This window comes from Ambystoma mexicanum, chromosome 7p (genome assembly GCF_040938575.1).
Source record: "Ambystoma mexicanum isolate Mex_15411 chromosome 7p, UKY_AmexF1_1, whole genome shotgun sequence".
In the NCBI taxonomy this organism is placed as follows: Eukaryota; Metazoa; Chordata; class Amphibia; order Caudata; family Ambystomatidae; genus Ambystoma; species Ambystoma mexicanum.
In genome coordinates, this window is record NC_090939.1 from 288,281,697 (window position 1) to 288,858,412 (window position 576,716).

The 576,716-nt window shown below is 45.8% G+C and overlaps 2 protein-coding genes across 2 annotated transcripts; both read left to right on the plus strand.

The window, feature by feature from the left end:
* The first annotated feature begins 89,338 nt into the window (after positions 1-89,338).
* Positions 89,339-90,303, plus strand: LOC138526566 (claudin-8-like). The gene has a single exon (XM_069637351.1). It carries the CDS (start codon positions 89,369-89,371, stop codon positions 90,152-90,154), a length of 786 nt encoding a protein of 261 aa, XP_069493452.1. The 5' UTR covers positions 89,339-89,368; the 3' UTR covers positions 90,155-90,303.
* Positions 90,304-136,029: 45,726 nt separating this feature from the next.
* LOC138525936 (claudin-8-like) lies at positions 136,030-136,815 on the plus strand. The gene has a single exon (XM_069636226.1). The coding sequence runs from the start codon at positions 136,030-136,032 to the stop codon at positions 136,813-136,815; it is 786 nt and encodes a 261-aa protein (XP_069492327.1).
* Positions 136,816-576,716: the final 439,901 nt, after the last annotated feature.

A 576,716-nucleotide genomic window follows, 5' to 3' on the forward strand; every position in this document is an offset into this window, starting at 1 on the left:
CTGAAGGCTCATTTCCGCTGCCTCAGCAGGTCTGGCGGGGCACTCCTGTACCGCCATGAGAAGGTTGCAAAGATGGTCATGGCATGTGTCATGCTACACAACATGTGCGTACGTAGAAATGTGCCCATGCCCCCTGACGCAGAACTGCAAGCACCTGAAGATGGTCATGATGAGGGTGGGGATGTGGCAGCACCTCAAGGAGTCCGCGAGGCACAGGAGGCCCGTGAAATTCGTCAGAATATCATAGATTCATGCTTCTAGCACTCACGCATGGTGGCTGATACATGGACACGGGACTTGTGGCACTGTGTGTGTCTGGAACATGCACAATATGGACTGTACGCCTATAAAGGCCTCGTACACAAAGATCAATGTCCACACATCTCATTGGATGATTGTGAAATGTTTATAGCATATGTGAAATTATGTTACACACCCCATCGACCCGCCACCCAAGAAAGCCCAACACACCCCCTCCACCCTCCTACCTCCCCCCCGAACACCAGTGTCCAAAGATGCTCATTGTCAGTGGGCAGACGCTATTGCAAGCCCCCTCTCCGGGTATCAGGGGCACCCCTGCCTGTGGAGCGCAGGTTCCTCCCAGATCTACATTGGGGGCTGCCCTGGACGGAACTTGCAACGGATGATGTCTCTGCCTGCTCACGTCCATGCATGTCCCTAAGGGTTTGTGAGAGCTCAGTGAGCACACGGCGCACAGCGGCAAGTTCAGCACATACGTCTTTGGACGTCGCATGCAGTTCCCCCCTCAGGCTCTCGGTGCTTCTCTCCGTTTGTGCCCTTAGTGTCTCTGTACTTCTCTCCATTTCTGCCCTTAGTGTCTCTGTACTTCTCTCCATTTCTGCCCTAAGTGTCTCAGTAGATGTTTCTATGGCTGCCTTAGAACCCCCACATTCATCAGCATGCTCCTTGAGGAGCGTGGCCAGTTGCTGCTGTTGCACGATCACCTGGTCGAGGGACTGTTGCCTCTGCTGGGCCATGCCCATTTGCGGTGGTGTCACAGAGGGGCTGATCACCTTATGTTGCCTTGCCACAGGGCTTGTGGGGGATGGCCAGTCATCGTCTTGTGGGTGCCCCTGCGTGGTATCCTCATGGTGTACGGGATGAAACAAACAGGGGGATTGAGACAGGTCATGGATGGATCCTACATCGACAGCACCGTTTTCTGTGTCCGAGCATGCTGCCATTAATGCAGTGTCACCTATGGTGCTGCTGCCACCAGAAGCAGTGCCTTCTGTGGCATCCATTGGGGGGACCTGTGGTGCTGCTGTTGTGGGCATGCTGGCTGCTGGGGTGCCTGTTGAAGTCCCCTCCTGTGTGCTGCCACTTGATTTGTGCTGCTGCCATGTCTTGATCCGTGCAGCTGAGGTGGAGGGTCTTTGGCCGTTGGTCTTGGCCCTCTTTGCAGGTGTGCTGGTAGGGGTGTCCTGAAGCTCGTCGTTTGAATCAGACCCTGTGGTGGAGTAAAGGAGGGCGAGCGTTATTTATGGGTCTGTGGAAATTGAAATGGCAATGTATCACATGCATTGGGGTGGTACCTGAGGGTGATTTGGGTCAGGGCCTTGGAGGTGGTTTCATTTTTGTGTGGATTGAGGATGCAGTTGTTTTGCAGCCTGCAGTTAGGGTGTGCATGCTGCACGTGTAGAGGGTGTTTTTAGGATTTTTAATTATTTATGTATTTAATGTGACTTTTAAAGTGCGCTATCAGGCCAATGTATGTGGACGTTCTCCTGGACATGTGTTTCTGTTGCACTATGTGGACACATGGTACTTCACATGATTGGACATTGTGGATTTAGCATTGTTTTATTTGGCCCACCTACCTGATTCTTCGGATGTCTGCACTCCTTTCTCCATCCCTCCGACTCCCTCTATACTCTCCATTCCAATGGTGGAGGCACAGATTTCTTCCCAGGGGGTCAACTTGATGGGTGATTCCGATCCTCCCCCGGTAGCTGTGGCAATGTTACGGTTGGCTGATAGTATGCTGCGTACGCGTATCCGCAAGTCGTCCCATCGCTTTCTGCATTGCTGTGGGTTGCGGGGTGCGGTCCCCACCGCACTTACCCGCTGTGCCACCAGGGCCCATATGGCCTTCTTGTTCGCAAGTGCCGTCCTGGTCATTTGCGTCGAGAAGACGACGGCAGCATTCTCCTGGAGGGTCTCTGTGAGCACGGTAAGTTCCTCATGGGAGAAGTGGACCTGCCGCTTGCGGTCGCACGCTTTTTTCGCAACTTTTCCCATTTTGATTGTTTTCACTAGGGTGGCTAACGGGTTGGGATGTGTCTCAGGGTAGGATTTTTAATGGTTGTGTTGGGATTCTGATTTTATAGGTGTACGGCGTGCTGTTTCCCGTTCCGGCCCCATGTTTTTACTTCCGTTTCCGTATATTTACGGTCACCGTATTTTGCGATTACCGCTCATTACGGTGACCGCTATGATGGGTGGCGGAATTGAGGGGCGTTTTGGGGACATTTCCGCCATCGCGGACTTTGCACTTCCGCCATGGCGTAATGCTCGTGCCCGATGGGTCAGAATTAGCCGCACTTTACTCCATCGTGCAATGGCGGAAACGCTATTTACGCTATGGCGGTCAGGTCAGTTACTTTCCGCCAGGGTCGTAATGAGGGCCATTGTGAATTGCCATATATGTTCATGTTTATGTACAAGTGTGAGAGCCAGAAATGTCTAGAGTATTTCCCTTTGTTTATTTAGGCTGGGAAGTCCCCATTAGAGAAGGGCAAGTGAGGCATTTGGTTGACCTTTTGAATTTAATAAAATGGCATAGGTTGAGAAATCATCTGAAAGTTGTCCGCCTCACATTTCTGACCCCTCACACTACTGGACATAAGTACTGTCATCATCAGGTGTCACTCAAGAATCACCCCTGCTCACTGCCCATGTGAAAGGTATGCTCTTGTGTCAGCCTGCAGCTCGATGAAACCTGCCTTTAGGCCAAGGCATATCATATTCCCTGAGGGTTTCTCCTGATAGTACAAACAGTAGGTGCTCAATGTTGTGAAGCATATACTCACACTCCAACCCCTGCTGTTGCCCTGTCCATCATCTGGCACCTGGTTCCCCTGGAAGGCGCCCACCCCATCCCTGCGTATGAGTACACCTGCCCTAGTCATTTGCATCTGTACTGATAGGGTAATGTGATACATGTCCACCATGTGCAGACTGTAACTAAACGTCCCTGTGAGACAGCAAAGTTCACTGGCAGGAATTGCAAGAATTGCCCCCATGCCTGATTTCTGACATCAATGTTCCTTTCCGATCCATATAGATTCAATTGGTGGGAAACTTTGAACTTCCCACAGCACCCAGACACAATAGGTGTGCGGGGTACACCCTCACAATCCCCACTCACCTAGTTCGGCATTTTTGGATTCAGCATTTTATATAATGCTCAATGCACAGTAAAAGCGCATTTGGCATTATATATACAATATGTTGGGGTAATACCGCTTTTAACCACATGCATACGGGGACTGTGTTAAAAACCTGCATGGAGAATGGCACTGTATACTAAAGTCACACTGGCGAGGCATTCATTAACTTGTACCTAAACTCTGATCTGTATGAATGAGTATTTGGATGCCATTAGGATATTGCACAGTGGGGCCATGTGTATCACAATGAGTAAGAGGATAACGACCATAAAGGTCTTTAAGTAGCTCCTCTTGAGAAAGGGGTATATGTGTCTGCCTTAGTCTGTTAGTTACACCACTGACCTGCTTAATTGGAACTTATCAGGCTTCCCAGGATCTGTGGTGGCTGCCATGTTGATGACAGGCATTCTTCTGCCTGCCATTCCTATATCACCCAGGGTTCTATAAACTCTCTGGACACAATGCATACAAGACAGACACCCTGAACTCGACAGGCGCAATGACAGTGGGGATAGTGAACCCCTTTTCATATGTACTCACTCCCTGCATCCATGCCTATGAGGTCCCAAGCAGGTCCAGTGGGGAGTGGTGGGAAATCCTCTGGCAACGGCCCTAATTAGCACCATACCTTATTTCGTGTCCACCTCCCAACATGGGTGCTTGTGACCATATAGGCCTGGACTGCCTCCTATCCTAGCAAGGAGGTGTATGACACCCAATATATTCCTTCTGATGCTTTTTGGTTGATGGTCAGGGCCAGATAGAAACTGATGTTGTCTTCATTAAGACCCCCATAGTAAGGTGTTCAGAGTAGTATCTAATGTGGGATTTCCTAACTATGAGAATATATTGAACTGGTTGCACCGCTTGCTGCCTGATGCAGGGGGTGGAGTAAACAGCTAATCATGCTCCTTTTATTCCTCCTTTTAGTGATAAGAGTGGTGGTAAGCATAAAGTGCGGTGCCTTTGCAATGACACAACTGGCATGCTGTAGAAAGATCCCCCCGCCCCCCTTCCCCTTCTGATGACCTGTGAGTTACCCCTACCTGCTGCATCACCAGATCATGCAGTGTGTACAGTGAACCCTGGGGGCAGTATATAGATAGATTTTGGCAGGTAATAAGGTATTGGAGAGTGCAGAAAGGGTTGCTGCAGGTTGCTGCAGAATTTAGTCTAAGAGGGTTATTATGCACTTGGTAGGTCATGGGCAGCAGAAACATACCTGTAATTATGAGGTTAGCATCACATATGCAAGATGTAACCGGTAGGGATTCTGCAAAATGTACTGCAACAAAGGCTTCCATTTGGTATCTATAAACGTCCATCTTTTCCAACTTTTCTCTCTTTTTCTGTCCCTGCTTGATTTTTCCTGATCTTTGCAGCTGCACCCCACCAGGTACGTCAATTCACCAAAATGCTAGGGGTAGCGGAAGTGGGTAGTGGAAGTGACATCATGCAACCCTTGACCTCTGATGACATCACCGGAAGTGATGTAATTTGACCCACCCTGAAGTTACATCACTGGAAGTGATGGAATGCGACCTTTCGCCCCTTGACAAAACAGGATGTGGCATCACATGGCATTATTCCTAAGTACACTACAGCAAATATGGTAACAATAGCACTATAATGTCATATACATTTCGTAAGAGACCGGATCACCATATGCATTGCTAATATCAGTGTATATGGCCATATTACCAAATTACTGTGAAGGCAAGCAGGCATCGAAGGCCAAATGATAATGATGTGATATTATATAGCACTTACGTTAAGCACTTTATATAGAACAAATATACATATAATATCACCGGTCCTGTTTTGGTACTCATTTATCGACCTCAGAAAGATTAAAGGATGAGTTGAGGTTCTTTAAGAACAGACTAAATCAGTGACTCACCCCTTGAAGTGTGCCTGAAATACACCTTTAATGAGTCTAGCAATTATTATATAGAATTCCAAAAAGACACATTATTTGAGATTCCAATTCTTTCTTATTTAGGGTCACTGCTGAAAGTGTTACACTTGTAGAACCACCTGTTGTTTTTAAGAGGCCCGAACAAGAAAGCCAGTCCTTCCAGAAACAAAGAGCCACATGGCGCGGGCAATAGCCCAGGAGCTTACATTTAAAAATTTTTAAAAATCTTTAATTAATTTTTTCAGGGGTATCAAGGGAGACCACAGGGGTAGCAACGGAGACCTCAGGGGTCGCAGTTGCGACCCAGGCCAACTCCAAATGACATTGCTGCACCCCACTCCTTATTCCTCTGTGTGTTGATTAACGTAACACATAGTATTTGTTTGTCAACCCCAGATCGAAGAGGCATCCCTTATAACCTCTCTTACTGGACACCCTATCTGTTTGTGCTTTAGAGTCTATTTCTAATGAACAGCTGCACGATGGTGCCTCGGGATTGTAGGACGCATAAATAAGCAGTCTTTGCCTCAGTCTGGGAAGGTCATTTTGTGTGTATTACCTTGAGAACCCAAACTGGGAAATGGTATATTATGACCTGATCTTTGGCAACTAAAGAGTATGAGAAATGTGGCACATAGTCGAGAGAGTGTAAGGAAAGTATTTGCTAAAACAGACATAACATTTAACTACAAGATGAATTAGCAGTTTCTCCCAGAGGCTGTGTAATGGAAGCATCCTCACAGAGTTTGTGTTCGATTACACAGTGCATTTATTTATTTATTTATTTATTTATTTATTTATTTATTTATTGCATTTGTTGGTGGAGCCCAGACCCTGAGGTATCACGGTGCTGAAAGATCACTGTACATAGCTATGATACATTGGACAATTAAGTAAGTACACATGATATACAGGATACAAGGACGTAGCTATAGCATAGGGTTTGCATAGGGGGCATTCAAGTGGGTAGGCATGAAATACAGTATACATGAGGGTAGTTTATGCATGTTTTTCGAATAAGGCAGCTTTCAGATTCTTACGGAAAGGGAAGTAGGAGGGAAGTAGCGCAATTTTATGCTTCTGGTGATGTGCTGAATGAGGAAGGTGGTTGCTTGGTTGTGGATGCATCGATGGGTGATGGATCGAATTTTAAAATCAAGATGGGCTTTGCTGGGTAGTCAGTGGGCTTCTCGTCTAGTTTGAGAGAGGTAGGCTGAACGTTTTAACCCAAGACTGCCCCGAGAGTGTTGTACTGCAGCTGCTGGAGTTTGGTGAGGTTTTTTGCTGAGGTTCCGGCTAGGATGGCATTGCAGTAGTCTAGTTCACTACCATTGGTGGCCCTGGCTAGTGTAAGGCAGTTTTGGAGAATAGGATCTTTCTGCTGGAAATAATGAGCTTTGTTGAATAGGTTACAGAAGAGGAAAGGTGTTTACATGTTTTTGCAAAGACAGTTCAGCGTCAAGTTAAAACTCACATGCTTAGAAAAAGGTGTGGTATTTCTATCAATGGAGAAGGAATTAAAGGAGGGGTAAATGTGTTTGAGGCGATGAAGGGAGGGATGATAAGGAGTTCAGTTTTGTCATCATTCAGGCAGAGGTGGTGGTTAGCCATCCAGACCTGAATAATGCTATAGATGCATTTGATATTGGCAGAGTCAAGACTGTAGTTGCCAGTAAGTTTGAGTAGGATCTGTGTGTCAACAGCAAAATTCGTGTAGGGGATATCCAGGTCACTGGGGTGGTCAAAGAGTGGCTTGGTACACATGTTCTAGAGCATGGGTAATAGGCAGGATCCTTGGGGGACGCCATGGGGATAGGGTCAGCAGCGGCATAATCAATGGAGATTCTGGAAGAGCATTCGCTCAAGACGGAGTTCATCGAGCTCGTAAATTCAGTGGAGAATTTGAAGAGCGAGGTGAGGTGATGAGAGGATATTGTGATCCACCAGGCCAAAGGCGGCAGATAGGTCTAGCAGGAGGAGGATGGCAATCTCACCTGCGTCTCGTATGTTGTCAAGTTGGATTTTTAAATCCAGGAGGGCTGTCTCTGCGCTGTGTTTGGGTCTGAAGACCGATTGGTGTGATCTAAGTAAGTTGTTGGACTCCAGGTGGGTTTGGAGTTGGAGATATGCGGTGAGGTTAAGGATTTTGAGGAGAAAGGGTACGGTTGGTATTGGGTGATAGCTAGTAGGGAAGGAGGGATCCAGTGAGGGCTTTTTGAAGAGCGGTGTGACCCAGGCCTCTTTCGTAAAGGGCAGGGAATCGAGCAGGAGGCATTTATGAACTTGCCATTGGTAGGTGCATGAGCTTCTGAGCACATCTTTATGATGTGGGCAGGGCAGGTGTCACCTTTTCAGATTGATGGTTTGAGGTGCTGCAGGGTGTTTAGTGCATCGGCTCGGGTAACTTGGCAGATTTGGAAAGGGAGTATGGGAGTGGTAGGGAGGTCTATGGTGGGGGGTGGAGGAGTGCCAACAGTCGAGAATAGGCATTTTTTTGTGATGGTTTATTTCTCTAAGGTTTTGTGTTTTGTTTACCAAGGTTGCTTTGACAAGGGAGCACAAGGGAACACCATGCTTTATCTTTAGGGAAACTAATGATGGGAGGTGCTGCAGACTCAAGTTCTCTGAGAATTTTGAATAGCTCTTTGGAGTTGGAGCTGGCTACACTAATTCTTTCATTGTAGATATTGGATTTGGTGGTGATGATGGCAGCTTTGTATATTTTAGCTGAGGTTTTGAAGGCGTTGGTGTGGGCTTTTGTTAGATTCTTTCTCCAACTGTGCTCCAAGGCCCTTTTTCACTTTTTCGGTTGGTGGAGGGTGATAAGTTCATCGGTGAACCATAAGTGGGAGTTGTTTCAAGGTTTTAAGGGGGGGCATGGATATCTAGCATATAAAGAAGAGTGGCGTTGTAGGTTGTTAGGATGGTTTCAGCATCAGCGTTTTCAAGTAGGGAGGCAATGGAGGCACAGATGGTGGGTTCTAGCAGCTCCTTGGTAGGTTTGCAGGTATGTCTAGCAGTGATATGGGGGCAATTGGTGACGAGGCAGCCAGTGTGAGGAGTTATAGGCATGTTGAAGAGAATAAGATAGTGGTCCAACCAGGGTGAGTAGTGGCAATGATAATGGGTCTGTTAAGGTCCATGATCCAGTCAATGATCTGACCTTTGGAATGGGTGGGGAAGGTGATGTCTTGTATGAAATTAATTTCTTGGATGGTGTCCCTGAGGGCTGTGACTTTGGAGTCGGTGGTGTCGTTGAATCCAAGGTTGAAGTCTCCAAGGAGTAAGCATTTGGTTTTAGGCTTAATGAGGGGCGTGATGAGGAGACGGATATTGGTCTGAGGAGCTGAGGTCATTGGGTTTGCGGTACAGTAGGAGAATTTTAATGGTGGTTTGTGGGTTGGCCACCAATTTGGCGAGCAGTCATTCGTAGCTGGGTAAAGTTGGTAGGGGGGTGAATGCCTCCACTGGGGCTGGTGGGGCTGTCAAAGCGGAAGATGGAATAGCCGCTCTCGTTCCTGCTGCGGAATGCAGCCAGGTTTCTGTGATGGCCAGGAGTTGTAGGTCCTATTCCAGGATGAGGTCATGTATGTCAGGGGCATGAGCACAGAGTGAGCGTGCCATGATGAGGGCACATATGAGGTGTTTAGGTTGGGTGAAAGTGAAAAGTCAAGGGGGTGGGTGATTGTAAGGGTGTGGGGGACTTTAGTACTGCTTGGGGATTGGTGGAGATCATTCGGGTAGGATGCGGCTGAGGTGAATTATTTTGGCGATGGGTGATGCAAAGTAGGAGGTTGGGGTGGTGGGTGCGGGAGCAGAGGCACCACAGTCTTTCTGCACCTCTGCAGGCAAGGGTAGGTGGGTGCCAGGATGAGGGTTAGGAAACATTTGAGATAGCAGTTGGTAAAGCAATTTCTTTACTGGTGGCAGGCATGGATAAGGCAGTAGGTTGCAAAACATTTGAACTAGCAGTTGGTAACGCAATTTATTGACTACTGGCAGACATGAATGAGGCAGTGGGGTGCAAAACATTTGAACTAGCAGTTGAACTAGCAGTTGGTAATGCAATTTATTGACTACTTGCAGGCATGGATAAGGCAGTGGGGTGCAAAACATTAACTGTTGGTAATGCAATTTCCTTGACTACTGGAAGGCATGGAAAAGGCAGTAGGGTACAAAATATTTGGAATAGCATTTGGCAAAGAAAAGATAGGCAGATGCCGTCCACCACACTGGATGTGGTTTCAGGTGAGGGACCTGTGCAGAGAGGTAGTCTGTGCCATAGTGCAAATCAACGGTGAGGTCGACGGATGATGCATTCAGCGGTGGGGCGGTACTGGTGGAGAGGAGAGCAGAGTTCCCAAAAGTTATGTTGCTCATAGCAGATGAGGAAATCATGTTGGTAGGGGGAGGTTCAATTCTTGTGGTACGAGCACGCTGATGTGGGTCACTTAGAGGAGACTTGATTATGTTTAGAGTGGCAGAGATGGGGCCCTCGGCCTGCGCCGTTGTGGAGAGCACCAGTGCTTCATTTGGGCCGGCAATCTTTCTTGGGCACTGGAACTCATTTTGGGCCTTTATTCATTTTAATAATTTAAAACTGTGCTGCCTGCTTACGTGCACGGCAGCACACAGTTACCAGCTTATTTTGTTTATTTTGCTAGGCCAACGTGTGGCCTGCAGGTCAGGTCACGGGTCACCTTTATTTTTGGTGTGTGTAGTAGTGTACTATGACAAGCGTGCCGGCCCTGCGTGACTATCCGTGCGTAGCAGCCAGGCAGGGAGGCGCAGACTCAGTGAGTCTGAGACCACACCCTGGTGCTGGCTGGTGCGCACGGGCAAGCTGCACAGTGTGAGTGGTGACCGCGGCGCACAACAGCAAGTTCAGGTGGGGAGGGCCACCATGTCTTTTATTCCAGTCTGGTCCTGTCGCTAAGTGGGCTAGAAGCAGTCGAGTGGGAGTCAGACCAGAGGGACTAACTAGTCAAAACACTGATTAACAACTAGTCATTGTCCTCCAAGCACGTGGCTCAGGCTCCCGCTCGTGAGTCTTAAAGGTGAGTGAGTAATGTAAAAAAGTGAAATTAATTGAAGATCGGGTTGATCATCCCATGGCCACATGCTAGGTGTGATGGGCAGTACACTGTGACGTTAGTGATGCAGGGTCCTGTGTTACTCCTGCCACATGTGGCCTGGCCTTGGGTCCAAGACCTCCACAATCCCTGCTGGACCCTGACGAAGGAAGAATGGGACCCACTGTGTCCTTGCCTCTTAAAGGGAAAAATTAACGCAGCAATGCATTTTTATTCTGTGGTGTTGTCAATGATCCCTAACTGCTGGGATGCATGGGAGTTGAGGTGTGCTGGGGGAGGGTCAGTGGTGCATTTATTACAATGCCGGGTAGGCCCTGGCCTAGAGTGCTGGCAGATTAATTTAAGGCAGCAGAAAAGAAAATGCATTGTGCATTTAATTTGTCCTATCATTGATTACGTTAATTTAAACTAATTTCTTCTTGGAGTTAGGCAGGTCGACCCTGCCAATCCAGACTGTCATTTAAGTGATGTCATGATGGCACGTGATGTCCCATTCTAAATTTGGCATGCTCTGGACTGGCAGGCCGTGGGGCACCTGCAGCTAGACTGAAGCGCTGAGAACTTGCATCCCCAGAGACTGCCGTGGAGCTTCACTCTAGTCTGGGCTTGTATTGGCCCTGCTTCAGAAGACAGAGGAGGGAAGATTGGGATGATAACCTGCAGGGAACGTCATGCTATACAATTAAAAAGGACAGTTGCAGTCTCTGCCTGCAATGCAGTCTCTGCTTCGCACCAGCGAAGTACCTGAAAAGTACTGTTGGCTGTTGGAATTGATGTCGAGCAACGTTTTTCTGCACTGCTTCCACGTTTATTGAGCCACGAGCAGCAGCAGCAGTCAGTCCGTCCATCAGGAGGACGTCTTTATTCACTGCACACGATTTGCCTGATCCTGGAACAGGAAGAAGGAGGTGTTTCTGGGTTTTGGCACCCCCACCCCCCATGAGTGTTACTCCCACGTCACTTCCTTATAACCAGCTAGCCCAGCGCACTTGCGCTGCGCACCAGCGAAGACCTGAAAAGTACTGTTGGCTGTTGGAATTGAGGTTGAGCAATGTTTTTCTGCACTGCTTCTCCGTTTATTGTGCCACGAGCAGCAGCAGCAGTCAGTCCGTCCATCAGGAGGACGTCTTTATTCACTGCACACAATTTGCCTGACCCTGGAACAGGAAGAAGGAGATCTGAATGGGTATTACCCTTTTAACTACTTGTGGCCACTAAGCATTGACTAATGACATTGTATGTCCATAGCCCGGACGATTTGAGGATATTGTGTGTCCATAGAATGGACTTTTAACTATATTGTGCACTGATAGAGCACACTGCTAAGGACATTGTGTGTTTAGTTTTGACTCGATACGTGTAGCAGGCGAAATCGTTGCACTTAAAACCTTTTTGTCTGTTTTACTTTAAGGTGTTTCTGGGTTTTGGCGCCCCGCCCCCCATAAGTGTTACTCCCACGTCACTTCCTTATAACCAGGTAGCCCAGGGCACTCGCGCTGCGCACCAGCGAAGTACATGAAAAGTACTGTTGGCTGTTCGCTGGTCAGCCTGGTCAGTCTGGGGGTACACGGCTGTCTTCAACACATAAAACGACGGGCCATTTTCCACTTGACTAGGTTGTGACTTTGAAACTATTTGGTTTCGCAGTAGGAGAGGTTCCCTTCTTGAAGCTGTTTAATCCTAAAAAGTAAGTCTTAACATTTGCTGTATTTGTATATCCCACTTTAATTTTACGTTAGTCAATTAATAATGGCTCAAGGCTTGCGAAGTGGCCATTGCACTGAGGTATTAACTAATGTTTTAATATCTTCTAACATCACCGATCTAGGGTTCATGCCGAATCTCGCACATCCGCATATAACTGGTTTCTTTTAACATCTTCTAACATTGACTCTATGGTGTGCAAAGGTCGCACTTCATATCACGAACTGCCATTAATGGACGCTTTGGCTGGGAGTACTACTATCGACCCCGTGGCCTGCTTAGATACTGCGAATCATGCTACCCATTTAGCCTAAGTTCATGCTGTATCTTCTGTTTGTATGCATGTCCCTATAAAGGATGAGGAAAGAGATTGTGCAGATGTGAATACGAGTGATTGTATGATTATATCGGCTTCCTGCACTCCTAATAAAGACCAATTAAATATCACTATGCAGAAGATGGTTGCACTGGATGCGCAAGTTAATCAATCTATCATCATGATGATTCCATTAGTTTATGGTACAACAAAGATGGGTATTGCTAGAAAACCGAATAGCAGTTATTTTACTAAGATAGATGATTATGTACCGGATGAGAGACATATGGGAGCAATCCCGCACACACTTTCATACTCCCCCGATCAGATTAAAGTCTGAAGTAAATTGTTACAGGATGATTCGGAAGTAGGTATGAATCATGTGGGTGGAAGCGAACAATCCCCAACGTCTCTCCCGGTGATCACCAAAATTTTAGATCTTCTTGACAAGGGCCATGAGCTCACTCACCTTGAACTTAAGTAACCTAAGACTATTCTGCATTATCTATGTTCCAAAATGGATAGAATTGAGGGGTTCATAACGGCAGTTGATACCCTTAGATCCATTCAATCTGAAATCAATGGACAAGGAACTAGTGATGCAGCTGTTGTGAGCCATGACAAATGTATGAATTTTCTGCAACGGAGTAGTCAGGATATTTTGCTTGAACCTGTGAAGTGCAAATGTGATAATGACTTGAAAGAGATCAAAGCATCAGTTGATGCATTGAATATCGCTATTGCAACTCACGTTTCCAAAAGGGAACCATCCTTACCGACCCCTGACAGGCCATCCATATTAGTTGAAGAAATTGAACAACAAAAAAAGATAGAGAATGAGAATATTGTATCTAAGGAGACATTTACCTTCATGTCTCGATGAGCTAAAAAACGCCTACATATGTGCTATTAAGAGATACGCTAAGCGAAGGAAGGAAGCAATGATCCACAGGGAAGGTGGATCAGGAAAGGATATTAGAGCTGTTCCTAGCTTAGAATGAATTGACAACGAACACATTGATGTAGAACAATTGTCCAAAGAAAGTCAAGATGCACTTACACCCGCCACTAATACTTCAGAGGAAGTGAGTCAAATGGTATTATAATGAATTCACTAATGAAGGTTGCAGTCCCTCCCAAGACTCTAAATCCTAATTCAGGCAGTATAAAGTTGGAGAGGAATCCATCTGAGAAAGTAACGAACTGCAAATCTCTAACTAAACCAAAAACATGTAAGATGTCTTTAAAGGTTTTGGAAAATCACGATAAGGGAGGTGTAGTGTCTGTAAGTGAACCTACGATAGGCATCGAAGCGAAAACCAATTTAAACAATTATTTCCCAACAGTAGGGAGAAGTTGTACGACGAAAAATAACACTAAACAATCTGGCTCCCCTGGTTGTGATAATTTGAATCTACCGATAAGAAAATCCTACAGTGAAGCATGTATGCATGTTGTGACTATGGAACCTATAGTGAACAATAAATGTGAGCAGAGTAAAAAAAGGTCCCTAGTTGTAGTAAATGGTATGGGTAAAACAACGAAAGTTGAGGTTGCCGAAATAACCAACACTACACCAGATGGGGTGAATAAGGTTAAGTTGTCAACTGCAGTAAATGGTTTGGGTAAAAAAATAGCATTGGTTGAATCATCGACTATGCTTCCTATTGAGAGCCCTAAGCTTAGACGTTCTCTTCAAGCTGAACCAATATATACTGGACAGTCCCAAAATTGTATATTTATTCATGGTTCTTCACAAAGTAGATCATTATCACAAAGTGTTAACAACAATGCCCCTTTGCATAATAACCATGAAACCTATGAAGCCCTGAGTAAAATGCCTCAGTTGGATAGTCAGAATATGAGTGGTAATAGTGGGATTCTTTCAAATCAACTTCTTGGCACCTTTCTGAAAGTGGGAACTTCTGATGCTCCAGCGCTGAACTCAATTCCAATGAGGTCTTTACAACTAGATGCTAAAAGGAAGTATATTATTGGATTTGAGGGGAACGCTGTAGAATTGATAGACAGACGCATTCATCGCTCATTCATATTCTCTCTATTCTCCAAAATACCCCAACTGAGAATGGTGAAATCTGATGATATTACCAGGGTCTCTATGGCTAGATCAAATAATTTCAGGGCTGTATGTTATCTCAGCTCTGAGGCCATAATGACATTTATTTGGTTCAGCCGGGAGGAAATAAAAAGTGAGGGTTTGGCATTGCTTACTTTTGGCTCAGAGGAGGAAGCTGCTGCATTTTTAGAACCCCCAAGATCACTTGATGCAAATCGTTTTGACTTGAGTGGACCTAGTATGAAACTGAAAGAGGGCTCGGATTCGGATTTAGTTGAACTTCTCAAAGGTGTAGCAAATGCAAAAGGTTTTCCTTGGCTGGAACCAATGCTCTCGGCCATTTTGTGCTCCAATACTTCTTCAACAATCAAAACATCTGTCACATAGCCACCTAACCATACAGAACTTAAAATCATTTCTTGGAACTCTTCTGGCTATGTGAATTTATTGAAATGGCAATCCAATCTTACTAGTGACGAACAACCAATGATAATCATTGTACAAGAATCTATGAAAACTGAACCCTTTCTAATGGCTGGGTACTCTAGCTTTAACTCGCCAGCTAAGAGACATCAACAAGGCCGCCCCTTTGGAGGGTTAGCGATTGCAATTAACACCTCACTTAAAGTTCAATCTAAATCAGTTTGGGACTCTGTAAGTTTACTAGGTATCCATCTTGACATACCTTCAATTAGATATTCCTCATTGTTATTTCCTTATACTGGAACCATGCCAATCTAACAATAAATGAGATGCTTGATGATTTGAATGCATGCTTAGAATTCATCGCTGGCAGGTATCAGACTTGTGAGATCATTGTAGGGGGGGATTTTAACTGTGACTGCAGAAACGCGAATTAAATAGGCCTTTCTAACTCATCAACCTTATCGTGTAGGAGAGGAGCTAAGTTCAGAGAACTCCTAACTGATTGGGATTTGGATTTACTAGTGACTATTGACATGAAATCCAAAATAACATGGGAAAGAGGAGTGAAGAACACAATGATAGATTTTATCTATGTCACTCGTAACCATATCACTCACATGGCTCTGTTAGAAATAGATCAGATATTGATCGGCGATCATGCGCAAATTACTACATCTCTGAAATTGAAATGTCAACAGTTTAGAGCAAATAGTACACTAGCATTGATGGAAATCAATCGCCCCCAAGACGCCATTAAGTGGAACAATGGGGTATGCAACCAGATCGTTAAACAGATATCGCTAGAAACAGGGTGGCTTAGGCAAGACTGTGCTAACCCTAAAAAACTGTCTTGCACTGAGTACTCTGAAATAGTTAAAACTGTATTGAATAAATCACGTAAAAACCAAAGTATTGTGAAACATACTTACATTTATGATTAGAAATGTAAACTACTGAAAACGGAAAAAAATAAATCCCTAAGACACTTGAAGCAAAGCAATTTAGGTAGCAAGGGATTTTCGGAAAGGCGGAGACAAATTTTGTCCCTTTACAAACACAACCTAAGATTTGCGCGTATTCTAAGACACAACGAGGAGAACTGTGAATTAATACATGCCATTGCGTCACATCATACCCGTGTCATCTGGTGCACCTTAAAAGCTGACTCTAAAACTATCTCGCTGCCTATGCCAAATTGCACATCTGATCAGACTTGGGTAAAGTACATAACAGCCAAATATCAATTGCCCAATAAATTCCGGCTTGTTCCGAGTTTATAAGTGGACCAAAGTAATATACCATGGCCTAAGTGGAGCCTTAGTGACATCATTTGGGCAATCTTACGGCTGTCGTACTCTAAGGCTGCAGGTCCTGATGGACTTTCCCCCTGTCTTTATAAGGCGGATCCCGTTATGTGGGCAGAAATCACAAACATCAAATTTGAAACCATCTTCAATACCGGGGAAATTCCACCATCATGGCTAACTGCAAACATAGTCCCAATATTTAAAAGGGGTGATCCTTCTCTTCCTGAAAACTATCGCCCGATTTCTCTAATCGATACTGAGGCAAAAATCTTTGTGATCTTACTCTTACACAATCTGGAGAAATTCATTGAGACAAAGGGCTTATATTCAAAATTTCAAACTGGTTTCAGGAAGTGCATGAGCACAACTTTAAATGCAGTTATCCTTGCTCATGTTATCGCAGGAGCAAAAAACAAGAAATCTAACCCGGTGTATATTGCAATGATAGATATGAGTGCAGCATTCGACAATGTTGTTCGTAACTTGTTGTGGTTGAAAATGTTGGAGATGGGAATTCCGAGTGTTCTGATGTATTGGATTATGAAATTGCACACAAATACATCGTATAGAATAAAAGTATCAACGAATTGGGGTACCTCCGCTCCAATAGGAACAGCATTTGGTTTAAAACAGGGTTGCAACCTTGCAGCAACCCTGTTCAACCTTTACACGTCTGATCTTGACAAGAATTGGGAATACAAGAACTTGTTCTCTGTGAAGGTCGGGAGTATCTCCATGAAATGGATGGCCTTCGCAGATGACATCATTTTGTTTGACCCTACCCCGGCAGGGTTACAAACTAAATTAACACTCTTTATGGAATTTGCAAAGGAACATAACCTGACCCTAAATCCGGCAAAAACTGCCATTATGAAATTTGGAGTGAAACAGAAAAAAGGCAATTTCAGATGGCATATCATGGACACACAGATATCTTGCATTAACACTGCTATTTATTTAGGGTACCACCTCTCGGCCCAGAGTTCTATTAGTTCATGGGCGGATATTATAAAGTGCAAGACCAGGCCACTCCTTTCGCAAATGAAAAAGATTTACTCACGGTTTTGAAAGTTTTTTTTAACACCGTTAATTGAATTTATGTCACTGAAGACCGAGAGTGTTATACTTTATGCACTTGATATTTGTCTGTGCGATATGACTACCATGCTGGATTGCTTACAAGGATCACTTTTGAAAGCCGCAATGTTTTTACCAATGTCTATACCAAATGCCATCATCCGACATGAACTTGGGGATGGTCGCACTGTCGTCTCGATGGAAATGGAGACAGCTTTCCAACTATGTGAAAATGCATTATCCACCTACAAATTTGTTATATGTGGATATGAATCAGATGCTGGGTACACATACGCCTGTCTCATTTCATAATCACCATTTGAAAATGCAACAACTATTAAGCGAAGTGAATATTACAGTGAATGATGTTTACCATCGCCCCTGTTATGCTAAAAAAAACTTTTTGATTTAGATTGGTGTTTAACTATCGATCGGATCATGACCTATAAACTATATAAGGAATACGGGGCATTTGTCAAGCAGCGCATCCCTCGATATGACCACATTGTATTATTTCCCTGTGAAATTACTAGGAAACCATATATTCGTTTTAGATTTAATCTTTACCACACAAGAGAAAGAACTAAGAACTGGAAAGTAATTGACATAAAAGATTCTGTGGGATGTCGCTTTGATGACTGTAACAAGCCTTATGAAACATTGAAGCACCTCATACTCTATTACCTTAATTTCAAAAGAATTAGGACAGATTGAGGAAATGTGTTAATATTGAATATGAGGACTGCCTCGAGTTTTAATGGTCTCGAATGATGCAGTTCACAACCGTTTAATCTATGAATTGGTAAGCTTTGTAAGCATATTGAAAAAGAACTCGCATTGTTTTGAAAATGAAGTATTTACATGGCAAATTGATTAGTAAATATTTATTTTAACATGCTATTGTTGAATTGCAGTGAAATTGGCCTATATATGAAATATGTAAATGATAACTTGGATATGAATATTGTACACACTCTATCATGCACTTTGTTTTAATTTATTAATTTTCTTTTTTATATGTTGAGGTAATTAAATTTTTGTACATGGATTTTATATTTTTGCAAAGGTTCTACATGAATTTATTCTTGTAAATGAACTAAAAGCAAATAAAAAAAAATGCTGCATCACAACTATTTGTGCGCACTCTATTTCAGCAGATTGTCTCTGCAGAATGGAGGTGCACCACACACATTTAATGGACACAAATGATGATACGAGGGAAGATTCACATAGTTCAGTGTGTCAGCATTGATTTCTTTAGTAAATCCATTTCAAATAAAAAGTTCTTCAAGCGTTGCTGAGCACACATTTCCAAAATGAATGTGAACAAGGCATATATACAGTGGAGTAACTTTGCTGAAAATGTTGTGGGGGGACATGACATCTGAAGCAAAGGTGCCCGAGCCAAATGAATGGGGACAAAATGGTGTGCCATGAAAGTTGGGGGAGACAAACACCCCTGTCCCCCCCTAAAATTACATCCATGTGTATAGCAACCTGCCTCATTTCATTTGGGAGATGTGTGTCTGGTTATGGATTCTGGTTTGCATTCGGTTACTATATTTTGTAATCACAATATCAGGAACTACAAGTCCCAGAATGCAAATATAAACCATGATTATAAAGGAACTTCTAGAATATAATGGCGCATGTTGACATGTCTGATATGGTAGGCCAACAACATCAGCTGAATGGCAAGGTGTGTTGCCCATTTTCTGCTCCCCACTACCATCCCATCCTCATGTGACTGCTTGCAAATAAGAACAGTGCGGGTCATCATAGAAATCACGATTCCGTCCCTCAAAGCACTATATTCCTGTACTCATGTGCTCCGATGTCAGTTCCCTTCACCCCACATGCACGTTATTCATAGTTCAGATCTTGTGTAGGGGAGGGTATTCGATTCTAAGTCTTACACAGCTATTCTTTAGAGGCTCGGCTCGTGTTCAGCTCTAAGATTACAAGCAAGATGCTCTCGTGCACCTCTGGATTAGATCCAATAAGGAGTTATCTGACTTCTTCACCTCTAATAATTTGCAAAGTTACCACCCCTCCCCCCCCTGGCTATGCGCATTTTGTCCAGGTGGTCTGCTCTAATATGGGGGCAATTGACATTTCACAAGATCCAAACCTGGCAGTGCTGACTCAGCTCTTCACCTGTTTATCTTTCCAAGCTCGCTAAATAGTGTGCCGTTATATAGGGCATTAATATCACATGTTACGACAGTGCTTAGAAGTGTGAGGAATGCTACAAGAATAAACACGTGGCAGACTTTAAATACCCTGAAAACAACCTGTGAAAACTGGATGGCAACGAGCGCGCTGTCTTTGCCGCTGTGATGCCGGTCGTCACGATGGTAAGAATGCTTGTAATTAAGTTGACCTACGATATAATGACCTACATCCGATGCCTAATTATATGTTGATATGGTCAGCTCTAATTTGCAGTCCTGGATCTCCACGAGGCATGACCGTGACAGCAAATGAGGTGACTTTAATTCACCCTGCAAGTATGCATTATGCCCTGTCAATCATTAAACAAACAGCTAAGCCATCACACACACAGCTGGGGAAAACATGTGTGTACAGGGGAACATTTAGGTTAAGCAAACATATTCTGATTGACTATTAGAACATGAATATTTGAATTAAAAATAGAAAAACATTTGGCAATAACTGCTCGATATTTTCATAAAAAGAACTGGTTGACTAAGTGGAGGCAGACATTTGTTTACATTTGTTTATTAGTTTATTCCAAACTTTAAAAAGCGTTTAATTCCATTTCCTCTCTTATTTACTCGCATTACATTACATCAGTTAATGTTTAAAATGTCTGACTCATCTTTCAAGATCATGATGTTCAGGCACAAGTGATAAGATTGTTCTCATTTGCAGAGATTTCTGTGTCCATCTCATCTTTTTTTAGCATCTTAACCACTTGGTCTAAGTAGAACGTCAGTGCATAGGTACGTTTTCTATTTTTTCCATTTGCGAGCAGAATCCGCCTGTCTTCACCACACATGGATGGTCTTTCCAATATAAAGGATCCCAATTGCCTGGTTCTCAGAGCTCGGAGTGCCGGACAATATAGAGTTAAGTGTTTCAAGGTTTCATCAGCATAATTACACATGCTACAGATCTATTGGCAGATTGTTTTTCCTCGGGCATTTCGTCTCCTTGGTTTCAAATAAATTCAGCCGAAATTTCATAAATGTTGCTCTCTGGCATTTATTTCGAAACTTCTCCAGATAGCTTGGGAGTTTTTCAAGGTTTTTGACTCAGATGCAGCATGTTGCATTAGTTTACGTCACGATCTTTGTTCAACAGTATCCACCCAATCTGGCATACACAGGTTTTTTTATTTTTTTAACATTCGGATTGGATTGCATTCTCCAATGGATCATGTGGTGCCAGTGTGGTTTGCTGTGCTCAGCATATGCTCTGTGGGTGGTCACATATGCATGGATAGCCTAGGTATTGCCTGAAGGGATACCTAGCTATGTCGCGATTAGTGAGTTGCTATACTGACCTCCTTGCCCACTCTGTGAATGTGCGGTTTCTTGTATTAGCACCCTTGGTGGGGGAGCCAGCCAATGAGGGGGCTAGTAACATAGGCAAATTCTCCCGTTGTTAGCCCATGTTCCAAGCCACCTGATGTTTGCATCCCCCACCCATCATCTTCTCCCCACCCCAGGACCCTTTCTAAGTAATCCCCAATCCACACTTACCTCCTTGCAACGGATGCCTTTGCGGATACTGCCACTGCTTCCTCTTCCTCTTTGCGAGGCCAGCATGGAAAGGGAAGAGAGGCTCCGTACGGAGCCTTGCCTTCTGTTTCCATAGCTGCCATCTGTGAACAGTTTTTTTGTTTTGTGAATGGGGTGCCGCAAGGCGTCCAGTTCATGCTTTAAATTAGACCCATACCAGCCCATGGAATGGGTGATAATAGCGTTAAGCCCTCGTTCCAAGGACTGGACTGGGTGGCAAACTTCCCGGGGCCCTTGCTTAAGACCCTTCGCTTCGCTCAGGTATTTAACTCAGGCCGACGGGCTATTACCAACCGTTCCAGCCCTTGGAACGGGTGCATAACACCATATTATGGCCTCATCACATGCCTGAACATCTTTGCCTGAGTTATGCATTGATGCTGTGCTCTCCCCTAACCTCCTCCTTTCCAGTATCAGTATCACAGCTTCATTCTCCAATTCATTCTACACTAACGCCACCAAAACAAAAGCACCCACACACAACTCTCTGATTCACGGTAAACACTGTAAGATCAAAGTTCGCCCAGAACTAGTCTTTCTTCAGTGTCTCATTTGATAATGATGTTTTATCAATACATCCTTAATAAGTGCCCATTCCTTCATAACCAGGACTGTTTTCTATTCATTTTGGACCCTCACTTCAGGCTTTTTCTCCACCTTGTCCTTTGTTGTCACTGTCTGCACACTAACAGTGTAGTTCCCAAAGCTCTATCTTCGTATTCCTGGGTACTTTTCTTATAATGTTCATAACTTTTTCTTTCAAGCTAACCTTTTTAAGATTGTTTGCAATCATGCGTACTTAAACAAATGGAATATAGTTAAGCCTTCCCAAGAACATCTTGCCTAGCCTTACATGCACCCTTTTCCCTCGTTGTATTATGTGTCACTCAGCCCTACAGAGAAGGGGTGTATCGGCCACTTTCACGCCCTAGAAATTGGCAAATACTACCAAAAATGTAAAATAGGAAGTAAAAATACTCCCGACAAAAAATATGAAAAAAAAAGAATCTTGTGTCCCTGCTTTCACCCTTAAAGCTTCATGGATATGTTTGGACCAGTAGTGGACGTAATACCACAGGAAGAAACTACTATTTTAACTTCCTGCATCTTTTAATGTGCATGAATAAGTATGGGCAAAGATATACATATTACAAACACATTTCATTTTTTTCAGTTAAAACATGATTACTGGTTTATAAAATTCATTGGGAATTGGAGTTACATTTGAAAATCAGTTTACTCCCAACTTAAAAAATAGGGAGTTAAATCTTATCTGGAGCACTGGTGTCACTCATCAACTAATGGAATTATATGCCCCAGGGTTCAGCTGCACACAGGTGTTCTGCTATGCAATTCAGTGTCAAGGATGTCCTGATTTCAGCAAAATAGCCCCTCTGCAAACTAATTCACTCCTATGCGAAGATACTCCTTCACCAAACCACACTGCTTTCACCACATTCAAAATCAAGCACATGTAATGTGTTCATCTATAACATGCTAGTCCCCACTCTGTATTACAGTTTATGTTTCTTAATAGTATATATCGTTGAACCCCTTTATCGATAAAAACAGAATATATGCTCTAGAATGTGGGCACATAGTCTATCGCACAAACACATAATATTTACTAACAGCCACAGACACAATTTATTGTATTTATATAGTGCTCCTGAAGGGAACAAGTTGTTTTGCCTGAAATACCTGGGGCCTGATTTACAAGCATGGGCTCTGCACATTTTAAAACCTGTTTGTAAATCAGGCCCTTAATCTGTAGAAAACATCACTATTTGGGGCAGTTCCACATCAGGTGCTGTACAATGCAGTGAAAGTAGTGTGGAACTGAGTAGAGGGCAGGGACAGGGTGGTACTAAAGATAGTGTTCCCCATTGAATGCATATGTACAGGGTTTTCCTTATATGCTAGGTGGTCACTCGTTTGCACTTCCCAAGCAATGTCTAAAGCAAATGCTGTTTTTCTGATCATTTTATATAGGGGTGCACTCATAGTATGCCCCTGGCTTCTGAACAACAGCAAATACGCAGTACTTTTATAACAAATAAGATACCAAATTATTTTTGGAAGTAAACATGACTAATTTTATTACATTTTCACAGCACTTAGGGCGGGGCCCCAATAATTCTTTTACATCTTGTATCATCAATTACCATGCCCCTAGCTGCTCAGCCGACCCGTCAGATGCCTGTTTGGCATACTGGCTTTCTAAGCTGGCCCAGTGTTACTTGTAGGAAGTACAATGTCCAGCCAGACAGTCCAAAGACCCAAGCCTGGGCTAATAAACCAGCCTGTGAAAACAAAATCAAAATATCGAGGCTGAGTACCCCAGAAGGAAACAGACCAAACACGGGTTACAAAGGAGCATACAATGTACTTTATTTTATACTGAATCCAGTTACTAAGAACAGAGCAAAAATTAGATAGCTATCGGCCCTCAGTGCAACACAACGAACTCCAGCGTGGTTCAATCTGTTCAGTGAGAGATGCTGTACATTAGAATGCATTGGTTTTTTATACTTTTTCTGAGCACGATGTCCAGCCCCACTTTGGGTTAATTTCCACTAATACATCACCGATCTAGGGTTCATGCCGAATCTCGCACATCCGCATATAACTGGTTTGCTTTTAATACATATATCAACAAGCCTATACGGAAACTGTTTATTCTGGTATTTTCCATGTAGGTCTTCTTAAACATTAATACAATGTAGTTAAACAAGTGTTCTACGTTCAGTATTTGGATACATTGTTCTTATCGTATGCTTGTGGATTAGTTTCATTGCACGAGTAATCCTTTACACACAGGTCAAAGAAGGACAAGGGTTCAGTTCACGACCTCAACAAGTGGCCTGGAGGCAAGTTACATATTAGCTACATACAGAGGTCAAGACAGCCATGTTGTATTTTGGAATGACATTGTCCACCATTTTAACTCGCAGGGCAACTTTACAAAGCGAACCTAAAATGGCGGATTGATCTAAAATGGTGGCTTACATTGATCAGGACCTTGCAACATGGATTCCTTCGCAAGCGACTTGTGAGCAGCTTGGCGTAGGATAATATACATATATTTATTGCGATAGGAGGCACAATATAATTTCTCATTTGACAAACCCTCCTTTTGGCCTATGCCAAGTGCTAAAACAACTTTGGATCTCCTTGCAAATAACTCTATGCATCATCGGCCATACAACCTGAATCGCTGTCGGAAATATCTATTGCATTAGGTCATTTGCTAAAATTTCTTTCAACACATATTCTTTGGAAGTTTTATCTGGAGCATACACTTTATGTCCTATCGTACCTATCGCTTGTGCGCAACATCCCCCTACCATCGAACATATACTAGGTAGACACTCAACACAGCAACAAAGAAACAACAAGAATCCCAAAATAATCAGCAAGACCGAAAGTATCGCAAAAAGTCCCAGAACCAAGCGCTAAGATCCCAATTTCCCTCGGGAACATGTACTTCTGAACTAAGGACGTGCAGATTCTGTATTGCCTTGAAGATGGTTGGGGCGGAATCTGGTACGAAAACACAGCAAGCGGACTCCACTAATTTACACACTCCACCACGTTCAGCCAGAATGACATCTAATGCCATCTGGTTTTGAAGCGCTACTAATCTTATCGCCTTCTGTTCTAACGTCATATTATAGAGTATGTCCGTGGTGCGGTTGATGGTTCTCTCCAGTACTCTCGCTAGTTTTCTGATATCTTCGGAATTCCCTATCTTCCCCCAAAATGGCACAACTGATTTTGCTATATCTCCCAAGATTTGTGCTGGGGTGTCACCATTCTCGTCCCACCGTGGACGAGCCTTTGGAACTTCTTTTGTACTAGCTATAAACACCCCAGGTAACAGGATTCCTAAATAACAGGTTCCCTGCCAATTCCTGGGCAACCATAGGAATGCTACATTACCGCAGACAAAGTAGACCGGTTCGCCTACATACAAAGGTCTGTTTTCCCCAGTCTAATTTGCAACGTTGGCACAACCTAGAAAATCTACCATTGACTGAGTTCCATTCCTCTGTATGCAAAAAGAAACTGAATCGGGGCTATGATTAACAGTGTAAGAAGGAGGCATGGCATCCTTATTGCCTATTGGAGCCATTTTAAAGGAAATCAAAGATTGGAAACGACGAGACAATCTGTCAGAAGGCCTAATAGAAGCAAGGTTAGGTTTACTTCTGTTTGCAAAAAGCGAGCATCCCAGGGGAGTGAAAACATGTTTCTCAAAACTATTCAAATTGGTGCCATCAAAGTTCCCTGAGATGCTATCATTCCAACGGCCAAAGAACAGTGCTCTAAGAGAAGCACAGCAAGCAGTTGTCAAAGGTAAAGGATGAATATACCAACTTAACCCCTTATCCCCGTGTTGCGGTAAATGTGAGCAGACCCAACAGTTAGACTTATTAAAAATGGCATGCGTAGCATTCATGATAAGTAGTAGAGTATTATTGTGGTACCTTTGTCTATGCTGAGAGTCCCTAGGGAACAGAATATACAAATGTACAAAGGGAGTAGGAACAGTAGGTATACTTTCAGTAGGTAATACAATATCGAAAGAATGAGTTTCCTCAAGGTACCAAAACCCTAAGGCAGCGATTATTATAAACCCAAATATCATTATAAAAATACAGCAATACGTTTTCGGGGCCCAGGCATTTTGTCCATTGTCCCGGTTGGTCACCCCCTAATTTACAAGTCCCATACGAGTGGTAGCGGTAGCAGGGATTGTAGTCTTCACACGGATACCCCCAATGTTCGTTGGGGGTTCGTGCGACTTCTTAGTCCTTCCACAACCCTAGCCAACAGAATCCCCTTTCTCAAATATGGGCAAAAACAAGCCCTCGATGATCCTTTTCTTCTTCGAATGCACAGCCGAACCGTGCCGTAAGTCTATCAGATGCACAGTAAAACAGTACCATAAGTCTATTTTCTTGGACGCAGATTGTACCTTGCTTTTCCCGGTACTGAGTGGTCCGGAAACAATCTGTCGTCACTTCCCGTTGGAAGCAACGTATCAGAGACAAGTGAAGATGCTGAATTTGGAACAGAAGTTTCCGGATGCGAAACTTTTGGAGAGTGTGGAGACAAAATGGCGGCTTCCCCAAGCCTCACGGGCTCAGAGAGATTCTCCGACACACTCTCAGCGCTTTTTACTGCTTTGGGATCGTTGGTTGCAGCGTTAGCGAGGGGTTCTGTTTCTTCTGTAACGTGTGGTACTGGGTGAGGAAGTTTCTTGATGTGGGACACGTGGATCCAGTTCTTTCTCCCAGAGACCCGCACCGCTGTTTGGGTGACCAACAGGACCTGGAACAGCCCATGCCAGCGAGGCACAAGGCAGGAAGAGCGCTCAAATGCCTTGATGAGCACCCAACTCCCAGGCTGTATACTGTGGACCGGGCTCTCGTATCGCGCAGGTAAAGCTTCTCGTACCTGGTGATAAATCAAATAAAGGTTTTTAGTCAACTTGCTGCAATAATCTGAATGTAATACATTTTCAACATTTCTCAATGAATTGCATTTAGGAAGGTTCCAAATATTGGCAGGTCTCCCCATTACCACCTCAAACGGAGAGAGAGCCCAATCTTAGTTTGAGGGGTTGTACGCATATGATATGATATGATATGATATTTTATTTGTATTGCACTCGTAAACAGGTGTTTCAGAGCGCGACTAGGCAAGGGAGGGGAGCAAGGGAGAACACAGCACAACATAAAAACGATCTTACTAGGCCCAGTGACATTGAGAATGCGCAAGTGCATGGGAAAGGGAAAAGGGAAAAAGTGCATGGAAGGGGGAGAGTGGAAAGTGCAGAAGCCGAGGAGCGCATATAAATAAAATAAATAGAACATTGAGGCAAACTTTGGTAGTGCAGCCAGCAAGTGGCAAGTGCTGTGTTTAAGGCAGCAGACTGGGTAAGTCTGAATAAGTGCAGACAAAGAAGACAATGGGGGGGCTGTATGGGTACAGATACAGTCCCCAGTGCAAGGGGTGGCCAGGAGGCAGTGCTGGAAGGTGGCAGGGTGAGCAGGTACCTGGGCCCAGGGGACAAAGGGTGGCCAGGTGCACAGTGCCAAGAGAGCAGATCAGCAGGGGAGAAGGGGAGCGACGGCAGAAACAAAAAGGAATGTTTTGAGGTGCTTCCGGAACCAGAGATGGTTCTCCTCAAGTTTTAGAGTGGCAGGGAGGCTGTTCCAGAGGGAGGCCCCAGCCAAAGATAGAGATCTACCCCGAGCTCGTTTCTTTGAAAAACGACTGACCCTGAGGGAGTTAGAGGTAGAGGAGCGAAGAGCTTGAGAGGGGAGGTATTTGCAGAGGGATAGCTGAAGGTATTTTGGACCCAGGCCCCAGAAAGCCTTGTGGACAATGCAGAGGGTTTTGAATTTAATCCTTGCATCCACTGGGAGCCAATGGAGAGATTTCAAAACTGGAGAGATACGATCCCAGGGCTTGAGGCCAAGGACAAGTCTTGCAGTCCTGTTCTGGATAAGTTGTAGAGGGCGGAGAGTAGAGGCAGGTAGATTTAGAAAGAGGTTGTTACAATAGCCCAAGCTAGAGAGAACCAGAGCTTGGGATACCATGAGCTTCTGGGGGAAGGAGAGGAAAGGCAGAATACCTCTGAGGAGGTGCCGTCGGAAGTTTGACTTTTTAGAGACATCAGAGATATGGGCCGAGAAGGAAAGTGTGGAGTCAAAGATGACGCCAAGGTTCTTAGCCTCGCAGGTAAGGGTAGGAGGAGGGCCAAGGGAGGCCGGCCAGAGAGTGAGGGAAAAGGATGGAGATGGTGTGCCGATGAGGAGGATCTCCGTCTTGCTGGCATTCAGACAAAGATCATTGGCGGCACACCAATTTTGAATGGCAGTTAGGCAGTCAGAGATGATAGAGGGAGAGGAGGTGGCCGAGGGCAGCCGGAAAATTAGTTAAGTGTCATCAGCATAGCACTGGAAATTTGAGCAGAAAATGGCAATGCAGTGAGCGAGAGTTGCCAGGTATTGGTTGAAAAGCTAGGGTGAGACGTTAGACCCCTGGGGAACCCCACAGGTGGAGAGGAAGATAGATGATAGGAAAGACCCCAGTTGGACCTCAGAGGGTCGATCAGAGAGGAAAGAGGTCAGCCAGGCCAGAGCCTGATCAGTGATACCCAGATTATCACGGAGAAGGTTGAGCAGGATGGTGTGGTTGACCGTGTCGAAGGCAGAAGAGAGATCAAGAAGGATGAGGACAGAGGTAATGTTAGAATCAAGGTTGGATGGCAGATCTTCATGGATATTGAGGAGAGCAGTTTCCATGCTTCTGGCTGCTCTGAAGCCAGACTGGTGGTCATGGAGACAACCAACAGAATCTGCATGAAGGTTAAGCTGAGAGATGGCCAGCTTTTCCAGGAGTTTGCCCAGAAAGGGAGTAATGGAAATTGGGCGATAGTTTGCCGGACAGGAAGGATCAGCTTTGGGTTTCTTGAGAAGAGGATGCACAAGAGAGTGCTTCAGAGGGGAGGGGAAGGATCCCGAGGCAAACGAGTGGTTGCAAAAATCAGCAAGGGCAGGAGCGAGGGTGTCAATGTGGTCCTTGATGGTTTTGGAGGAACAGGGATGAACCTGTTTTGACAAGGCTTTCATAGATCGGACTTGTCTAGCGACCTCGTCAGGGGAGAAAATAGGAAAGGAAGAGAAGGATGGTGGGGGGGTGCTTAAAGGGGGGTCTCCAAGCACAGACTGAGAGGGAATAGGAGGGGGAGGGGAGGCGAGGGTGGACAGGATGTCCTGGGTTTTAGAGATATAGTGCGAGGCAAGGGCATTGCAGAGAGCCTGGGAGGCAAGAGGAGGGGAGGAGACTGCTGCAGGTTTGGCAAGCTTCTTGCAGATTTGAAAGAGTTCGGCCGAGTTGTTGGATGCCGCAGAGACACGGGCTTGAATGTGGGCTCTCTTCTTAGTGCGAACAGAGAGTCGGTATTGCCTTTGGAGCAGGCGACAGGCATGTTTGTCAGAGAATGAGCAAGAAGACCTCCATTTCCTCTCAGCTGCCCTACACTTACGTTTAAGTGTAGCTAGGTCAGAATCATACCAGGAATTGCACTTGGCTTTGGACTTCAAGCGTATCCTCATGACAGGGGCAAGAGCATCAAGAGTATCAGATATGGAAGAGTAGAGAAGGGACAGGGTTGTGTCGGGGTGTGAGTCAGATAATAACACGATCGGTAAGGTGTCCGGCCATTTTAATTTGGTGCCGTCACACGTCTTAGCAAGCTTGTTCTTGATGATACCGTTGTGTCTTTCTACTAGTCCGGCACTCTGAGCATGTCTGGCCGAATGGAACCGTTTGTCAATTTGTAATGCCGCACATATCTGCAGAATTACAGCAGTGACAAAATGTGGACCATTGTCCGACCAGATAACTCTTGGTAGCCCGAACCGCGGGAAGTACTCCTTTAACATGGTTTTTGCAGTAGTCATGGCTGTAGCATCCTTAACGTGGAAAGCCTCAACCCATTTACTAAAAGCACAGATGACCACCAGCACATATTTTTTATTGTCACATCGTTCCATTTCAATAAAGTCAAAGTGGATAACTTCAAAGGGGACAGAGGGTGGCGCAAAACTTCCCCATGGAGTTACTGTCCCCTCTCCCACATTGTGTTGTAGGCAAATCATGCAATCTTGGACGTAGCGCTGGGCAATTTTCAAAATGTCATTTACCCAAACTTTCTCTAACATTTTTCTCATCTTCTGGGCACATATATGCTTAGGACCAGGGGCCATGATGACCATCATCATTATATACCCGTCAGGGAGTAGCCATTTCCCTTCCGCAATATCCACCCAACTCCTTGGATTCTTCTAACGTGGCATCAGCTTGGATATCCCGTACAGACCTGACACCCTCATCCATTGCATAAGCATTTACAGTCTCCCTTGAAACATACATCTCCGTAAGGGGATCGGTAGCAGTTTGTCTAGCTATCTGATCAGCGAAAGCATTCCCTTTCCCTATGTCATCTGTAATCTTTCGATGTGCTGCACATTTCATAACTGCTAACTGAGTAGGGAGCGCAAGCGCTGAGAGTAGTTGTACTATTAGGGAGCCATGTTGGATTTTGGTGCCATGTGAAGTTAGGAACCCTCTTTCTGACCAAAGCCTCCCAAAGTTGTGAACCACCCCAAAGGCATACTGACTATCAGTATATATATTTACTGCAAGCCCTTTGGAAAGTTCATACGCTCGGGTCAATGCTATCATTTCTGCGGCCTGCGCAGAATTATGCGTGATTCTCCTAGTTTCCACAACCGTGCTTAATGTAGTGATTGCATAAGCAGCTGTGGATATACCATCCGAAGTTTGAAGCAGGAGCCATCACAAAACAGTTTTCCTTGTGGATTATCCAAAGGAGTGTCTTTCAAATGAATTCTACCCTTTGTCTCTTGTTCGGTAATATACAGACAGTCATGTGACTCTTCATCGCCGCAAGTAGTATCTTGCGGGAAAGGTAGGAGTTCAGCCGGATTAAGAACACAACACCTCTTAATTTGAATGTGATGAGCAAACAAGATCAATTCATATCTTGTCAACCGTGCACAAGTGAGGTGTTGCGTTTGGGTTCGGTTCAGTAGAACATCTACAGAGTGAGGCACCATCAGTGTTAGATCATGGCCTAGGACCATTCCCTCACTCTGTTTTACCGACGCAGCAGCAGCAGCAGCAGCAGCGACAGCTCGCAAACATCTTGGCAAAGCGCATGCTACAGGATCAAGGGCGGAAGAAAAGTAACCGCACGGCCTATTCTTCCCTCCATGTTCCTGCGTTAATACAGCCAAAGCACATCCATCACATTCATGCACAAACAACACAAAGGCCTTTTCATTGTTTGGTGTGCCCAAAACTGGTGCAGAGCATAATGCAGTCTTAAGCAAGTCAAACGATTGCTGGTGTTCCACTTTCCATGACAATGGTGAAGAAATGCCCTTCTTTGTCAAAGCCAACATCGGTTTGATGTTGAAACATTTGGGATCCACAACGTACAGTAAGAAGCCATGCCTATCAAGGCTTTAACTTCCTTCTGTGTATTTGGGACAGACATGCCAGAAATGTGTTTTATTCTTTCAGATGTCAATCTTCTTCCCTCCTTTGACAGGAGATAGCCTAAATAGGCAACCTCCTGGCAACAATATTGACATTTTTTAAGCGAGGTTTTGTGACCATGCTTAGCTAGATGGATAAGCAATAACACAGTGCCCTCCTTACAGGCGCTCTCAGAGTCGGCAGCTAAGAGCAAGTCATCAACATACTGAAGCAATGTACAAGTAGAGGGCAATTCAAGGGTATCAAGTTGTTCTTTCAAAGCCCTACTATAGATGTTAGGACTCTCTGTGTACCCTTGAGGTGCACAAGTAAATGTGAACGAGCGTCCCCCTAGGGTGAACGCGAACAAGTATCTACTATCCTGGTGTATAGGAATACTAAAGAAAGCATTCTTTAGATCCACCACACAAAAGTAAGTAGCTGTAGCTGGAATCATGGTTAGGATTGTCGTTACATCAGGCACAATTGGAAATTGTGGAGCGACGACTTTATTAATGGCACGTAAATCAATTATGAAACGGAATGGAATTGCATTATTGCCTTTCTTGTACACGGGTAAAATCGGACTATTACAAAACTTCCTGAAATTTCTTCAATCACTCCGCAATGCACAAAATCGGAAACAATGCATTTCAAAGCTTGCTCGCCCTCAACTGAAATCTTATACTGGGGAATGCATGGCAGCTCAATTCCATGTTTCAAAACTATCTTAACAGGTTCAATCTGTAAAACACTGACATCATTGTCATCAACAGCCCATATGCTCTCTGGTACATTAATGAATTCTGGCGGCAAAGGTTTAGTCAAAAATTGCGAGACAGAAAATTACTGTGGTGAAATCGTCAAGCGCACTCCATCAGAAGAACTATAAATCACTGCATTTAATTATTTTAACAGATTCAACCCCAGCAAGTTCTCTCCACAATTCGAAGTCAACAGAAATGGACAGTGGTCCATAAAGGGACCCAAAAAAATGGCTACCGGCGAAGAAACCTGACAAACAACTGGTGTGCCAGAAAACCATACAGAAACATTGATTTGCCCTGACAGTGGAATGTTTGGAACCCGTGAATGATCAATGGAACACTTTGGTGCTACAGTGTCTATCAAAAACGGATGTTTCCTATTTCCCACCATCATTTCAATGTAGGGACCTTTCTGATTGACGGGAATAGGTGTAGGTTCCAAACCCTGCTTCGGGCAATCCTAACGAAACAGAATGTCCTCAAAAGGAAGCTCTTCAGAAAAATATGTAGTGGAAGGATGATCAAATATGTTCCTGGTGTCCACACTCGAAATCTGATTGTCCTGTGAAAAAGGTTGCAGAGGGTCCTGTGTAAACTGACCTCTACCAGGGCACCCCCCCCCAGGCGACCTCTGGATCGTCTACCCATATTCCCGAATGTGTTATTCGACCTTTGTCGAAGGACGGGGCATTGTGCGCGCCAATGACCCTCTTGACGACAATAGGCGCACTGGTTAATGTTCACAGGACCCAAGGGCACATTCCCTTGCGGGACATACTGACCTCTAATCTGCGAACTACCCCCTCTGGGGCCTCTAACAATTTGCTGCAATAGCACTTTAGTTTTCAAATCACCATTTCGCTTTTCAACTCTATATTTTTCATTATTGACATGGTTCTCATAGTACTGAGCCATGTGCAGTACTTCTGATTGCGATTTCGCCTGCCAAGCGCTCTCAAAAGACATAATTTGTGACTGGATGTCAGGCAGCAATCCACGCACAAATTTGTCCACAAATAACCTTTTCCCAGACTCTGTTCCTAGGTCTTGTCCACTGAAATCCGAGAATACCTGTTCGAACCGATTAAAGAACTCGGTAGCATCCTCAGACTGCCCTTGGACACAGGCCGTAAGTTTGTCCCAAATAATTCTTTTATCTGGATTTATAGTTTTTAATTTTGCAATAATTCTATCATGCAAAGTCAATATCACCGAGGCGGTCTTTCACCAGCTGGCCTTTCTCCATCAAGTCTAGTTATATTCACCCATGTATCTCCCAACCCAGGCACGTTGTCTATAGTTCTAACTTGTTTCCACAAATCTACGAGCAGGAGTACAGGGAATAACAATTCAATATCACCTAAGGTAAACACTGAGGATTGCAAGATGGGCTCTATTTCTTTATAGAATCCTGTCAGATTTTTCCTTATATCAGGAATAGATTGTCTAATAGTATTCACTTCCTGTCTTGAGAACGAGACGTGAATGAACTGAGATACATAATGTGCAGGAATGTCCACAGTGACTATACCCCGTGCAGCATCGGCCACAATCTCAACCTTTGGGACAAATGTCTGAGGAATCTCTCTCATAGGCAACTTAGAAGTAGGTGGCTCCGAACGCTTACTAAGCAACAGAGCTAAATCGAGCGCTAAAGCAGTCGAAGAAGTGTCAAGTAAAAAAGCTCTCTTGTAAATACTCAATAACTCTGCAGGAAAACTAATCTTTCTTTTTTACACAATCATCTTGAAGGTACTCTATCATTACCTGTATCACTTTCCTCTGCATTTCTGGCGTATACTGACTATATGTGTCATATACTTCACCTGAGTTATCGACATATCCGAAATCCATCTAAGCGCGTCCTTTGTACAAATTCGTACTTCCTCAGATATCGATTTACGACAAGGAAGGAACCGTTTCTGTACATACATACTTTCCCCCTCATCATCCTCATTCTGCAACTCTTTTAACTCCTTTCTATACCCAAATAACCTCTCGACATGCTCATTTACTTTCTCCACAGTGTCTCTAGAAAACGCTAAAGTATTTAGATCCCTTAACCCTTGCGGGAGATCTGTATTATTTAATTTTCCCCACATTACACATAAATGAATCCCTAAACCTTCAATAAAAACATTTTTCACAGGAAAATTATCCATATTACAAAGTGTGGCAAAAACATTAGCTTGATCATCCCTCTCCATACAATTCTTAGCCCATGCAATCAAATCATGTTTCTTCTCTGGTGGTACAGTATTGCGAGTGACAACCTTCGACCCTGCACCTCGATCGACTATAAGCGAGGGAGCAGGCAATTCAATGGAGGTACTGTAACTGGTGCGAGGAGAGGTGGAGGAGCCGGAGGAAGGGGAACATTAGGAGGAGCAGGAACAACGGGAACAACAGCAGGTAGAGCAGGAATAACAGGAGGAAGAGGCAAAGCAGCAGGAAGAGGAACATACAGAGGTGGCGCAGAGTCACCAGGCTTTCGTTCATTTAACAATTTGTCTATAAATTCATCGGAAGCATGGAGGTCTTTGGAAGGATAGATTTTTTGAATTCCAAGTGAGAAAGCCCTATCCATATTCCTAGTCGATTCAGAATGTTTATCTTGGTCATACAATAATGCTTTTTCCGCGTTTGTTTTATGACGGCGCGCATGTTTTTCTCTACTTTTAAGTTGCTGCAACGCTTCTTTTTTTCAATTCTGCAAAAACATCAAATGCTGCAGGTCTAGCCTTTTTCTTTAATAGAATTGACTCTAAATACTCAATACAAGGGATTTCAAAACTACCATTGATTGGCCACTGAAGTTCGGAGGCATGTCTGGTTTGTCTGTGCCAAATGTCATTAAATACTATACTTCCAATGCCATGCTTACAGTACATAGTACATGCCAGCGACCTCTCCTGTGGTACGGGACGGCTAAATTCCAAAGATTGTCTATCACTGCGGAACAACGCCTTGAAGCAGGTAGACCATTTCCCAGGCATATCAAATTATTGGTGTTACCTGGTCAATAATTGTGTCTGCAGATACAATGCACCAAATTCAAATTATCAGGTTTGAATTAAGAGTCGGGTCAGGACTCACCTGAACAAACCTAAGGAGGTCCGATCAGATTTCAAAGAATCTTACCTAACTAATCTTACCTCGTGTATGGTGTTTTCGGCAAATCTGCCCGCCTCGATAAGTGGACCCTCGCCAAGATGCCTTCTCAGACCACAAGCTAATCATCCAGGGATCGGGTCGCTCGGCGCTGTTGAGGTGTCGTGTCTTGTTTAGTGGGGCTCCCTTCTGTCACACCGTCCGATCCCGGTCCGATAGCCTGAGTCAACCTTCAACAATCCGGCATCAATCTTGAGGGTCCCTATTCGGGTGCCAACTGTGAAAACAAAATCAAAATATCGAGGCTGAGTACCCCAGAAGGAAACACACCGAACACGGGTTACAAAGGAACATACAAAGTACTTTATTTTATACTGAATCCAGTTACTAAGAACAGAGCAAAAATCAGATAGCTATCGGCCCTCAGTGCAACACAACGAACTCCAGTGTGGTTCAATGTGTTCAGTGAGAGACACTGTACATTAGAATGCATTGTTTTTTTATACTTTTTCTGAGCACGATGTCCAGCCCCACTTCGGGTTAGTATTCCACTAACACATCACCAATCTAGGGTTCATGCCGAGTCTCGCACATCCGCATATAACTGGTTTGCTTTTAATACATATACCAACAAGCCTATACGGCAACTGTGTATTCTGGGATTTTCCATGTAGCTCTTCTTAAGCATTAATACAATGTAGTTAAACAAGTGTTATACGTTCAGTATTTGGATACATTGTTCTTATCGTATGCTTGTGGATTAGTTTCATTGCACGAGTAATCCTTTAAACATAGGTCAACGAAGGACAAGGTCTCAGTTCACGACCTCAACAAGTGGCCTGGAGGCAAGTTACATATTAGCTACATACAGAGGTCAAGACGGCCATGTTGTATTTTGGAATGACATCGTCCACCATTTTAACTCACAGGGGACTTTACAAATCGAACCTAAAATGGCGGATTGATCTAAAATGGTGGCTTACATTGATTCTAATGTCAGGACCTTGCAACATGGATTCCTTCGCAAGCGACTTGTGAGCAGCTTGGCGTAGGCCAATATACATATATTTATTGTGATGGGAGGCACGATATAATTTCTCATTTGACAAGCCAATGGGCAACCCGAAGGGCCACCCAGCCGGCCTCGCCTGTTTGGCCTATTGGACGTGAGTGGACCCCTCAACCCACAACCTGGGTAGCAAATTCATGGTTCTTGTTAATGCAACGTTTTGGTCATGGTCAGAACATTTATACACTTTATTGTGTAGGTCCCCGTCCATAGCGCCACAGGGCTGATTGGGCTACTAGCCGACACCCTTCTCCCCCATGCTCAGGCATAGATATCACTGAATACAGCCTAGTATATTGTGAATTAAACCATCCACACCATCCTGGGAGAGATGAACCCCATCTTTATGAAAAGATTCAAGGGAGGACAGTCTTAACAAACTGTGCCTAAAACTGCACAGCCGGGGCTTGCACGTTAATTTTGCCAACTTCCTTACTGATAAGTTCATGGCTGCAGGGCTAACCCAATTACCCCAATCCCACCTCGGAATCATTTCTGACCACACAATGACTGTACCCTGGAAATGGTGTGCTACAAAAGCCATTTCATTAACCAGTATACTCCCTCACTTGCCGCCTGCCCCACCTTGCCAGGTCATTCCCTCCTACATGAAGTACCAAAACCTCAGGATGTGGAACATGCCCCTCCGCCAATGTTTCCAACAGGTGCAGACCCCCCGCTCCCAACCAGTAACACGCGAATCCCTCATATACTTTTTTGTCACGCCACACCCGGCAAGAAAAAAATTGCAGGGTTAGAGCAGGGCTCCATTAATGCTGCAACACTGGCCTAACAGACAGCCACACATAGCTTTGAAAATGATCAGAGCTCCCTCTCCCGATACACTGTAATGCTTGAGGGGACAGATCCACCCTGGCTGCATCAGTGGCTGCCCCTATGCAGAATGAATGGGAGGTGGAACCCGCCGTAGATAAACCTTCTGCCTGGCATGCTTTCTGCATGACCTTTGAAACTTGAATTGCGTCAAAGGATCCCCCCCGCATGAACCAATAAGTTGTGGTAACCACCCGCCGGTCTCACTGCCATATAACATTCCAGAAGGAACCTAGGGCACTACGCCTGATTGGAGGCAGCGGACAATGTGACCCAGGTCCCCCTACCCAAGTGGCCTGTTTTAGACCTAGGCAGATACAACCTCACGTGATCAGGTAAGAGATGCGTGTGGACCCATTTCATTCCCCCTAACTGGTCTGCTCTGGAAGTGGCCATCATCTCACTCACTCTAAATTCCCAAAAGAATGCCAAACAATATGCTGCTGCAAAAATGTAATCCCTCATAAGAAGTCTTGCACGCTGCTGGGAGAACCCCTAACATACTCTGTATGATGGCCAAGGTAATTGGCCTGCGTGTATCGGAGGGGCCGGGGCTGCCCTAGCCCAACCTTAGAATGCCTTTTCTATCACAAAATGGGCAGCAAAATCCACTGCCCGCTGCAACTTTGAGAACAAGCTGATGGCTGTAACCTATTTTGTTGCAAAAGTCAACAACCGGCACTGGCCCCTCAACACTTGCAAGTAAGAAGCCACGTTACACCAATTACTGATCTCACTCAACTTGTTGTTGCTGCAAAACCCAATATATGCCCCCAATACTACCTCATATGCCTTCTTAGTCTTCATCTGGACAGCGGAGGCTATTAACATGCCAAACCTTGGGCTAGAATGCTCCATAAATCCACAGGGAGCTCCGCCATTCACTTGTCTGCCATCGGACACCACCTCCGAGACTCCACCATCTTAAAACGGAACGAAGCATCTGCTGGATTATTATGGACCCCTGGAACATGCCATGCCCGATACACAATCCCATATTGCAAGCAGTACAATATCAATGTCTTTAGTACGCGGAGGAGCATCCCACATTTTCTGTCTGTCTGTTAATCAACTCAACCACTGACATGCTGTACGACCACAAAACAATGCTTTTCCCCGCCAGCTCGTTCCCCCAAACACAGACCGACTCTAGTATCGGGAACAGCTCAATTAATGTGACATTCCTGGTTAAACTGGACTGTGACCATTCTGCAGGCCACCACTGCATGCACCACTGTGAACCAAACACTGCCTCAAATCCCAAGCAGCCAGCAGCATCCGTGTACAAAGCCAGCTCGCCGCTCGTGGCCGTTGGCGAGGGCCACAACACCTTCCCATTGAAATCCTCCAAAAAGGACAACCACAACCTAATGTCTTCCTTCTCCCCACTAGTCATCCTAGTTTCATGGTGTTGTTACTGTAAACCAGATATAGCCTTAGAGATGCTGCGAAATTCCTGCTCATTGGAATCACCCTTAAAGCAAAATTTAGCTGGCCCTCTAGCACCTGCAACTCCTTGAGGATCACTTTCTTTCGCTCCCAAGCACTTCTCTAAAGAAACCTGGAACTCTGCCACCTTGTCTTTGGAAAGCCTCGATTCTCCAGCTACCGAATCCAATTCTATACCCAGGAATGTCAAAATAGTGGTTGGGTCTGCTGTCTTTTCGGCTGCCAATGGTACCCCTAAAGAAGCAGCCATCTCAATGAATGCTACCAAAGCCTTCCCACAAGATGCCTTCTCCGGCACACCCAAAAACAAGAATCAGCTAAATAATGAATCACTCCTTCCGGAGCTGCGCCATCCACAAAGGACCATTCAAGGAACCTGCTAAAACTGTCAAAATAGGCACATGAGACGGAGCACCCCATTGGCATACATTTATTGAAATACAGTTCAGCCTCAAACTAAAAACCCAGAAGCCGAAAAACTGCCCGGTGCACAGGTAACAACCTAAAAGCTGGTTCGATGTCGGCCGTAGTCATCAAATCCCCTTTGCCCAGGGCCACAAGCTTGCTGATTGTCAAGTCGAGTGATGCATAACGCACTGCACATAAGCCTTGATCAATTCCATCATTAACTGATTCGCCCCTTGGGTATGAAAAGTTGTGAATTAGCCTACACTCCCGTCCTCCTTTTTGGACACTAAACCTAGTGGGGAACAGATAAAATCGGCAAGCACCTCACTTCTTTCGTTCCCTGTCTTTTTGCTTTTTTAAGCACTTGCTTTCGATGTGGGAGGATCCGTCACAGAAAGAGCAAATGTGCCTAAATCTACAGGCGCCCCCATTTGCACACAGTTTTATGATGAACTGCCAGCATCCAGATATAGGGTCAGTCGACCTAATTGGGGGGTGAGAGTTGTTAGGTTCTGTCAAATGAAAGGAATGGGAGGCCCTGCCTTGCCCACCAGCCGGGATCATCTCATCCAACCAGCTATTCACATGCCTCTTGGTCCCACCTCATCTCGGGCTGATTGGCCTTCATCTGTCTGAACTGAGTATCATACTTGAGCCACGCCGCCTGGTCATACTTGCGCAGTGCAGACACAATAGTGTTAAAGCAATAGAATATCCCCTGCCCAGCGCTGGCTTCTTTTCTATCAGGACACTAGAATAGATGGCAAAACCTGTGATTCAATTGGAAAGACTCTTATCTACCAATATCTTCCTAGTCTTAAAGGATATATCATTCCCCTCCTGCCTTTTCTCAGAGGTAGCTTCCCTATGGATCAGATCAAACAAGTCCACACATTCCCCTTTCAATATGTTCTCTTTCACCTCATTAGTTAGATGCCCCGACGTGTTAGCCAACAAAGACACTGTTGCCTTGCCCCCTGGCTGGCCCTGGGACTCTGCTGTTTGTCCCCCCGCTTTTCTGGACCAAACCTGGAAAAACCATTGCCCCCCACCCAGATCCAGTACTGACAATGGAGGAGTGATGGCGGGCACAATGTGAGAAACTGCCCCCTGTGTTCCCCCTGGTGACTGCTGGCTACTGGACCCCACTACCGGCTGTACCTCCGCCATACCCACAGGCTGCCTCAATTGAATGTGGGAAAGAACATTGACCCCTGATTCATGGGCGGAAAAGGGTCCTCTGGCAACCTCCAAACGAATTTGGCCCATTCCACCCAAACATTGTGTGTGGAAATTGGACATTTGGCCAACCCGGTACTTGGGCCCCACCTAATGCGCCACCTGGAGATAACAACTTCTACCACATCGGGGCCTGTAGACTCACCAACAACTGGTTCCAAGCCAGGCGCTTGTGTTGGATGCCCCGTCTCATTCACCGGCGGAAGCACGGGTTGGGTCACTGCCGGAGCTTCGTTAGCAGGTGGAGCTGACAATGCCCCCCATGATGGAGCGGTCAACAGAGCTTTTGGAGCTACTGCAGCACCACAAGGTTGTCTCCTCCTCTTTGCAGGTGGCTCACTGATACCCGGTGCGTTTTGCAGCACTATGGGCTTTCTGACCCTCTCACTAGGGGCCCTTGTGCGTGGCCACTGCTCTAGTGTGTCTGCCACCTCGGCGCTCCCAACCAGCATGTCATGTACCCATTGTATGCCCCTCTCCTTGGACTTATTGAGAAACCTAGCCATCACTGCTAACTACTCTTGTTCGGTGCTATCCGAGCGCACCGGTGCACCCGTTTTACTTCTCCTTGGAGCCATAGCACTGTCCAAAAGTGTCATGTCGCAACCCTACAAGAGCAATGGAGAGGATACTATCATACTCCTGCTCTCGATGCATTATACATTTTATTCCAGCACTGCCACCACCCATGGCTATAATATAGACAGAAAACGGTGCCCTCCACCCCAACTACAATCATTCTTTCTGTTGAAGTACCATGTTGCCTCATAGCCATTTAAAATTCCTACTCCACTAAAACCGCACACGCACTGGCATTGCAAGGCAACCCATAGTAACACACTACTGCAAGGAAGGCAGTGTTAAAAGAATGACCCCGGGTCAATCCCACAAGGACACAAAGCTGCATCATCCGGCGTGCCCACTATCCTTGCAATGCATTATCCTTGAGTCTCCCACAGGCCCCTACGCGCGACCCCAAACATGGAACCTGTATTGACTTGCTTCCACGAGGAGGTCTTTGTCTCAGCTATGCACTTGTGTTTAAATTACAACAGAACCTGACCTCCCGTCTTGCAATGAGCCCACCCCTACAGCTTTGCATTGCTTCACTATAGGCACTCAATTATTGGTGTTGTAAAAGCCAAATCCAACATTCAAGAAATGCGAGCGGAGATCTTGTCACCACCGGCACCCATCTGATCCCTTTACCCTAGCAACATACACTGTGGCTCGCCCGTTCACCAACAATGCGATGCATTCTTGCGCACTCAATGAATTAGGAGGATCACTACGCTGCCACTCCGGTACCCACCCCTGCATCGCAAAATATAACATTTTCAATCTCTGTTACATAGACACCGCGGAAAGCACATCATCCTACTGTATGCTCTTAATGCTCCCAAGCAATCCTCCCTGCTAGGGGCTGTCCTAAATTCAGACCCTACCTCTTAATGTTTCCTTGCAACGATCCCAGTCAGGGACTGTCCTAACTACAATCACCAAGAAAACAGCGCGGATCTATGTTCCCAGCTAGGGAGCCTCGCAACATTGTCTTCAATACGCTAACACCTGGACTGCCCCCAACTCCAGGGACCATCACCGTCCTCTCGCTCACGCCCACCTGACTGCCTCGCACTCACAACCCGATACAATTAAAACTAAATGCAGACGGTTCCTGACCCACTGATGCCCAACCCAATCTTACTTTATAACGCGGCAGTCTGCTGCCACCACGTAGGGACGCCTATCCCAAAGGCTCCACTCGGACCGGAGAACAAGGGCTAAAACTGCAAGAGTAACACGATGGATGCTGCATAACCTCAGCGAGGGACGATACAGCTTCTTCCAAAGTCCAGGAGTGCGTGACAAAACTTCTTCCAAAGTCCAGGAGTGCGATACAACAGTGATGGGAAAGCAAGTGGAGGATTCCAGGAACGACTTCATATAGCTGCACCCCCCCATGCAGGTAAGGTTACCCCGTGTGCTTGGACATTCCTCCCCCCGCCCCCTCAGTTGTCCCTATAAGACACTGCGGCCCCGACATGGCCCACAAGGCAGCCCCTAATGGTGCCGCTCCTGCAGGGCCATGGCGGTGCCTCCAACCTCGAGAGGCCCAGCCATAGAGAGACGCTGTGGTCCTGAGGAATTCACCAGCAATTACCTTTTCTGTGTTGGATTGCTTGTTGCGCTGTAACCTGTATGTATTTAATTTGGAAAGGAGTGCAGGTGAAGGTCGGGGTGGTGGTGGGTTGCATACATGTATGCGTTATAATGCAGTGTCATGTGTTCTAGGAAGCAGCTCCTCGAGTGCATGTCTTCGAATGCTTTTTGACAGAGCTAGACACTAGATCGAAAGAATGATTTCTTTGAGCCAACCTTCTGAACTGCTTTTCTGATTTAATTGTTGTACAATAAGAGCAATTAAAGCATGAATAAATCACATTGCATAACAACTACTCTTTCCTTATCAATAAACACCATGCAATAAGCATTGAATCCCTTACAAGCATTATTGTCTTCAGACGGAAAAGCCCAACCAACATCTACAGATAAGCCTGTTTCCACTGCACGTTATTGAAATTAACTCTTGACAAAATGGATATACAGCTCCATTACTCTGCACATATTTTCAACCGAAAATAAAAATAAAAAAAACAACTGTCAAACCTGGAGAAATCCTAGCACGACCTAAAATAAGAATCGAAGACGCAAGCAAGCATACCTCCTCACTTAACCTAGATCGACATGTAGCCAATTCACTCCCTCACATGTTCATGTTATTCAATTACAGCAACAAACAACTAACAATGGGCATCATTATAGGTTTGCCGGTATCGCAGGATACTAGCAAACGTGCCTACCATTTCTGCCGCCTGATATCCTGGTTTTACGGAGATATTACAGGTAGCGTGAAGGGTGGTAAAACCCCATTCCATGGAGTCCCATAGGACTCCTTGGGGGGATTTGCCAGTATTTTCTGCATCAGAAATACTGGATCCAAAAATACTGGCTGTTTCCTGCAAGTGGGGGCCTAAATTACCTCCAGCTCTTTGCTGGAGGTAAATCTGGTAACCCCCACCAACATACTTGTACTCTGCCAGTCTGGTAAAGTGCCTATATATGTAAATACTGGCACTTTATTACAGGACTGGCAGGGTTATGTGTTCTAGCATCGTGAAGCGTTGCTTGTGCTAAATGAGATTACCAATAAAGATCTCAGACCAAATAACCAGAAAGACTCAAAGAATTTGGCATAATACTACTTTATTCTCTGTTCAATAAAGTTGGGCAAACTGGCAGACATCAGACTGATGCTCGCACACTCAAACACAAACTTTATTATACAGAGGTTTTATACACCAATATGTGTCATTTATGACATCATCCTACTTGGTGGCAAACTGTAAAACCTACTGAAGGTAGGGATTGGCTAGGGGAACGTATTGCATACATAGGGGTAAGTACATCATTGGTTGCCTCTTTTCTGTAAGGCACGCTTCAAACTACCTCTAAATACATACAATACTGTTTATAACAGAGAACATTGCAGCTGATTGGTCTATGCAACATTGTATAACAGGTTACTCCATAGATCCTATGATTGGTTGGCATTCTCATCTGACCATGGACTTTCGGCTTTTCAGCAGCATGTAAGTGAAACGAAACCCAGGTGCATGAGTCACGTCAGATTACTCCCCAGTTTCTCAATTAATCCATCATCTCTCAACTGTCCGGCCATAAGCCAAAGTTAGAAAGTATATTGTGCCTCCTATTTTAATAAATATATTAATATTGGCATACGCCAAGCTGCTCGAAAGTCGCTTGCGAAAGAAATCCGTGTTGCAAGGTCCTGACCTCAAATCCATGTAAGCCGCCATTTTAGGTCAAGCCGCCATTTTAGGATTTGTTGTGTAAAAGTCACCCTGTGAGTTAAAATGGTGGACGATGTCATTCCAGAATAGAACATGGCCGTCTTGACCTCTGTACATAGCTAATGTGTAACCTGCCTGCAGGCCACTTGTTGAGGTTGTGAACTGAGACCTTGTCCTTTGTTGACCTGTGTGTAGAAGGATTACTCGTGCAATGAAACTAATCCACGAGCGCATGTTGAGACAATGTATTGAAATACTGAACGAAGAACATTTGTTTAACTAAATTGTATTAATGTTTAAGAAGGCCTGTATGGAAAATCTTAGAATACACAGTTATTGCATAGGCTTGTTGATACATGTATTAAAGGCAAACCAGTTATATGCGGTTGTTTGAGACTTGGCATGAACCCTAGATTGGTGATGAATTAAATGGAATATTAACCCGGAGTGGGGCAGGACATCGCGCCCGCCAAGTGTATAAAAAGCGAATGCATTCTAATGTACAACGTCTCTCACTGAACATATTGAACCACGCTATAGTTCGTTGTGTTGTACTGAGGGCCGATAGCTATCTGATTTTGCTCTGTTTTTGTAACTGTATTCAGTATAAAATAAAGTACTTTGTATGTTCCTTTGTAACCCTTGTTCGGTGTATTTTCTTTTGGGGTACTCAGCCTTGATATTTTGATTTTGTTTTCACGGAGTTTGTAGCCTGCTTTCTGTTCTGGGACATTCAAGGGAGTGTAAGAACATCACTATTTTCATCCGAGACTTAATGAATAGACCTTGTTTTCAACTTTTGAATCACTTGTAAAGAGACGCAACATTTTTCAATTTCGACCTCTTATTTACCTTTCTTGGATTTTATTATACTGGGTGTTCTTGCTTTTATTGGCCTCTAGAGACTTGCCCACTCCATGTGTAGACTTGGTACACTTTTAATTGTCCAATACTTGGATCTTGCAGATGTTTTCTTCTTCTTTAATTTAAGAGAAATATGTCTTACATACATGGATTTTCCATCCACCTCCCCGTGTGCCTTGCAATTATTCCTTAAAATAGCATCCCTGATCCCAGGCCAACATAGACTCCTTTTTATTTTGCACATGAAACTGTTTCTCCAACATCTCCTGAATCTGCAACCATAGCCTGCCTCTGAGATAGCTCTATTGAGCCTTAATACGAGCCGGTATCCATCTTCTCACTATGGCTTTCCTAGCCATTCCTAGCCATGTTATATGTTTCTCTATAGCAAGTTTCTATATGTTTCCTCTATATTGCGTTAGTGCATATTTACACTTATTGGTCAGCAAGTTACTTTATCTTCTTTGCATATATGATCTTTATCATTTCGTACATGTTTCTCTTGTCACTTCAGTTATTTTGTCACTCTTAAGTATTTTCATATTGTTCCATTATGTCTTCGTACATCTGCTTCATGACATCACTCAGCTCTCGTCAGATTTCACTCAACGCTCCATAATATCTACTGGTGTGTGCTGACATCATTCCACTTTTTCAATGCAAGGGTACATTCGGTATGTTGTCTGAGTGCATATCATCTCTCGTACACTTGATGCGGTATAGGGACAACACATGGGGTTCCATATAAAGCTCTTCTCCTGCTGTTCCAATATGACAGCGGTGAGGGGGCAGGAGTTATGGAAAACATGTCCACGTGTTCTTATACAGTTATAATGAGGCCCAAAGTCCGATAACTTTAATCATGCATTTCATTTCATCAGGAATGTCTCTTCCTTACTTGAACTATAACTCCTTTTTGCCTTTTAGGTAGTCACCCCTCTCCCCTTGCAGTTGGGTCTGAAGAAATGCATTGGAGTGACTCCTCTGTACCAAAGTGTTTGGTCGCAGTCGCATCCCAAATTTAAACTTTTTCAGAGTGTGCCCTCTATTTTTAAAGACTGTCTTTTCTGTGACCATGCACTGATCCATACCTCTCTGCCATGCATGATCTGTGGAGGGGAGCCCTCCCTCCATTACACCATTAAAATTGATTTGGTGAGCCCCAGAGCCACGGGAGCCAACCTTTGAATTTCCCAGGGGGTGAGAATGGGCAGATTTCCTGGAAGTTCCATTGCAAGTATATGAAAATTTAGCACAGATTGCTTTTCCTGGGGTTGCCGAGGCCCTACAGCACCCACGTACTTGATGCCCCCACCCAGACACAGAGACACCAAATGCCTGATATTTACAATACCAGATGTATTCCCAAAAGAGCTTCCCTGATAGAATTGTAATGCAAGTAATGAAAAATATATTTTTCTTTCAATAAACCATTTAAACCATTTTTAAAAGTACTATATTTATGTTTTTATCCAAATAAAAATTCTCACATTGCTCAAAAAGGTACATGCAGAATTAGAATTATGGCCTGTCATTTTTTTAAATGGTGATCATAAAAATGGTTTAACTTTCCAAATCAGTTATTTTGATTTTCTATGGGTTATGATTTGGACCCACATTATTTTCTTTTTTTGCATTTTTAAAGCGCTCTCACAGCCCGCGGGCATCGAAGTACTGTTACAGGAATTCTTTGTTTGTTTTTAGTTGCGTAATTGTTTTTTTTTGTCTTAGTTGCGTATATGTAACACATTTAAATACCCAGAGGTTTCTAAGCGTGGACCCGGGGGTTTCGAACATGTGTTGCTTCGTGTCGTCTTGCTTCCAAGGTGAGCACGTTGCCGCTGAGCTATCCTCTCGGGACATTTTCAGAAGAGACCGCTTGAGTTCAGGTAAGCCCAGGCTTCATTGCTCAAACATCTACCTTTCAAAATACACACCATGAATTGTATATCCCCCAAACACACAAACCCCCGTGTGCAGATTTGCCCAGGCGCACAAAGACACACAAACATACAAACACACACACACACACACTTGAACGGACACATTTAACGACAGAGGCATGCACACATTTTAACACGTACATACACAGGCAGGGAGGGAAATATGGCATATTTCTTCCTTATTTGTGTACAGATGGTTTACTGTGCTCTCACCTGATGCATGTGCCGAAACAAGGCATGACTTGAAAAATAGGCACATGCTGCTGACTCCAGATTGGAAACGTAATACTCATTTGTTAGACAGCCACACCTTATAATTGGGATGCCAGTGGTAGAGCAGGCAGCATCATGATGCCAGGGGTGTAACCTGCACATGCCATGAGCACAGACTCTAAAATGCATCCTGGAGTTCCAGATCCATGATCTGGCACAGATTCACTGGGCTACACTGACAACTGGGCAGACTAGCACCTGCGCAGCGACCAATTACATTTAGAGTAATGCACCTGGTATCATGGAATCCACCACCTCATAGTCAATTGCAGTATAGGTTATTAGCACGGGAGAAATCACTGGCCTAATGCTTCACTGACCATGCAGAGAAATTCCTATATCCACCCTCTGAGATAGCTGTCAGTAGCATCACTTAGGCTGAGTTAGCAAAACCAAACACGCATGACTGCTTCTTAATGTATGAAAGCACATGTAGTATTTAGCGCAATTGTGGCATCGAAGTGTAGAGCCACTTGCAATGTTGATAACGTGGAGAAGACACCTTGCACACAATGGGGTACAGTTTGAATCCCCCATCGTTGACCTGGTCTTTTCATTTTATATCAAAAGTCTCAAACCTTTCCACAAAAGTACCTCCTTCATGTGGGTTGTGTCTAAGCGTCCCGACTCCAGCTTAGTATTTCCTCTTACATTACAAACTTAAGGAACCTGTCAAATTCACACCTACCATTGGGCTACTATACTGACTCCCCGCGAAAGCATGCATGGAATTGGGACTCGCCTACATCACCACATTAACATCTTGCACAAGAAGGCTCCAACCAACACCGCAGTAAAGACACTCATAAGATGCAGCAGGGCCACCACTCAGGAAATGGAACCATGTTCCAAAATGTAATTAAAACACCTGCCGCAAGTTCTTAGTCAGAGGGAAGCTCCATGAAACAATCTCCTTCCCACCGGCCAGTCGCAAAATCATCGATCTATTTCCATTCCAGCAAAAGGCAATTATTCCGCCTGAATCCTTCCATACTATGACCAAACCGGCTATCTGGGGTCTGCACTTCCAATGAGAAGTACAATCCTTTCCCAGACCTGATGCATCGGCAGAAGGGTTACTGGACATTGTTGGTCCTGTAAACCTTACTTTATTACTATCGCCATATGAAAAAGAAACCACATGCATCTTGTGACAAACATCTTTGTGAAGTGATGAGACTCAACAGTAAGGAACATGACAGTATTGAAACTATCAATGTATTTTTTTGTATATAACTTATATGTGGCCAAAGACAACTTCACACTATGAGTTAAAATTCTCTTTAACAAATATATTTGTTTTCCTATCTCCACAATGTGCCAGGCTGAGATGGCAAAGGAGCCCTATGCATCTGGTGTCACTCAGATAAGCAAATGTGATTGTATCCCTTCTGATCTACAGTCACTATAATGGCCGAGGGCGGGGTAATTCATTGTTTTATAGATCTTTTAAATGATTGGCTATCTGGTCCCAAATGCAGGAGCATGTGCTCCAAGCTGATGGACCACCACCAAACTGTAATCTTTGTCATAATGGAAATGTTACTCATCTTCATGCCACTAAAGGGCTATGCCATCAAAAGTCCATGCAGAACAGGTGTGTTGGCAGGTAGGAAACTCACACCTGCTATGTGACTATCTGAACATCTTGAATGAGCTTTATAACACCCTGATCCATCAGGCCTCCTCGACATGAGGTAAAGTAGCTGAAAGTGACCCCAGATACCTTGCGTCTTCATTACTGAAGGACAGTAGCACAAACTTGTGTTGACCATGCTGAAACTCACTGGTGATCTACTAGATTACTGAAGAAGTTGGAATCCATACCTTCCACCAAACCCATGGCGCTCAAGGAATGGATGGATCCTCAACCTGGTGTTTACCAATGAGAGTGGCCTGATTATCATCCCATCTGACATCGGCCTTCCCCCTCACAACTAGGCATGCTTAACTCACCATCAAGCGATTTGCAGAGTCACACGAAAAACTATAGATAGTTAAACTGAGAACGCCTAGAGCTTACACGTATAAGCTTGAAATAAAAGCATTTCCGCTAATACACGTTTGTCATAGGGCATTGTAGTTATGATAATTTTGGAACAATCATAAATCCTACCAAACAGGATTGTAAAGTAAATGTGTCCCGCTTAGAGTGTTTCTTGTCTGCAGTGATGTAACTCTGGGTTCTCAGTGCTATTACCTGTTTCCAGCTCTCTGATATTCTTGTGTGCTTATTCATTAATGTGTATCTACTCAAGAAAAGGCATACTATTTATGCATGATTTGTAAGGATGATTTGAATAATAACACATTTACACATTGTGGTTGAGCTCAGCAGCAGCCTTTCTTGCAGGGTGCAGTGTCCTCCTGCCTGCAGACTCACTTGTAGTTGGCAGCACCAGCTTGTGTTGGATGAGTGGACACAGCATCTGTCACTGCTTGAAATGAAGATGGATGCTCTCATTGCACTCAATTTAGGGCTATGGAGATGCGGGTGTTCTGTATAGGCCTTATCCGCGAATAAATCAAAGAACTTGAGATGGATCAGCGGCTTCTATGTCTGAAAACCTTTTCGTTCACCGTTTGATGTATTGACAGAGTCAGCTTTCCTCTTATGGACCAAACAAACACAGTTTCTAGATTAGTAAATAAAGAACCATGTTTTATTCTTCTCTATGTTGAAGATTCTATTTCTCATAGAACCATTTCCTTTCCTTAAAAAGCATATACCAAATCACAATTGACAAAATCACATATTACACATTTACTTATAAACACATTAATTATGGGTTAGTATGGGACATAGAAACAATAGTGTGCCATAGAGTGCTAGCTACTCCAGTATCCATAATTGTAGAAATTTGTGTTGCTTTTTCAAATTTCTCATACAGAGAGACATAAACAGGGTTTCAGCAGAGTAGAGGAGCAGTCATCTATACAGTTATTCACGCAAGGTACACAAGAAAGGCTTGGTATTTTCTTTTCTAGGGCCACTATGGTAATGTCACGCTTGTCTGTTAACAGCTCTATTCCTTATTTATCTGATGTTTTCTCGGCCTTCTCTGCCTACCCCCTTTGTTATCTCTGAGGGGTGCTTACTTCCTGTCACCTCTAAAGTATTATTAATTTGCAAAGGATATGTATACAGATATAGGGCCTCATTACGACCCAGGCGGTAAGGGTTTTACGGCGGCGTAAACAGCGCCGACCCTTACCGCCTGAGTACGAGGTCCCTTAGCGCCATGGCGGACTTAACACCTGCTTTTAGCAGGTGTTAAAATCCATGGCGCTAAGGGATCATGGAGTTAATTACGCCACCGTAATTTACGGTGGCGTAATTAACGCCTTCCCCACTCCCATTATGCCCTATGGGGCAAAAATGGGAATGGGGAAGGGTAAATGGGGATTGGGGACTTACCGCCCCGCCAAGGTCGGAATGGGGCGGTAAGTCCGCCAACCACCATGGCGTAAACGTAGTTTACGCCATGGTGGTAAAGTCACGGCCCAGGCGGTAACTTACCGCCTGGGTCGTAATGAGGCCCATAGTGTCGACGCGGTGCGTTTCGGCCCTTTTCGATGGCGATAAACCACAACCAACAATAGACTTCTCGTTATTTGTGCCGGCCCTTCGTCAGGACAGTGATGAGTAAACTTATAAGGTGTTTAGTCTTCTAACCCCAGGTGAGTTTGTAATCGTATTTAGTAGACAAAGCAAGGACAGGGTACAATGTAAAGGCATCACATAGGTCATGCTGCGGCATCGGTACCTTTCCTTGATAGCTGTTTGTATAATGATTGATCTGGAAGGGGGGATAAAAGGACTGAAAGGAAAGTCTAGAAAATCAACAGGTTCTTGAGGATGGGGCCATGAGTGAAGGCATATGCCAAGTCCTTGAGGAAGCTTCCTGTCTCACCAGAACCTATGGAAATCTCTCAACCTGTTACTGACTCTTCTACCTCGGGGAAGATAGAACCCAAAGAACAGAGCATAGGTAGAAGAGATAAAACAAAAACTCACCTTGAGGAGAAGGAAAAGAAAATAATCCCCTTTGAGAGAAAATAATCCCTGGAGGATTCAGGTATGGCAATCTTCTGTTTCAGTAATAGGGAACCCCTCCCAAAGAAAAATGGGTCACAAGAGACCCTGAGTTCGACAGTGTAGAGACAAAGACCGACCAAGAAAACTCCTAGACTTCAACCGCACAAACTTGATAATCCAAAGACTGAAGAGGTATGCTCTCCACAAAGAGGTTCTGAAAACTGTCTTCTGATACAGGGGACAGCAGAAAAACCTGTATAAAGAGGATCCCCGACTACAAATACCAATGTAAAATGCAGATTTATTCCTAGCGATTTCCGATCTCTGACACTGGTAACTGCCAAAGATCAAGCAGTGACAGGAGTTCAACATTAAGAAGATGACCACCAAGCTTATACTTTCTTTGTAGACTTGATTTAAAAGAGGGCAGATGTTATGCCCCTGTAAAGGTGCACGGTCAGTGTGAGTTATCAGCTCTGGTGGATACTGGATCCCAAGCTAATGCCATCAATAAAGAAGCCTTTGACCAAATTAATCTAGAAAGAGGGGGGAGTCACCAGATTCCCCTTATATCTCTTTCTGGACAACTCCAAAACTTTGAAGGGAATGACATCCCCATCGAAGGGAGTGTGTATCTAGAAGTAAAAATTGTGCAACCTCATTTGAAACAGCTGGTGATAGTCATGTCTCCAGAGGACACTCCCTGTTTACTGGCGAATGATTTCACCTCTGATCGACTGCGTGATCCAGGTCCTCTGGACGCAGAATATCCGGCCAATCAAACTCAAGAAAAGTACTCCTTTTGTGAGCCTGAATGCCACCTGCCATTTAATTGTGCAAGGTAACAATCAAGTGGAATTTCACTTCCAGAATAATCAAGTCCCAGAAATCACCATCATCTCTGTAGGATAACAAACTGGTGATGAGAACTCTTTTCAACTGTTGAAAAATCAACTGTTCAAAGTGGTACTCCACAATGGAAGGGAATACTTTGAGATTATATATGAATACAAAATCTCAAAGAAACACCGAGTCCCTTGAAAGAGGACAATGTAAAACCAGCTCAAAATGGATGTCATTCTGAAAAAGAGCGAACATTATTTTTTCCCCATTCAGATAAGTGATGGGGAGGAGCCAGTGCTCACCAGGGTATGTTTGAATAATGGAAAAAGCTTAATCAGCAAAGGATTATTCAGGAAATTCCCAAAAGATCATACCATCCCCACATTTAAATTAATTTAGAAATTGGAAGTGGGTTTGGAAACACCAGGTTTGAAGCATTTCCTGCTTAGCAGCTGCGTGATAAAAATGTCCATTGGCAACAAAACTATACATCATAATTGTTGAGTCGCTAGAGATGTCACATCTGACTTTTATTTGGGAAGTGACATTCTCCATTGATTTGGAATTAGTCTAGATCTGATCGCCAACAAAGTATGGCCATGACTGGATGGTAAACCCATCGGCTTGGACAACCTAGAGGACATTTTGTTCAGCTCAATTGCTGCCTTATGTGGTTGAAGTTCAAGTGGGAGAAGAGGTTACATTCCCAAGCCAAATGTGACAATTCACAATTCCCCTCAAAATTAGGCATAGATATAACCTCAAACAAAAGGGCGCTTACATCAATTTGAACTCTCACCTCCAACACCAAGGTTTGTATTTGTATCCAACACCCCTTGTATATCTAGAAGACCACCCCATTCAAATATTGTTGAATAAGAGCGAACCTCAAATTATTACTTTGGGGGTGGACATCTCTGTTGAAATGGCAGTAGATGCCCAACATTATGCTGTTGATTTAGGGAATTAAATCATGGATCTTGTTGGGGAGAAGTTGGACCCCCCACCGGGCTTCTGGGGGTCCCAGGGTATGGGAGGCCCCAACACCTCCCATTTTGCCCAAATAAATGCAGCAGAGTTCCAGGAAAGCAGCATTAGTTTTAGCTCAGCACGCTTTTCGCCCCTGGGCCCTCAGCGTTCATTTGCCAGAGCTGAGCCATTCTTGTTATAATTATGTTTCAAATGATGTCTGGATCTTGCAAAATTTTCTTTCGTTCCCAGAGAAAAAACACTGGGCCCTGGGTGTTCTGCTCTGAATTACTCGTATTTATGAAGAATTCAAAATGCTTGTCTGCCAGTGTTCACTGTCGTTCAAAGAAAAGAATCTTATCTTACTGCAAGGCCTTGAGCTGCTCCTGGGTTTGCAATGCGCATACCTGAAGCCAGCACAAATCCCCACTGCAGCTGGTGTTCAGTGAGACAAGTGTACTTGGCTGTAATTTTCCTGAAGCATGGCTTTACACTGTGCCATTTGATAATGCATGCATTGATGAGTTATAGTGCTGCTAGGTTCATTCATGTGAGCATCTGCAAGCTTTAAACAGGAATTCTTGTGTTTTGTAGATTCTGCATGGCGGTATTGCTGCATTGAGCCTAATGTAGCATGTAGGTTGCAGTTGAAGAGGGAAAATGGGAAAGTCCCTTCCCTTCATTCTCATCTAAACCATGGCCCAGGACATCATGACCCAAGCACAACCCGCGAGAGGATTTCGACCCATTCACTTCCTCACCAGACTGCAAGATCCACTGTGGCCACGCCCCACACACCCAGGGAGCCTGCCCACTAATGAAACCACATCCGGGAACCTCAGGTGGAGCTGACATCAGCCTCATGGACCAACTCGATTAAACAGCAACCACAAACATCATCATCATTAGAGATGCCATGACGACATAGCCAACAGAAAACAACACACGTGCCACCATGCACATTGGTCACTCAGACACCAACCTAAACGAAGATCATACTCAGTGCTATGACGCAGAGGACCGACACACCCACAGACATGCATCGTTGTTATTTTCCACATAGGCCTTCTACAGCACCGCAGAAACGCGAGACGCCTGAAGAGATTGTGTATATATGCTTGCAGATGCTTTTTAGCCACTTATCACTATGAAGGTGCCACCCTATATATATATCTACTGCTGCTTGTGACGCTCTGTCGCCCCTCGCGACCCCCATAGTATGGATTATGTACCGCCACCCAGAAGCTCGGCCAAGGTAGGCGTCAAAGCAAGAGCCCCCAGGCAGGAGCCTCTCAGAGGAAAATCCTCCCAGACGAAAATGCAAAGTGCTGATCACGCAGAACGAGCCCCAACGAGAGCCCACAGCCAAGGCCGCGATGTTGCCATTTACATGCCGCGCTCCGCGCGCCAAGGTTACACCTGCCAATGCCAAAAGCTCCTCTGAGCCGAAATACAAATGAAATGCTCATGATTCTGCCTCAGACACGGTCTCTCCACATGTGACCAAGCCGAACTGACAAAATGCCAAGCTTACGAGACAGAAAATCACTGGGGTTCCACGTCTGGGACACAGTCTGCAACAACAAAAGCGACAAATTGGACACCTACAGCGTTGGGAATGACATGCCCATTAGCCCATAGTCAGACCTGTCCATTGTCCACCACTGACACATAGTTCCACATTGTTGCCAGTACCAGGTACACCACGAGATGGGAACGGCGGTGGTCCCAGGCTTGAGGGCTCACGGGTGAACCAATCAGAATATGAGGGGCTCATCACTGATGCTTTTATAGTTAGCCAATCACCAAGTGTCTCCTTATAACAAATTTGGTGTAGCCATTGTTAGGGACAACCCAAGCGTACCACCTGACCCGTCCTCACCCAATAACCTTCTTTCCTATACGTAACCCTACTGACCCTACCACTCGGGGAGCCAACCCGAAGTGGCGATAGGTTTTGGGGATAGTTTTCCCAGGTGACGCAAGTAGCGCGTCATACCACGGTAAAAAGGGCCTGCGAACCCCACTAATGCTGAGAACCTCTCTGGATGCATGTGGTCTGAGAGTTATCCCTGCCGTTACTATAATAAACAGGAGTATCTACCTGGCTCTTGTGTGTGCCTCATACTCCTTTTGGGACGCAGGAGGAGTTGGGGCCTCCCCAGCTCCGGAGGTCCGTGGATGGCTCTGCCGGCCCCCGGGAAATCACCCCGACAAGTTGGAGGCACTGCTGAGATCTGTTTGAGGTCTACCTAACCTAATGGAAACAACTACAAGGCCTCTTGCGACGAGGTGGCCTGGCAGCGCGGCCCCCTCTGCCGTTGCCCCAGGCCAACGCGGAACTGCAAGAAGACCAGACAAAGCAATCCGGACATTGGCTGTCAAGAGCAGACTTGAGAAGTATCCCGCCCGCAGTTGGCGAGTGTCCAGACGTGGTTCAGACGAGGTGAGGTGGCGAGCTGATTGGGAGGGGTGCCCGCAGTGGAACAGCCCCCGGTGCACGAGAACTTGATGTGAGTATGGCAAACCCAACAAGCAATGTAATGTTGTGCGGGAGGGGGGAGGAATTGTAAAACGGGTGGCGGGCAGTTGTTACAGGGTGTTAAAAAGGATTTTGATTAATAAGCAGCAATAGGTGTGTGAGGTGTAGCGAGAAAGGCACGAGGGCCGTCCCCTACAGCATCACGGAGTAAATTGCGTGGGGCTTCAACCACCCACGTATGACTGATAGATCGCGCTGATTGGTCTAGATCGCAGACACCTGTATAAGGGAAGTGTGGCTTTCCTATGAATTGACGTTGTAGATCAATGATTAGATGAGGATCCCTACTAGTTGAGCGTTTTAGCTTGGTGGGTAGATGATGTATTCCCGCAGGAGGTAGCTAGATTGTTTCCCAAGTGTGGAAGATAATTGGCTGTGTAAGCTCCCCTAGAGAGGGGGCGTATCACAAGCGACGCGACGCAGCATGCGCAGTCCAATTGTAATAGTTAATTGATTATTGATTACTCCACTATAGACGCAGTGGGAAGACAGCTGTGGTGTTTACGGGGAAAAAGAGTGTCAAAGTTATGACATGTTCATTGGTTGTGTAATTGTGCATACAGGTAGTAGCTTGTAGAGGTTGGTGACGACACCCATAAGGCTTGTATAGGACACGATAATCACCTCGTACACATCCAGGGGTGATCGAGAGAAAGAACCGCATTGAGGGAGGGGCGAAGGGGGAGAGGCAGCTGCGCACGGAGAATGCTGGCCTGCACTCGACAAGAGGGGCGGGAGGGGATAAGGAGGTACAAGGCAGCGCAGGCGCTGAGGGGGGAGGAGGAGGAGCTAAGTTGAAGGTGGGACAAGTATTGGCAGCACAGGAAGGTGGTGCGGCTCCAAAGCACGCAACACAGGACACGCAGCCGCAAGGGGATCCGTGCGCCACGGCCAAAGGGGGCCATAATTGAACATCGGGAGAAGAAAAACAGTACGTTTTGTAAAATTGAAATTGCCTTCCTTTTCAGCGGACGGTCGGAAGTCCCCAGGTTATGGGGCCAGGTAAAAGGTTGACATCGAGAAAAGTAAAATTGTAACATGGCCACGTACTACGAGTCGGGGGCAGGAGCGGGTTTAGGGCTAAGAGCAAGCTCTTTAACTACACCACTCCAACACATCTGCACGACATTGTCACCACACAAGAAAAAAATTGTAAAATATAGCATTGAGTGGACACAAGGAACAGAGAACAAACTAAGGGTACCGTGGCCGCCCAACGGCAGCTTCGACACATTTACTCAACACTCCCTGCTGACATATCTACACACTACATACAAAGGAAAGAAGTTAGCAAGCCATTTAGAGATCTTCGATCTCTGGAAGATGTTCCAGGGATGTGCACCAGGAACCCCAGAAATGTTCGCAGTGCCGGGGATAAAGGAGGAGAAGGAGGTAAAAGAGGAAAAGGAGGAAACGGGGGAGAAGATATCTCGATGGGGCAGGGGGACGGCACCAAAAAACCCACCCAGTACTGAAGAAAGTGAGGAGGAGGCAGAAGGATTGTTCGTGGTATCAGAGGTAAAGGTGAAGAAGGAAAGAGCAGAGGAAATACCGATAGCTAGAGTAGTAAAGAAGGAGGAAGGAGGGTTGTATCCACTAACAGAATTAAAAGAAGCCACCAGACCACAACTAACAGAAGCTGAGGGATACTCCAACCCTGCATACACCCACCGCCATACGCGCCAATGGATAGTTACGAAAAGGCGGAGGGGGTGAAGAACACAGCGGAAACAAAAATAAAAGAGGCAAGCACGGGGGGCAAACAACGGACACTGAGAGAATTTGCAAACGTAGGGCCAGATGAATGGATAGCAGCACAAGTGCTTCTGAAGCTCCGGGGGACGCTAATAGGGGAGGAGGAGGGAGTAGTGAGGCAGGTAGATAAGGAAGAGGAGGACAACCTACAGACAGGACACGGGGTAAGTAACAAAGTAACAGGTAAATTGTCACAGGACAAGGAAGAAATGTTGGAGGAACGACTGTCAGAATTAAGGGAAGTACGGAGCACACTGATCAGGCAGTTCGAGCAGGAAGCGCGGGACAGAATAGAAGAAAGGAAAGCAAATAAGGATGAAAAAGCAAAGGTGAAGGTACAAGAGGAAGAAAGGAAAAAGGAAGCAGCGTGGATAAGAGCAATCGCGGACAGAGTGACACGCATGGAGCAATGGGAGATGAGAAGTAGAAAGGAGGAGCGAGAAGAGAATGACAGGGAAATGGGATTATGATAAAAGAAAATAATATCAGAGAGCACGCGGAAGTATGAAGAGGGGAAGGTTATAGAAAGCATATTGAAAAGGGAGGGGTACTATGGGGAAGCAAGGAAGAGGAGGAAAGGATATTAGGAAAGGTGAGCAACGCGGTCATGGATGAACTATGCAGAGCACGAGCGGAAATAGGTGGTGAAGTGGTAAAGAAAAAGAATGAAGAAAGAGGAGAGAGGAGGATGGAGTATGGGGAGAAAAAGTATATGCGTCAGGATAAGGAAGTTGCAACAACATCAACACAAAGGGCCGTGGAGAGGGGAGGTGAGTACACGGACATAGACTTAATAGATTTAAAAACAGTAACGGTGGGAGGAAAACGCAGAGTGGGTATTGACATTTTCAGATGGTTTTTGCAGTGACGAGGAGGAAGGGTTGGGCGGAGGACGAAGTGAGGAAAATAGGGAAAGTTTAGGTAAACTATACATAACACGCACTGACTGCAAGTCTCCCTGGGAATGTGGGACATGAGGAGAGCAAATCACAGAGGAAACGAAGAATAGACAAGCAAACAGAAACACACCACGGCCACTAACACCAACCCCAGCACAAACACGCCATGTGTCAACAGACTTAGGGACCTCACGGGGCGCAAGCAAGAAGAGCGAGATGACTCACATAGAATGGGGCAGGAAGGTAACAGAAGGGGGAACAAGAACATAGGAAGTGATAGAGCAACATACTGTAACATTAACAATATAGAAGAGTTACCTAACGTGGAAGAAGATGACGAATACTCTAACATATCCCCACAGAGACTAACGCCAGGGGAAGTGAGGGAGTACAATTTAATGCCACTCCTGGAGAGAGGGGGATCCAGACCACAATATGTCCCATGGAAACATGCAGATAAAGGAAATATTAAATGCAGACTTCCATCTCTGAGTGGAGGAGCTGGGAAATGGATATATGAAATGGAAAAACACACTGCGGGTCAAAGGTTAGCGGTGGGTGATGTAAAGGGTTTACTAATTTCAATACTGGGGGATGCTGCAGACGACATCTGGAGGAGGACGGGATTCCCAGGGGTAACAATAAACAAAGCCTCACATGATGGAGCGCCATTTGCTAACTGTAGGCACGCTCTATGGCAGGCTTTGAGGGTCCAATACCCAGACACCTCTGACATAGGAGCAATAACGTCTCGCAAGATGCGTGAGACTTAGGACCCTTTTGATTACATCCAGGAGATCCAGGAGAAGAGGCGCCTAGAAACGCGAGAACCGTGGGACAAGACACTAGCAATATTTTACCACATACTAGTACAAGGGCTCCCGGAACAAGTGCAGAGGCAGTTGAAGAAATTAGTGGGAATGGAAGCCAAGGCATTGCCAGAAATACAACTGACAATAGTACACAACTGCAGGATGTGGCAAGAAAAGATTAAACACAAAGAGGAAGATAGAAAGACGGAGGAAGCTAAATTGGTTCAAACGAAACTATCTAAATATGCTATGGAAGGAGCACTGATAACAGCACCCACGCCCACACAGGTCACAGTAATGCAAGACACAACACAACAACAGATAGCACCATTACAGCAAGCACAAATAATGACACCGCAGATTCCTCCACCCCCACCATACACAGCACAAGTGGGAGGGCGTTATATGCAAATGGGGAATGGGTACTCAAACAACTACAGAGGGAGGGGCGGACAAATGAGAGGGAGAGGATTTTGCCCACCTGCACAACAACAAGGGGGGAGGGTTCCGGGGTTACAACCAATATGGACAGCAGTGGTATTCAGGTAACACAGGGTGATATCCATGGCAAGCCGGGAACCACCAATATGCTGTATATGTGGAATGGTGGGACACATGTCACGCACTTGCAGAATGAGACCGGCACAAGCTGCTTGGGGAGAACAAGGACAGCAGGGGCCAAATGGGGAACAACAATTTTACAAACAACAGCAAGAAACACAGCAACCACTACCACAACAACAAGCACCACTGCAACAGCCCCAGCTACAACTTCAAGTGTATACACAAAAACTGCAAATACAACAACAACCACAACAACAGGCACAGCAAGCACCACCGCAACCGCAGCTACAAATGCAAACATACACACCACAACAACCTCAGCAACAGGCAGTTACCACACAACAACAGCAGGTGCAAACAGTGCAGCAGCTCACACAAATACAGGACAATGCAATATCATCTACAGACACACCTACAACAAACACAGCTGGGGAAGGTGACAATATTGGGTCACAACCCTTACACATGGAACGGACAGTCACTATACCCACAATAGGACAGCCCACAGATGTCTTTGATGTGTCCCATCCTATCGGTAACACCTAACCCTGCGGAGGAACCAAGCATATGTGTGGCGATAGGTGACAAAACATGTTCATTTCTAGTTGACACAGGGGCCACTAGGTCTTATATCAGGGAGGGAAATCGAGGGTTGGTTCCCTTCACTGATAACATCTCCTTATCTGTAGGAGATCACGACATGTCCCTCCCACTACTGTATTCAAAATAATCACCAGTAAACATACTAGGGAGAGATATCATGAGCAGGTTGAACATGGCCATCTCCTTTACTGAAAAGGGAATAGTATGCTCCACACCAGGCATTACCATGCTCACAGCACACCAACTAGTGCAGGCCTATTGTGGAAAGACAGTGGCCAGGGCAGAACCAGTAGATGGGGACATCTTCCAATATGGAACAGACATGGCAATAGCATGGCTACCAGGAATTGAAAGAAAAATATGGAGGAGACCAGCAGCATACCTTTTCAGACCTGAAACACCAGCTAGTGAAACTAAAGGGGGCATGATGTCAGTGAGCATTGAGAGCATTGTGGCAACAACAGACTACATTACAGTGCATGCCCAGAATGGGGAGGGGAGAGCATGGAGGCAATAATAGCACTAGCTGAGGGGTCCCGACTAACACATGTATCAGATGAGGAGCTTTTCTCATATGATAATGGAGAGGGGGTGATGGTGTTTGAGATGAGTGTAAACATTTGGTTAAAAGTCAAATACAAGGAGGTAGCACAAAAGATGGAAATGGCACTAGAGGCACCAGAAACTACAGAAGTGCCATTTTACGAGGACAAGTTAGCAGCAGTACCAGCATCCCTATGACCACCAGTCCATATGACGTAGGATGCATAAAAAGCATTGGAGGAGTACAAATAAAGTTGAAAAAAGGAGCAATGCTGCCCAGAGTAAAACAGTACCCACTATCCAAGGAAGCAGATGAGGGGATCTATGAAACAATAACAGCCCTAATAAACAGAGGAATACTAGTACCATCAGAGTCCCCATGCAACACTGCTGTGTACCCTGTGCGCAAAGCAAAGGGAGGGTCTTGGCATTTCATCCAGGATTTAAGGCCCCTCAACCACATTGTAGAAGCAGAATACCCTATAATGGCTAACCCAGCCACTATACTATGTGGAATACCAGCAGAGACATCACGGTTTACTTCTTGATACCTCCACACCCTGACTCACAAGATCTGACAAGTTTCACATACCGCAACACAAAATGGAAACACACAAGGCTGCCACAAGGGTACTACGAATCACCATCCATTTTTAACAGAGTGATACAAATGGATTTGGGTAACATTGACAGGGAAAGCACGGTGCTACAATATGTAGATGACATCATAATCTGCAGCACCACAGAGGAAAAGTGCAGGAAGGACTCTGTAAGGATGCTCACAGTGCTAGCAGAGAAAGGGTACAAGGTAGGCTAGGAAATATTGCAGTACTGCCAAGAACAAGTGCTCTACATAGGCCAACTAATTTCACAAAATTGAAGGAACATTGCACCACAAAGAGCGCAGGCCATAACAAACACACCCCAGCCACAGACAGTGAGAGAATTGCAGCAATTTTTGGGCCTATGCAACTACTGCAGGGCATGGGTTTTTAACTACAGCTCATACATAGGACCACTGCTTGAGGCCCTCAGAGAAGCACAAAGGGGGAGGAGAAGTTGGGATGGACAAGAGAAATGACAGAGGCATTCAATGAATTAAAACATGCCATCTAAACTGCACCATTACTAGCCACCCCAAAACTACGAAGAAGAATTTTACATATTTTCACATTGTGACTCAGCAGTAATGAAAGCAGTACTGACACAAAAAACAAGCATGGGGCACAAGCCAGTAGCATTTTACAGTGGACATTTGGACCCTGTAATGTTGGGTCACTTCCCGTGCGAAAAGAGCCTGGCCGCAGCAGCTTTTGCGGTAGAAAAATCATCCTCAATAACAATGGGCTGCCCCACCACACTGTACATGGAACACGCCCTTTTTGCAATACTAAATAAACCAAAATCAACATTGACCACCAAAAGGGCATCAGGTTATGAAATAATATTGTCCAGACCTGAATTAAAAATTGTGAGGTGCAGTTACGGAAATTCAGCAAGGTTTATAGCAGAGGTAGTAGAAGATGGCAACTATGCTCATGATTGCACACAGGCCATTGAAATTTACTTAAACACAAGAAATGTTGAGGGAAATGCCCTAGAGGGGGGAGAGATAATGTACATCGATGGGTCCTTCACAATTGACCAGATGATTGTACCTATGTCCCAATAAATGTGTTCAGTTACCACAACACTACTCAGCTCAAGCAGCAGAGCTAGTGGCCCTAATTTTAGCACTAAAGGAGAGCAATGACAAGAGGGTGACCATCTATTCTGACAGCGCATACGTCACATCAACAGTACACTCAGGGCTAATAAAATGGCAACGAAGAGGGTTCAGAAGAGCAGACGGCATCCCAGTGCAGCATGCTCTACTACTTGCTGAGCTAATTGAAGTAATTGAAGACCCTAGGGAAGTAGCACTGGTAAAGTGTCAGGCCCATACAAACGGGGATGACTCAATTTCAAAAGGAAATGAAACAGCAGACGCACATGCTAAATATGATGCGTACTTTGACGAGATATGGACTCTCCCAGAAAAACAAAAAGATAAGGGGAGGGCAGGAGAAAGACAGATGTTGATGAAGGATGGGTACACACACATCCCTGAAACTCAAATAATGGAATTACAGCCAGCAGCACCTATGGCAGAAAAGGAACTATGGGTCAAAAGAGGATGCACAATGTCTCCCACAGACGCATTATGGCGACAGAATAATACAGGCAAAATAGTGATGCCACGAGCCCTATTGAAAACAGCTTTGGCCCAACTACACCACCCTACACACAAACACAGGAAAAGAGGTGATTGCAGCACGAATAAAGGAGGCGTGGTTCTGGCCCGAGCTAATTTCACACGTTGCAATCTTTATAAGCAATTGTCTCACATGTCAACAATTTACGGCCGGTCACACGCTGCAAGTTATCAAAGGTACTATACCCCGGCCTGAAGGTCCATTCCAGCACCTACACATTGACTATGTTGACATGATCAATGCATGTCAAGGATACAGATACATGATTGTAGTAGTATGCCGATTCTCAAGGTGGATCGAGGCCGGCCCATGCTCCCATGCAGAAGCCTTCAGAGCAGTGAAGTTTTTTTTAAGGGAGGTGTTCCCGAGGTGGGGGGTATGCAAAGTACTGCGGTCTGACAATGGGCTGCACTTTGCTAATGAAATTTTCCAAAATATAACTGCCTTCTTGGGAATTAAGCATAAGTTTGCATGCGCGTATCACCCACAGGCGAATGGCATCTGTGAACACTTCAATGGCCTCCTAAAAGAAGAGATAGCAAAGATTGAGCAAACAACCAAAAAGAGTTGGCTCTACTGCCTCCCCTTGGCCCTGTTCGAATTAAGAAATAGGCCAGGGTCAGACCACCACCTCACACCCCACAAGGTGGTGACTGGACGCCAAATGCACCTTCCACTCACACCACCATCAAGAGCCATAACAGACTGCCATGCCTCACAAAATGTCTTTGGTGAAGAAATGTACGAATATGTCTCTTCCTTGGTTACTAGTGTCACCTTCATCTCTCAACAGATCGAATGGACACAGGGCGGGTCGAAGAACACCCAACAAGAAGGAACAACAAACGAAGAACAGGAACAAGCCGCACAGTGGATAGTAAAAGTGGGGGACCAGGTCCTTCTAAAAAATGTTAACCGCCGGTGGAACAGCCCCCGTTTTACTGGGCCCCACCGGGTGGAAAAAACAGCTCCTAAGCAGTTAAATTAAAGGATAAAAACGTTTGGACCCACCTGCATGACATTTTGCCCTACAAAGCACAGACCACCCTTAGCGTCGACGAAAGGGCCAACACATCAGCAACGACAACTAACGACAACAACGACACTGCCCAGACACCAAACTCCCACCAACCCCCCAAGAGACATAAAAGATAAACTCAATAGCCCACCCCATGGTAACGAGATCCCAGAATAAAGCAAACACCGCCCCAGCCAACTCCTAATAAAGAACATTGTCCAACGATTTGCAAATTTACACCACACTGTGTAGACACGTGCATGCTCTCTTCTCTTTTTGTCTAGCACATGCAGGGACCGTGCAGTACTGTTGTATATAAAGAGAGTTGAATATAAGTTAATAACGCATACGTCATTGCGCAGAGGTAAATGCTGCCCACAGATGACAACACCCCAGAAGCATTGTCACACCAATTTGTGTACGTTATAAAAAGACCAAAACACTTAAAGAAAAGAAGAATACGCGTGTATTACAACACGTTCCTTTTGATAATAGAGTAATCTTTCCCACATCTCCATGAATCATTACCTGCCCTAAGAAATAGGACGGAAAGCGTGGGAACATCTTTTCGCCTGGGCATTGAACGATTACTTGATAGGGAGGGCTTGAATAAAAGACACTAACAAAATAACGCACATTTTTTGAGAAATGTTCAGGTGGGCAGATATATCATCTAAAAGTTAAAGCGGCTGCAGGACCGCAGCAAAGGTAAGAGAGATATGCCAGTGATATTAGCAATTGTATTAAAGATGATAGGGATATTTTTCATCACTGGTCTACTTGCTGCCACTGTCTGGCAGGCACACTATGCTTCCTATGCTATGGCATCAGCCTCTACTAACACTCCCCCCACTACGGCTGAAACAAGTACGGTGTCAGGTGGTACAAGTAGCTCAAGAGAAAACAGGAAGAGAGATAAACATAGTGTTTCTATTGATAACCACGGGGTAGACACATATCTTACAGAGTCTGCACACGTCTCAAATAACATGTGGTACCAACACATGTCCAAAATTGGTAAGGGGACAACTAAGGACAACTGCTATGTGTGCTTGTTGATCCCATAAGCCATGAGCGCATCTAGAACATTTGTGGCAACTGAGGTACCTGCAACATCAGTGCCTGCTACACCTGGCTTTGTTCCAAACAGAGGGCGATTTCAAGGGAGACTAGCAACACTGAAATGGAAGTCAAGGGACACCTACTCATATTAAAATAACTTCATCAAAACACTACCCATGTACGACAATTACTGGCAGCATACACAAGGGCTCCAATATGTAACAGATGGACCTGACAAAGGAGACACAAAGGAGGTCACATTGAACTACCTACCATGTGAATGGCACGCAAGAGAAGTTGCTGGGATACCAGGGTGCTGGGAAAGACCACTAATATTAATTTATCGAAAGGTATACACTAAAGAAGGATGGGTGGACGGGGTCGTAGGAAGCAATATGATGACATTGGCGAGGACAACAGTGGTAATGGTTAATGAAGCGAACAATAAATGTTACAATGGATGGACAAGGAGCACAGCCCTAGTAACTTGGCAAGATAAGGATGAGGAACCAATACCAATACTTCCACTAGCTGCACCTACACTATGTTATCAGCACGATGGGAATGTCGATGTTGGAAGAAACAGTAACTGCAAAAGAACAATAATGATTGCTGAGGGGGTTGCTGGTACAGCCGTTTTGATTGATCACTATTGGGCCTGCAGAGCAAAAGCATACCACAGCTTGCCACCATCATGGAATGGAATATGCACTATGGTACACATCAACATACCATCCCTGGTAGTACCGCAGAAACATGTCAACCTGGGGAACTTCCCTAAAATGGACCAAGGAAAGAAAAGGAAGAAAAGGTCAGTGAAGATAGGAAGAGGAAGGGAAAAGAACGCCACAGCAAGTCTGTCAAGAGTAAAAAGACAAGGAGAACCACTGACAGGGAATTACCTGTGGGGAAGATCAGAAACAGCTCTGAGTGACACCCCATCAGAACACAGGCTGTTCAGCAGAGCAGCAATAATTTTCTCCTCCATAATACATCCAGGGTTGCAGTCATATGAAAACGCGAAGTGGCTCCAGATTACCAAATGGGAACTAATGATGACGATTAACTCCACCATCAATGGATTCAACACAATAAATGAAGAACTGAGGGCAGTGGCACTTCAGAACAGATATGTGCTGGACCTCCTAACAGCAATGGAAGGAGGAGTTTGTGCAAAAATTGGGAGCTCGTGTTGCACATTTTATCCCTGCCAACGACGCAGACAATGGCACGCTTTCTGAGGCAGTATCACAGCTGGCCAAGATGCATGCCAAGATGGAAGAAGAAGCAAAGGAAGTGAAGAAAGACAGTAGCGGGTTTTCCTGCTTGTAGTCATGGATGCCATCTTGGCATTCTGATGGTCTTAAAATTGTGGCAGGATGCATAATATTGGGAATGGCCACCCTGCTGGGAATGAAGTTATGGAGAGCGAGGTCAGTGCGTACTACTGATGAAATCATCGAAATAGTTGGCATGCATGCCCTAATGCCAGCTGAAGACGACAAACAGACAGACATCGTTATAAAAGAATGTGAACGGTTGCGCCAGCAGATCATAGAAGCAGACCTGTACCCACCATCAGTAAAGGTGGAGAACACAAGAAACCCAAAGAGTTACGTTGGAAAGTGGGTTTATTGCAAGCCTGGCTGTGGGTGTGTATACATTTACTGGTCATTCGAAGATCACATGAACCAGTACGGACACTTGGCAGGAATAACAAAGGTATGGAGAGTACACAGAGACAAGAGAGTGGATAATTTTGTGGTTGACAAGTCAACCAGAAGGGGGACTGAAGAAGGAAAATGGGAAAGTCCCTTCCCCCATTCTGATCTAAACCATGGCCCAGGACATCACGACACAAGCACACCCGCGAGAGGAGTTCGACCCATTCACTTCTCACCAGATGGCAAGATCCACTGTGGCCACGCCCCACACGCCCACGGAGCCTGCCCACTAATGAAACCACATCCGGGAACCTCAGGTGGAGCTGACATCAGCCTCATGGACCAACTCGAGTAAACAGCAACCACAAACATCATCATGGTTAGAGATGCCATGACGACATAGCCAACAGAAAAGAACACACGTGCCACCATGCACATTGGTCACTCACACACCAACCTACACGAAGAACATACTCAGTGCTATGACACAGAGGACCGACACACCCACAGACATGCATCGTTGTTATTTTCCACATAGGCCTTCTACAGCACCGCAGAAACGCAAGACGCTTGAAGAGATCGTGTATATATGCCTGCAGATGCTTTTTCGCCACTTATCACTATGAAGACACCACCCTATATATATATATATATATATATATATATATATATATATATATATATATATATATATATATATATATACTGCTGCTTGTGACGCTCTGTCGCCCCTCGCGTCCCCCATAGTATGGATTATGTACCGCCACACAGATGCTATGCCAAGGTGGGCCACAAAGCAAGAGTCCCCAGGCAGGAGCCTCTCAGACAAAAATCCTCCCAGATGAAAATGCAAAGCGCTGATCACGCGATGTTGCCATCTACATTTTGCGCTACCCGCGCCAAGGTTACACCTGCCAACGCCAAACGCTCCTCCCAGCCGAAATACAAATCAAATGCTCATAATTCTGCCTCGGACACGGTCTCTCCACATGGGACCAAGCCGAACTGACAAGATGCCAAGCTTACGAGACAGAAAATCACTGGGTCCCAAGTCTGGGACACAGTCTGCAACAACGAAAGTGACAAATTGGACACCTACAGCGATGGGAAAGACATGCACATTAGCCCATAGTCAGACCTGTCCATTATCCACCACTGACACATAGTTTCACATTGTTGCCAGTACCAGGTACACCGCGAGATGGGAACGGCGGTGGTCCCAGGCTTGGGGGCTCGTGGGTGAACCAATCAGAATATGAGGGGCTCATCACTGACGCCTTTATAGTTAGCCAATCACCAAGTGTCCCCTTGTAACAAATTTGGTGTAGCAATTGTTAGGGACAACCCAAGTGTACCACCTGACCCGTCCTCACCCAATAACCTTCTTTCCTATACATAACCATACTGACCCTACCACTCGGGGGGCCAACCCGAAGTGGCGATAGGTTTTGGGGATAGTTTTCCCAGGTGACGCAAGTACCGCGTCATACCACGGTAAAAAGGGCCTGCGAGCCCCACTGATGCTGAGAGCCTCTCCGGATGCATGCGGTCTGAGAGTTATCCCTGCCGTTACTATGATAAACAGCAGTATCTACCTTGCTCTTGTGTGTGCCTCATACTCCTTTTGGAATGGAGGAGGAGTCTGCGGACGGCTCTGCCGCCCCCGGGAAATCACCCCGACACAGTGTTGGTGAAATGGGTGTCTTTCAGCATATTTGTCACCCATGGGTGCACTGGGGCCTGGTGCAAAATGATGAGTGTGCTCCTTATTCTTCCTGCTGTTCTTCCTGTTGATGTGCCTGGGGTTAGAGGGGCAGGAGTTTGATCTTGATTTTCCCTCTTCAATCTCTTCATCCCAACTGAGATGACACCAATGTCGGGGTTCCTCGAGAAAAGATGTTTACCCGCCATGGGGGGAATTTCTTGGTGCACTATTCATGCCCATAGGGTAAGGAAGAGGTAACCTCTCACATTAGGATGGATGAGGTGGTATTTAGAGTCAACCACATCTACCTCAGAACCAGGGAACCTCATGGCCAGGTACACAACATTAAAAACAATTCTCTCCACCCAACTGGAGAAAACTACTGACATTTCCAAGCCCAAGGTCTTTCCAGGTTTCAGGCAGATAGATGGATGAGGAATGGATCAATCTAGCTTATGCCTGTAATGTAGAGGAGCAAAGACATAAGCAGAAACAGGTATTTCTGGACTTCCGGGATATCTTTTCAATAGATTCTTAGGACTGTGGGCATACATTGATTTATTCAACCACCATTCCCATGAACTCAGAGATGGCTCCAGTATTATTCAAACAAGACCGGTTACCTCTCACGTCCATAGAGTCACTCACAGAGATTATCAAAAATGTGGAATCCTGTTGGATAAATTTGTCTGATCCACAATACCTTTAACAACCCGGTACTGGGGATACTAAAACCCAATGTCATCCATTGAGGAATAATTAATTGCCCTTTTATCCAGGGGGAGCACATCATTGTAGAGACATTTGACCAACCATTGCAATACTTACAAAGTGACAGCATATGGGCTGGGAATGTATTGAATTCCAGAATGACTTCCTGGATTCTGTCCATTCAAGGCTTCCCTGTAGAGGTCAGGTATTTCCAAACCAAAAGGAGTCCTCTAGCACAAAAATTGGCAGACTTGCATGATTGTGCTCAAGAAAGCCTTGAGGATGAAAGTCTAATAACCAAAAACAATATGCATGTATACCTAGCTTCCGCACACAAGATCTGTGAAAAAGAACCTTGGCTAGGGATACCCACAATTTATGTGGATGGGTGTTCTTACCATGTTGCCGATACGGGTATAAACAACTAGTGTCTGCCTTTGGGAATGCCTGGGTTAAAGATAGCCATGAACCATTGGCTTGTTACAAAATAGGACGCAAAGTAGTCAGGTGGAGGAGTTGATGGTTGTTCATCAAGCCATCCTTACTGCAGTACACAACCAATTCAAAGAACTGGTGATTATCACCAATCCTATGTCAGGAATGGGTTTGTGGAACACCTGATCAACTGGAAGAATAGAGGCATGCCTTGTGCTAACAATATACCCTGAAAACATGAAAAACATACCCAGTCCATCGATGATCTGGGGAGCTCTAATGAGAAGACCATCTATTTGAAAAAGATCAGGGTAAAACCGGAGCTCTTCAGGGGGATTTCATATATACTGTAAGTTTGCAGAAGGAGGAGACTGAGACACAGGTGGCATAGTGATGGCTAAAGGTTTTTACGTGAGACCAAAATGATAAAGAAAACACCTATCTTTTCCTATATCGATAAGGGGGTTCCCTGCCTCAACTAAAAGAACTAATCGGTCTGTCAGGATGTCATCACAACTAGAAAGAGTCCACCGTCCTGAGAAAAATGTCCCTATCTCTGTCTGTTACACGTATAACTAAATTAAAGTTGTACTAATGTTCCTGGTCTCCCTTCCCCTGGACTCTCTTATCACTTGGTTTCATGATATCTTAATCCCAGGGGGATTTCTCCCTTCTCTTGGCCTTCCTTGTCATTGTTCTCACACTCTCTTGGCTTTCTTGGCTTTACTTTCACAGTTCACAGTGTCAGTTCGAATGGTTCCCTCCCATTGGTCTTTCTCAGACTTGTGGTATCACAGTTCACAATGATGGGAGGAATGTCTTCCTTCCCCTGGCCTCTCTCTGGCTTTTTATTACAGTTCACAATGTCTGTCTTTTTATCACAGCTCACAATGCCAGGCAGAATGTCTCCCTTGCCGTAGCCTCTGTCATATATGTACTTGTTTTTGTGGGTCCCAGACCCGGGTTTCTTTAGGGCTTTGTCTCGGCAGACCAGGTTCGCTCACCTACCAGGTACTGCTGCAAAGAGGATGGCTAGTGAGGATCTCCAACTCAAGTCACAGGTTCCCAACCCTGTTTTCTCTTCTGTATTTTGTCCTGATATAACTGGTTCACTCTCCTACCAGGTACTATCATATGACCAATAGCTTAAGGTATTCTCCTTGAATAAATCTTGGTCCCAGACTCTGGGATTGATGTTTCCCTTGCCCCTTTTCTTAATCCCGACAGCCCATGTACCTTCGGGGACTTCTACCAACAGCTAATGTACCTTCTGGGACTCCTCCAACATCTTGTTCGGCTTCTTGCATTTTTGTGCTGCTTCTGTGACGTCTATAGCAGCTCTGCAATGCTTCTCTCAGAGCATGTTGCACATCTGGCCATGACCGCATGGTTAGTGCTCTCACCCAGACGTCCCCTCCTCCAGTCCTTCAGTCTGCTCCTGCATGGCAGACCGGATAGGGATGCCTTGGCTCCTCGACACATGTCCTGGTCAGCTGCAGTCTCTCTCTTCCATGATGGATGTCCTCCAGACATGGGGATCGTCCCGGTGGGGTCTGACAACTTGGTATGTGGTTCTTATTTATTATATTAAATGGACAACTACAAGTAGGATGCCCTATCAAGTTCTCCTGGGGATTTTTTGTCACTGCGTTTCCGTCTCCTCATCCCAGTACTTAATAAGGATGCACCTGTCAAGTCACCCTACTCTTCCTCATCTCATTATGTGTGTATCTCTCAGTCTCACTTGCATACATGGAGGTGTGTCACATGGAAGTGAGATATAGAGAACACAAGGATGTAAGTGAGGTGGTAGTGGGGTTGGAATACCACATTCCACTGAGATGTCCTCCCTGATCCCCAGAGGGGGACTCACTCCCCATGAGCTCCTCCAGCTGAGCTTCATAGCCAGGGGGATTATCATGTGTGCTCAAATCCAGCCCAGTTCACCCACACACAGAGCTCTCCTACATTAACAGGGAATGCCACTGCCATGGTCAGATTTGCAAGCTGATTAATTTGCTCCTCTAGAGGAAACAAGTACATGTTGACTGTAACATGCTTGTTTACAAAGTGGGCAGAATGTCTTCCTGCCCCGAACTTTAAGGCAGACACAGCTGGCACACTACTGATCAACCACATATTCTCTCATTTTGGCCACCCACAAAGGAATGAGGAGGACAGAGGAAGTTGTTTTTCCAGTGATGTGATGACCAAGATGTGGTAGATTCTAGGGGTAAAAAAGAAAACTCCATATATATTACCACCAGGCATCGAGCGGAGGGGTTGAGAGATACAATATAACTATTGTAAGAATACTGAAGAAGTTTGTTGCTGACTCTGGACCCAGTTTGGACATTTGTTTACTGCTTGTCCTCATAGCTATTAGGTCTACAACAGCTTCTGCCACCAAAATGTCTCCATTTGAATTTATGAACAGACAAGAAATGGTGTTACCTCAGCATCTGTTCTTTAGAAATCAGAAGCAGACACTGATTAACACATCCACCACTCACGTGTACATTTAGAATCAAGGAAACACCTGCAACACACTTATGCTTATGCACAGTTCAATTTATAGAAGTCAGCCTGAGGGAAAAAGTCCTACTATGACTTGAAGACCACAAAAAGAGGTGTATTAGGTAGGTTACAGGATTTACCGTTACAACTTCCAAAGAAATCAAACCAAGGAATGCAAATTGCTTCCGTCTTCATACAGTAGTTTTGAGATTGTGGATAAAATATCACCTATTGTCTATAAAATCCGTCTCCCAAAAGGAGAAATGACAGAAGATAAATGGGTCCATATTAATCAGTTAAAGCACTGTCATCCCAGACTAGCTTTCAGAATGATTGAGCAGCCCACTGAAGTAAGTGCTGAGGAACCATTTGAGGAATAAAATCTAAGATCAAATCCCTGGTGAAAAACTAAAATGTAACCGTGAGTAATTAAAAAAAATGCTAATCTATTCTTTTTGATGGTAAATGAATATAGTCTGTGATTGAAAATGTGCTAATTCTGTAACGTTATCTGGGAAACAATGTTTAAACAAAAATACTTAACAACCTTTTTACTCCTTCCTCCCTTTAGAACAGGGGTCTCCAACCTTTACGTTAGCAAGAGCTAGTTTAGTCGAGGGCCAATAGTCGAGAGCACTAGGATGGAAATTTGTACCAATAGTTTTGGGCTGTTTATTTCCTCTTTATACAGAAAGGAAAAAACATATGCATTCAGTCATATTAAGAACTTCAAAAACATTTTATTTAATAAATACAGTCTCATAGAAATGTCATGAACCGATCGGGACAGTCAATGTGAAGAATGACACTGCATGCTATCCACCAGTGTTGTGTAATCTGGTGAGTAGCTTGAAACAGCAACTCGGATAGAGTCACTAAGATGCTCATCTGTCAGATGGGTGCGTAATTTTGATTTGAGGAAGTTTATATATGAAAACACAGCTTTGCAGAGATAGGTAGAACCAAAAAGAGAAGTCACTTTTAATGCCATGTGCAAATGTTACTTTACTCCTTGTAATCAACAAGGCTCCAGAAATTGGTGTGAGATTGTCTGCTTTTCAACTGAATGTTCCCTTGCAGGCTATCAATCTCCTAAAAAAACAGAACAGCGTTGCATTGAACCCTTAGCGTTCACTCTATTCTTGCTGTGGGAAAAGTGAGGCCCATGAGGGCCCTGTTCTACCCCCATGGTCCTCATTTTTCCTACAGCAGGGACTGCACTGGTGCCCCGGGCATACACACTCCCAAGCAAGCTCTGCATACTAGGCCCTGCTGCTGTGGGAGAAACTAAGCCCATGGGGGCTCTTTTCTACCTGATTGATAAGAGCCCTCATGGTCCTCATGTTTTCTACAGTAGTGACTGCACTGTCGCCCCAGGCAAAAGCACTCTCAAGCAGGCTTTGCATACTAGGCCTTGCTGCTGTGGGAAAATCAAGGCCCATGAGGGCTCTGTTATAACTGATTGAAATGAGCCCTCATGGTCCTTGAGGCAGCTTTAATTAGCTTTTGTGGATGAATGCAATGGACAGGCAGGCACAGGCTGGGATACAAGTCTGGAATCCCGCAACAGCATAGACAGGCTGCAGGCAGAGGAATCACTCAGAATAGGGCAATGCAGGTGCTGCTGTGTTCCAATTGAAGGAACTCGTTTTTGTGCCATTTAAACCTGTTTTTTTAGCATATTGGCACCTTACTCGTGTGTGAAGTGGTAGAAATACCATCCTGAGAGAAGTTACCTGCACACTGATTGGGCTGCCCATGCTCCCCCATCAGAAAGTAGTTCACAAAAAAACCATTAAGCCCTTAATGAGCCATCATTATTTACTTTGTGCGCTACCTTCTGATCGCAGGACATTACTTGGCTTGCTTTTCCTTTTTCTTTAAGGAAGCCGGACAGGGCTGCAGACAGTTAGGTTCATAAGTTATAAGCAAAGCAGTGTTTATTTTTGTCTTTGATGGCAGCGAGCGACTGCAAAGCTTCTGGCGAGCCACATGCTTTAGAACAACAAATGCAAATTCCTTCGAGTCTGCGGACCGCCCATACCCCGGAAACCCAAAAGAAGGAAAACAAGACACCCACCATTCTAAGCCGAAATGGAGAACAGGCTATTCAAACCACACTCTCCTCTGCTCTCTCATGGAAGTTGAACTTAAGATAAAAGAGCAGGGAGGGTCTATGGGGAAAATTCAGCCACAGTACATTAGTGATCAGACCCTGGCCAAGTGTGGCCCAAAGATGCAGAAATATAATAAAAATCACTGTTTAATGGCAGCGACAAGGGTAGCATTTCACTCTTAACTGCCAAACATCAAAATGCTGTTTCAGAAAATAAAAATACAAACACTAAATGGGCCCTGTATTCGAGTGACTAGGCCAAAGTGCTGAAACTACTTCCCACTACATGTGACAGATACCCTAATATGCAGCTTTGCTAATACAGAAAGCTACCATGGAAATGTGTAAATTCTGTAGATTGGAACAATGAACCCATGGAAAATGAATCTCGATTGCCAGAGTAATGTGTATAGATATGGTAATGTAAGGTTGGTGCAGGATCAAAATGCATCTTGTGTGATGCAAGACATCAGAGCTGACTTTAAAACGTGTGTTTAAGACCACAGACCTTTCCCAATTCAATTCAAAATCTCAAACACTGCTCACCTCCCCAACACTTGCCAGAATTTTAGGAATTTCTTTGAAGCTCAGGACGGGGGCCGGAGCTTGTTTCTGACCAAGGTTTTTCTGGGTGAACAGATGACTAGTGAGTCAACAAAAACTGCTGGTAATGGATTGTGAAGTTTGAATAATACTCTGAATAAACATCAATTTACTGGTGTGTGCCTGAGCCTATTACATTGGACATGTTACAGGACACTGCCACATGATGCCAAGGGGCTGGTTTATAGCTGCTGGGGTGGTTGATAAATGTCTCAATGAGAAAGAGGGGTTCACGTAGCGCATGTCATATTGGTGACAAGGGGTGACAACGATGTTCACGCGATGTTACAATTTAGCATGTATCTAGTGTAGTTAATGAGAATGGGATGAGTGTTTCTATTCAAGTTACTTTGTGTATAGTTGATACATTTTAGATTTGCATGTACGTAGCAACATAATGACACATCTGCGGATGCAATATGAAAACGATGTAGCCGCATGGTGTGCCACGAAGTGCCTAAAGATGGGAAGCGAGATCTTCATATGCACAAGCGAGAAAGAGATGTACTGATAGAGAAGCTACTATGTGGGGTTGTGGTAGTCTTGACCATACATGCACAGACATACATACATGCAATTCTTCCTGGAGATATGTTTGGAACAGTTGCGGAACAAGGGGTATGTGGAAAATATAAAAATCTGTATACCGGAGATCCCCTCATAGCTAGAGGTTAAGCAGGCCACAAAAACATAGGGTAGCGAGATAAACATTTTGCTACCTGGGAAGCTGGTTGATCGATGTTGAAGGCTGGGGGAAGGCAGCTAAACTGCATTCGGGCAGCTGCAATAACATTAAATGGTCAGGTGCAGCGAGGCAAGGGTTTTACGACCAGTTACTATTGTGTAGAGGAGATATCTTTTTTCCAGTACAGGGGAGCCTGTTATTCAGTGTCCAGAGAAGTCCGGCAACCTGGTAGGGTCAGTTTGCGTCCGGGTAATACACCAAGTGCAAGGGGTGCTTAAGGGCAGAGCGACAACATGGTTTATGGGATTCAATCAGATTCTCAGGAATGAGCAGGATGTGGTTAGAGGCCTTGCATGCTGAAATCGTAGTCATTAGAGATTAATATGAAATGAGGATGCCAAAAAGTCTCGGCAGATTAGATGCTTATCTTCAGTTCAAAGATAACTTGTGTGTTTCTCTTCCTCCTCGTATTGCTGAAGTATCCATGGAAAAGCCTTGTGCATCATGACCGGGGTTAGAGGTCTCTGACCAGTTGGAACTTGTAGTAAATTAAAATTGTTGTGTTCATGTGTGACCATGTGATGATGTCACAACATACTATGGAAAGATCCCAGAAAGGGGTGTGCTGTGAAAATGAGATAATGCAAATGTATGTTGAAAGGGGGTGGTGGTTAAATAAAATGTATCCCTTGAGAGTGTGGGGATTAGATTCTTTGTATAGGGTTGACCAATCATGTTTGGGGGGATTGTTTTGTAACAAAATATGTGGGAGTGTGCTAACTGTTGCCATAATGTATACAATGTGAAATCTTTGTGTGTTTCGGAGAGACTCAGGCTTGTTTCATATAACAGCATCATCTAGCCCCTCCTAGCCAGTTCTACAATAAACTTGCTTTATGGACACATGTGCACTTGCTTCTTAAGAGGTGGTCCTATTTTGGGTAGAGAGATCAGAGGTACACCCACAAATACCCCTCTGTTCAAGAAGATAAGAGTGCCTCTTCATGTCCTGGGCATTGAAAGAATGTTAAGTGTTTTATTGCAGGTTCTGTCAACAAGTGGGCGATAACCAGGCCTGTACACAGATCTTGGGAACCAAAAACATGTCAATGAATTTTAGTGAAAAGTATTTGTGTCATTAATTATTTGTACATAGATAATATATGGGAAATCATATTTTGTCCAGTAACTCTGGGCCTTAACTCCTACGAGGATGGTGCAAGTATTCCCAAAAAGCTTATGAAAGGACCTATGGTATACCTCCCCTCAAAATATGACCGTGGGAATCAAAGTTATAAGCTAAAATGTGATTGTAGCTTCCCAGAAAATGTTACGGAGCAGAGAGATGGGAAGATGGTAGCTTATTGAATCTAATACATGTCTATAACATTTTAGGATACTTAATTTTATCTTTTTGAATGAATTACAATCATTCGTCTCTGCAGCCACATGCCGGAATACTTCACAGAGCACTACGACCGGCATGATTAATCCAATGCAAAATATATAGCTTGCGACTCTTATCAATAGATTAAAGAAAAGTGTCAAGTTGAATATTTTTACTTCATGTCTGGAGTTGTTCAAACATGCCATTCCAAATGGGTGGATCCATCACTCCCAGAAATTGACACTTGTAACAAAGAGAGACCAATAAGAGAAAAGGGGCTAGGCCTTGTTGAGGAGGACAATAGATGTCCAATCCAAATCATGAACCAATAAACTGGGACCTCATAATTTTGATATTTTGGGGTGTGATTAGGGGATTAAAAGGAGATGCACAATGGGACAAGATCACATCTCTTTCCAAAAGGAGGATTGTCTGTCCAGAATGAGGCACTGACTAAAAAAAGGAGAGCTGACTGAAATGATCTGAGCTGTCTAAGCTGACTGGTGCTCTTTATAATTATAATAAGGGAGACCGAAGAAGCTGAAAGAGACCAGGAGAGAGACTCAAATCTGGAGGTAACCAAGACAGAGGGATTGATGCTGAAGGCTATCCATAACTGAGTCTGAAGGGGCAGTCTTCCCAGATCCCTATGCTTCCCATGAGATGATCCTGGAAGCCTTGATGACTTTCCCTGAGCACAAAACCCAGAGTGAATTAATGTAAGTATATAAGACAAACCATTGGTCGGGTTCTATTTTAATTAATAACTTCCTTTTATGGGTTGGGTGTGTACAGCAGAGTAGCTCCCTAGCATTGTCTAATTAATTAATAATATAATTAATGCCTGCATAGTCAATGGACACTGGAGTGATGTTTGGGAATTTCGAAGTTCCCAACATCCATCCAAATGATTATAAACATATAGGGGCTAATTATGGGTTTGCTGGTATCCTGCCTGCTATTCTGGTGGGATACCTGCAAAATGAACCTACTGTTTCCGCTGCCTGATATCCCAGTATTACTGGGACATTCCAGGTGGCGGAAACACTGGTAAATCAGAATTCCATTGAATCTCATAGTACTCCATGGTGGGGATTGCAGCATTTACCAGCACCGTTATTACCGGTGCCGGTAATTGCAGCACGTTTTTGCCAGTGGGACCTGATTTACTGGCAGCTCAGGGCTGGGGGTAAATCAGTCCCCACACTAGCAAACATTTACTGTCAATTTTTCCAGACCAGCAAAACTGTAATGAGCCCCATAGTATGTTCAATGATTGGGTATCCCTATATTATTCTTGCCAACACCATAATCCCCTAAAGTGGAGGGGCGCATTAAGAAACAGAATCCCCAACTGTTTGCTATTCCCCAGACCCTGCCTTAAAGCAGAGGGGTTCAAAATGATAAACTGAATACCTGGGTCTGTGCTGTTCAGAAAGGTTTCTTCAAAATTGCGCCAGTCAGATGTCTTGTTACCAACAGAAACATGCTACAGGTATTTAAGTGAAGCCAATGACCAAATAAATTGTCAAATAATATTGCCATGCTATACGGTGTTGTATTAATTGTGAATTTATTAGGGGTTATTTCGTGAGTGATTCAATAATCTCAAGGATTCTTTTTTCCTGTACCAGGGGGAATTTGAGATCAGAAATAAAAACGGTACTTGTTTATGATATGATATGATATGGCATTTGTAACGCACATATACACAAGTGTTTCGAGGTGTGACGAGGCAGGGAGGGGGGAACAAGGGGAAGACAGACAACGATCCTACTAGGCCAGGTAACATTCAGACCGCGCAAGTGCAGGAGTAGCGGGAAGGGAAAAGTACAAGGGAAGGGGAGGGGGGAAATGCAGTACAAGGTAAGTAGAATAAAGTATAAATAAATAGGGCAGCTGGTGGCAAGTGCAAGGTAAGTGCAGACAAGTGCTGGGAAGGGGGGGCTGTAGGAATAGAGAGACAGTCCCGCAGTGCAGGGGTTGCCAGGGAGGCAGTGCAAGTGGAGAGTGGCTGGGCCCAGGACCGAGGTCGGTGAGAGAGGCCCAGTTGCATATTCAGTGCAGTTTCAGTGAAGAATTTAGCAGGGGAGAGGGACAGAGAAAGCGGAAGCAAAGAGGAAGGTTTTGAGGTGCTTCCGGAACCGGAGATGGTTCTCCTCAAGTTTCAGGGAGGCGGGAAGGCTGTTCCGAGGGAGGCCCCTGCCGTGGAGAGAGATCTACCCCCAGCTCGTTGCTTCGGGAAGCGGCTGACCCTGAGGGAGTTGGAGATGGATCAGTGAAGGGCTCGGGAAGGAAGATATTTAGGAAGAGAGAGTTGAAGGTATTTAGGCCCCATGCCCCAGAAGGCCTTGTGGACAATGCAGAGGGTTTTGAACTTAATCCTCGCAGCCACTGGGAGCCAGTGTAGAGATTTCAGTCCTGGAGAGATATGGTCCCTGGGCTTGAGGCCAAGGACAAGTCTTGCAGTTCTGTTCTGGATGAGTTGCAGAGGGCGGAGAGTGGAGGCAGGCAGATTGAGATAGAGGCTGTTACAGTAGTCCAGCTTCGAGAGAACCAGGGCTCGGGAGACAGTGAGCTTCTGGAGGAAGGAGAGGAAGGGAAGAATACCTCTGAGTAGGTGCAGCTGGTAGTGTGACTTCTTAGAGACGTCAGATATGTGAGGAGAGAAGGAGAGTGTGGAGTCGAAGATGACCCCGAGGTTTTTTGCCTTGCAGGTAGGAGCAGGAAGAGGGCCAAGAGAGGCCGGCCAGAGAGCTGCAGGGAAGGAGGGAGTGGGTTTGCCGATGAGTAGAATCTCAGTCTTACTGGCATTAAGGCAGAGGTCATTGGCGGCACACCATTACTGGATAGCAGACAGACAGTCAGAGATGAGCGAAGGAGAGGAGGAGGCCGAGGGTAGCCTGAAAATGAGCTGGGTATCGTCCGCATAGCACTGAAAGTTGGGGCAGAGGGCGGTGATGCGGTGGGCAAGGAGTGCCAGATACTGGTTGAACAGCCAGGGAGAGAGATTAGATCCCTGGGGAACACCACAGGTGGAGAAGAAGATGTCAGAGAGGAAGGACCCAAGTTGGACCTGGGAGCGTCGATTGGAAAGGAAAGAAGTCAGCTACACCAGAGCCTGACCAGTGATACCCAGGTTATCACGGAGACGGTTGAGCAGGATGGCATGGTTGACAGTGTCAAAGGCAGAAGAGAGATCGCACAGAATGAGAACACACAGGGTGTTGGAGTCGAGGCTCAAGAGCAGGTCATCACGGATGTTCAGGAGAGCAGTTTCCGTGCTTCTGGCCGCTCTGAAGCCAGATTGATGGTCATGAAGACTACCAACTGATTCAGCATGGAGGTTAAGCTGGGAGATGGCCATTTTCTCCAGGAGCTTGCCCAGGAAGGGAGTGATGGAGATTGAGCGATAGTTAGCCGGGCAGGAGGGGTTGGAAGAGGGTTTCTTACGAAGAGGGTGCACAAGGGAGTGCTTGAGGGGGGATGGGAAGACTCCAGAGGCGAAGGAGTGGTTGCAAAAGTCAGCCAGGGCAGGACCCAGGGAGTCGATGTGATCCTTGATAGTTTTGGAGGAACAGGGGTGAACCTGTTTAAACGAGACTTTCATAGATCGGACTAGTCTTGAAACCTCATCAGCAGAAAAAAAAGGGGAAAGGCAGAGAAGGAGGGAGGAGGGGTGGCTGCAGAAGGGCCAGAGGAAAGGCGGGAAGAGAGGGAGGGAGGTGATAGGAGGAGAGTGAGGACAGGATGTCCTGAGTTTTAGAGAAGAAGTGAGAGGCCAGTGCAGTGCAGAGGGCCTGGGAGGGGACAGGAGAGGTAGAGACTGCAGCAGGGTTGGCAAGCTCCTTGCAGATTTTAAAGAGTTCAGTCGAGTTGTTAGATGCAGCAGAGATGCGGGCTTGGATAAGGGCTCTCTTCTTGGTGAGTACGGAGAGACGGTATTGCCTTTGGAGCAGGCAGCAGGCCAGTTTGTCAGAGGATGAACATGAAGCATGCCATTTCCTCTCTGCCATCCTACACTTGCGTTTTAGGGTGACGAGATCCGAGTCATACCAGGAGTTACATTTGGCTTTGGGCTTCAGGCGAATTCTCATGACAGGGGCAAGGATATCAAGAGTATCAGATATAGCAGAGTGGAGCATGGAGAGGGCTGTGTCAGGGTGGGAGTCAGCCGAAGGGGGAGGGGGGGTGAGAAGGTGGCAGCGAAAGCCTCAACTGACACACGCTTCATGGGTCAGATGACCGAGAAGGTGGGTGGCAATGATGAGGGTGACTTTGCCTGAGGGGTAGGGAGGGTGAGGTGGGAGGATAGAAGAAAATGATCACTCCAGGAGAGAGGAGTGGAGAGAGGGACGGAGAGGGGAAGGTCAGAAGAGATCAGAGCATCAAGAGTGTGCCCTGCAGAATGAGTAGGCCCAGACGGGAGAATAGAGAGTGAGAGAGAGTCACAGAGGTCACAAAAGAGTCCAGTGGGGGGACAGGAGGCATCCAGGTGGATGTTGAAGTTGCCAAGAAAGAGGAGTTAAGTGGTAGCGGACAGGAGTGAGGAGGAGAGGTCAGCCCACTCAGAGAGGAAGGAGGAAATTTGACCAGGTGGCCGATAGATAGTAGCCACGGTAAGGGAATGACTAGGAGAGAGAGAGAGTCGGCAGACAAGACATTCAAAAGAGGAGTAGGTCTGCGTAGGAGTGACAGTGGCAGGAATTTACTCATGGAAATAAGGGCAACACCCCCCCTGCATGGTTGGGCCTGGGCACGGAGAGGATCTTGTGACAGAGCTGGCTGTGAACCATGTCTCAGTGAGACCGAGGACGTCAAGGTCCAGTTCCTCAAGAAGGCGACAGATATCAGAGGAATGCTTGATGGCAGAGCAAGAGTTAAGAGTGGCAATGTGGAGAAGGTTGCCATCCTTAAAGGACTTCCGGGGAGGGGTACAGATCAGAGGTACGCCCTGCGGAGGTGTAGAAGAAGGAGCACGAGAGGGGGCAGGGAGGGAGGGTAGAGGCAAGGTAGACGTGGACAGAGAAGGGGGGACAGCAGGAGAGGAAAGGAAGTTGATGAGGCGTGGGAAGCGTCTATCAAAGAGGTGAAGGTTGGCCTGAGGGCCTTGGACCAAGACGGTCCCGTTAGCATAGACATTAATGATGGCCTTAGAGGAGTGGAAGGGGGCCAAGAGGACATCCCAATGGGTGCCGCCATTAATGGGAGAAGAGGAAAAAGGAGAGAGCACAGAGACCATGTGAAGGGTCCATAGGTCAGGCGAAGGCACGAAAAAGAGGATGTCAGTGAGAGTTTCCTTAGAGCAGGCACTAGTGTAGGTGTCAGCGATAGGGAGGCCTGGGTTGGAGACCAAGATGTCCTTTTTAAACTTTTTCCTACCAGATTTAGTGAGGAGAGCAGGATAGTCAATAGAGAAGCAGTTAGAGAAGATAAGCGAGATAGAGAGCACCATGGAATAGGAGGGTGGGGGGGAAGACAGACGATGCGAGAGAACGCCGACAGCAAGAGAGCGGCAAGCACAGGTTTACCACTTTTTAGAAAAAACAACAGTATGCGAGTTAGGTACAGAGTGGTGAGGCCACCTAAGTTTGAGAGTCCTGTGAGGGGAGAAAAAACCCTAGTTTACCACATTTCAGAGCAAACAACAACAGTATGCGAGTTAGGTACAGAGTGGTGAGGCCACCTAAGTTTGAGAGTCCTTTAGTGAATCTTTATTATCAAAAGTGAATAGTGTTCAACAGGAACGATTCTGTGCCTCGGAGTGAGTTGGGGTGCGTTTTGACAATTATGGTGTGATTTTGATTTTGTTTACTTATACATTAATCTATATTCTTTCTGCACATCGGCCTAGGCGCTGGTGTGTCAAAAACAGGGATGGACAAGAATCCACATTTTCTCATTTGGTGTGGCACTCTTGATTGGCAGGGGGGACAAACTTCCCGAATTAATTGTTGCCCCATAAATATCTCCTACAAGTGCCATCCACCACCAGAAGACACCAAAACGATGTCAGGAGGGAAAGGCAAGGGAAAGATGCCAGACATGTGGCAATGCATACAAAACTTCATGGAGCAGGAACTCAGTGTGCTTGCGGACCAGGTGGAGGCCCGTGCAGAGGCGCTGTATGGGTCACAAAACTGCAAAACAGCCAGCAGCACAAGAATGCCATCTGGGCATAAATCATGAACAAGTTGGTGGCTCTAGGACATGTCCAGTGGGATATTGAGGACAGGCATAAGGGCTGGAACAACCTCAAAGGCTGTGTATGTACCCTCACTGCAAAATGTATTGGTTATGTGGTCCCAAATGCATGAGCATGCGCTCCAAGCAGATGGACCACCACCAAACTTTAATCTTTGCCATAATGGAAATGTTATCCATCTTCAATCTTCACTCCACTAAAGGGCTGTGCAATCAAAGATTGATTGATTGATTGTTTATTTATTTATTATGCGCTTATACACAAGTGTTTCAAAGGCCCATACCAAACAAGTGTGTTGGCACGTAGGAACCGCACACCTACGTTTCGATCTGAAATTCCTGAATGTGCTGTACACAAGCGTCATCCATCAGGCCTCCTCGACATGAGGTATAGTAGCTGAAAGTGACCCTAGATAACTCGCGTCTTCATCACTTTAGGCCAACAGCACAAAGTTGTGATTACCACAATGCTGCAACTCACTGATGATCTCTATTAGATTACTGAAGAATGTGAAAGCCATACCTTCCACCAAACTCATGGCGACCAAGGAATGGATCCTCAACCTGGTGTTTACCAATCAGAGTGCCCTGATTATATCCCATCTGACATCGCCCTTCCCCCTCACACCTTGACATTCTTAAGTCACTATCAAGGAGTTTACAGAGTCTCACGAAAAACCATAGATAATTAAATTGAGAACACCTAGAGCTTTGAATACACATATTTCAAATAAAAACATTACAGCTAATACAATCTTTTCATAGGACATTGTAGTTGTGATAATTCTGGAACAATCATAATTGCTAACAAACAGGATTGTGAAGTACATTTCTACAGCTTGCAGTGTTTTTTTCTGAAGTGATGTAACTGTGGGTCCCCAGTGTATTACCTGTTTCAAGCTCTCTGATATACTTATGTGCTTAGTCATGAATGTGTAACTACTCAAGAAAAGACATACTATTTATGTATGATTTGTAAGGATGTTTTGAATAATAACACATTTACACATTGTGGTTGAGCTCAGCAGCAGCTTTTCTTGCAGAGTGCAGTGTCCTCCTGCCTGCAGACTCACTTGTAGTTGGCAGCAGTGACTCTAGCTTGTGTTGGGTGAGGGGGCACAGTATATTTCACCACTTAAAATGAAGATGGATGCTCTTATTGCACTCACTTTAGGGCTATGGAGATGTGGGTGTTCTGTAAAGGCCTTATGCTCGATCATATCAAAGAACTTGAGATAGATCAGCGGCTTCTATGTCTGAAAACCTTTTCATTCACAGTTTGATGTAGTGACAGAGTCAGCTTCAAAGATCTAAAACACAGTCATTTTTCTTCGTTTTGATACATTTTTTAAGACATACTTGTTTATGTTGATCCAACACTCATTTTGCAACCTTGTATTAAAGGAAATGCGTTCCTGCAAAATTATAGACAGACGGTCATGTGCGGGGTAACCCTCTATGAGAATCAATGGGAGGGAGGTGTGTTTGCTCTTGAATTTAAAATCACCTTCAGTGCCTTTTGACAGCAAGGCAAGATCTCATATAAAGATGGTTAAATCACTTCAGCCCTATGCTAAGTAGAGAGTTGTGAGCGTGTTTTTGGTGGACGGAACATGAGTTATTTGGAAACAAGTGTGGCATATGTTCAGGCATGTCCTGGTCGCGATTGGCTCAATCATCGACCCATCCAGCTTAATATTTATAAATGGCTAAGGAGGTCTATGGCAACGTTTAAAGGCACATGCATTCGCTACTAGAGGGCAGTAGGAGACCAATTGAAAGCACCGTGCAATTGAAAGCCTGCGATGCAGATACATGCGGGAGAGCAGTAGATGAGAAGCACTCGAAGGAGAACTAAGGCCAACAGAGGGTAGGGCCAAGAGCGAGAAGCAAATGCATGCAGGTTGGCACTGACAAACTCAAGATGGTGCTGGATGAAGAAAGGGTTAATGCAGGCTTACAGTAAAACGCTGCGGCGTGGATCATCAATAAAGAATTGTGAATTTCTTTCAACTGATTAGATACAGAGGTCATATGTTAATGTTAAAGGTATTTATATCGCGCACCATCACCAACAGAGTTGGTCTCCAAGTGCTCAGGTGGATCTGTAACAAGAGGGCGGTGTGGGGGTTAGGTTAGTCAAGTGAAGAGGGAGAGGGAGAGTGAGAAGAGTGATGTGCTGTTGGCGGCTTCAGTTCGGTTTTCACTGTGCACTGAGCTTTGCTGTAAGTATTGAATCGGAACGAGGCCTTGTGTGCTGTTGAGGCAGTGGTATGTGTTTGTTGTTGCAGTGTGGTGAAGTGTGTGCGGTTTTCTGGGCGAGAGATGGTTTTGTGGGTTTTCGGGTGAATTAGGTAAGCAGAGATTTGAAGTTGGGTTAGTGGGTTGTGTATCGTGGTTCTAGCCAATCTTGTTATATTTGAGTGGCATTCCTGTGGGTACACTTAGTATCTAGTTACGTTTCTTGGTCATCTGGCCGTTAGATTAGATGTCACAGTGCGTTCCTGGTTGTATTGTATGGATCTTGGGTTTGTGGGGCTGGTCATGTCTAGTCTTCCCCTTATGGTGTTGGTGCTGTGGATTGGCCGCCCCCATTGTTCCCTCGCTGTCTATATTGATGGTGGTCTGCTGGGCTTGGGCCTAATTTGGGCCAGGGTACCATTGGTGAATCGTCTTTGATCTTCCGTCTTCGGACTAACATTATTTTCGGTCAATAGTGTCATCCTGTTGTGGCTAACTCCCAATTTGTGGTTTGATACGTCATAGAATGTCTTCCTTGGATTCTGTATGTAGTTGATAGATTGTTGGGGTCCAGCATCGGTGTCCTCACTCATCATTGTTACCGGGTATGTGTGTGCCCCGGGTGCATTATTCTAGTTATGCAATGAAGAGCCACGATTTGAGCAGTTTCCTAAATAATAGGTGTTTTCTTGTGTTGCGTATATTCTTTGGTAAGTCATTCCAAAATTTTGGTGCAAGGTGAGAGAAAGAATTACATATGTGAGAAATTCGACCATCCACATGGTGAGCGTGCATTCGCCTGGGCTTTTAGAATTTTTTTATTAAATGGAATGATGGTAGACCAACCTCAGGAACATTGGTGGGGCTAATCTACACACATTTTCCTATGCTCACACCACGAGAAAAGCATAGACCTGTGTACTCTGCGTGCACACAGCCTACAGGCGCAGTCTGCCCTGTCATATGTAGTTGGCATATCACAGCCAGGAATGAACAATGTCAACTCCATGAAGGGGGAGGGCCAACCTTTCCATTGCCATGACCAGCCTGATTAACAAAAAAAGGCTTCATGGATCCGCCCTGCTCCTTTGTTAGGTCCTGTACCTGGTGACAGTGATTAACATACCAATAGAGGGTACTTCAAACAGGCGCACATGGGGCCTGGCTGCAGAGGTGAACAAAGGAGAAAGAAAACCCAACAAGCTGTTAAATGTAACTGTGTCAACCTGAAGCAAGCTCCCACCCTCAGTATCAATGACAGTGAGCTGTCATGTCTGGGACTGTGTGTTTACAGTAGGCCATTCTGCTGGGGGTGCCCCATTCATAAGGTATGAGAATATGGTTTGCAAGAGCAGAGAGTCTGATCTCACTGCAGCTTCAGGGGCGACCTGCCACTTTAACAGTTACCACACAGGGAGAACCATTAACCAGAGAGACAGGAAGAAGGGTGGGACTTAGTATCACAAGGTAGGGAGCCCAGAGCTCTTTCTGCTGAAATAAGGATTCTGACATCTTAGTTCTGAGGTAAACCTTGTTCCTGTTTTCACCCCTTTACCTTTCCTGTTGCAAAGCACTCTGGTTACGACCTCACGCATACAAGAGTTTGTTGTAGGGACCCCAGGATTGGTTCATTAAGGTAGGCTTAGCCTATACCAATCACTGGACTCACTTGGCTTTAGCCCCTCTTTTGGCAGATCATCTGAAGACTTCACTTGTAAAAACAAAGAATAACTCAACCTTGGACCTGGCTAATGCTGCAGTCTGCCTTACATCTTCCACCATTGAAGGAAGGGTAGGATATCCAAAGAGGGAAGCAAGATCCCTCCCCTAAACCTCTCCCAGGCAACAGAGGGAGAAACAGAACCAGAGGACCCTCCAGCTTCGCCAGCAACGGTACCCAGCCAGTATGCAGCAAGCTTCCTGGAAGGGGAGTGCCCGAAGTACTCTGAACCTTCAACCAAGGACAAGGCAGCTGCTACACACACCTCAGCTTTGTGCCGTCTGCCTTAAAGGACCACAGGAGCCCATTGAAGAAGCTGGGAGAAGTGCTTTGACAAACATCTACGGACATCCACCTTAAAGGACGAGCCAATCAAGTTGCTCGAGCTGCAACTGACTGCAACAGTGACCGTTGTCAAGCTGCAGTTGCTTAAAGATACCTCTGGACCAGTGCTTCAGATCCGCCGTCAGACCTGCAACAATGATTCCTGACCTGAGCCGCCGTGTAGGCTAGCCTGCAGCCATTCGTCCAGCTTTGCTTGCTGAACGTTCTTGCCGCCTGATACCTGCAGCTGACTGCCATCTTGAACTATGTCACAGAAGCCTGTAAAGCGCTCTGAAGCTAACTCGACCCTGTTCAGCACCAATAACTCCTACAGAACAAGGTAAGTTGTGGTTCTGTCTCCCTGGTCTTTCCCAGAACCACCCTAGAGACATTTTTAAGACTGTTTGGTCCCTTTGTGCTGAAGCCAAAAAACCTTAAAACGATGTTGTTATTAACCATACCGATTACCCTCCTCTCAGTATCCAGAGTGCATATCTTTTCCTTCTTTGAAACTGTCTGTCCTCTGAATTGCCTTACAGGGTGTTTTGATTTCGTAGTGTTGTTAGACTGTCTGTTGTGATAACCTTTACTGGACAGACCCTTTTATCATTGGGTAAAAATTGTATTTTCTCTGTGTTGCAACTAACCAACGATCCACGACCTTTCGGAGATAAGTCTGCCGTTCTATCCGCGTTACCAAAATTTGACAAGTAGGTTTATAATTTGCTTGTCATTCCAATCCGTTCGGTTCTGCTCTGGTGTGCTAGAGGTGTGGGGTGATTGAAGGTTTAGAAACCGATATTCAACCCTGGACCACTGGTATCCCGGGTGTTGATTTGTCACACCATGTCAAGTGGATTACAGAATCTAAATGGAAAAAAGGTTGTGATCTAACATTAGCAGACAGTGAGCTTCAGTCCATTACTGGGCTTGTGGACCCACTGGATAGTGAAATCCAGTCAGGTTTTCAGAACAACCAAACACGAAAGCAAGTCATCCTTTTCTTGTATTTTCTTTCCTCAAATTCTTTGTGGATATGCTGGCAAGCTAAATGCGTTTCGATATTCGTGGGGTCACCATGTTAAGCCCTGCTTTAGCCAACCGAGATCATGAAAAACAATATCTGGCATGGATGCAATGTTCTGGTGATTTACAATAGAAACATTGCTTTGAATGGAGGCGGAGGGTTTGTGGTTTGGATGTGTATTTGTTTGTCTTTCATCTTGTTTTGTTACGTTATATGAATGTCGTGTGGTATTGTGCTTATCATAAATTCAGGGTTTGGATTTTGGTTAATGGATACTCTGCTGTGTTTTGTTGGTCATATTATTTGAACATGACTTGTAATTTAAAATTGTAGATAGTTCAAGCTTAGTATTTTGGTTGTTTCTAAGTTCTGTATGTGCAAACTTAGAAATATGGAAAATAAAACATTTAAAAAAATAGAAAAATTGCAAGTTTTTGGTAGACCTCTGATGCCCAGAATATCATATTATAGACCAGGTGATACGTCCAGTGTTGATCATCATGCTAAATGGTGGGGCATTTACTATTTCTTGTGACCTTTCTGATTGTTGTTTATGTGGACAATATCAAGAGTCAATCATACGTATGACAATAACAATGTCCAAGTCGACTGTTTATGAAATGTGGCTTCATAAGGTGAGCACAGGAGTTGGAATTCCAATGCTCCTGGTATTCACTACTCACAACACGTTTTTGGGGGTTCTTTCAACTGCATGACATACACCCAGGAGAAAACGTGCTGCTTCTTCTGATTTCGAAACACTTGCCACTTGTGTTCAGGCGCGTCATAAATGACTCATGATATCATATCCACAGGACTGAAAACGCGTATACACTGTGACTCTTAGTAGCAATTACTCAAATCGTTTTCCTAATATGACCACACCCATGTGTTACACTTCATTGCTCAGAGAGGTTATGACACGTGCTGAGTATAGTTAGTGTGCTTGCAGTTTCTCGGATGGCACCATTTCTTCTTTAAAAGCTGGACAGCAAACAGACCTCCAGCACATCAGCAATTGCTCTCCACTTCAGCTCCATCACAGGAGGCAGGAGAGCCACCTTTGGGGAACCTGTATCCTGGAATCTCTCCAAAGACGTGCACCGATAGCCAAGATGAGGGGTCAACAATGTGAAGAACCACGCTCCTACTCGGTCTGCTGTCAAGGAAAAGGTGTAGCGTCCTACATAGTTCAAATCATTGGCCTGATCATGGCAGCTATCGGCATGATCCTGACTCTGGCTGTGACACTCATGCCCCAGTGGAGAGTTTCCATCATCGTTGAGAACACTCCAAACGGCTTGGGCCAACGCATTGATGGCCAATGGATGAGCCGCTGGGATGGCCTCTGGACAACATGCCTCACTCAAGCCAACACCCCCATGCAGTGCACCTCGTACGAGTCCATGGTGTCCCTCACTTCTGACCTGAAGGCCGGCAGGGTCTTAATGTCCTTCGCTGTCGTCATAGCCGTTGTTGCCTTCATCATGGGAATGGTGGGCATGCTTTTCCATCTTTGCTTTGGGGAGAGTTGGCGAGGTCGCAACTGCCTTCTCCTGACCGCTGGAATCGGTTACCTTCTTGCTGCCATCATTGTTCTGATCATCATCAGCTGGACCGCCAGTAACATCATCCGAGACGCCAACAATCCAGTTTGCAAAGGAGCTCAGCGGCAGGAGCTGGGCGAGGCAATCTTCCTTGGCTGGCCAACCATATTCTTCCTCCTTGTCTCAGGAATAATCTTGTGCTGGATCAACCCATGCGGAGAGGACGAAAGGGGGAATGTGGCGTATTCACTTCCGTCAGAGCAGCCAAGGTCAAGGCCATCAAGGCCAATCTATGAACTTGCCTCAGTGGAGAGTAGATCAGAAGGCAACCGCGTCAGAAGTCAGTATCTCTAGGTCCACTACGTTTCAGCACTTGATTTTCATAATCACTAATGCACTTTAATGAGGTGGATCTTAATGAATGAAGACTATATTTATCACAGGACACATTGTGGTAGTATTCGTTTATGGCACTAAAAACGTTAATAGCAAGTTCTACAGAATCTCCCTATCTGATGATAACAGCAAACTGCATGTGAAGGACTGCACCTCCCCTGGGAATCTGTGAGTAACTGTACATACATTTGGTCATTTCCCAGTGGACCAAAGTAAGGATATAGGCATCAGCACGAGGGACTCAGCAGTTTGAAATGAAGTACAGAGGATTTAGATGGTGCAAGATATTGTTTAATATGTAATTGAAGGTTAGAATGTACTTTGACAGAGTAAACTGTTAAATTGTATTAAAAATATTCTATTATGACACCCACTGCATGTTGATTTAAAAAACGATTGGGGAGTCTTCAATTTTATACAATTATTTCCTATGTTTTGTTTGTTAAATTATTATTTTGCATTTACAGCAAAAATAACCAGTGTTACAATGAATTTGCTATACTTAATTAAATTCATGCAAGGCCGTTATGTACTTAAGGGGTTAATGCTTTCCATGAAAAATGCTGGAGTAAAACCTGCAGGTTACAGGTTCAAACCCCGGCAGGCCCGGTTCCGCCTTTAATCCTTTAGAAGTTGATAACATTAACTTGTGATAGTCGCACGATATAGTAACAATTACAGGGGACCCATAACTGTGGAGGTAGCGAGTTGTTATTTGAATGTTGTACATTCAGCAGCCATTCCTTTGTGTTTATATATAATATCCTTTTGTAGGCTCAGACAAATCGAGAAATGTACACAATGCTAGAAAGGTGTTGCCTTCAAGGGGAGTTTGCCTCATAATGGATTGTAGCATCACACTTGTATCTCCAATACAAACTTAATGCAAATGCACTGAATCCGTCTGTAAAGCTCACCCTTCATTGTGTTGCCAAGCGCCTGTGTGTGTGCTGCAAGTCCCGTAGCACTGGGGCGTGTGTGCCACACACATTCCTCTTCCCGAACTCCCTGTCCAGTGCCTGGTGGAGCCGTGGTTAGATGCAGGCACATAACTGTGAAACAGCATCACATAGTGCTACGAAACAAATGGGCTACGCTCTACTTTTTCTTGAAAGGGAGTCCTACGGCTGCTTAGGTTTCCCATTGTATTATCAAGAACATACTTGAACAATTTCTGTCTTTTTAGGGAATGTTAGCATCGTTTTCAAATAGCACAATGACCTAAAACGGAGAGAAATATTAACACATGAGCTATTTTATTTTATATTGTGTTTATATGTATTTCCTGTCAAACGAAATGTGGCAGTGCCTGGTAGAGCAAATGCATGGTTTACCAGAATGTAAAGTGAAGTAATAAAGCTTGATATGGCTTCCAAGTGTCATTGTCAATTTCCTCTTTTACTGCTGGCAGTTCATCCTTTTGGGGGGAAAGGTTAATGGTGTCAAGAGAAATAGTCACCATATGATACCCAGAAAGGATGGCGGACCAGCTGGGGTGTCCAGGTGCTACCTGTCACCGTCTAAATGTAAAGGGCGCCTGTGAAGATGGATTTCTGAACTCTGACCTGGTGTGCAGAAGTTCAGAAGGCCAGCCTAGTTTCCTGGAACAGGGTAACCTTCTGTACAAGCCAGACCAATCAAGGTAGCTTTGGCATCGGTCAAGACTAGGTCTCAGGAGGGGTGAGGGTGACTGAAAAACCTCAATGAGCACACAGAGTAAAGGACACTTACAAATCACCCCCAGTCAGGTGTATATATATTAAAAATGCAAATACATTTTTTTCAAGGGATTTGAGTTTCAACACACACATGAAATCACAGTAATACATCTAAACCAACACAATCCTATCTATATACCTATATACAAGACCAATGGGTCTAAAGGGTTAATGCACAAAATGGGTCCACAACCTAAAAGGGGAAAGAAACAGGCAATGCAAATAGTCTTTAGTCCCTTCTGCATCAAACACAGTCCTAAGTTAAAGGCAGCCCAATCCCTAAGAAAAGTGGAGCCTAGTGCTCAAATGTACTTGCAATGCTGATGCACGTGGTAATGCAGATAGGCAAAACAGGGTCTCTTCAAGGGTCTGTAGCAACTTAGGAAGGTGGGTGAGGTGATGCAGAATAAGTTCCCACTATTCGTGGAAGGTATCCCCAACAGGGCAGAACAGGTTGCAGAGTTCGGGAATAGTTTGCTAGTTCACACTAGCAGTGGAAAGGAGAGGGGCTCTCAGAGGCCATTTGTGTGTAAAAATGGATGGATGCCATAGGGGTCACTGGTTAGGGTTGCAATTATTCACCAACCCCTGCTGCACTCCTGAGCAAACTTCGGCAGTCGAGTCCACTTTGGTTGCAGGTTCAAATGCAGCAATCTTGCGGCTCTGAGGCTTTCAGCTATGAAGTTACAGTGTTGATTCCCAAATGGGACAGTGGCGATTTCTCTGCTCCTGGTGGATGGATCATCCCAGTTCCACTGTAGCAGGCTTCAGGGCACAGAGGAGCACAGCTGCAATGCGTTTTCAAAGTTTGTCACCACGACTGGGAGACACGGTGACTGCGTGTAATCCGGTTCGGGCGCATTCACTTTTCTCCATACCTGAGAAAGCCAAGTGTACGAAATTTGGTGTGAGCGTGCCGTGCACAAAGAGCTTGTGGGTGACCAAGTTTCAAGGGCCTCCTCAAAAGAGCGACAGTAATAGAGCAAAGGTCCTGTGCTAGCTGGTCAGGCCACTGAATGGCCCAGGGACGCTTGTGAGATGGCTTACTTGCAGGTTTTGATGAAGGTGCCGAGAACAGTTGGTCCCACTATTCCAATGTGTAGAAGCATCTTCACAGACCTTCTAGGATGACCATGTGCAGAGGGGTCCAGCGGGACGACAGCGGGCTCAGGGTGACAAACTTCCAGCGGGTCACCAGCGGTTCCATGACTTGGCTTCTTAGTTTCAGGGTACTTGGATCTTATCCTTCGTTCAGAGAGAACTCCAGAGATCGACATGGTATGGGTGTTTGGAGTCTTCTCTTATCCTATAGCTCCTTTGCGCTAAAACAAAGGGGACCCAATGGGAGATCTGCTCACATATCGGCATACCATGCGTGGACAAATCACGGACCACGGTGGTCCCAGGCATTTACAGTACACCAGAATCTCTGGCACCCAGGATGTGTACTGGAACCAGACAGTCCAGCCCACATCCTGGAAGCACACACACAAGGGATACAGAAGCACCCGAAAGCTCCCCTTTTCGTGGGAGAATGCATGCCCAAATAAGGACTGACCTGGGTTGGGTCGACCTGGGGAAGGGGCAAGATGGCCAAAGGACAGGACAAAGAACCTCAAGGCATGGACATTTTGGAGCCAGGCCACCTATTCATGCCAAATGTAGTAACCATGCTTTACCTGGCAGGAAAGGGTTAACAATACATGAGAAGATAAGCTGCCACCACCCTTGTCCAAGGCACATCTGCACTTCTCCTAAAAAATCCTTCAAGAGTATCTATGGCATTTAGAAGTGACAGGAAGACCCAAGTGCACAGTAGGTACTTTGCAACATAGACAAGGACCAAGGGAAACAAAGTCTCCCAGTACTGACTGTCTTTAAGGGCATGTCAGTTTCCCCATAACAAAGTGAGCCAAAAGCCAACGGGAGTGGAGCAGAAGGCTTTGCTCCTCTGGTAAAGTTAGATTATGGTGTTTAAACAAAGCAGAAAGTTGGGGAGTACACAAATGGAGGGGAAATTACACATGGAATGGAAATCTTTCCTAACAGCGCCTCTCTCTTGGGTGGCTGTGGAAAGGTGTGGTTTATGCTGCGCAGGATTACCGGCTGAGACCAGGTTTGTCTAATGTTGTTTGGGATTATTGATGCATCCTTGGTTGCTGTTCCACTGTCGATCAATGGCTCTTAATTGATGTTGTATCCCAACCTGGGGAAAGAGGGAAGAAATGCATCCCTTCAGAGTTGGAGCCACAGGCATGATCTGCTGAGAGGCAAAGACTTATTTGAAGAGGGAAGTTTCTGGGGCTCTTCTATCGAATGCACAGGTTGAATTAGACCATTATTTCAGTATCTAGGAATTTGCACACACAGAGACCTGCAGCCTCAAAGTTTCCTTCCATGTCTCCATTAATGCACCACACTCATGCTTTGGCCTACAGTATATGTACTTTGAAACATAACTTACCATTGCAGTACCTTTACATCGGAACTTTCTCTTGGCAATTGTACATAAATACGTGTTCAAAAGAAATAAAGGCTTGCATTCAATTTAAGCACAATTTGTGTGTTTGTTGAGGCAAAGCAGACACTCTCCCTGCAACCTTTCGACCTGTTGGGGACGCTAAACAGGGACACATTCTACCATCCAGCACAAAGCCCTTTGAAGATAAGCACTTCACAGAACATCTGAGAAAGTGGGGTTAGGATAGGCCAGATCAACATTGGTTAAAATAATGTTTTCCTTCCTAGACCAAAGGAATTAAAAAAGGCAAAGCCAATAATTTTGGGGTTTCTATAGACATGACATAGGCATTTACAAGGGACTTCAACTTTGGTACCGTTAAAGGAGAATTATTACCTGGACAGTTCATAGCAGAGCCTGACAAATTCCTATCTAATACCTAGAATGGGACTGCAATACTTATCCGTGGCCTCAAGCCCATGGACTGCATCTCTCCAGCCCTAAAATCTCTCCACTGGTGCTTGATGAATGCAGGGATCAAATTCAAGACCCTTTGCACCATCCACAAGGCTGTCAGAGGCCTGTGATCTCTCTACATCCAGTTTTCCCTCACTAAATACCTCCATGCGAGATTTCTTTGGTCCTCTGGCTCAAACTCTCTACTGGTCAAGCGTTTCTCCAAGCAGAGAGTGGTAGGAAGATCCCTGCCCACAGCAGATTCCTCCCTCTGGAACAGCCTCCCTACCCCCCTCAGACTTGAGCCAGATCATCTTAAGTTCCCAGAAACTTCTCCTTTTCTCCTCTTCCTTCCCTCTCCCATGCTAACGTTTCCCTGTCCATGCAACTGGGGCCTGGCCCATTATGACCCATACAAGGGCCAGACCCCCGCCTCCCCACTCAACCAGTCCTCCCAGCATCCTTCGGCAGCACTTGCCTCAGGCACCCGTCCCCGGGACTAGTCCAACCTGGTCCTCCATGTCCACTGCACTTATTCTCCCTTTCCCCTCTCCTTCCCCTGGCACTTGCCGTCTTGGCCTTCCAGCATTTGCTCACCCCACCCCCCTTCTTTGGGAACCCCATCCTGCACTTCTCCCTCTCCCCCATACCCCTGCACTTATCATCTTAGTCTTGCCCTTGCACGATATGATTGTCACAAGCCCAATATAACCGTTATTGTTGATTTTGTAGTTTTTCTTTCCTATGCCCCCCCACCTCCAATCTTGTCTTGTGGCACCTGGAAACACTTTATATATGCACCATACAAATGTCCAATAAATAAAATAAAGATAAATAAATTGATAATATAATAGAAAGCCTTCTGCTTATTCTTATTTCTAATAGCAAAATTCACCTAATCTAGTGCTGGGAGTGCATGCCAATTCTAATGGGCAGAGTCAGCCGCTGACAATTAGATCACAATAAACAACTCAGACTGTAATTTAAATACATTTTGCTCATGTGAACAGACGCATACATGCCCAAAGGGAGCAGATTATAATTCTTGAACAAGAAATCTGCAGTCCTGATTAGTTCGCGCTGACAAGCTGTTGGTGCGTCTTATGTTTTGCAGGAGGATTGGCCTCGGAGAAGATCAGTGTATTTGCTAAAAGGATAGTGTTAATGTGGGAGTGGTAAGTTTGGGGAGAATCATTTGCATGTCAGACTCATCTGACATGTGAATGCTCTGCCTTCAATAGCCTGGTTCAGGAGTCATTGGGCCTGATCACGACCTCGGCGGTAACCCTTAAATCCGGCGGTAGCGCTATTACCGCCGGATTTAAGGGTCCGCCGAATCAAGGCTTCGACGGATTTCGCCCCAGCTCTTGGCTGGGGGGAAATCCGCCAAAAATTCGCGCTATTACCGCCGGCGGGAAATCCGCCGGCGGTAAGAGCGCACATTTTCCCCATTGAGCCCAATGGGGAATGGGGCATTCCCGAACGGGCTCAATGGGGAATGGGGACTTCCAAGTCTGCCCAACTCCTGATCCCGCACTATTAGTGCCGGGGGCTAGGGCGGTCTCGCTAATAGCCCCCGCTCTAATAGCGTTAGCGTTACCGCCAAGGTCGTGATCAGGCCCATTAACAGTATCTGCATACTGTATGTTAATGGTCCACTGGTTTCTAAGTCATGTCCACGATAGTCACAATCACACCAGGTTTTTAGTATAACCACTGACTGTGTAAATACCTCAAATTTAGATTCACTTTATTCAAATGTATTTTGTATCGAGATCCTAAAACATAATGTGGATTTGTAAATCTAGACCCCAGTTTTGGGGCTGCTGGTATGTTATTGAGAACAAGTTGTACCATGCACATTTAATTGTTGGTGCTGGGCGATCACGAAGAAAGCACACTGATCATACTTGCCCATTCTGGAGGATTTTAATTGCCACTGGCACAAGGATTCGCTCATCGACAAATTTGCATTTTGGTCCTCGTCACTGGGACAACTGCATGAAAGGACAATCTGGTGGAACCTGCTTATGTTGCGCTCGTGTTCACCCAAACTAGAAGTGACTCTACCTTTAATGAAGATCACTTCTTTTTTTGTGATTAAATGTAAATTTAACGTTACACAACATTAGAATATCAGATAAAACATGCATAGAACTAGATAACATCCAAACAGTCTGAAGACAATATAATAAAAACATAAAAAGAAACAAAAATCAGAAGAAAGAAGGAATTTGTCTACAGATCATAATCAATTAATAGCAGTTAAAAAACCGACAAGTCAGAGAGTCAAGTACACATTTTCACTCCACATAAGTCTCGACCACAAGAGCTCCTTGGAGCTGTCCCTTGAAAAGATGTGACTTTCCTTAGGAAAGGAAGACATTCTTACCATAAAAAGAATGGGGCATCGAGAATCCAATGCTTTAGTGTCTCTAGGCAACAACACGAGTGGCAGAAATGACAGGATGTAGATTGCACTTCTTCGCCCCAGTCTTTGGTCCGTTCTTTAGTTCTGATTTGGTTCAGCCTGATGTGCATTAACACTTATAGTGCAAGTGCTCATTGATGTAGGCATGTAAGTGAAACCAAAACTGTACCTATTTTCCTCATCACCAAGGTTGATGTAAAAACTCAACCAAGCACTGAGAATGGGCAGCACCTTGCCTCGCCGGGTGCATGCCTCCTCTTGCCTGGGCTTGCACACTATGACATAACTGTCTGGAACACATTTCAACATGGAACAAATTATGTCTTTCAGAAAAGAAACCAAAACGGCACATTTTGGATATAACTAGAAGGGGCCATGTTGTCACAATGTGTATGTTTGTCAACTGCCTGTCAAGGATCTTTGGCATAAGAAGAATATAGAGTTTGTGATTTTTCTTTTCTTTCCTTTTTTTACAGACTGTGTATGTACTCCTTCTCTTGGACAGGGTAGTAGATGATGTTTTTAATGGGAATGACCACTAAAGAACTTGATGATTTTTTTAAGTTTGATGAGTGGTGACAATGGCAAAAAAGAAGAACCCAAGTACGAAGGCATGGTAATGAAAAGTTAAAAAAGTGCTTTTTGTAGTACAATGGGGCAAGAAGGGTAGCTAGCTTTTTTGGTGAATTCAAAGTTTATTGAAGTTTATTGGAGTGAACGTTTACCAGCATATCTGACATAATGCAAAGATGTTCTTAATAACAATGATGGGCTACAGCCTCATATTATTGAATAACCAACACTTGTGCAAACCTCACCCATTTATACATGCAGCTCCCAGAACTGTAAATAAAATAAGCACTGATAGGGTTAAAAGAAGAAGACAGAGGACCTCATTATAAGTCTGGCAGTAGGAATGGCGGTAAATCCCCCGTTCGAATTACTGTTACTGCCGAGCATTCCGATAGAATGGCTGTGGAATCATGACTAGGTGGGGCAATGCACCACACATCGGCAGTGATGGGTATTTCCCTGGGTGGAATTACTGCTGAAAACCACAACTCTAACAATAATTCTGCTAATATTTTGTGGAATTACCACCCACGGAATTACTGCCAAACAGGAATTCATCATGATACGAAAGGATGGTTGCTGGTAGCCATCTTTTGAAGCACAATCCATTGAAAATCTACAGGAAAGGAGTGTGTGGGGTAAATTCAGGCGCAGTACATGTCATGATCTCTGCTTCCAAAAGGTCAGGGTTTTCCCAACTCCCTTGGAAGCAGATCCATAACCCAGGTTCCGAGTGCCAACCAGTCCCAATTGGGACCTTTTGGACCCAGTCCTGGCGCCAGTGGCACCAGGCTCATAAATATGCCCAGTCCCAGCGCTGGAAGCGCCGGGCTCATAATGCTTGGGTGGACTTACCTTCAGCAGACCATGCTGCTTACTTGCCTGCCAGTTGAGCCTCTGATCCTCTTCTGTTTGGAACTACTTTTCCTGTTGGGTGGGGCTGGAGCCACTCCCTAGATTCAGAACACTGGAACTCTTCTGGAAGGCAGGAACTCTTTTCTTACCAGGAACTCTTTTCTTACTTAGGCGTGGCTGTGGAAGGAGACACCTAAGCACTACAGGAGGCTATTTAAACCACACCCGGTGGATGAATCTTGCTTTGCGTTATTCTGCAACCTCTGCAGCAGAACGCTCATCGTGTCTTCTGCATCCGGTCCTAGGCATAAGGAAAAAGGCTTACCATCCTGAATCCAGTCTTCAGCAACACCTATAAAGACAAGAAAGAACAGGTTAGCATTCTGGCATCTGAAAGGCAAAGGCTTACCATCCTGAATCCAGTCTTCAGCAACACCTATAAAGACAAGAAAGAACAGGTTAGCATTCTGGCATCTGAAAGAATCCAGTCTTCAGCAACACCTATAAAGACAAGAAAGAACAGGTTAGCATTCCGGCATCTGAAAGGCAAAGGCTTACCTACTCTTCGTGCGCTCCGGAGGTCTTCACACTGCATTCCGGCATCTGAAAGACAAAAGTTTACCAACTCTTCGCACGCTCCGGAGGCCTTCGGCGCTGCATCCCGCATCTGAAAGACAAAACAAGGTGCGTTTAAAGACATTGGGGAACTTTAATACTCACGTGCCATTACTCCTTTCCACATCTAATCCAGTGGGTATTCCGGCACCCTGCAGCCGCTCCGAACTCGTACCTGCAAAATAAAAAGACAGTTAGAGCGCATAGTGAAGCAGGCAACAAGCGCTTACTTACGTGCTTCCAGGCGCTTCTATTCATCACACGGGCTCCATCTTCAACTCACTTCAGCCCGTCATCCGCCATCGCCGGAACCCTGCAAAACAAGAGACATCATTACTAAAGACTTTAAAGACATTTGAATGACTCGAAACTTACCGTTCGTGCAGTAAACGACGGACAGCAGTCCTCTGAAGTCAAGAGGCCTGCGCTACCTATCCAGTGAAGAAACTGGTTACAGCACCCTGCCCCGAGGCAGATGGAGAGCTCGGCATTCACTTACCTAAGGTGAGAGCGTTAACCTTTGGGGGTCTACAGGAGAGGAGAAGAGGAAAGAGATAGGGACACCCCAATAACCCCAGTTCATTAACCCCATATTTTCTATCTGCAGACATCTTACTCTACACGTCAGGCATACAGTGCACAGAGGTCCAGCCCAAAGAGCCAACCGGGTGCTACACATCACCTTTGAAGATACGGTAGTCGCCCAGTCAAGACCGGCGCCTCTGCGAGAATCAGGTGAGCGTTACATACATTAGTCAACAGACCTTGGCCAGGTTGGGCCAAAAGGTGCAGAAATATGAGAAATCACTGTTGTATGGCAGAGACAAGCTCATCATTTCACTCTCAACTGTCATACCTCAAAATGCTGTTTCAGAGAATTAAAAATACAAACATTAAATGGGCCATGTATTCGAGTGAACTACTTCCCACTTCATGTGACCGATGCCCTAAAATGCAGCTTTGTTAATACAGAGAGCTACCATGGAAATGTGTGAATTCTGTAAACTGGAACAATGTCCCCATGGAAAACAAATCTCCAATGCCAGAGTAATGCAAATAGACATGGTAATGTATGGTTGGACATTGATAGCATGGTGCGGGAGCAAAATGAATGTCGTGTCATGCAAGACATTGAAGTAAAACGTATATTGTGGAAAGAAAAAGGCATTTTTAAAGTACAATGTTTTGTCATCAGAGCTGACTTTAAAATTTGTTTTTTTAGTCCAGAGACCCCTCCCCCCCATTTTAATCAAAAGCCCAAGCACTGCTCACCTCTCCCTATACTTACTAGACATTTGGGAATTTCCTTGATGCTCCGAAGAGCCAGGAAGGGGCCGGGACTTGTGCCTGACCAACATTCACTAGGGTGAACAGATGACCACTCAGCCAACAAAAACTGCTGCTCATATATTGTGAACTAAATTAAATTGAAATCTGTTAAAATCTGTTTTGTGGTGTGGACCTAAATTAATGGCAATTGACATGTTACAGGAGACTGCCACATGATGGTTATATCCCTCTTTTCAGGAAGATAGGAACACATCTTAAGGTCCTGGACATTGAAAGAATGTTAAGTGCTGTATTGCAGGTTCTGTCAACAAATGGAAGATAACCAGGCCAGGACTTACCTCTTGGGAAAGAAATATGCCACTTAATTGAAGTAAAATTATGTGCGTCAGTGCGTCATTAATTATTGTTATAATGAGAGTACATGGAAAATCATATTCTGTCCAATAACTCAGAACAGTACCACCTACCTGGTTCAAATATTCCAGAAAGGCTTATGAAAATAGCTATCTGATATATATACTTTCCTCAAAATTCAACCTTGGGAACCAATGTTATAAGCTAAAATGTCATGTAGCTTCCCAGAAAAAGTTACAGAGAAAGGATTCAAGAATATGCTAGCTTGTTGAATCTAACAACGTTCAATTCCAAATTCTTACTGAAAAAAATCACGAAAATCTGCTATTCACACCTGCAGCCACGTGTCGGCATAAAACACAGTGCATGTTGACCGGCATAATCAGACCAATTTGAAATACATAGTTTGGGACCCTTAGAGATAAATTAAAGAAAAGTGTCATGCTGAAGTTGTTCAGAACTGCCATTCCAAATGATTGGAGCTATAACTCCCAGAAATGGAGTCTAGTAACAAAGGGGGACTAATCAGAGAAACGGGGCTAGGCCTTGTTTAGGCAGAGGACAGTAGATGTCCAATCTGAATCATGAGCCAATAAGCTGGAACCTCATAATTTAGATATTTTGGGGTGTGAGTAGGGGTTTAAAAAGAGACACACAAAGGCACAGGGCCATCTCTTTCCAAAATGAGAATGGTCTGTTCAGAATGAGGAGCTGACTAAAAGAGGAGAGCTGTCTGAAATGATCTGGACTGTCTAAGCTGACTGGAGCTTTATACAATTATTGGAAGGGAGACAGATGAAGGTGGATGAGACCGGGAGAAAGACTCAAATCTGGAGGGAATGAGGACAGAGGGTTTGATGATGGAGGCTATCCATAACTGAGTCTGTAGGGGCAGTCTTACCAGATCCCTATGCTTCCCATAAGATGACCCTGGAGACTTGATGAATTTTCCTGAGCACAAAATCCAGAGTAATTTAAAGTAAGTGCATAAGACAAACATGGGTGGTGTTCTATTTGAATTCATATCTTGGCTTTAAGGATTGGATGGGCATACCAGAGTAGATCGCTATCATTGTCTAATTAATAAATAATTTAATTATTTCCCATATAGTCAACAGACACTGGAGTGATTTTGGGGAACAATTAAATTCCCAACATCCACCCAAGTGACGATAAACATACAGGGCCTCATTACGACCCAGGCGGTAAGGGGTTAACGGCGCCGTAAAAGGTGTCGGCGCCGTTAAACACTTACCGCCTAATTACGAGGTCCCTTTGCGAGTCCCGACCTTAATAGATGGTTTTACCAGCCGTTAAGGAAGGAACCCGCAAAGGGACTTTCAAGGTATTTACATACCACAATTTGCGGTACCGAAATTACTGCCTTCCCCATTCCCATTGAGCCCTATGGGACAAAAATGGGAATGGGGAAGGGCCAATGGTGAATGGGGAATTACCGCCCCACCAACCTTGGAATGGGGTGGTAATTCCGCCATTCACCATGGCAGTGTTGGTAATTTACCGGCGTCAACCATGGCGCTAATAGCGCCATGGTTAACGCCAAGGTCGTAATGAGGCCCCTAGTCTGTTAAAGTAATTGGGTATCCCTACAATATTCTTGTTAACACAGAAATCCCCTAAAATGGTGGGGTGCATTTAACAAACAAAATTGCCAATTGTTCACTATTCCCCAAACCCTGTCTTAAAGCAGAGATGTTCAAAATGATAAACTGAATGCCTGGGTCTGTGCTGTTCAGAAAAGTGTCCTCAATGTTGCGCAGGGAGTTCACAAAATAAAGACCGCTGGGCAGGTCAGATTTCTTGTTACCAACAGTAACTTGTTACAGGCATTTAAGTAAAGCCACTTGCCAAATGCATTGTCAAATAATATTGCCATGTTATAGGGTGATATATTGATTATGAGTACATTAGTGGTCATTTCATGAGTGACTCAATCATCTCAAGGATTCTCTAGACCTGTGTTTCTTTTTCATGCGATCAGGGCGAATTTGAGATCAGAAATGAAAACTGCACATGTTTTGTCCTTTGTGTTTTGTGAATCTTTATTATCAAAAGTGAATGGTGTTCAACAGGAAATAATTTGTGCCACGTAGTAAGGTGGCATGCATTTAGACAATTATAGTGTGAGTCTCATTTTGTTTATTTACATTCTTTCTGCACATCGGCATGGTTCTTAGCTCCTATATCATGAAAAGGTAGGGTAGACGCTGGTGTCAGATGATTAAAAAACAGGACTGGGAATGAATCCACACTTTCTCAATTGGTGTGGTCTTCTTGATAGTGGGGGGACTTCCCGAATTAATTGATGCCCCATAAATATCTCCTACAGAAATGGGGGCTTGTTCGGGAACAAACATTTCTCTTTTGATTCATGACAATTTGCATTGTTACCAGGCTATTAATTTCATTGCAACTGTGGGATGTATTGACCCACTTTTGCTATGCCACGTGGCATCCCTGTGTTCTGTTGGTGCCAGAAATATCAAAATAGCCGCAAATCCCTCATGCGCGCCAAAACCTATGGAAATCGCGCTTTGCAACACACAAAGACGGCTGCCCAATCTGCCATGCATGTTGTCAGTGGTGGAACAGAGAGCGCACTCCTGAAGCATGTCACTGGGCTGCCCAACAAGTAAAAATGGAGCTTGTTTGCTGAAACTGTAGAATGCCGGTACAGAACATCCTCAAACATACAATATTCTTGCTGGGTGTTACAATTCATTTAGTTCAAGAAATCATTGTGATATTACAATGTCCTGAAAAGCTGAATTTGTCATCAAAACATCCACAACAAATGTTGCCTGCCTGTGGGATCTGTCAAAATCTGGACGCAGTACCCTCGGCTGACTGAATGACAGCTGTCAGAAGCCTGCATTAAAACTGTAAACTTATAGAACTGAAATCTAATGTCTGAAATCTAAGTGACCTATTATTGAGAGTAACCTAGGTTGTAACTGTTTAATCCCCTGGTTTAGAATCTGGAATCAGTGTTCTAGCTCCTTGTTTTGAAATTAGAAGTTTGTTTGAAGCAGAGGAAAAATGCAACAGAAATAACTTTTGGATTTAAGCCTGACTCAAAGCCACCAAACCAGTATAACAGCTTCCCCCACAGAGGCCAGGCCTCTCTCTCCACCAGGAAATCACACCTATGTGATGATTATAGGGTGGGGGAAGAATTTGGTCTGCCAGGTGAAAAAGACAATGGACTTCCTCCAGTCAAAGGAAGGCTAAGTGTGAAGGGTCGTAAAATAGCCTGGGCCAAGGAGGAACTGGGAGGAGACTGCCTCTGAGCTGCAGGGAGAAGAAGGAGGCGGAGACAAACAGCCATCTGTGGCCGGACATTCACAAAGAACATTTTATTTAAATACATATAACTGTCACGCTCACCTGAAAACTCTGCAGGAGCGATGGATTCCTTCAACCTCTGCTCTGCTCTTCCCTTGCCTGAGTCCTACTTAATCTCCCTCTCCTGGGGTTCTTCCTGTAAGTTATGGTAAAGGACGGGTTAAGAATGGTGCCAGACCGTGGTTAAAACCCCCCTTCACAACTCCCTAAGTTTAAGCACTGTGTTTAGGGGCTCACCTCTTAGTTTGGTAAGATGTGCTCTCCGTCCTGGCTTTACAGGGGTGCTATGCTGCGGGGCCGAATGGCTGTTGTGCAGTAGTGATGCTGTTCTCACTAGTCGTGGTTATGCTGCGGGAAAGAAGACAACGCCCCCTCCTTAGCTTGAAAAGTTCAGGCGATCCCCAAAAATGTCCAGGGCAATTACTTCACTGGACCCTTATGCGGTGGATATGAAAGTTCAAATGTTCAAGTGTCCTTGGTTACCCAGTTACTTCACTAGGCGCTGGTAAGAGAAGTGTGTTGTCTTTTTGGAGTTTGAATTCCGAATTGTCTTTAGTGTCTAATCTCTCTTTCCCTTGTTTTTTCTCCTAGCTGGTTTGTCAAGAAAATACCTCTTCAGAGAGGAGTCCAACGAGTGGAGGGTGACCTGCAGGTCTGCGAGATGAAGATGAAGCTGAAGAGACAATCGGAACCGCCGAAAAACAGGTGAGTTGAAAAACGAATTTCGCGAATGCTTTCTGTGTTCTCTTTTACAGATGAGGAGCTCGTAGAAGTGAGGATGCTGTCCTGCCGGGAATCGGATCTGCAGAAAACCACGGGAGAAGCTCTGGAGACTGGAACCAGGTAAGCGCGTGCTCTCTGCTACAGAAATCACAAAAAGCAAGTCTTGTTCTTTGGGCGTGGCTTTTATAGAGGGCCTCGCCCAAAGACTAGAGTGTTGCATAAATTCCGGATTGGCACAAAAGGGATCCATGTTAATGGAACAGGAAGTTTCATGTTATCCTATGGGTGTAGGAGGTTCCTATGGGAGACATGGATATTAACCCTGACCTAGCCCTCCATGCTCTTACCCACAATGCTCCTGACCGATTTCTCTTCCAGTTATCATGAACTGGGTATGAAATCGACTGGATAGTGCCACCTAACCCAGTGCCCATGACAATAACTTACTATCTAAAATTGTGAAAATTATAGAAATAACAGCATTGTTAATGTGATTTCTTGTTGCACGGGTGAAAAGGTGCCAGAACTCTGTGACATGTTCTAGGAAGGAATGGCGGAAATTGTGATATTACACAACATGTATTTTTGATAGAAGCATGAAACTTCATACACTTATGCCCATATTCAATGCGCACATTTGTGGAAATTTGCTCCGAACTTGGACATTGTGTCCCGGACAAAAAGGGCAAAATTCTGTAAAAAGCAGACACAAGATCGTACAGTGACGGGGTTTGGAGGAGTATCTGATACACAAAATATGTAAACTGTATATATGATTGTTATAGAGGTTGCACACATACAAAAGTAGATTTTGTGATCAAGAGGCGAGGGGTGGACTCTAGGCCTCGTAAAACCACATCATCATGATGACACACTGTTTTTCTCCTCCTATCAAGGGAGAGAGGAGACCCTGACCAATCCCTTGCAAGGGGGCATGCTTAGGATAATCCAGCACACACACCCCTTTATCATAAGCATAAATAGTGGCAGCTCAGCACTCACAAGGACACACAGATTCACCCACTAACCGATTGTTGCCGGAGCACCCTGAAGCAGAACCATCCATCTTCCTTGCTCCAGACTCCAGAAACTTGGAAAGCAGAAAGGCCCATCATATAGCTGAACCACTTTCAGCTAGGCCTTAAAATTCCAGAACCCCAGAAACCTAAAGGGAAATAGACAGTCGGGCTGTGCTGTACTGCTTGCCTCCTAAAAGAATTATCACCAGAACCAAAAGATCCAATCTAGTTGTGCCGTGCTCTGACCAGAACCATTGCAGATCAGATCCAGTCCAGTTGTGCCGTGCATTGTCCAGAGCGCCTTGACGCTGCCAATCCCTGACCAGAATCCCAGAGGTTCTGTTTGAAACACATATAGTGAGTATCTATAGATAGAACTGTGTCACTAGCATATGTACTGTCCATAGTAATCCCTGTCTTAAACCCATTCTCTCTTGTATTCAGAACCGGTAGTGTTAGGAGTATTTTTGAATTGCCAGAACTTTCCTTGTGCTAGGTTTCTCTCATTTGTTTTCTAAAATCATAAATCATTAGTGTTGTGAATAAATAAATTGAATCCCAGAAAGATAGTTTTTGCAACACACAAAGACGGCTGCCCAATCTGCCATGCATGTTGTCAGTGGTAGAACAGAGAGCGCACTCCTGAAAAATTTCACTGGGCTGCCCAACAATTAAAAAGGGAGCACAGAGGGAAAAGCAGTGCTTTGCTGAAATAAATCCAAAATCTTGCTTTTAAATCCCTTTTTGCTTGGTTGCTGAAAATGCAGAATGCCGGTACAGAACACTCTCAAACATCGAATATTCTTGCTGGGTGTTACAATTCATTTAGTTAAAGAAATCATTGTGATATTACAATGTCCTGAAAAGCTGAATTTGTCATCAAAACATCCACAACAAATGTTACCTGCCTGTGGGTTCTGTCAAAATCTGGGCGCAGTACCCTCGGCTGCCTGAATGACAGCTGTCAGAAGCCTGCATTAAAACTGTAAACTTATACAACTGAAATCTAATGTCTGAAATCTAAGTGACCTGTTATTGCGAGTAACCTAGGTTGTAACTGTTTAATCCCATGGTTTAGAATCTGGAATCGGTGTTCTAGCTGCTTGTTTTGAAATTACAAGTTTGTTTGAAGCAGAGGAAAAATGCAAAGGAAATAACTTTTGGATTTAAGCCTGACTCAAAGCCACCAAACCAGTATAACAGCTTCCCCCACAGAGGCCAGGCCTCTCTCTCCACCAAGAAATCACACCAATGTGATGATTATAGGGTGGGGGAAGAATTTGGTCTGCCAGCGGAAGAAGACAATGGACTTCCTCCAGTCAAAGGCAGGCTAAGTGTGAAGGGTCGTAGAATAGCCTGGGCCAAGGACAAACTGGGAGGAGACTGCCTCTGAGCTGTAGGGAGAAGAAGGAGGCGCAGACAAACAGCCATCTGCAGCTGAACATTCACAAAGAACATTTTGTTTAAATACATATAACTTATTATGTAAAATTGTGAAAATAATAGAAATAACAGCATTGTTAATGTGATTTCTGGGTGCACGGGTGAAAAGGCGCCAGAACTCTGTGTCATGTTCTAGAAAGGAACGGCAGAAATTGTGATATTACACAACATGTATTTTTGATAGAAGCATGAAACTTCATACACTTATGCCCATATTCAATGCGCACATTTGTGGAAATTTGCTCAGAAATTGGATATTGTGTTCCGGACAAAAAGGCAACATTCTGTAAAAAGCAGACACAAAATCGTACAGCGACGGGTTTTGGAGGAGTATCTGATACACAAAATATGTAAACTGTATATATGATTGTTATAGAGGTTGCACACATGGAAATATGTATTGTACCAAAAGTAGATTTTGTGATCAAGAGGCGAGGGGTGGACTCTAGGCCTCGTAAAACCACATCATCATGATGCCACACTGTTTTTCTCCTCCTATCAAGGGAGAAAGGAGACCCTGACCAATCCCTTGCAAGGGGGCATGCTTAGGATAATCCAGCACACACACACCTTTATCATAAGCATAAATAGTGACAGCTCAGCACTCACAAGGGGACACACAGATTCACCCACTAACCGATTGTTGCCGGAGCGCCCTGAAGCAGAACCATCCATCTTCCTTGCTCCAGACTCCAGAAACTTGGAAAGCAGAAAGGCCCATCATATAGCTGAACCACTTTCAGCTAGGCCTTAAAATTCCAGAACCCCAGAAACCTAAAGGGAAATAGACAGTCGGGCTGTGCTGTACTGCTTGCCTGCTAAAATAATTATCACAGAACCAAAAGATCCAATCCAGTTGTGCCATGCTCTGACCAGAACCATTGCAGATCAGATCCAGTCCAGTTGTGCCGTGCGTTGTCCAGAGCGCCTTGACGCTGCCAACCCTGATCAGAATCCCTGAGGTTCCGTTTGAAACACATATAGTGAGTATCTAGAGATAGAAATGTGTCACTAGCATATGTACTGTCCATAGTAATCCCTGTCTTATACCCATCCTCTCTTGTATTCAGAACCAGTAGTGTTAGGAGTTTTTTTTTTTTTAATTGCCAGAACTTTTCTTGCGCTAAGTTTCTCTCATTTGTTTTCTAAAATCATAAATCATTAGTTTTGTGAATAAATAAATTGAATCCCATGAACAAAGTGAGTATCCACCACATGAAGGGTCCCTGGCCAGGACTGTGGAGATTCATATGTGGCATTCTCTTTTTCTATAGTCATAATCTAATATAAGAAATCCCATTTGTCTTTTAAAAGTGAATTCCTGTTTTCCCATTCTTTCACCTATCTGAAAAAAACAGACCGCCACTAAAACATCCATAACTTCCTGTGTTTTTATGCTAGAAACAAAATTTCAACTTCTGATTGTAGCTAACATCCACGTCGCATTCCGAATCCATATAGTTCTCCCGTAATCGCGATTATCACGCAATGAAAAGTTTGCCGCAAATTTTCATTTAGGGAATTTTTGACACGTGTAAAACTGCTTTTGATTGCTCCCGACCTCAGTTTTAAGATTTCACATTGCTTCTTAGTACCAAATCATTGCTAGTGTTTGTCTGTAACTATACAAAGCGACTCCCATAAAAATGTAAACAATTTCAGCAATTTAAACCAGATTTAGTGTTTTTGCACATTCCATTCTCAAGATAACTTTAAAACCATTTTGACAGCTTGCCAATCAATTCTGTTTTTCTCTTGTGTTGCTGGGGGGAAATTGGGATTGATATATTGTTTGAATTTTGCCATTCCTGAAACCTGTTCTCTCCTCCTATCTCTTTACATTGTCTATTGGGGGATTTAGGGGTGTGCTGGGTGAGATATTCACCACACTGCTATCTGTTTTGAACACACACACAAAAGTATTATTTCTGTGCTGAATTGTTTTGCTCACTATCGCTCCTTGTGCATTAAAGAGATTGCCTAGTGTTGCATCACCCCATTCGTGATTATTGTATACCCATTAAACATAGTGTGATTAATTGTAACTACATAAATAAATATTTTAACTTTTCAAACCAGCCTGATTCCTGGTTCAGTGTGACTGGGGGGTTCCAGGAGAGGGGCGTGATATGAGTGGTACATTGTTCAGAATAAAATAACCATGTTTTTTTTGCGATTCTTAAAAGTGCTACTTTTTGCTTGACCCCTGAGTTCTGAGGAGGTGTACAGGAAAATAGGATTGTGTACAGTTAATATTAAAGGGAATATGATTTAGCATTGATCATTGAAATCTAGCAGGAATAAAGTGCATGGTGTTTGTTTCTGTGTAAAGAGAGTTCAAGGGAGTTGAATAAATAACTGCCAACAAAATGAGTGAGATACCAATTGAAGATGCCAGAAAACATCTCCTAGCCAATACTTTTATTTGGGGAGACTGGCCTAAGAACAGGGCCGGGCACTGGCAGTCCAGAATTATTAAAGAATCTACTTTAGCAGGCACTGACATTTGGCAGAAAGGTGTCATTTTGCACAAAGCACTAGCAGAATTCAATATGTCCCAATATGTTCCTTGAGGAAGAAAATAAAATGCCCCAACCTATGGTTCTGTTGTATTTCCATTTACATTGAATAGAAGAGGGATTGTAAAAGCAGCCAGTATGTAGAAGCAGACAGAAGAGACCCAGCAATCACTCATGAAGTTAGAGGATACATTACAATAAAGCAGCATTCTAGAGCTCAAATGTGAAAACATCACTGAGAAACTCAAAAATGATCTACAAACTCATCAACAAGGCAGAGGGATAATGAAAACCCCCAGGAGGTACAGCAAGTCAGGGATCGATAGATAGCTCAGAGCAGTGAGCTTGAAGCCAGCCAAATCTCAGTGTCAGTTTTAAAAGCTGAACTCTATAGATGTAAGAAGGAAATCCAGGTCAATTGAAACCAGTGCTTGAAATGAAAGAATGAAATGAAAGAATACCAACTGACAGTGAGAATGTCTGATAAACAAATGTATGGGAAAGGGTCGTAGGATGGAGAGAAGACACCCCTCTCCTCAAGGTCCTCATATCACTTACCACTCCCCATGTACAGACTTGGAATGACCTCATACTTGGTTCCTATAGAGAAGAGGGAATCATGAGGCAAGTGGACCCGCTGATCCCTAGTCAGTTTGACCAGGAAGGCCAGTCCTTATCTAATATTGATGAAGATTGGCGATTACCAAAAAGCAGGACAGGTGGCTGGACCAGTGTGTCATGGAGGTCAAAGAGAGTAATGTGAGTACTTCTGACCCTGAAAACACATATGATGAGAAAATCTGAGAGCTGGATTAACAGAAAATGATTTTGCAAAGAGACCACATATCTGCTTATCTAAAAGGGAAAGGCAAAATCTACAGTATAAGAAGTGCATTTTAAAAACCTGCACACATTCAGGTGAATGGGTGGATTTCCTGTAGAGGACCTGAAAGGAGGGATCGTGCACATTGGTAACAGTCTGAAGAAGAAACTGGGAATTATTCTGAGCCAAATATTGACCCTGGGAGCTCACATCAGCACAGGTGAAAGGAGGAATCCAGGTCCCATGATTTTGGAAAGTGGGAGCACAAAGAAGGCCGGGACTGGAGTTCAAATAGTAGCATCGACTCTTATGGAGGATGGATAGAAGAAGCACAAAACAGAAGAAATTATTTTGTTAAGGACCCCATTCGACAAATAAAGCCATCAAAATCTATAAGACCCCATACCACAAGAATGCTAAGTGCGGTGTGGGAGCACTTGGAATTGTACGAACAAATGATGAGATAACGTGAAATAAAAAAAATGATGTAAATTTATGGAATTTGCAAAATGGGCCATTTTCCTTGAGTTTCTTTGCAGGACTGGAAGACCAGGATCATTATAAATGGTCCACTGATAAGGCGGCCATTTTGAAGCACTTTTCATCTCATAGGAACTCACAAGAGGCATGCAAGGCTGCCTACTACTTACATTGTGGGGGGAGATCAGGTGCCTAAGGAGTTTGCACAAGAATTAAAACATGCCTTTGCACAAACTTCAAGGCAGGTGACTACAAATAGCATGGAATTTGTGACTACATACTTCCATGCACAGCCCAGATATAGTATTACCCAATTAGTCTGAGATTTCCACGAGCGCAGGACCCAGAATTGGGTAGTAGAGAGGGACACTCAGATTCATGAGGTACAGAAACCCTCTGACAATTAAGGTAACCCCAAACCCTCAAAACAAACCACACCTAGTGCTGTGAAAGTGACAGAGGTGAACACTACCTCTCCTTTAGAACTGGAGACAGGGGGACTAAAACTACTCCAGCTGACAAGCAGAATGAGAGGCACAGGAGAACCTTTGCCCAGGCCCAATCAAATGGTAGTCAAACGGGGAATCAGAACAATGACCCTTTTAACATCACCACCTACGTAAGTCTTCAGTATAAAGGTACAAGGCTCAACCCAGGGCCTATTTACACTACCCTAGCACAAAGGGGTGATTCAATCCAGGTGTGTACTTCCCCCGTAAATGTCCCTTTGAATTCCTTGCAGGAAAGGAGTAACAAACCACCTCTAGACATGAAATTTTTCAAACAGGTACCCTCCACACCTTAATTTTCATAAAAATACTCCTCCTTCTCCCTGGTTCCAGGACAAAAGACCCCTGAAACAAGGAGAAGGGAGAATCAGGACTGAAAATTATGGGGGACATTTTCAATACCAAGGTACTTTGCTAGAATGGATAGTTACTCTTTTAGGGAGCAATAGAGGTATGAGCAAAGATATTCCCTACAATCCTGAATGAATGGAATAAGTTACACTATTGGAGCCACAGGTCGTACAATTGACAGAGGACTTGGAGCACAGGATGAGGGCTCAGTCAACCCTCAAATCAACCAGGTTCCTCAGAATGTTCCAACACCAAGTTTTGATGACTTGGGCAGGGGGGATAAAAGGACTGAAAGAAAGTCTAGAAAATCAACAGGTTCTTGAGGATGGGGCCATGTGTGAAGGCATATGCCAAGTCCGTGAGGAAGCTTCCTGTCTCACCAGAAAGGAACCTCTGGAAATCTCTCAACCTGTTACTGACTCTTCTACCTCAGAGAAGATAGAACCCAAAGAACAGAGCATAGGTAGAAGAGATCAAACAAAAACTCACCTTGGGGAGAAGGAAAACCAAATAATCTCCCTTGAGAGAGAATTATTCCTGGAGGATTCAGGTATGGCAATCTTCTGTTTCAGGAATAGGGAACCCCTCCCAAAGAAAAATGGGTCACAAGAGACCCTGAGTCCGACAGTATAGAGACAAAGACCAACCAAGAAAACCCCTAGATCTCAACTGCACAAACCTGATAATCCAAAGACTGAAGAGGTATCCTCCCCACAAACAGGTTCTGAAAACTGTCTTCTGATACAGGGGGACAGCAAAAATACTGGGGATAAAGAGGATCCCCGATTACAAATACCATTGTAAAATGCAGATTTATTCCTAGCGATTCCCAATCTCTGACACTGGTATCTGCCCAAGATCAAACAGTGATGGGAGTTTAACATTAAGAAGATGACCACCAAGAAGGCAATCAACTTACACTTTCTTTGTAGACTTGAGTTAAAAGAGGGCAGATGTTATGCTCCTGTAAAGGTGAAAGGTCAGTGTGAATTATCAGCTCTGGTGGATACTGGATCCCAAGCTACTGTCATCAATATAGAATCCTTTCACCAAATGAATCTAGAAAGAGGGGGGAGTTACATGATTCCCATCATATCTCTTTCCGGACAACTCCAAAACTTTGAAGGGAATGACATTCCTGTTGAAGGGAGTGCGCATCTAGAAGTAAAAATTGTGCAACCTCATTTGAAACACCCAGTGATCCTCCAGAGGACACTCCCTGTTTACTGGTGAAAGATTTCACCTCTGATCAACTGCATGATTCAGGTCCTCTGGACCCAGACTATCCGGCCAATCAAACTCAAGAAAAGTACTCCTTTTGTGAACCTGAATGCCTCATGCCATTTAATTGTGCAAGGTAACAATCAAGTGGAATTTCACTTCCAGAATAATCAAGTCCCAGAAATCACCATCATCTCTGTAGGATAATAAACTGGTGATGAGAACTCTTTTCAACTGTTGAATATCAACTGTTCAAAGTGGTACTCCACAATGGAAGGGAATACTTTGAGATTATATATGAATCAAAATCTCAAAGAAACACAGAGTCCCGTAAAAGAGGACAATATAAAACCAGGTCGAAATGACTGTTATTCCGACAAAGAGCGAACAATTGTTGTCAGATAAGTGAGGGGGCGAAGCCAGTGCTCACCAGTGTATGTTTGAATAATGGAAAAAGCTTAATCAGCAAACGATTATTCAGGAAATTCCCAAAAGATCTTACCATTCCCACATTTAAATTAATTGAGAAATTGGAAGTGGCTATGGAAACACCAGGTTTGAGGAATTTCCTGCTTAGCAGATGCATGATAAAAATGTCCAATGGCAACAAAAGTATACATCATAATTGTTGAGTCACTAGAGATGTCACATCTGGCTTTTATTTGGGTAGTGACATTCTCCATTGATTTGAAATTAGTCTAAATCTAATCAACAACAAAGTATGGCCACAACTGGATGGTAACACCATGGGCTTGGAAAACCTAGAGGACATTTTGGTCAGCTCAATTGCTGCCTTATACGGTTGAATTTCAAGTGGGAGAAGAGGTTGCATTCCAGTGGCGGCTGCTTACAATGGGCGGGGGGGCGCCGCCCCCCCACAGAGAGAGAAGAAGAGAAGAGTCTCTGTCTCTCCTTCTCAACTAAAAGTAAAAATGCAAATTAAATGTGTGCAGAGCGGCACATTAATAATTTATTTATTAATCTATCTGCCGCTCTGCAATGCAGGGCTGCTGGCCTGGGCCTGGCCTGCTGCTGCGGAGGCCCGGAGGGGCGCGTCCCGATTTAGTCAACATTCTGTAATGTAAAGTGCCTGGAGCTCGTAGCTCCACGCACTCTACGTAACTATTCTCCCATTCAGGAGGCTGGCAGGGCGCTGGAAGGGTGGCCCCGCACTGCTGGTATTGTGCGCAAACAGCGCAACATCAGAGTGAGTCCTGTCAGCCAGTAAACCCCTCCTACCTACACTGTATGCTGGCAGGCCATGCAGCATAGCAACAGGTAGTTCTGCATTGTCATTGGCTGTTTGCCAGCCAATGACAATCCGTGTGTGGAATGGTGTGGGTGGAGTTGGGTGGGCACACGGTGCCTCACCTTCTCTTTCTCGTTCTTTCTCGATGCGGCCTTGCTGGTGTGGTCATCGTGTGCGTGCCAGCTGAGCTGTCCCAAGTAGGCCCACCCATCCACGTGTGCTGCTGTGGCTGCTGCCTGCTGCCCTCCCTACGCCACGGATTCCAGCCAGCCTCCGGCCAGCGAAGAGAAGAGTCCAAGTCCAACAACACTGACTGGTAAGTGAAACAGAAACCTTAACCGTTGTGTAAACTGAGCACGCAAGCCCAACAGGCCAATTATAACACGAGTCGTGTTATAATTGGCCTGTTGGGCTTGCATGCTGTTGCTAAACTCTTAGTCTTCACCATACCATGCGACATGGAGCATGGTGAAGACTAAGAGGTTTGTCGTGTGTGGCCGGCGGCCGCGGGCCGCAGGCTGCAGCACTCAGCTTAATGGCGATTGGCGAGATGCTGCAGCCTGCATGTCATGGCTGGCGCTGCGGCCCAACGACCATTATTCCTATTGCGGCCTTCGACCCAGCCTTCACCAGGATTGCAATCATGGTCCAGGCCAGGCCCAGGACCATGATTGCAATCCTGGTGAAGGGCGGGTCGAAGGCCGCACTAAAAACAATGGTCGGCGGGCCGCGGCGCGAGGCGTGACATGCAGCATCTCGCCAATCGCCACTGATTTGCCAGCAAGCTGAGTGCTGCGGCCCGCGGCGCCGGCCACACACACCAAACCTCTTAGTCTTCACCATGCTCCATGTCGCATGGTGAAGACTAAGAGTTTAGCAGCAGAATCAATAAAAAAAATGTGTTGCTCCGCTAACACATTTTTTTTATTAACATACTTTGTGTGTTGTCTGGTGTTAATTGTGTGACGTGTGAGTGTGTACGTTGTGTGTTTGGTTTTAACATGGATGGGATCCTATGTGGTCTGTGTGTGTTGTGAGCGGGTGACTTGCATGCCGAATCATGTATACGTGTTTTAGGGAAAGCGTGGATGGATCCTCAGAACACCATTGATACATTACATCGCCCTGTAAGAGGGCGGCAGTAAACCGCGGATTTCCAGGAGTGAAGGAAGGAGTTAGGTCATTCGACCCCCCCACCCCCACTGTAGTTCACGCGCTTAGGGCATGTCACTTTATTCCCCTGCGTCTACTCCCATAACCCCAGCACTATTCTGAAGCGCTCACATCTCGTTTTAGGGAGCACCAGCAAATGACCCTTGCAGCCGAATAACGTGTGCATTAGGCTGTGCACACAGAGACTATACATTCATCAGATAACCATAGATATATTACCTTGTGTAGTAGTCCAGCTGCCATTCGAAAATACATGTGAAGTGAATGATCATTCTGTTTTTTGATAAGTATCGATAATCAATGTAAACAGAGAGGCATGGGTGATAGCAAGCCTCTGATTATTTCCTGCCCTTTCCATAGGACCATAGTGTGGCCCTTTACATGACCAAAATGCAGGACTGGCCATAATGTGAGATCTTTCGAATTTTGGTGAAGATGTTATCACTTTATTGGCCCTCATTACGAGTCAGGCGGTGGACCATGGTGCTATTAGCACCATGGTCCATGCCGGACTCCGGTATGGTGGATGGCGGAATTACCGCCCCATTCCAAGGTGAGTGGGGCGGTAGTTCCCCATTCACCATTTGCCCTTCCCCATTCCCATTTTTGCCCCATAGGGCATAATGGGAATGGGGAAAGGCGCTAAGTATGGTGCCGCAAATTGCGACACCGTACTTAGCACCAAGGTCACTTTGCGGCATGGGTTTTAACGCATGCAAAAAGCAGGCGTTAAAACCCGGGACCTCTTAATCAGGCGTTAAGGGTTAACGGCGCCGACGGCGCCGTTAAACCCTTAAGGCCTGACTTGTAATGAGGGTCATTATGTGCTAACATTGTACTTATGCGTGATGGCTACAGCTATATTGGCTAAACATATTACTTGGGATGAACGTTTGTGCATGTGAATGCATCGAAGATGAATATGATGTTCCAGTCATAAGTGAATTGCCGTTTCATGTAGTTTACTTAATTATCCCGTACATATCCGCACGTTTTGGATTTGCAAGTTTGTTTATTTGGAGTTTTGTTCTCCTGGTCCACAAAGCATTACTGGCTACCTACTCTCCTAGCATCTCATGAGAACTCTTGCAAACCCCACTTTCAGCTGCCTTTCCTCTCTTAGGCAATCTCCCAGCTCGTCATTAACACAACAAACTACTTCTGTTCGAGGGTCAGATTTCTTTTAATTCTCTGTGCTCAGTTGCCACATTCCAAATACATATATTAGCATTCAGAATTTATTTCCAGTCATGCATTTCGTATGTGTTCTCCATTCTTTATATAATAATATACATTTGCATAGAGAAGGGGACATAAATGTATACAAATCGTACACATGCCTAAAAAGCAAGGGCAGTTTGAATTTCAAAACATATACAATATCATAGATCCGTAGCCTGAGTTAACAGTGGATGTGCTTTGAGAGTGTTATTCAGAGGCGGGGAAGAAAAGTTGGCAGGAGAATATTAAAGCAAGAGTACGTAAGAGATTATTATGTTGGACTTCGGTAACACTGAATATTGGCCTCTTCAAACCAACATTGGCATCTGTGTTGAATTGCGCTGTTCCAAACATTATTAACAGATCAGGCAGGAAGAGATAGTCCTAGACAGTGGATGCAAGGTAGTAAACCAACATTTTATGCCCAAGAAAATACTTGTTGATTGTATAGGAAAAGTCACTAAATTCTTGGTCGGCAGACGTGCATTACTTTTAGTGGCCAGACCAAGCTCTTTTTGCTTGCAGAGATGCAAATAGCAAACGTTATACTTCTTTAAGGCTTGAGTGCACGTATTTTTGGGGCCAAGAGAATATGTTTCAAAGAAAATGTCTCATAATTGTTGGTATGTTATCTTACTTGGCATTTATATAGTGCGTTATGTATCATTGGTATGACTTCAAAGCGCTGGTAGGTTGAATTGCGCATTTTGTAGGCCATTTTTCCAAATATTTCGCGGGGGAGAACACCCCTGCACCCCTGTTGGGGTGAGGGGGCTCACGTCCTGTGCGCGCTCGCTACAAAATTCACCCTGGGAAATGTACGCCCCACCAGATTTCAAACTCACCAGCCGCCACTGTTGCATTCCCATGACAAATGTGACAATTCACGATTCCCCTCAAAATGAAGCGCAGATATAACCTCAAACATAAGGACGCTTACATCAATTTGAACTCTCAACTCCAACACCAAGGTTTGTATTTGTATCCAACATCCCTTGTATATCTACAAGATAACACCATTCAAATATTGTTGAATAAAAGCGACCCTCAAATTATTATTTTGGGGGTAGACATCTCTATTGAAATGGCAGTAGATGCCCAACAAAATTCTGTTGATTAAGGGAATTAAATCATTGGATCACTTCCTCCCAACTGCAATGACACCAATGTCGATATTCCTCGAGAAAAGATTTGTACCCGCCATGGGGGGAATTTCTTGGTGCACTCTTCATGCCCATAGGGGAAGGAAGAGGTAACCTGTGACATTAGGATGGATGAGGTGGTATTTAGCGTCAACCACAACTACCTCAGAACCAAGGAACCTCATGACTAGGTATACAACATTAAAACAATTCTCTCCACCCAACAGGAGAATACAGCTGACATTTCCAAGCCCAAGGTCTTTCCAGGTTTCAGGCAGATGGGCGAGGAATGGATCAATCTAGCGTATGCCTGTAATGTGGAGACATAAGCTGAAACAGGTAAACCTGTACTTTCAGGGTATCTTTTCAGTAGATTCTTATGACTGTGGACGTACATTGATTAATTCAACCACCATTCCCATGAACTCGGAGATGGCTCCAGTATTGTTCAAACAAGACCGGTTACCTCTCACGTCCATAGAGTCACTCAAAGAGATTATCAAAAATGTGGAATCCTGTGGGATAAATGTGTCCGCTCCACAATACCTTTAACAATCCGGCACAGAGGATACTAAAACCCAATGTCCTCCATGGAGGAATAATTATTTGCCCTTTTATCCAGGGGGAGCACATCATTGTAGAGACATTTGACCAACCATTGCAATTCTTACAAAGTGACAGCATATGGGCTGGGAATCTATTGAATTCCAGAATGACTTCCTGGATTCTGTCCATTCAAGGCTTTCCTGTAGAGGTCAAGTATTGCCAAAACAAAAGGAGTCCTCCAGCACAAAAATTGGCAGACTTGCATGATTGTGCTCAAGAAAGTCTCAAGGATGAAAGTCTAATAACCAAAAACAATATGCATGCATACCTAGCTTCCCCACACAAGATCTATGAAAAAGACACTTGTCAAGGGATACCCACAATTTATGTGGATCAGTGTTCTTGCTATGTTGCCGATAACGGGTACAAATAACTAGTGTCTGGCTTTGGGAATGCCTGGGTTAAAGATACCCATGAACCATTGGCTGGTTACAAAATAGGACCCAAACTAGTCAAGTGGAGAGTTGATGGTTGTTCATCAAGCCATCCTTACTGCAGTACACAACCAATTCAAAGAACTTGTGATTATCACCAATCCTATGTCAGGAATGGGTTGTGGAACACCTGATCAACTGGAAGAATAGAGGCATGCTTTGTGCAAACAATACACCCTGAAAACATGGAAAACATATCTAGTCCATCGATGATCTGATGAGCTCTAATGAGAGGACCATCTACTGGAAAAGAGATCAGGGACAATCCAAATTACAGGGTCAAGATAAGACTGGGAAGAATCTGTCTGACTAGCTGGGTAAAACCAGAGTTCTTCAGGGGGATTTCATATATACTGTAAGTTTGCCAAAGGAGGAGACTGGCATACAGGTGGCATAGTGATGCCTAAAGACTTTTACGTAAGACCAAAATAATGAAGCAAAAACCTATCTTTCCCTATATCGATAAGGGGGTTCCCTGCCTCAACTAAAAGAGCTAATCGATCTGTCAGGATGTCATCGCAACCAGAAAGAGTCCACCGTCCTGTGTCAAAAGTCCCTATCTCTGTCTGTTACACGTATAACTAAATTAAAGTTGTACTAATGTTCCTGGTCTCCCTTCCCCTGGACTCTCTTATCATTTGGTTTCATGATTTCTTAATCCCAGGGGGATGTCTCCCTTCCCTTGGCCTTCCTTCACATTGTTCTCACATGCTCTTGGCTTTCTTGGCTTTAGTTTCACAGTTCACAGTGTCAGGGGGAATGTTTCCCTCCCACTGGTCTTTCTCAGACTTGTTATTACAGTTCACAATGCCAGGAGGAATGTCTCCCTTCACCATGCTTCTTTCTGGCTTTTTATCACAGCTCACAATGCCAGGCAGAATGTCTCCCTTGCCCTAGCCTCTGTCATATATGTACTTGTTTTTGCGGGTCCCAGACCAGGGTTTCTTTAGGGCTTTGTCTGGGCAGACCAGGTTCTCTCACCTACCAGGTACTGCTGCAAAGAAGATGGCTAGTGAGGATCTCCTACTCAAGTCACAGGTTCCCAACCCTGTTTTCTCTTCTGTATTTTGTTCTTGATATAACTGGTTCACTCTCCTACCAGGTACTATCGTATGACCAATAGCTTAAGATATTCTCCTTGAATAAATCTTGGTCCGAGACCCTGGGATTGATGTTTCTCTTGCCCCTTTTCTTAATCCCAACAGCCCATGTACCTTCGGGGACTTCTCCCAACAGCCCATGTACATTCTGAGACTCCTCCAATGTCTTGTTTGGCTTCTTGCATTCTTGTGCTGCTTCTGTGACGTCTATAGCAGCTCTGCAATGGTTCTCACTGAACATGTTGCACATCTGGCCATGACTGCATGGTCCAGTTACTGCTCTCACCCAGACCACCCCTCTTCCAGTTCCTCGGTCTGCTCTTGCTTGGCAGACCGGATAAGGATGCCTTGGCTCCTCGACACATGTCCTGGTCAGCTGCAGCCTCTTTCTTCCACGATGGATGTCCTCCAGACATGTGGATCCTCCTGGGAGGGTCTGACAACTTGGTATGTCCTTCTTTATTTTTTATATTAAATGGACAACCACTAGCAGGGCACCCTATCAAGTTCTCCTCAGGATTCTTAGTCACTCTGCGCTTCCGCCTCCTCGTCCCAGTACTTAATAAGGAAGCACCTGTCAAGTCATCCTACTCTTCCTCATCTCATTATGTGTTTTGCCCTCAGTCTCACTAGCATACATGGAGGTGTGTGACATGGAAGTGAGATATAGAGAACACAAGGATGTAAGTGAGGTGGTATTGGGTTGGAATACCACATTCCACTGAGATGTCCTCCCTGACCCCAGAGGGGGACTCACTCCCCATGAGCTACTCCAGCTGAGTTTCATCACCAGGGGGATTATTGTGTAGCAGCCTCACCCTCCTAACCTATTGGGAAGGGGCTCCCCCTCTGCGAGAAGTGACAACATCTCAGGATTCATCACAATACGGAATGCCTGCTGGAGGAAATCCAAGTTGCCCCAGGTGCAGATTTGAACACTGCACAAAAAGGGGACGCTAATATTGGAAAATTCAATCAATGATTGGAAGACCCAGTGAGTTATCCACGAATGGAACTGGATTATACCAGAAAAGAGGATCACTGGTTGTTGGTGACATTTTCCAAAATGTTCTAAATCCAAGACGGTTTGCTGGTAAGAATACCCCTATATAGATGTGAACAATGGGTGGTACATACTCATTCTGGAGCCTGATGTTGAACCCTGCCATGATGTGGCTACTGCCAGTCATAGGGGTTTTCAAAAGACTTTAGAAATCTTGTGAGAAGAAGAGATGTCTGATGCGTGCTCAATTCCAGACCAGTTCACCCACACACAGTGTTCTCCTACATGAACAGGGAATGCCACTGCCTTGGTCAGATTTGCAAGCTGATTTTATTCGCTCATCTAGAGGAAACAAGTGCATGTTGACTGTAACATGCTTGTTTACAAAGTGGGTAGAATGTTTTCCTGCCCCGAACTGTAAGGCAGACACAGCTGGCGACTACTGATCAAGAGAAAGACCAGTGGGAGGGAAACATCCCCCCACATCTTCTCTCATTTCTGCCACCCAAAAAGGAATGAGGCAGACAGAGGAAGTCATTTTTCCAGTGATGTGATGACCAAGATGTGGTAGATTCTAGGGGTAAAAAGAAAACTCCATATATATTACCGGCGGGCATCGAGCGGAGGGGTTGACAGATACAATATGACTATTGTAAGCATACTGAAGAAGTTTGTTGCTGACTCTGGACCCAGTTTGGACATTTGATTGCTGCTTGTCCTCATGGCTATTAGACCTACAACAGCTTCTGAAACCAAAATGTCTCCATTTGAATTTATGAACAGACAAAAAATGGTGTTACCTCAGCATCTGTTCTATAGAACTCAGGAGCAGACACTGATAAACACATCCATCACTCACATGTACATTGAGAATCAAGGAAACACCTGCAGCACACTTTTGGTTATGCCAGCGCAACATATAGAAGTCGGCCTAAGGGAAAAAGTCCTAGTATGACTTGAAGACCACAAAGGAGGTGTATGAGGTAGGTGACAGAATTTACTGGTACAATTTTCAAATAAATCAAACCAAGGAATGCAAATTGCTTCGGTTTTGGTACAGTAGTTTTGAGATTGTGGATAAAATTTCATCTGTTGCCTATAAGATCCGTCTCCCAAAAGCAGAAATGTCAGAAGATAAATGAGTCCATATCAAACAGTTAAAGCACTGTCATCCTAGACTAGCTTTCAGAATGATTAAGCAGCCCAATGAAGTAAGTGCTGAGGAACCATTTGAGGAATCAAATGTAAGATCAAATCCCTGATGAAAAACTAAAATGTAACCAGTGAGTAATTAAAAAGAATTGCTAATCTATTATTTTTGATGGTAAATGAATATAGTGTGTGATTCAAAATTTGCTAATTCTGTAACGGTATCTGGGAAACAATGTTTAAACAAAAATACTTAACAACCTTTTTACTCCTCCCTTTAGAACAGGGTCTCCAACCTTTACGTTAGCAAGAGCTACTTTTAATCGAGGGCCAATAGTCGAGAGCACTTGCATGGGAATTTGTACCAATATTTTTTGGGCTGTTTATTTCCTCTTTATACAGAAAGGACAAGACCTATGCATTCACTCATATTAATAACTTCAAAACCATTTTATTTAATCATTTGTTATTAGTAGCAGTCTCATAAAAATGTCAGAAACCGATTGTGACATTTAATGTGAAGACTGACACTGCATGCTATCCACCAGTGCTGTGTAATCTGGTGAGTATCTTGAATCAGCAACTTGGATGGAGTCACTCAGCTGCTCATCTGTCAGATGGGTGTGAAATTTTGATTTGAGGAAGTTTATATCTGAAAACGCAGCTTCGGAGAGATAGGTAGAACCAGAAAGAGAAGTCACTTTTAATGCCGCTGTGCAAATGTTACTGTACTCCTTGTAATCAACAAGGCTCCAGAAATTGGTGTGAGATTGTCTTCTTTTCAACTGAATGTTCCCTTGCAGGCTGACAATCTCCTAAAAAAACAGAACAGCATTGCATTGCACCCTTAGCGTTCACTCTATTCCTGCTTTGGGAAAAGCGAGGCCCATGCGGGCCCTGTTCTACCCCCATGGTCCTCATTTTTCCTACAGCAGGGACTGCACTGGTGCCCCAGGCATACACACTCCCAAGCAAGCTCTGCATACTAGGCCCTGCTGCTGTGGGAGAAACGAAGCCCATGAGGGCTCGGTTCTACGTGATTGAAAAGAACTCTCATGGTTCTCATGTATTCTACAGTAGGGACTGTACTGTCGCCCAGGCAAAAGCACTCTCAAGCAGGTTCTGCATACTAGGCCCTGCTTCTGTGGGAAGAACGAGGCCCCTGAGGGCTTGGTGATAAATGATTGAAAGGAGCCCTCATGGTCCTCGAGGCAGCTTTAATTAGCTTTGGCTGATAAATGCAAAGGACAAGCAGGCAGGCATAGGCTGGGATACAAGTCTGGAATCCCGCAAACGGCATAGACAGGCTGCAGGCAGAGGGATCACTCAGAATGAGGCAATGCGGATCCTGCTGTGGTCCAGGTGAAGGAACTTGTTTTTGTGCCATTTAAACCTGTTTTTTTACCATATTGGCACCTTAATCGTTTGTGCAGTGATAGAAATGCCTTCCTGAGAGAAGTTGCCTGCACACTGATTGGGCTGCCCATGCTCCCCCATCAGAAAGTAGTTCACAAAACCATTAAGCCCTTAATGAGCCATCATTAGTTATTTTGTGCGCTACCTTCGGATCAGTGGACCTGGATTTGGGCAGTCAGGAAATTACTTGGTATGTGTTTCCTTTTTCATTAAGGAATCTGGACAGGGCTGCAGACAGGTTCATAATTTATAAGCAAAGCAGTGTTTATTTTTGTCTTTGATGGCAGCGAGTGACTGCAAAGCTTCAGGCGAGCCATCTGCTTTAGAACAACAAATGCAAATTCCTTCGAGTCTGTGGACCATCCATACCCTGGGAACCCAAAAGAAAGAAAACAAGACACCCACCATTCTAAGGCGAAATGAAGAACAGGTTATTCAAACCACACGCTCCTCTGCTCTCTCATGGAAGTTGAATTTAAGATAGAAGAGCAGGGGGGGTCTATGGGGACAGTTCAGTCACAGTACATTAGTGATCTGCTCCTGGCCAAGTTGGGCCCAAAGAAGCAGAAATATATGGCGATTTTTGGGTAGAAAGGGGCGCAAATCTGCGTTTTTCACACAAATAATTCCATGAATCAGGCAGCTAGCATGTATCTAGTGTAGTTAATGAGAATGGGATGAATGTTTCTATTTGAGTTACTTTGTGTATAGTTAATACATTTTAGATTTGCACGTACGTAGCAACATAATGACAAATCTGCTTATGCAATATGAAAACGTTGTAGTCGCTTGGTGTGTCACAAAGTGCCTAAAGATGGGAAGCAAGATCTTCATATGCACACGCGAGAAACGAGATTTACTGATAGAGAAGCTACTGTGTGGGGATGAGGTAGTCTTGACCATACATGCACAGACATACATACATGGGGGTCTTCCTGGAGATATGTTTGGAACAGTTGGGGAACAAGGGGTACCTGGCAAATATAAAAATTTTACCGCAGATCCCCTCATAGCTAGGGGTTAAGCAGGCCACAAAAGCATGGGGTACTGAGATAAACATTTTGCGACCTGGGAAGCTGGTTGATCGAGGTTGACGGCTGGGGGAAGGCAGCTAAACCACATTCTGGCAGCTGCAATAACATTAAATGGTCAGGTGTAGCGAGGCAAGGATTTTACAACCAGGTACTATGGAGGAGAGGAGATATCATCTTTTTTAAGTACAGGGGAGCCTATCATTCAGTGTCCAGAGAAGTCCGGCAACCTGGTAGGGTCAGTTTGGGGCCGGGTAATACACCAAGTGAAAGGGGTGCTTAAGGACAGAGCGACAAAATGGTTTAGGGGATTCAATCAGGTTCTCAGGAATGAGCAGGATGTGGTTAGAGGCCTTGCGTGCTGAAATCACAGTCGTTAGAGATTAGCATGGAATGAGGATGCCAAAATGTCTCGGCAGATAAGATGCTTATCATCAGTTCAAAGATAACTTTTGTGTTTCTCTCCCTCCTCATATTGTTGAAGTATTCATGGAAAAGGCTTGTGCATCATGACTGGGGTTAGAGGTCTCTGACCAGTTGGAACTTGTAGTAAATTAAAATTGTTGTGTTCATGTGTGACCATGTGATGATGTCACAACATACTATGGAAAGATCCCAGAAAGGGGTGTGCTGTGAAAATGAGATAATTCAAATGTATGTTGAAAGGGGGTGGTGGTTAAATAAAATGTATCCAATGAGAGTGTGGGGATTAGATTTCTTTGTATAGGGTTGACCAATCATGTTTGGGGGAGTGGTTTTGTAACAGAATATGTGGGAGTGTGCTAACTGTTGCCATAATGTATACAATGTGAAATCCTTGTGTGTTTCGGAGAGACTCAGTCTTGTTTGATTTTACAGCATCATCTAGCCCTTCCTAGCCATTTGTACAATAGACTTGCTTTACGGGCAAATGTGCACTTGCTTCTTAAGAGGTGGGCCTATTTTGGGTAGAGAGATCAGAGGGCCACCCTCAAATACCCATCTTTTCAAGAAGATAAGAGTGCATCTTCATGTCCTGAGCATTGAAAGCATGTTAAGTGCTTTATTGCAGGGTCTGACAACAAGTGGGAGATAAGTAGGCCTGGACACAGATTATGGGAAGCAAAAATATGTCAATTAATTTTAGCGAAAAGTATTTGTATCATTCATTATTTTTACATAGATAGTATATGGGAAATCATATTTTGTCCAGTAACTTGAGGAACGTAACTCCTACCAGATGGTGCAAGTATTCCCAACAAGCTTATGAAAGGACCTATGGTATATCATCCCAAACAATTTGACCATGGTAACCAAAGTTATAAGCTAAAATGTGATTGTAGCTTCCCAGAAAATGTTACGGAGCAGTGAGATGGGAAGATGGTAGCTTATCGAATCTAATACATGTCTATAACATCTTAGGATACTAAATGTTATCTTTTTGAATGAATTTATTTATTTATTTATTCGCATTTGTTGAGCGCACATCAGACCGAAGGCATCGTGGCGCTAGTTACAGTGTTGCTTATACTTAGTTACATACAGTTCATGTCCGTAAGGTTACATTGGACGAGATATACTTTTTGTTTTTACAGATATGCAAGAGCAGCAGGAGTACATGAAAACGGGTTTAGTTGAATAGGGCAGTTTTGAGCTTTTTTCGGAAGGAGAAAGAGATGTATCAGCTCTGAGGTCAGTAGGAAGGGAATTCCAGAGTTTAGGTGCGAGGAAGGGGAAGCCTATGCCTCCTGCTTTGGTTCTGTTGATGCGAGGTATTGCTAGTTGGTTCGTGTATTGTGCTCTTCTAGGTCTTGTGGATTGATATCTACCTATCGTGTCAGATAAATAAGAGGTAGCTGTGAGGTTGATGCATTTATGGGTGGTTGTGAGAATTTTGAAGGAGATACGGTCTTTGACTGGGAGCCAATGAGCTGCCATTCTGGCTTGTGTGATGTGTTCTCTTTTTGGTATGCTGAGGGCTGCTCTGAGAGTGTTGTTTTGGGTTGTTTGGAGCCTAGATAAGTTTTTTTGGGAGGTGCCGGCTAGGAGCGCATTACAATAGTCTAGTTTGGCTCTTATAGTTGCTCGGGCGATGGAGAGGCAGCTATCCTTGGTTAGGAATGGTTTTATTGCATTAATGAGTTTAGTACTCAGTGCTGAGGCCGAGACTATGGCGCTGACTTGTTTGTCCATGGATAGTCTTGCGTCTATGTGAACCCCCAGTGTTTTGACTGAGGATAGGACTGGGATGATACAATTGTCTATGTTGAAATTGATGTACAGTGGGTTGAGGTTGGAGAGGGTGGATTTCTGTCCTAGAATGAGGATTTCGGTCTTGTCCCTGTTCAAGCAGAGGCCGTTAGTAGCCATCCATGCTTGTATGGTAGAGTAGATTTGCTGTAGGGTAGAGGCGTCTTGGTGATAATTCCCTGTCAGGGGGAGGAGAACCTGCGTGTCGTCGTGTAGTTTGTGTAAGTGATCCCCAGCGCGTCTAGTTTATCAAATAGTGGCTTGGTAAAGAGGTTATAGAGCATGGGGGCAGTACAGGACCCGTGTGGTACCCCACAGTGGATGATGGAGGGTGCTGCATGTGCTGTGTTAGAGAACACTTTCATCGCTCTTCCCTCTAAGAATGATGTTACCCAGGATGCTGCGTCCTTTGAGAAGTGTGCAGCGTGTGTCAGGTGACTGGTAAGAGTAGTGTGGTCTACCAGATCAAACGCCGCTGAAAGGTCAAGGAGAAGGAGGAGGGCAGGCTTGCCTTTGTCTAGAATGTTGGTAATTTCGTTTTTTAAGTCTAGAAGGGCTGTTTCAGTACCGTGTCCCTTGCGGAACCCGGATTGTCTTTTACCTAGGATTGCGTTTGATTCAAGGTATAGTTGAATCTGTTTGTGGGCGGCCTTGTCAAGTAGTTTCAGGAGGAAAGGGACTGTGGTTATGGGTCGGTAGTTGTTAGGGTTAGTAGGGTCTAGCGTTGTTTTTTTTAAGAGAGGGCATACCCAGGCCTCTTTAAGGCTGTCTGGGACCATGCCCATTTTGAAGGATGCATTGATGAAGGCTGTGAGAAGGGGGGCGAGTGGTTCTGTGCAATCTTTGATGATTTTTGGGGGGCATACATCACCCTTGCATTGTGAGGGTTTGAGGTGTCTGAGAATGTCAGTGACCTTGGTTTCGGAGATTTCGGTAAATGCAAATTTGGGCACGTTTCTTACTTTTACATGAGGTTTTATCTGTGCATGTGCACTTTGCTTAGGTAAGGTTTTGAAGTGGTGGGATATTTTGTTTTGGAGGAGGTTTATTTTTGTAAGCATGGCTGATTGAATGCCTGTACACCATGCTCGTCTTTGACGATCTCATCAGGGCATGTAGGTGGTACGGTTAGCTCTTTGAATATATTGAAAAGTTCTTTAGAGTGGGAGTTGGCATTGGAAATGCGGTGGTTGTAGGTTTCAGATTTAGCAAGGAAAATTGCGTCTTTGTATTTTTTTGCTATGGATTTGAAGTTAGCTTTTGTGGTATCGCATGGGTTAAGCTGCCAATTTTTTAGGGCTAAGTGTTTGTCTTTGCGCAAAGTCTGGAGTTCCTGAGTGAACCAGGAATTGGAATGGAAGGATTTTTTTTCTTTTTTGTTTTCTAGTGGGGCAACAGTGTTGACAGCCATTGTGATGGTGTCTTTGAATATTTCTGCGAGGATGTTGGGGAGAACGGGGGCGCTAGGCATGGTAGATTGAGGAGTGCACTGATATTGTCTGCAGTGAGTTTTTTGGCGCTTCTTGCTAAGGTCGCCGGTGCTTTAGTAGGCACTTTAGCGCTTAGTAAGACAGGGATGTCAAATAGGAGAAGGTTGTGGTCTGTCCATGGGAGGCTAGTATTGGAGGTGATGGCTGTGTTACAGTTGTGGTCTACAATCCAATCTAGGATGCGTCCTTTAGCATGAGTAGGCGAGGTGCTCTTTTGAGAGAAGCCTAGGTCTTGGAGGTCCTTGGCTAGAGAGATAGCAGCTTTGTCCTTAGAGTCGTTGAATCCTAAGTTAAGGTCACCAATAAGTAGTGATTTTGTGGATTTTTTAAGGTTGTTTCTTAGGAGGTGATTGACTTGACCTATGAAATTAGCGGTTGGGCCAGGTGGACGGTATACTGTATGAATATTTATTGTGCTATTTGGAGAGAGTGCTAATTTGACTGATAGGATGTCTATATTATCTTCCTCTTGGTGGGGTACGGTTCTGATAGAGAGGGTTTCTTTGTGAATAATGGCTAAACCCCCTCCTGTTCTGGCTATCCTATCTTGTCTAAGGATGGCATACCCTTGTGGTAGGGCTAGTGAAATGGCTGGGCCGGAGGCTTCGTTGAGCCATGTCTCTGTGATAGCGAGTAAGTTTAGGTTTTGGGTAGTTATTAGGTCATTTACTTCTAATGCGTGGGCATTAAATGATCGTCCATTGATTAAGGCGCATTTGTATAGCGTTGGGCAAGGGCAAGAGATTTTTGAAGGTATGGTGTGGGTGTCTGCTTTAGGTACAGTGGTACATTGAGAGTAGGAGTTACCGCTCGGTGTAGTAAGTGTGTGTTTAAATTTGTGGCATATGGATGTGTTATCATGGATGTGGAGTGTGTGCACTTTAGAGGTGCGTGAGCTAAGTCTGCAGTTTCTGTGTGGTATGTGTGTAGGAGTGGCATGGTGGTGGATAGGGATGGTGCGGGCTCTGAGTCTGTCTAGTCTGAGGTTGAGGTTAGGTATCATTAGTGCTGTGTTATTTGGACTGTGTGAGGGCTTGGGCAGGGGGTCCATCGTGTGTATTCGATGGTGTGGGCTGATTTGATAGTGGTGGGGGTGCTTTAATGTAGAAGGGTGTGGTGTGGTCATAAAGGTGAGTAGCGTGCTAATTAAGCAGGTGAGGACGGGCAGAGAGTACATAGCAAAATAGCAGTGGCAACCTGCCTAGATTCCAATATCACAAAATGGGGCAAAATGCAGTGTTTAGGCAATAAAGCAGTGGCAACCTGCCTAGATTCCAATATCACAAAATGGGGCAAAATGCAGTGTTTAGGCAATAAATAGCAGTGGCAACCTGCCTAGATTCCAATATCACAAAATGGGGCAAAATGCAGTGTTTAGGCAATAAATAGCAGTGGCAACCTGCCTAGATTCCAATATCACAAAATGGGGCAAAATGCAGTGTTTAGGCAATAAATAGCAGTGGCAACCTGCCTAGATTCCAATATCACAAAATGGGGCAAAATGCAGTGTTTAGGCAATAAATAGCAATGGCAACCTGCCTAGATTCCAATATCACAAAATGGGGCAAAATGCAGTGTTTAGGCAATAAGGGGCATTCAAATAAGCATATAGCGGTGCAAGCAGTGTAACTGCATTGAATCACAGTATGGCTTGAGAGAGGTGTGCAGCCGTGAGCGAGCAAGACAAGTTCTTAGTACAATTGTCACGTACTGTCCTTGGATGTAGGTGTGTAGGGCAACAGCCAGGTGGTAGGGTTTGGCGCATGGGGGTGGGAGTTAGCCAGCTTAGGGATCAGTGGGGGCGCGTGTTATGCTGCTGGTGGGCTTACCCGTTGACCTCAGGGGCTTCAAGGCGACGGTTAGTGGTCCTGGGGCAGCGAGTCCTCCATGCTGGTGCTCTCCTGTGAGGGCCAGGGGGACTGGCAGAGGCAGAATCGGCAGGAAACAGGCTCGAAACAGGTAGCAGCCTTGCCTCCGTGGGCCTTGGAGGGAGTGGGCCGGCTTCGCCTGCCGGCAGCCAATGGGGGTGAAGATAGGCCAGTAAGCCAATCAGATGGCTACTGGAAGGCTGGATTAGGCCGAGGGGGCAGCAAGCATCGGGCGGGCGGCCATCTTTGGGTGATTAGGTACCTCGTGTACCTTAATGGCAGCAATGGGCTTGCTTGAGCCTTTCAGGGCAGAAAAGTAATGCAAATTGGAACTCTTGCATTTTAAAATCAGCGTGAGCTCGCCTGCAGTAATGTAGAGGCTACTGTGGCATTTTTCCATCCAATGAATCACAAAAATGTGTCATTCGTCTCTGCAGCCACGTGCCGGAATACTTCAAAGTGCATTGCGACCGGCATGATCAATCCAATGCAAAATATATAGCTTGTGACTCTTATCGATAAATTAAAGAAAAGTGTAATGTTGAAGATTTTAACTTCATGTCTGAAGTTGTTCAAACATGGCATTCCAGATGGGTGGATCCATCACTCCCAGAAATGGAGACTTGTAACAAAGAGAGACCCATAAGAGAAAAGGGGCTTGGCCTTGTTGAGGGGGAGGACAATAGATGTCCAATCCAAATCATGAACCAATAAACTGGCACCTCATAATCTTGATATTTTGGGGTGAGAATAGGGGATTAAAAGGAGATGCACAATGGGACAAGAAAATCTCTTTCCAAAAGGAGTATTTTCTGTCCAGAATGAGGCACTGACTAAAAAGAGGAGACCTGTCTGAAATGATTTGAGCTGTCTAAGCTGGCTAGAGCTCTTTAAAATTATAGGAAGGGAGACAGAAGAAGCTGAATGAGACCAGGAGAGAGACTCAAATCTGGAGGTAACCAGGACAGAGGGATTGATGCTGAAGGCTATCCATAACTGAGTCTGGAGGGGCAGTCTTACCAGATCCCTATGCTTCCCATGAGATGATCCTGGAAGCCTTGATGACTTTCCCTGAGCACAAAACCCAGAGTGAATTAAAGTAAGTATATAAAACAAAACATTGGTCAGGTTCTATTTCAAATAATAACTTCCTTTTTACGGATTGGGTGTGTACAGCAGAGTAGCTCCATAGCATTGTCTAATTATTTGATAATATAATTAATTCCTGCATAGTCAATGGACACTGGAGTGATGTTTGGGAATTTTGAAGTTCCCAAAATCCATCCAAATGATTATAAACATATAGGGGCTAATTATGGGTTTGCCGATATCCTGTTGCTATTCTGGTGGGATACTGGCAAACTGAACCTACTCTTTCCGCTGCCTGATATCCGATATTACTGGGACATTCCAGGTGGCGGAAACACTGGTAAATCAGAATTCCATAGAGTCTCATAGTACTCCATGGTGGGGATTGTAGCATTTACTGGCACCGTTATTACCGGTGCCGGAAATTGCAGCATGTTTTTGCCAGTGGGGGCCTGATTTACTGGCAACTCAGGGCTGGGGGTAAATCAGTCCCCACACTACCAAACATTTACTGGCAATTTTTCCAGACCAGCAAAACTGTAATGAGCCCCATAGTATGTTCAATGATTGGGTTTCCCTATAATATTCTTGCCAACACCAAAATCCCCTAAAGTGGAGGGGCGCATTAAGAAACGGAATCCCCAACTGTTTGCTATTCCCCAGACCCTGCCTTAAAGCAGAGGGGTTCAAAATGATAAACTGAATACCTGGGTCTGTGCTGTTCAGAAAGGTTTCTTCAAAGTTGCGCGGTCAGATGTCTTGTTACCAACAGAAATATGCTAAAGGTATTTAAGTGAAGCCAATGACCAAATACATTGTCAAATAATATTGCCATGCTATAGGGTGTTGCATTAATTATGAGTATATTAGGGGTCATTTTGTGAGTGACTCAATCATCTCAAGGATTCTCTAGACCTGTGTTTTTTTTTCATCTGACAAGGGGAAAATTGAGATCAGAAATGAAAACTGTACTTGTTTAGTGAATCTTTATTATCAAAAGTGAATAGTGTTCAACAGGAACGATTCTGTGCCTCGGAGTGAGGTGGGGTGCGTTTTGACAATTATGGTGTGATTTTGATTTTGTGTACTTATACATTAATCTATATTCTTTCTGCACATAGGCCTGTGCGCTGATGTGTCAAAAACAGGGATGGACAAGAATCCACATTTTCTCAATGGCTGTGGCACTCTTGATTGGCAGGGGGGACAAACTTCCCGAATTAATTGTTGCCCCATAAATATCTCCTACAAGTGCCATCCACCACCAAAAGATACCAAAACGATGTCAGGAGGGAAAGGCAAGGGAAAGGTGCCAGGCATGTGGCAATGCATGCAAATCTTCATGTAGCAGGAACTCCTTCTGTCGTTATACAGGCCTGCCGGGCATCTTGTAATAGCTGTTGGTGTAGAGAGCGGCTCCACTACAGTTCAAAATCTGTGCGCATCAAGCACAAAGCAAAGGGGCTTGAGGCGCACAGATTTTGAACTGTAGTAGAGCCGCGCTCTACACCAACAGCTATTACAAGATGCCCGGCAGGCCTGTATAACGACAGGACCTGGAAGCACCAAGAAGAATGAACATGTAGTTCCATCAGACCAAGACGCTGATTCGGAGTACTCCGAGACTCCCTTTTGTGTACCCACAAAACCTTTCTACAAGTCAGCAAATGCATATGGTGCCTTTTGAAAGATGAAACAAATGGACTACTGTAAGAATCCAGATGAATCATTAAACAAACAGCTATCAAGGAAAGGAACCAATGCCGCAGCGTGATCTATGTGACGCCTCTACATTGTATCCTGTCCTTGCTTAGTCTACTAAATAAGATTACAAACTCATCTGGGTTTAGAAGACTAAAGAATTTATAAGATTACTCATCTCTGTCCTGAAAAAGGGCCGGCACAAATAACGAGAAGACTATTGTTGGATGTGGTCTATCTCCACCGAAAAGGGCCGAAACGCACTGTGTCGACACTATATCTATATACATATCCTTTGCAAATTAATATTACTTTGGAAGTGACAGGAAGTAAGCACACCGCAGAGATAACAATGGGGGTAGAGCAGAGAAGGCTGAGAGAACATCAGATAAACAAGAATAGAGCCGTGACATTACCATAGTGGCCCTAGAAAAGAAAATACTGAGCCTTTTTGTGTACCTTGCGTGAATAACTGTATAGATGACTATTTCTCTTCTCTGCTGAAACTCTGTTTATGTCACTCTGTATAAGAAATTTGAGAAAGCAACACGAATTTCTACAATTATGGATACTGAAGTAGCTAGCACTTTATGCCACACTGTTGTTTCTATGTGCTATACTAACCCAGAATGAATGTGTTTATAAGTAAACGTGTAATATGTGATTTTATCAATTGTGATTTGTTATATGTTTTTTAAAGAAAGGAAATGGTTCTATGAGAAATAGAATCTTCAACATAGAGAAGAATAAAACATGGTTCTTTATTTACTAATCTAGAAACTGCGTGTGTTTGATCCACAAGAGGAACATGATTTGTTAACTCTTGGATGCTATTTTTGGTTACAACTACATAGAGTCACCTTCCTGCAAGAGCAGCAGGAAGTCTGTGATTCCCCCTCTTTTCTTATAACATAGGTATCCTTGTATATCACAGACCCCTCGCAAATCAAAATGATTGGGTTTGACCTATTTTTCAGGTGACAGAGTCAGCTTCAAAGGTCTGGACAACAGTCATTTTAAGTCAGCATAAAACATACTTGTTTATGTTGATCCAACACACATTTTGCAACCTTGTATTAAAGTAAATGCATTCCTCCAAAATGATAGACAGACGGCCATGTGGTGAGTTGTGATTTCACAAGAGGGGTAACCCTCTATGCGGATCAATGGGAGGGAGGGGTGTTTGCTCTTGAAATTTAAATCACCTTCGGTGCCTTTTGACAGCAAGGCAAGATCTCATATAAAGATGGTGAAACCACTTCAGCCCTCTGCTAAGTAGAGAGTTGTGAGCGTGTTTTTGGTGGACGGAACATGAGTTATTTGGAAACAAGTGTAACATATGTTCAGACATGTCCTCGTCGCGATTGGCTCAATCATCGACCCATCCAGCTTAATATTTATAAATGGCTAAGGATTTCTATGGCAACTTTTGAAGACACATGCATTCGCTACTAGAGGGCAGTAGGAGAGCAATTGAAAGCACCGTGCAATTGAAAGCCTGCGATGCAGATACATGCGGGAGAGCACTATATGAGAAGCACTCGAAGGAGAACTAAGGCCAACAGAGGGTAGGGCCAAGAGAGAGACGCAAATGCATGCAGAGTGGCACTGACAAACTCTAGATGGTGCCGGATGAAGAAAGCCGGAGGGATAATGCAGGCTCACAGTAAGATGCTGCGACATGGACCATCAATACAGAATTGTGAATGACTTTCAACTGGTTAGATAAAAAGGCCATGTCAGGTGGATAGCAGGATCTATATGGAAAAAAGGGTTGTGAACTAACACCAGCAGGCAGTGGGCTTCAGTCCATTACTGGGCTTGTGGACCCACCGGATAGTGAAATGCAGTCAGATTTTCAGAATAACCAAACACGAAAGCAAGTCACCCTTTTTTTATTTTTTATTTTTTCTCTCACACATTCTTTGCATATATGCAGGAAAGCTAACTGAATTTCGATATTCATGGGGTCACCACGTTCAGCCCTACTTCAGCCAATAGAGATCATGAAAAACCTCAGTCTAGCATGGATGCAAAGTTCTGGTGATTTTAAATAGAAACGTGGCACGTTTTTGGCAGATCTCTGATGCCCAAAATATCATATTACAGACCAGGTGACACGTCCACTGTTGATTCATATGCTAAATGGTGGGGCATTTTCTTTTTATCGTGACCTTTCTGATTGTTGTTTATGTGGACAATATCAAGTGTCAATTATACCTATGACAGTAACAATGTCCAAGTCGACTGTTTATGAAATGTGGCTACATTAGGTGAGCACTGGAGTTGGAATTCCAATGCTCCCAGTATTCACTACTCACAACACGTTTCTTGGGGCCCTCCCAACTGCATGACATACACCCAGGAGCAAACGTGCCGCTTCTTCTGGTTTCGACACACTGACAACGCGTATACACTGTCTGACTCTTGGCAGCAATTCCTCAAATCGTTTTCCTAATATGACCACACCCATGTGTTACACTTCATTGCTCAGAGAGGTTATGACACGTGCTGAGTATAGTTAGTGTGCTTGCAGTTTCTAGGATGGCACCATTTCTTCTTTAAAAGCTGGGCAGCAAACAGGCCTCCAGCACATCAGCAAGTGCTCTCCATTTCAGCTCCATCACAAGAGGCAGGAGAGCCACCTTTGGGAAACCTGCATCTGGCCTCAGAGCTGACATTGTGGAATCTCTCCAAAGCCGTGCACCGATAGCCGATAGCCAAGATGAGGGGTCAACAATGTGAAGAGCCACGCTCCTATTACGTCTGCTGTTATGGGAAAGGTGTAGCGTTCTACATGGTTCAAATCATTGGCCTGATCATGGCAGCTATCGGCATGATCCTGACTCTGGCTGTGACACTCATGCCCCAGTGGAGAGTTTCCATCATCGTTGAGAACACTCCAAACGGCTTGGGCCAACGCATTGATGGCCAATGGATGAGTCGCTGGGATGGCCTCTGGACAACATGCCTCACTCAAGCCAACACCCCCATGCAGTGCACCTCGTACGAGTCCATGGTGTCCCTCACTTCTGACCTGAAGGCCGGCAGGGTCCTAATGTCCTTCGCTGTCGTCATAGCCGTCGTTGCCTTCATCATGGGAATGGTGGGCATGCTTTTCCATCTTTGCTTTGGGGAGAGTTGGCGAGGTCGCAACTGCCTTCTCCTGACCGCCGGAATCGGTTACCTCCTTGCAGCCGTCATTGTTTTGATCATCATCAGCTGGACCGCCAGTAACATCATCCGAGACGCCAACAATCCAGTTTGCAAAGGAGCTCAGCGGCAGGAGCTGGGCGAGGCAATCTTCCTTGGCTGGCCAACCATATTCTTCCTCCTTGTCTCAGGCATAATCTTGTGCTGGAACAACCCACGCGGAGATGACGAAAGGGAGAATGTGGCGTATTCACTTCCATCAGAGCAGCCAAGGTCAAGGCCATCAAGGCCAATCTATGAACTTGCCTCAGTGGAGAGTAGATCAGAAGGCAACCGCGTCAGAAGTCAGTATCTCTAGGTCCACTACGTTTCAGCACTTGATTTTCATAATCACTAATGCACTTTAATGAGGTGGATCTTAATGAATGAAGACTATATTTATCACAGGACACATTGTGGTAGTATTCGTTTATGGCACTAAACATGCTAATAGCAGGTTCTACAGAATGCCCGTATCTGATGGTAACAGCAAACTGCATGTGAAGGACTGCACCTCCCCTGGGAATCTGTGAGTAACTGTACATACATTTGGTCATTTCCCAGTGGACCAAAGTAAGGATATTGACATCAGAACAAGGAACTCACCGCCCTGAAAAGAACTACAGAGGATTTAGATTTTGCAAGTTACTGCTTGAGATATTAATTGTGTGTTAAAATGGGCTTTGACAGTCAGAGTAAATTGTCAAAATGTGTATATATTTAACATATTAATATTATATTATGACACCCACTGCAAGTTAATTTAAAAAACTATTTGGGAGTATTCAATTGTATCCAATAATGTAAAATGTTTTGCTTGGCAAGTTATTATTTTGCATGTACAGCAAACATAACCAGTGTTGCAATTAATTTGCTTTACTTAATGAAATTCATGCACGGCCGTTATATAGTTTAGTTGTTAATGCTTTCCATGAAAAATGCTGGAGTAAAACCTGCAGGTTACAGGTTCAAACCCCGGCAGGCCCGGTTCCGCCTTTAATCCTTTAGAAGTTGATAACATGAGTACCTTGTGATAGTCGCACAATATAGTAACAATTACAGGGGACCCATAACTGCGGAGGTAGCGAGTTGTTATTTGAATGTTGTACATTCAGCAGCCATTCCTTTGTGTTTATATGTAATATCCTTTTGTAGGCTCAGAAAAATCGAGAAATAAACACAATGCAAGAAAGGTGTTGCCCTCAAGGGGAATTTGCCTCATAATGGATTGTGATGCAATGCACTGAATCTGTCTGCAAAGCTCACCCTTCATTGTGTTGCCAAGCGCCTGTGTGTGTGCTGCAAGTCCCGTAGCACTGGGGCGTGTGTGCCACACACATTCCTCTTCCCGAACTCCCTGTCCAGTGCCTGGTGGAGCCGTGGTTAGATGCAGGCACATAACTGTGAAACAGCATCACATAGTGCTACGAAACAAATGGGCTACGCTCTACTTTTTCTTGAAAGGGAGTCCTACGGCTGCTTAGGTTTCCCATTGTATTATCAAGAACATACTTGAACAATTTCTGTCTTTTTAGGGAATGTTAGCATCGTTTTCAAATAGCACAATGACCTAAAACGGAGAGAAATATTAACACATGAGCTATTTTATTTTATATTGTGTTTATATGTATTTCCTGTCAAACGAAATGTGGCAGTGCCTGGTAGAGCAATTGCATGGTTTACCAGAATGTAAAGTGAAATAATAAATAGTTTTAAAGCTTGATATGGCTTCCAAGTGTCATTGTCAATTTCCTGTTTCATTGCTGACAGCTCATCCTTTTGAGGGGAAAGGTTAATGGTGTCAAGAGCAATAGTCACCATATCTGTACTATATATTTATATATTCTGTAATGCACCATTTTTCTGGACTGGAGAAGTTGCCACCTTTGGTGACACCCAGAAAGTATGGCGGACATTAAATGACAGCTGGGGTGTCTGGGCGCTACCGGTCCCCATCTAAATGTCAGGGGCGCCTCTCACCTGGGTGGCTGAGGAAAGGTGCGTTTCATGTGTCTCAGGATTATCTGCTGGGACCAGGTTTGTGTTATGTTGTTTGGGTTTATTGGTGCATCCTTGGTTGCTGTTTCGCTGTCAATCAATGGCTCTTAATTGATGCCGGATCCCAACCTGGGCTACAGGGAAGAAGTGCATCCCTTCAGAGTGGGAGGCCAATGGCAGGACCTACTGCGAGGCAAAGGCTTATTTGAAGAGGGAAGTCTCCGAGGCTATTCTATCCAATGCACAGGATGAATTTGACCATTATTTGAGGATCTAGGAATTTGCACACACGGGTCCTGCATCCTCAAAGTTTCCTTCCATGCCTCTCCATTAACGCACCACACTCATGCTTTGATCTATATGTACGAAATGTAAGGTACCATAGCAGTACCTTTACATCACAACTTGCTCTTGGCAATTGTATAGAAATAATTGTTCAAAAGAAATAAAGGCTCACATTCAATTTAAGCAAAATTATTGTGTTCATTGAGGCAAAGCACAAACTCTCCCCGCAACCTTTCGACCTGTTGGGGACTCCTATTTAATGACTGTGATCAATGGGGGAAGAAAGGGATTTTTGCAAGTTGCCAAGATACATGAACGGTAAACAGGGACACATTCTACCATCCAGCACAAAGCCCCTTGAAGATAAGAACTTCACAGAACATCTGAGAAAGTGGGGCTAGGATCGGTTAGATCAAGATTGGTTAAAATAACAAGAACTATTTTTCACAACCACACTGCGCAAACACTTAAATTAATCTCAATTTACATGAAAAGTTTAATGCAATGTGAAATAGCCAACACGTGTTTCAACAACACAGTCTTCTTCTGGGCTGTTGTAGTAATGATACATTATCATAAACAAATTAATATACACAATGATTATAGTTGAATTCACCAACTAACAAAATGTCGGGGCAAAGAGTGAAGGAAACAATTGTCAAATTAAAACATTATTAAAACAAAAATGAAGCAATTTTACCAGTCATGCGTTGATATCAAATGGGTCACCAAGATCACTGCCATTCCATCATGGGAAAAAAGAAAGGGAACAATGGCCACATAAATAACCATATCACACAATAAAATCACAGGTGTACACAATTCACAAATATTTCACATTTCTACCCTTCGTGTAGCCCCACTTAAGCTTGCCCTCCAACATGTCTAACTAAGTTCTATTAATTTTCTATCCCTAGCGAGCACTGGTCGATCACTTATCTAGTATGAGGGGATAGTAGTCAAGAAAACGTGCCCTTTCTCAGACTAGTCACTAAAACATTCATACATTGTTTTTTCTTTAGGATTTCTCAAGAGGGCAAGCTTAAGTGAGGCTACACGAAGGGTAGAAATGTGAAATAATTATGAATTGTGTACACCTGTGATTTTATTGTGTGATATGTAATTTGGTGTAGTAACAGGTGTTTAACCGTACTAGTCCAATTCCAGTGTCGGCTGCTATCATAGGGCGGCTGGGCACTGCCCCCCAGAAAAGAAAGAGAAGAAGCTAAAAGAGATTCAATCAGAGAAGATGCATTCCCTTTGCCAACAGCATGGGGGCACTGTGGCAAGGCAAGAATACCACCAGTGTGTATGTGTACACCTAACAATAAGGGCCAGGCCCGGCTTTCACAGTAGGGCACGTCCCGTTTTACGTAACCCCCTTTAATTAGCAGGCTGGCGGGGCGCTTCAGGGGTGGACCCGCCAGTATAAAATGTGCGCAAATAGCGCACTAAGGAAATGAAATTCCCTCCCTCGAGTCCCTCCCCTGCATGGATACATTAATGTCATTGGCTGTTTGCCAGCCAATGACAACCCTTGCATTGGTTGACAAACAGCCAATTACATTACTGTATCTATGCAGATCACTGGTGCAGGGTGTGTGCGTGCGCCTGCGCCACCTTCACACGTCCCTCCCCCTGGCCCTGATTATTTCTTTGAGGATGACATGAACACGAGTCACGACACAAGCTCAGCTGAGCTGCTGCCCTGCCCTTTCCAGACCACCACCAGCACAGCAGAGACGGCTTGCTCCACGAGCTTGCTTGCCGGCGGTTACTACCCAGATGTTGTATCTGTTTGGGCCCGGGGAGTGTAACACCACGGCCCCAGTCAGCACTGAACGACGTGTAGGCCAGGGCCTACACGTCTTTCAGTGTTGCTGACTGCCGTCAACTTGGGGCCTTGTGTCTGTCCCACTCCCCGGGGCCTTGGTGGTAGCAGGCCCGGGCCCCGGCCCCGCTACCACCAAGGCGGAGGCTGCCTGGGCCTTTCTTTACCCCTGGTCCGTGGCCCAATGGCCTTGGGCACGGACCGTAATAAAGCAAGGCCCAGACAGACGTGCTGCTGCCCGTAGAATCTCCAAAATGTGCTGTTTTATATTTTTGTCATTTTTCTTTGACAAAAAATGCCGAAAATATAAAACGCACAAGTCACAACCCAAGGAGAGCCCTGGCAGGGCGAGGGAGAGGCCCGGCACGGCTGGTGGCCAGTCCTAGCATGATGCGGGAGGGGTCGCGGGCCGCGGCTGGCCTGGAAAGGTGGGCAGAACGCTTCCGATTCCTACCGGGGGAAAGAGCCGTTCAGTAGCGGGATTCAGGAATCCAGATCTATATTACGGATGTGCGGCTCTGCTCTGTGTTGGTGCTATTGGACTAGATATAAGTTGCAACTGATACCCTGACACAGTAGTGCATACCGGAGTTTGGGGGGCAACGCCTCACTGGGGCCGTGGCGCCCTTTCCTTAGCACTCTTCACCCCCTGCAAGTACTGGGACTACATTTTAAGAACCTGTGGACGAAATAGCGGTCCTGCTGCTCCTCCACTGCTGGGCCTGGTGCCCTCCCAGCAACTTGGCTCCTAGTCCTTACAGAAGTGGTCCTGCTTCCAGGGCACAGGAGGAAAGGAATGGCTGCCCTCCAGCTCTTCAAACTTCCAAACAATAGCAAGAGGTGGCGAGCCAGAGAATTCATGCCCACTCAGGGTCGGACTGGGGCATACAATTGTCTCGGGCACCAATGTGAGGGCTGCTAGTGTGGCATAAGGAGAAAGTGACATAGGAGCCAGAGGGAAGAGCGGCAAGAGCCAGGCCCTGAGGACCCCATGTCTGCGGGCATCCTGCTCATACCAGGCCAGGGTCCAGGCTGCTGTTCCACACTGTCCAACCAAGTCCCTGTAGGTTCAGCTTTGTTTTGAGGCCGGCTGCACTCCTGGGACCCTTTATGGTGGTACTTATGAAAGAAAGCCATCTTCTTTAAATCAGCGCCTAAATGTCCACTTTGTAGCGCATGTGTTACAGGTTGCAGTTGCTCGCGCCCTCATGCCGTGTGATCAGCAACTTTTAAGACCTCCCCCCACTTTCTTTTGATAATTATTTAAGTACCACGAGGTGCTGCAGGCTGTGTCCGCTGTAGGCAGAGGGCCCCCAAACATTATCTTAACATGGACCCTGTTTTAAGGGAACGTTGTATATCGAGTTGCAGTTCTGTTTTTTTGATGTACCAAGGTAGACCTGTCAGCGATGTGTCTTGAGTGAGAATGATCCCAAAATGGCGCCATTAGTGAGACTCTTCCAGGGAACGGAGTACAGGGGTTTTCTGAGTCATTGCTTAATTAGTAAACATCAAACATGCAGGACAACTAGTGTACTCCGTTTCTGCCATTTAGAATTCGACTACTCAGATAATAACGAAAGTCTTTGGTTTGGGATGTTTTTGTGTTTTGGTCACAGATGCGCTTGTTTAGGTACGTAGGAAGGTATTATTGTAGCTGTGAGTCTTGTCTACTGGTGGGGACGGATACCTAAGGGATAAACACTTGACTGTGACTGGACATGGGGCAACCCTGCTGCATGTCTTAAGTTTCAACCCCTGCTCAACCATAATACCTTGCAAACTTCCACTTTCACCAGTGCCGAGAGGCTGCAATCTGGCGACATTATTGTTATTCCTCGGTGACTGTAGGAACGTTGCATAGGCGAAGTTACAACACTACTTAAACGGCACGTTTTTCCGACTCAGGCCCTTTTATCTAAGGTGCCTTCGGACACAGTCATTTTCTTCCAGCTACACCTGACTGAATTGGGAGAGAAAAAGGCATCCTATGAAATCAGGTTGTCACGTGGCCCTTCCCCTCAAGAGTAACCGCTGTTTCCAAGAGGATGTTTTTCCTCTTAAAAGGGGGGTCCCGGGGGGAACGTGAAGCGTTTCCCCCCGGGGAGTTTTTGGCGCTGCACACGGCCAGCGAGTGGCCGTGGGGGCAGGGCGCCCCCCGGGGTGTATTTAAGGGCTCAAGGAAGGTTCGGGAGGCAGGCGACGGTTAGGACTTGATGATTGTCCCGCCCTCCCACCCCTTGCATTTTCGTTTCAGGGTAGTGTCTGGTTATGTAATATGGGGGGTCCTTTGTTCATGGGATTATACGGGGGGGTTTTAGATGATAGGACGAGTTTTTTATGAGTTTTGGGGTCTGTTAGGAGGGTAGGGGTTGGTAGTTTTGTGTGACAGGTGTAAGAGGATTCAATTCAACACTACAGCTAAGTCAATGCCTAGTCTGGGATACTGAATGGAAACCCTTATTGATATATCTTTATGTCCAGTTCATGCGTTCTGGATGACTACCCCTATATAACACCCCTCTCTTGGAATCCCCCTGACCCCACTGAGCCAAGAAGTAGTTCTGTTTTGCAAGTTAAAAGGTTTATTTGAGAATTTAAACAATATATATATATATCACACTTTATAATAAATTAATAATTGAATATCACACTTAATCTGATATGATAAAGATTAACAACGGAGAATCTGGCACTAGCCCACTTCTTTATAATCACTAAGGAGTTGACATGAAATGGATAAGGTAGCACACTGGTAAATAAGGACAGAAGAATAATGTGGTAGAGAATGCTTTATAGGGTTCAAGGAAATGCAAGGTTGAATGAATGAAATGCAGTATAGAAGATAAACTGATATGGTTTCACAAAAGACAAGGTAATCACTTTCCCTTTGTGGCAATTCACCCCCCCTATACAATGTAAGGAGATGGAAGGAAGAGCACACGGTTCAGGTATACAATCACAATGTAATACAGAGTTCCAGTTTCCCAGCAAGCTTAGAGGAGAATAGATATGAGTTTTACACAGGCTCAAAATGCTTTAAAATGTGATAGCAATATATTGGAAAATGTGCTAAAATGATTTTAATTCCCTCTGGAGGTTCAGGTTGAGGATTAGTTGGTTTAAATAAGTTCAGGCTTACTTTAGCAGTGTTCTAGGAATGATTGGCAGGTTAAACGAATTTTTGGCAAATGAAAGCAAGGAAGCTGCTGTTTTCACACGTGGAGAAATTTGCAAATCGCGGTAAAATTCGCGAGTGCGTTTTTCGCGATTGCGGAAAAAGTATAGGGAATAGGAATGCGGTTCTAGGTTCGTTGAAAAGCCAAGATTCCCAGCTTTCAGAGGAAAGTTACTGCAAGTCTCTAAGACAAACGGTCACAGAGATATGAGCGATATGGTAAAGGTCGTTTTTCAGATTTGAAATTTTAAAAGTTCAAAGTGACAAGTTACAGCTAACAACTAGAAATGACAGGTGACAGCTAGGAGACAGTTCTGGTTAGATTAAAATAGATTGAATTATATTATTTTAACTAAGAGATTGGTTCTGCACAGTTCTGCTAGGTACTCTCAATATATTTAGAAATAGAATGGGCCTCGCCACGGATCTGGTCAACAGGTTTTCTTCACTCGCCACGGACGGTTTCTGCGCACAGCGTCTGGGTCAGCTCTCTAGTTCTGCGAACAGCGGTCTGGGTCAGCTCTGCTCTGCCTCTGGTTCTGGATACTGCTCTGCTTTCTCTGGGTACAGCACTGCTTCTGGATGTTTCTGCACAGCTTTCTCTGGACCCAGCGCTGATCTGCACGGCTCCTGGATGCTGCTATCGCTGTTAGGTTTGCTGGATGGTTAGGCCCACTGAGAAGAGTTCTCAGTTTGTGGGTTTAGGCCCTTGCTTTGAGTTCTGAATCAAGTTCTTTGGAGTTTTAAAGTCTAAGTGTTGAATCTAGTATCTTCTGGATGTTGTGTGGTCCGGCAGAGCGCGTTGCAGCAAATGGAATTGAATGTCCCTATCTGTCCTGACTGTCTTCTTTTATGTGTTTTGAAAGTGGGTGGAGAGGCTAGCTTTCTAGACCCTACCCCTCTCCACTTGTCATTGGCCACTTCATCCTCTTCCCCTTGATTGGGGGAATGAAATGAAGTGTCATCATGATGAGGTCTGTTTATGATACAGAGAACCCACCCCTGTCAAATTACACACAATCTATATTTTGACCCAAAAGACATATTTGCACAGGTACACATTTGTTTAAAATTACATGCACCCATCACATATCACAGGTGGTATACCCTGTCCAAATCTGCTCTTCCTGAGAGCTTGCATTGAGAAATGGCAACATTTGCACTTTTTAACTGGTTTTGCAATATCGGACATTAACCCAAATTTACACACATCTGCGCAAGGAGTATGGACATTAATTGATGAAGTGTCAGATTTTTAACATGCATACATTTTAAGTAATACCCTCTTAACTGCTAGCTTGCCCGCAGATCATACGACCGGTTCTAAAAACCTCTTAAAATGTGGGCAGAAAAATCACAAGAATTATGGTATCATTTATAAAATTTTCACAAGTCCGCTCTATGAATGATCCATCTTTTTAGAGTTATGTTCTGGCCCCAAAGGGGTGTGGTTTCCCCCCAGCACAAGGTTGAATTTCTGGTTTTTCCAGTTCTGCCAAGCCAGCTTCTCTCACATGCAGTGCTCCTCCCCTTTCCTTCCAGGAGGAAGCCACATTTACGACTCCCACCAATAAAACATTTGCCTGAGTCAGGACTCATTTCTTTTAAACATTTAGATTTTTAGTGTCTTTCAGTCCAAATTTACTTAAACTGCTGAAATCCACAGCACAGCCAGTCTTGTTATAAACCTTCAAGTCACTTCAGAATATAACTTTACATTGGATCCACCTCTCAGTAAGTCTTTCTTTGGCCTGCTTTGGGTTCATTTATTCAGTTTTACACAAAAAAAAAGTCTGGTGTTGTTTTAAAACGCCGGCTTTCTGATAGTGGTGAGTACTGGTAATGCACCCATTTTTGGGATTTAAGAAAATGAATTCCCCACAATTCTAGGTTGCTTTTGGCAATCAGCATTGCCATTCCCAATGGTTTCAGGCTACTGTGTGGGTAGTCCAATGGTGGTTTTAGGCAGTGCCCTTCTGTGCCCATAACATCGGCAAAAATGGGTGGCAGCCTATTCTTCATGCCTTTCCCTGGGCATTTTCTGGGAAGCTCTGGCCATCATGATGTTTTCAATGCCAGTACTGCACAGTTTTTGAGGTAGGGCTCGGATGCATGGGTAAAAACATCCCACACAGGTGAAATTGCGGCTGAAATTGCGCACACACAAGACACCCCTTCAAGTATTGGTCAAGGTCCTGCCCCATGTGTGGCCAGTATGCAACCTCTCTTAAGATTTCCAGTGTTGTGTGAAACCCCCTATGACCGGCGGTGGCCGCATCATGGGCGTGACTTAACATCAGGCTTCGGAATGAGGTAGGAACCACCCACTGATCGTGGCCAGCTTGGGATTTCCTTACCAGCAAACCGTCTTGGATTCGGAACATTTTTGGACATTTCATCAACACTCTTAGGTCCTCTTTCCCAATATAATCGGTATCCGTCAGGGGAAAGTTCTCAGGGTCCTCAAGGTGTTGGTAAAACTTACCAATAATTGGATCCCCCTTCTGAGCGGTAATCAAATCAGCATCAGGGGTCTCCTTACTCCATTGTGCAATTGAAAGGTCGTTGTGAGCATTTGTCTGGGACCTAGTGATAGCAGTGACCTGGATTTCCCCCAACAGGGACTCAATCTCAATTAGATCCCCTTGGATGGCCCCGGTTTTGGCCAGCTGATCAGCTAAGTAATTTCCAGTTTTGTCTGGTCCCTCTACTTTGGAATGACCCTTGATCTTCTTCCAATAGATGGTCATTCCTTTCGAGGTGACCAGATCATCAATGTTTTGGATCAACTTCCCATGTTTCAAGGGTTTGTTGTTAGCACATAACATGCCTCTGGTTTTCCAATTAACCAGGTGCTCCACGAACCCGTTCCGTACATAATCCGAATCTGTGATTATGACCAGTTCGTGGAGTTGATGCTGGACAGCAGTGAGGATGGCCTGATGCACAGCCATCAATTGTGCCACCTGACTACTTCGGGGACCAATTTTGTATCCAGGGAGGGTTCTGGGGACTCATTCACCCATGCATTCCCTACGCCGGCCACCAGTTCTTTCTCCCCGTCGTTGTCAACATGGTAAGAGCATCCATCCACATATACAGTGGGCATTCCCTCACACTTGTCTTCTTCAAAGACCTTGTGGGGGGAATTAAGGTATGCCTCCATGTTGTCCTTTATTTTTAGACTTTCGTCCTCGAGACAGTTTTCTCTGGCACAATCATGCAAGTCAGACAGACCTTGTGCGAGGGGGCTCTTCTTGTTTTGGCCATATCTGACCTCCACAGGAAAGCCTTGCATTGACAGAATCCAGGAAGTAATTCGGGAATTACTCACATTTCCGGCCCGGATTCTGTCACTTTGGAGATATTGCAGAGGCTGGTGTGGAGTCTCCACTATGATGTGTTCCCCCTGGATAAACGGGCGGTAATTCTTCAATGCCCACACCGTTGCCAGGAGTGCCTTCTCACAATCGTTGAATTTTTCCTCCACAGAGGATAAAGTTTTGCTCGCATAGGAGATTACTTTATTGACCTTGTCATGCTTTTGGTATAATACTGCCGTCAAGCACGTATTAGAGAACCCCGTCTCCAGGAAGAACTCCTTGTTTCTGACAGGGTAAGCTAGGCAAGGCGCTTTTGAGAGGCTTCTTTTGAGTTGTTTTACTGCCTCGGCTTGTTCTCGACCCCATTCCCACTTGACCCCCCCTTCAGGAGATGAATCAGGGGTCTGGTGATCTCTGCGTAGCCCTCAATGAACTTTCTGCTGTAATTAGTCAGTCCAAGGAGGCTCCTTAGTTCCCGCAGAGTTGTGGGGTCTTTCAGTTTCTGAAGTGCTTCCACTTTCTTTTCCTGGGGACAGAGACCCTGAGGAGTAATCTCATGCCCCAAGAAATTAACACGGGTTCTGCACCACTGTGCTTTTTGAAAGGAAAGTTTTGCTCCGGCGGCCCTCAACTGTGTCAGAACATAACGGATCTCCGCTATGTGTTCCTCAACAGTTGAGCTTTTGATGAGGACATCATCTACATAAGCCAGGTTACCCCTCGCACCCAGGTCGGGCATGGCCTTATGTAGGAAAATATTGAACTCATTACCGGAGTTAAGGTATCCGAAGGGAGTCCGGGTCCATGTATACTGCTGGCCCCCAAAGGTAAAAGCCAGCTTGTATTGGTCCTCCCTACTGACTGGCACGGTCCAGTATCCATTGGTCAGGTCTATTGCAGTGAATACCTGTGACCCCTGGATCTGGGCCAGCCCTTGGTCAATGTAGGGCAGAGGCCATCGGGAAGTATGGACCCGTTTGTTGAGCTCCCTGAGGTCGGCGCAGAGTCTCCACTGGCCGTTTGGCTTCAATATTCCCAGCACCGGATTATTGAAGGTGCTTTGGACTGGACGGATTATTCCCTGGGACTCAAGGTTCTTAATTATTTCAGTAAGGGACTCCATTGATGCGAGAGGCAAGCGATATTGCTTCACAAACACAGGAGTCATGCCAGGGTCGATGGGGATTGTTGTTGTGTGGATGTCAGTGTGACCACAGTCATATAAGTCTACCGCAAAGAGATCTTGGAAATCCAAGAAAACTTGTTTCAACTTTTGCTTTTGTTCCAGAGTCACACAGGCATCAGCTAGGTTGACTCTCTCTTCCACCATCTGCCTGAAGCCTGGAAAGACTTCTGGTTTGGCTATCTCCGCGGCCTCCTCCAGCTGAGTAGAGAAGTCCCTGGTCAGAGTGCTGATTTAGACTGGAGGCTTCAGGTGGGAAAGGCAGCCCTCATGGACCTGGAAAATAACCTCATCCCTCCTGAAGTCACAAGTCACATCTTCCTTACCATAGGGGCAGGAAGTGTACACCAGGAAGTTCCCCCCAGGCCGGGTAAAAATCCTGTCTGGTGTTGTATTGTCCTCACTGTCACTGTCAACGCAGTCCTTGGGGATTGGCCCTAACAGTTCATTACCTAAATCAATGGAAAAATGTCGGTCATCAACCGCCATTCCAATAATGGTGCCTGCGGCTAGAGTAATACTCTTTAAGTCGCTGTTATCCACCTCTCTTAGAATGGTGTCATGTTCTATGTTGACTACTGGTGTTGGGTTTACCCCTAACCCTTGCTGTTGGAGAGAAGCATTTAGATGTATGTAAGCATCAGGGTTTTGCAAATATTGTCCTCTTTTAGCTTTCACTTCCAGGGAGAATTGTCGGGTCCTTTCTGGGATGGTGACTTCCTCTTTGATCTGAATTTAAAATGCATAAGGTAGCAATTGAGCTGACCTAAATGCTTTTTCTGGATCATCAAAGCCCATGGGATTATCTGCTAATCGGGACCAAGCTTTGAAGTTTATTAGGTCCAAACTAATGGCAAAGCGATTGAGAATGTCACTGCCTAAGTAAAAGGCGGCAGGGACGTCTCGCACGACCCAACAATTGTGGACTATGCTCTTGTTGCCAATGGAGATTTTGAGCATACACCTGCTTGGCAGGAGATGTTTGGAATTAGGTGCTTCCAGGTCCATTTCCCATTTGTCTATCAGTTTGAATGTGGGAATGGCTGGATCTTTTGGGAGTTGGCGGAACATGGCTTCGCTGATGAAGCTCTTACCGTTGTTCACACACACTCGAGCGAGAACAGAGTCCTTCCCATCATTTAACTGAACAGGGATGAACAACTGCTCCCCAATTTGCTGAATATCAGCCAGGCTCTGAGCTGATTTCACATCTTTCTGGACTATAGGAGTGGGAGATTCTGATTGTGGATTAGTAAAGAATTTCAGGGTGTTTCCTTCCAGTGTGGAATACCACCTTAAACTGGAAGGGAGGTTGATTTTCAGAAATAGAGAGGACCCCCCATCACCAGTCTGTTGTCCTACTGCTATTACTGTCACGTCTGGAATTTGGTTATTCTGGAAGTGGAATTCTACTTGGTCAGATTTTTGTTCAACCATGTGGCATGTGCCGTTTAAACTAACATGGTTGACACTCTGTTTTAATTTTATGGGTCGGCTAGTCTGGGTCCAGAGGACCTTGTTTACGCAATCTATTAGGGGTGACAACCTTCTCAGGAGGTCATTCCTCAGTAAAAAAGGGGTGCCCTCCGGAGTCACAACTACGACCGGGTGTTTCAACTTGTGTCGCCCAATTTTAATGTCCAAGTCTGCAGTCCCCTCAACGGGAATTTCCTTCCCGTCAAAGTTCTGCAGTTGTCCAGGAAGAGAGGTGAGAGGAATTTGGTAATTCTCTCCCCTTCCTGCATTCAGTTCGTCAAAGGCCCTTCTGGACAGAAGGGTAGCTTGAGATCCAGTGTCCACCAGTGCCAAAATTGTACCCTGCCCCTGTACTTGTACCGGGGCATAGTATCTTCCCTCCTTCTCCTCAAGGGGGCACAGATAATGCACATTTTTGGAGAACTGGTGGGCTAACTTTCTGGTTTTGGACATCGCTAGCGAAGAGATTTGGGCAGAATTCTGTGGAGAGCCTTGGGAATCTGAAAGAAAAAATTGGCAACTGGAGATCAGAGCCATTGTGGGTTCGCCTGGCTCCGGTTCCGGGCCGCCCCCCCCCTTTTTGGAGGCAGTCACCAGGATGGGTTTGAACCAGGGGATTTTCTTGCTGTTGGTTCTGGGATGAGATGGTGGGCGGCGGTAGCTCAGTCTCCACATCTCCCCAGTCTGGATTTGCATCCCTAGGGACCCATTTTTCTTTGGGAGGAGTTCCCCCCTCTCTGAAGGAGAAGATCCTTTTCCCAGGATCCTCTAAGGATCCCTCTCCCTCAAATTGGAAGATCTGTATCTCCTCCTCAAACTGAGTCTGTTTGGGTCTTTTGTTTCTCCTACCCCCCCTCTGCTCCTTAGGAGGCAGACTTTCAGGGGCAAGAGATTTTGTTTCCGGTTCCTGGGTTTCCAGGGGCTGTTTACAAGTGAGGAAGGAAGCTTCCTCCAAGGCTTTACACCCCCCTTCCCTTTGTGCCTCCTCCCTGGGAACCGGTGAGTTATCGGGGTGCTGCCCCCGTCATTGTTCTGGAGCACCAGGTCCAGAGTTGGGTGCGTTCTGCGCCGGCATGCCAATCTGAGGGTTCTGCTGAGCCCTCAGTATGTGACCCAGATCCCGCGCCATTTTTTGAACCTGGCGCTCTAACTGGGAAACCCGCTCAGGCTGATACGGGGCCCTGTTTTCTCCCCTGGGATGATCCCGGGAAGGGTAGATATCCCTTCTTTGGTAGTACCCCTGGTTGGGAAGATTTGGATACCCCTCCACCCTTGGCCTCCCCTCTCCCGGATTCGGTTGTCTGGGCTCAGGGAATTGGGGAAAGAAGGGTGGAGGATTTTGGGGCTGGAAGTTGGGTGGATACCTGGGGAAGAAGTTCTGCCCAGGGTTTGGTGAGTTTCTGCCCTCCTGTGAGAAGTTGGTAGGGAAGTTCTCTGGGTTAGGTGCTTGGCTGGATCCCCCCCCTTGGGCAGGAGGAGTCCACACATAACCCAGGATGGGTCTGTTTCCCTTGTAACGGGGGCTTACATAATCAGGAGAGCGAGGGACCCCATTTGTGGGGCTGCCTCCCTGGCTCCCTGTCTGTGACTGGCCCGAGGACCTTCTGGGCCTAGCATTATTAGGTGCAGGTAGGTTTTTAGGCCCCCCCATCTCCAAATCTAAAATGGGGGTGACCTCTACCTCTGCCACCTTGGCAGCAGCAGGGGTGTTGTTGGCTTTGGGGTTTTTGGGCGCATTATTTTTATTTTCTATTGGCTTCTGCACCTCATAGATCCGGGTCGCCTGTTCAATGACCCAGTCTAAAGATCTTTTCTCGTGAAAATCCCTCACGAGCTGGGTCATTATGTATTTGGGCAAGGCATGGAAAAACGTATTAATAAATTCTCTGCTATCCGTGCGCACCCTTCTTGTGGTCTGTGCAAAAGCACGCTTTAACTCCTGCACAAATTCTTGTGGGGCCTGATCCTCCCCACATTGTAAATTGTAGGCTGCCTTGCGAGCCTCTTGAGGATTTCTATGAGTAGAAAAATGTTTCAAGATGGCCGCCTTATAGGTGGACCATCTTAAATGATTTTGGTCCTCCAGCCCCGCAAAGAAACTGGAGTATTCCGGGGAGAAGGTCCACTTTACATATTGAATACAGCTTTGGCTGTCCTTCAAATGGAAAGTCTCCATCATTTGCTCAAACAACTCTAAGTGCTCCCAAACAGAATACTTGGCGTTCTTATGATAAGGCGTGATGACGCTCCTGATTGCCTTAATCTGCTTTAAGGGGTCCTTAAGCAAGGCCCTTTTTGTCTTATTGGCCCTTTTGGTCCGGGTAACCCTGGTCCATTCATCTTCTGACTCAGAGGCACTGCTCCCAGAGGTTCCCGTCTGTTCTTCCAGGTTTTCCCGGATTCTGCAAGCCTGGGAATGGCTGGCAGAATGTGGGGACCTGGTCTCCTGTGTCCTGTACCGCTCAGAGGAGTCTTCAGATCCCTCCTTGCTGCCAGGATTTGATGGGTACCCCCCCCTGACCTAACTGGGCAGAGGTTTTCAGGATGCCCTTAATGGGTCTACTCTCCTGGGGTTCCCCATTAAATTGCACTGTGCTTGGGTGCCCATATGTCATGACCGCAGCCTCCAAGGAGTCAGGTTTAGCCCAACTGCCTCGGAAGCTGGGTCACAACTTCATTTTCAGGCACCCATCGGCTCCCATAGGGGCCTTATGGACCTTGTCCTGGCGCCAGTGGCACCAGGCTCATAAGGGGACCCAGTCCCGGCACAGGACGTGCCGGGCTCATGATGTAAGGAACGGTACTTGGGTGGACCTACCGGCTGCAGACCATGCTGCTCACTCACCTGCAGGATGAAATCCTCATCCATCCATGGCTGGAACTACTTTACCTTCTGGGTGTGGCCAGCACCACTCCCTGGGACTGGATACTGGAACTATTCTGGAAGCTGGGACTTCTTACCTAGGCGAGGCTGCTTTGGAAGGAGACACCTAAGCACTCCAGTAGGACTATTTAAACCACGCCCGATCAGAGCAACGTGCTTCGCGTTATTCTGCAATAGCAGCAGGACGCTCACCGTGTCAGTTCCAGAGAATCTTCAACTTCTGCATCTAGGGAAGAGAAATCCGTAATCTTACCTTCTGAAATACCATCTTCGTCTTCTGCAGCATCTGAGAAGGGAAAAGAACACCTGGTTAGCACGAGATAAAAACCAGCGCAGCACTTACCCAATCCATCGGTGCATCTCAAGCCACGGGCTGCAGCTCTCCATTTTTCGGCACCCTGTGGAAGCAAGGACATTGGTTAGTAACCACCGTGAAACTTTCCTTACCTGCGCTGCATTCTTCTCGCCTCCGCCGACACTGCTACTCGCATCTGCAAAACAAAAGGACATCATTAAGAAATACAAAACTCCATCCATACGCACGTGTTTTGGGCAGCTCTCATCTTTCTCACTCCTCGGCGCATTCCTCGACATCTATTTTTCTACCCAGCTGCTTCTGCAACCTGAAAAAGGAAAAGAGACATTAAGAAGTGCTTTAAACTTCGAATTGACATTTTCTACTTACTTGCCTGCAATACCTTCGCCATTCCATCGCTCTCCGGACCTCCATATTCAAGCAACCGCCGTTCGTGCTGCTAACGACGGCCTAGCTCCAAATCTTCATCCTCTGCAACCAAGAGGCTGGACAATTAACCAGTGAAGTAACTGGCTTCGGCGCCCCTGCACAGACGCAGGATGGAGAGCTCCGCTTTCACCTATATAAGGTGAGCACATTTAGCCTACGAACTACTTGGAGAGTACCAGGAAGGGGAGTCAGCTTGCCCAGTCAGGCTTATATATCCTTATTAACCCCTTGCTCTCCTAATTGCAGACACCTCACCCTTCAGATCAAGATCTCAGTGAGGAAAGGGCCTTTCCAGGGTGGCATTCGAGGCCTGCGCGTGACCCTAGAAGACTCCGAGAACCCCCAGCCCAGACCTGCGCCTCCGAGGGATTCAGGTGAGCGTTACAGAACGCGAAGCCTACCGCAATATTCCCACCCAGGCGCAATGGAAACCTCGGACACAGATCAACTGGCTCAATTGCTTGGGGAACTAAGGGCAGAAGTACACGCATCTCGCCAAGAAACAAACGCTTTACGAAGGGAGTTGATCATTGCCAAGGAACGGACTGATGATCTGGCCAGACAGTTGCTACAGGCTCAAGCGGGACAGACGCCACTGCCTCCCTATGGAGGGGGCGGCACTCCTACAACCTCAAGTAATCCGGTGCAAATTAATCTGCCAGGGAATGTGCCTTTGGCCCCGCCCGAACGTTTTTCCGGTGATCCAAAGCGATATGCAGTATTCATCAATCAATGCCGCTTGCACTTTCTGTGTAGACCCGCCGCATTCCCAACGGACCAAGCCAAGGTAGCGTTTGTACTTTCCTATCTTAGCGGTAGTGCTGCAGATTGGTCCATTCCTCTCGTGACACAGGATGACCCGCTCCTCTATAACTTTCAAGACTTTCAGACCAGCATGGAAAAGTTGTTCGCAAGACATTCACAGGGGCAGGCCTTGGACAATGAACTCCTGTCACTCAGACAAGGTAATCAGGATCTCCTGGCTTACATAGCGTCCTTTAATAGACTGGTGGTTGAGACCAGGTGGCCTGAAGATAAGAGAATCACGCTCTTCTACAGAGGTCTACGTGGGGAACTTAAAGACGTTTTAGCTCAGGTGGTGAATCTGCCGCAAGACTGTTCAGATTATATCGACCTAGTGGTCCAATTAGATCATCGGCTACAGAACAGGAAGACCGATCGATCCAGATTTGAAACCCGGGTACTTTCAAGACCTCAGAGCTCCGCTAAAGGGAATGACTCCGTGGAACCAATGCAAATAGGAGTAGTAAAAGGACCATTAACTCAGAAAGAACGGGAAAGAAGAAGGCAATTACAGCTGTGCCTATACTGTGGGAATTCTGGACATTTCCTTTGTGATTGCTCAGTGAAACCGGTCAAGAAGACCGTAGGAGCTTCTGATAAAAATGCTGAGAAACTGGAATCGGGAAACGACCTCGCCCGACAAGCGTAGAGGTTCGCTTGCCGAGCGTTAGAACCAGTTCCTTGACCTCGCATTTGGTAATGTCTATGGTCCTCATAAGTCCCAATAGACCTGATCGCATGCATGCTATCAAAGTATACATTGATGGCGGAGCAATCGGTAATTATGTGGACCACGACTTGGCTACCAGGATGGATCTTCCCCTACTTCCCAAGATGGTAAAGGACGTAATCACTACAGTGGATGGTACTGAAATAGCTTCCGGACCAGTTTCTCATACCACCATGGAGGTAACGTTGTTATGTCAAGGCGGACATCGGGAGAAGATTGTGTTTGATGTAATCAAGGCCCCGCAGTTTCAGGTGATTCTGGGAATGCCTTGGTTGGAAAAGCACAATCCTCAGATAAACTGGCGAGCCAAGGTGATTCGGTTTCCAGAATGCGCTTCAACCTATTATCCTCAGCCCGAAATCAAGCTAGCAGCCATCACTTCCGAGGACCCCCGATTACCTCTGGAATACCAAGAGTTCAGCGACGTCTTTCAGAAAGATCAAGCCAACACCCTGCCTCCGCATCGGTCATACGACTGCCAGATAGACCTGATACCTGGGTCCACCCCTCCGTGCAGTAGAATATATGCCCTCACTGAACCAGAAAACCTCCATCTCAGGCAATACTTGGACCAGTACTTGGCTAATGGATTCATCCGCCCCTCGAATCCCCGGCTTCCTCAGCTTTGTTCTTCGTCCCGAAAAAGGAAGGTGACCTAAGAACGTGTATCGATTATCGCGCCCTGAACCAGATTACAGTCAAAAACCGATACCCGTTGCCCTTGATTCCTGAATTATTGGACCAGGTAAAAGGCGCCTGCATATACACAAAGTTAGACCTCAGAGGAGCTTACCATTTGGTACGCATTAAGGAGGGCGACGAATGGAAGACGGCCTTTCGCACTAAATATGGATTATTTGAGTATCAAGTAATGCCCTTCGGACTATGTAACGCACCGGCCGCTTTCCAGTTTTTCATGAATGATGTCCTCAGAGAACTTATTGATGTGTGCGTAGTCGTTTATATTGACGACATCCTGGTATACTCAGCCTCAGAAACTGATCATCGTAGACACGTCACAGCGGTTTTACAGAGACTTCGCCAACACCGCTTGTTTGCTAAACTGGAGAAGTGCACCTTTCACGCAGAGGAAGTGGAATTTTTAGGGTTCATCTTATCACCCAACAGAGTTCACATGGACTCAAGAAAAGTGGATGCTATCACCAAATGGCCTTCCCCAACTTCCGTGAAAGGTGTGCAGAGCATGCTGGGCTTCGCTAATTTTTACCGAAGGTTCATTCCTGAATTCTCTCGGGTAGTCCAACCTATCACGGCTCTTCTGAAAAAGAATAAAAATTCGAGTGGACTCCAGAAGCCGAACAAGCCTTCCCAGAATTAAAAGCCAAATTTATCTCTGCTCCTGTCTTAAGGCATCCCCGTCCAGAACTTCCCTACATCGTCGAGACAGACGCTTCCAGTCTTGCAATGGGGGCGGTGCTGTCACAAAGAGACCCCGAAACGCACCAGTTACACCCTGTAGCCTTTTGGTCTCGCAAATTTTCGGCTCCTGAGATCAACTACACAATTACGGACAAAGAACTCTTGGCAATTAAGTCTGCCTTTAAGGCCTGGCGGCATTATCTTTTGGGAGCCCGGCACACAGTAACTGTAATCACGGATCACCGTAACCTCCAGTACCTGAAGTCAGCTAAAGCTCAATCTTCGAGGCAACTACGCTGGGCTTTATTCTTCGCAGAATTCGATTTTGTAATCACATTTCGACCAGGCGTTAGGAACGGAAAAGCAGACGCCCTTTCCCGGATAGGGGTAGACGAATTTACAGCTAATCCGGAGCCGGTGCCAATAATTCCTGAACAAAAGATACTAGGAGTAATCAACACATTATCCCTCGAAGAGATTAAAGCAAGGGTCAATCAACTCATAACTCCCGAAGATTCATCGAATTGACAATTGAAAGGAAAGGATTTTACAATAGATCAGAACCTATTGTATTTCCAAGGAAGACTATTCTTACCCTGCGCTGATTTACAAAAACAGGTCATCACCTGCTACCATGATTCTCTAATGGAAGGACATCCTGGAGTTGCCAAAACCTCAGAGAAAATTAAAAGGCATTTTTGGTGGCCATCTTGGAGGAAAGATGTTAAGGAGTTTGTGGCTTCTTGTGGTATCTGCGCACAAAACAAGAGTCAGAAGGAAAAACCAGCAGGATTATTACGTCCAATAGACATTCCACCAGGCCCTTGGCACACGCTCTCGATGGATTTTATCACAGATTTACCCCCTTGCTCCGGATACAACACAATTCTAGTGATCGTGGACCTTTTTTCAAAAATGGCTCATTTTATCCCACTGAAGGGTTTACCTACAGCTTCCATTCTAGCCCGAGAATTTCTTGAAAACATTGTCCGGTTGCACGGTTTCCCTTCAGTACTAATCTCTGACCGAGGGAGCCAATTCATTTCCCATTTTTGGCGGAGTTGTTGTCGTTTAGCACAAATTGATGTACGACTTTCCACCAGCCATCATCCTCAAACCGATGGGCAGACTGAGAGAACTAACCAGACTCTAGAACAATATCTGCGCTGCATGTTGCATCAATCCGAGGGTACTTGGAAGGATGTCCTTTGGATTGCTGAATACGCTTACAATAATTCAATCCATTCTGGGACGGGAAAAACCCCTTTTTTCCTGCTGTATGGAAGTCATCCTCGAACCTCAAATCTGGACCCACCTCAAGCTCTCGGAACACCTGCTGTTGACCATCTGCATTCGACGATAACTCAAGCATTTAAAGAAGCCACAGCTCATCTTCAACGAGCTAAAGAATCATACAAAAAAGGAGCAGACCAACGTCGAAAAGAGGCTCCTCAATATCAAAAAGGAGATCAAGTCTGGCTGTCCACTAAACATTTATCTTTAAAAGGGCCACGCACCTTCAACCCAAGATATTTAGGACCCTACTCGATCACGGCCGTGATTAACCCAGTGGCTGTCAAACTAGAATTACCTACTCGAATGAAGATACATCCTGTCTTCCATGTTTCTCTCCTGAAACCTGTGCAACCCGGAACCCGTTTGACTAAACCTCCTGAGCCAATCCAAGTTGACGGAGAATCCGAATTTGAAATTCGAGACATCTTGGACTCCAAAATTTCCAAATCAAAACTATAATACCTGATTGATTGGAAGGGATATGGACCCCAGGAGAGATCTTGGGAACCCTCAGAATATGTACATGCACCTCGTTTAGTCCGAAAATTTCATCGGGCTTTTCCCAACAAGCCAAAACCTCCGGAAAAGACAAGCTTGGGAGGGGCCTTGAGGGGGGGTGCTGTCATGACCGCAGCCTCCAAGGAGTCAGGTTTAGCCCAACTGCCTCGGAAGCTGGGTCACAACTTCATTTTCAGGCACCCATCGGCTCCCATAGGGGCCTTATGGACCTTGTCCTGGCGCCAGTGGCACCAGGCTCATAAGGGGACCCAGTCCCGGCACAGGACGTGCCGGGCTCATGATGTAAGGAACGGTGCTTGGGTGGACCTACCGGCTGCAGACCATGCTGCTCACTCACCTGCAGGATGAAATCCTCATCCATCCATGGCTGGAACTACTTTACCTTCTGGGTGTGGCCAGCACCACTCCCTGGGACTGGATACTGGAACTATTCTGGAAGCTGGGACTTCTTACCTAGGCGAGGCTGCTTTGGAAGGAGACACCTAAGCACTCCAGTAGGACTATTTAAACCACGCCCGATCAGAGCAACGTGCTTCGCGTTATTCTGCAATAGCAGCAGGACGCTCACCGTGTCAGTTCCAGAGAATCTTCAACTTCTGCATCTAGGGAAGAGAAATCCGTAATCTTACCTTCTGAAATACCATCTTCGTCTTCTGCAGCATCTGAGAAGGGAAAAGAACACGCGGTTAGCACGAGATAAAAACCAGCGCAGCACTTACCCAATCCGTTGGTGCATCTCAAGCCACGGGCTGCAGCTCTCCATTTTTCGGCACCCTGTGGAAGCAAGGACATTGGTTAGTAACCACCGTGAAACTTTCCTTACCTGCGCTGCATTCTTCTCGCCTCCGCCGACGCTGCTACTCGCATCTGCAAAACAAAAGGACATCATTAAGAAATACAAAACTCCATCCATACGCACGTGTTTTGGGCAGCTCTCATCTTTCTCACTCCTCGGCGCATTCCTCGACATCTATTTTTCTACCCAGCTGCTTCTGCAACCTGAAAAAGGAAAAGAGACATTAAGAAGTACTTTAAACTTCGAATTGACATTTTCTACTTACTTGCCTGCAATACCTTCGCCATTCCATCGCTCTCCGGACCTCCATATTCAAGCAACCGCCGTTCGTGCTGCTAACGACGGCCTAGCTCCAAATCTTCATCCTCTGCAACCAAGAGGCTGGACAATTAACCAGTGAAGTAACTGGCTTCGGTGCCCCTGCACAGACGCAGGATGGAGAGCTCCGCTTTCACCTATATAAGGTGAGCACATTTAGCCTACGAACTACTTGGGGAGTACCAGGAAGGGGAGTCAGCTTGCCCAGTCAGGCTTATATATCCTTATTAACCCCTTGCTCTCCTAATTGCAGACACCTCACCCTTCAGATCAAGATCTCAGTGAGGAAAGGGCCTTTCCAGGGTGGCATTCGAGGCCTGCGCGTGACCCTAGAAGACTCCGAGAACCCCCAGCCCAGACCTGCGCCTCCGAGGGATTCAGGTGAGCGTTACACCATACCCGGATGCCCGCCCCTCCATTCCTGGGTGGTACTGGCCTTGAGCCCCATGCTTCTGGCTGGATAGTAATCTGCCATCCCTGTGGCCCTGTGCTCATGTGCGCCAGGGGACATGGGGGTGGCAGAGTCCAGGGACTGAGAGAGATAAAGGCCTCTGGTACTAGGGCTCCTGGGGTTATGCTCAGGAGTTTCTCTTTCCCAGCGAACCTCATCTCTATCCGCCCCTGCTCCCTGTTGCAATGCAAGAGCCTGCGCCTTCAGTTCCTCAGTTAAGGCCTTACTAGACTCTATCAGTCTCTCCTGCATCGCTACCTGTTGTTGGAGTCTATCATTGTGCTGGCAGAGAGCCTCATTCTCTCTCTGTGCCTCCTGATTGGTCCTGGAGCACTGGGCCAGTTTTTGCTGCAGGAGGGTTACCTCCTGAGCTGTGTCCCTATTGGCCTGCTCCTTTCTTGCCAGAGCATCCTCCACCCTCCTGGTGTGTTCTAACAAGTTCTGGTGTTCTTTTTGGAGGTCACCCAGCCCCTGGGGGGCCAAGTGATTTTCTTCTGTTTTTCTTTTTAAATGGCAGACTTCCTGGCCTAAGGCGTCTCTTTCCTGACTAAGAGCATGCATTTGTGCCGCCAGGTCGTCCCTCTGCCTTTGAAAGGCACCAGCTTTCTGGCGTTCTTCATCAAACTCTGCCTTGGTATCCAGGTCTTTCAAAATCAGCTTGTTGCTCTCTGCCTTCACTCTATCTAGATGACTTTGCAGGGTGGCTACCTGCTCCGTGCATGCCCTGTTAAAGTCTAATTGTTGCTCCAGCTTTTTCTGGCTCTGCAGTAAGGGGTCCAAACTGTCTTGGTGCTCCTTCTGCAGGGCCAGAAATCTAGTATCCTGGTCAGCCTTTTCCTGTTGCAGTATATCCATGTCCTCTTTTATTTTAATGATATACTGCCTACTATCATTTTCTGACTCCTGGCTCCTCTGCAGCCTCTGCTCAGAAGAGTCCAGATCAGATTGGGCCTTCTGTAATGCCAGCAGTTGCCTACTCGCCAGATCTTGGCCTTCAGCACATTTGTCCTGCATGGCTCCCATATGTAAATATAAATATGCCGCTACCCTGGCAATCTTGTTGTGCTCATCCTTGGCCTTAGAGGACATATATAGTTCACTCAGGGCCACATGTAAGGGACCCTGGTCTCTCCATGTATCTGACCCTGTTTCCGTGATCTGGGGTGCGATTGCTTGCAACCAGACCGTCTGGTCCTGATGAGTCCACTCACCTCTCACAAATAGCTTATGTAAGAAGTGCTCTCTGGCTATTTTCATATCTACCAAGGTCGTCATTCTGGAATTTGAGTTCCTTCCTGACTTACAGAAGTTTGTATTTTATTTTTGCAAAACAGACCTTTTCCTTAGAGCGTTCCTTTGAGGAGTGCTTTACAGCGAACACAGCGTGGTGATCCGACCGGATATGTGTATCTGGTCAGCTGGCACACTGTATTAATCTGCACAAGTGATAGATCTAATCCGGAATCCCCGGCTACGAGCCCCCAATTTGTAAGAGGATTCAATTCAACACTACAGCTAAGTCAATGCCTAGTCTGGGATACTGAATGGAAACCCTTACTGATATATCTTTATGTCCAGTTCATGCGTTCTGGATGACTATCCCTATATAACACCCCTCTCTTGGAATCCCCCTGACCCCACTGAGCCAAGAAGTAGTTCTGTTTTGCAAGTTAAAAGGTTTATTTGAGAATTTAAACAATATATATATATATCACACTTTATAATAAATTAATAATTGAATATCACACCTACAGGCCGATTCATGGAATAAATGTGCGCCGAAAATTCCGGCGCAGAGGGGCCTATACGTGCGCTGCGCCGAAAAATAGCGAAAAGCGCAGGGAAACCAGCGCACGTCGATTCATGGAAGTCCGTGCGTAAGAAAAGCATAGGACGTGCGCTGATAAAGTGCTCGGCGCACGCCGGCGCACAGGTCAACCAACGGCATGCGCCATGGCCACTGCGCTATCACTCCGAGCGCAGCGCACAGCTCTAAAGTAGGCGGAACACAGGGCGGGACACTCGGAATGGGGAATAAAATGGGGCACAACACTCGGAATGGGGAAGAATGTGGGCGGCACGGGGAAGTACAGGAGGCAAGTGCGCGGAACGCCCACACGCTCTCCGGCAACACGTATTCATGGATTCGAACAGGGCAAAACAGCGCTCGATCAAACCAGCGCACAGGCCCAAAAACGTACGCCACAAGTAAGCAGGCGGTAGCGTCCCGACGCACTTAACGAAAGTGCGCCAAAACCTGCGCCAACAAATACCACCCACATACAGCAATGGGCCATACCGTGACCCCAAAGGACAAATGAGGTGCAAAGGTGTACGCCATTAACACGGACACCCACTGTTCAACAATTCGCGCGTGTGTGTACAACGGGTTGCGCGAGAAGTCACTCGCGCGATTGCCCTGGGTACGTGTATCCCAGGGTGCGGGGAAGTCCCACACGCGATTGCCCTGGCCACGTCGATATCAGGGGTGCGTGTGAAGTTCCACACGCGAAAAGCCAGGGTACGTCAATTACAGGGGTGCGCGGGAAGTTTCACACGCGAAAAGCTAGGCTACGGGAATTCCAGGGGTGCGCGTGAAATCCTACACGCGAAAAACTAGGGTACGTCATTTACAGGGGTGCGCGGGAAGTTTCACACGCGAATAGGCTGGGCGCGTGTATTACAGGGGTACGCGGGAAGTCCCACACGCGATTACAGCAGGGTACGTGTATTTCAGGGGTGCGCGGGAATTTCCACACGCGAATAGGCTGGGCGCGTGTATTTCAGGGGTGCGCGGGAAGTCCCACACGCGAAAAGCCAGGGTACGTCCATTACAGGGGTGCGCAGGAAGTTTCACACGCGAAAAGCTAGGCTACGGGAATTGCAGGGGTGCGCGGGAAGTCCCACACGCGAAAAGCCAGGGTACGTCCATTACAGGGGTGCGCGTGAAGTTTCACACGCGAAAAGCTAGGCTACGGGAATTGCAGGGGTGCGCGGGAAGTCCCACACGCGAAAAGCCAGGGTACGTCCATTACAGGGGTGCGCGGGAAGTTTCACACGCGAAAAGCTAGGCTACGGGAATTGCAGGGGTGCGCGGGAAGTCCCACACGCGAAAAGCCAGGGTACGTCCATTACAGGGGTGCGCGGGAAGTTTCACACGCGAAAAGCTAGGCTACGGGAATTGCAGGGGTGCGCGGGAAGTCCCACACGCGAAAAGCCAGGGTACGTCCATTACAGGGGTGCGCGGGAAGTTTCACACGCGAAAAGCTAGGCTACGGGAATTGCAGGGGTGCGCGGGAAGTCCCACACGCGAAAAGCCAGGGTACGTCCATTACAGGGGTGCGCGGGAAGTTTCACACGCGAAAAGCTAGGCTACGGGAATTGCAGGGGTGCGCGGGAAGTCCCACACGCGAAAAGCCAGGGTACGTCCATTACAGGGGTGCGCGGGAAGTTTCACACATGAAAAGCTAGGCTACGGGAATTGCAGGGGTGCGCGGGAATTTCCACACGCGAATAGCCTGGGCGCGTGTATTTCAGGGGTGCGCGGGAATTATCACACGCGATTTGGCTTGGTACGTGTATTACAGGGGTGCGTGCGAAGTTACACACGCGATTAGGCTGGGTGGGTCCTGTCACCCTCGACGGCCCCTGCAGGCAGCCCACAAAACAGGGGACTACCCTGCACACCTGCTCATGTCTCCCACCACCCCCACCCCCCACCATCCAGGGGCAGCCTCCACCAGGCCCCCACTCATGTCTCCCACCACCCCCACCCCCCACCATCCAGGGGCACCCTCCACCAGGCCCCCACTCATGTCACCCACCACCCCCACCCCCCAGCAGTGCAGGGGCACCCTCCACCAGGCCCCCACTCATGTCTCCCACCACCCCCACCCCCCCGCCACCAGGGGCACCCTCCACCAGGCCCCCACTCATGTCTCCCACCAACCCCACCCCCCCGCCACCAGGGGCAGCCTCCACCAGGCCCCCACCCATGTCTCCCACCACCCCCACCCCCCAGCAGTGCAGGGGCACCCTCCACCAGGCCCCCACTCATGTCTCCCACCACCCCCACCCCCCAGCAGTGCAGGGGCAGCCTCCACCAGGCCCCCACCCATGTCCCCTATCACCCCCACCCCCCAGCAGTGCAGGGGCAGCCTCCACCAGGCCCCCACTCATGTCCCCTATCACCCCCACCCCCCGCCACCAGGGGCACCCTCCACCAGGCCCTCACTCATGTCTCCCACCACCCCCACCCCCCGCCACCAGGGGCAGCCTCCACCAGGCCCCCACCCATGTCCCCTATCACCCCCACCCCCCAGCAGTGCAGGGGCAGCCTCCACCAGGCCCCCACTCATGTCCCCTATCACCCCCACCCCCCCGCCACCAGGGGCACCCTCCACCAGGCCCCCACTCATGTCTCCCACCACCCCCACCCCCCCGCCACCAGGGGCAGCCTCCACCAGGCCCCCACCCATGTCTCCCACCACCCCCACCCCCCAGCAGTGCAGGGGCACCCTCCACCAGGCCCCCACTCATGTCTCCCACCACCCCCACCCCCCAGCAGTGCAGGGGCAGCCTCCACCAGGCCCCCACCCATGTCCCCTATCACCCCCACCCCCCAGCAGTGCAGGGGCAGCCTCCACCAGGCCCCCACCCATGTCCCCTATCACCCCCACCCCCCAGCAGTGCAGGGGCACCCTCCACCAGGCCCCCACCCATGCCCCCCACCACCCCCACCCCCCCGCCACCAGGGGCAGCCTCCACCAGGCCCCCACTCATGTCTACCACCACCCCCACCCCCCCCGCAGTCAGGGGCACCTGCCAGAAGGCCCCCACCCATGTCTACCACCCCCCCCCCCCCCGCAGTCAGGGGCACCTACCAGAAGGCCCCCACCCATGTACCATCCATGTCCACCTTTACCTGGGTCACAACCCCACACAATCATGACCGTAATGGACAGTCTGCCCTGCAAGAATTCCCAAACAACTATCCCATCCACCCACATATCAAACACAATGACATGTGACACACCCAATGTAAATCATATGAATGAACACATGTCTGTCACACACAGATGTTGCAAGTGAATGTCCAAACACCCCACATGTCATGCATGAAAGCAATGAGATGATACAACACATTGAAGGATCAAATGAAAATCTATTAAAAATAAACAAGGATGGTAAAAATAAAAAATAACAATAAACAAGCAATGCAAACTAAATAATAAAAAAGTACAACCAAAAAAATCAGGAACACTAATTAACAAAAATAAAGTAAAATAGGGGTCCAAAGTCAAAGTCCAAAATTAAATCCAAGTACAAATGAAAGAAGAAACACATTGCCTCATGTGAAAAATTAAAATAAATATTAACATCCCTCAAACTATCAACATGATGATCCGGGTCCATGAGCCCTAATAAATGAAACCTAACTATTTACACTAAGTAAGAAAATGTCTATATACAAAAATGTGGTGCATTGTCCTTTGGCAACCAAATAATAACATTAAAACAAAGGAAACCTAACTACAAGTAAACTACAGAACTATATACAAAGGCGGCGGGCAAGTCCTGCGGCTCACTGATTGTTGTTCCGGGCCAGGGCATCATCGAACTCCCGCTCGATGTCCCGGAGGCGGCCCTGTTCCACAGCCCCGAGGGTCCGCAGGGACGCCGATGTACCCACCTCCAACTCCCTGCGGATGGCCTCGAGGCACTCGGCCCGCCTCAGGGCCCTCCGCATGGAGTTCTCCGCCCTGACCATAGCGAGCCGCGCCTCTTCCGCCCGCCGCCGCTCCGCATCTATGGCATGGCCCAACTGCTGCCACACGGAAGCCACTTGACGTCCAGGGTCCTCCTGCCCTCCGGCTGATGCCTGCCCCTCTGATGGTGATGGCCCCGAGCCATCAAGGCTCCCACCTTCTTCCTCCTGCTGCTGACGTGCTGGTGCCGGTGCCCTGACACCTGCTGCCTGCACATCCTCCATTGTTTGGGGTGCTGTTGTTGCGGTGGCCACCCCTGCTGGACTCACGACTCCCGACTGGGGCAGGGATGTGTCCTCCACCAGCCTGGCCCCATCGTCAGAGGCAGCTCCACAGGGCACCCAGGTGACAGGTGGGTAGGAAGATGGCACGGAGGACGACTGGCGCATAGGGGGTTCAGGTGAGGAGGGGGTCGGAACAAGGCCCAGTGTATGGAGGAACACAGCCTGGTCTCCCTGAGAATGGGTCCGGACGTGGGCAACCCTGCTGGTGCAAGATGATGCAGACACAGGACCGGGGACAGGATTACACACAGGCACCTCCGCGGCGGCCTGTGCTGCCTCCTGTCCCTGCCCCTGTGCTGCACCACTAGCACCAGTGGAATGCCCACCTCCAGACCCCATCTCAGTCCCTTGCACGGCCTCCTCCTCCACCAAACCCACCACCAACCTGGATGACTCCCTGCCATCTTCCGCCGCGGAACCCTGTGGGGTCTCAGCTGCCCCTTCTGCTGCCGAGGAGTCCAACTTCCTCCTGCGCCTCCTGGACCTCCCCTCGGCAGCTGCGACCTGGGACACAGCACCGGACTCCTCACTCCCCGACGAGATGACAACAGGGGAGGGGAGCCGGGCCTTGCGTCTCCGGCTGGCAGTGACATCCCTGCCGCTGTGCTCCACAGCACCTTCTCCGCCCTCCACATCAGATGACGCTGCAGGCAGGGAGAGACAGGAGACAGGCATCAGGACACTGTACAATTGACTCACACACATAACAGTTGTACAAGAGTGGCATTGTCATACTCCAGACCTGGCATCACAATCCCCAACACACTTGTCTCCTCAACGCACACACATGAGTCATTCAACAGCCATATTGCTACAGCCCGCTACATACATTCACATACAGCAGCATGAGCAGACAAAGGTGAGCCACACATCACATGATACACACGGACTCAAATACACATGCACACATGCAAAGCACACATCCAAGCATGTGTACCACTCCGCAAACTGTCAGTCATGAGATGAACATCCATGTCACATTTGCAATTCACTCTCCAACATGACAGTGTCACCTGCATCCATGTAGCAACACTGTTGCAACCTTCACAACTACACACACGCACACGCTGCAGACTAATGCACCTGGAATCAACATCCATGTGTCACACCACAAGCATGCCAACTCACATGCACAGTCAAACACATGTGCCCACACACAAGCATTTGCACTGCAAGCACACACACACACACATGCACCATCCTTGTCTCACACATCACAGGCACACATGTGCTTGTCTCACAGCCCTGCACACACACATTTATACATGGCCACACAAAGACATGTGCAACATGCACACTCCTGGCACACCACCACACACACAGCTTACAATCAGTATGCATGTACACTCACCGCTCGACTCCAGACGGGTCTGCCTCCCAAGGACCTGGACATGGAGCGCTGGGGGTATGCGTTCCAGGACCTGAAATTCATCTTGCGACAAGTGGCCCCGCCGCCCCTTGGCATCCACTGCCTTCACGAGGTGCCGGGCCTTGTTCAGGGTCCTGGACCTGTAGTCCTCCCAGCGCTTCTTGACTTGATGGAATTCTCGGACTGCCACCCCCTCTGCGTTGATGGCAGTCACAATGTCCGTCCAGATCCTGGTCCGTCCTTCCTTGTCGAGGCGCATCCGTCCGTAGAGGGCATCATACTGCCCCAGGACTCGCTCCACCAGGACACCAACTTCGGTGGCACTGAAGCTGGTGCCCCTCTGCCTCCCTGGCCGGGGGTTGCCAGTCGTGCCAGATGTTGTGCTCCCTGACATGGCAACCCCAGAGGCAGGAGTGGGTGGGCAACTGGGTCCTGGGGCTGGGCTGTGGAGCGATGGTACGGCTGTCGGGAGTCTTTGGTTCCAGCAGGGGTGGTCACAGCAACTGCATCCCTGGCTGATGTGCAGGCAGCAAACAGCAGGGCACGTGGGCAGCAGGCAGTCAGGCAGCAGCAGATGGCAGGTGGGAGCGTGCTCGGGGCTCTGGGGGGCAGGATTCCGGCCTTCGGGGCAGGAGCGTGGTCTTCCGTGTGTGAACGCGTGGCCAGCTTGATACGGAGTGAATTGGCACGTGAAAATCATGCACGTCTGCGTGGAATCCGAGGAAAGGCCGCGTAAGCACGTCAGCACGCGTACGCGATTTCATTGGTCCAAAGGGCCAGGCGCGTAAGCGCGTCTATAACGCACGGCCGTTTCCCAACCCGCGTGAAAAAATAAACCTCCCGCGCGAGCGCGTCAGCACACGTACGCGATCTCATTGGTCCAAAGGGCCAGGCGCGTAAGCGCGCCTATGACGCACGGGTGTTTCCCAACCCACGTGAAAAAAATACACGTGCCGCGCGAGCGCGTCAGCACGCGTACCCGATTTCATTGGTCCAAAGGCACACAGCGAGTAATCGCATATTCAACAGCGCGCGTGAAAAACGCCCGGTTACCATTTACATCTGAATACAATTACAATATTAATAACGTACATTTAACCTGGTAAACCTCGAGCATGTAGTCACACACGCTCGGCCACGACACGTGCAAAATTACAACAGGCAATACGGAAAGACGTACGCCTGCAGGAAGCAGGCGTACGTGACCCGGCACGTCTAAATATTCACGTGAAAACATCCTACAAGCTCAGTGCAAAGATGAACATACCATTCCTAGCAGCAGTGGCTGTGGGTTACCAAAGGAGGAGGAGGAGGAGAGTCAGGGCCAGAATTTTCTCACCCAGAACCAGCCTATTCGGGATGCCTGATGACCAGGTGTATGGGAGGTACAGGTTTCCAGCACACATCATACTGGACCTGGTCAGTGAGTGGGAGGATGACCTCACATCACCCACCCTGTGCTCCCAAGCACTCAGCCCCCTGCAGAAGGTCCTCAATGTACTGCACTTCTTGGGCACTGGATCTTTTCAGCGGACAAGTGCCATAGTGGGTGGTGTGTCACAGGCCACGCAGTCACGCTGTCTACACCAGGTCTTGAACATCATCACTGCACGGCCATCAGTCCGCAGGCACATATATCTCCCCAGGACTCCTGCAGAAAGGCGGGCGTGCATCCAGGAATTCTATGGTGTGGCTCAATTCCCCAAAGTGCTTGGTGCAATTGACTGCACCCATGTGGCTCTACGTCCCCCCAGGGCAACAGAGCACATCTATAGAAACCGCAAGCACTGGCATTCCATCAACGTGCAAGTTGTATGCAATGCCAAGGGAATCATCACATCAGTATATGCCAACTATCCCGGGTCCACCCACGACAGCTTCATCTACAGAATGTCTACCCTAAGCCGGGACCTAGAGGCTGGCCGGCATGGAGATACATGGCTGCTTGGTGAGCATGAATGCCACTGCACATGCATGCATGTCAGATACAGGGTCATGTCACAACACCACTAATGATACCCATCACCACCTCCGCAGGGGACAGTGCCTACCCTATCAGCCCCCACATGATGACCCCAATCCGGAACCCCACCACGCCACCCGAGGTAAGGTACAACACAGCCCACATTGCAACACGGGGCATAGTGGAGCGCACATTCGGAGTGCTGAAGTCACGCTTTCGCTCCCTTGACCGTTCTGGCTTGGCAGCTGTTATATGCTCCCCCACTAGTGTGCAGGATCATAGTGGCAGCATGTGTCCTGCACAACGTTGCAACACGCTGGGGCCTGCCCGTGGACATGGTGGTGCCCCCACATCCACAACCACATGCACGCCCGCTGCGCATGGGAGGGGAAAGGGCACGGGGGGAGGCAGCCCATACGCAACTGGTGGCCAACTTCTTCACCTAGGAATCACAGTGCTGGCTAGTGCACACTGCTCTGGCACATACCATCTGACGATCAATGATGACACTACCTGACAATGTCACAAAATTTCTTGACAATAAACTGTCAGAAACACATCAGCCTGAGATTGTTAACATGGAAGTGTCACTATGTGTGCACCCCTACCTACACATACACCAGCAATGCATAACTATGAAAAGACACAACTCCATTCATCAAATATGCATTGGCACAGGCGAATTGCTACATGACAACATTGCCATGTCACCCAATCCCTTCACAGTCCCGCCACAGAGGACACCATGTCATGGTATGTGAGAGCAAACAAACTGACCCTCACAACATGACACCGGTGTCACAAATTGCAGTGCCCCAAATGGAACATAGCCGCACTTGAACAGCTAACCGTGATGGAGGCACTACTACACCTATGTAAGAGTCATTTCAATCAAATTACACACCAACCCACCCTGAAGCCCACCAAAACAAGACACAATGCATGTAATCAATGGTAGTCTCAATACCTGATTGTGCTGGTATGTCCTCACCGTCCAGATGTACAGTGATGGCGCCACGCAAAAGTGTCACTGCACATCTACCGACATGTAGTCTGACTCCAGAGAGTATGCCCGTGTGAAGAACTGTGTGAAATACCAGAAAAACATGAGTAACATATGTAAGTTGAGGCACATATCAAACCATCATGCATAGTTAGGTGCAACAACAATGTACACTATGAATGTCTACACAGTATTGACTATGGACTGCCCAACAGCTCATGGGAGTCCAATGTCACCGTGTAATTTGCTGTCACTTGGGCACACCCTTTGCAAGCCCATGGAAACGGAAGCAGGAGGGGTGTGGATGCCAGGTACCCAAGCATCGAAACCAAACTCAGGACAAGCCTGCATGTGCCCAGCCACAATACAGTGTATGCCCAGGTACCCACACAAGGCAACACACTTGAAAAAGAAAAATATGATAAGAAAAAATGGCCATGAAAGGGCCGGCGGGGAGGGGGGGGGCCACCTATGAGGTCCGAGGACAGGATGCACGCCACAATCCACCTGTGTGGATCATGGGAAGTAAAAACACCCCATAGGCTCGTGGCCCACACGGCTACTCTGTTGTGGGAGATGAGTCGCTATCGCTCTGGCCAGACCCTGCAGCTGACTCAGGAGGTGGGGGAGCTGCCTCAGAAGATGGTGTGACAATGGGAGGCAGCCCACGCAAAGCCCGAGTTTGCTCCTCCATGGCTGCAAGCAGGCGGGTCTGGAAGGTCTGGTTCTGGATTATAATCATGCGGAGGTCCCCATGCAGTAACTTCCGGGATGACCTGACCTCCGCACGAGTTGCCTGCATCTCGGCCGAGAGCGTCCGTGTCAGACGCTCCAGCTGCTCCTCTGTCCTTCTATGGGATGAAGCCTCAAGCTCTGACAGGGTCGACCTGAGGTGATGGAATTCTTCCCTCAGGCCTTCCCTGTGGCGCTGGGACTCCATGGAAAGTGATTCCCGCAGAGTCGCCAGTCCTGCCCGCCTGTCCATGTTGGACGCCAACATGTCCTCCCTGTGTGCCTGGCAGATGGACTCTGTAGCCTGCTCCAGTCGCTCCATCAGCCTTTCTGGGGGGACAATGGAAGTGGCCACCCTATCCATGGCCTGTGCAATCATCTCGGATGATGCTGCCTGTTGGGTGGCCATACCGTAGATGGATTTCTCCCAAGCGGTATTGCCAGGTGGCATACGGCCACCACGTTGGCGGGCACCACACCTGCCTGGGGCAAGGCGGACTGCGCCTTGCTGTGCCGGCAAAGCCTCAGGCTGCAGGACTGCATTCCCTCTCTGATCTGCAGCCCCAGGAACAGGATCAGAGATTGTGTGGTGTGGCCCTGCATCCGTAACCACCGGAGGCTGAGCTGCCGACACTGACATCCCCATTGAGGGCAATAACCCGGCTGCAGGTGGGTCGGACAGAGGAGATTCTCTCCCAAGAACACTCACCTGCGACTGCACATAGGTGTCATCCTCCGAGTCTACACCTGAATACTGCTCGGGGGAGGAACCCCCAGAGACACCCCTCGACAGCACGACCTGCAGCACTTGTGGGTTTTCACCCACAAACACACCACGTCCCTCACTTGTGGAAGGTCGGCCCGGGTTGCCCTCCTGGGACGGCTCCACCACCACATCCCCAGCATCAACAAGTGCGTCGTCCCCTGCAAAGACATGAAAGAGAGAAATGGAAACAGGCATTAGCACCATGGCATACAACAAGGGCTGATGAACAACAGAGCCAGTAGTTCAATGACACATGTCCCACATGACTGGGAAACCTCCTATGCATTCACCATCACTGGGTCTGGAGGGGAGGCTCAGGGCACACAATGATGACACAGAGAATGGAGAGCAACGCCTGCTCCCCATGCTGCCTAGCACTGGCATCACACATTGGCCGGTGATTGCCATGTCAAATGCACATGCCATCACACACATGGCATGTGACATAGCCACCAAGTGAAGAGGGAGAGGAGGGCAACTAATTTGGATTTTGGCCACTCTGGTCCTGACATTGCTTCATCACATCAAGAAGTTAACATGTTGGACATGGATCTGCAAGTCCCAATTGGCCACGATGCACAGTGCCTTGTCAACATTAACAAAATGCAGTAAACAATGAGATTCCACCTCCCCATCACCTGTAATGGATTCATATAGCATTCGTGAAGCACCTGTACAGAAATGTATGAAGGTACAGCGGAGCACTGAGGGGTGGTGGCGCAGAAGGGGATGCCATTCAACAATCCTACTGGTGCTGGTGTCATTCATGTAACGCAAGTGCAGAGGTGGGTGGCACAATGAAGTGCAAGGGGAAGTTGCGGCTGGAAGTGCTGTACAAGGTAAGTAGGACTTAACGTCGAGGGCAGATGGTGGTAGGCGCAGACAAGTGCTGGGGGGGTGGCCTATAGGGGTACAGAGACAGTCATGCAGTGCTGTGGGCTCGGAGGGGACAGGGGAGGTACACACTGCATCTGGCTCGGCAAGGTCCTTGCAGATTTCAATGTGTCCTGCAGAGTTGTCAGATGCCGCAGATATGTGCCCTTGGATTGGGGCTCTCATCTTGGTGAGAAGGGTGAGACGCTATTGCCTTTGGAGCAGGCGGCAGGCCAGTTTGCCAGAGGATGAGCATGATGCAGGCCATTTCCTCTCTGCCACCCGGCACCTGTGTTTTGGGTTCACAAGATCCGAGTCATGCCAGGAGTCAGCATTGGCATGGGGCTTCAGGCGGATTGTCATGACCGTGGCAAAGACATCCAGTGTACCTGACATAGAGTGGAGCATGGAGTGGGCCCTGTCAGGATGGGAGTGAGCCTAAGGGGGAGCTGGATGGGGGGGAGATTTTGGCAGCATAAGCCTCGACTGACACACACTTCATGGGTTGGAATACCAAGAAGGTGTGTGACTGTGGTGAGGGTGGCTTTGCCTGTGGGGTGGTGAGGGTGAGGTGGGAGGAGAGGAGAAAGTGATCACTCCAGGAGAGAGGAGTGCAGAGAGGGATGGAGAGGGGAAGGTCAGATGAGATCAGAGCATCAAGAGTGTGCCCTGCAGAATGAGTAGGGACAGACGGGAGTTTAGAGGGTGATAGGGAGTTGCTGAGGTCACGGAAAAGTCACGTGGGGGGGACAACAAGCATGCAGGTGGATGCGTACATCACCAAGGAAGAGGATTTCAGTGTCTGGGGACATGAGTGAGGAGGAGAGGTGAGGCCACTCAGAAAGGAAGTAGTACATTTGACCAGTTTTCCGATACACAGTACGCACAGTTTGTGAATGTCGAGGTGAGATGGAGAGAGACGTCACACAAGCCATTCCAGAGGGGAGTAGGTCTACGTAGGAGTGACAGTGGCAGGAATACCCTCAGGGAAGGCAAGGGCACACCCCCCCCTGCACAGTAGTGCCGGGCCAAGGAGAGGATCTCCTGAACGTCAGGTACGAGTGTGTCAAAGATGCAGACAGAGCTGGCCGTCAGACATGTTTCCATGAGACCAAGGATGTCAAGGTGCATTACCTCATGTAAGTGACATATATTGGAGGAATGCCTGATGCAGCGGCAGAGTAAGGAGTGTAAATGTGGAGGAGGTTGACAGCCTTGTAGGACTTACGGGGAGTGCTACAGATCAGAGGTGCAGCATGTGTAGGAGTTGGAGTGGGAGGCGGAGAAGGATCATGGGAGGGTGCAGGGAGGCAGTGCAGGATAGATGAGGAGAGAGGAGGGGGGACAGCAGGAGAGGAAAGGAAGTTGATGAGATGTGGGTATCATTTGTCAAGGAGAATAAGGTTGGCCTGAGGGCCTTGGACTGAGATGCTCCATTACCATACACATCAATTGTGGCCTCTGAGGATTGGAAGGAGGCCAAGAGTACACCCCAACGGGTCACACCATTGATGGTGGAAGAGGAGCAAGGAGAGAGGACTGGGACCATGTGAAGGGTCCATGGGACAGGCAAAGGCATGTATGAGCAGATGTCAGTGAGAGTTAACCTTGAGTAGGCTCAGATGTACTTGTCAGCAATAGGGTGGGTCGCATTGGAGGGCAGGGTGCCCTCATTTGACTGTTTGCAAGCAGGTGTCGTGAGTAGGGCACGATGGTCTGAACAGTAGAAGTCAGGGAAGATAGACCATGAAGAGCAGCATGGAGTGTGAGGGAATGGGGCTTGAAACCAGACGGAACAAGAGCACACGGGTAGGAGGTGGGTGTCAAGGCAAATTCCAGAGTATGACAGCATGTTGAGTGCCATGTATATACAGAGGACGCATTAGCATGTGGTATCATTGCATGTCAGGCATGTGACGATGGAACTTGAATGGCTGGGGGAAAGTGTAGGAATGGTATGTAAGACATAAGATGAATAGACAGGGGAGAATGAGCAACAATGTCGTGACAAAATGACAATTCAAGGGGAACTTCCATGGTGTAGGGCCATATGTGCACTGTTGCCAGTAGGGATAGTGGTGTGGGCACATGGTGTTGCACTGAACATACTGGATGAGGCACATGGGTGACACTATCAACTCTGCCACACACCCCCTTGACAGGCACCCAACATGAAGGCTTCGCACACACACCATGCACATGGATATAACACACATGCATGTGCACTCACCGGATGATGCCTCGTAATCAGGGAGATCTCCCACACCTTGGAGTTGTCCCTCGGTGACGTAGGATCCAGCTACGGTCTCGTGTGGTGTGAGTTCTATTTCCTGTGCTGGGGACCCACCTCCAGTCACCAAGGTTGCGGCATGACTTGAGGCCAGCTTATCCTTTGCCCTGCGCTTAAGGTCATTCCAGCGCTTCTGGCAATCACTAGCTGTGCGCCTCACTACTCCAAGGGCACTTATTTTGTCAGCAATGGTCTGCCAGTGTGCCTGGCGTCTGGCATGTGTGGTCTTGGACCCTGCAACGATGACCATTTCCCTATCATGGTCTGACACATACTGAACAAGTGCATTCAGTTCGGCGTCTGTGAAGCTGGGCTTCCTTGATGGGCCGGACTGTGCAGCCGTGCCTGGGGCATCAGCCTGTGCCGGACGTGCACTCTTCCTCTTCCGCTTGGAAGGGGGTGGGGATCCAGAGTGTCCTACGCCGCTGTGGACACTAGGGGCAGGAGCCGTGGTGGACTCAGTACTGGGTGTGTGGGATTGCACACTCAGCATGGGAGTAGGTGCAGGCATTGGGGGTAGAGGGATAGGGTCAGGCCTGATCTGAGGTGCATGAACTAGGACCGACACAGTCTTGGCAGGGTGTATGAGAGGTGGGGTGGATGGAGCCACACCCTGCCCATGGGGGGCAGCAGATGACCTATCTGGCATAGATGCGCGTGTCCTGATGACACCAATGTGCACCGGTGCACGTGCAGTGGACCTGCTGACCTGGATGTCAGCGATGGAGTCACCCTCGGACAGGTCTGGTGCCACAATGGGCTGGTCCAACAAGGGCTGATCAGGGTTGGTATCAGCCACATGACCCTCAACCTGGGGGGGGGCATGGGTGTCCCTGACTGGTCCTCCAGACTGGGGGGGACAGGGGCACCCTGCAAGTCACAACCACGTCCCCTAGTGGATCCTCCACGGCCACCACGTGTGGCTCGGCCACCTTTGCCACCCTTACGGCTTGCACGCCACCCAACCATGGCACTGATGTTATTGTGCGTATGGGAGTGGGTGTGCACAATTGTCCTGGGCAATTGGGTGTCAAAGGGGTTGGGTACCAGATGGTATTCGTACCCTAGTGCAGTGGCAAGGCTATATGACACCCCTGGGGAAAGATGACGGGTCACGCAACGCACAGGCACCCCAAAAAAGTTAAGGAACGTGCACGATACCCCTCCTAGACCACGTGTGCGTATAAAAAACCGTGCACTACGCTGTGGCATCCAGTAACACAAGAATGAACGTATGCGTGTCACACGCAGCCTAGATTGACCTCTGAAGAGGTACGTGACACACGGGGCAAGCACAGATGATAGATGCGTGCGCAACTCACCGTCTCCCAGGGAGAAATGCGTCAAAAAGACGCGCGTGTGCGCGTTGGCAACACCCCCGCCAAAAGAAGAATGGGACGCTGTCTGAGGAGACAGGACAACAGTAGAAGGGAACGCTGTGTGAGGAAACAGGCCCAGGAAAAAGAGCAATAGAGAAAAAGCTGTCAGAGGTAACAGGGAGTACGACCTTTGAACGCCGTGAAGTAAATCGCGTGTCAACTGACAAGAAGTACAGAATACACCAACTCGCTCTCCACGAAAAGCACGTACAAGGAAATGGCGTTCTACATGTACCTTTTATGCAGGCCCACAGGTCCTGCGTCACTTCCGCGTGTAGGCGCTGAAGGGCCAGCCTCCAATCACACGCATTGACACTGGCTTGTGTTTCTTTCACGTGGGTTGGGAAACACCCGTGCGTCATAGGCGCGCTTACGCGCCTGGCCCTTTGGACCAATGAGATCGCGTACGCGTGCTGACGCGCTCGCGCGGGAGGTTTATTTTTTCACGCGGGTTGGGAAACGGCCGTGCGTTATAGACGCGCTTACGCGCCTGGCCCTTTGGACCAATGAGATCGCGTACGCGTGCTGACGCGCTCGCGCGGGAGGTTTATTTTTTCACGCGGGTTGGGAAACGGCCGTGCGTTATAGACGCGCTTACGCGCCTGGCCCTTTGGACCAATCACGCGGGTTGGGAAACGGCCGTGCGTTATAGACGCGCTTACGCGCCTGGCCCTTTGGACCAATGAAATCGCGTACGCGTGCTGACGTGCTTACGCGCTGAGGGCCTTTCCTCGGATTCCACGCAGACGTGCATGATTTTCACGTGCCAATTCACTCCGTATCAAGCTGGCCACGCGTTCACACACGGAAGACCACGCTCCTGCCCAGAAGGCCGAGTTACTGCCCCCCAGTGCCCCGAGCAGCCTCCCACGTGCCATCTGCTGCTGCCTGCCTGCCTGCCTGCTGCCACCGTGCCCTGCCATTTGGTGCCTGCACATCAGCCATCTGCAGGCGTACAGTTGCTGTGTCCACCCCTGCTGGAACTGAAGACTCCCGACTGGAAGAACACCACTCCACAGCCCAGCCCCAGGACCAAGTTGCCCACCCACTCCTGCCTTTGGGGTTGCCATGTCGGGCACTGAAACATCTGGCACCACTGGCAACCCCCAACCAGAGAGGCAGAGGGGCCCCAGCTTCAGTGTCACCGAGGTTGGGGTCCTGGTGGAGCGAGTCCTGGGGCAGTATGATGCCCTCTTCGGAAGTAGCCGCGCCAACTATGAAGGACGGACTCGGATCTGGGACGACATCGTGACTGCCATCAACGCGGAGGGGGTGGCAGTCCGCGACAACCCACATGTCAGGAAGCGTTGGGAGGACTGCAGGTCCAGGACCCTCTCAAAGGCCCGGCGCCTCGTGGAGGGGGGCCGGGGCCACATGAGTTCGATCCAAATGAGGGTCCTGGCACGCATACACCCAGCGCTCCACTCCCAGGTCCTTGAGAGGGAGACCCGTCTGGAGTTGAGCGGTAAGTGTGCAGGCATTGCTGTGTGAGACAGTGCATGTTGCAGTGTGCTGGTTGTGTGATGCTGTATGTGTGGAATGGGCCTTGTAGGCATGTATGTGTGCAGTGTTGTCATGGCGATGCATGTGCGACCAGTAATTTGTGGATCACATGGTTGTTGTATGTGTTGCTATGCAACCTGAGGAGGCCTATGCAGATTGGACACATGTGAGCATGCAAGTGTATGTTCGTGGACATGGGTGTGGGTGAGGGATGGATGCTGATGCCAGGTACATGTATGGTGTCGAGGTCGGTGTGCTTGACCTGCATGTCTGTGACTTTTGAATGGCATGGATGCATGACACATGTCTGTGACACTGTACAGATTCACTGATGCTGCCTAATCATCCTTGTATCCAGTGTGTTTGTGATGTACGAGGCCACATGGATGTGACAGAGGTGAAGTGTGTGCGTGTGATTTGCATGACCAATGATGCATGTGAGTTCCATGACATCGTACTTTAGAAGAGTGCAGTGGACATGTATGTTGATGTGCATGCCATGGACCATGGGTGTTGCGTGTGTGTATTGCCTGACCCATGTGTTGTGGAGGGACATGATAGAAGTGTACTTTACCATTGCCAGTCATCTGATATTGCTTCCTGTGTAGGGGACCATTGTACAGTGCCCTGATGCTTGTGTTCTATGTCTCCCTCTATGCAGCGGCTAGTGATGGAGAGGGCGGAGACGGCGCTGTGGAGGTAGACGGCGGGGATGCCCCCACGGCTGCGGCGGAAGGGGTGGGTGAGCCCCCACAGGGGCCAGCTACAGCGGAAGAGGGCAAGGAGCCATCCAGGTTGGTGGTTTCTACAGAGGAGGAGGCGGCCGAGACTGAGGCACACCTGAGGCCTGGTGGGGGCATCCCTGCTGGTGCAAGTGGTGCAGTCCAGGGCCAGGGGCAGGAGGCAGCACAGGTCGCCGTGGAGGTGCCTGTGCATGTCGCTGTCCCTGACCCTGTCAGTGCACCACCATGCACCAGCATGGATGCCCCGTCCCAGGCCCGTCCGCAGGTGGAGGGGGTGTCTATGTCATCTGACTCCCCTCCACCTGCGGACGAGGGGACCCGTGGGCGCATGGAAAAGGTCCTGATTGGGGTCGCATTGCGCACGGGGGTCATTCGTGATGACGTGCGTGCTTCCCGGGAGGAGCACGCACATCATCACGAAGAGCACCGTGCCGACGTGGCCCAGTTGGGATCTGCCATTGGCGCGGGTTTTCTGCAGGTGATGGCCAATGTGTCGGGCATCTCCTCCTCTGTGGAAAGTATGCGCCGGTCGTTCTCCTTGCCGTCTTCCGGCCCAGTTGACACCAGGGCCCCCTGTGGACCTGCCCCGACCAATGCAGCCGGCTCAGTGGGGATCCCATCCCTGCCACAGTCGGGAGTCGGTGGTCCAGCTGGTGTGGACACCATGGCAACTGGACCCCTGCAGGTGGAGGATGTGCCGGCATCATCAGGCAGGGCACGTGCACGACGGCGTCGGTGGATACCATCAGCCTGGATGCCGTCGTGCTGGCAGAGGCAGTGGCTGCAGAGGCAGCGGCAGCGACGTGGGAGGCGTCATGGCTCGGGGCCATCAACATCGGAGGGGCAGCCATCGGCTGGAGGGCAGGAGGACCCTGGACAGAATGTGTCTTCCGTGTGGCAGCGGTTAGGCCACGCAATAGATGCGGAGAGGCGGCGGGCAGAAGAGGGGCGGCTCGCTATGGTCAGGGCGGTGGACTCCATGCAGAGGGCCCTGAGGCGTGCCGAGTGCCTCGAGGAGATCCGCAGGGGCTTGGAGGTGGACACTGCGTCAGCCCTGCGGGCCCTCGGGGCCATTGAGGATGAACGCCTCGGGGAGATAGAAAGGGAGTTCGATGATGCCCTGGCCCATAACATCTCTCAGTGAGCCGCAGGACTGGCCCACCGCCTTTGTATATAGTTATGTAGATAGTAGGTTTCCTTTATTTTTATTTATTATTTGGGTTGATTGGACAATGGCCCACGTTTTTTGTATATAGTTATCATTAGTTAGGTTTTGGGTAGGTTTCATTTTATGGTTTTTAGGGATATTGGACCCGGACAATCATCTTTGTACATAGTTTGTGGATATTTTCGATTTTATTATTTGGACCATGGGGCAATGTGTTTGTTTTTGATTTCCATTTTGATTGACTTTGCACCCGTTCTTTTGGATTTCACCTTTCATTAGATTTTTTTTGTTTTTTACCTGTTACTTTGTGTATTCATTTAGGTGTTTCTTTTTTTTTCCTTCTTACATTTTAATACATTGTTCTTTTGATTCTATTGTGTGGACTTCTCTCATTGGTTTGTTGACTGTCACAATCTGGGTTTTCACAGTCATGTGTTGCCATTGTGTGAGTCTGACGGACTTGGACTCATGCGCATACTGCTCATTGGTTATGTATCATGTAATGGGTATTTGATTTTTGAATGGATGTGTACCTTGGATGTGTGTATGGACTGGGGTGACATGGGGTGGGATGTGGTTGCCCATGGGATCCTGGGATCTGTATTGTGATTTCCTATTGGCAGGGGAACATCTGTGTGGGCCTGGTGGAGGGTGCCCCACAGTGCTGGGGGGTGGGTGTGGTGGGAGGCATGAGTGGGACATAAGTGGGGGCCTGCTGGCAGGTGCCCCACAGTGCTGGGGGGTGGGTGTGGTGGGAGACATGAGTGGGACATAAGTGGGGGCCTGCTGGCAGGTGCCCCACAGTGCTGGGGGGTGGGGGTGGTGGGAGGCATGAGTGGGACATAAGTGGGGGCCTGCTGGCAGGTGCCCCACAGTGCTGGGGGGTGGGTGTGGTGGGAGACATGAGTGGGACATAAGTGGGGGCCTGCTGGCAGGTGCCCCACAGTGCTGGGGGGTGGGTGTGGTGGGAGGCATGAGTGGGACATAAGTGGGGGCCTGCTGGCAGGTGCCCCACAGTGCTGGGGGGTGGGTGTGGTGGGAGACATGAGTGGGTCATAAGTGGGGGCCTGCTGGCAGGTGCCCCACAGTGCTGGGGGGTGGGGGTGGTGGGAGGCATGAGTGGGACATACGTGGGGGCCTGCTGGCAGGTGCCCCACAGTGCTGGGGGGTGGGTGTGGTGGGAGGCATGAGTGGGACATGGGGGGGGCCTGGTGGAGGGTGCCCCATGACTGCTGGGGGGTGGGGGTGGTGGGAGACATGGGTGGGGGCCTGGTGGAGGGTGCCCCATGACTGCTGGGGGGTGGGAGTCATGAGCAGGTGTGCAGGGTAATCCCCTGTGGTGTGGACTGCATGCAGGGGACGTGGAGGCTGTACAGGGAAGACCTGTGAAGACCCAACGATCGGAGTAGCGTGTTCAACTATCCACGCCCCCCTGAAATGGACGTAGCCTGGGATTTCGCGTATGAAACTTCCCCGCGCACCCCTGTAATGGACGTACCCTGGCTTTTCGCGTGTGGGACTTCCCGCGCACCCCTGCAATTCCCGTAGCCTAGCTTTTCGCGTGTGAAACTTCCCGCGCACCCCTGTAATGGACGTACCCTGGCTTTTCGCGTGTGAAACTTCCCGCGCACGCCTGAAATGGACGTAGCCTGGGATTTCGCGTGTGAAACGTTCCCGCGCACCCCTGAAATGGAAGTAGCCTGGGATTTCGCGTGTGAAACTTCCCCGCGCACCCCTGTAATGGACGTACCCTGGCTTTTCGTGTGTGGGACTTCCCGCGCACCCCTGCAATTCCCGTAGCCTAGCTTTTCGCGTGTGAAACTTCACGCGCAACCCTGTAATGGACGTACCCTGGCTTTTCGCGTGTGGGACTTCCCGCGCACCCCTGCAATTCCCGTAGCCTAGCTTTTCGTGTGTGAAACTTCCCGCGCACCCCTGTAATAGATGTACCCTGGCTTTTCGCGTGTGGGACTTCCCGCGCACCCCTGTAATGGACGTACCCTGGCTTTTCGCGTGTGAAACTTCCCGCGCACGCCTGAAATGGACGTAGCCTGGGATTTCGCGTGTGAAACGTTCCCGCGCACCCCTGAAATGGAAGTAGCCTGGGATTTCGCGTGTGAAACTTCCCCGCGCACCCCTGTAATGGACGTACCCTGGCTTTTCGTGTGTGGGACTTCCCGCGCACCCCTGCAATTCCCGTAGCCTAGCTTTTCGCGTGTGAAACTTCACGCGCAACCCTGTAATGGACGTACCCTGGCTTTTCGCGTGTGGGACTTCCCGCGCACCCCTGCAATTCCCGTAGCCTAGCTTTTCGCGTGTGAAACGTCCCGCGCACCCCTGTAATAGATGTACCCTGGCTTTTCGCGTGTGGGACTTCCCGCGCACCCCTGCAATTCCCGTAGCCTAGCTTTTCGCGTGTGAAACTTCCCGCGCACCCCTGTAATGGACGTACCCTGGCTTTTCGCGTGTGGGACTTCCCGCGCACCCCTGGAATTCCCGTAGCCTAGCTTTTCGCGTGTGAAACTTCCCGCGCACCCCTGTAATGGACGTACCCTGGCTTTTCGCGTGTGGGACTTCCCGCGCACCCCTGCAATTCCCGTAGCCTAGCTTTTCGCGTGTGAAACTTCACGCGCACCCCTGTAATGGACGTACCCTGGCTTTTCGCGTGTGGGACTTCCCGCGCACCCCTGGAATTCCCATAGCCTAGCTTTTCGCGTGTGAAACTTCCCGCGCACCCCTGTAATGGACGTACCCTGGCTTTTCGCGTGTGAAACTTCCCGCGCACCCCTGAAATGGACGTAGCCTGGGATTTGACGTGTGAAACTTCCCGCGCACCCTTGAAAATCGCATGGGCCGCTTGCCGTGATGGTCCAGGGTTAGCGCAGCCCCTTGCGCTGGTTTGTGATTTTTATGAGATTTCCCAGCGCAAGGGGCGTTCCTGGGGGCGTAACTGGCGCTGCAGCGAGTCGCTGCGCCACTGTGCGCCACGGCTGCCTGGGGAAGCTAAAATCCATGAATACGCTGTGCGCCGGATTCGGTTTTGGCGCACGCGGCTGGCGCAGACTATCGCACGCGCACGCTGTGCGCCAGCCGCGTGCGCTACTTGTGCGCTGAATTCTATGAATTACCCTGCTAATCTGATATGATAAAGATTAACAACGGAGAATCTGGCACTAGCCCACTTCTTTATAATCACTAAGGAGTTGACATGAAATGGATAAGGTAGCACACTGGTAAATAGGGACAGAAGAATAATGTGGTAGAGAATGCTTTATAGGGTTCAAGAAAATGCAAGGTTGAATGAATGAAATGCAGTATAGAAGAGAAACTGATATGGTTTCACAAAAGACAAGGTAATCACTTTCCCTTTGTGGCAAAATTCACCCCCCCTATACAATGTAAGGAGATGGAAGGAAGAGCACACGGTTCAGGTATACAATCACAATGTAATACAGAGTTCCAGTTTCCCAGCAAGCTTAGAGGAGAATAGATATGAGTTTTACACAGGCTCAAAATGCTTTAAAATGTGATAGCAATATATTGGAAAATGTGCTAAAATGATTTTAATTCCCTCTGGCGGTTCAGGTTGAGGATTAGTTGGTTTAAATAAGTTCAGGCTTACTTTAGCAGTGTTCTAGGAATGATTGGCAGGTTAAACGAATTTTTGGCAAATGAAAGCAAGGAAGCTGCTGTTTTCACACGTGGAGAAATTTGCAAATCGCGGTAAAATTCGCGAGTGCGTTTTTCGCGATTGCGGGAAAAGTATAGGGAATAGGAATGCGGTTCTAGGTTCGTTGAAAAGCCAAGATTCCCAGCTTTCAGAGGAAAGTTACTGCAAGTCTCTAAGACAAACGGTCACGGAGATATGAGCGATATGGTAAAGGTCGTTTTTCAGATTTGAAATTTTAAAAGTTCAAAGTGACAAGTTACAGCTAACAACTAGAAATGACAGGTGACAGCTTTGCAAATGACAGGTGACAGTTAGGAGACAGTTCTGGTTAGATTAAAATAGATTGAATTATATTATTTTAACTAAGAGATTGGTTCTGCACAGTTCTGCTAGGTACTCACAATATATTTAGAAATAGAATGGGCCTCGCCACGGATCTGGTCAACAGGTTTTCTTCACTCGCCACGGACGGTTTCTGCGCACAGCATTTGGGTCAGCTCTCTAGTTCTGCGAACAGCGGTCTGGGTCAGCTCTGCTCTGCCTCTGGTTCTGGATACTGCTCTGCTTTCTCTGGGTACAGCACTGCTTCTGGATGTTTCTGCACAGCTTTCTCTGGACCCAGCGCTGATCTGCACGGCTCCTGGATGCTGCTATCGCTGTTAGGTTTGCTGGATGCTGAGGCCCACTGAGAAGAGTTCTCAGTTTGTGGGTTTAGGCCCTTGCTTTGAGTTCTGAATCAAGTTCTTTGGAGTTTTAAAGTCTAAGTGTTGAATCTAGTATCTTCTGGATGTTGTGTGGTCCGGCAGAGCGCGTTGCAGCAAATGGAATTGAATGTCCCTATCTGTCCTGACTGTCTGCTTTTATGTGTTTTGAAAGTGGGTGGAGAGGCTAGCTTTCTAGACCCTACCCCTCTCCACTTGTCATTGGCCACTTCATCCTCTTCCCCTTGATTGGGGGAATGAAATGAAGTGTCATCATGATGAGGTCTGTTTATGATACAGAGAACCCACCCCTGTCAAATTACACACAATCTATATTTTGACCCAAAATACATATTTGCACAGGTACACATTTGTTTAAAATTACATGCACCCATCACATATCACAGGAGGTATACCCTGTCCAAATCTGCTCTTCCTGAGAGCTTGCATTGAGAAATGGCAACATTTGCACTTTTTAACTGGTTTTGCAATATCGGACATTAACCCAAATTTACACACATGTGCGCAAGGAGTATGGACATTAATTGATGAAGTGTCAGATTTTTAACATGCATACATTTTAAGTAATACCCTCTTAACTGCTAGCTTGCCCCCAGATCATACCACCGGTTCTAAAAACCTCTTAAAATGTGGGCAGAAAAATCACAAGAATTATGGTATCATTTATAAAATTTTCACAAGTCCGCTCTATGAATGATCCATCTTTTTAGAGTTATATTCTGGCCCCAAAGGGGTGTGGTTTCCCCCCAGCACAAGGTTGAATTTCTGGTTTTTCCAGTTCTGCCAAGCCAGCTTGCTCTCACATGCAGTGCTCCTCCCCTTTCCTTCCAGGAGGAAGCCACATTTACGACTCCCACCAATAAAACATTTGCCTGAGTCAGGACTCATTTCTTTTAAACATTTAGATTTTTAGTGTCTTTCAGTCCAAATTTACTTAAACTGCTGAAATCCACAGCTCAGCCAGTCTTGTTATAAACCTTCAAGTCACTTCAGAATATAACTTTACATTGGATCCACCTCTCAGTAAGTCTTTCTTTGGCCTGCTTTGGGTTCATTTATTCAGTTTTACACAAAAAAACAAAAGTCTGGTGTTGTTTTAAAACGCCGGCTTTCTGATAGTGGTGAGTACTGGTAATGCACCCATTTTTGGGATTTAAGAAAATGAATTCCCCACAATTCTAGGTTGCTTTTGGCAATCAGCATTGCCATTCCCAATGGTTTCAGGCTACTGTGTGGGTAGTCCAATGGTGGTTTTAGGCAGTGCCCTTCTGTGCCCATAACATCGGCAAAAATGGGTGGCAGCCTATTCTTCATGCCTTTCCCTGGGCATTTTCTGGGAAGCTCTGGCCATCATGATGTTTTCAATGCCAGTACTGCACAGTTTTTGAGGTAGGGCTCGGATGCATGGGTAAAAACATCCCACACAGGTCAGGGCATTGTGAAAGTGTGTGTAATATATGTTGCTGATGTGGCAGGTCAGGCTGGCTGCAGGTCATAGGAAGGGGGAGTTTGGTGTAGAGGGAAGTTTGAAGGGTGTTGAAGTGGGTTGGGGAGCCAGGGGCATGGCCCCTTTTGATGTGGGGGGAGGGAAGCACAATGGGGGAATGACACGGGAAAGGATGGGGTGGCGCTGTTTGCACAAGCAGGTCACCCCGGGGGAACAGGTATTGAGCCTGGAGGGGCATGGCCCCTGGGAGAAAGCGGGACGCCTGGAAAAGGGGCAAGGAGACGGTAGGATCCAAGGGATCATTAGGGAGGAATTGGGTTATTTAATTATTTAATTGTTGGGGGAAAATGAAAATGAAAATGTTTAATTTATTTAATTGGTTGTTAAAATATTTCTTTATTTTGTTAGGCCATGGAGCCAGTTAAGCGTTTGATTGTAAGCTTTGGCCTGTCACATTAAAGCAACCTTTTCCACTTTTAAATGAGTCTGGGTTTTTGTGCAGTAAGCCAAAATGGGTACATGCATGCGGGAGGCTCTCACACGGCAAAGAGGGGAAGGGGTATCTTGCTCTTCTATGTTGCAGTCAGGTGAAAATTCGAGATAGCCAGACACGAGTGCTGCCAGCTCTCACATATACTGCAACACAAAATTAACCCAGAGGGGTTCCCAGACTGTGCAATGGCACAGAGTACTGCAATCTTCCCTGGCACGTTTCTGCTTAAAGCAGGCGAACACTGGGCTGCTCAAGCACGTACACTGTACTGTTGTTAAGTAGCAGGCATAGGTTATGCTGGGAGACGGATTCCGGACACCCCAGTCTCCATGTTGGATAGCCACACAGGCTCCCCATGTATTGAGCTGCCTACATATGAAATAAACCTGCGTACTGATTAATATTCACGTTGTATTCGCCGAGTTATTACTACGGGTGGGTGCAATGTGATTGCAACTCAGAGTCTAACAATTGACAGTGGCCAGGACGCCTGAACCAGTAGCTCTGCTGAGCATAACTGCCTACATTTGAAAATCAAAATTCCTGAGATTTATTACCCCGCCCACAGCCACACAAGACTCCGCCCATTTACACACGGCTCCGCCCACACGCCCACCCACCTGTCAAAAAGGTAAACTTGGTTGTTGTAGCCGTCAGTTTGCTTACTGTAGCATTGAAAATAATTCATTCAGTAAGCAAAATGGATTGAAAACACTATTATTGCTGCGGCGGCGCCCTCAGTGTGCTTACTATAGCCGCCGAAATAATAGTGCTTTCAATTCATGTCATTGCATTGAAAGCAGCATTATTTCGGCAGCGCCGCCTTCATTTTGCTCAAAATAGCACTGAAAATCATTAATTCAATGCTATAGTAAGCAAAATGAAGGTGGCGCCGTAGCAGAAATAATTATGCTTCCAATCCAATGGCATGGATTGAAAGCAGCATTATTTCGGCTGCAGCTTACTATATTTTCAGTGCTATGGTAAGCAAAATGAACGTGGCACCGCCGCCGTAATAAAGTGCTTTCAATCCAATGACATGGATTGAAAGCGCTATTATAGTGATGCAGGCAGTGGGCACGAACATTTCGAGCCGTTTCCGGGTCACGTCACATTTTCCACCCGATTGGCTACAAGGAACTTTTCCGGAGACCTGGAGAAATGCTTGAAATTCTGGAGTCTCCGAAAAAATTCCGGAGGTTAGGCAGGTATGCTGCTGAGGGACTTCGCAAACCCAACTCTAAGCAGTTTTGGGCGGCATTACAGAAACTGCACGGGGTGGATAGACCGCCAGGTGAAAGGCAGCAGTTGTGAAGCCCTCCCTGCGGGGCGCAGACTGCGAGGGGCCAGGGAGGTGATGGCCAAACCAGCCCAGACATCATTATATCAGGCCTTCCTCTGGAGGGATGCTGGGGGTGAGAGAGAGCACCCAGGGCCCGCAGACAAATACACACCCACCTCCAATAACATTGTCTTTGTGTGAGGCAAGGATGGGCTGGCTGGGGCCCGTGTGAATACACATCCCTGAAGGTGCACGCTTAAACAAGGCGGCCACTGACCACTCCCCACATCCACCAACCAAAACACCGATGGCCACTTCAAACTATCAAACAAAGACGCGAAGAGCACCCAGGGCCCGCAGACAAATACACACCCACCTCCAATAACATTGTCTTTGTGTGAGGCAAGGATGGGCTGGCTGGGGCCCGTGTGAATACACATCCCTGAAGGTGCACGCTTAAACAAGGCGGCCACTGACCACTCCCCACATCCACCAACCAAAACACCAATGGCCACTTCAAACTATCAAACAAAGACGCGACCTGTCCGCCAGACACACAATTCAAGGGGCCATCCACTGGCAACTACTTCCCACCCCGGTTTTTATAGGTCTAATATAGGCGAGCAGGCAGCTTTAATTAATGCCCACTTTTTTTAGATAAGGAAACTGAGACATAAGGCCCATTTTTATAAGATGACTGCTCAGTATAGAAACTCTTAATTTATAGCAGGAGGGGGAAATCATAATGTATCAAGCGACTAGCTGCTCATAAAAAGTAATTCCCCATCTCAGTTAGTGTGGCTGGGGTTTCCAGAGCCGTTGAAGTTTGCGTCGAACCTTATGTCACATTCAGGGCGAGACATGTTACCACGGGGCCCGAATCTTCACGTGTCACAATGTTTACAAGTTTCTTTAAAATATCTGGGAAGAGATCCACAAAGTCCTCTTTCACTCCAAAAAAAAATGTCGATGCAGCAGAGAAACTATTTTGAAAATGGACCTACAGCATTTATGGACTGGAAGCACGGGTTCCTCTAATCGGCAGTTGGCACGCACATCAAACGGCATGAAACACAGCACAGGGGGGTCTGTTTGTCATTCATGCCAAACCTCTGCGATTGGGCTAGTTTCTGGGTTTCCATGCCTTTCTCTGGGAAGACACTCTGTGCCTGCAATATATTACATTACACCAGTGTGGTGGCTGCCTTCCTGCACCGCCATCAAAGCAGCGATAAGAGGATGCCTGTGACAGTTTTCTTTTTTTTACACTGAACACCTCTTTGTTAATGCTGCTGATAAGAAAGGGGAGAGGTGTGTTCCTATTATGCTTCAGAAACCTGAACACAAACCCACAACAAGATTAGTCATAGGGGGTTACTATTCAACACCAGCAGCACTGTGAGAAGACCCCAAAGAAATAGCATGTGGAGATTAGTAAAATAAGTGTTTGCATGAACAAATCTGCAGTGCACACCAGGCACTCGACTGTCTGCGCGCCAAAGCTTTCCCACGTGCTGCGCCTACGCTCCATGGCTACCAGGTTTTTCAATATAAAAACAGTTGCACTGTCACTACACATGGCCCAACTCAATAATTACATTGTATTGACATGTGGAGGTGCAAGGACCCTCGGCAGGGTCTCTGCGTCAGGCGCTGCCCCTTTGCAGCTGATGTGTTGCAGGAAGTTTGTTCAAAGGTTGTTTGTTGGTGCTTCTGGCCTCTTCTTTGGCTGCCCATGTAGCAAGGCAGTGCTGTTGTGATGGGCTGCAGACAGTACGAGGGTGTTTCTTTACCTGTCCATTGACTGCCCAGTGGTGCAGTGATTATGTTTCATTCGTTTTCTCTAATAATGCCAAGGTTTTATTGTGTGCTTCTGGGGGAACCATTCTTGATCGGCTTGACAGCTGTTGAATGGGGCGTTCCTGCCCATATATCCTGCTATGTGTGGTTGCTGATGTGCAGGTGAAGGGTTTACTTTCTACCAGTGATTTGTCTCATTGGGGCAGTATTCCCCTCTAGTCTTCACTTTCATGCAACTAAATTGGCAGGATTATGACACCAGAATGGTTTCTGTGGAGGTTTTATTGGAGATGGGGATGAGAGTAAATGTTTCCAGGTACGTAGTTTGTTTGTACTGTGAATTGACAGCTAGTTTTAAGATCCTCGATGCTTATTATGAGGCCAGTGTGTACATTGGTTGTCATGAAAAATGTGAGCATGTGTTTGTTACGAAGACCCTACTCTTTCCCGTGCTTCCACTCCCCCTTCTCTATCTGTATTATTGCATCTCCACCCTTTCCTTGGCCCTCTGTTCCCCTCAACTCTCTTGTCAAGGCTGCCTGCATGGTGCTGCTTTGCCATGTTTACCTCTAGGCTAGTACACACGCCCTGTTTCTTTAGTTAAGACTGTACTTGCTGGCATGTACAGCATGAAAGTGTCACGCGTTGTCACTCTGGTACTGAATATACTGACTACAATACCTCTCTCTGACGTTTAGGGATATTTTGGTATCTTGCCAAGAAACCTATCATGATCTAGCAACACACATGTGCAAATACAAGAAACGTATATGCATCACGAGGAAAAGGGAGGCATTACCACTGAATTCCTGACTACAGTGAGCGATGCAAATGCATACAAAACTGGTGCACGTGCATTGTTATGAGGAAAAAGCAAAGCCAATGCCAACAGTTCGGACTTTTGTGTAGGCATGGGAAAGGCACTTGCCAGGCACAGCTGTAGCAGAATTAACTATCTGTTGTTGTAAATGCAGAAACATGGTGCAAGTTCCTGGGCATCTAATAGCAGTGCCTGGCAGAAGCTTACACCGTATGCACAAGGCCAAAATGTTGGCTTTGTCAATGCTTGTGTTTGAACAGGATCTCAGTGGTTTTGCCAATGCTGTTTTTAACAGGACTGCAGTGAAGGACATGCAAAGTGCTTATAAATCGGGTGCCTGAAGGGCTGCAGCAAATTAATTTTGTAATATGAGCTCCGCAAAGCGCACTTTTAAAGCCCAAGAATGAAAACATTACAAAAATGTATAGATTGCAGCATCGTACAACTGATGACTGGCACATGGTGGTAGTTGCTGGTACTTTCTTTACACATTGTACTAATGATTATTCATGTGCAGCTTCAATGTTACAAGCAGTTAACTCTCTCTCCTTCATGTGTGAAAACCATTTTAATACTGCTCTGAGCCTATGATGCCCTTTCTCAGATCATTCTCTCGCTTTTTCTCTACAGACCATCAGCAACACCTTATAAGAACAAATCCAACCAGTCCAGGGTAATTGTGATACTCAAAACATCGGACTTCAACCGCCACAGTGCACCTTCCGGGATTTGGATTTCCCATAGCCTGCGAAGGAGTTCATTGCAGTGACCATTCTCCAGAACGACAAGGCAGGTGAGCTAGCATGAGTCTTTTGTAGGGTTTGGTGCTCAGGGCACACCAACTCTGTTTGTGTTCATCTGTAGTAAAGAAGGCACACAGATACATTGTTTAATTTTTTTTTTAAAAGAAGCCCATGTTTGTGGGGATCAATGAGGTGGGGGAAAATCATATGAACAGTACAGACTACAGATACAGAATGGCATCTATGACTAGCTGAGAGGGTGGCATGTGAAAATGGAAAGTCATGCATATACTGCAAAAAGGCCTGCTTATGGTTCAACGAAAGCAAACCTGTCCATTTGGAAACTGTTTTTTGAAGGATATGATTGGGTGGTGGTTCCCACTTACCTCATGATGTCCTGGTATCTTCCATTTGAATGGTATACAGTAATTTGTTTTACCGCTGAAAAAATCCCATAGTCTTTCAAACATCAGAATACCTTCTTTCTAATCTTCACCATTGCTCCCACAGTGCTTGGGACGGGTTGGGGTTGTGTGATGCAGTCAGAAAAATCTCCCCACATTGTAAACAATTTTTTTTTAGAACAGTGTTAACAGACCAAACTTGCCCCATTTCTTCCATAAGTACTGATTTGCCAAACAAGCTGCAATACGTACTGTGTGGCTGGTGTCACATTTGCTAATGGGCCTGTTAACTAATGCATAGATAACATCAGCAATTATACTCAACTGTACTGGTCGATGATAAGTACAGCAGAGTTGTGTATAATTGCAGATGTTATCTGTGTCTAGTGCCGACAAATTATACTTATGTGTTATTAAAGAGCATACCTAACAATGACTACATGATCCCATATACACATACATGTACATAATCATTTTGCTTAATAACAGGTGTCACTCTTGCCGAAAATGAATTCAGTGGACCAATTGCTCTCAGAACCATTTTCCGGACTCGCACACAGTGAAAAACTGGAGGTAAAAAGACTAGGGCCTGATCGGCCAGATTTAAAAATTTAACAATCTTCAAAAGATAGGGGAAAGGCTTACACACGCACATTTTCCATGGTGTGGTATGAAAAGAAGACATGGCTCACTGGTAGCATTGCCAAGTGGTCTTTGTTCTGCTTCCCTTGCCTGCTGTTTGGAGGTGAAATGGCCTGGACAAAAACAGAAGTCACTAACTTAAAGCATTTGTCAGAAAAAAGCAAGAGACATGAATCGTGCAAATCTCATATTGAGAATATATTACAGCTCTGCATGTTGGGAAGTGTAAACATTGTAACACAGTTGGATGATGCCTACCGCAGGAGCGTGATGACGCATAATGAGGATGTGGATAAAAAACGATACGTCTTGTCAAAGTTAATCGACTGTGTACGTTTTTGTGGTACGTTTGAATTGGCTTTATGTGGCCATGATGAAACTGCAGATTCTTTGAATCCTGGTGTATTTAGAGGCCTGGTGGATTTTGTATCCAGCATAGACAGTGCAATGGAACTACATTTCAAAAATGCAACAGTATTCAAGGGCACTTCAAAAGCAATTCAGAATTAGCTGTTGGACTGCATGCTCATGGTCACCAGAGAGATCATTGTAGAGCAGTTAAAATGCACAGATTATGTAGGCAGACGATACAACTGATGTTTCCACTAAGACTCAGTCTGTGCTAGTCTATCGCTACATTGATGAACGATACAGAATTGTTGAAAAGGTTTTATGGATTTACTCATCTGAAAGACTCTAGTGCGCAGACCATTGCTACTGCCATAATGGAAAAATTGGACAAATCGTTCCCTGAAGATTGCCACAAAAAAATTAATTGCGCAAACATATGATGGTGCAAGTGTAATGAGTGGGGTGTCTGGTGGAGTCCAAAAGAAAGTAGCTGAAGTGTATCCAAATGCACATTATGTGCATTGCTATGCACATCAGCTTAACCTCATCATTGAATAAGCTGTTTCCAAAATCTCAGAAGCTCGAATTTTCTTTACTGATATCTCTGGCTTCTGTACATTTTTTTCTCGTTCTCCAAAAAGAACTGAAGTTCTAGGTGAGGTATCAGATAAAAGACTTCCAAAACCATCTCACACTCGCTGGAGCTACCATATTTGGGTAGTAGAACCCATATATCAGCACAGGGAACCACTCCATAGATGCTTTGAGATCATTGAAAAACAGACTGATTTTGAGGGGGTTACTGTGCATGAGGCCCGGGGATTCATTCAAACTCTGAAAGAGAAGGAGTTCCTTTTCTTCCTTTTTTTGTTCAATGACATAATGCCCCATGTTGACATTCTATATAACCAGCTTCAGAAGCGAGACATTGACTCTGTGTATGTGCAGAAAGCTACTGCAACGTTTATCAAGTGCATCGGCAGAGTACATGAAAGCACTGACAATCTGGAAGCTAAACTTCCCTCAGAGGCAACTTTTGCAAGTCGCAATGTAAATACGAACACTTTGAATCGTTTGGCTAAAGAAGTATGTGATATTATAGTTACACAATCCCAAGAGCGCTTTGCTTTTACTAACCACTTGGAGGGGGCCAAATTGTTGCACAGTGGCCTATTTCAAACACATGGGCAGTCTTTTCCCAATGATGCACTGAATGCAACTGTCCAAGTGTACCCCATATTAAACAAGGAAAGACTGCGCACTGAGCTTTCAATTGTTTATTAGAGACCAGAATTCTGTAGTTCAAGTGGGGCGAATTCTTTATTAAAATTGTTAATTGAAAACAATCTCGAAGAAGCATTTAGTGAAACAATGCAGTTATTAAAAATTCTGATTACTACACCCGTGAAAACAGCTGAGTCTGAGCGCTGTTTCTCCACCCTGAAGCGAGTTAAAACATTCTTGGAAAACACAATGTCTGAGGATCGTCTGAATGCTTTGGCCATGCTGTCCATGGAAAAATAACTAATTCAAGAGATCCCTGACTTCAATACACAGACTATTGATAAATTTGCCTCTCTGAAAAATAGACGTGCACAATTTGTGTACAAACTTTCAAAATGTTTGACCAGTGAATGTTCTGTTACAACAAGCTATTTGAAGTTATTTTGTGGGTTACCTTGAATTCTTTGTTTCAATGGCCTTACATGTTAGGATTTTGTGTAAGGTTGCCGTGATCTATTTGACAGAACAGTGAAAAATGTGAAGTTTGTTTTGATGTTATGGTTGTTGGTTGATAATAAAGCAGTCAACATAATAAACTTAGTAAACTATTTCGGTTGCATTTTTCTCCATGCAATATGTATGTGCTATTTCTGAGACCTGTGCATTCCACGTGTTTCAACTTTGAGCAACTGAAGCAATGGCAACTCAGCGAGGCAGACCGCCATTAGAGGTAGGACAAATGTTGCATTAATTAAGTGGTTAAAAATTAAAATAATATAGTTTCCCCCTTTCAGAAAATGCCTAAAATCCCACCTTAGTAAGAGGAAGAATGCATGTGAATGCCAGTAACAGCATGACAAACATATTTTTCCATCATTACTGACTATATAATGAATTTCTTTATGCATACACCATAGTACCAGCTATTCTCAATACAAGCTGCTGTAAAATACACCATCACACTTGCACACATAAGAATAGTGTACCACCATTAATATGTAAAACCTAATGTTTTTTTTCATATTTTGGTGGGTTTTTTGGTCAGTAAATTGCACATTTTGTAGGCCATTTTTACAAAAAATTTCACGGGGTGAGAAACCCCCGGACCCCCATGCAAAATACTAAAATTAAATAGAAACATATAATTTACATTTCCTGCGTATCGCTAATACTGTATCGTTTAACTTGTGGAACAGTCTCCAACTAAATACCTACCTGACTGTCATAAATCTTCGAACCCGGCAGGGGATCGCGTAACTGCAGGTACGCATCTCACTAATTTCCAAACATGGCTGATTCCACGAGGGGCGAGACGAAGGGAGAAAAGAAAGAGGAGGAGCAGATAATATGTATAAGGAAGTGTCAGATATTATCCTATGGTGCTATAACAGGTGAACCCTGCAATATATAGCGCTCACCTCTCATCCCTGGCTGCTCACCATATATTAATTATTTGGGGCAGATAGCCTAGCACACTGAACATAATAAACTCCTGAAACAACCCGGTAGCAATTGTGGAGGGTCCGACCTGTCAGGCCGCGTCTGCCATCTTGCATTGAGCTAATTTCCGAAAACCGCAAATTACAGCATTTCGAAATCCAAACACGATGTGCACATTTGAATGAGCAGCTCAGCATATATTCACTATAATCTCAATGCTTACAAGTTACAACCCGTTGGCTCTGGTGTTTCTTTGGCATATGTAAAGAGCACATATGTAAGTGCACTGCACGACCAAAACTCGTCATCAAAATGAGTTACATCTCACATACATTTTTATCAAAATGAGTTACATCTCACATAAATATAATTGAATGACAGAAATACGAACCACGTATAGTACTCATAGATAAATGATCAGAACTGGAACAGACTTTCAACATATACGGTTTAAGTAGTTGATCGATAGATAACACAATTAAAAGTTGCAGTCGCACAAAAGGTTCTTTACACCCACACTGCATAGGATAGAAAGCCAATAACCATTCTTCATACCTCTTATTTGCATATATTTGTGTATATAGTTATTGCTCACAAAAACATAGAAAACTCATGGTCTGTGTTAAGACCCAAATGTACTGTTCTGTATTTACAGGTAAGGCGAGACATCAATCACCTAATCATTAGTTCACGGTTGCCACCCTGGCTAGAAATCATGCTCATGTGTTCCAGAATCCTAATTTTTAAAGCGTGTATTCTACTGCCTATGTAGTGGGAATCACAAATGCACATAATGCAATAGATGACGAATTTGGTATTACAATTGATCAAATTCACTATTTTATGAATACCTATATTGCCAACGTTGATCTCGCTTGATTCGAAAGTGTATGGGCACATTGTGCAGCCTCCACATTTATGGAAGCCCCCTTACACTTTTGCTGTAACCAGTTTCCAGTGTGTGTTGTCTATCTCATGAATGACAGACATAATTGGTTCCTCAATGTAGGTGCTTTGCTGTATATGATATGTGGTTTGGTATCAAGGTGGTCTGATCAATCTTTTGTCCAGCCTAAGAAGATGCCAGTGTTTTTGCAATATGTATAACATATACTGACAGTCTGCATTGTACCTGGTAATACAATTGATTGATCTTGGACTACGGTCATGCTCTTTGGATTTGGGAGTAAGTAAAGCACTCCTCTAAGGAAAGTAACTTCTTGTTGTGCTTTATCCAGTGATGAGGCTGGGCAGCCACTTGCCAAAAATCTATGTCTGATATTGCTACATTCAGCCTGGTAGCCACATTCCCTACTGCAATTACGTTTCACTCATATAAAGGCTCTTAGACAGGAAAGGGATACCTTAGGCCAGGAAGTCTGCCACTTAAAAAGGAAAATGGAAGAAAATCACCTGGCCCTCCAGGGACTGGGTGACCTCCAAAAAGAACACCAGAACTTGTTAGAGCACACCAGGAGGGTGGAGGATGCTCTGGCAAGAAAGGAGCAGGCCAATAGGGACACAGCTCAGGAGGTAACCCTCATGCAGCAGAGACTGGCCCAGTACTCCAGGACCAATCAGGAGGCACAGAGAGAAAATGAGGCTCTCTTTCAGCACAATGATAGGCTCCAACAACAGGTAGCGATGCAGGAGCGACTGATAGAGTCTAGTAAGGCCTTAACTGAGGAACTGGAAGCACAGGCTCTTGCATTGCAACAGGGAGCAGGGGCAGATAGAGACCAGGTTCGCTGGGAAAGGGAAACTCCTGAGCATAACCTCAGGAGCCCTAGTACCAGAGGCCTTTATCTCTCTCAGTCCCTGGACTCTGCCACCCCCATGTCCCCTGGCGCACATGAGCACCGGGCCACAGGGATGGCAGATTACTATCCAGCCAGAAGCATGGGGCTCATAGGCCAGTACCACCCAGGTATGGAGGGGCGGGTATCTGGGTATGGGCACCCAAGCACAGTGCAATTTAGTGGGGAACCCCAGGAGAGTAGGCCCATTAAGGGCATCCTGAAAACCTCTGCCCAGTTAGGTCAGTGGGGGGTACCCATCAAATCCTGGCAGCAAGGAGGGATCTGAAGACTCCTCTGAGCAGTACAGGAGACGGGAGACCAGGTCCCCACATTCTGCCAGCCACTCAAAGGCTCGCAGAATCCGGGAAAACCTGGAAGATCAGACAGGAACCTCTGGGAGCAGTGCCTCAGAGTCAGAGGATGAATGGACCAGGGTTACCCGAACCAAAAAGGCCAATAAGGAAAATAGGGCCTTGCTTAAGGACCCATTGAAACAGATTAAGGCAATCAGGAGTGTCATCACGCCTTATCATAAGAACGCCAAGTACTCTGTTTCGGAACACTTGGAGCTCTATGAGCAAATGATGGAGACTTTTCATTTGAAGGACAGCCAAAGCTGTATCCAATATGTAAAGTGGACATTCTCCCCAGAGTACTCCAGTTTCTTTGCGGGGCTGGAGGACCAAAATCATTCAAGGTGGTCCACCTATAGGGCGGCCATATTAAAACATTTTTCTGTACACAGAAATCCCCAAGAGGCTCGCAAGGCAGCCTACAATTTGCAATGTGGGGAGGATCAGGCCCCACAAGAATTCGTGCAAGAACTGAAACGTGCCTTTGCGCAGACCACAGAAGGGTGCGCACAGACAGCAGAGAATTTGTCAATACATTTTTCCATGCCTTGCCCAAATACATCATGACCCAGCTTGTGACAGATTTTCACGAGAAAAGATCTTTAGACTGGGTCATTGAATAGGCTACCCGGATCTATGAGGTGCAGAAGCCCACAGAAAATAAAAATAATGCGCCCAAAAACCCCAAAACCAACAGCACCCCTGCTGCTGCCAAGATGGCAGAGGTAAAGGTTGCCCCCGTTTTAGACTTGGAGATGGGGGGGCCTAAAAACCTACCTGCACCTAATAATCCTAAACCCAGAAATCCCTCGGGCCAGTCACAGACAGGGAGTCGAGGAGGTAGTCCCACAAATGGGGTCCCCCGCTCCCCTGACTATGTAAGTCCCCGCTACAAGGGAAACCGACCAATCCTGGGTTATGTGTGGACTCCTCCAGCCCAAGGGGGGGGGATCCAGCCAAGCACCTGACCCGGGGAACTTCCCTCCTAACTTCCCCCAGGAGGGCAGAAATTCTCCAAATCCTGGGCAGAACTTTTTCCCCAGGTATCCGCCCAATTTCCAGCCCCAAAATCATCCATCCTTCTTTCCCCAATTCCCTGAGCCCAGACAACCTAATCCGGGAGAGGGGAGGCCAAGGGTGGAGGGGTACCAAAATCTTCCCAACCAGGGGTACTACCGGAGAAGGGATAGCTACCCTTCCCGGGATCAGCCCAGGGGAGAAAATAGAGCCCCGTATCAGCCTGAGCGGGTTTCACAACTTGAGCGCCAGGTCCAAAATATGGCACGGGATCTGGGTCACATACTGAGGGCTCAACAGAACCCTCAGATGAGCATGCCACCGCAGAATGCCCCCAAACTCTGGACCTGGTGCTCCAGAACAATGACGGGGGCAGCACCCCGATAAAACACTGGTTCCCAGGGAGGAGGCACAAGGGAAAGGGGGGTGTAAAGCCTCGGAGGAAGCTTCCTTCCCAACTTGTAAACAGCCCCTGGAAAACAAGGAACTGGAAACAAAATCTCCTGCCCCTGAAAGCCCGCCTCCCAAGGAGCAGAGGGGGGGTAGGAGAAACAAAGGACCCAAACAGACCCACTTTGTGGAGGAGGTACAGATCTTCCAATTTGAGGGAGAGGGATCCTCAGAAGATCCTGGGAAAAGGATCTTCTCCTTCAGAGATGGGGGAACTCCTCCCAAAGAAAAATGGGTCCCAAGGGATTCCAATCCAGACTGGGGAGATATGGAGACTGAGCTACCGCCGCCCATCATCTCATCCCAGAACCCACAATACCGAAATCCCCTGGTTCAAACCCATCCTGGTGACTGCCTCCAAGAAGGGGGGGGCGGCCCAGAACCGGAACCAGGGGAACCCACAATGGCTCTGATCTCCAGTTGCCAACTTTTTCTTTCAGATTCCCAAGGCTCTCCACAGAATTCTGCCCAAATCTCTTCTCTAGCAATGTCCAAAACCAGAAAGTTAGCCCACCAGTTGTCCAAAAATGTGCCTTATCTGTGCTCCCTTGAGGAGAAGGAGGGAAGATACTATGCCCCGGTACAAGTACAGGGGCAGGGTACAATTTTGCCACTGGTAGACACTGGATCCCAAGCTACCCTTCTGTCCAAAAGGGCCTTTGAGGGACTAAATGCAGGAAGGGGGGAGAATTACTGTATTCCTCTCACCTCTCTTCCTGGACAACTGCAGAACTTGGACGGGAAGGAAATTCCTGTCGAGGGGACTGCAGACTTGGACATTAAAATTGGGCGACACAAGGTGAAACACCCGGTCATAGTAGTGACTCCAGAGGGCACCCCTTGTTTACTAGGGAATGACCTCCTGAGAAGGTTGTCACCCCTAATAGATTGTGTAAACAAGGTCCTCTGGACCCAGACTAGCCGACCAATAAAATTAAAACAGAGTGTCAACCATGTTAGTTTAAACGGCACCTGCCACATGGTTGAACAAAAATCTGACCAAGTAGAATTTCACTTCCGGAACAACCAAATTCCAGACGTGACAGTAATAGCAGTAGGACAACAGACTGGTGATGGGGGGTCCTCTCTATTTCTGAAAATCAACCTTCCTTCCAGTTTAAGGTGGTATTCCACACTGGAAGGAAACACCCTGAAATTCTTTACTAATCCACAATCAGAAACTCTCACTCCTATAGTCCAGAAAGATGTGAAATCAGCTCAGAGCCTGGCTGATATTCAGCAAATTGGAGAGCAGTTGTTCATCCCTGTTCAGTTAAATGATGGCAAGGACTCTGTTCTCGCTCGAGTGTGCGTGAACAATGGTAAGAGCTTCATCAGCGAAGCCATGTTCCGCCAACTCCCAAAAGATCCAGCCATTCCCACATTCAAACTGATAGACAAATGGGAAATGGACCTGGAAGCACCCAATTCCAAACATCTCCTGCCAAGCAGGTGTATGCTCAAAATCTCCATTGGCAACAAGAGCATAGTCCATAATTGTTGGGTTGTGCGAGACGTCACTGCCGCCTTTTACTTAGGCAGTGACATTCTCAATCGCTTTGCCATTAGTTTGGACCTAATAAACTTCAAAGCTTGGTCCCGATTAGCGGATAATCCCATGGGCTTTGATGATCCAGAAAAAGCATTTAGGTCAGCTCAATTGCTACCGTATGCAGTTGAAATTCAGATCAAAGAGGAAGTCACCATCCCAGAAAGGACGCGACAATTCTCCCTGGAAGTGAAAGTTAAAAGAGGACAATATTTGCAAAACCCTGATGCTTATATACATCTAAATGCTTCTCTCCAACAGCAAGGGTTGGGGGTAAACCCAACTCCATTAGTCAACATAGAACATGACACCATTCCAATAGAGGTGGATAACAGCGACTTAAAGAGTATTACTCTAGCCGCAGGCACCATTATTGGAATGGCGGCAACATTTTTCCATTGATTTAGGAAATGAACTGTTAGGACCAATCCCCAAGGACTGTTTTGACAGTGACAGTGAGGACAATACAACACCAGACAGGATTTTTACCCGGCATGGGGGGAACTTCCTGGTGTACACTTCCTGCCCCTATGGTAAGGAAGATGTGACTTGTGACTTCAGGAGGGATGAGGTGATTTTCCAGGTTCATGAAGGCTGCCTTTCCCACCTTTGGCCTCCAGTCCAAATCAGCGCTCTGACCAGGGACTTCTCCACCCACCTGGAGGAGGCCGCTGAGATAGCCAAACCAGAAGTCTTTCCAGGCTTCAGGCAGATGGTGGAAGAGAGAGTCAACCTAGCTGATGCCTGTGTGACTCTGGAACAAAAGCAAAAGTTGAAACAAGTTTTCTTGGATTTCCAAGATCTCTTTGCGGTAGACTCATATGACTGTGGTCGCACCGACATCCACACAACAACAATTCCCACTGACCCTGGCATGACTCCAGTGTTTGTGAAGCAATATTGCTTGCCTCTCGCATCAATGGAGTCCCTTACTGAAATAATTAAGAACCTTGAGTCCTGGGGAATAATCCGTCCAATACACAGCACCTTCAATAATCCGGTGCTGGGAATATTGAAGCCAAACGGCCAGTGGAGACTCTGCGCCGACCTTAGGGAGCTCAACAAACGTGTCCATACTTCCTGATGGCCTCTGCCCTACATTGACCAAGGGCTGGCCCAGATCCAGGGGTCACAGGTATTCACTGCAATAGACCTGACCAATGGATACTGGACCGTGCCTGTCAGTAGGGAGGACCAATACAAACTGGCTTTTACCTTTGGGGGCCAGCAGTACACATGGACCCGGACTCCCTTCGGATACCTCAACTCCGGCAATGAATTCAACACTTTCCTACTCAAGGCCATGCCCGACCTGGGTGCAAGGGGTAACCTGGCTTATGTAGATGATGTCCTCATCAAAAGTTCATCTGTGGAGGAACACATAGCGGAGATCCGTTATGTTCTGACCCAGTTGAGGGCTGCCGGAGCAAAACTTTCCTTTCAGAAAGCACAGTGGTGTAGGACCCGTGTTAATTTCTTGGGGCATGAGATTACTCCTCAGGGTCTCTGTCCCCAGGAAAAGAAAGTGGAAGCACTTCAGAAACTGAAAGTCCCCACAACTCTGCGGGAACTAAGGAGCCTCCTTGGACTGACTAATTACAGCAGAAAGTTCATTGAGGGCTACGCGGAGATCACCAGACCCCTGATTCATCTCCTGAAGGGGGGGGTCAAGTGGGAATGGGGTCCAGAACAAGCCGAGGCGGTAAGACAACTCAAAAGAAGCCTCTCACAAGCGCCTTGCCTAGCTTACCCTGTCAGAAACAAGGAGTTCTTCCTGGAGACGGGGTTCTCTAATACGTGCTTGACGGCAGTATTATACCAAAATAATGACAAGGTCAATAAAGTAATCTCCTATGCGAGCAAAACTTTATCCTCTGTGGAGGAAAAATTCAATGATTGTGAGAAGGCACTCCTGGCAACGGTGTGGGCATTGAAGAATTACCGCCCGTTTATCCAGGGGGAACACATCATAGTGGAGACTCCACACCAGCCTCTGCAATATCTCCAAAGTGACAGAATCCGGGCTGGAAATGTGAGTAATTCCCGAATTACTTCCTGGATTCTGTCAATGCAAGGCTTTCCTGTGGAGGTCAGATATGGCCAAAACAAGAAGAGTCCCCTCGCGCAAGGTCTGGCTGACTTGCATGATTGTGCCAGAGAAAACTGTCTCGAGGATGAAAGTCTAAAAATCAAGGACAACACGGAGGCATACCTTAATTCCCCACACAACGTCTTTGAAGAGGACAAGTGTGAGGGAATGCCCACTGTCTATGTGGATGGATGCTCGTACCATGTTGACAACAACGGGGAGAAAGAACTGGTGGCCGTCGTAGGGAATGCATGGGTGAATGAGTTCCCAGAACCCTCCGCCGGATACAAAATTGGTCCCCGAAGTAGTCAGGTGGCAGAATTGATGGCTGTGCATCAGGCCATCCTCACTGCTGTCCAGCATCAACTCCACGAACTGGTCATAATCACCGATTCGGATTATGTACGGAACGGGTTCGTGGAGCACCTGGTTAATTGGAAAACCAGAGGCATGTTATGTGCTAATAACAAACCCTTGAAACATGGGAAGTTGATCCAAAACATTGATGATCTGGTCACCTCGAATGAGATGACCATCTATTGGAAAAAGATCAAGAGTCATTCCAAAGTAGAGGGACCAGACAAAACTGGAAATGACTTAGCTGATCAGCTGGCCAAAACCGGGGCCATCCAAGGGGATCTAATTGAAATAGAGTCCCTGTTGGGGGAAATCCAGGTCACTGCTATCATTAGGTCCCAGACAAATGCTCACAATGATCTTTCAACTGCCCAATGGAGCAAGGAGACCCCTGATGCTGATTTGATTACAGCTCAGAAGGGGGATCCAATTATCGGTAAGTTTTACCAATACCTTGAGGACCCTGAGAACTTTCCCCTGACGGATACCGATTACATTGGGAAAGAGGACCTAAGAGTGTTGATGAAATGTCCTAAAATGTTCCGAATCCAAGACGGTTTGCTGGTAAGGAAATCCAAAGCTGGCCACGATCAGTGGGTGGTTCCTACCTCATTCCGAAGCCTGATGTTAAGTCACGCCCATGATGCGGCCACCGCCGGTCATAGGGGGTTTCACACAACACTGGAAATCTTAAGAGAGGTTGCATACTGGCCACACATGGGGCAGGACCTTGACCAATACTTGAAGGGGTGTCTTGTGTGTGCACAATTTCAGCCATCATCCCTCACGCACTGTGCACCCCTCCAAAAGAGGGGGATGACACTGCCATGGTCAGATTTGCAAATCGACTTTGTAGGCCCTGTGATTCGCTCGTCTAGAGGAAACAAGTACATGTTGACCGTTACATGCTTGTTTACCAAGTGGGTGGAATGTCTCCCAGCCCCAAATTGCAAGGCAGAAACAGCAGCTGCCCTGATGATTAACCACATCTTTTCCCGTTTTGGTCTACCTCAAAGGATTGAGTCAGACAGGGGTAGCCACTTCACCAGTGAAGTAATGACAAAGATGTGGGAGATACTGGGGGTCAAGAGAAAGCTACACATTGCTTACAGGCCAGCTTCTTCTGGGGCAGTAGAGAGATATAACCGAACCATTGTGAGCATATTAAAGAAGTTTGTGGCAGATTCTGGGCCAAGTTGGGATATCCGATTACCTCTGGTCCTAATGGCCATCAGATCTACCCCTTCATCTGCAACCAAAATGTCACCATTCGAGATGATGACTGGACGCAAGATGGTGCTTCCGCAGCATTTGCTCTACAGGACCCAAGAGCAGACACTAATAAATGCCTCCACAACTCATGAGTATGTGGAGAATTTAAGGAAACACCTTCAACATGCTTTTGCCTATGCTCAGCGGAAACTAGAAAGATCAGCTGAGAGTATGAAGACCCACTATGACCTGAAAACTTCCAGGAAGGAATATCAGGTGGGGGACCGGGTCTATTTATACAATTTCCAAAGGAACCAGGCCAAACAGCGAAAATGTTTGCCTACATGGAAGGGACCGTTTGAGATTATAGACAAGATCTCCCCTGTGGCCTACAAGATCCGCATCCCTAAAGGCGGTTTGGCAGAGGGGGAAGACACGTGGGTCCACATCAACCAGTTGAAGTGTTGCCATCCCAGGCACACTCTGCAACAACTGGAGGAGTCCTCTGCAATCCCAGAGGGTACCGCTCCAGAGTAATTCAATTCCAACCCTAAAAGATCCTACATATAGCCTATCAAATTCTGTGTTTCTCAAGTTTATGTGTTCCTGTCTCTTAATTTAAAAAAATGTGCATGTTCATATCTGTTGAGTTCTAAAATATATTTGCCACCCCACTATATCAATGGTGGGGGAGAAATGTCCATGAATAGGTATTGCCGCTCTTCCTTTGTCGTCCTAGGAGAAAGAAAACTTGGAGACTGGCCAAGGAGGACGATCCGGAGACCGGGAGCAGAGACGCAAGGGGCCTGGGGTACCGCCCAATATTCCCATCAGGACCGGCGAGGAGAACCGATCGATCAGTACCGGATGGAGGAAAAGATGCTGAACTGTGCCATCTACCGGAAGAAGATGAGGAGAACATCCCAGATCTTGCGAGTTCCATCAGTGAAACAGAATGGCCATTGCAAGAGGGGGGCTTGTGGGATGTTTTTACCCATGCATCCGAGCCCTACCACAAAAACTGTGCAGTACTGGCATGGAAAACATCATGATGGCCAGAACTTCCCAGAAAATGCACAGGGAAATGCATGAAGAATAGGCTGCCACCCATTCTTGCCTATGTTGTGAGCACAGAAGGGCACAGAGCCTAAAACCATTGTAAAAGGGGCAATGCTGATTGCCAAAAGCAACCCATACCTGGTGGGAATTCGTTTTCTTCAGGTCAAACATGGCTAATTTATGGGCACAAAATTATTTTACTGCAGAACTACACCAATGCCATTTGTTGAACCTGGACAATATACTTCCATGTAATATCTCTTGTTTGAAATGCTTGAATTCAAGACTGATCCAAAAAAATTGCATGCAGTACCCGCTTTTGACTGAGGGTGGCGCTAGCGGTCTAAACTCTGACAGGGAAACTGCATGTCAGGAGTTGCAGGAGAGGCCTTTACATCAAAGGCTGGGAGTTAATTAAAATCTTAACCACATGCTGTTCCCAGAAGACAATCTTATTTAATTAACAGGCCAAAGGCTGGGAAACCTCTCACCTCCAGAGATTCACACCAGGAGTTAGAATCTCACATGACCTCTTGATTGATAGAAGGCAGACTGGCTGGGAGCCTCCTGGAGACCACACAATAGGCTCTCGCACTTGAATAGAATATGTTGATTTTGACTGTTTCCTGTCAACAAAGGCCTGCCTGCCAGAAGACACATGTGATCACTGACCCACCCAAGTCTTGGAGGCGGACTCCAACACTCTGAGAACTGAATTGAAAGCAAAATATATATTTGACAGAAACACTGATAACTCTTTGTAATCAAATGACAGGAATGTATAACTTTGAAAGCCTTCATTTAAAAAATGTACCTTCGATTCAAGCCCAAACTCCAATTTGTGTGATGTTCTGGGGCAAAACCCTGCTATTTATGTATACTACAGACTCTGTGTTTAAGCTAGAGACATGGGAATTTACTGGAGTATGTATGGACAGGCCGTGTATATGTGTATAATTTTTAATGAAATACCAATATTGCAAAACCAGTTAAAAAACGCAAAATGTTGCCGTTTCTGAATGCAAGCTCTTAGAAACATCAGAGTTTGAACAGAGTATACCTCATGTGATACGTGATGGGTGCATGTAATTTCAAACCACTGTGTATCTATGAAATATGTCTTTAGGTCAAATATAGATTTGTGGGCAAACTGACCAGGGGAGGATCCTCTGACCCATAAAACCTACAGCATCACTCTGACTCACAGTTCCTTCCCCAATCATGGGAGAGGGGAGAATTGGGCCAATGACAAGTAGAAAGGGGCAGGCTTAGCTAGGCCCAGGCATACACCCACTTTCAAAAGACATAAAAAGAGCCACTGGAAGCTAGAGAGGACATTCAAATCCAGTTGCTGCAACGCGCTCTGCCGGACCATACAACATCCAGAAGATACCAGATTCAACACTTAGACTTTAAAACTCCAAAGAACTTGATTCAGAACTCAAAGCAAGGGCCTAAACCCACAAACTGAGAACTCTTCTCAGTAGGCCTCAGCATCCAGCAGACCTAACAGCGGTAGCAGCATCCAGGAGCCGTGCAGATCAGCGCGGGGTCCAGAGAAAGCTGTGCAGAAAGATCCAGAAGCAGTGCTGTACCCAGAGAAAGCAGAGCAGTATCCAGAACCAGAGGCCAGAGATCCAGAGTGACCCAGACCGCTGTTAGCAGAACCAGAGAGCTGACCCAGATCACTGTGAAGTGCCGAGACCAGAACCGGAGTCCAGTCCAAAACCTGACCAGATCCGTGGGGAGGCCTATTTCAAAATATATTGTGAGTACCTAGCAGAACTGTGCAGAACCAATCTCTTAGTTAAAATAATATAATTCAATCTATTTTAAATCTAACCAGAACTGCCTCCTAACTGTCACCTGTCATTTGCAAAGCTGTCACCTGTCATTTTCTAGCTGCAAGCTGTAACCTGTCGCTTTGAACTTTTAAAATTTCAAGTCCAAAAAACAACCTTCACAAAATCGTTCATAACTCCGTAACCGTTTGGGCTAGGAACTTGGTTTAACTTTCCTCTGAAAGCTTAGAATCTTACCTTTCCAACAAGCCTACTCCTTATACTTTCTTCATGCATTCGCGAATTTTGCCGCGATTTGCGATTTGGCCCGATTTCTTTACTTGTAAAAAGATAGCTGCTTTTGCCTGAACTGCTAAATTTCGTTTGCCTCTTAAGAACCATCCCTGAATCATTGCTAGAGTGAGTCTGAACTCATATTAACTAGATACCACTCACCCTGAACCTCCTGAATGGGAATTAAAAGCATTTTCAGCATATTTCTCACTGCATTGTCATCATATTCAAAGCCTTTTGCCTGTGTTTCTAACATCTGTAGTCTAAGCTTGCTGAATTGAACTGAATTACATTTGATGCATTCCTAAGAACTGTGTCATCTTCATCTTCATCTCCTTACATTGCATAAAAGGGGGTGTGAATTGTCCAAGAAAGTGATTACATTGTCTTTTGCTGAAACCCTATCAAGTTTTTTTCTGTACTGCATTTTCATTCCACCTTGCATCCATTTGAAACCATAAAAGTATTGTTGCTATCTTATCCATCCTATAACCACTCATCATTGATTATAAAGAAGTGTGCTAGTGCCAGACTATCCATTATTGATTACTGCTCAGATTAAGTGTGATATTCAATTATTAATTTATTATAAAGTGTGATATATATATATATATTGTTTAACTTCTCAAATAAACCTTTTAACTTGCAAAACAGAACTACTTCTTGGCTCAGTGGGGTCAGGGGGATTTCAAGAGAGGGGTGTTATATAGGGGTAGTCATCCAGAACTCATGAACTGGACATAAAGATATATCAATAAGGGTTTCCATTCAGTATCCCAGACTAGGCATTGACTTAGCTGTAGTGCTGGATTGAATCCTCTTACACAACCTTTTGAACATAATACGATCCATTGAATAAGAACACATTGTTGGCCAGCGAACACAAAACTAATTTCGTCATCATCTCAAGATGTTGATGAAAAGATGCCAACTTTTCCCAGTATCTATAGTTCACACTGTTTAATACCAAATTATGCTGTTTGAGAGTGTAACCAGGCAATAGTTATCAGGCGTTTGTAATTCATTGAACATTTTGAGAACATGTACAGCGTCCCGTATATATGTGGGTAGTAGTTCAACTTCTGCCATCAAACATTCATTAATGTATAGTGATAAAGGTTCAGTGACCCAGCCCTTTCCACTCATTATGGGCCGGCCCGCTAGAATTCTATCATAATCTTTATGGATTTTCGGCACCAAGGGTATTAAAAACAAGCAAAGGCAAAGCCAACAGTTTTGGTGTTTTTATAGGCATGGGGTAGGCATTCATGAGGCACTTCAATTTTGGTACTGTCCGGCCATAGGTTAATGGAGAATGGTGTGATTACCTGGGCATTTGAAAGCAGAGCCTGGCACATGCCTATCTAATATGTATACACAAGACAAAACTGTTAACTTTGTCAATGCTTGTTTTTAACAGGTTTTCACACATCGCACATGGAACAGATATAAATTAAGTGGCTGGGGGAAAACATAGTTAAGAGATTTTTGTTATACAAAAATGCACATTTACAACTCCAATTAATCCATTAACTCAGCAGGCTACTTTGAAATTACACTGTGATGCCAGCATTTCATGTTTTTGCTTGATAAATCTAGTCCAAAGGGATTTCAAGAGGATTTGTTTTGGGTTGGGAGGGGCAGGTAGTGGGTGGGAATGGCCATAGGGATTAGCATGGCCATTGGCCGTCAAAGGATGTGTAAACAACCAAACGACACCCACAGGTTGGATGGCCATCCTAACATGTCACAGCCTTCCTAGCTGTATTCCGGGGCAATCAGTTTGGCTGATAGGTGGCTCTTAAGGGCCACCTTATGGCAAAAACTACTGAGGCAAGTTTGGCTTCTCAGTGTGTACTCCTCTACAAAATTTGATACTCAGCAGTTCACTATATTGAAGGCCTTCTATAGCAAGTGTGAAAGCCCTTCTGCAGAGAACAACCATGGCCTAATATCCAGTACTTTGGGAAGGCATGCACAATGTAAGTGACTTCAATCCAGCAATCTAACTAAGTCAATGCCTAGTTTGGGATACCCAATGGAAGGCCTTATTTATATATTTTTATGTCAAGTTCTTTGAATCTGGATGATGAACCCTTATATAACGGCCCTCTCTTTGAATCCCCCTGACCTCACTGAGCCAAGAAGTAGGTTTTTTTTGCAAATTGAAAGATTTATTTGAAGAATTAAACAATATATATATATATATCACACTTTTATGAATAAATTAATATTTGATAGCACACTTATGAATATAATGTTGATCAACAATGGGTAATGTTACAATTGCACACTATTTTCTATCAGTGAGGAGTTAGTATAGAAAGGATAAGGTAGCAGAGAATACTTTTATGGTTTTCAAGGAAAAGCAATGATAGAAAGAATGCAGCATAGAAATAAACTGATATGGTTTCAACAAGAGAAAATATGATCACTTTTCCTTGTGACAATTCACTCCCCCCCAATGCAATATAAAGAGATGGAAGAAGAGCACACAGTTTTCAGGAATACAATCAGAATGCAATACAAATTCCAGTTCCCCCCTAGCAAGCTTAGAGCAACTGGTGCGTTTTTAAAGAGGCAAAAATACTTTTAAATGTGATTTGCAATGAAGTGAAAAATATGCTAAACATGATTTTAATTCCCTAAAGGAGATTCAGGGTAGGTGACAGCTACTTTGAATTAGTTCAGGTCAACACTAGCAATGATTCATGAGGGATTATCAGGTTGAAAATGAATTTCAGCAATGCAAAGCAAGGAGCAGCTATTTTTTACAAGTGGTGAAATTGAGCTAGTTTGCAATTTGTGGCACTTTTTCCGAGTGTGTAAAGCGCAATTACGGAAGAACTATAAGGAGTAGAGTTTGGTTCTGGGTTTGTTTGAAAGCTGAGGATCTTAGATTTAAAATGAAAGTTAAATCTCGTTCCTAGCACGTATGGTTCGAAAGATACTGACGATTTAGTGGAGGTAGTTTCTCAAATTAAAGTAAAGCTCAGAATGACAAATGACACTTTCACAGGTTTGAAATCACAGAATGGACAAATGATTTTGGACAGGTTAAAATAGTTTGAATAGGATTACTTTAAACTAAGAAATTGGTTCTGCACAGTTCTCAGGATACTCACTCCTAATTTTGGAAGGAATGGGCCTCGTCACAGATCTGGTCAGGTTTAGACGGGACTTCTGGCGCGTGGTTCTGAAGTCACAGCTATGTTGGTCAGCTCTGCACTGCTGGTCTGGATCTCTGGTTCTGGCAAAAGTTCTTGGCACTGAACAGCGGTCTGGTCAGGTCTGGCCTGCGGTTCTGGATACAGCTCTGCTTTCTGGGTCTGGTTCTGGTTCTAGCAAAAGGTCTTGGCTAGAATCAAACAGCACAGCCCGGCTGTTGAATAGTTTGGTTAGGTTGCTGGATTCTGAGGCCTCTGAAGGATTCAGCTTGTGGACTAGGCCTCTCAGCTACAAGTTCTGAAGTCTGGATTCTAAGTTCTGGTTCTGGAGTCTTCTGGCAAAGCGCTTTGCAAGAAATCAGTTTGAAGTGGAAAGTGAATGTGTCTTCCTGGGTCTCAGTGGCTCTTTTTATGTCTTTTGAAAGTGGGAGGGAAGGCTGACTTTCTATGCCCAACCCTCTGAGGATCCTGATAGGCTATAGGATTCTCTGTCGCCTGACTGGGGAACTAAATTGTGAGTCATTCGGTGTCATTTTTATGGCATACAGAAAGAACACTCCCCTAGTCACTTTGCACACAAATCTATTTTTGACTTAAATGCATATTTATCTATGTACAATTTTTCTAATATTATATGTCCAGTTAACATATTTTCTGTAGCGCCAAACCATCCGATCCCTGTCTTTGTAAGATTTTATGTTCACTTTTGACAGAATTCTGCCCTTTCCATCCAGAACACAACCTCTAAACCTTTCCAGAATTTACACAAATGTGCACAAGGAATATGGGCATCAGATGATGAAGTGTCAGATTTTTAACATACATACATTTGGAGTAATACCCTATTTTCCGCTACTACCCCCAGAACATACCACAGAGTCCTAACACCTCTTAAAATATGCACAGAAAAATCACAGGAATAATGATATTATTGATATAATTTTGACAATTTTGTACTATGAATTATCCATCTTTTTAAAATTATGTTCTGGCCCAGAGAGAGGGGTGTGGTTTCCCAAAGCACATGGGGGAATTTCTGGTTTGTCTACTTCCTCCAAGCTCAGCTGGCTCACAGAGGAAGTGCCCCTCCCAGTCTCCTTGCAAGAGGAAGCCATTTACGACCCCCTGATATAGCAATTGCTTGGAGCAAAGGGAAGTTCATTGTTCTGTTTCCCTGCAGTCCCAGGTACCCCTCCCCTGATTCAATCAGAGAGTTGTGATCTCCTTTTAGTGGGGCAGCAGAAGGCAGGCCAGGCCTGTGAATGCAGTTTCTGGGCAAGTTTCAACTCCTGTCGGGGTAGTTGCCGGCCAGAATTCAGTCCCTTTAAGCCAGGCTTCAGCCAAAGGTCACTTTTTTTCCCATTTTTCTTCATTCAAATCAAACTTACAATTTGGACACATGCAGCTAGAACGCTGATTCTAAGTTCAAAACCATGACATTTAAGCAGTTGCAACCTATGTGACACTCATAAGTAGGTCACTCATTTAATTTAAACATTTCCATTTTAGTGGCTTTAAATCCAATTTCACTTAAGCTGCTGACATCCACAGCTCAGCCAGTTTTGTTATGAACATTATTTTAGGCTCCTCATCTTTCCAAATTTTGTATGCACACAAGACTTCATTCTACCAGACGTCTGCTGGTGTTCAGTAAGATTTTTGAATATCTCACAATGTTTGAAATAGGCATTTTGAGCTTGCATTCAGAGAAACAAAGGTGATTTCAAAGCGCTGTTTGAGCTAACAGGCACTGCTGTTTTTCCTTTGGCACCATGTTTCACTCATGGCACTTCTGGTCCATCACGCTCACACTGGTGGGGGGCAGGTCAGGCGACCATTTGGTGTGCGCAAAAACTGCACGGTTTTCCTGGATTCTGGCGCAAGTGTGGGCTTTTCGGCCATCTTGGATTTTCTAAGCCCACAGCACCAAATGTTGCAGCATAATAACTTGAACGTGGGTCGATACACCTGACAGTTTGGTTCTGGAGTCTATCTGGAGTCTAAGTTCTGGATCCTGGAATAGCTGTCTGGATCTTGTAGTCCTTCTGGATATTGTCTAGGTCTGGTCCTGCAGAGTACTACGCAAGAAATCAGTTGAAGAGTGGAAAGAGAAGTCCCTATCTGGGTCTCAGTGGTTCTTTTTATGTGTTTCAAAAGGGGGGTGTGGAGGCTGACTTTCTATGCCCAACTCACTAAGGATTTGATAGGTTAGAGGATTCCCTGTGACCTGACTGGAGAACGAAGTAGTGGGTCAGAATGAGTCATCAGGTATCATTTTTATGGCTGAAGGAAAGAACACTCCCCTTTGGTTTCTCAAGAAAATCAATTTTTCATAATCAAACATGTTTCCAAGATACGCAAGTTGTTGAGAACACATATACATATCACAGATTAATTAAGACAGGTCGCTGTTCAACCCTGCTCTTTCTAAGAGCTTGGGTTCAGAAATGACAACTTATTCGTGATTGTAATGGGTTTTGCCATATTGTTTTTGAACCAAATCTTACACACTGGTACACACCCTCTCTGGGCATATTACAGCAAGTTGTGAGGTTGCTAGCATAAACACAGCAGCTACAATATTAATAATTACGGAGCTTGGCCTCAGAACATCCCACGGATTTCAGTTTAGTCTCAATTTGTCAGTGCATTTGTTATATTAAGAATCCCAAAATTGTACATTTCTGTCAGCTTGATACAATATTTTAGAAGCATTTTCCATAAACATATATTTGGTGCAATATGAAATCCACAACCCGGTCTGGCTCGCCCCTAGAAGCTTGGCTTGACTGAGAGTTCACATGTCTTATTTCTCCCAGAGCAGTGTTGACAGTTACACCTCAAATCAGCATATTCTATTCAATTGAAAGAGTCTATTGTGTTGTGTTCCTGCCTGCATACCAGGGTGCCACTCTCCATCTGATTAACAGGGCCCTGTGATTTCCTGCCTTTTGGTGTAGGGCCTGGGAAGAGGAGGTGTGAAGAGTTCTCATAGACAAGCAAGCCTTTTGAAGTCTCAGCTAACTCAGGTTACTGTTTAGCTTCTGAAATACAGCTCTTCTGTCAGAATTTAGATCGCCAGCGCCGGTTATTGGCAAGCCCCAGTACTGCACCCATTTTTGACAGCTGTCTTGAATTAATATCTTAGAACAGAGGATTTAAATTGGTAGCATAGGATTCTCGCTAATATTGTAATGACATGGATTCTTGCAGTGGAGTAATGTAGAACACCCAACAAGAAGTTGTATCCTTTTGGTGGTTTTGTAAGCCATGATTTTAGCAATTTTGACAAGCAAGAAAATGAATTTCCAAACAGCTCTGGGTTGCTTTTGGCAATCAGTATTGCTATTTCCAAGTGGTTACAGGCTACGGTGTGGGTATCCCAATGGTAGTTTTAGGCACTGATCTCCAGTGTTCGCTGACATAGCAAAAGTGGGTCGCAGCCTATTTATCAGATTTTTACTGCACATTTTTGGATGGTTTTGAGCAAGCAGCATGCTTTCCAATGGCCATTCTGATGTTTTCAATGCCAGTAATGCACAGTTCTGTTGCAGGGCTTGGATGCATGGGTTGAAACATCCCACAAGCCCCCCTCTTGCGATGGCCATTCTGATCTTTCATCGAGGGAACTTTGCAAGACTGGGATGTCCGCATCATCTTCTTCTGATTCCGCAGATGGCAAAGTTCAGCATCTTTTCCTCCATCAGGGTGGATCAATCGGTTCTCCTCGCCGGTCCTGATGGGAGTATTGGGCGGTACTCCGGGCCCCTCGGATATTTGCTCCCGGTCCCCGGGTCGTCCTCCTTGGTCAGTCTCCATGGTTTATCTCTCCTAGGATGACAAAGCAAAAGCGGCAGAAACATATTCGTACACATTTCCCCACCACTATTAATGTTGTAGGGTGAACAAATACATTTCTTTAATCAGGAGACATGTGCATTCTTATTATGGTATTTCATACACTATATGTGGAATATTTTACGGTTGGAAATGTATTAATCTGTAGCGGCCCCCTCTGGGGTTCCAGAGGACTGCTCCAGTTGCTGCAGAGTGTGCCTGGATGGCAACACTTTAGCTGATTAATATGGACCCACTTGTCTTCCCCCTCCGCCAAACTGCCTTTGGGGATGCAGATCTTGTAGGCGACGGTGAGATCTTGTCTATAATTTCAAAAGGTCCCTTCCAGGTAGGCAGAAACATCAGCTGTTTGGGCTGGTTACTTTGGAAATTCTACAGATAAACCCGGTCTCCTACATTGTATTCCTTTCTGGTGGTCTTCAGGTCATAGTGGCTGATCTTTCTAGGTTTCGCTGAGCATAGGCAAAAGTATGTTATAGGTGTTTTCTTACATTTTCAACATACTCATGAGTTGTGGATGCATTGATCAATGCCTGCTCTTGGGTCCTGTAGAGGAGATGCTGGGGAAGCACCATCCTGTGTCCAGTCATCAGCTCAAACAGTGACATTTTAGTTGCAGATGAAGGGGTAGATCTGATGGCCATTAGGACAAGAGGTAATCGGATATCCCAACTTGGCCCAGAATCTGCCACAAACCTTTTTAAGATGCTCACAATGCTTTTGTTGTAACGTTCTACTGCTCCCAAAGAGGCTGGTTTGTAAGCAATGTGTAGCTTCCTTTTAACCCCCAGTATCTCCCACATCTTTGTGATTACTTCGCTGGTGAAATGGCTACCTCTGTCTGACTCAATCCTTTGGGGTAGTCCAAAATAAGAAAAGATGTGATTGATCATCAGGGCAGCTGCTGTTTCTGCCTTGCAATTTGGGGCCGGGAGACATTCCACCCATTTAGTAAATAAGCATGTCACTCTCAACATGTACTTATGCCCCCTAGAGGATCGAATCACGGGCCTTATGTAGTCGACTTGCAAATCTGACCATGGCAGTGTCATCCACCTCTTTTGGCGTGGCACACGGTGTGTGAGGGATGTTGGCTGAAATTGTGCACACACAAGACACCCCTTCAAGTATTGGTCGACGTCCTGCCCCATGTGTGGCCAGTATGCAACCTCTCTTAAGATTTCAAGTGTTGTCTGAAACCCCCTATGACCGGCTGTGGCTGCATCATGGGCGTGACTTAACATCAGGCTTCGGAATGAGGTAGGAACCAGCCACTGATCATGACAAGCTTGGGATTTCGTTACCAACAAACCGTCTTGGATTCGGACATTTTTGGACATTTCATCAACACTCTGAGGTCCTCTTTCCCAATGTATCAGTATCCGTCAGGGGAAAGTTCTCAGGGTCCTCAATGTGTTGGTAAAACTTACCAATTATTGGAACCCCTTTCAGAGCCATAATAAAATCAGCATCTGGGGTCTCCTTACTGCATTGTGCAGTTGAAAGATCATTTTGAGCATTTGTCTGGGACCTAGTGATAGCAGTGACCTGGATTTCCCCCAACAGAGACTCCATCTCTATTAGATCCCCTTGGATGGCCCCGGTTTTGGGCAGCTGATCAGCTAAGTCATTTCCAGTTTTGTCTGGTCCCTCTACTTTGGGATGACCCTGGATCTTCTTCCAGTAGATGGTCATCCCATTCACGGTGACCAGATCATCAATATTTTGGATTAACTTCCCATGTTTCAAGGGTTTGTTATTAGCACATAGCATGCCTCTGGTTTTCCAATTAACCAGGTGCTCCACGAACCCGTTCCGTACATAATCCGAATCTGTGATTATGACCAGTTTGTGGAGTTGATGTTGGACAGCAGTGAGGATGGCTTGATGCACAGCCATCAACTCTGCCACCTGACTACTTCGGGGACCAATCTTGTACCCAGCGGAGGTTTCTGGAGACTCATTCACCCATGCATTCACTACACCGGCCACAAGTTCTTTCTCCCCGTTGTTGTCAACATGGTAAGAGCATCCATCCACATAAACAGTGGGCATTCCCTCACATTTGTCCTCTTCAAAGACTTTGTGGGGGAATTGAGGTATGCCTCCATGTTGTCCTTGATTTTTAGACTTTCGACCTTGAGACAGTTTTCTCTGGCACAATCATGCAAGTCAGCCAGACCTTGCGCTAGGGGACTCTTCTTGTTTTGGCCTTATCTGACCTCCACAGGAAAGCCTTGCATTGACAGAATCCAGGAAGTAATTTGGGAATGACTCACATTTCCGGCCCGGATTCTGTCACTTTGGAGATATTGCAGAGGCTAGTGTGGAGTCTCCACTAAGATGTGTTCCCACTGGATAAACGGGTGGTAATTCTTCAATGCCCACACGGTTGCCAGGAGTGCCTTCTCACAATCGTTGAATTTTTCTTCCACACAGGATAAAGTTTTGCTAGCGTAGGAGATTACTTTATTGACCTTGTCATGGTTTCGATATAATACTGCAGTGAAGCACGTGTTAGAGAACCCTGTCTCCAAGAAAAACTCCTTGTTTTTGACAGGGTAAGCTAGGCAGGGCGCTTGTGAGAGGCTTCATTTGAGCTGTCTTACTGCCTCGGATTGTTCTGGACCCCATTCCCACTTGACCCCACCTTCAAAAGATGAACCAGGGCTCTAGTGATCTCTGCATAGCCCTCAATGAACTTTCTGCTGTAATTAGTCAGTCCAAGGAGGCTCCTTAGTTCCCACAGAGTTGTGGGGTTTTTCAGTTTCTGAAGTGCTTCCACTTTCTTTTCCTGGGGGCAGAGACCCTGAGGAGTAATCTCATGCCCCAAGAAATTAACACGGGTTCTACACCACTGTGCTTTCTGAAAGGAAAGTTTTGCTCTGGCGGCCCTCAACTGTGTCAGAACATAACAGATCTCTGCTGTATGTTCCTCCACAGATGAACATTTGATGAGGACATTTTCTACATAAGCCAGCTTGCCCCTTGCACCCAGATCGGGCATGGTCTTATGTAGGAAAATGTTGAACTCATTACCGGAGTTGAGGTATCCGAAGGGAGTCCGGGTCCATGTGTACTGCTGGCCCCCAAAGGTAAGAGCCAGATTGTATTGGTCCTCCCTACTGACAGGCACAGTCCAGTATCCATTGGTCAGGTCTATTGCAGTGAATACCTGTGACCCCTGGATCTGGCTCAGCCCTTGGTCAATGTAGGGAAGAGGCCATCGGGAAGGATGGACCCGTTTGTTGAGCTCCCTAAGGTCGGCACAGAGTCTCCACTGGCCGTTTGGCTTCAATATTCCCAGCAAAACTAAAAGGTGATGGCTGGAAGGTTTTGAATAAATCATAACCACGGGCAAAGCTCTGGGCAACCCTCCAGACCATCGTTTTTCAGTCTGCCAAGCCATTACAGAAGTGGAAAAACCATGTGCAAATCAGGCATGGTCCTACCCCAAAAGGGGCAGTCCAGCCCGAACTGCTAGGTCACATCCCTTCTGCACGAGACCACAAGCATCCCCAGACATGTTTCAGACTTGTTGGGCGTCATCAGTGAGGAGTAGCTTGGGTCTCTAGGCCCGGCAGACTCGGGACCCACGTCTGGGCATACCCGTCCCACTCGGGGTGACTTTAGCAAAACGAAAAGGTGATGGCTGGAAGGTTTTGAATAAATCATAACCACGGGCAAAGCTCTGGGCAACCCTCCAGACCATCGTTTTTCAGTCTGCCAAGCCATTACAGAAGGGGAAAAACCATATGCAAATCAGGCATGGTCCTACCCCAAAAGGGGCAGTCCAGCCCGAACTGCTAGGTCACATCCCTTCTGCACAAGACCACAAGCATCCCCAGACATGTTTCAGCCTTGTTGGGCGTCATCAGTGAGGAGTAGCTTGGGTCTCTAGGCCCGGCAGACTCGGGACCCACGTCTGGGCATAACCGTCCCACTCGGGGTGACTTTAGCAAAACGAAAAGGTGATGGCTGGAAGGTTTTGAATAAATCATAACCACGGGCAAAGCTCTGGGCAACCCTCCAGACCATTGTTTTTCAGTCTGCCAAGCCATTACAGAAGGGGAAAAACCATATGCAAATCAGGCATGGTCCTACCCCAAAAGGGGCAGTCCAGCCCGAACTGCTAGGTCACATACCTTCTGCACGAGACCACAAGCATCCCCAGACATGTTTCAGCCTTGTTGGGCGTCATCAGTGAGGAGTAGCTTGGGTCTCTAGGCCCGGCAGACTCGGGACCCACGTCTGGGCATACCCGTCCCACTCTGGGTGACTTTAGACAAACGAAAAGGTGATGGCTGGAAGGTTTTGAATAAATCATAACCATGGGCAAAGCTCTGGGCAACCCTCCAGACCATCGTTTTTCAGTCTGCCAAGCCATTACAGAAGGGGAAAAACCATATGCAAATCAGGCATGGTCCTACCCCAAAAGGGGCAGTCCAGCCCGAACTGCTAGGTCACATCCCTTCTGCACAAGACCACAAGCATCCCCAGACATGTTTCAGCCTTGTTGGGCGTCATCAGTGAGGAGTAGCTTGGGTCTCTAGGCCCGGCAGACTCGGGACCCACGTCTGGGCATAACCGTCCCACTCGGGGTGACTTTAGCAAAACGAAAAGGTGATGGCTGGAAGGTTTTGAATAAATCATAACCACGGGCAAAGCTCTGGGCAACCCTCCAGACCATTGTTTTTCAGTCTGCCAAGCCATTACAGAAGGGGAAAAACCATATGCAAATCAGGCATGGTCCTACCCCAAAAGGGGCAGTCCAGCCCGAACTGCTAGGTCACATACCTTCTGCACGAGACCACAAGCATCCCCAGACATGTTTCAGCCTTGTTGGGCGTCATCAGTGAGGAGTAGCTTGGGTCTCTAGGCCCGGCAGACTCGGGACCCACGTCTGGGCATACCCGTCCCACTCGGGGTGACTTAAGCAAAACGAAAAGGTGATGGCTGGAAGGTTTTGAATAAATCATAACCACGGGCTTACTATTCATAAAGAGGCACAGCTACACCCTACTGATGAGGTTCAACCAGACCGAAACACGTGTCTGGGGTTGCTGTTGGTACTCTTGTTCAGAGGAGAATTGCCTAGCATTTCGGTGCTGGACTGCCCCAGGGCAGGACAAAGACTGATATGTTTGGGATATTTCTTCTCTGTGAAGGATAGTGAGCTAAAGACTCTGGGTAAGGCTCTTGTAACCAGGACTCATGTCTGGCAGAGAGTCTCCCAGGACCCCCCTTGTTATCTCCAATATTCCCAGCACCAGATTATTGAAGGTGCTGTGTACTGGATGGATTATCCCCCGGGTCTCGTGGTTCTTAATTATTTCAGTAAGGGACTCCATGGATGCGAGAGGCAAGCAATATTGCTTCAAAAACACTGGAGTTATGCCAGGGTCCGTGGGAATTGTTGTTGTGTGGATGTCGGTGCGACCACAGTCATATGAGTCCACCGCAAAGAGATCTTGAAAATCCATGAAAACTTGTTTCAACTTTTGCTTCTGCTCCAGAGTCACACAGGCATCAGCTAGGTTGACTCTCTCTTCAACCATCTGCCTAAAGCCCGGAAAGACTTCTGGTTTTGGTATCTCAGCGCCCTCCTCCAGCTGGGTGGAGAAGTCCCTGATCAGAGTGCTGATTTGAACTGGAGGTTTCAGGTCGGAAAGGCAGCTCTCATGGACCTGGAAAATCACCTCACCCCTCCTGAAGTCACAAGTCACATCTTCATTACCATAAGGGCAGGAAGTGTACACCAGGAAGTTCCCCCCATGCTGGGTAAAGATCCTGTCTGGTGTTGTATTGTCATCACTGTCACTGTCAAAACAGTCCTTGGGGATTGGTCCTAACAGTTAATTTCCTAAATCAATGGAGAAATGCCGGTCATCAACCTCCATTCCAATAATGGTGCCTGCTGCTAGAGTAATTCTCTTTAAGTCGCTGTTATCCACCTCTATTGGAAAGATGTCATGTTCTATATTGACTAATGGTGTTGGGTTTACCCCCAACCCTTGCTGTTGGAGAGAAGCATTTAGATGGATACAAGCATCAGTGTTATTCAATTTTTGTCCTCTTTTAACTTTCACTCCCAGGGAGAATTGTCGGGTCCTTTCTGGGATGGTGACTTCCTCTCCAATCTGAATTTCAACTGCATAAGATAGCAATTGAGCTGACCTAAATGCTTTCTCTGGATCATCAAAGCCGATGGGATTATCCGCTAATCGGGACCAAGCTTTGAAGTTTATTAGGTCTGAACTAATGGCAAAGCGATTGAGAATGTCACTGCCTAAGTAAAAGGCGGCAGTGACGTCTCGCACGACCCAACAATTATGGACTATGCTCTTGTTGCCAATGGAGATTTTGAGCATACACCTGCTTGGCAGGAGATGTTTGGAATTGGGTGCTTCCAGGTCCATTTCCCATTTGTCTATCAGTTTGAATGTGGGAATGGCTGGATCTTTTTGGAGATGGCGGAACAAGGCTTTGTTGATGAAGCTCTTACCGTTGTTCACACACACTCGGGCGAGAGCAAAGTCATTCAAATCATTTAACTGAACAAGGATGAACAACTTCTCTCCAATTTGTTGAATATCAGCCAGGCTCTGAGCTGATTTCACATCTTTCTGGACTATAGGAGTGGGAATTTCTGATTGTGGATTGGTAAAGAATTTCAGAGTGTTTCCTTCCAGTGTGGAATACCACCTTAAACTGGAAGAAAAGTTGATTTTCAGAAATAGAGAGGACCCCCCATCACCAGTCTGTTGTGCTACCGCTATTATTGTCACGTCTGGAATTTGGTTGTTCTGGAAGTGAAATTTTACTTGGTCATATTTTTGTTCAACCATGTGACAGGTGCCGTTTAAACTAACATGGTTGACACTCTGTTTCAATTTTATTGGTCGGCTAGTCTGGGTCCAGAGGACCTTGTTTACACAGTCTATTAGGGGTGACAACCTTCTCTGGAGGTCATTCCCTAGTAAACAAGGGGTGGCCTCTGGAGTCACTACTATGACTGGGTGTTTCACCTTGTGTCGCCCCATTTTAATGTCCAAATCCGCTGTCCCCTCGACGGAAATTTCCTTCCCGTCAAAGTTCTGAAGTTGTCCAGGAACAGAGGTGAGAGGAATCTGGTAATTCTAGCCCCTTCCTGAATTTAGTTTATCAAAGGCCTTTTTGGACAGAAGGGTAGCTTGGTATCCAGTGTCCACCAGTGCCAAAATTGTACCCTGCCCCTATACTTGTACCGGGGCATAGTATCTTCCCTCCTTCTCCGCAAGGGGGCACAGATAATGCATATTTTTGGATAACTGGTGGGCTAATTGTCTGGTTTTTGACATTGAAAGAGAAGAGATTTGGGCAGAATTCTGTGGAGAGTCTTGGGAATCTGAAAGAAAAATTTGGCAACTGGAGACAGGAGACGTTTTGAGTTCCCCTGGTTCCGGTTCTGGGCCTCCCCCCCTTTTTGGAGGCAGTCACCAGGATGGGTTTGAACCAGGGGATTTTCTGACTGTTGGTTCTGGGATGGGATGATGGGCGGCGCTAGCTCAGTCCTCACATCTACCCAGTCTGGATGTGAATCCTTTGGGACCCATTTTTCTTTGGGAGGAGTTCCCCCATCTTTGAAGGAGAAGATCCTTTTCCCAGGATCCTCTGAGGATCCCTCTCCCTCAAATTGGTAGATCTGTACCCCCTCCTCAAAGTGGGTCTTTTTGGGTCCTTTGTTTCTCCTACCTCCTCTCTGCTCCTTGGGTGGCAGACTTTCAGGGGTAGGAGATTTTGTTTCCGGTTCCTGGGTTTCCAGGGGCTGTTTACAAGTGGGGAAGGATGCTTCCTCCAAGGCTTTACACCCCCCTTCCCCTTGTGCCTCCTCCCTGGGAACTGGTAGGTTATCGGGGTGCTGCCCCCGTCATTGTTCTGGAGCACCAGGCCCAGAGTTTTGGGCATTCTGCACCGGCATGCCCATCTGGGGATTCTGCTGAGCCCTCAGCACGCAACTTAGCACCTGTGCCATATTTTGGACCTGGCCCTCTAACTGTGAAACCCGCTCAGGCTGATATGGGGTTCTGTTTTCTCCCCTGGGCTGATCCAGGAAAGGGTAGCTATCCCTTCTCTGGTAATACCCTGGGTTAGGAAGATTTGGGTACCCCTCCACCCTTGGCCTCCCCTCTCCCGGATTGGGTGGTCTGGGCTCAGGGAAGTGGGGAAAGAAGGATGGATGATTTTGGGGTTGGAAATTGGGTGGATACCTGGTGAAAAAGTTCTGCCCAGGATCTGGTGAATTTCTGCCCTCCTGTGGGAAGTTAGGAGGGAAGTTCCCTGGGTTAGGTGCTTGGTTGGATCTTCCCCTTGGGCTGGAGGATTCCACACATAACCCAGGATGGGTCGGTTTCCCTTGTAGCGGGGACTTACATAGTCAGGGGAGCGAGGGACCCCATTTGTGGGACTACCTCCTTGACTCCCTGTCTGTGACTGGCCCGAGGGCTTTCTGGGCTTGGAATTATTCTGTGCAGGCAAGTTTTTAGGCCCCCCCATCTCCAAATCCAAAATGGTGGTAACCTTTACCTTTGCAACCTTGGCAGCAGCAGGGGCGCTGGTCGGTTTGGGGCTTTTCTGTGCATTACTTTTATTTTCTAGGGGCTTCTACACCTCATAGATTCGGGTGGCCTGTTCAATGACCCAGTTTAGTGACTTTTTCTCTTGAAAATCTCTCACTAGCTGGGTCATGATGTATTTGAGTAAGGAATGGAAAAACGTATTTACAAACTCTTTACTGTCCGTGCGCACTCTTTGGTAGTCTGCGCAAAAGCACGCTTCAACTCCTGCACAAATTGTTGTGGGGCCTGATCCTCCCCACATTGCAAATTGTAGGCTCTTGGGGATTTCTGTGAACAGAAAAGTGCTTTAAGATGGCCGCCCTGTAGATGGACCATCTTGCATGATTTTGGTCCTCCAGCCCCGCAAAGAAAATGGAGTATTCTGGGGAGAATGTCCATTTGACGTACTGCATGCAGCTACTGCTGTCTTTAAAATGGAAAGTCTCCATCATTTGCTCAAAGAGCTCCAAGTGTTCTCACACAGAATACTTGGCGTTCTTGTGATAAGGCATGATGACACTCCTGATTTCCTTAATCTGTTTTAAGCGGTCCTTAAGCAAGTCCCTTTTTTGCCTTATTGGCCTTCTTGGTTTGGGTAACCCTGGGCCATTCATCCTCTGACTAAGAAGCACTGCTCCCAAAGGTGCCCGTCTGATCTTCCAGGTTTTCCCAGATTCTGCGAGCCTGGGAATGGCTGTCAGAATGTGGGGAACTAGTCCCCTGTGTCCTGGGATGCTCAGAGGAGTCTTCTGATTCCTCGTTGCTCCCAGGATTTGAGGGGTACCCCCCCACTTACCTAACTGGGCAGAGGTTTTCAGGATTCCCTTAGTGGGACTACTCTCCTGGGGTCCCCCACTAAATTGCACTGTACTTGGGTGCCCATACCCGGATGCCCACCCATCCATTCCTGGGAGGTACTGGCCTATGAGCCCCATACTTTTGGCTGGATAGTAATCTGCCATCCCTGTGGCCCTGGGCTCATGTGCGCCAGGGGCCATGGGGGTGGCAGAGTCCAGGGATTGGGAGAGATGTAGGCTCTCAATCAAGGCCTTACTAGACTCTATCAGGTCAGTCTGCATGGCTACCTGTCGCTGGAGCCTATCATTGTGCTGACAGAGTCCTGGAGTACTGGGCCAGTCTTTGCTGCAGGACGGTTACCTCCTGAGTCCCATCCCTACTGGCCTGTTCCTTTCTTTCCAGAGCATCTTCCACCCTCCTGGTGTGCTCTAACAAGTTCTGATGCTCTTTTTGGAGATCACCCAGTCCCTGGAGGGCCAGGTGATTTTCTTCCAGCTTCATTTTTAAGTGGCAGACTTCCTGGCCTAAGGTGTCCCTTTCCTGAGTAAGAGCCTGCTTCTGTGCCGCCAGGTCATCCCTCTTACTTTGAAAGGCACCAGCTCTCTGGCGCTCCTCATCAAACTCTGCCTGGGTATCCAGGTCTTTCAAAATTAGTTTGTTGCTCTCTTCCTTCACTCTATCTAGATGGCTTTTCCGGGTGGGTACCTGCTCTGTGCATGCCCTGTTGAAGTTTATTTGTTGCTCCAGCTTTTTCTGGCTCTGCCGTAGGGAGTCCAAACCTTCTTGGTATTCCTTCTGCAAGGCCAGAATTCTGGTATCCTGGTCTGCCCTTTCCTGTTGCAGGATACCCGTGTCCTCTTTGATTTTAATGGCATACTGCTTACTATCATTTTCGGACTCCTGGCTCCTCTGCAGCCTCTGCTCAGACAAGTCCAGGTCAGATTGGGCCTTCTCTAATGCCATCAGTTGCCTATTTGCCAGTTCTTGGCCTTCAGCACATTTGTCCTTTATGGCTCCCATATATAAATATAAATATGCCGCTATCCTGACAATCTTGTCGTGCTCATCTTTGGCTTTAGGGGCCATATATATTTCACTCAGGGCCACATATAAGGGACCCTGATCTCTTCATATATCTGACCCTGATGCAATGATCTGAGGTGTGATTGCCTGCAACCACACCGTCTGGTCCTGGTGAGTCCACTCACCTCTAACAATTGCTTATGTAAGAGGTGCTCTCTAGCTATCTCGATGTCTACCAGTGTCGTCATTCTGGAAATTGATTTCCTTCCTGACTTACAGAATTTTATTTTATTTTGCAAAACCGACCGTTTCCTGAGAGTGTTCCTTTTTGAGGGGTGCTTTCACAGCGTAACACAGCATGGTGATCCAACATGATTTATGTATCCTGTCAGTTAGCAAACTGTTTTAAGCTGCACAAGTGGTAGTTCTAATCCAGACGTCCCGTTACGTGCCCCCACTCTATAAATGACTTCAATCCAGCAATCCGAATAAGTCAATGCCTAGTTTGGGATGCCCAATGGAAGCCCTTATTTATATATTTTTAAACAAAGTTCTTTGAATCTGGATGATGAACCCTTATATAACGCCCCTCTCTTTGAATACCCCTGACCTCACTGAGCCAAGAAGTAGGTTTGTTTTGCAAATTAAAGATTTATTTGAAGAATTAAACTATATATATATATATATATATATATATATATATCACATTTTTATGAATAAATTAATATTTGATAGCACACTTATGAATATAATAGTGATCAACAATGGGTAATATTAAAATGGCACGCTCTCTTTAATCAATGAGGAGTTGGTATAGAAAGGATAAGGTAGGAAAGAATACTTGTATGGTTTCCAGGAAATGCAAGATGGGAAAGAATGCAGCGCAGAAATAAACTTGATATGGATTCAACAAGAGATAATATGATTACTTGTTCCCCTTGTGACAACTCACACCCCCCCTTATGCAATATAAAGAGATGGAAAGGAGAACACACAGTTTTCAGGAATAAAATCAAAATGCAGTTCAAATTCAAGTTCCCCCCAGCAAGCTTCGAGAAAACCGGTATGCTTTTAAACAGGCAAAAATACTTTTAAATGTGATTGCAATGAAGTGAAAAATATGCTAAAAATGATTTTAATTCACTATAGGAGATTCCGGGTAGGTGATAGCTACTTTGAATTAGTTCAGGTCAACACTAGCAATGATTCATGAATGATTATCAGAGTGAAAACGAATTTCAGCAGTGGAAAGCAAGAAGCAGCTATTTTTACAAGTGGTGAAATTGAGCCAAATTGCAATTGGCGGCACTTTTTCCGAGTGCCTAAAGCGCGATTACGGAAAAACTATAAGGAGTTGGGTTTGTTGGAAAGCTTAGGATCTTAGCTTTAAAATGACAGTTAGATCTCGCTTCTAGGACGTACGGTCCAAACGATACAGACGTTTTTGTGGAGGTAGATGTTTAGAAATAAAAGAAAGATTTCAGAATGTCAAATGACACTTTTACGGATTTCAAATCACAGGATGGACACAAAATTCTAAATGCAGTTCTGAATAGATTGAAATGGATGGGAAAGGATCACTTTAGACTAAGAGATTGGTTCTGTACAGTTTTTAGACTGGATACTCACTCCTAGTTTTTCAATATAATGGACCTCGTCACAGATCTGGTTAGGTTTGGACTGCACTCTTGCCACCGGACGGTCTCTGGCACTGGTTCTGCTCACAGCGTGGCCTCTGGTCTGCTGTCGGCACTGCACAGCAGTCTGGTCGGTCTGGATACAGCACTGCTCTTTCTGGATCTCGGTTCTGGCACGGGGTTCTGGGCCAGAAGCGAACAGCACGGCAAGGCTGTTGAATAGTTTGGTTAGGTTGCTGAATTCTGGGGCCTCTGAAAAGGATTCAGCTTGTGGATTAGGCCTCTTTTCTCCAAGGTTCTAGAGTTTAGTTCTAGAGTTTGGTTCTGGAGTCTATCTGGAGTCTAAGTTCTGGAGCCTGGAATCTCTGTCTGGATCTTGTGGTCCTTCTGGATATTGTCTGGGTCTGGTCCGGCAGAGTGCTACGCAAGAAATCGGTTGAAGAGTGGAAAGAGAAGTCCCTATCTGGGTCTCAGTGGTTCTTTTTATGAGTTTTCAAAGGGGTTGTGGAGGCTGACTTTCTAAGCCCAACCCACTAAGGATTTCATAGGTTAGAGGATTGCCTGTGACCTGACTGGAGAACGAAGTAGTGAGTCAGAATGAGTCATCAGGTATCATTTTTATGGCTGAAGGAAAGAACACTCCCCTTTGGTTTCTCAAGAAAATACATTTTTCATAATCAAACATGTTTCCAAGATACGCAAGTTGTTGAGAACACATATACATATCACAGATTAATTAAGACAGGTCTCTGTTCAACCCTGCTCTTTCTAAGAGCTTGGGTTCGGAAATGACAATTTATTCGCGATTTTAGTGGGTTTCGCAATATTGGTTTTGCACCAAATCTTACACAGTGGTGCACACCCTCTCTGGGCATATTACAGTAAGTTGTGAGGTTTCTAGCATAAACACAGCAGCTACAATATTAATAATTACGGGGCTTGGCCTCAGAACATCCCACGGATTTCAGTTTAGTCTCAATTTGTGAGTGCATTTGTCACTGATATTTTACTGACATGGATTCTTGCAGTGGAGTAATGTATAACACCCAACAAGAAGTTATATCCTTTTGGTGGTTTTGTGGCTTTGTAAGCCATGATTTTAGCAATTTTGACGATCAAGAAAATGAATTCCCGAACAGCTCTGGGTTGCTTTTGGCAATCAGTATTGCTATTTACATTTGGTTACAGGCTACGGTGTGGGTATCCCAATGGTGGTTTTAGGCACTGATCTCCAGTGTTCACTGACATGGCAAAAGTGGGTGGCAGCCTATTTTTCAGATTTTTACTGCACATTTCTGGATGGTTTTGAGCAAGCAGCATGCTTTCCAATGGCCATTCTGATGTTTTCAATGCCAGTAATGCACAGTTCTGTTGCAGGGCTTGGATGCGTGGGTTGAAACATCCCACAAGCCCCCCTCTTGCGATGGCCATTCTGATCTTTCATCGATGGAACTTTGCAAGACTGGGATGTTCGCATCATCTTCTTCTGATTCCGCAGATGGCAAAGTTCAGCATCTTTTTCTAAAACAGGGTGGATCAATCGGTTCTCCACGCCGGTCCTGATGGGAGTATTGGGCGGTACTCCGGGCCCCTCGGATCTTTGCTCCCAGTCCCCGGGCCGTCCTCCTTAGCCAGTCTCCATGGTTTATCTCTCCTAGGATGACAAAGCAAAAGCGGCATAAACATGTTCGTAGACATTTCCCCACCACTATTAATGTAGTGGGATGAACATAAACATTTTTTAAATCAGGAGACATTTGCATTCTTATTATGGTATTTCATACACTATATGTGGAATATTTTAGGGTTGGAAATGTATTAATCTGGAGCGGCCCCCTCTGGGGTTCCAGAGGACTGGTCCAGTTGTTGCAGAGTGTGCCTGGATGGCAACACTTTAGCTGATTAATATGGACCCACTTGTCTTCCCCCTCCGCCAAACTGCCTTTGGGGATGCAGATCTTGTAGGCGACTGGTGAGATCTTGTCTATAATTTCAAAAGGTCCCTTCCAGGTAGGCAGAAACTTCTGCTGTTTGGCCTGGTTCCTTTGGAAATTGTACAGATAAACCCGGTCTCCTACTTTGTATTCCTTTCTGGTGGTCTTCAGGTCATAGTGGGTCTTCATGCTATCGGCCGATCTTTTTAGGTTTCGCTGAGCATAGGCAAAAGCATGTTGAAGGTGTTTTCTTAAATTTTCAACATACTCATGAGTTGTGGAGGCATTGATCAATGTCTGCTCTTGGGTCCTGTAGAGGAGATGCTGGGGAAGCACCATCCTGCATCCAGTCATCAGCTCAAACAGTGACATTTTAGTTGCAGATGAAGGGGTAGATCTGATGGCCATTAGGACAAGAGGTAATCGGATATCCCAGAATCTGCCACAAACTTTTTTAAGATGCTCACAATGGTTTTGTTTTAACGTTCTACTGCTCCCAAAGAGGCTGGTCGGTAAGGAATGTGTAGCTTCCTTTTAACCCCCAGAATCTCCCACATCTTTGTCATTACTTCGCTGGTGAAAGGCTACCTCTGTCTGACTCAATCCATTGGGGTAGTCCAAAACGCAAAAAGATGTGATTGATCATCAGGGCAGCTGCTGTTTCTGCCTTGCAGTTTGGGGCTAGGAGACATTTCAACGATTTAGTAAATAAGCATGTCACTGTCAACATGTACTTATTCCCCCTAGAGCAGCGAATCACAGGCCCTATGTAGTCGACTTGCAAATCTGACCATGGAAGTGTCATCCCCCACTTTTGGTGAGGCGCACAGTGTGTGAGGGATGTTGGCTGAAGTTGTGCACACACAAGACACCCCTTCAAGTATTGGTCGCGGTCATGGCCAGTACGCAACCTCTCTTAAGATTTCAAGTGTTGTCTGAAACACCCTATGACCGGCTGTGGCTGCATCATGGGTGTGACTTAACATCAGGCTTCGGAATGAGGTAGGAACCACCCGCTGATCATGACCAGCTTGGGATTTCCTTACCAACAAACCATCTTGGATTCGGAACATTTTTGGACACTTCATCAACACTCTGAGGTCCTCTTATCCAATGTAATCGGTATCCATCAGGGGAAAGTTCTCAGGGTCCTCAATGTGTTGGTAAAATTTACCAATTATTGGATCCCCTTTCTGAGCCGTAATCAAATCAGCATCTGGGGTCTCCTTACTCCATTGTGCAGTTGAAAGATCATTGTGAGCATTTGTCTGGGACCTAGTGATAGCAGTGACCTGGATTTCCCCCAACAGGGACTCCATCTCTATTAGATCCCCTTGGATGGCCCCGGTTTTGGCCAGCTGATCAGCTAAGTCATTTCCAGTTTTGTCTGGTCCCTCTACTTTGGAATGACCCTTGATCTTCTTCCAGTAGATGGCCATTCCATTCACGGTGACCAGATCATGAATATTTTGGATTCATTTCACATGTTTCAAGGGTTTGTTATTAGCACATAGCATGCCTCTGGTTTTCTACTTAACCAGGTGCTCCTCGAACCCGTTCCGTACACGATCGAATCTGTGATTATGACCAGTTTGCGGAGTTGATGTTGGACAGCAGTGAGGATGGATTGATGCACAGCCATCAACTCTGCCACCTGACTACTTCGGGGACCAATCTTGTACTCAGCAGACGGTTCTGGGGACTCATTCACCCATGCATTCCCTACGCCGGCCACAAGTTCTTTCTCCCCGTTGTTGTCAACATGGTAAGAGAATCCATCCACATAAAAAGTGGGCATTCCCTCACACTTGTCCTCTTCAAAGACTTTGTGGGGGAATTGAGGTATGCCTCCATGTTGTCCTTGATTTTTAGACTTTCGTCCTCGAGACAGTTTTCTCTGGCACAGTCATGCAAGTCAGCCAGAACTTGCGCAAGGGGACTCTTCTTGTTTTGGCCATATCTGACCTCCACTGGAAAGCCTTGCATTGACAGAATCCAGGAAGTAATTTGCGAATTACTCACATTTTCGGCCCGGATTCTGTCACTTTGGAGATATTGCAGAGGCTGGTGTGGAGTCTCCACTATGATGTGTTCCCCCTGGATAAACGGGAGGTAATTCTTCAATGCCCACACCGTTGCCAGGAGTGCCTTCTCACAATCGTTGAATTTTTCCTCCACAGAGGATAAAGTTGTGCTAGCGTAGGAGATTACTTTATTGACCTTGTCATGCTTTTGATATAATACTGCAGTCAAGCACGTGTTAGGGAACCCTGTCTCCAAGAAAAACTCCTTGTTTCTGACAGGGTAAGCTAAGCAGGGCGCTTGCGAGAGGCTTCTTTTGAGCTGTCTTACTGCCTCGGATTGTTCTGGACCCCATTCCCACTTGACCCCACCTTCAAAAGATGAACCAGGGGTCTAGTGATCTCTGCATAGCCCTCAATGAACTTTCTGCTGTAATTAGTCAGTCCAAGGAGGCTCCTTAGTTCCCACAGAGTTGTGGGGTTTTTCAGTTTCTGAAGTGCTTCCACTTTCTTTTCCTGGGGACATAGACCCTGAGGAGTAATCTCATGCCCCAAGAAATTAACACGGGTTCTACACCACTGTGCTTTCTGAAAGGAAAGTTTTGCTCTGGCGGCCCTCAACTGTGTCAGAACATAAGAGATCTCTTCTATATGTTCCTCCACAGATGAACATTTGATGAGGACATCATCTACATAAGCCAGCTTGCCCCTTGCACCCAGATCGGGCATGGCCTTATGTAGGAAAATGTTGAACTCATTACCGGAGTTGAGGTATCCGAAGGGAGTCCGGGTCCATGTGTACTGCTGGCCCCCAAAGGTAAGAGCCAGATTGTATTGGTCCTCCCTACTGACAGGCACAGTCCAGTATCCATTGGTCAGGTCTATTGCAGTGAATACCTGTGACCCCTGGATCTGGCTCAGCCCTTGGTTAATGTAGGGAAGAGGCCATCGGGAAGGATGGACCCGTTTGTTGAGCTCCCTAAGGTCGGCACAGAGTCTCCACTGGCCGTTTGGCTTCAATATTCCCAGCAAAACGAAAAGGTGATGGCTGGAAGGTTTTGAATAAATCATAACCACGGGCAAAGCTCTGGGCAACCCTCCAGACCATCGTTTTTCAGTCTGCCAAGCATTACAGAAGTGGAAAAACCATGTGCAAATCAGGCATGGTCCTACCCCAAAAGGGGCAGTCCAGCCCGAACTGCTAGGTCACATCCCTTCTGCACGAGACCACAAGCATCCCCAGACATGTTTCAGCCTTGTTGGGCGTCATCAGTGAGGAGTAGCTTGGGTCTCTAGGCCCGGCAGACTCGGGACCCACGTCTGGGCATACCCGTCCCACTCAGGGTGACTTTAGCAAAACGAAAAGGTGATGGCTGGAAGGTTTTGAATAAATCATAACCACGGGCAAAGCTCTGGGCAACCCTCCAGACCATCGTTTTTCAGTCTGCCAAGCCATTACAGAAGGGGAAAAACCATATGCAAATCAGGCATGGTCCTACCCCAAAAGGGGCAGTCCAGCCCAAACTGCTAGGTCACATCCCTTCTGCACGAGACCACAAGCATCCCTAGACATGTTTCAGCCTTGTTGGGCGTCATCAGTGAGGAGTAGCTTGGGTCTCTAGGCCCGGCAGACTCGGGACCCACGTCTGGGCATACCCGTCCCACTCGGGGTGACTTTAGCAAAACAAAAAGGTGATGGCTGGAAGGTTTTGAATAAATCATAACCACGGGCTCACTATTCTCAGAGAGGCACAGCTACACCCTACTGATGAGGTTCAACGAGACTGAAACACGTGTCTGGGGTTGCTGTTGGTACTCTTGTTCAGAGGAGAATTGCCTAGCATTTCGGTGCTGGACTGCCCCAGGGCAGGACAAAGACTGATATGTTTGGGATATTTCTTCTCTGTGAAGGATAGTGAGCTAAAGACTCTGGGTAAGGCTCTTGTAACCAGGACTCATGTCTGGCAGAGAGTCTCCCAGGACCCCCCTTGTTATCTCCAATATTCCCAGCACCAGATTATTGAAGGTGCTGTGTACTGGATGGATTATCCCCCGGGACTCGAGGTTCTTAATTATTTCAGTAAGGGACTCCATGGATGCGAGAGGCAAGCAATATTGCTTCAAAAACACTGGAGTCATGCCAGGGTCCGTGGGAATTGTTGTTGTGTGGATGTCGGTGCGACCACAGACATATGAGTGCACCGCAAAGAGATCTTGAAAATCCATGAAAACTTGTTTCAACTTTAGCTTCTGCTCCAGAGTCACACAGGCATCAGCTAGGTTGACTCTCTCTTCAACCATCTGCCTAAAGCCCAGAAAGACTTCTGGTTTTGGTATCTCAGCGCCCTCCTCCAGCTGGGTGGAGAAGTCCCTGATCAGAGTGCTGATTTGGACTGGAGGTTTCAGGTCGGAAAGGCAGCTCTCATGGACCTGGAAAATCACCTCATTCCTCCTGAAGTCACAAGTCACATCTTCCTTACCATAAGGGCAGGAAGTGTACACAAGGAGGTTCCCCCCATGCTGGGTAAAGATCCTGTCTGGTGTTGTATTGTCATCACTGTCACTGTCAAAACAGTCCTTGGGCATAGGATAGCAATTGAGCTGACCTAAATGCTTTCTCTGGATCATCAAAGCCCATGGGATTATCCGCTAATCGGGACCAAGCTTTGAAGTTTATTAGGTCCGAACTAATGGCAAAGCGATTGAGAATGTCACTGCCTAAGTAAAAGGCGGCAGTGACGTCTCGCACGACCCAACAATTATGGACTATGCTCTTGTTGCCAATGGAGATTTTGAGCATACATAGGATAGCAATTGAGCTGACCTAAATGCTTTCTCTGGATCATCAAAGCCCATGGGATTATCCGCTAATCGGGACCAAGCTTTGAAGTTTATTAGGTCCGAACTAATGGCAAAGCGATTGAGAATGTCACTGCCTAAGTAAAAGGCGGCAGTGACGTCTCGCACGACCCAACAATTATGGACTATGCTCTTGTTGCCAATGGAGATTTTGAGCATACACCTGCTTGGCAGGAGTTGTTTGGAATTGGGTGCTTCCAGGTCCATTTCCCATTTGTCTATCAGTTTGAATGTGGGAATGGCTGGATCTTTTTGGAGTTGGCGGAACATGGCTTTGTTGATGAAGCTCTTACTGTTGTTCACACACACTCGGGCGAGAACAAAGTCATTCCCATCATTTAACTGAACAGGGATGAACAACTTCTCTCCAATTTGTTGAATATCAGCCAGGCTCTGAGCTGATTTCACATCTTTCTGGACTATAGGAGTGGGAATTTCTGATTGTGGATTGGTAAAGAATTTCAGAGTGTTTCCTTCCAGTGTGGAATACCACCTTAAACTGGAAGAAAGGTTGATTTTCAGAAATAGAGAGGACCCCCCATCACCAGTCTGTTGTCCTACCGCTATTATTGTCACGTCTGGAATTTGGTTGTTCTGGAAGTGAAATTTTACTTGGTCATATTTTTGTTCAACCATGTGGCAGGTGCCGTTTAAACTAACATGGTTGACACTCTGTTTCAATTTTATTGGTCGGCTAGTCTGGGTCCAGAGGACCTTGTTTACACAGTCTATTAGGGGTGACAACCTTCTCAGGAGGTCATTCCCTAGTAAACAAGGGGTGGCCTCTGGAGTCACTACTATGACTGGGTGTTTCACCTTGTGTCGCCCCATTTTAATGTCCAAATATGCTGTCCCCTCGACGGAAATTTCCTTCCCGGCAAAGTTCTGAAGTTGTCCAGGAACAGAGGTGAGAGGAATCTGGTAATTCTAGCCCCTTCCTGAATTTAGTTTATCAAAGGCCTTTTTGGACAGAAGGGTAGCTTGGTATCCAGTGTCCACCAGTGCCAAAATTGTACCCTGCCCCTATACTTGTACCGGGGCATAGTATCTTCCCTCCTTCTCCGCAAGGGGGCACAGAAAATGCATATTTTTGGATAACTGGTGGGCTAATTTTCTGGTTTTTGACATTGAAAGAGAAGAGATTTGGGCAGAATTCTGTGGAGAGTCTTGGGAATCTGAAAGAAAAATTTGGCAACTGGAGACAGGAGACGTTTTGAGTTCCCCTGGTTCCGGTTCTGGGCCTCCCCCCCTTTTTGGAGGCAGTCACCAGGATGGGTTTGAACCAGGGGATTTTCTGACTGTTGGTTCTGGGATGGGATGATGGGCGGCGCTAGCTCAGTCCTCACATCTACCCAGTCTGGATGTGAATCCCTTGGGACCCATTTTTCTTTGGGAGGAGTTCCCCCATCTTTGAAGGAGAAGATCCTTTTCCCAGGATCCTCTGAGGATCCCTCTCCCTCAAATTGGTAGATCTGTACCCCCTCCTCAAAGTGGGTCTGTTTGGGTCCTTTGTTTCTCCTACCTCCTCTTTGCTCCTTGGGTGGCAGACTTTCAGGGGTAGGAGATTTTGTTTCCGGTTCCTGGGTTTCCAGGGGCTGTTTACAAGTGGGGAAGGATGCTTCCTCCAAGGCTTTACACCCCCTTCCCCTTGTGCCTCCTCCCTGGGAACTGGTAGGTTATCGGGGTGCTGCCCCCGTCATTGTTCTGGAGCACCAGGCCCAGAGCTTTGGGCATTCTGCACCGGCATGCCCATCTGGGGATTCTGCTGAGCCCTCAGCACGCAACCCAGCTCCTGTGCCATATTTTGGACCTGGCGCTCTAACTGTGAAACCCGCTCAGGCTGATATGGGGTTCTGTTTTCTCCCCTGGGCTGATCCAAGAAAGGGTAGCTATCCCTTCTCTGGTAATACCCTGGGTTGGGAAGATTTGGGTACCCCTCCACCCTTGGCCTCCCCTCTCCCAGATTAGGTGGTCTGGGCTCAGGGAAGTGGGGAAAGAAGGATGGATGATTTTGGGGTTGGAAATTGGATGGATACCTGGTGAAAAAGTTCTGCCCAGGATCTGGTGAATTTCTGCCCTCCTGTGGGAAGTTAGGAGGGAAGTTCCCTGGGTTAGGTGCTTGGTTGGATCTTCCCCTTGGTCTGGAGGATTCCACACATAACCCAGGATGGGTCGGTTTCCCTTGTAGCGGGGACTTACATAGTCAGGGGAGCGAGGGACCCCATTTGTGGGACTACCTCCTTGACTCCCTGTCTGTGACTGGCCCGAGGGCTTTCTGGGCTTGGAATTATTCTGTGCAGGCAAGTTTTTAGGCCCCCCCATCTCCAAATCCAAAATGGTGGTAACCTTTACCTTTGCCACCTTGGCAGCAGCAGGGGCGCTGGTCGGTTTGGGGCTTTTCTGTGCATTACTTTTATTTTCTAGGGGCTTCTACACCTCATAGATTCGGGTGGCCTGTTCAATGACCCAGTTTAGTGACTTTTTCTCGTGAAAATCTCTCACTAGCTGGGTCATGATGTATTTGGGTAAGGCATAGAAAAATGTATTTACAAACTCTTTACTGTCCGTGCGCACTCTTTGGTAGTCTGCGCAAAAGCACGCTTCAACTCCTGCACAAATTGTTGTGGGGCCTGATCCTCCCCACATTGCAAATTGTAGGCTGCCTTGCAAGCCTCTTGGGGATTTCTGTGAACAGAAAAGTGCTTTAAGATGGCCGCCCTGTAGATGGACCATCTTGCATGATTTTGGTCCTCCAGCCACGCAAAGAAACTGGAGTATTCTGGGGAGAATGTCCATTTGACGTACTGCATGCAGCTACTGCTGTCTTTCAAATGGAAAGTCTCCATCATTTGCTCAAAGAGCTCCAAGTGTTCTCACACAGAATACTTGGCGTTCTTGTGATAAGGCATGATGACACTCCTGATTTCCTTAATCTGTTTTAAGGGGTCCTTAAGCAAGGCCCTTTTTTGCCTTATTGGCCTTCTTGGTTTGGGTAACCCTGGTCCATTCATCCTCTGACTCAGAAGCACTGCTCCCAAAGGTGCCTGTCTGATCTTCCAGGTTTTCCCAGATTCTGCGAGCCTGGGAATGGCTGTCAGAATGTGGGGAACTAGTCCCCTGTGTCCTGGGACGCTCAGATGAGTCTTCTGATTCCTCGTTGCTCCCAGGATTTGAGGGGTACCTCCCCACTTACCTAACTGGGCAGAGGTTTTCAGGATTCCCTTAGTGGGACTACTCTCCTGGGGTTCCCCACTAAATTGCACTGTTCTTGGGTGCCCATACCCGGATGCCCACCCATCCATTCCTGGGAGGTACTGGCCTATGAGCCCCATACTTTTGGCTGGATAGTAATCTGCCATCCCTGTGGCCCTGGGCTCATGTGCGCCAGGGGCCATGGGGGTGGCAGAGTCCAGGGATTGGGAGAGATGTAGGCCTCTGGTACTAGGGCTCCTGAGGTTATGCTCAGGTGTTTCCCTTTCCCAGCGAACCTTGTCTCTATCAGCCCACATCCCTGTTGCCATGCAAGAGCCTGTGCTTTCAGTTCCTCAATCAAGGCCTTACTAGACTCTATCAGGTCAGTCTGCATGGCTACCTGTCGCTGGAGCCTAATATTGTGCTGACAGAGTCCTGGAGTACTGGGCCAGTCTTTGCTGCAGGACGGTTACCTCCTGAGTCCCATCCCTACTGGCCTGTTCCTTTCTTTCCAGAGCATCTTCCACCCTCCTGGTGTGCTCTAACAAGTTCTGATGCTCTTTTTGGAGATCACCCAGTCCCTGGAGGGCCAGGTGATTTTCTTGCAGCTTAATTTTTAAGTGGCAGACTTCCTGGCCTAAGGTGTCCCTTTCCTGAGTAAGAGCCTGCTTCTGTGCCGCCAGGTCGTCCCTCTTCCTTTGAAAGGCACCAGCTCTCTGGCGCGCCTCATCAAACTCTGCCTGGGTATCCAGGTCTTTCAAAATTAGTTTGTTGCTCTCTTCCTTCACTCTATCTAGGTGGCTTTTCCGGGTGGGTACCTGCTCTGTGCATGCCCTGTTGAAGTTTATTTGTTGCTCCAGCTTTTTCTGGCTCTGCCGTAGGGAGTCCAAACCTTCTTGGTATTCCTTCTGCAAGGCCAGAATTCTGGTATCCTGGTCTGCCCTTTCCTGTTGCAGGATACCCGTGTCCTCTTTGATTTTAATGGCATACTGCTTACTATCATTTTCTGACCCCTGGCTCCTCTGCAGCCTCTGCTCAGATGAGTCCAGGTCAGATTGGGCCTTCTCTAATGCCATCAGTTGCCTATTTGCCAGTTCTTGGCCTTCAGCACGTTTGTCCTTTATGGCTCCCATATATAAATATAAATATGCCGCTATCCTGGCAATCTTGTCGTGCTCATCTTTGGCTTTAGGGGCCATATATATTTCACTCAGGGCCACATATAAGGGACCCTGATCTCTCCATGTATCTGACCCTGATGCAGTGATCTGAGGTGTGATTGCCTGCAACCACACTGTCTGGTCCTGGTGAGTCCAACCACCTCTAACAATAGCTTATGTAAGAGGTGCTCTCTCGCTATCTCGATGTCTACCAGTGTCGTCATTCTGGAAATTGATTTCCTTCCTGACTTACAGAATTTTATTTTATTTTGCAAAACCGACCGTTTCCTGAGAGTGTTCCTTTTTGAGGGGTGCTTTCACAGCGTAACACAGCGTGGTGATCCAACATGATTTATGTATGCTGTCAGTTAGCAAACTGTTTTAAGCTGCACAAGTGGTAGTTCTAATCCAGACATCCCGTTACGTGCCCCCACTCTGTAAATGACTTCAATACAGCAATCCGAATAAGTCAATGCCTAGTTTGGGATGCCCAATGGAAGCCCTTATTTATATATTTTTAAACAAAGTTCTTTGAATCTGGATGATGAACCCTTTTATAACGCCCCTCTCTTTGAATACCCCTGACCTCACTGAGCCAAGAAGTAGGTTTGTTTTGCAAATTAAAGATTTATTTGAAGAATTAAACAATATATATATATATATATATATCACATTTTTATGAATAAATTAATATTTGATAGCACACTTATGAATATGATAGTGATCAACAATGGGTAATATTAAAATGGCACGCTCTCTTTAATCAATGAGGAGTTGGTATAGAAAGGATAAGGTAGGAAAGAATACTTGTATGGTTTCCAGGAAATGCAAGATGGTAAAGAATGCAGCGCAGAAATAAACTTGATATGGATTCAACAAGAGATAATATGATTACTTTTTCCCCTTGTGACAACTCACACCCCCCTTATGCAATATAAAGAGATGGAAAGGAGAACACACAGTTTTCAGGAATAAAATCAAAATGCAGTTCAATTTCAAGTTCCCCCCAGCAATCTTCGAGAAAACCGGTATGCTTTTAAACAGGCAAAAATACTTTTAAATGTGATTGCAATGAAGTGAAAAATATGCTAAAAATGATTTTAATTCACTATAGGAGATTAAGGGTAGGTGATAGCTACTTTGAATTAGTTCAGGTCAACACTAGCAATGATTCATGAATGATTATCAGAGTGAAAACGAATTTCAGCAGTGGAAAGCAAGAAGCAGCTATTTTTACAAGTGGTGAAAATGAGCCGAATTACAATTCGCGGCACCCTTTCCGAGTGCGTAAAGCGTGATTACGGAAAAACTAAAAGGAGTTGGGTTTGTTGGAAAGCTTAGGATCTTAGCTTTAAAATGACAGTTAGATCTCGCTTCTAGGACGTACGGTTCAAACGATACAGACGTTTTTGTGGAGGTAGATGTTTCGAAATAAAAGAAAGATTTCAGAATTTCAAATGACACTTTTACGGATTTCAAATCACAGGATGGACACAAAATTCTAAATGCAGTTCTGAATAGATTGAAATGGATGGGAAATGATCACTTTAGACTAAGAGATTGGTTCTGTACAGTTTTTAGACTGGATACTCACTCCTAGTTTTGCAATATAATGGACCTCGTCACAGATCTGGTTAGGTTTGGACTGCACTCTTGCCACCGGACGGTCTCTGGCACTGGTTCTGCTCACAGCGTGGCCTCTGGTCTGCTGTCGGCATTGCACAGCAGTCTGGTCGGTCTGGATACAGCACTGCTCTTTCTGGATCTCGGTTCTGGCACGGGGTTCTGGGCCAGAAGCGAACAGCACGGCAAGGCTGTTGAATAGTTTGGTTAGGTTGCTGAATTCTGGGGCCTCTTAAAAGGATTCAGCTTGTGGATTAGGCCTCTTTTTTCCAAGGTTCTAGAGTTTAGTTCTAGAGTTTGGTTCTGGAGTCTATCTGGAGTCTAAGTTCTGGAGCCTGGAATCTCTGTCTGGATCTTGTGGTCCTTCTGGATATTGTCTGGGTCTGGTCCGGCAGAGTGCTACGCAAGAAATCGGTTGAAGAGTGGAAAGAGAAGTCCCTATCTGGGTCTCAGTGGTTCTTTTTATGTGTTTTGAAAGGGGTTGTGTAGGCTGACTTTCTATGCCCAACCCACTAAGGATTTCATAGGTTAGAGGATTCCCTGTGACCTGACTGGAGAACGAAGTAGTGAGTCAGAATGAGTCATCAGGTATCATTTTTATGGCTGAAGGAAAGAGCACTCCCCTTTGGTTTCTCAAGAAAATACATTTTTCATAATCAAACATGTTTCCAAGATACGCAAGTTGTTGAGAACACATATACATATCACAGATTAATTAAGACAGGTCTCTGTTCAACCCTGCTCTTTCTAAGAGCTTGGGTTCAGAAATGACAATTTATTCGCGATTTTAGTGGGTTTCGCAATATTGGTTTTGCACCAAATCTTACACAGTGGTACACACCCTCTCTGGGCATATTACAGTAAGTTGTGAGGTTTCTAGCATAAACACAGCAGCTACAATATTAATAATTACGGGGCTTGGCCTCAGAACATCCCACGGATTTCAGTTTGGTCTCAATTTGTGAGTGCATTTGTCACTGATATTGTACTGACATGGATTCTTGCAGTGGAGTAATGTAGAACACCCAACAAGAAGTTATATCCTTTTGGTGGTTTTGTGGTTTTGTAAGCCATGATTTTAGCAATTTTGACGATCAAGAAAATTAATTCCCAAAGAGCTCTGGGTTGCTTTTGGCAATCAGTATTGCTATTTCCAAGTGGTTACAGGCTACGGTGTGGGTATCCCAATGGTGGTTTTAGGCACTGATCTCCAGTGTTCACTGACATGGCAAAAGTGGGTGGCAGCCTATTTTTCAGATTTTTACTGCACATTTTTGGATGGTTTTGAGCAAGCAGCATGCTTTCCAATGGCCATTCTGATGTTTTCAATGCCAGTAATGCACAGTTCTGTTGTAGGGCTTGGATGCGTGGGTTGAAACATCCCATAAGCCCCCCTCTTGCGATGGCCATTCTGATCTTTCATCGATGGAACTTTGCAAGACTGGGATGTCCGCATCATCTTCTTCTGATTCCGCAGATGGCAAAGTTCAGCATCTTTTTCTAAAACAGGGTGGATCAATCGGTTCTCCTCGCCGGTCCTGATGGGAGTATTGGGCGGTACTCCGGGCCCCTCGGATCTTTGCTCCCAGTCCCCGGGCCGTCCTCCTTAGCCAGTCTCCATGGTTTATCTCTCCTAGGATGACAAAGCAAAAGCGGCATAAACATGTTCGTAGACATTTCCCCACCACTATTAATGTAGTGGGGTGAACATATACATTTTTTAAATCAGGAGACATTTGCATTCTTATTATGGTATTTCATACTTTAATCCGGAGACATTTGCATTCTTATTATGGTATTTCATACACTATATGTGGAATATTTTAGGGTTGGAAATGTATTAATCTGGAGCGGCCCCCTCTGGGGTTCCAGAGGACTGGTCCAGTTGTTGCAGAGTGTGCCTGGATGGCAACACTTTAGCTGATTAATATGGACCCACTTGTCTTCCCCCTCCGCCAAACTGCCTTTGGGGATGCAGATCTTGTAGGCGACTGGTGAGATCTTGTCTATAATTTCAAAAGGTCCCTTCCAGGTAGGCAGAAACTTCCGCTGTTTGGCCTGGTTCCTTTGGAAATTGTACAGATAAACCCGGTCTCCTACATTGTATTCCTTTCTGGTGGTCTTCAGGTCATAGTGGGTCTTCATGCTATCGGCTGATCTTTCTAGGTTTCGCTGAGCATAGGCAAAAGCATGTTGAAGGTGTTTTCTTAAATTTTCAACATACTCATGAGTTGTGGAGGCATTGATCAATGTCTGCTCTTGGGTCCTGTAGAGGAGATGCTGGGGAAGCACCATCCTGCATCCAGTCATCAGCTCAAACAGTGACATTTTAGTTGCAGATGAAGGGGTAGATCTGATGGCCATTAGGACAAGAGGTAATCGGATATCCCAACTTGGCCCAGAATCTGCCACAAACTTTTTTAAGATGCTCACAATGGTTTTGTTTTAACGTTCTACTGCTCCCAAAGAGGCTGGTCGGTAAGCAATGTGTAGCTTCCTTTTAACCCCCAGAATCTCCCACATCTTTGTCATTACTTTGCTGGTGAAAGGCTACCTCTGTCTGACTCAATCCATTGGGGTAGTCCAAAACGCAAAAAGATGTGATTGATCATCAGGGCAGCTGCTGTTTCTGCCTTGCAGTTTGGGGCTGGGAGACATTTCAACGATTTAGTAAATAAGCATGTCACTGTCAACATGTACTTATTCCCCCTAGAGCAGCGAATCACAGGCCCTATGTAGTCGACTTGCAAATCTGACCATGGAAGTGTCATCCCCCTCTTTTGGCGAGGCGCACGGTTTGTGAAGGATGTTGGCTGGAATTGTGCACACACAAGACACCCCTTCAAGTATTGGTCGAGGTCATGGCCAGTACGCAACCTCTCTTAAGATTTCAAGTGTTGTCTGAAACCCCCTATGACCGGCTGTGGCTGCATCATGGGTGTGACTTAACATCAGGCTTCGGAATGAGGTAGGAACCACCCACTGATCATGACCAGCTTGGGATTTCCTTACCAACAAACCATCTTGGATTCAGAACATTTTTGGACACTTCATCAACACTCTGAGGTCCTCTTATCCAATGTAATCGGTATCCATCAGGGGAAAGTTCTCAGGGTCCTCAATGTGTTGGTAAAATTTACCAATTATTGGATCCCCTTTCTGAGCCGTAATCAAATCAGCATCTGGGGTCTCCTTACTCCATTGTGCAGTTGAAAGATCATTGTGAGCATTTGTCTGGGACCTAGTGACAGCAGTGACCTGGATTTCCCCCAACAGGGACTCCATCTCTATTAGATCCCCTTGGATGGCCCCGGTTTTGGCCAGCTGATCAGCTAAGTCATTTCCAGTTTTGTCTGGTCCCTCTACTTTGGAATGACCCTTGATCTTCTTCCAATAGATGGCCATTCCATTCACGGTGACCAGATCATGAATATTTTGGATTAATTTCCCATGTTTTAAGGGTTTGTTATTAGCACATAGCATGCCTCTGGTTTTCTACTTAACCAGGTGCTCCTCGAACACGTTCCGTACATGATCGAATCTGTGATTATGACCAGTTCGCGGAGTTGATGTTGGACAGCAGTGAGGATGGCTTGATGCACAGCCATCAACTCTGCCACCTGACTACTTCGGGGACCAATCTTGTACTCAGCGGAGGGTTCTGGGGACTCATTCATGCATTCCCTACGCCGGCCACAAGTTCTTTCTCCCCGTTGTTGTCAACATGGTAAGAGCATCCATCCACATAAAAAGTGGGCATTCCCTCACACTTGTCCTCTTCAAAGACTTTGTGGGGGAATTGAGGTATGCCTCCATGTTGTCCTTGATTTTTAGACTTTCGTCCTCGAGACAGTTTTCTCTGGCACAGTCATGCAAGTCAGCCAGAACTTGCGCGAGGGGACTCTTCTTGTTTTGGCCATATCTGACCTCCACTGGAAAGCCTTGCATTGACAGAATCCAGGAAGTAATTTGCGAATTACTCACATTTTCGGCCCGGATTCTGTCACTTTGGAGATATTGCAGAGGCTGGTGTGGAGTCTCCACTATGATGTTTTCCCCCTGGATAAACGGGCGGTAATTCTTCAATGCCCACACCGTTGCCAGGAGTGCCTTCTCACAATCGTTGAATTTTTCCTCCACAGAGGATAAGGTTTTGCTAGCGTAGGAGATTACTTTATTGACCTTGTCATGCTTTTGATATAATACTGCAGTCAAGCACATGTTAGGGAACCCTGTCTCCAAGAAAAACTCCTTGTTTCTGACAGGGTAAGCTAGGCAGGGCGCTTGTGAGAGGCTTCTTTTGAGCTGTCTTACTGCATCGGATCGTTCTGGACCCCATTCCCACTTGACCCCACCTTCAAAAGATGAACCAGGGGTCTAGTGATCTCTGCATAGCCCTCAATGAACTATCTGCTGTAATTAGTCAGTCCAAGGAGGCTCCTTAGTTCCCACAGAGTTGTGGGGTTTTTCAGTTTCTGAAGTGCTTCCACTTTCTTTTCCTGGGGACAGAGACCCTGAGGAGTAATCTCATGCCCCAAGAAATTAACACGGGTTCTACACCACTGTGCTTTCTGAAAGGAAAGTTTTGCTCTGGCGGCCCTCAACTGTGTCAGAACATAACAAATCTCTTCTATATGTTCCTCCACAGATGAACATTTCATGAGGACATCATCTACATAAGCCATCTTGCCCCTTGCACCCAGATCGGGCATGGCCTTATGTAGGAAAATGTCATTACCGGAGTTGAGGTATCCGAAGGGAGTCCGGGTCCATGTGTACTGCTGGCCCCCAAAGGTAAGAGCCAGATTGTATTGGTCCTCCCTACTCACAGGCACAGTCCAGTATCCATTGGTCAGGTCTATTGCAGTGAATACCTGTGACCCCTGGATCTGGCTCAGCCCTTGGTCAATGTAGGGAAGAGGCCATCGGGAAGGATGGACCCTTTTGTTGAGCTCCCTAAGGTCGGCACAGAGACTCCACTGGCCGTTTGGCTTCAATATTCCCAGCAAAACGAAAAGGTGATGGCTGGAAGGTTTTGAATAAATCATAACCACGGGCAAAGCTCTGGGCAACCCTCCAGACCATCGTTTTTCAGTCTGCCAAGCCATTACAGAAGTGGAAAAACCATGTGCAAATCAGGCATGGTCCTACCCCAAAAGGGGCAGTCCAGCCCGAACTGCTAGGTCACATCCCTTCTGCACGAGACCACAAGCATCCCCAGACATGTTTCAGCCTTGTTGGGCGTCATCAGTGAGGAGTAGCTTGGGTCTCTAGGCCCGGCAGACTCGGGACCCACGTCTGGGCATACCCGTCCCACTCGCGGTGACTTCAGCAAAACGAAAAGGTGATGGCTGGAAGGTTTTGAATGAATCATAACCACGGGCAAAGCTCTGGGCAACCCTCCAGACCATCGTTTTTCAGTCTGCCAAGCCATTACAGAAGGGGAAAAACCATATACAAATCAGGCATAGTCCTACCCCAAAAGGGGCAGTCCAGCCCGAACTGCTAGGTCACATCCCTTCTGCACGAGACCACAGGCATCCCCAGACATGTTTCAGCCTTGTTGGGCGTCATCAGTGAGGAGTAGCTTGGGTCTCTAGGCCCGGCAGACTCGGGACCCACGTCTGGGCATACCCGTCCCACTCGGGGTGACTTTAGCAAAACGAAAAGGTGATGGCTGGAAGGTTTTTAATAAATCATAACCACGGGCAAAGCTCTGGGCAACCCTCCAGACCATCGTTTTTCAGTCTGCCAAGCCATTACAGAAGGGGAAAAACCATATGCAAATCAGGCATGGTCCTACCCCAAAAGGGGCAGTCCAGCCCGAACTGCTAGGTCACATCCCTTCTGCACGAGACCACAAGCATCCCCAGACATGTTTCAGCCTTGTTGGGCGTCATCAGTGAGGAGTAGCTTGGGTCTCTAGGCCCGGCAGACTCGAGACCCACGTCTGGGCATACCCGTCCCACTCGGGGTGACTTTAGCAAAACGAAAAGGTGATGGCTGGAAGGTTTTGAATAAATCATAACCACGGGCTCACTATTCTTAGAGAGGCACAGCTACACCCTACTGATGAGGTTCAACCAGACCGAAACACGTGTCTGGGGTTGCTGTTGGTACTCTTGTTCAGAGGAGAATTGCCTAGCATTTCGGTGCTGGACTGCCCCAGGGCAGGACAAAGACTGATATGTTTGGGATATTTCTTCTCTGTGAAGGATAGTGAGCTAAAGACTCTGGGTAAGGCTCTTGTAACCAGGACTCATGTCTGGCAGAGAGTCTCCCAGGGCCCCGCTTGTTATCTCCAATATTCCCAGCACCAGATTATTGAAGGTGCTGTGTACTGGATGGATTATCCCCCGGGACTCGAGGTTCTTAATTATTTCAGTAAGGGACTCCATGGATGCGAGAGGCAAGCAATATTGCTTCAAAAACACTGGAGTTATGCCAGGGTCCATGGGAATTGTTGTTGTGTGGATGTCGGTGTGACCACAGTCATATGAGTCCACCGCAAAGAGATCTTGAAAATCCATGAAAACTTGTTTCAACTTTTGCTTCTGCTCCAGAGTCACACAGCTAGGTTGACTCTCTCTTCAACCATCTGCCTAAAGCCCGGAAAGACTTCTGGTTTTGGTATCTCAGCGCCCTCCTCCAGCTGGGTGGAGAAGTCCCTGATCAGAGTGCTGATTTGGACTGGAGGTTTCAGGTCAGAAAGGCAGCTCTCATGGACCTGGAAAATCACCTCATCCCTCCTGAAGTCACAAGTCACATCTTCCTTACCATAAGGGCAGGAAGTGTACACCAGGAAGTTCCCCCCATGCTGGGTAAAGATCCTGTCTGGTGTTGTATTGTCATCACTGTCACTGTCAAAACAGTCCTTGGGGATTGGTCCTAACAGTTAATTTTCTAAATCAATGGAGAAATGCCGGTCATCAACCGCCATTCCAATAATGGTGCCTGCTGCTAGAGTAATTCTCTTTAAGTCGCTGTTATCCACCTCTATTGGAAAGTTGTCATGTTCTATATTGACTAATGGTGTTGGGTTTACCCCCAACCCTTGCTGTTGGAGAGAAGCATTTAGATGGATACAAGCATCAGTGTTATTCAATTTTTGTCCTCTTTTAACTTTCACTCCCAGGGAGAATTGTTGGGTCCTTTCTGGGATGGTGACTTCCTCTCCAATCTGAATTTAAACTGCATAAGATAGCAATTGGGCTGACCTAAATGCTTTCTCTGGATCATCAAAGCCCATGGGATTATCCGCTAATCGGGACCAAGCTTTGAAGTTTATTAGGTCCGAACTAATGGCAAAGCGATTGAGAATGTCACTGCCTAAGTAAAAGGCGGCAGTGACGTCTCGCACGACCCAACAATTATGGACTATGCTCTTGTTGCCAATGGAGATTTTGAGCATACACCTGCTTGGCAGGAGATGTTTGGAATTGGGTGCTTCCAGGTCCATTTCCGATTTGTCTATCAGTTTGAATGTGGGAATGGCTGGATCTTTTTGGAGTTGGCGGAACATGGCTTTGTTGATGAAGCTCTTACTGTTGTTCACACACACTTGGGCGAGAGCAAAGTCATTCAAATCATTTAACTGAACAAGGATGAACAACTTCTCTCCAATTTGTTGAATATCAGCCAGGCTCTGAGCTGATATCACATCTTTCTGGACTATAAGAGTGGGAATTTCTGAATGTGGATTGGTAAAGAATTTCAGAGTGTTTCCTTCCAGTGTGGAATACCACCTTAAACTGGAAGAAAGATTGATTTTCAGAAATAGAGAGGACCCCCCATCACCAGTCTGTTGTCCTACCGCTATTATTGTCACGTCTGGAATTTGGTTGTTCTGGAAGTGAAATTTTACTTGGTCATATTTTTGTTCAACCATTTGGCAGGTGCCGTTTAAACTAACATGATTGACACTCTGTTTCAATTTTATTGGTCGGCAAGTCTGGGTCCAGAGGACCTTGTTTACACAGTCTATTAGGGGTGACAACCTTCTCAGGAGGTCATTCCCTAGTAAACAAGGGGTGGCCCCTGGAGTCACTACTATGACTGGGTGTTTCACCTTGTGTCGCCCCATTTTAATGTCCAAATCCGCTGTCCCCACGACGGAAATTTCCTTCCCGTCAAAGTTCTGAAGTTGTCCAGGAACAGAGATGAGAGGAATCTGGTAATTCTAGCCCCTTCCTGAATTTAGTTTATCAAAGGCCTTTTTGGACAGAAGGGTAGCTTGGTATCCAGTGTCCACCAGTGCCAAAATTGTACCCTGCCCCTATACTTGTACCGGGGCATAGTATCTTCCCTCCTTCTCCGCAAGGGGGCACAGATAATGCATATTTTTAGATAACTGGTGGGCTAATTTTCTGGTTTTTGACATTGAAAGAGAAGAGATTTGGGCAGAATTCTGTGGAGAGTCTTGGGAATCTGAAAGAAAAATGTGGCAACTGGAGACAGGAGACGTTTTGAGTTCCCCTGGTTCCGGTTCTGGGCCTCCCCCCCTTTTTAGAGGCAGTCACCAGGATGGGTTTGAACCAGGGGATTTTCTGACTGTTGGTTCTGGGATGGGATGATGGGTGGCGCTAGCTCAGTCCTCACATCTACCCAGTCTGGATGTGAATCCCTTGGGACCCATTTTTCTTTGGGAGGAGTTCCCCCATCTTTGAAGGAGAAGATCCTTTTCCCAGGATCCTCTGAGGATCCCTCTCCCTCAAATTGGTAGATCTGTACCCCCTCCTCAAAGTGGGTCTGTTTGGGTCCTTTGTTTCTCCTACCTCCTCTCTGCTCCTTGGGTGGCAGACTTTCAGGGGTAGGAGATTTTGTTTCCGGTTCCTGGGTTTCCAGGGGCTGTTTACAAGTGGGGAAGGATGCTTCCTCCAAGGCTTTACACCCCCTTACCCTTGTGCCTCCTCCCTGGGAACTGGTAGGTTATTGGGGTGCTGCCCCCGTCATTGTTCTGGAGCACCAGGCCCAGAGTTTTGGGCATTCTGCACCGGCATGCCCATCTGGGGATTCTGCTGAGCCCTCAGCACGCAACTTAGCTCCTGTGCCATATTTTGGACCTGGCGCTCTAACTGTGTAACCCGCTCAGGCTGATATGGGGTTCTGTTTTCTCCCCTGGGCTGATCCAGGAAAGGGTAGCTATCCCTTCTCTGGTAATACCCTGGGTTGGGAAGATTTGGGTACCCCTCCACCCTTGGCCTCCCCTCTCCCAGATTAGGTGGTCTGGGCTCAGGTAAGTGGGGAAAGAAGGATGGATGATTTTGGGGTTGGAAATTGGGTGGATACCTGGTGAAAAAGTTCTGCCCAGGATCTGGTGAATTTCTGCCCTCCTGTGGGAAGTTAGGAGGGAAGTTCCCTGGGTTAGGTGCTTGGTTGGATCTTCCCCTTGGGCTGGAGGATTCCACACATAACCCAGGATGGGTCGGTTTCCCTTGTAGCGGGGACTTACATAGTCAGGGGAGCGAGGGACCCCATTTGTGGGACTACCTCCTTGACTCCCTGTCTGTGACAGGCCCGAGGGCTTTCTGGGCTTGGAATTATTCTGTGCACGCAAGTTTTTAGGCCCCCCCCATCTCCAAATCCAAAATGGTGGTAACCTTTACCTTTGCCACCTTGGCAGCAGCAGGGGCGCTGTTCGGTTTGGGGCTTTTCTGTGCATTACTTTTATTTTCTAGGGGCTTCTACACCTCATAGATTCGGGTGGCCTGTTCAATGACCCAGTTTAGTGACTTTTTCTCTTGAAAATCTCTCACTAGCTGGGTCATGATGTATTTGGGTAAGGCATAGAAAAATGTATTTACAAACTCTTTACTGTCCGTGCGCACTCTTTGGTAGTCTGCGCAAAAGCACGCTTCAACTCCTGCACAAATTGTTGTGGGGCCTGATCCTCCCCACATTGCAAATTGTAGGCTGCCTTGCAAGCCTCTTGGGGATTTCTGTGAACAGAAAAGTGCTTTGAGATGGCCGCCCTGTAGATGGACCATCTTGCATGATTTTGGTCCTCCAGCCACGCAAAGAAACTGGAGTATTCTGGGGAGAATGTCCATTTGACGTACTGCATGCAGCTACTGCTGTCTTTCAAATGGAAAGTCTCCATCATTTGCTCAAAGAGCTCCAAGTGTTCTCACACAGAATACTTGGCGTTCTTGTGATAAGGCATGATGACACTCCTGATTTCCTTAATCTGTTTTAAGGGGTCCTTAAGCAAGGCCCTTTTTTGCCTTATTGGCCTTCTTGGTTTGGGTAACCCTGGTCCATTCATCCTCTGACTCAGAAGCACTGCTCCCAAAGGTGCCCATCTGATCTTCCAGGTTTTCCCAGATTCTGCGAGCCTGGGAATGGCTGTCAGAATGTGGGGAACTAGTCCTCTGTGTCCTGGGACTCTCAGAGGAGTCTTCTGATTCCTCGTTGCTCCCAGGATTTGAGGGGTACCCCCCCACTTACCTAACTGGGCAGAGGTTTTCAGGATTCCCTTAGTGGGACTACTCTCCTAGGGTTCCCCACTAAATTGCACTGTACTTGGGTGCCCATACCCGGATGCCCACCCATCCATTCCTGGGAGGTACTGGCCTATGAGCCCCATACTTTTGGCTGGATAGTAATCTGCCATCCCTGTGGCCCTGGGCTCATGTGCGCCAGGGGCCATGGGGGTGGCAGAGTCCAGGGATTGGGAGTGATGTAGGCCTCTGGTACTAGGGCTCCTGAGGTTATGCTCAGGTGTTTCCCTTTCCCAGCGAACCTCGTCTCTATCAGCCCCTGCTCCCTGTTGCCATGCAAGAGCCTGTGCTTTCAGTTCCTCAATCAAGGCCTTACTAGACTCTATCAGGTCAGTCTGCATGGCTACCTGTCGCTGGAGCCTATCATTGTGCTGACAGAGTCCTGGAGTACTGGGCCAGTCTTTACTGCACGACGGTTACCTCCTGAGTCCCATCCCTACTGGCCTGTTCCTTTCTTTCCAGAGCATCTTCCACCCTCCTTGTGTGCTCTAACAAGTTCTGATGCTCTTTTTGGAGATCACCCAGTCCCTGGAGGGCCAGGTGATTTTCTTCCAGCTTCATTTTTAAGTGGCAGACTTCCTGGCCTAAGGTGTCCCTTTCCTGAGTAAGAGCCTGCTTCTGTGCCGCCAGGTCGTCCCTCTTCCTTTGAAAGGCACCAGCTCTATGGCGCTCCTCATCAAACTCTGCCTGGGTATCCAGGTCTTTCAAAATTAGTTTGTTGCTCTCTTCCTTCACTCTATCTAGGTGGCTTTTCCGGGTGGGTACCTGCTCTGTGAATGCCCTGTTGAAGTTTATTTGTTGCTCCAGCTTTTTCTGGCTCTGCCGTAGGGAGTCCAAACCTTCTTGGTATTCCTTCTGCAAGGCCAGAATTCTGGTATCCTGGTCTGCCCTTTCCTGTTGCAGGATACCCGTGTCCTCTTTGATTTTAAAGGCATACTGCTTACTATCATTTTCTGACTCCTGGCTCCTCTGCAGCCTCTGCTCACACGAGTCCAGGTCAGATTGGGCCTTCTCTAATGCCATCAGTTGCCTATTTGCCAGTTCTTGGCCTTCAGCACATTTGTCCTTTATGGCTCCCATATATAAATATAAATATGCCGCTATCCTGACAATCTTGTCGTGCTCATCTTTGGCTTTAGGGGCCATATATATTTCACTCAGGGCCACATATAAGGGACCCTGATCTCTCCATATATCTGACCCTGATGCAGTGATCTGAGGTGTGATTGCCTGCAACCACACCGTCTGGTCCTAGTGAGTCCACTCACCTCTAACAATAGCTTATGTAAGAGGTGCTCTCTCGCTATCTCGATGTCTACCAGTGTCGTCATTCTGGAAATTGATTTCCTTCCTGACTTACAGAATTTTATTTTATTTTGCAAAACCGACCGTTTCCTGAGAGTGTTCCTTTTTGAGGGGTGCTTTCACAGCGTAACACAGCGTGGTGATCCAACAGGATTTATGTATCCTGTCAGTTAGCAAACTGTTTTAAGCTGCACAAGTGGTAGTTCTAATCCAGACGTCCTGTTACGTGCCCCCACTCTGTAAATGACTTCAATCCAGCAATCCGACTAAGTCAATGCCTGGTTTGGGATGCCCAATGGAAGCCCTTATTTATATATTTTTAAACAAAGTTCTTTGAATCTGGATGATGAACCCTTATATAACGCCCCTCTCTTTGAATACCCCTGACCTCACTGAGCCAAGAAGTAGGTTTGTTTTGCAAATTAAAGATTTATTTGAAGAATTAAACAATATATATATATATATATATATATATATATATGTATATATATATATATATATATATATATCACATTTTTATGAATAAATTAATATTTGATAGCACACTTATGAATATGATAGTGATCAACAATGGGTAATATTAAAATGGCACGCTCTCTTTAATCAATGAGGAGTTGGTATAGAAAGGATAAGGTAGGAAGGAATACTTGTATGGTTTCCAGGAAATGCAAGATGGTAAAGAATGCAGCGCAGAAATAAACTTGATATGGATTCAACAAGAGATAATATGATTACTTTTTCCCCTTGTGACAACTCACACCCCCCCTTTTGCAATATAAAGAGATGGAAAGAAGAACACACAGTTTTCAGGAATAAAATCAAAATGCAGTTCAAATTCTAGTTCCCCCCAGCAAGCTTCGAGAAAACCGGTATGCTTTTAAACAGGCAAAAATACTTTTAAATGTGATTGCAATGAAGTGAAAAATATGCTAAAAATGATTTTAATTCATAGAGATTCCGGGTAGGTGATAGCTACTTTGAATTAGTTCAGGTCAACACTAGCAATGATTCATGAATGATTATCAAAGTGAAAACGAATTTCAGCAGTGGAATGCAAGAAGCAGCTATTTTTACAAGTGGTGAAATTGAGCCAAATTGCAATTCGCGGCACTTTTTCCGAGTGCGTAAAGCGCGATTACGGAAAAACTATAAGAAGTTGGGTTTGTTGGAAAGCTTAGGATCTTAGCTTTAAAATGACAGTTAGATCTTGCTTCTAGGACGTACGGTCCAAACGATACAGACGTTTTTGTGGAGGTAGATGTTTAGAAATAAAAGAAAGATTTCAGAATGTCAAATGACACTTTAACGGATTTCAAATCACAGGATGGACACAAAATTCTAAATGCAGTTCTGAATAGATTGAAATGTTTGGGAAAGGATCACTTTAGACTAAGAGATTGGTTCTGTACAGTTTTTAGACTGGATACTCACTCCTAGTTTTGCAATATAATGGACCTCGTCACAGATCTGGTTAGGTTTGGATTGCACTCTTGCCACCGGACGGTCTCTGGCACTGGTTCTGCTCACAGTGTGGCCTCTGGTCTGCTGTCGGCACTGCACAGCAGTCTGGTCGGTCTGGATACAGCACTGCTCTTTCTGGATCTCGGTTCTGGCATGGGGTTCTGGGCCAGAAGCGAACAGCACGGCAAGGCTGTTGAATAGTTTGGTTAGGTTGCTTAATTCTGGGGCCTCTGAAAATGATTCAGCTTGTGGATTAGGCCTCTTTTCTCCAAGGTTCTAGAGTTTAGTTCTAGAGTTTGGTTCTGGAGTCTATGTGAAGTCTAAGTTCTGGAGCCTGGAATCTCTGTCTGGATCTTGTGGTCCTTCTGGATATTGTCTGGGTCTGGTCCGGCAGAGTGCTACGCAAGAAATCGGTTGAAGAGTGGAAAGAGAAGTCCCTATCTGGGTCTCAGTGGTTCTTTTTATGAGTTTTCAAAGGGGTTGTGGAGGCTGACTTTCTAAGCCCAACCCACTAAGGACTTCATAGGTTAGAGGATTCCCTGTGTCCTGACTGGAGAACGAAGTAGTGAGTCAGAATGAGTCATCAGGTATCATTTTTATGGCTGAAGGAAAGAACACTCCCCTTTGGTTTCTCAAGAAAATACATTTTTCATAATCAAACATGTTTCCAAGATACGCAAGTTGTTGAGAACACATATACATATCACAGATTAATTAAGACAGGTCTCTGTTCAACCCTGCTCTTTCTAAGAGCTTGGGTTCAGAAATGACAATTTATTCGCGATTTTAGTGGGTTTCGCAATATTGGTTTTGCACCAAATCTTACACAGTGGTGCACACCCTCTCTGGGCATATTACAGTAAGTTGTGAGGTTTCTAGCATAAACACAGCAGCTACAATATTAATAATTACGGGGCTTGGCCTCAGAACATCCCACGGATTTCAGTTTAGTCTCAATTTGTGAGTGCATTTGTCACTGATATTGTACTGACATGGATTCTTGCAGTGGAGTAATGTAGAACACCCAACAAGAAGTTATATCCTTTTGGTGGTTTTGTGGTTTTGTAAGCCATGATTTTAGCAATTTTGACGATCAAGAAAATGAATTCCCAAACAGCTCTGGGTTGCTTTTGGCAATCAGTATTGCTATTTCCAAGTGGTTACAGGCTACGGTGTGGGTATCCCAATGGTGGTTTTAGGCACTGATCTCCAGTGTTCACTGACATGGCAAAAGTGGGTGGCAGCCTATTTTTCAGATTTTTACTGCACATTTTTGGATGGTTTTGAGCAAGCAGCATGCTTTCCAATGGCCATTCTGATGTTTTCAATGCCAGTAATGCACAGTTCTGTTGCAGGGCTTGGATGCGTGGGTTGAAACATCCCACAAGCCCCCCTCTTGCGATGGCCATTCTGATCTTTCATCGATGGAACTTTGCAAGACTGGGATGTCCGCATCATCTTCTTCTGATTCCGCAGATGGCAAAGTTCAGCATCTTTTTCTAAAACAGGGTGGATCAATCGGTTCTCCTCGCCGGTCCTGATGGGAGTATTGGGCGGTACTGCAGGCCCCTCGGATCTTTGCTCCCAGTCCCCGGGCCGTCCTCCTTAGCCAGTCTCCATGGTTTATCTCTCCTAGGATGACAAAGCAAAAGCGGCATAAACATGTTCGTAGACATTTCCCCACCACTATTAATGTAGTGGGGTGAACATATACATTTTTTAAATCAGGAGACATTTGCATTCTTATTATGGTATTTCATACTTTAATCCGGAGACATTTGCATTCTTATTATGGTATTTCATACACTATGGGCCTCATTACACGGAAGGCGGTAATGGTTAACGGCCACCGTTAATGGTAACGGTGACCGTTAACCATTACCGCCTTACTACGAGGTCCCTTAGCGGGTTGGTGCTTTAACGCCTGCTTTTTGCAGGCGTTAAAAACCAACCCGCTAAGGGACCTCGGAGCTAATTACGACACCGCAAAATTGCGGTGCCGTAATTAGCGCCTTCCCCATTCCCATAGAGCCCTATGGGGCAGAAATGGGAATGGGGAAGGGCAATGGCGGAAGGGGGATTTACCGCCCCACCAACCTTGGAATGGGGCGGTAAATCCCCTTTCCGCCAAGGCGGTGCCGGTATTTTACCGGCATGAGCCATGGCGCTAATAGCGCCATGGCTCACCGCCTTCCGTGTAATGAGGCCCTATATGTGGAATATTTTAGGGTTGGAAATGTATTAATCTGGAGCGGCCCCCTCTGGGGTTCCAGAGGACTGGTCCAGTTGTTGCAGAGTGTGCCTGGATGGCAACACTTTAGCTGATTAATATGGACCCACTTGTCTTCCCCCTCCGCCAAACTGCCTTTGGGGATGCAGATCTTGTAGGCGACTGGTGAGATCTTGTCTATAATTTCAAAAGGTCCCTTCCAGGTAGGCAGAAACTTCCGCTGTTTGGCCTGGTTCCTTTGGAAATTGTACAGATAAACCCGGTCTCCTACTTTGTATTCCTTTCTGGTGGTCTTCAGGTCATAGTGGGTCTTCATGCTATCGGCTGATCTTTTTAGGTTTCGCTGAGCATAGGCAAAAGCATGTTGAAGGTGTTTTCTTAAATTTTCAACATACTCATGAGTTGTGGAGGCATTGATCAATGTCTGCTCTTGGGTCCTGTAGAGGAGATGCTGGGGAAGCACCATCCTGCATCCAGTCATCAGCTCAAACAGTGACATTTTAGTTGCAGATGAAGGGGTAGATCTGATGGCCATTAGGACAAGAGGTAATTGGATATCCCAACTTGGCCCAGAATCTGCCACAAACTTTTTTAAGATGCTCACAATGGTTTTGTTTTAACGTTCTACTGCTCCCAAAGAGGCTGGTCGGTAAGCAATGTGTAGCTTCCTTTTAACCCCCAGAATCTCCCACATCTTTGTCATTACTTTGCTGGTGAAAGGCTACCTCTGTCTGACTCAATCCATTGGGGTAGTCCAAAACGCAAAAAGATGTGATTGATCATCAGGGCAGCTGCTGTTTCTGCCTTGCAGTTTGGGGCTGGGAGACATTTCAACGATTTAGTAAATAAGCATGTCACTGTCAACATGTACTTATTCCCCCTAGAGCAGCGAATCACAGGCCCTATGTAGTCGACTTGCAAATCTGACCATGGAAGTGTCATCCCCCTCTTTTGGCGAGGCGCACGGTTTGTGAAGGATGTTGGCTGGAATTGTGCACACACAAGACACCCCTTCAAGTATTGGTCGAGGTCATGGCCAGTACGCAACCTCTCTTAAGATTTCAAGTGTTGTCTGAAACCCCCTATGACCGGCTGTGGCTGCATCATGGGTGTGACTTAACATCAGGCTTCGGAATGAGGTAGGAACCACCCACTGATCATGACCAGCTTGGGATTTCCTTACCAACAAACCATCTTGGATTCAGAACATTTTTGGACACTTCATCAACACTCTGAGGTCCTCTTATCCAATGTAATCGGTATCCATCAGGGGAAAGTTCTCAGGGTCCTCAATGTGTTGGTAAAATTTACCAATTATTGGATCCCCTTTCTGAGCCGTAATCAAATCAGCATCTGGGGTCTCCTTACTCCATTGTGCAGTTGAAAGATCATTGTGAGCATTTGTCTGGGACCTAGTGACAGCAGTGACCTGGATTTCCCCCAACAGGGACTCCATCTCTATTAGATCCCCTTGGATGGCCCCGGTTTTGGCCAGCTGATCAGCTAAGTCATTTTCAGTTTTGTCTGGTCCCTCTACTTTGGAATGACCCTTGATCTTCTTCCAGTAGATGGCCATTCCATTCACGGTGACCAGATCATGAATATTTTGGATTAATTTCCCATGTTTTAAGGGTTTGTTATTAGCACATAGCATGCCTCTGGTTTTCTACTTAACCAGGTGCTCCTCGAACCCGTTCCGTACATGATCGAATCTGTGATTATGACCAGTTCGCGGAGTTGATGTTGGACAGCAGTGAGGATGGCTTGATGCACAGCCATCAACTCTGCCACCTGACTACTTCGGGGACCAATCTTGTACTCAGGGGAGGGTTCTGGGGACTCATTCACCCATGCATTCCCTACGCCGGCCACAAGTTCTTTCTCCCCGTTGTTGTCAACATGGTAAGAGCATCCATCCACATAAAAAGTGGGCATTCCCTCACACTTGTCCTCTTCAAAGACTTTGTGGGGGAATTGAGGTATGCCTCCATGTTGTCCTTGATTTTTAGACTTTCGTCCTCGAGACAGTTTTCTCTGGCACAGTCATGCAAGTCAGCCAGAACTTGCGCGAGGGGACTCTTCTTGTTTTGGCCATATCTGACCTCCACTGGAAAGCCTTGCATTCACAGAATCCAGGAAGTAATTTGTGAATTACTCACATTTTCGGCCCGGATTCTGTCACTTTGGAGATATTGCAGAGGCTGGTGTGGAGTCTCCACTATGATGTGTTCCCCCTGGATAAACGGGCGGTAATTCTTCAATGCCCACACCGTTGCCAGGAGTGCCTTCTCACAATCGTTGAATTTTTCCTCCACAGAGGATAAAGTTTTGCTAGCGTAGGAGATTACTTTATTGACCTTGTCATGCTTTTGATATAATACTGCAGTCAAGCACGTGTTAGGGAACCCTGTCTCCAAGAAAAACTCCTTGTTTCTGACAGGGTAAGCTAGGCAGGGCGCTTGTGAGAGGCTTCTTTTGAGCTGTCTTACTGCCTCGGATTGTTCTGGACCCCATTCCCACTTGACCCCACCTTCAAAAGATGAACCAGGGGTCTAGTGATCTCTGCATAGCCCTCAATGAACTTTCTGCTGTAATTAGTCAGTCCAAGGAGGCTCCTTAGTTCCCACAGAGTTGTGGGGTTTTTCAGTTTCTGAAGTGCTTCCACTTTCTTTTCCTGGGGACAGAGACCCTGAGGAGTAATCTCATGCCCCAAGAAATTAACACGGGTTCTACACCACTGTGCTTTCTGAAAGGAAAGTTTTGCTCTGGCGGCCCTCAACTGTGTCAGAACATAACAGATCTCTTCTATATGTTCCTCCACAGATGAACATTTGATGAGGACATCATCTACATAAGCCAGCTTGCCCCTTGCACCCAGATCGGGCATGGCCTTATGTAGGAAAATGTTGAACTCATTACCGGAGTTGAGGTATCCGAAGGGAGTCCGGGTCCATGTGTACTGCTGGCACCCAAAGGTAAGAGCCAGATTGTATTGGTCCTCCCTACTGACAGGCACAGTCCAGTATCCATTGGTCAGGTCTATTGCAGTGAATACCTGTGACCCCTGGATCTGGCTCAGCCCTTGGTCAATGTAGGGAAGAGGCCATCGGGAAGGATGGACCCGTTTGTTGAGCTCCCTAAGGTCGGCACAGAATCTCCACTGGCCGTTTGGCTTCAATATTCCCAGCAAAACGAAAAGGTGATGGCTGGAAGGTTTTGAATAAATCATAACCACGGGCAAAGCTCTGGGCAACCCTCCAGACCATCATTTTTCAGTCTGCCAAGCCATTACAGAAGTGGAAAAACCATGTGCAAATCAGGCATGGTCCTACCCCAAAAGGGGCAGTCCAGCCCGAACTGCTAGGTCACATCCCTTCTGCACGAGACCACAAGCATCCCCAGACATGTTTCAGCCTTGTTGGGCGTCATCAGTGAGGAGTAGCTTGGGTCTCTAGGCCCGGCAGACTCGGGACCCACGTCTGGGCATACCCGTCCCACTCGGGGTGACTTTAGCAAAACGAAAAGGTGATGGCTGGAAGGTTTTGAATAAATCATAACCACGGGCAAAGCTCTGGGCAACCCTCCAGACCATCGTTTTTCAGTCTGCCAAGCCATTACAGAAGGGGAAAAACCATATGCAAATCACGCATGGTCCTACCCCAAAAGGGACAGTCCAGCCCGAACTGCTAGGTCACATCCCTTCTGCACGAGACCACAAGCATCCCCAGACATGTTTCAGCCTTGTTGGGCATCATCAGTGAGGAGTAGCTTGGGTCTCTAGGCCCGGCAGACTCGGGACCCACGTCTGGGCATACCCGTTCCACTCGGGGTGACTTTAGCAAAACGAAAAGGTGATGGCTGGAATGTTTTGAATAAATCATAACCACGGGCAAAGCTCTGGGCAACCCTCCAGACCATCGTTTTTCAGTCTGCCAAGCCATTACAGAAGGGGAAAAACCATATGCAAATCAGGCATGGTCCTACCTCAAAAGGGGCAGTCCAGCCCGAACTGCTAGGTCACATCCCTTCTGCACGAGACCACAAGCATACCCAAACATGTTTCAGCCTTGTTGGGCGTCATCAGTGAGGAGTAGCTTGGGTCTCTAGGCCCGGCAGACTCGGGACCCACGTCTGGGCATACCCGTCCCACTCGGGGTGACTTTAGCAAAACGAAAAGGTGATGGCTGGAAGGTTTTGAATAAATCATAACCACGGGCTCACTATTCTTAGAGAGGCACAGCTACTCCCTACTGATGAGGTTCAACCAGACCGAAACACGTGTCTGGGGTTTCTGTTGGTACTCTTGTTCAGAGGAGAATTGCCTAGCATTTCGGTGCTGGACTGCCCCAGGGCAGGACAAAGACTGATATGTTTGGGATATTTCTTCTCTGTGAAGGATAGTGAGCTAAAGACTCTGGGTAAGGCTCTTGTAACCAGGACTCATGTCTGGCAGAGAGTCTCCCAGGACCCCCCTTGTTATCTCCAATATTCCCAGCACCAGATTATTGAAGGTGCTGTGTACTGGATGGATTATCCCCCGGGACTCGAGGTTCTTAATTATTTCAGTAAGGGACTCCATGGATGCGAGAGGCAAGCAATATTGCTTCAAGAACACTGGAGTCATGCCAGGGTCCGTGGGAATTGTTGTTGTGTGGATGTCGGTGCGACCACAGTCATATGAGTCCACCGCAAAGAGATCTTGAAAATCCATGAAAACTTGTTTCAACTTTTGCTTCTGCTCCAGAGTCACACAGGCATCAGCTAGGTTGACTCTCTCTTCAACCATCTGCCTAAAGCCCGGAAAGACTTCTGGTTTTGGTATCTCAGCGCCCTCCTCCAGCTGGGTGGAGAAGTCCCTGATCAGAGTGCTGATTTGGACTGGAGGTTTCAGGTCGGAAAGGCAGCTCTCATGGACCTGGAAAATCACGTCATCCCTCCTGAAGTCACAAGTCACATCTTCCTTACCATAAGGGCAGGAAGTGTACACCAGGAAGTTCCCCCCATGCTGGGTAAAGATCCTGTCTGGTGTTGTATTGTCATCACTGTCACTGTCAAAACAGTCCTTGGGGATTGGTCCTAACAGTTAATTTCCTAAATCAATGGAGAAATGCCGGTCATCAACCGCCATTCCAATAATGGTGCCTGCTGCTAGAGTAATTCTCTTTAAGTCGCTGTTATCCACCTCTATTGGAAAGTTGTCATGTTCTATATTGACTAATGGTGTTGGGTTTACCCCCAACCCTTGCTGTTGGAGAGAAGCATTTAGATTGATACAAGCATCAGGGTTATTCAATTTGTGTCCTCGTTTAACTTTCACTCCCAGGGAGAATTGTCGGGTCCTTTCTGGGATGGTAACTTCCTCTCCAATCCGAATTTCAACTGCATAAGATAGCAATTGAGCTGACCTAAATGCTTTCTCTGGATCATCAAAGCCCATGGGATTATCCGCTAATCGGGACCAAGCTTTGAAGTTTATTAGGCCCGAACTAATGGCAAAGCGATTGAGAATGTCACTGCCTAAGTAAAAGGCGGCAGTGACGTCTCGCACGACCCAACAATCATGGACTATGCTCTTGTTGCCAATGGAGATTTTGAGTATACACCTGCTTGGCAGGAGATGTTTGGAATTGGGTGCTTCCAGGTCCATTTCCCATTTGTCTATCAGTTTGAATGTGGAAATGGCTGGATCTTTTTGGAGTTGGCGGAACATGGCTTTGTTGATGAAGCTCTTACCGTTGTTAACACACACTCGGGCGAGAACAAAGTCATTCCCATCATTTAACTGAACACGGATGAACAACTTCTCTCCAATTTGTTGAATATCAGCCAGGCTCTGAGCTGATTTCACATCTTTCTGGACTATAGGAGTGGGAATTTCTGATTGTGGATTGGTAAAGAATTTCAGAGTGTTTCCTTCCAGTGTGGAATACCACCTTAAACTGGAAGAAAGGTTGATTTTCAGAAATAGAGAGGACCCCCCATCACCAGTCTGTTGTCCTACCGCTATTATTGTCACGTCTGGAATTTGGTTGTTCTGGAAGTGAAATTTTACTTGGTCATATTTTTGTTCAACCATGTGGCAGGTGCCGTTCAAACTAACATGGTTGACACTCTGTTTCAATTTTATTGGTCGGCTAGTCTGGGTCCAGAGGACCTTGTTTACACAGTCTATTAGGGGTGACAACCTTCTCAGGAGGTCATTCCCTAGTAAACAAGGGGTGGCCTCTGGAGTCACTACTATGACTGGGTGTTTCACCTTGTGTCGCCCCATTTTAATGTCCAAATCCGCTGTCCCCTCGACGGAAATTTCCTTCCCGTCAAAGTTCTGAAGTTGTCCAGGAACAGAGGTGAGAGGAATCTGGTAATTCTAGCCCCTTCCTGAATTTAGTTTATCAAAGGCCTTTTTGGACAGAAGGGTAGCTTGGTATCCAGTGTCCACCAGTGCCAAAATTGTACCCTGCCCCTATACTTGTACCGGGGCATAGTATCTTCCCTCCTTCTCCGCAAGGGGGCACAGATAATGCATATTTTTAGATAACTGGTGGGCTAATTTTCTGGTTTTTGACATTGAAAGAGAAGAGATTTGGGCAGAATTCTGTGGAGAGTCTTGGGAATCTGAAAGAAAAATTTGGCAACTGGAGACAGGAGAAGTTTTGAGTTCCCCTGGTTCCGGTTCTGGGCCTCCCCCCCTTTTTAGAGGCAGTCACCAGGATGGGTTTGAACCAGGGGATTTTCTGACTGTTGGTTCTGGGATGGGATGATGGGCGGCGCTAGCTCAGTCCTCACATCTACCCAGTCTGGATGTGAATCCCTTGGGACCCATTTTTCTTTGGGAGGAGTTCCCCCATCTTTGAAGGAGAAGATCCTTTTCCCAGGATCCTCTGAGGATCCCTCTCCCTCAAATTGGTAGATCTGTACCCCCTCCTCAAAGTGGGTCTGTTTGGGTCCTTTGTTTCTCCTACCTCCTCTCTGCTCCTTGGGTGGCAGACTTTCAGGGGTAGGAGATTTTGTTTCCGGTTCCTGGGTTTACAGGGGCTGTTTACAAGTGGGGAAGGATGCTTCCTCCAAGGCTTTACACCCCCCTTCCCCTTGTGCCTCCTCCCTGGGAACCGGTAGGTTATCGGGGTGCTGCCCCGTCATTGTTCTGGAGCACCAGGCCCAGAGTTTTGGGCATTCTGCACCGGCATGCCCATCTGGGGATTCTGCTGAGCCCTCAGCATGCAACCCAGCTCCTGTGCCATATTTTGGACCTAGCGCTCTAACTGTGAAACCCGCTCAGGCTGATATGGGGTTCTGTTTTCTCCCCTGGGCTGATCCAGGAAAGGGTAGCTATCCCTTCTCTGGTAATACCCTGGGTTGGGAAGATTCCGGTACCCCTCCACACTTGGCCTCCCCTCTCCCGGATTAGGTGGTCTGGGCTCAGGGAAGTGGGGAAAGAAGGATGGATGATTTTGGGGTTGGAAATTGGGTGGATACCTGGTGAAAAAGTTCTGCCCAGGATCTGGTGAATTTCTGCTCTGTGGGAAGTTAGGAGGGAAGTTCCCTGGGTTAGGTGCTTGGTTGGATCTTCCCCTTGGGCTGGAGGATTCCACACATAACCCAGGATGGGTCGGTTTCCCTTGTAGCGGGGACTTACATAGTCAGGGGAGCGAGGGACCCCATTTGTGGGACTACCTCCTTGACTCCCTGTCTGTGACTGGCCCGAGGGCTTTCTAGGCTTGGAATTATTCTGTGCAGGCAAGTTTTTAGGCCCCCCCATCTCCAAATCCAAAATGGTGGTACCCTTTACCTTTGCCACCTTGGCAGCAGCAGGGGTGCTGGTCGGTTTGGGGCTTTTCTGTGCATTATTTTTATTTTCTAGGGGCTTCTACACCTCATAGATTCGGGTGGCCTGTTCAATGACCCAGTTTAGTGACTTTTTCTCGTGAAAATCTCTCACTAGCTGGGTCATGATGTATTTGGGTAAGGCATGGAAAAACGTATTTACAAACTCTTTACTGTCCGTGCGCACTCTTTGGTAGTCTGCGCAAAAGCACGCTTCAACTCCTGCACAAATTGTTGTGGGGCCTGATCCTCCCCACATTGCAAATTGTAGGCTCTTGGGGATTTCTGTGAACAGAAAAGTGCTTTAAGATGGCCGCCCTGTAGATGGACCATCTTGCATGATTTTGGTCCTCCAGCCCCGCAAAGAAACTGGAGTATTCTGTGGAGAATGTCCATTTGACGTACTGCACGCAGCTACTGCTGTCTTTCAAATGGAAAGTCTCCATCATTTGCTCAAAGAGCTCCAAGTGTTCTCACACAGAATACTTGGCGTTCTTGTGATAAGGCATGATGATACTCCTGATTTCCTTAATCTGTTTTAAGGGGTCCTTAAGCAAGGCCCTTTTTTGCCTTATTGGCCTTCTTGGTTTGGGTAACCCTGGTCCATTCATCCTCTGACTCAGAAGCACTGCTCCCAAAGGTGCCCGTCTGATCTTCCAGGTTTTCCCAGATTCTGCGAGCCTGGGAATGGCTGTCAGAATGTGGGGAACTAGTCCCCTGTGTCCTGGGACGCTCAGAGGAGTCTTCTGATTCCTCGTTGCTCCCAGGATTTGAGGGGTACCCCCCACTTACCTAACTGGGCAGAGGTTTTCAGGATTCCCTTAGTGGGACTACTCTCCTGGGGTTCCCCACTAAATTGCACTGTACTTGGGTGCCCATACCCGGATGCCCACCCATTCATTCCTGGGAGGTACTGGCCTATGAGCCCCATACTTTTGGCTGGATAGTAATCTGCCATCCCTGTGGCTCTGGGCTCATGTGCGCCAGGGGCCATGGGGGTGGCAGAGTCCAGGGATTGGGAGAGATGTAGGCCTCTGGTACTAGGGCTCCTGAGGTTATGCTCAGGTGTTTCCCTTTCCCAGTGAACCTCGTCTCTATCAGCCCCTGCTCCTGTTGCCATGCAAGAGCCTGTGCTTTCAGTTCCTCAATCAAGGCCTTACTAGACTCTATCAGGTCAGTCTGCATGGCTACCTGTCGCTGGAGCCTATCATTGTGCTGACAGAGTCCTGGAGTACTGGGCCAGTCTTTGCTGCAGGACGGTTACCTCCTGAGTCCCATCCCTACTGGCCTGTTCCTTTCTTTCCAGAGCATCTTCCACCCTCCTGGTGTGCTCTAACAAGTTCTGATGCTCTTTTTGGAGATCACCCAGTCCCTGGAGGGCCAGGTGATTTTCTTCCAGCTTCATTTTTAAGTGGCAGACTTCCTGGCCTAAGGTGTCCCTTTCCTGAGTAAGAGCCTGCTTCTGTGCCGCCAGGTCGTCCCTCTTCCTTTGAAAGGCACCAGCTCTCTGGCGCTCCTCATCAAACTCTGCCTGGGTATCCAGGTCTTTCAAAATTAGTTTGTTGCTCTCTTCCTTCACTCTATCTAGGTGGCTTTTCCGGGTGGGTACCTGCTCTGTGCATGCCCTGTTGAAGTTTATTTGTTGCTCCAGTTTTTCTGGCTCTGCCGTAGGGAGTCCAAACATTCTTGGTTTTCCTTCTGCAAGGTCAGAATTCTGGTATCCTGGTCTGCCCTTTCCTGTTGCAGGATACCCGTGTCCTCTTTGATTTTAATGGCATACTGCTTACTATCATTTTCTGACTCCTGGCACCTCTGCAGCCTCTGCTCAGACGAGTCCAGGTCAGATTGGGCCTTCTCTAATTCCATTAGTTGCCTATTTGCCAGTTCTTGGCCTTCAGCACATTTGTCCTTTATGGCTCCCATATATAAATATAAATATGCCGCTATCCTGGCAATCTTGTCGTGCTCATCTTTGGCTTTAGGGGCCATATATATTTCACTCAGGGCCACATATAAGGGACCCTGATCTCTCCATTTATCTGACCCTGATGCAGTGATCTGAGGTGTGATTGCCTGCAACCACACCGTCTGGTCCTAGTGAGTCCACTCACCTCTAACAATAGCTTATGTAAGAGGTGCTCTCTCGCTATCTCGATGTCTACCAGTGTCGTCATTCCGGAAATTGATTTCCTTCCTGAATTACAGAATTTTATTTTATTTTGCAAAACCGACCGTTTCCTGAGAGTGTTCCTTTTTGAGGGGTGCTTTCACAGCGTAACACAGCGTGGTGATCCAACAGGATTTATGTATCCTGTCAGTTAGCAAACTGTTTTAAGCTGCACAAGTGGTAGTTCTAATCCAGACGTCCCGTTACGTGCCCCCACTCTGTAAATTACTTCAATCCAGCAATCCGACTAAGTCAATGCCTAGTTTGGGATGCCCAATGGAAGCCCTTATTTATATATTTTAAAACAAAGTTCTTTGAATCTGGATGATGAACCCTTATATAACCCCCCTCTCTTTGAATACCCCTGACCTCACTGAGCCAAGAAGTAGGTTTGTTTTGCAAATTAAAGATTTATTTGAAGAATTAAACAATATATATATATATATATATATATATATATATATATATATATATATATATATATATATATATATATATATCACATTTTTATGAATAAATTAATATTTGATAGCACACTTATGAATATGATAGTGATCAACAATGGGTAATATTAAAATGGCACGCTCTCTTTAATCAATGAGGAGTTGGTATAGAAAGGATAAGGTAGGAAAGAATACCTGTATGGTTTCCAGGAAATGCAAAATGGGAAAGAATGCAGCGCAGAAATAAACTTGATATGGATTCAACAAGAGATAATATGATTACTTTTTCCCCTTGTGACAACTCACACCCCCCCTCATGCAATATAAAGAGATGGAAAGAAGAACACACAGTTTTCAGGAATAAAATCAAAATGCAGTTCAAATTCTAGTTCCCCCCAGCAAGCTTCGAGAAAACCGGTATGCTTTTAAACAGGCAAAAATACTTTTAAATGTGATTGCAATGAAGTGAAAAATATGATAAAAATGATTTTAATTCACTATAGGAGATTCCGGGTAGGTGATAGCTACTTTGAATTAGTTCAGGTCAACACTAGCAATGATTCATGAATGATTATCAGAGTGAAAACGAATTTCAGCAGTGGAAAGCAAGAAGCAGCTATTTTTACAAGTGGTGAAATTGAGCCAAATTGCAATTCGCTGCACTTTTTCCGAGTGCGTAAAGCGCGATTACGGATAAACTATAATGAGTTGGTTTTGTTGGAACGCTTAGGATCTTAGCTTTAAAATGACAGTTAGATCTCGCTTCTAGGACGTACGGTCCAAACGATACAGACGTTTTTGTGGAGGTAGATGTTTAGAAATAAAAGAAAGATTTCAGAATGTCAAATGACACTTTTACGGATTTCAAATCACAGGATGGACACAAAATTCTAAATGCAGTTCTGAATAGATTGAAATGGATGGGAAAGGATCACTTTAGACTAAGAGATTGGTTCTGTACAGTTTTTAGACTGGATACTCACTCCTAGTTTTGCAATATAATGGACCTCGTCACAGATCTGGTTAGGTTTGGACTGCACTCTTGCCACTGGACGGTCTCTGGCACTGGTTCTGCTCAAAGCGTGGCCTCTGGTCTGCTGTCGGCACTGCACAGCAGTCTGGTCGGTCTGGATACAGCACTGCTCTTTCTGGATCTCGGTTCTGGCACGGGGTTCTGGGCCAGAAGCGAACAGCACGGCAAGGCTGTTGAATAGTTTGGTTAGGTTGCTGAATTCTGGGGCCTCTGAAAAGGATTCAGCTTGTGGATTAGGCCTCTTTTCTCCGAGGTTCTAGAGTTTAGTTCTAGAGTTTGGTTCTGGAGTCTATCTGGAGTCTAAGTTCTGGAGCCTGGAATCTCTGTCTGGATCTTGTGGTCCTTCTGGATATTGTCTGGGTCTGGTCCGGCAGAGTGCTACGCAAGAAATCAGTTGAAGAGTGGAAAGAGAAGTCCCTATCTGGGTCTCAGTGGTTCTTTTTATGTGTTTTCAAAGGGGTTGTGGAGGCTGACTTTCTATGCCCAACCCACTAAGGATTTCATAGGTTAGAGGATTCCCTGTGACCTGACTGGAGAACGAAGTAGTGAGTCAGAATGAGTCATCAGGTATCATTTTTATGGCTGAAGGAAAGAACACTCCCCTTTGGTTTCTCAAAAAAATACATTTTTCATAATCAAACATGTTTCCAAGTTACGCAAGTTGTTGAGAACACATATACATATCACAGATTAATTAAGACAGGTCTCTGTTCAACCCTGCTCTTTCTAAGAGCTTGGGTTCAGAAATGACAATTTATTCGCGATTTTAGTGGGTTTCGCAATATTGGTTTTGCACCAAATCTTACACAGTGGTACACACCCTCTCTGGGCATATTACAGTAAGTTGTGAGGTTTCTAGCATAAACACAGAAGCTACAATATTAATAATTACGGGGCTTGGCCTCAGAACATCCCACGGATTTCAGTTTAGTCTCAATTTGTGAGTGCATTTGTCACTGATATTGTACTGACATGGATTCTTGCAGTGGAGTAATGTAGAACACCCAACGAGAAGTTATATCCTTTTGGTGGTTTTGTGGTTTTGTAAGCCATGATTTTAGCAATTTTGACGATCAAGAAAATAAATTCCCAAACAGCTCTGGGTTGCTTTTGGCAATCAGTATTGCTATTTCCAAGTGGTTACAGGCTACGGTGTGGGTATCCCAATGGTGGTTTTAGGCACTGATCTCCAGTGTTCACTGACATGGAAAAAGTGGGTGGCAGCCTATTTTTCAGATTTTTACTGCACATTTTTGGATGGTTTTGAGCAAGCAGCATGCTTTCCAATGGCCATTCTGATGTTTTCAATGCCAGTAATGCACAGTTCTGTTGCAGGGCTTGGATGCGTGGGTTGAAACATCCCACAAGCCCCCCTCTTGCAATGGCCATTCTGATCTTTCATCGATGGAACTTTGCAAGACTGGGATGTCCGCATCATCTTCTTCTGATTCCGCAGATGGCAAAGTTCAGCATCTTTTTCTAAAACAGGGTGGATCAATCGGTTCTCCTCGCCAGTCCTGATGGGAGTATTGGGCGGTACTCCGGGCCCCTCGGATCTTTGCTCCCAGTCCCCGGGCCGTCCTCCTTAGCCAGTCTCCATGGTTTATCTCTCCTAGGATGACAAAGCAAAAGCGGCATAAACATGTTCGTAGACATTTCCCCACCACTATTAATGTAGTGGGGTGAACATATACATTTTTTAAATCAGGAGACATTTGCATTCTTATTATGGTATTTCATACTTTAATCCGGAGACATTTGCATTCTTATTATGGTATTTCATACACTATGGGCCTCATTACACGGAAGGCGGTAATGGTTAACGGCCACCGTTAATGGTAACGGTGACCGTTAACCATTACCGCCTTACTACGAGGTCCCTTAGCGGGTTGGTGCTTTAACGCCTGCTTTTTGCAGGCGTTAAAAACCAACCCGCTAAGGGACCTCGGAGCTAATTACGACACCGCAAAATTGCGGTGCCGTAATTAGCGCCTTCCCCATTCCCATAGAGCCCTATGGGGCAGAAATGGGAATGGGGAAGGGCAATGGCGGAAGGGGGATTTACCGCCCCACCAACCTTGGAATGGGGCGGTAAATCCCCTTTCCGCCAAGGCGGTGCCGGTATTTTACCGGCATGAGCCATGGCGCTAATAGCGCCATGGCTCACCGCCTTCCGTGTAATGAGGCCCTATATGTGGAATATTTTAGGGTTGGAAATGTATTAATCTGGAGCGGCCCCCTCTGGGGTTCCAGAGGACTGGTCCAGTTGTTGCAGAGTGTGCCTGGATGGCAACACTTTAGCTGATTAATATGGACCCACTTGTCTTCCCCCTCCGCCAAACTGCCTTTGGGGATGCAGATCTTGTAGGCGACTGGTGAGATCTTGTCTATAATTTCAAAAGGTCCCTTCCAGGTAGGCAGAAACTTCCGCTGTTTGGCCTGGTTCCTTTGGAAATTGTACAGATAAACCCGGTCTCCTACTTTGTATTCCTTTCTGGTGGTCTTCAGGTCATAGTGGGTCTTCATGCTATCGGCTGATCTTTTTAGGTTTCGCTGAGCATAGGCAAAAGCATGTTGAAGGTGTTTTCTTAAATTTTCAACATACTCATGAGTTGTGGAGGCATTGATCAATGTCTGCTCTTGGGTCCTGTAGAGGAGATGCTGGGGAAGCACCATCCTGCATCCAGTCATCAGCTCAAACAGTGACATTTTAGTTGCAGATGAAGGGGTAGATCTGATGGCCATTAGGACAAGAGGTAATTGGATATCCCAACTTGGCCCAGAATCTGCCACAAACTTTTTTAAGATGCTCACAATGGTTTTGTTTTAACGTTCTACTGCTCCCAAAGAGGCTGGTCGGTAAGCAATGTGTAGCTTCCTTTTAACCCCCAGAATCTCCCACATCTTTGTCATTACTTTGCTGGTGAAAGGCTACCTCTGTCTGACTCAATCCATTGGGGTAGTCCAAAACGCAAAAAGATGTGATTGATCATCAGGGCAGCTGCTGTTTCTGCCTTGCAGTTTGGGGCTGGGAGACATTTCAACGATTTAGTAAATAAGCATGTCACTGTCAACATGTACTTATTCCCCCTAGAGCAGCGAATCACAGGCCCTATGTAGTCGACTTGCAAATCTGACCATGGAAGTGTCATCCCCCTCTTTTGGCGAGGCGCACGGTTTGTGAAGGATGTTGGCTGGAATTGTGCACACACAAGACACCCCTTCAAGTATTGGTCGAGGTCATGGCCAGTACGCAACCTCTCTTAAGATTTCAAGTGTTGTCTGAAACCCCCTATGACCGGCTGTGGCTGCATCATGGGTGTGACTTAACATCAGGCTTCGGAATGAGGTAGGAACCACCCACTGATCATGACCAGCTTGGGATTTCCTTACCAACAAACCATCTTGGATTCAGAACATTTTTGGACACTTCATCAACACTCTGAGGTCCTCTTATCCAATGTAATCGGTATCCATCAGGGGAAAGTTCTCAGGGTCCTCAATGTGTTGGTAAAATTTACCAATTATTGGATCCCCTTTCTGAGCCGTAATCAAATCAGCATCTGGGGTCTCCTTACTCCATTGTGCAGTTGAAAGATCATTGTGAGCATTTGTCTGGGACCTAGTGACAGCAGTGACCTGGATTTCCCCCAACAGGGACTCCATCTCTATTAGATCCCCTTGGATGGCCCCGGTTTTGGCCAGCTGATCAGCTAAGTCATTTTCAGTTTTGTCTGGTCCCTCTACTTTGGAATGACCCTTGATCTTCTTCCAGTAGATGGCCATTCCATTCACGGTGACCAGATCATGAATATTTTGGATTAATTTCCCATGTTTTAAGGGTTTGTTATTAGCACATAGCATGCCTCTGGTTTTCTACTTAACCAGGTGCTCCTCGAACCCGTTCCGTACATGATCGAATCTGTGATTATGACCAGTTCGCGGAGTTGATGTTGGACAGCAGTGAGGATGGCTTGATGCACAGCCATCAACTCTGCCACCTGACTACTTCGGGGACCAATCTTGTACTCAGGGGAGGGTTCTGGGGACTCATTCACCCATGCATTCCCTACGCCGGCCACAAGTTCTTTCTCCCCGTTGTTGTCAACATGGTAAGAGCATCCATCCACATAAAAAGTGGGCATTCCCTCACACTTGTCCTCTTCAAAGACTTTGTGGGGGAATTGAGGTATGCCTCCATGTTGTCCTTGATTTTTAGACTTTCGTCCTCGAGACAGTTTTCTCTGGCACAGTCATGCAAGTCAGCCAGAACTTGCGCGAGGGGACTCTTCTTGTTTTGGCCATATCTGACCTCCACTGGAAAGCCTTGCATTCACAGAATCCAGGAAGTAATTTGTGAATTACTCACATTTTCGGCCCGGATTCTGTCACTTTGGAGATATTGCAGAGGCTGGTGTGGAGTCTCCACTATGATGTGTTCCCCCTGGATAAACGGGCGGTAATTCTTCAATGCCCACACCGTTGCCAGGAGTGCCTTCTCACAATCGTTGAATTTTTCCTCCACAGAGGATAAAGTTTTGCTAGCGTAGGAGATTACTTTATTGACCTTGTCATGCTTTTGATATAATACTGCAGTCAAGCACGTGTTAGGGAACCCTGTCTCCAAGAAAAACTCCTTGTTTCTGACAGGGTAAGCTAGGCAGGGCGCTTGTGAGAGGCTTCTTTTGAGCTGTCTTACTGCCTCGGATTGTTCTGGACCCCATTCCCACTTGACCCCACCTTCAAAAGATGAACCAGGGGTCTAGTGATCTCTGCATAGCCCTCAATGAACTTTCTGCTGTAATTAGTCAGTCCAAGGAGGCTCCTTAGTTCCCACAGAGTTGTGGGGTTTTTCAGTTTCTGAAGTGCTTCCACTTTCTTTTCCTGGGGACAGAGACCCTGAGGAGTAATCTCATGCCCCAAGAAATTAACACGGGTTCTACACCACTGTGCTTTCTGAAAGGAAAGTTTTGCTCTGGCGGCCCTCAACTGTGTCAGAACATAACAGATCTCTTCTATATGTTCCTCCACAGATGAACATTTGATGAGGACATCATCTACATAAGCCAGCTTGCCCCTTGCACCCAGATCGGGCATGGCCTTATGTAGGAAAATGTTGAACTCATTACCGGAGTTGAGGTATCCGAAGGGAGTCCGGGTCCATGTGTACTGCTGGCACCCAAAGGTAAGAGCCAGATTGTATTGGTCCTCCCTACTGACAGGCACAGTCCAGTATCCATTGGTCAGGTCTATTGCAGTGAATACCTGTGACCCCTGGATCTGGCTCAGCCCTTGGTCAATGTAGGGAAGAGGCCATCGGGAAGGATGGACCCGTTTGTTGAGCTCCCTAAGGTCGGCACAGAATCTCCACTGGCCGTTTGGCTTCAATATTCCCAGCAAAACGAAAAGGTGATGGCTGGAAGGTTTTGAATAAATCATAACCACGGGCAAAGCTCTGGGCAACCCTCCAGACCATCATTTTTCAGTCTGCCAAGCCATTACAGAAGTGGAAAAACCATGTGCAAATCAGGCATGGTCCTACCCCAAAAGGGGCAGTCCAGCCCGAACTGCTAGGTCACATCCCTTCTGCACGAGACCACAAGCATCCCCAGACATGTTTCAGCCTTGTTGGGCGTCATCAGTGAGGAGTAGCTTGGGTCTCTAGGCCCGGCAGACTCGGGACCCACGTCTGGGCATACCCGTCCCACTCGGGGTGACTTTAGCAAAACGAAAAGGTGATGGCTGGAAGGTTTTGAATAAATCATAACCACGGGCAAAGCTCTGGGCAACCCTCCAGACCATCGTTTTTCAGTCTGCCAAGCCATTACAGAAGGGGAAAAACCATATGCAAATCACGCATGGTCCTACCCCAAAAGGGACAGTCCAGCCCGAACTGCTAGGTCACATCCCTTCTGCACGAGACCACAAGCATCCCCAGACATGTTTCAGCCTTGTTGGGCATCATCAGTGAGGAGTAGCTTGGGTCTCTAGGCCCGGCAGACTCGGGACCCACGTCTGGGCATACCCGTTCCACTCGGGGTGACTTTAGCAAAACGAAAAGGTGATGGCTGGAATGTTTTGAATAAATCATAACCACGGGCAAAGCTCTGGGCAACCCTCCAGACCATCGTTTTTCAGTCTGCCAAGCCATTACAGAAGGGGAAAAACCATATGCAAATCAGGCATGGTCCTACCTCAAAAGGGGCAGTCCAGCCCGAACTGCTAGGTCACATCCCTTCTGCACGAGACCACAAGCATACCCAAACATGTTTCAGCCTTGTTGGGCGTCATCAGTGAGGAGTAGCTTGGGTCTCTAGGCCCGGCAGACTCGGGACCCACGTCTGGGCATACCCGTCCCACTCGGGGTGACTTTAGCAAAACGAAAAGGTGATGGCTGGAAGGTTTTGAATAAATCATAACCACGGGCTCACTATTCTTAGAGAGGCACAGCTACTCCCTACTGATGAGGTTCAACCAGACCGAAACACGTGTCTGGGGTTTCTGTTGGTACTCTTGTTCAGAGGAGAATTGCCTAGCATTTCGGTGCTGGACTGCCCCAGGGCAGGACAAAGACTGATATGTTTGGGATATTTCTTCTCTGTGAAGGATAGTGAGCTAAAGACTCTGGGTAAGGCTCTTGTAACCAGGACTCATGTCTGGCAGAGAGTCTCCCAGGACCCCCCTTGTTATCTCCAATATTCCCAGCACCAGATTATTGAAGGTGCTGTGTACTGGATGGATTATCCCCCGGGACTCGAGGTTCTTAATTATTTCAGTAAGGGACTCCATGGATGCGAGAGGCAAGCAATATTGCTTCAAGAACACTGGAGTCATGCCAGGGTCCGTGGGAATTGTTGTTGTGTGGATGTCGGTGCGACCACAGTCATATGAGTCCACCGCAAAGAGATCTTGAAAATCCATGAAAACTTGTTTCAACTTTTGCTTCTGCTCCAGAGTCACACAGGCATCAGCTAGGTTGACTCTCTCTTCAACCATCTGCCTAAAGCCCGGAAAGACTTCTGGTTTTGGTATCTCAGCGCCCTCCTCCAGCTGGGTGGAGAAGTCCCTGATCAGAGTGCTGATTTGGACTGGAGGTTTCAGGTCGGAAAGGCAGCTCTCATGGACCTGGAAAATCACGTCATCCCTCCTGAAGTCACAAGTCACATCTTCCTTACCATAAGGGCAGGAAGTGTACACCAGGAAGTTCCCCCCATGCTGGGTAAAGATCCTGTCTGGTGTTGTATTGTCATCACTGTCACTGTCAAAACAGTCCTTGGGGATTGGTCCTAACAGTTAATTTCCTAAATCAATGGAGAAATGCCGGTCATCAACCGCCATTCCAATAATGGTGCCTGCTGCTAGAGTAATTCTCTTTAAGTCGCTGTTATCCACCTCTATTGGAAAGTTGTCATGTTCTATATTGACTAATGGTGTTGGGTTTACCCCCAACCCTTGCTGTTGGAGAGAAGCATTTAGATTGATACAAGCATCAGGGTTATTCAATTTTTGTCCTCGTTTAACTTTCACTCCCAGGGAGAATTGTCGGGTCCTTTCTGGGATGGTAACTTCCTCTCCAATCCGAATTTCAACTGCATAAGATAGCAATTGAGCTGACCTAAATGCTTTCTCTGGATCATCAAAGCCCATGGGATTATCCGCTAATCGGGACCAAGCTTTGAAGTTTATTAGGCCCGAACTAATGGCAAAGCGATTGAGAATGTCACTGCCTAAGTAAAAGGCGGCAGTGACGTCTCGCACGACCCAACAATCATGGACTATGCTCTTGTTGCCAATGGAGATTTTGAGTATACACCTGCTTGGCAGGAGATGTTTGGAATTGGGTGCTTCCAGGTCCATTTCCCATTTGTCTATCAGTTTGAATGTGGAAATGGCTGGATCTTTTTGGAGTTGGCGGAACATGGCTTTGTTGATGAAGCTCTTACCGTTGTTAACACACACTCGGGCGAGAACAAAGTCATTCCCATCATTTAACTGAACACGGATGAACAACTTCTCTCCAATTTGTTGAATATCAGCCAGGCTCTGAGCTGATTTCACATCTTTCTGGACTATAGGAGTGGGAATTTCTGATTGTGGATTGGTAAAGAATTTCAGAGTGTTTCCTTCCAGTGTGGAATACCACCTTAAACTGGAAGAAAGGTTGATTTTCAGAAATAGAGAGGACCCCCCATCACCAGTCTGTTGTCCTACCGCTATTATTGTCACGTCTTGAATTTGGTTGTTCTGGAAGTGAAATTTTACTTGGTCATATTTTTGTTCAACCATGTGGCAGGTGCCGTTCAAACTAACATGGTTGACACTCTGTTTCAATTTTATTGGTCGGCTAGTCTGGGTCCAGAGGACCTTGTTTACACAGTCTATTAGGTGTGACAACCTTCTCAGGAGGTCATTCCCTAGTAAACAAGGGGTGGCCTCTGGAGTCACTACTATGACTGGGTGTTTCACCTTGTGTCGCCCCATTTTAATGTCCAAATCCGCTGTCCCCTCGACGGAAATTTCCTTCCCGTCAAAGTTCTGAAGTTGTCCAGGAACAGAGGTGAGAGGAATCTGGTAATTCTAGCCCCTTCCTGAATTTAGTTTATCAAAGGCCTTTTTGGACAGAAGGGTAGCTTGGTATCCAGTGTCCACCAGTGCCAAAATTGTACCCTGCCCCTATACTTGTACCGGGGCATAGTATCTTCCCTCCTTCTCCGCAAGGGGGCACAGATAATGCATATTTTTAGATAACTGGTGGGCTAATTTTCTGGTTTTTGACATTGAAAGAGAAGAGATTTGGGCAGAATTCTGTGGAGAGTCTTGGGAATCTGAAAGAAAAATTTGGCAACTGGAGACAGGAGAAGTTTTGAGTTCCCCTGGTTCCGGTTCTGGGCCTCCCCCCCTTTTTAGAGGCAGTCACCAGGATGGGTTTGAACCAGGGGATTTTCTGACTGTTGGTTCTGGGATGGGATGATGGGCGGCGCTAGCTCAGTCCTCACATCTACCCAGTCTGGATGTGAATCCCTTGGGACCCATTTTTCTTTGGGAGGAGTTCCCCCATCTTTGAAGGAGAAGATCCTTTTCCCAGGATCCTCTGAGGATCCCTCTCCCTCAAATTGGTAGATCTGTACCCCCTCCTCAAAGTGGGTCTGTTTGGGTCCTTTGTTTCTCCTACCTCCTCTCTGCTCCTTGGGTGGCAGACTTTCAGGGGTAGGAGATTTTGTTTCCGGTTCCTGGGTTTACAGGGGCTGTTTACAAGTGGGGAAGGATGCTTCCTCCAAGGCTTTACACCCCCCTTCCCCTTGTGCCTCCTCCCTGGGAACCGGTAGGTTATCGGGGTGCTGCCCCGTCATTGTTCTGGAGCACCAGGCCCAGAGTTTTGGGCATTCTGCACCGGCATGCCCATCTGGGGATTCTGCTGAGCCCTCAGCATGCAACCCAGCTCCTGTGCCATATTTTGGACCTAGCGCTCTAACTGTGAAACCCGCTCAGGCTGATATGGGGTTCTGTTTTCTCCCCTGGGCTGATCCAGGAAAGGGTAGCTATCCCTTCTCTGGTAATACCCTGGGTTGGGAAGATTCCGGTACCCCTCCACACTTGGCCTCCCCTCTCCCGGATTAGGTGGTCTGGGCTCAGGGAAGTGGGGAAAGAAGGATGGATGATTTTGGGGTTGGAAATTGGGTGGATACCTGGTGAAAAAGTTCTGCCCAGGATCTGGTGAATTTCTGCTCTGTGGGAAGTTAGGAGGGAAGTTCCCTGGGTTAGGTGCTTGGTTGGATCTTCCCCTTGGGCTGGAGGATTCCACACATAACCCAGGATGGGTCGGTTTCCCTTGTAGCGGGGACTTACATAGTCAGGGGAGCGAGGGACCCCATTTGTGGGACTACCTCCTTGACTCCCTGTCTGTGACTGGCCCGAGGGCTTTCTAGGCTTGGAATTATTCTGTGCAGGCAAGTTTTTAGGCCCCCCCATCTCCAAATCCAAAATGGTGGTACCCTTTACCTTTGCCACCTTGGCAGCAGCAGGGGTGCTGGTCGGTTTGGGGCTTTTCTGTGCATTATTTTTATTTTCTAGGGGCTTCTACACCTCATAGATTCGGGTGGCCTGTTCAATGACCCAGTTTAGTGACTTTTTCTCGTGAAAATCTCTCACTAGCTGGGTCATGATGTATTTGGGTAAGGCATGGAAAAACGTATTTACAAACTCTTTACTGTCCGTGCGCACTCTTTGGTAGTCTGCGCAAAAGCACGCTTCAACTCCTGCACAAATTGTTGTGGGGCCTGATCCTCCCCACATTGCAAATTGTAGGCTCTTGGGGATTTCTGTGAACAGAAAAGTGCTTTAAGATGGCCGCCCTGTAGATGGACCATCTTGCATGATTTTGGTCCTCCAGCCCCGCAAAGAAACTGGAGTATTCTGTGGAGAATGTCCATTTGACGTACTGCACGCAGCTACTGCTGTCTTTCAAATGGAAAGTCTCCATCATTTGCTCAAAGAGCTCCAAGTGTTCTCACACAGAATACTTGGCGTTCTTGTGATAAGGCATGATGATACTCCTGATTTCCTTAATCTGTTTTAAGGGGTCCTTAAGCAAGGCCCTTTTTTGCCTTATTGGCCTTCTTGGTTTGGGTAACCCTGGTCCATTCATCCTCTGACTCAGAAGCACTGCTCCCAAAGGTGCCCGTCTGATCTTCCAGGTTTTCCCAGATTCTGCGAGCCTGGGAATGGCTGTCAGAATGTGGGGAACTAGTCCCCTGTGTCCTGGGACGCTCAGAGGAGTCTTCTGATTCCTCGTTGCTCCCAGGATTTGAGGGGTACCCCCCACTTACCTAACTGGGCAGAGGTTTTCAGGATTCCCTTAGTGGGACTACTCTCCTGGGGTTCCCCACTAAATTGCACTGTACTTGGGTGCCCATACCCGGATGCCCACCCATTCATTCCTGGGAGGTACTGGCCTATGAGCCCCATACTTTTGGCTGGATAGTAATCTGCCATCCCTGTGGCTCTGGGCTCATGTGCGCCAGGGGCCATGGGGGTGGCAGAGTCCAGGGATTGGGAGAGATGTAGGCCTCTGGTACTAGGGCTCCTGAGGTTATGCTCAGGTGTTTCCCTTTCCCAGTGAACCTCGTCTCTATCAGCCCCTGCTCCTGTTGCCATGCAAGAGCCTGTGCTTTCAGTTCCTCAATCAAGGCCTTACTAGACTCTATCAGGTCAGTCTGCATGGCTACCTGTCGCTGGAGCCTATCATTGTGCTGACAGAGTCCTGGAGTACTGGGCCAGTCTTTGCTGCAGGACGGTTACCTCCTGAGTCCCATCCCTACTGGCCTGTTCCTTTCTTTCCAGAGCATCTTCCACCCTCCTGGTGTGCTCTAACAAGTTCTGATGCTCTTTTTGGAGATCACCCAGTCCCTGGAGGGCCAGGTGATTTTCTTCCAGCTTCATTTTTAAGTGGCAGACTTCCTGGCCTAAGGTGTCCCTTTCCTGAGTAAGAGCCTGCTTCTGTGCCGCCAGGTCGTCCCTCTTCCTTTGAAAGGCACCAGCTCTCTGGCGCTCCTCATCAAACTCTGCCTGGGTATCCAGGTCTTTCAAAATTAGTTTGTTGCTCTCTTCCTTCACTCTATCTAGGTGGCTTTTCCGGGTGGGTACCTGCTCTGTGCATGCCCTGTTGAAGTTTATTTGTTGCTCCAGTTTTTCTGGCTCTGCCGTAGGGAGTCCAAACATTCTTGGTTTTCCTTCTGCAAGGTCAGAATTCTGGTATCCTGGTCTGCCCTTTCCTGTTGCAGGATACCCGTGTCCTCTTTGATTTTAATGGCATACTGCTTACTATCATTTTCTGACTCCTGGCACCTCTGCAGCCTCTGCTCAGACGAGTCCAGGTCAGATTGGGCCTTCTCTAATTCCATTAGTTGCCTATTTGCCAGTTCTTGGCCTTCAGCACATTTGTCCTTTATGGCTCCCATATATAAATATAAATATGCCGCTATCCTGGCAATCTTGTCGTGCTCATCTTTGGCTTTAGGGGCCATATATATTTCACTCAGGGCCACATATAAGGGACCCTGATCTCTCCATGTATCTGACCCTGATGCAGTGATCTGAGGTGTGATTGCCTGCAACCACACCGTCTGGTCCTAGTGAGTCCACTCACCTCTAACAATAGCTTATGTAAGAGGTGCTCTCTCGCTATCTCGATGTCTACCAGTGTCGTCATTCCGGAAATTGATTTCCTTCCTGAATTACAGAATTTTATTTTATTTTGCAAAACCGACCGTTTCCTGAGAGTGTTCCTTTTTGAGGGGTGCTTTCACAGCGTAACACAGCGTGGTGATCCAACAGGATTTATGTATCCTGTCAGTTAGCAAACTGTTTTAAGCTGCACAAGTGGTAGTTCTAATCCAGACGTCCCGTTACGTGCCCCCACTCTGTAAATTACTTCAATCCAGCAATCCGACTAAGTCAATGCCTAGTTTGGGATGCCCAATGGAAGCCCTTATTTATATATTTTAAAACAAAGTTCTTTGAATCTGGATGATGAACCCTTATATAACCCCCCTCTCTTTGAATACCCCTGACCTCACTGAGCCAAGAAGTAGGTTTGTTTTGCAAATTAAAGATTTATTTGAAGAATTAAACAATATATATATATATATATATATATATATATATATATATATATATATATATATATATCACATTTTTATGAATAAATTAATATTTGATAGCACACTTATGAATATGATAGTGATCAACAATGGGTAATATTAAAATGGCACGCTCTCTTTAATCAATGAGGAGTTGGTATAGAAAGGATAAGGTAGGAAAGAATACCTGTATGGTTTCCAGGAAATGCAAAATGGGAAAGAATGCAGCGCAGAAATAAACTTGATATGGATTCAACAAGAGATAATATGATTACTTTTTCCCCTTGTGACAACTCACACCCCCCCTCATGCAATATAAAGAGATGGAAAGAAGAACACACAGTTTTCAGGAATAAAATCAAAATGCAGTTCAAATTCTAGTTCCCCCCAGCAAGCTTCGAGAAAACCGGTATGCTTTTAAACAGGCAAAAATACTTTTAAATGTGATTGCAATGAAGTGAAAAATATGATAAAAATGATTTTAATTCACTATAGGAGATTCCGGGTAGGTGATAGCTACTTTGAATTAGTTCAGGTCAACACTAGCAATGATTCATGAATGATTATCAGAGTGAAAACGAATTTCAGCAGTGGAAAGCAAGAAGCAGCTATTTTTACAAGTGGTGAAATTGAGCCAAATTGCAATTCGCTGCACTTTTTCCGAGTGCGTAAAGCGCGATTACGGATAAACTATAATGAGTTGGTTTTGTTGGAAAGCTTAGGATCTTAGCTTTAAAATGACAGTTAGATCTCGCTTCTAGGACGTACGGTCCAAACGATACAGACGTTTTTGTGGAGGTAGATGTTTAGAAATAAAAGAAAGATTTCAGAATGTCAAATGACACTTTTACGGATTTCAAATCACAGGATGGACACAAAATTCTAAATGCAGTTCTGAATAGATTGAAATGGATGGGAAAGGATCACTTTAGACTAAGAGATTGGTTCTGTACAGTTTTTAGACTGGATACTCACTCCTAGTTTTGCAATATAATGGACCTCGTCACAGATCTGGTTAGGTTTGGACTGCACTCTTGCCACTGGACGGTCTCTGGCACTGGTTCTGCTCAAAGCGTGGCCTCTGGTCTGCTGTCGGCACTGCACAGCAGTCTGGTCGGTCTGGATACAGCACTGCTCTTTCTGGATCTCGGTTCTGGCACGGGGTTCTGGGCCAGAAGCGAACAGCATGGCAAGGCTGTTGAATAGTTTGGTTAGGTTGCTGAATTCTGGGGCCTCTGAAAAGGATTCAGCTTGTGGATTAGGCCTCTTTTCTCCGAGGTTCTAGAGTTTAGTTCTAGAGTTTGGTTCTGGAGTCTATCTGGAGTCTAAGTTCTGGAGCCTGGAATCTCTGTCTGGATCTTGTGGTCCTTCTGGATATTGTCTGGGTCTGGTCCGGCAGAGTGCTACGCAAGAAATCAGTTGAAGAGTGGAAAGAGAAGTCCCTATCTGGGTCTCAGTGGTTCTTTTTATGTGTTTTCAAAGGGGTTGTGGAGGCTGACTTTCTATGCCCAACCCACTAAGGATTTCATAGGTTAGAGGATTCCCTGTGACCTGACTGGAGAACGAAGTAGTGAGTCAGAATGAGTCATCAGGTATCATTTTTATGGCTGAAGGAAAGAACACTCCCCTTTGGTTTCTCAAGAAAATACATTTTTCATAATCAAACATGTTTCCAAGATACGCAAGTTGTTGAGAACACATATACATATCACAGATTAATTAAGACAGGTCTCTGTTCAACCCTGCTCTTTCTAAGAGCTTGGGTTCAGAAATGACAATTTATTCGCGATTTTAGTGGGTTTCGCAATATTGGTTTTGCACCAAATCTTACACAGTGGTACACACCCTCTCTGGGCATATTACAGTAAGTTGTGAGGTTTCTAGCATAAACACAGAAGCTACAATATTAATAATTACGGGGCTTGGCCTCAGAACATCCCACGGATTTCAGTTTAGTCTCAATTTGTGAGTGCATTTGTCACTGATATTGTACTGACATGGATTCTTGCAGTGGAGTAATGTAGAACACCCAACGAGAAGTTATATCCTTTTGGTGGTTTTGTGGTTTTGTAAGCCATGATTTTAGCAATTTTGACGATCAAGAAAATAAATTCCCAAACAGCTCTGGGTTGCTTTTGGCAATCAGTATTGCTATTTCCAAGTGGTTACAGGCTACGGTGTGGGTATCCCAATGGTGGTTTTAGGCACTGATCTCCAGTGTTCACTGACATGGAAAAAGTGGGTGGCAGCCTATTTTTCAGATTTTTACTGCACATTTTTGGATGGTTTTGAGCAAGCAGCATGCTTTCCAATGGCCATTCTGATGTTTTCAATGCCAGTAATGCACAGTTCTGTTGCAGGGCTTGGATGCGTGGGTTGAAACATCCCACAAGCCCCCCTCTTGCAATGGCCATTCTGATCTTTCATCGATGGAACTTTGCAAGACTGGGATGTCCGCATCATCTTCTTCTGATTCCGCAGATGGCAAAGTTCAGCATCTTTTTCTAAAACAGGGTGGATCAATCGGTTCTCCTCGCCAGTCCTGATGGGAGTATTGGGCGGTACTCCGGGCCCCTCGGATCTTTGCTCCCAGTCCCCGGGCCGTCCTCCTTAGCCAGTCTCCATGGTTTATCTCTCCTAGGATGACAAAGCAAAAGCGGCATAAACATGTTCGTAGACATTTCCCCACCACTATTAATGTAGTGGGGTGAACATAAACATTTTTTAAATCAGGAGACATTTGCATTCTTATTATGGTATTTCATACTTTAATCCGGAGACATTTGCATTCTTATTATGGTATTTCATACACTATATGTGGAATATTTTAGGGTTGGAAATGTATTAATCTGGAGCGGCCCCCTCTGGGGTTCCAGAGGACTGGTCCAGTTGTTGCAGAGTGTGCCTGGATGGCAACACTTTAGCTGATTAATATGGACCCACTTGTCTTCCCCCTCCACCAAACTGCCTTTGGGGATGCAGATCTTGTAGGCGACTGGTGAGATCTTGTCTATAATTTCAAAAGGTCCCTTCCAGGTAGGCAGAAACTTCCGCTGTTTGGCCTGGTTCCTTTGGAAATTGTACAGATAAACCCGGTCTCCTACTTTGTATTCCTTTCTGGTGGTCTTCAGGTCATAGTGGGTCTTCATGCTATCGGCTGATCTTTTTAGGTTTCGCTGAACATAGTCAAAAGCATGTTAAAGGTGTTTTCTTAAATTTTCAACATACTCATGAGTTGTGGAGGCATTGATCAATGTCTGCTCTTGGGTCCTGTAGAGGAGATGCTGGGGAAGCACCATCCTGCATCCAGTCATCAGCTCATACAGTGACATTTTAGGTGCAGATGAAGGGGTAGATCTGATGGCCATTAGGACAAGAGGTAATTGGATATCCCAACTTGGCCCAGAATCTGCCACAAACTTTTTTAAGATGCTCACAATGGTTTTGTTTTAACGTTCTACTGCTCCCAAAGAGGCTGGTCGGTAAGCAATGTCTGACTCAATCCATTGGGGTAGTCCAAAACGCAAAAAGATGTGATTGATCATCAGGGCAGCTGCTGTTTCTGCCTTGCAGTTTGGGGCTGGGAGACATTTCAACGATTTAGTAAATAAGCATGTCACTGTCAACATGTACTTATTCCCCCTAGAGCAGCGAATCACAGGCCCTATGTAGTCGACTTGCAAATCTGACCATGGAAGTGTCATCCCCCTCTTTTGGCGAGGCGCACGGTGTGTGAGGGATGTTGGCTGAAATTGTGCACACACAAGACACCCCTTCAAGTATTGGTCGAGGTCATGGCCAGTACGCAACCTCTCTTAAGATTTCAAGTGTTGTCTGAAACCCCCTATGACCGGCTGTGGCTTCATCATGGGTGTGACTGAACATCAGGCTTCGGAATGAGGTAGGAACCACCCACTGATCATGACCAGCTTGGGATTTCCTTACCAACAAACCATCTTGGATTCGGAACATTTTTGGACACTTCATCAACACTCTGAGGTCCTCTTATCCAATGTAATCGGTATCCATCAGGGGAAAGTTCTCAGGGTCCTCAATGTGTTGGTAAAATTTACCAATTATTGGATCCCCTTTCTGAGCCATAATCAAATCAGCATCTGGGGTCTCCTTATTCCATTGTGCAGTTGAAAGATCATTGTGAGCATTTGTCTGGGACCTAGTGACAGCAGTGACCTGGATTTCCCCCAACAGGGACTCCATCTCTATTAGATCCCCTTGGATGGCCCCGGTTTTGGCCAGCTGATCAGCTAAGTCATTTCCAGTTTTGTCTGGTCCCTCTACTTTGGAATGACCCTTGATCTTCTTCCAGTAGATGGCCATTCCATTCACAGTGACCAGATCATCAATATTTTGAATTAATTTCCCATGTTTCAAGGGTTTGTTATTAGCACATAGCATGCCTCTGGTTTTCTACTTAACCAGGTGCTCCTCGAACCCGTTCCGTACATGATCGAATATGTGATTATGACCAGTTCGCGGAGTTGATGTTGGACAGCAGTGAGGATGGCTTGATGCACAGCCATCAACTCTGCCACCTGACTACTTCGGGGACCAATCTTGTACTCAGCGGAGGGTTCTGGGGACTCATTCACCCATGCATTCCCTACGCCGGCCACAAGTTCTTTCTCCCCGTTGTTGTCAACATGGTAAGAGCATCCATCCACATAAAAAGTGGGCATTCCCTCACACTTGTCCTCTTCAAAGACTTTGTGGGGGTATTGAGGTATGCCTCCATGTTGTCCTTGATTTTTAGACTTTCGTCCTCGAGACAGTTTTCTCTGGCACAGTCATGCAAGTCAGCCAGAACTTGCGCAAGGGGACTCTTCTTGTTTTGACCATATCTGACCTCCACTGGAAAGCCTTGCATTGACAGAACCCAGGAAGTAATTTGCGAATTACTCACATTTTCGGCCCGGATTCTGTCACTTTGGAGATATTGCAGAGGCTGGTGTGGGGTCTCCACTATGGTGTGTTCCCCCTGGATAAACGGGCGGTAATTCTTCAATGCCCACACCGTTGCCAGGAGTGCCTTCTCACAATCGTTGAATTTTTCCTCCACAGAGGATAAAGTTTTGCTAGCGTAGGAGATTACTTTATTGACCTTGTCATGCTTTTGATATAATACTGCAGTCAAGCACGTGTTAGAGAACCCTGTCTCCAAGAAAAACTCCTAGTTTATGACACGGTAAGCTAGGCAGGACGCTTGTGAGAGGCTTCTTTTGAGCTGTCTTACTGCCTCGGATTGTTCTGGACCCCATTCCCACTTGACCCCCATTCAAAAGATGAACTAGGGGTCTAGAGATCTCTGCATAGCCCTCAATGAACTTTCTGCTGTAATTAGTCAGTCCAAGGAGGCTCCTTAGTTCCCGCAGAGTTGTGGGGTCTTTCAGTTTCTGAAGTGCTTCCACTTTCTTTTCCTGGGGACAGAGACCCTGAGGAGTAATCTCATGCCCCAAGAAATTAACACGGGTTCTACACCACTGTGCTTTCTGAAAGGAACATTTTTTCTCCGGCGGCCCTCAACTGTGTCAGAACATAACGGATCTCCGCTATGTGTTCTTCCACAGATGAACTTTTGATGAGGACATCATCTACATAAGCCAGGTTGCCCCTTGCACCCAGATCGGGCATGGCCTTATGTAGGAAAATGTTGATCTCATTACCGGAGTTGAGGTATCCGAAGCGAGTCCGGGTCCATGTGTACTGCTGGCCCCCAAAGGTAAAAGCCAGCTTGTATTGGTCCTCCCTACTGACAGGCACAGTCCAGTATCCATTGGTCAGGTCTATTGCAGTGAATACCTGTGACCTCTGGATCTGGGCCAGCCCTTGGTCAATGTAGGTAAGAGGCCATTGGGAAGTATGGAACCGTTCGTTGAGCTCCCTAAGGTCAGCACACTGGCCGTCTGGCTTCAATATTCCGAGCACCGGATTATTGAAGGTGCTGTGTACTGGACAGATTATCCCCCGGGACTCGAGGTTCTTAATTATTTCAGTAAGGGACTCCATGGATGCGAGAGGCAAGCAATATTGCTTCACAAACACTGGAGTCATGCCAGGGTCCATGGGAATTGTTGTTGTGTGGATGTCGGTGCGACCACACTCATATGAGTCCACCGCAAAGAGATCTTGAAAATCCAAGAAAACTTGTTTCAACTTTTGCTTCTGCTCCAGAGTCACACAAGCATCAGCTAGGTTGACTCTCTATTCAACCATCTGCCTGAAGCCCGGAAAGACTTCTGGTTTTGCTTTCTCAGCACCCTCCTCCAGATGGGTGGAGAAGTCCCTGATCAGAGTGCTGATTTGGACTGGAGGTTTCAGGTGGGAAAGGCAGCCCTCATGGACCTGGAAAATCACCTCATCCCTCCTGACGTCACAAGTCACATCTTCCTTACCATAAGGGCAGGAAGTGTACACCAGGAAGTTCCCCCCATGCCAGGTAAAGATCCCGTCTGGTGTTGTATTGTCATCACTGTCACTGTCAAAACAGCCCTTGGGGATTGGTCCTAACAGTTCATTTCCTAAATCAATGGAGAAATGTCGGTCATCAACCACCATTCCAATAATGGTGCCTGCGGCTAGAGTAATACTCTTTAAGTCGCTGTTATCCACCTCTATTGGAATGGTGTCATGTTCTATATCGACTAATGGTGTTGGGTTTACCCCCAACCCTTGCTGTTGGAGAGAAGCATTTAGATGGATATAAGCATCAGGGTTATTCAATTTTTGTCCTCTTTTAACTTTCACTCCCAGGGAGAATTGTCGTGTCCTTTCTGGGATGGTGACTTCCTCTCCAATCTGAAATTCAACTGCATAAGGTAGCAATTGAGCTGACCTAAATGCTTTCTCTGGATCATCAAAGGCATTGGGATTATCCGCTAACGGGACCAAGCTTTGAAGTTTATTAGGTCCAAACTAGTGGCAAAGCGATTGAGAATGTCACTGCCTAAGTAAAAGGCGGCAGTGACGTCTCGCACGACCCAACAATTATGGACTATGCTCTTGTTGCCAATGGATATTTTGAGCATACACCTGCTTGGCAGGAGATGTTTGGATTGGGTGCTTCCAGGTCCATTTCCCATTTGTCTATCAGTTTGAATGTGGGAATGGCTGGATCTTTTGGGAGTTGGCGGAACATGGCTTCGCTGAAGAAGCTCTTACCGTTGTTCACACATACTCGGTGAGAACAGAGTCCTTCCCATCATTTATCTGAACAGGGATGAACAACTGCTCTCCAATTTGTTGAATATCAGCCAGGCTCTGAGCTGATTTCACATCTTTATGGACTATAGGAGTGGGAATGTCTCATTGTGGATTGGTAAAGAATGTCAGAGTGTTTTTCAGAAATATAGAGGATCCCCCCATCACCAGTCTGTTGTCCTACTGCTATTACTGTCACGTCTGTAATTTGGTCGTTCTGGAAGTGAATTTTACTTGGTCAGATTTTTGTTCAATCATGTGGCAGGTGCCGTTTAAACTAACATGGTTGACACTCTGTTTCAATTTTATTGGTCGGCTAGTCTGGGTCCAGAGGACCTTGTTTACACAGTCTATTAAGGGTGACAACCTTCTCAGGGGGTCATTCCCTAGTAAACAAGGGGTGCCCTCTGGAGTCACTACTATGACAGGGTGTTTCACCTTGTGTCGCCCAATTTTAATGTCCCCTCGATGGGAATTTCCTTCCCGTCAAAGTTCTGAAGTTGTCCAGGAAGGGAGGTGAGAGGAATCTGGTAATTCTCCCCCTTCCTGTTTATCAAAGGCCTTTTTGGACAGAAGGGTAGCTTGGGATCCAGTGTCCACCAGTGCCAAAATTGAACCCTGCCCCTTTACTTGTACCGGGGCATAGTATTATCCCTCCTTCTCCGCAAGGGGGCACAGATAATGCACATTTTTTGACATCTGGTGGGCTAATTTTCTGGTTTTGAAATTGAAATTGAAAGAGAAGAGATTTGGGCAGAATTCTGTGGAGAGTCTTGGGAATCTGAAAAAAAAAGTTGGCACCTGGAGACAGGAGACGTTTTGAGTTCCCCTGGTTTCGGTTCTGGCCCCCCCTTTTTTGGAGGCAGTCACTAGGATGGGTTTGAACCAGGGGATTTTCTGACTATTGGTTCTGGGATGGGATGATGGGCGGCATTAGCTCAGTCCCCACATTCACCGAGTCTGGATGTGAATCCCTTGGGACCCATTTTTCTTTGGGAGGTGTTACCCCATCTCTGAAGGAGAAGATCCTCTTCCCAGGATCCTCTGAGGATCCCTCTCCCTCAAATTGGTAGATCTGTACCTCCTCCTCAAAGTGGGTCTGCTTGGGTCCTTTGTTTCTCCTACCTCTTGTCTGCTCCTTGGGTGGCAGACTTTCAGGGGTAGGAGATTTTGTTTCCGGTTCCTGGGTTTCCAGGGGCTGTTTACAAGTGGGCAAGGATGCTTCCTCCAAGGCTTTACACCGCCCTTCCCCTTGTGCCTCCTCTCTGGGAACCAGTGGGTTATCGGGTAGCTACCCCCTTCATTGTTCTGGAGCACCAGGCCCAGAGCTTGGGACATTCTGCACAGGCATGCCCATCTGAGGGTTCTGCTGAGCCCTCAGCACACGACCCAGCTCCTGTGCCATATTTTGGACCTGGCGCTCTAACTGTGAAACCCGCTCAGGCTGATATGGGCTTCTGTTTTCTCCACTGGGCTGATCCCCTGAAGGGTAGCTATCCCTTCTCTGGTAATACCCTGGGTTGGGAAGATTTGGGTACCCCTCCACCCTTGGCCTCCCCTCTCCCGGATTAGGTGGTCTGGGCTCAGGGAAGTGAGGAAAGAAGGATGGATGATTTTGGGGTTGGAAATTGGGTGGATACCTGGGGAAAAAGTTCTGACCAGGATTTGGTGCATTTCTGCCCTCCTGTGGGAAGTTAGGAGGGAAGTTCCCTGGGCTAGGTGCGTGGTTGGATTCCCCCCCCTTGGGCTGGAAGAGTCCACACATAACCCAGGATGGGTCGGTTTCCCTTGTAGCAGGGACTTACATAGTCAGGGGAGTGAGGGACCCCATTTGTGGGACTACCTCCTTGACTCCCTTCCTGTGACTGGCCGGAGGGCCTTCTGGGCTTGGAATTATTCTGTGCAGGCAAGTTTTTAGGCCCCCCCATCTCCAAATCCAAAATGGGGGCAACCTTTACCTCTGACACTTTGACAGCAGCAGGGGTGCTGGTCGGTTTGGGGCTTTTCTCTGCATTACTTTTATTTTCTAGGGGCTTCTGCACCTCATAGATTCGGGTGGCCTGTTCAATGACGCAGTCTAGTGACCTTTTCTTGTGAAAATCTCTCACTAGCTGGGTCATGATGTATTTGGGTAAGGCATGGAAAAACGTATTTACAAACTCTTTACTGTCCGTTCGCACCCTTTTGGTAGTCTGCGCAAAAGCACGCTTCAACTCCTGCACAAATTCTTGTGGGGCCTGATCCTCCCCACATTGCAAATTATAGGCTGCCTTGCGAGCCTCTTGGGGATTTCTGTGAACAGAAAAGTGCTTTAAGATGGCCGCCCTGTAGATGGACCATCTTGCATGATTTTGGTCCTCCAGCCCCGCAAAGAAACTGGAGTATTCTGGGGAGAATGTCCATTTGACGTACTGCATGCAGCTACTGCTGTCTTTCAAATGGAAAGTCTACATCATTTGCTCAAAGAGCTCCAAGTGTTCCGACACAGAATACTTGGCTTTCTTTTGATAAGGCATGATGACACTCCTGATTGCCTTAATCTGTTTTAAGAGGTCCTTTAGCAAGGCCCTTTTTTGCCTTATTGGCCTTCTTGGTTCGGGTAACCCTGGTCCATTCATCCTCTGACTCAGAAGCACTGCTCCCAGAGGTGCCCGTCTGATCTTCCAGGTTTTCCCGGATTCTGCCAGCCTGGGAATGGCTGGCAGAATGTGGGGAACTAGTCCCCTGTGTCTTGGGACGGTCAGAGGAGTCTTCTGATTCCTCCTTGCTCCCAGGATTTGATGGGTTCTCCCAACTGACCTAACTGGGCAGAGGTTTTCAGGATGCCCTTAGTGGGCCTACTCTCCTCAGGTTCCCCACTAAATTGCACTGTACTTGGGTGCCCATACCCGGAAGCGCGCCCATCCATTCCTGGGAGGTACTGGCCTATGAGCTCCATACTTTTGGCTGGATAGTAATCTGCCATCCCCGTGGCCCTGGGCTCATGTGCGTCAGGGGCCATGGGGGTGGCAGAGTCCAGGGGCTGGGAGAGATGAAGGCCTCTGGTACTGGGGCTCCTGAGGTTATGCTCAGGTGTTTCCCTTTCCCAGCGAACCTCGTCTCTATCAGCTCCTGCTCCCTGTTGCCATGCAAGAGTCTGTGCTTTGAGTTCCTCAATCAAGGCCTTACTAGACTCTATCAGGTCAGTCTGTATGGCTACCTGTCGCTGGAGCCTATCATTGGGCTGACAGAGTCCTGGATACTGGGCCAGTATTTGCTGCAGAGGGCTACCTCCTGAGTCCCATCCCTACTGGCCTGTTCCTTTCTTGCCAGAGAATCTTCCACCCTCCTGGTGTGCTCTAACAAGTTCTGATGCTCTTTTTGGAGATCACCCAGTCCCTGGAGGGCCAGGTTATTTTCTTCCAGCTTAATTTTTAAGTGGCAGACTTCCTGGCCTAAGGTGTCCCTTTCCTGAGTAAGAGCCTGCTTCTGTGTCGCCAGGTCGTCCCTCTGCCTTTGAAAGTTACCAGCTCTCTGGAGCTCCTCATCAAACTCTGCCTGGGTATCCAGGTCTTTCAAAATCAGTTTGTTGCTCTCTTCCTTCACTCTATCTAGGTGGCTTTGCAGGGTGGCTACCCGCTCTGTGCATGCCCTGTTGAAGTTTAGTTGTTGCTCCAGCTTTTTCTGGCTCTGCAGTAGGGAGTCCAAACCTTCTTGGTATTCCTTCTGCAAGGGCAGAATTCTGGTATCCTGGTCTGCCCTTTCCTTTTGCAGGATACCCATGTCCTCTTTGATTTTAATGACATACTGCCTACTATCATTTTCTGACTCCTGGCTCCTCTGCAGCTTCTGTTCAGCCGAGTCCAGGTCAGATTGGGCCTTCTCTAATGCCATCAGTTGCCTATTTGCCAGATCTTGGCCTTCAGCACATTTGTCCTGTATGGCTCCCATACATAAATATAAATATGCCGCTATCCTGGCAATCTTGTTGGGCTCATCTTTTGCTTTAGGGGCCATATATAGTTCACTCAGGGCCACATGTAAGGGACCCTGATCTCTCCATATATCTGACCCTGTTGCAGTGATCTGAGGTGTGATTGCCTGCAACCACACCGTCTGGTCCTGGTGAGTCCACTCACCTCTCACAAATAGCTTATGTAAGAGGTGCTCTCTCGCTATCTTGATGTCTACCAGTGTCATCATTCTGGAAATTGATTTCCTTCCTGACTCACAGAATTTTTATTTTGCAAACCCGACCGTTTCCTGAGAGTGTTCCTTTTTGTGGGGTGCTTTCACAGCGTAACACAGCGTGGTGATCCAACAGGATTTATATATCCTGTCAGTTAGCACACTGTATTAAGCTGCACAAGTGGTAGCCTAATCCAGACGTCCCGTTATGAGCCCCCACTCTGTAAATGACTTCAATCCAGCAATCCAACTAAGTCAATGCCTAGTTTGAGATGCCCAATGGAAGCCCTTATTTATATATTTTTATGTCAAGTTCTTTGAATCTGGATCTGGATGATAAACCCTTATATAACGCCCCTCTCTTTGAATCCCCCTGACCTCACTGAGCCAAGAAGTAGGTTTGTTTTCAAATTAAAATATTTATTTGACGAATTAAACAATATATATATATATATATATATATATATATACATATATATATATATATATATATATATCACACTTTTATGAATAAATTAATATTTGATAGCACACTTATGAATATGATAGTGATCAGCAATGGGCAATATTACAATGGCACACTCTCTTTAATCAATGAGGAGTTGGTATAGAAAGGATAAGGTAGCAAAGAATACTTGTATGGTTTCAAGGAAATGCAAGATGGGAAAGAATGCAGCGCAGAAATAAACTTGATATGGATTCAACAAGAGATAATATGATCACTTTTTCCCTTGCGACAACTCACTCCTCCCCTTATGCAATATAAAGAGTTGGAAAGGGGCGCACACAGGAATACAATCAAAATGCAGTTCAAATTCCAGTTCCCCCCAGCAAGCTACGAGAAAACTGGTATGCTTTTAAACAGGCAAAAATACTTTTAAATGTGATTGCAATGAAGTGAAAAATATGATAAAAATGATTTAAATTCACTAAAGGAGATTCCGGGTAGGTGATAGCTACTTTGAATTAGTTCAGGTCAACACTAGCAATGATTCATGAATGATTATCAGAGTGAAAACGAATTTCAGCAGTGGAAAGCAAGAAGCAGCTATTTTTACAAGTGGTGAAATTGAGCCAAATTGCAATTTGTGGCACTTTTTCCGAGTGCGTAAAGCACGATTACGGAAAAACTATAAGGATTTTGTTGTATTGGGTTTGTTGGAAAGTTGAGGATCTTAGCTTTAAAATGACAGTTAGATCTTGCTTCTAGGATGTACGGTCCAAAAGGTACCCATGTTTTTGTGGAGGTAGATTTTTAGAAATAAAATAAAGATTTCAGAATGTCAAATGACACTTTTACGGATTTCAAATCACAGATGGACACAAAATTCTAAATGCAGTTCTGAATAGGTTGAAATTGATGGGAAAGACAAAGAGGTTGGTTCTGTACAGTTTTTAGACTGGATATCTACTCCTAGTTTTGGAATAGTATTGACCTCGTCACAGATCTGGTCAGGTTTGGACTGCACTCTCGCCACCGGACGTCTCTGGCAGTGGTTCTGCTTGCAGCATGGCCTCTGGTCTGCTGTTGGCACTGCACAGGGGTCTGGTCGGTCTGGATACACGGACAGCAACGGTCAGCACGGCAAGGCTATTGAATAGTTTGGTTAGGTTGCTGGATTCTGGGGCCTCTGAAAAGGATTCAGCTTGTGAATTAGGCCTCTTTTCTCTAAGGTTCTAGAGTTTAGTTGTAGAGTTTGGTTCTGGAGTCTATCTGCAGTCTAAGTTCTGGATCCTGGAATCTCTGTCTGGATCTTGTGGTCCTTCTGGATATTATCTGGGTCTGGTCTGGCAGAGTGCTACGCAAGAAATCGGTTGAAGAGTGGAAAGAGAAGTCCCTATCTGGGTCTCAGTGGTTCTTTTTATGTGATTCCAAAGGGGGTGTGGAGGCTGACTTTCTATGCCCAACCCACTAAGGATTTCATAGGTTAGAGGATTCCCGGTGACCTGACTGGAGAACGAAGTAGTGAGTCAGAATGAGTCATCAGGTATCATTTTTATGGCTGAAGGAAAGAACACTCCCCTTTGGTTTCTCAAGAAAATACATTTTTCATAATCAAACATGTTTCCAAGATACGCAAGTTGTTGAGAACACATATACATATCACAGATTAATTAAGACAGGTCTCTGTTTAACCCTGCTCTTTCTAAGAGCTTGGGTTCAGAAATGACAATTTATTCGCGATTTTAGTGGGTTTTGCAATATTGGTTTTGCACCAAATCTTACACAGTGGCACACACCCTCCCTGGGCATATTACAGTAAGTTGTGAGGTTTTTAGCATAAACACAGCAGCTACAATATTAATAATTACGGGGCTTGGCCTCAGAACATCCCAAGGATTTCAGTTTAGTCTCAAATTGTGAGTGCATTTGTCATATTAAGAATCCCAAAATTGTACATTTCTGTCAGCTTGATACAATATTTTAGAAGCATTTTCCTTAAACATATATTTGGTGCAATATGAAATCCACAACCCGGTCTGGCCCACCCCTAGAAGCTTGGCTTGACTCAGAGGTCACCTGTCTTATTTCTCCCAGAGCAGTGTTGACAGTTACACCTCAAATCAGCATATTCTATTCAATTGAAAGAGTCTATTGTGTTGTGTTCCTGCCAGCATACCAGGGTGCCACTATCCATCTGATTAACAGGTGCCTGTGATTTCCTGCCATTTGGTGTAGGGCTTGGGAAGAGGAGGTGTGAAGAGTTCTCATAGACAAGCAAGCCTTTTGAAGTCCAAGCTAACTCAGGTTACTGTTTAGCTTCTGAAATAAAGGTCTCCTGTCAGAATTTAGATCACCAGCGCTGGTTAGTGGCAAGCCCCAGTACTGCACCCATTTTTGACAGCTGTCTTGAATTAATATCTTAGAAAAGGGGATTTAGCTTGGTAGCATAGGATTCTCGCTGATATTGTACTGACATGGATTCTTGCAGTGGAGTAATGTAGAACACCCAGCAAGAAGTTGTATCCTTTTGCTGGTTTTGTAAGCCATGATTTTAGCAATTTTGACGATCAAGAAAATGAATTCCCAAACAGCTCTGGGTTGCTTTTGGCAATCAGTATTGCTATTTCCAAGTGGTTACAGGCTACGGTGTGGATATCCCAATGGTGGTTTTAGGCACTGATCTCCAGTGTTCACTGACATGGCAAAAGTGAGTGGCAGCCTATTTTTACTGCGCATTTTTGGATGGTTTTGAGTGAGCAGCATGCTTTCCAATGGCCATCTGATGTTTTCAATGCCAGTAATGCACAGTTCTGTTGCAGGGCTTGGATGCGTGGTTTGAAACATCCCACATCACACTCTGTGTGCAATGAAAGAAGAAAGGCACATTTGCACATCAGTATTGTGTCTCCAACAAGGACATCTCTGTACCAAATTTGTGGCAAGATTTGATTTTATGTGCGGGTGGGGGATTTCCCCCAAAAGTGACTTGTTGAATTTCATAGGTCACTGGTCCAAATTTTTGAGGACCTGCACAATTCTTCAGGTCCCTTTTGCAGGTGCTAAGCAGCCCCTTCCTAACCATAGACAGCCCTTCGTGTCATCCCTCGATTGGCTCCGGGATATTCCAGATCCTCAAAAAGGTTAACATCTATTTCTCTTTCCAGCACAAGAGTGCTGAAAATAGAAAATAAGTTTAACAAGGCCAATGACATGCAGGGGCATGCAAGACCCTGTTATGGCAGTAGGGCATATTAGAGGGACCTGTGGGTGATGGCAGTAGCCAGCCCTCTCTCTCATGACTTACCTTCTTACTTCAACTCAACCTCCCCCAGAAAAATGATCCAGGCACGTTCAAACATTTGTGGGACTCAAAAGTCGCATAATTCAGGTGGTTCGAGATTGCACAAATGTCTCGCTCACGAAAACCTCTAAGGCATCTCAGACAATTTACAAGACATTTGCAATGCCTCTTGTGAATGGATAAGAGGATAGACAGCCTGCTGCTTATTATTATTTCTAATAGCAAAATTCACCTTATCTAGTGCTGGGAGTGCATGCCAATTCTAATGGGCAGAGTCAGCGCTGACAATTAGATCACAATAAATAACTCAGACTGTAATTTGAATATATATAGCTCATGTGAGCAGACGCATACATGCCCAAAGGGAGAAGATTATAATTCTTGAGCAAGAAATCTGCAGTCCTGATTAGTTCACGCTGACAGCCTGTTCGTGTGTCTCATGTTTCGCAGGAGGATTGGCCTCTGAGAAAATCAGTATATTTCCTAAAAGGATAGTGTTAATGTGGTAGTGGTAAGTCTGGGGAGAACCATTTGCATGTCAGACTCATCTGACATGTAAATGCTCTGCCTTCAATAGCCTGGTTCAGGAGTCATTAACAGTAACTGGAAACTGCATGTTAGTGCTCCACTGGCTTCTAAGTCAGGTCCACAATAGTCACAGTCACACCAGGTTTTTAGGATAACCACTGACTATGTAAATACCTCCAAATTAGATAGACTTTATTTAAATGTATTTTGTATCTAGATCCTAAAACATAATGTGGCTTTGTAAAACTTGACCCCAGTTTTGGGACCGCTGGTATGTTATTGAGAACTAGTTGGACCATGCACGTTTGAGGGCTGACTCTTGAGGGCTATTGTGTTCAAGGTGCTGCACGATCACGAATAAAGCGCACTGATCATACTTGCCCATGGACAAAGCGAGACCATTAGTCACATTTTAGGGGGTTTCTAATGAAGCTGGAGGATTTTAATTGGCACTGTACAAGGATTTGCTCATCGACAAATTTACATTTTGGTTCTTGTCACTGGGACCACTGCATGAAAGGACAATCTGGTGGAACCTGCTTATGTTGAGCTCCTGTTCACCCAAACTAGAAGTGGCTCTACCTTTAATGAAGATCACTTCTTTCATATTATTGAATAACCAAGACTTATGCACACCTCACCCTTTTCTACATACAGCTTGCAGAATTGTATAAAAAGAAACAATGATAGGGATAAAAGAAGAAGACAGAGGCCCTCGCTATGAGTCCAGAATTAAGAATGGTGGTAATTCCCCTAGGGGATTACCGTTAGTGCCGAGCATCCCACCGGAATGTCTGCCGAATAATGAGTAAGCGGGGTCACACACTTCAATGGTAATGGTAATTCCTTGGTGGAATTAAAGCTGAAAACCACAATTCTAATGGTAACTCCAACAATATTTGGTGGCATTACTGTTACCGCTGTATATTGACAGAATTAACCAATGGTAATTCCACCAGCAAAATTACCGCCGAACGGGAAGAGGTCATGCTGCGAATGGGAAGTTTGCTGGTGGCCATATCTTAAAACACATTCCATTGAAAATCTACAAGAAAGGAGTGCCCTCCACCTCCAGAATACACCAAAACTATGTCAGGAGGCAAAGGCTACGAAAGCTGCCTGAAATTAATCAATGCAAGCATAATTTCATGGAGCAGGAGCTCAGTGTGGTTGTGGAGCAGGTGTAGGCCCATCCAGAGGAGCTGTATGGGTCACAAAACCGCAAAACAAGGCAACAGTGCAAGAACATCTGGCTGGAAATCAGGGAAAAGGTGGTGCCCTTAGGAACAACCTCAAAGCCAGTGTGCCCACCCTCATTTCCAACCACCATCCAGAGACAGCAGCCACTGATGGAGGAACAGTTTCCCCACTGCAGCTGATCACATGGGTGGAGACGGTGAGAAACATTCTTCACATGGCATGCCTGGAGGGTGTAGGTTCTTCAGAGGTCAGAGCCAGCAGACAGGAAGACTCAGATGAGTACATGAGTGATTGATTGGCCCATATCACAACAACCACAATAGCATGCTCACATACACAGATCCATGCATCCAGCTCTTAGTAACCCAGAAAATGCACAAGCCATCAATGTGACATCGCAGGACAGTACATCATGAGGCATGGAATGCGGGAACACCCTGACACTCACCAAGTAGGATGATGAGGCCATGATGTAGGACACCTACAACTACCATGGGACAGAAAGTATCAAGGAAGTTACCCATTTGCATGTCACATCATCACTACCCCTTGTCAGCATGCCTAGTTCCCATCTATAGACACATCAGTCAAATTGCTGCCACACACATAATGCTTGTCAATCAATAAACAGCACTAGATGTGTGTCTCAAACTAAAAACTAGTGCCAAAGACCAGTAGCACAAGGCCTCTATTAAGATTGTTTCCCACCAATGTCGCAATCACACTACCATAGCTAGCAGGGCACCAAACAGCTGACAGTACAACAGGATACACAAGCAACATTGGGCCTGCCTTACATGAGCACATGTGACCCTGTACAATATTGAACCACATGACACCACATCCCAAACAAGGCACACCTTGTCCATATCAATACACAACCATCAAGGCAGTAAACTTCCATACACTCTGCCACATGAGGTGTGCCCCCAATGGGCCGTAGCATCCTGTAACACCATAGTGCATAGAACACTATATAACAGCACACCCTACTAAAGTCCATCAAGGTATTTAATGTAACCTAACAGGCACACAATACACCCAGGACCCCATGGACGGCACCAGTTCCTCTGGCCCATCTGCCCCAGTAAGTGGGAAAAAGGCCACAGGACATGCCACACCCAGGAAGGGGAGTGTCCACAGGTCACCCAAGACAGCACTGTCCAAGGGCACTTCTTCTGCCGCCTGTGGGGCACTGGCACAACGGCTATGATTGTGCCACCAACTCCAGGCTTGACTGAGTCTGCTGGATCTCCCACCACTGAGCCACCTCACACCACTGCTGTGGAGTCAGAAGACCAACTACCCCACCAAATTGCTGACAACATGCAGGCATGGGATCAGGCCACTGCACCCACTGCCACTGCGCCACCAGAGTCTGACACCACTACCTCAAGTTCTGCAGCTTCTGCAGCTTCCCCTGTGAAGCAGACATCCCGATTCCTCCCCCTTGCCCAGCATATCACCCATGCATTCTCCCTATGTCGTCTCGCCGTGCCCTCTGTTATGACTGTCCTGAAGACACAGATTTCAAAGGACATGATGATGGAGAGCAAGCATGCTGAGCATTGAGGCACGGCACACCCATCCGTCTCAAGAGCCAGTGCCAGACCGCACACTGAATGCTATCTGGGAGAGGCTCAAGAAAATGCATCAGATCAACCAGGAGCAACTGGGACACTCCCAGATGATGTGTTATCGGGTGCTGAGTGTCTCCAGGCATGTGGCCCCTTCCCTAGACCATCTCTGCAGGCTTGCTGTAGAATCAAGTGCCAGTAACACCCTAGTGAGTAAGAGAGTGAGGGAGGTGGCTGAGCAAATCTTTGCCTCTCATGACACAGTGGCCAGGGCCATCAGCATGATCATGCAGTACTTCAGGGGCAGTGAACCTGCGAGTTCCATGTCACCACCACTACTGAGAGCTCAGTTGCAAGCATTCCACCAAGCTGCACAGTCATGCCCATATGAAAAAGTGACAGGAGAAGGAGGTAGTGGACTCTTTCATGGGGCAGACTGGAGACCATAGGGGTGTTGGGGGGGTAATATTGGTGGGGATGAGGGTGTGGGGAGAGGGATGGTGTTGGGGATGAAGGTGTGGGTAGGGGGATGGTGTTGGGGATGAGGGTGTGTACAATGAATACATCACTGTTACGCCCAGTCATCTCTCCGGTATTCATTTAATTGAAGTGATGTATGTGCATCCAGTGAATGGTCACAGTACTGTGAGAGATGCTTACGTGTGGAATCACAAATAGTTGTCTATTAGGTACTGGTGGACTATGCTTTCTTCTCTCACCTCCCCACGTATGCCCTGCGGTGGCCGAATGTCACCTGCAATGTCTTCGTCATCAGAGCCAAGAGGAGGGATAGTCCTCATCTGGATGCAGTTTAATGTTCCGTTGTACGCACATGTTGTGCAGTATTGCGCATATCATGATGATTCTCCCAACTTTAACAGGGTGGAAACTCCTGAATCTTGCCTTTAGCAGTCCAAATGTGCACTCACTGCATGTCCTGGTCCTCCTGTGTGCCTCATTATAGGCTGTCTCTTGTGGTGTACCTGGGTTACTCACAGGTGTCATCAACAAGGGTAACTGCAGATAGCCTGAGTCACCTACCACAAATTAAAAGAAGTGTTGGATATGACACTATGCTTACATTAGTTCATAATCCGGTCTGCATATGTGCCTCTGTGCCACAGCATTGTCAGATTGTCTACTTTCCAACAAGCCAGGTACGCTGTCCTCTGTGTGTGTTCATGTAAGATGGTATGGTATGGTTCCTCAGTAACATGGCGTGATGGTGGCACCTGGGTAACGGTCACAGCAGTAGCTGATGGTGAAATCTGCATAACATGACATCTGAATGTTCATGGAATTATACTGTTTCTGGTTCCGATATGCCTGCTTCAGTGCCTGGGGTGCAGTAATGCCATATGTGTGCAATCCAGTGCCACACTAATATTGGGTAAATGGGCATAGACGTAAAAACATACTTTAGCAGCATGCATCAGAGCCTGGGTAGTGGGCAGGGAGATGTGATGATGGGCATGTCTCGTGAGCGCATCCAAGACTTGCTCCATCCCTTTGCAGAATTTTGGCTGGAACATCCCATGCAGCACTGCAAAAGTGTTTCTGGAATCTGTCAATGGCACAAAAGTGTAGATCATACACAGGCTTTACCATGGGTCAGATGGCCATTCTGATGGCGATACTACTGTGGATGTAAGCCTTGATCAACTCAGCAGGTCTGATATGGTGTGCGGGTCCACGTGATAGAGTGTAACTAATTGTTCGCCATTCAGTGTCCAAGGTTATAATTATAATTACAATTGTTCATTTAAAACACACTTAATACCAACAACTGGTTTCTAAGTGCAGGATCGGGATTCAAACATGTGTTGCGCTGTGCTGTCTTGTTTCCAAGACAACCGCTACGCCCCTGAGCTATCCTTCCTCCCCGAAAGGTGCACACGTGATATGAGTGGCCTCCACAGCACGTCTCCTCTGTCTTTTGGATGCCTGTCTCCTCACCTGCTGAGGACTTGCATGCCGCTGTAGCTCAATGTACAGTAGCAGGTTGTAGATCCCACAGTTCATGTCTGGTTGTGGCTGCATGTAGCCCGGATGTGTGTTTGAAGAAGATGGGAGTTTATGTAGCCTTCATTAGTACCCAGCGAGGGCGCAATCAGAATGAAAGAAAAATTCTCAGCCAGGATTCCAGCCTCGTTTCCATGGCGGGGGACATGGCAGCCCCTCAGCCAATGAGAAGGCTCGAAGCCTGAGTCTCCCGACAGCTGAGAAGCTGCCTTCGCCCCCCTGCCGGGGACTCAGGTATGATTTTTGTTTGTTTTCCATTCCCTCCCACCTCTCAGCCCTCCCCACTCCACTTACAGTGAGCCTGCTTTTTCCCCGGTGTGGGACGATGGCAGCCTCCAGCCGTGTAGAGACACGGAGCGGGGCCATCCCCCCTCGGAGTCTCCACACGGCTGGAGGCTTGCATCGTCCCCCGCCAGGGACTCGGGTATGTTTATTTGTTTTTTTTCCCCTCCCTCCCTTCTGCCCTCCCAACCCCACTTACCTTCTTTTTTTTTTGGGCGCCGACGGGCTGGGAACGCTTCTGTTCCCAGCGCGTCCACTCCCGATGGCTGCCATGGAAAGGGAAAACGGACTCCATTTTCCCTTTCCCTGCAGCCATATTCTTGGTTATTTTTTTTCTTCTTTTTTTCTGTCCCAAAAACGCTGCAGCGTTTCGGGACAGAAAAAATGCTTTAAATGCCCCGGTCACGCAGATCTTGCGGACCGGGTTACCAATAGCTATATGCCCCTCGCGGCAGGGGCATTAGCTGAGTCGGTAATGTCCCTGCCACTCGGAGCATATTGCTTAATTAGTGGATTGGGTGCACCATTGGCTTTTTCCACCCCTGCAATCCTTTACCTACACTTCTAAGGTAGACGTAACAGAAATTAATTTTGGTGGAATTACTGCCTTTTTCTGACAGTAATTCGGTGGGGTTTCACCTTGTAATTTGGTGGAATTTCAGTAGCATTTTTGGCACAAATCCTGCTGGCGGAATTAGCGGTGGTGAAATTACCATTGTTTTCTTGGTTCTAATTGAGCCAGTGCTAAATCCACCGGTGGAATTAGCACCATTTTCTGTTCTTGTAATTTGGCGGTGAGGTAAAGGTGGTGTTAAAGGAATTAACATAACTTTTTACCACTCTGCTAAACTCGTAATGAGGCCCAGAGTCCTTATAGGTCTACAACTTTAGAAATAAAATGACTAAGAGCCTTATTGCTCCTCCACTGATCGTGTGTTGCAATCCCACAGAATATATAACTTCCTATATCAGTTATAAAGTGGGCACCTCACCAAAAGTGGGAGAGTGTTTCTTGAACATTCCCAAAAACAGGGCACTGATCTGACTTAGTAGCAGCCCAATTATTGAACAAACTAGCAACAGTCCAAAGTGCCAAATCTAAATTTCGTGAAGAGTGATCATGCAAAAGCTGGTGTCACCAATTCAAAATTATCCTCCCAGTGAATTGTTAGTCAAGTTGAATCAATAATCGTGCTAAGGCCATGATCTTCCTCTCCAGCAGTGCTGATTGTAGATTCCAGCCATCAAACTTAATAAAGGGACTCGTAATAGCTTTTCCAACACGGGACACCATAGGGGTGTCGGTTTCTGCATTGTGAAGGAACATTGGAATCAAGAAAGGAAGTGCGCAATAAAAAAAAAACACATGAAGATTAGACATCTCATTTTCATTGCTTTTCAGCTTTCTCGAAGTCACGCATGGCCATCAGACAACATTACTTACAAGACAGGACAGAGACTCCACCTCACCCCCCTGCGAACCCCACACACTAAACAACACTTACCTGAAACTACAGTATCCCAACCTACACCTCCCCGTACAGATCATTAAAGGTTCCCCATCTTTCCACATATTCACTCTCCTGATTAAGTCGAATTGATTGAGATTTCTCAAAATGCGAAAGTAATTAACCAGATCCAGTTCTAATCTTGAGGCTTGAGCGTAACTCAATAATGTTTTCCATGTAATGGATTCTCTCTTCTCTAATTCTAAAAAGGAATTTGGTGGTAAAAGTTCCACTGCATTTCATATCTGTGTTGCCAATTTTTGCCTCGTAATCCATTGCAAAAGAATTAAGATCGTGTGCGCCTTGACAAGTTATAAAACAATTTTAAGCATTTATCGCAGATATTACTTTCTTAGTTACTTCTTTCATATGATTTTCTCAGTTCAGATTCTGTGGAAAAACTACTAACACATATTTGTATTTGCTCACCAGCACCAGATTACCTGAATCCAGGTACCATTCGTACGATAGAGAGCGTTTTTTAATCGAGAAAAGAAGTACTTTAGTTGGAGCTGAGATCATCTTACAAAATGCTCCCTGCACTAACTGCCTATGCAAAAAAGGCGTGCTGCAATCCCAAATGAATCCGGTCATGAATGGCAAGGTGATCGGTGAACATCAATACCTGCGGTGATAGCTAGCAAGCAAGTCTCTTCTCTATTGTATGCGGATCAGAACCAAAGTGTTACCCCTCTAATTCAGGAATGGAACCTTTGGCTATGCATTCAGTGAGTAGGGCTACAGCATTTTGGTCCATCATGTCGAATGTTACTGCAGTAAATATTCGTCTGCAAAGTGTCTGGCCCATGTGCTGAAGATCTTTTCCCTTGTAAAGTACTCCTGTATTTGTTGAGAAAATGGGACAGCAGTATCCAGCTGTGTAGCTGGCCCAGGTGGGTGAAGGCAATAAAGATCACTTGGGAATTGTTCCCAGTTAGTCTCAGAAAGGGGAATTCAATTTAACGAGGCAATTTCACCAGATGACTATGCTATGTAATGCCAACATTCTCTCAGATTTTAATCCTTGGCTGCACTTAGTAAATTAGACCAAAGTTTCTCCGGATAAAGAATATTTTTCTTTTTTACATATCTTGTAATCCTCCCTGGATATCCTTATTCTACTTGTAATTACAGTATCCTTCGCACAATAAGAGGCTCTCACCATTGTATTCACAGCTAGCTTCACCTCTGATGCGCTGTTGTTCAATAAATGCGGGGGGATACCTGTAATGGGGAGTTTGGGCACATACGAAGGACTTCATCTCCGTATCTAGTGCTCTGAGACACCAGCCTTCTTGGCAACGAAGCATGTGACCGTATTATATAGGTTTCTGCCATTCGCAACTGGCTCCCAATGCAAAAGGGATCAAGTTTAAATTACAATGCGAGGTACAGTACTACTGCCCACTTTCATGCAAGCAAAACGGACTTAGTTTTTCTTTGGAGAAGCTTTTTTTTTGCCTTCGCTGCTGCAGGTCACGTTTAAAAGTGAACACTTTCTCCACTTTCACTTCTCAGCTCTTGGACGGCCTCTTTCCCTGTATTCACACCATTCTCGTTCACCTTGACTTGCCCTAAATTCATAGCTTTTCAATCAATAACTTCCAGCCAGTTTAAAAGGAAGGAAGGAAGGAAGGAAGGAAGGAAGGAAGGAAGGAAGGAAGGAAGGAAGGAAGGAAGGAAGGAAGGAAGGAAGGAAGGAAGGAAGGAAGGAAGGAAGGAAGGAAGGAAGGAAGGAAGGAAGGAAGGAAGGAAGGAAGGAAGGAAGGAAGGAAGGAAGGAAGGAAGGAAGGAAGGAAGGAAGGAAGGAAGGAAGGAAGGAGGGAGGGAGGGAGGGAGGGAGGGAGGGAGGGAGGGAGGGAGGGAGGGAGGGAGGGAGGAAGGAAGGAAGGAAGGAAGGAAGGAGGGAGGGAGAGGGGGAGGGAAGGAGGGGGGAGGGAGGGAAGGAAGGAAGGAAGGAAGGAAGGAAGGAAGGAAGGAAGGAAGGAAGGAAGGAAGGAAGGAAGGAAGGAAGGAAGGAAGGAAGGAAGGAAGGAAGGAAGGAAGGGTAGAAGGAAAGAAGGATGAAAGGAGGGAGAAGGGGGGAAGAGTAGAAGGAAAGAAGGATGAAAGGAGGGAGACAGGAAGGAAGGAAGGAAGGAAGGAAGGAAGGAAGGAAGGAAGGAAGGAAGGAAGGAAGGAAGGAAGGAAGGAAGGAAGAAAGGAAGGAAGGGAAGAGTAGAAGGAAGGAAGGATGAAAGGAGGGAGAAGGAAGGAAGGAAGGAAGGAAGGAAGGAAGGAAGGAAGGAAGGAAGGAAGGAAGGAAGGAAGGAAGGAAGGAAGGAAGGAAGGAAGGAAGGAAGGAAGGAAGGAAGGAAGGAAGGAAGGAAGGAAGGAGATAAAAGAATGATCAGTTGTCCGTAGTTTATATTTCTTTGGATACTTTAAACCCTCACCCCTCATAAACAGCATGTATACTGCATTCCATAGGGGGCGTCGCAGCTAGTTGCTGCATGCCATCCCACAGTGCTCCCAATGCATGCCGCGCTGAGTGATGCACTGTGCGCGAGGCCACAGAACAGGAATGACCTGTCTTGCTTACCATTCCCAGGGTGTGGAGTCACGGGAGCAAGAGCATTCCTCCTGGTGCCACGCCTTTCATTGGGAATACTTGAACGCGTCATCAGCAGTGATGCGTTCGGGAGGTGCTGCTGAAATTCATGCAAATACATCTGCGCACGTAAGGTTCCAGGTGCACGATGATCCCACGTACACCCCTAGTGCCCCACCTCCTGTCGCTAATGTATTATTGTTTAACCTTGATCCACGTGAGTTTCATTTGGGATACGGCGTCGACTTCTCTGTCCGCATTGGTGCCATTTCATGAGTAGAAGCCACTTGCTTAGGACGCTTTTTGCTCTCACCTAAATCCAATAGCTGAACGTTGTTGTCGATTCATAATCATTTGGACAATATCTGTAGCTTCTTGTTCAAGTACACGCAAAAACATCTGGCACATCTGTGTGGTTGATTTGATGTAATGTGGGAGGAGCTGTAATCCCCCAACACACGCTTATAGTTAACGTTGCATGCGATTAATGGACATCCAGAAGATAGTAACACCAGGGTGCCTTTAGAAGCCCTATGGCCATAGCAAGTGGCTAGTGGGCCAGGGGAATGGCCTTCGGCTCTGCCCCAGAGTGGCCAGTGGCTACTGTGCCCCACGACGTGGCAACTGCCCAGGGCCTGCATCCCTGCCCACTGGGCTGGTCGGCCGCCTCCACATTTGCTATCTGAGACCCAGAAGGTGTTCTGCAGACAAGGTCGGCCAGGTATTCAGCGCAACAATGCCAGGTGGGTCTGCTCGCCATGCAGAAAAAACGAAGATACTATAATGCATTTTTGGCCACATTTGGGCAGATGGAAAAGAAACCGCTGGAGAGGCAATGGAGCGTCATGCAAAGGGACCTGTGTGATTTATCCGTCGCGGATTTAAGTTTGCATGAGAAATTAACGCACCACAAAAGGTTCGTACATTTCCCATGCAAACATATATTAAAAAAACCCTACAAACTCATACCCCCACACGCACCGACAACAAACCCCCACCGACACCCCAACACAACCCCACCACACCCCCAAAATACCCCCATGCACACCCTACTTACCTTTGAAGACGCGCTGTGTCCCTGCTGCGCCAGTTCCCTTTCACTTCCATGATCGGGAACCGGCACCGCAGGGTCCTTTTCTTTTTTTCTTTTTTCAGGCAGCTGCAGGGGTTTCCCCCCCCCCCGCAACCCCTGCCCACTATACTGTGTGGTATAGAGATCGGGGTGTTTTTTTTTTCTCGGGTGTGCTGCAGGCGTGTCCCCCGCAACCCCCGCTCACTATACTGTGCAGTGTAGTGAGCGGGGTGTTGCGGGGACACCCCCACAACCCCCGCAGTCTTTTTTTTTTTTTACCAACCTAAAATGCATGCCACCAAAGGTTCGAACTTTTGGTGTTCGAACCTTTGGTGGCATGCATTTACGACCTTTTTGTATAGGTCGGAACTTTAGGTTGGGTAATTTCATACAATCCCATGCAAAGCACAGGCACCCAGGCGTTACAAGTAGAAATCAGGAGTAACAGAGGTGCTGGAATGGGTAGTGGGACGAGGGAAGGGTGGAAACTCCAGATGCTGAAAAAGTTTTGAGTGGAGAAATCAGTGATCATCCTCATATACGTTTCCAAAACCTATCAGGTCTATATGTTTCTCTGGAAGTTTAGTGACGTCACCAAAAACTGTTCTTCCTGTAGGGTGCTCAACTTAATTTATTGCAGACTCTGTAATACATCTGACTACCACTGTCTCTCTCTGTATCTCTCTCTGTCTGTTTTTTTCTCACTCAGGCTCTGTGTCACACCCTCAAAAATTTGAAACTTGCAGTAATTGCAGATGCTATATTGAAAGACGTTGACAAAAACCAGCACTGTCCAGAATAAATGCGAGGGAGAGGCAAGGCTTCTATGTTCCAGGCATGAACTTGTACCATAGCTCGGCTCAGTGGCGTCTCAATCGTAAAGTTTAAAAAGATGTGATGTGAACGGCAGACCACTTTTGTCTGTGTATTGGTAGAATTAGCAGGGGGTCGGCTATAATCTTGAAAGTGGCGAGTTATTAATGAAGCCTCCAGACAACAAAAGCACTGAAAGTGCCAAAATAAAGACACGTCCAAGCAAGGTTTTTCAAAATTGTGTACACATACACAGACCAATATTAAAATAAATAGTAATCACACAAATAATGCGGGCTGAAAATTAATAGATTGTACACTCTGGGTATTATACTTCAGGAGGATAAATGCATGTAAACATAAACAGCCAGTAGAAGTAAATTTCAAGGGCCTGATTAATAGTAAAGGCGAACATATCCCGCAATGTGCTGAAAACAACATTCGAGGTCCCTGCGAACAAATGATTCCTTGCACGCTCTATTCAAGGAATTTTTACCGCAAAACAACCCTATGCACAAGTAGCAGCTGGAACGCCCATGACAGGACCACAGGTAAAGCAAATCCAGCCATGTATACCAACCTATCCATTTTGGTCACCCTCTAGCCTGGCTTCTGTTAGACCTATCCAAGGTTCTATGTTAGAGCAACAAAATGTTCTGTTGGTCCAATTAGATAGAGGTACACGTGTCACGTACCCTTTATCCATCTAAGGTGCTTAATGAGAAGAACATGAAATGTACTAAACATGACAAGATATCTGTGTGTATATAGGTTTTTTTCTCTTAGAATGTCACCTGATGATACACTTATGCATCAATCTGTTTCTGTTTTGTTTAATTGTATAACGTAATTCCTGTACTACTTATGGGTCTATGCAATTTCTGTTTGTTTAAAAGTGAACATTTGACTGAGGAGAGAAAATAAAAAATACTCCCAGTTTCATATTAACTAAGTACTTGTGGTATACTCTTTCTCCTTGGTGCTCTCCCATCTTGCCCCTGGATATGTACAAATAAGAGATATAACAGGGGATCAGATACATATCAAATTTTATTTGCATCCCAATAAATTGCAATTAGCTTTGACTGTTCCAGTCAGGAAAACCCCCCTTGTGTTCTTTTGTTACTGATAGCCCTTTGTCCTGAGCTTATTTTGGGCTTTCCCTCCCGTACACCATGTATACCAACCTATGCATCTTCCTCGTTATAATGCACCCCTGCAATACTGCGGGCCGTCCCACCGCAATCAAGGGAGCACCCTAGTGACACTGTGTATGGTCCCCTGTAACTCCTAACTGCACCCTGCAAAAAATGTGTGACATGTCACGTTACTGAAGTCTGCATTCTGTAAACCTGTGTGTGAACCCAGGTACATGACCGCTGTACCCTGCTAATCTGCATACGCGCAGCCCTAACTTCAACCGACACCTCATCTATGTGCCATCACCCCTAAATTGCTATGTGAACCCTACCTCTGCGTGTTGAATCCTATGCGCCTCCTATGATGTGGTGGTGGGTCCACGAGGTTTGTGTGTAACATTTCCTGAGGTGAGGTTGCGCATTGGGTTCCATGAATTTGGTCTGTTTTGCGCTCCACTGGACGTGCGATTACACTGCGTGGCCCATCTCTCAACACGGCCATGTTCTTCCTTATTTTGCCAGAAAAATGGGGAATATGCATGTCCCGAACCCTATTTATTTCTCTGTGTAGGGCCGCCCCACACTTTGCGTGGATTGTCGTGCAAAGTGCTTGACTGCATGCAAAGCCATGACGGACTTGCGCAGAGTCTCTTCTCTGCAAGGTCCCAAAAAGGCACACAAAGTCAATTCCATGAATCAACGAAAGGAGTTTTGCACGCTGAATAGTAAGGAAAGGGGTCCTAACCAGTCTCTAGGGGCTTAGAAACGTGCCATGGGGTTTGGGGACCGAGAAATAACTTGGAAAATGCATCTGATGCACACAATAACTATCTCAGTCACTTAAGAGGGTTCAACAGCACCAACTAGGCTTCATGGCTCTTTTTCTCATAGCAGAAATGAGAGATTCAATACAAAAAGGCAGCCAGCTACAAGAAGCATCAGCAGCTCCAAGGGGGAATTGCATTGGCTCTTCAGGCTCAAACAGGTCTCAAAATCAAATGAATGTTTAATTGCTGAAACAACAGCAATAGCAGGTGCAATGCCCTTGGAGTTTAAAGAACTGGGGCGTCCAGTACATTATGCCTACAAGAGCTGGAGCCTTCTTCTGCACTTACACAGCAAGGAGGTTTACAATGTGGCCTACAGTACACTCGATATTCGAGCTTCTGCCCCCTCCCTTCCTTAGTGACCATTAAAGGAAGGGGTCCTGTTTCCATCCTGAATTAATGCCTTTACCCCTTCAAGCTGTCAACAACTACTCCTCAAAGCAAGACCATGTCGGGGCCCCACTCCATTTATAGTGGCATCTTTGCAGGGGATTTGTGTATTTTCAAGACCCCTGCTATAATCGTATTAGCGCCATTCTCAAGGCAGCATCGGTCCTCTTTTACTGAAGTTAGTCATATGCCTTAATCCTCAGAAAGTCACAGTAGGACGGAGCAAATTATGCAGGGTAAACTCCCAGAGGGCATTAGAGACTCTTTTTTGTGTTACTTCTCCCTTGCTACTAAACCCATGTCCTGTCAACTGTAGATCAAAAGGTCTCTGCCAGGAATGACCTTTTGTGCCCACCATCCTCCTGCAAGCAAACTTCAATTGATATGTTTCTGATAAAAAATGCAGCCTCCCCACATGTGGGTGAAGTGTTCAAATTGCACTTAAGGTAGTGAAACCGGCACCGTGGTGGGGCTGAACGATATACTCTCAGCCTGAGAAGAGAGGAGAGTATTCAAGCAAATGTCTAATTCATCTGCTTGCGAAAATGAGTGGTAGAGAAAGAAATGGCAACAGTAAGATTAAAAAATGATTCTCACTTTGCAGAATACTGCTTTATATTTATATCTGTAAATATTCCATACAGAAGGAGGTACGTTGTTTGTGGAGGGGTTTTACCTCACCCAATCATCAAAGAAACCAAAAACAGGACAATTTTTGAAAGAGAAGGATACGAGTCTGCAAGAAGTAGACCTGTATTTCTCAAGACTCCTAACTAGCAAACTCTGCAGAAAAAGATCAGGAATGCATTTTCCTGATCTGCCTAACCCCATTCCTATTGATACCAGAGAGGGGCTCATTCTGTGCACCTGCCAGTAGTTCCAGATTCATAATCGTTCATCCACCGCTGGTTGGATGTGAATTTCAACCTTGGTATTTCTGATGTCCTTCTTCCTACCCTGTGTTCAGGGTGATGCCCCTCTACCCCAGGTACTCCCAGCCATGGTTTCCTACCCAATGCCCCTTTTAGTCCATCCGTCTGACAGCCACTTTCTCTCTTTCCTTTCCTTCAGGGACATTGGTGGTGAGGCCAGTTACACCATGGTGCCAAACCAGTTCTCCCTAGAGAGGGACCTATGTAATTAAGTCTATATTAGCCCCTACCTGCCTCATTGTTTAAGGCAGTGATTGCATACCTAGAACCTGGTAACAGAACATGGGTCCTTAGTATTTCTGCACTCTGGGTTGTTCTTGCCTCTTACCCTCTCACCGCATGGCCATTAAGTACACTCTTCCCTATGGTCCAGCATGTACGTCTCCTAATGTCCCTCCAGATTGTCTCATCTGGTCTTACGTGCCTCACAGCATCACCCCCTGCATCTGTATACTTAACGTGTATACTGCAGCAGCCAGGAACTACTCTTCCTCAGTCCCTGGCATCACAATGCTCAAAGAGGGCAGAATTCCCCATGTTCACCTAACAGGAGACATTTTAGAAAGCCCACGCAGTGATGGGATTTTCGGTTTACGCAGATTCTCCTAGGCAGCAAATACTATGAACAAAAACAAACAAAAAAAACGCTCTCGTTCTGTGATATGCCAGCACTTTGACTCACAGCATTCACCAACAAATCACCCTTAGTGTATGATCTATTGCAGGGTGTGCGGCTCATCACTGAAAGCTCTTCCCATGCCAGGTGCCACTCATCCTTGAAGTAGAATGCCTTTTCCTGACACCCAGGCTGGGCTCACCTACAGTGGCATTCTAAAGGAGTCATACAGCAGCCATTTGGCCTACCCCTGGTATCCTTCTGACAACACAGATGCAAACCACGGGAGGATAGCTCAGTGGCAACGTGCTCTCATCTGAAGCAACACAGGTTTGATCCCCGGGTAGACGCTTAGAAACCTTAAGCGCATTATAAATAACCTATCCTGTTTTAGCATATCAAACCATCAGTTAGCACTCAAAAAGTTGCCTCACCCATGTATAAAAAAGGAGATGCATGCTTATGCAAATGTGCACAGCCAAGCTGTAAAGTATGGCATCGGCCATTTTGATAGCTTCCAAGAGCTATGTTCTGGGAGAAAAACAAGGAGGTCAGAGTAAGGCAAAATACATTACCTGAAGAGTTGATGAGTTGCAGATCGCATCAACATGTACTCTGTCTGTGGCATGTGTATAAGTGATTCCAGGCGCGGGGACTTGTAGTATATATCCAGAAGGGAGCCCCAAATACTTATGTCCCAAGCAACCTGCTGCCAGAGCTATCTATCCAGAGATCGCAGAAGGGGTGAGGGCTCATAGAGGAATATTTTTGGTGGACTGCTTGGGTGGTGCAGGGTTAAGTAGAGTTCAGCTCAGCTTGCTTGGGGTTATAGAGCGAGTGGGCGAGGGTACTGACAAAGGTTCTACTGCGCGCTGTGCAGCAAGCCAATGTCTGTAATGTAAGGTGGAAGGACCAACAATGAGTAGGTTAGTGGGGGAAGGGCACACTGGAGTGATCTTAGACTGAAGAGGTTTAACAGGCGAGAAGGTTCTTATTGTACTTCGTTTGTACTTGTGATGATTGTGAAGGGTGAGATTTGAAGTATTCTGTAGTTATTTTTCTGTTGGCCTACCAAGGTCAAAATTAAAGTGATTCTGTTAGTGTAGGTGTAAAGCCCTGCTCTCCTGTGGGGTGACTGGCTGGTAGGTCCTGCTCGTCAGTTGGTTGGGTTCAGTCACGTGACCATGGCAGAGTCGGAGGTGGCAACCTCCACTCGAGAAAAGGTTTTATTGTACTTGGGGAAGCGCATGTCAGAGAGCCGTTGCAAATTGGGCCCAGCCAATGGAAGAACAGTACCTGTGTCCCTTTGATCAATTAAGCTTGGTGAACACAATGATTTTTAGAGAGTGGCTGGCAATGAAGTGGTCATCAGTGCCCTGACTTGTCTGGGTCTGAAATTCCAAAGTTTAATTGTTAGGATTGAGGATGAGGCCCATTCTTGGAAATGCCAGTTGAAGGGTTAGACTTCTCTTAAAGCTGCATTGGGGGGGGGGGGGGTCAGAGTATCCTGATGGGCTTGCAAGGGATGAACTTCTGCTGGTCCTCTGCTATGGAAGGAATTGGAGGGTGATGCAAATGGTTTCTAACTGGATCCTACAGTTGACTTGGATGAAGGCTGCAGACTGCTGAAGTGCTGCTTCCATATTTGCAATGGAATAGTCTGGCTGCTGAGTTGTGCACCCCTTGTTTACCGTTTATGCTCTATGCATAATCCAATCAGAGAGTAGAAGGCTCCGATCGGCAGGGTTCTGTGTGGGAAGGATAACATGGTATCATGTGTGGAATGGATATCACGTGCGACTAATGGATGAGAGAAGCAGCATTTGACATTGAATAGTTTCAGCCTGAGGGAATTATCAATGCGGAAATCATTGTCCACAAGAAAACCATTTTTCAGCCCATGGAACAGTGTGGGATGTCTCAGTTTGCCATTGAAATTCATGAAGATGAAAGCAATTTCCTTTATGAAGGATCACAATCACTGCATATTGCATGATGTGGTCTCCTAGTAACTATATTTATGGGCTACAAAACAGTTGAAACAAACGGATTGGAATACAGATAGGAGTATGATGAGATGCGAGGTGGGATACACAGCTCGCGGGTGTTGTTTAGATGTGTATTTACTCATTGACATGCTAATCCCAATTGAAATTCCCATCCACTACCTGCCTAGCTCTATGAAGTAGTACCATCAAACTGTGCTGTGTTGGGCCTGCCAGTGGTATTTCAAAGCAATCTTCTGAGTGTTAATGTTCTTATTTCAGCATGGCAAGCAGCCAGTGACAAGAGTGAGCAGCGTAAGTGGAGCTACGGGATCCCCAGTCGGGTCAAAATATATGCGATATACAGTAAACTCTAATACCCTGGAAAGCAGGGGTTGTCTTGAATTCAGTCCAGCCTAGAAGAAGACTGTGTGGTTGAAAGACGTTTTGGCTATTTGGCGATCTTGGCTTTGTCCTATTGCATTAAATACCTCATGCAAATTGAAATTGGTTAATGTATTTGCGCAGTGTGGTTGTGAAATTAGTTTTGTATTCACCTCTTCAGTGGAACTCTTCAAAACACGGCTCAAACTCTAACAGCTAGCAATGAAAGGAGACCCCCAAGCTCATCTACCCTCATATCTGAACCCTCATATGTGAACTAACCACTTAGCCCAGCGTTCTGTTTGCATTCTGTCCCCAGACTGCACCCTGTCATTTGTAAATATGTAAATGTTGGCCTCTGAATGTTAAATCTGTAGTAATGTCATGCAGTCCCATTGCATGGTTAATGTTCATATTCTCATCCCATTGACCCCTCAGTGTAAGTCATTCAATCCAACAATTTCCTAGGTTGAGAAACCTTACCCTAGGACTGCCTGCATCTGCTGTCCGTTATTGTCGCATTATGTAAGTCTGTTTGAAATGACAGTCTATTCTTAAAGAAATACAAAATAAATAAATAAACACAAATAAATGCACTGGAATCTTGTCAAAACAAGCATTATCAAAGCACCGGGATATCAGGCGATGGAATCAGTGTTACGGGGTTGGCGGCAACCTTGTAATGAGGCCCTATGTCTACTGTTTAGTTATTAGATAGATTTGTGCCAGGCACTGCTATCATATGCAAAGGTACACTCTCCATGTTCCTGCTCTTGCCATCTTATAGCCAAGTAGCACAATTAAGCAAGCGTAAATAGGTCATTAATATGACTAGGACAGGGATGACTGTGTAATCTAGTTTTTTGTTATTTGCAATGGAAGCAATCAACCATCAGAAGAGTTGGATCTTGTAACAATCTTCCCTCTTCTGGCAGTACACTCTCTTCTGCTTCCAATCCATCCTACTTCACATACTCACGTGACTTGGAGATAAGCAGGCGCCAAACATGAGCACAAACTCTGCAGGGTAGAATATGTCTTTTTTCTATAGGTAATGCTCAGCCAGTCCACAGGTGAAGGGCCTGGGATTGGAAAAGGCCTCCATTGGTACTCTTTCCTCAACGCGGATGTTCATTTATTTTCTAATTGGTGTTTTATGTCACCATCCATCAACATACAAATGTGTCAGAGTGTATCGTTTCCAAGATAGCCACCACCTAATTCAATGTTTTGTTTATTGTGTTGCTATCTAGCCACGGCCTGATCCATTCAGGTGAACATTTCTGACAAACAAACTGGTAACACATCGGTCTAGCGCAGAGGTCTGCAAACTGTGGCTCTCCAGAGGTTTTGGACTACAACTCCCATGATCCCCCACCATAGACGTTGCTTCCTTGGGCCTGTAGGAGTTGTAGTCCGAAACATCTGCAGAGCCAAATGTTGCAGTCTAGTGGATGGAGAGAATGTGCTGGGCTTGAAGATCGGTTACTGCAACTGCACAGGGAAATACTAGAAAGAAGAAACCAGATGCTCCCATCTCCCTACGCAACCAATTACTTTCCTGAAAGACCGGCAGATCTCCAAGTGGATCTTGAGAAACAGAGGCGGCTCATCAAACCTCTGTCTGCATCTGTTGAATCGTTTTTTTAAAATATATATATAGGTGGCTGTCTTGTATTGCCTGCCAGTTTGATATAAGCATTCTGGTAACTTAACCCATATTCTCCATTCACTTTCAGATTGTCTCGGATTTTTCCATGTATATCATTCACCTCAGCACTGGAATGTATGAAAGGTAATATGTGCTGGCTATGCGTTATGTTTATGATATGACCTGAACGTATGGTGTTCTGCAAGGACACAATAATCGTGATCACTCACACTCGACTGTGTATTCAAAATTAAGTCTTGCAGAATTGTGAAACATCACATTTCCTAATGCTGACTATAATTAAAAGTTGAATGTTCTAATTTGGTTACACCCATTCTTAAGTGTATCCGCATCACGTGACATTAGTAATAAATTGACCAGCTCCAGCTGCATTGTTTTCACATCAGCAGTTGGCAAGTGCATTTCACACCGGCACGCAGGAACCTGCCTTCCAGTACCGCATCAGTGGGCCTGAAGAAGCAAGGCTACGTCTACCTGCAGACCTATACAAGCGTACTACTTTTGCTGCGTCTTGATGTTGCCAAGGAAGAGGTGAGGGATTCTGTGCCTGTGAATCCATTCAGCGCGCACCGCCAGAGGAACTATGTCCGGCTGCATTGTACAAATCATTGGGCTGATACTAGGGGCAATTGGCATCGTTTTGACTTTCGCCATCATGCTTATGCGTCAGTGGCGCGTAACTACCATAGTTGAAACCAATCCCCTTTCAGCGGGCCAGCGCGTAGATGGACAATGGATAAATCGATGGGAAGGACTGTGGCAATCCTGCCTCACCCAAGCCAACACAGAGATGCAGTGCTTTTCCTATGAGTCTATGGTCTCTCTCACAGCTGACTTAAAATCGGGCAGGATCCTGATTCCCTTCGCGTTCATGATTGCGCTCATCGCTTTCATTATGGCGCTGCTCGGCATACTATTGTACATATGCTGTTGCAAATACCGCTGCGCTAAGAACTGCTTGATGCTGACAGGAGGAATTGGTTTCCTCTTGGCGGCCATACTTGTGACCATCCCAGTGAGCTGGATCACAGCGAACATCGCAAATCAAGTCTACGACCCCAAATGTAAAACGCAGCAGAAGATTGAAATGGGGGAAGCTCTGTTTCTTGGTTGGCTGACCATCCTGTTCCTGCTGCTGGCCGGCATTTTGCTGTGTTGTTTGTCCCCAGATATAGAGAGAGAAGAAAGCTGCGAGTATATTGCACAGGAGTGTCAGAAAGAAAGGAAAGCCTCAAGCTGTGAATATACGCCTCCTCAACAGCAATGCGGCTACATCACCCACCATATTGAAAAGATCCCTTCACGTTGCGACTCTATTCCTTCCCAACAGCAGAACACCTGCGTGCAAAACCAAATTCAACGGAACCCTTCTAGCTGCGACTACACGCCTGTTCAGCAGAATAACACCTATGTGAATCAGCAAAGCCAAAGCGAAGCTTCCATCTGTGGCGATATCCCTCCGCGGCAGCAGAGCACATACGTGATTCAATCGAACGAAAGAAACCCTCTAGTGTGTGAAGATGGCCCCCCTCTGCTGCAGAACAAGCGCGTGGGCCGTCAAGCCCAACGGAAGAACTCTAGTTTGTACATGAAAAGCCTGTACATATGAGAGGGCACAGCCGCTGACATGTGCAAGCAGACTTGCTACTTAAAAATCGAACTGTGTATCACAGACGGAAAAGTGTTTCCGTGTACAGGGACATTCATAAAATGGCGTTTTAGCCCCTTCCAGTCTGCGGTATCCGATGGTTCATGACTAGATAAGACATTGTTCACTTTACACTGTTCGTTATTATGCATTGTCATGTATTATATTTTCTGTATGTTATTTGTTGTGGTTCATGTGGAGACAAATTATAAATATGGCAGAACCATCAAATAACCTCAGTGATTCTATGTCATGAAGTACTACTGCTTTTTAACAAAGCGACACATGAAGGAGGGATTGCGTTGTATTTCCAGGAAGCAGATGTATTTACCATGTGACCCTACTGAGAAGACAAGAAGTGTGAGGTTGGATGTGTTTGGTGGGTTAGCAATGAAAGTCAAGGTGATGATCACTTTTCGAGAGGGTTTTCACGGTGGGCTTTGGGGGTGACTCCAATGAATTGCATGAGATATCAGCTTTCAAGTGAGGGGCAGTTGATTGGGACTTGAGATGCGAGATGTGTAGGTAACACCAGGTCTGTACGCAGAATTTCAGCATGACAATGAAATAGTCATGCAGGCGGGGAAGCAGTTCATCGCCAAGCTGGACACTCTTGGTACGTTCAGCTCGTGCAGCTATGTCTGAGACCTGGGGACAGGTTATGTGCATGACTCACCGCCATGTTAATGACCTCAGCAATGAACACTTTTGAAATACACCCAATAATTGGTCTGAGACGAGCATGTTGCCAAGGAAGCAAATGTGTTTAATTGGCACTCAAACAGAAGGCTGTGAAATGGAATGATGGGGTGGATTCGAGTTTCCATAACAGACGGGTGCAATTTAGGTGAGCCAGGAATTCTTTGACAGAAACACTATATTTATTTAACTTATGAAACCGTGAAGCCTCATGTTTACTCATGGTTACTCATTATGTGGCCCTTCAGATATTTTGGACTACAACACCCATAGGCCTTTGGGGTGCGCACAATTGTATTTAACTGGAAAGTGGTGTTAGTGGGATGATTCGAAAGTTGCATGGAGTGGGAAATATATTGTCTTTCTACTCACTGTGTCTTTCTATAGCATTCCCAAATTAACGCTATGAATACACCATTTTTATTATGAAATCTGAAAAGATTTTGCTGAAGCTTATTTATTTTTCACAGTATTTAATATATTTGTCAATATGTCATATTAAATGCTAATAATAATGCTATGTTTCTCTGTCTATACAAAGGGGGAAGGAAGGACATATCAGCATTGATATAAATTATAAGCATGCACTTGGGATGGGAATGTGGCTTCTTCCTGCATTCTCCTGTGTCATAGAAATGGAGAGGGGAAAATGCTCCTTGATGGGTCAAATGATCCTTTAAACAGAAAGGCAAGTGGGGGGAGTCTTGCCATATTGGTCCATCTTTATAAGGTATTCCTTCATTCAGTTCAATGGCTAGCTTGCCTGAGTGCACTGCTCAAATGTTGTCAACATGTGGGTGCGTTTTTAACTTTCTGACACATATTTGTCGCATCAATGCAGATATGCTTTGGTTCACACACTGAACTGAACCCTCGCAATGATTCTGAAAGGGATTCACCAACAGCAAGTTAACTCCAGGGACCGTCTTCTCTTTCCATAGTTACTCGATAAAAACAGTGCCCACAAAGGCCCAACCTATCAAACTGTTTTGCCCCAAAACTTCAGTCAATACTTTGTGAATATGTGGTCGCAAGGCATATCTAATTTGTCACATTTTAATTTTTTGTAACCCATATGGTCGAAAGAATTGCAATAAACAAATGTCGGCAAAGTTAATACATAGTATTTTTTATTGTACGTAATGTAAACTATAATGTGTTGCTGGAGAGCGGATGGATGTATGGTTTGCAGTGTGTTCTTTGGTGTTGGTGTGTGCATGTGGATTAGGGTGTAATATGTACATATATGTGGTTGTATCAGCAGTTACGTCTGAGCCCCTGCTCTTATTGCGGATTGCAGCTTGATTTACTTGTGGTGTTTTGGCAACTTTATTATTTTAACTGGCAGTCAGCCAGGCATAGTAATATAACATTAACAGTGCAAGATTTGAAACTGATGGGAGCTGGGAGTGAATTAACTTCTGCATCTATCCTAGGACAGCCTGTTTACCTTGACACCAACAGCTACCAGGAGCTACTTTTGGCTTCCCAGTCCAAGTGGTGCTGTACCAACATGCATATGTGACATTAACTTTGAGTGTTTGAAAATGTTAAAAAGAAGAACTAGGACACAGGACACATTTAAACACAATTGATCATACATAATAATCAAAATGCTACTGTGCATCCCATGTGGAAGTTTGATTTGTGGTGCGCTGTGTACGCACTCCTGGTTACCTAGCCATAGCTCCTGCTTACTAGGTGATGCTTGACACCCAGGTCTGGTTTTAGCTCCTGCTCGTTGAACCTTAATTTCAAGCCCTGGAGTGCCAGAATTGTGCATGGGCTCACTCATTGTTATTCATGAACCTGATGACCCAGGTTGGCATGGCTATTTATCCATTTTCATGAATAACAATGAGTTGAACTGAGACAATGCTGAGCACTGATGCTGGCCATGTCCTCACACTGCTTCACTCATCCCACATGACATTGCTGCAAATTCTCTACTGTAATAACCATCAAGGTGGGTTGACAACAACAGGACAGTCACCGGCCAGCAGCCCCAACACAGGGGCAAGGTCAGTGAAAAGGCCAATATCGAAGAGGAGTTCCTGTCATGAATGACAACCTATATAAGTCAATCTTGCTGGAGGGTTTGATAGGCAAGTACATTTGTTAAGTAATGATTCTGCCTGCATTTGTCCATCAATTTACCATAGGAGGAAAGCATGCTTGCTCTTTTTTTCTGCGGATAGATGATTAACATGTTCCACTTGCCACCGATAAGATCAGAGCAAAATGTTAATGATGAGGTGTTTTAAAGAAACATTTAAATATTTAGTTTATTTCAAGACACAACTAATATGTTATGTCGATTGATATCTGTACATCGCAGAGTGGCTCCATCACCCTCAATTAGCCAGTGGGAGTTGCATCTTTAACCAAAAGTAAGTTTAGACAATATGGAGCAGCTCTGAGTAGTGTCAACAGTGGGTGGGGAGTTGCCCACCCAAATGTGTAACAGGCGTGCTAGAATATATTTGGGCCCTGGCACTTATTTTCTTATAAATTAAGCACTGAATGGATGTATGTTTTGTTGGAGTGATTCATGAAGTTATCTTTTATTGCTGCGGTGTAGAAACTATGCGCAGAGGTAATCTGCTCAAATGGCAAATTTTGGCATTTGCCAAAGTAATTCATGCATTCATGTTTACCAACCACAGGCAAGATACTGACATTATATGTCAAAATCCCCACACAACTTGCCAAATATTCCCCCCATCAGATTCCCAGTTACTCCCACTGCATGCCACACTTTGAAATCCTTTGCACAGGCTTATCTCATGCTACTGCTTTCATTATCTTTATGTTGTATTTCATTGAATTCTGGAGCAATGTGTTTCAACCAGACACATGAACAAAAGAAAAACACAGATTCAGAGGCAAACCTGTATGAAGTGCTGTATATTAGAGGCCAAGGTGGTGTGCAAATGACAGACTGATTCAGGGAAATATGTAGTACAGAGACCACGGACAGGGCAAGATGCATGACATATTGTAGTCTAAGGTTACTGATTATGTTCAAGATACTTTACACAGACAAGTGGGTTAAAGAGTAGTATGGAAGGGGGAATGATTATGACAGTAAATTGAGGGTACCACTTCTTGGCACAATCAGTGAAGCTTTAATGAAGACTTAAAGGAGTGGAGGGTTAGGAGTTTGACTGATTAGGGAGAGGAAAGTAGCAGGAGATGTTGTCATCCAGTCAAGCTCATGATCCTATTTGAAGATAAGCAGCAGGAATTGAAGAGGGACCGGTTTGTCATTTACTGCCAACTGGCACAGAGGTAGGGTTGGGAAGTGGGAGAAGTGTGGAAACATTGCAGAGGGTAGAAGTGGCACAGTGTAGTATGTTCTCAAGCAGAGATGAGGAGTAGGGTGCAGGCACAGAAGAGGACTGGCAAGAAAAGTAGTCAAGGTGAATGAGTAAAATAGTTAGTCAGAGGGTTTTCTTAGAGTGGTAGGTGAGGAGAAGAAGGGTTTTCATAATGTAAAGCAGGTTTAATTTGGCTTCAGTAGTTTGTTTGTTTGTTTGTTTGTTTATTCATTTGTTAAGCGCACCAGACTCGTGAGTAAAAGGGCGCGGCGATATGGAGATGCAAGACTTACATAGTTGCGTATACACAGGTTACAATATTTACATAATAGCAAAATATCCAGTTTTTACATGAATGCAGCATATATACAATCTACAAATAGGACGAAGAAAGGAATAACCAATGAAATTAAATAAATGATCAGTAGGCATTGTACAGAGGATAAGTGTGCCACATGGGCCCATTGTAAGATACTAGGCTCCTGAGTGGAACACAATGCACAAGGTCTTCAGAGATTAATGGAGAGGTCAAAATTAGTACAGTGGTCCGTTGTTACTGCAGGATGACCAAGTCACAAGGGAAGAGGGCAAGTCTTCTGAGAGTGGTGGGAGATTAAGGATCCGTAGCAGTGATATGTTTTATTAGATTTTTCCTGAAATGTAAGTAGGGTTGGTCCGCTCTCAACTCCTGGGGCAACGAATTCCAACTTTTAGCTGCCTTAACAGTGAAGCTGTTCCACCAATGGCGGTGAGCTTATATTTAGGAATAGTCAGACAATTAGTGTTTCCAATTCTAGTAGGTCTGAGAGAAGTTCTTCTCTGGAGTTTATCTATGAGGTAGCTGGGGGCTGCATTGTTAATGGCTTTGTGTGTCAAGGAAAGCATTTTTAGCAGTATTTTGTTGGATGTGGATAGCCATTTATGTTGACGTCTCAAGGAGGAGATGTGAGTTTTCTTATTTATGCCTAAGGCTGCTCTTAAGGCGTTATTTTGTAGCGTTTGGAGCTTTTGGATGGTAAATTCGTTAGCACCACTGTATAGGGCGTTGCAGTAGTCAATTCTGGAGAGAATCTAGAGCTCTAGCCAGGATCAGACAGCTATTGTCAGAAAGGAACGGTTTACCAGCTCTGAGTAATTTGCAGGAGTAAGCCGTAGTAGTGGTAGTACTGAAAAAGTTAATTCACCATAGTTTATTTTGACATGTCATAAAACTTAACAAAGCACACATACATCACAATTCATGAAGATGCAATAATAAATAAAATTAATATCCCTAAAGTAAACCACATTTCAGATATATCAAAACAGTTTAAGAAATGTCACTCAAGTAATAAATGACGAATAAAGTGCATAGTTTAGTTAATACTCAAGTAACAATGGACTAATATTATGTCTAGTTTAGGTCATACATCAGATATTACAGGTGTGAAACAACTCTAAAGTGCATTGTGCTTATCGACATCAGGTTCCAGTGTCAATAAAACATTAAATCCCTATTCATGATTCTTTGGAACTAAAGTGCAAGGCAGCTCTAAAGTGCATCGAGGTTAAAAGCCTCCTAGTCATGGGTCAATCACTTGCTCCTGAGGTTCAGGTCCGATATAAAAGTTTAGCAAAAGCAAAAACGGCATTCCTTTTACAATTTTTCAAAAAAGAAGTGCATTTTGAACCCATCTTACAGAGTGCTCCCTCAATATGGGCTTCTGATAAGCGGATTGCCACTGGCCATATTTTGAGCAAAAAAAAAGAAAATGCTCAACTGATTTGTTCTCCAGGGATCATGCAGGACCCACATTGGAGTTGCGTTGCTTCCACACCTATTGATTATATGCTAATGATAAGAAACCAAACCATAATTTTAGGTACAGTGTACGCATATACATAGGGGTCATCTCATCTGAATAAACATCAAATCCGAAATGTAGTTTACATTGTAAATATGAGATGGCGAGGGTATGGTTATTGCAGTGTGCTTTGACCTTACCACGCAAGAAGGTGCAATATGCTGAATTGAGTGTGGCCTTCATGTCAGCTGCAATGTTAGTGGGATTATACCACAGATGCAAAAACTCCAAATCTCTAAAATGGTTTTTGACAAACATACATCAGGGTAATTTGCGGCTTCCACCCTGTGACAGGAGATGGCGTAAAATGTCCCTGTACTTTCCTAGTGATGGTAAGGACCACAATTTCACCCAGTATAGGACAGGCCTAAAAGAAATGGTGTCACTTTTTGGACTTTTATCAAACTAGAGCTGTATTATAACCCTAGACCTCTGAGCAGTACATTGAGGCAGCTTTAGCTTTCAAATTATTAATAGTCAATGCAGGAGTAAATGCCCCATTGCCATGTGAGTTATAGTATTTGAGAATCGCGTTACTATTCCATTCGAAGAATATTTGCTTTCTCCAACTGCTCCCACCATATAGGGTTTCCTGTAAAACGAACACCTAAGTATTCTAAATGATATACTTGTTTCAAGCTACTATCATCAAGAGTCAAGTCCAGTGGTGTTTTTTTAAATTCTTTTTGTATGGGTTGGATGGAGCACCATGGTTTTACTCTTCCCCATGTTGATGGTTCGGCGACTCTATTTGCATTGTGTATCAAAAGCAGTACGTTGTTTCCTGATGCTAGTTGCGGTCTAAGATATCAATATGGCATCTTCCATGAATCATAAGAGCAGGATCTTATCGTCCCTCAATTTCAGGACCTCTGATGGTGCGGCTTTGATATAAATGCATAACAGAGTCAGAGCTAGCACATAGCCCTGCCTAACACATGTTCAATGTCAAAGTATGCCGTGTTGTTACCAGAAAGACTTCTTCTAACAGTGGCAATAATACTAGAGAAAAGAATTTGAATTGCCTTGAGAATGTTAGATGGGACACCTGCACCGATAAGTGCTTCCCGAAGACTAACTCTGGGTACACCATCAAAGGCTGTCTTGAGGTCTATAAAAACCACATATAAAAAGGCCCTTCTTCATAGTGCATACTTTACAACCAACACAAGAAGCATGAATGCCTGGTCAACTCTGTTCCTACTTGATTAAAGCCCTGCCTGCAGCTGGTTCAGGACCTCCGTCTCCGATACCCATTCCGTCAAATGGGACAGCATTGTTTCTGCATACATTTTCCCAACTACTTCAAGCAGAGATTTGGGTCGATAATGTGTAGGGTCCTTACTGACTTCTCCCTTTTATAGAGTGGTATAATTTCTGCATTGGTTCATGTTGATGGAACCATGGACTCAGCAATCACAGCATTAAAGAGGTGTAGAAGGATTTGCAAACTATAAATGGTTCAGGATGGAAGCACTGTAAAAAATGATACAAAGCTTATGTTCCCAAGGGGAGGGATGAACATGCCAGCCAGAAATGGGATGTATGAGAATAGGTAGGGATGTGACATTTGAAGCAGGGAGATAGTCTACTTTGTCTTAGAGGAGTTAAGCATTGGACAATGAAACAGCATTCCATTTTGGATTGCATAGAGGCCAGCAGAAATGCAGGCAGACAGATCAGCAGAAAACGCATGGAGGAATAGAAGATTTGCATGCCATTCACAAAAAGGTGATAGGAGACTGCAGTCAGTGGAGGAGATGAAGTGGAAGGGAGGAAGTGTATGGGGTGAAGAGAAAACGGTCAATCATGGAGTTTTGGGGGAAATCAACATGTAGGGAAATTGAGGAGCAGAGATAAACAAAATTGGAGATCTGGTTGATGTCTAATTCAACAAAATGCTGGCTACAGCATCCGGACCGAGTTTTCAGGTTATGTGGGTTATTAAAAGTTTCATTAAGGATTGGTAGGATATTAGCTACCTTGAAGCAGTCAAACATGATCCCAAAAGAAAGACAGAAGAGGTAGGGGAGAGAGGTGTAGGGGAGAGATGCTACTTTCTAAACAGTCTTCAGGGTGAATATGTCAAGGGTGGCACAGGAAGTTTGGCTGACCTCGGGATGGAGGACATTTTGGTGGGAAAAGTTGGGACGGAGAAACTAAGGAAGAACGCGGTGAGGAATGGTAGTAGGAAGAAGCAGAAGAGGGTGAATAGGATACTGAGGATGTCACAGATTCCAGCTATCATCAATGAGAAATGGTGGGCAAGGTCATCATAAGAGAGGGCAGAAGACACAGCACACGTTTGTGGAGGAGCCAGCATGGCTTTATTGTGAGAGACCGTTGGCTCGCGTGAAAGTGAAAAGTAGGAATGAAATAGCAATACAGGATATTTTGACAGAGCCAAAGGCCATATTGAAGGAGAGGAGGGAATCCGCAGTATTCAAGGAGAAGAGAGGTTTATGGTAATTGTACTACTTGAAAATGTGGAATTGCATAAACTTCTTGAAAAAGCAGATCTGAATGGAAGAGGGGGTGAAGTTATGAGATGGAGAGTGGTGTTCAAAGTGGGAGCAGAGAGGTAGATTGAAGTAAAGAAAACATCTTAAATTGAACAGGCCAGAGTAAAAGCAAGGGAGAGAAGGAGGAGCCTCATTTTGGATAGGTAGGGTCCAGGGAGTTTAGTTCAAACTTGTATTTAGTGATGGAGGAGAAGGGAGGGAGGAGGGAATGGGGTTGGAAAAGTAATACTAAGTTTCAATATAGAGTGCTCAGAGTGGGAGGGTCAATTGAGAGATTACATTAGATATATAAAGTGAGCAGGTGAGTTAGACAAGGTTGCGAGAGTTCCCTTAGAGTGAGTGGCAAATGTATGGAGGGAGGTAAGGAAGTGGTCAGAGAGGAGGGACTGGAGTATTCATTGGGGTTGGTGGTGAATCTGGGGTGGTAAAGTCATCCATAACACTACAGGAACTTTGTTGGGAAAGTAATCAAGGAGGAGGTTCCGAGAATTCCTTGTGCCAGGTGAAAGGTAGTAATGTGATAGGAAGCAGCAGAGAAGAGTGTATAAGAAATTATGGTAATAGTCAAGGGAAGACAACATGGACTGAGAGAAGGGGAGGAAGTGAGTGAGTAATAGCAGTGAAGCAGTTGAGAGGTGTATTGTATGAAGAGAAAGAATAGTAAGGGCAAAAGGAGTTAGTGGTAGGGTACATGGGTTTTACACAGTAAGGGGGTGGGCTATCGGAGACCAGAGTGCAGCTACAGCAGGTCAGAAAATACCATGCATGTCCAGGATTTAGGCTATACAAGGCCACAGGCTACAAAGATGCAGCACAGCAGATTACACAGGGACATAGGAGGCCAGGAGTAAGTCAGGCAGGTTACACAGGGTCAGAGGTGAGCTGGGTACATACATTCAGGCAGTTTATGCCCACCCATCACTGTCCATGAAGCAGTGTAACAGGTTGCAAAGGACCTTAGGCACTCACTATGCCATTGGGTAGATTATACAGGGACATAGGCAATCAAGATGCACTCAGGTAGGTTATAAAGGGTGCTAGGTGACCAAGAATGCCGTATAACAAGATGCAATCAGGCACACATACAGGGCCCTAAGTGAACATGATGCAATCAGGCTGCTTATACAGGACCGTAGAAACTAAGATGATGCCGAACAGGTCTCTCAGGACCCTAGGCAACCAAGATGTAATCATGCAGGTTGCACAAGCCCATAGATTAGCAACATGCAGTACACCAGTTTATACAGTTCCCTATTCAACCAACATACAATCATGGCAGATACACATGGCCTAACAGACAAGATGCAAACAGGCAGGTTATACAGGGCCATAGGTGACCAAGATGCAGCAGAAAAGGTGGTTTTGGGAAGCCAGGGAACACATGCAAGCATTGGGAAACACATCCAAAAGAGGCACACACATCACCAATGAATATTAGACCTCACATTGTGAAAAAGGTAATAGACCAGTTTGGATTATCATAACGGTTTTGCGGAGGAAGGTTGATTACTTTAGAAGCATTGAAGATAAAGGGTTAAGGCTCTAGAACTTTACAGGCCCAAACAGAACTTACTCTTAGCTGGATGCCATTAGGGACTCAGAGGGTTAGTGGTAAAATAGATGGCATGTCTCCATCAAGGCTGATGGACTCATTGCCTGCCCCAGTGATGGCTGTATGAAGGAAATAGAAAGGCAGGAATGAAGGGTGGGCCAGGGGCTCCTGAAGAGTGGGTGCTAGTCTGTCCATGTGGCCTCTGCAGTCTGAGGGCTTCTTACACCTGCCACTTTTTCCAGCCATGGTGGTATGTGAAAATATACCGTTAAACATATGCCATAGCAAACATGTAGAGATACACATTGAAACGGTGATAAAATGAAGCTTTGCATCAAAAGTAATGTCATAAATTCAACATTTCCTGGAGCACTGGCCGATATGAGATCTTGTGATCCCACACGCCTGATTTATGGGACAGAGCAAAGTTGGAGCTTATAAGGATGGCTACAGTATCATAAGTTCACATATTGCCCAGCATCTCCAGTTAATATACGATTATCTCCCAGCTCTGTGGCCAGAGGCTAGGGGACATATGCTGATGGTAAAGGAAAACAGGATACACACTTCAGGGAATCTATTCTGGTACGGCCTTAAGCATTCAGTGCTCGTCGGCCTTTCTCTCTTTGGAGGCTCATGGAAGAAGGCATCTGCCGAAATGCAGAAGTGGGAGCCAACTAAGACAGGGGGGTGGCCCCGGAACAAGGAGGCCAAAGGAGAGACATGAGTACCAGGCAGGCGGTAGGTGAAGAAGGTTCAGTGTAGAGACACTGCATGGGGATCCTGATTGGCTGGCAGATTCCAAAATCCCACTCCGGGTACAAATCAGTAATAACGAAGAAATTAAAATAAAAAATAAAAACATTTAGAAGTTTGCCCTAATACTTTAGTTTAAAAAAAAAGACTTCTATACAAACATCGTGCTGTAAGAAGAGGACTATATCCACTGTAAACGAACATATTCACAATTGGAGACCTCCCCCATCCCCAGCACGAGACGCTTCTCTGACTATTAAACCATCATATCCACATTGCCATCTGGACAGTTCCCCTGTTTTCTCACATTTATGTGGAGATATTGCATGTACTTATTTTGAACTGCTCCGATGATCTAAGGTTTAATAAACAAATGCCTTTATCTCTTCACTGCCTGTGTTTTATGTTTTTGTAAATGTTGTGATGTCGGACATCTTGAAAGGGTCTTTTCAGTTCATTAAGGTGACACTGGTTCCTGTAAATGGCACCATTAAACCGCTGTACTCTTCATGTCATCTTCTTTTTATACTATTTTTTTCTCTTTTCTGTGGGGTACTTCTCATGCTATGGTATGTCAGCAGTGGTCTCCAGGTGGCAGACCCTAGAGTCCTTCATTCTATCAGAGCAAGCAATGTATGGGGGATTCCCATCCAATTCCACCTGCTTTGAGTTTGGTCGGCCCACCTTCAAGTGTGGAAACAGAGACTTGGCTGCAATCAATGAAGGGGAGGCAAGCAGTGCTCACCACAATCAGCAATTAAGTGTCGTATGTATAGCGCCTTTTCCCATTTGTATGGTCTTAAAGCGCTGTAGATTGAACACCCTCGCGCGACTAAAGTCCAGGTACGGGAAATTCGTCAGTGGAGTTTAGAATGCTTACAAATTAAGAACATGGGTTAGATACAAGTTACTGTGCGCTATTTTCCATTATCCAGAATTTCTGAATGCCGGCAGCAAAAAATCTCAAAATAATGAGCCCACCCAAAAGGTTCATATAACATGAAATTAACAAAATAGATGTTACGAGATAATATTCGTGCTCAGAAATTCTGTATTCATTGGTAACGTCTTTCTGACACGATTGAAATTTCTTAAATCAAAGAAATGGTTTCTTGATCTCCAAAATCAAAATTCTGTTTATTCTGTGTTTTTCATAAAGCAATAACAGCTGACACGTGTTTCGACCAGCTTGGTCGTTCTCAAGGCCCAAACTTGAGATGACTCTTCTTAAATCGTTGTCATTAGTCCGTAATATGTAGCTTATCTTGGAACTATTTCACAAGTTGTTTTCAAAAGTGTTCCATCATTTGCATGCAGCCATCCTGATCTGTCGGTCCTGTTCCTCCACAATGTTCCTTTCCGTGGTTAAATCCCACTGGAAATCCCAGCCTCCGATGGCATGCCTTTAGAAAGAACGGTTTAGTTTAGAATGCTGGTCTACACTTTAGCCAATACAAAGGTAGGTAGGGGTGTAAAGTCCCTGCTAGCCACCCATGTCGAACTGACATGTGGACAGGTGTGGAAAGGTAGTCTGGAGAGTGTGCGAGAGCAGGAGAATTATTATGTGTGCAGCTAGACTGAATTTCTATTGTGGGGATAGCCGCATTCTTATGGCAGTGGTGTTGCACAATGTGACTTAGAGTAGTGTATGATAGCAGATGCTTGCGGCCGTGCCTTTGGCCATCTTCCATATGCATGGAGTGTGATACGTACCAGTGTGTCCTGGCTGGTTTCTTGGTTACGTAGATGCAGCTGAATTGAGAAGGAGGGGAATTCAAAGCGTGGCAAAATTCTACACATTGGCTATATTGAAAATATGTCTGAATAAACTTGTGGCAATACTCGAAAATGCTGCTAAATATAACATAGCCTATACTCAAAATGTGGCTAAATATAACCCAGTGTCTAAACTCAAAATGCAGCTAGGTATTAAACAGAGCTTTACTTAAAAACAACTAAATATAACACAGTGGCTGTACTCAAAATGCAGATAAATATAACGCAGTGGCTCTGCTGAAAAAGAGTGCAGCTAAATGTAACATAGTGGTTGTACTCACAATGAAGCTAAAATACCACTGTTGCTATACTCAAAAAGGCAGCTAGATATAACACAGTGGTGATACTCAAAGGTAGCTAAATATAACTCAGTGCATATATGAACAAATGCTGCTAAATATTTCACAGTGGCTATACACAATGAAGGTAAGACTAACACTGTGGCTAAACTCAAAGGCAGTGATGCTGGATTCTACACAGTGGCTATATTGAAAAAGCGGCTAAATATGACATAGTGGATATACTCAAACTACGGCTAAATATAACAGTGGCTATACTCAGGAATGCAGTTAAATATCCCACAGTTGCTATAATGAAGAAAATCCAACAACATATAGTACAGTGGCTAAACTCAAAGGCAGCTGGGTTTAAATGAGGGCGAGGGTTAAGCGAGGCTACATAGTGGCTATACTCCAAGAATGCAGCTAAGTATGAAAGAGTGGCTATACTCGAAATGCTGCTAAGTATGAGACCATGGCTATACGCAACATGTAGGCCAACCCCCCTTGCTTGGGAGTCTGATAACAAGGACTGAATGTGTACCTGAGGCCCCAGAGTGGGACTCACAGAGAGCCACGACAGCCATGATCCCTGTTTTTCATCACTTCAAAATGATCAAACGTTTTGGCACTCAGTCAAACGTTCAAATCACCATTCTTGCAAGATCAATGAACCTGCTTGATGCTGCATCGCATCATCATAGAGCCGGCCACCTGGTCCAATCAACCTCTCATTGCCGGGACCCGACTCAACTCGCTGGAGTGTCACTCATCAACTTGAAACACTACCAATGTAACTGTTACAAGCATAGGGACAACATCGGGCGATTTTCTAAGGTGTGGCATATCTAATGCATTGATGCCCATATGATGCAGTTACGGCATGAGATTGCTTAGTTTACTAAGAAGCCTTTCTCTTTCCTTATGGATTAAACACCAAGATTATTTGTGAACCTCCATTGAGCACATGTGGCTTTTTGAATTATTTTGCCCTACTGAGTAACCATTTGAATAATTTTTCGGTCCCGAAGAAGGTGACAAACGACAGCTCAATCACTCAAACCAGTCGACCTTTGCACGGATATCCTTTTTTGACTAATGCGTTAGGATACTGTTTTAATAGTCCACTATGTGTGTTGTTGTCTAGGGTTGTGTATAAGCAACTAGATGCATATATATTTGCATCTGAAATACCTTTTGTGCACACTTGAATGTAGGTTAAGTAAAAGTGGGAAAATCCCCATTTAAATGCACTATTGTTATTTCTCTAACATGATAGCCTTTTTCATTATACATTTTTTTACTAATCTATTTTAGTGGTTTGTAGCCACAACTGATTTACATTGCACCGTTTATTATGGTATATTTTTGCATATTCCAAGAGGGGTTTGTCCATTTGACGGCAGATTTGTGTTGGCCAGCATGGTCTCTGCAGGATCATGGTCCGACTCCCACTTGTAGTTATACATGGTTTTAGTTTTTGAGTTTTGCAGAGGGTCACTCTCTTTGTGAATCCTCTTTTAGATAGGTGGTGCCTCACCGTTCCCTAAGGACACAATTTTGGCGCCCAGGGATATCTTAGTCCTTCGAAGAGGGATAGGATGAGTCTACTTTATGTGATTTATTCTTTGCTAACTGGTTACTGGTTTACCCTTGTGTGATATCCACTCATCAACTTGAACCAGCAGTTACCAAACGACTCAATCCATCTTGACTCCTGGTGAGTGCTCAGATCTGCATCATGGAACCCTGTACTCGAATTACCCTAAGCTACCTCATTCAAACTAACTCGATGCCATCTTGCTGTCTGGGCCAAAACAATCCTCCATACCCCAACTGAGCTTGAGCCAAGCTCACAAAGGCACCAAGCCTTGTTCAATGCTGTCGATCCACCAAGAAGGCACTGATCCCTGGTAGATTCTGGGTCCCAGAGACTAGTTAGGTCACTTGTGCACCTTTTGTGTCAAAGACATATTCTTTTAAGCGTACACTGTGGTTATTGAATTGCGATTTAGCCATAGATTCTTGCCCAGAGTACTGCAGTCTATCTTTTCTTGCATATTCTCTGTTCTTTCCACAGTCTTGTGTTTTGTGCAGTTTTTCTTTTTAGTTTACTTGCAGATAGTGTGTTTAATTAAAATATAGATATGTTAGTAGAACCTTGAGTGGACATTCCCTTTATTTTGGACTGTTGTACTTTGCTGTTTCAGTTGCTGCTGAATCACATTCACACCCCTCTTGAAAGAATATCCTTCACTCTGGTCTAGTTACCACAAAAGGCAATGGAGGTTTATGTCTGTATTACCTTTATAATTGTGAATGCTGTTGTTTTGTAGAAGTGTGAGGGATTAATAGTTGGTTTCCCCTATGTATCCTTGTATTCCTGTAGAGCAGAAGTCATTTTGTCACAAGAAGAGACACTTTGTGTCTCTGTAACTTTGTTTTTATTTACTTTGTGGTTACTTGCATGATGTGTCCATGATGTGGCTGGTGAGGAATATACTGTTATAGGGTTTCTTATTTATAGGCTTGCTCACATTTGCATTTACCACTCAATTCCATATAAAGTACCATACCCTCTAAAATAGCCATACCACAAGAGTTCCAGAGTTCTAAACAGTCTGCAGGGTGAATATGTCAAGGGTGGCACAGGAAGTTTGGCTGACCTCGGGATGGAGGACATTTTGGTGGGAAAAGTTGGGACGGAGAAACTAAGGAAGAACGCGGTGAGGAACGGTAGTAGGAAGAAGCAGAAGAGGGTGAATAGGATACTGAGGATGTCACAGATTCCAGCTATCATCAATGAGAAATGGTGGGCAAGGTCATCAGAAGAGAGGGCAGAAGACACAGCACACGTTTGTGGAGGAGCCAGCATGGCTTTAATGTGAGAGACCGTTGGCTCGCGTGAAAGTGAAAAGTAGGAATGAAATAGCAATACAGGATATTTTGACAGAGCCAAAGGCCATATTGAAGGAGAGGAGGGAATCCGCAGTATTCAAGGAGAAGAGAGGTTTATGGTAATTGCACCACTTGAAAATGTGGAATTGCATAAACTTCTTGAAAAAGCAGATCTGAATGGAAGAGGGGGTGAAGTTATGAGATGGAGAGTGGTGTTCAAAGTGGGAGCAGAGAGGTAGATTGAAGTAAAGAAAACATCTTAAATTGAACAGGCCAGAGTAAAAGCAAGGGAGAGAAGGAGGAGCCTCATTTTGGATAGGTAGGGTCCAGGGAGTTTAGTTCAAACTTGTATTTAGTGATGGAGGAGAAGGGAGGGAGGAGGGAATGGGGTTGGAAAAGTAATACTAAGTTTCACTATAGAGTGCTCAGAGTGGGAGGGTCAATTGAGAGATTACATTAGATATATAAAGTGAGCAGGTGAGTTAGACAAGGTTGCGAGAGTTCTCTTAGAGTGAGTGGCGAATGTATGGAGGGAGGTAAGGAAGTGGTCAGAGAGGAGGGACTGGAGTATTCATTGGGGTTGGTGGTGAATCTGGGGTGGTAAAGTCATCCATAACACTACAGGAACTTTGTTGGGAAAGTAATCAAGGAGGAGGTTCCAAGAATTGCTTGTGCCAGGTGAAAGGTAGTAATGTGATAGGAAGCAGCAGAGAACAGTGTGTAAGAAATTATGGTAATAGTCAAGGGAAGACAACATGGACTGAGAGAAGGGGAGGAAGAGAGTGAGTAATAGCAGTGAGGCAGTTGAGGGGTGTATTGTATGAAGAGAAAGAATAGTAAGGGCAAAAGGAGTTAGTGGTAGGGTACATGGGTTTTACACAGTAAGGGGGTGGGCTATCGGAGACCAGAGTGCAGCTACATCAGGTCAGAAAATACCATGCATGTCCAGGATTTAGGCTATACAAGGCCACAGGCTACAAAGATGCAGCACAGCAGGTTACACAGGGACATAGGAGGCCAGGGGTAAGTCAGGCAGGTTACACAGGGTCAGAGGTGAGCTGGGTACATACATTCAGGCAGTTTATGCCCACCCATCACTGTCCATGAAGCAGTGTAACAGGTTGCAAAGGACCTTAGGCACTCACTATGCCATTGGGTAGATTATACAGGGACATAGGCAATGAAGATGCACTCAGGTAGGTTATAAAGGGTGCTAGGTGACCAAGAATGCCGTATAACAAGATGCAATCAGGCACACATACAGGGCCCTAAGTGAACATGATGCAATCAGGCTGCTTATACAGGACCGTAGAAACCAAGATGATGCCGAACAGGTCTCTCAGGACCCTAGGCAACCAAGATGTAATCATGCAGGTTGCACAGGCCCATAGATTAGCAACATGCAGTACACCAGTTTATACAGTTCCCTATTCAACCAACATACAATCATGGCAGATACACATGGCTAACAGACAAGATGCAAACAGGCAGGTTATACAGGGCCATAAGTGACCAAGATGCAGCAGAAAAGGTGGTTTTGGGAAGCCAGGGAACACATGCAAGCATTGGGAAACACATCCAAAAGAGGCACACACATCACCAATGAATATTAGTCCTCACATTGTGAAAAAGGTAATAGACCAGTTTGGATTATCATAACGGTTCTGCGGAGGAAGGTTGATCACTATAGAAGCATTGAAGATAAAGGGTTAAGGCTCTAGAACTTTACAGGCCCAAACAGAACTTACTCTTAGCTGGATGCCATTAGAGACTCAGAGGGTTAGTGGTAAAATAGATGGCATGTCTCCATCAAGGCTGATGGACTCACTGCCTGCCCCAGTGATAGCTGTATGAAGGAAATAGAAAGGCAGGAATGAAGGGTGGGCCAGGGGCTCCTGAAGAGTGGGTGCTAGTCTGTCCATGTGGCCTCTGCAGTCTGAGGGCTTCTTACACCTGCCACTTTTTCCAGCCATGGTGGTATGTGAAAATATACCGTTAAACATATGCCATAGCAAACATGTAGAGGTACACATTGAAACGGTGATAAAATGAAGCTTTGCATCAAAAGTAATGTCATAAATTCAACATTTCCTGGAGCACTGGCCGATATGAGATCTTGTGATCCCACACGCCTGATTTATGGGACAGAGCAAAGTTGGAGCTTATAAGGATGGCTACAGTATCATAAGTTCACATATTGCCCAGCATCTCCAGTTAATATACGATTATCTCCCAGCTCTGTGGCCAGAGGCTAGAGGACATATGCTGATGGTAAAGGAAAACAGGATACACACTTCAGGGAATCTATTCTGGTACGGCCTTAAGCATTCAGTGCTCGTCGGCCTTTCTCTCTTTGGAGGCTCATGGAAGAAGGCATCTGCCGAAATGCAGAAGTGGGAGCCAACTAAGACAGGGGGGTGGCCCCGGGACAAGGAGGCCAAAGGAGAGACATGAGTACCAGGCAGGCGGTGGGTGAAGAAGGTGCAGTGTAGAGGCACTGCATGGGGATCCTGATTGGCTGGCAGATTCCAAAATCCCACTCCGGGTACAAATCAGTAATAACGAAGAAATTAAAATAAAAAATAAAAACATTTAGAAGTTTGCCCTAATACTTTAGTTTAAAAAAAAAGACTTCTATACAAACATCGTGCTGTAAGAAGAGGACTATATCCACTGTAAACGAACATATTCACAATTGGAGACCTCCCCCATCCCCAGCACGAGACGCTTCTCTGACTATTAAACCATCATATCCACATTGCCATCTGGACAGTTCCCCTGTTTTCTCACATTTATGTGGAGATATTGCATGTACTTATTTTGAACTGCTCCGATAATCTAAGGTTTAATAAACAAATGCCTTTATCTCTTCACTGCCTCTGTTTTATGTTTTTGTAAATGTTGTGATGTCAGGCATCTTGAAAGGGTCTTTTCAGTTCATTAAGGTGACACTGGTTCCTGTAAATGGCACCATTAAACCGCTGTACTCTTCATGTCATCTTCTTTTTATACTATTTTTTTCTCTTTTCTGTGGGGTACTTCTCATGCTATGGTATGTCAGCAGTGGTCTCCAGGTGGCAGACCCTAGAGTCCTTCATTCTATCAGAGAAAGCAATGTATGGGGGATTCCTATCCAATTCCACCTGCTTTGAGTTTGGTCGGCCCACCTTCAAGTGTGGAAACAGAGACTTGGCTGCAATCAATGAAGGGGAGGCAAGCAGTGCTCACCACAATCAGCAATTAAGTGTCGTATGTATAGCGCCTTTTCCCATTTGTATGGTCTTAAAGCGCTGTAGATTGAACACCCTTGCGGGACTAAAGTCCAGGTACGGGAAATTCGTCAGTGGAGTTTAGAATGCTTACAAATTAAGAACATGGGTTAGATACAAGTTACTGTGCGCTATTTTCCATTATCCAGAATTTCTGAATGCCGGCAGCAAAAAATCTCAAAATAATGAGCCCACCCAAAAGGTTCATATAACATTAAATTAACAAAATAGATGTTACGAGATAATATTCGTGCTCAGAAAGTCTGTATTCATTGGTAACGTCTTTCTGACACGATTGAAATTTCTTAAATCAAAGAAATGGTTTCTTGATCTCCAAAATCAAAATTCTGTTTATTCTGTGTTTTTCATAAAGCAATAACAGCCGACACGTGTTTCGACCAGCTTGGTCGTTCTCAAGGCCCAAACTTGAGATGACTCTTCTTAAATCGTTGTCATTAGTCCGTAATATGTAGCTTATCTTGGAACTATTTCACAAGTTGTTTTCAAAAGTGTTCCATCATTTGCATGCAGCCATCCTGATCTGTCGGTCCTGTTCCTCCACAATGTTCCTTTCCGTGGTTAAATCCCACTGGAAATCCCAGCCTCCGATGGCATGCCTTTAGAAAGAACGGTTTAGTTTAGAATGCTGGTCTACATTTTAGCCAATACAAAGGTAGGTAGGGGTGTAAAGTCCCTGCTAGCCACCCATGTCGAACTGACATGTGGACAGGTGTGGAAAGGTAGTCTGGAGAGTGTGCGAGAGCAGGAGAATTATTATGTGTGCAGCTAGACTGAATTTCTATTGTGGGGATAGCCGCATTCTTATGGCAGTGGTGTTGCACAATGTGACTTAGAGTAGTGTATGATAGCAGATGCTTGCGGCCGTGCCTTTGGCCATCTTCCATATGCATGGAGTGTGATACGTACCAGTGTGTCCTGGCTGGTTTCTTGGTTACGTAGATGCAGCTGAATTGAGAAGGAGGGGAATTCAAAGCGTGGCAAAATTCTACACATTGGCTATATTGAAAATATGTCTGAATAAACTTGTGGCAATACTCGAAAATGCTACTAAATATAACATAGCCTATACTCAAAATGTGGCTAAATATAACCCAGTGTCTAAACTCAAAATGCAGCTAGGTATTGAACAGAGCTGTACTTAAAAACAACTAAATATAACACAGTGGCTGTACTCAAAATGCAGATAAATATAACGCAGTGGCTCTGCTGAAAAAGAGTGCAGCTAAATGTAACATAGTGGTTGTACTCACAATGAAGCTAAAATACCACTGTGGCTATACTCAAAAAGGCAGCTAGATATAACACAGTGGTGATACTCAAAGGTAGCTAAATATAACTCAGTGCATATATTAACAAATGCTGCTAAATATTTCACAGTGGCTATACACAATGAAGGTAAGACTAACACTGTGGCTAAGCTCAAAGGCAGTGATGCTGGATTCTACACAGTGGCTATATTGAAAAAGCGGCTAAATATGACATAGTGGATATACTCAAACTACGGCCAAATATAACAGTGGCTATACTCAGGAATGCAGTTAAATATCCCACAGTTGCTATAATGAAGAAAATCCAACAACATATAGTACAGTGGCTAAACTCAAAGGCAGCTGGGTTTAAATGAGGGCGAGGGTTAAGCGAGGCTACATAGTGGCTATACTCCAAGAATGCAGCTAAGTATGACAGAGTGGCTATACTCGAAATGCTGCTAAGTATGAGACCGTGGCTATACGCAACATGTAGGCCAACCCCCCTTGCTTGGGAGTCTGGTAACAAGGACTGAATGTGTACCTGAGGCCCCAGAGTGGGACTCACAGCTTCCTGAGAGCCAAGACAGCCATGATCCCTGTTTTTCATCACTTCAAAATGATCAAACGTTTTGGCACTCAGTCAAACGTTCAAATCACTATTCTTGCAACATCAATGAACCTGCTTGATGCTGCATCGCATCATCATAAAGCCGGCCACCTGGTCCAATCAACCTCTCATTGCCGGGACCCGACTCAACTCGCTGGAGTGTCACTCATCAACTTGAAACACTACCAATGTAAGTGTCACAAGCATAGGGACAACATCGGGCGATTTTCTAAGGTGTGGCATATCTAATGCATTGATGCCCATGTGATGCAGTTACGGCATGAGATTGCTTAGTTTACTAAGAAGCCTTTCTCTTTCCTTATGGATTAAACACCAAGATTATTTGTGAACCTCCATTGAGCACATGTGGCTTTTTGAATTATTTTGCCCTACTGAGTAACCATTTGAATAATTTTTCGGTCCCGAAGAAGGTGACAAACGACAGCTCAATCACTCAAACCAGTCGACCTTTGCACGGATATCGTTTTTTGACTAATGCGTTAGGATACTGTTTTAATAGTCCACTATGTGTGTTGTTGTCTAGGGTTGTGTATAAGCAACTAGATGCATATATATTTGCATCTGAAATACCTTTTGTGCACACTTGAATGTAGGTTAAGTAAAAGTGGGAAAATCCCCATTTAAATGCACTATTGTTATTTCTCTAACATGATAGCCTTTTTCATTATACATTTTTTTACTAATCTATTTTAGTGGTTTGTAGCCACAACTGATTTACATTGCACCGTTTATTATGGTATATTTTTGCATATTCCAAGAGGGGTTTGTCCATTTGACGGCAGATTTGTGTTGGCCAGCATGGTCTCTGCAGGATCATGGTCCGACTCCCACTTGTAGTTATACATGGTTTTAGTTTTTGAGTTTTGCAGAGGGTCACTCTCTTTGTGAATCCTCTTTTAGATAGGTGGTGCCTCACCGTTCCCTAAGGACACAATTTTGGCGCCCAGGGATATCTTAGTCCTTCGAAGAGGGATAGGATGAGTCTACTTTATGTGATTTATTCTTTGCTAACTGGTTACTGGTTTACCCTTGTGTGATATCCACTCATCAACTTGAACCAGCAGTTACCAAACGACTCAATCCATCTTGACTCCTGGTGAGTGCTCAGATCTGCATCATGGAACCCTGTACTCGAATTACCCTAAGCTACCTCATTCAAACTAACTCGATGCCATCTTGCTGTCTGGGCCAAAACAATCCTCCATACCCCAACTGAGCTTGAGCCAAGCTCACAAAGGCACCAAGCCTTGTTCAATGCTGTCGATCCACCAAGAAGGCACTGATCCCTGGTAGATTCTGGGTCCCAGAGACTAGTTAGGTCACTTGTGCACCTTTTGTGTCAAAGACATATTCTTTTAAGCGTACACTGTGGTTATTGAATTGCAATTTAGCCATAGATTCTTGCCCAGAGTACTGCAGTCTATCTTTTCTTGCATATTCTCTGTTCTTTCCACAGTCTTGTGTTTTGTGCAGTTTTTCTTTTTAGTTTACTTGCAGATAGTGTGTTTAATTAAAATATAGATATGTTAGTAGAACCTTGAGTGGACATTCCCTTTATTTTGGACTGTTGTACTTTGCTGTTTCAGTTGCTGCTGAATCACATTCACACCCCTCTTGAAAGAATATCCTTCACTCTGGTCTAGTTACCACAAAAGGCAATGGAGGTTTATGTCTGTATTACCTTTATAATTGTGAATGCTGTTGTTTTGTAGAAGTGTGAGGGATTAATAGTTGGTTTCCCCTATGTATCCTTGTATTCCTGTAGAGCAGAAGTCATTTTGTCACAAGAAGAGACACTTTGTGTCTCTGTAACTTTGTTTTTATTTACTTTGTGGTTACTTGCATGATGTGTCCATGATGTGGCTGGTGAGGAATATACTGTTATAGGGTTTCTTATTTATAGGCTTGCTCACATTTGCATTTACCACTCAATTCCATATAAAGTACCATACCCTCTAAAATAGCCATACCACAAGAGTTCCACCTCTCCTTTGGCCATCTTGTAGTTTAACCTTCTTCCTTGACTATCCAGATTTTCGCATATATGGTAAAACCTTATCCAGGGAAATCTCCAATTTCTGCAGGCAAACTGGCAGCCGCTGTGTGGCCGATGTGAGGGCTGGATCTGTCTGGATCCAGTCCTCATTCATGTGTGTGTCTGTTGCTGGGCAGATGCACTGGCCAGACGATCCCTAGGATTGGACAACCCTTGCAATTTTAAATGGTGCAGATCCTTCCAATTGTTGGGCTGAGGGCAACTGCAATCCACATCTTGAATAAGGGGGACAGACATTCTTCAGATCAGCATTAGAGCCACAACGAACAAGACTGGTGCTGCCATGATGTCAGTCTAGAAATACGGATACCACTACTTTGAAACCGCAAACACATTTTGGTGGCCGTGGGCCAACCGTCTCATGCACGATATGACAAAATATAGGTTTTGGAGTTTGCTAATGAATGGCCATTTTGATGTAACAAGAATTGCCATTTTATTTTCTAACCATTGCTCATTGCTTTCTGTTCCTATTGCTTCGCAGTATATTTTCCGCTTACACTGCTCGACTGTGAAACATTGTTGTCTGTATGTGAAAAGGACAAGGCCACAGGGCCGTGAGGATAACAAGAGTTCACTGAAACACAAACGTAGGCAGCGCCAGGAAGAATGCCCGGCTCCCTCCCGAATGTAGCCTTGAAGCAGAGCGGCAGGGCATCTAATCATTGCACAGCTGCCAGCCAGTCTCGTTATATGGTAGAATATGTTAGAATAATACCGCCAAAGGCTTGAATTATGCTTTTCTTACGGCCCCCCTTTGCTGAGCCCAATAGAGCATGTCGGCTCCCAGGACGCGATTAGCACCTGATAGATAGCAAGTTCCGGAATGCAACTCCCCCCGTATGTGGTTTGCTTCCAAGAACAGAAGCGCCGTGTTCTATTCAACAACTGCAAGATGCCTTCGCACTCACAAATTGCAAATTGGTGCTAGAATAGATGTTTGAAGGTGTCATAGTGGTCGGAGATGTCCATCCTCACACCAAGTTCAAAGAAACCCAATAAAGGGGGGTGTTAAACATGTCATAGCTGATTGTTTGATATGCATTTTGTATATATGTAAATGATGTACGTAATTCATGGCTCTTGCGTCCCTCGAGGTCTAGAGATACACGTCATGGGCGTGAGACCGAGTTGGCCAACTGAGACTTTTGCTTTGCAATAAAACCCTAGCTTTGGGAATACAACCTCGTGAATGGCGTATCTATCGTGTGTGGTGACTCGCCTTGTTTCCATAGACGTCAGCATCCCCTAGGGGCCCCTTTCAAGATGGCGCCCGAATAGGGACCCTCCCCCACTTGTTCCATCGCATAACGTTGCAATTGAGGAAGGCAGAGAATGGTGAGGACGGGACGATCGAGCCGGGATCAAGAGGTGTTCGGGGCGCCCTGTAAAAGTGATGAGAGACTCCTTTGCAGATCTGCACACATCTGATCCCTGATCGACGTGCCTGGCTAGAGAACAAGGAGGTGAGGGTCCCAAAACGAGGCGGAAGCCAAGAAACGCAGACACAACGTCCTTTGGTGCGTCAGTATACAGACGACTTGATTTATCAGGTGAGTCATTCCCCGATTCAAAGTATCCTGATATTGGTTGAGAGTTGACTTTGCAAAATCAAACGCCCTAGGTAAGGTTGATTAACCAGGGAGAAGGTTGAAACATGCCTGGGGTATTGTCCACCCTAGCGGGGTTTTTCCGCTGTGGTAGACAATCGTTGGAAGATGGCCAAATTGTACCACCCGGGGGAACGCCGGCGTATGAGATGTATGTGAAGTATGGAGTGGGTGCGATAATATTCTGTGAGACTTGGCATAGGCAAACCAGAAAGCAAATAGACCATCAGTGGCCGATTAATGGTAGTTTTGAGATAGCGAGGATGGATAACCTGGAAAGGGTTTTGATAAGAAAGAAAGCACGTCCTGCAGCATTTGAGACTACTAAAGACTGGAGAAAGGAAGCAATGCTCCGATTTAAAAGCAGAGCAAAGCATGCGTGCAGGCATAAATCGAAAAGGTGAAGTAGCGGAAGAAAAAGAAGAGGAGGAGTGGACTGAGAGTCTAAGAAGGGCAGGTAGGCGTGACCAGTTGAATATAGAAAAGATATACCCACAACGAGAATTACACATAGCAGATGAATTGATAGAAAATATATTGACCCATACAAAACAAGGCCCAAGATCAGAAGTAAGACCAGACACGTCAGTAGCTATTGCCCAGACCCCGCCCGTAGCTCAAGCTCCCCCTCCGGTAGCTCAAGCCCTCCCACTGCCACAGACCGCGCGCATAACACTTCCTATTAGCCAACCAGGCCTACAACAGACACTCCCTGTTCCCGTTGTCCCATTCGCACCTCCCACCTCAGGCACAGACTCGGTACCGTCCTTTCCTCCCGGGGTTGAAGTTGAAACCACGGGGGCAAGAGGCGGGACTGACCAACGGGGGTGCGCGAGGGTAACCCGCAGCGCAATCAGCAAAGAAAGGAAGGTTGAATTGCAGCAACAGGCAGAGATGTATATAGACGGGAATCATGGGACGGCAGCAGGGGCTTATATATATGACTTCCGTAGAAGCAACGAAAGACAGGTAGTGTTGGAATGCATGGGTGAATATTTGGTGGAGAAATGGAAACAGCTAATTGGGAAATTACCATCGCAGCGATTGTTAGATTTGAATGCATTAGCACACTGTAGGGAGAGGGATGAAGAAGTGAGAGAACATGTATATAGACTTTTTGAGCATAAAGATGAATTAGATAATGATTATGCCGAAATGTTTGCTTCACCCGGGTACAGGAGTAGGGATATCGGGAGAAATAGGAAGGAAATTGTAGAGCCATATATACAACGACGACATTGAATGTCGTCAGTACAAAGGGGCGATAAATTAAAAGTATGTATACGAGAAGCGTTTAGATGGATGTCGGATCCTAGTATCCCCACAATGGAGATACACAAGATATTTGATGAATATTCCATGCCCATGAAAAGAAAAGCACTACAGTCGATGGCTGAACATTTATTAGACAAAGATATAAAAAACGATAAGACCAGCCCACCCGAAATAATGGCAGTATATAGAAGAGCACTAGAGCGAGGGCCAGGAGAAACAGCCCTATCGTTGGATCTGGGAATATTGTTACATCTAAGACAAGGAGGGGGGACGGTAAGTGGGGCATTTCCTATGAGAGAGGTCCCAAAGTGGAGGTTCCCGTAGTGGGCAGTGCAGCGGCGCGGGTAACACCAGCCCATTACACCGCCCAATATGTGCATGTCCCCTTTTCCAGACAGGAGGTGAACAACATAAAGCAGACGATTCCTGATATAAGAAAGAATCCTGCAGGGTTTTACAAGGAAGTAGAGTCCTGCCTACAATCATCCGTGCTTACCATGGATGATATAGACCTAATATTCCCAGTGATCCTGCCAGCAGACATATGGAAACCAATAAGGAAGGTAGATGACACAATGGCCTTTGGCGCCACATGGGCGGACTTGAAAATAGAAGATAAAAATAAAGCGGTTGGAGGGACACCAGGAACGAACCTGGCGGCATTACCAGCACGTATAATACAGATGTTAAAAACAATTGTCCCAGAGAAAAGAATCCAATGGGACAAATTGACTGCATGTGTACAAGGCAAGGATGAGTTGGCTACAGATTATTTTAATAGATTTGAAGAAGTATTCACAGACTTCAGTGGGCAGGATGTGGGTTCGGAAGCAGGAAAGAGGTTATTTGTTGACAAATATGTGAGGGGGTTAAAACTTCCAATTCAGAATCTGATAATGACATCAGAGAGTGCATGGCAAGCAAAAACGTTGGGCGAAGTACTGCATATGGCCCAATATTATGAGCGCAGAGTGACTGCAGGAAAAGAAAAAGAAGAGAGGGATAGGGTAAATCTGAAGACACAAGTATTGATGCAGCAAGTAGTAAGACATAATAGAGGGTGAGGGAACGCTCAAGGAAGGAGTAATTTGAATATGCATGGGGGAACAGTGGGACTGAATCAGTGTGCATATTTTAAAGAGGAAGGACATTGGCGAGCGCAATGTCCGCATCTACAGAATAGAAATGGGTCTGGTCAGAGGAGACAGCATAGAGGACACCCAGGAGCAAATGGGCCAAATAGGAATAGTATGCAGCAGCATCATTTTAACGGAGGTAATCAAAACCAAGGCCAAAACCAAAATGGCCCAAACCAGAGTCAGGGACAGCAAAATAAACAATATGGAAATTAGAATGGGGGAAATAGAGGGAAGAGTGGAAATGTTTTTGATACACAGCCAAACACGTATTACAGTAATAGTAATGATTACACATCGGACGATATGTTATTTCCCCAATAGGACAGCCCAGGACAGGGGTCGGAACCAGTGTCTGTTCCCGTGAATCAGAGAGGACCCTACGTAGAAATGAGAGTCGGGAATGAGGAGCACCACTTTCTTGTAGATATAGGAGCACAGAAGTGTTCAATAGACCATCACTTGGTTCCGGATATACCACTGTCAGGGCAAAAGAATATTTCCGTAGGGTTCGCAGGTACACCAGTCATAAACCCAGTGTCCAAACCAGTCCCAGTTACCATAGGACCATTTACTGAACATTGTCCTTTCCTTCTAACAGAAAATTGTGGAGAAAATTTGTTGGGATTAAACTTGTTGAAAAAACTAGGTTCTGTTATACATTGCATGGCAGAAGGAGTGTTTCTAACGATATGGCCACACGATGCCCCTGTGTCAGAATTCATGTCCCAAGCGTTGCCAAGGGAACTAAGTAAAGTACCAACCTGTATATGGGCAATGCATGACAACGATGTAGGATGTTTAAAGATAGAGCCAGTAAAGATTATTTTGAAAGAAGGTGTTAACCTACCGCGAATACCCCAATACAAAATTTCGGTTGAAGGTGAGAAAGGATTGAAGAGTATTGTTACAGATTTGGTGAAATTAGGGGTAATCGAGGAAATCACAGGCAGTACATGCAACAGCCCGATTCTTCCGGTTTATAAAAAAGGAGGTAATGAGGTACCATACCGTTTCATAATTGATCTACGCGCATGAATAAGGTAGTAGATCCACAATTTCCTCTAGTGCCAGACGTCACTACAATATTGACAATGATACCTGTTTCAGCAGAATATTTGTTCGCGTTCACATTAGGAGGACAATCATTTACATTTATGTGGATTCCGCAGGGTTACACGGAAAGTCCAAGTATTTACAGTAAAGCATTAAAAGAGCAGCTAGACATGCTAGAATTACCCGTGGGTTGTGTACTCTTGCAATACATAGATGATCTATTGCTAGCTACAGACACAGAGGAGATTTGTAAAGAAAGCACTGTATTACTACTGTCACACCTAGCGGCACATGGCCATAAATCTAGTTTGAGGAAATTTCAGTATAATCGAAAGGAGGTGGCTTATTTGGGCTACCTACTTTCTAAAGGAGGGAGAAGACTAACGGCAGAACGCATAGAAAGTATTTCTTGTATGCCTATTCCAAAGACACAAAAAGGAGTCAGAGCCATAATAGGCATGGCTTCATATTGCCGACAATGGATTGGAAATTTTGCGTTAATTGTGAAAACATTAGTGAAATTAATTAGACAGGATGCGGTTATGCCTTTGCAGTGGGATGAGGAATGTCAGAAAGCATTTGATGGATTGAAAACTGCATTATGCTCGGCTCCAGTTTTGGGTACGCCGAACTATGAGAACATTTTTAGACTATTTGTGTGTGAAAGTGAAGGATGTGCATTGGCGGTTTTGACACAGGAACAAGGTGGAAGAAATAGGCCCTGCGGCTATTTTTCTTCTGCGCTGGACCCTGTAGCGCGCGCACTACCACGATGTTTGCGATCTGGCGCGGCGGCTGCTGCGTCAGTGAAACGCACGGAAGGTATGGTATTGGGGCACACTTTAATTCTGATGGTGCCACATGCTATAGACGTTCTATTAAATAGGACACAGACGCAACACCTCACCTCTGCTACATTGACAAGATATGAGATTATCTTGTTCGCGCCCCATATCCAAATTATGAGGTGTAGTGCTTTGAATCCTGCAGAATTAATGCAACTAATCATAAAAGAAGTTGGGAAGAATGAAACACCCCCCACGATTGCTTAATGGTCACTGAGGAAGAAACCAAAGGAAGAGTTGATTTAAGCGATATTCCACAGAAAGAGCCGAATGGAGAGTTATTTTGTGACGGCTCATGTTTTAAATTACCAGATGGCACGACAACTGCCGCATACACTATTGTTACCCTAGAGGGTGTTGTAGAAAGTAAAAGAATCCCCTATAATTCAGCACAAGCCACGGAAATAATAGCATTGACCAGACCCTGCGAGATTTCTGAAAATTTGAATGTGAATATATATACTGATAGTCAGTATGCTTTTGGAGTGGTTCATAATTTTGGTCGACTCTGGGCTGAGAGAGGGTTTCTGACATCACATGGTGCCAGAATTCAACATGGCCCTTTGATTGTACGATTGCTCAACATGGCCCTTTGATTGTACGATTGCTGCCTGCACTCACGTTTCCAAAGCGCCTAGCAATAGTGAAATGCGAGGCACATAAAAAAGTAACATGTGAAGTAGGAGAGGGAAACGCGTTTGCAGACAGAATTGCGAAACAAACTGCCACTGATTTGAATACCAAAATGATGACGGTGCAGACAGAGGAAGTACCCTGTATGATAGAAAATGGAGTTGCCACTGTCAAAGAAATGCAGGCCGAGGCTGCGGGCGATGAAATACAGGGATGGGCAGAGGGATCTGCTGCGTTGGATCTGGAGGGTTGTTGGGTGGACAAGAGAACTAAAAACTGGATGTTGCCAAATTCGTACGTGACTGCAATGGTCACAATGGCCCACAGCCCTATGCACATCTGTGCAAAGAAAATAATACAGCACCTTTCTACAGTTTGGCAGAATGTAAACATAAAAAAGAATGCAGACAGGTTGGTACAGAACTGTATCACGTGTTTGCAACACAATGTAGGGAAGGGAACAGTGACTCCAACCGGCAGTTTTGGCCCGCCCTCCATGCCATTTGAGGTAATTCATTTTGACTTCATAGAGATGGAGAGGTGCCAAAACTTGAAATACTTCTTGGTGGTGATCTGTGCATTCAGTAAGTGGGTGGAGGCATATCCTTTGAACGATTGCACAGCAATGAGTACGGCAAAAGTAATGTTGAAGGAGTACTTTTCCAGATTTGGCTTGCCCCGAGTCCTATGGTCTGATAATGGACCGCATTTTGTGGGTGCAGTGGTATTACAGATATGTGCTGGTCTCCAGATTGATAAGAGATTCCATAGTTCAAGGCATCCGAGTTCTGCCGGTGTTGTGGAGAGGCACAACAGGATTCTTAAATCAAAGATTAGCAAGATTTGTGCGGGAAACAAGTTGAGTTGGGTGGATGCATTACCAATAGCACTATTATGCATGCGTATGTCTTTACAGGCTAAATCTTGGCTCTCCCCATACGAGATCGTAATGGGGAGGCTGGCAAATGTTTGGTGCGCACCTCAGCCAAAGCGACTAAGTGAGATAAAACATCCTGTGCCTAGTACTTATTGTGGCCTTTTAATGCAGAAATTGCGTTTGATTCATCAGCAGGTGCAGGAGGCATTACCAGTGAGATACACCGGTCCGGGGCCCGCGCTGGAGCCAGGAGACTGGGTGCTGCTAAAGAACTTTGAAAGAAAGTCATCATTAGCACCCAGGTGACGCGGGCCCCATCAAGTACTTTTGGCAACACAGATGGCAATACTGGTGGATGAAAGGAAGTCGTGGATCCATGCCACCCATGCCAAGCAGATTCCAACTGCACTGAAAGACTTGCCTGACACTGATGACCTGAAAGAGACAGCGGTCCCAGAAACGAAAGAAACTGTTGCCAGTAAGCAGCCACCAAATCTGCCAAAACGAGAAGTGAAACTCAAAACAAAGCCTGAGACAATTGCCAAAGAGGGGGAAGGGCAAAGAGTGCCCCAACGTTGCCCAGCAGAATCGACATCACTGCTAACCGACGCGAAATCTGCCTTGCAGATACCAGCAAAACCAAATCGTGTACCCCTTTGGCACCTACCAGCACTTGCCAGCACACCAAAAAATGGATCTGCATCATTGGCACGGCGCACACCAGCACCTGCAGTAGCGCCACAGGCTGATTTCAAGCCTGAATCTGAAAATGCACCGGCACTGTTCACAGATCATACGATAACAGGAGCAAGGCGATACAACCTGCGGCCTCGGAAGACAAAGTGATCCGCAGTTCTTTCTGGTGTTTATGTCAACCTCTGGTTCAGCTCATGGACGGAGAAGGAACCGGAGGTGTAGAGAAGAGAAGCGTGAGAATTGTGCAAGTCGGACAATTCAAGACTCGGAGCTCCTCGGTGCGATCATTAACAGTACATGTGTCCTGTACCAGAGCGGACAAGCTGGGCGCACATGATACTAAGGCGATAAGATACCTGATCGAAGGTCCTCAGTATAAGAAGGGACAAGTGATCTCGCCTAAAAACTAATAATCAAATCCATGCTAAAAAGGACAGGCAGAACTGAACTGTGACAATTCCATTTAACTTATTAACATCAGAGCAACCGCGACGAAGAGAGATATCCACAACGAACTGTGATAAAAAAAGAAGAAGGACGACGAGAAACATGCCGGGACCGGTTCCAGCCTCCTCCTGCACTACCAACGCTGAGAATGAGTCAATTATAAAGACGATAAGCTTAAGAAAAATGCATGGTAAAACAAATTGTATGCTGGTACTAAGGATAATAATGTGCTTTATGAGCGTGGTAGCACCAATATCGACAGCCCTAATATTATGGTGGGTAGAAACAATACACCCATTAGAAATGTTTTTACCAATAATGAATATATCCACTACTGAAAGCCCGGTTCAGGTGATCACTTATACCCTACCCCCAATGGAAGAAAAACACAGGGAAGGTTTTGGAAATAACACCTTACTGCCGATAATGAACATGACACATGCAATCCTGAAGAAAACAAACTGCTGGGTATGTGCCCATTTACCACAGCATGCCGGGAAAGGAATAGGGTGGTATGTGCAGCCATTACCATTAAGTTCTGCATGTAGTGCATCTTTAGGTGCAATGTTCTATGGGAAATGGAATGAAAGTAATAGGGGTCAATTAGACAGAACCAACATGAATGAGTTTGAGTAGATAATAATGAAGCCTGTGGGTTGTTCCATTTTCCATAAAGCACAAGTAATAGCCCCAGAGCCCACGAGGAAAAGTACATGAAAGATAACACTACAAAATAGACGAGATAGATTGTCCCCACCAGAAAAAACATCTGTAATGACGTTTTGTGTAAGAACAGAAGGGGACAAATATGCAATTCCCCCATCTTACACGGTGAATTATAGCCCAAGAACTGTCCCTCTTTGTCTAAAAAGCAAAGGCTCTTTTTTAGTCGGAACATATGCTGGTTGTATGAATACAGTGGTACTAAAATGGGAAATAGAACCAGTATACGTAGGTGATCCAGTTTATATTATATGTGGAGAGAAAGCATACCCTTGGTTGCCCAGAAACTGGGGAGGTACATGTTACCTAGGGCTACTGTTCCCAGGAGTATTCCTCTTAGAAACAGCAGCTATGGCCAGATTATCCAGAACTAGAGTCAAAAGGACTGACACAGGTGTTTTAATAGCAACTGATGTAGCAAAATCATTCATTCCATTCTTAGGGCAGATAGTGAACTCCTATAATATAAGGCAACTGTGCAGAATCCTAAAGAATACAATAAACACAAAAACAGATATATTATTTAACATGACATTGGAAGAAAGAGGAATCAGGTTAATGATGCTGCAAAATAGAATGGCTCTCGATGTGATCCTGGTTGATCGTGGGGGAATTTGCAAAATAGTAGGATCAGCATGTTGCGTTTATGTCGATGACTATTCCTCCACGATCTTTGAAGCAATAAAGAAAATGCACGTTCTAAGCTCTGAACTCCCTACTGAAGAAGGGAGCTGGGGAATAGGATCTTGGTTTTGGGGAATACTACGATCTTGGGGATGGAACTTGATCTCAATATTAGTAGTGGTGTTCGGAATATTCCTAACGTGCTGTTGGTGTATACATTTTTTACCCATAGTTTGCGCTGAGGTAACTGAGGGATGTACGGAAGGATGCATGCATATGATAACAAAGAAAAAACAACCTCATGATCGAACTAGCCCAGATCCAAATGAGATGAGAGCAGCAAAAGAGTTGATGGCAATAGATATTTATGAAGACAATGATGTCCACGATAGCATGCAAGACTCAGACATAAGTACTTCAGATTCATCATCACTAGAGGAGGTTTCAATAAATAGATGAGACGTTTGGCATACGGCCAAAGGAGAGTTTGTCAGTCTAGAAATACGGATACCTCTACTTTGAAACCGCAAACGCATTTTGGTGGCCGTGGGCCAACCGTCTCATGCACGATATGACAAAATATAGGTTTTCGAGTTTGCTAATGAACGGCCATTTTGATGTAACAAGAATCACCATTTTGTTTTCTAACCATTACTCATTGCTTTCTGTTCCTTTTGCTTCACAGTATATTTTCCGCTTACACTGCTCGACTGTGAAACATTGTTGTCTGTATGTGAAAAGGACAAGGCCGCAGGGCCGTGAGGATAACAAGAGTTCGCTGAAACACAAACCTAGGCAGCGCCAGGAAGAATGCCCGGCTCCCTCCCGAATGTAGCCTTGAAGCAGAGCTGCAGGGCATCTAATCATTGCACAGCTGCCAGCCAGTCTCGTTATATGGTAGAATGTGTTAGAATAATACCGCTAAAGGCTTGAATTATGCTTTTCTTATGGCCCCCCTTTGCTGAGCCCGCTAGAGCATGTCGGCTCCCAGGACGCGAATAGCACCTGATAGATAGCAAGGTCCGGAATGCAACTCCCCCCGTATGTGGTTTGCTTCCAAGAACAGAAGCGCCGTGTTCTATTCAACAACTGAAAGATGCCTTCGCACTCACAAATTGCAAATTGTTACTAGAATAGATGTTTGAAGGTGTCATAGTGGTCGGAGATGACCATCATCACACCAAGTTCAAAGAAACCCAATAAAGGGGGGTGTTAAACATGTCATAGCTGATTGTTTGATATGCATTTTGTATATATGTAACTGATGTATGTAATTCATGGCTCTTGCGTCCCTCGAGGTCTAGAGATACACGTCGCGGCGCGTGAGACCGAGTTGGCCAACTGAGACTTTTGCTTTGCAATAAAACCCTAACTTTGGGAATACAACCTCGTGTGTGGCGTATCTATCGTGTGTGGTGAATCGCCTTGTTTCCATAGACATCAGGGTCCCCTAGGGGCCCCTTTCAATGAGGCTAAATATTCTGATATTCCTACAGTCTTATAGACCAATGATTGGCCTACAGGCAATATGAAAGAGAGCAGCCATGTGAAAGAAAGTAGGTGGGGGAAAGAACGCCTGCAATATGGGTCGAAAGTGCACTGAAACAACACTGCAGTCTTACATTTTCTATTTCTCTTGTGCCTCACCAGAGTTTCGATCTCTGCGGTCATTCTGTTCAAGATCAACAGAATTAAGGTTCCCTTGCAAACAAGAAAATACCTGTGCCACCATATTTTCAGCACAACTGTGACTGCCGAATTAGGGAAAGGGAGCTAAGACTCCATGGTTCCCTCCGGCCTTTAAAAGGTGAGAATCGGCAGATTCCATTAGCAGCTTGCCAAAAGAGTATGATCCTGGGCTGACGTAAGAGCAGAGTATCTCCACAGTACTCCACTGCCAGAGCCTTCTCCTTAATTACCCATGCACCGATTGCAGTGATCAACTAATATTATGAGCAGACACCTCGATACTATAGGAACACAGAGATGACTGAAATCCCAGTCTTCAACCACAATCATGAACCAGTAATTCCCCATTAGCAATGAACCCTGCCAAACTATAATTGATGTAATTCTTTTTATTATTCCCACTTACTTTCTTGTTCAAAAATGTGTCCTAAATAAAATTTCTTCTGAATGTTATTCAAACTCTTAGGCATCACTAGTTCATGATCTTGCCTTATAGGTCTTGCGATAGACATCCAGTAGAGATATGTCAATCTGCCTCAGGTAGCACATCTAAATGCTCCTGTGCCCCTTTAAATAAATGGTAAACATCCGCAGCACCGTAATGATGGTCATACGTGCTCGATCATGTGAGATGCGAGTAAACACGCGCGCGCCAGCTCACGTGAGACGTAGTAACCATTACTTTAACCCTGCCCAACAGAGTTCCATCACTTCTGTGGTCGTGAGGTTGAGTCGTCTAGGCAGCGACCCGTGATGAAGGTAAGTTCTCTTCTCACATTAACAAGTCCATAGAGTAATGTCGCAGCCCCAGCGGGTTACAACGCTGTTCCCTCTGCCGAAGCAGCTTTGCAAAAAAAAGTCTCCTTTTTTTTGCTGCACGCACTAGGACTAGAGATAGCCTCACACCCTGTCTATATTTCTGTGATGTGCGGCCAGTAACCTCTCGGGCCCATGTCTCAAAACCGCTGTTGTTTGGTTTGTGTCTTCTCCAGTGATTTTACCTTCAGCACAACCCCGAGCAGAAGGGATTAAGCCTCCACCCTGGTCTGGGCAGAACAAACAATTCCAAAGAGCTGGTCCTTGGAGTAGACCCACCACATTACCACGTAAGTGGTTTCACATTAACAACTAATTGTGGATATATAGTCTAGTGGCCACATAGAATAACAAAATATATTCTTGTTACTCTGCAGTACACATCTGTTGGGTCCTGAAAGAAGCAAGAAAATATCTTTTGTGTTTATTGATGACTGTGTAATCATCTTCTATACCATCTCTGACTGTACAGAAGTAAGTACTTTGCCAATTCCACGCTGTTCTATAATAGTAGACAGTGTTGGTGAAGTTAAACTAAGAATGATAATGTTCATTATAGGTATCTGCAGCACCCCGGAGTGTTACCAGGCTCAGAAAGGAAGCTTGCATTTTTTGAGTAGACCTTTGCCAGGCAATCAACTAATGTGCCTGCACCTTAAAGCAATCACATGCCACATATTACTCCTCCTATGTAAGTTACTTTCTCTTACCTGGGGTAAATGAGTACAAGATGCGCAACCGGGTCGTTAATAATACATGGTCTTGGCCTCTCAGCCACACTTACATTTCGGTCCGATGTTTCGTGAGAGTGTGCCACCCACATATTGAGTATATGTTGTTACGAGCTCCCTTTTGAGCAATTTGCAGTAATGAAGATCTAGGCAATTTATCACTGCTAAGAAGTGACAAGTATTAACAGTCATGTGCCAATTTATATGGACATACAAGTAATTTAAATCTGAAGTCAAGACAGAAGAATTTTTCTTACGCCTCCAGTAAAATGCTAATTAAGAGTGAATATGCTTGTGTTAGTTTTGTGTACAAAGGCATGTAAGATACACGAACAAGTGTGCTCATATATTACCTGAAAGTCATCGATAGAGATCACTATTATTGCTTTATTGACTAAAAGAAGGAATCCCTATTACTGTTTTATGTTTTTATATGTCTTGTAGAAAAACCACATATGAACATCTATTTGATGTATAAAGAAATCACTGATCATATTGAAGAAATCGTTGTCCTGAAGATGGCCTAAATATCTTAGAGTTAAAAGACACTCAGGATAGTGTTTAATGTATTACAAAGGCCGAAATATGTCGACAATTCAAGACACCTACAGAAATAAGTCTGGGTTCTCTTGTAACAAAGTGCTTATTAACTACAAATGTTGTTTCGTATAACCCCTTTTCTAATTTTGTGAATTGTTGCATGTTGTATGTTTTCCATGCACACTGTTTAAGTCGAGAATTTTATGTGTGTCAATCATGATAAAAAAATGAAATTCAAATGTTTGTTATGATACACCTTATTTTACTTACTTTTTGATAACTAATAAATCAGTCTTTTTAATATTTTTTTGTTGGGTCCTATAACAATATTGACTTGTAATATTGATCACTAAAAACAATTTTGTCTAGTCTGCAAGCATTACCACCCTAATTTCTGTAATTATATACGAAAATTGCTAGAGTCATTAAAGGTTTATTTCAGGCACACTTCAGGGGGTGAGTCGCTGATTTAGTCTGTTCTTTAACACCTCAACTCAGCCTTTAATCCTTCTGAGGTTGATAAATGAGTACCAAAACAGGTTGGGTGAAATTGTATGTATATTTGTTCTATATAAAGTGCATATGCGTAGTGCTATATAATAACACATCATTATCATTTGGCCTTGGACGCCTGCTTGCATTCACAGTAATTTGGTAATATGGGCCTATACACACTGATATTAATGATACATATGGTGATCCATTCTTGTATGAAATGTATGTCACATTATAGTGATATTGTAACCATATTTTGCGTACTGTACTTAGGAACAATGCTATGTGATGCTACTTTCTATTTTGTCAAGGGTTGAAATGTTGTGTTTCATCGGTTCACAGGATGTCTCTTCTGGGTGGGGTCAAATGACATCACGTCCTGCGATGTCATCAGAGGTCAAGGTTCATGTGATTTCACTTCCGCTATCCCTGGCATTTTGGTGAAATGACGTCCCTGCTTTTGCCATCTTCAAATCCGGAGATTTCCACCCAAAGTGCCTTCATAAAGCTTCTTGCTATCTTCTAAGGTTTCCAACTAGTAACTATGCAGCTATTATAGTAAGGTTGCGTTTCAATCTCTGGCCGACGAAAGCCCAAAAAGCGCTATTTTCTAAGACTCCTACTTTGGACACAAATTGCAGATTTCGCAAGCGGATCGACCAGCAGGACACTTTTGCAACATTTGCTTGTTGATTCAGAATTCGTACCTCGGCCGAAATGTGGTCAAAGATTTTTAACGTCACTCTAGTGTCACTTAACATTTCCACTGTATATTTTCTTTTAGCCATGAAATTACACGATGTTGATTACACGTAGATGACAGACAAACTACTATCATTTGCTTTTCTGTTTTCGTTATGATTGTTTAACACAGTATGTTCCCGTTGCACTCATAAATCCATTGTGCCGAATGGAAACCATAGTACATTAACATAATTTTAACATCCTGAGATTGTGTCTGCATATGATTCCAAATGTAGATTGATTACACTTGGCTTTTTGCGAAAAAGTTTAATGTTTTTGATGTTTACCTTTTTTATGAGAAATGTTATGTGTGAATTTGAAAAAAAATATAGGTATGTATTATGAGTTGTAAAAGAAAAATCAAATTTGAAAACATTGTATAATTACTAAACCAAAAAAATAAAAAATAAAAAAATAATAATAATTGTTCCATTAATATTAATTGTGTATTCTTTGGTATGAAACAATGACAATTCTCAAGCTACCTAGTATCTCTCCTCTGTTCCATACTGTGAGATTGTCCTTAATGATTCTTTGGCAAACATCAGTGCCAGCTGCAGAGGATTAAGCTAGTCTTTAGTTTGTAGTTTCCATCTGACATGAGGATCTTAGGGTTGGAGTGAAGAGTCACAGTGGTGAGACTTTTTTATCTTGTTTTGGGGAAATATATTTGGGGTATCTAATCAGGTAGCTGTCTAGAACTGCATACTCATAAATGGGATTCCTTACAACCACTGATTTTCTGCAGAGCTCATATTTATTGTGACTAGACTGCTTTATTGTGGGTAATTCTCTATGTAATTTAGGTGTTAATGATTTGTATGTCCTTAATTATGTGCTCAGCTGATCCAAATTTAGATCCATAAGGTGTCATGTTGGTCAGAGTATTTAACTAGTCGTCCGGATAGCTCCGGGGTATGAGACATATCAATGACAGATAGGATCAGTGGTAAGGTTCTTATGGGGAAGAATGATTAAGGTCAGATGGGATATTTCTGACCAGTGACATTTCACTACTGCATTCTTCAGTAAATGAAGACAGGGAAGGATATACATGCATGTAATTGGTCAGAAGAAGCGATCCAAGGTGAGTCAGATGAAAAAAACCTATCTGAGTGTTGGATTATACTATTATCGTACTTTTTAGGACTTTACCCCTCAGTGTACCAGTGAAGTAGGTTTTTGTTGTTGCCTGTTAGTCTAAATTAGAAGGTTTCTGGGTATGGATATTTTCTTAAATATCTGGGATTGTGTACATTTGCTCCTTCCCTTTCACACCTCCTGCCATAATACTCAGTATTTAGCACTGTCTAATCAGCTTGTCATCCCTGGCACCATCTCTTTAACACCAATTATGTCAACTGACCTAATAGTTCAAGCAATATATCCATGCACCATCCTTCCTTCCAACTTCCTGCCTGCAGCTGCCCAGCGGCATATTTTGAGCCATACTATTTTTGTGGAAAGTCAATCATGACAGTCCCCACTAAAGTGCTCAATTGGATAGACCAGTGTAGTAATCTCATGTATTTGCTTATGCATTTATTAAGCACACTAAACCTAGAGGCATCAAGGCGCTGGCTATAGACAGTGGTATCTCAAGGCGCTGGCTATAGACAGTGGTATCAAATGACAAGCATATAGGTGTGAGAAGACCAGACGGTTACCCCCTTCGGGGCCCTGGGTAAAGTTTTAAGGTGTTTCCTGAAGGTCCAGGAAGATTATTCAACACTCAGTGTCAGGGGTGAGGAGTTCCAGTTCTGGGTGGTGATGAACAGGAGGCTGAAGCCCCCACCCTCCCCTGCCCTCCAGATCTCTTTCTCCTGAATCTTGGGATTGGTAATTGGTGGGCATAGAGAGAGCGACTGGGTCTGGAGTATTCGGATTTTGTGAATTTCTGTGAGAGATATCTCGGGGCAGCATTGTAGAGGCATTTATGCGTGATGGCTAGAGTTTGAAGATGATACACTCTCGAAGAGGTAGCCAGTGAGCACTTTCTTGCCGCTGAGATGTGCTCCCACTTTGGTATGTTTAGTGCAGCTCTGAGGGAATTATTTTGAATGATTTGGAGTTTGTTGATATTGCTCACGGAAGTCTCTGCAAATAGGGCATTGCAGTACTCCAATCTCAAGCCGATCAGCGCTCTGGAAATAGTAAGGCAGCTCTCAGTCATTAGGAAGGGTCATCATTCATTGATTAGGTTGGTAGTGTATGCCGCTGAGGTGGACAATCGCATTGACCTGACTTGATAAGGACAGAGTGGTGTCAAGGTGTACACCTAGGTCTTTGACATTATCTTCAGACAGGGATGGTGATGCCATCAATGGTGAAAGAAGTGTATGCTTGGTCAATTTGTTAAGTGCAGTTTGTGAGCCCACCAAGAGAATCTCCATATTTTTGTCATTGATGATTAAGGAGATAGGCTGCCGTCCACTCCTGGATAGTGTGAAATACTAATTTAAGGTTGTTGGAGTCCGAGTGATAGTTTCCAGTGAGAAGGAGAAGGATCTGTGCATTGTTGGCGTAGTTGGTGTAGGAAATTCCCATGTCATCTAGAAGGTCGAATAGGGGTTTTATTTTGGAGCATATCGATATTGAGAATTAGGAAAAAAAATATGTTTTCACACCAAGTGCTATCCTGTGAGCCTTTGGTAGGGGGTGGCAGAGGAGATTCCAGCTCACGGAGTATAGCAAAGAGCTCTCTTGCACTAGAGTTTGCATTTGTGATTCTGGTGCTTTTGTTAGGTTCAACAAGGTTTTTTTTTCCATTCTGTTTCTGCCTCATGTTTGAGGAGGCAGAGGGCTTTAAGGTCATCAGAAAAACAATTATTGAAATGCAAAGCAGCTTTAGCTTTTCGCTGAGTAATGGGAGCCACCGTGTCAATAGCCATTTTATACTATTATTTAAAAGATTTGCTGGGTGGAAGCTGAATCAGCTAATTCTGACCACCTGCAGAGTATAATTCAGAGAATTGTGCTATGTGTTTTCACTGCTGGCACACGTGGGCTGAGGTAGCCAGGGTGTGGGTGGAATGCTTTGCATTTCAGCATATTAAATGGCCAAAGTATTCTGGCCACCTGATTGGTTGGAGCACAGTGCATCCATAACACGTATGGCTCATAGAACATTGCAACACTGTGACTGGCTCAAACCTGTCTATTCTTTGATTAGAGATTGTTAAACCAGAATTCCTATTTTGGGGATTCAAGAGACACCTTTTGGGCCCTTAACATTTTTCATTTTCCCTTTGTCCTTTTTGGTTACTCGATCTGTTTTGGTGTCCTGTTGAACTTCTCCTGCAGTCCCCCTGGCATTACGTTTCTTTATACCTTGCATGTGGTATATGGTATTGGATCATCTCTGAGGTGCCCAATAAAAGGGGCACCTCTCAGGCACCCCATTCTTACCCTAGTGTGATTGTTTCACTATAAACTGGTTTTCGGGAATAGGTTGGTGGTAGCTGTGCTTATTTGTTGGCTTCACGAAGCTTGCAAGCCATTTTAACACATTGGTAGCCAATGTACCTTTTGGGAGCTATTGGTGTACCAAAGAGTTTTTTAAAATCCTGCTCCCCACCATTTTGTTTTCTAGGTTTTTCCTTTGTGTAGGTGTCTCTGAGGTAGGCTCAAAATGGCCATCCTGACCATATGGGCTCTTTGTATGTGAGCCCACTCTGGCTGCCTCCATACTGATCCTAACAGTATTAGGCAAGTAGAGGTCCCTGGACTAGCCCTCTCACTTCATTTGGGGGTGGATTTAGCTCAGTTTAAGTCAGCGTCTCTGGGTATTTAGGTTCTGCTGCAGCCCTAATGTACTCTCTAGCTCCTTTGTTCCTGCTAATTCCTGCCATTTGACCATTTATAAAGCACTCACTTGGCAGTACTTGCAAGGTGCAGTGGCTTGGCCGTATCCCGTTTGCTGCCAGAATTCCAGTCCAGATTTCTAGGACATTTCAGGTGACTTCCCACATCTCCTGGATTGAGCCCTCCAATAATGGACCATTTTTGGGCAATCTTATTGCTGCACACCACCATTTACAGCCAGAATCTTTGTCTTGGTTGTGGTTTCCAGCAGGAGTCAAGGGAGGGGCTGCAAGTTCATCACTCCAGTGGATCTTCCGTTTGTGACATTTGAGGGTGGCACCTTTCAGCTGTCTCTGTTCTGCCTTGCTGCTGCCTCTTTTTGTTACCCCTGCTGCGGGGAGCTATTTGTTTGGGTTTCTTTGTCTCCTTCCAGTATCCCTCCACGGAGCTTCACTCTTGGCTTGAAGATAGAGATTCTGGGAGAGGCCTTTGTTTATTTCCTGGGTTGCTGTGTGCATTTGTTGATCCAGGATTCAAGTCCTAGAGAAGATAATCCTGCAAACCACACCTGTCGAGAAGAGATGTCTTTTTTATGGTCCCTGGATCCATTTCGGCCGAAACTGGTAATGTGAGTACCTACCATTCGGTCCTAGGAAGGGTGTTTATTTAAAATATTCCTTTCTGTGTGTCCCTCTGGTTCATGGCAGTGATTCCTGGAAGGTGAGTCCAAACTGTGGTTCCTCAAAGACTTACATTGGGGTCAGTCCTATGCTACAGATTCTTCTGTGGCCCATCTTCCAATCTCTGGAACTCTTCCTTGGGAGATGTTGTGGCCTTTTTTGGGTTTGATTGACGCTGGCATCACACCTGTGGGGAAGATCTGTAATTACCTTCATCAGTGTGGATGGTCTATTAACATTGACCATAGTATCCTATGGAACTGTGAACTGACACTGGAACTCTCCTTAAAGTGACTCTGGGGAATTTACCTGCCCTTGGACATTGTTCGTGTTCTTGTATTCCCTAGGGGTTCAGTGAACTTTAGTGTAAGATTCTACATTTCTGTTCTTACCTGTGATTTTCTATCCAATTGTTACAATGTACATGAAACACTGTAATTGCAACTGGTGACAGTGTGTATATTTTTCCATGAAATGTATCAGGAAGATAAATAATGATTATATGTTCTATGAGTCGTACAAACTTTTGATAGAGTTTACTGTAGTTCCATCCTCTCCGAGGCCTTGATGTATTATTCTGCACAACTGGGCATTACTACTGTTATAGTGCCCTCAGAGGTTTATATTAAAGGTAAGTTAAGTTTAATGCCTAGGGATTGTAAATCAATGTCTCCCCCAGGGAAAAGTTGATTTCCCTTTTAACCCTATACTTTGGCCAAGCCTCTTTCACAGGGCTGTTTTGGTTCTGCCCTGACCCTAATGCACTTTCTTGCTGTTTCGTTCCGGAAACTTGGAGGTGGCAGGTCTGCCAACTTGCTGGAGGTGTTTTCCAACTTATTCTCACTGTTGTATCTGCCACCTTTGTTAGCTGTTTGCCACCAGGCATAGGGCCTTTCACTCCATCTAGTGGTAGGATGAGCCCTTATTCGTGGCATCTACTTGGTGCAATCCTACTTGTAAGGTTGGAAAATATCCTGTTTCCTCCCCCCCCCTGTTATTGTATGTTGGCTGGTGGGCGTTGGCAAAGGACCTACATACAGACACTGGGGCTATGAGAGTCCTTCTTTGGTAGTACTGTTTTTATACATCTACTTAGCATGTGTTTAATACTGTGTATTATGCCTGAAAGTACTTAACTGACATGATCGTTTTAATATGTGTGATTCTATTAGCTTATATTTTTTCAGCAAATCAGTGTGGTGTATTTTCAGGATTTACGGGTGTGAACTAATTGTACCTCTGTATCAACCTACTGCCCCTACCTGAGTTTAAAGCCTTGTTGCTCTGACCACACTGCCCAAATTTAAGAGAGGTTTGGCTTTCCTTTTTTGTCAGGTGATCAATCCCTCCCCTAGGGTTAGCTGTTGTAGCATCCTCAACAGAGATTATTTTACAAAATCTGCCTTAATATTTATCTTGACCCAGCTTACCTAATTGGGTGGATCAGACATACTCAGAGATGTGGCAGTTGGGCCCACCCAACAAACAGTACCACAGAACCAGAAAGGGGATGAACGATTGCAAGAGAAATCAGCAGTCTTAATGGTTTAATGGAATTGTGCTCTTTTTCTTTGTTATCTACTATAATGAGAAAGATATCAAAGATCATGGTACAAGCAGATAAGCCACCACCTCGACAATTTTCGTGTTCAGGAACTTGAAGTAAATTGAAGGAGAACAAGCGTAATAAAATGTCGATATTAGGAAAGGTTTGTACAGTTAATGGATGTCTTGGTAGGCTACTGAAAGGTCTTTACGTTGGAATAGTTTTCCACTAGGCAGGGGCAAATATCACTTTTGGATGGGATCCTTAATTCCATGAAAGACATAACAAATTAGACTTCCATGCATCATTCAGTTAGTATCCATGATAATCGGGGTATGCATATTCGATGGACATTAACAACCTTTACCTCAAGCTATCAGCTCCGCAAACGTTGAGTACAGGAAGGTCCAATAAGCACATTTTCACAGTGTTCAGAGGCCATTTTAGGATTGAAAATTGCTATTATCTGCCAATAGGAAAAATAACTTCTGGCTTACAAGTCCAAAATCAGGTTATGAAGACAGATACGCGGGTGACAATCATGCAATTTGTACACACTCACAAGTCAAAGATGAGCTCCAGGTAAAGGCTGAATGCCTGGTTATAGTGGATAGGGCTGCAGGCCTGGCATATGCAAGGCAGAAGAGGCTATCATTTGGCATGCAGTGGTTTGTTGGGGCAGGTAGGTGTGAAGGTGGGGGAGGGAGGAAGAGTGATCTGACACTTAACGCACCCCCACCGCGTGTGCAAGCTATCAATATTCATCACTGGCAGGGGAAGATCAGGCCTAAGATATCCTGATGGGTTAGTATCCCTACGAACACAGGATTAAATATGAATGGGCTAGAGAATTGTAGCATCCATCACCATTCACACCCTTAGAGGAGTTACGGCACCACATCCCGGTACACATGTAGATACTGTACAGTCACACTATACACAACACATTTGACAGAATAAGGAAATGTTCCTACTTCAGTAAGTCTGTGAAACTGAAGCGTGATCAGTTGTGCAATGTGCAGAATAATGTCCATGAATGATGGTGATAAGGGTTCAGTAGAGCAGCCGTGCCTGTGAGAAGTATGTAATGCCAAGCCCTAGGACATGATTGCACAGATCAAATCAAGGGCGGGGATGAACAACTGCATGGGACATCCTAACTTACACCATAGTAAATTACATAACACTTAAGGAAGCATCTAGCTTCACATTGGGAAAAGAGGAAGGTTGATGTAATAGTTATTTTTCATAATTCCAGAGTGCAACAATGAATGTGATAATACCATCTTGTGTGAAGGTTCAACCGGTTCATATTTAATTTTGACAGCATGGGTTTTCCCTTGCGTAACATCAAACCAAAGTATTTTTTATTACGAGCAAATAAGGCTATGAGGCAAGACTGCCAATGTTTCTGCAATGATGTAGAGCCAACTCAGAATTGCCACACTGGCTTTTTAGAAATGAACACACCCGACAAGCAAATTCGGATTTACACTGCTAATACTGTATACGTACATCTGAATATTCATTTGGCAACACAACTGCAATTAATAATAAATAGATTATGGACGCCACATGTTGATGTCTTGAACTGCCATTGGCATGGGTTGGAAGTCATTGAATGAAATCATTCTACACTTGCAAGGATAATGAAGCATACAATGGAATGGGGAGTAAGACTGGATCACAAAAATCACCATCTGTACTCTTGAAAAAGACCATTTATAGAAATCCAGGTTTTCTGGGGATTTTCTAATCTAGATATCATAGAGTCCTTCCCTCTTATGGGGCAATTTGGGCTCCTTTCATCAATGTTGCAAGATATTTCAGTACATTTTATTTCTATGGAATTATCCCTGACTGGTAGAATGTGTGCTACAAAAAATGGCCAAGCAAGAATAATTTTTGGAAATAAATGTATCTTGCCTTCCAACATCTTCCCATTGGCCGATGTGTTAATGCTGATAAGACATCTATTTAAGAAAGAAAATAAGGGGGTAATTCATAGAATTCAGCGCACAAGTGGCGCACGCAGCTGGCGCACAGTGTGCGCGTGCGGCTGTCTGCGCCAGCTGCGTGCGCCAAAATCCATTTCCGCGCACAGCGTATTCATGGATTTCAACATCCATAACCAGCCGTGGCGCAGAGTAGCGCAGCGACCCTGCAGCAGTGCCAGTTATGCCCCCAACCCCTCCCAGTGCGCCATGAACAGCGCACAAATCCCGTACATAGAGCACAGGCCAGTGGACCAGCATACAGCCCCCCAACGACGAAAACGTCTGTAAAACTCCCCGCGCACCACTCCGAATGCACATACTCTGCTGCGCGGGAAGTTTAACACGCGATTGGCCTTGTGCGAGCGGGGTACGTGTATTTCGCGGCTGTGCGGGAAGTTTCACAAGCGATTGGCCTTGTGCGAGTGGGGCACGTGTATTTCTGGGTGCACAGGAAGTTACACATGCGATTGGCCCTGTGCGAGCGGGGTATGTGTATTTCGGCGGTGCGTGGGAAGTTACACACGATTGACCCTGTGCGAGCGAGGTACGTGTATTTCTGGGGTGCGCGGGAACTTCCACACACGATTGGCCTTGTGCGAGCGGGGTACGTATATTTCGGGGGTGCGCGGGAAGTTTCACAAGCGATTGGCCTTGTGCGAGCGGGGCATGTGTATTTCGGGAGTGTGCGGGAAGTTACACACGCGATTGGCCCTGTGCGAGCGGGGTACGTGTATTTCGGGGGTGTGCCGGAAGTTTCACACACGATTGGCCCTGTGCGAGTGGGGTACGTGTATTTCTGGGGTGCGCGGGAAGTTTCACACGCGATTGGCCTAGTGCGAGTGGGGTACATGTATTTCTGGGGTGCGTGGGTACTTCCACACGCGATTGGCCTTGTGCGGGCGGGGTACGTGTATTTCTGGGGTGCGCGGGAAGTTTCACATGCGATTGGCCTTGTGCGAGCGGGATACGTGTACTTCAGGGGTGCGCGGGAAGTTGCACATGCGATTGGCCCTGTGCGAGCGGGGTAAGTGTATTTCTGGGGTGCGTGGGAACTTCCACACGTGATTGGCCTTGTGCAAGCGGGGTACGTGCATTTCTGGGGTGCGCAGGAAGTTTCACACACAATTGGCCTTGTGCGAGCGGGATACATGTATTTCGGGGGTGCGTGGGAAGTTTCCCACGTGATTGGCCCTGTGCGAGCGGGGTACGTGTATTTCGGGGGTGCGTGGGAAGTTTTACATGCGATTGGCCTTGTGCGAGCGGGTAGTTCGTGTATTATGGGTGTGCCCCAACAAATTGGCAGTGTGTGTTCTCCCAGGTGTGCCCTTTCCCCCCTCTCCAGGGCCTGCAGGCAGACCCCAAGACAGGGGTACACACTGCACCCCTGGCCATGCCCCAAAGGCAGCCCATCCACCCTGGCGAAGCCATCAGCCAGCCCACATGTCACCACGCACAAGTGAGCACTGACTCATGTCCCCCAGCAGCCCCATTCACCCAGCAGTGAGGGGCACCTGCCAGCAGGCCCCGACTCATGTCCCCCAGCACCCCCATCCACCCAGCAGTGAGGGTCAGGCCCCAACTCATGTCCCTCAGCACCCTCATCCACCTAGCAGTGAGGTGCACCTGCCAGCAGGCCCCGACTCATGTCCCCCAGCACCCCCATCCACCCAGCAGTGACAGGCACCTGCCAGCAGGCCCCGACTCATGTTCCCCAGCTCCCCCATCCACCCAGCAGTGAGGGGAACCTGCCAGCAGGCCCCGACTCATGTCCCCCAGCACCCCATCTACCCAGCAGTGAGGGTCAGGCCCCGACTCATGTCCCTCAGCACCCCCATCCACCCAGCAGTGAGGGGCACCTGCCAGCAGGCCCTGACTCATGTCCCCCAGCACCCCCATCCACCCAGCAGTGAGAGGCACCTGCCAGCAGGCCCCGACTCATGTCCCCCAGCACCCCCATCCACCCAGTATTGAGGGTCAGGCCCCGACTCATGTCTCCCAGCACCCCCATCGACCCAGCAGTGAGGGGCACCTGCCAGCAGGCCCCGACTCATGTCCCCCAGCACCCCCATCCACCCAGCAGTGAGGGGCACCTACCAGCCGGCCCCGACTCATGTCCCCCAGGACCCCATCCACCCAGCATTGAGGGTCAGGCCCCGACTCATGTACCCCAGCACCCCCATCCACCCAGCAGTGAGGGGCACCTGCCAGCAGGCCCCGACTCATATCCCCCAGCACCCCCATCCACCCAGCAGTGAGGGGAACCTGCCAGCAGGCCCCGACTCATGTCCCCCAGGACCCCCATCCACCCAGTAGTGAAGGTCAGGCCCTGATTCATGTCCCCCTGCAAGACGACAGGAAACTGCACAATCATGGGCCTCATTTGCATCAAAATAACACAGCACGCCACCCCAGTCTTGACATGCAATGATTTCACCAATCCACCCCACACCGACATGCCTATGTCAGGACACAAATCAAAAGTCAACCATGTACATCAACACATGTCCATCACAGACACACACTGTTTGCCATAGATCGTGTAAACCCACATATTGACATGCATGAACCCAATGAGCAAATCCCACACATGGAATTAAAATATCAAAATGTATTATGAACAAAATCAATGTAATGAAATGAAAGCCAAAAAAATAATACAAACATGAAATGAAATGCATGTCCAAAAATATGAAAAAGGAAATGTAGATCCAATCCAAAGAAATCCTAAAGAAAAATGGTCCAAACTCTCTGTCCACCAAAACAAATCCAAAGAAAACGTAAAAATCAAATTTCATTGCTCCATGGTGAATTCCAAAGAAAAAGTACACATTAATCCAATGTCCAACTATGTACAAGCAATTTTCAAAGGGTCCCTGAGCCCAACAAAAGAACTGAAACCTATCAAAGAAACTACCTAAGAAATAACTATATACAAAAGTGTGGGGCATAGTCCAATCACCCCAAAATAAAGCAAAACGAAAATGAAACCTAACACGAAAAACTATTTACAGTGGCGGCGGGCTAGTCCGACGGCTCACTTTCCGATGTCCCAGGCCAGGGCATCATTGAACTCCTGCTCAATGTCCTGGAGGCGGTCCTCTTCCATGGCCCGAGGGTTCGCAGGGACGATACCATGTTGGACTCCAACTCCCTGCGAATAGCCTCGAGGCACTCGGCCCGCCTCAGTGCCCTCCACATGGAGTTCTCCTCCCTGACCATTGTGAGCTGTGCCTCTTCCGCCCGCCGCCGCTCCGCACCTATGGCCTTGCCCAACCGCTGCCACACGGAAGACACTTCCAATCCTGGGTCCTCCTGCCCTCTGGCCGATGCCTGCCCCTCCGATGTTGATGGCCCCGATCCATCATCACTCCCACCTTGTTGCTGCTGCTGCTGCTGTGCCTGTGCCCTGGCTCTTGCTGCCTGCACGTCCTCCTCCAGCTGGGGTGCAGTTGTCGTGGTGGCCACCCCTGCAGGACGTCCGACTCTCGACTGTGGCTGGGATGTGTCCTCCGCCAGCCTGGCATGTGGGTCAGAGACAGCTCCACAGGGTACCCAGGTGATACATGGGTGGGAAGATGGCATGGTGGACGATTGGCGCATAGGGGGTTCAGGTGAGGAGGGAGTCGGAATAAGGTCCAGCATACAGAGGAATCCAGCCTGGTGACCCGTCCCAGTAGGTCAACGGCGTCAACGAGGCATCCGAGATGACGTGCAGTGTCTTCACTAAAACACTGCAGGTCACCTCGCATGCCCCGTTGACGCAACGCCATCCCAGCCAGGACAGGCTCAACCCGGTCCCGGATTGCCACATCTGCAGGGAGAGGAAGGCCAGTTGTTGTGCGCTCATCCCTTCCCTGAAAACGGGTCTGGACATAGGCATCCGTGCTGGTGCAGGATGATGCAGTCACAGGATCGGGAACAGGATTACACACAGGCACCTCCGCGGCGGCCTGTACTGCCTCCTGTCCCTGCCCCGGCACAGCACCACTAGCACCAGTGGAATCCCGACCTCCAGACCCCGTGTGTGTCCCTTCCATGTCCTCCTCCTCCACCAAACCCCCACCAACCTGGATGACTCCATGCCATCTTCCTCCGTCGGACCCTGTGGGGTCTCAGCTGCCCCTTCTGTTGCCGAGGATTCCACCTCTGACCTCTGCCTCATGGACATACCCTCGGCAGCTGCGGCCCGGGACATGGCACAAGACTGCTCACTCCCAGACGAGATGACAACGTGGGAGGGGAGCCGGGCCTTTTGTCTCCGGCTGGTGGTGTGATGCCTGCTGCTTTGCTCCACAGCACCCTCTCCGCCCTCTTCATCAGTTGACGCTGCAGACAGGGAGAGGTAGAACACAGGCTTCAGGGCAATGTACAATGGACTGATACACGCATGACAGTTGCACATGAGTGGCAGTGTAAAACTACAGAGATGGCATCACACTCCCCAACACACATGTCATTTCAACTCACACACATGAGCAAATCAACAGGCATATTGCACCAGGCAGCACCATCCATACACAAACAACAGCACGAGAAGCCGAAGGTGAGCCTGACGTCACATGAAACACGGGGAGTGCACAACACATGCACACATGCCACCAGACTTACATGCATGTGTATATCTCCACCAACTGTCGCAGTGATGAGATCCCCATCCATGTCACATCTCGCATTCAGCCTTCTACATGTCAGTGTCACATGCATCCATGTTGCATCACAGTTGCACACTTGTCAAATACACCCACATGCACATGTGCATAGTGCAGATACATGCAGCGTGACACCACAACCATGCCACAGTACATACTCATAATTCATTACATGTGTGCACCCACACATACATTTGCACAGCATGCCTATCAACACATACACCATCGATGTGTCTCACACTTGATAGGAATCACATGTGGCAGGTTCACGTCCCTGTACATACGCAGCCATACATGTCCCTACAAAGACATATGTGCAACCTGCACACTCCTGGCACACCACAACACGCACAGCGTCCGATCAGTATGCATGTGCACTTACCGCTCAATTCCAGATGGGTCTGCCCCTCAAGGACCTGGACGTGGAGCGCTGGGCGTATGCGTTTCAGGACCCTCATCTGGTTGTCGGTCAGGTGGACTCGGCACCCCTTGGCATCCGCTGCCTTCAAGAGGCGCCGGGCCTTGTTGAGGGTCCTGGACCTGAAGTCCTCCCAGCGCTTCTGGACATGATTGATCTCACGGACTGCCACCCCCTCCTCGGTGATGGCAGTAACGATGTCCATCCAGATCCTCTTCCATCCTTCATTGTCGGCGCGCAAACATCCAAAGAGGGCATCATACTGCCCCAGGACTTGCTCCACCAGGACACCAACTTCCTTGGCACTGAAGCTGGTGGCCCCCTGCCTCTCTGCCTGGGGGTTGCCAATGGTGCCAGATGGTGACGTGTCCGACATGGCAACCCCAGAGGCAGGTGTGGGTGGGCAACTGGGTCCTGGGGCTGGGCTGTGGAGCGATGGTATCCCAGTCGGAAGTCTTCAGTTCCATCAGGGTGGTCACAGCAACTGCACCCCTGGCTGATGTGCAGGCACCAAATAGCAGGGCACATGGGCAGCAGGCAGGCAGCAGCACATGGCAGGTGGGAGCAAGCTCAGAGCTCTGGGGGGCAGGAATATGGTCTTCTTGGCAGGGGCGTGGTCTTCCGTGTGTTGTTGCGTGGCCAGCTTGATACGGAGTGATTTGGCACGTGAAAAAAGTGCATGTCAGCGTGAAATGGAGGAAAGGCCCTTAGAGCGTAAGCGCGTAAGTGACGTTATGCACACGGGCATTCCCCACAACACGGGTGCATAGTGAATCAGCATGTGAGAAAACTGCACGTCACTGTGCTATTGGAGGAAAGGGCCTTAGCGCGTAAGCGCGTAAGTGACGTTGCACGTGTGAGCTGGCTTAAAAGGTACGATTTTCTTGTACGTGCTTTTTGTGGAGAGCGAGCGGGTGATTCTTGTACTTCTTGTCGGTTCACACGCAATTACTTCACAACGTTTCTAGTTCATACTCCCTGTTTCCTCAGACTGTGTTCTTTTCTTCTTTTGGCGGGGGTCTTTTTCACGTTCTTTTTCAAGGCAGACGGCGAGTTGCGCACGTATTTTCCAACTGTGGTTGCCCCCGTGTGTCGCGTAACCCATCAGAGGTCATTGTAGGCTGCGTGTAACATGCGTACGCTTATTTTTGTGTTTCTGGGTGCCACAGCGTAGTGCGGGTTCATTTTTCCACGCACATGGTCTACCAGGGGTTGCGTGCACGTTTACCTTTGTTTTTGGGATGCCTGTGTGTTGTGTGACCCGTCATCTTCCCCCAGGGGTCACAGACAGCCTTGCTAGAGCACTAGGGTACGAATTACATCTAGTACCCTCCCCCTTTCACCCCAATTTCCCAGGACAATTGTTTACTGCAACTCCCATACGCACAACAACATCAGTGCCATGGTTGGAAGGCGACCAAGCAGTAAGGGAGGCAAAGGTGGCCGAACTCAAAGAGGTTGGCGTGGTGGGCGTGGTAGGTGACGTGGCCAGGATTTGCAGGGTGCCCCTAGAGCCCAGTGTGTGGAGGACCAATCGGGGCCACCTATGCCTCCCCAATGGTTGTGGGAAATGTAGCTGACACCATCCTAGCTCATCCCTTGTTGAACCTGCCCATTTTTTCAACTGAACCTGGCACAGGATGACTCCCAGGCTGACTTCCAGGTCACCAAGTCTAAGCCACGTGTGGCGGTGAAAGTTCCTGTCACCAGGCCACGTAGATCTGGGGCAGCAATGTCATCTGCTGCCCCAAGTAGCCAGGGTGAGGAGGCTGCAGGGGCAGCTGCAGCTCAATCCACCCCAGCTCTGAGTCTCCCAGCCGGGACAGTGTCGGTCCAGGTCCATCACACCGATGTTGGCACTGCCAACATCACCCTGCAGCCAATGCCTGCACCAAGACCTTTGGTCATTGTGCCTTTACGGGTTTCAAGTACCCAATTCACCTGCGCTTCTGCCCCTACTGACCAGAGCGGCATAAGCCACTCAGGATCTGCACCACCTTCCAAGAAGAAGAAGGGTGCTCTTGCACTACAGGCTGGAACCCCAGACTCGGCTACACACTCCGGCACGTCAAGGAAGCCTAGCTTCAATGATGCCGAACTTAATGCACTTGTGGCCTATGTGTTGGCACATAGTCGCAAAATGGTGGTGACTGCAGGCAGCAAGACTACACCTGCTCAACGTAGGGCCCACTGGCAGACCATCACGGACCACATTAGTGCCTTGGATTTGTGATGCGCACAGCTGATGATTGCTACAAGCGGTGGAATGACCTGAAACGCAGAGCAAAGAACAAGCTGGCTTTCAATCATGCCTCTACTCTGGTGACTGGCGGTGGGTCTCCACCAGAGGACAACCAACTCACTGAACATGAGTCTGTTGCTGGAACCTTCATGACAGAGGAACAGATCCAAAGCATGGGAGACCTACCAGATTATGAAGCATTGTCCGGTGAGTGCCCATGCGTGTGTGTGTAATAAATGTGTATGTTGCTTGGGTGATGTGTTCTGATTGAGTGCCAGGTGAGGGTGTGTACTCATGAATGGTATGGGTCACCCATGTGCTTCCTCCAAACCATTCACCGGTGTTGGATTTGGGTATGCCAGTATCCCTTCTGACCACAGTAGCCAATTAGCACCACATTACTGCAGTTGCCCTTGAACTGTCATCTTGCAACAACATTGTTCAAAATGTTCAGCCTGATTGTTTCAATCCTCCCATTTTTACAATGCATTTTTCTGCCCTAATGCCACATATGTGACATGCTTCTGTCATAGATTAAACCCCACAATGGCCCACATTTATTACCTTGTTATGGGAATGATTTGACCATTCAGGCTCATTGAGTAAGGGCCTGCTCACATTAATTTTTGGGCCCTGTTTGAATGTGTAACATGACTGTTGTCTCCTGTCATGTGAAGTGACCAACCACTGATGTATCCATCTGCCTGCCATCACTGTATAATTGAACACTGGATGTGTTGCAGTGTGTGGCACACGCGTATTTTGTCACACTATTTTGCATTTTTCATCTCATCATGTCCATCTCACATGGATGGGTGACAGTGTCATTCACTAACATATGGCTGTACTTGTCAAATGTACCATGGCTATGCTACGTGACATCTGTGTGCTGGCATGTGTCATGTATGTGTATTGGACATGCCACTCACAGGCTAAAGTGTGATGCCAGTGCTATTCAGCATGCAGCAAATCTGTTGCTTTTCTATCTTGGAGTCCTCAGTGTCTGCTTTTTGCCTCCCCTTCCAACTCATTGACAGTCCATGCATGCCAGGGTTATAGTCATGTGGGACATGTGTAATTCATGTACTGGATCTCTGGCTTGTCAGGCCTATGTGTGTACAATGGTGCTCATGCCTGTTTCCATTTGTTGTCTTTCATGTTTTTGCAGGTGATGACGCACTTGATGCAGTTGAAGTGGAGGAGATGGTGCCGACCTAGAAGGAATCTCAGCCACAACCGGGCACCAGTGGAGGACGTGGGGTGGTGGTGGGTGAAAACTCAATCCTCCTGCAGACCATACTGTCCACGGGTGTCTCTGGGTACACCTCCCCAGTCCTCTATGATTCAGGTGCTGAATCGGACAGCGAGACATATGTGCCGTCGCAGGTGAGTGTTTCTGGCAGGGATGCTGTTCTGTCCAACCCACCTGCACCGGGGGTAGACCGCTCTATGGGGATGTCAGTGTTGGTAACTCCGCCTTTGGTAGTTACGGATGCAGGGTCACACTCCACAACATTAGCTCCTGTTCGTAGGCCAGCAGATCAAAGGGGGAATGCAGTCCTGCAGCCTCAGGCAGTGCCAGCACAGCAAGGTGCAGATCGCCTTGCCTCAAACAGGTGTGGTGCCCGCCGGCACGGTGGCCGTGTGCCACCAGGCAATACTGTATGGGAAAACTCCATGTACAGTATAGCAGCACAACAGGGAGCATCATGTGAAATGATGGCTCAGGCAATGGATAGGGTGGCCACTTCCATTCCCCCCCCTGAAAGGCAGATGGAGGTCCAACAGCAGGCAACAGACTCCATTTGCCAATCACACAGGGAGGACATGTTGGCGTCCAACAGGGACTGACGGGCGGCACTGGAGACTCTGCGCAAAGCCATATCTGTAGAGTCACAGGGCCACAGGGAAGCCCTGAGGTTAGAACCCCAGTTCCTCAGGGAGACTCTGGGTGAACTTGAGGCTTCCCCAAATTTTAGGTCAGAACAGCATCTGGAGCAGCTCACACATTCACTCTCAGCAGAGCTCCAGACAACCCGTGCGGAGATCTGGGCATCACGCGAGGCCATGCAGGTAGAAATGCGGGCTACCCGTGAGGTGCTGCATGGGGATCTCCGTACCATCATCCTCCAGAACGAAACCTTCCACACCCGCAAGCTTGCTGCCATGGAGGACCATACTAGGGCTTTGCGTGGGCTGCCTCCCATAGCACAGCCACCTCCTGATGTAGCAGCAGAGGGTGAAGAGAGCGACAGCAGTTCTCCCACAGTAGCGTAGCCGTGCAGGCCATGAGCCCATGGAGGTATTGTTTTTTTCTCAACATCCACGCAGGTGGGTGTTGGGGTGCACTGTGTCCTCGAACCTCCTGGGTGGCCTCACCCCCCCGCGGTCCACACATGGGCATTTTTGATTTTTGTATTTTTGTTTTTTTTAACAGTGTGTTGCCTTGTGTGGCTCCCGTGGGCATCCACTGTGTATTCCAGCTGGGCACATGCAGGCTTGTCCTGTCTTTGGGTTAGATGCTTGGGTTCCTGACGCACACACCCCTCCTGCTTCCCCTTTCCATGGGCTTGCAAAGGGTGTGACCAAATGACAGTAATTTACACAGTGACATTGGGCTCCCATGAGCTGTGTGGGCAGTCTGTAGTCAAAACTGTGTGTACATCCCTAGTGGAGATTGTTGTTGGATTGAACACTGCATGGTGTATTAATATGTGCTTGTGCATCCATGTCTTTCTTCTTATTCACATGTACCTTCTTCATGTCTTCACAAGGCCGTCTCCTTTGCAGATGCAGTACATGTTGTATGCAGTACACTGACACATTTGCCTGACAGCAACACTCTGCAATTGGAAGGGGTGGATGTGCTGGCTTAGTCAGGTTGTGAGACTTGGACTACTTTGATTTTGTACTGTCACATTTTGCCACTGTTTCATCCTGTGTTGCTGTTTTGTGTTGCTGGTAAGTATTTGTTCATGTGTGCTGTTTCTTATTGATTACTGGGAGCATATTGTCTGTGGCCTGTTTACATTTGGGACAGTGCACTTTGTGACACTTGTCTCATGTGTCTTGCATTCATTTGGTTGCTTTCACATTGCATGACATGCCAGGGTGTGTTGGGTAGCTGAGATGGGGAGGGGTTGGGTGACATGGCACTATTTTCATTATGTATTTTGCAAGGGGCTAGTCATTCATGCTGCATGAATGTGTGTCTTTTTGTGACACAGCATTGGTTGTCTTTAAGTAGGTAGGGATGCACACAATGTAACACTTCCAGTTGACCAATATCAGGCAGGTATGGTTGTGACGGTTGACTGTCCCTTATGTCATCATCATTGATTGTCAGCTGGTATGTGCCAGGGCTGTGTGCACTCCACTGGGGTAGGATTTTAGGTGAAGTAATTAGCCACCAGCTTGGTACGGGCTGCCTCACCACGTGCCCTTTCACCTCCTATGCACAGCGGCCGTGCATGTGGTTGGGGATGTGGGGGCACCACCATGTCCACCCGCAGGCCCCGGCGGGTTGCAACGTTGTGCAGGACACATGCTGCCGCTATGATCCTGCACACTACTGGGGGCGTGTATAGCAGCTGCCCACCAGAGCGGTCAAGGGAGCGAAAGTGTGACTTGAGCACTCCGAATGTGTGCTCCACTATGCCCCGGTTGCAATATGGGCTGTGTTGTATCTTACCTCGGGTGGTGTGGTGGGGTTCCGAATTGGCGTCATCATTTGGGTGCTCAGAGTGTAGGCACTGTCCCCTGGGGAGGTGATGATGGGTATCATTAGTGGGGTTGTCACATTACTCAGTATCTGACATGCATGCATGTGCAGAGGGATTTATACTCACCAATCAGCCATGTATCACCATGCCGCCCAGCTTCTAGGTCCCGGTTTAGGGGTGACATTCTGAAAATGAAACTATCATGGGTGGACCCTGGATAATTGGCATATACTGAGGTGATGATTCCTTTGGCATCACATACTACCTGCACGTTGATGGAATGCCAGTGCTTGCGGTTTCTATAGATGTGCTCAGTTGCCCTGGGAGGACGTAGAGCCACATGGGTGCAATCAATGGCACCTAGAACTTTGGGGAAGTGTGCCACCCCGTAAAAGTCCTGGACGGCAGTCTGCCTTTCTGCAGGTGTTCTGGGCATGTATATGTGCCTGCAGACTGAGGAGCGTGCAGTCATGATGGCCAACACCTGGTGTAGGCAGCGTGACTGCGTGGCCTGTGACACTCCCCCTACTATGGCACTTGTCCGCTGAAATGAACCAGTAGCCAAGAAGTGCAGTACATTGAGCACCTTTTCCAAGGGGCTCAGTGCTTGGGAGCACAGGTTGGGTGTGTGAGGTCATCCTCCCACTCACTCACCAGGTCGAGTATTATGTGTGGTGGAAACCTGTACCTCCCATACACCTGGTCATCAGGCATCCCAAAAAGGCTGGTCCTGGGTGAAAAAATGCGGGGCCTGGCTATCCTCCTCCTCCTGCGGTGTCCCATGACCACTGCTGCGAGGAACAGTATATACATTGTAGCGTCTGAGCTTGTTTGTTGTTTGTGCACACTTTTATGCTGCACGGAGCCGTGTATGCCTGCTTCCTGCTGGCGTACGTGTTTCCAGATTAGCACGTCTTTTTTGGCACACGCATTTCTCCTGTTCGATTCCATGAATACGTGTTGTAGGCACGCGTGTGGGCGTTGCGAGCATTTACCTCCTGTACTTCTCCCATAACACCCACATTTTCATGCGTTGTTCCCCATTCCACGTGTTACATCCCGTGTTCCGCCCACTTTTGATGTGTGCGCTGCACTTTGTGCGCTTTCGCTGTGCGCCTAGCACATGCCTTTTAATGACATGTGCGCACGGATGCGCCACCCACGATTTTAGTGCACATCCCAGGATTTACACACGCACTGACTTCCATGAATCGATGTGCGCAGCTTTGCCACACTTGCGCTGCGATTTTCACGCTTGCGCTGCCATTTTCGGCACACATTGATTTCATTAATCAGCCTACATATGTCTTATCTGTTCCTCTGAAATGCTTCCTATCCACACATCTGTCCTGGGAAGGTAATATGATCCAACTTTATCCCAAGAGGAAGGACTGCCACTTGTTTCTATCCAAACCTCAGAGGGTTTGGATAGACTTTAAGTGTCTGAGCGTGTACTTTGAAGGGTCACATGTGATTTTACCGACCACAATTACTGTGTGGTACATTTAATCCCAGGCAAAACACAGACAAACACAGAATTTGTTTGTATTTTTAATTTGGAGGGGTCCCCTCCCCAAGCCCTCAGATTTTCCACTCTTATAACGCCACCCCCAACACGACCCATTTTAACCCCTTACCCCACTACCCTTTATATATTTATTTAATGTTTGCAGTGATGTTTGGTGTTATTGAAATGTACCACTCTGTAATGTTTTAGATGAATTGACTTGTATCAAGTTTGCTCCCTGTCAAGACACAGCGGGGTAATCAACTTCCTACCCATGTGAGCTGCTAAAGAGGGTTTCCTGGTGACAATTTAAAGTCTGTCACTTGGCTCAGCATTGCTCCTGGGCCGATTTTCTGCACATTCATAGACACAGGAATGGTGTAACATGTTCTGTAGTCTCAATCTTGCTGTTAAGATTTGTATACTTTGAGCATGCATTGGAGTTGTTATCTGGGGTCTTGAAGGCCAACACAGACTTCATTCGGTTTCCCACGCTTTCTTGTATTTTTAAATTCCCAAATACAAGTTAAATGCACCTACACAAAGCATGGCTGTAAAATTCTCACTACTAAGGTTTTGTTCTATGATCTGTACAGCGCACCGGTGCTCCCAAGCTAGGTTCAAGCAATAGCATCAAATAATAATGATAATAATTCTTATTAATATTGATGCTGGGGTACATTGTGTGCCCACATTGCTGCCTGAAGATGAACTCTGGAGTCAGGCTTAGGAAAAGAATGGTTGGCACAGAGAGTGACCCTGGTCACTCAGATTTGGTGCTTGCAGCTGTTGACTTCAGAGCTCTAATGAGCTGCATGAAGAGTTATGCACATATGTGCCACTTAATAGTGGATAAACAGAGGTATGGTTTTGTTTTTTTCTATCAAAATCCCAAATTACAGTTCAATTTTAAAGGCCTTTTAAATTAGGGCCCCTACCAACTGCATGAACAAGGTTGCAACTGCAAAGTAGTGTTTGACTTCTTCATTGAACCACATACTTGCCAGTTCTCTACCCATTGCATCCTGTATCTTTGTTAGCATTGGTCACGACATTAGCTTAACCGATACCACAGCAACATTTACATAATCATTACTAATCATTGTATCACTGTTGTGTCTTACTCGCTCAGGAAGTGATACTCTCCTTGCTCGTAACACCACAATGCGTTTCTAAGGACTGCATGATCTTTGTGTACAGATTGCTTATTTCCGATTAAAGGCGGAGTGTAAAAAATTATTTATTTATTTATTTATTTATTACATTTATATAGCGCGCAGGCAGCCCAGGGGCATTGTGGTGCTGTTACTTGTAAGGGAACTTAGTTACAGGTACAGGTTGTGCCTTGGGTTACAGTGAGGCAGGATCCTGTGTTAAGCGATAGGGAGTATCATACAACAAGGTACATCATACACCATAGTACATCATACATGTTAGTCATTAAAGTTTAAACATGAAAGGTTGGTTAGGTGAACAAGGTAGTGTTCATGGCTTTGCGGAAAGCAGTCAGTGAGGGTTCAACTCCCAGAGAGGTGGGAAGGGTGTTCCAATGTAAAGCAGCAAGGTAGGGGAAGCTGGTGCCACCTGCTCTAGCTCATTTTACCCTGGGTACGGAGAGAATATTGGCATAGGGTGTCCTGGTGGGTCTTGTGGAAGCGACTGGGTGGATTCTCTGGGATAGGTACGCTGGGGCTGAGAGATGGACACATTTGTGGGTGATGCTTAGCGCTTTGAATATAATCCTTTCCTTTATGGGGAGCCAATGGGACGCTTTTCTGGCAGCGGTGATGCGCTCCCTCTTGGCAATGCCTTATGCAGCACGCAGGGCGCTATTCTGAATGACTTGCAGCTTCTTGAGGTTTTTGTTGGAGGTCCTTAGGAAGAGAACATTACAGTAGTCTAGTCGGGAGCCAGTTATGGCTCTGGCTATGTTGGTGCAAGTGTCTTTTGACAGAAAAGGCCTGATTGCGTTGGGGAGTTTTGCCGCAGAGGAGGCAATTGCGTTTACTTGTCTGGTCATAGATAGGTTAGAGTCTAGATAGACGCCTAGCGTTTTTAACGTGTCGAGTACTGGAATTCTGATTGAGTCAATGGTAAAGTGGCTAAACTGGGAGTCAAGTTTCTTGAGGGTGTCGGGGGATCCTACGAGGATGGTAGATTGAATTGAGTCCCTCATTAAATCTGACACATTTGGCCCATGTGGACATGGCTATTTTTCTGTGTACTTTAGGGTGGGATTTTACAATGTTGAGGTAGACCTGCTCGTTGCCACGTGGAAGAACTTGGCAGAGTGTGAAAGTTAAAAGAAGCCCTTAACCTGAGCTCTGCAACCTGTGGCTCTCCTAAGGTGTTGGAATATGAATCCCATGATCACTCACCATTGACTGTACTGTTTAGGGCTAAAAGTAGTTTTAGTCCAAAACATCTGGGGAGCCAAATGTTGGAGGCTCTTGCCCTAAACTGTCATAAACATGCTACACACTGCCATTCCAGCAGCTGTTCATGAAAAAAGGCATAATATGGACAGGAATTTCACAGCTGGGCTGGCACATGCAAGGCTAATGTTCAGGGAAGAAATTAATACCATGCAGTAGGTAGCACACACATATTGCCCAACCCCATGTTGTGGGGTGGCAGCAGCATACAAATGCAGCGAGACAGTTTAGGTGGCAAAAATATGTTGCCCAACCCTATGCTGCAGGGCGGCAGCAGCATACAAATGCAGAAAGTCAGTTTAGGCGGGCGTGGCTTGGAGGAGAGGGGAAAAGGGGAGCGCGAGGACAGTGAGAGGGAGGGTGGGGGGCATTCACAGCAACACAGGTGACCAAGTGGGGGGTGCGGGCACACACAGCAAGACAGGTGACTGTGAGGGGCACTCACAGCAACACAGGCGACACGTGGGGTGTGTGGCGGGCACACACACACCAACACAGGTGACCATGGGGCGGGTGGGGGGGCACACACAGAAACACAGCTGACCGTGTTGGGAGGGTGTATGTCACTCACAGCAACCCAGGCAACAGTGGGGGGCAATCACAGCAACACAGGTGACTGTCGGGGTAGTGGGGGCACTCACAGCAACACAGGCAACTGTGGGGTGTTGGTGGCACTCACAGCAACACAGGTGACCAGGGGTGGCACTCACAGCAACACAGACGACTGAGGAGGGGGTGGGGGGCACTCACAGCAAAACAGGTGACCGTGGGGGAGGCACTCACAGCAACACTGGCAACCGTGGGGGGCACTCACAGCAACACAGGCAACCGTGGGGGGCACTCACAGCAACACAGGTGACCGGGGGGTGGGGGGCACTCACAGCAACACAGGCAACCATGGAGGGGGTGGGGGCACGCACAGCAACACAGGCGACCATGGGGGGGCACTCACAGCAACACAGGCGACCGGGGGGCACTCACAGCAACGAAGGCAACTGTGGGGGAAATGGGGGGCACTCACAGCAACACAGGCGACTGTGGGGGGCACTCAGAGCAACACAGGCGACTGTGGGGGGGCACTAACAGTGACAAAGGCGACTGTAGGGGGCACTGACAGCAACACAGGCGACCAGGGCATACCTGTAGCAGACACTGAGCTGATAGGGCCTTATGATCGGGCCTTGGAGGGAGGGCCGGCCAAGCCTGCCGGCCCTCTGATAGGACATTAAGACAAAAGCCCCAACCAATCAGGGGAAATAACAATAGCAGAGCCCAGACACTTGGATGCGTGCGATGCGAGGCAGTCATTATAGAATGGCTAGTCATTCCATGATTTACTGTGCAGGTGCAGGCTGCCTCCAGGCAGGGACAGTCATGCAGCACAGCGGAGATCTAAATCAGCACAATCAGCAGATGGTCGCTTCTCAGAGCAAAATGCAGGCATCGAGAACAAGAATTTCTTTGAAAATGTGAGAATTTTCGTGCATGGTCATGCAGTGCGTGCAGTGCTTCCGTTAAACCCACAAATGTACCCTTCCTTCCAAAATGACATCACCCCATTGCTCCACCATACTATTGTTTTTTCTTTCACTCCTTGTAGGCTTCGGTTGGAGCGCCACTTTTCCCCTAATGTTTTCAGGAAATGCTGGGTCATTATGAACTGTATTGCGCATGTACGCCAATACTGCTGACTGTGAACTTTCTGCCTGCCTGAGGGCATTTGAGCAAGGTAGTTGAACTGAGGCGGCCGCTAGATCACACTCTCTTAAGCAGGCTGGAACAATGAGACCATCATCAGCGACAGAATTAGGGTGGTGGAGGCCTTAAGTCCTTCACCTGAGGAGGACAAGACTCAAAGCACACGCGAGCTGCCATGTTTAACCGGAAGTGGAACGTCACATGGTGTCACTCGGCATGAACACTGATTTCGGGTTAGGTTTTTGGGATAAAGGGAGGTATTGTTTTAGGTAGGATGTGAAAATAGTATTTCAGAAGGCCTGGTAAGTGTTTCTCAAAACTTTGAGCGTCATGTGCCCCAGAGAATATAAAAGTAGCAGATCTGGATGAAGGGGCGGGTTAGTACCTTGGGAATGGGCGTACTTTGGGAATGGGCTAATGACTAAGATGCTGTCTGCTTGTTTTGCTAGCAAACCAATAAAGCCTTTTTGCATAACCATCACGTCTTTTCTGATGTTCACGCTTCCTCAGGGGATCATTCAGCAGGTCCATTTATGCTCAGTGCTATAGTACTCATTAAGTAATATCTGGAGGGTTGCTCTGGGTAGTTTGGTAATGCCAAAGAGATGATGCTCACTAGTGGAAAACCACATCTGATCAGCCACGTTTCATGGTGGGTAAAGTGGATTACTTGGGATTCTGATCTGTCTGTGCACAGCAGAGATGGATCAGGGATTCCCCATTTAATTTCAGTGGAGGAAAGTTCCCTTTCCTTTAATCACATGCATGCAGGAGATACGGGATAACCATGATTGTAGGCGAGCACATGCTGTCGGCCTGTATTAGATGCTGCTTTTTTCTCTCGTTCATGTTCATTGCTCATAGAATACAGGCCTAATCAATGACAATGAACCCAATCCACTGGCATTGGCACTGTAATAGGGGTAATCCCCAAAGCCATTGTGCTGCATTCCCATGCCTCTAAGTATTAGATGTGCTCAATCACAAATGTAGTGCATAATGTAAGTGCACGTGGGAAGGAACAGAGAGCTGTCAAGAGGGTTTCATCTCCAACTCAGCAGGGATTCCTGGAGGGAATACGTTTAGGGAATACAACTCAGCTGGTGACGTCCATAGGGCGGAAATCATAAATCCTGTCATCAGCCTAAAGTGAGGAGAAGTGCTTTCACAGTGCTCCCTTGACCCTTTTCTGTCTGGCCTTCCCCTCTATTGCAGCAAGCCATTATCCTCGAGCTCCACAAATATGAGTCCACTTAATAAAACCCCATTGCAATATTTCCCTGAAAGTGAGCAAAGGTTTATCCATTGAGTAGAAAAAGATGACACCAGGTGCAACCCCAGAGATCCAACAAGATGTCTGAAGGAGCTGCTGAAGATGAGACATTTTGATAGGTGCCCTTCAGGAGTCAACAGAATGACTACATTGTTCTGTGGCACTCTGGGCTCTGCGTTTGCACGTATAGATGGGTGTAGTAGGCACATCTTAGGATCACTGCCACACACTTCTCACTTTACTGCTGGCATTTATGTCTGCCATCTGTCGATTCCATGGGACTAAGGTGGGTGACTGATATAGCAGAGCAGTAGATGTGATTGCATATGTGTACGAGGAAGATACCTCCTATTCACCTGGGGTTCTATGACGTTGTCCCCGAGTTTAGATTTTCATAGCATCCTGACAACGTGATGAGGACCTGGACATCGTCAGCATAATTTGTGTATGTGACACCCAGATTGTTAAGGCGGTCAAATAGGAGCTTCGTAAAGATATTGTATAAGGTTGGCGATACGTACGAACCATGAGGGACTCCACAGTAGATGGGGATAGGGTCAGCTGAGGCAGATGGTGAGAAGACCCTCATGGTACGGTTAGAGAGGAAGGACTGTACCCAGGCAGTGGCCTCGCTAGAGAAGGCGGCTGCTTGCTGACACCAGGTGTTCAGTGAGGATTTGGTGGTCGACGAGGTCGAAAGCTGCCAAGAGGTTGAGCAGCAGAAGTATGGCTAGTATTGTGGGGTGGGGGGGGCTGTGATTTTATTGCACTTGCTACTGGGGCTGTACATTTGTATTTTATTATTAGTGTTGTGTGATAGTATTACCTGCCTATAGTCATTTTACAGTGTTTACTTCGCCATAAATAAAGTATGTGTATATCTATCTGTCTAAGTGTAATCCTTGATCACTCACTGTGTTGGCTCATTGTGGACCCTTTGCCAGGGTTAGCCTTCCTGAGAGTTAGCCTTGACCACTCTCCAGGCTACCTTGATTGGTTTGGCTACAGCTCCCTGAGTTTTCCAAGTTCACTAACTAGGTTGGCCTCCTACACATATATCTGCCAGGTGAGAGTGTAGGAATCCAGTTTTACACTCATTTATGCTAAGAAGAGATGAAGTCATATTATTTCACATTTTAGCCAATGGTCAAAACCTTCAAGGACCCTTGACATTCTGGTATTTTAGTAACGTTACATGCAAAATGGCCTGAAAACAAATAGCCATGAGGCTCGAAACCCAATTCACTGATCCACTATCACCATCCCCCTCCTTACTGTTCTAACATTGTGCAAATTAAAGGTTTGTTGAGGTAAGCATTGTGTAACCAATTAAATTTATGTAATGAAGATGTGTTTTGTATAAATAAATAGATAATTTCATTGTGTGCAAAATACTTAGTGCTCTCTGTCTATTTGTGCTGAATCCTCTGTTTGTGACGTGTAATCAACTGTTCCCGGATTAAGGCTGCAATTACAGAGCAACTTCAAATCTATCACTTATAGCACTATAGAAACCCTTCTTTGCTTGGCAAGGCATTGCTAGTTATTTACTGAAAATGGTCTTGGGACACTGAGTAATCCAGAAGTGATAGCTTCACCTGAGGGAATGTTGGCATGGGCCCACACAGGTCATGGGGTGGAAAGATAGGGGCTGGCCCACCTTGTGAGACTCGCAAAGTGTATGCATGGTACGGGTGGCTCTGGCTCAGGTCACTTCAATCAGGATTTCAAAGTCAGCTGCAGCATTTGGTGAGGCTTTGAAGTGACCAATCCATAGGACAGAATAACTCCTGTCATGATGATTAAGTACAGAAGCTGCTGGAAGTGGATTTCAGAAGACCTTTACTTCGTGGTGCCCCCGGTGGGTCATGTCATTCGGTTACATGTGTATTTAACGAATCAAAAAATAGTGTATGAAATAAAAATGAAAAAGAAAAATATTCATTTTTTTAATGGGGGCGCTCCCCTAAACTCCCATTTCCCTACGCATTTAAACCCACCCCCAATTTATAACCCATTTCTCCCACCCAGCATATATTTATTTTTCGTTATTTTTTCAGTATTATTTAATACGTCGTCCGCGTTACCCCCCCCCCTCCCCCCCGGCCTCCCCGCATATAATCACTCCATACCTTGTAATTCCACCTTGGCAATATTTATTATAAAAACTGTCTGTTGTCGATAAATTCAACAATTTCCTAATATTCACCGTTGTAGTATATGTTTTTTAGTCTCAGATTTCCTTTAGTTTCGAGTTCTGAAAAGGCAGACTATATCACCCCCCAGAATCATTGCTTGTTAATGGCTCTCCTAAGGGTTATTGTGCAAGTGTTGTTTTAGGATTGGATGTACAAGTTTGAAATGTGTGATAATTTAGGGATCGGGTAGTGGATTTGTTTTGGCAATTAATATTGCTGGGTACTATCAGAATGACTTGTTGCAAATTTGGTTGGGACAAGTGGCGTGACTTCTCCCAATTTTCATTTTCATTAACTATTCTAGGACTAGGGTCATATTAGTAAATTACACCAGACACATAATATTTGGGAAGTTGTGTTTGGGGTCCGGAAATAAATATGATGCCACTGAAAATATGCATATCACCATTATCATCACATAGACACTTCACTGTAGGCTCTGGTAAGAGTGTCTGACTGGCAAATCTCTCAGTCTGTATTTATCTTGGAGCTTGAAGTGGTGACACACATGCAGTTCCCAGTCCTCATGCACAGTTCTTCCTTCATCATTAAAAATGTTTTCCTGGGCCCCCTCCAGTGCTACTAGCTTCTAATTTGATGTTCCAGATATTGGGTGTAGAGCAGTGGGTTACAGATGCATGTGAATTATTCCTCTTAATTGCACAGCTGGGGAGATGGGGCAGGGATGTCCTTAACCCCACAAGTTAAGATGGTGGCGCAGTCAGGGCCTCCATTATTGTGCGTGGTGTCCCTTTCTTTAGGCTGCTATGTTGCTGAATTCCCTCTTCATGCTTGAGCTCGTTGATGCGCCGTGGAGGTGGTACCAGGCATATTAGAACCTGGAGCCGTCAGCCTTGATTTGTGGGTCAGTTCAGACGCGGGGAATAGCAGGATATTTGGGGTACCTGCTTCATGCTGCCGGTCACACACTGCATATTGCTTTTTTAATCCCTCCCATGCTTCATGCATGGTTTTCTTCTCAATCCTTTCTTCTCCACTTCTTAGTTTCACACTCATACTCTGTTTCCTCTGTCATCCCCACTACGCCCTCCACTATCCCGTTGTCATTAAGATCACTCCAATTGAGAGAGTTTGATATTGCTCCAGTCTCCACAACCTAAACAAAAGTCCCTGCCTCCTTACCAACAGAAGCTAAACCTGCACCAATTTTAGGCACTCCCTGAACTTGCTCAATGTTCTACTCGCCTTCTCTCCTCTGCCTCTGGTGTCATCGGGAGAGGGGGGCAATTGAGCACAAGGAGTGGTGTGCACGGTGGTGATGTTTTAGTGAATCAGTGAAATGTACACCAATTTTTCAGCAGGAGGAAGTTATACCTGTTTTTTGTTTAAGTATCTTAGAGGTGTAAGTGATGGTCACCCATACAGGTATTATTTTACAACAATAAAGGGATCCTTTGAGAATTGGCTCCTGAGTGCCCAAAGTGAAAGAAAAAGAAACGAGAGTCCTTGAATACAGCCCACTCTGTTCGTAGCTTTTCAGTTCATCTCTTTATAACTTCACAAAGTGATTTAATATCCTTCCCTGTGAAAAACAATGTTAGACTTCCAGCAAATATGACTTTCCATGCACATAATCACCAATTATGGGAGCTCTGTAGGTCTTTAGGCAATAATTCATTTGCATTGCTTTTTCCTGTGGCAAATGGAAAGTGGCTTGCAAGTTTTGATTTCGTTTCTTCTACTCCTTATTAGTGAATTGCAATATGAATTATTGTTATGGTTAAAAGGCTATATCAAAGACTTTGCTTCGGTGAAAGTGCAATTAGCGCAAGGATAAAGATTGCTCTTGTACAAAAACAATAGTATCGATACATTTTTGCACCAGGGTAATGGAGTTGAATTAGAGCAAATAATTCCCTAGTGCAAAAATACACTTGCCCGCGTGCTGATTGAACTTGCACTGGTGTAAAGTTTCCGTAATGCCATCAATAGGAATGGCTTGAATGATTGATTGGTTGAACTTAAATCAGTTTAGGATTCTGCAGTTTAGACATTAACTTTCTTCTTGAATGCATATAATTTCAGCCTTGAGTTACATTATTTAAGAAAAGGCTTGTTTTAAAAGGTTATTTCACTTGAGTTCACTTCAGCAATTTCTTACCAGCTCGTTGTTTAAAACAAGCTTTGGCAATGCCAACAGTTTGGTCTTTTGTGTAGGCATGGGTCATTAATTTTTCAGGCACTGTCATAGTGGTATTATTAACTGGCCATAAATGGCAGAAGCTACACAATCGTGCGAGTGCCTGCTCATATAATGGCAATGCCTGGCAAATGCCTAATACTTATACTCAAACCAAAACTGTTGATTTTACCAATGCTTGTTTTTCACCTGACTTCAATGAAGGACATGCATAATGCTTATACAATTGAGTAGCTGAAGGCAGACCTGATTAAGCCATTTTATCACACCAGTAGCTCACCTACAGCTCCAATTAAGTAATTAGTTCTCAGACGACTGCTTTTGAAAAAAACACTGGCAGGCACTTCAAACTCAACATTTGATGGTAAAGCTTGATAAGGTTAGCTCAACGAAATCCCAGGGGGATCTGCTCTGGGCAGGGAGGGGCACAAAGTGGGTGGGAATGGCCATAGGGATTAGCATGCCCATGGGCAGTCAATGGGTGGGTAAATAACCAAATACCACACGCACGTTTTGTGTCCTTCCTCATTTGCCATTTCTCCCTAACTAAACTGTAATGCAAGGCTTCCACTTTATAGGTGGCCCTTCCCTTCTTAGCACCACCTAATAGCCAACACTAAAAATGTTAATTAAAGCCTAGTAAATCATCAATAAAAAAATACAGTCAAGCTGCCTGAGTGACCAGAACATGCCATTAATCGCTACTGAGAATCATGTTGTGCATAATTTGTATTGTGAGTGTCATAAAAACTATAGTGGATGTTGTCAGGCTCAGCCCTAGTTCTGAATCCTCTTCTCGTTACCTAGCTCTGCTGTATCAACCACCATGTGTTGATGGTGATAATGGTAACAGGCCAGTAGCTTATCCCAGACCCAGGTCACATTTTCATTTTGCATGTAATGTGAGGGGTTTGGCCGGTTACCACCTAATGCCATTGGGACATCATGAACAAGGAACAGTAGCCAATGTTCTCCTAAAATCCTAAAATCTATTCCCAACAAACTACCAGGTTTTGAACACCTATGGGATAGGCACCATAGCTGCAGGCGAGGGAGCATTAACCAATAACTGACATGCCAGAAGGCCTTAGAGCGGCTGTATCTCAGTGGGTGGGGACCCCGCCCTAGGAACTAGGGGAGGCAATGGCAGGCACAACCCTTGATAGCTTTAGAGCAAACCCTTTGAACCATACCCATCTCCACGCAAGCTGGTGAGAGGCATTCACCACATTGCTGCCCTCAGACCGCTAGACATTTGCAGAGACAAACCATCACTATGCACAGAACCCAGAGAATGACCCGACACAAAATTTGCCAGTGCATAGCACAGACAGCGACACCTAACACAGATGTCCGAAGCAATGAGATAGGAAAAACCCCACTAACCCAAAAGTGAAAACCGCAATTTCTGCATACACTTCTCACACGTGAAACAAATGCAACCACATCTTTGCACAGCAATCTGCATTCACTTCACTACACTGCAACAACAAAACAAACCCCACATAGTCCCGCACAACAGCACATGGGAGTCTACCTATCTGTAAATCACACCCATGCTCAACGAATGGTGTGAACCAAACTGAAGCTGTCAACAGGACATCCCAACTCTCGCTCTACCTCTGCTCACTATGCCTTACTAATCCATCTCACCCTTTTACCTTTCAGATCTGCCAGAGCGCCAGCGGATCACTCCAGTAGTGTTAGTGTGTGGTATGAATTACTTTTAACATTAACATTCACATCAATAAATACTGCATACAGAAGATTAGGGAACAGAAAGAACACACAAAATAGATATGCACATTAAAAGAGGCGTGTTCTAAAAATACAAAATTAAATTAAATACAATATGTGCTGCTCAAAAATAGGGAGTAACTGATATGTAAGTGTCTGCTGCAACCCTCTACCCACAATGCTGCTGCCATCTGTTCAGAATATATGTACCAGCAGCTGCAAATCACAAGGGGGAGCACTACTATTGTTGACACAGAAGTAGGCTTTGAAGTACAAATCAAGTGTTTAATCAATATTAAGTATTGGTTATGAAGAAAATATCAAATACATTAAAAAAAAACACGATTTCAAAATGTAAAGATAATTCTGTCATCATTAATCACATTTGTGAACAACTCGTTCAAAAGATGGACTAAATACTACCAGGCCAAACCACATCATGTGGAGCCCTGGCTCAACAGGAATCCCTGTTCCCAGCAGATTGCAGGTCTAAACTAGATGGAAAGGGTTTCTAAAATATTATTTCCCTACTGAAGTATTTTAAATTTAGAGATGATAAATTGTAGTCTTCTTGGTGAGATCCTTTATTTAGTGCAGACATATATTTCCAGTTGAAGCTTTTTGCATGACGTTCAGAGCAGTTAATGAGTTCATGTTTGACTTCAACCCATAACGTGCTTACATATTTACAATATTTTAAAAAAAGCAAGGAATAAGGAAGAAAAAAAGGATCATGAGCTAAAGTGAGAGACAGAATTCATTACCAAAATTTTCAAATATGTCATCTTGGGTTACTTGTAATTAAACACTTTCATTTGCTTTAAACAAAACGAGTTAGTACCATAAAAACACATTCTAATTATGTGAATACATGTATCACCATCTACATGCTACATTCATGCTCACCAGCACAACCAACCGATGTCTTGAAACCAAACTCCTGATAACATACCAGGGATATCTATGCTCAAAATATTCCTATATAACAACACGGTTAACATAATTGTCCATATGTGTCTATTACTTTCCAAACAAAAGAGATCGCCACGTCTTTCGGCCAGGATATATGACCCGTATAATATGGCCCTTAGTGCACCACCCTTCTTCAGGACATCAGTGAGAACCTAGATCTGTTCCACTGTGTTTACAACTACAATAACATCAAAACATCCAGCGTGTGCCCTCCAGAGTGAGTTGGGCCAGAGTAGAGAATAGAAAGAGAGAGATAATCACAGAGGTTGTGAAAGAGTCCAGAGGAGCAACAGGGAGCATCCAGATGGATGTTGAGGTATCAAGGAGGAGGATTTGAGTGGTTGAGGCCAGGACGGAGGAGGAGAGGTCAGCCCACTCGGAGAGGAAGGAGGTGATCTGACCGGGTGCTGATAAATAATAGCCACGGTAAGAGAGTGGCCAGGAGAGAGAGAAAGCCTGCAGACAAGGCATTCGAAAGAGGGGTAGGTCTGTGTAGGAATTACAGAGACAAGAATCCACTCCAAGAAGATCAGGGCTACACCCCCTCCGGACCGGGTGGATCTGCGTGCAGAGAGAATCTTGTAACTGTCAGAGAGGAGAGTGCCAAAGCATGTGACAGAGCTGGCAGTGGACTATGTCTCGGTGAGACCGAGGACATCAAGGTTGAGTTCTTCCAGGAGGGAGCAGATGTCAGAGGAGTGTTTGACGGCTGAGCGAGATTTGCGAGTGGCAATATGGAGAAGGTTGCCATCCTTGAAAGACTTCCGGGGAGGGGTACAGATCAGAGGTATGCCATGCAAAGGTTTAGAGGAAGGTGTACACAGAGCCCAAGGTGGGGCAAGAGAGGAAGGAGGGGAGGGCAAGGTAGCCAAGGAAGAGACAGAAGGGGGAGATAAGAAAACTGAGGAAGGAAGAGAATAGACAGCCAGAGAAGAAAGGAAATTGATGAGGCGTGGGAAGCATCTATCAAAGAGGAGAAGGTTGGCCTGAGGGCCTTGGACCAACACAGTGAAATTAAGGTAGACATTAATGATATGAACATAGAGGAGTGGAACGGGGGCCAGGAGGGCCTCCCACCGAGTGCCACCATTAATGGGAGAAGAGGAGAAAGGAGAGGGGACATAGACCATATGAAGAGTCCATAGATCTGGTGAGGGAACAACAAAGAGGATGTTGAAATTTTCAGTCACAGAGGATAATTTTCTTTGTCAGCATGCAACCATAGAGCAGCCAGGTTTTGTTTGCATAATTCAAACCCTCTAATAGACAAACATCTCCAAGAACAAGTAGGGAAGCCTTCATGGTATAGCAAGTTGAAGCACCAAGCCCAACCTCTCCAACACTCCCCTCCAGAATTCCCAGGTCCTGTTACTAAACCAGATCAAACGGTTCAGCGTTCCTTTCTACTGCCTGCACTCAGCTTAGATCATCATCAGACAGATGTCTGCTGAACAATCGCTCTGGAGTCCAATATGATCTGAAGAGCGGCTTAATCTGCAAGGTCCTTAGACCCCAATCCATTCTTGATAGGCGAATGTTGCTGCAGCATCTTCTTCAGCAGCCACGGTCCAGGTCCTTAACCAGCTCACGGAGGAACAAATCATCTCTAAATGATTTATGCACTACCACAGGTCAATTAAAAAAAATGTTGTGCAGGCATAACGGGTACTGGTACGGTTGGATGTCTCCTTCTAAATGCTCAAGATTTAACTGAAATCCTAGTTCACCACTAATGGAATTCACCATCATACTCGCATTCACATTTTGATCAGCATGTCAAATAATTAATTTCCACTAATGCACAACCTTTGGCCCTCATTATGCAAAAGGGTGCCCCTACAGCTAGGTAAAGAGACACAAAGAACAAACAGCGAGCGCATGTTGGTTCACCTTCTTTATGTGAGTGAATTTTGATGTCAGAAGTATTTTATGCTGTGTTTATTTTAGTGATAGAATATTTCTGGCTGACTTTCTGCAGGCCTCAAAAGTGACCTTAGCCCTGCAAAGCAGTCCATAATGGCAGTAGGACTGGTGGGTGCGCATCTGTGGCTCCATCCTATGTTCTCAATACTAAATGTGGGTTGATACAACTATGCATGTCCTGGTCATTGCAATTCTTGCTCATTTTGGACTTTGTAATTGAAAATGTGATAACAAAAGTACAAATGTTGTAAATATGATCCAAGTCTGTTGAGTTCTTGTAAAGTTATAAAAGGGATTTACATGCCATGCTGGGCCATACAGTGTGAAGGATTAGCACAAGTGAGTAACCGAGTAACCGAGTCTTGAAACACCTGTGTATAGGCGCGTTACAAATGCCATATCATATCATATCATGCATGGTATGCTGCATGAAATAGTAGCATGGGGTGAAAGAGATATAAATTCAGTGTTTCATCTTCCTGAATGTTAGCAACATTTGGTGGGCTTTCTCTGTGAGGGTAGCAATCAACTGAGAATGACATATTTGAAACCCTTTTGTTTATAGTCCATAGGTGGGGGTATCCGCACAGGGGTGATACATTCCTGCAATGAAACATTGTTCAGATGATTAATTCTGCATGTGAAATAAGTAATTGAGACAGAATTGTAATATAAAGTTATATGGTTTGTTATAGACACACTACAAGTACCTACAGTTGTAAACCAGATCATCCTGATGTAGCCCTTTCCATGCTCTATGCTTCTATCTCTGATACTCTTGATGTTCTTTCCCCGTCATAAGGATCTGCTTGAAGCCCAAAGCCAAGTGTAACTCTTGGTATGACTCCGACCTAGCAACCCGTAAAAGCAAGTGTAGGGTGGCTGAGAGGAAATGGCGGGCTTCTTGTACATCCCCTGACAAACTGGCCTGCCGCCTGCTCCAATGCCATTACCGGGTCCTTGTCTGAACTAAGAAGAGAGCCCACATCCAAAACCATGTCTCTGTGGCATCTAACAATTCAGACAAATTCTTTAAAATCTGCAAGGAGCTGGCCAACCCTGCTGCAGTCTCTACCTCTGCTGTCGCCTCCCAGGTCCTTTGCTCGGCCCTTGCCTCTCATTTCATCTAAAAAACTCAGGACATCCTTTCCACTCTCTTATCCTCTCCTCCTCTTTCCCCTTCCCTCTCTGCTTCCTCTGGTGCCTCCCCCTACCCCTCTGAAGCACTTTCTTGTGCACCCTCTTATCAAGAAACCCACAGCCGACACCTCATGCCCAGCTAACTATTGACCGATCTCCATCACTCCTTTCCTGGGCAAACTCCTGGAAAATCTGGCCATCTCCCAGCTTAATCTCCACACCAATTCTGTCAGCTGTCTCCATGACCATCAGCCTGGCTTCAGAGCTGCCAGAATCATGTAAACTGCTCCCCTGAACATCAGTGAAGACCTGCTTTCCAACCCCAACTCTAACAACTCTTCTGTCCTCTTCCTACTTGATCTCTCTTCCACACAATCAACCACGCCATCATGCTGAACCATCTCCATGATAACCTGTGTATCACTGATCAGGCCCTTGCCTTGCTGACCTCTTTCCTCTCTGATCGACCCTCCTAGGTCCAACTTGGGTCCTTCCTTTCCTCTATCTCACTCTCTACCTGTGGTGTTCCCCAGGGGTTAAACCTCTGTCCCTGGCTTTTGAACCAATACCTGCCACCACTTGCCCACCACATTGCCACACTCTGCTCCAACTTTCAGTGCTATGCGGATGACAGAGTTTGTTTTCAGGCTTCCTTCTGCCACATCTTCTCCTTCTCTCATCTCTGACTGTATGCTTTCCAGGAGTGGTGTGCCGCCAATGATCGCTGCCTTAATGCCAGTAAGACAGAGATTCTCATTGACAAACCTGCACTCTCCTTTCGTGTCACTCTCTGGCCAGCCTCCCTTGACCCTCTTCTTGCCCCCACCTGTGAGGCTAGGAACCTCAGCGTCATCTTCTACTCCACACTCTCCTTTTCTCCTCACATCTCTGACTTGTCTACAAAGTCAAACTACCAACTACACCTGCTCATAAGTATTATCCCTTTCCTCTCCTTCCCCCAGAAGCTCACTGTCCCAAGAGCTCTGGTTCTCTCTAGGCTGGACTACTGCAACAGCCTCTTTCTAAATCTGCCTGCTTCTACTCTTCGCGGATTTGGCTAAAATTTTACAAACAAAAAGTTTGTTACACTCACCACCAGCCCCCTTCCCCTCAGTCCACAGCCCCAGGATTTTGGGAAATACTATTAAGAAAGTAAAAAACAAAACACAGTTTCAGCCTAGTCCCCATTCATGTTCCAACTGCACGGGATTGGACCAGGTATGAAACAACTTGGGCATAAAGTATTGCTCGATTTCAGGAGGGGTCTGGGGTTATAACATCCAGTTGTTTTTAAAATATTTGATGGGGAAGAGGGTGCCCTCTTCTCCCAAAAGTATAGCTATATCTCCCATGGTGCTTTGCAGCATAGAGGCTGTCAGGCTTTACAGAAATGAAAAAGCCGCCATTTTTCCCCAAAATTCTATTGCTAAAAACTTTTTAATTGCTGGATTGATTTGTATGGCATTTTCAAAACAAAGAGTTTGTCAAGAAAAAACTGCAAGTGGGAACAAAAACATTGTAAAATGGAAATGTTATTAAGAAAAAAAATACTAATTTTCACCCCATTAATTTGGCCATATGATATGACATGATAGGTTATACCCAGAGGTTTCTAAGTGCGGATCCGGGATCGAACCTGTGTTGCTCCATGTCGTTTTCCTTCCAAGGTGAGCATGTTGCCCCTGATCTCTCCTCCAGAGAAAAAGTGCAGATTTGAACAGCTCTACTGTGTACGCATCTGGGCAGATTTGGACCAAATGAGAAAATGATATTGCCCTGGCTAGTGGGCCCAAAAGACATGTATAGTGATCACACTAAATCCCATGGCCCCCTAGTCGGTGCAAAAGAGCGATATTCAGGGAACAGGTACAGAGGACATGGCCGAAAAATCTATGGTTATACAAAAAAGTTAAAGGGTAGGTAAGTTGAGCAACAAAAGCCTTGAAATTCAGTGATGTGGGAAGTCAAGACCAGCTTAACTCAGCATGTTCCCTTTGAGAAAGATTGCATTGATATAAATAGCATTCTATTTTGAAGTTCTATCCAGTATACTAAGCAACTCATGCAGAAACGTAGGCAGTGTGTGCAGTATACATGATGAAGGTGCAATATTCATAATCTTGCCATGTAGAATAATGAAATGATGACTGCTTTCTTATTAGAGTTTTGCATACTGTGAAACATGTAATAAGTAGCTAATAAAACCCACTTAATACATAATAACACTTAATACAGACAAAACACAAAGAGACAACAACACATACAAATATGAGTATGTACAGGGACAGAGAAGTAAGCAAAAAAGCAGAAGTAGTAGCAGAAAGAATTCATAACTTAACTGATTATCTTTATGCAGAGAAATGATTGCTCTGTTTCAAAGCTGCTACTTACTGTATGTATGTGTATCAAATGATGTCAGTGAACCCTAAGGAAAGGAGTGTGAGTACAATGTATACAAATATGAGCATATACAGGGAAGGTATAGTAATACAAATAAAACTATGAGAAAATGCTGATAACTCTAATGATTATCTTCATGCACAGAAAGGATTGCTCTCTTTCAAGCCTGTGTCTTCCGCTATATATATGTTTCAGCTGATATGACTTGACCCTAAGTCTACAAATATAGTACCTTTTCAATTTTCACTTCCTGACTGTTGCTGAAGAAAACTATGTGGCTTAGATATGTCAGTAAAGGAAAAAAAGGGAGAGCAAGCCATGTGATGTCATCAGTGATGTCATCAATGACATTTGTGATGTCATCTATGATGTCCTGGGTGTTAGTGTTAGCAGTGCACGGTGGCGCGAGTTATGGTTGCTTATCTTACCATAACTGCCGAATTTCAGGGGTTTTTCGGTTTTACTTTGAACTATAACGTCCCTTTAACAAAGTTTTTTTACTGAATTTGATAGGTTTTTAGTAGTGCAACTTAACCATAACGTCCCTTTTAACAAAGTTTTTTCACTGAATTTCATAGGTTTTTTCATAGCGCAACTTAACCATAACGTCCCTTTAACAACGTTTTTTTTACTGAATTTCATGTTTTTAGTAGCACAACTTAACCATAATATCCCTGACTTTATATACATTTAACATAGAACATACTGAACCCCTAGCTAGTGATTTCGATGTCCGCGGACTACCGCCATGTCCGCAGACATATCGAAAATCTGAGTGTGGTGAATGTATATTTAAATAGTGTGCCCCATTTCCCCTTTGAGGTTGGCTCTGAAAATAGCCGGTTTTTTTTTGCAGATGCTTGACAGACACCTGTTATTTTGTATTTTATTTTCTTTCTTTACTCCTAAAATCTTCACATAACCTTCTCCAAAGCAACCCTTACATTACAAAACAGAATGGCATTTCCCGTAAAAGATAAGGAAATGCCATCTTCTTTCAAATAAACAGCATTACTGGAATCAATATTCTCATTATTACAGAAGAACATACCAGCTCTAAGCATGAAGGCACACATGCCTCGATTGATTACACACCTAGCATTGTTTTGCGGAGGAAAGAAACTGAACTATTGTCCCATATTGCCATAGGTACTAATCCAGAAAAAAATACTTTGGCATTTGGAAGGATGTTCATTACTGCTTGAACCAAGTGTTCCAAATCTGCCAGGGGCACTGACATAGCCCAAATGGAAAGCACCATAGTGCAAAACTACCACATGGGGACTGTTGATCCTGCCCATATCTTCACAAACTTGTACAATTCCCTGTACATTGCAATCAGGCACAGTGTTCCACACCACCTCCACTCCTTTAACATCAAAATTCTTTGCAACATGCTTGCATTGAGCACACTGTTGTAAACCATGCACAAACATATCTCCAAGCACCAACACCCTGACTTTCTCCACTTCTGCCATCTTCACTACACACAGTCTCTTTGAACACAAATCCACAACCTCAACATCTGATTGGCTGATCCCTACAGTCTTCTTTCCATGCTGGATTTGCTGGAAAACCCCAGATGTAGCACACCCTGTCCGCGGACCGCATAACTCTTAAACAGCCCTTCTACCATTTCCAATTCATTCTCTGTGCCATTCCCTCATTTGATACTGCTAAGCAGGCACACAATACGGACAACGTCCTCAGAACACCCCCATTTTCTTTATGTACGAACATTTCAGGACACAGCGAGTGTTCTTAGAACACTTTCAGCTTGACAACGAACAATACAGACAACGTCTTCAGGACACCCCCTGCGAACATTCCAGGACCCCACGAGTCTTCTTAGAACACTTTCAACTTGACACCGAATCCATTCTGTTTATTTACGAATATTTCAGAACAGCCATGTTGTCCGCAGAAAAATCGAACACAACAAAAGTGTCTAGCACATAAAAAAACAGAACATTGAACCTATCTCATACTCCCCCACCTTCCCCAAATACTCTTATACACCAACACACTCCACTAAATACAATTTTTAATCCAGGTTTCATTGCGCAGTCCGCGGTCATCCGTGAATGCAAGATTGCGGGCGCCACAGAAAATCTGACGCGCTTCACGCACCACGCCGTCCAATCAGAGAACACGTCGCATGTCCGCGGACATCACGCAAGCCGCACATTTTTTTGCCTTATTGGTCATTTTTAAAAAAAACTACTGGACGGATTTACACCAAATTTGCAAAAGCACGCTTTCGGGACCAAGCCCCCACTCCTACCACAAATTTGGTGTAAATCCGTCCAGCGGTTTGTGCTGTAGGCGTGCACAAAGTTTTTTGCCATTATGTGTATGGGAAAAAAATAAAAGTTTTGGGACCCCCCTTATAACTTTGCCCCCCCCTGGACCAAACCTCTCCAAACTTTGCAACAAAATTCAGAGTGGGCCATATACTTTTTTTTGCAAAGTTTGGTGAGGATTCGTTCAGAGGGAGCGAAGTTATAAATGCTCTTCCTATGGAAACACCAACTTAACCATAACTACATGGACACTACCGCGTCCATGTCATATATCCACAAACAATATTGCTTCTGCAAGCAGCGCTCATCCTCGAAGTGGGTGCACCTGGCCGGTTTCAGAAGTCTACCACTAATGTAAACAAAAACATAGCTGCTGAAACTAGAAGAGTCCTAAAGATTTTAAAGGCACTCCAGTAAACACACCAACCAAAAAGAACCAGGGCACTTGGTCTGCGCTGTCACACTCATGAACATTTATTAAAACACCAGTGCGTTAATGTCACAATTACAATCGTAGAAAAAGACATGGACTTACTGGGGATACACTCCGTGCTCACCACCTGTTTCATCCCCTGAGCCGGGACTTCGTCAGGTGCATACATTAACCATGATTCAGGCAAGTGTTTTAAAAAACAAACTGGGATTGTCTTTACAGATATCCTATCTACTATTCCAGATTGGTCACATGGCCGTCTGCTAATGGCGCTATGATGTGTGATACCCAAGGCGCCATATTGAAGCGTAATGCTCTCCATTGACAAGATTGCATAATTACATCTACATGCATCATAAACAGAGAATTACTGGCTAAATGGCATTAGGAAGCTGAATAGTTTATCCCATATTAATTCTGGTTGTAAAATGCCTGAAAACCTTGTAATTACAACTAGACTTAATAATCATCATATTATTTGTCAGTGCACATAAAATGTAGGTGGACCACAACCAGGAGTATTGGAGGCAAATAAGTCTGGATATGCCACAGCTAGGTGACATCAAACGACACCTGATAAATCGTCAAGGTGTTAAATCAAGGCACATAGATAACATCCATTCCAACGCTTGTTATATCGCCCCAGTGGGCTGAATCAGAATATGTGCAAAAAGCTAAATCAATGCAAACTATCACAGATTTGAACTTTCCAAGTGATACATCCACACAAACCAATGGTTCACATTACATGAGTGTCCACATATTTCTCTTTCTCCTGTGTTCAGGGATGTGGGCAAGGGCCTTTAACTTAAGTAAAAAGGGGTTACTAGTGTGTTTCTCCTCAAAATGTACTGCCAAAGGAAAACCCGTATCCTTGTTTTTAATTTCTCTGTAGAGTTGTGATTGGTCATTTATAGCACGCTTAATACCCATAGGTTTTTAAGCGCAGACCTGAGGATTGAATCTGTTTTGCTCTGCGTCATCATTGCTTCCAAGGCGAGCATGTTGCCCCTGAGCTATCCTCCTGAGAAAATATCCTGAGTTTGAGAGGGCATATCGTAGAGCCAATGTACATCATTCACCACAGGCATGTTATGCCATAGACTACAAATCTAGTAGTGCAGGTGATGTGTTGGTTGATGAGCCATCTATGTTGGCTTTATTTCGCATATTGGATTGACTCAGGAGGATAGCTCAGGGGCAACATGTTTGCCTTGGAAGCAAAATAACACGGAGCAACACATGTTCGATCCCGATGACCACGCTTATAAACCTCTGTGTATTAAGTGTGTTATAAATAACCAATTACAATTGTCTCTCCTGGCTCTGCCAGTTCATGTATCTGGCATTTATAAAAGCCATTCTTCATGCTTTACCAAGTATTTTTATTGATCTTATGTGAATCGCTGAGTGCTATATATTCTTTGATGGATTTGGCTCTGGAGAAAGTCACCTTCGGACAGTTACCTACATAGGCTTCTAGATCTTTGCCCGATTGGAGTATGCGCCAATCTTCAGGATATATTTCACATCTCTTGCTCTTTTGCAGAAGTGTGTAATGCATCTCACTGGATCTTTTTCTTTTTCTTCATTTTTCCTTGCACTAGTGAGTAATTGCTGTCTCTCCAATTTTTGTTTTTTGCATAGCCAGCCCTATATCTTGTGTTGGTTAACCTCAGGCTTTGAATCCCGCCTTGTCCTTCACAGATTCTTTCTAAAAATCCCCTTCTTTGGAATGATTTATCTTGGCCCTAAGGAGTTCACCTGCTTTTGATGAAATTTGTGGGATGATGACTTTTAGCATGTAGTATGGAGTTGGAAGCAGTGGATTTCCCGAAGAGTTTGCTATGTAGTCAGCCTTTATCAGGGAACAGCACTACATCTAGAAAGACTAGTTCCTTTTTGCTGCTAGTCATGGTCAGGTGAAGATTGGGAGAGTTGTTGTTAAGTTTGGATGTGTCAAGTGACTCCAATGACCCATTCCAGATGATCCATGCATCGTTTGGGGTTATTCCGTGCATTCATTTTTTAAAAATAGTTGACAGAGAAGGGGGAGCCCCCTTGCCAAAAATAGATAGAGATGTCTCAGGAATTTACCCCAAACCGGGTGTTTATAGAAATGAAACAGCCATTAGCTTGTCTTTCTTGCGATGTGCGAGATATCCCCGGCTATTGCAGAGGACAAGGGAAAATGAAACACAGGAAAAAAGCTATTTGCAGGTCAACAACATGCAAATGCCATCAGCCTAGAGGTGGGGTGGATGGGTAGAGGGCACCGAGTGAAATATGGGAATTGGAGGGGGTCTAGGGACTGAGTTTGCAACACAAAGCTTTCCGTAGCCTCGAATATCCGACATCTCAAAGCAAACTGCATCACAGAAACAGCATTTGTTGTGGGGGGAAAAGGGATAGGGCAGAGGAGGTCCTCTGGGGAGTGGGGGGGAGCTGGCACAGATGAGGGGGCACTTGGTGAGGAAGTGTTTTATTTTAATCATCCTGCCGATATTCACAGCTATAAATGACTATGGATAGCCAAGGGTATGTGTATATATAGTTCAGTACCCGTGGTTACAGTTTTTATCTTTTGAAGGATATTTTGTCAGCTACAGCGACATCGGGGGTGAAAAATCACTGTGCATGGCCAGTTACACAATTGCCATCCAGGTCACCCATCCATGCAGTAACCTGGAAATACCCTGCTTAGTTTCAAAAGGAAGACGTGGCCAGCGTCTTCAGGCCATGTTGCCCAACAAGTAAGGTAAACTTACAAGACCACTTAGAGAAAGAAATGGGCAGGTCCTTTACTTGCTTTGAAGCTAAGCTAGGTCAGTTCCACTTACTCCCTGGCGATTGAATGGGCATCTTAATTATTATTATTTTTTTAATCCGTGCTACTGTCAGTCCTTGAAAGTTTTTGCACCCAGAGACCATTTTTTGCTTTTTGCTAAATTGCATTCTGGTAGTTACAGTCTCCCAGTCAATAATACAACAAAAAGATCTTTTTACAGCAACAGTGGGTTTCCCATCCAAGCAGTAACTGAGACAAACCCTGCTTAGCTTAAAAGCAAGGAAGGGGTCATCCACCTAAGGTTATGTTGCCTAATACATGTGCTCATTTTACAAGACCACTTAGGAAACATGGCTTAAGGCGGCAGGATCATTCCTCACTTTGAAACAAAGCAAGGTTGGTTCCGGTTACTGCATGAATGGGAGACTGTACACAGTCCCCAATGCCGTTTGTTTTCTTAGTTTTAAACGTCTCATAACACACGCCATCCACATTATTTATTTTTTAAGCTTGCTACTGTCACACCTTGAAAGATTTGCTCTCAGAGGCCATTTTTTGCCTTTTGCTGAATTGCATTCTGGTAGTTGCAGTGTCACAGTCAAGATGGGGGGAATAACGGCACAATTGTACACTTTTTGCCTAACATAGTTCTATAAGGATTTATATATTTGAGTGATGCTATCGTATGGGTACTTTTCAATGTAGCTTTATAAAGCAGAGTATTTTTGAAAGCTTGACAAGGGGGTTAGAAGGGGAAATGATGAGAGGGAAACTAAATCAAGAGTATTTGCCCAAAATGTGGCAAGCGAGTTTGCAATCCTGGACACTAGTGCAGTTATTTTCCCCTGATTGTGGCTGCTTTTCATGGCAGCAGTAAAGGACGCATGTGGGTAGAGAGCGTAACTTTTTTTCAGAGGGTGGGCACAACCCCTTGTTTTTTTTTGAGGGTGACAAACTTGCTCATGTATTTTGCTACCAGGATTTTACTTAGGTTGTCATGTACCCAGAGCAGATGCTTACCCACAAGACCACAAGCACTTGTTTCATATTGGGATTTTGCTTTCCAGGGAATATTTCACTACTTATTCCTGGGTTTAAAAGTGCTTGATTCTCGGCAAATAATGTAATCGCACAGGGCATTAACTAAAAACATTGGGAGTTCTCAAAGCCTGCAATCTTGTATACATAATAAAAGGAAATAGATATTTTTAGAACTGCAGTTCCAAATCTCCCATCCATGCAGTAACCAGGACTGACTCTGCTTAGATTTAAAGTAAGGAAAAGGCCTGTCCTCTCAGGCCATGGTGCCTAAGAAAGGAGATGGATTTACAAGACCACTTAGAGCAACATGACCTGAGGGTGGCAGCCCCTTACTCACTTTGAAGCTAAGCACTACCTACTGTGCATAATTACATGGATGCCAGCTTTTGATTTTCGCTATGGATGCAGAACGTACCTGCGCATAATTTATTCTTGCAGCCCGTTATTTCTTTCCCCTTTCCATGCTGCTTAAATGTGGTTTGTTGGGGTTGTGCAATGTATCACAAGAGTCACCAACAGACCGGCCAGAAAACAAGGGGCTTGGAGCACGGGGCAGGACATTTTGGTGTGGCCAGTTAGGCTCATGCCGTTGTGGTGTGACTGTTTTGCCGTAGGTCCCATTTGCGTGTGCCAGTTAGACACAGCCAGTTCAGCACAGAAACCTCTCGGTGCAAGGATGTGTTAGTGTGAGTGGTCACAATTGGCACAGCATAAACCTGCAGGCACTTTGCTTTGTGTACCTCTTGGCGCAAGGAAGATTTGGCGCGAGAGGTGGCAATTGGCATGAACCTGCCATATTTATTGCAACATTATAAAACAGGATGGGACATGTATTACATCGTTGTTGCAGAATTGAATGTGCATTAAATATGAAACACATTTATTAACTGCAACATTATAAAACAGAATGGAACATGTATTACACCGTCTCTGGGCAACATTATAAAACTGAAAAAAAACACATTTGTGCTGAACGCTACCTTCAATAACACTGAGACACAGTATTTAAACACTATGCTACAAATATATTATTGTTTAAATTATCACAAGCTTTGGAGTCTCACAAGTTTCATACTTAGCCTTTTACAATTGGCCAGATTAAATTGTAAGCTGAAATGTATTCAGTTTGTTGCACTAAGCAATTGTGGCATAGCGGTTGAATGCTGGTTCTTGATCTCTGGCAGACCAGGGTTCAAGATTTTTTTAAATATATAAAACAGTATATTTTGGTAAACACTCTGTATTCTGGACTGTGGAGTCTTAACAGGCATGCCTTTGATCCATGTGGCCTCCTTAATGGAAATGTTCACACAATCACCGCATGATTTTAAGAAGGTCTTTTAAGTTGCACTACCAATGGGTTAATACTAGTTGTGTGTCTTCCACTGCACCTGACCCAGCGTAAACAAGACTTTCTTTCCAGCTCAAGAGAGGGCCTTGCCACACAGTTCCATTATTCCCTTAATATATTGCACTACTTTTAGACTTTAAAAATGGCAGGGGCAAGTAGACACCACTCCTCTCCAGCCCCCTATTCTCACTTTCCCTGAAGAAAACATATTTAACTTTTTCCCTCCTCCTTTGATTCTACACTACTTACCTCCTCCTTCAACAACTTACAGATGCCCTACTTCCATTCAACCCAAACAGAGTTTCAGGTGAAATCATGAATATAGCCAAGTTAGATGTGTTATATATATTGTTAGATGCCACATGTCCCTTGTTATTTGGAAGTTGATAATTCAGATTTCATTTTCACCTGGACCTGTAGTACAGGACACATGATGGACAAAACAAAACTACAAGTCACAAAATGCACACAAATAGACAAGAACTGGATGGAGATCTTCAGAATTACATGGTGACATGCAAATACACACACCGACACACTAACACTGAAAACTCACACTCAAAGTGTCACAATGCTCACATGCACACATGGATGCAAAAGTGTGCACATACACTAAAACTGGCCACCACAGAGCAAATGCACACTGTACACACAATCCCTCACACACACCTTCAAACCATGTACACACTCATATGCTCACATCAAACACACACACACACATTTCATGCACACCATCTCAGATGACATACACACATACACACATACACACCCTCACACCACACTTTCCCCCTTATACTGCACCTATATTAAAAAGGAACACTACACCATCTCCGGGCAACATTATAAAAGAGAAACAATGAAATAAAAAGACAAAATCACATTCATGCTGAACACTACCATTGGAGAACCATGGCCCGAAGGAGTTTTACATGCAGCACTTAACCATTATGCTACCATGATGTTATAGTTTGGATTCTCACAAGTTGCATGTGTAGCCTTTTATCATTGAACATATTAATGCCATCAGAATCAGTAAGTTGTTGTGGCCTACTGTTCAAATGCTGGGCATTGAACTCTGGCAGACCAGGGTTCAAGGATGTGCATTTTTATTTTTTTTAATCAACTCATTTGATTTAATTAAAAGAAAAGCATTGCAACTGGAGGTGGTAAGGATTGTTGCAGTGCAGTCCTGTGATGTTATTTGACATGAGGGCGTTTAGAGGTGGCTGCAATGTCAGCCACGTCCAAACATGATGAAAACAGTGTGCCAAAATGGGCGCTGCGGCAGAATGGCTGTGCCAAATTCGCATGTGGCAAAATGACAGCACCGAAAAGGGGTGTACTGCTTGGTGAACGCTGCTTAGCCAAAGTGTGTGGTCCATGGCAAATAATTTAGGGGCCGATTCATGGAACAAACGTGCACCGAAAATCTTCGCGCAAGCAGGCGCAAGCAGGCGCAAGCGGAAAAAAACAGGCGCACGCGCATGCGTGCGATTCATGGAAGTCCCTGCGCGTGTATACCTCGGGATGTGCGCCAAACACGTGCATGGCGCACAAGTCACTGCAACATCCCGAAAGGCGTGCGCGACGCGCACAGTGAAAGCGCACAACCTCGGCGCATACACCAGAAAGTGGGCGGGACACGGGGCGTAACGCGCGGAATGGGGAACAACGTGCGAAAATAAGGGCGTAACTGGGGATGTACTGCAGGGAAGCAGACGGAACGCTCACACGCTCTCGAACCACACGTATTCATGGAATCGAATAGGGCAAAGCCACGCACAGCCAAAGACACGCACAAGCTGAAACACGTCCGCCACACGAAGGCAGGCGGTAGAGTCCCAGCGCATCACAAAAGTGGCAACATACAGCAATGGAGCCTGTGCGAGCGGGGCACGTGTATTGCGGGGGTGCGCGGGAAGCAACATACGCGATCGAGCGGGGTACGTGTATTTCGGAGGTGCGCAGGAAGTTACACACGCGATTGAGTGGGGTACGTGTATTTCGGGGGTGCGCGGGAAGTTACACACGCAATTGAGCGGGGTACGTGTATTTCGGGGGTGCGCGGGAAGTTACACACGCGATTGAGCGGGGTACGTGTATTTCGGGGGTGCGCAGGTAGTTACACACACGATTGAGCGGGGTACGTGTATTTCGGGGGTGCGCGGGAAGTTACACACGCGATTGAGCGGGGTACGTGTATTTCGGGGGTGCGCGGGTAGTTACACACACGATTGAGAGGAGTACGTGTATTTCGGGGGTGCGCGGGAAGTTACACACGCGATCTCATCAGGGTACGTGTATTTCGGGGTGCGGGGGAAGTATCCCACGCAACATCAGCAGGGTACGTGTATTCCAGGGGTGCGGCGGGAAGTTCCACACGCAATTCCATCAGGGTACGTGTATTATAGGGGTGCGCGGGAAGTTCCACACGCGATATCATCAGGGTACGTGTATTACAGGGGTGCGCGGGGAGCAGACATGTGAATTGCACGTGTGGGTCCTCCCAGGTGTTCCCTCTACACCCTCCACGGCCCCTGCAGGTGGCTCACACCACAGGGGCCTACCCAGCACATGTCATGCAGGCACCCCATCCACCATGGCCATGCCCACCAGCCAACCCACATGTCAACTTGCACTACTGCCCACCAACGCATGTCCCCCTGCACCCCCAGCCACCAGGGGCACCCTCCACCAGGCCCCCACCCATGTCTCCCACCACCCCTCACCCCCCAGCAGTGCAGGGGCAGCCTCCACCAGGCCCCCACCCATGTCTCCCACCACCCCCACCCCCCAGCAGTGCAGGGGCAGCCTCCACCAGGCCCCCACCCATGTCTCACACCACCCCCACCCCCCAGCAGTGCAGGGGCAGCCTCCACCAGGCCCCCACCCATGTCTCCCACCACCCCCACCCCCCAGCACCCCCACCCATGTCTCCCACCACCCCCACCCACCCCCAGCAGTGCAGGGACAGCCACCCCCACCCCCCAGCAGTGCAGGGGCAGCCTCCACCAGGCCCCCACCCATGTCTCCCACCACCCCCACCCCCCACCAGGGGCAGCCTCCACCAGGCCCCCACCCATGTCTACCACCACCCCCACCCCCCAGCAGTGCAGTGGCACCCACCACCAGGCCCCCACCCATGTCTCCCACCACCCCCACCCCCCAGCAGTGCAGGGGCAGCCTCCACCAGGCCCCCACCCATGTCTCACACCACCCCCACCCCCCAGCAGTGCAGGGGCAGCCTCCACCAGGCCCCCACCCATGTCTCACACCACCCCCACTCCCCAGCACTGTGGGGCACCTGCCAGCAGGCCCCCACCCATGTCCAACTCATGTCTCCCACCACCCCCACCCCCCAGCACTGTGGGGCACCTGCCAGCAGGCCCCCACCCATGTCCAACTCATGTTCCCCACCACCCCCACCCCCCAGCAGTGCAGGGGCAGTCTACACCAGGCCCCCACCCATGTCTCCCACCACCCCCACCCCCCAGCACTGTGGGGCACCTGCCAGCAGGCCCCCACCCATGTGAACTCATGTTCCCCAGCCAACATGTCATCACAATCTAGATCCCTGGTCCCTATGGTCATCCTCCAAATGCAAAACACCCACCCGAGTATTGCATCCACCCATTCATAATTTGCAATTACATCACAGAACACCAATTGCAAGTTCCGAAACAAACACATTTCCCTCACATACACCCAATGGGTGTCAGTGAATCTCAAAAGACATATCATGAAATGCATGAAACCAATGAGATACCACACATTGAAGTTCACCAAAAATAATATGTATTAAAGTATTAAAGGAAACATCAATAGAATAAAAAATGAAGAAACAGAAACGTGAATGTACAAAAATGAAAAGAAGCATGTCCGTCAAAAAAAGCAAAACCAAAAATAAAAATCCAAAGTAATGTCCAAAGTCAATGTCCACAAAACAAAATCCAATGGGAAATAAAAAAGAAAGCATTGCTCCATGGTTAAAAATAGAAAAGAAAATACAATCCAACTGTCAACTATGTACATGGGAACAATCCAGGGTCCATTATCCCAACAAAATAAAGCAAACCTATCTAACTACACTAACTAATAAAATAAACTATATACAAAAACGTGGCGCATTGTCCAATCGCAACCAAATAAAAAAAAAACAAAGGAAACCTAACACCAACTATATAACTATATACAAAGGCGGCGGGCAAGTCCAGCGGCTCACTCCGTGGTGTTCTGGGCCAGGGCATCATCGAACTCCTGTTCGATGTCCCGGAGGCGGTCCTGTTCCATGGCCCCGAGGGTCCGCAGGGACGACGCCGTCTCCTCCTCCAACCCCCTGCGGATTGCCTCGAGGCACTCGGCCCGCCTCAGGGCCCTCCGCATGGAGTTCTCCGCCCTGACCATTGTGAGCCACGCCTCTTCCGCCCGCCGCCGCTCCGCACCTATCTGCTGGCCCAACCGCTGCCACACAGAAGACACACCCCGTCCTGGGTCCACCTGCCCTCCGGCCGATGCCTGCCCCTCCGATGTTGAAGGCCCCGAGCCTTCATGGCTCCCACCACGTTGCTCCTGCTGCTGTGCCTCTGCCCGTGCACTGCCTCCTGCTGCCTGCACATCCTCCGCCGGCTGGGGTGCAGTTGTTGATGTGGCCAACCCTGCTGGACGTCCGACTCCCGACTGTGGCAGGGATGCCTCCTCCACCAGCCTGGCCGCACCGTCAGAGGCAGCTCCACAGGGCACCCAGTTGACTGATGGGTGGGAAGATGGCACAGAGGACGACTGGCCCATAGGGGGTCCAGTTGAGGAGGGGGTCGGAGCAAGCCCCATCAGACGGAGGAATCCGGCCTGGGTGACCTGTCCCAGCAGGCTGACGTGGTCCACGAGCCATTCGAGATGACGTGCAGTCTCTCCATGAAAAGACTGCAGGTCACCTCGCATGGCCCGTTGACGCAACACCACACCAGCCAGGACAGGCTCAACCCGGACCTGGATAGCCACATCTGCAGGCAGAGGAAGGCCAGTTGACGTGAGCTCATCCGCTGCCTGAAAACGGGTCTGGACGTAGGCATCCCTGCTGGTGCAAGATGATGCAGGGACAGGATCAGGGACAGGATTGCACACAGGCACCTCCGCGGCGGCCTGTGCTGCCTCCTGTCCCTGGTCCTGCACTGCACCACTAGCACCAGTGGGATCCCCACCTCCAGACCCCGTCTCTGGTGCTTGCACGGCCTCCTCCTCCACCAAACCCCCCACCAACCTGGATGACTCCGTGCCATCTTCCCCTGTTGGGCCCTGTGGGGTCCCAGCTGCCCCTTCTGCTGCCGAGGAGTCCAACTCCAACCTCCGCCTCTTGGAGCTCCCCCCGGCAGCTGTGGCCTGGGACGCGGCACCGGACTCCTCACTCCCTGACGAGATCACAACATGGGAGGGGAGCCGGGCCTTGCGTCTCCGGCTGGCGGTCGGATCCCCGCCGCTGTGCTCCACAGCACCTTCTCCGCCCTCTTCATCAGTTGACGCTGCAGACAGGGAGAAACAAAACACAGGCATCAGGGCACTGTACAATGGACACATACACACATGACAGTTGTACATGAGTGGCATTGGCAAACCTCAGACATGTCATCACAATCCCTAACATACATGTCGTTACAACTCGCACACATTAGCCATACCACAGCCATATCGCAACTGCCACCACCATCCATACACATACAACAGCATGAGCAGCCAAAGGTGAGCCAGACATCACATGCAACACAGGAAGTGCACCACACATGTACACACACCACCACACTTGCATGCATGTGTACACCTCTGCCAAGTGTCGCACTGTTCAGACAGGCATCCATGTCACATCTGCCAATCAGGCTTCCACATACCGCTGTCACGTGCATCCATGTTGCATCACTGTTGCACCCTTGTCAAATACACAGACATGCACATGTACACAGTGCTGATACATGCGGCCGAAAACAACATACATGCGTGACATCACGGACATGTCTACTTACATACACATTCATCCAAACATGTGTGCCCACACAACTGCATTTGGCATGCAAGCCTACACACACAAGCACCATCCATGTCTCACACATTACAGCCCTCGCATGTGTCAGCCCCACGGCCCTGTACACCCCCACCCATACTCGACCCCATACAAACAGATGTGCAACCTGCACACTACTGAATAATCACCACACGCACTGCTCACAATCAGGAAGCATGTACACTCGCCGCTCGACTCCAGACGGGTCTGCTTCTCAAGGACCTGGACGTTCCAGGACCCTCATCTGTTCTTCCGACAAGTGGCCCCGGCGCCCCTTGGCATCCGCTGCCTTCAAGAGGCGCCGGGCCTTGTTCAGGGTCCTGGACCTGAAGTCCTCCCAGCGCTTCCTGACATGTTGGAAGTCGCGGACTGCCACCCCCTCCGCGTTGATGGCAGTCACAATGTCAGTCCAGATCCGAGTCCGTCCTTCCTTGTCGGCGCGGGAACTTCCGAAGAGGGCATCATACTGCCCCAGGACTTGCTCCACCAGGACATCAACTTCGGTGGCACTGAAGCTGGTGCCCCTCTGCCTCTCTGGCCGGGGGTTGTCAGTGGTCACAGATGGTGTTTGCCCCGACATGACAACCCCAGAGGCAGGAGTGGGTGGCCAACTGGGTCCTGGGGCTGGGCTGTGGAGCGATGGAATCCCAGTCGGGAGTCTTCGGTTCCAGCAGGGGTGGTCACAGCAACAGCACCCCTGGCTGATGTGCAGGCAGCAAATGGCAGTGCACGTGGGCAGCAGGCAGTCAGGCAGCAGCAGATGGCAGGTGGGAGCGTGCTCAGGGCTGTGGGGGGCAGTAATTCGGCCTTCTGGGCAGGAGCATGGTCTTCCGTGTGCTTACGCGTGGCCAGCTTGATACAGAGTGATTTGGCACGTGAAAAATCTGCACGTCAGCGTGTAATTCGAGGAAAGGCCCTTAGCGCGTAAGCGCGTCTGCACGCATACGCATTTTCATTGGACAGAAGGCCCCTCAAGCGCAAGCGCCCCTGTGACGTGACGCGTACAGACGTGCATGGGCATTTCAGCGCACGTGAAAAACTGCACGTCCGCGTGTAATACGAGGAAAGGGACCATGCGCGTAAGCGCGCGTGGAAAACTGCACGTCCGCGTGTAATACGAGGAAAGGCCCTTAGCGCGTATGCACGGCAGCACGCATATGCGATTTCATTGGACCAAAGGCCCTTAGCGCGTGAGCGCGTCTGTGACGTGACGCGCGCAGGTGTTTCCCTCATTGCACGTGATGACAGAACACACGTGGATTTCCACCAATCGCGTGTGAAAGTTCCCGGCACCCCGGAACACACGTACCCAGGGTAATCGCGTGTGGAACTTCCCGCGCACCCCGAAACACACGTACCCAGGCCAGTTGCGTGTACGCTCACTCCCCTCCGATCACACGCGATGACACTCGGACCGTATCCGAATACGGGAAACCCACGCACGGCAAAAGACGTGCACAGGTGTCAACGCGTCTGCCACACGAAGGAAGGCGGAAGCGTCCCCGCGCACAGCATAAAAGTGTGCGCAAACAACAAACGCGTATATACAGCTATGATGAATGCCCCATTTGTCGCTGCACTGATCGTGGGACACCGCAGGAGGAGGAGAATAGCCAGGGCACGCATTTTCGCACCACGGACCAGCCTTTTTGGGATGCCTGACGACCAGGTCTATGGCAGGTATAGGTTTCCACCCCATATCATCCTAGACCTGGTCAGGGAGTGGGAAGATGACCTCACATCCCCCACCCTTTGCTCCCAAGCATTGAGCCCCTTGGAGAAGCTGCTCAATGTCCTGCATTTTTTGGCCACTGGGTCATTTCAGCGGACCACTGCCATAGTGGGTGGGGTCTCACAGGCCACGCAGTCACGCTGCCTACACCAGGTACTGGCAATCATGACAGCGCACCCCTCAGTCCGCAGGCACATATACATGCCCAGAACACCCGCAGAAAGGCAGGCCGTTGTCCTGGATTTTTTCAGGGTGGCACACTTCCCCAAAGTGCTCGGTGCCATAGATTGCACCCATGTGGCCCTACGTCCACCTAGGGCCATTGAGCACATCTACCGAAACCGCAAGCACTGGCATTCCATCAATGTACAGGTGATATGTGATGCAAAGGGAATCATCACCTCTGTCTATACAAACTACCCTGGCTCCACCCATGACAGTTTCATATACAGAATGTCCGCCCTGAGCCGGGCCCTGGAAGCTGGGCAGCATGGCGACACATGGCTCCTAGGTCAGTACAAATGCCCTTGCACATGCATGCAAGTCACACTCAGACAAATATCCAAACCCTAATAATCTCAACTATTATCACCTCCCCAGGGGACAGTGCCTACCCTCTGAGCAACCACATGATGACGCCAATCCGGAACCCCACATCACCACCCCAGGTAAGATACAACGCCGCCCATATTGCAACCAGGGGCATAGTGGAGCGCACATTCGGAGTGCTCAAGTCACGTTTCCGCTCCCTTGACCACTCTGGTGGGCAACTACTATATGCACCACCAGTAGTGTGCAGGATCATTGTGGCAGCATGTGTCCTGCACAATGTTGCAACACGGCAGGGCGTCCTGGTGGACATGGTGGTGCCCCCACATCCCCAGGCACAGGCGCTGCCCATGGGAGGGGACAGGGCACGTGGTGAGGAAGCCCGGACCCAGCTTGTGGCCACATTTTTCACCTAAACTCCCACCCCTGCGGAGTGCACACAGGCCTGGCACATACCATGTGACAATCGATTATGACAAAGAGACAGTTAACTGTCACAACACTACCACCCTGAGAAGGTTGTCATGGAAGTGCCACATCGTCTGCATCCCTAGCTACTTAAACACAAGCTATCCTGTGTGACCAAAAGGCACACATATGACATATGACATGATATGGGCCATACACAAGTATTCCAAGGCGCAATGAGGCAGGGAGGGGGGAACAAGGGAACACAGAGAACGGTACTACTAAGCCAGGTGTCATTGGGATCGTGCAAGTGCAGGGGTAGGGGGAATGGGAAAAGTGCAAGGGGAAGGGTGGGGGGGAGTCCAGCACAGGGGAAGTAGCCCAAAAAAATAATACATAGGACGCCTGGTGGCAACTACAAAGGTAAGTGCAGACAAGTGCTGGGAAGGGAGGGCTGTAGGGATAGAGAGACAGTACTGCAGTGCAGGGGTTGCCAGGGAGGCAGTGCAAGTGGAGAGTGGCTGGGCCAGGGACTGAGGTCGGTGAGAGTGGCCCAGTTGCAGCTCCTGTGCAGTTCCAGTGGAGAATTCTGCAAGGGAGAGGCAGACAGTAAGCAGAAGCAAAGAGGAAGGTCTTGAGATGCTTCCAGAACTGGAGATGGTTCCCCTCAAGTTCAAGTCAGGCCGGAAGTCAGTTCCAGGGGAAGGGCCCTGCTGCGGAGAGAAATCTACCCCCAGCTAGTTGCTCTGAGAAGCGGATGACACGGACATGCAAGGTGTGCATCACACACACCTGCAAACCAGGCCATGGCCATCACTGTCATGTCACTCAAACCCTCCCAAACATCAACATGACATGGCACGCAATACCCATACACCAATGCAGTAACGATAAGGTACACATTGCCATGTCCTAAATGCACAGTGGCATCGGACACTGCTGCCTGACCCGGAATCAGATGAAATGACAGACCAACAACCTCCCACCCAAAATAAGTAATTTCCAAATGCATTACAACAGTCGTAGACGTAACATCACAATGAATGCCTGTCTACATGCACATTATGCATTGCAAAATCAACACTGCAGCTCATGTGTGCAGTGTCCTACTCCTGCATCACACTGCTCAGTGCACAGCACAGTGAACAGCCATTGTGTGTGATGCACACCCTGTGCATCACATCTAAGTGACAGACCACGTCAATCATCAAATTAGGCATGTACTGGATCCATGATCGGTCACAGAACATGTGCTGCCGGGACACAGTGAGCACCAGAAGGCAAACAGTGTACACGTGGATATGCAAGGGTGGGAGTACATGTAGTGCATCAGAGTGCAAGTGTGTGGTTCTGCAAGGACATGCACTGCACATATGCATGTGCACTCAAGAGACCATCAGTGTTCCCTACACATCACATGTGAACATCCACCATGTGTACACCCCAGCATGTCAAACCACAACTATCCCCTCGCACCTGAAAGGAAAACACAACACATGAACAGGCATTGATCAGCAGAACACAACATGTACATAGGATACCACCATTACTATGTCAGAGTTCCCATCACACTGCAGGGCAAGGCAACTATCAACAACAACACCCCCCCCTCCCTCACAAATGACCATGACCCACTGAACAACTGCACCTGGGTCATGGAGCCTCCAAACCTCAATTCCACCTGGCCACAGGATCACCTTTACCCTTCGTCACCATCTCCCACCTTGTGTGTAAAAACATGCCTGAACCCTCAGAATCCACACTCATTTCCAAAATCACAAACTCGAAAGCATAAAAACGAACCCGAACACCCTCCAGTAGATGACTTGACGTAGCAGTACCTCACAAAGGCCAAGTACTACCACAATGATGCAACAGCAAAGGTAGCACAGCAAAACAATGTCACGACAGGATGTGAGACATGTGTGGTACATGACATAGGATGATGCACCATGAATGGATGTGTACTGTCACAGGTCCCCTGTACAGGCGCGGGAGTGTCACGAAACAACCACCCCCACCATGTCCCGGGTGCCTGCAAGGTCAAACTCACACAGGCCCCTGAGACCCTGGTGGGGAATGGTTCAGGGATATGCAGTCGGGACAGGTGTTGACACACTGGATGACTGGAATGAGCGGCAGGAGAGGGGAGGAGGAATGACACATGAAACTAGGGAATGCACGAAAATGTACAACCTGCATGAACACATACACAATCCAAACAAACTTGGACATCATTGTCTTGTCATGGCCTTCTGTAGTCCAGGCTCAGGAGTGGTACGAACCAACCACCCCATCTAGGGTTTTGGCGCCTGCAAGTTCGGGGCTTACACAGGCATCCGCAACCCCAGTGGGGAAAGAGGGTCAGGGAACGTTGCTTGGATAGGCACGGGAAGCAGGAACACCGGGTAGAGGGTACAGGTTTCAAAATTGCATAGGATCACGGGTGATTAGGGAGAAAAAAACATACCAAATTGAACCACACATACATCCATGCATCAGTACACTCCCCAGCAAGCCTATTCAGAGCAGTTCATAAGAAAAACAACAAGACACTTAGCTCTGGTTTTGAGTGCTGGCCTCCTGCCTGCGCACTCTCAGGTCCGGTTACAGGAGCACTGCAATGCTGCAAAGAGGCACACAGTCAACAACCTGTACGTGCCAATTGCACAAAAACACAACACCAAACATGCCCCATAGCAACTGACTACTCTACAAACAGACAATCTGTGGTTGATGCTTCGTACCCATATATAACATCACCCCTGTGACGGGTCATACATAGTCAATGCAGTAAGGCAGCCGCTGCTGGGTGCGTGGCAAATGGAACACCAATGTGTCACAATTCACACAACATGCAATGTTCCCTGGGTAAGCAGACAGACCCATATAGCAAGCCATGACTACAGAGCAAGTTGCGTACCACCATGACCGAAACAAAGTTGGCAGTGCATTTATCATGAAGTACGTGGAAAAGACATGCACTGCACCCGAGTATGTCCCTTGCTGTATGTCCCTGTGAGCTGCCCCTTTCCATGTCTCGGAAGGCTACATGGTCGATACAAGTGGCTCAATGGACCTTGGTGTACCGGAGGGTATGTGCCACTGCCCCTGCATGTGTCCCAGACAACCCTACTATCAGCAGCCATCAGTCCACAAACACATTTGAGCTGCATTGTGTGCTTCAACACCAATATTCGTCTAAGCTCACCCTCAGTGCTGTGACTAAGCCTGCATGTGCAACTCGCCTGGTGCAAGCTTTGCTGTGTCGTGGCCCCCCTGTGATGCTCACCTTGCCTGGAGTTCCTTGGAACATGTCAGCAGTTCTAGGATGTGGGTCTGCAATCACTGTGCCTCTGCTTCTGCACACATGTGCATGTGGGCACCAACAAACGGGTCCAGAATTCCGTCGTCCAATGGGCCATGTCTGCTGGCAAAGGTGCTCTGGAGGCTCATCCCCCTGCAGAAAGGGCATGAAACACATGATTAATGCTTCAAAGTCATCTGTGTGTGTCTTATCAGGCATCTCATTACTTGACCATGTCAGAGAGTCACATCACAAATCACACCATCAGTCCGTCTTTCACCTCCAAAGTGTGGAACACTATCTACAGCATGAATTGCAACAAGCACATGTACAGGAAAGATATGAAACATACTACACAATGCATAGCAATCAATGTCCACATTAATCATGACACACCCCATCTAGCAAAAGCTGAACAGTGGACAATGACACCTAAATCATCCCCACTAGGGGTGTCAACACAAGTCACACAGCACCAGACATGCCACAGATATGACAGTCCAAAGCCCTTGTGTAAAATGCTGTAACACTGAACCATCCTTGCGAGCCCATGGATAAGGGAGGCAGGAGTGGCATATGTGAGTCAAGGAACCCAAGCAGCAAACACATACACAAGACAACCATGAAGGGCCCAGCTGGAACAGACAGTGGATGCCTTCAAAAGCCACAAAGCACCGCACCGTCACATGAAAGCACAATAGACTAGCAATTTTAAACTTAATCAACTATTAACTAATTACACTAACTATGGAAAACCTACATTACCTATTTAAACTAACTATCAAACAGAAACTTAACTAACTAAACTAAAAGAAAAATCAAAAATGGCCACGTACGACCCGGGGGGGAGGGGAGGCACCCAGGAGGGGGGAGGTACAGGGTGCTGCTCAACATCCACATGCGATGATGCTGAGCCAAAAAAAAATCCTCCATGGTCTCAACGCCTGCACAGCACAACCTATGTGGGAGATAGATGGTCGTCCGAGTCTGGCTCATCCTGGAAAGGAGGACGTGGCACAGTAGCCTGGCCACGCCTAGCTGCAGCTTGCCCCTCGTCGGCAGCAAGTCTGCCGGACGGGTGAGCCTGGTTCTGTGTGGCGATGTGACGTAGGTCTGCATGCAGAACCTCCCGTGAAACACGTGCTTCCTCTTGCAAGGTAGCACGTGTAACACGGAGTTCCTCCTGCAAGGCCTGGCTGGACAACCGCTGCACCTCCCGGCAAGCCTCTAGCTCAGCCGAGATGGTACGCTCAAGCTGTGCAAACCTCTCCTCTGCCTGCTGCCTCTGGGACATCATAAGGACACCCAGAGTGGATCTGAGGGAAGCATACTTCTCCCTCAGGGCATCCATGTGCGCCTCTGCGTGAGCAGCAATTGCTTGACGCAGAGACGACATTTCAGCCTGGCGTGCCCTGTCTAAGGCCGCCATGCGCAGCCTGAGCGAGCGGGCCGTGGACCGTGCCGCCTGCTGCTGGAGAAGCACCTGCCTAGCAGTGGGGAGCACAGATTGGGCCACACGCTCCATGCTCTCAGCGATGTTTTCCATTGCTGCCCCCTGCCGTTCGGAATTGGCAGTCATGTCTTGCTTCCACTCAGTATACAGCGGTTGCGCGCGGCGACCGCGTTGCCGGGCTTGACCACTGCGGGACCCAAGGACCGGGGGTCCTCGCTGTGTTGGCACCGCCTGCGGCTGCACGACTACATGCCCCCGTCGACGTGATGTCCCAGGCACATCAGTGACTGGTGTGGAGGGTGACCCTGCGTCCCGATCCACCACGGGCGGAGGAACCAAGACTGTCTGATCCCTCAGTGCAGGTGTCGCAGACAGAGGAGTGTCCACATCAGAATCACTCACCCCTGACACATGGACTTGATGCTCATCCAACTCAACATGGACGTCAGAGTCGTCATCAAGGCTGGACTCATAGGCAGCCAGAGACAAGATGGATTGCAGCACTTGGGGGTTTTCGTGGCCTACCACCCCACGACCCCCACTAGTGCCGGGTTGATGTGGCGTTACCAACCCTGTGTCTGGCATGACAACACCATCCTCTGCCTCCATTGCGTCATCACCTGAAAAATAGAGAGAAAAAGGTCAATACACATGTCAGAAGCACACGACACACACACACACACACCGACAGCAAAGGCATCCGGCAGACATGTGACACACAACATATGACCTGGCATGCATGCTGGGTATACTTTGAATAGCTTCTGTGATCAGACCTGTTGAAAGGTGGCAGTTTCCATGGAAGTGGGTCTATGCAGTGCAGAAAATGTATACGCCACTCACTACCTACATGTACAAGCACTACATGGTGTGTGCCAGGAAATGTGAAGGCAGTGCAATGTCAAAATCAGACATCACGTGCATTGTGCATTCAATGTGTACCATGTCTAGAAGCCAAGCACCCCTCCACCCCAGTACCAAAGCAGGGATGCCTAGCATGGTATCAAAAGGCTGACCATACACCTGTGTATTGACAGGCAGTGTTGACTGGCATCAACAGCTTAATGTGATTCAAATTGCAACACTGCAAATGATGCTGGGACAGTGGGCAGGACACATGATGGAAACTCCGGAGGCCGCCCACGTGTGACGAAGACACAACAAGAGTTGGACAGAGTCATTGGCCATTGAACAGGCTGAGGCCTGTGAGCCACACAGATTGTCAGAGCCTAAACATGTGTGCAACGCAGGACTGAGCCACAGTTGACATGGGAAGGCTGATGAGATGGCAGGCAATGTATGTAACCAAGGATTTATATTACAGTGATCATCCAGTCAAGGACACATAGGGGCATGCGTGCAATGCACATGGAGCATGAATGGGCACTCATGTCCCTGCGGGACATCTGACCCATGCACAGTACAAGTGAGATACCCTGCATCGAGTACTAAGGCTGTACCACACGGCATATGTCTGGCAGATTCTACGCTGGAAGTTATCATCTACACAGGACACATGAACAAGAAAGTACACATTGGCAAGATTGAAGCAGACCAGTGCAAAGGTGGAACTGGGGTGCAGAGTGGCGGAGGAGGGGCAAGGCAGCATGCCTACATGGAGTCCCGCATGCAGGCAGAGGAGACATGCATGACAGTAGCATTGCATTACTTACACATCAGAACCATGTACACGTCACATGTAGCAGCAATCATGCACAACACATCCCACAAGTGAAACACACACGTCCTCAACAAACACGCATCAACACTCACTGGACTGGGCATCAAAGTCCAGCTTCTCTCCCACTCCTTCGACCGATTCAGGTGGTATGAACTAAGCAACGAGAGCCTCATGCGGAGTGAGTTCTTCATCCTCTGGTGCAGGCCCACCGCCCGTCACCAGAGTCAAGTTGTAATTTGAGGCACGCTTGGCCTTAGTGCTGCGCTTGATGTCATTCCAACGCTTTTTGCACTCCTGCGCCGTGCGCACTTCATGGCCGAATGAACTGACATGTTCCGCAACATGCTTCCAGTGGGTGTCACGTTGGGCAGCCGTGGTCTGACTATTGGCACCCACTAGCATGTCACGGCTGTGGCCCCGCACGTAGTCCACGAGGAAGTCCAGTTCCTGCTTACAGAAAGGCTTCTTCCTCGACGTGCAGGAGGTTGTGGCTGTGTCTGGGGTCCCAGCCTGTGCTGCAGGTGCAACCTTCCTCCTCTTGGACTGTGGCGCAGACCCTGGCTGGCTAATGCCGCCCTGACCAGTATGGCCAGTGGGTTCGGTGGATTGAGCCAAGGGAGTGGCAGGTGGAGGGATGACCAAAGGCCTGACTTGTGTCAGTGGCAGCTGGGTGCCCACTAATGGACCCTGCGCAGCAACATCAGCTGTGGCAGGGTCGTTGGCCGCAACGGTCCTGGTTGGCAGACTCACAACCGGGGTGCTGTTGGGTGCATCTGCCCCTGCACTTGCCAACACCCGGCTGTTCGGGGCAGCAGATGACATGACTGCCCCAGGGACACGTGTCTTGGTCTGAGCAGCCCGGCCTGCCCCTATGGTTTCCCCCCTGGCCTGTTGGAGATCTACCAAGGGCTCTTCAAGTGCCAACGCAGCCTGCGCTGGCAGACCCTGAGCCTGGGTGGCGGTGTCCACAGCTGCACCTGCAGCTACCACTACCTTTGGGCCCGTGGCAGTCGATGGAACGGACTGCCGGGTCATATGGGTGCCAGTGCCAGATGCAGGAGCTGCATCCCCCGGAACCACAGGGGGTGGTGGCATGGCTGCACCGACACATGGCACAACATTGTGCTCAAGTGGCACACCCCTGCCTCTTCCCCCTCTGTGGCTGCCCTGGACACCCTGGAGTCCCCCTACTCCCTGGTCACCACGGCCACATCCCCGACCACGCCCGCCACGAGGAGTACGCCCAGCTGAGGCGCCCCTCACCTTTGGTGGCCTCGCAACCATGGCACAGATGTAGTAGTGCTGGCACAGATGGAGTGGTGCCAATGGGAGGTGTACACCACAATTGGCCTGGGCAATTGGGGTGAAGGGGGTGGGAATCAAGATGTTAACAGCCCCCCTGCACCTGCAAGGCTGTATGTGACCCCGGTGATGTGGTGACGGGTCACGCAACGCTCAGGCACCCCAAAACTGCAGTAAAACCGTGCACGCAACCCTGCAGCCTACGTGCGTGGATTCAACCTCCCGCAGTACGCGGTGGCACCCAGTAACACGAATAACACGTACGCGTGGGACACGCAGGCTACTATGACATCGAAAATGGGTGCGATACACAGGGGCACCCGCAGTGGGAAAAAGAGCGTGTGCGACTCACCGTCTGACTAGCGCGATGCAGAAAAACACGCGTAGCCAATACCCCCGCCAAAAGAAGAGATACGTCCTTGATAGCTGTGAAGTTGTGATGGCGCGCGAAACAACAGGAAGCAGCAACACACGTCGGTCTCCACGAAAGGCACGTACAGCGAACTGCTGGGCCCGCTCACCTTTAACCCGTGCTGAGGGAAACGCACGCGCGCGTCACATCACTTACGCGCATGGGCCCTTTCCTCGTATTACACGCGGACGTGCAGTTTCCACGCGCGCTTACGCGCATGGCCCTTTCCTCGTATTACACGCGGACGTGCAGTTTTTCACGCGCGCTGAAATGCCCATGCAGGTCTGTACGCGTCACGTCACAGGGACGCTTGCGCTTGAGGGGCCTTCTGTCCAATGAAAATGCGTATGCGTGCAGACGCGCTTACGCGCTAAGGGCCTTTCCTCAAATTACACGCTGACGTGCAGATTTTTCACGTGCCAAATCACTCCGTATCAAGCTTTCCACGCGTAAGCACACGGAAGACCATGCTCCTGCCCAGAAGGCCGAACTACTGCCCCCCAGAGCCCCGAGCACGCTCCCACCTGCCATCTGCTGCTGCCTGACTGCCTGCTGCCCACGTGCACTACCATTTGCTGCCTGCACATCAGCCAGGGGTGCTGTTGCTGTGACCACCCCTGCTGGAACCGAAGACTCCCGACTGGGATTCCATCGCTCCACAGCCCAGCCCCAGGACCCAGTTGCCCACCCACTCCTGCCTCTGGGGTTGTCATGTCGGGGCAAACACCATCTGGGACCACTGACAACCCCCGGCCAGAGAGGCAGAGGGGCACCAGCTTCAGTGCCATCGAAGTTGGTGTCCTGGTGGAGCAAGTCCTGGGGCAGTATGATGCCCTCTTCGGAAGTTCCCTCGCCGACAAGGAAGGACGGACTCGGATCTGGACTGACATCGTGACTGCCATCAACGCGGAGGGGGTGGCAGTCCGCGACTTACAACATGTCAGGAAGCGATGGGAGGACTTCAGGTCCAGGACCCTGAACAAGGCCCGGCGCCTCTTGAAGGCAGCGGATGCCAAGGGGCGCCGGGGCCACTTGTCGGAAGAACAGATGAGGGTCCTGGAACGCATATCCCCAGCGCTCCACGTCCAGGTCCTTGAGAAGCAGACCGGTCTGGAGTCGAGCGGTGAGTGTACATGCATCTTGATTGTGAGCAGTGCGTGTGGTGATTATTCAGTAGTGTGCAGGTTGCACATCTGTTTGTATGGGGTCGAGTATGGGTGGGGGTGTACAGGGCCGTGGGGCTGACACATGCGAGGGCTGTAATGTGTGAGACATGGATGGTGCTTGTGTGTGTAGGCTTGCATGCCAAATGCAGTTGTGTGGGCACACATGTTTGGATGAATGTGTATGTAAGTAGACATGTCCGTGATGTCACGCATGTATGTTGTTTTCGGCCGCATGTATCAGAACTGTGTATATGTGCATATGTGTGTATTTGACAAGGGTGCAACAGTGATGCAACATGGATGCATGTGACAGCGGTATGTGGAAGCCTGATTGGCAGATGTGACATGGATGCCCGTCTGAACAGTGCGACACTTGGCAGAGGTGTACACATGCATGCAAGTGTGGTGGTGTGTGTACATGTGTGGTGCACTTCCTGTGTTGCATGTGATGTCTGGCTCACCTTTGGCTGCTCATGCTGTTGTATGTGTATGGATGGTGGTGGCAGTTGCGATATGGCCGTGGTATGGCTAATGTGTGCGAGTTGTAATGACATGTGTGTTGGGGATTGTGATGACATGTCTGAGGTTTGCCAATGCCACCTATGTACAACTGTCATGTGTGTATGTGTCCATTGTACAGTGCCCTGATGCCTGTGTTTTGTTTCTCCCTGTCTGCAGCGTCAACTGATGAAGAGGGCGGAGAAGGTGCTGTGGAGCACAGCGGCGGGGATCCCTCCGCCAGCCGGAGACGCAAGGCCCAGCTCCCCTCCCAGGTTGTCATCTCGTCGGGGAGTGAGGAGTCCGGTGCCGCGTCCCAGGCCGCAGCTGCCGGGGGGAGCTCCAAGAGGCGGAGGTTGGAGTTGGACTCCTCGGCAGCAGAAGGGGCAGCTGGGATCCCACAGGGCCCAACAGGGGAAGATGGCACGGAGTCATCCAGGTTGGTGGGGGGTTTGGTGGAGGAGGAGGCTGTGCAAGCACCAGAGACGGGGTCTGGAGGTGGGTATCCCACTGGTGCTAGTGGTGCAGTGCAGGACCAGGGACAGGAGGCAGCACAGGCCGCCGAGAGGTGCCTGTGAGCAATCCTGTCCCCGATCCTGTCCCTGCATCATCTTGCACCAGCAGGGATGCCTACGTCCAGACCCGTTTTCAGGCAGGGGATGAGCTCACGTCAACTGGCCTTCCTCTGCCTGCGGACGTGGCTATCGGGTTGAGCCTGTCCTGGCTGGTGTGGCGTTGCGTCAACGGGCCATGCGAGGTGACCTGCAGTCTTTTCATGAAGAGACTGCACGTCATCTCGAATGGCTCGTTGACCACGTCAGCCTGCTGGGACAGGTCACCCAGGCCGGATTCCTCCGTCTGATGGGGCTTGCTCCGACCCCCTCCTCAACTGGACCCCCTACGCGCCAGTTGTCCTCTGTGCCATCTTCCCACCCATCAGTCACCTGGGTGCCCTGTGGAGCTGCCTCTGACGGTGCGGCCAGGCTGGTGGAGGAGGCATCCCTGCCACAGTCGGGAGTCGGACGTCCAGCAGGGGTGGCCACATCAACAACTGCACCCCAGCCGGCGGAGGATGTGCAGGCAGCAGGAGGCAGTGCACGGGCAGAGGCACAGCAGCAGCAGCAACGTGGTGGGAGCGATGAAGGCTCGGGGCCTTCAACATCGGATGGGCAGGCATCGGCCGGAGGGCAGGTGGACCCAGAACGGGGTGTGTCTTCTGTGTGGCAGCGGTTGGGCCAGCAGATAGGTGCGGAGCGGCGGCGGGCGGAAGAGGCGCAGCTCACAATGGTCAGGGCGGAGAACTCCATGCGGAGGGCCCTGAGGCGGGCCGAGTGCCTCGAGGCAATCCGCAGGGGGTTGGAGGAGGAGACGGCGTCGTCCCTGCGGACCCTCGGGGCCATGGAACAGGACCGCCTCCGGGACATCGAACAGGAGTTCGATGATGCCCTGGCCCAGAACACCACGGAGTGAGCCGCTGGACTTGCCCGCCGCCTTTGTATATAGTTTTATAGTTAGTGTTAGGTTTCCTTTGTTTTTTTTTTTATTTGGTTGCGATTGGACAATGCGCCACGTTTTTGTATGTAGTTCAGTTTTTAGTTAGTTGTCATAGTTAGGTTTCATTTGGTTGGGCTCATGGACCCGGGATTATCTTGTAAATAGTTCTTCAATGGATTTTTCTTTTTTATGGAGTTTTTTCATCGCCATGGAGCAATGGTTTTTGTATATCATTTACCCTTGGATTTCTTTTCTGACTGTGACTTTGGACACCATTTATTTTGATTGTGCTGTGTGTTTTTGATTTTTTTCATGGACATTCATCTTCTTTTTGTTGTTTTGCGGTTCTTCTCATTTCATTTCCATTCAAGTTGATTTTAAATACATTTATATTTTCATCCTTCAATGTGTCGTATCATCTCATTGCTTTCATGCATGTGATGTTGGGTGTTTTAACATTCACTTGCAGCCATTGTGTGTGACAGACGTGTTCATTTGCATTATTTACATTGGGTGTGTAACATGTAATTGCCTTTGATATGTGGGTGGATGTGATAGTTGGTTGGGCCTTTTGGCAGAGGAGGATGGCCATTACGGACATGATTGGGGATTGGTGGGACCCAGGTGCAGGGGGGCATGGATGGGACATGGGCGAGGGCCTGGTGGAGGGTGCCCCTGCACTGCTGGGGGTGGGGGTGGTGGGAGACATGGGTGGGGGCCTGGTGGCAGGTGCCCCACAGTGCTGGGGGGTGGGGGTGCAGGGGTACATGAGTTGGACATGAGTGGGGGCCTGCTGGCAGGTGCCCCACAGTGCTGGGGGTTGGGGGTGGTGGGGAACATGAGTTGGACATGGGTGGGGGCCTGTTGGCAGGTGCCCCACAGTGCTGGGGGGTGGGGGTGCAGGGGTACATGAGTTGCACATGGGTGGGGGCCTGCTGGCAGGTGCCCCACAGTGCTGGGGGGTGAGGGTGGTGGGAGACATGGGTGGGGGCCTGGTGGAGGCTGCCCCTGGTGGCTGGGGGGTGGGGGTGGTGGGAGACATGGGTGGGGGCCTGGTGGTGGGTGCCCCTGCACTGCTGGAGGGTGGGGGTGGTGGGAGACATGGGTGGGGGCCTGGTGGAGGCTGCCCCTGGTGGCTGGGGGGTGGGGGTGGTGGGAGACATGGGTGGGGGCCTGGTGGTGGGTGTCCCTGCACTGCTGGGGGGTGGGGGTGCTGGGAGACATGGGTGGGGGCCTGGTGGAGGCTGCCCCACAGTGCTGGGGGGTGGGGGTGCAGGGGTACATGAGTTGGACATGAGTGGGGGCCTGCTGGCAGGTGCCCCACAGTGCTGGGGGGTGGGGGTGGTGGGGAACATGAGTTGGACATGGGTGGGGGCCTGCTGGCAGGTGCCCCACAGTGCTGGGGGGTGGGGGTGCAGGGGTACATGAGTTGCACATGGGTGGGGGCCTGCTGGCAGGTGCCCCACAGTGCTGGGGGGTGGGGGTGCTGGGAGACATGGGTGGGGGCCTGGTGGAGGCTGCCCCTGGTGGCTGGGGGGTGGGGGTGGTGGGAGACATGGGTGGGGGCCTGGTGGAGGCTGTCCCTGGTGGCTGGGGGGTGGGGGTGGTGGGAGACATGGTTGGGGGCCTGGTGGAGGCTGCCCGTGGTGGCTGGGGGGTGGGGGTGGTGGGAGACATGGGTGGGGGCCTGGTGGTGGGTGCCCCTGCACTGCTGGGGGGTGGGGTGGTGGGAGACATGGGTGGGGGCCTGGTGGAGGCTGCCCCTGGTGGCTGGGGGGTGGGGGTGGTGGGAGACATTGGTGGGGGCCTGGTGGTGGGTGCCCCTGCACTGCTGGGGGGTGGGGGTGGTGGGAGACATGGGTGGGGGCCTGGTGGAGGCTGCCCCTGGTGGCTGGGGGGTGGTGGGAGACATGGGTGTGGGCCTGGTGGTGGGTGCCCCTGCACTGCTGGGGGATGGGGGTGCTGGGAGACATGGGTGGGGGCCTGGTGGAGGCTGCCCCTGGTGGCTGGGGGGTGGGGGTGGTGGTAGACATGGGTGGGGGCCTGGTGGCAGGTGCCCCACAGTGCTGGGGGGTGGGGGTGCAGGGGTACATGAGTTGGACATGAGTGGGAGCCTGCTGGCAGGTGCCCCACAGTGCTGGGGGGTGGGGGTGGTGGGGAACATGAGTTGGACATGGGTGGGGGCCTGCTGGCAGGTGCCCCACAGTGCTGGGGGGTGGGGGTGCAGGGGTACATGAGTTGCACATGGGTGGGGGCCTGCTGGCAGGTGCCCCACAGTGCTGGGGGGTGGGGGTGCTGGGAGACATGGGTGGGGGCCTGGTGGAGGCTGCCCCTGGTGGCTGGGGGGTGGGGGTGGTGGGAGACATGGGTGGGGGCCTGGTGGAGGCTGCCCCTGGTGGCTGGGTGGTGGGGGTGGTGGGAGACATGGGTGGGGGCCTGGTGGAGGCTGCCCCTGGTGGCTGGGGGGTGGGGGTGGTGGGAGACATGGGTGGGGGCCTGGTGGTGGGTGCCCCTGCACTTCTGGGGGGTGGGGGTGGTGGGAGACATGGGTGGGGGCCCAGTGGAGGCTGCCCCTGGTGGCTGGGGGGTGGGGGTGGTGGGAGACATGGGTGGGGGCCTGGTGGTGGTGCCCCTGCACTGCTGGGGGGTGGGGGTGGTGGGAGACATGGGTGGGGGCCTGGTGGAGGCTGCCCCTGGTGGCTGGGGGGTGGGGTGGTGGGAGACATGGGTGGGGGCCTGGTGGTGGGTGCCCCTGCACTGCTGGGGGATGGGGGTGCTGGGAGACATGGGTGGGGGCCTGGTGGAGGCTGCCCCTGGTGGCTGGGGGTGGGGGTGGTGGGAGACATGGGTGGGGGCCTGGTGGCAGGTGCCCCACAGTGCTGGGGGGTGGGGGTGCAGTGGTACATGAGTTGGACATGAGTGGGGGCCTGCTGGCAGGTGCCCCACAGTGCTGGGGGGTGGGGGTGGTGGGGAACATTAGTTGGACATGGGTGGGGGCCTGCTGGCAGGTGCCCCACAGTGCGGGGGGGTGCAGGGGTACATGAGTTGCACATGGGTGGGGGCCTGCTGGCAGGTGCCCCACAGTGCTGGGGGGTGGGGGTGCTGGGAGACATGGGTGGGGGCCTGGTGGAGGCTGCCCCTGGTGGCTGGGGGGTGGGGGTGGTGGGAGACATGGGTGGGGGCCTGGTGGAGGCTGCCCCTGGTGGCTGGGTGGTGGGGGTGGTGGGAGACATGGGTGGGGGCCTGGTGGAGGCTGCCCCTGGTGGCTGGGGGGTGGGGGTGGTGGGAGACATGGGTGGGGGCCTGGTGGTGGGTGCCCCTGCACTTCTGGGGGGTGGGGGTGGTGGGAGACATGGGTGGGGGCCTGGTGGAGGCTGCCCCTGGTGGCTGGGGGGTGGGGGTGGTGGGAGACATGGGTGGGGGCCTGGTGGTGGTGCCCCTGCACTGCTGGGGGGTGGGGGTGGTGGGAGACATGGGTGGGGGCCTGGTGGAGGCTGCCCCTGGTGGCTGGGGGGTGGGGTGGTGGGAGACATGGGTGGGGGCCTGGTGGTGGGTGCCCCTGCACTGCTGGGGGATGGGGGTGCTGGGAGACATGGGTGGGGGCCTGGTGGAGGCTGCCCCTGGTGGCTGGGGGTGGGGGTGGTGAGAGACATGGGTGGGGGCCTGGTGGCAGGTGCCCCACAGTGCTGGGGGGTGGGGGTGCAGTGGTACATGAGTTGGACATGAGTGGGGGCCTGCTGGCAGGTGCCCCACAGTGCTGGGGGGTGGGGGTGGTGGGGAACATTAGTTGGACATGGGTGGGGGCCTGCTGGCAGGTGCCCCACAGTGCGGGGGGGTGCAGGGGTACATGAGTTGCACATGGGTGGGGGCCTGCTGGCAGGTGCCCCACAGTGCTGGGGGGTGGGGGTGCTGGGAGACATGGGTGGGGGCCTGGTGGAGGCTGCCCCTGGTGGCTGGGGGGTGGGGGTGGTGGGAGACATGGGTGGGGGCCTGGTGGAGGCTGCCCCTGGTGGCTGGGGGGTGGGGTGGTGGGAGACATGGGTGGGGGCCTGGTGGTGGGTGCCCCTGCACTGCTGGGGGGTGGGGGTGGTGGGAGACATGGGTGGGGGCCTGGTGGTGGGTGTCCCTGCACTGCTGGGGGGTGGGGATGGTGGGAGACATGGGTGGGGGCCTGGTGGCAGGTGCCCCACAGTGCTGGGGGGTGGGGGTGCAGGGGTACATGAGTTGGACATGAGTGGGGGCCTGCTGGCAGGTGCCCCACAGTGCTGGGGGGTGGGGGTGGTGGGGAACATGAGTTGGACATGGGTGGGGGCCTGCTGGCAGGTGCCCCACAGTGCTGGGGGGTGGGGGTGCAGGGGTACATGAGTTGCACATGGGTGGGGGCCTGCTGGCAGGTGCCCCACAGTGCTGGGGGGTGGGGGTGCTGGGAGACATGGGTGGGGGCCTGGTGGAGGCTGCCCCTGGTGGCTGGGGGGTGGGGGTGGTGGGAGACATGGGTGGGGGCCTGGTGGAGGCTGCCCCTGGTGGCTGGGGGGTGGGGGTGGTGGGAGACATGGTTGGGGGCCTGGTGGAGGCTGCCCGTGGTGGCTGGGGGGTGGGGGTGGTGGGAGACATGGGTGGGGGCCTGGTGGTGGGTGCCCCTGCACTGCTGGGGGGTGGGGGTGGTGGGAGACATGGGTGGGGGCCTGGTGGAGGCTGCCCCTGGTGGCTGGGGGGTGGGGGTGGTGGGAGACATGGGTGGGGGCCTGGTGGTGGGTGCCCCTGCACTGCTGGGGGGTGGGGGTGGTGGGAGACATGGGTGGGGGCCTGGTGGAGGCTGCCCCTGGTGGCTGGGGGGTGGTGGGAGACATGGGTGTGGGCCTGGTGGTGGGTGCCCCTGCACTGCTGGGGGATGGGGGTGCTGGGAGACATGGGTGGGGGCCTGGTGGAGGCTGCCCCTGGTGGCTGGGGGGTGGGGGTGGTGGGAGACATGGGTGGGGGCCTGGTGGCAGGTGCCCCACAGTGCTGGGGGGTGGGGGTGCAGGGGTACATGAGTTGGACATGAGTGGGAGCCTGCTGGCAGGTGCCCCACAGTGCTGGGGGGTGGGGGTGGTGGGGAACATGAGTTGGACATGGGTGGGGGCCTGCTGGCAGGTGCCCCACAGTGCTGGGGGGTGGGGGTGCAGGGGTACATGAGTTGCACATGGGTGGGGGCCTGCTGGCAGGTGCCCCACAGTGCTGGGGGGTGGGGGTGCTGGGAGACATGGGTGGGGGCCTGGTGGAGGCGGCCCCTGGTGGCTGGGGGGTGGGGGTGGTGGGAGACATGGGTGGGGGCCTGGTGGAGGCTGCCCCTGGTGGCTGGGTGGTGGGGGTGGTGGGAGACATGGGTGGGGGCCTGGTGGAGGCTGCCCCTGGTGGCTGGGGGGTGGGGGTGGTGGGAGACATGGGTGGGGGCCTGGTGGTGGGTGCCCCTGCACTGCTGGGGGGTGGGGGTGGTGGGAGACATGGGTGGGGGCCTGGTGGAGGCTGCCCCTGGTGGCTGGGGGGTGGGGGTGGTGGGAGACATGGGTGGGGGCCTGGTGGTGGGTGCCCCTGCACTGCTGGGGGGTGGGGGTGGTGGGAGACATGGGTGGGGGCCTTGTGGAGGCTGCCCCTGGTGGCTGGGGGGTGGGGTGGTGGGAGACATGGGTGGGGGCCTGGTGGTGGGTGCCCCTGCACTGCTGGGGGATGGGGGTGCTGGGAGACATGGGTGGGGGCCTGGTGGAGGCTGCCCCTGGTGGCTGGGGGTGGGGGTGGTGGGAGACATGGGTGGGGGCCTGGTGGCAGGTGCCCCACAGTGCTGGGGGGTGGGGGTGCAGTGGTACATGAGTTGGACATGAGTGGGGGCCTGCTGGCAGGTGCCCCACAGTGCTGGGGGGTGAGGGTGGTGGGGAACATTAGTTGGACATGGGTGGGGGCCTGCTGGCAGGTGCCCCACAGTGCGGGGGGGTGCAGGGGTACATGGGTTGCACATGGGTGGGGGCCTGCTGGCAGGTGCCCCACAGTGCTGGGAGGTGGGGGTGCTGGGAGACATGGGTGGGGGCCTGGTGGAGGCTGCCCCTGGTGGCTGGGGGGTGGGGGTGGTGGGAGACATGGGTGGGGGCCTGGTGGAGGCTGCCCCTGGTGGCTGTGGGGTGGGGGTGGTGGGAGACATGGGTGGGGGCCTGGTGGTGGGTGCCCCTGCACTGCTGGGGGGTGGGGGTGGTGGTAGACATGGGTGGGGGCCTGGTGGAGGCTGCCCCTGGTGGCTGGGGGGTGGGGGTGGTGGGAGACATGGGTGGGGGCCTGGTGGTGGGTGCCCCTGCACTGCTGGGGGGTGGGGGGTGGGAGACATTGGTGGGGGCCTGGTGGAGGCTGCCCCTGGTGGCTGGGGGGTGGGGGTGGTGTGAGACATGGGTGGGGGCCTGGTGGTGGGTGCCCCTGCACTGCTGGAGGGTGGGGGTGGTGGTAGACATGGGTGGGGGCCTGGTGGAGGCTGCCCCTGGTGGCTGGGGGGTGGGGGTGGTGGGAGACATGGGTGGGGGCCTGGTGGAGGGTGCCCCTGCACTGCTGTGGGGTGGTGGGAGACATGGGTGGGGGCCTGTGGAGGGTGCCCCTGGTGGCTGGGGGTGCAGGGGGACATGCGTTGGTGGGCAGTAGTGCAAGTTGACATGTGGGTTGGCTGGGGGGCATGGCCATGGTGGATGGGGTGCCTGCAGGACATGTGCAGGGTAGGCCCCTGTGGTGTGAGCCACCTGCAGGGGCCGTGGAGGGTGTAGAGGGAACACCTGGGAGGGCCCACACGTGCAATTCACGTGTGGTGCTCCCCGCGCACCCCTGTAATACACGTACCCTGATGGAATCACGTGTCGAACTTCCCCCGCACCCTGAAATACACGTACCCTGATGGAATCGCGTGTGGAACTTCCCGCGCACCCCTGGAATACACGTACCCTGCTGATTTCGCGTGTGTAACTTCCCCTGCACCCTGAAATACACGTACCCTGCTGATATCACGTGTGGAACTTCACGCGCACCCATGAAAAACACGTACCCTGCGGAAATCACGTGTGTAACTTCCCCTGCACCCTGAAATACACGTACCCTGCTGATATCGCATGTGGAACTTCACGCGCACCCCTGAAAAACACGTACCCTGCGGAAGTCTCGTGTGTAACTTCCCCTGCACCCTGAAATACAAGTACCCTGCTGATATCGCGTGTGGAACTTCACGCGCACCCCGAAATACACGTACCCTGATGGAATTGCTTGTGGAACTTCCCGCGCACCCCTGAGATACGCGTACCCTGCTCGCACGGGCCCAATCGCGTGTGGAAATTCCCGCGCACCCCTGAAATACACGTACCCTGCTGAAATCGCGTGTGTAACTTCCCCTGCACCCTGAAATACACGTACCCTGATGGAATCGCGTGTGGAACTTCCCGCGCACCCCTGGAATACACGTACCCTGCTGATTTCGCGTGTGAAACTTCCCCCGCACCCCGAAATACACGTACCCTGATGGAATCGCGTGTGGAACTTCCTGCGCACCCCTGAGATACGCGTACCCTGCTCGCACGGGCCCAATCGCATGTGGAAATTCCCACGCACCCCTGAAATACACGTACCCTGCTGGAAGCGCGTGTGTAACTTCCCCTGCACCCTGAAATACACGTACCCTGCTGATATCGAGTGTGGAACTTCACGCGCACCCCTGAAATACACGTACCCTGCGGAAATCGCGTGTGTAACTTCCCCTGCACCCTGAAATACACGTATCCTGATGGAATCGCGTGTGGAACTTCCCGCGCACCCCTGAGATACGCGTACCCTGCTCGCATGGGCCCATTCGCGTGTGGAAATTCCCGCGCACCCCTGAAATACACGTACCATGATGAAATCGCGTGTGGAACTTCCCGCGCACCCCTGAAATACGCGTACCCTGCTCGCACGGGGCCAATCGCGTGAGGTACTTCCTGCGCACCCCAGTGATACACGTGCCCGCTTGCTGTGCTGGTACAGGGTTAGCGCAGCCCTTTGCGCTGGATTGGGTATATTGATGGCTTTTCCCTGCGCGAGAGGCGTTCTTGGGGGCGTAACTGGCGCTGCTGCAGGGTCGCTGCGCCACTGTGCGCCACGGCTGGTTTTGGTGGCTGGAATCCATGAATACGCTGTGCGCGGAAATGGATTAAAGCGCACGCCGCTGGCGCAGGGATTCGCACGCGCACACTGTGCGCCAGCCGCGTGCGCCACTTGTGCGCTGAATTCTATGAATTACCCCGCAAGTCTCACTGTGCATTGCCTAAAAATATTGTGAGTTCTCAAAACCTGCAATCTGAAAGCCATGGCTAGTGGTCTTGTAGCATTGTAAAATGGACAGTGGGCACCACTGACCAAGGCCGAAGACCATGCTAGTGGTTTGGAAGCATTCTAAAAATCTATGGAATAACAAAACCAATTTAAATAAACAATTCAAATAGACGTTAGGGTGCACAATACATTGTAACTAAACCTTTGCAATTCAAGGAACACACTTTAGTTTCAGGGACTTTAAGGTGAGAACTTAACACTACAAAACCTCTGAAATTCAGCTAAAGCCAACTTAACTTTTAGCACCCCCTGTTTCGCAGCCTAGCACCACAATGATGACATCACAGATCACATCACTGATGACCTCACAAATTACATATTGTATACTGAACACTGATGACATTACAAATCACATCACTGATGACATCACTGGTGACAACACTAATTACATTAAATATAACTGATTCCATCAACAATGGAATTAGACATACCATCATTTATAAGTTAGCTCTTGAAAAGTTTGATTACCTTAATAACAATTTAGGCCATGCACTTGGCCATGGCAAAGGCTGGGGTCACAGGCCAGTACCAAATGCCATAGCTAGTGGTCGGTTAGTGTTTCAAATACCAATGTGCATGGTTAAAAGCCATATCTAGTAGCCCATCACTGTTTTAAAATATACAGTGGGCAACGTTGAAAGCTGCAGTCAGTGGTCAGGGCTAAAGGCCATAGGGTGTGCCCATTATTATGTTAGAATATACAGTCAGCACAGTCAAGGGCCATGGCCACTGGCTAGCATTGTGTTGGCTAATGGCTGGTTAGTGTATATACACACACACACAGTGGGCACGGCCGAAGGCCAGCGCTTATTCCATCTTATTATTTTAAAATATACAGTGGACATTACCAAAAGATGTACAAACTGATCAAGGTCAAGGTCAAAGGCCATGGCTAGTGGATCATTTATGTTAGAATATAGAGTGGGCACAGTCAAAGATTGTGGCCACTGGCCAGTATTGTGCTAAGGTCCATGGCTAGTGCCTCACCAGTGAATATAATATACAGTGGACACGGTCGAAAAAAATCTATGGTTGGTGGCCTATTAGTGTTTTAAAATATTCAGTGCACTTTGGTGAAGGTTGTGACCACTGTCCATAACAGAAGGCCATGACTACTACCCATCCATGTGTTAAAATATATTGGACTTTGCACACTGACCATGGCTGAAGGCAATGCTTAATGCCAGTTACTGTTGTAATGTAATTAGTTATGTCATCAGTGATGTGATCATTGTGATCATAGGCTGCACAACAGGGGGCACGAAGTTAAGGTGACTTTAGCCGAATTTCAAGGGTTTTGTTGCGTTCAGTTCTCACCTTAAAGTACTTGCAACTAAAGTTTTTTCCTTGAATTTCAAAGGTGTTGTTACAATGTATTGATCACCTTAACGTCCCTGCAACTAACATTTTTTCCTTGAATGTATATATACTAAGTGAAAAAAACTTTGTTAAAGGGATATTATGGTTAAGTTGTACTAATACAAACCTATGAAATTCAGTGAAAAAACGTTGTTAAAGGGACGTTATGGTTACAAGTAAAACCTGAAACCCCCCAAAAATTCACTAGTTATGGTAAGCTAACCAACCAGAACTCACTCCACCACCATGCACTGTTAAGACTAACACCCAGGACATCACAGATGACATCACAAATTACATTGATGGCATCACTGATGACATCACACATCTGGGCCACTTGTTTTTGTTCACTGACACATCTAAGCCTTCTAGAGTCTACGCACCCACTGCAGCTGCAGAGCCAGTTCTAATCCACTGTGGAGTCCCCCAAGGCTCTTGTGTTTCACCTACGCTTTATAATGTCTTCACTAAGCTCCGCTTTGCTCGTCTTGATAACCTGGGTTTCACCTACACTAATTATGCGGATGACACTCAGGTCCTCATCACTCTTAGTGGCTGTTATGAGAGAGTTTCTAGAAAGCTCAATTAAATCTACCTCAAAATACAGGCCTGGATGGCCACACACAGCCTTTGCTTAAATGACGACAAGACTGAGCGCTTGATCGTCGGCACCCAAGCCTGTCCCAACAAACTCGACCATCGGTAAAAAACCTTTAATATCGATGGCAACATCATTAAAGTTAATGCCACAGCCTCCGCCACTGCTTATATCAATAACCTAATCAACGCTTGCAAACCTTTTCTGTCCAGTACCAGCTGCCTCAAGTTAGCCAGGGCCTTGATCTTGTCAAAAATTGATTATTGTAACACACTATTCTTAGGCTCCTCTGAGCATAACCGGAATAGATTACAAGTTCTCCAGAACAATGCCCTTGTAAGTGATTTCAATCCAGCACACACCGAAGTCAACGCCTAGCATGCAATGCATAACTGAAATCCTTATTTATTTTTGTCTAAAAGTTATTTTATTCTGAACGATGTACCACTCATATCACGTCCCTCTCCTGGAACCCCCCCCCCCCGGTCACACTGAACCAGGAATCAGGCTGGTTTACAAAGTTAAAATATTTATTTATGTATTCACAATTTAATCACACTATGTGTTAATGGGTACACAATGACCACCAATGGGGTGATGTATCACTAAATAATCTCTTTAATACACAAGGAGTAATAGTGAGCAAAACAATTCAGCGCAGAAATAATACTTTTGTGTGTGTTCAGATCAAATAGCAGTGTGGTTACTATTTCCCCCTCCACACCCCTCAACCCCCCAATAGGCAATGTAAAGAGATAGTAGGAAAGAGAGCAGGTATTCAGGAATGGCAGAATTCAAACAAAATATCAATCCCAATTTACCCCAGTAACGCAAGAGAAAAACAGAATTGATTGGCAAGCGGTCAGAATGGTTTTAAAGTTAACTTGAGAATGGATTGGGTAAAAACACTATGGTTTAAATTGCTGAAATTGTTTAAATTCTTATGGGAGCCACTTTGGATAGTTGCACGCAAACACTAGCAATGATTTGATACTAAGAAACAATGTGAAATCTTAAAATTAAGGTCAGAAGCAATCAAAAGCTGTTTTACACGTGTCAGAATTTCCCTAAAAACTAAATTTGCGGCAAACTTTTCAGTGCGCGGTAATCACAATCACGGGAGAACTATATGGATTTGGGATGCGGTTTTTGATGCAAATTAAAGCTGTGGGTGTTAGCTACAAGCAGAAGTTGAAATTGTTTCTATCACAAAAACTGAGGAAGTTATGGACGTTTTAGTGGAGGTCGTTTTTTCGAGATGGGTGCAAGAATGGGAAAACGGGAATGCGCTTTTAAAATGACAAAAGGATTTCTTATACTAGAGGATGATTATGAATAAATGGATACCACAAAGGAACACAGCCACTTGATCAGGGCGACTTCCTGCAGTGGTCCCGCCTTCTTCAGATGAAAAATATCAGCGCAAGGATAGTTTTAACAATACTAGCACAGGAGGAAGATAGGAGGGATAGGATAGAGAGTTCAGGCAATTCAAAAGTACTCCTAACAATGCAGGTTCTGAAGACAAGATTGGATGGATTTAAGATAGGGATTGACTACGGACAGTACATATGCAAGTAACACAGTCCTATCTATAGATACTCACTAGATATGTTTTTAAACGGAACCGTCGGGATTCTGGTCGGTCAGGATTTCTGGTCAGAGAAGGGAATCTGGTTCTGGGACAGACATCTGGGTACATCGGATTGGACTGGGTCTGTTCATAGCATGGCACAGGACTGGATTGGGTCTTTTGGTTCTGATGACAATTAGTTCAGCAGGCAAGCAGTACAGCACAGCCCGGCTGTCTTTTTTGATGCTCCCCTTAGGTTTCTGGGGTTAGTTCTGGTTCTGGAAATTTAAGGAATAGCTGAAAATGGTTCAGCAATGTAATGGGCCTTTCTGCTTTGCCAAGTTTCTAGAGTCTGGAGCAAGTAAGATGGATAGTTCTGCAGCAGGGTGCTCCGCCAGCAATGGGATAGTGGGTGAATCTTTCTGTCCTTTTCTGCCCTCTGCTGTCTCTATTTATGCTTATGATAAAGGGGTGTGTGTGCTGGTTTATCCTAAGCTTGCCCCTTTGATAGGGATTGGTCAAGGTCTCCTCTCTTCCTTGATAGGAGGAGAACAACAGGGTTTCACCTTTATGGTGTGGGTTTATGAGGCTTAGAATCCACCCCTAGCTCCTTGAACACAAAATCTACTTTTGGTACAATACATAATTTCACATGTTCAGCCTCTATAACAATCATATATACAGATTACATATTTTGTGTAGCAGATACTCCTCCAAGCCGCGTCGCTCTGGAATCTTGTGTCTGCTTTTCACAGAATTTTGCCCTTTTCACCCGGAACACAATGTCCAATTTAGGAGCAAAGTTCTACAAATGTGCGCGTTGAACATGGGCGTACGTGTATAAAGTTTCATACTTCTATCAGAAATACATTTTGTTTAATATCACATTTTCCACCGTTTCTTCCCAGAACATGTCACAGAGTTCTGGTGCCTTTTCACCCGTGCATCCAGAAATTACATTAACAATGCTGTTATTTATATATTTTGCACAATTTTACATAGTAAGTTATCAGTCTTTTTAAAATGTATCTTGTGTCCTTGTTAAGCAACAAATGGTTGTTTCGCTCCACCCCTTTGGTCTCTCCCTGGGACCCAGGAGCATCTCCTCCCTGTTTCTCCTGGGCAGAGGCCATTTACGACCCTTCACACTTCGCATTTCCTTTAGCTGGAGGATGTCCAGTGTCTCCTTCCCCCTGCAGACCAATTTCTTCCCCCACCCTGTAATCATCACTTAGGTGTGATTTCCTGCTGGAGAGAGCTGGAAGGAGAGGCCTTGCATCTGTGAGAAAAGCTGTTATTCCAGTTTGGGTGGCTTTTAGCCAGGCTTACATTTAAATGTTATTTCTGTTGCATTTGTCCTCGTCTGAAAACAAACTTGTGATTTCAAACTAGCAGCTAGAACACTTATTCCAGATTATAAACCAACAATTACAACATAGATTACTCTCAGGAACAGGCCACTTAGATTTCAAACATTTGATTTCAGTTTATACAGGTTTTAAAGTTTATCATGCAGGCTTCTGACAGCTGTCATTCAGGCGGCCGAGGTTACTGCGACCAGATTTTGACAGATTCCACAGGCAGGCAACTTTTGCTGTGGATATTTCTTTAATACTTTCAGCTTTTCAGGACATTGTAAGTTCACATTGATTTCTTGAACTAAGTGAATTGTAGCACCCAGCAAGAATTTTGGATGTTTAAGGGTGTTTTGTGCAGGCATTCTGCACTTACAGCAACCAAAAATAAGGATTTACGCTAGATGTAGGGTTTCCTTTAGCAGAGCACTGCTTTTCCCTCTGTACTCCATTTTCACTTGTTATGGAGCCCAGTGACATGTTTCAGGAGTGAGATCTTTGTTCCACCACCGACAACATGCACGGTAGATTGAGCAGCCATCTTTTTGTGCTTTGCAGAGTGTGATTTTCAGAGATTTTGGCATGCACAAGGGCCATTTTGATGTTTCTGGCACTATCAGAACACAGTGATGCCACATGGCAGAGCAAAAAGTGGGTCAAGACATCCCACACCCTTCGCTGTGCATTGAACATACCTCGCTCCTGCCATATTTCGACCACCAGACGCGACGCTCACTGGCTACCCATACGTGACAGAATTAAACTTCGTACACTTGTCATCACTCACAAATGTCTGGCTAACGTAGCCCCTCAATACTTATCAGCGAAATTCTTAAGGCATCACTTTACAAGACCCACCAGATCTACATACCTACACTGCCTCAATATACCCAGGTATAAACTGAAGATGGCAGGGGGTTCTAGTTTCCCAGTGCTTGCAGCCAAATGCTGGAACATCCTCCCATCAGCTATTAGAGCTGAACCCTCCTTCTGGTCCTTCAGATACAAAGTGAAAGATTGGCTCTTCGCCTAACCACCCTTGCGGCCACTCTCGAACTAAGTCAATCTTATCCAACTTCTGCGTAATGACTTTTGTTACCTTTGCCCCGTGTTAGTCTTACATTGGCTACTATGTTCCAGGATGTAATCATACTTATCACTTTGTATCTAGGATTGAGAGTCCTATGACCATTTATGTAACCTGTGCTTTCTATTTTTTGTCTCCTGCCGTGTTCATTATTGCCATTACCATTCTGATCACAAGTAAGCTGGTTCTAAGCACTAGACAATATTCTGCATCTGTAAATGTAACCATTCTGTTATGCTCAAGCGCCCAGATTCCTCAGGGTTTGGTGCGCTCTACAAATAATAAACTTAACTAAGACAGGCGGTTATGTTCACTAAGCGTGAAAATATGAAAATTGAAAAGGTGCTGTATATATAGACGTTAACCTTATTGTATGTTCTTAAAGTACTTTCCTTGCAGTTTGGTCTCAGCTCATGGTGCACATACATGGGACAATAAGCAAGACTCAAACACACAATCCATTTGTATACATTATGATGAACTTTAATGCCATTGACATTTTCTGGTTGTGTTGTTTCTTTCTTCCTTACTTTAGTTTCTCTGTTTGTGCCTCTGATTTGTATGCATTGTGGGTCTTCATATATATTGTTTGTACTAACACAAGTATGTAGACAGTCTTGAATTTGTAGCTATTTATTAAATGTTTAACATTACTCAAAATTATGACATGGTAGCGTTCATAATTTTACTATCCAAAATAACCAGATTATAAATATTGTACTTCTTTGGTGCATGCTGCAGCCATTGCCTAGCTATATGCATGATTAACCTGTATTAACAACAACAATCTAATATAATGTTTTGTTTAGATGAGTACATTCTTTAATACATTAATTAGTTCATAATATGTCTCTCGAACACCCCTGTTATCAACATTATAAACACAACCCCTTCTAGGGTCTTTTCATCAAAATTAATTTTATATGTGATGTAATCAGTGATGACATCAATGACATTTGTGATGTCATCTCTGATATCCTGAGTGTTAGCATTGGATGGTGGTGGTGCGGGTTATGGTTGCCTAGCTTACTACTGGTGAATTTCTGTGGTTTTACTTGTAACCATAACGTCCCTTTAATAACGTTTTGTCTGTGAATTTCATAGAATTTTATGAATGAAAATGTTTCATGATGTTACATGATGTTGATGTTACATCACTTTATATACGTTATTAATAATTCCTCTTTTAACATATATCAAAGAACTGTAAACCTCCTTTAAGAAACATATTCGTTGCATGCATACTGATGTGTGTAGTTATCAGCAGCGCATGCTGGGGATGTAAGTCATGGTTCAATTGCCTAGGGCATGAGGCTCGAACATGACCCCAGCCCCACTAAACCACCCCCGTTATCCACTGCACCTACCCTGCATCCTAGTTCAATGTCCACTATACTACCCTCATAATGTGACCGATGGCCAGTGCTCAAGGCTTGCATCCATGGCCAGTCTCCACAACCCATGGAGCATGGGCTTTGGCCTTGCCGCATTACCCAACAGGCAAATCAAAGCCCTTGCTGAGGGCCAGGCTCACTGCCCAATCAGCAAAGTTATATCACTATTTTTTGTACTTACTTTTTGACACTTTGAAAGAGGTAAAACACAGGACAGATTTGCAAAAGCATTCTTTCAAGTCCTTGCTCATGCTCCTCATGCAAGTTTGCTGAAATCCCGTCCAGCAGGCGCAAACAGAATTATGTTTCCCATTTAAACCTAGGGCTTTGGCCATGCTGCATGCCACAAAAAGTAAATCAGAGTAGGCATTCTTCCTTGCCGAGAGCCATGCCCACTTTCCTGCACCAAAGTTATATCACTAGTTTTTGTACTTACATTTTGACACTTTTGGAAAATAAAACACACAACACATTTGCAAAAGCATGCTTTCAGGTCCTTGCTGATGCTCGTCATGCAGGTTTGCTGCAATCGTGTCCAGCACTTCGGGCTGTAGCCAGAAGCTGATTTAAAACAAATGTACCACATAGCCAGCCCATGGCGGCCATGCCCACTTTAACCCCATTGCCAGTCCCTTTTTGGTCATGGCTAGTAGCCACATTGTCCAGGTCATGACCTGGAAAATCTGGCTACTGCCCAAGGTATATCACTATTTTGTGTACTTTCATTATGACAGTTTTAAAACAAAAATTAAACCTGGCCACATTTGGAAAACCATGCTTTCATGTTTTTGCTAATTCTCCTTCCACAAGTTTGCTGCAAATCATTTTGTGTTTTATTATTTGAAAAGTGTCAAAATGTACCTCCAAAAAATGATCACATAACTAATCCCCCACTTGACAAAATACATTCAGACTGTGCAAACATTTAACGTTGGGTCTATATTCTTTCTGCAAGCATTTGTGCAGAATCGTCAAACAACAACAAAGTTAAAACCCATCTAAAACTGTTAAGACCCCGATCTAATTTTGCCCCCTCTTGACAAAATCCCCAAAACCTTTGCAAAACCATTCAAATTCTGCATCTAAAATCTTTTTGCAAACTTTGTGCAGATTTGTCAAATGGCACCAAATGTATAAGCCTTTCAAATATTTTGGGACAACCCCCTCTAATTGTGCCCCCTCTTCAGGGTCCATTCAGCAACATTCAGGGTCAGGTCTAAAATGATATTGCTAAATTTCATGCAGTTTCATTGAGTGGCGCCAAAGTTAAAAGCCATCCACAAGCTGCTTTTCACTGATCCTGTAATGCAGAAATATGCATGGATGTCCGAGATGTTTACAAATATGACTGGAATGTCCTCGAACATCTGAGATGTTCACACACATCGGAGAAGAACATTTATTTTGGGGCTTTTCATGGTCATATCACATCCCATCCTCATCACCCCAATCCAACATTGCATCCGTTTCCAGAGTTTTGATGCACATAATGTTTTTAACTGACCAATCAGCCGGCACGTACGATGTCTGCAAACTTCACACTGCTCTGATTGGTCCAGAGGCATCCACGGACCCTGAATAGGGAAGTGAGTTTGCAGCCCGGAACTAGATATCAGTATTTCTTTTTAACCTATTTTCTGGACACTTAAAAAGAACTACTGGATGGATTTACACCAAATGTACAAAAGCAAGCTTTGGGGACCAAGCGCCGCTCCTTGCACAAAGTTTGTGAAAATCCGTCCAGCTGTTTTGGCTGTAGGCACGAGCAAAGAACATTTTCCATTATGATTTTCACAAATTTGGGGACCCACCCATAACATTGCCCACTCTGGATGAAACCGCACCAAACTTCCAGAAATCATTTTGAGGAGGGCATGTACCTTTTTTGCAAAGTTTGGTGTGGATTGGTCCAGGGGGACAAAGTTTTATAAGCCACCCAAAAAGTGTTCATTCTATGATTTTAGCAACTTAACCATACCTACAGGGCCGCTACCGCAGGCCCTGTAATATATATATATATTACATGGTCTCCGGTAGCAACCCTATGGTAAGTTGCTCTTCTCATAGGAAGAGCAGTTATTGGGTGGCTTATATAATTGGCGCCGTTCAGCAAATTCTCCTGAAATTTTGCAAAATAAGCATTCAGCCAACATTTATTTTGCAAAGTTTTGCTCGGTTTTGTCAAGAGGGTTCAAAGTTATAGGGCGGGGGCCCAAAAAAATCTTTGATATCCAGCTAGACTTGAAGGAAAATATTTTTACTTGCGGCTACAGGCCAAAGCACAAGACAGATGTGCACGAAACATGCGTGAGGAGCAGTGGCCTGGTCCTGAATGTGTGCTTCAGCAAATTTGGTGTTAATCTGTCCCATAGATTTTTTTTTTTAAATTGTCAAATGTAGGTACAAATAAATGTGTTATTTCTGTCTGGTACATAGACTTACTTCCTGGTAAGGTGTCCACAGACACCTCTGAGCCAATAAAGGAACTGTGTAACATTTGCAGACATCGTACGTGCCTGCTGATTTGTCGATTCAAAATGTGAGGCTCATCAAAACTTTTGAAACAAATGCTGTGTTGGATTTGCGACTCTCCCGTAGTCCATTAATATCGCAGTAAAAACATATTCAAATACACATTACACTTGTCAACCATATGATGCAATCTCTGGGGAGGTGAGGGGTGATGAGGATGTAATGGGATGTCTCCAGAAAAAGCCCAAATTCAGGTGTTTTTTCTTTTCCGGTTCCACAAACATCTCAGATCTTCAGGGACATTGCTGTGATGTTTGTGAACTATTTGTTTTGAAGGCAAATTGTAAAACCCACAAAAAGAACTCCTTGCCAGTATGGACATCAAGGCCTTGTATACTAGCATACCACAACAGAAGGCCAATGAGTCTATTAGAAACCAACTTGCGCCACAGGATTTCCAGCAGAAGGTTGCAGTTAAAATGTGTACTGTCGCTGAACAAAAACAATCTCCCGTATATCTGATGTCATCAGTGATGTCATCTTTGATACCCTGGGTGTTAGTCTTAGCAGCGCATGTGGTGGCACGAGTTATGGCTGCAAAGCCTACCATAACTGGCGAATTTCTTCATTTTTTTGATTTCATCATGCAAGCATTACAACCCTTTAACAAACGTTTTTTCAATGAGATGCACAGGTTGTTTTTAGTGCAACTTAACGATAACGTCCCTTTGACAAGGTTTTGTCAGTGAATAGCTGCATATTTTTTTTAATTTTTTTTTTTTTTTTATTTGTTTTGGCTTAAGCCTTTACAAAAGAGGAAGGTAATATAAAACATTTACGTTAGGTAAAAAAAAAAAGAGATAAAAGTTTGTGTTAAGGTTTCTTACTATCCACCAACCCTGCCAAGTTTTTTCTGGTCCTATAAATTACCTACTTAGGTACCTCTATCCTCTGGATCGTTGTGTTAGATTGTCAACCCACTTTTTATTAGCACCTGGATTGCTGCAAACGTAAGTGCAGCATTTTTCCCTGAGATTATTCTGTCCCAGAGGAAGTCTGTGACTATGTCTTCCTCCCTCCGTACCAGATCTCTGAAGAATCTTAATCGCTGAAGCCAGGTGCCTTCGCAATCCATTAGGATATGTTTTAGCGTTTGTTTGGCAGGGTTTTCGCAAATTAAGCATAATTTTATTGCCTTGTGCCCTTGGTTACGTCTTGCCAGAACCGCCCCACAGTGGACGAGATTCAGTCTCATTCTGAGGAAGTCTGAGCGCAGTTTTCTGTTTGGAGATTTCAGTAGGTAACATGAGAGTGATCCAAGTTTCTTTTCTCCCTTCAAAAATATATTTTGGGTTGGGTCCTCTCGTATTTTCTCCACTGTTTCAATCCAGTCCCGTTCTTCTAGTCTACATTTAACTTTATGAGGGTTTAGAGCCAAGGTCTCTTCGTTCAGATCCAGTTTTTTTAGTGTTTCCAAGGTTTTCCGTTCCAACGAGATGAGGATAGCGGATTTTTTCAATGATGCTTCATGCTTGAGGTCGCCATACAACGTCGAATCCTTGCTAAGTGTTATTTCCCTATACAATGAAATGAGCTTCCAATCAGCCATACAATTTAAAGATTTTAGGCCTAGTTCGAATCTTAGGCTTTTTAGAGTGGCGCAATTTGGAAGACCCAAAACTCTTTTCCAGAGGCGGCCTTCATGGTTGTCCCAGTTTATGGACCAGAGATCCGGTTTTGCTTCTAGACCGTATAGCACGACTGGAACCACATTGGCGAGGTAAAACTTTACCAGAGGCAAAATAGAGAACTTGCAGAGTTTATAATTTAGCTTGATCATCTGTGATGTAAATTGTGTTATTTTAACTGCCACTTCATTTTCTACTTTATATGTCGCTGGATGTGCATAGATGTTATAACCCAGATATTTTATGGTTTCTACTGTTTTGATCCGTTCTCCTCCCAAGGACCAATTTATGCTTTTTACTTTTGACAATGGATGTTTAAAAATCAGGATGTTTGATTTAGATGGGTTTACTGTTAACTTGTTTAATCCTACGTATTCGTTCAGTTTATCCAAAAGGTGTTGTAACCCAATTGGTGTTCTGTCGAGGAGAACTATGTCATCCGCGTATGCCAACCAGCAGATTTTCCTCCCGTTTAGTATTGGGCTTATCAGAGCAGCTGTTTCTAGAAAATGGCCCATGTCTGCCAGAAACAAGTTGAAAAACAGAGGTGCCGCCAGACACCCTTGTCGTACACCTCTGTTAACTTCCACTAGTCTGGACAGGTGCCCCATTGCGTCGAGCCGTATTCTTAGGTTGGTGTTTTTATGAAGTTCCACCAAAATTGACAGAAGAGATTCTGGAATTCCCCAGTTCCGGAGTTTATCCCACAGTAGGGTTCGTTCCACCTGATCAAAAGCTTTGGACAGATCTATCCAGGCTCCGTACAGCATTTGTTTTTTCCCCCCTCTCTCTTGCTCATTCAAGATGTTGAGGATCAGGCCGTTAATAGATGTTGAATGGCCTTTGCGAAAACCTGTTTGGAAACGTGATAGAATGTTAGAATCTTCGACCCATTTCGAGACATGAGTTAGTAGTAGTCTCATGAAGACTTTGCTTTCGATGTCCAATAATGCTATCGGTCTATAATTCGTTGGTTTGCGACGATCCCCGGATTTGAAAAAAGGAATTATGAGGGCCGTTTTCCAAGATGCAGGAAAGGTTCGTTGCTTTAATATTTCTTTAAAGAGAGCGGATAATAGCTTTGACCACAATAATGGTTCGCTTTTCAGTGCCTGATAGGTCAGGCCGTTTAAACCCGAGGCTTTTGATGATGAGGAATTGGCTATAATTTCCTGTATATCTTCTTCGCAGAAGTTAAGATGCCAAGTGATATCTGATTTGGATCTGAATTCACGTGTTTCGTCGCTCTTAAATGTCTCTGTCAGGTAGCTCACCCAGCCATCTTCTGATACTAGGTTACATAATGAATGTGCATGATCCCCTTCAAGCTGGTTCATTACTTCCCAGAAGTTCTTGCTGTTTTTTGCTCTAAGTGTTTGGAGTATATGCTCACCATCATTTTGCATGCGAATTGCGTTATGCGAAATCAGCCATGATTTGTAGTTGGCAATAGCTGCATATACATTCAGTACAAAACTGTGTTATGAGAGTTATGGGGAGCTTATCTCAACAAAACACGTAAAATTCAGATGGTGTTGGAAGTGATGAGCCTCTTAACTTGACCCCCCCCGTAGATGTACCCCATTATGTCATTTTCTATGTTATTTTGAATCCCTTCTGTGATGTCATGTATGTGCTCATGGGCATTGCAACAGGTTTTGTTGTGATGAATCAGATCATCGTAACTCTCTCTGATCTAAATATTTTCCCTGAATTTCAAGGGATTTGCAATTCTATAGTTTCTTCTGAGCCAACGAGCTATAGCTTTTAGCCATGTCCAATATCTACAGCATTTGATTGTTGCCATTGTTTATGTTGCGCCAATTATATTATTATAGGGAAAGCCATTGGCCATGGCCAGTGGTACTCGCCTACTTGCTGAGGCCCATGCCCCCCTCCCTTGTACCTAACCAGATCCCTCTAGCCATAATGAAAACCAATAGTCAGCATTCTGAGGCCCACTCCCCTTCGGCCTTTGTCAGTGACCAACTAGCCATGACCTTCTGCCATGTGCCCCAATTTATGAACAAATAAAGGGGACCTTAGCCAGCAGTCTCAGTAACACAGCCTCCCCATTTCCTTCCCCTCTTTTTATTCTGGCAATAATTTTTGGTGCTGAAAAGAAATCCCTTGCTGCCTCCGTCAATTCCTGAGGCTATCATTCCTGGAAATCATTCCCATGATAATGGCGAGTATATAGATTCCTGTAGTAATGCAACGTTTCCCGTCTTCACTGGCACTCACCATGTGTCCCCCTCCTCTTTTCTTGGTCCCCACATTTACTTCACTTGTGTTGTCCCTCCCTGACCATATCTGATTGCTCTCTTTCACCCTTCGGTTTGTATGATGCATTTTCTTTTCCAAGTGTGTCTTGCAACGTTAATATAAGAATGCCAAGATATTCCTGTTGGATTCCCCTGAAAATACCAACATTGCCTATCCCAAACTGACTCTGCAGCCCACTCCAAACATGCCGAATGCATCCATTTTCCTCCTGATAATTTTGAGCACTTTTCCTTTTTGGCTTCCCTATGTATTACTACAGGAATCTCTCGCATCATGCAAAGACAGAAACATGGCAGCTTTAATTTCTCAAAAGCCCATCAACCTCTCTATTGCAAAGCATCATGGGAGATATACAAAAGTGTTTATCGAGTAGGGAGCACCCCCTTTTCCACCAAATATTTGGAATACCTCATCAACGGATTGCTGCCGTAAACCAAAAAAAGGCACATCTGCTATGCATTGTGCCCAACTTGTTTCTTATTTGGTGCAAATCTGTCCATTGGTTTTCATGCTCAGAAAATTAATTGGACTAGACTAAAAACAACACATACATAAATTGCATAACAAACATTCAACCTGCGTGTAGTGTGAGGATTGAGTACTATTTTCCTAATATTTGAAATGTTTGAGAAAACACCAAAATGTGTATTTCCAAGTTTTTAAAAAATGGTAGTATGGGGATAATTGTCAATTGTGAGTATCGTGGCTCAAAGTGCCAAGAATAAAAGGGAATACACTGGTGGATTCTTTTCAGGATAGAGTCCTATCTGTCTGAGACTTGACTGAAAAGTGAATTTATTGCTCTGCATCAAAATTGAAATGTGTTTACATTTTAAATGTACAACTTGGAGGTGCAGGGAGTAAAACATGTTGAGATGGATAATGGGATAAAAGAAAGGTGAGTGCAGGATTGTTATGGGTGATAGTGGCCTATATATTACATAACTTATTATTTTTCAGGAAGTGGTATGGAACCTTTGTATACATGTGAAAGGGCAACCCTACTAATTCCAAAAGATGTAGCATTGCAAAACCTTTGAAAATCAGTGATGTCATTGATGGGACCATGGATGATGTTATCAGTTCTATCATCTGTAATGGCAGCAGTCTGCTCTACTTTCCAGTGATGTCATAGAAGATGTTTATAAGTGTTATAATCCATGACGTCAGCAGTGATGTTGTGTGTGATGCCATCAGGGTGCTTATGGGCTGTGTAGCGTAGGGTTCCTAGTTAAGGGGCCGTAGCTTCCAACACCAGCCTCATTTCAGGGGTTTTGTTGTGTTAAACTGGCACCTTAAAGTCACTTCAACCAAGGTTTTTTCACTGAACTTCAAAGTTTTTGTTGCATTTAGCCATTTCACCTTTAGTCTGTCAATTAAAGTTGTTTCGCTGACTAATGATATGTGCGTGTGTGTGTAAAATGCACTTCAACCTTAGAAAAGGTGCTTGCAAAAGAGTGCACGTGATATGCAAATTGTCCTATTGATAAGCCCCCAGCAAATTAGTAAAACATTTATTTGCACATGTGACAGGGCATGGGACGCATCCCGACCTGGGTGTAACCACAGCTAGGCCTTTCCCAGAGGTGGCAGGAGGAGTTGCATGAGGCGGTGTGCTTAGTACTTAACCCCTCCTCATGTGGCATGATTGCAGATGCTGATACCAACACCCACTGTCACCCGATGCCTCACAATAATTCTTCTGTCCAGTGCTCTCTTTTCCTTTATTACAGGACTACTTATACCCGAATCCCTTGCAGTGACAGCGAACAGTCCAAACAAACAGAAAAACAGAAGCGTTACCAGCAAAACGGACTATGAAACTTCAGCACAAATAGACAGTGTCCAGCATAACACAAAAATAGATTACTATCCAAAATAAACATTCCAGACCCACAGCAAGTAGAGAAAATACCAGAGACTGCAGACAACACCATGCTGGAAAAGCGGGAGTGACTTAGTTTTTTTTTAAAAAAGACTTTCACCTGCGTAACCCAGCCCATGGGGAAAAGACAGTCACAGCCGATTGGCCCTCCGAGTCAGGTGAGCACTGGGACCAATGGAAAGAGGCAGGGTTAGAATCAGTAAATAAGAGGAGTGAATGGAAGCTACAGTGTGGGATTTATGCGTGAGGTCAGGAGGCATGAGAGTGGACCGAGAGACCAGAGGGATTTGGGACGATGCAGGGGGGCGCTCTAGAGTTGGTAGCAGAATTTGAACAGATTGCAGGTGATGCATTTGTTTTTCAGGAGAGTGGAAACATTCTGTTAAGAGTGAAGCAGTGAGGGAGCAAGTGCTTGTGAAAGTGAAGATTGCAGTGAGGGGAAAGTAATATGTAGAGGTAAGGGAGTGAGGGTAAGCGGTAGAGGGAGAGGGAGTGGGTGCTGGGCAGAGTAAGGATAGAAGAGGGAGTGTAGGAGAGGGGTGTAAGAAGAAGACTATAGTGGAGAAATGGGGATCTGAGAAAAGTGGGATTGAACATAGTAAGAGGGTGAGCAGAGTACCATAGCGAAGGGGGTGAGAAGAGAGGGTATAAGGAGGTGTGAGAATAGCAGAATGAGGAGGGGTGAGAGTAGTGGAGTGAGGAGCAAGAGGGTAAAAGCAAAAAAGCAAGTAGTCAAGAGGGTGAGATCACTGAACATCAGAGGGACAGAAGAGAGGTATGGACACAAAGAAAGAGAGACAGAGGGTAGGATGGGGGTTGAAAGGGAGAAGGAGATGGAAGAGAGGAGTAGTCGGGCCAGGGAGAGGAATTAAAGGGAGTGGGTGAGTGACAGAATGGTACTGGGTGACTGTAAACAGGAAATAAATCCATCATACTTGTTGAACAATCTGACAAAGGCTATCAGGCTAGGGAACCCTTAGGAAGTCCTGCACAAAGCTCCGGTACATCAGATAAGTGGGGATAGAGGGAGGGGGTGGGGAAAGGGTTCAGTGTCATTGGGGTGAGTGGGGATGTGAAGAAGCAAGAGGGAGAGTCTCACTGTTGATTTTCCACATACAAGATGGCGCCGCCTAGGGAAGGACATCAGGTGGCTGGAAACAGCAGGCCGTACACAGTGTGTGTTCGCCTGCTGTTCCATCCACCTGATTGGCAGTGTCCTTCCCTGGGTGCGCATAGTGTATACATCCGTAGTGCAGTTTTTCTTCCTTTATGATAATAAACATGATGAGATGGTATTCTACCTTTGCTAGCCCAAAGACTATCAATCACTTTGAATGATTGAAAAAGAAATGTGTTTGAAAAAATGCATTATTTTCATTGTATTTCTGTGAGCTATGGCATTATAATAAAAGTATTATGTGTCTAGAGCAGTCATTATCAACTATTTGAATAATTGTCTTCCACAAAAATACCCCTTGCACTGTAATGCACGTTTTTAAATCTCCAACAGTGTTAACTCGTTGTTCAATTGTTCTCCCTTCATGATAATAAACGTTTTCTAGCCTGAAGTATATCATTTACTTTTCCAGCTCGTTGTTAAACTACTCACCTTGAAAGAATGGATACAATATTCTATTGGTAGCTTCCCAACAAGGAACTCATTTGTTTTCATCGATACTGATCATAAACATCTCATATCCAGTCCCAGTACCTCCAGCTCCATTCTCAGCCCTACCCAAAACTATCCATCTATAATACACAATAGCTTGTGCACCTTGTGCACATACTTTCTCTAGCGATCAAGTGATGTCTGAACTCGTTTTATAGACTGATGTCCCAATGGCTTATGTGACAAATATGCATTTCTACACCATTGCCCTTTCACAAATGAAGGACTTTTGAACTCCTTCCCTATAGTACAATTAACCTCAAACCCCGAGATGATTTATACCTAATCTATAGACTATTATGCGGAACATCACTGGAATTACATCAACCATGTTCACTTCTCTCTCCTCACCTCTGACCCCGTGTTTTTTACAAGCCTATAGCTTTACATGTCCAGCTCTTGACACTGACTTCTTATTCCAACGGCTTGGCAAAACTAGGACTTCCTCATATACAGGGGTGATTGTCTTTTCTTGCAATTATACCTGATGAAAGCTTCCATATTACTGGGGCCTGCTTGAGCACCACTCAAGACCAAAATGCAACCAATCACCAACTTCATCAAATACCATCCTCCAGCAAGTCTAGAGATATTTGCCTCATTCAAGTTCAGGACACTGTAAACAAAGGGAGTCATATATTGTTAGCTCTAAGAGTCCGAAAGACAATGGGCCTCATTACGAGGTGGGCGGTAAGGGATTACCGGCACCGGTAAGGGCACCGGTGTCGGTAATCCCTTACCGCCCTACTACGAGTTCCCTTTGCGGGTCCTCCCTTAACGCCTGGTTTTTCCAGGTGTTAAGGACGGGACCAGCAAAGGGACTCTGGAGCTAATAACGGTACCGCAAATTTGCAGTACCGTTATTAGCGCCTTCCCCATTCCCATTGAGCCCTATGGGGGCTCAAATGGGAATGGGGAAGTGCCCTGGTGAATGGGGAAGTACCGGTCCCGCCAACCTTGGAATGGACCGGTAATTGCTCCATTCACCAGGGCGGAGTCGGTAGGGTTATGGAGCCAGCCATGGAGCTAATAGCTCCATGGCTACCTCCAACCTTGTAATGAGGCCCAATGTGTTGACAGTTTTTGTTCCATCTGTAAATAATACAAACCATCACAAATAGGTTTCAAAAGAAAAGGAAGAAAATAGTGGATCAATACATATAATATGGTTGTATGATGAATTAATTTGCAAAGTGTGCATTTGTAAATTGCATCCTCCTTCCTGTGTTGCAAAAGTGATTTATGAGTGATATATAATGCTTTCTTTTAATTAGGAAACTGTTGTTATCTGTGATAACCCTAACATGATTGATACTATGCTCAATTTAAATGTGTCCAAGTTTACTTTTATGTTTCTCTGAATAAGACATAATATTGATATTGCTAGTAATACACAATGATTTGTCTTCCGATGATCCTGCCCATGTTGTGTTGTTATATTATATAGTAAACATACAATATGTAAGCTTTTTCAGGTCTTAATTATACCTAATATCAACTGTACAAAGAGAAATAGGAGAACACAGAGAAAGAAACATGTAATTAGTTATATTCTATTTTGAAAATATGCATGCATGAATTATATTACACATGTCAGTTACTTTATACTTTACCTATTGATTGTGTAGTCCAGTATATGTTATTAGATCTGTTACTTTTCAACATTGTTTTATTTGATCACAGCAAAACAAAAGAGGTGATGGCTAGAATGTTTAGAATTAATCTTAACCTCTGGCATTATTCTGGGTAATCCTCCACACCCAAGGACATCATTTGGGAGTTGCCAGGGGACACTGCTGCAACCCCTGGCTCCCCCTATGCTACTCCTAGATCTGTCCTTGCGACCTCTGGTCCACTGGGCAATGAGACAGTGCTAAGAGCACATATCTGTGAGGCACCTGAATAAGGTGGCTGTAAATGCACCGAATTGTGCCACAACCTTCTTTGCCTGGAATCTAGATCTCGCTAGCTGGAGAAATAAGAGGTATGCAGGAGAAACCGTGAGGACACCATCACTAAGAGGTTAGCAGTCCATAAGTGAAGAATTTCTGAATGGTTGGTTTCAGAGGTAAGGCTGTGTGTGCATTTCATATTCAGTACTGTAGCAACAGGAAGGGTATGGGGGCTAGGTCTAGCTAGCTGGGAATGGGTAAGAGCAGCCTGCAGTGCGCAGTGACAGTACAGCATGAACGCAAATCTCAGCAGTGTTTCTTGCCTGCTTTGCACATCCAGTGAGCCACTGGGCTTGTGCTGAGAGGGTTGTGCCCCCAGTGGCTTCTGCCATAAATCCTGCTTGGGCACTGTGCGACCTGACCCAGATCTTCCAGACCTACATCACAGGCACACTGTAGATTGACGCATGGTGAGATAATTAATTTATATGAAGTTGCCCTACTCCTTTGAAGTAAACCATCTGTTGATTCCACAAGCAAAAAATAAAAAATATATATTTGGAAGGATAGCTCAGGGGCAATGCACTTACTTTGAAAACAAGACGATGCAGGGCAACATGGGTTCAGTTCCTGGTTCAGTGCTTAGAAGCTGGAGGAAGCTGACATTAAGCATGCTATAAAGGACTAAAGAAAATAAAAAGAATGGCCTTCTCTAGGAGAAATGTCATGGAGCTGCTGCTGCTGTTTACATTTTAAAATGTTTTAAAATGCAATTACTGTGACTTGCAACACATCCTTCCCTTCTGTCTCCCATCTAACAAAAAAAAAAATAGCAAGGCAGAAAGGTGATTCCTGGAAGTTTTCAAATAATTCATATCCTCTGGCACAGCCCTTGGCAACCCTCCAGACCATCGTTGCTCAACCTGCCAAGAGACTACAAAAGGGGAAGACCGTAAGCAAATCATGCTTGGTCCCACCCCAAAAGGGGCAATCCAGCCGGACTGCTAGGTCAATCCTTTCTGCACAAGACCACAAGCAACACTAGACATGCTCCAGCTTCATTGGGCATCTTGGGTGAGGAGTAGCCTAGGTCTCTAGGCCCAGCAGGCTTTTCTAGGAGTGAATTCAGGGAGCTGCTTCTTACAGTTTGCAATAAATTAAACTGGAGTTACTGTGACCTGCAACACGGTTACCAGTCATTTGGTCGAAAACCAAATGGTCGAATGACCATTTGATCGAAGTAAAATGGTCGAAAAAAAAAGTTCGAATTTTTTTATTTGTTTTTATTTTATGGGGGGGTTCCCCCCCAATCCCCCTTTTTCTTTATTAAAAATATTTTTTAAGCAACCAAAACTTACAAAAAATATATAAATAAATAAATAAAAAAATTCGACCTTTTTTTTTCAACCATTTTGATTCGATCAAATGGTCATTTAACCATTTATTTTCGACCATTTGACCGGACACCCTGCAACACAATCTCCAACACGACACCTCTGTCTCCCATCCAACAAAAAGAAATGTAGGTTACTTACCAAATAAGCAAAACAGAAAGGTGACTGAAAAGTTTCAAATCCTTAATTACCATTGGCACAGCTCTGGGCAACCCTGCAGACCATCATTTTCCAGCTTGCTAAGCCACTACAGGAGTGGAAAGACCATAGGCAGATCAGGCTTGGACCCACCACAAAAGTGGCAGTCCAGTCTGAACTGCTAGTTCACATACCTTCTACACAAGACCACCATCATCCCCAGACATGGTCCAGCCTCACTTGGCATCATCATTGAGGAGTCTCCTATCTCTGTAGGCCCAGCATGCTTTTCTAGGGCTAATGGAGTTGAGCTGATTCTGCTCTTTACATTTTAAAATAAAAAAAGCCTCCAATTACTGTGATCTGGAACACATCATACCCCCCTATTCTCATCTTACAAAAATAACGATATGTTACTTACCAAATAAGCAAAACAGAAAGGTGATGGCTGTAAGGTTTCAAATCATTGATAACCACTGGCACATCCCTGTGCAAACCTCCATACCACTGTTTCTCTGGTTTAACTTGTGTTGGTCAGTTGCTGTTTCAGTCTGTGGCCAGACACATGGCAGGTACTGAATTTCTGCGCTTTGGGGTGTAGTCCTCTTCGAGATGCTATGTTTACAGTTTAGCCCAAGTGATGTACAATATTCGAGGTTGTTGTGCTGGGCATCTGCTTACATTCACAGTTACTTGCTAATATGGGCCTGTACACACTGATATTAATGCTACATATGGTGATCCATTCTTGTATGAAATGTACATCATATTACATTGCTATTGTAACCATATTTTTCTTAGTGTGTTGAGGAACAGTTCTATGTGATGCAACTTCCTGTTTTGTCAAGGGGTGAAAGGCTGTATGCCACCACTTACTATGATGTCACTTAGGGGAAAAACCACATCACTTCCTGTGATGTCATCAGAGGTCATGGGTCGTTTAATGTCACTTCCACTACCCCTGGCATTTTGGTGAAATGAAGTCCCTGTACAGGTCAATGTTCTTCGCCTGCCAAGCCATTAAAGAGGAGAAAAGTCCAATTGCAAATAAGGCTTGGTACCAGTCCAAAAGTGGCAGTCCAGCCCGAACTGCTAGGTTACATCCCTTCTGCACAAGACCCCAAGCATCCTCAAACATTAAACCTTGTTGGGCCCCGCCAGTGAGGTGTAGCTTGGGTCGGTCTCTAGGCCCAGCAGGCACCAGACTTACATCTGGGCATAACCATCGCACTTGATGTGACTATAGAAAAACAAAAGAGGTGATGGCTGGAAGAATTAGAATTGATCTTAACCTCTTGCATTACTCTGGGCAACCCTCCGGACCATCACTGTTTGCACGCTAAGCCAGTACAAAAGGGTAAAGACCATATGCAAATCAACAAATCAGGCTTGGTCCCACACCAAAAGGGACAGTCCAGCCCAAACCGCTTGGTCACATCCCTTCTGCATGAGACCACAAGCATCCCCAAATGTGTTTCGGCCTTGTGGGGCCCTCAGGCATGCTGATTGCCACAACCTACCTTCTTAATGCCACATGTCTCTGTCTCTTGCATTTGTTTGTCTTAATGTCTACACACTCTTTTCTACACCCCACAACTAAATCCAATTCTCTCATTTTACCTCTTTTGTCATCGTACTCTCTCACATCTGCTGGGTGTCTCACAGACTAAGGGCTGAAGGCACCCTTGAAAGGTTGCAGAATGGCTCTCCCTGGACAAAGTTGGCCACTGAAAGACCTCTGTGGTGGTAATGGGTGCACAATAAATACTTGATAAGATATTGATACTGATATTTTATTTGTATCGCCCTCATACACAAGTGTTTCAGAGCGCGACGAGGCAAGGGAGGGGAATAAGGGAGAACAAAAAAACTATCTTACTAGGCCCAGTGACATTAGAACGTGCAAGGGTGTGGGAGAGGGAAAGGGGAAAGTGCATTGGAAGGGGAGAAGTGGAAAGTGCTGAGCAAAAGGAATACAAAAATAAATAAAATAAAACATGAATAAATAAATAAATAATAAACATCAACAAACAGTGGTAGTGCAGCCAGCAAGTGGCAAGTGCTAGCTTTAAGGCAACAGACAGGGTGTGTCTGATAAGTGCAGAAGAAAAAAGGAGGAGACTGTAGGGTTAAAGATACAGACCCCAGTGCAAGGGATTGCCAGGAGGCAGTGTGCGTGGGTGACAGGGTGAGCAGGTACCTGGGCCCGAAAGTCAGAGTGTGACCAGGTGCACGATGCTGAGACAGAACAAATCAGCAGGGTAGAGCAGGAAAGAAGGCAGAAGCAAAGAGGATGGTCTTGAGGTGCTTCTGGAACTAGAGATGGTTCTCCTCAAGTTTTAGAGTAGCAGGGAGGCTGTTCCAGAAGAAGGCCCCAGCCGAAGACAGAGATCTACCCCAAGCTTGTTTCTTTGAAAAACGACTGACCATGTGGTAGTTAGAGATGGAGGAGCAAAGAGCTCGGGAGGGAAGGTATTTACGGAGGGACAGCTGAAGGTATTTTGGACCCAGGCCCCAGAAGGCCTTGTGGACAATATAAAGGGTCTTAAAATTAACCCTTGCAGCTGTTGGGAGCCAATGGAGAGGGTTCAGGGCTGGAGAGATGCACTCCCAGGGCTTGAAGCCAAAGACAAGTCACACAGTCCTGTTCTGGATAAATTGCAAAGGGCGGAGATTAGAAGCAGGTAGATTTAGAAAGAGGCTGTTGCAATAATCCACCCTAGAGAGGAACAGGGCTCCAGAGACAGTGAGCTTCTGGGGGAAGGAGAGGAAAGGCAGAATACTTCTGAGGAGGTGCAGTAGGAAGTTTGACTTTTTAGAGACATCAGAGATGTGGGCAGAGAAGGAAAGTGTGGAGTCAAAGATGACCCTGAGGTTGTTAGCCTTGCAGGTGTAGGTAGGGGGTGGACCAGGGGAGGCCAGCCAGAAAGTGATAGGAAAGGAGAGTGAAGGTGTGCCGATGAGGAGGATCTCTGTCTTGCTGGCATTCAGGCAGAGATCATTGGCGATACACCAATCCTCAATGGCAGATAGGCAGTCTGAGATGAGAGAGGGAGAAGAAGTGGCTGAGGGAAGCCTGAACATGAGTTGAGTGTCATCAGCATACCATTGAAAATTGGAGCACAAAATGGCAATGCGGTGGGCGAGAGTTGCCAGGTATTGGATGGCAAGCCATCATGAGAGGTTTGACCCCTGGGGAACACCGCAAGTAGAAAGGAAGATAGATGAAAGGAAGGACCCAAGTTGGACCTGGGAGGGTCGGTCAGAGAGGAAAGCGGTCAGCCAGGCGAGAGCCTGATCAGTGAAAGCCAGGTTGTCATGGAGATGGTTGAGCAGGATGGTATGGTTGACCTTGTTGAAGGCAGAAGAGAGATAGAGTAGGATGAGGATAGAGGGGATGTTAGAGTCAAGGTTGGAGAGCAGATCTTCACAGATGTTCAGAAGAGCAGTTTCCATGCTTCAGGCAGCTCTAAAGCCAGACTGATGGTCATGGAGACAATCAACATAATCAGAGTGAATATTAAGATGAGAGATGGCCAGCTTTTCTAGGAGTTTGCCCAGAAAAGGAGTGATGGAGATTGGGCGATTGTTAGCCAGGCAAGAAGGGTCAGCTGTGGGTTTCTTGAGAAGAGGGTGCACAAGAGAGTGCTTCAGAGGGGACAACAAATAAGGGGGGGTAACAAAACAAACTTGCATTCTTCATGTTCACATTTTCCACAGTGTTACAGAAATCATTAATAATGTTATGCATGACACCTACATCTGAATCTAGTACATATATTGTTTCACGCTCATTAGGTGTTCTGTCTTCTTTGTTTTTTTCTGATAATATGACTCCCGATGTGGATTGGATTTGCACAATACAGTGCACATGCATCATGCCTGCTTATGATCTGAGCACAGTGGTGTAACTTTGCTGGAAATGTTGGGGGGGACATGACAACTAAAGGAAAAGTGCCTCTGCCAAATGAATGGGGACAAAATGTTCTGCCATGATAGTTGGGGGGGACAAACACCCTTGCACCCCCCTAAAATTACACCAATGTCTGAGCAGCTATTATCTTCTGTCAATTGTCGATGACGTGATGCAGAGTCTAAGGTTTAGGGGACTTACTTCTCAGACATTTCATTCTCCAATTTTAGCAAGTTTTGCGCTTTGTGAGATTTGCGATCGATGCACTGCATGGGTAAAACGGCCCGCATCTTACAAGAAAGAGCGTGCGGCTGCTGCTGACACCAATCAGCGCTGGCAGAGAACTGCCCACCGCCATTAGATGTAAGGGATGCCCAGAGTGTGGTGGCTGTCATGTTGCGTGTGCTCTTCCCACTCATCTACAGATCTGCTAAGTGAAAAATCCTTCCCATTGATCACTTCAAAGCATACAGCATTTTGCTTGCACTCAGTGCAAGAGAATGAGTTCATACCGAACGTATGCTCAATGTCTTTACCCACTGCATGCCTGTGAAACAGATTGGATGGTGCAGGTGCTGTATCACCTTCAGAAATGAAGGTGAGCGATGACCACCATAGCTTGGGATGATACGTTGTAATTGTGGACATTTTCGAAATAATATAGTTTGGTCACACTGTTAATACTTGACGTTGAACCGGTAGTAGTGCAGGTGCTTATGTTGCCTAGAGTACCTGCTTTCTACTGCGATCTTCATTCTAATGAGAGAGTAAAAAACGAAAAACATGCAGACACCTAATGCCTGCATGCGTTACTGGCCTCATGTCGTGTGGATGTAGTCAGAAGCAGCGCACAGCGAATCCGTGCATAAAGATTTATTGGTCGGTTGTGCATGCAGTCACAAAAACCATACAGATTGGCCCTGAACAAAATCCAACTGCATATCAAACTGGCCATCCATAATTCCACTCAAAAAATCTGCATGTCGGCATTGTCGTAAATTAAAATGCGAGTTTGTTTAAGGTTTGGCCAGTTCTGGAGAATCTGTATTTAAGCAATAAACCCCAATGGGTGGGGGCATTATAAGATCAGGCAATGCCCTAGAAGGCTTTATTGCTATTAGCATCCAGAAATGCTTTTGCAGGATGCCATTCGTTTTTGGGGTGGGGGAGGTTCTTTATGTTGAGGAACGGAGTGGTGGCCATTACTGAAGTAAAATAAACTACAAAACAAGATGGCCACCATAGACCAGGTATAGGGGAACTACACTAAGTGCCTTCTCTCATTCCATGGCGGGCATTGCCCACGACAGGGCAACACTGGAACACAAGTGTGGTATCAGCATTTGCAGTCATGCTACATGCAGAGGGATTAAGAATTTAGCACGCCTGAACAACTCAGTGACTGTTTTATGAGCAATGGAGAGGAATGAGGAAGCTGTAGGTCAGGGGGGCAAGCGGGCTGAAATGGTGGGAGGGTTTTAGGGGAGCACTTAGCTGCAGCCAGGCAAGGAAGATGGTGGCCTCCCAGTTCTTAGGAGGCATGTGACATTAAGGGCTTTGCCATTAGTTAAAGGCCCGGTTCTGATCTTCCTGATTGGCTTGGCCGCCCTTGAACCCCGCCCCTTCCCCATGGCACCGGGGTACCAATTCACTGCTCTTGGAAGGCAGATTAAAAACAGAGAGACCTCTGTACAAAACATAACTCGTTACATGTGTGATGGTATAGGATTCAGTGCATGAGTGGAAGTTTCTATAATCTCATCAAAGCAAAACTAACTTCTTAATGCGTTGCGTGTTCAATCATGCCCAAATACCCAATGTTGAATACGCAGAAAGTAGATAGATACAACTTGTAGCCGAACAAAGGAAGTAGAATAATTGGCCTTGATGCCTGTCTTGCAAACTAACAGATGTGAGAGGCGTTATTAGTATAGGTCCTCCCTAGATCCATGACGTGTAAGCTGTCTGCAATTTTAATTGAGACAAGGTAGTAGAATATAAAGTGTGAAGTAAATAAATGCGTTTTTTTCTGCTTCTCTCGACCTAACGTGTCAACTCAAGATGGTTTGCAACTCAGTTGGGCCTTGTGCTTTTCATGGCCAGTACGTAGGGAATTCACAATGCTTTGTACTGACATGTCTGTTTTACCCCAGAGCATAATTATTCATGCAGAACGCACCAGAGTGACTGAAAAGCCAAACAAGCGGATAAACCTCATGAAATTTCCCCCAATTGAAAACTCTACACAAATCAGGTATGCGAGTATGATAGCTTGAGAACAAGTGAAGACGCCTCTTGGAATTAGTCTTGTGCAATCAGCCGCATTCACTGAAGCGCAGCACCTCGAAGTGAGCGGCAGCCAATTCATTGCGCTGAGATAGAACTCATTGATTCCCTATTGGATGAGAAGGATTGAGCCCAGCATCCTCCAATTGGCCTGCCCAGCAGCCACCCTTTAATCTACTCAAGCATGCAGCATTGCATCAGAGAGGACAGAGAAGCAGAGTGCAAACTGAGGTATAAGTGACCAGCAGGTACACACACACTGGCAATAATTTTTGAGGTTTAGCCTCACTGAGCAATTAAAATGGCAACACCTCACCTGCTGTAGGAGACCGCTGTCTTGACTTTCTGTGAAGTGGCTCAGTACAGGACATTTTTGCACTTACAAATGGCACTACCAAGCCTCCAAAATCCCACCATGATGTGGTCCATAAAGAAATATGTACGTTTTTCAAGGGACTATGTTGCTATAAATGCTTCGAAAATCAGCAACGTGTTGGCCTCCAAGTGTTTTAGTGTTTGGTACTGAAGGCAGTTCATGTTCCCATTCGAGTAGCGTTTTTATAGTGAGGACAATGGATTGCTGTTCCTTTAAGGGGAAACAAAGTAATTTAAAACCTGCCTGTGCGAACCGCGGCCGCAAAGTGTTGGGCTCCAAGTGTTTTGGTGTTTAGGTGGGCAGTGGAGCGGCTCACCAGGTCTTCGTGTGGCTCACCCGATCGTCCCTACGGCACTCGCAAACCATAAGTGCACTTTGTTGCCGTACATCACGAGTGACTCAGCCTGTGACTTTATGAGTAAAAGTTGAGCGTATTGTGTGAGCGTATTGTGCTCCAGCTCCGTTGTCAGTCACTTTTACTTATTCTACATTTTCCAACGTGGGATGGAGAACTCCAGGTAGTAGAGTGCTTTAGCTACTAAGTGATAAAGTATTCCATGTATCAAAGAGCCCGAGGTTTGGATAGTCGGAGAGCGAGAGTGTGGTTGTGAGCAAGTCGGAAAATGCCGGGCAAAGGTAGTTAATAAACGTCGAAATTATAATTTGCGGAACCCTACAGTAAAAGTAAAGCCTGTGACTACGACAGGTCAAGAAATTGTCTCAAGCAGTGACGGCGGAGGTGACTGAAGAGATTGAGGTTCCTAGAGCAGGAAGTGAAAAAGGAAATCAAACACGTGGAAAAATCACAGCTTTCCATCATCCCGAAAAAAACTGCTTCCGAAGGCCCTAGAATCAAAAGTGGGGAGGATTGTGCTAATAACAAAAACGCCAATGGCTGTTTGTCTGACTTTGGTAACATCGATGACAATTCCTTACTCGACCCGCGTTACTCACTGCAAGATGCTGTTATCACACGCATCCAGAAACTCTCCCCATTAGGTCCTGGCATTACCACTTTCCTCCAAAAGGAGTAGGATGTCCTCCTATATCTTCATCATTGGGGCAGGCCACTTCCCAAAGAATGTCTGTCACTTCAAATGTGTCTCCTGATATGGATTTTGATCCTAATTAGACAAAAAATGATGTTGTGAAGGATCCGATTAACAGTAATGTCAGCACTTTCACTGCTAATGTTAGACTTAATGGTGAGGCACTGCATTTTGCAATTAAAATACTAAAACTTTGCAGAGTCATACATGAAGACTTGAAACATCAAAGCTCTCAGATACCGGCCTTGACAAATGTAATCAAATATAAGAAGAACGGTGCATCTGTGCAGGTATCCGTTGTACAGCCAGAAGTTGGTGGTCAAAATGGTCAGCCACACAAGGTGTCTGCACTTGAAGACCCGGTGATGGTCGAGAATGGGGAAGAAACAATTACTTTCCTCTCGAGAAAGGAAAGGCATATAGCAAAGGGCAAACAGCTACAGATTGAAAGGACGCAAAGAGCCCAAGTTAGTGTTAACTCTAACATACAGTCACACGACCTGTTAAACTCGACAGTGATATCGACACCCCAAGAAAGAATAAAGAAAACTAAAAAAGAGGATGTGAGGTGTAGGAAATGTCAACAACAATTCTTCGGTACTCTAACTAGTTGTTTGGTTAGGGATGATGCCCCGGATATGGCAGCAGGCTCAGAGACTTCACAGACTTCAGTGGTCCTAATTGCCAACATTGTAAAAACAGGCTATGTAGAGACCGAGGTGGGGTTGCTCGCAAAGTGTGGCCAGGTTTGTCAAACAATCCCAGAATCACATCCCAGAAAAGACATTTTTAAAGCAAAGGACAGCAGTGTGAACAATTCACTGGACCCTAAAATTTGCATTATAGGGACGGATCGCTTGGACTGCACAAAGAAGAAATTAAATAGTTCTGGTCTCCAGAATTTATTGTATAAGAGTTCCAACTTTAAGAGTACTAAACTCTGCAGACTTTGACTTTGTTGAACCTGAACCCTTATAGTCCTTTTAATTAAGGTAACACATTGTACGATGGATGGGATGGAGAATGACTCTCACACCAAATAAGAAGACTGACTGAGTTGGCAAAGTCTTTTATTCTCAATTGTCTAAAACAGGGAGTACAGTGGACATCAACGGACGTCTCATAGCATGGTCTCAACGCATTTCATGAAAAACATTGCTTTTATTGCAAATACTCATCATACGTGATGTCATACTACGTGGAAAACTACAAAAACCTACATGCGATTGTGATTGGACTAAGGGGAGTATCTAAATATACTTTCTATAAGTGATTGGATCGTGATTGGGTCTCTATAGTCAGGGGCAATCAGTGGGTAAAGTGAGCGGGAGCGGTTGGGAGCGGTGCTCCTCTACTTTTTAAAATTAAGTTTTAAGGCTCCTATACTTTTATTTTAAAAAGAAACCATTCCGGAACAGTTCCGTTTTAAAATAACAGTATAGGAAGAAGTTGAAACTTGCTCTTTCAGTGCACAACACTGAACGTTCCCTTAAACAGTAGGTGCATGTGTTTGGGGGGTGTATTGTATGTGGGAGGCGGTGTGGTGATGGGGTTTGTGGGGAGTGGGTGCAGGCTAGCAGGGATCATAGTTCCACTACTTCTTTCCATACACTTCAACCACTGCGGGCAACTCATGCCCTCCCTTTGTGCAAGTCATCTTTGACAGTGACTAGAAACACGATAAATGATTGGCTCTCAAACTATAAGGCTCTTCATTATATGGCCTTCTACAATTGGTTGGCATGCTTGTACCCTTCTGGAACATTCAATTCTCTAGCAGCAGATAAGCTGGTGCCCCAGGTACTGGTGGGTGGTCTTGACCTTGTCTCCCCACCCAATTAGCCCATCATCTCTCATCAATCATGCCGTCTGCCAATTCAGATTGCCTTTGGACTTGGCCTTGTGGTTGCTTATCGCTCCTGGGAATGTAAGGGAGTGTGAGCATGTTTTTATCAAGGTTCAGGCTTGCATGCCCACGTCTATTTCCATCTTGGACTCACATGAGAGGAGACCGTGCATCAGCCCATTTTATAGCATTTAATTGTCCTGAATAAAGAAATGTGCCACTCGTTGTGTTCTCTCTTTGCAACTGAACAAGGGATCTCTCGGTGTTCTCACATTCGCTGTTCTTCAAGGACTGATAATCAGTTTTGGCTGCTTTAGCCTTTGACACCAGGCCAAGCAGTCTTCCTATGGTCCATCTTCCAGTCTCGGCTTATTTCTTTGCTGGAACACACACACACACACACACACACACACACACACAGCTATCAATCCTCCTTTCTCCATGGGTTGAGCTTACTAAAATTGTGACATCGAATGTCCAGATTCTACATATATATATTGACGGCACCGCCTGCAGTCTATTCACTACATATAGCCAACCTTTACGATTGTTTAGTCTACTTGCGTTATGGCATCTGTACAGTTATAAAACGACTTGCATTTTCTGTAGTGATTCTTCACACATGCAATCTTCATTCCGCACATGAAAGTCTTCTCGATTCTGTACTTCACCATTAGATTCTATAAGGTATATGCCTTCTCTTCTTTGGTCATCCTTCTCAGTGTGTCACGCTCATTTCTTGTGACATCACCAGCCTCTTCTTTTCACATCTTACCACTTCTTTGGGGCTCTCCTTCAGGAGACCGTCATCTCTTCGGGGATACATCATATAGAGTTTTCTGAGTGAATTTACAAGAAGCATGGTTACTTTTCCCAATCTTCATTGAAGATTTTAACTTATATCATGAGTTAGCCAAACAAGGTGTACACAGGGGGCCATATAATAAAGGTAAAGCAGGATTTATGTTCTTCGGCATCATTCCCTCGTGATATCAATGGGGAAGTTTTGGCAGTGGAGATGGTCTACAGAGAGGGAGAAACTTGTTGGAAATGATTGATTATAAATGTTCACGCACAGCCAGGGTTTTCAAATATGGAAGTGATTTTTTGATTATATTGATCAAGTCTTGACAATCTTGCTGGTGACACCCGAACATGAAACTATATTTTTGGGGCACAATTTAAGCACTTATTGCAATGACGTAGAGTCTATCTCTGTTTTTAATAACATCAATGGTAAAAGTATTATGCTCCAAAGAAATTCTAATATTCAGGGTAAACGATGGCTCTCCTATTTGGAAGATTGGGAATTGACTCTCCTCAATGTTAGAACAAGGGCGATGTGCTGTGTGGGTACACTTAGAGCAATGGCAGAGGTAAGGCCACACTTGATTATTATTTGGTAGCAACTCCCTCATGAAAAGCATGTGCTAACTTACCATATTCCCGACTTATTGTAGTGCCCATGATATTTTATCCATCACAGTTGAGAGTTTTATAAACATAACTTAGTTAATAAATGCTCGGGGCATCAAAACTTTACATGCAGGGCCTCGTTTGATATGGTCAGAGAGTAATATAAGGAAAGCTACTACTGCCATAGCCCAGGTCACCTCTTTGATTTGAGTGCATGGTATGTAAATTAAATTGAGGATTGCATAAGCGCTGTCACCATTGGAGCGAACTCACGTAATAGAAGTTTAGTTGTGACTGCTAGGCAAGGGCCTTCAAAAGTATTCAATGTGGCAATTCGTGATGGCAAAAGATCCATGAGAAAAAAGATAGGAAAGATTAATAACATAAAGGAGAAACTTGCAGAAAGAGAGATGAAAGTGAGATCAATCGGGAATACAATAATTGGCTGGAGGCTTTCAGTCAAAAAGTCTGTGGCAACACATGTTTGTAGTGTTAAGTGGTGGTAAGACCCACTCAATTTGGCAAACTCTGTCCTCAGTTAAAAGGGAGAGGGGAACCAAGACTCCAAACCCCATCAAGGAAGCAGTCTGGGTAAAATAATTAAATAACAATGTAGAAGTGGATTTGGTATTAGAAATTGGGGGCATATAGCAGGAGTTGGAGTGGTTTCTTACGGTCGACCATTTAGATTTAGAAATGGCAATATTAAAACGTAAAAGCTCTACATCCTAATGGCTTAGCCAATAGCGTACTAAAAAGGATCCCCAAGACTGGTCAACCATATTAAAAGTATTATTTGTTAAAGTTTGCCACAAGTAGGTCATGCCAACTTCCTGGGGTCAGTCGATTTTAATCCCAGTGTACAAAAACGGCGACAGAGATTTACCAGTAAATTACAGATTACTATTTTTACAGGAAGTTACTGGAAAACTGTTTGACCCTTTTTCTCCTTAACGCCCTACAAGTCTGGGTGGATCAACATGGTATCTTGTACACCTTTCAAATGGGATTTCGGCCCAGTTCTTCCACAACCCATAACATCAGATTATTGGGCAGACTCATGCATAAGGCGTTGAACACGGGAAGTCCGTTATTGTATGTGACATTAGTGGACTTCTGCGCAGCGTTTGATTCAGTACTACGTCCTCAGTTATGGTGCAAGTTGCAGTGTATGCGTTGTTTGCCTTGGTTGGTGCAGGTTATTAAATTACTTCATATGGACACTAGGGCCACAGTCCGTCTGGCTGACATTGGATTAATGTCGGAGCAGGTCGGCATAAATAGGGGAGTCAGACAGTGATATGTCCTGGCTCCGCTACTGTTCAACCTGTATCTTTCAGACTTGCCCACCAGCTTGTGTGAAACTTTGGGCTGCCCACCTAATTTTTGAAACATCAAGGTCGCCTGCATACTGTATGCCGATGGCCTGATGCTTTTAGATCATACCTACTGTGGGATGAAAAATATGCTGCAGGCATTAGTTGACTATGCCCGGGAAAACGGATTGACAATAAGCTTAAATACGACAAAAGTACTGCTCATGTCATGAAAGAAAACCAATGGTATAACTATGACAACTGCATTGAGAGCCCTTGAGTACGTCAATAAATATACTTACCTTGGGCTTGTGTTGAGTGATGCTATGGATTACGCTGAGTTAAGGGAAGCAAAAATAAAGAAAGGCAAACAATGAATTTATATGGTGAATAATTGTGCTTGTCAAACAGCAGGCTTTACTATCGAAGTAATCCTGATATTTAGAGGCAGTGCTTCTGCCCTGCAATGTTGTATGGCCTTGAAGCTCTGCTTACGAAAGACCTGGTGTGGATGGACCACCGTAAAGGTTTGTTTTGGAGGAAATCGTTAAAGCTGCCTCATTCCACTCCCATTGAATACATAGGGTTGGAATTGGGGCGGACTTCCTTGTGTGGTCAGATCCTGAGGAAAAGAGGTAAGCTGTATATGAAATCGAGAGTAGAACCAAAATGCCCTACACCGGCCAGGATCGGTGAAAATGAGCCCCATAATAAAGGAAAGCTTCTCACAGAGTAAAATGAGGACTTTTTTAAGCCATTGACTGGGCCCCCCTAAGGACTTGATGAGTGATCATGAAATTGTGAAAGCTATTTTTAAGAAAAAAGGCCATCCAATGGGACAGGATTAAAAATGACTTTAATCTGTCCACTTTATAAATGATGCATATTTAGCTAATGTCACACAAGTTCCTAAAACCTAAAATCTATCCTTTGAAAAGCCCTACCCTTGTGGTGTGTGACTTAATTCTCCTACTTCAAATCAATCAGCTGCCTGTATTACTGGTAAAGGGGTCACAATTAAAATTTCCCTTTGTACCTAGGTCGTGCAGGGTCTGTAAATTTGGTCAAGCATGTGTTTACAGAGTGTGTGCCGTTGGCTTCATTGTATATGTGTATTGTGGGTCTTTTGTGTGTAAATACGACTCCATTAAATCCCTGGACTTTTACTGCTGTTGATTAAACTTGGACTCTCTGCACCTGGGCGACAAATAGAAACATTGCTTAAGCGTTAGTGCGCACAGTTTACAAGAAGACTTTGATGTGTCTGTGGTTTGTGATTTTATAGATTTTGCATGGATTTTCACAACAGCTGAGAAAATTCAACAACAAAAAAAGGTCTTAGCTAATGTAATGTTTATGTATTGAAACATGTTACTTATGTACGGCTTTGTAAACGTTCAATTTGAACTATGTGCGAATACAAATATATAAATATTGTATGTCATTGCCAGTTTTCCCAAAATGGTTGGGATCCTAAATAACACACACAAGGCCCTTCTACCATCGAAGTGCGTACAGTAGGTCTCGCGCAGACAGACACATGTAAACAATATAAACACGAGATTTGAGGCGATGCAGACACGCTCTTCACCCATGAATGGCACACTTCCCAGGAATAATGCATGACTCAGTGATCTAATTGAACAGCTGCCTGCCATCCATCAAATATGGACTATTGGAAAGTCAGTTATGGCGGCTAGGCATGTGTGAGTCAGATGAATTGCACATCAATGCATGCCAGTATGAAATCATCCAATTGTTTCCATATCTGGCAGCTTTCCATTTCTTCAGTATCATCAGGTCTTGCTGATTGGAAACACCAAGGTGGCATGATACCTCTTGCACAGCAAAGCCACCAAAGACAAGCCTGTCGGAGAACAAGAACAGTACACAGTACCCACTTATCACCATACTCATGCGAGGCACAACTTGCAATTCTGCTATGTAGATTGTCCTGTGTGCACACACCCACCATTACTCATACTCCTTCCTCGTGTTCTGCCTGCACAGCCAATGTGCTATATGCTACACGATATCAAATGGCGTCATATTGAATGTGCCCATTCCTGATTAGGAGGTGGATGCACAAAGTTCTAGTGATGGGGCTGATGGACAATAAGATTATAGACAACATGTGGACAATGTAAAGGGAATAACACAAACGGATGAAGAAATGACAAAAGATTTCCGTTCATGTGATTCATAAATCCTACTTTATATAGTGAAAAGAGTAGGGCTCAAAACCCCCGCATCGCCCTGCCCCACCCAATAAAACCAAAAAACTAAAAAGGACTCCATGCACTTAAATAAATAATGTTCTTCATTTAAAAACACAGCTGGGATACATCATGAAATAAACCCAGCAATGGACTGTGTTACGAGTTTGGCGGTAATTCAGCTGTAAATGTGACAAATTACCACCAAACTTGATTACTGTTACCAACATTTGGACCCGTGGGGTTACCACAGTATTACATGTGGTGGTAATTCCACATTTTTGGAGTCCATATGACGCCGTAGGGATATTTGGTGGATTTACTGCTTGTGGAATTACCACAGTAGATTCACCACTTTTTGGAGGTGAAGTGGAGGATATACTTCCAGCAACAAGCTAGTGGTGAAACCACAATGTTTCCCCCAAAAAAATTGGCAGATTTAACATGCAGTTACTTCACCGGTGGTAAATCCGCCAAAAATTAGAATTTGGCGGTGCAGGAAAAATGTCAGTAATTCCATTACCGCCTAAAAAAGTGGTGGTAACAGAATTACCACCACTTTTATCCCACACTACCAAACTTGTAATGAGACACATTAATGTCTGGAAAGAGTTAAACTAGTATTCTTTGTATGGGTGACACTGAAGGTGTTCCACAAATCATTTTAAAGGCCCAGAATTGAGTTTCAACAAAAAAGAACAAACTCAACAGAGTGGGAAAGTGCAAAATATTAATCATACCGTTCAACATTTGCATTTGCATTTATTTAAACATTAAGGGGTGTCAATTATAATCAGACATTACTTACAATAACACATTTACAGATAGTGGAAGCATTGTCTCTAAGGATGCATGTGCAATAGCAAAGATGAGAACAAGTTGTGAGCCAGTTTATGAGTTCATGAGGGTGTAAAGAATTAGGACATATAACAGGGACAAAACAAACAGAAACAAAATGTTTTTTAAAAAACAGGTGACTTATTAAGGTAACATTAACAAAAGGGAGCAAGTTCTTCAAACTTAAGAGTTGTACTAATTAAATATAAAAAATTACATTACTAAGCGTCATTGGAGGCAGTGGGGGGGTCAGGAAGGGAGGATGGTGAGAGGGCTGTGGGAGCTCCCTCTTTAGTAAGTAAGTGAAGTTGAAGCTGAGCTTTGAAGAGATCCACAGATGGTCAGTCTTTGTTGTGGGCAGCAGGTTCAAATGGAGTGGGGAAATTAAGGAGAAGGGAGGAAGTGAGAGGATGCACAGGGAGGCTATGGGATGGTGAGGTTGAGTGCAGAGTATGATTGGAGGGAACAAGTTGGAGTGTAAAAATAGATACTTATTTATTTATTATTATTAATGTGATATAGTTTAGTACACAAGTACAAACTTTACACATAATAACCATACAAATGGAAGGAGAAATAGATATACAAGGAAGAAGATCATCTTAAAATCTTAAAATCCACTAAACATGCCATGTTCTATGTGCAAATCTAAAACGAGTAAATAAATAAAATGACATAGGAAAATGAATAATGAATGACATAGGATAATGAATAAATAAATAGAAACCATACAGCCCCCTACGCATAATTGTCGTCGTGTTCGGACAACAACTCTTATCGTGACTGTAGCCATTAATCTAGACAGCACCAGCACCCACACCGTCTCTACTACATTAATCCAAGGGACCCTCTGGGACTACGTTTTATACAGACCTTAACATCCCGCCAGACCTGAAATAGTGCCATGTGTAATTTAGGGTTGCTGGTATTGACACACTGTGTCCAGAATTCTGTTTGTTCAATGTATTCTTTATTATGAACAAATCCGCCCAGGTGTCTAATGCGGCTGTCTCCCGTCATCGTACACAATGTAAAAACATGTCGTGCAGTTTCAGGTTCCTCAGGGAGATCACATACTCTACAGAACCTATCATTTTTAACTAGACCCTTCTTCTGACCCCTGGCAGCCAATAATGGTAGATGATTAATGCGAAGAAGTAGGATAAAACGCCTCAGTTCATCCGACGGGCATAGATTTAAATATGGCTGTGGCTTCATGAAGGTGTATAGAACATATGTGATAAAGTTGTAGGTTTTCAGGCCTTCAAGATGGACATAGTTACATTGCCAGTCCCAGAGCCTGAGTCGCTGCCCAAACTTATTGAACAGACATTCATTATCACAACCCCACTCCGGTTGCCATCCCACTTCTTCGCATAATTTAGTCAGCTGATGTTCATAGCTTTCCAATTTGCCTATTTCCATATCCTTACTAATGCATCTCAGAAGATCGTTTGTCGGTTCGTTCTTAAGGCGAATATAGAATTCCATCCGCTTTTTTAGCACTATAGCCCTGAGAGAGCTGATTCCCATTTCAAGTCTGATCACGGCCATGGGTATACATTGGGGGAGACCCAACATTTTCTTCCAAAAGATACCCGCTATAAGCTGTAGCCATCCCAAATTCAAAAAATAGATACAATCAGACAGCTAGTAAGGAGAAACTGGATAGCGTATACTAGAAGAAGGAACTCTAAAAGAGAGTGGTTGTGCATGGAAAGCCAACCAGCATGTTGTCAGTAGGTAGAAGTGGGGGAGAAGCTGGGCAGGTTTTAGAGAGTATGAGTAGCAAAGTTGAGGACTTTGTCTAGAGGGAGGAAGGAGTACGCTTTAGCAGTTGTTCAGTTTCCTAAGCACAAGAGTGGAGATTAGAGTTTTTGTATAGTGGTTAGTAAGACAAGAACACATTTTCTGAATGTTGAGGAGGTTACTCTAAGCAACAGAGGTCACTATCAAAGAGGATCCAAAGATTGTGAGCACTGGATAATGGAGCAAGAATGTCGGACGGAAAGGAGACAGGAGAGGGGCGTTAGGAATGTCATTGGAAGCTGGGAGAAAGATGACTTCTGTTTTTAGGAATTCATCAGTAGGCAGCATAGAGCCATCCAGTGATGAATTGCAATTTGTTATCTGTTCTGAGATGGCTGGTCTAAAGAAGAAAAAGGAGAAACATATGTGAGTGTCATCAGCAAAAAGGTGATAGTGAAAGTCAAAGGATGAGATACGTTTTCCTAGGGCCGAGGCATAGAGGGTGAAGAGCAGATGTACAAGTACTGATCCCTGGGGGACACCGACAGCGAAGGGGGTGGGGTCAGAGGCTTGCGAGTTCTAAACAATTTTAAAGGATCATCCTTCCAGTTAGGAGCCGATCTAGGCAAGAGCAGATTTGGGAACCCCAACATCCTGGAGGGTGAGGAGAGTAAAAGACTGGTCGAAAGTCTCAAAAGCAGCATTAGAGAGAAGGTTGGAGACAGGCATGAGTGCAGTCTCAGGGAAGCTTTCATTACAGATGCCAGATTGAAGTGTATCTCCAAGACCATTATCCGTAAAGGTTCCTTAGTGATCCGGTCAAAGATCACCCACTCAAGGACTTTTGAATAATAGCGAAGGAGAGAAACTGGGCAATATTTTGCTGGGACAGTTTGGTCACCAGAGGCTTACTTTAATAAGCGAAATGCAGTTGCAGCTTTGAATAATAGCGAAGGAGAGAAACTGGGCAATATTTTGCTGGGACAGTTTGGTCACCAGAGGCTTACTTTAATAAGCGAAATGCAGTTGCAGCTTTGAAGGTGTCATTGAAGAGTCCAGCACAGAGAGATTGGTTAAAGAGATCAGAGAGATAAGGGGAGTGATTGAGGCTAAGTCGTGACCATCTGGGGAGCAAACGGATTGATAGGAGCGCACAATGGGTAGCCACTACAAAGAATGGGTGTGGTATCGAATACAGCAGAGAAGTCAAGAAGGGCTAGGGGACATGATTCACCCTTATCCATGATTTGGAGGGCATCATCCACCATCTGGATGGTGGATGTCTCGATGCTATACTTGGAGTGGGACCCTGGCTGATAGTAATTTAGGAGGAGTTGTCGATTTTAGCGAGTAGTTGTGTAACAACATTTTCCAAGATTTTGCCAATACATGGGAGATTCTTAATGGGCCAGTAGTTGGCCAGGTCATCTGGATCTATGGCTGCTTTTTACAAAAGAGGTCATATGATACCAGTATTAAGGGTGTCCGGGAATGACCCTTCTGTGAGGGAGGCATTAATGATGCAGAGGAATGCAATGAGAACCTGGGGGTCAATTGTTTAATGATGGAGGACGGGATTATATCATCAGAGTAAGAAGTAGGTTTGAAGGAGTTAATAATTGTTAGGTGATTCAGGGGAGAGAGAGGAGCCAATTTGGTCCAGAGGGGCAGTGTACATGTCACAGTTTGTGCAGCGCTAATGCTGTGAGAGGTACATTTTCTGGTCTCTCAGATTTTGTCTATTTTTATGATTCAAAATGTGTTGATTCTGTGACATTCTTCCTGAGTTGCTGGTACCTCGTCTCTGGTGAGGTTTGGTAATTTGCATTACTACTTCAAAGAGGCCTTTGATCCTGTAAGAGACTGATGCAATCGTTGTGGAGTAGTATGCACCTTTGGCCTCAGTAATCAGAATGCTTTGGTTGGTGCAGAGAGATTTGACACTCCTGAGAATGAAAAGAATAGAGGTTGGAAACAGTTAACAAATATTTTTTGTAAAAATATGTTGGATCACTGAAATACTGTTGAAAGTATGTCAGAGAATCTATATTACCTCCATTATGGCAGTTTCTCCTTAAACCCAACACACTGAGCTTGTTGGTTGTTTACATGAGCATCAATCTGGATTCCAAGCATCCAGAGGCGCGGAAACTGCTCTCTTGAGCACCTGTGAAGAACTGCTCGCAAATCTTGAATGTGACTCTCCTGCTGTTCTCATTATCCGTGCCCTGTCTTCTGCCTTTGACATGATCAACCATTCTATCCTCATAAAGTGGCTCCAAGATACCCATGGTATCTCAGACCGGGCACTGGACTGGTTGACCTTGTTCTTCTCAGGTGCTCCTGGGCCCCTTCTCCTCCTCCACCACTCTCTCTCCATGTGGTGTTCCCCAGTACTCTATCCTCTCACCTTGGTTTTTCAACATCTATATTGCAACTCTTGCTTAACTGACATCTGCCTTCTCTCCTCATTTCCAGGTTTATCAGATAATGCACAACTCTTCTTCAAGCTTCCCTCATCCTCCTCTTCTTCCTCCTCTATCATACCTGACTGTCTGTCTGCTATTTAGTCCTGGTGCTCCTCCAATGATCTCTGTCTTAATGGTAGTAAGACTGAGATTCTCCCTATCGGGTCACATGTTTCCCGTTTCCTTCCTGCACTCTTGTCATCCTCTATGGGCTCTCCTCCTTCTCCTTCCACTGAAGCTAGAAACCTTGGGGTCATCTTCTACTCCTCTATCTCTTTCACTCCTCACATCATGGACCTTACAATGAAAGCCCATTTCAAATTCACCTCCTTAGAGTCAGTCTCCCTTTCCTGACCTTCCCCCAGAAGTTCAATGTTGCTAGAGCTCTTGTCGTCTCCAGGCTGGACTACTGCAACAGCCTCTTTTTCAACCTGCCTCTTTCCTCCCTTGGCCCTCTTCAACTCATCGAGAACAGGGGTGTGAGAACTATCCTTGGCCTCAAGCCCAGGGACCATATTTCTCCAGCCCTAAAATCTCCCCACTGGCTCCTGGTTGATACATGTATAAAATTCAAGACCCTTTGCATCATCCATAAAGCTGTTTGGGTTGTGGACCATGATACATGTAACTCTCTCACTAAATACTCTCCCTCCAGATCCCTTCAATCTTCTGGCGCCAACTCTCTACTGGTCAAATGCTTCTCCAAGCAGAGAGCTGGAGGCAGATCTCTCTCCTCGGCTGGCTCCCTCGTCTGGAACAGTCTCCCTCTTTCTCTACATCTTGAACCGGACCACCTCAATTTCCGTAAGCAACTCAAGTCCTGTCTCTTCTTCTTCTCCCTCCCTCTCTCCCTTCCAAGATAACCATCACCTCAGCCACTGAGATTGTTGCTTCCTAAAGAGTTCAATAGGGACTTTGCCATCAGCCCAATCACCACCGGTTCTGCCTCCCTGCACTGCTCTCTGGGCCCACACCTCCCGGATGGTTGGTCTATCTCAGCCCTGCATTTCCTGTGGACACAGACCTCCCGCTTCGGCTCGGGTGTCTCCACTCATGCACTTTCCTGTTGCATTCCTCCTACAGGCACCTCTGGCACTTCCCCCCTGGGTGTCCCATTAGCTTTTACACCCCAACACCCTCACTGCCTTCTTTTGTCTGCATTTGCACGTTCCCAATGGCACAAGGCCTAGTAGGAACACTATTTGTTTGCTTTCTTATTTATTCATTGTCATTTCCATAGTTGATTTATTTCCCTGCTCCCTTCCCTTTTGCCTTGCGGATCTTGGAAATACTATCTTGTTGTATAAGCGCCTCTTAAATAACCAATAAAATAAAATAAATAAATGGGAATCTGAGCCCCAAAAAATGGCAATGAAAAGTTAGTTGTACAGTATATGCAAGTATATATACTAGCTGTTGCCTGCGGCTTCGCTTGCGTGGATTTGGGGATTTTTGTACAAATGTTTTCAAAAGACACACACGTTTTTTGTTCAAACTGTACGAAATATAATTTACAGGTTGATGTCTTAACGTAATAAGTAATGTTCATTGCAGACGTTAGTCAGTGATATTGGCTACAAAACAAATATAGTTGTTCCATTGAGTCCAGAAATGTTTTCATGTTGTAATTACAAACTGACAATGAGACAGGCAAAAAAAAATGAATTACTTATTTGGCATCTGCAACCTACAAAAACAAGCTATTTGAGTACTTCTTTGTAAACTACATTAGTGGTTCTCCCTTTAGGTGCTAGGATTACCACATAGTTAGGTGAGCTCACCCTGGAACAAACCACGTAAAATTGCCTTAGGTCAATCCCAGCTACCTTTAAAGTCTGCCCCTGAGATTTGTGGCGAAACAAACCTTTAAGGGGAACTGAAATCTTTTGAATTCAAATGGATATTCTGAAGGTATAAGAGGTATTTGTGGTATGAACACGGACTCCCCTGGCCAGAACCAGTTAGCACTGAAACCCCAATCACATTTCTGTGGAAAGCTTTAATTTGCAATCTGGATCCATTACAGAGCTTAGGTGGGTAGATGTTCTACAATATTATCACAGGTGCTCCCACTTTGAGAAAATGTTTGTGTTCGGGAAGGCCAGGAGGATTTAAAGTATTCAAGAAATCAACAGCATTGTGGATTGTATCATCACTTTGAACCACTAGGTTTACAGATTTGTACTCCATTTGGACCCTATGAAAGAATGAGTAATTATCTTATTGATTACGGCATCCATGCTGTTCTTTGGCATTAAAACGGCAGGCTCACAAAACCATTCTTTAGACTTCTACATTAGATTTGTTATGTCAGGGTACATTTTGGATGTGAGGTCTGATAGGGAATTGACGACTGTGCCTAGGTTGGAAGGGATCACAATTTTGCTCTCAAATACGTGATACTCTCCATTACCAATTTCAAGATGCATTTCAGAAACATACTTTCTAATGAAGATTTAAAAATGTAATTTTTACTTTTCTAGCATCTTCGGTTTGTGAGATTGGGGTATCCTTAAAAAAATATTCACCCCCCCCCTTTTTCACCTCCCTTAACTGGATTTTTGGAAAATGGTAAAACACGTGTGTGTGTATTGTTGAAGACAAATCTAAATACCAATGTTCATGTCTCTAACATCTTTGGTTTTTGAGATATAGGTATCCTCATAAACAAACCCCCCCCCTTTTCATTCCTAATGGGATGGAATTTCCAAAAATCCTTCCTTAGTGGGTGCCTACATCATGAAAACAATGTACCTTTCAAATTTTACATTCCTCGGTTAAATGGTTTGAGCTGGGTGTTGATGAGTCAGTCAAAAATTCACCCCAACTTTTCACCCCCCTAGGGACAGAACTTCCGAAAATCCGACCTTAACGGGTGCCTACATCATGAAAACAATGTACCTTCCAAATTTCACGTTTCTAGGATAAACAGTTTGAGCTGGGCGTTGATGAGTAAGTCACAAAGTCAGTCAGTCAGTACCTCTTCTTTTATATATAGATAGGGGAGGATCCTGACCCTGGGTCTATGAAGGCAGCATGAAGTAAGACACAGACAAATGATTTAAAGATGAAACAAAAGATATGTATTAACTTAAATGTCAGGATGGCTGAAGACCTACCTTGGCCTATGCTAAGGTGGGATTTCCCTACCTGAACGAAACTAAGGAAAGCCTGAATCAAAGAGTTCAACTTAAAAGTCTGTCCATTTCCAAAACCTATCCTTGCCCTCACAACAAGAATTAACCAATGTGTAGGGATTTCAAAGTCAAAGGAAATAGTTTTCAACTCAAAGTTCCGAGCTTCTTCCAACTCAAAGCTTACTTTCAGCTCCCCTTCTCCAAGCACAAGAAAGTTCCATGAAAAAGTCTAAAAGTTTATCTTTCTCCAGTTCAAGACGATATAGTTCAGTACCAATCCCTGGGATCCCTTCCCCAAGTTTCAAGCAACACAATCCAAAAGCAAAAGGGGTCTTGAGAGTCTGTTCTCAAGGCAAAGATGTGGTTCTTTTAAGCCTCAGGGTTCCCTTCCCAAAGAATTCAACTTTGCCACTTATATTTGTTACAGCCTTTCCAAAGAAAAGAGTCTTAACAAAACACCAAGTGAACCCTACCTTCTTTCTGGCACACTTCGCCAGTACCTATGCAGTGGTTTCCTTAGGCTGTTGCTCGGTGTCCTTGTATTTCACCATGCAGAGCTCTCTGGTCTGGGCACATTTGTTAGACCACATGGTGCACCCATTACAGGTCGCGCAACCAGGGCCCTGGAACTCCTCAGCACAAACACACAGGTACCTTGGCACTTGCTTCAGTGCACCAAGTCACTTTTATTTAGTTCCTTTTATTGGCTTGTGGGCTTTGTGGGTATTCTTGCACTTCTCCCTCTTCTCCTTATTAGCCTTGTGGCCCTACCTCCTGCCAAGCTGTGACCTTGCCACACTGCATTCACTCATAAAGGTTCACTGATTTATTTCCACTTGTAATGCTTTTGACTTTGATGTTTAAATTAAATTGTTGTGCAACATGTGCTCAATTCAGTTCAGTGTTCCATGTAAACTTTTATTGTTCCGATTTAAATTTCTATTCAGTTCGATATTCGATATACACCTTTTATTTTCAATGTTAAAATTTCCCTTTTATTTGGTGTTCAATGAGCATTTCATTTTTCAAAGTCAAGTTTTTCTTTAGTTCGGTATTCAATAAACACATTGTTGTTTCCATATTACGGACCAGTGCTCCATCACAGTCCTGTTGGAGCACTTGGAGCCTGTCTGCCCTGCCGACACTCACCGGTCTTCTGTGCTTTACCAGCGTGAGTCCAGCTCGCATGCCTTGTGACTCTTCCCACACACCGGCAGCTTTGGTGCCTCTGTCAGTACGTGGGCAGCGTCCTCTCTGCTCTTGCTCCATGGCAACTCCTGCTGCTCACTCTGAAGTAGAAAGATTCCGAGGCTTGGGGAAATCACAGGGCCAGCAACACTGGGTCCCCCAAGTCCACTAGGTTCATTTCCAGCGTCCTGGCTTGTGTGGCTCCAGTCCCACAATGGCTGCCTCTTCACATGTTGCTCCCCGTTTCACACTCCTTCTCCCTTCTCTGTCTGGCTGATCTCCATGTATGCACCTGCAGCCTGTTGACAAGCTGCAGGTGTGGATATCCTCCACCCCCAATCCTCAAGGACCCCCCACCCAGGTAATCCTTGCTCGATTCTCTGCCCCCAGGCTCAGGATCCAATAGCCATGGGCCATGGCCCAATTGCGGGTGCCGGCGCTGGAAGCAAGTTTGGCGGCCAAACTCATAATGAGGCCGATTCTCTTATATATGCACATTTTTGTACAATACTACATATTTGCATCTAATCACAGTGACACATAACCGACGTATATGATGACAACAATGTTATCTCGGGATGAAGTCACGCGTTAACGTGATGATGTCATCCAGCATAGCATAAAAAGTTCAAAATGGCGGCTGCGATGCACATGTTATGCCAACACTTTTTCTGATTACAGCTGGGATGAAAAACATCCACAATTTCGAGGTAAGACATTTGATTGAGAATAGAACATTTCTAGAGTCTCCTTTTACAATTAATTTACCATCTGTCTAAAACATGGTACAATGGAAAACACACTTTTAGCCAGAAATAGTTCAGGTATTCGCACAAAAGATCTATTTTATTTTCTCTTCAGGAATTTTGACATCTGTTCTGGAATGAAAATGAATGTTACTATTTCCATTAGGAAGAAAACATTTCAGGGTGAGTCGTTTAGACGTATACCATATTAGGAATTTACCATTGCTCAATAATGAGTTTTTAAGAACCAGTTCATGGTTCTGAATTTATGTTTATAATTGCAGATTTAAGAATACAGTGGGCGTGTACATCCTCTTTTTTCAAGACTGTATGTTCTCAGGGTATTTAGGACAGAGCGGTAACTGGTATTTATTTTATTTGTATTGCGCTCCTGGCCCTGGGGCATCTGGGTGCATGTCTTACAGATATAAACAGCATTAGATGGGAAAAACAATCTTTGTTCGTAGGTTACATCATAATTAGAAAACAAATGCACAGTATTGAGCTGAAGCACAGGTTAACAAAGAATACAGAGGAATATTCATCAGGTACACAGAATAGTACATGCAGGTACATTACATAGGTACGAGCAAATGAATGTAACAGTGCTGGTTACCTAGGAGGAACAAGATAAATTATGCATTACAGGAAAGGTAATAGTAGGGGCAGGGTGGACTGGAGAGCCCTCCAGATCACAGGGTCAAGAAGTAGCTAAGTTTATGAGTGATGCCTATCATGGTCCAACACCTGAAGCCAACGTTTGGTGTTGCTCATAAATAGTTGGAAGGAGGGTTTGGATCTGAGGGAGGAGGGCAGAGTGTTCATAGCTTGGCCGCTAAGGCAGGGAAACTAGATCCTCCAGTTTTTTGGAGCTTAAATCTAGAAATGGATAGGATGTGCGCTTGAGTAGATCTAAGGGGTCTTGTGGATGTGTGGGCAGAGAGCCGGTTGGTAAGATATACTGGGGCAAGGTTCGCACGGGCTTTGTGCAACAGTGCCAGGTTTTTAAGGGAGATTCTGTGCACAACAGACAGCCACTGAAGGTTTCGTCTTGTGTCAGATATGTGAAGTTGCCTCAGAATGTTGAGGGTGGCCCTAATGGCATTATTCTGTGTTACTTGGAGCTTGTTGATATTTCTTTGACTAGTCCCTAGGTAGAGGGCATTGCAGTAATACATTTTCGCCATGACAAGGTTTCTAGCAAGGGTAATACTGTTAGATGCCGTAAGGAAGGGTCTGCAAGCAGCAATTAGTTTACATGTGTACGCTGATGCTGCAACCACAGCGTTAGTTTGTCTGGTGAGTGATAGTGTGGCATCAAGGTAGATACTTAGCGTTTTGGTATTATTGGAAACATTGATAGTGTTGCCATTGATAGTGAAGGATTTGAAGTCAGAGTCCAGTTTGTTAAGTCTAATGTGAGAGCCGAGGATTAGTAACTCAGTTTTCTCATCATTTAGACAGAGTCTGTGATGCGCCATCCAGGCTTGGATGACTGAGTAGACTTCATTCAGGGCTTTTGTGTCAATTGCGTGGTCACCAGTGATAGGGATGAGTATCTGGGTGTTGTCCGAGTAGTTTGTATACGTAACACCCAGATAATCAAGATTGTCGAAGAGAGGCTTTGTGAACACATTATAAAGAGTAGGGGAGACACACGACTCTTGCAGGACCCCACAGAGGACTGGTGAAGGTGCAGCAGATGGAGAGAAAACCCTCATGGTTCTATTTGCAAGGAAGGATTTGATCCACAATGTAGCTTCGTCTGAGAAGTGGGCAGCTGTTTTTAGGTGGTGGCAGAGAGTTTGATGGTTGACCAAGTCAAAAGCTGCTGATAGATCAAGCAGAAGTAGGTGGGCTAATTTGCCCTTGTCTTTTATGTCTTGGATTTGTGTTATAAGGTCAATCAGGGCTGTTTCCGTATCGTGTCTGGGGTGGAAGCCTGATTGCCTAAGGCCCAGGAGATTGTTAGCTTCTAGGTAATCCTGTATATGTAGATAGGCTGCACGGCCCAGAATTTTTAGTAGATAGGGCACCGTTGTAATAGTTCTATAGTTCGATGGGTTACTAGGGTCAAGAGAGGGTTTATTGATGAGGGGGATGACCCAAGCATCTTTAAGGTTATCAGTCACAATTCCTGTTTTCAAGGAGACATTAATGAGAGTGGTAATGAAAGGAGCAAGGTCATGTGCGGCAGCTTTAATGACTGGTGTGGGGCATAAATCACCTTGACAGTTGGATTGTTTGAGCTTCCTAATAATGTTTTCCACTTACCAAGTGGACAAAGGTGAGAAGCTAAATGGTTAAGTGAGACTTCCGGGGAAGTGATATTGCACGTAGCTGGTTTGGATTCTGGGTCAGCGAGTAAGCTACATTTTTTAGGGTTGATTTTAGTTTGCAGCATAGATATTTTATCAAGGAGGGCCTTTTGAATGTTGGAGCAGCACAAGGAGTCAATGATGCATTTGTCAATGGGGGCAATAGGATATTCAAGTTCTTTAACAACTCTTTTGTATTAGAGTCCGCTTGTATGATTTGTTTATTATGCGTGTCTTTTTTTGCTAAAAGGATAGCTACTTTGTAGAAAGAGAAAGCTGTGGTCAGGATACTTTTGACTTCCGATGGGCATTTTTTTCAGTGTGCCTCGGTATTTCTCTTGGCTTTGTGCAAATCTCGGAAGTGCGGTGTAAACCAAGAATTGAGGTGAGATCATGGCTTGGGCTTACGCAGTTTTAACAAAGCTATGGTGTTTTGTGCTTTTAGAATGGCGTGATTGTAGGAATCCACTAGAACTGTGGGGTCTAAGTGGGAGGATGATGTGTTATTGAGTAAGGGAAGGATTAGCGGAAGGAATTTTTCTGTTGTAATGTCTTTCCTATTACGGATATTATGGATAGGTGGGTCAATATTCTGTTTACGGTTATGTGGTGTGGCTTTACTATAGAAGGTTATTTTGTGGTGATCAGAGCAGATACATGGCGTGATAGATGTTAGGTTGGTTGTACAATTCAGGTCCGCAAACCAATCAAGGGTTCTACCTTTAATGTGCGTGGGCTTGTGAATATGGTGTGTGTATCCGAGATCAGATAATGTGCTGGCTAAATCAAGAGTATTAGCGTCCCGGGGGTCTTTGAAGCCAAGATTAAAATCTCCTAGTATTATGTTTTGCGAGTTAGGTTTAGTATTGGTAGCAAGAAGTGTCGCAATGTCCTCCGAGAATGTGGAGATAGGTCCAGGTGGCCAGTAAATAAGATGCACTGTGGGCGTATGGTTAGGTGATAAAGGCAATTTGATAGACATTGATTCGGCAGATGGGATCTGGAGGTTGGGAATAGCTCTGATATCGATAGAGTTCTTGAAGATAAAGTCAGTACAGCCTCCTTTAGCTTGGTTAGTGTCTCTATCACAACTAATGATAGCATAATTGTCTGGGATGGCAAGGGACAAAGATGGGCCGGCTGCTGCATGTAGCAATGTTTCTGTAAAGGCAAGGAGGTCAAGGTCTTCAGAAGTGATAAAGTTTTTGATGTCCAGTGTATGGGCTGGGAGGGATCTGCCATTAATAAGGGCTGCTTTGATCATGGCAACTTTAGTACTAGTTTCGTCGGTAGTTGGATGGGTGGCAGTCATATTATCGGTGACATAGGTGGTACCTGTTTCGTTGTTAGTGTTTGTTGATTTAGTGTGGAGCAGGGAGTGTTTACTATTAGTACGTGGGCAAGGAGTTTTTAGGCAGAGTCGAGATCCTAGTCTTGAGTGTCTGTAGTGGGTAGTACTGAAGAGGTTAGTTTAGGGTTTAGACTGGATAATATCACTTTTCGACGTTATCATGATATGAGGGTTTTCTGTTATTAGTCCCAGGATGTGAGCACAATTTGGTTAGGGTGAATCTAGAACTCAGCCTAAGATGTCTGAGCGAGGTAGGGCAAGGTTGATTAGGTTTCGGTTTAGTGGCAAAGTGTTCAAGCCAAACGGCAGGGTCGTTTAGAGAAGGGTTAATCCAGGGTATGGTGGCTGTGGCGTTGAGCCAGTAAATTTGAGAGGTGGCGATTGCACAAGTAGGCCACCTTGTGGGTGGGTCGAGACTGATATGCAAATGAATATTTCTTCTCTGTGAAGAGTGCAGTGAGCTAAACTGCATTTGTAGGCCCTCTTGAGTGAAAGAAATTCCATAGAACAGGGTATTTGACAGGGTTCGCTCTGAGTAGAGGGACTCCCACACCTTTGTTTAACCGTGGCATAATGTAGGCAAAATGCCACTGCCATATTCCTTTGTAGAAACACATGGATTCAGACAACTCATTGGCCTTGTTGATCCCAGCTGAGAAATTCCAAGCCAGCATTGCTTCACAAGAACCTCAGTAGTATGCCTCTACCTCCATGTTATGGAAGAAGTGGGGATATCACTGGACACTGTGTGGATAAGAAAGTCCATGTAACAATGGACATGTAGGCCAGTACTGCAGGCACATATTCCATGACCAACACCAGACCCTGGGTCACCTTCCCTCATACCTCTTAACAGCAAAGCCCAGGATCAAACACACAGAGAAAAAGGCCTTGTTCACTTTAAGCACATATTTCAGTAGACAACTAAATTTGCTTTGCTAAACGTGTTTTGCACATTCAACACTAGAAGTCTGTATAGAAGTTGAAATAAGCTAGCCACGGTCACAGAAGGTTCACCCTGCCATATTTTATGCTAACTCATTATTTTTGAGGCATACTCACTTGTTTTATGTTACTAGAGCCACTCCACATAACACGGCCAACTGTTCGACCCCCTTCGCCTCCATTCGGCGTCTTGTTTGCTTTCGAGTTCCAGAGCTGAAAATGTTGCATTGATGCTTCCTATTTAAGGAAATCTAGCCTGCACTTCTTGTTTTACCATGTGGACTCCATGAGGGGCCATCCTGGAGTACTGGGAAGCTAACTTGAAGCGTGATCTTCACAATGCGCACTGGTTTCCCATATGGTCAACATGGAAGTCATCTGGAAGATGATTTATTGGAATCATTCCCGCTTAATTCCATCTTTCAATGGATGCAATTTCTAAGAAACACATGACAAAACTGTTTTCAGCAGTCAAGTGTAATTTTAAAATATACATTGCATGTCTCCAAAAAGACTCCATCCCTAAGCAAACATGTTTAAGCTAGAAGAACCGGCCACTGTAGTTCATCATTAAGGCCCTTCTCATGTATATGTAAGCGATTGCTCCATTGCTGTTCCAATTTGAGTATTCTATTTGGCAGTAAATAATTGCCAGCATCCTGTTTTAGTTGGTCAATTATTAGCCAGTGCATATCATTTTCAGTGTGGTTCACTGTTCTTGTTGTCATGCCAATATACCATAATTCACAGGGATACTTAACAGCATATATGACATTGGTTGATTGGCAATTCGGAAATTGCTGCAGCTGCCAAGACAAAGTTTCATGATTGAAAACATTTGTTTTTATGGTAAATTAGCAGATGCTACATGTGCCACGTGTATAGCGGCCCATGACTGGCACACATTCTTGTGTCCATGCTGCACATAGAGTGTTTTGTGCAAAATTTGGTGATTGAAGTTTAAGTCTAGAATGTACTAGCCTCTCTCATATATTCTTTCCATGCTTGAGTGTGAATAGTGGGGGACCTGCTTTGCATCCTGTGCTGGTAACCAGGTTCCAATATTGTCTTATTAATTTCTTAAACTGCACTGTATGTTTTGAAAATGTTGTGACATAGACAATTTGATCTAACTCTGGTGTTTTTTCTTGAGAGTTCAGCAGATATTCTCTGCTGGTATACCATACCCCCTTAGATGATCTGTTCATCAGTTTTTGAGGATATCCCCTGTCTAATAGTTTAGCTCCTAGAGTTCATGCATGCTGTTCGAAGTCATTACTCAAAGTGCAATTCCACTACATTCTCATTAGCTGCCCGTAGGGTAGATTAGCCCTCAGTGATCTGGCATGCTGACTGGAATATAATAATAGAGTGTTCCAATCTGTTGCCTTGCAATATGGGTGTTGTATAGTTGCCCATTTTGATGGCAAATAAGTAAGTCCAAGAATGACAGGTACACCTTATCACAATGACATGTAAACACCAAATTAATGTTACATTGATTTCGCCAAGATATAAACTTGTCTAATGTTGCTCTGCTCCCTTGCCAAATAATGATTATATCATTGATATAACTTTTCCAGTGTTGGACTTGATTGCCAAAGGGATTGTTGTAATGAATGAAGAGCTCTTCATAATGCACCATATAAATACTGGTAAGAATAGGGGCAAAGGCTGCACCCATGGCAGTTCCATGCTTTTGCACATAGAGTTCATTAAAACATTTGAAACAGTTTCTGCATCAAGCTATTTGAAGCAGACTTAAAAGAAACCATGTTGGTATAGCATGTGGAGTGGGTTGATTGTTTAATTTCTGTTCTAGGGTGTCCAGAGCTTCATTCTGTGGAATGTTCGTGTATAGCGACATTATATCGAGGGACACTTTGAAATTGCTCTCTTAGTCAAATGGAAGATCTTGAAACAAATTGATGGCCGTAGTGTCCTTAGGAAAGGATGGTGTATTTTCTGCCAATTCATGTATGACCTTTTCAATATACTTGCCACAAGGTTCCAATATAGACCCACACATAGATTATCCACCAGTCAGACATTATTGGTCTGCCTGGTGGATGATCCCGGTTTTATGGATCTTTGGCACAGCTTATAACTTTGCCAGCTGACAGTCTGTAGGGGTAAGGAACCGGGCCTCCTCAGGAGTAAGAAACACCTGCTCTATTCCTAAAATACATAACTCCTGAAATTGTTCCACCAGTTCATCAGTGGGGTCCTCCGATATTTCAAAGTAGTGGTTCTCATTGTTTATCAATGATTGTGCCATTGTGATATATTTATTTCTGCCCAAGATCATAATTCCACCTCTTTTATCTGATGGCTTAATTACAGTATCCCTGTTTGCTGCCAGGGATTTTAGAGCTCAATTTGAATCCTTACTTAAATTGTGATGTGAGCCCAACCACGACTGGTTTGTAAGAACTGTCTGTAGGACCTTCAGAATCATATTTTTGAATGTAACTATTTCAGGCGGAATATCACGAAACCCTGGTGTAAAAGGTCGATTTAGGTCTGAAGCCTGTAAATGATGTTTTAGTACTGTCTTCCTTATTCATGAAGAAAGCTCGTAGTCTAAAAACCTTTATAGTTTGAGCCTACTATTGTTTAAATAACTATCCTGAGCTGGGACAAAACTTAGATCTTTCTTTAGAACATACGATTCTGCAACTGTCAACTGGTAATCTGATTGATTGAAAACAGCAAACTCTACTGGGGATAACCCCATTGACTGATATTGAAAGTTCGTAGGTGACCTACTAGTGGGTCATTCCCTCTCTTCTGTAGACGACACCCTCTAGTTGCTCCCCATACTAAAAAACTTTGAAAAGCTCCATTGTTAGGTTGTAAACCATCCTGATTGCCTGCATCATCTCCCTAAGAGCTTTTATCTGAAAAGGTCATCCAACGTTTATTGCTCTGTTTATTGCTCTGTTGCTAATTAAAGGGCCTAAAATTTAGAAAAAAAACCCTAATATCACTTTCAATTGGTTAGATTTTTTTGAAAAGATTAAAGTTCTGAAATGCTTCATATTCCTTATTGACGGAATTCAATTTTTCTTGTGCCTCTGTGATCAATGTATTGACTAGAAACACAGTTTCCTATATATCTAGTTCCTGCTTCTGTTTATTTGAAAAACCATTCAGCTTTTTCATAACGTTAAATCCTGACTAGATTTTGTTGCAACCTGACTAAAGCATGTTTTGTATTCTTGATCTTCCAGGAATACTGCTGGTATTGTCTGGATTTGTAGACCCAAAGGGATTATGTTAGATTCCAGATACTCCTTTAATAGATGAATGTGTATTTTGGTTCTGAAAACGTTCTTCTTTAATCAATGGAGCCTTTCTACCATCATGGTCATATCAACTGTGATTGAGGCTGGTAAATTGTCAAATATGGATGGCCTGCAAATGGCCATCTGTATCTTGGCTTCTGTATAGCGTAATGCTTCTATTTCTGACATAGAGAGTCAATTGTGCGTAGATATATGGGTAGTTGGGTTTAATTAATGTATTCCTTAATCAAAGAAACACTATTATAAACGACCACTGCAGCCACAGGCTATACTGTAATTACACTCACCAAAAAGATGTGGTCAATCCGTATTATTTCTATAAGAGAAGGTTTTAATGCGTAGGGACCAAACACACAGAGAAAAACACCTTCTTCACTTTGAGCACATATTTCGGTAGATTAACAACTTTTTAAAGAGGCCATTCTATACCAATTTATTTAATAAATGTTTTGTTACAATTTACTTATACATGTTTAATTCATCTCTACAATAAATAATGCATCAATAATTGTTTCACTAGTGATACAAATACTAAAAGTGCAAATGCAATAACCTGTCAACATTTCATGCACCAATCATCCCATATCAAACATTCCTACTATATACATTCATACAAAATGCTATTATAATTACAATAGAGTGTCTTTATATAGGTATGCAGCCTTTCCAACAAAACACTTTCCATCAAAAATGTTTCCATCAAAACTTTTCCAATGAAAAAAAGTGCACCAAATGCATGTGTGTGTGGGGTAATTGGTTAGTTTTGGTTGGGGTGGATTTTTAAGGGTTTAAAAAGTGGGGGAGGGGGTGACCCCCCAATAAAAACATTTAGAAAAATGCATTCAATGCACTTTTTCCATTAGAAAATATTCAATGGAAACATTTTCGATGGAAAATGTTTCGTTGGAAAGACATGTAACCTTATATATCCACCTCAAGTGCAAAAATACAATAAAAAGAGAACAGCATTGCACCATTCCTTTCTCAGTTACCTACATCACATACAATTTAGATATAGTTTAGGCTTTTCATTTGGAAAGTGCTGTCAGGAATGCAAATCAATACGTATTTCTGTGTTGTCGACTCGAGTTTCGGCTTTATGGTCTTCCTGAATTACATAGATCAGCCATCATCAGGAAAAAAACAAATGTGATCAACAGGGCTGCATCCCAATCTTAAGGAAAAAGAAGAAGTGAAAAGATTTGTAGTGAGCCAGTCTACATTCTTATGTCAATTACATTTTCTTGAAAGATTTTTAATTTGTTTGTAAATCTACTATGGGAATTAACCATTTTGACCCAAATGCCAAATATCCTACACATTGAGAACTCAAATGTCGACGTAGAACCCTTTAGGAACACTAAGGCCATAATGATGTTTGCAGCCAATTCACAACTAACAGCGTCAGCAGAGCGAAGTCACCCAAAGGGCTCTGTCACAACGTCTCACAGCTACTGGGGTGATGCACCAAGGCAATGCATCCCTTTTGCAAGCATGCAATATTGCACCTTAAGCCTGCCAAGGATAGCAGCCACCAATTGTAAATTGTCAGCAGACCACCTTGTGAATGTAAAGGTTTGACAGCAGTTCCCACCAAGCAGTTGATATCTGGGAGAAAGTAACAGAGGTTGTGGCACATATGCCCACACCATATAGTATCAATTGTACTTTGTGGCTGCTGACAATGGATCTAACATTGTAGGTTCCCTGGTGATAGGAAGACCATGCACATGCCCTGTTTTTACCATGTTCTCCATCTTGCGGCATCCCGCTCTACAAGCCAGTATCCACCGCTAGAAGAGATTGTAAGTTTGGCTCCTCTTTAACCATTCTTACAGTGCCCAGACTATGCTTGGGAAGCGCAGTGAAACCACCATCTCAATTACAACCTGCAGAAAACTGCAATGCTAACACAGTGAATTCAACCCTTCATAGACTGGAGTGTCTGCGAGAACAGTGCAACAAAGTCACAGACCAATGCAATAGCCAAAGCAAGAAAGTGGGCAACTCCTACTAAGCAACTAGAGAGTCACACATCTTGAGCAATGTTTTTTCTTTGCAGCAGCACTTTGAAGAGGCCATGCTGTGGAACAACCTGTAAGGAACATCACTCAACGAGTTGCTGGCACTAGTGTATCGATTGTAATTAGAACTATCCAACATAATAGTCAACATGATCTGTAAGGCTATGCCGAAGGCGGGGAACTGGCTATGAATCTGCGCTCAGTGTTGCAGCAAGATCTAAACAGTTTTGAGATGAAGGTGAATGAGTAGTATCTGCTGATCATTTTTCTTGACCCAAGTCTACTTAGAGATCGACAAACCACCACTGCATTTTCTGCAACTTTTTCCACTAGTTCAAATAGCCACAAGGCAGGCTTTCGGACAGTAGTAAAATGTAAGAGGCTCTTGAACAGACTCCTCCCCCATGTCGACCACTCCACCCTGGTGTCCCGCATGGGAGCATCAGGCCTTGGCAGTCCAGTCCTGGCATGGTTCTCATCCTTTCTGTCTGAGAGGGGACAATTTCTCTCTTTACCACCATTCTGCTCCTTCTCTTACTCTCCTGTCTGTGGAGTCCCCAGGGCTCAGCTCTGTCCCCTACACTATTTTATGTTTAGAGATTGACTTGTCTCATTCGCTTCCATGGTTTTCGGTGCTAGGCATATGCCGATGACACCCAGATTCTGGTCCGTTTAGATCTTGACCAGGCTGGGTGTCCTCTCGGCTATAGGGGTTCCTACTGGCCATGAGGGGCTAGATGAACAACAGTTGGCTCAAATTAAATGGGGACAAGACTGAGATACTTGTGATGAGCCCCTCTTCTGACTCGGTCTTCCTCTTCCTGGCCCACTGCTTTGGGATTTTGTCCCTCTCCAGTGGCGGTGGTCAAGAACTTGGGGGTGTACCTTTCAGCCTCACTCTCCATGTACACCCAGGTTAATGCTGTATGTAAATTGGTCCCTTTTTATTCTGGGCACAGTACTTCCGTACGTACCTATTCATCTTTGCCGTCATGTTGTAGCTGCCATTGTAGTGAGTCGTATTGACTACTGCAATGCACTCTATTTGGCCCAGCCTCTTGGCCTTATCCACCAGCTGCAGCGCCTTGAAAGACTACTTGCTAGGGCAGCCACTTCTACCCCCTATGGGTCACATATCAGCCTGGTGCTTCGCTCTCTTCATTGGTTACCGGTGGCAAGAAGGATCAAGTATAAGTCGCTGTGTATGGTGCACAAGGCCTTCTATCATCTAGGTGCAGAATATCTTTTGGACAAATTCCAGCCCTACATGACCACTCGAGCCCTCCGCTCTGCAACCGCACTTCTATTGACCATTTCCACGTTTTGCCGGATCCGAACGTGTGGTTGTGTGTTTTCAGTTGCGGTGGCCAGAATTTGGCATAATCTGCCTGTTGCTCTTAGACAGGTGAAGAACCATCTTAGATTCTGTCATCTTCTGAAAACAATATTGTTTTAGGCCCTCTAGCTCTATGCAATCTGTGCCCTTCACGCCATGAGGCCCTTGGGCGTCCGTGCGCTGTACAAATGCTGGTAACATAACATAACATAGCAGACTCCTCGCCCAGGTTGGTTTGCAATATGCATAGATGTCCCTACAACAATTTGACTGGCAAAATGCAGAACTGATGTTTGATGCCCACATTCTCTAATAATTCCAACTGGGGAAAGACCATTTGCAAATCAGGCTTGTTCCCACCCCAAAAGGTGCAGTCTGGCCCAAACTGCTTGGTCACATCCCTTCTGCACGAGACCACACGCATCCCCAACATGTTTCAGCCTTGTTTCAACACTTCTATCTAAAACCCCATGAGATGCCTCAATGAGACATTGAAGTGGGAGTTTTGTCTCATGTTATTTGGTACCACTGACCGACAAGAAGAGCTGCTCTCTCTGAGTCCTAGTACATAGCTCACAGGCTGGAGTTCCTGCTTCAGATTATTTCATCTATCAACCAACTGAGCTACACAAGAACCTCTGCATAGTGTTACATTGTTGACTTCTTCAGTCCAGTTAATGCCAACATTGTATTCAGTAGTTCTTCCTCATTGTATTTGTCTCTAACCACCAGCAGAGCCAATTTGCAAGTTCTAGTACAACACCCACATACTGGAGGTTCTGCCTCAATATATTTGAGTATAATAGGCCACACCTATAATGCCCTTTTTCTCTCTCCTAGTGCACCATGTAAACCTTTTTACTACCCTCCTACCCAGTAATCTAGATGAGAATAGGGTGGTGCACATGCTCCCCCATTGAATCCACCACAAGCTCATCATCCAGCAAACAGGCACATAGAGAGTGTGAACTCTCTTATGGCAGAGGTACATTTTTGTACTACCTGTCTACCCACTGGCAGTCACACCTCCCTGGAAGGCAAGGTAGTCCTAAACCCATGAGGAGATTGGCGGTAATGCTATTTGTGAATATATCTTCTGACCTGACTGCAACCTTTTGAGGAATGCCTGACCTTGCCTCCCTGCCCCTGCATGTGCATGCAATGCTGGAGTGGTCTGAGCTGCCTCTTACTAAGCCATCTGCAAGGGGCCCCTCTTTGGTTCTTCCGCCTTGTGTTCTTCCGCTTCCTGCAGCACCACCACCTCTTATTCGCTCCATACTTCAACCCCCTCCACCTGTGTGGCTGCATCTCTTTGCTGGTTCTGTATTACATCCTCCTTCCTTCCAAGTCCAATATCAAGATACTCACACACCATCTGCAAGTACTCCTCAAATGCCTTTGCCTCTACCACAACTTCCTTCTTAAAGGCAGCCACTTCCTCTGCCTCCTCATTTTCATCCCCCATTCTCATACACTGTCTCCTCCTCCTTAACCACTTGTCTGCTCCTGAACCACCATCTCCCCTTCCTCAAACACTGCCTCCCACATGTCATGCTTTGTCTCAACTTCACTCTGGCCCTTCTCATGTGGCTCTGTCTCTCCCTGATTGCGGATTCCTCAGCCCCTACACAGAGGTTGAGGACTAGTTCAGGTCCTCATCTCCTTCTTCAGAAAATGCTCCAAATAACAGGACATGTTTCCCAAGGTCCCAATGTGCAAAACACAAATGTGCCTAAGGTGTCAATATGCAAAACAAGAGACAAAGATAAAGAAAGGGAATATGAAAAGATTCACATGTTGGGAAAGGGTTATCGAAATGCACAGTTTGGAAAGCGATTGAGTAGATTCACACACAAAGGTTTCTCTACATTTTTGTTTTGTAAATTCATGAGTAACACACAGGGAACAAGAGAAAGCACAAGATGAACTTTTTCTTTTTTTAAATTTCTTTTAAAAGGAAGGGTAAATATGGAAAATGTGTGAGGAAGCCTAAAAACACAAAAAACTGAGAAAAGTTAATACAAAGGGCATCAATAAATGGCCAGAATATGCAAAAAATGTGCAAACTCCTACAAAACGCTCCTAAACTCCCTGAAACTCACCAAAAGCACTTCAGAATGCCACAAAATCACACATTTGTGAGCCTACACTGCCCACTAATAATTTGACACCCTAACACAACCCACAAAAGGAACATTAAGCAAGCTTTGCCTTGTAACGGCTTTCAACCCTATTTTAAAATGCATCAGGGTCTCTGATTGGCTGGACAAACTCACCTCTCTATTGTAAGTCCCTGTAATTGGATGGCAGTCCTCGAACTTCACATTGAAACCCACAGAGCTCTCAGGAAAGTGCATGATTATTACATTGGGCAGGTGGCTCGTGCCAAGAAAAGCTCAGCTTTTGCAAGAAAACATTTTGGGAAGCTGGAACACGACCTGATGACCGGACTTAATGGGAATCTCGAACCTTATATGTATTTTGGAGATTTGTATCCCTATTGAAATGTATTTGAATCATGAATTTTTAATCTGATTGGGCTAATGTAAGATCTTGTTTTTCTGTGAATTCTAGTTTAGTTTCATGAGATGCAATCCAATTTTGGATCAACTTCAACACAATTCACACCTAACACGTCAGATGTAGAGATAGTATGGGTCTCATTACGACCCTGGCGGCAGAGTGATAATGGCGCCGGTAGTGCTGCCGGCGCTGTTATCACTCTACCGCCACATTACGAGTTCTGCTTGAGGGGCCACCCTGTACGCATGGTCAGACCAGAAGTGCAGAGCGGCACCCGCTAGCAGAACAGGATGCTAACAACGGTCCCATTATTAAAGGGACCGTTGTTAGCATCCTCCCCATTACCATTGAGCCCTATGGGGGTTCAAATGGGAATGGGGATGTACTGGACCGGGTCCCGCAAATGGGAATTACCGGGCCCGCAAAGGTCGGAATGGCCCGGTAATTCCCATTTTCTGGGACCCAGACCTGAGTTTGGGGGTAGCCATGCCGCTAAAAACAGCATGGTTACCTCCAAACTAATAATGAGGCCCTATGACAATGTGTAACTGTTGCCTAGTTTTCATTTCTACTCCCACTATATGTGGGGTACATTCTTCCAGTGTGCCTGTGCCCCAGTCATTTTATTTATGTGTTACTGCATTTATATAACACCTTTATCCAATGTGCTGTACATTTTAATACAGTAAAAAGAGATGCAAATGAACAGAACATGAAGACAGTATATGAAAATCATGACTCCAGAAGTCAAGCCAAAAAAAAAAATCATTAGGAAAATTGAATGTTAAGTTGTTTCCTAAACACAGCTAGATTTTAAAGTAAGAATGAATATCCAGATCATAGAACCTCTTGGGGATGATACCAGGAGACCAAGGAGCACAAGTATACAGAAGCCAATGCAATTGGATCAAATAGGCACACATATTTGAAGAACATTGAAGACCAAAAATTAACCTAACTGCTGAACGAAGAGCAGAGCTGAAGGAAAAAGAGCATAACTAGGAAAGACAGCATATAAAAATCTTTAACCCGAGACAAGACAATAGTTTGTATTAACCTTTAAGTGCCATGGGTCCCCCCCCATTACCAAGGCCTTTTTTGATGATTTTGGTATGTTGCCATTCAATGCCTTGTAACATTTTGTTACATGAGATATCTCGGCCAAATGTGGCCCCTTTTTTCCCCACATGTAGGCAGTTGTAACGCCACCCAGGAATCCTAGGTTGCTGTAGGGGGGTGAGAGAAAATAAGCAAAAAAGGTCGTTCATTTTTTTTGTTTAATTGCCAATAAAATGATATCCAAAGAAGACTCTGTTTTTTTCCTTGTAAGAGTTAGGAGCACATGGTTTTCTGTGCTGAATTCCCCAATTTCCTGGCTTTCAAGAACATGTTGAGTGGAAACGAAAAGTAATTATTTTGATGTGGTTATCTACTGTTTTGAGAGAGGTAGGCGATTTTGGCAATTTTTGCCAATTGGACATGCGTGGACAGAATGGAAGAAAAGGGTAGGACAGAAAGGCATACATTTCTGAAAAGTAGACAAAATTCCAAGTTTAGGAAGGGGTGATTTGCACAGGTCAGGCAACAACTAGGTAGGGGAAAATTCCATAATTTGGGGAAAAAGCGGGAAAATGACAGAAAAAGAAGGTCTGTGGTGAATATGTTTGGCCTGGTACGGCAATGGCTCCTATGAATTTCTAGAAAAAAAATGCTCCGCTACATTCCCCCAACGTACAGTTAGGAAATCAAACTTTTTTTCCAATTTTTCACAAAAAAAGCAATACCACAAGCCAAGAATCGGAGCCATAGTATGCAGGAGTTTTATGCTTACGGCCTGAACAGACGTACTTAGCATGTGTAAATCAGAAAAACCAATGTGATGAGGAAGGGAAAGCATACATTTCTTGAACGACCACAGGCAGACGTTTTCAAGGGTAGGTGACATGTGCAGTTTACAAAAGTGTATGGTGCCTAAAGCAGCGACTAAATGTAGGTCACATTTGGGAAATTAAAGGGGTTGTGTGACAAAGGGCAGCAGTAAATGGATCGAAACGATATGAGGACCACGCAAACACAACAAATATCATACCTTCCTGTTTTCCCACAGGTGTCCCGACAAAAACGGTACCTCACATGTGTGGGTGCACCTACCTGGGGGCAAAGGGTAGAGCCAGATACGCGGGTAACCCCAAGTCTTTTCCGGCAGTTGAATTTCACCATTTTTTCAAAAGGGCACACCATACAGATATGGGCCTAGGATATCCAAACCAACAAGGGAAACGGGGAACCCCATGCATTTCGGCTTCGTCCCCTTGCGCCCAGGTAGGTGCACCCACACATGTGAGGTACTGTTTTCGTCGGGACACCTGTGGGAACACGGGACGGTAGGCCATGTGTTGCTGGCGGCGTATTTTAGTGGGTGAGCAGAGGGAAATGTGCAGAAATTGTGTTTTTCCACCCCAAATTTGGACTTTGCTGGGGGGTCTGGGTAATAGATTATGGGCCGATTTGCACAAGTCAGACCTCTGTGGATTCCCAAGTGTGTCCTCTTTTCAGAAATGCATGGGGTTTCCGGTTTTCCTTGGTGGCTTGGACACCTTAGGCCCAAATCTGTATGGTGTGCACTTCGACGAAATTAATCAAATTCTGCTGTCTGAAAAGACTTGGGGTTAGCCACGTTTTTTGGCTCTCCACTTTGCCCCCAGGTAGGTGCACCCACACATGTGAGGTACCATTTTCATCGTAACACATGTGGGCCTCCTACAAACGGCGGCGTGAGGTACACACCCCCTCCATTTGGGGTGGGGGAGCCACAAAAAATGTGGTGACAGACCTCCCAGTGGGTGGGGCAGTAAGGTTTGGGTACCATGGGGTCAGATTGGCAATCCCTTTCCATAAAAAAAAAATCCCTGATGGTCCAGTGGGGGGGGGGGGGGGGGGGAACCCCCAACACCAGCCATGACATTTCTTTGATTTTGTATTTTCTTTGCCCCCATTCCCTAGGGGCAGATGGGCCCTACCCTGCAGGCCCCATTGTTTGAGGGACCTGCCCACACTTTCTTGGTGGCCCTCCTCCCCACACCATTGAATGGGGGGTCACCTCATGTACTCCTCCCTGGGGTGAGAAATCTGCCTCCCAGGGAGAGTGACAAGGGGGTCCCCCCTTTCCACTTGGGGTGGGAGGGAGAGGGCCACCACCCTTTCATGTCCTAAAAAAAATCTGTGGTGGCTAGTGGTTCCCACCCCCCTCCCCCCTTTCCATTATGTTCTATTTTTTTTTTTTAATGTTTTGCATATGCCCCCACCCCTGGGGGCAGATGGTCACCCATCTGCCCCCAGGGGTCTACATACAAGTGGCCCCATGCTTTGGGGCTTCGGAGGGGGAGAGGGCAGCTTACCTACTAAGCAGCCCCCACCCCCCTGCTTCTAAATGGGATCTTGGTGGTCCAGTGGCCATTTCTAGCCACAGATTGAGCGCCCTGCGCCCGATCCGTGACTAACAATGCTGTCACACAGGTTGGCGTTGGAACGGGGAGACTCTCCCCTTTCCAAGGACACCAGCCAAACAAAAATCCATTGTGGCTAGGGTTCCCAACCCCCTCCCCATTGCATTCTTTTTTTTTCCTCACATTTTTTATTTCCTATTGCCCCCCACTCCTGGGGGCAGATGGTCACCCATCTGCCCCCAGTGGTCGCCATACATGTGGCCCCATGCTTTGGGGCCTCGGGGGGGAGGGGGCAGCTTACCTAGTAAGCAGCACCCCATACCCCCGTACTCAAAAGTCATCCCTGTTGTCTAGTGGCATTGCTGCCCACGGATCAAGCACTCTGCACCCGATCCGTGATCAGCAATGCTTACACAAATTGTATTGTTGGAAAGGGGAGAATCTCCTCTTTCCAACAACACCTACCTCGTTCTCCGGCTTGATATACAGCCGGAGAGCGAGGCAGGGGGAGAAGAGAACTCACCTTCTCTCTTCACCGCAGCAGCCCCATAATGGCTACCGCAGTGAAATTACTTTCACTTTCACGCCGGCGTGTATTACGCACGCCGACGTGAAATTGAAGATAATCCAGGCCCCTGGCAGTGAAGGGGGACCTCCCCCTCACATAGCCCGGGGGTTGGATTACAGTTTTGAACAATCCCTGCTTGGCAGGTATCGCTCAAAACAAGGTGCCAAAAAGGACTAGCTATCTCGTCCTTGGCACCCTGGAGGTAATCCCAAGGACAAGATACGTCGTCTTTGGCACTTAAGGGGTTAATAGTTTAGTAAAAGTAAAAGTTAGAAGATGATGGATTTCCTTAATTTTAAAGAGATGAAAGTGACAAGACTGGACTACAGTAGACATTTGAGTCTGTACATTAAAAGAGGAGCACAAAATAAATTCTAGGTTTTGAGAAACAAAGCCCCCTTGCTAAATAAGTGGAGAAAACGAAATCGGATTGAACATAATTGAGGAAGATGCAGGAAAGAACAGAATGGGCCTCATTACAAGTTTGCCCGTCTGGGAACTACGGTACCGGTAAACTTGCCGGTACCGTAGTTTCTGGTACCAGCAAACTATGAGTTGTGCTTGCGGATGCCTTTCTGCCTGCCGGGTCGGACCTGGCGGGCAGAGGGGCACCCGCGAGCACAGCATGTCGGATGTACCAACACCATGCTGAATGGTGCCAGTGCATCCGACCTCCCCATTCCCTTTGAGCCCTATACAGGGCCCGCCAAGGTTGTAATGCTTTCATGGGGTTGAGGCTTAGAAACAAGGGGACATTCATGATTTAACTGCTTTAATGGTACCCACTGAAGCATGAGTTTAAGCACACAGTTTAAGACACAGGTATTTGCTTTGATTTTATGTTACAATGCATTTGTCTTGGGTATTTTGTGCACAATTTTTTTTTTTTTTTGTTATGCTTGAAGTTCTGTGTTCTTATTTATCTTTATTTGCATCGTTTAAATTTATCTGTCATGTTCTGATGATATACATTATCATGTCACACATGTATAATTAATTATACCACGTCTAGAATATGTTGAGTCCCAGCAATGTTTTTTTCGGTAGATCTAATGACTCTGAACCACAGACGTTTGGATGGATATAATAATTTGCATGTTTTGGATGGAATCGTGATTGTGATTAATGGATCTTTTCAGTAAAGAATCACGACTAGCACAAAAAATGTCCCTTTTACATTCTGCTTCTAACAGGGTTACTGTCTCAGTGCTGTAACAAGAACGGAACTTAGGTGAGTAATGCCGAGGACAATACGAGGAGAGTGGTGCAAAGTGAGGTGGGTAATGCCGAGGACAGTGGTGGGAATTGAGGTGGATATGCTGGGACCTGTGACATGGAGTCTGGCAGCATGAACCCAATGCACGCCACTGTAAATAAAACCATTGAACAAGAGTTAACTGACAATTGTGACAAATAGGGCGACACGCCAAAATGGCCACATCCAAAAATGTGGCAGCTAATGTAGCCATTCCATATGGATCAAGATAAATGCACATCTTACCTGTCCCCTGGTTATGCAGAATACAGTCAACAAACATCCCATGAAGTAGCCATCAATCCCTGATGGAAGGATCTGCAGACAATGGAAAAAATCAAACTGAGTGCAGGCAACACATCCAGGCACCCAAAAAGTACAGACAGACGTGCCCCCTCAGTGACATGCAATCAACTCACAAGACAACCATCACCATGTGTCCCAGCACACATGCAGCAACTCCTGAACACTGCATGCAATTAAAACACACAAAACACACACGCTGACATACAACCACACCCACCACACTGCCTGTCCCCCTGAAAGGCATGCAGCAAATGTGCAGGTCACATATCCCCATGTACAAGCCTGTGGCACATACACAACACAACATCAGTCAACGTGCTGCATGAAAATTAGAAGATATCAGAAATGCAGATAATTGAGCCCCCCAAAAAATATGGGACACCCCTGGAAGACAAGCAATGACATGACAAGGCATGCCATCACCAGCGTAGTAGTGGGACAGTGCAATGAACACAGTCATGGGGAGCCCATGATGCAAAGCACAAGAAGGCTAGTAGACAAATACGTCCCTCTTGCACTCCATGCGGGACCATGCTGGAGGCAGCATTTCACAGAGGCCAATGTCAGACTGGAAGGCTGGCCACTGAGGCAACAGCCATGGAAGACATAATCAGACACGACAAAGCAATGTGAAACTGCAAACAAGGATAAATGCACACAAAAGGTATGATGCAAGTGAAAAGTGCAAGGCCAATGCAGACTTCATTGTGCAGCATACAATTGGTCCAATTGTGCATTCAATTGAATGCATCAGCACCATGCACCGAGCTGCTGTCAACTTGAAGCTGCAAACACCATGGTGCAGTATGCATGATACATGCATGTGAAAACGTCAACACTGCACAACGTAGTGTGCCTGTTCACAACATAGCATCCCAAAAATGTGCATCAACTGTTCCTTGTTTGTGTATCATAACTGTGGCTGCACACCATCAATGGGGTACCCTGAGCAAGAAAGGCCAAATGTGCCATCGAACCATTAACCCACAAACCTTGCATGGGATGTGAAGTGTCATTCAGTGCACATGTGAAAAGTGCAATGAAACAAACACCAGCACAACCATCAACACCTGTCACAGGCCATAAACATCTGGCCCTGCCACCCAAACCCAAGAAAGGCCCACACAGATGGAACTCCCACAATGTGGAATAAGTAACCTGTGGCCCCATTAACCCATAGAAACCACACCATGGCCAGACATATGACCAGAACCACACCATTTGGCACATTCACCCATGAAGTAGTACCGGTGCCCCACAAGACAAGTCAATCTAAAGTGATCACACACAGTGCAAGACTCCCAGCCAAACACTCTGCAAATGCCCTTCACTTACCTGCACAGGGTACTCACCTGCCTTGCATACGATGCAACTCACCGGGAGACACATCCCCTAAATGTAAAGACATGCATAGTAACTACAGGAAGAAACTGTACATCCATGACAACACATGAATGGATGATGAAAATATGCAGAGGCCACCCACTGCAGAAGGACCACAGAGTGTAAGAGGGCGACAGGACATTGGGCCTCATTACAGGTCCTGCGGTAACCTTGCCGGTGCTACTGGCAGGTTGCCGCCAGACCATAATAATTTTCTGGCGCTTGACTTCCCGGTGCCACCATGCTATTACCAGAGTGGTGGCCGGGAAGTCAGGCTCTGGTACATTTGTTAATCGCCATTCCCACAAAGTCCAATCAGACTCTATGGGAGTGGGCACACAGGAGCACCAGCACCATTAGCAATGGCATAGCAGCTCCGGCAGGCAGACTTGTACTCTGCCAGTCTGGAAACCAGGGTACCGGTGAGCTTACTGATACCCTTGTTTCCAGACCTGCAACTTTGTAATGAGGCCCATAGATTGTGATCTGCCCTTTAGTGCAGCGTAGCACAACAGAGAGAGAGGGAGAGAGAGAGAGAGACAAAGAGAGAGAGAGAGAGAGAGAGAGAGAGAGAGAGAGAGAGTGAGAGAGAGAGAGAGAGAGAGAGAGAGAGAGAGACAGTGAGAGGCCAAGTGAAAAACACCTTAAGGAGCACACTGTCTGGATTGGAGATGGCCAAGGACCGTAGGTGCAGGCAAAGCTGGATGGACCGAGGGAGGAAGACAGTGACATGAATACCACTTTAAAAACCATCCTAGCATAGTAGCATGCACAACACACATAAGAAAACTGCCACATGCAGCAAACACAGGAAACAATGACTCATGTTCAACATGCAAGACAGTGCTCATGCTTACCTGCTGACTGAGCCGGCATGATGTGAATCCCACATCACCTTCACCAGGAACTGTGCCTCCAAATGAGTGACACGAGGGCCAGTGCCTGGCGGAGGGCAAGGGGAGCATGGAAGTCAACGGGTGCAGGTGTTTCCCCTAGGACAGCAGTCATCGCCACATTACAGATAACTGAAACAACATGGGACAAGACATTACAACAGGCATAGTATGGTACCATTCACACAGCACATCACTGATGTTTCTAAGAATTCAAACTACCAACTGCACCTCCTCAGGGGTATTCTTCCTTTCCTCTCCTTCCACCAGAAGCTCACTGTCTCTAGAGCTCTGGTTCTCTCTAGGCTGGACTACTGCAACAGCCTCTTTCTAAATCTGCCTGCCTCTACCCTCCACCCTTTGCAACTCATCCAGAACAGGACTGCAAGACTTGTCCTTGAACTTAAGTCCAGGGATCGTATCTCTCCTGCCCTGATATCTCTTCATTGGTTCCCGTTGGCTGCAAGGATTAAATTCAAGACCCTCTGCATTGTCCACAAGTCCTTCTGGGGCCTGGGTTCGCAATACCTTCAACTCTTCCTCCAGAAATACCTTCCTACTCAAGTTCTTCGCTCCTCTACCTCGGACTCCCTCAGAGTCAGTCGCTTCTCCAAGCAACACGTTGGTGGTAGATCTTTCTTTCGGCTGGGGCCTCCCTCTGAAACAGCCTTTCTGTTTCTCTGAAACTCGAGGAGATCCACCTTCAGTCCACAAGCACCTCAAGATCTTCCTCTCTGCTTTTGTTTTCTCTTTTCCTCTCCCTTGCTGATCTCTGTCTGTTTCTGCAGACCCCCAACCTGCACTTATGTGACACTCATCTGTGCTTAATTATTGCACTTGCCACATGCCTACCGCACTACCTGTTGTTATTTTTAACTCTTGTTCAGCACTTTCCACTCCTCGATTGCCACTTGCACTTACCGCCCTTGCGCATTCTCAATGTCACTGGACCTAGTAAGATCATTGTGTTTTAGAGTTTTTTCCTCCCTTGTACCCCTCCCTTGCCTCGTCGTGCCTGGAAACACTTGTGTATGGGCGCAAAATAAATAAACTATCATATCACATCATATCACACATATCAGGATCCACTGAACCCATACTTACCTGCACATGCCATCCTGAGCAGCACCATGCAAACATGCAAGTTGACCTCACTCTGCATGACTGCATACGTCATGGCCTTGAGAGGTCAACTAGACAAGTCAAGGAAAAAAACAAATAAATACATAGCTAAATATCTCAGGGCAACTCAGAAATAACATACAAACATCCCGGCCTATTGTCTACAAAAGGGACAACAAAAATGTGTTGATCATGGAAAGGGGGCTCATGGACCTCACGGGAATGGTGGACAAGGAGGCATGTCTGTGCTGGCACCCCCATCCTGAATTGAATATGCAGGTGGAAGTGATGCTGGAGGCTGACCACACAGTGCCCTGGCCTTGTCCTCAGTGGCAGCCACCGGGCGTGACACTAATGAATGCACCAGCAGACTGAGGGCAGTGAGGTCACTATGCACAACCTCATGGGTGGCACGGAATTCCTCAGAGATTGTTTGCCTCAATGCTAAGACCTCCTGGTGGAAAAATATTCTGATGGTGCATGTTGCTCACGCACTGTAGTCCTGTAGGCCAACATCTCATGCTTCAGGGCTTCCCTGTGTGGCCGATCCTCTGAAAGCAGGGATGCCTGCAAACACTGCAGATCTGCCTCTCGGCCCCTGATGTTGGCCCCATGCGCAATCTGTGGGATCAGCAACTGGACCGCATGACCTGCAGCTATTGCACCACCTGTGTTGCTGGGTGGTCATGGAAGTGGCCAGCCCATCCATGCCCTCAGCCAAACTCTGAAAGGCATCATCCTGTCAAAGTACGGAGTGCAACATTTGCTGCTCCCATTTTGTGTGCCCAGCCTACACACATCCCCCACATGTGCGGGGCCACGCCTTTCTGATACAAGGGAGCTGGCCCTTGCTGTGATGCCCCTGTCCTTGGCTGCAAGTCTGCAACCCTCGCTTGGACATCTGTCCCAGGACCAGAAACAAATACATGGAGGGTGGCCTTGAAGCCATAACCAATGTAGATAGGGGGGTCACCACTGACTGGCCTTCTGAAGGCACCTGACCCCCTGCAGACTCACAGGCCCCAACTGCTCCAATTTGTGTTCTCACCTGCGCCGGCATTGAGGACTGCACATCTGGTTCATCATCAGAGCCAGCTGTGTCCAAAGAACCAGAAGCAGCACGGCTGAAGATGGTCTGGAGTACCAGTGGATTCTCACGGCCTGGCACCCCACATCCCCAACTGGTGGTCTGAAGCACCACAAACTCTTCTTCATCCACCTTGTCCTCCTCCTACTCACCATCCGATGCCTCCTCATCTGTACATGGACAAAAAAACACATGTGTGGTCATGTGCAACGTGTCTACATTAAACAATGTTATCACATTTCTGTCATGCAACAAAATGCAGGGCATGTAATCAGAAGAAATACAGCATCTACACACTATGGCCAACAAGCAATGTGAGCATGGCATATGCAGAATGGCCACCAAATTCCCTGCTCAGGGCAATGCTACCAGTGGACACAATGCCAACCAACAGGGTTGTTAAGAAGTATGTTAGGGGCCATGTTACAACGCACTGTTGACTGATACCAGTGAAATGGGCATGGACATGTGTCGCTGTGACGTGCAATTACATTACATGGCAACAGACAGCCACACATATCCACATACAAGGCAGCATCCATCAAATGCGCACTAGTGTTGTCTTGGTACAGGGACTTGAGACAATCAGAACATGATGTAAGTTTGGGAAACGGCAAATAGTCCCATGTGATGTATGGCTGTAAGAGGACCACCTAGGCAAGGTTTGTGAAGTGGAGACAGTAAGTTAATGGAGTTGTAGATAGGAGCAAGGTACAGTGACCCACAAGAGGGAGATGGGCGTGGGCACATGGAGTGTGGGCTGAATGTGGGAGGGTAACATTGAGCAGGCATCACAGAAATTTTCCTCTGGAGTCATTGCCATTGGAGCAGCAGGGATGTGTCCAGTCTGAACATATGCACACTCACTCAGGGAATGCCATAAGGCATGTTGTGTGGCAGCTTGGATGGTCTGTGTGGCATGGGAGCACATACGTGCAGGTGTGAAAAGAGATTCAATACCCTGCAAGGCATGAAGTGTAACTAGGATATCTGATACATGCACATGTCGAGCAGAGCAGAGTCACTCACATCAAGAATGCAGAAAACAATTGTACACGTTGTGGTATCATATTGCAGATGTTGGGGGGTAGTTGTGGGGGATGAGTAGTGTCACACGGACATGTTACACTGATATAATATGATATGATATGGCATTTGTAACGCGCCTATACACATGGTTTGCATCCACTATTGTGACTACTGGACAGGAATCAGTCCACCACATGACATGGTTCACCCAGGGCAGTCATTCCAATGCAACCAAATGTGCACCACAATTATATATCTTGGTGACGCATTACTTCACATACTTAGGATGCACAATGTTGGTCATTCACCATACGTGTCCTCATAAATTTCCAGGCCTCCCACACCTTGCACCTGCTCCAGTAGTATGAATTGGCTCATAGCCTATTCATGCTGGGTCCGCTCCTCCTCTTCTGGTGATCCCCCTCCAGTGTTCAGAGCAGAGGCCAGGTTGGCACCAATCTTCGAATTGGTGCGATGGGTGAGATCATTCCAAAGCTACACTACCTGTGCAGCAGTACGCTGCTCAAACCCTAAGGCATTGATCTTGTCTGTGACATGCTGCCAATGCACCATACGCTGAGCAGCTGTATGGGTACTCTCCGGATGCTGGCACATGTCACGGTGGTGACTGGCCACATAGTCCATGAGGATCTGGAGTTCTTCATTATGGAATTTCTTCTTCCTCAGCATGCCAGTGTCCTGTGGAGTGTTATGGGGTTGAGCCTTTTCCTGCGGTGCGGTCTTTGCCTTCTTGCCACAGGTGCCACAAGGTGTTGGTGCCACCCCTGTCTGGCTGGGCCACTTTGAGAAACAGATGCCGGACCACAAGTGGCCTGGGGCATGTCATGACCCATTGGGCCTGGGGCAGCTGCTTCCACAGCACGTCCCTGACCCCATGGGGCTTGGGCAGCTGCTTTCACAGCACGTCCCTGACCCCGGCCCCGTCTACCCCCTTTCCCTCTTGCGGCCTTCCCACTCATGTCACAGGTGTAACTGAAATATGGAAGGAACACTAAGTTATTGTCCTGGGCAATATGAGTGAGGGGCAGTCTACGTGATGTGAGATGGTCCAGCAAGGCTCAAATGTACCCCAGATGTGGATAGTACGGAATGCGTAATGCACAGGCATTCTGAAAACAAAATAAATGTGTATGGAATACCAGGAAAGCTTCGGAAATAACAAAAAAGCTTTACGCTATATGCAGTGGCAGTGACCAACATAAAAAATGCATACGCGAAACCCATAAATCTTCAAGAAATGTGGTATGCGAATCACGGGGGCGCCCAAAGATGATTCAAATGAGTACACGACTCACTGTTTGCCTCGCAAAAATCAAAAGTAAATGCGAAAACGTGCAGAGGCAAATCTCCTCAAAAGAAAATGAGTACGTGGTACCTGAAGGGAATGATTCCATAACAAATATAACGCCATTTGAAGGTGATTCGTAACCTCAACCTTCACGCCCATGACTTGTGATGCGTGTCAATGATTCCAAGGCATAGGCATTGCACACAGGCATGCAGAGTCTACGCTCGCAGGACGTAACTTACGGTTATTTCATCACAAGATAAGGGTCTTTACTCTGCTGCTGACGCACACAACAGTACCTCCTGCCCACACTGCTGCTTGTCTTGCCTCCTCTGGCCCTGCTTCGCTCCATTCACCCCTATAGTGTTGCTGTATGCTCAGGTGTGAGTGCATGCCTGCAACCTGCACTGTCATCTTGTGCCAGCTGCCCCACTTTTGCCTGGAATCCTGTGTTGACCCTGCAACCACCTTCACTGTACTTCCTGGAACTTCCACCTCTCCAAACACCACCATTGCTCCACAACACTCATCCAGGACCCAGGAATCCCATATCTGCCTCGGGGGTGCCATGTCTGGCCCATCTGCATCATCTGGTAAGGTCAGCACCCCCACATCAAAGCAGAGGGCACCCAACTTTGCTGACATCGAAGTTGGGATCCTGGTGGATCGGATCCTGTATGCCTATGATGCCCTCTACAACCCAGTGACACAGTCACGGACACTGTTTTATAACTGACGGTGTAAATAAATGTATATTCTTTTACTCAGAAACCTTAAGTCAGTGTTTGTTTGAACCATAGTAATTGCTGTTGTTTGTGTAACTATTGATACTGCTCACTTTACTCTTGAGATAAGTCTGGCTGCTCAGCCATCGCTACCACTTTACTGTGTAGTACAGGCTTGTACCAAAGGTGAATTTGTACTTACACTTGTAGTCTTAATTGTGTGTGGTGTCCCCAAAGGGTACTGCATATGATTCTGCCTAACAAGGAGCACAGCTGCTCAAGGGGCATGGTGTGTGTCCAGATGGAACTGATGATGCTGTTGGTGGCGGAGAGGGAGTGGTCTTGGGTGGCACAAGTTGCCAGGGCAGAGGTGGTGGAGAAGAGGGCACAGAGGCGGGCCCTGATCCTAGAAGAGGCTTTCATGGATGCAGGGGTTCTGGAGAGCAGGATGAGGTACAGCCTGCAAGCTATCCAGGACCAGGCAATGGCCTGCCTCCTAGAGGAAGAGGAGGTATGTGAGACTGCCCTGGATAATGTAAGGGATGAGCAATGAGCCTGCTTCCTATGTTAATAGTTCATTTGTGCCTCTGTATTTTCTGTTTTGCCCATGGACATTTCCCCCTTCCAACATCCATGTTTAATTTTGTGTGCATGTTAGTAATACAGTTTTCTGTTGCACACACGTTTTTTGTTGTCTCTTTGTTCATGGGTAGCATGTGGTTTGTATTAATTTTGCTATGCCTTTGTTATGTGAATGTCAGGTAGGTCGTGGACATGACTGTGGAGATGTGGCATGCAATCATCAGTCATGCATGGGAGTTGCCTACCGATTGCATGGACGACCACCAACACACAACACTCCCCATACTGTGTGTGCTTTCTTGTCATGCTACTCATCAGATACTGTGGTGCTTCACATTGCATAGCATTTGGCAAGTTGTCATTGTGTTTTTCACCTGGTAGTGGGGATGGGGCAGTGACAGGATGAGTTGCTGAGGGGCTGGGGGTGTTGTCAGTATTTGAGGGCATTACCTGGGGGTGGTGTCGGAGGTGAGGGGGTTGGGGGATGGTGTGAGTACTTAAGGGGCTGGCTTGGGGTGGTATCGGAGCTGAGGGGGCTGGAGGTGGTGTCAGTAATTGAGGGGGCTGCCTGGGGGTGGTGTTGGAGTTGAGGGGCCTGGGTGGTGGTGTGGGGCTGACTGGGGGTGGTGTCAGAGGTTAAGGGCTGAGGGGTGGTGTGGGGGCTGCCTGGGGGTGGTGTCAAAGGTAAGGGGGCTGGTGGGTGGTGTGGGGGCTGCCTGGTGTGCAGTTGGGGTGTGGGCTGGCACTTTGTGTACAGTGGGAGTAGGGGGGACGGTTTGCAGGGGTGCAGACATTCCTTTGTGTATCCATGCACAGAGTAGCTGGGGTGCAGCCATTAATTATGTGGGTCCTCGCGCAGAGGAGCTGGGGTGCAGCCATTAATTACATGGGTCCTCGCGCAGTGTAGCTTGGGTGCAGCCGTTAATTAAGTGTATCCTCGTGCAGAGTGCCTGGGGTGCAGCCTCTGCTAGTGAGGTGAGGTGTGTGATTTTGCTGGGGTGCTGCCTCCACTTACGAGGGAGGGCGCGCATTCTCATAAGGGTGCAGCCTGGGCTTGCGAGGTGAGGCACACGATTTTGCAGGGGTGCTGCCTCCACTTAGGAGGGAGGCCTGTGTTTTCACAGGGGTGCAGCCTGGGTTTGCGAGGGAGGGCGCGCCTTCTCGCAGGGCTACTGGATGGTGGGTCAGTGGTAGACGTGGAGGGTTGGGCCTGGTTTGGGATTTTGCTTGCTTTTTGGTGTTCGTGGGGGCGTGTTGTGGGAGTTACTCACGCAGCTTGCGCAACGGCTAGTAATACGCCTTTGAATCCATGAATACGCTGGACGCACATTTTTCTTCTGTGCCACGGCTCGCGCAGGATCCTTAGTGCGCAGTCCTTCTGTGATTTCTGCACCCAATTCTATGAATCGAGCCAAATGTGTGCAAGTCCATAGGCTTTGCCTTCTGTAGTAATAGTGATATTCACTAATATGCTCTAAGCATTTTTCAATCGATAAAACATAAAATAAAGCAACCCACTACCCTCCATAGATGTATTCTGCAAGCGTAATATAGCATAATTCAAAAGTGGCTTTTATAAGGATTACCTCCAGATAAACCTAATGTTCATTGTGTGAAGAATATTGAATCGATGAAAGGACACATTGAGGCCTGTTGCTCTATTAGTACAAAAAAGGACATCATTGGTCTCTTGTCAGCCAATCAATGTGCTGTATATGTAGTTAATAACCACAAGGTATTTACTGCATTCCAGACATGCTGACTTCAGAAGCAGCCAGGTGAGCATTTCTCTGCATTCAAGTAACAGCAATGTTATATCCCACTAAGACTCCTTTCACCAAGACATTTAATACAGCAATGCAAAAGCGAAAACACGAATCAGTGCTTTCAATTTTGTAAAGAGAAATTGATCACTTTTACATTGCTCCTAAAGCACGCTCAAGCTAAAACTGTTCCAGGTCAAGCAAGTTTACACTTAAAATGCTTAAATATTATTTTAAAAAATGTAGGTATTTAAATATCACAAAACGAACCACTTATTATTAAACTAACACATTTTACTTCAACGCCACAACTCCATAACTGTTATTGAAATCTTGGGAGGGGTCACCAACTCTTGGGATAATACCATGTTCTAATTTATGTGAGTGTGTCATTATGCGACAATAATAACCCGGCCCTCGGACTATGAGGCAATATTGCCATGATGTCAAGTAGCAAATTATGATGATTTTAATCAATATTTTTAAGGAATATATTAATGTCAAAGCAGCTCTTCAATCAAGACTTGCAACTTTTGGCAAACGTCTGCTTCCAATTGTGTGTTTTATGCTCTCTCGCTTAAATGTCCACTGAAAATTGTCAGTCTTTCAAACATGAGCACACAAATTAGAGATCAAGCAGCTGAAACTGTATGAAGCTATTTAATGCTTTGAAGCGGGTTTCAGCATAAAGAATCTCCGCTTGCAGATGCCTGTCAGCATTTTAATTCACAATGACAGACTAGGTGGGTAATTTGGCAATATGACATTATAAAATGCACAACAAACTCTTCTTTTTTTAATTTTATTTTTATTATTGCTGTGTCATATAGCCTAATGCTCAACATATTAGGCACAGGCATCAATTAAAAGAAACAATGGTTAGCCAACCGCGAACACAAATAGAGACCAAGAACATTACCACTACCCAAAAGCATTGGAGTACTAATACCCATTACAGTGCGTTTACTCACCCCCAAACCATTTGCACACAGTAACAGGGCAGCTTCCTGACAGACTATTGCTGGCTATCCAAAATGCCAACTATTGTCCTCCAAAGGAGGGTGAAGACAATAATACAACACACTCTTCTCTCTGTATATCGTGACTGGCTCTAAAGCCTGGTGAGAGGGTCTCTGATTTGGGGGGAAACCCCTTCTGTTGCATTCCCAAATCAGAGGCCCTCTGATTCAGGAGTGGGTGGGTGCATGTTTCAAGCATCCATACATATACATTCACACACGCACCCACACAACATACACTCTGTCATTCACGCAACCACCGAAGCATTTTATTTTCTTACCTGCTGCCCGGGTCCAGAACTGACTCGGCCAGACCCCCGACGCTCACTAGCTTCCACACAACATGAACAGGAACTACGAAGCGAGGAGCCTAGAGAACACCCCAACAACTCTGAATGTGCAGGGATGAACAAGAGTGCCTGCTGGCACATTCAGCATGTGTCGACTATTAGATAAGAACATCATATCATTTAAAAAAGAGACGGTGTACAATGCTAGTGTTATTAAATCATTGGGCCTCATTACGGGTCTGGCGGTAACTGTGTGGGTAAAACCGGCAGGTTGTCGCCCGGCCAGACCTATAAGGAATTACCAGCGCCTGACTTCCCGATAACACCGGGGTATTCCTACCCAGGCGGCTGGGAAGTCAGGCACCGGTAATTTTGGAAGTCCCCATTCCCATCCGTGGGAATGGGGACCACGGAAGCACTGGCACCGTTGAGAACCATTAAGAACGGTGCCAGAGCTTCCATGAAACTCTGTGGGCGGGTGCCGGTCTGGAAACAACAGTGCCGGTAGGCTAACCGGCACCGTTGTTTCTGGAATGGCACACTCATAATGAGGCCCATTGTCTTTTTTTTTAATTGCTTCGTTTGCCGAGAATACGCATCATTTTGGCTCCCCAAATGTCCTTCCTTCTTTGAAAGTATCGTGCTCAGATTAAAGCCAATTATTTGTTTCTACTGTGAGCAACAATGCAATGTCTCATTAAGCATTTTAGCCACGCATCGATTGGTAGTGCTCCATTTCTCCCAGCATGCACAAGTATTATTGAGTACAAAATATACAAAATAACACATGCAGTTGCAGAACCTGCAGCCTGGTCCCTGGATCCCTATCAAGGTCTGTTAGAATCCCACCATCACCTGAAGAGCCTATCTGCATCCCTTTTCCTGCCCTCTTGGGCGAAAAAGCTGTCAGAACACAAATGATGAAAATGCATGTCTCCAAATACCAGGCCTCTCTGCACCTTGGGGGATGCCTCTGTATTTCCTCTAGTTGAGCTTTAGTTAGCAAAGGCTGGCATAGCTATATGCATCAGCTGCGATATCTTTCAAAAACCTGTGAACCCCTGGCACTGCGCTTCCTATGACTGGTCCAGGGATTGCAGGGACAGTACCAAACTGAAAGTAAAGTGGGGAGTTTAATTTCTGCAGATTCCAATCATGATCTCTCCCATAGCATATGTGCGGCACTTGGTGGTTGGCGTAGAAGAGGAGGCTGTCTGGTGATCAGGTAGCGAGTTAGGCTATGGGGTAGATCATATCAACAACCGATTATGGGGCAGCATGCTGCTTATGGCAACCCTGTACTATATACACAATTTAAACTGGAATTTCATGGATTTAGTAGGGTATTGAGGGCTGTGCTTGGAATGTGCATCAACGGGAAATGCAAGGAATTAGCTGGGCTTGGATGGCGTTACTGGTGCACTTCAGGATGAGCTTGGCATATAGGGCCTGATTCATGGAAGTGTTTTATAATGGCAAAATCCCATAGGAACACGTTCCAGGAATCAGGCCCATAGTGTCATCCACTAGACATGTAATCCACTGTCTGGCATTACCTGACATGTACTGGAAGGCACCACTGTGGTTTTGGATGCTGTGATGGCAGAAACTGGACAAATGAGGCTGCACGATACATTTCGGCGACTAAGACATGTATATGATGCACTACGTTGCATTTGTCTTATAATGCAGCACCTAAATGTGTGAGGCTGCACCTTACATGCGATGACTTCTCCCAAATGGATACATTGCACAATGTGAGCAGCAAGAACTGTGTGGAAACTGTTCACTGACCTCAGTAATGTGCTAGGAGTTCTAGAGAACCTGTCATTTTGATTCAGAGAAAGAGCAGTTCAGGGTTTGAAAACCACAGGTAGTCATTTACCCTTTCTTAGTATGCTTCTTGGTAGGGAGGCTGAGAGCCCTCTCAACCTTCACTATAATTTGATCAGGCGCTGTGCCCAGTAATGCGCTCTAGAACCTATGCCCAGGGGGGCAACAACTGTTGGCCAAAGAACAGTCTTTTTCTGGTGAATGGGGCTGCAGTCACCATCCCAGGTCGTTTGTCTGAGAAAGCGTGCACATTAGTCTCGAATGCCCTCCGCACAGAACAGGCCCGTCTCACACAGTGCACACAGCCAGAGGCTAATGGACCCTTGTTCTTTTGAAGGTGAGGTAACTCCATGAGACGCGCGCAAAGTGCTTTGCGGCTCATGGCAGCAGTCGAAGTCGAGTCGAAGTAGCTGAAATAGATAAGCAGGTTTGCAGAATTTGAAAGTCTATTTTCAAATTATACTTGTAGCAAGAACATTAATAATGAAATATTGGACAACAGATATTTTGCCACACTATTCTGGGTTGAAAAATAAACTGTGTTATGTGATGAATTTAGAGAATTGACTTTAGATAATGCAGAACTATTTATCTAAATGTGTGAGGATTTTGCAGCTACTACTAATTCATTAAGAATGTATAAGGGATTGATTTTGATGGATTGAAAATGCTGTGTTGTTGTTCTCAGCAACTAATACAAATAAGCTACTTACAGACATAATGTGCCTCATAACAAGTCTGGCGGTAACCCTGCTGGTGCTACCGACGGGTTGCAACATTTACCAGTGCCTGGCTTGCCGCTAATACTGGGGGATTACAACCCCGGCGTTCCGGGAAGTCAGGCGCTGGTAAAATTGTAAATCCCCATTCCAATTTGAGGACTCAATGGGAATGGGGACCACGGAAGCATCGGCACCGTTATTAACGGTGCCATGGTTTCCGTGAAACTCTGCGAGCGGGTGCCGTTCCACCTGCCAGGTCTGACCCTGGCAAGCGGGACAGCACCCGCCTGCAGAGTCGTACTGGGCCGGTCCGGTAACAACAGTGTCGGTACGCTTACCAGCACCGTTGTTACCGGACCAGCACAGTCATAATGATCACACTTCATTTGAAGTGGCAGCTGTAAAGGGTCATGCAACATAAACTGCAAAAAAGGGAGATTAGTATTTCACCAAATCACTGTCCTTGAGGGTCAGGGTTCATAAAGAAGCCTGCACCAGGACACCACGCTTCCGCTCGAGACATTTCAAAAATGTTTGGGCATTCCTGTCTAACAAATGAATGGCTTTCCCTGGTAAACAGTTTATCTTTTTGTACACAATATATGTGGTCTCCAAGATACATATCTGAAGACAGAACCAAAGCCATAATTATGCAGTTTTAAGTGGCCCGACTCAGGAGAATTCCCCCACTTTTGTGTAAATATGTCCCTGCCACCTAATTTTTCCAGCAGAGTGCAAAAGGGGAATGTACATGCTTGGACGCTGCCCTTTTGCACTGGGCCGTGCAAATGAAGTAAACGCTGCCTGCCATCAAGTTGGCAGTTCTAAAACTTATTTTCTGGAGAATGCATTGAGTTTGGCTAACGTGAAGCCATTGTTTGCTAGGGTGTACTTGGTAACTTGGAGCCATTGTTTGCTAGGGTGTACTTGGTAACTTGGAGCCATTGTTTGCTAGGGTGTACTTGGTAACATGGAGCCATTGTTTGCTAGGGAGTACTTGGTAACGTGTAGCCATTGTTTGCTAGGGTGTACTTGGTAACTTGGAGCCATTGTTTGCTAGGGAGTACTTGGTAACTTGGAGCCATTGTTTGCTAGGGTGTACTTGGTAACGTGGAGCCATTGTTTGCTAGGGTGTACTTGGTAACTTGTAGCCATTGTTTGCTAGGGTGTACTTGGTAACTTGGAGCCATTGTTTTCTAGGGAGTACTTGGTAACGTGGAGCCATTGTTTGCTAGGGTGTACTTGGTAACGTGGAGCCATTGTTTGCTAGGGTGTACTTGGTAACGTGGAGCCATTGTTTGCTAGGGTGTACTTGGTAACTTGGAGCCATTGTTTGCTAGGGTTTACTTGGTAACATGGAGCCATTGTTTGCTAGGGTGTACTTGGTAACATGGAGCCATTGTTTGCTAGGGTGTACTTGGTAACTTGGAGCCATTGTTTGCTAGGGTGTCCTTGGCAACTTGGAGCCATTGTTTGCTAGGGAGTACTTGGTAACTTGGAGCCATTGTTTGCTAGGGAGTACTTGGTAACTTGGAGCCATTGTTTGCTAGGGTGTACTTGGTAACTTGGAGCTATTGTTTGCTAGGGAGTACTTGGTAACTTAGAGCTTTTGTTTTTCTAGGGTGTATTTGGTAAGCGGGAACTTTCTTAGCATTAATCATCTTTAAGAAATTATACTAGTTGTGTGATCTAATGTAGCAAGAAAGAGAATACAAAGTTATCAGACTGTCAGGATTTTTCTCCAGGCTCTATTGAAAAGGTTTGCAGCTATCTCCTACAGGGCTTCTTCAACTGTCCTTTCCTAACATATTGTTAATGGTGCTCAATTAGGGCCTGATTTACAAAAGGCTTTTTGAATCGGAAAACCCCACTGAAAAAGGTTTGGTAATTTAGCCCTTAGTCTCCTACCTATCAGGAGTGGAGTGGGTGGTTTCAGTATCAGGGCAAACGGGTTATCAGAGGAAATAAAGGGCACACATTGACAAGACTAGGTTCCCAACATGTTGTATTGATTAAGTGTACTTAATATGACTGGCTGTAGGGAACAGTCAAGTAAGTGGTGAAAAACCCCATACCTCTAGGTATAGGATTACAATACTTGCTAATAGTTGGGGTCATAACAGTTCAGGGTCTCCCTATAAGTCTTAATAAAACACACGCCATAATGGAGATGTTACACCCCCCACAGTAGAATTTACAACCCAAGCACTGTGCAAGCCCCTATCCCAAACTCTTCCCACACAGTCAATAAATGAAACTTCCCTTCCACACGCTACCCCACCACCAACAGCCACAACTATCAGACTTGTGCTGCAGCCCTGTACGGGACTCTTCATCATGAAATGAGGAACATAAAAGACAGAAGATGGAGGTTGGATTCCTCAAAATATGCTGCACCTTGGCTAAAAAGGGGGTTGTGGGGGCAGTGGATGTTGGATGCTGAAGAGCAGTATGTTGTCAGTGACAGGAAGAGGTTTTGGGTAGGGGCTAGGATGGACTTTCCAGTAACAGTGCACTTCCAAGAGCCACACCTAAATGGTGGAGCTAGAGCAAAACATCCATGATTTATGAATCCAGATTTTAAGGTCTGGACTTGCAAGGGAAGTGAGAGGTTGTCAGTGATTAGCCTATGCACAAGGTGTGAGCTGTTCCCTACTGGGGGGTTCCTGGAGCCGGGAAAGTACTGATTACAGGTATTTACACTACAGAAGAGGGAAACGGGGAGCATAGTTGCCTCTCTTAAATAAGTGTGTGTTGAGTGAATTGTGCACTTTCATTTACAACCTTTACAAAAGTGGGTAATATGTCTGAGGGAAAATGTCAGAGCAGGAACCATAGGTACCACACATTCACCCCTAAATTGTGCAGCTCCTGTTTGTGCCCTCTGTGACCACAAATTCAAGTCAACAGTGCCCTCCCTCAATCCCATGCTAACCTTGCTGAGAAAGGTACATATGGATCTGCATGAATAAAGAAGGAAAAAATCCGATTTGTGTGCCTTGATCAGATATTTTTTATATAAGATTTTGAATCAGTTACATCATTTCTTCAATAATATGTTGCAATATAATTCATGAGTCTCTCTATAATTCTTTAGTCCCTTGACATGTGTTTCTCTGCCTTTTATTTGAGGCTGGTTCATCAGGAGGGTTCAATTGGAAAATTTAATTGTATAGCCTAGGACAAAATTAAAGTGTTTGCATCCATTTTGATTGTTCCAATTGTATATATTTATACTTTTGATTTCAGACTCAACATTACATTAATTGCCTAAAAAATAGCACTACTTACTATTGGTAGTATATGCTAAATCAATTTTCATTCCATTGCGGCCTGTTGATTTGAAATGGAACACTTATTTTTTATATTCTTCATTTTGTCAAAAATGTGTTCCAATGTGGCCTGTTAGTATGAAGTGGAACACTGATTTACTATGCTCATAAGTTTGTTCAGGTATATTCCTAAAGATATAAATGCAAGTGTGCAATTTACCTTTTGCCGGTATTTGCTTCGATATACATTCTACAGGTAGTCTAAATGTGGTATGGCTATGTGAATATCCAGGTTCCTTACCGCTTACCCTATTTGTTTTAAGTTCTTGTTGGTTTCCCGTTTAGGAGTGATTTTCTTCGTGGCATATTAACCAGGGGAAAAGTAAAATGGCTGTGTATATATACTAACTTGGTGACAGGGTCACATTTGTTACACGCGACCGCGTCATCACATTTTCTCCATTTTGCTTTGGGATCACTATGATTGTTACATTGAGTGCTGCACGCACATCGGTCATATTCTTAATTGTGCTTTGCATTTTCAGCACTTGTCTATGATATAATTCAATTGTTATTGCCATGTTATTGCCATATTCATATTGCATATTGCCATATTCATTTTATACTCCATCTTGGTGTTGGTCTGAAATAAATTTATTATGCAAATCTTCAGAAGATTGGTGTGATTGTACATCATATTTCTCATTAATAATCTGCCCTGAAATTTAAAATAACACAATAATACATTTCTCAATATGAACATCATCATGCATCTTACAATAAATGATAAAGAAAAAGAAAGCAAACGTTCACTGAGGCTGGGCTAGCTATTTTCCTTTTAGCAATATAGTCATATATCATTGTGACTGTAGGTAAAAGTGAATGATACTTTAGATTTTTTTTTTAAAGAACATAGTGCATCTCTGAGTCCACATTTATGCCAACTGTTTGGCAACTCTCCATTAAGCATATCCAAGATGTTTCTTTGCATTGTAACATCTTTTCGTTGTCACCTCCTCTAGGAGGCATATAGATTTCAAGTCCCAAAAATGTGCTGTCTGTAGGACCCTCACTATGGTTTTGCTGGAAGTGATACTCCAAAGGAAATCTTATATCCTTAATATATCTTAGATGTTCTGATAGTCTAACTTTTAAAGGCCTGATTGTGCTACCTATATATATCTTTGAACAGGTACAGATAATGCCATATATAACATACTTCATCTTCCAATTTATGAACTGCAAAATTTTTCGAGATGCCATTTGCCATTTGGATTTCTTTCTTTCCATTGTCTGAATGTGGACATATTTTGCAATGGCCGCACTTGTAGTTTCCTTGTTGTGCCTTCGGGTTCCAAATTTGTGGGAGGCCGGTACCTGGGTTCTTGCCCAGAAAATGTAATGGATTTAGTATATTTCTCAAGTTCTTTGCATTCCGGAATGTAAAAAAGGGTGTTCAATCCAAATATGTTGATAAATCTTCATCTAGTTGCAGAATTGACCAGTGTTTGAATAACATTCTTCTGATATCTTGCGTATTTGAACTGTAAGTGTTGATCAACCGTACATTTTTTATATTGCTTCATGGACTTTAGGTTTATTAATGAGTAAATCTGCTCTTGGACATAATTTGGTTTTCTGATAAGTTTTAGGAGATACTTATGATCATAGCCTCTTTCTTTGAATTTCCGTATGGATTCTCTTGTATGTTTCTCATATTCATGGTTATCTGTGCAATTTCTCTTGATTCTCAACAGTTCTCTGCATGGAATATTTTAGATTACATAATTGGGATGGTTACTTTTAGCAAGAAGAATTATATTTCCAGCTGAAGGCTTCACAAATAGAGTTGTATGAATGGTGTTGTTCTCTGCATTTATAGTTCCAAATCCAAGAAACTGATTGTAGCTGTACTTTCTTGTAAGGTGAATTGTAAATTGTAATCATTAACATTCAAGTTATTGCGGTAATCTTTGAGCTCTTGTTAACTTTAATTCCAGATTATCAATATATTGGGCCTTATTATAACCCTGGCAGTAGCCAGTTCCTGTAAAACAGGCACAGCTGCTGCCAGAGTTGCATTTCTTCCAGCACCCATCAATGAGGAATTACCGGGTAATTCTGACATTGCCGGACCCGGTAATTCCTCCATTGCCGAGTGCCGGTGCCTGTCATTGCTCATTCCCATTTGAGCCCCATAAAGCTCAATGGGAATGGTGACGTTGGATGCTGCGCTCACGGGTGCCGCTCTGCCCGCCAGGCCAGACCTGGCAGGCTGACAGGCTCCCGCGAGCACAGCTCATAGTAGGGCGGTCCGGGAACTACGGTACCGGCATGCTTACCGGTAGCATCATTTTGGACGGCATGCTTATAATGAGGCCCAATGTCTTTTTAACAAGCCCAGTATCTTATATGATTTTGATTTGCCAATGTGGGGTATTGCCAGGCAAACTCAATTTCAAAATGACCCATATATAAGTTAGTATTTGGGGGGTGAATTTGGCACCCATGTCCGTGCCTTGTTTTTGTCTGCATAGTTGATTGTTAATGGTGAAAATATTGTTCTGAAGTGTAAAATTGAGTATTTCTGTAAGTATTAGATGGTGTTGATGATATGAGATGGATGTGGTTTTGTGAAAGTAATGGGTTTTTTCAATGCCCTTATTACGTAAAATGCTGGTATCGAGTGAACAAATGTCCAGTGTCACTAATCTGTAATTGGTTTCCCATGTGAGAAGTTCAAGTTGCAAGATGACATGTTTGGTATCTTGTATATATGATGTTAAGCCTGCTGCCAATTGTTGTAAATGTCTGTCTATATATTGTGAAATGGGTTCTGTGAGTCAACCAATACTGTTGATAATGGGTCTGCTTGATGGAAAGGTCAAATAAGGTTTATAGATTTTGGGAATTAAATATATTGTTGCCATAGTTGCAAATGGATTGTTCATAAAGTCATATTCATCTTTTGTGAGCAGACCTATGTATTTCCAATGAGTATGCATTATCTTTCATTTTTTTCCAAGTAACAGTAATGGGTTAGTTGTAAATTTTTCATAGCAGTTGTCATTGTTGAAATATTGAAGTGCTGATTTCACATAATCTGTATTCATAAGGACTATATTTCCTCCTTTATCTGCTATTTTGATTGTAACGCTTGATTCTTGCTTAGTTGTACTAATTCTGTTTTATCTTTTAATGTCAAATTGTGTTGATTTTTAGATTTTGTGCCCGAAAGATATTTTCTTTTTAAATCTTGATAGTAGCTTTGCAAAACAAGTAAATCACATTATCTGTTCCTAAATGTGGGGTGAACTGAGATTTAGATTTCAGTGTTGTTTCTTTCTTTCATTTATTTTATTTATTTTAATTCTTGTAATGCGCCACATGCCTGTGGGCCTCACATAACCTTCTTCTGATAACCATGTTCTGATATTGAGATCAGCCGAGAATGATTGGAGGGTGTGGGTATAATTTGGCTCTTGTATGTTTAACAAGTTCACTGTACTTCTACATGTGTTACTGTAAGTTCAGATGGAATTTGTTTAGTTTGTGGCTGTTTACTTGTAATCATGTTGGGAAAATACTTCTTTATTTGTAGATGCTGGAAACATTTATAAAGATCAATATTGGTGGTAAAGTAATCCAGCAGGCCTGATGGTCTGAAAGAGAGTCCTTTGTTTAGGGCTGACATCAGTTGTGGTGAGAGATCCAGATTGGTCAGGTTCACTGTTACATTTTTGTGTTGGGATCTCATTTGCATGCCTTTGCTGATTGATGCGAGTTTTGGAGAGGCTGCCCCTGCCCCTCCTGCCCCCCTTGTCCTCCTCCTCTTGTGGGGGAATAGTCTAGTGTTGTTGATCTTTGCTGCATCCACGATAGTTGGAATTGTGGATTGATTATCTATTTTTATTTTTTCTGAATTCTTCTAAAAAAGAATCATATACTGGAGTTGCTGTTGAAGATGAAGATGAGGTGGTTGCTGTATCTATTTCTCTTCCGCTTGCTGACTATACGTCTGATGACTGGGGTGAAATTATTGGTGGTGTGGCTGTTAATGGCTTTGTTTGAGGTATTGGTTTGTAGTTCCTGGTTGTTTATGATTTTTGAAAAGTATATACTCATTTAAATTTGTAGTCCATTTCATCACTGAAAAAAGTTTTTTTTTTTTTTCTTTTCAATTGCTTTGTATAGTGTGATAGGCTATTATCCATGATTTGGTAGTTTTTAAACATAGCTTCTGGTAAATGTAATTCTTTTATATCTTTTTTAGTAATTGTAATATCTGCAGTTATTTTTTCATGTGCTTTTTTGGCATTCTGTATCACTCTGTGCATCCTTTCCTTTGATGTATTTATTAGTAGTTCCTCCCATTCTTTGAAGCCTTCCAAGTTCTCTTGAATAAACAAAGGGAACATGCATATTCTAAGTACTCTGGGAATTCTCCCAACTTGTAAATATTTTTTCTAGGTGTTTGACTTCCCACCATCTTGATAATTCTTGTTTTTGTAATATTTACAGTTCTTCAAACAGTTTTCTTAAGGACTGGGAATTGTTAGTGACTGTTGTGGGTAGAAAGATCTGCAATACAGAGAAGACACTTTTATCACCCTGAAAAGTTAACACACCAACATCTGTATGACTAGAATCAGAAATGTTGTAAATGCCTGGACTAATGTGTAAGCAGGAGCAACGGTTGTAGAATACTACGTGGAAGAATGCATCTATGCAGACAGGAAAGGCCAGCAATAATTAGGAAATGTCACGCATGGAAGGCCTGCATTTTACAAGAAGACGGAAGAGGCGAGAGTAAATCTGGAAAACACGTTTGTGCCTCTGTGTTAATAAAAGACAGGAAATAAGCAGACAGGATGAGCCAGTAAACATCAAGCAAGGGAAATCTGGATCCCATGGCAGACCTGAATGTCATAAGAAGGCAGAAGATTTAAAAGTAATACAGGAGACCTCGATGGGCTGGTGTGTCAGGGAGAGGCAGGCAATATGCAGACGGAATGGGCAGGCAATAGTCAGGTAAGAGCAAGTAGGGACCTATGATGAGCCTACATGTCTCAAGATAGCAGAGGAGGTGAGGGTAAAGCTGAAGACCCCTTCCACACTATTGTGTCAATAAATCAGAAAATATACAGACGAGATGGGCCAGCACTAGTCAGGCAAGGGGAAGCTTGTAGCCTTGAGGGCCTCCATGCAATAAGAAGGGAGAAGAGGGGCAGGTAAAGCTGGAAACCATGGCAGGCCATTGTGTCAAGAGGAGGCATGACATATGCAGATAGGATGGGCCAGCAAAAGAAAGCCAAGAGCAGGCTGAGACCCATTTGAGGGCCTGCATGTCACAAGAATGTAGAATAGATGAGGGTAAGGCTGAAGACAATATACATTCATCCGTGTAAAGAAAAGAACAGGAATGTAAGATTGGAAGGGCTAGCAATAATCAACCCTGGGAAAGCTGGTACCCATGCAGGATCTACATGCCACTTGTATTGAAACGATGTAATAAATACATTGGGCCTCATTACGAGTTTGGAGGTAGCCATGCTGCTTTTAGCAGCATGGCTACCCCCAAACCGGATACGGGGTCCAGGTTTCAGGAATGGGGAATTACCGGGCCATTCTGACCTTGGTTAGGCAGAGTTGGGGTTTAGCCATTGAGAGGGGTGGATAAGTGATACTCCAGCAGTTCAAGATGGCGAGTGACAGTGGTCGAAGTTGCGATCTTGGGTGCGTCAGTATGTCAATCAATGAGGTGACAGTTAACGGGCTAGCTGGTCTGAGCCATGTTTGTAACTCCCGATAAGAGTCTGCATTTGACTCTCCAGTGATTTGATTTGGGTTCCAACATGGAGCAGTCACTTTCAGACTTACCAGGTGCTGAGATTATGCTGGGACATGATGCAGTGTCAGGCTGGTTGAAGGTACAATCTATGTTCACTGTGGTGGAGGAGTGCTCCATCCAGCACTGGTGACTTCCCTCTTGTCCCAGGTGTGGTGGACATGGAGCAAACTGGTTTTGGTGTGGTAAACATGGATCTGCACCTTTTCTGGGCCTTCCAGTTGCTATAAGGTACTTTCAGTGGGGACTCGATGATAGGATGGTTCCACTCGGGGTCTGCTCTTCCAGCTCAGGAGATTCTGATGCAGAGTGGTAGGTCCTGTGCCACAGCAGAGGTTACAACCGATGTCTGCTGTGAGGGGTAGGTGACAGATCTTGCTTCCATCTTGGATGATTCCTTCTTCACCTAAGGCTCAGGGCTTTGGAGAGTAGAACTCTCCCAAAGGAAGTCCAGTGAGATATACAGAACACATCTGTAGCCTTAAAGGATCTTAGAGGAACTGAGAAAATCTGATGGAGGGGGAAAACCCCTACTTTAAGGGCATAAATCCTCAGGTGATTGGACTAAAGCTAGCCTGCATTAGTGGTCAAATCCCTGCTCGAGAACGGAGTGAACTTTTCCCTGTAGATGTCATACCCAAAGTGCTTTCCTCCAGAGGAAGTGGATGGGACAGGATAGAGAGACAAGGACAGCCCCTTCCCTTTTCACTCTGGCACCCTGGTGTGAGGCTATTATTTTTGAATGAGGGTGCTATCTTGATGCCTGGGCCCAGGAGAGTTGCCTGCTGTGTGGCTGTCTCAGGTGGAGGGTGTTACCTGCCCTCACAAAGAGATCAAAGAAGAGGTCCATCCCTCAGGTTCCCATCCTGCCATTTGGTGGGTCACACCCAGCTGAGCAGAATACATGTCACCTTCCATAGTGGAGCTGACTCACAGGACCTGACACATGTGGGATATCAATTGCAAAGTGTTGGTTGGGATCATAAGTAGCATAATGCACCATGCCTAAATGCAGGCATAGCTTTTATTTAGAGTTTACCCTTCCACCAGTATGGGTGACTCATTATCCTAATAGTTGTGAGTTCAGGGGGCATATCTTAAAAGATGCCTCTGTGCTGTATGGAGTTGGCTGTCTCTGCGGCTGCCAAGTGTGCATCTTGTGACCTTTGAACCTGACCTGCTCTGTGCCACAAGTATCGTGGATCAAGCTATTGGGAAAGAAGAAATTACCACTTTTGCAGACGGAACTACCCTCACCATTCTATCTGTTATTAAAAATGTAAAAAATCCAGGGCTTTGTAACCTTTCCAGGTGGCAATTCCTCACACTTGTCATCTGCATCTGGTCAGTGACATCATCCTACTTGCATTATTCCCAGATGACGTCTTCACCCCTCTGATAGCAGTGAGCTAGATACAGCATGCTGTCACAGGACTAAACAAATTCAACCACATTCCCCCGAGGCTCAAAGAGCTGCAATGGCTGCCCATTCAGTCATAATCATGTTCAAGACAGGCTGCATTGGCTATAATGCAATCACAACATTTCCAGACTTGAAAAATAGAACTGAAAGAAGGAAAGAAAATATGAAAGAGTTATTCTCATGATTTCTGAACACTCTCTGGTATAGGTTGTCAATGCAGTTTAGTCTGGCTTCCTCCATCCTTCCCTTCAGGACATAGTTGAAGACACTACATTTTAAAGAACATCTTTTCAATTGTCAATCAGTTTACTCAGTTCTATTTTCCACCTCTGGAGATGCCCCTGCTCCCACTCTTCACCCATTGACAAATGCTGCCCTCACACTCCTCTTGGCCCTGTGTGCTGCTTCACTGTTAGGTTGTGTTTTTTAAATCCCACAAATGCCTCATACACACATACATACATACATACATACATACATACATACAAGCTTCATCACCACCATATTGGTCCTCTTGCTTTTTTCAGCTGTCTTCTTCATGCCTTTTGTATATCTTCCATCATTTCCTCCCTCAGTATGTTTTCATCCAACATATCCGGCTGCATGAGCTCCAGGGGCTGGACTTTCCCAAATGAAATACAGATATTTGCCAGTTTCATTCCATTGTTCCCTACCTCCATGGCTCACAGTCAGACACTGATTGTACAGACTACTATATTAGCCTTAGGAACAGTTTTAGGAATGTGATACAGGGACATGGTCTGCTTGCACTTCGAGAAGTACAGATCCATGTAATCCTGGTGCTAGATCAACCTCCAAATCTGACTGAGATGGCCAAAGTGTCAATGGTGCTATCTGTGCACAGGTGACTGTAGATGAGCGAGTCAGATGCTAGTCAGTGGAGAGCAGTGGTTGGGTGGTATGTGCAGGTGGTTGAATGCTCTAGTTAAAGTGGGATTCAGTCCTGTTGGAAGGACCTATGCCCTCTATGATATCATTCACCTCCTCACAAGGCTCTTCTATGATGTATCCTGATCCTGTGAGAGTATAACATCAGTAGTCACTTACCATGCGAAATATACTGTCAGCAATACATTGCTCTCAGTATTGCCATAGTAACCCCTCTAAGCACAATCAATTCCCCCCTCTTTTCTGCTATGGGCGAGTAAATGACTACAGTCTGATATGCTAATGCATTGTAGTATTCCACCTTTGCTCACTTTTAAAAAGAGTAGATGTCCATGATTGGGTTGTTTGGCAGACAAAGGAGAGCGTGTAAGGTGTCATTCATGTCACACCCCGATTGGCCTATGCACTATTCCATTCTTTTACCAGTCTTGCAGATTACATTGTTTCCTCAGATGTATTGCATCATTTGTAGAGGACATATCTTTCATCGCCAGTTCCCTTTCATATGTTGTGGGCCTATTATTATTATTATTATTATTATTATTATTATTATTATTATTATTATTATTATTATTATTATTATTATTATTGAAGGTATTATTAGGATATGTATTGAGCACAGACCTAGTTTCGCAAAGCAACGCATTGCAATCATGGGTGAAGAACATGATGAGGTAAGAAGAGAAACAAGGGAACAGGGAGGTAACAATAGGGAAAGGAGAGGGCCGTTTATTTGGCAGCAAATGATCTAAAGCAACCAGGAGAGGAAACAGTGGGGAGATATTCCATGAAGATGAGGGTCTTGAGCTCCTTCCTGAACTATGGAACGGAGGGGGTGAATCTGATGTTGACGGAGCAGAGGTCCCAGAGTCTTGGGGCATAGACAAATAAGTCTAGTCTTCTGGTTCTTTCCTTTCTGCACCGGTGGATTATAAGTATGCACATGTCCTTACTTATGGTCGATTGAAGACCTGGGCAGATGCTGAGTTTCTCAGTGAGGTAGCTTGGGAACTTCAGGGTGGCAGCATTGTAGATGATGCAGGAGGATTTGAAGATGATACATGCTTGCAGCAGGAGCCAGTTCAGTACGATGATGGTTGGGGTGATATGGTCAAATTTGTGGAGTCCTTTGATGAGTCATACTGCAGCATTCAGGACACTCTTTATGTGTGTGAGTGTAGCTACTGGAAGGCCTCCCAAAATGAAAGGGCATGCCACCATCCATCTGGGAAAAGACAGAGGCTTTTACAGCAGATCTGAAGTTGTGATATGGGAGAAAGTGCTTGAAAGCCACAGAGGGCTATGCAGGGCAACCGTCATCCATAGGTATGTTTCATCACCTGAGAGGGGATGCATAATTCTCTCAGAACTGTGACTGTGCTGGTTTATCCAGGTAGGTGTGGCAAGGACATGTCACAAATCCTGGCATGGCACAGATCTGTTATCAAACAGCAGCACATGTACACAGATATAGGTATATGCAATAAGTCTCACCATGCTGTCACATTATAGCAGAACCCTAGAAACATTTGGTTTTGTTGTTTATGTAGTATGAACAAATGCAAATACATATTACTAAAGTCTTTAAATGGGAAAGATAGAACTATGTTTCAGGAAACAACAGTGTTATTGAAGGGTGGAGAGGTTCCAGCCCTCAGCAGACCAGATAGGCAGGAATTCCTGCGCCCCAAAAAACGAATAGTCAAGGTAACTGACAAAAGCCTGTTTTATTAACAATTGGCATGAAACAGGAAAAGCAGCAAACCAAAACTGTCTCCACGCTTTCATCATCCATGAGCGTGTCAATGGTTTAAAAGAACAAAATGTGTCATATATGATGACACATTACACTCTTTGTTACAAAAACCTACGCGGTTGAAGGATTAGTTAATAGGGATGTTATTATTATTATTATTATTATTATTATTATTATTATTATTATTATTATTATTATTATTATTATTATTATTATATTTTATTCTATATGGGTTCATTCCCTAAATGAGTAATGCTTATCTAATAGCTCCTCCTGAGACCACCCCAAATTGATAAGAGTTAATACATGTCATATTTACACTACTGGATTGGTCTATGTAACTATTAATAAACTACTGTTAATTAAGGACGGGGATTTGTTGGCGTGGGTTTCACCACTCCTTGACTAATTGGCAGTTCATCGGCGCATAAGCAACAATACTGGTGGGGGGAGAGACATCAAGGTGCTGCTCTTCCCAATTACAATATACCTTCTCTGATGTTCTAGGCCACAAGCCCGGACCCTGGCTTTGAACTTGACTCTGTCTAGTATCTTGATTCTGAGAATTTAAGGGGAGTGAAGGCCTCAGCCGATCTGTGTCTTGTTTTAAAGAATTGCCTCTGTTCTCTAACTTTCAGTCATGTGTGAGGAGACCACGTTTTGATTAACTCTGCTCGACATTTACGAGGGTTTGAGCCCATTTTAATGATGGTGCTATTAACCTTCTTTTCCACTGGAGACTTGTCTGAGATATCATTCTTTCAATATTAAAGCGTTATTAATGAACACCCTTTTTGGCGGTTTCTTTCTTTTCTTTATCTAAGAGAAATGTGTCTTTCTACTGGGAAACCTTATGTTCGATTCTCTGCGGTACCAGTCTGAACCTCCCTTTTCCACAGCAACCCTGGCTCGGGCTGTGCAGCTCCTACCTGGCTTCCTTGGATCTTTTCTTTCTAGCTAATTCAGCGAATCTATTCCTTTTAGAGATTCAATGCTTCTTCGATGTCTCCCATTCAATCGAATGTGGCTGTGCCTTCCACGTTATCCAAGAGGTATGCGTGTTACTGTTACATTTCTGTGTTTAGCAAGCATTATCTGTATTTTTATGCCTCTTGCATTTAAATGTGTATATTGGGTATATGTTCTTTATTGTCTATTGTATGCAGGTAGCAATCTGCATGTCTAAATGCAGTTTGACATAGTGTCCGCATAACTTCATGCTGAGTGTGTGTCTTGGTAATGACGTCACTTGCCTTCATCATATTCAAGTTACAAGATGTTAATTTCTTCTTGATTCTGCAGTTTCACCTCCTCTTCCAATAATCCAGGATAAGGCCGGTAGGGTTGTCTTAGTGAATAGTGGCCCTTACTTTTGTGATATAGTGGCGTAGAGTGGACAGGATTCATGAATGGTGCTCTCCCTTCATTTCTGCAGTATAGAGGTGGGGAGAGCGCAACGCTACAGATGATGCATTTGTATGCCTCTCTAAAGTTCCCCCTCTGGTCGAGTTCTCAACCACATTTCTCAGCGGTCCTTCTCCCAATTGGGGTCCTTTGGGTGTCCATATCTTTGTTAACCCCCTCAGGTCACCTGAATTTTGTATGTGCTCATCCCCACTCCAGATCATAAAGCAGCACTCCCCATCTGGTTTGCAAAACGCCCACCATCTACATAATTATGGGCATCTCAGGGATAACAACATTTTGAACCTGGGGGGACAATATAACTCGCTTCATGTCCAAATGAAGTAGATCATCGGTGTGTGTACTCATGCAACCGCGGGTCTACATTTATCACTATCTTCATTCTTACCGCATTTGTTGCTGTCTTCTTGCATTGTCTAATGCTAATCCTAGGGTGCAGAATCTCAATAGCACAAACACTATTATGGCTATCAGTATTGTTAATGCATTAGCCAGCCAGGAGGGGATTCAGGAGAAGAGATACAAAACAGGCCATTGCTTAAGATATCTTTCACCTTCTCTACCATTTTAGTGTGGAGATATGTTAACAATGCAATCGCCTCTGTGAGGGTCCCATTTTCCTCATCCTGATTAGGTGGGTATGTGCAACAAGACAGGCCATTTTATTTTGCTGAGAAACAGTTTTGAGGTCTTTGAGAGTAGAGAGACCTCTCAGGCCTCAAATGTGTTTCCATTTTAGGGACATCTACAATGTGTATGCCAATTTGGGGTACTACCAGGGTGGGTGTGCCCAATGTTAGTAGGGAATCAGAGTCCTGCTCTGTTAGGAGGCAATTTCATATAGACTATCGACCCAGATGCCCGAAAGTAGTCCATTAATACAGCTGTCCCTACTTTAATTCTGGGAGTTGTTTCCAGTCACCTGCCAGCAAAATCAAGTGCGAAAAATACAAGTACCAGAATCCTCAGAGCTAATTAACTTGCCACACCTAAAAAAGAAATGCAGACCTGCCTGAAATAACTAAGAAACTCAGCCTCCCTTAAGATTGATGAAGTCATGAAAACGTGCGTTAGGAGGAGAAGCTTAAGACTGGTAACAGAGCGCCTGCCTTTACATCTTTAAACATTGTCCCAGAAATCCAGGGAAAAGCAGCAGCAGCAGGGCCATCATGGCTTACATTGGAGAGCCACAACCATGGCTTTCCCAATCCCCCCATCAAGGGGAAGATTTGTGCTATGGAGGGAGTTGTTTCCAGTCACCTGCCAGCAAAATCAAGTGCAAAAAATACAAGTACCAGACTCCTCAGAGCTAATTAACTTGCCACACCTGAAAAAGAAATGCAGACCTGACTGAAATAACTAAGAAAATCAGCCTCCCTGAAGATTGATGAAGAAATGAAAACGTGCGTTAGGAGGAGAAGCTAAAGACTGGTAACAGAGCGCCAGCCTTTAAATCTTTAAACTTATGTAATGGGCCTGCTTCATCCTTCACCTGTGTTAGCATCCTACTATATCTACCCCAATCCTTATGACATTCATCATTTATTTTGTGGACAACTACTTGTGGTTGTTCAGTAAGCAGTTCTGCCTTACAGCTGATCAATTCATTGATCCATCCTTCTTGTGTAAATATGTGGCCTAGGGATTTATTTTCCCTTCTTATCATTACAGTTTAAGAATTGGTGCTGTTCAGTTATCATGTGCACTCTTCTCAGGCCTGAAACTATATATTGCATTACTTCATGATTATCTTTAACATCACCCATGGTGGGCACTGCTTTCTTGAAAGTATCCACCCATGGAGAATCTTCCTTCATCACCCAAAGCTTTGAGACCTCCCTATCTTGGAACTGCCTTCTTTTCATGCAGGTCACACGATATGTCAGGCCGTGTGCCAACTGCTCTGGCAATTGTGTGGCTATGAAGGTTCTGGAGATGCCCACGTAGTAGGGAATAAGAGAACACACGTAACAGCTCTCATCAGATGTCCCCCTCCCTTGGGCATGTGGTGATACCACATATTATCAGTGATCTGGGCAGAGACAGCCATATAAGTATTTATGTACTGGAGGTAGCAACAGCATTTTGTTTCATTCTTTTCATCTGTTTACTAGTAATAGAAAAAGATTTGGTTATAGCTTCATTCACCATAGGAATGGGGCTCATGTCAGTATACACTGGTGTGGGCCCATTATAGAGAACCAATTCTCGTAAGGCAAAAGAACAAAGAAATAGAAAATACGTAAATATTGTAGCTATGACCATGATTGCTACAGTGTCCACCTTTTTTTAAAGGCTAAGGCCCTCATTACGATACTGGCGCTAAACCATGGCGCTATTAGCACCATGGTTGGTGCTGGTATCGTAACGAGTCCGCCAATGTTCAATGGGGAATTACCACCCCATTCCAAGGTTGGCGGGGCGGTAATTCCCCATTGAACATTGGCCCTTCCCCATTCCCATTTTTGCCCCATAGGGCTCAATGGGACTGGGGAATGTGGTAAGTACGGTACCGCAAATTGTGGTACCGTACTTACCTCGAGAGTCCCTTTGCGGGTCCCTACTTTAACGGCTGGTCTAGACCAGCCGTTCAGGTCGGGTCTCGCAAAGGGACCTCGTAGTAAGGCGCTAAGTGTTTAACGGCGCTGCAGCCTTTTACGGTGCCGTTAAACACTTAGCGCCAGGGTCCTAATGAGGGCCTAAGTGTGTTAGGTGGTCTTTGAGCCAAAAGCATATATCGCATGAAATTAAACAGTCAAATTGTTTTTTTTTTTAAATGACAAAAATGTCTGTTAATTAATTTTAACATGTGTAACAGTTATGAGTGTCCGTGCCTGCAAAAGAAATGCACATTCATGGAAATAGAAACATGTTTTATAAAAATAATTGTATAATGATGGCTAAAAGAACTCTCTTCAGGATAAAATAAGTCTTCAGATTCCCAAAAAGTGTCACCATTGTGATGTTTTAAGAGTGAAGAGCCATATAAGAATTGACTATATAAGAACAAATTGCATACAACAATCCTTGCAGGGGTAGCATTGGATGTCAGCTTGCTTAAATTCAATTTGTGTATCTGTGCAGGTAAACTTCCTTGGAAGGGCCCAGTAGGACAGGGTGTTGATACACTCACTACTCGCAGGGTGTGTCCCATGGTGAACTGTTGAAATACCATGCAATTGACAACAAACACAGCAACATGTTCGACCAAGGTGGGTGCAAACCAATATTCCAAAATCAGGATTGCGAGGCTCTCTCATTTTGTGTGTGTAGAGTAATGGAGCTACTATAACGCTACTTTAAGTAATGCGAGGGGCACTATCGGTTTGCCGATGCTGTCCTGTCGTGACAGTGCATCGGTGGGGGGGACTGAACACCTTCCATCATTTCCACAGCTCTTGTTCTTCTGCTGGTGCATGTCCCTGCAATTCTATTATCTGTGTTATGGTGAAAGAATTAAAGTCTTCATTATCGTGCTGCTCTCACACGTATGCTTATTAAGTGGCGTGTCAAATTCCGATATTTCGGGAAAATCGCTGCTTTTTTGGTTTCTGTGTCTGAAGCTTCGTTGCCATGAGAACCTACGTCACCTGCTTTAATATGGGCTACACACTTCACCGCGGTGATGGCCGATGGTAGCTGTAGTGCTTCTATGAGCCTGTCCAACAATGGTGCATGCTTCACTGGTGTGCCATCTGTGCATAGGAATCCCTTTCTTTCCATCATCAAAATCCTGCATGTACTGTTGACCTCACGTAGGCAGCGTCAGAATAAACAGTGATTTCCTCATCCTAATGTGTTTCAAGGGCTACAATAAGCGCCACCAATTCTACCACTTGCTCTGAAAAGTGTAAAGTCAGTCTCGCACTTGCACTACTTCAAAGGTGCTGTTCAGTTAATTTTACCACTGCGGCCCCAGTGTGCCTTTCCCTGAAGTCTGGTCATTTGTTGATGACCCGTCAATGAAGAGCACTTCCTGGTTTATCATCATCATTTACACTGTACTTTGTGCAATCATGCACATGGTTTCCATCTTCTACTGACTCCGGTATAAACGTTGCTAGGTTCACTATTCTACATCTCACTATCTTGGTCGCTTGGTTTGAAATGGACACTTCGTACCCTGATTCTCTCGGTGTGGTCAATGTGCTTTTTGGTTTCTGAAGAATGGCAAACATGGCATGCTCCACGTATAGTGGTATTTCACAGCCCGTTGTGACACTGGCTAATGATTTTTTGATTGGGAAGGCTGCTGCAGCCAATACATTTTCACAGGGATAATGGCCTCTCATCACTGGATCTAGGATCCCACTGTAATAGGCTAATGGCTTGGTCCCAGGTTAGTTTTATGTGTCAGCACCGCTGTCATTACCACCCCATTTGCTTGTGAGAACAAAAACAAGTCTGCACCGTAATCGGGGATTCCAAAAATGGGTGCTGTGCATATAGCTTGTTGAATGTCTCGATCATTTGTTGAATGTCTCGATCATTTCACCTGTCCAAAATACACTGCTGTCATCTCTCTGAGCTTCCTTGAGTTCTTTTTGACAGGGGTCTGATGTATGTACTGCAGTCAAAGACCCATGCTGTGCAGCAGTTGCACAGGACCACATATTGTTGCATTTCCCTCACTGTCTTTGGCTGAGGGTGTTTTCATGATTGCTTCTGCTCTTTCAAGAGTCACCTCCCTGCCCTCTTGGGATATCAACTGTCCAATGTGCAAGACCTACTCGTGGCAATATTTTAACTTCTCCTTCTCTAATGTGTACCCCTTGTCTGCCAAGACTGTCATCAACTGTACTGAGTCATTTATGCACTGTTCCTCTGTTGCACTGCACACCAGAATGTTGTCTACATACTGAATTACTGTACTCTCAAGGTATATGTTCCCTAAGTCCATCATGAGGACTCCTGAAGAAGGGGGATTGAAAAGAATACATTATTTAAATATATTACTCTGAAACATTTTGCTTTGGATGAGATGTTACACAATATCATGGCTGGATTCTGAACCAATGGGAATTCTGCTTCCAACAATATTGTTTAGGGGGCTTAAATCCTGAATAAATCTCCATAAGCCTCCCTCAACCATAGGTTTTTCACTCATTACACTGCTGTGTTAGATGGGGATTCTGATGGCACTAGTATGCCCTGTCACACTAATGTGGAAGTTGTTTTATATGTGCCCTCATCTCATCTGATTCTTTTGACATGGGATACTGTTTCACTCTTGGTAGGATTGTGTCTTGCTTTAATTCGATTTTAATTGCACATACTCCTTTGAGCAGACTAACATCATTAGGACTACTGGCACACAGTATGCTTGGTACCTGTGCCAAATCTTTGTGAAAAAATGACAGTTGGCCTAATTACAACCCTGCCGGTCCAGAAAGAACGGTGGTGGTAAATCCACCACCACCGTTTTTTCCCGACCGGCTGATTAAGAGTCCTGCAGACGGGAGGTGTCACTCCCGCCAGGTCTGACCTGGCGGGTTTAACACCACCCACCTGCAGGCAGACATGGAAACACCGGTTATGTCATAGATGGAGCCGGTGTTTCCATGGTCCCCATCGCCATGGAGTCCTATGGGGCTCCATGGGAATGGGGACTTACTGATTTCCGCCTCCGGAATTACCGGGTCCCCAGGGTTGTAATGGCCCGGTGATTCCGGCAATCACGGTGGCGGAATGGTAATACGAGTCTGGCAGTAACCTGCCAGAATTTCCGGCACGGTTACCGCCGGACTCGTAATGAGGCCCAGTGTCTTTTTTTTATTCCATCTTCTGTGGCACTTCCCTGTTCTCAATGTTCACCCAGTACATGAAGCTTATTAAAAATACTACTTCATAGTATGAATACTCATCTCTGAATAGTGCCTCATCTGTCAAATCAGTCAGCCGGTGACCTATGTCCAAGGCGATCACTGCTCGCCACAACTTTCCTTCATCATCAGTCCAGTGAATAATCACCCTCTTATCTCTCACTATGACTGCTTCTAGTGGGAACACATGTCTGCTTCCACGTCCATGGGGACTTCTGCCCTGAATAAAAATTCTGCAGGTAATCATAACACTTGCCCCTTATACCAGGAACCCATGCTTGCAAGAGATTCACTCCATATTGGAATACTTTGAGATCCATGAGTATGCCCAGCTGCGCCTTCTGTCCTGAAAATGCTAATATAAATTCCCTTGTGTTCATGTAATGAATCCCAGGAGTGGAACACATTATTCCCTGGCCAGTAAATAAGATGGTCATGTTGAGCTTACTCATCATATCCCTTCCCATGATGTTGACTGGTGTCTGACGGGAATATAATAGGGGCATGTAGAGGTCATGTTCTCCTATAGTTCTGGGTAAGTCATCAGTAAATGGAACTAAATGTATAGCCCCAGAAAAAACTATGCACATTCATGGCAATGCCTGACATTGGATGGCTCCCCTCGCTAACACAGGAACTGGTCATCCCTGTAACTACAACAAGGAAAATATTTTGTCACCTATCATTACCCCAACTCTTTCAACTCTTGAGAGCCAGGTGTAACTGATAGGACTGAACACATCAAGTCAGTTTGTGGGCTGTTCTATTGTGGGTATAAAGTAAAAAGGACCCCCCCCCCCACTATGGTCACACTCTCTATTCTAGGTGTAAGTGTCTGCTTGCCTGTATTTGCGTTCCAAGTTGCCATGTTAGTATTCTGTTGTACTGGGGCTTGCGGTTGCATTTGTGCTTGCTGTGTCTGCATTGGTACTAGCTGGGCCTGTACTGGTGGTAGTTGTGCTTGCATTTGTGGCACAGGGATCTGATACTGTGCGTGATCTTGGGCATAATACTCGGGTAGCTCTGCACTCTATGGTGGCACATATACCTTCCCCCCTCTTGGATCCTGCCAATTCTGCAGCATCCTTCCTCTGCTTCTGCAAACTCGAGCAATGTGTCCGATTTTCAACATTGCTGAGGTGGTCCCCAAAATCTGGATGATCCTTCATTAAATGACCCCCCTTACGGAGCTTGAAACCCACCCCTCTTCCTCGTGGTGCAACCCCTCTTCCACATGGCCAATAACAGTATTCTCCCCTTCCTGTCAAATTTCCTCAAGCTATTGGTGGTACCTGATGTGTGCCTTGTGTGCCTTGTGTAACCACTCCCTCTGCACTTGTCAACACAGCAACTTCCACTGAAAACGTTGACATGTTTTTTTTCAACAAATTATGCTTTTTCTAGTTTTGTCTACTCAAAATTTTTTCTTGCTTTCTCTTGTAGTAGTTGACAATGGTGAACTATCGCCAAATGGATTTCTTGCAATGGCTTTGCTTCATTTCCCACTCATTCTTTCAGTGTCCCCTGCACTGGCTCTAGTAACCCTTGACACAAGATATGATAAAACAAATTGCTCTGGTTTTGTCCCAATGCGATTGAATCTCAAGACACCATTGCTCTTTAATCTCTTGAAAATAATCAACATGTTCATTCATCATCTCGCATCTTGCGTGTCATGATTGCATTCATGTCTGATGTGTGTCATGACCAATGTGAGGGGGAACAAGTTGTGCCACAAACAGGCTCCCACCAGAACCCTGAGGGCCTTACAACCACTGCAAAAGGGCTCCTGGAGCCAGTCATGGCACCTTTGGCACCAGGCTCATATGTAGGAAGGAAGGACTGTTCAAACTAGGTCCCATTTATGTACATGGGCCTATAAATCCAACATGGAAGCACCCACACAGTCTAGTTCTAAGAACCAAGCCATGCGGTCTAGTGTTTTGGGTGTGGCAGGCCTGAAACTACTTTCCCTGGTACTACTTTACCTGGGCTATATAATCCACACCCTGACTGCAGAACGTGCTTCGAGTTATTCTGCAACCCGCAGCGTGACGCTCACGGTGTCCAGCTTCTGGTCTTCAGCATCTTCCTGTAATCCTGCAAGAACAAGATTATTCTGTTTTACGGGAGAAAACACCATCCAGCACTCAGCATCTTAATGGGCTGCAATCTGTGGAAACCGAGAGAAGAAACATCACTCACCTGTGAGTACTAGTTTAAGGACTTCCGGCGAACCGCTGAAACAGCTGCTGTTTGAACATTTTGACCTGCAATAACAAGAAAGGGAAAAACAATATTAGAATGCGCGCTTCCAAAACATCGAATTCCATCAGTCTTACCTGAATTCCATCGCGCTTCGCCACGCTTCCATATGGAGCACCACAGCAACATCTGCAAAGGAAAAGAGACATGTTCAGGTTCGCTTTCAATATTAAACAACCGCACAGTGCTGTATTTACCTTAACGGATTCTGGGGGCCTGATTTTCATCGCGCTCTCATCCACTCGCAGCACCACAGCGGCCTGTGAGGAAAAGAAGAAGAAAACACAGGTTAGCTTTAAAAGGCAATAAAGGCGCTGTGCTTCCTGCTTTCTCTTACCTAGAAAACGTGCCTCTCCAACCGGCACGCCAGCATCAAGACCTTCGCACCTGAAAAGAAAGAGATAAAGACATTAACAAATTCCCACCATAAACAGAACAAAGACTTACAATTAACAAACCTACCTGCCTATTAGCAGATTCGGGGTCACAGCAGGCCTGGGCCCAAGAAAGGCGAACTGCACCAGTGAAGCAACTCAGGCAACTCACCAACAAACGTCAAGCGCCCCTGCACAAGAAACGCAGGACGGATAGCTCACCCTACAAATAACTAAGTTGAGAGAAGAACCCAGTGGGAAGGGAATCGGTCAGAGGGAGGTGGGAGATTCACCGATTAGAGACAGTTATCACAAATCCTCCCTTCTGTAATTGCAGATTCATTATTCAGCACTGGGCAACTACGCATCCAGGGTTCCAGATCATAACAATGTGTCAGAATATTGCACTCTGAATGCACTCCATACGTTTGGCCTGCAGTTAATAAATCATGCACCTCATGAGTTGTGTTCTGTGTGTTTACCCCAGGGTACCCTGCCCTCTTCCAAATTTCATCAGCTCACTCCCCAATGGTGGCAGCTTGTAATCTTTGTATGTCACCCACTGCTAGCATCATCCCTTATGTCATTCTTTCTAGCTCATAAATCCATTTCCCTTCCCCCGATGTTAATGTTGGTAATTTACACCTCACATTGCCATGTCCATTTGTGGCCATGGTCTATACTGCTATCCTCCTCCCCCTTTTCTAACAATGGAAATTGTATATATTCTGTATTGTATCCCTGTTCAGTTATGTCCTTCGTTTTTGTGAATACACCTGTAATATTCACCTTTTTCTGTCCTGGTACTGTTCTCAACCTGTTTGCATGAGGGGTTATCTCTTCTAAACCCTGGGATCGTTCCCTTGACTGCTTGGAATGTGTTGCAGGTTCTGGTCTTTCTCTTCTGGTTCTTCCAAATCAGACCACACAACCTCCTTCTCTGACCAGTCTTGTTCTATCTCTTCCTCTCCCTAATTGTCCTGTTCATTTTTTTCCTCACCAGAACCCATTGTTCCACAATCATCACCACTTCCTTCATCTTCTCTGCCCTCAAAATCTAATTGTAGTAACAGGGTTGTCCTGTACATTCCCTTTAATACTTCCTGGAATAAACGTGACTTTCCTTGTGGTAATCCTACCACACTCATTTTCACCTTATGGGTAGAATCACTGACCCTCTTACTCCTATATAGTTTACCAATCCTGTGTCTTATTGCTTCTCCCTCGTCTTTATCGGGGAGAGTATTCTTTTTTATGATTTCCTTAATTTCTCTAAAGCGTCTTTCTATACTGTTTTCCCTTTCCTGCTTCTGTTCACTTTCCCCTTCCCCTTTCCCTTGTAAAAGTATATTTTGCAAGAATACCGCCTGATAGTAAACATTGGCCTAAGCATATTCGCATCGCACTGTAAATCGCATTGGAATGAACCTGAAATAGGCTGACTACACCACCATTTTAAGTTATCCGACATTTTGATTAAACTCCTGCTTTCTGTCCTATGTTAGAATTTGTGTTTTCGGCTCCAGCAGTGCAAAATGTACTTTATACTGTGTCAACGTAGATAAGCATGCTGACACTGCTAAAATAGATTGTTTTTCTTGCACTAAGGAAACCTTGGAGCTAAACAAGAGCCGAGCTAATCAGTAATTTAGATGGTATCTGTACCAACAGAGTCTTCCCCAATCAAATAGCGTAACAGAATGATGAATAGCTGAACATGTGCTTTTGCAGAAATCTTTGTTTTCATTCCGTGAAACTAAGCTGACTTTAAACTTAAGAACAAATGGTAGACAAATATAAGTAAATGAAATAAGGATTTTTACCTTTGTGCCCAATGTTTGAACAACATATGATGTGTTTAACAGAGAACAACCAGCTATTCAAGGATGTTTTAACATGTATTAGTTTTGTGGAAAGGCTTTGTACCCTAGGTAGATGTGTTATAGGAAGCGGGGCTGGACGATGTGTCCGGGATTATGAGAAAACTGTGTAAATAGTGATGTTTTTGAAATGTCCATAACTCTCTCATCTCACAGTGTCTGCTTGCACACATTGAGGGGTGTTGAGAGCCAGACAGCTGTTCTGTTAAAATAAAGTGTACTTTTACTTTAGTACTTGTGACTGGTGTATTTCTATTATGTGGTATTAAGCCTTGATATTCTTTTAATCTTTCAGATGGTGCCCGAATTGGGACCCTCAGGATAGATGTCACATCGCTAGATGAAGACGAGGCTGCTGGATCGGGATTGGAGAATGACGGGGGCCCCTGCAAAGTGAGACGCGATTCCTCTGCAGTACTGCAGGCCCGATCCCTGGTTGCTGAGCAGCGTTTAGTAGGACATCACGACGAGGGTCCCGTATCGAGGCCTGTATTGTGAAAACGCCATCCCCGATTCCTAGTCCTTATATTGGTTGCAGTTTTGTTTTTGCAAATACAAACATCACCAGGTAAATACAGTGATTTGATATGCCTGGGAAATTGTCATCCTGTTTCAGGGTATTATTCAACAGAGAGAGACAATCTTTGAAACAAGGCCAACCGGCACCACCCGATGGGTCGCTGGCTTATTTAATGTATTTTAATGTATTTTTAAGTATGGCCTAGGAACTATAGTATTTAATGAAATTTGGCACAGACAAACCAGACATGTTTCCGAACTTCAGTTGCCAGTCTATGGTAGTTTTTAAATTGCCCTCCTAGAGCATTTAGAATCTGTATTGTTGAGAAAAAAGGCTAGGCCTGCAGCATTTGATGCAGTTAGAGATTGGAGGAAGGGAGCTATGCAGCAACTCAAAAGTAGAGAAAAGCATGCACGTAGACATATGACAAATGCTGAGAAAGCATTGTTGCATGATCAGCAGGTACAGTCAGAATCCATTAGAAGTATGGCTAGGGCTTTTCAACTAGATGTGAAAAAGATATATCCCTCTAAGGATTTTCATACATCAGATGAGTTACTTAATAAATTATTGAATGAACGTAGAACTGTTTCAACTGCACCACCTTATGTGCCTCCTCCCAATGCTGTTCCTCCTCTTCCAGTTGTTGTTGCTCTTCCTCCCATTGTTGTTCCCCCTCCTGCACCTCCACTCTTGCCGACAGTTGCCATCCCCATACCTCCATCTGCACAGCCAGCAGTATTGCCTCCGCTATCTATTGACTCTTTGCCAGGTGGTTCTGCTCCACCTGTTGTGGTTGTAGGGGCAGGAGCTGATCCAAGAATAGTGACTCGTGGCACAGTACCTAAAGGCAGAGAGCGAGAATTGTATACAAGGGCTAAAAAGTACATAGAAGAGGGTGATGAATTGGCTGTTTTAGTTGTGATTTCTGACCAAGCGGGTATTCCTGAACAGAATATTTTGATGGAATGGATGGGAATGTGTTTCGTTGATATATGGAGTGATTTAACAGACATGAATGTCCCACAGGGGTTGAGGGATTTGAATGTCCTTGCCCACTCAAGGGACTCTGCAGAGAAAGTATATGAGCATGTAGGGAAGGTATTTGAATTTAAAAGGGAGCTAGATCGATTACAGGAAGATGAAATGGATGGTAATGAATGGCAAGCTTCACATGTGCAGAAGCGATTTCTTCCTCCACTGAAACCAATGAGTGAAGAGACTATCTTAGATGGATTTCAGATGTTTCAATTTCTCCCATTGAAGTGCATGACACGTTTAGTCAGTATGCTCCAGCAATGCAAAGGAAAGTGTTACAGGTGATGGTAGAGTATCGACAAGATTCATTTATGAATAGAAAGGAATGTTGTGCCGCAGATTTGATGGTTATTTATAAAAGAGCATTTTCACCCGATCATGCTTTGACTACTTTGTCACTTGATTTAGCTTTGTTGCTTAATAGAGGTTCAGATTTGCCTACTTTACTATTGCCGATGAGGGAGGTTCCTCCGACATTTGTTCCAAAAGTAGAGATTCCAGCTAATGCTGCAGCAGGAACACCTGCCACTACTATTGAAGCACATTATGTCTCACAGTATGTGCATGTTCCGTTTTCTAGGCAGGAAGTGAATACCTTTAGTCAATCAATTCCAGATATTAAGAAGAATCCAACAGGATTTTATAAAGAAATTGAATCTGTTTTGCATTTGTCAGTTTTCACACTGGATGATATCGATTTGTTGTTTCCCGTGATCTTTCCTGTGGATTTGTGGAAGCAGATTAGAACTGTAGACGATCAAGCAGGGATGGGTGATACAAAGGATGCCTTAGTACAAATAGATGGGGAAAGGAATACCAGTGAGAAACCGCCACAGGTGATACTGATGTTGCCAGATAGAATAGTGACTAAATTGAAAACTCTGGTTCCTGAAAAAAGGAATCATATGGGATAAGATGACGGATTGCATGCAGTTGAAGTCAGAGGGTGCAACTAAGAATTTTAACAGATTTGAGCAAGTATTTTGTGATTTTAGTGGTCAAGACTTAAGTACAGAGCCAGGAAAGAGGCTGTTCGTTTATAAGTTTGTGTGTGGAGTATTGCCTGAAATCCAATCACAGATCATGACTTCTGAGAGTGCATGGCATGCAAAATCACAATCTGAAGTGTTACACATGGCTCAGTACTATGAAAATAGGGTTAATACAGAGAAGGAGAAGGTGGAAAAGAAGAAGTGAGAATTGAAAACTACAGTGTTATTGCAGCAAATAGCTAGAGTAGCCAGAAGTGGGAATACACAGTTTAGTGGTTACACCATAGGGTGGTGCACAACGGGGTCCTGTACATATGAACCAGTGTGCATATTGTAGACAGGAGAGTCATTGGCGAGCACAATGCCCGATCCTTCAGCAGAAATCGAATAGCACGTATGGTGCCATGGGTAGACAATCCAGGGGCTGTCCTGGGATAGGGGTCCTGGTAGCAGTCGGTTTGCACAGAATCAATAGACACCATCACAAGATAATCAGCAACAGAGTGTTAATAGTGGGAATATTTTTGATAATCATAGGTCTATTTTTCTGAGGATTTTGGATCTGGCGATAAACTGTTCCATTAGGACAGCCCGAAGCAGGGTCTGGAACCGATACCTATTCCGGTCGATCAGAAAAGGCCCTATGTTGAAATGAAGGTGGGGAATAGGGAGAATCTCTTTTTGATAGATACATGAGCACAGAAGTATTCTATTGATCGTTCACGGGTTCCAGATATTCCTCTGTCAGTGCATAACAACATTCTGTAGGGTTCTCTGGTATGCCAATGGTGAGTCCGGTCTCTAGGCCGGTACCAATTTCACTGGGACCATTCACTGATTTTTGTCCATTTCTATTTACGCCAAATTTGTTGAGGTTGAATTTATTAAAGGAATTGAAAGCTGTGATTTACTGTTCTCGAGATGGAGTGTACTTAACGATTTCGCCCCAACAAACTTCAGTTCCACAATTTTTGTCTATGCCTTTACCAATTGAATAGAATAAGGTTCTGACATATTTATGGGCAGTTAATGATAATGACGTTGGAATTTTACAAATTGAACCCGTTCAAATTGTGTTGAAACCAGGTGTTAAATTGCTGCGTATTCTGCAGTATAAGATTTTGGTTGAAGGTGAACAGGCTTTGAAGGGTATTATTTCTGATTTGATACACCGATGTGTAATTAAGGAAATTGCAGGGAGTGTGTGTAATAGTCTGATTTTACCTGTTTACAAAAAAGGGGATAATGAGATTCCTTTCCGTTTTATTGTTGATTTGCGTGCAATTAATAAGGTTGTTGCTCCACAGCTTCCGATTGTGCCTTATGTTACCACAATTCTGACTATGATTCCAGCCACGGCTACACATTTTTGTGTTTTGGATTGGAAAAACACTTTTTTTAGTATCCCTGTGCATGTTGATAGCAGATATTTGTTCATTTTCACTCGAGGGGGACGCTCGTTCACATTCACTGGTGTGCTGCAAGGGTACACTGAGAGTCAAAGCATCTATAGTAGAGCGTTGAAACTCCTTGAAACTAAGCTGACTTTAACCTTAAAAACAAATGATAGACAACTATAAGTAAATTAAATAAGGACTGTTACCTTTGTGTCCAATGTTTGAAAAACATATGAAGTGTTTAACAGAAAACAACCAGCTATTCAAGAATGTTTTAACATGTATTTGTTTTGTGGAAAGGCTATGTATCCTAGGTAAATGTGTTATACAAAGAGGGGCTGGAAGATGTGTCCGGGATTGTGAGAAAAATGTATACATGCTCATGTTTTTGAAATGCCCAGCACTCTCTCATCTCACGGTGTCTGCTTACACACATTGAGGGGTGTTGAGAGCCAGACAGCTGTTCTTTTAAAATAAGGTGTACTTGTACCTTAATAATCGTGACTGGCGTATTTCTGTTGTGTGGTATTAAGCTTTGATATTCTTTAAATCCTTGACCCTTGGAGTATGCACTCCTTGACGAGCTTCTGAACTTCCTTTATTTGTTGATTGTATGTATTTATTGAACATTGTATGGCTCATATACAGCCAAACGTGTTTCCAGGTGCACAAGTTAAAGTGGGGCGGGGGGGTAGAGGAGAAAACAGCAAGAGGAAGGTGGCTAGGCAAGGGCTTAGGGGTGCCCAGGAGGGCAGGTGCAAGGGGAAACAAGGAGTAGGGGTCATCAAGTGCGAAGACAGGGGTGGACCAGCCTCAGTAGGCTAGTCAGCGAAGGCAAGTGCTGGTAAGAAGAGGTGCAGTGGAAGATTGGTTGAAGGGGGCCTGAACCCAAAAAGACAGAGAGGGGCATGGAGGCTGTTCCAGAGGGAGGCTCCTGCTGAAAAAAGAGATCTACCCCCACTCTCTGCTTGGAGAAATGTCTGATCTGTTAAGAATCAGAGCTAGAGGACCAAAGGACTCTAGCACAGAGGTATTTAGGGAGCGAGAGTTGGATATAGCAAGGTCCCTGAAGGCATTGTGGATGATGCAGAGGGTCTTGATTTTATCCTTGCAACCACTGGGAGCCTGTGGAGAGATTTTAGGGCTGGAAAAATGCGGCCCTGGGCTTGAGGCCAAGGATAAATCTTGAAGTCCTATTCTGGATTATTTCACCTTCTTTTTTGGCTCGTCTCTATTTGCATTTCGCTTTCTTCTTGTATTTACTTCACTCTTTTTTCATCTACTTCCCTTTGACATTCCCTTTCCTCCTTTTGCCTTCTCACCTCTTGTCCTTCTTTCTTTCTTTCTTTCTTTCTTTCTTTCTTTCTTTCTTTCTTTCTTTCTTTCTTTCTTTCTTTCCTTATTTCTTTCTTTCTTTCTCCTTCTCTCTTTCTTTCTTTCTCCTTCTCTCGTTCTTTTTTCTCCTTCTCTCTTTCCTTTAGTTCCGTGGCCCTTTCCTTTGTTCATTTTACATTGCCTTTCCCTTTCCTCCACTTCTTCCATTAAATTTCCCCATTCTCTCTCTTCCTCCTCTAACTTCTTTCTCTGCCGGGCCTCTGCTTCCTCTTTTTCCTGTCATTTTAGCCTCCCTGCCTTTGTCTTTATGATTGTCTATATTCCTTCCATCCAATTTAAGTAGTATCTGTCCTCCCACCCACTCATTTGGAGGGATCACTGCCTCTTCACTCTCATTTGCTCTATGTTTCTGTCTTTGCATACCTTCTTCAAGCTCTACTAGCTTTGCCTATAGATTACAGCGCTCACTTTACTCGTCATGAATGGGTGCTGGCTTCGGGTTATTTAACTTATTTCCATTCATACCATCCTCTTTACTGTGAGCGGGTAGCACATATGCAGTGTTAGTATACCCTGCTGTTGCTTTTAATTCTTTTAATGAATAAAATCCCTGCCCATCGTTTGGCGGATTGATCCTCTGGGGCGAGGGAGGAGGAGCCGAGGGTGCTGTGCTTACAGCTTCATGCTGATTAAGCATCCACTCCTTCGGGGGTGGATCTTCCACCTCGTCCCGAATATTTTCCATAACTCTAATATGGACAATCTCGTCTGTGGTGTTTTCCCTTCATAGCAGCATGTAAATACGTGGCCGTGTGTTGCAGCACTGATTTCAAAAGGGTACCCTTTTGGGGCCAAGGTGAAAATTGTTATCTGCTGTGGCCCAAACCCACTGGGTGTGATACTTCAGGAGTTTGTCTTAGTACCTTGGCAGGACTTTGCACAGGCACACAAGGGGAGTGTTTCCTCCCATGGTGGCCCATCACGATCTTGAATGCCAATATTTACCGTATTTGAAAAACACCTCAAATTCTCACTCCGCCTCCTCACATCTTCTCCTCAATCTTTTATCAACAATATTCTCCTCAATTTTAACCACTTTCTGCACCTTTGCTCATGCCTTTCAGCTTCAACGCCAACAATTTGGGCGGTTTCTACAAACGCTGCCCATGCTCAGGACTCCTTTCCTTGTGTCCAAACCAAAATTCCACATTCTACGATGTAAACCACATATCCACAAAATCTTGTTATTACAACTAAACCCACTTTTCTCCTTCTCTGCTGGTACCAGCAATCTCTACACATATGGATGCACCCCAACTATACCACAATAAATTGAAAACCCCAAACCCACATGCAGCCATCTTCCTGACTGTCCTTACCAGGGTAACCTTTATCTTTTTATCGTATCTCACCAACAACGTTTATCAAGTAGTCTTCCCGAGCCTTGCCAGACGATTCCCAATAATCAATAATAAATATCTCGTAACAAGGTTTACTATGAGATCTTCCAGAACCCTTGTCCTGGGTTACCCAACACCATAAACTCTTCACTCTATTTTGACTTTCTCACTTTATATACAAACAAACCCCTCCCTCTTATTTGTCAAGTCGGTGCTCTATACTTACATTCTTTTGATCACTCGAGACCCTCAGCATCGTTCCTCCTCAAATCGGCCACTTGCTTTCAGGATTGGGCAGGATTTACTCCAAGGGGGCTCCTCATGACAGTCTTAATTTGCGGGTGATTTTCCAGTCTACGTGGGTCACCTCCAAAGTCTTTAGGCTCACGATGGGAAGATTTAACAATTCTGGAGTTACTGGCCAACCATCTGGCTGCTACCAGATGTCATGGAAGGGCATAGAGGTCACAGCCCTCAGCATACCAGATAAGCCAGGAAATCCTTCCCACAAAAACAGAAGGGTCAAGGTAATTGACAAAGGCCTGTTTTATTAACATTTGGCATAAAACAGGGACAGCAGCAAACACAAATTGTCTCAGTGCTCTCATCATTCTTGGGCTTGACAATGGTTTTAAAGCACAAAATACATCATATCTGAAGTCACATAAACTCTTTCTTACAAAAACCTACGAGGTGGAAGAATTGGTTAGTAGCGTCGTGTACATATACGTTCCATATGGGTTCATTCCCTAATTGGGTAATGCTTATCTAATAGCTCCTTCTGAGATCACCACAATATTGAAAAGAGAGAATACATGTAATCTTTACACTACTGGTTTGATCTACACAACTATGAAAAAACGATTTTTATTTGAGGATGGAGATTGGTTGGCTTAGGTTTCACCACCCTGGACTACTTGGCAGTACATCAGCACATGAGCAACGATACTGGAGGGGGAGAGACAGCAAGGTGCTGCCCTTCCCAATGATAATATACCATCTCTGATTCTCTAGGCCACAAGCTCAGACCCTGGCTTTCAACTTGACTCAGTCGAGTAGCTTTATTCTGAGAATTTGAGGAGAGTGAAACCCTCAGTGTATCTGTGTCTGGTTTTAATGAACAGCCCCTGTTCTCCAACTTTTAGTCACGTTTCAGGAGGCCACATTTAGATATACTCTGCTCAACCTTTACTAGGATTTGAGCTCATTTTAATGAGGGTGCTTTTACCCTTCTTTTCCACTGGAAACTTGTCCAAGCAATTATTCTTTCAATATTAAAGCTTACTTAATGAGCACCTGGTCTTCAAAGGCTATTTGTTTCTTTTCTTAATCTAACAGAAATGTGACTTGTTCCTGGGAATCCTTATCTTCGGTTCTCTGTGGTGCCAGTCTGAACCTCCCTTTCCACTGTAACCTTGGCTTGGGCTTTGCAGCTACTGCCTGGCTTCCTCGGATCTTTTCTTTCTAGCTAATTCAGCAAATCTATTCCTTTTACAGTATCAATGTTCCTTTGATGTCTCCCATTCCCTCGAATGTGGCTGTGTCTTCCATTTTATCCAAGATGTCTGCTTGTTACTGTTAGCTTTCTGCATTTAGCAAGCATTTTGTGTGTTCATATGCCTCTTGTATTTAAGTGTGTATATTGGGTATATGTTCGCTAGTTTCTACTGGATGCAGATAACATTCTTCATGTCTAAATGCAAATTGACCTAGTGTCCACTTAACTTCATGGTGAGTGTGTGCTTGCTTCATGTCCAATGTGTCTGTGTGTCAGTCTTGGTAATGACATCACTTGCTTTCATTATATTTGAGTTACAGCACCTTCAGTTCTTCTTGATTGTGCAGGTTAACCTCCTCTTTGATCAATCCAGGATAAGGTCATTAGTGTTGTCTTAGTGAATACCATCCCTTAACTTTGCGATACGGAGGTGGAGAGGGGACAGGCTCCATGAATAGTGCTCTCCCTTTGTTTCTGTGGTATATTTCTTTTAATTGTTTTATTTACTTCTATAGCGCCAAAAACCTGCAGGCATCAGGGCACTTACATTGACAAAAAGACAAACAAAATGACAGGATACAGGTATTCAAAGCCCCATTATTTGAGTTCAATGTCAGGGGAACTACCATTAGCAGAAGAGGTATGTCTTTAGGTTTATCTGAAGCATTACCAATCCGAAATTCATCTGATGGGCAGCGGTTGGAATTCCAGAAGACAGGAGCCATGACCCGAAAGGATCTACCTAGACCCCTGGTTCTTTTTTTCTGATTCCCTGAACAGGTTCAGGTCTGAGGATTGTAGATCTCAAACCAGTCTGTAATGTATGATCATGTTTGTTAGATACTTTGGGGCTTTTCCATGAAGAGAGCGTGTATTAATGATCCATTTTGAAATTGATATGTTGTACTAGGGTATATCTCTCCTGGCATTAGTGATGTAGGTCCTCCTAGGGATGGTCATAGTGATGCGAATGGCATCATTTTGGATAACCTGGCATATCCGTATGTTATACTTTGTGGTTCCACATAATAAGATGTTGCAGTAGTCTAATCTTGATAGAATCATGGCCTGTGCAATTGTTACTGTGTTCTTGTTATTAATGAAGGGGCGTATGGTACGCAGAAGCCTCAGATGATAATTACATGTTTTGCAGAAGTTCTCTATATGGGAATCTGAGTTCAGTGAGGCCTCCAGAATGACCCCCAGAATGTTCACTTTCACTTGAGTTTTGATCTTATTAGCTTGCAACAAGAAGTGAGACTATACTGCGTCTAGTTTGGCTCTCGCCTGAGGTGAGTCAAAAATGAGAAGCTTGGTTTTATTGCTGTTTAGGCAGAGCAAGTTTAAGGACATCCAATTTTCAATCGCTTTATAGATCTTTTCTAGAGTTAGTGAGTCTAGATGTTAATCACCACTTAGCTCGATGACCAATTGCGTGTCATCGGCATAGTTTGAAAAATGACTCCTAGCCTCTGTAGTAGTGTGCATTAGGCGCGCATGTAAAGATTGAAAGGGAGGGGCGATATTGATGCACCTTGAGGGATGCCATATTTTATTTGAGAGACTGGGGAAGAGGCTGTGCCCTATTGTACATTGGATAGTTGGTTGGACAAGAACAATTTAATCCAATTAACTGCCATCTCTGAGCAACTCCCTTGTTGTTGCAAGTACTCTAGTAGTCGCTCCTGATCAACGAGATCAAATGCCGCTGATAGATACAATCGGATCAACATCCCAGCTTTCCCACTGTCATTAATATCTTACATGTGATTCTGGAGATCAAAGAGAGCGGTCTCGGTCCTATGGGTTGGGTGAAAACCGGACTGTCTATTGTGCAATTTGTTATTGTTTTCTTTGAATGTCTGAAGTTGAATTGTGGAGGCATTGTCCAATATTTTTAGAAAAAACTGACTGTTATTGGTAAGAGGTTACTTGGATCAGCAAGGTCCAGGTCCATTTTCTTTGGGATAGGCATGATAGTAACGTTCTTAATGTCTAATGGAACTTGTTGATCTCGAAAAAAGGCATTAACAAATTGTGTTAGAAAAGGTTCAAATATGTCTCTATGTTGTAGAATAACTTTGGATGGCAATAGGTTTAATGAACAGGTGGAAGGGTTCATGGAAGCTAGCAGCAAATTCATTTCTGTTGATGAGTTTGAGAAGAACGGGAAACCCAGGGATTGTGAGAGAGAGGGAGAATCTTCTGTTTCTTTGGGCTCTTTAACATTGTTGTGGTAGACCAGTAGGATATTAGAACTCTCGGTTGTTACATTTTTATACCTTGCCTTAGTAATTTTCTCTTCAAACGCTATTGATATCCGGGCACAGTCTTCATCTGTGATTGAGATGGGAAGCTCCGTGGTTTTAGGTTTTTCTAAGGATTTTAAGATGCTAATCAACTCCTTGTAAGAATTGGATGCTTGCTCAATGCGGGTGTTATAATAGTTTTTCTTGATGTCCACTATCAATTTTCTATACAATTTATCTGGCTTCTTACATTCTTGTTGTGTGGTGTCCAAAGAGCGTTTATTCCAAGTCAGTTCTAAAGTCCTTTTTTTCTTTTTTCAATTCGTCCAGTTCTGATGTAAACCAACTTTGATGATTAAGATTTTCTCTAACCATTTTTGTTCGAATAGGGGCAACCTTATCGAGTATTGTTGTGAATGTGTGATTAAATACTTTCATTATATCATCAATTTGGTCATATGGTAATATTTAGGCCAAGACGGTCTCAATTCCGTTGATGATGTCCGAAGAGCTCACTTTCTTAAAATGAAGTCCTCTAACGGAGTCCATGCTATTAGTAGGTTTAGCAATTGGTGTTGGTAAACACATAGTGAAGCCAATCATAGAGTATAGAGGTGACGAAGGGGCCAACGCTACAGATGAAGCATTCATCTGCCTCTTGGCAACAGTCTAGCTCCATTCTTATTGCTCAAGGAAGAAACCTTGATTCACAGGGCCTGATTTAAAAAGTGTTTTTCAATGTTAATGTTAATGTTAAAGGACATTTGTACCGCGCACTATCACCACCGGAGTGGTCCCCTGGCACTCTGGCGGCTCTGAAAGAGGAGGGGAGGTTGAGTTAGTAGGAGGAAGCAGGAAAAGTGCAAAAGAGCAGTGATGTGCTGTTGACGGCCTCAGCCCGGTTGGTCCGTTGGCTGGGCCTGGGGTGTTTGCGGCCGGTAGTCGTTGTGTACTGTTGTGCAAGGCTATGTGTGTTTTTGTTTTGTTGTTGCGATGTAGTGAAGTTTGTGCGGTTTGTTGTGCTGTAGGTTTTGGTTGTGTTTGGTTTGGAGTTTGAGAGGTGTATGCAGAAAGGGAAATTGTTAGTAGGGTTGGTTAGTTTGCGTCTGTATCCTGAATTGATGCGCTCGGCTTGCGTAGTCTCCCCTGATGCGGCTCTGTCCTGATCTGGGTCCGACTGGCATACAGGTTCCTTACTCCTCTAGTCCCCGCCTCTAACATGCTCTCTCATAGCTCCCCTTATTCTCCATTCATACTCCTGTGGCCAGTGCACCTGCCAATGACAACCTCGCAGGTAGTGGGGTGATTGCCAGTATCTCGATAATTCCACACCACTGTGGAACCTGGTGGTAATTAAGGGGCGGGCGAAAGTGTTGGTGGGATTGGCTAGGGTAGTTGACTCAGTCTCCGTGCGTGCTGCCTGTGTTCCAGTCTATCCGGTGTCACCCGTCCAGGTGCCGTGGGAGTTACTCTCTCGGGTCGGGGATGTCCGTGTCTTTTCGGTTTAGTCATCCTTTTTCAGTTTCGGTTTCCAGGTTTAGTCTGTGGTGTTGTAGAGCCAGGTTTTTAGTGATTTCCTGAATTTTAGGTGATCTTCAGTGTTTCTTATTTCTTTTGGGATGTTGTTCCAGGTTTTGGAAAACCCTCTGTAAACCAGACACACACTCTAGGCCGCAATCACAGAATATTTGGAATCGTAGAGCACTAATGCTCATGCCATTTGCACTGGGGTAAAAATCGTTCTTGTCCGAAAATGCACTGAAAGATTAGCAATAATCCAAAATTGCACTGCACCGGTGCAGTGTTTCTCCGATTAGGAACCTGGACACTTCATGGTATCCCTAGAACAAAAACGTTTAAGTATTATGGATTCAAACACAAACTGCTTTTTCCATTCTCTATTATGCAATCAGCAAAACTGGAGCTAAACAAACGAGTAACATTTTGAAAAAAGTGAAAAGTTTTTTTTTTCCTTTTTTTTAAATCTGTCCCATGTGATTAGAGGACAAAACTGGTAATGTGAGCAACAATAGACTTGCGATATTTGTGAAAAATAATTTGGATTGACCCCGGCAGCCAGTGATGATGATGTGGGTCTCTCAGAAGAACACATGTTCTTTATAACTGCGTACCTTTTGTTTTCATGAGCAAAATCATGTGCTTCTGACTTCTATATGTTGGATCCGTCACAAATCTGAACATGCCAGCCATTATAGATCTTCAAAGTCTATATTTACAATATGGAGCTCATATTAATGTAGAACAAACCCTGCAGGTGGAATGGCAACAGTTCCCATCATTGGCTGTAAGCCATGTGTGCTTTGAAAATGCAATTTACAATGATGCCTCGTATTTTCTGTGAGCACTATATGTCACAGAAGAAAACAACATGCTATCACAGTTGCCCGAGGAAATGACAGCGGTACACCGGCCAATTACTTTTTGAGCTCCCAGTATTCAGGGGTTAGACATTAAATCCTCCTTAAATTACAAATATGCTGCATACAAACAATAGTTCCATTCAGTGCGGACACCTGAGGAGGCTTCCGCTGAGACCGTGCTACCAGATGCGTGCAACCACGATTCACAGCTCAGCAGCAGCACGAAATCTTGATGAATATGATCAATGATGCTAGAAGACAATCACAGGTGCTAACTAAAATGGGCGCATGGGAGGATTTATAAAAAAAATCCCTTCGACATGCACTCTACCTCATTCTGTGGCTAAACGGACGAGATGGAATAAATAATTGGCGGGGGGCGCATGCAGGCCGCTGCGTTTCCCATTACTCTTCATGCTGGTTAAGCCTGTAGTAATCACTGCACCGGGTTTCCTCATCAGAGTGCAGCAACATGGGTTGGCTGCTGGTGAAAACCTCCAAGGTCTGAAGCATAATGAATAGTGGCTTGTTCCACAACAGAAGCCGGTGTCTGAGCACACATTACTGGGAAATCATTTGAAGGAATAAAGGAAGCCTGTATCCCACCTAATGGAAATTGATCCTTATTCAATGAAGTCATTGTGGGCCCTGCATTTAAATGTGATTGCCATATCAAATCATATGCTTTTGTGAAGGCTGACTGGAATGGTCCAAAGGACACACTAGCAGAGCGATTTGATAGCCTGGTCCTCGCTGATATTCAATGGCCACCATGGATCCTAGCATTTGCCTTACTTAATACTAGATAATAATACTTGCCAGAGGTCCTATCAATATGTATTTGGAAAAGTGATGTGAACACTGGAAAGATAGTAGGTCCAATCTTGATCCAGGCATCACTACCTCACCCACCGCATCCCCTTAAAGTCCAACCCATGCAACCTGCGTTCCTCCTTCTCCACGTCCTTCTCCACCACTTGCTACAGCAGAAAAAGAGTAGGTGGATCAAGCTTCACGGTCATTGCACCTGCTTTATGGAATAACCTCCCGCCCTCTATTAGAGACAAACCTTCCTACCTTATCTTTCGCAAACAAATCAAAACTGCCCTTTTTAGCAAATGTGCATGAAACATTGTACCAGTAATCCAATACCCTCTGTCTGTTCCCATGTACCTTCCTATGTAATCTTGTTCATGTAATCTAGCGCTGTGATACCTCCGGGTCTGAGCACTATCAACAAGTAAAATAAATATATCATAAATAAATAAATTAGTCCTGGGATGATAGTGTGACTGGACAAACATCCCAAAACAAATTAGTGGCACGAGACTGAACCAAAGAACTGTGATGGAGATAATCGAGCAGGGAAGAAAGTCACTTACAAAGTGTACATCTCACTACCAGCAAAACGTGCAACACGCATAAAGACTAGCATTGGTGTAAACCAATAGAAGCTTGCAACTGGAGCACATCTGGAAATGTGTGAAGCATTTTCGAAATGATCATGTGCACACGTGAGTCACAGGAATTTGCTCCAGGGCTACTCCGAGATGTCCCAGGCTTCTCCAGATTCACTGAAGTATCAGGCTATGGAATCGGGTATAAGCTAGCAGGTGCACATCATGGATGCTCATGGGCATCTCATGCTTTACATATATATAAAGGGAGACAAAGCTGTAGTGTAGATGCCAGAAATACAGAACAACAAAACTAAAGTGCTTCGAAAAGGGGACCAGTCACAGTTTAAAAGATAAGTATCAGGTTTTAATAGTAAATCATAGAGGTTAAAACAACCAATTTAAATGAAGCAGTCCACAGTACAAAACTTAAGATATCCAATGGAAGACAAACAAGGACAGGAGTTATGTGACAAGCTTGGATAGCTAGTTAAAAACAATGTATCAAAAGAACACAAATCGGTACATATAAAACATATAATGTAGTACCCTACTTCAGTTAGGAGCAATGTGTCATAAATTTAAATCTCTGGTAACTATACAGAGAGATATCTCAACATGTTTCTGTTCCTAAAGGCAAGTATGGAACATTCATCAGGAGGGAAAAAAAAATGTCAACGTAACCACGTTACAATTGGAGTGATACTACTAACAGTGAAAATTTCATAGCATCTGTGAAATAAAAACAGAAAGACAAATAATCAGGTCATGAGTAGCAAAATGCATTGATGAGTTCAAAATACATGAACAGAGGCATACATAATGAGGGCACAAGTACCTCAAATGATGCCCGTGGGTGCTCTCTACTAAGAGTAGTAGGGGGTAGAAGGCCACTAGGTCAATCCTACAAAAGATAAAAGTACCTATTAAGCGCCATTAGTAGCTTAAAAAGAAGCAGAGTTTGTGCTTACAACACAGCAGGTGGAGAGACCAAAGTGCAAACGTAATGCTATGCGCAGCAGAAGTCAAAAAGATTCTCTGGAAATACGAAAACACTGGGAGGCAAGTGTCAAATAGACAGCAGACATGCTAGTCAACCAGACCAATACTGAGGGTGTAGTGCAGTAAAGTCAAGATCAGGGAATTATTACGCCCAAAGTGAAGGTGCAAGGGAATGCTAGGGATTACTGTGAGGAAACAGCACCGCATCGAACAGAAGGGGGAGAGTGTAACGGTCACTTAATATCCCCCACCAGATAGTCACACCCACGATGTGCCGCAGCGGTGATCACTGTACACAGGCATACCTTGGGAATGCCAGGCCTGGAAAGGTCCGTAGATCGAGGAGGCAAAAATCAAAGGAAATACTTCGTTCGGCACTAAATGAAAAAAATGCACAGAGCTATCAAAATAGGTAGCTCCTTACCCTGCGGGCTGGATTGCGAACGGGAGCGCTTAAAAATGCGGCTTACCTAGTGCTGAACGTCCGCTGGAGGAAAAGTGCTCAGTGCTTTTCGGGAACGGCTCTGCGAGTGAATCTGCAAGCTCGCCGACGCCGATGCTAGCAGGTAGTTATAGTTACCCGGCAGTCCTACTATTATGTTTAGTGGAGATACAGCGAGTGCATGGTAAAACACGGCGGCCATCTTAGAATGTAGAGTCTGTGCCTGGGGAACAGTGGCCCAAAGGTGAACTGTGACAGGGGGGAGGAGGGGAGACTAATAAACAGGGGCCAGGTGGTCCACAGTTAGACACAAGGGTCCACAGTAGTTCAGAGAAAAACCAGAGATCTAAAAAAAGATCTAAAAAAAGTGTAGAGAGAGAGGAGATCTCGACACACCTAAAACTAGGTGGAGGGAGGCACTGGTAAAACGCGTGGAGGTAGTCACTAGGGCAAAATGGAACAGAAGCATGTGGGTGATTAGATATTGTGCCACTCGATAGACTCATTGAGACCAATCACATCACTATGCAGAGTATATATCATTTTTTGCTCCATCTTCAACAGTTTCTTTTCGCGTGCTGAAAAGTTAGTTCCTTTAAGGGCTAATAGTACAGTCCATTTAAAATCTTCATGGTTGTGCTTTTGAAGTTTGAAATGTTTCACCATGGGAGCATTTTCAGTTCTATTCTTCAGGCAGCTCTGATGTTCCATGATTCGGATTTTCACTTTGCGAGTAGTCTTGCCCACATAATGCAGTCCACATATACTAGTGATCAGATACACCACAAACTCTGTGTTACAATTTGTCAAATTCTGTTGGGTCCAGAGCTTTGAAAGGCTAACATCAATAACTTTCATTTTAGAAGTCAATTTGCAGATACCACAAGAGCCACAGGGGTAATGCCCGGTGGCTTCAGGAAGGCCCTATAGTGTGGTTAGTCTGGGCTCAGGGGTATTGAGACATTTAAGTTTACTGTTGCTAACTCTGTTTTTCTTGATGATGTTGGTAATTTCAAAACTCTGGTCAGTAAAGGTGTTCACACAGACAATGCGATCATCTTTAGGTTTAACCGGTTTAGGTTCAAGTAATGCATCACGATTATTGTTAAAAGCCCTTTTCGCAGATTTTTTCACCAGTTTTTTAGGGTAGCCTCTCTGTCTAAGTTTTTTACTGAGAGTCATAGCCCCAGTCTCGTATGTTTCTTTATCTGAGCTATTCCTCTTGAGGCGTAAAAATTGGCAAAAAGGAAGGTTATCACGTAAATGTTTAATGTGGTGACTAGAGTAGTCCAAAAGGGAATTCTTGTCAGTCGGTTTATGGTGCGGTTTGATCTTGAGGACCCCATTGACACAATAAATGGTGAGGCCTAGAAAATTAGTAGATACGTTACTGGAAGTTATGGTGAACTGAAGGTGTGGGTTAAGACTATTTAGCCATGTGAAAAAATTGTTGGCCTCATCTACAGTGCCTGTCCACAGTACCAAAATGTCGTCAATGTAGCGACTCCATTTAACAATGTTGGTGCTGAAAGGGTTGAGATTATTGTAAATGTGGGATTTCTCAAAAGTCTCAACATAAAGATTGGCTACACTCGGAGCCATGGTCGCCCCCATGGCTATTCCCTCAATTTGCTGATAGAATTTGCCATTGAATTCCAAGTAGTTGCGTTTCAGTGCTAGTTCAACGCACCATAGAATGAACGAGGTGGGTACCGGATCGCTATCTTCGCGGGATAAAAGTATTTCTTCAAAGGCGTCCAAAGAGGCTTGTTGAGGAATATTAGTGTAGAGTGAGACAATGTCTAAGCCCAATAACAGCTGTGCAGTGGGGTCAAAATCAAGGTTTTCATGGCTGTTGATGACATCTCTAGAATCTTTCAAATAGGATTGCATAGCTTGAACATATCCTTTCAAATAATGGTCAGCGAACGTGGAAAGAGGTTCAAGGACAGAGTTGATCCATGCCACAATAGGCCGTCCTGGAGGGTTGATGAGGGTTTTATGCACCTTGGGTAAGGTGTAGAATGTTAGGACACTCGGTTTTTTGTTGATAAGGAAGTCTGGAAAGGTACGATTCCAAGCTTTCAGAGGAAAGTTAAACCAAGTTCCTAGCCCAAACGGTTCCAAAGATATGAACGATTTTGTAAAGGTCGTTTTTCGAATTTAATGTAACTCAAATTGACAGGTGACAGCTTTTAAAAATGACAGGTGACAGCTATGCGGCTGCAGAATTGACAAGTGACAGTTAGGAGGCAGTTCTACTTAGATTAAATAGATTGAATTATATCACCGGAAACTAAGAGATTTGGTTTCACATCGTCCTAGCTGTACTCACAATGTATTTGGAAGGTCTAGGTCTCACGGATCGGGTCAAGATGGCTTCGGTTCTGGTTTCGCCCCGGACGGTCTCTGCGCACAGCGTCTGGTCTCTGCTCTGCTGGTCTGGTCTGACACTGCTCCTGGCCCGGCTCCTGGATCTCTGGGTACAGCGTATGTGCACAGCTCCTGGATCTTTCTGCACAGCTTTCTCTGGACACAGCGCTGATCTGCACGGCTCCTGGATGCTGCTACCGCTGTTAGGTTTGCTGGATGCTGAGGCCTGCTGAGAAGAGTTCTCAGTTTGTGGGTTTAGGCCCTTGCTTTGAGTTCTGAATCAAGTTCTTTGGAGTTTTAAAGTCTAAGTGTTGGATCTGGTATCTTCTGGATGTTGTGTGGTCCGGCAGAGCGCGTTGCAGCAACTGGATTTGAATGTATCTACCTGTCCCAGCAGTCTCTTTTTATGTGTTTTGAAAATGGGTGTGTGCCTTGGCCTAGCTAAGCCTGCCTCTCTCTACTTGTCATTGGCCCAATTCTCCCCTCTCCCATGATTGGGGGAAGGAAATGTGAGTCAGAGTGATGCTGTAGGTTTTATGGGTCAGAGGATCCTCCCCTGGTCAGTTTGCCCACAAATCTATATTTGATTCAAATACATATTGCACAGATACACAGTTGTTTAAAATTACATGCACCCATCACATATCACATGAGGTATACTCTGTTCAAACTCTGCACTTCCTGGGGGCTTGCATTCAGAAATGGCAACATTTTGCACTTTTTAACTGGTTTTGCAATATCGGACATTTACCCAAATTTACACACATGTGCGCAAGGAGTATGGACATTAATTGATGAAGTGTCAGATTGTTAACATGCAGACATTTGGAGTGAAACCCTATTTTCCGCTAGCAACCCCAGATCATACCACCAGGTCCTAAAACCTCTTAAAATGTGGGCAGAAAAATCACAAGAATTATGGTATCATTTAGATAATTTTGACAAGTCCGCACCATGAGTTATACATCTTTCTTAAAATCATATTCTGGCCAACAGGGGTGTGTTTTCCCAGGTCACATGGTGGAGAAACCAGTCTATCCACTTTCTTTAAGGTCAGCCTGTCCTCAGAGGGGCTGCCCCTCCCCGTTTCTGCCAAGAGGAAGCCACTTTACGACCTCCCCTATAAACCATCTGCCTGAGTCAAGGAATGGCTTTGTTCAAAAGGAAGCCATTTACGACCACCCTAATAAACCATCTGCCTGGGACCAGGACAGGCCTTTGTTCAACTCCCTGTAGCTGCTCCACCCCTAATCTAATCAGAGAGGTGACAACTTCTTTTGGCAAGGGGAAGAGTGGCTGAGCAGGTTTTAACTCCTGTGGGGGTAGATGTCAGGCAGAATTCAGTTTCATTAAGCCGGGTTTCAGCTAAATGTCACTTTTTGTCCCCAGTTTAAGTCTATTACGATTTTTACATACACATTAAATAATTACTTCCTTCAAGTCATTTCAGAGTATAGTTTTACATTGTATCCACCTCTTAGCAAGTCTTTCCTTGGTCTGGTTTTGTTTCATTTGTTCAGTTTTACAAAAAAGTCTGGTGGTTTTAAAACGCCTGCTTTCTGATAGTGGTGAGTACTGGTAATGCAACCATTTTTGGGATTTAAGAAAATGAATTCCCCACAGTTCTAGGTTGCTTTTGGCAATCAGCATTGCCATTCCCAATGGTTTCAGGCTACTGTGTGGGTAGCCCAATGGTGGTTTTAGGCAGTGCCCTTTTTTGCCCATAACATCGGCAAAAATGGGTGGCAGCCTATTCTTCATGCATTTCCCTGTGCATTTTCTGGGAAGCTCTGGCCATCATGATGTTTTCAATGCCAGTAATGCACAGTTTTTTTTTTTTTGGTAGGGCTCGGATGCATGGGTAAAAACATCCCACAAACAGCCCCTAGTCATAAAGAAACAACAATGCAATTTCCCAGCAAAATGTATTCTGATAAGACACCCCGAATTATTTTTCCACAACAAAGTGAGAACTAGAATTTGGAACAGTGCATTCACTTTTTTAAACAAAAACATAATTTTCGTTAACATTGCACCTGAAGCAAGCGTGCGCTAAAACTGTTGCAGTTCAACCACATTTTCAAATGAAATTCATATCTTATAAAGACATCATGGTTATTTAATTATTAAAAAAAGTAAACCATATTTAATTTACTAACACGTTTTGTGTGCATTACTCATTTTTAGACTAACACATTTTACTTCCACCACATTAACTCCAAAATCTTGATTGCTACTAGCCCTATGTGTAAACAGTCTTATAAACCTCGGGAAAGGTCATAATCACTTGGTATGATGACTCTTTCACAACCTATGGCCGTAGGCTTCATTTTGGGCCATAACGTGGGAGGAGGTCATTATCTAGCAACAGTAGCAGCTGGTGATTTTTCTTTACTTGAGGGGCCTAAATATTTCTCCTAGATATGCATACCGACCGAGTGTAGCGCGGGGAGCCAAAAACAATTAAAGGAGGTTTGGTGGGTTCTTCACCCGTGAACATGTTTTAAATAATGTGTTAAAATGGTGCATTTTAGAGCACACTTTTTAGACAAATTGGGTAAAAAGCCAAACAGTTTGCAATTGGTTTTGTAGGATAACTCATGAAAAAATCCAATAGATGCAAGTCACCAACAGTGCACAGGAGCATTTTTCCAATACATTTTCACAATGCCTTTGCCCACATTTGACACTGGCTGAGCCCATACATTTCTATGCTGACTGTACCATTATACCCTAGTATTCCCATATAAAAACGCACTCATGTTTGCTTTGCGCATAATACCAGTAATTATACTATAAGAAAATATGTCCATGTTTGTTCTGTCAATATATGGCTGTATCCTGACGTAAGAACATACTCCAGATGGCTTTACCATTACAATTGTATGCCACAGTATGAAAACATGTCCAAACTGGCTGCACTTAAACGCCAGTTGAGCTACATAATAACACCTACCATGCTTGCTTTATCAAAGATGCTCAATACAAAATGTCATATTACAATAAGAAATGGCTAGACTTGTTGGATAAAAATGCCAGTCTTGTTTCATAATAACACTTGTCGTGCTTACTTTACCAATGATGCCCAATGCAAAATGTCATACCACAATAAGAAATAGCTAGATTGTCTGCACTGCATTGAAATGCCAGTTTAGCTACATATTAACACTTGGTTACCAGGATATTACTGCTGGTGAAAACTTTGAGGGTGACTCAATATTCTTTTTAAAGGCACTAAACACCCTCCACAACATAATTTAGGACTGGTGTAATTATATAAACAAACTCCAATCCTAGATTATTTGGAGAAAATATTGGAAAGTGCCTTCAAAAAATATTGAGTCCCCCTCAATGTTTTTACCAGTGATAATATCACTGGATACCTTAACACTAATCATTCTTGCTTTATCAAAGATGCCCAATACAAGATTTCATGCCACAGAAAGAATAACAGCACTGATCATGCTTGTTTTATCAAAGATGCTCAATAAGAAATGTGATGCCACAGAAAATATGGCTAGATTGGGTGCAAAACAAATGCCAGTTTAGCATCTTAATAACACTTATCATGCTTGCTTTACCAAAGATTCCCAATACACAATGTCATACCACAATAAGATATGGCTAGACTGGCGGCATTGAAATGCCAGTCTAGCATAACACTTATCATACTTGCTTTATCAAAGATGCCCAATAAAAAATGCCATGCCACAGAAAGAATAATACCACTGATCAATCTTGCTTCTTCAAAGATGCCCAATACAAAATGTCATGCCACGGAAAGAAATGGCTAGACTAGTTGAATAAAAATGCCGGTCTAGCTTGCTACATAATAACAATTATCATGCATACGTTATCATAGATGCCCAATAGAAAATGACATGCGTGACCTCCAGGTGCCCCAGCACCTCGTACACATACAATGTGATTGTGTGCATGCGAGGTACCGGGGGGCCCAAGATGCAGGCATGTTATTTTGTTGCTAGGCATCTATCATAGATAACCAGTAAGCAAATACTGTGCCCACCCCCTGTACATGCCCCCCGTGCCTCACACAGGGAGCTCATTTTTGCTGCTGAGAAGCACCACTGCCCAGTACAAACATACACACACATGCATTCACACAAACCTGACACGCAGCATGCACTTGCTCATTCACACGCAGACCAATCATCATATACTCACTCATTACAAACAGCACATGCATACACAAATACATACATATATTTAAATTAACATACCTTTTGCCTCGGTCTTGATGTTTCCTCCCAGAACTCCATCTGCCGCATAGCACGGACACAGCCCAGGAAGCAAAGAGGCCTTTCTGGTTTGTGTACATGCGAGCAAGAGACAGAGCGCTGAGGTCAAAGTGTCCCACGTTTGGATGTGTGAGGAGGCACAGGATTGCCTCCCTCACACATACAAGCATGCAGTTCCTCTGCCATCACCCCCAACGGGCCATGCAATGTTAGCAATGCAATACACCCCTGGCTTTGCATTGCTCATTGGATATGCTGGGTGATGAAACGATGTAGGGATCATTATTCGCACTGTCCTGGCTCCTCCATTGTGGGCGTCGGTGGCCATGGGATGACACCCCCTCACCCATTATGGAGAAGCCACTGTTGGGACACCATCAATGAGCACATGCACAGGGTCAGTGTGGGTGAAGATGAAATACTGTTGACTTTGTACGCAAATTGCACTGTTGGTAATACAGTGATTGTGAACATTAGAGGATCCATAGGCATGCACTGCAGTATAAGGCTACTGGGGTAGCTCAGCAGGTTGAGTGACTGTTGCTAAGATGTATAATTAAAACTGGCTGTAAATCTTATGACCTTTGCTATTCCTTATAAAACACAAGTGCAATAAAATGTGTTGAAGCAAGGGGGTGAGTTGGGCTTGTAGTTTGCTTGTATTCAGGCAGGCGGTGGGATCATTTCTGCCCCATAATGAAAAACCAAATTTGGCACCCATGAATTTACAGTTTCCTAATAATTGCTGTCAGCACAATAGAAACATTTGTTTGTAAATAAGCAGTTTGACAAACATATAGCATGCTTTAGAAAAATATCCTGTGATAAAACACAAAGGAAAGGGGCATACAAATCACAGGGTATTTGTGTGGCAGTCCGGCAAAAAATAAATAAACCCATTTTAAAGAAGACACGTGAATGTAAGTTTAAAAAGCATGTTTCAGTTTGGAAATGTGTTTTCACATTGGGGAAACAATAGTGTGCCCAGCTTGAAGGTAGCCTGTTTTTAACAGTGATGACCCCCACCCTGGTGATATTCATGGCCCATTGATTCCCGTGGTGTCCCTTTCTGGCCAGAAGAAAGAACACATGCTAGCAAACAGAACCTGCAAACAGGTCAATGATGGCCCTCTAGACACCTATGCCTAGGGACCCTCCTCCGCAAACATTAACAGCACCTGCTCACACATGCACATAAACAAACGCAGACAACCACACGGGCTGAGGCTACACAACACATATCACACACTGACACTTACACACGCCACACAAACACACACAAACATACACACATACACACACTGGGTCTGATTTACACACGCTTTTTTTCAATGGGAAACACCCATTGAAAAACGCTTTGTAAGTCAGACCATCTATCCTAAAAAAAGTAACTTTAAACTTACCTGACAGTTCGGCCTAGTGCATCTGCTGCACTGTCTCCAGTATCCCGCCAGGAACCACGCCACCAGGAAGCTTCGGGGCGAAAGGTTTCAGAGATATTGCGCATGTCTGGACTCTGAAAACGGAACGCCCTGAGACTTGTAATAAAGCGCAATTAGAGGAGGGTGTACAGGAGCGCCCTCTATCATTGCAGTGACCCAGCCAGCATTCCCAACGGGTCAAACCTGGCTGGGAGAGCTGTACGGGAGAAATGTGCATTTCTGAATCCTAAGCACTAACCAGATGTTATGGACAGTCGCTGCTGATTTTATAAGGTATTTGGGGATAGATTGTCCCCCTCAGGGGAGTTGCTAGGTCTGGAAAAGACCCGGGGCTAAGCTGATGTTGGAACTGTTGGGACTGCTAGTCTTTTGGCTGTAGCTCCTGAGATTCTATCCGGGGCTACAACCAAAATATCAGGGGCTAGAGCCCCCTTAGCCCCCCCCCCTAACAACGCCCCTGGTCCCCCTCATGTTTATTGACCCCAATGTAATAACAGTTGTTAACATTTCGTTTCTGAAATTGACATCCTGAAAGTCGAGGTCCACTATCCTGCAATCCAGGGGTAATTATAGACATTGACAGTCTGAGTTGTGTTAATGGCCCTCAATAGGTTGTTCCCGTTTGATAGCTGGCATCATCCTGTTCTTCTGTACTGTTTCCGTTAGGTCTCGGTCCAGGAGTCACACACAGATGCAGCCCAAATATGGGCAACTCTGGATGGAGACTGAGGGCGACCTAATGTAGACCCTGATGTCTCTGCCCGGTCTCTGGCAGGTAAACGTGGGTATTGAAGGGAGGGTTTGCTGACTTCCCTCCAATTCCCCCTTGATTTTCCTCCTTATGCCTCCATGTGAATCTCTTCCTAGTGGTTCCTTCTTTTCTTTCTTCTTAACTTCACTCTGAGTCCATCCTCATCCTAAACCTTTGCGCTTTCTTGTCTCTTCACTGCATACACATTCTTTCTCCCCTCTACTGCTCCACCAGATGCAGGGTGTATCTGGTGCCCTTTCCCTCTCTGTCTCTGCTGGCCCAGGCTTTCCTTCCTGCATCCCCTTTCTACTTTGACTTCCTAATCTTCTTCCTTTGTTACTCTTGGGTCTTTTCTCTTCATTATCCACTCCTTGAATTTCTCTGCTCTGTCTCTCCCATCCTGTACTCAGACCAGCTCTGCCCGCTATTGAAGAACACCCCTTTTCCTCTCCTATTTGTCTGGCCTCACCCACCTTGTCTTCCATCTCCTACTTATCTTGTTGCTTTCCCTCTTCCTAGACACTTGGTTCTATTTCTCCCTAGCCCCTTATCTCCTTTTCCCCTCAACACTCCAGCTCCTTTGCTGCCCATCCTCCAGGGTCTCCACCTGGACTACAGCTACTTATACACTCTTCGCCAGCTGTATTTAAATGAGATCCTTCCGCAATCTCCCTCACCTCTCAGCCAATTAAAACCTCCCTTATAGGGAACTGGCCTCTCCCCAGGGAATCTTTCTTCCTCTATTGCCATTATGTGTATGGGATAATTAGTTGATGCAAAGGTTTTGAGCTTTAGAATTTATTGGTATCCTTGGCCTGCTATCTAAGACCCTCCACCTCCCTTTGCAGATCCACTGAGTGAAGCAATACCAGGTCCAGGTGCCATCTTGGTTGCACATTCATGGTTATACTGTGGTTTCGAGCAGCGCGTATAGCTGAGTTTTCCGATTTGCAAGTCCTGATGCTCACAAATAGTCCTGTTCAGGTGCATGTTCTCAATCTTGTTTTAATAAGTGAACCCTTGGATGTCCTTTAATCGCAGGGTTTGTCTTCCCTCTGAGTTGCTTGTGTGTCTCCCAACTGCTGCAGAAACTGACTCTGATCTCTTAAAGGGGCATTGCTGATAGCTGGGTGTTTGTGAAATGTGCTGCGAAGCTCATGGGAGTAGGTGGGGTAGACCAATGGATCCGCTCCACACTGCCCCCAGGTCCCTCATCACATTGCAGGTCACAACAACCAGCCCCTTTGGTCATCCCATCCCTAACCCTCAGAACACGTCTCCTCACCTCCTCACCTCCTTCATTAGTGCTTGAATCAGAATAATAAACCAGTGACATTTCAATGAAAACATAAGCAGTCCATGATGAGGGTACATGTGGTCTAGCACAGGTACATTTTTATTATTACATTGTAAGCGCTGACCTAGAACGAGAGCAGCAGAGCGCTGTACAGAGAGTGGGTAGTCTGTATTTGGGATGGCATCTTTTAACGGTAGTACATTACTGAGTTGAGGTCTGTGCATCAGTATGTCCGTCCATTGCAATTAGTCCTGCGACAAGTGTTGTTGAAAAAGCCATGTTTTGAGAGATTTGCAAAATTGGGCAATCGTGGTGGGACATTTTGACAATAGCAGCCTTGAGAAAGCTATGTAGAAATAAGCATAGCTGCTGCATACACCAGTAACCATATGAAAAAGGTACAAGTATTGCAGCATAGGCAGAGACATGAGATTGGCAACCTCACACAAAGTAAAAGTGCTTATGCATCGAGATGGATTGACAGCAACAGGAAAGGCACACAAACCACACCGTAGCTAGTGGCTACAATTTAAAAGCTACCAGCAAGGTGTGTATATCCAAACCTAGACTCAGATTAAAAGAGCGACATGGTTTTAAAGTGTTGTTGCCATTAGGGAGTAAAGAGAAATATGACTTAGCTGTGTGTAATATATCAATGATCGGTATTGTTATAAATGAAGCACCTCTATTAGCATTTGAACAACGAGTAGTGCATTTCTGAAGAGCATAGCCTTAGAATTCAATAACTCTCAGGGATACGCAATTTTGACTCATTTTGGGTTATTTTTTGATAGATTGAGCACTATAAATTTGAAAAGGGTTGCCAAGTATCACACACTTTAATTACAACTCTGAAACCTGGTTATAACCCAATCTGCAATGTCTTAATTTGGTCACATTGTGTCCCAGTTCATGCCGTACAGCAGAGTTCAATGACTTGTGAATGTTTGACTTTCATGAAGTAAAATAATCCTGTTTTGTACACCCGACTTTGAAAGTACATACATCACAAAACAACCCACCATTACAATATTTTAAAAAGCAAACTTTATAGAAACACTCCATGAAAAAAGGAGAATGATTTCAGCTTCATTTTCTCCATCGTCTGGAGAATTATACAAGAAACAGAATGTTCATGTGAGCCTAAAACAATATCATCTGGAGATTGCTTCTTTAGTTTAAAGCTTTAAATACAGCCAACAAACATACTTGCACCGTATTATTAATGATGTGCAAAACAACATTTCAAATGGTACAATTAGGCAAACTGTTTTTGTGTCAAATAGGCAGAGCTGACGATAAGCATGCTAGGGCCATGTGGCATTATAACAGCTCTATTCTCGCTAGGACTCCTTCCACCCAAATGGCCTACATGAACGAAATAGCAGGAGTCTAGCATAATGGTCCTTGGCACTTAAGGGGTTAATAGCTTGGAGTATTTGAGCGTTAGAATTTGTATAACTCGCCCTATCTCATGCAGTTTTCTAGCACAGTATGTGGTACTATATGCAAAGTATATGTACACTCAAGATTATCAACCTCATACAGAAGGACCTTTCTGGAATATGCTTACTGGTATGAAACATTTATCAATAAGCATTTCAACTTTGGTTATTGAACATGATCAATATATTCCCCACAGGAAGAGTTGTGCTATAGCGAATGCACAAACTCTAAGTACAACATTGAACACAGCATGTTTTACAAGATGAATTGTTCAGATTGCAACGTACTTCAGAGTTCAGAGTGTCAGCAGCACATCCTACAATACCATGGCATGTTTTTATGTGTGTTTTTGTAAAAGATTTACACCAAATCATTTTAATGAGGCAGCCATGTGGGGCCCTTCCAAGAGTGGGGACCTGCATACGTGCCCATTTCGCCCTCCAGTATTAAAGACTTTGATTCATGTGATGTCCATTACCTGATATCCATCTTATTTGCCGGTCACTTTTCATAACTGCATAGCCGGTTTTCAGTAAATTAGCTCATTTCAGTGCATGGCACAATATGGGAAGAAAGGATATCTCTGGGGCAACACCCTTGTCTTGGAAGCAAGACAATGCAGCAAAACACAGGTGTGAATCTGGATCTCACCCTTATAAACCACTAGTTTGTATTAAGCATATTATAAAGGCACAATTATATGATTAGACCCAATGATCCAATGTTAATTATTTCAGTTGCATGTACTAGGTCCCAATACGTATTATTGTTACCAAGACCAATACTTGTGTGCATTAGTTCCAAATGATCCATAGTTCAAGCCTGCCTTCTTTCAGTGTGCCTGTAGTCCAACTCAAAATTCATGGCAATAAAACCTGTCATTTGGGGGTCGCACTAGAGCTTGGGGAGTGAGTAGTTGTTGTATGGTAAGTTAGTAAAGAGACTGTGAGACCATTCACTTCAAAGCACCCCACACAGTGGTGATGGGCAAGGGAATAATTGCAAGTGGGTTCTGGGCATTTCAAGCCTCACTTCACAGGCCAGTCAAGTGCCAAAGGAGAGATAGAGAAAGGGCATAGTGTGGGATATTTCAACCCAAGCCAATGCACCCTACTACATCCCTTTGCCCATGGGGGAAAGAATCTGCCAAAAATGGAGATGATAACCCCTGTGCGTGCCAAATCTGCAAAACTGTGCATGGTTCATAAACCACAAAAGAGCTGCACACCCTGCCACACACAGTCAAAGTTGATGTCAAAACAAGAACTCCCTGCAGGAGAATGCCAGTGGGTGCTTTTACCTGTCACATGAATCAATGCCACAGAAGTGGGCTAAAATCCGAAAATGCCTGTAAATACAGCATCCTAATCAATGGCAACCTTCAGAATGCTGTTTTGGCGCTAAATTCAGTCATTTTCCCAGTGAATTATTGAAGGGAAAAGGGTGCTGAAATCATAGATTCTCCAGACAATCAGAGGAATCCAGGCCTCACTGACTGACAGCTGCATCAGAAAATTAGTGTTTCTGTTTCCTGATTAAAATTGCAAAATCCGTCTATTTAAAGCATGTTTGTGAAGGGCTAATTCTTTTAAAATGTCCAAATCCCTTATAAACCGTGCTTATATATTATATGAGTGAAATTAAAAGACTTTAATTTAAAGGAGCTAATCAACTATTTAATTCTGATCTGACAGTCCAGCCTGGGAAAGATTCACATTTCAGCTTGACACTCAATTGGTACAGGAAGGCTAATGGCTGCCTAATGGTTCCCGCATAATGACAACAAGGAGCACAATGAAACTGCATCAGACATTCTTCTTGTGGCTGAGCCAAGAACAAAGGACAAGCTCTGAGAGGAGGGACAGGATGCTCCCCTCTACACCCCACCCTGATCAAAGGGATCTGACAGCTGTTGTTTGTTGAAAGGAGAAAAGAAAACAAAAAACTCTGAACTTCTTGGTGTTTAAATCTGTATTGATGGTTACATTTGAAACTATTTAACTGTGCAATCTGAAGGAGTATAAATCTTAAAATTGGTAGATGTTAACCTAATTTTAGGCCAATGCTTTTAAGACATTGATGAAATCTGTACCACTTAAGGAACTAAAGTTACAAAAAAATCCTTATGGTAGCAGAACTATTAATGTTGCAAGCCTAAGATTGTATGTATATGATCCACTGATAAGCACCCAGAGGTGTACCGAATTAGAAATTATGAATCCAAACTGTTATGATTAAAATTGATGAAATCCCTTAGAATGCGAAAGACAGCTCTCACAGCGATGGGAATTGGACTCCAGGATGACCCATAAAACATGTAATGCATGTGTCTGATTTTAGTGGAGGGCATAATTGTCAAAATGTGTATTTATGGGAAAGCTAAATTGCGGTTAAAATGAATGTGGGAGATCCTAAATCGCATCATAAAGATGACAGCTCTATTCAGGACCAGGACAAACCATGTGCCTGCAGCCACTCACAGCTGTGGGGTGAGTTTTGAAATTCTGCCCACACCATTAACTTAGGTAATGGCATTTGATAGTATACATATAGGAACTTCACAACACATAGGACAGACTGCTTCCAGAACCCACCCAGATTTCCACAGAGCACCTTGTTCCAGAATTCTTCATCTTGTAGCTGACTCCAGACTTCTTTGAAGATCCAGATTTCCTTGCAGAATCTAGACTTTAGCATTGCTGAACTCTTGCTAGCTAGACCCAATTTCAAAACATCCAAAACTTAAAATAACAATTCTGATTCAGCTTGGCTTGCTACCATTAAGGCTTGCCCACTGAAACTTGCATCCTGTAATCTGCTGTGTCCAGTGACCAGAAGGGCCCATCCAAATCCAGTCTGAGGCGCAGTCCAAAATGGACCAGAACCGCGCCACTTATCCAATCCCTCCAGAGGTGCCCTGCTGCCGGTAGCCCAGATCCGACCCAATGACCAGAGCTGACAGTCCAATTTAATTACAAAGGAGTATAAGTATTAACAGGAAGTACAGTGACCCATAGTATATCTGCATTGTATCATCCCAATCTCAACCCATCCCATCTTTAAATTCAGAACCCTAGAATTGTTAGAATCCTTCTTGTGCTGATTTTTCTCATCTGTGTTACAAAACCATAACTCATTAGTGATTTTGAGTAACTAAAGTAAATCCCAGAACGAAATTGAGTATCCACTACGTGAATGGTTGCGCTGGCCACATAGCTGTGAAGGTTCTTGTCTGGCGTTCTCTTTTTCATAGTCATAATATAGTGTAATCAATCCCATCTGTCATTTTCAAAACCCCATTTCTGTTTTCATTTTCGCACCTATTTTGCAAAAACGTCTCTCACTAAAACCTCTTTAACTTCTTCAATTTTAAAGATAGAAACAACATTTCAACTTCCACTGATACCTAAGACCCTTAGCTACATCTACAACTATAAACGGCATTGCGAAACAGTGTATTTGACCTGTTTTTCTCCAATATCGCATAGTAAAAGTTTGCCGCAAATTTGCAATTCTCAAAAGTTTACACGTGTCTTTTCCCCATTTCAAAGTGCTTCTTCCATCCCATCCTGACATAAAGTGTGTACTGTTGTTTATATTATAGCTCATGTGTGTTAGGACCTGTTTAGAGTTGTTTTCCTTAGAATTGTTCTCCATTTAAGCATTTTTGCACCCTTTTGCATTATTTTACAAAACAATTTTCACCTGTCTGTTTAAAAGTGTCATTTTCCCAAAACGGTTTTCTCGCTTGTTTGGGGCAGGGAAGATTGCATCTAAACTCTAGACATTGTCTTTCATTCCGGAATACCTACTGATTACTTACATATGTGAAGGACTGATCATTTGTAACTAAACAAAACTTTGCAGCGGAACCTATTAACTTAAGCACTATCTGTGCACCAAACAAAACTGTTCTTTTTCCTGTGTTTTCTACTCTGCATCATTATAAGTGAATTCAATTGCTTCGCTTATTTTCTGAGTTGTATTGTCACCCCTTGGTGATTGTGTCAGTCTAGAAATACTGATACGTCTACTTTGAGACCGCAAACGCATTTTGGTGGCCGTGGACCAACCGTCTCATGCACGATACGACAGAATATAGGTTTTCGAGTTTGCCAATGAACGGCCATTTTAATGTAACAAGAATCGCCATTTTGTTTTCTAACCATTGCTCATTGCTTTCTGTTCCTATTGCTTCGCAGTATATTTTTCGCTTACACTGCTCGACTGAGGAACATTGTTGTCTGTATGTGAGAAGGGCAAGGCCACAGGGCCGTGAGGATAACAAGAGTTCGCTGAAACACAAACGTAGGCAGCGCCAGGAAGAATGCCCAGCACCCTCCCGAATATAGCCTTTAAGCAGAGCTGCAGGGCATTTAATCATTTCACAGCTGCCAGCCAGTCTCGTTATATGGTTGAATATGTTAGAATAATACTGCCAAAGGCTTGAATTATGCTGTTCTAATGGCCCCCCTTTGCTGAGCCCGCTAGAGCATGTCAGCTCCCAGGACGCGAATAGCACCTGATAGATAGCAAGGTCCGGAATGCAACTCCCCCCCGTATGTAGTTCGCTTCCAAGAACAGAAGCGCCATGTTCTATTCAATAACTGAAAGATGCCTTCGCACTCACAAATTTCAAATTGTTACTAGAATAGATGTTTGAAGGTGTCATAGTGGTCAGAGATGTCCATCATCGCACCAAGTTCAAAGAAACCCAATAAAGGGAGGATGTTAAACATGTCATAGTTGATTGTTTGATATGCATTTTGTATATATGTAACTGATGTACGTAATTCTCTCTCTGGATAGTGTTTCCTATGGCACACAGCCCAATTAATAAAGTCAATTTGTTTCAGTTGAAAACAGTGAGAAATACACACATGCTTGAATGGCAGGTGCAAATAGCTGAAACCAAAAAAGTGATGGGTGGAAGGTTTGAAATTCATCTGAACCACTGGCATTGCCCTGTGAAACCGTCCACACCTCCGTTTTACAGCAGGGGATATTCATCTTTAAACTAGATTGTAGCAGTGCACCGATCTTTCCTTCCTCACTATGAAACTTGGCACCGCTTGTGACCATGCCCGATCAGCTAAGAGCTAAGAGCAGGGAGCAGTTCAAGTTTGCGCTTAGAGTCTAGGGGGGTCATTCCGAGTATGGAGGTTGGCATGACGCTTTCAGCGGCATGGCTACCCCCATACCGGGTACCGGGTCCGGGTTACCCTGAATGGGGAAATACTGGGACATTCCGACCTTGGAGGGCCATTCAGGGAATCCAGACCCTGTGCATCCCCATTCCCATTCGATCCCCCATAGGGCTCAATGGGAATGGGGAGCATGCTAACAATGGGCCTGTTAATGACGGGCCCATTGTTAGCATGCTGGTCCGCTCGCGGGACCCACTAAGGACACCTGGTTTTACCAGGACTCCTGGTTTAACCAGGCATCCTTAGCGGGTCCCGCGAGCAGACCTCGTAATTAGGCGGTAGGTTGTTAACAGCTCCGGCAGCTCTACCGGCGCCGTTAACCCCCTACAGCCAGGGTCATAATGACCCCCTAGGTTGGTAGGAGCCCAGTTTCAGCAAATTTCCTGCCCGATCTCACAGGCGGAACCCTGGGCACACAGGATGGAAACAGTCAGGTAAAGGAGACTCGAAACAGGTGGACCTGGGGAATTGAATAGTGTGAGTATATCTGTGCATAAGAACTCCTGCAAGGGAGGGTATTGTATTGTTGTGTTGTTTTGTTGTTTAAGTTGACAAAAGAGTATTGAAGAAGCGAGAGAAAAATAGATACTTCTGATGATTAGTTGGGAAAGGCCGCGTGCAGGGTGTAAAGCTTGTCTCCTTCGGGGGCAGTAGAAAGTAAGAGGAGGAACCCTGTATAAATAGAAGATAGCTGTTTAGAATAGATTTATTGGTGGTATTGTTGTTGATGATATGTGTTATATGATAGGATGTTAGAGGTGATTTTTGTGTATTGATAGAGCAGCAGTTTGGATCCGTGAAGGTAAGTATGGAGTAGATTGAGACTGTGTTTTGTTGGTGTGAGCTAGGAAGGAATTGTATTGAAATTGTGGGGACTTAGGAGGGAGGGGGCAAAAAAAGGAGAAGGAAGGTGTGTGTGTGTTGAAAAAGTGATTGTTGAAATTGATAAGTTGAGTTATAATTGTTATAATGGCGGACACCCTCATTGTTCATTGGTGTAGGTCACTTCCCCAATATAAAAGAAAAATATTGAAGTACCACGTACAGTGGGTCAATGACACGGCTGGCAAAATGGCCCTGCCGTGGCCTCAAGAACGGACACTCTTGAAGCATCTGCTGCAACATATGAACACATATTTACAGACCACAAATAAAGGAAAGAAATGACGTAGCAGATTGAGTCCACTTGATTTATGGAAAATGTTTGAAGAGGAGGAGCAGGTTAAAAAAGAAAGTAGAAGAGATGCTGAAGGGTGGGTGAAGCCCACAGCACCTCCTGCCCCTCAACAATGTCCTCCATGTACGACCATGTAAGGAACATATCCATTGTAAGCTGGTGCAGGGTACAGTAACCCCAGATAGGAGCTGGTAGGTGGAAGGGTCTGGAGGCACCCTAGAAGAGTGCAGAGAACTTGATAAAAAGCACAGTTTAGAAGTGCAGCACTAAGATGAAAAGGAAGAGCTAAAATGGATAAACAGCTTGAAGGGAGGGAAACAAGGAACAACAGTCACAACGGACAAATGGGTAGGAGGACAGATTATATTTAAATTAGACAGACAGGGAACTGACAATAACAACGTGAAGATCTTAGTGAGGGCAGGAAAAAAGAAGAGTACCAAAGGGAAGTTAATGCATTGGTAGTAGAGTGACAGAGGACAAAGAAGGGGAAGGGAGTGTGAGAGGAGCAGCTGTCAATGTCAGCATGAGAGGAGTTGCAGGTAGCGTTTGCAGAAACAAAATAGATGAGATTGAAAGAGGATTGTACGTGAGTGTAGGTATTCACAATAAAGAGCTGGAAGAGATAGAGGAAGAGGAAGAAGAGTGGGAAGATGAAGTGGTGGAAGATGAAGAAGAGGCGCTGGATCAAGCCCCCCAGACAGAGACGCTTGAAAGAATAGAATATCCCCTAACAGATTTATGGGATGACAAGTTAATATGGGGAGAGAGAGAACCCATCCCTTCCGGGGCTCATCCCAATACATTCAGGAAGGAAAACACCATATGTCAACGGATTAAGAAATGTTTCCAGGTCGCCGAGCAAGCCACATGGCTGCAACATCACAATTGACAAATGGCGGGCTGCGCTGCACCCACATGCAAGGTGAGGGTGATGCAGTTACCATTACTCCAAAAGGGTGGGGCACTGACTCAATATGTGCCGTGGCCACAATCAGATAAAACAAATTTGATGACCACATTACCATCAGAGATGGCAGGGGCAGGGAAGTCGATTCATGAGTTGGAGAAAAAGACGGCAGAAATGACATTTGTGGTAGGGAACATAAAGAACTTACTTGCTTCAACATTAGGAAACTATTCAGATGATGTATGGAAACAAGCAGGGTACTGTAAGGGGTCAGCAATGCAAGGCAGAGAACTTTTGGAGGATTTCCCTGCCTAACAAACTAAAGGGAAACACTCTAACACAGGATGCCTGGCCCTTACACTTTAACAACAAATAAACACACAACACATATGGCAATTCAAATAACATCAACAATAATATTCACAGTTTCTTGATAACCTCATATTAACCTCGGTGAGCTCCCTTCCCCAGGATTCAAGGTAAATTCATCTCAAATGTTCAACAAAAAGAAACAAGGAAATCCATGTGGGTAATATAGTCTTAATTCATTTTGTGATATTTCAATGTAAATGTAAAGTTTTGTTAACCAGAGTTCCAACACCAGCAAAGATCTTCTTTTTAGTTATTTTTATTTGTACATGGTTTGTTCAAAACTTTACAACCAAAACCCAAACAACATCATAAAAATACATAATTAAAATACAAAAGTAATATAGTGAAACATGAAAATAAAATGGCAATGCTAGGTGCATAATTAGTACACGGCGCAGGTTTTTCTTATGCTGACAAATGCACAGATTGGTTTGCAAGCCTTACCAGACAGTAAGCCCACTCATGCTATTGCGCAACCCCCGTGCTGCTTGTTTTAATGTTTCCAGGCCACCATGGAAAGGGAGACGGGACTACAAGGAGCCCCTTCTCCCTGTTCCATGGCCGCCATATTTTCTATTTACTTCTTTTGAAGTTACTTGAATGACTGCCATGGAACAGGAGAAGGGACTATGTGTAGTCCCTTTCCCACTTCCACGGTGGCCATTTTCTTTGTTTAATATGGCTGCCACAGAAAGAGAAAACAGAATACGCTTTCATGTCTACTGCAGCCATTGTTTTTTCTTTTTCTTTTGAAAACAAAACACAACATTTCTCGCAGCTGCAAAAACCCCTCCTTTGGTACCCCGGTCTAACGGGCTGGGGTACTAATCGCAATAAGCCCCTCGCCTGCGGGCCATTACCACATGAGGTAATGCCCCAGGGCCTTCATTAAGGCCATCGCTATGTTCGGGCTTGTAACTTTGACCCCAGGGCATTACCTTATGCGGTAATGGCCAACAGGCTTGGGGTTTCTTTCCTGAATAATGCATTAAAATAAAATAAAACCAACCATCGAAGATAAATAAACCATGGGCTCATAATCCAGCAATTTCCCATGATTTTATAAAAGCTGATATGGCAAGACCATCATAAGTTGAAAGGTTATACAAAACTCTTTTCCACACATTATTACGATCAAACCGACTTGGAACCCCAATTTCTTTTTTTAAAATGACAGTCCTTCAAAGTGAAGAGCCGGACATTCCATGAACAAATGATTAATGGATTCCTAGACTTCATTGTTCTTACAAAACCTACAAGCGGCTTCTGAACGTTCAATCAACACTCTCCTTAGCAGCCAATTCCCACGAAAGAGCATTTTAAGAGAATGGTAATTCAAGTTCGGAAACAAAAATAACTATGGAGCAATTGTGCCCCTGCTTTTGTATTCATGAGCTAAATGCTGCAGTGAGGAGTAACTGTGAAAAGAGTCAATAGTGTTTGTCAAGCCTGTTCACGCTATTGCATGATCCTCACGCCGCTTTTTTTTGTTTTTTTCTAGGCCATCACAGAACGGGAGAAGGGACTACTTGTAGTCCCTTCTCCCTGGTCCATGGGGGGCATTTTCTTCGTTTACTTTTTTTACTTGAATGGCTGGCATGGAAAGGGAGAAGGGACTACGTGTAGTCGCTTCTCACCTTCCATGGCAGCCATTTTCTTTTTATTCATGGCCACCAGGAAAGATAAAAAGGACTATGTTTTCCTGTCCAGCGACGGCCATTGTTTGAACTTTTTTTTTTCGTCTGTGAAATGCAACGCGTCTCACAACTGTGAGAAACCAGAGGGTCTCTTACCCGCTCGTCCCCCGTATCTCTCACTCATGTGGCCAGGGCACAGCAATCCCCTTTGAATCCAGACCCTGGGGTTGGACCAGTGTGGGAAGATCACCTGGGTGAGAGGTCTTCAGTGGTGGGGTTGAGACTGCTAATGGTGAGACGTGGTATTCACCCTCTTTTTGTTCATCTGCCCCATCCTATTTTGTAGGATTATCTGAAGTCCCAACTCCCCCATTTATTTACACAAACACTGGGCCTAGGAACAGGGTGACTGAGCGTAACCAGGCTATCTCTCTCACATTGTACTGGACATGTCCCTTTAATCAGGTCAGGCAAAGTCAGGCACTTTACACTAAGTGCATACACCTGATACCAATTAGCTCTCCTCATTACAAATAAAAGGCAATGTGATGCTGGAAATGCATTGGAGGGATAGGGCCTTCATGTCCTTGTCCTGTACTCCCTCATCATGTGTGTTCTGTGTTGTTTTCTGCACAGGAGTCCAATGGGACTCCTGGCAGTGCAGCTCTTCCTCTTTTCAGTTGTGGTGAACAGAGACACTTGGGATACCCTTATGGCACCCATGTGTGGGGTACAACCCTGTACACCTAGTGTATGTTTTTGGGCAACTGTGTGTTGCCCACAGAGCAGGGTATGGGCTGGTGGCAGTTCCATGCTGAATGTGACAGGTTCTCTGAGTGTCCTCCATTTAGGGATACCCAGGCCCTGCCATAGGAATCAGTTGCTTCCTGATAGAAGGCAAGATGGCCCCTGTGGCCTCTTGGTTTCTATTGTCTGTTACCTTGTTTTTCCAAAGTCCTCGGAAGCCCTGACTCTGTCCCTTCCCCTAACTGGATTTTGGGTGGCAGAACCATATATGGTATTGTGGGGAAGTTCAGGCCAGACTTGCTGTAGCCTTCACAGTGACTGTATGTTGTGGGTACACCCTTGGGGTGGTACCTTTGTGAATAGAGGGGATGACCAATATGCATTCTATGTTATGGGTTTCTGGTTTCTGAGTGTGTGACACAATGAATGAGACAGCCCTGCCTGGAACTGACATGAATACAGTGTGGTGCACTGAAATGCTGGGTGCTTTCCCCAATCCACATTCTTTGTTATGGGTATCTGGGTGGTAGTGAATAGCCTGAATGCCTGTGAGCCCGATTGGACAGTTTGACACTGTGCTGCTCCATGGCCAGAGCTGCAACGTTCCACCTTGCCTCAGAACATTGAACAAAGGGGTTCCTTGCCATCACCATCAACCGCTTCGTCCCACCAGCGAAAATCAAGGTTGTCGGTTACTGAGGAAAGTCCACCGGTGGGTTTCCCGCCACCTGAAGCCAACAAAGATACTAACAGAATGAAGATTTGAGGTCCAGCCTGTGGTTGAGTCCCGATCGCAGAAGCTATCCCGAGGTACGTGCTGCGGCTGCAGTACCGACAGGCCAGAGGACCGCAGAAGCATCTTCCGAGACCCGACACCCACTGCTGGGCCTACATCCATCACCAAGTCTCTTTTGAAGTCCTTCACAGGACTTCCACAAATGATCAAAGAAGAGCACTACAAAGATCGAAGATGCTGTCTTGATGCACTGCGGCTCCTGCTTTAAAGAGAGTCCACTCTCGAGGGATCTGTCGACGAAGCGTTGGAGAAACACTTCTATCTCAGGTACATTGGGATAGTTGAACTTTTTGACCAGGAAACAAGACTGCTTAAACACGTATGGACTGGGCTTGATGATACTTTCATTACAGATTGACCAGGTGGGGGATCCTCACTCAGAATTGTGTCTTAGTAGCAAAAGAAGCATTCTGCCATTGTTTAACCTAACCTGCCTTCCTTCCTATGATCTATGCTGTTAAAAATTGCTGCATGATTTGTATGCCATTATAACTGTTTGCAGTTGATGCATTTTAAAGGAATCTAAAGCTAAGTGTGTACCACATAGACATTGTACATGTTTGCCCTATTAGAATGACCAGAGTTCAAAGTGTGTTATTAATTGTGTATATATCTCTAAATCTAATTGTTATATAAAGAACGGTGTTAGTATATAACATGGTGTGTGGACATTCCTTTGTGGGGGCTTGGGGACTCACTGTACTTAAGACCCAGCCTTGGTTGCTCGTCCAAGCTACTATATAGAGAACCTTGGCTGGGGTGTTCTGTGTCTCTACTCTGCCATATAGAGGGCAGAAGTAGAGATACCCCCCTCCATTCTTTATAGGCAACACCTGAAGACACACTCTGAGTAAGTTGGAAAACGATTACGAGCAGAACTTCCAGGACAAAGGCACACCTACTGGAGCAGAGCAACAGATCAAGGGATGAGAGCAGCGGGTAGAAAACCCCAAAGGTTCCCCTACTGGAGGTTGTTGCCTCCGACAGACTGCAAAAGGCAAGTGGATAAGGACAGATCCCACAAGTGAAGGTTGCATTGTGTTACAAGGACACCAGCGACACTCCCGTTTTAATGGCAGAGTTGGGAAGGTGAGGACAAGCCTGTGATACTAACCTTGACTCATGAATTGGAAATAGCAAAGCAAGAAAGAAGTGCTCACAGCTGGTGAGATGGCAAGTGATCTTAGAGACCAATGTGTGTTAAAACGAATGAAGTAGCAACTGAAGAGGAGAGCCCAGTGCCCTCCCTGGGCATGACCTTTGTGGATCAGGTAGCAGATACTGCACCCAAGGCAAAGAGAAAGAACAGGTACCTGGGCTGGTTTCAAAACTGATCTTTAATGCATCACAGGATACCAGGAAAACAACAGCAATGAGCTCCTAAATTCACCTTCTTTTATACTGTTTTAGGGCTGGTGCCATTCTTCATTTTACTACGCAAAACATACTGATTGTTCAATACAGCTAAAAGCAAACCCCTTACTTGCTTGTGATTTGCTGATTGTAACTGCCACTCACCATGCCCACATGACACATTTTAGCAGGCCTCACTTGACTGGCACAAAGGCTAATTAAATGTGTGTGAAGTCCTACCAGAACTCATCATAAATCCTTTGATGTCTAGAAAGGAACAGTATTTATTAGACCACTAGTCTTGCTGCAATGAATTACCCATGAACTCAACACATTTGTTGCTAGTTTAACAGCTGTTCTGTCTAATACATATTTTCCCAGACCATAAACTGGCCTCCCTTGACCCATCAATATCCGAATTGCTGCCAAGAAGTTCTAAATCATACCTTTCCTCTCCTTCAAGCACAAAACACTCACTATTGTCACCTTCATCATGTCAAGTATTGACTATGCAAACAGCCTCTACCTCGGAATTCATGAATACCTCCTGAAGAAACTACAACAGATCCAAAATGCAGTAGCCAGACTTCTCCTCAAACTATCAAGATGAGAACACATCACCCCTGCCCTAAAAACACTACACTGGCTCCCAGTAAAACATTGCATCACCTTCAAAACAATGTGCATAGCACACAGGGCAATCAGTGGACAGGGAGCAGAATTCCTACAAAAGAAAATAACAATCTACAAGCCAACAAGACCCCTCAGGTCAAGCAACGAAATCCGCCTGGAACTTAAACCATACCTCAAGAAGAGACTGGGAGGCACCTTCTTCTATCACTTAGCCGCAAAAACCTGGAACAACATCCCAAAAGACATAAGACAGACCAAAAATCACCTAAAATTTAGGAAATTACTAAAAACCTGGCTCTTCAACACCACAGACTCAAACTGAAAACTGAATCGGAAATGAAAGGGATGAATGAACTGGATTTGGACAACCCCCAGCACAGACTGTTGACATCTCCCTATGTGAAGAAGCTCCCACGGCACCTGGACGAAGGACGCCGGTTAAAGGGGAACACAGGTGACACCCAAACTGAGACTGAATCAACTCCCCAACCAACAACTGCACTCGTCCGTAAATGACCACCAGGTACCACAGGATGGTGAAATTATCGGGATATTAGCAATCACCACAATATATGAGCTGTGGACTTGGGCTGGTGCGCTAGCTGTATGGGTGGGAAGGGAAGACTGGGGGAGGAGGGGGTCAGATGTGAAAAGGACCTCGAAGGCCAGATGGACCAAGATTGAGACAGAGGCGCATGGGGCGCTCCCAAACCCCACCTGGGGAAATTACAGAAGCCCAGAACCTCAATTCAGGATAAAGATGCCAACTAACCAATTGCACTAACAATTTTCCCCTCTGCATACACCTCTCAAACTCCAAACCAAAAACAACCACAAACCTACAGCACAACAAACCGCAAAAACTTCACTACATTGCAAGAACAAAACAGAAAACACACATAGACTCGCACAAAAGTACACGACCACTCCCAGCCGCAAAACACCCCAGGCCCAGCCAACGGACCCACCATGCTGAGACCGCCAACAGCACATCACTGCTCTCCTGCACTTTTCCAGCTACTTCCCACTAACCATCCTTCCCTTCCTCTTTCAGAGCCGCCAGAGTGCCAGGGGACCACTCCGGTGGTGATAGTGCACGGTACAAATGTCCTTTAACAAAAACAAATACATGCCCCAGCTGCCGTGAACTATCCATGAACTGCCATTAGAGAATTATTTAATTATCTTTGCATGACTATGGGCTTTTTCACAACCATATTGTTCTTCGGCAGCCATTTTAGAATCCAGCCCTGTCTGAATACTTGGCCATTCTACCAAATGGCAACCTACTTTTGAGCATAACTTAATTTCTGTCCAGTTCCTATAATGTGAACAGACAGCATAAGTGAATTAAGCATGAAGTTTGAGTCGAAGTGGTCCTGCGGTGGTCTGTAAAGAGAGCCACACACATTCAAAAGTCTTCAATGTCTGGAAAAATAGTCCAAGCCTGATTGAGGGAGACCCAAAGTATAATAAGCTTGGGGCAGAGAGCCCCCGGCAAGTTTGTGTTGAGCTGTGATATGAGAGGTCTGAGCAGAGGGGCACCTAAGTGATCTGTGTGCTTTAGGGTCGGAGTCTGGCAGAGGGGGACCTTTGTGAACTTTATGTTGGAATACAATTTTGAGTGTTAATCCACAGTATGGAACTGCTTAGAGTGTCAGAAACTGAGCCAGAGTGTATCATACTGACTACAAGGACAGCCTTACTCTGTGAGGTTTAACGTGAGGAGGAGAGCTGTTTCAGATACCTTTGATTTTTCTGTACAGAGACGAGCACCCCCTACCCCTCAATCTGAATATATAAAAGATAGGCCCCACCGCCTTAAACCGAATGCAGATAATTTGTCGGGTTGATCAATGACTCTAACACTGCGAAAATCAGAAATGTAGTGCCTTTCAGAAAAGTGCTTTAAAGGTGATCTATTTTGTGGAGTCAGAATGTTGTGCACAGTAGAGAATATGTTAAGTAGTACATGATTATCATACATTATCAAACAATACAGATATATATAAGTCAGGCAACTCTAAGATGGATGCTTGAGCATACAAAATGGTCAATTTCTTTTAGTCATGATGAGGTCAGCGGCTAACTTATTTCATAGATGTTCATGAAGGGGCCACTAGTGTAGAATGAGTAAGATGAAACCTGTTCAGACTGGGTCTGAGTGGCAGGTAGGCCAACTAATCACAGACAGGAATAGAGGTTGTACATTGATCATTGCATTACCTCACGTTTTAAAAGAGTATATAAGGAGCTGAAAACTGAGGGGAGTTGGGAGTTCCAGATTTTTCTTCAGTATGCAGTATGCTGTGTCCTCTTCTGCTGCAAAGAATAAACAGATGACTTTTGAACTCCAGTCTGAGTGTCCTGATGTGTTTCAGCCTCCCATTTCTTATCCCAGGGTGCCAAGACCTACAGAAGGTGTTGGGATCTTCTGTACATTTGGCGATCCATAGCCAGGAGTCCAAGGATGATTTTTCTTCAGGACCACAAGTCTGGAATTACAAGAACATGTTTACATGCTATCAGGACTGAGAGAGAGGGAGAGAGCGAGAAGAGGGAGAGAGATGGGGGTGCACACTGCAGGTGCCCGCACATCACTGAAGGAGAGGGAACTCACAGGCCTGATAGCATGGGAGAGGGCCTTGGCATCTGGGGATTGGAGGGGGCTATTTTTTGGAGGTCTTCCAAAAATATTATTTTAAATTTGTTTTTCGAAATCTTCCAAGAACATTTTTTTTGAGTCATTTGTTAGGGGTGTTCCGGAAATTTATGTAATTACTTATTGAATTATTTTGGGGAACCCCTCTTAGAAAAATTATTTATTTATTTTTTGATTTTTTGAAGGATAATTTTTGGTGGATTATTAAGAAGAATGTTATTATTTTGGTTAAATCAAGGGTTTAGAGTGTAATATGGTAGCTTAGAAGTACTGGGGAGTGTTGAATATTAAGTAATCGACTTGAGGAGAGGCCAAGCAATTGAGTTATTGAGTAATTGACTTGAGGAGAGGCCAAGCAATTAAGAGGTATCATGAGGAGAGGCCACGATAAAGGATATGCCCAGGTTTCCTACATTTTAAAGAACACAGAAGAAGTTGCACCTAGAGCCCTATAGATGGGTGACATAGGTGACAAACTCGGTTAAAGACGAGTTTAAAGAGTGCGATTTACATGCCAATTGGGATATTAATTTGGGGTAGGAAAAGGTCAGTCTTAAAGAGAAGACTCAGATATTTGTGGACAGTCTGTCATGTTTGACAAAATTGTATTGTGTGTTATATGTTATGTTTTGTATGCATTATTATGAGAAAAGGTAAAGAAAAAAGATGTTTAGTTATTTAAGAAAAAAATTGGCACCAAATCAGAAATTAAAGGGATCAATTATTGAGAAATTAGGACATATATATGAGCTAAGGATGAGGATGTGTATGTGGGTGTCATTTAAATTATAGAAATATGTAATATTAGAAAAGTAATGAAGAAAGTTTGAAAAAGTGGTCATCTTTGAACCCTTGAAAAACCATGAATACAGTAAATATGGGGTTAATTCTTGTATTTGCCAAAATAGAGAAGTTAAACTATTTAATTAACTTCACACGACACAAAGCCGTATTAGCTTTACTGGAAATGAAGACCAGATAAGATTTGACAAATAGATGAAAGATGGTTGGTTGCTTTCGGCTGTTTTTCAGCAAGCTGTGTAGCTGCCAAAGAAGGGCTGTACATTCTGCCAATACGCTCCTTTCTGGTTCAGAAAAGTACAGATAACAAGACCGCATCACATGCGAATATTGGAGACTAAATATAGGCCCTCATTACGACCCTGGTGCTAATGGGTTAACGGCTCCGTAAAAGGCTGCGGCGCCGTTAACCCATTAGCACCTGATTACGAGGTCCCTTTGCGGGACCCAACCTTAACGGCTGGTGTGCACCAGCCGTTAAAGTAGGGACCCACAAAGGGACCTTGGTGCTAAGTACGGCACCGCAAATTGCGGTACCGTATTTAGCACCTTCCCCATTCCCATTGAGCCCTATGGGGCAAAAATGGGAATGGGGAAGGGCCATGGAGGAAGGGGGAATTACCGCCCCACCAACCTTGTAATGGGGTGGTAATACCCCCTTTGTCCATGGCGGAGTCGGTAAGTTAACGGCATGGACCATGGTGCTATTGGCACCATGGTTTTCCGCCTGGGTCGTAATGAGGCCCATAGTCTTTTTAAAAAGAAATAAAGTGAAGTCCATAGCTTGGTAGGTGGCCAAGATAGACCACACACTGCTGAAAGTAGGCCAGTGTTTGATTAAAGGATTAAAAGATAACAGCCAACACAGTTAAATGAGGTGATTCATGATCACAGTAAAACATTTCCTGAGTAAAATACAATTCAGGCAGTGTGCGCGGTAAACATGACAATGAATAATGATGGAAAAACAGATGTCAGAAAGGCCCTTGTCTGAGAATGGAGCAAGTTAACTCCTTAGTGATCAATATGTTGAAAAAGCTAATGTTGTAAATTGAAGGGCTGAAAGTTCTGTTTTGTTTAGTATTAGTGGAACACTTTTTTGCATGGGCTGTTTCCCATTGTGAGGCAAGTACTTTGGTCATGTTAGCTAGGTGATGATCAATAATATTTTTTTGGGTGCGCTTTGAGAAATGCAGTTAAAGTTATTGGTTTTATGTGTGGCAAAAACCTGGGACTCTGTCATAGGTTATTGAGTCATGCACTGGTTGACTGTGTGATTTTTTACTGCACCATGAAGAGGAAAGGAGACAGATTACCAAAAGGAAATACAAAGGTGTTTTAGATAACCAGAATGAGGAGAAGACTGGGAGTTGTGAATAGAGAAATATTGCACTGTAATTGTAGCATGAGTATAATGCACGGAAGTTTAAAAAGTGCACTAAATCAATTTGGAATACAGTAGACAGGTGTCAAGTGAAAGAGCAATGTGCCCAGTGCTGTACATTATGTCTGTAAAGATTGAGGACATTTGGAGATAATATCGGAAAAAAATGTGTCCAAGATCACAGGTTTAGCTGAGATTCAAAATGTACTCTTGAGAGCAAAATTGCGGTAAAAAACAGACCAATGTGCTAGTGGATGTTTTTTCAATTATGTATAGCAGATATCTATCAGGGAGGAAAAGGATAAAATGATTTAAAAGGCAATTTTTTGTTTGCTAACAAAAATATGATGACTATATGAAAAAATGAAATGTTTTATATTTTAGTTTAAGGAAACATTAAGCAGTGAAGAAAGTACTTGCAAGCTGTACCTCATGGGCAAGGCATTCATGTAGATGCACTGACATAAGAGAGGATGTAAATATGTCTGCACACACTCATGCACACATGCATGCATGCACATATATACACATGTGCACATATGATATTATGAGAGTATAGGCAATCAGTACACTACAGACAATGCATCCTTGCATGCATGCATGCATACACACACAAACACACACACACACACATACACACACACAAAGGATGTTATTTTATTATCAAAATGCTTGAACTGGAACAGTAATTATATTTTACTGCGGTCATAAGCAAAGACTGTTTGAATTAGATATGAGAGCAGTTTGGGAACAAGTGGAAGTCGCAGTGAGATCGCCAGAAAAATCATGCAGCATATATCGCACATTCTAGGCAACCTTGAGGAAAAGTCTGCAAAAGTCAAAATTGGCTAGTGATGAAGAAAGTCCAGAATGCGGCAATCAGTGGGCGCGCCATAGGCAAATAATTAAGCACCAGATGAGTTAAGGAAGGGATGGGTGTATGCTCAAAAGCAAAGGGAACAGGTTTCGAAGGAGGAGATGGTTTGCAGAAAAAAACAAGATAGATTTCAGAAATATGCAGAATGAGGAATGTGCAAACAGGGCTAATCAGAAGAATTCTGCCTGTGCATTAAATATATGAGATGACAGACTGCACAATGTATATACATATGAAAACTAAGAATATGCAGGATGGACACATTGAAAATATGAGAGGCTTGTTTTGCCTCAAACATGGAGTCTTGTCTATGGACAGGTTGATTTAAAATAGAGACTAGAATGGTGAGAGTCACATGAGCTAGGGACAGAATATGTCAAATGAGGACAGGGAAACATTCCATGAGGAGGAGGAAGGCAATGCACATGGCCCTGAAGGGTGTTTTTCAATGGATAAGGAAGTAAGATGGTCAGATCTAGACCTACCCTTCCTAATCTTGGGCGTCAGAATCATTGACACGGCTAAATCAACCTATATGGCA

Coding starts and splice junctions, on each gene's coding strand:
- LOC138526566 (XM_069637351.1), top strand. CDS start 89,369: ATGAGGGGTCAACAATGTGAAGAACCACGCTCCTACTCGGTCTGCTGT.
- LOC138525936 (XM_069636226.1), top strand. CDS start 136,030: ATGAGGGGTCAACAATGTGAAGAGCCACGCTCCTATTACGTCTGCTGT.